At 38.2% G+C, this 456,006-nt stretch overlaps 16 protein-coding genes and 1 long non-coding RNA gene across 26 annotated transcripts; 10 read left to right on the forward strand and 7 right to left on the reverse strand.

Moving 5' to 3' along the window:
* Positions 1 to 91,980: 91,980 nt before the first annotated feature.
* On the forward strand, positions 91,981 to 99,792 carry LOC126375069 (uncharacterized). Its single transcript, XM_050021912.1, has 2 exons — positions 91,981 to 97,074; positions 99,631 to 99,792. Exons 1-2 carry the CDS (start codon positions 91,981 to 91,983, stop codon positions 99,790 to 99,792), a joined length of 5,256 nt encoding a protein of 1,751 aa, XP_049877869.1.
* A 35,146-nt stretch (positions 99,793 to 134,938) lies between these two features.
* LOC126374975 (cyclin-dependent kinase 20-like) lies at positions 134,939 to 178,315 on the forward strand. 2 transcript variants are annotated; one of them, XM_050021781.1, is made up of 7 exons: positions 134,939 to 135,046; positions 139,283 to 139,398; positions 174,835 to 174,992; positions 175,637 to 175,758; positions 176,112 to 176,226; positions 176,487 to 176,714; positions 178,200 to 178,315. In XM_050021781.1, exons 2-7 carry the CDS (start codon positions 139,290 to 139,292, stop codon positions 178,284 to 178,286), a joined length of 819 nt encoding a protein of 272 aa, XP_049877738.1. In that variant the 5' UTR covers positions 134,939 to 135,046; positions 139,283 to 139,289; the 3' UTR covers positions 178,287 to 178,315. The 2 variants fall into 2 exon arrangements, with proteins under 2 accessions (XP_049877738.1, XP_049877737.1); XM_050021780.1 differs by lacking the exons at positions 134,939 to 135,046; positions 139,283 to 139,398 and adding an exon at positions 173,714 to 174,078 and having other exon boundaries at positions 174,835 to 175,023.
* LOC126374976 (JNK1/MAPK8-associated membrane protein) lies at positions 165,919 to 169,144 on the reverse strand. Its single transcript, XM_050021782.1, has 4 exons — positions 168,791 to 169,144; positions 167,753 to 167,962; positions 166,844 to 167,013; positions 165,919 to 166,436 (listed from the first exon to the last, which is right to left on the reverse strand). The coding sequence occupies exons 1-4, from the start codon at positions 169,021 to 169,023 to the stop codon at positions 166,156 to 166,158; spliced, it is 894 nt and encodes a 297-aa protein (XP_049877739.1). The 5' UTR covers positions 169,024 to 169,144; the 3' UTR covers positions 165,919 to 166,155.
* LOC126374966 (UDP-glucosyltransferase 2-like) lies at positions 169,840 to 172,952 on the reverse strand. Its single transcript, XM_050021766.1, has 4 exons — positions 171,976 to 172,952; positions 171,480 to 171,702; positions 170,753 to 170,972; positions 169,840 to 170,229 (listed from the first exon to the last, which is right to left on the reverse strand). Exons 1-4 carry the CDS (start codon positions 172,801 to 172,803, stop codon positions 169,929 to 169,931), a joined length of 1,572 nt encoding a protein of 523 aa, XP_049877723.1. The 5' UTR covers positions 172,804 to 172,952; the 3' UTR covers positions 169,840 to 169,928.
* Positions 178,316 to 179,047: 732 nt separating the features above from the next.
* LOC126374970 (transcriptional adapter 2B) lies at positions 179,048 to 191,310 on the reverse strand. 4 transcript variants are annotated; one of them, XM_050021770.1, is made up of 10 exons: positions 191,128 to 191,310; positions 190,983 to 191,042; positions 190,751 to 190,892; positions 190,452 to 190,669; positions 190,236 to 190,308; positions 189,683 to 189,836; positions 188,898 to 189,117; positions 186,251 to 186,324; positions 185,777 to 185,915; positions 179,048 to 183,591 (listed from the first exon to the last, which is right to left on the reverse strand). In XM_050021770.1, the coding sequence occupies exons 1-10, from the start codon at positions 191,236 to 191,238 to the stop codon at positions 183,451 to 183,453; spliced, it is 1,332 nt and encodes a 443-aa protein (XP_049877727.1). In that variant the 5' UTR covers positions 191,239 to 191,310; the 3' UTR covers positions 179,048 to 183,450. The 4 variants fall into 4 exon arrangements, with proteins under 4 accessions (XP_049877727.1, XP_049877726.1, XP_049877730.1 ...); XM_050021769.1 differs by having other exon boundaries at positions 188,880 to 189,117; XM_050021773.1 differs by having other exon boundaries at positions 183,454 to 183,591; positions 186,251 to 186,319.
* A 916-nt stretch (positions 191,311 to 192,226) lies between these two features.
* Positions 192,227 to 194,509, reverse strand: LOC126374977 (uncharacterized). The gene is made up of 4 exons (XR_007567523.1): positions 193,936 to 194,509; positions 193,516 to 193,672; positions 193,308 to 193,416; positions 192,227 to 193,042 (listed from the first exon to the last, which is right to left on the reverse strand). It is a non-coding gene; the product is annotated as an uncharacterized LOC126374977 (long non-coding RNA).
* A 4,943-nt stretch (positions 194,510 to 199,452) lies between these two features.
* On the forward strand, positions 199,453 to 214,322 carry LOC126374969 (WD repeat-containing protein 37). The gene is made up of 9 exons (XM_050021768.1): positions 199,453 to 199,833; positions 200,102 to 200,218; positions 202,158 to 202,349; positions 202,936 to 203,108; positions 204,021 to 204,252; positions 205,023 to 205,161; positions 205,608 to 205,677; positions 206,892 to 207,068; positions 208,138 to 214,322. Exons 1-9 carry the CDS (start codon positions 199,656 to 199,658, stop codon positions 208,261 to 208,263), a joined length of 1,404 nt encoding a protein of 467 aa, XP_049877725.1. The 5' UTR covers positions 199,453 to 199,655; the 3' UTR covers positions 208,264 to 214,322.
* A 920-nt stretch (positions 214,323 to 215,242) lies between these two features.
* LOC126374963 (probable ATP-dependent RNA helicase spindle-E) lies at positions 215,243 to 246,251 on the forward strand. 2 transcript variants are annotated; one of them, XM_050021762.1, is made up of 27 exons: positions 215,243 to 215,372; positions 215,772 to 215,997; positions 216,300 to 216,494; positions 217,462 to 217,683; positions 217,776 to 217,851; positions 218,178 to 218,470; positions 219,073 to 219,287; positions 219,952 to 220,130; positions 221,418 to 221,581; positions 221,882 to 222,049; positions 222,547 to 222,709; positions 223,743 to 223,870; positions 224,236 to 224,445; positions 230,922 to 231,032; positions 231,480 to 231,598; positions 233,553 to 233,708; positions 234,045 to 234,168; positions 234,444 to 234,659; positions 236,455 to 236,670; positions 237,221 to 237,346; positions 237,680 to 237,840; positions 238,509 to 238,628; positions 240,146 to 240,268; positions 240,691 to 240,838; positions 241,950 to 242,068; positions 243,674 to 243,898; positions 244,453 to 246,251. In XM_050021762.1, the coding sequence occupies exons 2-27, from the start codon at positions 215,785 to 215,787 to the stop codon at positions 244,589 to 244,591; spliced, it is 4,329 nt and encodes a 1,442-aa protein (XP_049877719.1). In that variant the 5' UTR covers positions 215,243 to 215,372; positions 215,772 to 215,784; the 3' UTR covers positions 244,592 to 246,251. The 2 variants fall into 2 exon arrangements, with proteins under 2 accessions (XP_049877719.1, XP_049877718.1); XM_050021761.1 differs by lacking the exon at positions 215,243 to 215,372 and adding an exon at positions 215,478 to 215,625.
* Positions 224,980 to 227,633, reverse strand: LOC126374965 (uncharacterized). Its single transcript, XM_050021765.1, has one exon. The coding sequence runs from the start codon at positions 227,469 to 227,471 to the stop codon at positions 225,159 to 225,161; it is 2,313 nt and encodes a 770-aa protein (XP_049877722.1). The 5' UTR covers positions 227,472 to 227,633; the 3' UTR covers positions 224,980 to 225,158.
* A 1,692-nt stretch (positions 246,252 to 247,943) lies between the features above and the next one.
* LOC126374964 (C-1-tetrahydrofolate synthase, cytoplasmic) lies at positions 247,944 to 279,070 on the forward strand. Of its 2 annotated transcripts, none has more exons than XM_050021764.1 (16): positions 247,944 to 248,082; positions 251,318 to 251,516; positions 252,936 to 253,072; positions 253,889 to 254,123; positions 255,646 to 255,757; positions 257,330 to 257,555; positions 258,338 to 258,511; positions 259,082 to 259,247; positions 259,615 to 259,773; positions 260,589 to 260,733; positions 261,335 to 261,552; positions 263,384 to 263,594; positions 265,050 to 265,198; positions 268,909 to 269,012; positions 273,209 to 273,494; positions 278,757 to 279,070. In XM_050021764.1, exons 1-16 carry the CDS (start codon positions 248,045 to 248,047, stop codon positions 278,997 to 278,999), a joined length of 2,802 nt encoding a protein of 933 aa, XP_049877721.1. In that variant the 5' UTR covers positions 247,944 to 248,044; the 3' UTR covers positions 279,000 to 279,070. The 2 variants fall into 2 exon arrangements, with proteins under 2 accessions (XP_049877721.1, XP_049877720.1); XM_050021763.1 differs by lacking the exon at positions 247,944 to 248,082 and adding an exon at positions 250,237 to 250,333.
* An 11,487-nt stretch (positions 279,071 to 290,557) lies between these two features.
* Positions 290,558 to 302,350, forward strand: LOC126374973 (G-protein coupled receptor Mth2-like). The gene is made up of 8 exons (XM_050021779.1): positions 290,558 to 290,944; positions 292,951 to 293,136; positions 295,218 to 295,333; positions 296,899 to 296,977; positions 297,867 to 298,021; positions 299,659 to 299,788; positions 300,287 to 300,376; positions 301,258 to 302,350. Exons 1-8 carry the CDS (start codon positions 290,673 to 290,675, stop codon positions 301,409 to 301,411), a joined length of 1,182 nt encoding a protein of 393 aa, XP_049877736.1. The 5' UTR covers positions 290,558 to 290,672; the 3' UTR covers positions 301,412 to 302,350.
* On the reverse strand, positions 302,040 to 380,765 carry LOC126374962 (RNA helicase aquarius). The gene is made up of 27 exons (XM_050021760.1): positions 380,601 to 380,765; positions 379,346 to 379,446; positions 378,638 to 378,794; positions 377,843 to 378,053; positions 376,153 to 376,345; positions 374,905 to 375,058; positions 334,361 to 334,474; positions 331,954 to 332,057; positions 330,597 to 330,708; positions 330,032 to 330,245; positions 329,720 to 329,768; positions 329,281 to 329,516; positions 328,836 to 329,053; positions 327,040 to 327,209; positions 325,363 to 325,500; positions 322,025 to 322,162; positions 320,955 to 321,046; positions 318,290 to 318,488; positions 317,840 to 318,023; positions 316,455 to 316,573; positions 315,932 to 316,092; positions 313,454 to 313,721; positions 309,047 to 309,218; positions 305,287 to 305,457; positions 304,536 to 304,733; positions 303,908 to 304,087; positions 302,040 to 303,009 (listed from the first exon to the last, which is right to left on the reverse strand). Exons 1-27 carry the CDS (start codon positions 380,685 to 380,687, stop codon positions 302,782 to 302,784), a joined length of 4,368 nt encoding a protein of 1,455 aa, XP_049877717.1. The 5' UTR covers positions 380,688 to 380,765; the 3' UTR covers positions 302,040 to 302,781.
* LOC126374971 (G-protein coupled receptor Mth-like) lies at positions 320,191 to 344,102 on the forward strand. 4 transcript variants are annotated; one of them, XM_050021776.1, is made up of 9 exons: positions 320,191 to 320,346; positions 335,964 to 336,424; positions 338,195 to 338,380; positions 339,427 to 339,542; positions 339,637 to 339,715; positions 340,311 to 340,471; positions 340,780 to 340,918; positions 341,172 to 341,261; positions 341,480 to 344,102. In XM_050021776.1, exons 2-9 carry the CDS (start codon positions 336,153 to 336,155, stop codon positions 341,697 to 341,699), a joined length of 1,263 nt encoding a protein of 420 aa, XP_049877733.1. In that variant the 5' UTR covers positions 320,191 to 320,346; positions 335,964 to 336,152; the 3' UTR covers positions 341,700 to 344,102. The 4 variants fall into 4 exon arrangements, with proteins under 4 accessions (XP_049877733.1, XP_049877734.1, XP_049877732.1 ...); XM_050021777.1 differs by lacking the exon at positions 320,191 to 320,346 and adding an exon at positions 334,892 to 334,955; XM_050021775.1 differs by lacking the exon at positions 320,191 to 320,346 and adding an exon at positions 335,073 to 335,185.
* On the forward strand, positions 348,364 to 367,726 carry LOC126374972 (probable G-protein coupled receptor Mth-like 2). Its single transcript, XM_050021778.1, has 9 exons — positions 348,364 to 348,571; positions 361,792 to 362,018; positions 362,624 to 362,806; positions 363,069 to 363,184; positions 363,267 to 363,345; positions 363,665 to 363,828; positions 364,447 to 364,591; positions 365,937 to 366,029; positions 366,699 to 367,726. The coding sequence occupies exons 1-9, from the start codon at positions 348,566 to 348,568 to the stop codon at positions 366,904 to 366,906; spliced, it is 1,221 nt and encodes a 406-aa protein (XP_049877735.1). The 5' UTR covers positions 348,364 to 348,565; the 3' UTR covers positions 366,907 to 367,726.
* On the forward strand, positions 368,238 to 374,025 carry LOC126374968 (probable G-protein coupled receptor Mth-like 5). Its single transcript, XM_050021767.1, has 8 exons — positions 368,238 to 368,550; positions 368,743 to 368,878; positions 369,011 to 369,188; positions 369,913 to 370,210; positions 370,772 to 370,850; positions 372,046 to 372,248; positions 372,333 to 372,468; positions 372,661 to 374,025. Exons 1-8 carry the CDS (start codon positions 368,373 to 368,375, stop codon positions 372,917 to 372,919), a joined length of 1,467 nt encoding a protein of 488 aa, XP_049877724.1. The 5' UTR covers positions 368,238 to 368,372; the 3' UTR covers positions 372,920 to 374,025.
* Positions 380,766 to 380,968: 203 nt separating the features above from the next.
* Positions 380,969 to 393,216, forward strand: LOC126375070 (zinc finger protein 888-like). The gene is made up of 10 exons (XM_050021913.1): positions 380,969 to 381,361; positions 381,443 to 381,565; positions 381,886 to 382,003; positions 382,348 to 382,527; positions 382,988 to 383,180; positions 383,660 to 383,801; positions 384,332 to 384,457; positions 386,418 to 386,542; positions 391,175 to 391,294; positions 393,150 to 393,216. Exons 1-10 carry the CDS (start codon positions 380,969 to 380,971, stop codon positions 393,214 to 393,216), a joined length of 1,587 nt encoding a protein of 528 aa, XP_049877870.1.
* A 2,936-nt stretch (positions 393,217 to 396,152) lies between these two features.
* On the reverse strand, positions 396,153 to 422,442 carry LOC126374993 (uncharacterized). Its single transcript, XM_050021810.1, has 2 exons — positions 422,295 to 422,442; positions 396,153 to 400,165 (listed from the first exon to the last, which is right to left on the reverse strand). The coding sequence occupies exons 1-2, from the start codon at positions 422,316 to 422,318 to the stop codon at positions 399,428 to 399,430; spliced, it is 762 nt and encodes a 253-aa protein (XP_049877767.1). The 5' UTR covers positions 422,319 to 422,442; the 3' UTR covers positions 396,153 to 399,427.
* Between the last annotated feature and the right edge of the window lie 33,564 nt (positions 422,443 to 456,006).

Raw genomic sequence — 456,006 nt, forward strand, 5'->3', positions numbered from 1 at the left:
ATTGTAATATATGACTTGATATTTAATAGGGTTCTCTAATAATCCTTGAACAACAAACAATCTAAAACTATTCAAGATATTAATTTAACTCATCATCATCATCTGCCTAGCATTATCCCGTTTTTCACAGGGTCCGCTTACCTAACCTAAAGACTTGTCCGGTCCGGAAAGGTCCGGTTTTTTACAGAAGCGACTGCCTGTCTGACCTTCCAACCTGCGAAGGAAAAACCAGCCCAATACAGGTTAGGTCACGTACCTCCGAAAATGCATTTCTCGGGAATGTGGGTTTCCTCACGATAAGATATTAATTTAACTATGATAAAAATATATAAAAAAGCTGATGTGATTTTCTGACTTTACTAAAGAGGATGGATTGAATTTGGTATTCTATAAAAACAATACTAAGTCAAAGTCAATCGTGATGTAGAATGCAATGACGTCATAAATCGAAGTGATTTGCGACTGGCAGTTGTGTTCTGTACAGATTTGCACGGAACCCTGAACCTCACATATTCAGTCATATTTCATAGCATTTTGCTTTCATTTTCACATGCATGGCCCATTAACATACACGTTTCATTTCTACTAGGTTAAGTTGCCCATTAGTGTTGTAAGCGGTTTTGGTAACACTTGTGTGAACACAGTTTACACACGTTTACCGCGGCGAAATTAATTAAAAATGCAATTGTAGTGCGGGAAAATAAATGTCCTACCATTAACGATTATGTATTAAAACTATTCGCAGGTTTTCATTGCTGAAATAAAGACGATAAAAACTGCTACTTATGAGGCCGCAAATGTAGCTTAAGCTATCACAATTCAATGTTAAGTGTTGCTACTAATTACCTTCTGTGTGATTTGTGACTGCCCACCCTAATATCCTTAAGAGCATGTATTTTTTAATAACTTATTTATATTGTGTATAACTACAGAACAATTAGGTCGTATAAATAATAAAGAAAATAGTATACTATCAAGTAATATTGTGCATGTTGTAGCTATTTGCTACGTCTCACTTATTACGTCGTAGCTGGCTACGGCGTAGCAATGTGTATTCTCTGACATATTGCCAAGCTGCAAAGGTCAAAGGCAATAGGAGTAATTAATCACGTTTCTATTCCAACTTGTAGATATGAATCTCACATTTCACATATAAATTAATGACGCATTTGACAACTTGGTTAATAAAATGAGTTATTATGTCTTAATACGTTTCTAAAAACGAAATATAACGAGTTTGATTTTTTATGAAATTTTTAACTTAAACTTTTTAATTTTAGGAGCCCAAAAAGGAAAAGGAGGAGACATATGCCTAGCAGTGGAATACGAAGTATGATACAAGAAATGGTTGCTAATATGCGTATCTGTCTATTTTTTTTTTGTTAAGCTTAACTAAAAAAAATAGATAATTAGTATAAGTGTAAACAACTACATGTATTCCCTCGAGTTAACATCTCTATAAACTGAACATTTTATCTTTATAAATGATATTCAATATTCATGTATATTTTCCTTATAGGTAATTACTTAATATTTGTATGTTTATAGAACACGAGCCATATTAATCAAATGGGAAAATATAGAGCAATTTTCCGCAACATATTTCATTGCAAGTTACTTATTTACATAAAATATACACTGAATATTTGTAGACTGCTTTCCTCTGCTTAAAGCATTGGTGTATAATAAAGTGTAGTAAAGTGACTTACAGCTTTATCCGTTTTAGGGTAGAAAGAGAGGATAGTTTCTTGTGCACTATCCCGCTATATTATATTCTATTAAATATTTCCTATACTCAAAGGTTGTCTGGAAGAGATTGCGACTTTGCCTTAAAACCACTTATATGCTCTTTTTGTTTCACTTTTGTTTTGTATTTCCTGTGTGTACAATAAAGTATTTCTTATGTTATATCATGATAGTGAGACACTGTTTTATGTGTTTTTATGGACGTTTTTTTACCTTTATTTCAATATATTTTATGATTTTATTACAATATTGTGTTGTCATTATGTGCAATGCAAACGACTTTATTGCACATAATCACAACACAAATAATAAGAACAAAATGACATCAGAAATAAAATCTGTGGCCTTATTGCTAAATAGCAGTTTCTTTTATACAACATTAAGCTGAAAGAAATTGATTTACACTGAAATACAAAACGGTGCGACACAGTAATATTATATAAATATAAAAAAGTAAAATAGTAAAACACAAAATCCTACTTATATTAAGATATTATTTATAAGAACCAAGGCAGTTAGCAATGTTGCAAATGATTTCGAAAAATCGTTATTCTGCAAAATGTTGAACCCTGTTTTGCGGAACAACGTCGTAACACGTCACTGTTCGACGTATATTGACGTTGTGTCACGACACATCGCTGACCTACGTTCATAGCAACAACGTCGACGTGTAATGTCGTTGCGCGTGTAAGTGAATTACCTGTCAATGTGTGTGACTTGTAACCAAAGTGTGAATAAAAATATATCCAGGGGCGGTAAAGGTCTGAGATTTTGATACGTTGTGGCGCTATAACTTAATTTCATATTATTTTAGTCTTATTTAATTTTATTTTTGTTTTGTCTATTTTATATTTGTACTGTAATTGTTTTGTTTATAGTTTTTCTAATTAGTGGCATCTACTTCACACAAACCTATCATCAACTAGTTGTATCTCGTTTTATTTCTGTATTTATTTCAAATATACTGCTAATAAAACATATTTTTTTCGTTTCACATCTACGTTCTTGCACGTTCTGCGTTATAACTAACATTTAATTTCGACGTGATAAGACGATGGTCCGCAATACATAGACTGATTTTCTACATCTATAAACGTTGCTTACATGAACGTGTTAAACCTGTCACCTTATGTCATTCCTATACATGTTTATCACTGCTACTTTTTGAAACAGTTTACCATGTGATAACTACATATGATTTTGAGAAATCTTTATAAAATATAGAACACAATACAATACAAATACTTACACTTTATTGCACCAAAATAAAAAGAAATAATTACAAAAGGACTCTTAACTACATGGCCAATGGCGGCCTTATCGCTTCAAGCGATTTCTTCCAGACAACCACAACACACTGCTACACCTACCTTTTACTTACTACTAGTAATAATACTACCTTACGTGCTTTTAAGTTTACGACTCGCAGTTCCAACTGCAACCTTTCCACACGAGCAAACAATTGTTTCACAAGCAAATTCAAAAACACATCTGCTTGAAACCTGCTGGTTTTTACCCGAACACACCAAAAGGAGGGTTATGTTTTCCGCTCCCCAGCTGTCCCCTCGTACGTTGTACAAAAGCGAGACAAGTAAAACGGAGCACTTGGCAAAACGATAAAAAATCCATTTGGAATGCGCATATTTCCCAACAAGGGAGCTTGACAAAGGCCTCAATTACACAACCGCTTTTAAACGCGGGAATGAGTCGCACTGTCTCGTCTTCAAAGCTTTGCAGCTGCAGCTCAGACGTTGTAATGATATCTGGACAGATTCAGACAGTTAACTGTGGTTCAAATTGTTTTGAAATTTCGTTGAATTGGTTCAAGTGTTTGAATGAAGTCTACATACCAACCCTTTTCTGGCAAGCAGAGTCACAAGTTATCCGAACGCAACAATTTACAAAAACACAATTTACAAAATGTTTTGGTTTTAGACTTTAGTGACAGTTACAGTTTGATAAAGTGAGCAATATCTTGTATCCACTTTAGAACCCAATAACATATTTCATATTTAGTGACGCTTACAGTTCATTGGTCTAAAACGATAATGTGACACGATACCTGCTACTAAATATGACAATATACAAAATTAACACTCGTAACATAAACAAAAAATCCCTGTAAGTAAATGTTTTGTAAATTTGTGTGCAATAAAGTATTTTCATTATTATTATTATTATAAACAAAACAAATACATACATACTTAAACTCACGCCTATTTCCCACCGGGGTTAGCAAACAAAATGACAATGTGATCCTACATTTGCGGATTCGGCAATTTGATAAGCAGCGTGAATTCTATGTTTTCATTTCGTCACAGAAAAAATACTGACATGATTTAATTTCTTTATAGCAAATTTATATTAATAACAAGTATTAGTCATAACACGCCCAACAAACTATTCCAAATTAATAGACTATTCATTCACTGTAGGTGAGCACTACGCCGCTCGGCGGAATGGAAACTTCGATTTTTTTATTTCTCAACAGTTCCTTGGCAAAGTGTTCAGGAGTTAGAACTAAATTGAAAGGTTAATTAACAAAGTTCTCTTCGAGCTAATATAAAGTACTTGTATTGAAAAATGAATTTGCCGTCGAAATATCCTATCAAATTCGGTAGTTGAAAACGCGATTATAGACGATATTGAATATTTTTTATGTAGTACGAGGAAACGGGTCGCAAAATTGAATGGAAAATTCTATTACCTACACGTTTCCTACTCGAGGGTGATCGAGATTGATAACATACTTTTTTATTATTATATTTTATTACGTTATGTCTTACCTATCTACGAACCGTATGGCGACAAATTTATCAACCTATTTCTAATTACGTAAAACTGATCTGACTGAGGATAGTTGATGAGCAACTATGAGATTTCTATGCTTTTGTTTTTTTTTATTCCCAATCCCGCAGAGTAGGCTTAAGCTGAAAGCGCGTCAGGATTCTTTCGGATAGTACGCGCTGTCAGAATTATAATTAATATTACAGTACAGATACTGCCGATATATGATTTGTTCATTTGGAAAATTCGGCGCGTAATATTGAACGTCAGATACTGTTTGTCATCCGATAATGATGATGATGATGATCTCCGACCGATTTCAGCCATGGCGACCACTTCTTTTATCTTTACAGTGAACTCCCGCGCACAGTGAGGGCACGTGAGCACACCGTTTTGGTAATTATAATTAATAGCGGCAGGGGGACGGGCCTTCAACTAATCACGTTTAGTGTCGAGGTCTGTTGCTCGAACTCGTGGACTCGCCTCATCACAAGCCTGCGCCATTCTGTGCGCTGTGCTGCCAAACCCTCCCATTGAGAAGGCTCAATGTTGCATCTTCTCATATGCCGCATCCGATAATACACAAAACATAAAACCTTATCTGTACTGAAATAGTGATTATAATTCCATTCAAAATTGAAAATGCTGACGGCGCGTCCGATTCGAAAGAGCCGGTATCTGCTATAGGCATTACAAAACTTTTTAAGCTGATGTGTCCTAAACCAAGCAACGTTATTCTCTACGCTGTAACCTAAAATCCTGGCACATTTAAAGAGCATTACCACTACAAAGCACGTTTCACACGTGCTGTGGTTTTAGTGTATTTAGTTTCAAAATAAATCTGAGAGTCGTCGAGTTGAGAATGGAGAGTGTCCCATGGGCGAAATTAAAACTAATCGTGTTGGAATTCAGTCGGCCGGGGCAGGCCCGGACACGTGATCAGAATGTACTTGCATGCAGGGATGTTGTTTGCCGTTCCCGGCAGTAAAAATGCGCAAACGGTATATAAAAATCGCTTTATTACCTAACCTTTAGGCAGATAATATCAGCGTACAAGAAAGAACAATTCGAAAAAGAAAAGCAGCCAGTATCCATAATATGTACTAAAGAGTTTTTACAAAAGAAACATTCCCAGTCTGGGAACATTCCTGAAAACGACACGTCACTGGTTCTATGTTACTTTGCGTGGTATTTGACGTTGTTGTAGTTGTAACTATTATGTAAGTAATAGCTCTGAATATACACTTAGGGTTGAAGTTGCACCAAGTTTATGGCATTTTTTTCTGTAAGTAGCTAAATCATCTCAATACAAAAAAAAATGAATTACTTACATCCTGAGCTCACGATATACCCAGTTGGGGTAGTCAGAAATATGTGATTAATAATTAGAATAATGTGTTTAAAATGTACACCTAAGAGTTCTAAGTAATTTCGCTGAAATTAGTAGTTAGAAAATAGTTCTAGTTTTGAAAACAAAAGCATGAATATTTATTTTTTATATAACACATTATCGGTAATTGACACTTGCTATTCCCCATCACTAACTCTCTGGGATTTCGGCCAAATCGTTGTGTGCCTAAACGCAGCACACATACTGGGAGAGGAAAAAGAAACCGTTTAAAAAGTCCATTAGTTGCTAACACAACGGACTGGCCAGTGTGGGTTTAAAAATGGCGGACGGGGACGTCCATACACCACGTGTTTGTGTCAAAAATGACCGATAAAAAATAAGGTACGTAAGATATTTCAGTGAATACTTGAAACGGAAAATGATTGTACCACGAAAAAGAGAGGATTATTATTTGTATGTTTGTCGCTGTTAACCTAGTTAACACGTTATAAAATTTATATTACCCCTAATATGGATCGTAAATCGTGACCTTGTTAAAATGAATGTTTCAAGTCGGCTCAAACATACACAGCAGCTACATCTATAAAGACATTCACACGGTCCTATCTAAGTTAAAGAAGCTACAGTTAGTAAATAAGAATACCTCCCCGTATAACCATAAAGCGACGTTACGGATAGAATAAATGGAATAAGCGAGCTTACAACGCGATACACGTCATTCCCCGCTTTCGCCATGCGAGTCGTCATTTCCATTTGTCGCAGTGCACAAGACAAAACTCGCGGGAATGATGCTCATCTCTCAAACACTCGGGACACCGCAATATCTCCCTTTGAGAACTGGAAACTCATAAGCACAAGAATGTAGCTATTAGAATTTTTCTGACGCTATGAAAATTGCTGTTTGTAAGCGGTTAGCGGTCCGGGAATGACGATATGAGATTATATATTGCTTTGCCAGACTTTGTACTGTTTTCTATTTAAATCTGTTTTGCAATTGTGATACAGCTGTGCTTTGTGGTTTTACGGAGAATGTTTCTGTTATTTGAATTATGTTTTAGAATAATAATGTTGTATATTGAATGAGCCGTGGTAGCCCAGTTGGTAGCATGCCTCTCACTTTAAGGTCGCAGGTTCGAATCCAGAATAGGCCTAAACCTAAAATTGACGAATTTGTTCTCGAATTTATGTTTGCATCATAAATGATTATCACGTGCTCAGCGGTGAAGGAAAACATCGCGAGAAAACCTACATTCCCCAGAAATTCATTTTCGGAGGTATGTGATCTAACCTGTATTGGGCTGGTTTTCCCTTCGCGGGTTGGAAGGTCAGACAGGTAATCGCTTCTGTAAAAAACCTGACCTATCAAATCTTCAGGGTAGATAAGCGGCAATAATGATTGGCAGATGTATATTGATTTCTGTTCTTTTGACATAAGTCCTGATGTTATTAGGTTTTATGATATTACTTTTGTCACTAGGCTTCTCTTGAGAGCATTTCTCTGTCGTACATTCCATTGTAGGTTTCTGAGTATTTTCTGACGCAATATGTGAAAATTTCTAACGTTATACCAAACGAAATGTTTGGTAGCTATAAGATACAGATTTCATGTTTTAATATTAAGTATATAATTTAATAGCTATATCAACATAACATAAGCTAATTAAAACACATAACAACGGGTTCTTACCACGTTTAAAACAGGGATATGAGACTCCCGATATCCCTGCTGTAAACGTGGTAAGAACCCATTATTATGTGTTTTAATTATGATAATAACCGCGTAAACTTAAAACAATGTAAGCTAAGCATAAGCTCTCGTCTATTATCCCAATTGCGCTAATCAAAGGTACATCCATCGCATGGTGAACTGAGTAACCACGCTTCACCTGAGTGAGCCCCATCGCCAATAATAATGGAGTCTAAATATCCCAGCATGGTGGCACTTGACGATAAACCAGTGAAGCCTTTCAGAGAACCAACCCACACGAATATTGAATTTGAATTTATCAATTCTGTGAATCTGAAATCTATTGGGAATTCGGGAGTTATTCTCTCAATTCCATTTTATTGGCGGGTATTTCATATATTTTATCGAAAATTTGTTCCTTTTTGGTAAAATACGTTTCAAATTACTATGAAATAAAAAATAATACACCACGGATACGTTTTCCATTTCACTACTCGAACCCGCTTTCTCAGAATGGCTTATACAAACTTTTTTAATCGATAATAGTATACCTAGAATGCCGAATTCTGCTTATGTATGTAAAAATCACAAACAACAATGTTTTTTTTTTGACGTGGCTTATTGTAGATTTGCCGCAGATGGCATTAACTACTTGACCGGACAAATGGGGAGCGCTGAAGGCTCTTATCCAGTACATCAACAATGTACCTAATAGTATGGATATAAAACACAATTAATCAGAGGACAATTTGTAGCCAATTTAGATACGAAATTATAAGACACATCAGCCTATATACCGTCCTATTGCTGGGCACAGGCCTGCCTCCCCTCAAACAGGTTATGGCTCCAACACGCTGCTCCAGTGCGGTTTGATAGGTTTAAGTCCTAAGATGAACATTATTAATAAAATACTTTACATTATTATCATTATTATTATGTCGTAAAAACCGACAGAGGGATTGTGTCCTCTAACATGATTGACTAATGTTATGGGCGATAGGCTGATCCCTTATCACCATAAGGTTCATCATATCCAGCTTACGACATCGTATCAACAGTGGCTGCAAGTTGTCTTTGATTACTTGTGGCTCTGCCCACCCCATTAGGGATTACGGGCGTGAGTTTATGTATGTATATATGTATTATTATTGAGTAAGACGATCCGTGCTTCGGAAGGCACGTCAAGCCGTTGGTCCCGGTTACTACTTACTTATGTAAGTACGTAGTCGTTACATGAGTCATGTCAGGGGCTTTTACGAGTAGCGGCTCAATAGTAACCCTAACACCTGGGTTGATGACCTCACCACTCACACGATAGAAGAAGATTAATAAAATATTATATAAAATATGTATCTCTACAACATAATATAATCTTGTTGAAGAGAATGTGGATAATCAATGTTGGCACAAAACTATGAATCATGGGGAAACCTTTACCTTTACATTCGACGTGAATACCAACATCAATCAAAAGTTTCAGCGCCAGCGTCGTAGCAGAGAATGAGTAATGATAAAACAGCAAAACTAGAGCTGGTGGCGACACGTAAAACAAAGAAAAACCAACCGTCGCGTTCATCTCTCATTCATTCATTCATCCCGCTCACCACCGACATAAGTACGGAGACAAAGTGAGGGAAAATTGCGAGCATCTGCCCGGCCCGCCTGACCATTGTGCTCCCGACGCAAACAAGATGTTTTATGAGACCACATTAGGGGGCAATGGATCGAATTAGGCCGGTAATTTGTCGCATTGTGAGCGCATTGAAAAGCCACTGGCGTTTATTCTGGCGTATATGGCGCTCCTTTTTACAAAGCGGGTCAAAGGCGAAATCAAGCGAGGTCCCGTTTTTATTCCCGATTCAATGGTCCTGATAAAGAACTAGAAAGCTTTGTAAACCTTTTCTATTTTCATTTAAGTGTAAAGTTCCGTAACATAATCCACAAAGTAGGTAATTCTTTCGTCTGTTCGAGCGAGAAGATAATTATGTCGCTAATGTGTAAAAAATAAGTTCTGTATTTGTGTACAGTTGGGAACGGTAATTAATTTAAGGTCATTAATAAAGGCAGCGATGTGAGGGGGCGATAAATCAGTATTTTCATTTTATGGAAGTTTGTGGCGGATGGAAGTTGTGAGACGTTTTCGTTGTCGTCTGGCTCGCGGCTGATGATGATATAGCGGTATTTGAGCCAAGTTTATTTAAGAAGCGAGCGGAGCAAGGGAGGTCCATACGTTACATAAATTTTCATTTTCATTCTGTTTTACTTAGTGGGTGGTGGGAGATGAAAGACGTTCTCTGCCATTTCTCCGTGTTCACATTAATATGGACTCTATTTTCATAACAACCGCTCATTGTTTTTAATTTCTGTCGTAAGTATACTTTAAGCAGAGAACATTAAATAAACAAGTATATATGAATCAAGATTAACAAAACTATAACCAAAAAAGTATCGATCGCCATCGACTCACAAAGAAGAAGAATAAGCGCTTTGTATTTAAAAATAAAACATGCCAATTTCTAATTATAAATAAAAAGAGAGCGCATTGTTTCGCACTTTCTATTTTCAAAAGTCTATGGCAACATTGTCTGAAGCTATATTTTTATAAAGATCTACATAGACTGAACGCGGTCCGTAGACGTGTTAACTTATGGTTAACTCACCCATATCTCCCGGTGTGGATACGTCTTCGCTGACGTTTACGGTCCAAGTTGCGCTGTAAATAACAAGAAACTTCGCTTTACTTACCGCTTGGAAAAATATGCATCGTACGTTATTTTGTAAGAAAAAATAAATATTTGCCAAGGTAATACGTACGATGAAATTGAAGAAAATATTACACCAATATTGGTTTTCCCCAACAGGTATATTTTTTATCAGAACGATGGAATCCCTTATCATATATACTTAACTACTCGTATACATTTTACATTGTACATTCATTTCGACAAATTACGTACCTTACTGAAATCATATTATTTACTTTTTACAAGGAAGTTACATCATACATTTCCATAATGTCGATGTTACAAAGTAAAATAAGTAAGTATATTGTATGACGTAATATTTCAAATGAACACAAGACGTAGTACAAGGAAATTACAAAACATTTTCGGGCGAATATTTCGCAGTGTCGAGAGCGCGCCGCGAAAATCAATTTCGCCCTACACATTTTACAACCCGTAAATGTAAGTTTACCTGGTGCGGTGTTGTTCCTCGTTCGCCTGCGTTTCCTGCGTAACTTGTGAGCCTTCGTGACATACACAGGGGGTCCTTTTCGGCTTTTTTCGGCTCAGTACCGTCAACCAGCCGGAACGCACTCCCGCGTGCGTATAACCTGCGGACATTATTTTATGTAGACATCCGCAAATAAACAGAAGGTGTTGGGGATTGTAATCGTATTACCTGAGCCTTTTTCAGGTAACTGGATGTTCTGTTGGTGGATTGTTTCACGCACTTATTACCTTTGGTTGGGTGTATTTGAATTCCGTCGTAGAATGAATTCATGTGACAAAGTAATTTTGAATTGAACCTTCAACTTTATGGTTGCAACCGGTCGTCATAGTGAAGCAACACAACCATTACTACCAATGCAAGTACAGAAACCACATTTGTCCTTGAACCTTGATAACGTATTTCACCTGTTTGTTTAGCCAACACGTGTCAACTGGTGTCACTTTATACCAATCGAGTTTCCAATGTAAATATCGTACTAGAATCGTTATTTTTAATGTTATATAACTATTTTGATTACTAGAAAAACAATGACTATTCAATACATTCCAATAAAAACAGTTTGAGTAAAATTATATGTGTCAAAAAATCAATATATTTTCTTGATATTATGTCTCTTTCACACTTAGGCTTTCATCATCAGCCGTACGACGCCCACTGCTGGGCATAGGCCTCCCCAAAGGATCTCCACGGCGATCGGTCCCGCGCTGCCCGCATCCAGCGGCACACACACACACACACACACACACACACACACACACACACACACACAGCACACACAGCACACACACAGCACAGCAGCAGCGGACACTTGGCTTTAAACTATCTTTTTGTCTTTCTATATTTTAATGGACTACAATCGCTGTATTTTAATAAAATCTAACACAAAATATTTATTTTACAACACATTATGGCTTTAGAAGGCTTTATAACGACAAAAAGATGTATCGATTTTCTGTCACCCCATGGATCCAAGCTGTGCCGTGTCCACATTATTCCGGCCCCAATAATACGTCACCCTCGTCACATCTGACAACACTGTCTCCATCGTATCGACAAATAAACAGAATTCTGCTTTTTTTTTCGTTCTAGGGAAAATGGAAAGATAAATTTAGAATATCTATACTGTTTATAATAATAACGCCGTAGCGATAGATTTGATCTGATGGATCCAAGAACTGCGTATCGCAATTTATTTTGTAACCTTGCGCTGTATACATTTTAATTTATTTTTAGACAAAAATACCTTTTCCTTCTATATATCTATCATGTGGGTTGTGAGGTGGAGTACTAACCTCATCCACCCTGGTGTCAGGGTTATTGAGCCGCCAAAGGCCCGTGACATGGCTCATGGGCTCATGTAACGACTACATAATTACATCAGTAAGTAGTAACCGGGACCAACGGCTTAACGTGCCTTCCGAAGCACGTATCACCGTTCCTTTCCGTTTCCTTTATACGACTTGTCGTGGCTTCTGTGCATACTCCATTAAAGAAGTGAGTCTATCAATGTTGTAAATAAATAATCTAAGAAATGACTTTTTTATCTGACGATTTTAAATTTAGATGGCATTATCAACATGGCCGGAATCATGGTATAAGAAAAGCCAGGTATGCTCAATCCTATGACAAGCCGCCATTGCTAGCCCTTTCATGACGTAAGTGTTACCACTGTGCTACCATTAAATTGGTATCTCTAACATTCCAAGGACGTAAATTTTATTATTGAAAATTAAGTGAATTTTCTTCTTATCTTATCAACGCTGATGACCTTGGCAATAACCATCCGCTAATAAATAACATTTGCCGTTATCCTATTTTTACGATCAATATCCGTGATATCCCTATGCGGTTCGAATCCCCGCTAGAGCTCCAAACCTCTGAAATCGTTTTAATAAAATTGATGTTATTTCTTTCTCTCCACCAACCAGCAGTGGAGCAGCGTTGTGGAGTATGCTCCATACCCCCTCCAGTTGATTGAGGGGAGGCCTGCGCCCAGCAGTGGGACGTATATAGGCAGTTTATGTATTTATTTCTAGGATTTGTACCCGGTTAATGCCAATAAGACTATTACATGGGACTTAAACATAGCTGGCGAGGCGTGGATGTAAATCTTATAAATCTCTGCTTATTAAATCCTTTGAAAAAGACTTTGAAGAATGTACTTTCCTGCGTATCTATTGACGTAACGCTCTTCTATACTCCTTGTTGAAATAATATAATAGTAGAACGATATGCGCAATTTCCATCACGTACCCAATACATATTCATTGCTAGCCAACAATCCAAAATCCTATTCCGGATATTGCAGTTCTATTGTAGGTAAGCATCCAATTATCCAAAGCATGTTTAGCGGCATTTTACCAACGCAACGTATATATAACGTAGTATAAAGGATTTGGGGAGGGAATTCCAACGCTTCCAATTTTCAGTATTTATTTAAAAAATGCCGGATCTTTTTTTCTATATATACGATAATCTCCGTAAGCGGCTTTTGTTTCATCCATTTCAATTGCAATTAAATTTGGGGCGATTGAATCGGGAGGAGCCGCACGCGTTACGAAGTGTTCGGCAAATAGTCAGATCCAATTTATTTCCAGCCAGAGCTGGATTGAGGAGGGAATCCCAAGTTTCTTTTTATCAGTTGCCGATGGAATTACATTCTAGAGTGCCACTTGAATTCAAATTATTTCCACTTGGTTTCCTTAACTATAGCAACAATCATCTTATTCCTTTGTGTCGGTATTTCGATAGGAAGTATTTGCAAAGTAAGTATATTACCTATGTAAAAAAAATCTACTCAATTTGCATTGTCTTATATTACTTAAGTTTGTCTAGTAAAAACCGTACGATTTTGTACTTAGTTAAACTAGACTCTTTAAAAACAATCGACTTAAAGCGTTACTTCTGACTAACCCAATTGGGTCGTGTACTAGGTTTAAGGTAAATTATGAAATTCTGATTACAAAATAAAAACAGATCTAGAACTAACGAAAAACATTTTCGTTTTTCTATTTAATTTATTTATGAATTTTAATCAAGACATACGTAATAATAAGTCCGACATTTTATCACGTTTTTCTATGATGTCAAACTGTGCTATTTTATACAAATTCCAAAGTAATTTTGTGTTTTTACGTTTAGTAAAAAGTAACTGATTTGACTAGTTGGAAACTAGCCTATTGGGAATACACTTTTTATTGCAATATTCATCATTATTATTTTAAAAGCCACGCTCTTGTCGTTGTAGTATTCGCCATTCTTGTCTATCAAAGGCCAATTCTTTGACTATTGTATTGTTGTATAGCTTCTTCTTCTATCGTGTGTGTTGTGAGGTGGATTACCAACACCATTTCAAGCATCAAGCATCAGTTGTATAGCAATATTGTGAGGTCCCCGATACCGACCCCGCCGGCGTGGTCGACGATTTCCCTCATTCAGCGCTTATCGCTATCGACCCGCTAGGGTCGATTAATTCTTTCAAATATTTTACCTCTCAGACGACGCCCTGAGCCGAGGTTCGCGCCCAACTGGGCACCCTCAGGCCTGTTGTCTTAAACGTTGTACCGGGTGAGAGCCTTCAGCGCTCCCCATTTGTCCGGCCAAGTAGTTAATGCCATCTGCGGCAAATCTACAATAAGTCACGTCAAAAAAAAAGTAATATTGTATTTCATAAAACGTTTACTATTTTCAGCCAAAATTAATTTAAAAAATACCCCAGCCATTCCCAACTCCACTCCTGCCGCTATCTCACATAATGAGATACGCTTCCAACGAATACGGTTGGAATAAAACGCTATTTAATTTCCATGTTGTTGCGTAACTGATGGCGGCGTGTACCGCCATCGCGGCGATAATGACATCACATAACGACATTCACTTCAAATGGGCTGGGTTGTGATGATTGCACTTAGTTTACCCTTATTTTTAACAACATTTAACTTGAAAAAAGTAGCTAGAAAAAGAAAGCCGTGTTTGTTTTGCGGCTTAAAATTATGAACATACATAAACATAAACAGCCTATATACGTCCCACTGTTGGGCACAGGCCTCCCTTCAATCGACTGGAGGAGGTATGGAGCATACTCCACCACGCTGCTCCACTGCGGGTAATAAAAACAAATAAAGTAAAATATCTGCAAAATTATGAACACATGACGTAAAATAAAATAAAAAATAAAGTAAAGTATCTTTATTTCGAGGAGAACCGATGGCCGATGGGGCGGAAAGGTTCTAGAATGGCAACCACGCGTCGGACGACGCTCAGTGGGTAGGCCCGCTACAAGGTGGACCGACGATCTGGTGATGGTCGCGGGAAGCCGCTGGATGCGGGTAGCGCGGGACCGATCGTCGTGGAGATCCTTGGGGGAGGCCTATGCCCAGCAGTGGGCGTCGTACGGCTGATGATGATGATGATCTTTATTTCAGACCTTAAGGCCCTGTTACTGGTACGGTTAGTACAAAAGACTTACCGAAACTATGTTAGTAACACACATTTAAAAAAAGTAAAGTACTTTTTCCCTTATCGCTTGTTCCCTCCGGGGGCGCTAGGCACCGGCACATGCGCTTGTACCCAGTGCCTCAGGATGGAGCAATCGGGCTTATGAACGACCCTGAGGGTCGTTCAGGGTCATAGCATCACTCTTGTATCGCCGAAGGGGTAAGCAGAGATATATAATATATAGCCAGTATCCTATAAGTATTCTTTTTTTCTCATTTACCGGATGAGAGCCTTCAGCGCTCCCCATTTGTACGGCCAAGTAGTTATTGCCATCTGCGGCAAATCTACAATAAGTCACGTCAAAAAAAATCTCGCTATAACTTTCCCAATTTATACAAATCTCATCCACCGCTTCCTACTATAATACATTAAAAAATATTCAGTATAGTCGTACCGATCACTTGTGGATCAGGCAGTTCAAATGCAGTGTTTCAATTCTGGACACTTTATTCCCACTTGGGAAGAATAATGCATGATCTTCTTTCACCCTAAGGTTGCCTGGCAGAAATTGCTGTTTAGCAATAAGGCCGCCTATTGTGCTTATAAATGTTTTATTCGTATGTTTATGTCCTTTGTATATGTTGTTGTCCAATAAAGTGTTATTGATTGATTGATTGAAGAATAATTATTGTAATAAAACAACTTATGTACTTAATTAATATCAGGTGAAAACGCCATATTGAAGCAATTCATCTAAAAAAACAATAATTGCTATTTGGCATCTTTTGACATTGCACATTTACTTTTATATGCGCGTTACTATATTTCGATACTATAGGAACACATAATACATCAATGTGCGCAAATCATCAAATTGCAATATTGCTTTGAGACCCCTGAAGTATATCATCTACTAATTTCGAATGCATTAACCCGGGTACTTTCAAGGCCAGAGTGAACAGGCACCTTCTGGGCAAGCTCACTCCATCTTAGGTCTCGTCAATGCCTTCGGGCAAGTCTGAGGCCAAGAGCAAACCCATCAAAGGTAAAAAAACATATCCTTGATTCAGCTCAGTATTCTGATTATCAAATGGAATTTTCCATCGCAAAAGTATAGAATTGAAAATAATTTAAGAAAACAAAAAATCATGAATTTTGCGGCGGAAAATTCCACTTGATGTTAACCCAGAATCATGGTCTGAATCGTCCCCCTCAGTATTCGTTACGATGTCACTAACACCCTATATATTCTTTTTGTGCATTAAAGAATTCTTTATTGTATTGTATGCTGAAATATATTATTATCTACAAAAAACGGTCTATTTGTAGCCAACCAGGTATGCTGACGTAAGTATACTTAAGTACATATAAACGCACGGACACGTCCCGTCCATATGTATGAGCATGGCAACTTGCCACCTTAAATGTGCCAACTGGTTTGAAAGCGGTAATATTAAAAATCGTATGTACCTTCATGCAGTTTTGTCAGCACTTCTATTTACTCGAATATTCTTTTGACTACCTGACATAGTTACCAAACTGAATATTCCCTTGTTTCATATAATTCTACCGATTCGTATACGTATGTCTACATTCACTGCCTACATTCAGTATATTAACATGGACACGCTTATTAGAGGCAATATTGAAGCATTCCAAATAAAAAATATTATTGCTATTTGTCATTCGTTTACATGGTGCACTTTGCACAAATGTCATATTGATAAAATTGTTTAATGTGGCCTTTTTAACGCTCCAAGGCAAGGCACTGTTAGAGCAAGCGGTATATCGAAATCTGCTTTTAATTTGATATAACGTTTTATATATGACTTTATTATATTATCTTCTCTTCTTCTGTTCTAAAAAAAGTAACTATAGTTACTTCTCTTTTATAACATGCGATTGTTACAACATTTTAATACGTATATTATATACATAGTTGTTGTGTCAATTTTCATTACACTATTTACTTATTTCTGTAGTGTACCGTCTCTGACTCCAATATTTAGCAAGTTCTTTCACCCTAACGTTACCTGGAAGAAATTGCTATTTAGCAATAAGGTCGCCGATTGTGATTTCTTATCTTGTTTGTAATTGTTTTTAATGTTGTGTTTATATTTGTAGTAAAGCGTTTTTGTATTGTATTGTAATATGCATTACAAAAGGTGTGCGGTGGGGACTTTCACCCTACATTAAATTTGTATACAAATTCTGCATTCCTGACTCACATTCGCTAACAACATATTATAATATTTACTCTCATAAACATTAAATTAGAGCTACAAAAGCAACACAGAACTTTTCTAATGATGATAGGTATTAATTTTAAACTTCGGAAGGTATATAACTATGTTCGTATATACGTACACTATAGGACATAATATGCCAACATAAAGTCGTTAAACGACATACTTCCAGACACTTTAAATAGTTGTATCTTAAGATAGAAGATAAATTATATTTTTATCAAGAATATTAATGATGACTAACCGATCAAAAAATATCTAAAGCAATTTTTTATTTCGCACCAAACTATTACTCTTTTTTTTTTAAGTAATCATAATATAGGGTGACTTTTGCCCACAATCTTAACTGATGGTAAGTAAAGATGTAGTCTAGGGTGGATAACGCTTACCTATCGAAATTTCCTCTAGCCTTGAGTACTCCCAGATAACGAGTCTTTTATCAAGAATATTAATAACATTGAGATATTGATCTTATGTTCAAGCATACACCAGACCAATATTTCAGTGCCTGTCACTACATAGTATACAGGGTGTTAAACATCTTACCTGGCATCACCTCGCCCACGCCCGCCTCCCCGTATCTGCGGAAAATTGCACAATTCAGTTTTGTGAACACGCTGTATATAAGATTTTTAGAGAGCTATCATTGGCGCGTTCTAGAGGAAAATTTTTAGGGAAAATCGTTTTAAAGGTAATGTGAACGGGAAAATGCTTCGGTTGCCGTACAAGTTGATATAAAAAAAACTATATAAGATGGGAAACTTTTTTATCAAGAATACGTGCAAATTGGATTATTTACACATGTTTTGTACGCATTCTGATAAAACTGACACATAATCACTGGGGGGGTTAAAAAGGCGACATTGAAGGAATTTATCTAAAAAATCATTCTTGCTAGTTACATTTTATATTCACGCATTTACTTTTTATTTACGCAAATGTCAAATGTTGCTCTTAAAATGAATTGCTTCAATATTGGCCTTTTTAGACCCTCTGACGTCTGGAAAACACATTTTCCAAGAATGTGGAAATGTGAAAGGATCAGAGGTTTTTATGTTTTCCTTCTTCCTTGCAATGGAATGTGTCGTCTAAGGATATTAGAGTGTGTGTCGAAGTAAAAGGGTATTGCTATGTTTTCCTACCACTTCACAGACACGACGTTTGTATGAAGATAAAATGAATTTCGTCATGGGGATTTTCCATAAAAGATGAGACTCTTTTGTGTGATCGAATTTTTAACGAAATGTTTTTAAGTTTTCGCATTTCTAATTGTAATAAAAACTCTTTTTCTACTCCTCTACTTTAATCTGGCATTTAAATAACCAAAAAGTCTAATATAAGTACATACATAATTAAACTCTTTGAAAAAGTGGTCGCTCTATGGCCTATAAAAGCATTGTTTACAAAGTGTAACTGTACTATAATGTCGCCAAAAAAGCATTGTTGATGTTTTTTTTTTTTTTTGACCTGCAAACTGGCACCTTTACTTTGTTTGGTGCCATAGATATACTATAAAAAAAAGTATACATTTGCCGCCATTTTCCCGCGCGTTGGAAAATAAATTGGAAAATTTTTGTTTCATTTAAAATTACGTCGTCGTAGAAAAAGTATTGTATGCAACGTTGTATAACTAGGTCAAAAAATGCTCGTGGCGTCTCTTATTGCGATGTTCGCCAAGGCTCACATCGCAACTCACGCCACTCGCATTCTTTGACCCTTCTTATACAACTGTTGCATAAAATACTATTGTATTATTTTCATTAACAAGGATTTAATAAAAGTAAGAAATAATGGGTACAAACATGATCGCGAGTAGGTTCTAATGAAAACGTCTATGGGTACTTATACATACATACACAACATAAACAGCCTATATACGTCCCACTGCTGGGCACAGGCCTCCCCTCAATCAACCGGAGGGGGTATGGAGCATACTCCACCACGCTGCTCCACTGCGGGTTGATGGAGGTGTTTTTACGGCTAATAGCCGGGACCAACGGCTTAACGTGCCCTCCGAAGCACGGAATCATCTTACTTTTTCGGACAATCAGGTGATTCAGGCCTGAAAAGCCCTTACCAAACAAAGGACAGTCTCACAAAGTGATTTCGACAATGTCCCCATTGGGAATCGAACGCGGACCTCCAGATCGTGAGCCTAACGCTCTAACCACTAGACCACAGAGGCTGTGTTGTTGGGTACTTATATTAATTTATATTATTTAGTAATTTATTGTACACAGAATAAGGGACTTTTCAGGCTACGTTTCTCATAAACAAAATGCGTTGTAAAGATTTTCCTTCGTTTAACTTTCTAATTTAATTTATAATAGACAAATACGTCTTTTAAATTTGTTTTTGGGTATGAATGGCGACCCTTATTACACCCAGGCACAATTACATCTTCCACCCATTATTATTTTGATCAAAATAAAAACAATCAATATAGATAGCAACATAATTCTATACATAATGTGGTCCCAATATCAAGTAACATTTATTTTTATATGCTTCTGCCATTACATTGTGTTTTTGAATAATTATGTAAACGAGAAAATAGGTAATTATCACGTTAAATCGCGACAACGCCATCTATATTAAACGGAGAACGTAGTCTAAAAAGTCCCTCATAAAAATATTACAAGAAGAGAGACACAATATTTTAATGAATATCGTATCCTCATAAAAATGCAGAGATACTGGCCCCGATTCCTGCAGACACCTCCTAATTTTATTTTAAGTTATACCCATCATTTGCTTATCCGCCGAAAAGGAATGGGACGGATCAACAAGTTAATTTTAAAATGAATGAATAACCCGTGCGTATAAAATAGGCATCTCGCTGGTATGCAAATCGTTTGACATGTGCTGTCAACTTAATTCTATCGGGTTATTGGCCTATGTAATTTTTTTAGACGGTTTTAGATTTCTGCTTAAAATTGACGTGTGTTGCATAAATTTTATGCCTGTCGATTACCCGTCCGATTGTTTTTCAGCGGATAAGGAAATGACAGGTATAACTTAAAATAAAATTAGATGGCGTCTGCAGGGATTAGCACCACTGTGCGTCAAACGTGTCTGCTGAATCTTCACAATCATTCGGTCGGACATAGCTTCCTTTTGGGGTAGGTTGCGAAGCACCTAAAATGAAAAGCAAAAAGTCTCAGGATTGTTTTAAAGGTTCTCTGTGATGACATATATTGCAACTACATACTTCGGCTCTGGTTTTTGTGTGCACCGGAGCGCGAACAAGAAATAACGAGCAGTCTATAAACCTAACAATTAGGTTAATATTTTTTTTTTGTCTTTTTCTATATGTTTAACTAGCTTTATTCGATTATTATTGTATAAACTTATATCCTAACGATTTGATAAGCCATATAAAATAACCAACAATTTTCCCTGTCGTTATTTGTCCGCACTTCAGCTTCTTCTATCGTGTGGGTTGTCAGATGCATTACCAACCTCATCAACCCTGGTGTCAGGGTTATTATTGAGGCGCCAGAGGTCCCTGACATGACTTATGTAACGACTACGTACTTACTACTACCACTTACTATCGTACTTACATCAGCTGACACCAAGTAATCGAAACTAGGAGTAGCTACACAAAGTTTCCTTCCATCACAAAGTCTCAAACTTCATTTCCCCCAATCATAGAGTCGATGCCATCCCTAGCACTTAAGACAACAATGTCGTTCATACATAGCGGGCGAGATCCATCGAGGAGCAAGGATCTTGAGAGGGTGTCACACTCCGCCCATTGTTTGAACCGCTATTGTGTTCCAAAGTGTACCCGGAAGTTTCGTCATATTTACTCTCGCTACTGCCACATGATGGTTTCTTGAGCCTATATTTTTCTTAGTGAAAAAAAACGACCTCCGTAGTCCAGTGGATGGTGAGCTCACGATCCGGGGGTCCCGGGTTCGATTCCCGGTGGGGACATATCACAAAAAATTTTTTGTGGTCCTTACTAAGGACTCCTTAATTTGGCAGGGACATTACTGGCTGATCACCAGATTGCCCAAAAGTTAGATGATCCGTGCTTCGGAGGGCACGGATTACTACTTACTGCTTACTGATGTAAGTATGTAGTCGTTATACGAGCCATATCCGGGGCCTTCGGCAGCTAAATAGTAATCCTGACACCAGGTTCGTTGAGTTTGGAACTCCACCTCACAACCCACACGATAGAAGAAAAAGAGGCAGAGTGACAAAAATATCATAAGCTCACGACTACATCCCATTTGGGGGGATGGGATGGGGATGTACCTCTGACTACCCCAATTGGGAATGCAGTAGTAAGTTTATACATATAGACAAGATGTTATTGCTTGTGGCATTTACTTGTGGCTCTACCCACCCTATTAGGCGATTTGCACACGGCGCCGCGCACAGCCGCGGTGGGCGGTGAGGCGGTTCTCATGTCGCATTGGCCTGTATGAAATCCGTTGGTGCCTCGCACACGTACACCGCCCGACCGCGCGGTGAAGCGGTGCTCTCGCCGCCACCGCCCCTCCGCGCTGCCATCCGCGCGGATGGGCGGCGCCTAGCACACGAGGAACCGCATAACCGCGCGAATCGTCGTGAGTGCAGGACGTGTTAATGTAACTTAAAAATGGATTTCGATGTCGAGAAGTTTATTTCGGAGATTGAAAGTCGCTCTGCTATTTGGAACATGAAAAAACTTTTATAGAATAATATGAATGTCCCATTTCGAGTTCTGCTTTGCAAAAATGGATGAACCCAATATCTTCTTATTTTTTTCTTTCTACGCCATAAATAACTCCACAAGAGCCAGATTGCTGCCACCACTTCAGCGTCCATTATTGCCAGTGTCTGTGATCAAACTGTCTAAAACCGCGTTAAATCCATCCGCGCGGACAGGCGCGTAAACCGCCTCAGCGCGCGCAGCACCGCTACGAAATCCGCTTCACCGTCGCCGTCCTCCGCGGCGGTGCGCGGTACCGTGTGTGAATCGCCTTAGGGATTCATCTCCCTAGCATTATCTTGTTTCTCACAGGGTCCGCTTACCTAACCTGAAGATTTGACAGACCGGTTTTCTACAGATACGACTGCCTGTCTGACCTTCTACCCGCGAAGGTAAAACTAGCCCAATACAGGTTAGATCACATACCTCCGAAAATGTATTCCTCGGGAATGTGGGTTTCCTCACGATGTTTTCCTTCACCGCTGAGCACTTGATAATCATTCATGAGACAAACATAAATTCGAAAACGAATTCGGCAATCATTGGTTTAGGCGTGCGCTGGATTCAAACCTGCGACCTCTAAATGAGAGGCAAGCGTTCCACCAACTACCATGGCTCCACCCTATTAGGGATTACGGGTATGAATTTACGTATGTAAATATGCATATAATAATTCTAAGCTAGTTTTATAAATATTAAGGCTGCAGTCTCCGCAAAATTGAGCCGTTGCGAGTTTTTCAGGTTAAACAAATCTTTATTCTCAAAAGAAAACATTTCATTTTTTGAAACCTTTAAACTAACTTCATGTAAACAAAATATAAACGGTGAGCGTGCATGAGTTGTAATAGGCTACTTGATACTCAGTGAAACGATAAAAACACATTTTTTTTCTGTATGGATCTTGTATGAATTTAACTTGAGTAATTTAAATAAACTTATTACGTAAATAACTCAAAAAAAAAATGGGATATTTGTTGGGAATTCTAAAAAACAATAGTACTTAATAAATACAAACGTGCTTTTATAATAAGCGAAGAAGTTTTAAATGGTTAATTCGTATTTTAAAACGTCACCAATTCATCAGTAAATTCTCTTCAATGCGTAATTGTAAAAAAAATCATGTCAACATTTTCCATTTCCGAAGTGAATATAATTGGCACTTTTAAAAATGGAAGCTGGAACGGCTTTACGTTCGTTCAATGGCACTGGTACCTAGTGTGTTGTTTTCGTATACAGGGTGTTAGTGACATCGTAACGAAAACCCTGAGGGATGATTCAAGCCATATTTATCTTCTGAGATGACATGAAGTGGAATTTTCCGTCGCAAAAGTATGGAAAGGAAAATAATTAAAAAAAAACACTAAAGCTTTCATGAATTTTCCGACAGGAAAATCCACTTAATATCAACTCAGAATCATCCTCCTCTGTACTTGCTACACTGTCACTAACACCCAATGTACTTGTATGGCTACTTGTATGTACTTCTACTTGTAGAGGGTGTAAGTGACATCGTGACAAATACTGACGGGGTTGATTCAGCTCATTATTCTGGGTTAATATCAAGTGGAATTTTCCATCTCAAAAGTATAGAATTGAAAATATTTTTAAAAAATCATGAATTTTACGACGGAAATTTCCATTTGATATTAACTCAGAATCATGGTCTGAATCATCCCATTCCATATTCGTTACGATGTCACTAACACCCTGTATATCGACGACGGTGATGGATTGCGAACCGCGGCATATCTAATGGAACAGGCAATTCATCACGCACTGATTACTCGCGATTTCTATACAATACTCGTCCGCATTCACGGGATTTTAGAAGATTTTAATGAAGTAGATGTAGCTCTTATTTTGCAAAAACCAGAGTTGTGTTCTTTACAGGCAACATCTTCTTCTATCGTGTGGGTTGTGAGGTGGAGTGATGATGATCTCCGACCGATTTCGGCCAAAACTTGTTGAGTTTTCGGATGTGGATTACCACCCTCATCAACCCGTTATTATTGCGCCACCAAAGGCCCCTGATATGGCTCATGTAACGCCTACTTACTTACATCAGTAAGTAGTAACCGGGACCAACGGCTTAATGTGCCTTCCAAAGCACGGATAATCTTACTTTTTGGACAATACTAGGGATCACAAACTGATTATTGTGATATGTCCTCACCGGGATTTGAACCCGGGACCTCCGGATCGTGAGCCCAACGCTCAACTACTGGACCACAGAGGACGTATAAGCAACATGATTTGCATATAACACTTCTACGACTATGACGTGCGCATCCTTCTAAGTTTTTTTTTTCATCCTTGATCGTACATGCATGAAATAAAAACCAATGTCAAAAAGTTTCCCAGGCTTGATTGCCAGAAAAAAATATTCTCGAATTTAGAAAATAACCAAGCTTGTCAAATGCAAAAGATAAACAACAAAACATAAAAAGATCGAGTGCAAGTTGGAAACCCGACTAGAAAATTCAAATTAAGTTCACAAAGTGCAAACATTCATACTACAAAATAGTTTGACGTAAAACTTTACCCCTCAACTTCTTGAACAATATTCCATACCAACATAACTTCACCTTCATGTTTACCAGATACTTACCTGCTATATTTATGGTATATGTTAGGAAGATAAACATTGTCTTACCAAGAAAGAAAAAACATGGGTTGAGCACGCTTCTACTAAACAATAGTAAGTTAAAAGCTAGTCATAATGCTTGTGCTTGTCTACTTGGTAAACTGTGACTGCCATTAGGTAGTGGTAATAGGAATAAGAATAAAATAAATTTATTACCAGTAACAATTTTCATTTTTCTATAAGAACTAGGGAATTATGAATATTACGAATACGTGCAAAAGGAAATGGCTCAGCTTGTACTGTGATGCCATGCTATGATGCCATCCAGCGCTGGTATTATGTTTTAAGTAAACTAACATAAAAATCAACTTAAAAAATCATAATGGCTTTTTTGTTGAAAATAATAATTTATTAATTAAAGCACATAATAACGGGTTCGGGAGTCTCATATCCCCATTTAAACGCGGTAAGAACAATAGTAAATAATAAAATAAAATAAGATAGAATTAAATGATATAGGTGTAATAAAATATAACCCTGTCAAGTGGTTACCTAAAAGTTACTTGGTTCGAGCTCAGATGGATCTATGATGGAGATGGAGCACTCACCCGTGTCTAAAAGAAAGAATAATAATAGTCGAAAGACTTTCATACGGACAGGAGGAGAACCCGGTGGTGTAATGGTTAACACGGTCGTCCCGGCTTGACAAGAGCTGATGCTTTTTCGATTTAATTTTCTCTTTATGAGCCTTCACAATGCTATTGTTCGATTTTTGCAATCTCTCCCAAAAAGAAGCGATATGGCTCCGAACAACAGCGAAAAAGTGAGGCGCTCTCGCTTCGGTAAACACGCCCAATGCACTACAATAATTTGGAAGTCTCATGAGAATGCGGTAGGCATCATTGTACTGCACTCTCAAGATTCTCATGGACGCTCTTTTGAATGTACTTAACCCATAGCTGACTGGTGTATAAACAGTGGTAGTAGGCCCTGAATAATGTGTTTTTAACACTTACACTGCATTAAGCGAATCTACGGGCGAGCAATTGCACCAAATCGAGAGTACCCGCCTTTCCTTTTCAATATCCAAATCGTCTTTCAACTCTGGTGTCAGTATATACCCGAGATTTTTAACCCGCTGAAGAACCTGAACTGCCGTACCATTCAACCTTACCTCTGGCTCATTCTCAGGACCCTTACCAGCTTTAAAAACCATAATTTCCGTCTTCAGCACATTGTATGGACTGATCCACGAGCATTAGCATAATTTTCACAGACCGAAAGAACCGAAGACTCAAAAGCAGATCAAACGCACGACTCAAATCCAGGAAACACGCGCAATCACGAGATATAGTCTTCTTTTTCAGAAAGAATAGAATAGACGAGATATAGTGACCTATATAGCGATTATAATGTCCGAATTAAAATTTTTCGTAGAAATACCTATCATAGTACTAATCACTAAGTATTTATTTTCAATAGAATCTACTAGTAACAGTTTCGAAATAATATGAGAGATTAGAACTCAAACTAAATGACAGTAGGTCCTGTTACGACTATTTTATTCATCGTATTTCAGATAATAATAAGTAGTATAAATTTAAAAACAGGTAATCTACCCACAAGGAACTTGGGAATAAGCTTACGCTATTATATACGTGGTTTACAGTATTAAAATTGCGCTTCATCGTTCGTTGTCAGGATATAAGATGATAGATGAGCACACGGACTGGCTAACATACAAACGCCAATTTATCATAGACCGACAACCCAGTATATATACATGCTTATATACCAAACGCCAGCTGTGTGGTAGCTTTTTTGTTTCATGTAAGTATAATTTGCATCGTGTATCCGAACGCTCGGCGCTCAAACTTTTTTTTTCACAATTCCGCCATTTTTGTATAATATGATTCTGGATGACCCAGATGTTGCGAGATAGATATAATCGATATTTTTTTTATATTTTATTGTGAGTTGTAAAAGGAAGTTGAACTTTTATTATACGTGGCTATAAAAAATAATTGGAGGTAAAGTGAAACATAAACTCTTTCTGTATAGTAATTGTTTATTTGTAAACAATAATTCATTTCTAGTTGGAGCTGCTGTTGTTATAAATACACCAATTAGATGTTCTTTAATTAAAACACATAATATCGGGTTCTTGCCGCGTTAATCAGGGATATTAGACTCCCGATATTCCAACACTGCTGCAAGTGCCATGATCACTGGACGACTGATGAAATTGGAGTGGAGTAGGTAGATCCATAATTTTCTTAATGGGCAAAAATATCTGTCTACCTTCTTTATTTGCCGCTTGTTTCTACATTTGACGTCGAAATGTTTGGAACCATCTGAACTCGCACCAAACTTACTACAAAAACCGCACTCACTGAGTCCTCGCGTTTTGTCACCACATTAGGCCGTTTTAAGTTTTTTACAATAACTATCACTGGATTCCATATACTCGATAATTATTTAAACCCGTCTTCCCTATTGAATTTTTTTTAGATGCTCTTTTTTATGTATCCTACTAAAAATATTCTTTGTCCCAAATAATAAGTATGATCCCGGATTCGAATCCCGGTGGGGACAAATCACAGGCTGATCACAGGCTGATTGTCCAAAAAGTAAAAAGATCCATGTTTCGGAAGGCACGTTAAGCCGTTGGTCCCGGTTATTACTTACTGATGTAAGTACGTAGTCGTTACATGAGTCATGTCAGGGGCCTATGGCGGCTCAGTAATAACCCTGACACCAGGGTGGATGGGACTGGTAATTCACCTCACAATCCACACGATAGAAGAGAAGAGTATGATAACAAGAAAAGAGTGATTGAAGTAAAAGCACTTCGGCAGGATCGTAGCAAGTTGTATTCTATAGTCTCTGCCTTACCCAACGAGGAATACGCGTTACTCCTAGGATGAGAGAGGGGAGGGTTAATAGATGAATAAAACATCAAACCTCACATACATCCGTTTTACGAGCTATAAAACATTCTTGGTTTTCCTGATAAAAAATAATATTTATATATAAATATAATATATACCAAGCCTTCAGTGTCCTGTACCAGAACATCTATATTAATGAATCGATAAGAATGCTCGCTAGAGCCATATAAATTCAAGTAGACATGAATAAAACAAGAACCACCATCTCATAAAAACAATCAATATTTTCAGTTCCTCATATAAAATGGTAGTCTAGTAAGAAATCCTTACAAAAATATTTCGAATAAAAACTACAGTCGAATTGAATAACCTCGTTCGTAGTTATGAAGTCTTTATTATTCAAATTGTATCCTAATATTATATTATTAACATTATTGCACATATATAATATAGGGTAACAGTGATAAAAATATATTAACATCTACATAACTTACTTTAGGCATTAAGATTACAAATAATTAAAACTATACTACTAAAACTAAATTAAAAAGCTCAATTAAAGATGCTCCCTTTTATCACCTCTCGACCGAAAGTGCCCATCACGCTCGCAGCGTTGCCTCGTTGGATGGCGAGGAAAATATGCTGCGCTAAGTTATGACGTTAGTTTATAATAAAAAAAATAGCCAAGTTTTTCGATTTCTCATTCTTAAAAAGTTTAGTTTGAAAGATCTCAGACCAAACTATACCTATAAAAAATATTTGCTACAAAGTTTTTTTTAATATTTCTTTTTCTTTTTCATATCTCTTCATTTTTTTTCATTTTTCTTTTTTTTAGTTAAGTCTATTCCTCCAACAAATCCAGTTTAATACAAATTTAAAAAAAATACATTTAAAAAGAAAAACATGCTCCATGCTCTTATGATAAACTGGCATCGACTATATAAATATGCAGCCAGTTGGCTAGTGCCATATCATCCATCATACGGTCATCATCTGTTGATGATTGACGTATCATCCCAATCTGTGGTAAGTTGTCGATGGCTTTTAGTTGGAATTTTTTAAGCGTAAGTATAAAATAAAACACATACATAATACCTTCAGTACCTAACAATTTTAAATTTAATTCAACCGCAAAAAGTATGGAGCATACTCTACCACGCTGTTCCAGTGCGTTTTGATGGAGGTGTTTAGGCTAGCAGCCCGGGAAAAATGGCTCAACGTGCTTTTCGAAGTTCAAAATTGTATTATTCTTTTCGACCATGAGGTGATGCAGCTTGCAATGTCCAAGCTCAAGACAGTCTCACAAAGTGATTTCAACAATGGTGCTAATTCCTGTAAATACCATCTAATTTTATTTTAAGTTATATCTGTCATTTTCTTATCCGCCGAAAAGGAAAGGGACGGGTAATCGACAAGCATAAAATTTATGGAACACACGTCAATTTTAAGCACAAATCTAAACCAACCGTCTAAAAATTTTACATCGGTCAATAACCCGACACAGTTAAGTAGACAGCACGTCAAACGGATTGCATACCAGCGACGTACCTTTTGATTCGCCCGGGTTATTCATTCATTTACTCATTCTTCCTAAAATTAAGAGCTGTGAATCATTCGTCCCTTTCCTTTTCGACGGATATGAAAATGACGGATATAACTTAAAATAAAATTAGGCGGTGTCTGCAGGAATCGGGGCCAATATGTCTCTCTAACCACTAGACCATGGAGACTGTTAAACAATAAAAGAAAATAAAAAGTATTAAAGTAATACAAGTTTGAGTACAAAAACGTATAAAAATGCAAACAATACGTCTAGTGATACCTTAGATGTTAAATTCAGTGGTTTAGAATTTGAGCTGGAACAGACGTGCATACATACAGTCATGAGCAATATAATGTACCCACTTTAGGACTCTGTCGCACTAACGTATTGGACACTTAGTGAGACTTACAGTTCAATTTGTCAAAAAAGTTAATGTGACATGGTACCAAACTGTATACATATTAATGCTCGTGACCGTACATATATGTCGGTTTGTCGATCCTGTCTGTCCGTCAACTCCATATCGGAGTGGATACCCATGATTGTCCTTCAATTCACGTTAAAAAGAGATGACTGATGGCACAATCGACGTAGCTGACGTATGAGAATATTTTAACGTTTTTAAATTAACAGCTTTTGTTATGAAAATTACTTATTGTTTGGTATTTTTGTTTCAGAAGGGAAAATGGAACGTTCCATGGAACTGAAGCATGTCATTAGAGAATGCGACCTCCTTAACTTGTTAGTCTAATATGTATACACTGACAACAAACTCTTGATATTAGGTTATCTGTACAATAATTACCAAAAGTGACAACATCTCACTAAGAACAAAATGTAAGCAGTTTTATTTACTTACGGTACCTTACCTGGCTTGGCTTAGGCCTGAGGGTGCCCAGTTGGGCGCGTACCTCGGCTCAGGGTGTCCTCTGAAGGGGTCATATTGAAATAATTAATCGACCCTAGTGGGTGGATAGCGGTAAACACCAAATGAGGGAAATCGTCGGCCACGGCGGCGGGGTCGGTATCGGGGTCCTGAAGTGTTTGTTGTCGCGAGCTGATTGGGCCGCCTCTTATTATTCTTGAAATACTGCTAAATTATTTTAAAAAACTTTTTTTTCTTATAATTTTAAACAAAAGAAGAGCGAGTATCTTGCCGCTAGCGGAGGCTGTACTTACATGAGAAAAGTTTTTTAAGGCAGTGGTCTAATCTGGAAAATTTTGTGGCAAATTAACTATCTAAAGCGTGAAACACAGTGCACAGTTTCCATATAATCGCAATGTAAACCTTACACAATATCAAAAAACAAAGGTGTTGGTAGAAATAATCATAATAATATGGCAATGGTGGACGCTACCACTACGGTGGTGATGGTATAGTAGTGGTGGTATGTGTAGACAGCTTTACACCCGAAAGACACCATTAAATCATAATGCGATCCAGTTTAGAACATCTACGCAATATCAACGTGAGCGAGAATAACCAATGTGAAGTTCGTAAGTATTTGTCATCTCCTTTGATCCGAACCATCGTTCTAACGCTTACTCAAGCTTTTGAAAAAAAAAGCAGCACTGTGTATTTAGTGTACTTAGGCTTTCTGAAGAAGTAGTAGCCCGCACAAAACAAATACTTGGGTAAGGATTACAGGCAATAATTTCAGTAACTTATTATACTTATATCAAGTACAGTCATGAGCAATATCATGTACCCAATTTAGAACCCTGCCGCACTATCATATTTGACATTTAATGAGACTTACGGTTTAATTTGTCAAAAAAGTTAATGTGACATGGTGTCAAAGGGTACACATATTAGTACTCGTGACCGTACCTATATCTTCATCTATGTATGCATATTGTAGTTTGCTAAGCGAGCAGTCCAATAACAAATCCACATCAGTTTACGAGCGTGTACTCTAGTACATTGACTCGTGCGCTCAACAACGTTTAAATACTGTCATGTCCGATGTATTTCAAATAGAACGCAATTTACATAGGTACCCATTATGTTAATATTTGATTGAAAGGGGAGGGGTATCTGTTTGGATCATTGAGTATTTCGTACTCAATCCAATTAATTTATTTGCAAATAACATTATGCGTCATTACATCAGATGCAAATTAAAATCACTTCCATAAGGGGGTAGGCTAGGCGCTGCAGCCACTCTTTATAGCCGACTTCTTTTTATTATATGAGTTATTGTATATTTGCCCCAGATTAACAACTTAACCAAAAGCTGCCACTATATACAAGGTGTTAGTGACACCTCACCGAATAATGAAGGGGATAATAAATTCAGCTCACGATTCTGAGTTAATATCAAATGGAATTTTTCATCGCAAAATTCATGATTCTTTTGTGTTTTTTCAATTCTATACTTTTGCAATGAATAATTCTACTTGATATTAACTCTGAGTCACCCCTCAGTATTCTTTACGATGTTACTTACACTCCGTACAAGTATGAGTGGGAAAAATTTGAGCGATGATTCAGGGCTAATATCAAGTGGAATTACTTCTCAAAAACATAATAAAATGTTAGTGCTTATTTAAATTATTTTTATTAGAATCATGGTCTGAATCGCCCTCAAAGTTTTAGTTACGGTGTCACTAACACGTAAAGCGTAAAATAAAAAGGAAATAAATATCTGCAGCACGTGTGAAAGTATGAATGAGGAATCGTATAGCAACCCGTCGCCCATATATTGGTCCATCATGGTGGAGTGATCTTAGTCGACTTTTTCTACAGACCAGGAAAATAAGCAGCTGCATATTATGATGCATTCCATTATATTTTTACTCGGAGTCGAGGACAACAGATACCTTCGAGCTTATTTTTAAAATTAAAATATTTTACGTACCTAACGTGAATTTTCATTTCGAAAATATTAAAATTTTTCATTTTTTTAAACGGATAACAAAGCCATTCCTTTGCATTCAAGAATTTTCATTACCTGCATAGCGCTTGTAACAAAAATGTTTGAAACTCTTTGTTAAAAACGAACCAAGTACGTAATCTGTGGGAACAGGGTGAGTTTGGCTAGCGTACAGGCACAATGTAGTGGTCCCGCCCACTGCGCCGCAACCAGTTAGATTTTTTGTGCTGGCTTAGCTGAAATCCACTAAGGAGATACTTACATAGCCGCTAATTAGAGTCCGGAATACCTTTTCTGGTTATCGCTTCGTTAGACAATTATGTCTCGAGAATCCTAAGACAGTTGCAGGCTTAAACACACAATCGCGAAGGCTGCAAAGAAAACAAGGGCGCAAGAAACTGTATGTATTGTTTTACCAAAGAATAATGACACACATCTAATACTTAGACTTTTCGATAACTGTTACAGTATTGAACCTTCTATTAAAGTTAATGATAACACTTCCTATGTGGTGGTCTTTAAATGATCACAAAAAACAACCGAAACAATTTCCATTATAACCACGAGTACAATTATCGCAAAGTAAACATTCACTCATCCGTAACAAAATCATTACGGCGACAGCGAAACAGCATCGGTCGTTTATCTTTCACTGAGAGTTATAAAGGGCATAAATAAAGCAAAACCTATAAGGCTTTAGAGCAACAATGAAAAATACGAACCGTTTTACGTGGGGCCGTGGGGAGGCTCGGGCGGGGAGTGTGGGGCCGGGTAGAGCACAATGCTGCCCCGGAGAGAGCACAGCTGAAATAAAAAAAAAACACGTGAACAACCGCTCCAATTATTGACGTGGGCATGAGATGAGAACGCGTAGTTACTCCGTGCCGGAACAACGTACGTTTTGTTGCGTCTAGTAACTGTTTGCACGTAAATTGTATTTCTAACTTTTGCATTGTTCACATTCAAACCGAGAACAAATAAAAGTTGAAAATATGCAATATTTGTAGCTTTCAGTGACAATGTTACTACGGAATAACTAAGTATGTTACATACACGCATACATACGTGTGTACGTATGTATAATTCCCATTAGTTTAAGTAGTCAGTGCCATAAAATAAATTTCACATCATCATCCTCATCAGCCCATTAACGTCCCCACTGCTGGGGCACGGGCCTTCCCTATGGATGTATAGGGAGATCGGGCCTTAAACCATCACGCGGGCCCAGTACGGATTGATGGTTATTAACGACTGCTAATGCAGCCGGGACCAACGGCTTAACGTGCCTTCCGAAGCACGGAGGAGCTCGAGATGAAAACATTTTTTTGTGGTCACCCATCCTATGACCGGCCTTTGCGAAAGTTACTTAACTTCAACAATCGCAGACCGAGCGCGTTTACCGCTGCGCCACCGAGCTCCCATAAAATAAATTTATTTTTTATTTAATAATTTATTGTACACAGTATAACACCAAACACAATATGACAACATGAGGAAAGACAAAAGGCACAACTTATTTCTAACAGAAATTTCTTCCAGTAGGCCTGTGAGAGTGAAAGATTAACGAGGAGAGGGCAGATAGTGTCTACAAGCATACATAATAATACATACCACCTTGTTCACCTGTGGTAGCTTTGTAATTGGCGTTTGTTTACACATATAAATATCTACTTTGTAAAAGAGGCTGTAAGCTACCCGAATAAAATAAAATAAAATAAATATACATAACATCCATCTCCACAATTAATATGTAACACGTTTTTTTTTACACTTCCCACTTGGCTGTATGGCATACAGGTGTGTGCCTACGCGCCGGGAAAAAGTTATGTTCGTTTGACATTTCGTTTACGCGATGACGATGGCAATTTAGTCCCGTCGCGATTATTTCTTTAAAGTGGTGTATAAGCCACATATATAATGATGAAAGGATGGTGAAGTCTTCTGGTGAGTGTTTTGATGGTTATTATCGTGGAACGTTGGCAATTATGAGCTTCATATGTTCATGACAATGACCTAACCTCACGTTCTTTCTTTCAGTATAAAAACAATGGTTTAGTCCATCGACTAGGGGGAATGCTGTTATAATATCGTCCCACGTGATGTGGTGAGTGTATTTACCTATAATTCCGCGTCGTAACGGGGTTGACAGAGCTGTAACATGTCATTTTGTTACAGGGGTCAAAGTCCACCGGCAGAGTCCAGTGTTAAAGTTCTACTAGAATGATCAACTGTAAAGACTAACTTCAAAAATCAACTTCAAGGTCTTCCTTCAGGGTCTAGCTCCCCAGCCATGACTACCATTTGTGTTCATTATCTACTTTTACCGTCAGGGTCAGTTCCTGCTGCGGTCATGAATGTACATAATTCCAGTTTGGTGTTAAAATCTCTGGATAACATCTAGATATCTCTTCTTCATGATTAATTTAACTTATTATGGATAGTGCCATTCTCTCAATGCGTTATTCAACTAATACATGGAGTATTTATCCTCAATACATACTCCATGCCTTATGTCAGGACCTGCCGTCCTGACACTTTACTTATCCTCAGAGGGATAAAACCTAGTTGTTTAGGTATAATACTAAGTTAAGATACCATGTTATAGTAATAGATTTATTTCTTAATTTACATTAGGATGGTTTGTAACCGACTGACTTCATATTGTTTTATTGTGAAATTGTTGAATCAATTATACCTTTGTTAAAAGTGAAATCTTTATTATTTCCAATACCTTGGCTTTGTTTGTAATAGGAGGGGATCTTCTATACGGCGCCCAACATTTTAATCTTATTCTCCCCCTATTCTCTGAGTTCGGTGCCTATTTCCACGCCCTGGGAAACTAATATCTCATTTTAAGACAACATCTATAAGGCGTCCACATTGTAATGTATTACAGTAAGCGCCCAACGTTTGGCTCAGAAAAGCAAGGTTGGAAATTAGTAGGTATTTCACTTTCTTTGTTCTTTGTAACATAACCTAGTTATAAGCACATGGTGTAACTTTATAGCAAATAGGGTGTGTTTTCTTTTAATAGGTACACATTTATGACTTTACTTTTCTATTTATAAGTAGGTATGGTTTAAACTTGAAATTTAGCATATCTCCAGTTGTTGTTGCATAAGGACATAGTGATAATTTTATTGACAGGACCATAGTATCTCTCAGATTTCTTTTTCTTATTTTGAGCTGAGTTAGCTTACATAGGGCCATAGTCATATACTTTTAATATCACATAGGACTATAGTGACACAATTCCTTTTTCTAGTAATTTATACGATTATAAACATAGTGACTCAGAGCACATAGAAGTTCTTACATAGACATAGTAATAGACTGTGGGTTTTTAACTTATTTTATTTGTTAGTGTTTACATAGGAACATAGTATTCATAAATTTGATACATAGGACCATAGTAGCATGTAGATAAGTACCTTATAGGGGTGTTACTTATAATTTTTTTTTCTTCATTACATTTTGTTAGTACTTAGAGTACTATAACTGTATTCACATACAGTTGTGTCATAACCATATTTCTTCTTCACTTATCTGGTATACTGTTCTTACTTTGTTTACTCAGAATGGCGGAATTCAATGCTAATATTAACTTCTTGTTGAAAGATGAACTTATTCATGAACTTTCTATTCGGAATGTAAAGGTTGACCGGGATAATACTGTTGAGCAATTACGAAAATTATTTCGACAAACTTGTAAACAAGCCCGTCGCGGCAGTATAGTTGTACCATCTGAGGGTTTTGAGTGTGATCTTGATGATGAACATAAAACTTTAACATCAAAAATAAATGAAATCATCTCTTGTTTATCGAGTCCTGACAAATCTCCTTCGGCCCATCAGCGTATTCTTGGCCGTGCTCAGTATTTGCTTTTGCGGTTGTCTCGCATAGAACGTCCGGCCGATGACCTTGAAAAATTGAAAACTTCTTTATTGTTATCATTGGCCAATAATGATACCACTTCCGATTCATCTTCAGATTCCGAGCATGAATTAAACCGTCCGTCGTGTATTAACAAATATAAAACTATTATTTCTCATGAAAAGAAATATAACCTCAACTCGTTGAATTTGAAATTTAAGGGTGATTCCTGTGTTCGCGCTTTCCTGGCTCGCTTGGAGGAGCTGTGTTCGGCACGGAACATTCGTGTTGATGATATCTACACTGGTTTTACTGACTTGGTGGATGGTCCCGCTTTATGCTGGTATCGCGCCAACAAATGTCGTTTTTCTAACTATAGTGAACTGGTTTCTGCTTTGAAATCAGATTTTGATTTACCTGACTACGACTTTCGTCTTCTTGAAGAGATTCGTTCGCGAACACAAGCGAAGGATGAATCCATTGTCATATATTTGTCTATCATACTAGGTATGATGTCTCGTTTGAGTAAAGATCTTTCTGAGAGCGATAAACTCGACATCATCTTGCGGAATATTCGTCCGGAATATAGTAGGGAAATTCGGATGATTGATGTCACTACCATCCAACAATTACAACAGATAGGTAAACGTTTGGAATTGTCAAAACATAGGATTGACAACTTTATAGAACCAAATTTCTCTAAAAATTCCGTAGCTCCGGATTTCAACTTTAAATGCAAACCTAAATCCTCTAGGGATTTTTCTAAAAACATTCCTGTCGCTTCTGTTAATCGTTCTTCGATTTGCTTTCGCTGTGGTGGAACGAATCATTCCACAAATCGGTGTAATGCATCTAAGGAAGTAGTTTGTTTTAAGTGTGGTAAGAAGGGGGTAAAGACTCCTCTTTGCCCAAATTGTAATCCTCATTCTAATTCAAAAAACTAGATTGCTTAGTCTCTCTGGGATCTGAATCCTGCAGGGAGGCGATATTTAATCCTAATTCTAAAGACTTTCGCCCTTATTTAACTGTTAAAGTCTATGGTATTAAAATTTCTGGTTTACTCGACTGTGGAGCCGCTTGTTCTATTTTAGGAAACAATGCTCATAAATTCTTTAAAAATCTTGGTATCCCATTGTGTAATTTAAAGTCCCCTGTATTTTTGAAAGTGGCGAGTGGTCACGAATACATTTGCAAATTTTACATGGATATTCCTATTGAATATAACAATGAGGTTAAGCTCATTCAATTTTACATTCAACCCGAAATCAAACTTCCATTACATTTCGGAATTAATTTCTGGAAATCATTTAACTTAGCCCCAGAAGTTCTGGCGTGTCTACCTGCAATAGAGCCTGTCGATTTATACAATGTAGCAAGTGTCAAAGAAAATGGCTTGCGCAATTTAGATTCTCTTTCGGATTTTCAAAAACAAGAAATTGATAACGTTAAACAACTTTTCTCTAATATTGATTCAGAGTTAGTCGGCCTTGGTCGTACTCATTTGATAGAACATGTTATAGAAACAGGTGATGCGAAACCCATAAAACAAAAATACTATCGTATTAGTCCTGAAAAACTTAAACTTCTAGACGGCGAGTTAAACCGAATGCTCCAACATGATATTGTTGAACCATCTTTCTCTCCTTGGAATTCTCCAGTAACCATGGTACCTAAAGCCAATGGTAATATTCGTCTGTGTTTAGATAGTAGAAGGTTAAATTCAGTGTCAAAACCTGATGCCTATCCACTACCATATATTAATTATATTATGGACAATCTTCGCGATGCTAAATACTTAACTTCTCTTGACTTGAGTGCTGCGTATCATCAGATTCCTCTCTCTACCTCTTCGAAAGAGAAAACTGCTTTCACGGTTCCTGGCCGTGGGCTATTTCATTACAAGGTCATGTGTTTTGGTCTTGTAGGAGCCTCCGCTACTATGCAAAGGCTAATGGATAATCTTTTCTCCTCTCAATTTGATAACAAAGTGTTTTGTTTCATTGACGACATCATTATCTGTACCAGTTCTTTTGAAGAACACGTGAAAATACTAAAAGCGGTCTATGAAAAACTAAGATTCGCTAATCTCACTATTAACATGAAAAAGTCATTTTTCTGCCGATCTGAACTTAAATATCTCGGTTTCGTAATTGATCGATATGGTCTTAGGACCGATCCTTCTAAAGTGGATGTTATTGCAAATTTTCCAACGCCAACTGACGCGAAGTCAGTTAAACGTTTCTTGGGAATGGCGGGTTGGTACCGTCGTTTTATCCAAAATTTCTCTCATGTTGCTAGACCTTTGTCTCGACTTACTAGTAAAAAGGTACCTTTCACATGGTCTCCGGAAGCTGAAGAAGCTTTCACCCAACTTAAATCTGCTCTTATCTCGTCACCTATTCTACAATGTCCTGATTTCTCTCAGCCATTTTACATCCATACGGATGCTTCCTCGTTTGCTATTGGTGCTGTTTTAACTCAAAGGGTCGATGGTATTGATCACCCTATCGCTTATAGTAGCAGAACATTAAACGCCCAAGAAATCAATTACTCAGCGACAGAAAGAGAACTGTTAGCTGTGATTTATTCTCTGGAGTTATACCGTCCTTATGTTGAGGGTAGCAAATGTTATATTATAACCGATCATGCCTCGTTGCAGTGGTTTCAGAATCTTAGTAATCCGAGTGGTCGTCTAAATAGATGGGCATGTCGTTTGAGTCAGTTCGATTTTGATATAATTCACAGGAAAGGTAAAGAACATGTGATACCTGATACTTTGTCTAGAATCAAGATTGGCTCAATTGAGATCGATCCCTACACTATTTCTGATCCTTGGTATATTGAAGTCTTTAACGGTTGTACTAAAAATCCTCGTCGTTATCCTAATTTCTCGGTAGTAAATGGTAAACTATGTCGTTTATCTAAAAATAAATATCATCTTATTTCTCAACACGATTGGAAAATCGTTGTTCCTCGTGAAAAATATGTAGAAGTTCTTCGAAAATATCATGATGAGCCTTCTTCCGGTCATTTCGGTGTGGCTAAGACCCACAAGAAAATTTCTTCCATTTATTTCTGGCCTTCTTTATTTAAAGATGTAAAATCATATGTTGACAATTGTGAGGTATGTCGTTCATACAAGCCGGTCAATACTGCTAGGCCTGGTCTGATGGGTAACCCCCGTCAAGTTACTAAACCTTGGGAGGCTATATCATGCGATATATTAGGTCCTTTCCCTTCTTCTTATTCTCGCAATCAATACTTATTCGTGGTCTCTGATTATTTCAGTAAGTATGTCCTTTTATTCCCTTTGCGTAGTGCAACTTCTAAGGCCATTGTGAAATGTCTTGAGAAACATGTTTTTCTAGTCCATGGCGTATGTCGTATCCTGTATACCGACAACGGTCCTCAATTCACTTCTAAAGAATTTAGAGATTCTTTAACTTCTTTCGGAGTGCCTCATATATTCTATAATCCTCGATACCATCCCCAGTGTAATCAAACTGAACGCGTGAATCGTGATATAGTTCGTGCCATTGCTTCCCTCGTGCGTTCTGATCATCGTAAATGGGATCAGAACATTCAGGAAATCCAGTGTGCGCTCAATACTTCGGTCCACGAAAGTACAAAATATACTGCCTTTTATCTAAATCATGGTAGAGAAATGGTCATCGATGGTGCTACTTATACAAAAGATTCTTCACCTTGTGATGGGTCTACCATAGTAGTAGATACCCAAACTTTTGCTTCTCGGTTGCCTCGTATGGCTGAAGTCTTCAAGAAAGTTGAATGTCACCTTAAAAAGGCATATCAACACAATGTAAAATATTATAATCTTAGGAAGCGTCCTTTGGAATTGCGGGAAGGTCAAATTATTTATAAAAGATGTTTTCCTTTGTCCAGCGCTCCCAAGCACTTTTCTGCTAAACTAGCCCCTAAGTTTGAAAAATGTGTAGTACATAAAAAGCTAGGTAATGTAGTTTATTCATTGAAAACCTTAGAAGGTAAACCTTTGGGTTCCTTCCACATTAAAGATCTTGTTGTTCGAGGTCCTAGTGAAGAAGTTTAGGTCTTCTCTCACTTTCAAGGTTGTGTTCAAGGACATTACCTGTTAAGTGGTCATCCCTATAGGAAGGTGATCCATTTGATGAGGTTTCCCTCGTTCGAGTAATATCCGTAGGCCTTGTTTATGCATTTGGTGTGTGTTTGATTACCACCCAAATGACGCCAAGGATATTCACTCTTATAAAAATCAAATAGATTAAGTTTTTTAAGTACTTAAGTAGTTTTTACTTGGTATAAGTTTAGTGTCATGGCCATGACTAAGTAAAACGTAGGCATAAGGTTTAATCTGTTATTTTAAATTTAAAAGTTAGGTAGGTTTTCCTTTAACTTGACCATATTCAAGATGTTTGTATGTTTATGTAAGGTTAAGCAGTGTTAGATTTAATTCTTTGAGTTGTCGTCTGACACCACCAGGGTGTTTCTTTGATTTGTTTCAAACATATGTTGCCTATGTGCAATGTGTTTTCTTGGGAGAATCCCCAAATTTTAACTCTGGTAAGCACAAGGCTAGTGCGGAATGTACTAATCCTTTTCCCCTTGGATTATAGGAGATGTGTTTTCAAGTTTGATACATGGTGATCATGTTTATTTCTTTCCATTCTTTTACCTTTGTAAGGTAAATGTACGTTCATAACAAGTTAACTCATCAGGAGTCGCTTGTTATTTCTCTTTCGTTACTAGAGTGTAGCGAAAAATTTTATTTAAAAATTTAAAATTTTTAAATAAAATTTTTCTTCCTCAACTAAAACGGAACTGTAACACGTTTTTTTTTACACTTCCCACTTGGCTGTATGGCATACAGGTGTGTGCCTACGCGCCGGGAAAAAGTTATGTTCGTTTGACATTTCGTTTACGCGATGACGATGGCAATTTAGTCCCGTCGCGATTATTTCTTTAAAGTGGTGTATAAGCCACATATATAATGATGAAAGGATGGTGAAGTCTTCTGGTGAGTGTTTTGATGGTTATTATCGTGGAACGTTGGCAATTATGAGCTTCATATGTTCATGACAATGACCTAACCTCACGTTCTTTCTTTCAGTATAAAAACAATGGTTTAGTCCATCGACTAGGGGGAATGCTGTTATAATATCGTCCCACGTGATGTGGTGAGTGTATTTACCTATAATTCCGCGTCGTAACGGGGTTGACAGAGCTGTAACATGTCATTTTGTTACAGGGGTCAAAGTCCACCGGCAGAGTCCAGTGTTAAAGTTCTACTAGAATGATCAACTGTAAAGACTAACTTCAAAAATCAACTTCAAGGTCTTCCTTCAGGGTCTAGCTCCCCAGCCATGACTACCATTTGTGTTCATTATCTACTTTTACCGTCAGGGTCAGTTCCTGCTGCGGTCATGAATGTACATAATTCCAGTTTGGTGTTAAAATCTCTGGATAACATCTAGATATCTCTTCTTCATGATTAATTTAACTTATTATGGATAGTGCCATTCTCTCAATGCGTTATTCAACTAATACATGGAGTATTTATCCTCAATACATACTCCATGCCTTATGTCAGGACCTGCCGTCCTGACACTTTACTTATCCTCAGAGGGATAAAACCTAGTTGTTTAGGTATAATACTAAGTTAAGATACCATGTTATAGTAATAGATTTATTTCTTAATTTACATTAGGATGGTTTGTAACCGACTGACTTCATATTGTTTTATTGTGAAATTGTTGAATCAATTATACCTTTGTTAAAAGTGAAATCTTTATTATTTCCAATACCTTGGCTTTGTTTGTAATAGGAGGGGATCTTCTATACGGCGCCCAACATTTTAATCTTATTCTCCCCCTATTCTCTGAGTTCGGTGCCTATTTCCACGCCCTGGGAAACTAATATCTCATTTTAAGACAACATCTATAAGGCGTCCACATTGTAATGTATTACAAATATAATAGACTTAATTATATCTACAACTAATTATAAAATATACAGGCACATATAAGTAATAGATAAATTAAACAACAATACGAAAAAAACTGGCTAAAGTTTAGGATGGCTTATAAATACGCGTGCGTAACTTTTATCAATGTGGCATAGGCATTAGTGATGAATTACTTAGTTCTGTATCGCTAATGTTACAATATTTATTATGTTTGGCAAGATGCTCTGGTGAGCGATTTTTATAAAATACAACACACCCTCAGTTGATAAACACGATGGACTAAACAAAGTATTACTCATCCTCCCATTATTCAAAATAAATATTCTTGTTGGCTTATAAATTGTACGTAAGTACTTATTTATAACTTTTGCATTGTTCGACATTCCTACCTAGAGTTCATATTGAAAAGGTATCAATATTCGTTGAGGAATACTGTGCTGCTTAGGTTCAGTTGTGAAATGCGGCTGAGCGAGCAGTTTGTTTCCGTTTTGCAGTAGAATTCTCTCTAGAAAGATACGCTCCAGTTCATAGAGCAACACAAGCCTTCGGCTGCAGTTAGAGTGACTGCTTACAATAGAAAAGGGGCCCTATACCAGGGGGTTTAAAAAGGCCACATCAAAACAATTCATCTAAGAAAGCAATATTGCAATTTGGCATTTGCGCATATAAAAGTAAGTCTGCGTCTTATCGTGTGGGTTGTGAGGTGGAATACCAACCTCATCAACCCTGTTGTCAAGGTTATTATTGAACCACCAACGGCCCTTGACATGACTCATGTAACGACTACATACTTACATCAGTAAGTAGTAACCGGGACCAACGGCTTAACACGTTAACAGTCCCCATACAAGCGTTTCAAAACATGCCATATGTCCAAATGAGATATTATATTTTTTGGCTTTCGTTTGTTATTCAATGTGACATGTTTTTGACTTTTTCTATTTATAAGGTCTTTGGCTACAAGTCCTTTATGAAAATATCAACAAATTTTACGAGTCCGTGATTTGACAGCCCATAAAGCTGCACTGGTCTCGTGTACCTCATAGGGTACACGAACTCGGCGGAACCGCTCCCCGTGTGCCACATACGGTACACCGGACTGTTAACGTGTTAACGTGCCTTCAGAAGCACGGATTATATTACCTTCGGACAATGAGGTGATCAGCCTGTAATGTCCTAACCAAACTAGAGATCACAAAGTGATTTTTGTGATTTGTCGCCACCCCTCTGGACCCCGAACCTGGGAGCTTTGGATCGTGAGCACAACGGGCCTGAAGAAGTTACAAGGGGAGGATTGTTTTTAAAAGAATTAATTGACCTTAGTGGGCCGAAAGCGACGAGCGTTGTATGAGGAAAATCGTCGATTAGGCTAGTGGGGTACCGGGGACCTGAAGTGTTTATTGTCGCGTTTGAGCTAATTGGCCACCGCTGTGGTTAGAGTAGACAGAGACAGACAGACAGACAGACAGACACAGGCAGGCAGACACAGACAGACAGATATAGACAGACAGACAGACACTGCGCTCGATATAATTCGCGCCGCGCCGGCTGGATTTATGTTTTATCAATAGTGGCTGCAAGTTGTTTTTAATTACGTATGAATCTGCCCACTCCATTAAGGATTACGGGCGATATTTTTGTGATGTAGTTGAATCCAATGTAAAAATCGTTCAAACATTAAAGATATGTTTGCTGAACGACGTCGACGCCTCGATGATTTCGTGTCTATTCAGTATCTCACAAGAAAATATTCAACTTGAATTTTCCAATATACATAATAATATGAGAAGGATTCCGTGGGAATCGATTTCCCGAGGAAATGTAAAAGCTTAGCGGGTATTGCATCCATATATCATGTGATATATTTACTGGTAAGCAAGATGACATTCTGAACGTATTTCTTACGATATCGTTGCTCATCTTCGAGTACCCTAGAGACGGAAAGACTATAATGTAGAGAGAATTTATGGTTTTAGTAACACAGCTAGGTAAAAAGTAGACAATAATAGAGAATTTCGTGGGAGGATAAAAACTTACATCTATTTTTAATTCAAAGTTAAAGAGGTTCTCGTTTTACTACGGCGTTAATGATCGATAACACGGAAAGGGTAACAAGTAAAGATTATTATGTGGAAAAGTTTACCTACAATTAAGTCTGATATTTGCAATTTTTCCTCAGTAGAAAAATTCCTTAATGCCTTTTTCTTTTTCCATATATATATATATATATATATATATATATATATATATATATATATAATTTTTTGTTTGTTTTTTGTTTTGTTTTTGGATTTTTTTTTGTTGTAGATATATAAAATTTATATATATGGAATATAATATAATATATATATATATATTTCTCATTTCATTGCAAAATAGGTATTTGTTTGCGCAATGAAGTATCAATTTCATTTACCTTAAGCTCTTAAATATTAAAGCCTTCCTTCCACTTTTAAGTATCTAATTAAATTACTTTTAACGAGGGACTTTCCAGGCTACGTTCTCCAAAAACAATGTAGATGGCGTTGTACAGTTTTACATATTTGTAACGGGATAATTACCTACTTAACCACTGCTCGAATATTTTTCAAAAATATGATGTAATGACAGGAACAATATATAAAAACAATTGTTTTATAATTTGGATCAGGGGGTTTAAAATGGCCACATCGAAGCAATTCATCTAAGAAAGCAATATTGCAATTTGACATTTGCGTATATAAAAGTAAGTGCGCAATGCAAACAAATGGTTTTTCGGCGGGAAACGGGAACGGGACAGTTGCTTTCTTCATTGAGTAATCTAAATAATTAATACAAAGTGGTGTTTTGTGGTTAATGATCGCATTAAGTTAGTCGGAAGACATTCGCGAGTGTTATTATATAGGAGTATACAATGAACAAAGTGTATCTGCATATTTTCGCTTCGTGCCGGGAAGCCGCTTCATAACTCAAAAGTTTATGCGGACTTTTGAGTTAATTCGTTAGGGGTTCGGAGTAGGAGTCTACTCCGAGGGTGGGGGCTTAGGTTTCATCATCATCACCTTTCATCATTTCAATAATCATCAAGAAAAAAAATACGTCAGACATGGCTGTATGGGCATAGTTCCCTTTGCCTTACCCTTCGGGGAAAACCAAAACAAAAAACAAAAGCAAACAAATGTCAAAAAGCAATATTGCTTTTCTTAGATGAATTGCTTCGATGTGTCCATTTTAACCCCCCAGATATGAATAGAAGGATTTTTCGGTCGCAAAAGTATGAAACGGAAAATAACTAAAAAAGCACTAAAATTTTCATCAATGTTCCGACAGGAAAATCCACTTGATATCAACTCAGAATCATGGTCTGAATCATCCCCATCTGTAATTTTACGATATCATTAACACCCCTGTCTACTTGTATGGCTACTTGTATGTACTTGTACGGAGCCATTTTAACCCCTCCCATCATCATACAATCATTTTATTTCATTACTGCCCTATTGTATAGAATTTATGATATGTGTGATATTTATGATATGTCCCCACCGGGATTCGAACCCGGGACCTCCGGATCGTGAACCCAACGCTCAACCACTGGACCACTGAGGCCGTTACTTACTGACTAATCTTCTTCTATCGTGTGGGTTGTGAGGTGGAGTACCAACCTCATCAACCCTGGTGTCAGGGTTACTATTGAGCCGCCAAAGGTCCCTGACGTGGCTCATGAAACGACTACATACTTACATCAATAAATAGTAACCGGGACCAACAGTTTAACGTGCCTTCCGAATCACGGGCCATCTTACTTTCGGACAATCAGGTGATCAGCCTGTAATGTCCTAACCAAACCAGGGACCACAAAGTAATATTTGTGATATGTTCACACCGGGATTCGAACCGAGGACCTCCGGATCGTGAGCCCAACGCTCAATCACTGGACCACGGAGGACGTGGTCACAAAACATTTTGATTTCTATACATATTATGTGTAGGTAAGTACTTGGATAATATTAAGGCTGGTTTCCGCGCGAATAGTGACCGATTCATCCCAAGGATTGATTGATTGACCTACTGGTGAGAAGGATTTATTACGGATTACTGTATTTATACGCTTTGCTGAGTAACCGTGACTATTCTTATATACTCCCCTCTGGTATATATAGGCTATAGGCTAAATATATAACATAACCAGCCTATACACGTCCCACTGCTGGGCACAGGCCTCCCCTCAATCAACCTAGTTTGTTTGCAATTTGGCTAAGGCCGATGGTATCTTCATACTTTTCGTTGGTGGCGCTATCGTGGAGGTATTTAGTGAGATATGGCTCTAAATCTTCATAAATCATCATCATAAACAGACTATATAATGTTCCACTCGTTTTTTAGAGAGGTGTTAAAACTTCAGGTAAGCGGACCCCGTGAAAACGGAATAACGCTAGAGAGATGATGATAAAGCTTAACAGGTACCTATCTAATTAACATTAATTTTAGTATTCGAACTCCTTTCATAGACATGCGGTTAAATTATTCTTACGAGAATAACCGTAGAGAATTTCAATATAACTTATAAATGATTCTTTAGAAATTCTATAAATAAACACTATACATTGGAAAGTTAAAGACTTACTTAGATTGTTAAGGAAAATCGGAATGATTTATATACAGTACACTTGTTAATTCCTATTGTTTGATTACAGGGAAAAGCAACTCTGCAGAAATGTGTCTCCGGCCAAGTAGTTAATGCCATCTGCGGCAAATCTACAATAAGTCACGTCAAAAAACTAAAAAAAAAAAAACTAAAATCCAGAAATGTGTAAATATTTTTACAATAATAATTTATTTCTGCAGAGTATAATCGATAATAAAAAATACATACAAAAGATCGGCGTGACCCTTCGTATCGGGTTAAAAACCCTCACTTCATCAGAAGAAAATTTACATCGACTCTCGGTACCTATTCAAGTCCCGAGATCGATATGACGCAATTCATCAGAGATAGCTTGACGCTTGACGGGACAACACACAAATATGTATGGTCTGAATTATCCCTCAAAGTTTTCGTTACGATGTATGATGATTATTCTGAGTCAATATCGAGTAGAATTTTTCCATCGCAAAAGTATAGATTTGAAAATAATTTAAAAAGCTGAAATAAAATCAAGAATTTTGCGACGGAAAATTCCACTTGATATCAACTCAGAATCATGGTCTGAATCATCCCCCTGAGTATTCGTCACGATGTCACTAACACCCTGTATATAGTAGAGCATTTCAATATTATAATATGGTGTTTTATATATATATATATATATATATATATATATATATATATATTGATATTTATCAAGAAATAGAAAGCAAGAAAGAACCGTTTATTATAAAGGGACATCACATCAGTCTACAATGTAGACTGTTCCTCCATCATCTCGATAAATACAGAGCCATCATCATTAATAAACAGAAACGCTTTCCAAATATAATTTACTCGAGCCCAATGATCCAGGGAGGTATAAAAGCAAATTTCTTATTCTTATTCTTAAGTACTCTGTCGTAATGTGTTCTGCATGAGTGGGAACAAGGAGCGAAAAAACGAACGGAATCCATTGGAAATCGCGAGGGGGGAGGGAGGCACTTCCGTCGGAAATACGCGCCCGGGGTATGGCAGCCATTGAACATGTTGAAACATGTTTCATACCGGATAGTGCGGGGCCAAGTCGGTTCCTTAATTTAAAACTGGACGTGTAATAGTGAAGTTACTTTACTGTAGGTACAGTCATGAGCAATATAATGTACCCACTTTAGGACTCTGTCGCACTAACATATTTGACGTTTAGTGAGACTTACAGTTCAATTTGTCAAAAAAGTTAATGTGACATGGTAGGTACCTAAGTGTATACATATTAATGCTCGTGACCGTACTGTTTTCATCTCAAATCAGTTCATTTACTGATTTAATATAAACGAACTAAATCCATTACCGCAAGTACAGATATTTTAATAAGTACGTATGTTTTTTTTAATTTTTATTTTACCCGAGTACTGACGGACCGCATTAATTTTTCATCCAATTGATCACTATAATTATTACTAGCCAGCTACATCCAGGTAATAATTATCACTTGCTATCACTAACTAGCCGCTTGTTGGAAGAAGCCTCGTTCAAACTCCGTGGCCGGAACTCCACTTAATTGAAAGCTCCGTTCTATGCAATTGGACGTCTTTGAAACTGTTCCACGATTGCTTTTTATAGGATTTGCTTTTCATACTTCTTGTTTACTTGATGAGATGAAAATTTGTTTTGTTTTCTAGAACGTATTTTTTTAATTCACTTCGATTTTCATAATGATGATACATGCTGAACTGATTCGCCTCGGTAGATGAGTATAAAATCACATGTATGGGTTTTTACAGTTATAAGTAAGCTTCTAATAACCACTGAGTTATAACAATAAGTTGCAATGGGTTATAACGTAAATACGCAGAGTAACGTGTTCCGATTAAGCTAGGAAATAAAATATTCTTAGTAAATTATATTCTTTCATAATATATAATTATATAGTGAGTAATTTTCTAATGAGGAAGTGCTAGTAAGAGTAAGGGAAAAAAGACAAATATTGAGAGTTATTGAGGACAGAAGAAAGATCATTGCACACTTAGTAAGACACGACGAATTTATTAAAACATCATAGAAGGAAAGCTACAAGGAAAGAGAGGAAGGGAAAGACCAAGAAGAGCTTACATGGAACAGATTAAAGAGAAGTTGAACGTCGTATCTTATAAGGAAGTGAAGGAATTGGCCTTTGATAGACAAGAATGGAGAATGCTATACCGACAAGAGCGTGGCTCTTAAATTAGTGATGTATATTCTCTTTGCTAGGAAACGACTGTAAAAGGCATTGATGTATGTTACTACAGGAACACCTGATTGCTAAACGTGTATCGTCGTATGAGTATTTTTTAAAAATTAGTAATTGCTTAATCTTACCTATTACGACACGTGTAACAGTTCAAGGCAGCTCTTTAACTCTTTAACTTGGTAAAGTACATTTAAAACGACAATAGCAAGTAATAAAATCTGCTCCGTTATGCCATTAACTTTAAAATTAAAACTGTTAAGATTTCAGGCTAACTCAACATTGACTTAAACGACAGGACTACGGACAAAATCAATAGACCCGGGAAGATAGGCTATCTCTATCTTAACTATTATATTAATATTGTGTCCTATAAGAAGTGTTTCGATAGAGTCCAGACAAATCTATAACCATATTGGCCGTTTTTTTTTTCTATATGTGTTTATTTACGTACACGTACATGTACAATCATGAGCAATATAATGTACCCATATTAGAACTCTGTCGCACTAACATATTTGACATTTAGTGAGACTTACTGCAATTTGTCAAAAAAAAAACATGTGATATGGTACTAAAATGTATGCATACTGATGCGCGTGACCGTACTTAGTAGGAAGTATTAGTTTTATAATTATGGGAATGGACAGTAGGTATACTTAACATAGTTATTATTTAAAAAACCGTAACCAAAAAGGACCATCCGTCCTGGAGCTACGATGGCGCGGACAGACAGAGACGCAGACAAAGAGATGAAACTTATAACACTTCTCCACATAGCGTCGGGGGTTAAAAATGTTTCCTTCATAATATTAAACAGAACGACCAGGGGGGTTAAAATAGCCACATCGAAGCAATTCTTCTAAGAAAGCAATATTTCTATTTGACATTTGATTGCATTGCACACTTACTTTTATACGCGCAAATGTCAAATTGCAATAATATTGCTTCGATGTGGCCTTTTTAACCCCCAATTCAGTACAATTAGTGATTATATTTCATTAAGATAACATTTACAATCGTCTCAAATGCGCGGTAACAATTAGATCTGTCAAAGTACGTAAGCTAGTGTTGTGACGTTTATGAGCATAGTGATCTATCAGTCGATATTAGGTCGATCGATTCTTTTGTATCTACTACTAATAACTATAATGAGTTTATGATGGTAATAAATAATACTCTTTTCCGTGTCCTGCGACACTTTTAAATGCCTTAGTCTATGTAAACCAGAATCGCTCACGTACCTCGCAAAACCAAACTTCGATTTGAAGATGCGGATACACAAGTGGCAATGTAGTTGAAAGTTGGAGGAGAGTTCAGATAGAGTTTTCTGAACATGACACTTGACGTCTTGCTCTTCCAAATCCGACTCCTTATAAGGATTATTAAGTTTTCATCTAAAATCAATTATTTAGCAGACACTTAGGCAAAAAACGTAATAATTAAAAAACGATCACGAAACATCTTGCTTACCTTAAAATATCTTCCTTTTTAATTCTGGTTAGTCTACATAGCATAACATAAGCTCACGGCGATATCCCAATTGGGGTAGTCAGAGGTACATCCATAGCAAGATGAACTAAGTACACACACCTCACCGAGCTTTCTGTTAGACCAACGTCATAGGTTAAATAAGATCGTAATGAAGAAAACAGCATACATAAGGATTTGTATAGTTATCCCAGACCATAAGTACATATCACAAAATATTTTATAAATACCAACCAACAAATGCGCTTAAAATTATCTCAACACTATCAAATATTCAATCCACTAACACAACAGTCTCTTGAATTTTAAAACCGTTCCGAAGTAGCTAAATGCTAATTGTATTCATAAACGATATTCATGCAGCGGCTGACTCCGAGTTAAACTCTGGACGATAAAATATTTAAAGCGCCATAATGCTGCAATGGTCGTGGGAAACAATTTTCATACTTCGAACTCGCCACGTGCGTAGAGTACAAAACAGCGGATATAATAATAATGAACCGCTGGATACGACGGATAGAAAGAGCAGCTTTGTTCCGAAGTGGTTAGATGGAATTACTTTTTGATTTGTTAGAAGAAGATGAAGAGAGGGTGAAAGGTCAATCAAGATAAACGAAACTTCCCGGTACTTTGTTAGTCCATACAAAAACTGCGTAATTGAATAAGAAACTGAGGAAACTTTTTTTTCTCTCTGACAGCGTCACGCTGTATATTTAATGGAGATAATTAAAGCACATAATAACGGATTCTTACCGCGTTTAAATGGGGATATGAGACTCCCGATATTATATATATCCCATTTAAACGCGGTAAGAACCCGTTATTATGTGCTTTAATTATGATAATAACCGCGGAAACTTAAAACAATTTAATGGAGATGTCAGTGAGAACTCGCTAAATACACTTTTAACAATCGAATTTATAATTCATAGTGAACCGTCAACTGTTGTAAAATTTGTTCCGGCAGTTAACACTGTAATATTTCAGTTATTTGCAGCATGTATCACATGTGATGCAGGGACGTCTCGTTCTTAATTTTAGTGTATCACATACGATGCAGGGACGTCGATGCATTAAATGTGGGTATTCATTCAAGTAATTATTTGAGTTTTCTTGCTTGTAGTTACAGAAAAATAATGATAAACATCAATTACGATTTATAAGCATCGCAGATCTATTGTTGCACAAATAGCAAAAATGAGTTCCCGACCGTTAAGTGATGCCAATTTATTGCGTAAAAAAATCTGTTGGATCATTGGTGTTTTACTTTTCTTAATATCTATCTTAGACGTCCTAATAATATTTATTTCCCTAACTCAGACGTCCTCGCCAATAAACGGCATACAGTCTGTAAGCATCACATGTGATGTAAGGACGTATGGTGAAAGATCAATTTGTATCATATATGATGCAGGGACTGTCAACGTCATCTGCGGCTAATTTACAATAACATTCATAAACATACATAAACTCACGCCCATAATCCCTAATGGGGTGGGCAGAGCCACAAGTAATCAAAGACAACTTGCAGCCACTGTTGATACGAAGTCCTAAGATGGATATGATGGACCTTATGGTGATAACGGATCTGCCAATCGCCCATAACATTAGTCCGTCTACAATAAGTCACGTCAAAAAAAATATTGTAATGAATAAAAATTACATTACTCTACTCATTGTTTTAAGTTTACGCGGTTATTATCATAATTAAAGCACATAATAACGGGTTCTTACCGCGTTTAAATGGGGATATGAGACTCCCGATATTTCGACACGAGCATGTGGAATTCAGTAGTAGGTGTTGTAAAAAGCTTGAAACGGCCTAATGTGGTGAAAAAACGTGAGGACACAGTGAGTGCGGTTTGTCGTAGTGAGTTTGGTGCGAGTTCAGATGGTTCCGAACATTCCGATATCAAAAACATAAACAAGCAGCAAAGAAAGAGGGTAAGTATACAGATATGTCTGCCCGTAGAAAATTATGGATCTACCTACTCCACTCCAATCTCATCAGTCATCCCGTGATCATGGCACTTGCAACAGTGTCGAAATATCGGGAGTCTCATATCCCCATTTAAACGCGGTAAGAACCCGTTATTATGTGCTTTAATTACTCTACTCAGATAATATGTAAGGCGAGAGGCGACATTTAGTCACATATGTCTCGAACTGTAATCAGTTCTCGAATTTAAATAATCAAATTCATAATAATATTAAAATGCATCATATCGATTTTATTTTTACTCGAGTGATAACACTGGCCAGAAAAAAGTTGATGCTTTTTGGCGGGCTGTCATTACGAAAAAAACTAAATAATTTTCAGAGAACAAAAGAAGGTGCATTAGAACAGAGAACAGAAATCAGTGAACATTCAGATTATTCAGAAACAGATCAGAGCAGAAATAACAGTGTATTTTCAGATATAACAATCAACAACAGTTTTATCAGACTTCCTGTCGATGCGCAGGAAGAATATTCAGTTAAGTCTTATCATCATCATCAGCCGTACGACGCCCACTGCTGGGCATAGGTCTCCCCCAAGTTAAGTCTAATAATACTTATATATTTTCCTAATTACTTAGATATCAGTTATGCTATAGGTACTTGTATTATTTGGTATAAATCGACAAAGGAACAAATGAAATTGCATTAAGAGGAGAGAACAGAAATCAGTGAATATTCAGATTATTCAGAAACAGATTAGAGAAGAAACAGTGTGTTTTCAGGTATAACAATCAACAACAGTTTTATCAGACTTCCTGTCGATGTGCAGGAAGAATATTCAGTTAAGTCTTATAATACTTATATATTTTCCTAATTACTTAGATATCAGTTATGCTATATTTGTATTATCCGATACAAATCGATAAAGAGAACAACAGACAGTAAACAGTAAAACGGATAGTAAAACAAACAGTAAAACATTGCAGTAGGTAATATCGTTGTGGTGATTTATCAGGTAATCAGATGAATTTATCAAGGCAATCAGGTGGACAGGGATGGCTGTAAGGGGCGGTTGGAGGCCATTCGCGGGGTTTCACCCCATATTCAAACATCGTGGGCTTTTTACCCTATATTCAGACGGCTATGGGCACGTTGTCCATTTGTGGGTATTTTGCCCCATAGGTAATCATATAACTATGAAACATTCTAATCACATATTCTAACATCGTTGGTTTTTTACCCTATATTTAGACAGCTATGGGCACGTTGCCCATTTGTGGGTATTTTGCCCCATAGGTATTTCATATAACTATGACACACTTCAGTTTTGGAATGTGATTCAGAATTCAGATAATTCGTGACCTTACATGATTATGTATGGTTCACGACATGGTGGAGATGCTGGGATATCTTGAACATGTAATTTAGTGTTATGATACTCAGTACGAAATCAGTAGATACAGAATAGTTGACATCAAATCAGATGGACCTAATTAGATGGACCAATTCAGTTGTTAAATCAGCTGACTCAAATCAGATGGGCCAATAATGTTGACTTAAATCAGATGGGCCAATAACAGTTGTTAAATCAGTTGACTCAAATCAGATGGGCCAATAATAAGTAGTTAAATGAGATGGACCAAATCAGTTGTCAAAGCAGATTGACCAGATTATTTGCGAATCAGATCAACCAAATCAGTTGATAAATCAGAAGGACGAAGCCAGTTGTTAATGTTATCAACATTAAATCAGATTGAGTATACCAGTTATCAACATTAAATCAGATTGACTATACCAGTTATCAACATTAAATCAGATTGAGTATACCAGTTATCAACATTAAATCAGATTGAGTATACCAGTTATCAACATTAAATCAGATTGACTATACCAGTTATCAACAAATCAGAAATCAGATCAGTTGAATTGAGTTGTTAAGTTTGTTGTAAGTCAGTTCATTTACGAGTTTCGAAAAGTATTAATTCATTGATTTTATGTTTTTGGGGTACAAATTTTATTATGTTTTACTTCAATTTATATTGCAAAAATTCAGTGTAAACATATTCGAAATAGTCAGTAAGTATTGTTATTAGAATGAATACCAACCATTTGCTAAAAGTTAAGACCAAGTTTTCAAATAAATATCGTATATTAACCAATTCATATGCAACAGTTATAGAACATAAATCAACAATCGTGCTATCAGTGGCGCAGAAGCAATCCAGGCGTCATTATCCACAGCTAGTGGATGCCTTCCAGGTTATTATTCAGTACAATTAAGAGTTCTTCCTTGTTGACGAGCTTCGGGAGTTGGAGAACATTAATCAAGAGTTCAAAGAGGTAAACTATACGCTGACGCATATCAGGGAGCTGTCGATGATATCAGCAGCCTCGACCTCTTCAGTCGCAGATCAGGATATTCAGGTGAGAGCCTAATTGCCCTCTATTAAGCTGTACCTCCAGTAGCAACAAATTGGAATAGCTCAAATTTTTAGTCCTTTTTCAGTCGTTATTTGTCAGCACAAACCAAACATGCTAACATCATCTGGAGAAAGTTGTGATATTAGATATATTAAGTTGTTATATTACTGATACTTTTCAGTTATCCAGAATAGACGTATCTGCTTACGTTTATTGAAAACATCAGCAAAATTTTGATTCAGTGCGTTGTTTCATAATCAACAACAGCTTCAGCTAAATTAACAGGACATAGCAATGAAACAGAGTTTGAGTCTAAGTCAACAAACTGCTTATCAAGCTGTTCAGAACATAGTGCAGCAAATTGAACAGTCTACTCAAAATCTACAGCAGGGTTTAGAATGCTGAACTTAATCATAACACATGTGTATTTCATAATTCTTGCGTCGGGGCAGTGTCTCGAACTGTAATCAGTTCTCGAATTTAAATAATCAAATTCATAATAATATTAAAATGCATCATATCGATTTTATTTTTACTCGAGTGAGTAATCGATTTGTAGGTTATATATGTCATAATAACACTGGCCAGAAAAAAGTTGATGCTTTTTGGCGGGCTGTCATTACGAAAAAAACTAAATAATTTTCAGAGAACAAAAGAAGGTGCATTAGAACAGAGAACAGAAATCAGTGAACATTCAGATTATTCAGAAACAGATCAGAGCAGAAATAACAGTGTATTTTCAGATATAACAATCAACAACAGTTTTATCAGACTTCCTGTCGATGCGCAGGAAGAATATTCAGTTAAGTCTTATCATCATCATCAGCCGTACGACGCCCACTGCTGGGCATAGGTCTCCCCCAAGTTAAGTCTAATAATACTTATATATTTTCCTAATTACTTAGATATCAGTTATGCTATAGGTACTTGTATTATTTGGTATAAATCGACAAAGGAACAAATGAAATTGCATTAAGAGGAGAGAACAGAAATCAGTGAATATTCAGATTATTCAGAAACAGATTAGAGAAGAAACAGTGTGTTTTCAGGTATAACAATCAACAACAGTTTTATCAGACTTCCTGTCGATGTGCAGGAAGAATATTCAGTTAAGTCTTATAATACTTATATATTTTCCTAATTACTTAGATATCAGTTATGCTATATTTGTATTATCCGATACAAATCGATAAAGAGAACAACAGACAGTAAACAGTAAAACGGATAGTAAAACAAACAGTAAAACATTGCAGTAGGTAATATCGTTGTGGTGATTTATCAGGTAATCAGATGAATTTATCAAGGCAATCAGGTGGACAGGGATGGCTGTAAGGGGCGGTTGGAGGCCATTCGCGGGGTTTCACCCCATATTCAAACATCGTGGGCTTTTTACCCTATATTCAGACGGCTATGGGCACGTTGTCCATTTGTGGGTATTTTGCCCCATAGGTAATCATATAACTATGAAACATTCTAATCACATATTCTAACATCGTTGGTTTTTTACCCTATATTTAGACAGCTATGGGCACGTTGCCCATTTGTGGGTATTTTGCCCCATAGGTATTTCATATAACTATGACACACTTCAGTTTTGGAATGTGATTCAGAATTCAGATAATTCGTGACCTTACATGATTATGTATGGTTCACGACAACATATTAACAGACATTGGTACTGATTCCAGTACACACTATCTAATTTTATATTAAAGTTATACCTATCATTTTTATCCGCCGAAAAGGACGGATAATCGACAGGCACATTTATGCAAAACACGACAATTTTTTGCGAAAAAAAACCGTCCCGAAATATTATATTGGCCAATAACCCGACAGAGTCAAGTTGACAGCACACGTCTCGTTAATTCGCCCGGGTTATTCACTTTAAAATTACCAGTTGTCAATCATCCGTCCCTTTTCAAAATGACGGGTAAGTATAACTTAAAATAAAATTAGGAGGTGTCTGCAGGAATCGGGGCCATATTGTTAATAATTAAGGGTGAATAAGTACAATCATATCAATGTCACCCTACGATCCTTGGATATCAGTTTCATTATCTCTTGTTAAATTAAACTGGCTTTGTTATCAGAAAATTGTTACTGACGCCTACTAAACCCTTTGAAGAAGTAACAATACTTATACCTATTTCTGTAATAATAACAAACATGCTTATACATAGAATAAGGAGTAATACTACATGTAGAACGTCAACTTTACACTCCCCACCAGCAGCTGAGCTAGGTTTACTTCACCCCCTCAGTTAAGACTGAACGTTAAAGCTTACTTGAATAACCCTTCTTATTACACCCAGGCACAATAACATCTTCCACCTATTATTATACTGATCTAAATAAAGAGAAGCAATGTAGGTAGCAATGTACTTAATTCACAATTACTTTTATACAGGGTGTTAGTGACATCGTAACGAATACTCAGGGGGATGATTCAGACCATGATTCTGTGTTAATATTAAGTGGAATTTTTCGTCGCAAAATTCATGTTTTTTTATTAGTTTTTTATAATTATTTTCAATTCTATACTTTTGCGATGGAAAAATCCACTTGATATTAACTCTGAATAATCAGCTGAATCATCCCCCTCAGTATTCGTTACGATGTCACTTACACCCCGCACAAGTACATACGGTAGCCATACAAGTAGGTATGGGTGTTAGTGACGCCGTAACGAATACTGAGGGGAATGGTTCAGACCATGATTCTGAGTTGATATCAACTGGAATTTTCAGTCTGAACAGTCATGAAAATTTTTGTGTTTTTTTAAATTATTTTCAGTTCCATACTTTTGCGACGGAAAGTTTCACTTGATATCAACGATGTCACTAACACATGTATGCTTCTGACATTAAATTGTATTTCGGAATAATTATGTAAGTACCCGAGTAGGTAATTATCACGTTTAAACTGAACAACGCCATCTATATTGTTTTTTGTGAACGTAGCCTCGATAGTCCCTCATTGATCAGCCAAATAGTGAATGTCACTCTAGGTAAATCTAGAATACTTACCTGTTAATATTCCGTTGTATTCAAATGTACGTGCTTTAACAACTAGTAGCTCCTATGCCAATTCCTAAATTCTTACCTGAATTATAAGTATATTAGCTCTAAGGTCTGTACAAAATTTAACATTATTTTAAACCAGCAGCATAACTAGATAAAACCGGAAAAATTTAGATAAACAACAGCCCCAGCTGTCAGGAAAGGGTTAAACGGGTCGCGAGGCTCAGACTCCGGTTATTATACATTCAGCGAGCACAGTCGTCATATTTCAACAAAGGTTGTATTTTTTTTAAATATACAACAAACTATACTGAAAAAAATGTAAAGCAGTGCAATATAGTATGAGTTGAAGTTGAGTACGCAAATTATCATTTTTAAAATATCTTTCATCTTTAAAAACTTCAAATACTTACTTATATAAACTTTTTTCTGAACTTTATATCTTTGACATGAAACTCATTATCAACTTGAAACTTACAGGAAAGTAGGAAAAAGTGTAAAAAGATTGACAATAATGCCCAAAAATTAGTATGGAATTGCCATTGGCCATCGCAAATTCGCAACGCAACTCATTATCCCAGGACTCAACAGCTAACGTAATCCGAGGTTTTCAAAACAGCTTTGATTCCTTCCTGACTCAAAGGAGCTTACCGAGAAAACGAAAAAACCGCCGGGAGAGAAAGAGAGAAATAAAAAATTCACAGAAACACGGAGGTCGGAGTTTTTCCTGTCACCGGGCACAAACAATGCCTCTATTGTAGGCTGTAGGGCTGCGGTGCTTCGCCCCCTGCGCCCACCCCCTTCGAGGAAACGAGCGTCTTTTGTTTCCACCCCCGCAGGAAACGAGAGCTTTGAACCCGCGGTCATCTGTTTACATCGCCGTAGAAAAAAAGACATCCGATTATTTGTTCGAGAGACGAAGCCATTATGTCGCGAGTCAACGGCGGCGGGCAATAGATAATGGGGCCACGAACGGATTGAACCGATGGCTTCCTGCTTGACGTGCAATTCGCTGGCTCATTATAGAGCTACCGTGTACGCTAAACTTCATCACGCACACGTCTTAGTAGAAAGAAACAAATAAAGATTTTATTTTATTAGAACGTCACGGAAATAAATACATCACAACAACATTAAACTTTTCTCGTAACTTCTATTAGCAGTAAACTTTATACTTACTGTGTGATGTATACCTGTGATATGTCTGGCGCACCCTGTGCAATCAACGAAACCATACTTACTAAGTTCCATCCATCATTTCACCACGATTCGATGACAGACAAGTGAACATAGTACAAGGGAACGATATAACGCTTTTCAGGCCTTTACATCTTTATCAGATGATTCAAACAGCGTTTCTGTGGCAGCTTTTAAAATGGTTGTAAAGTCCGATGCGAGATTTAATACTTCTAGTAATAAGGGACTTAAGTTGCAGATCACAATGTTTCCATAGCCTACATTATCTAATTCTTGAACGACTCTTTATTTTATGTATCATTGAAAATGTGATATACTTTAGAACCATGTCACATTAACTTATTTGCAAAGTTGAAACAAAGACTTTTCAAATGTAAATACCGTAATGGCTTAGGGTTCTTAAGATGTACATAATATTTGGATGTGACTAACAAAGTGTTTGTGATAACACGTGTATACAGGTGTTAGTGACTTCGTAACGAATACTGAAGGGGATGATTCAGATCATGAGGAATTTTCCATCGCAAAAGTATAAAATTGAAAATAATTAAAAAAAAGACATGAATTTTGCGAAAATTTCACTTGATATTAACTCCGAATAATAAGCTGAATCATCCCTCTCAGTATTCGTTACGATATCACTTACACCCCGTACAAGTACATACAGGTAGCCATACAAGTTAGTATCGGTGTTAGTGACACCATAACGAATACTGAGGGGGATGATTGAGATTGAGACCATGATTCTGTGTTAATATCAAGGGGAATTACCTAAAAGAAAATACATGAAAATTTTAGTGTTTTTAAAATTATTTTTAGTTCCATACTTTTGCGACGGAAAATTCCACTTGATATCAACTCAAAATCAAGGTCTGAATCATCTTTCAAAATATTCGTTACGACGTCTCTAACACTGTATACAAAGTATATATTAGATATATTCCACTAAGTATAAATCATTCAACATAGTAAAGCTGACCAATGAAAGTGATAGATAAATGGTATTTATCTTCATTATGCAGTTCGCCCTTGTTACTGGCTTAGCCTAGACGGATGGTGGCAATTTGTTTCCTGATATAAACGTATGAGGCACCGTATAATGGACTGGAAATGTGCAAACTTTTCTTGATATAGGTACCTAGTTATACTTCTTCGCCGAAGGGCAAGGCAAAGGGAACTATGCCCATACAGCCATGTCTTATGCATTTTTTCTTGATGATGATTAATGAATTATTAAAGAATTATTAATTACTGGGATACTTGGAAAGACATGGAGGAGGCCTTTGCCCAGCAGTGGGATTATACAAGCTAATAATAATAATGATTAATTAAGTGATAAAATGTGATGACGATGAATGATGAAACCTAAACCCCCACCCTCAGAGCAAACTCCTACTCCGAACCCCAAACGAATTAACTCAAAAGTCCGCATAAACTTTCGAGTTATGAAGCGGCTTGTTGGCACGAAGCGAAAATAGATAGATACACTTTGTTTACTGAATATTCCGATATAATAACACTATCGCGAATGTTTTCCGACATAATTAATGCGATTATTAACCACAAAACACCACTTCGTATTAATTATTTAGATTATTCAATGAAGAAAGCAATCGTCCCGTTCCCGCCAAAAAGTCCCCAGTTATAGCTTTATAAATTGCTTCATGAACGTTGTAAATACCGCAGAGCAGAAAAGGTTCATGTCTGTTTACTTAGATAAATTTATTTTTGTCGCATTACTACTGTTATAGTAGTTATGGGCAGAGCGCTGTCAACCCGAGGGAATATGCATTGTATTTGCCTATTATAAAAACTAAAAATTACGGATTGACTCACTCATCATGGAATCTCGGAAACTACAAATGCTCGGAGCCTCGAATTTTACATGGAGATTCCTTGTAAGACGTAGGTGCTCACTAAGACGGGATGTTGCGAAATTCAACCCCTAAAGAGGCAAAAAGAGTAGTAAAGTTTGTATGAAATTTCTTTTTTTTTGCCTGCTGGGCTTTTACGCGAACTAAGTACCGGGTTAACAGGAAGTCTTTTATAAATAACTTCTAACAATCTTCACTGGAAACGAATACTTCCGCGATCCTGCGACACTACAATCTAAGTCACGAGTTCTCCGAACAGCATTATCACGGATTTAAAAAAAAATCCTTTAAAAATACATGAATTAACAAAAATAGGATTGAAGTGCCTAAACACAAATAGCTTGTCACATCAATGATGCATCGCATTCTGACGTCAGAATGGCACGCAGGCCAGACCCGCCACTCTCAAACACGGGACGACAATTTATATCTCCGTCTACCCTCATTTAGATATGAAAAAATAACGCACTCCTGCGACAGGGCCCACTTATATCATTTATTCAGTCTAAACGAGTACCCTGCCCTGTCCTGCCACTGTCAGTAAATAAAAGAAATGAAGGAAAAGTAGCGCTTTTTTGTGAGATAAAAGTAGGTGAGGTTACCCTTTTTACAAATATGTGTTTAGGATCATAATATATATATAAAAATATTTTACTACAACAGTGAGTTAATATTAGTTACTTATTATTTTTTGTAAGTTGAACTATTCGGATTCGTAATGTTTCTTGCACTAAGTAGTGTGTGCATTCGCATTGTCGTAGTTTCATAGCTACGACCAGTAGCGCGTAGGCGCGTCGTAACGCTCCGTAGCCAATTGTAACTCGCAAAAATATTTGGTCAATACAACATAATTTAACACATAAACCTAGAAACCACGATCAAAATCTGATTGTCCACATTCACGGTTCTGTGTGCATCTAACTTAATCCCTGAAACCTCTTCCAAACAAACTCACAAAACTTTACTATAAATAAAACCCTCACGTCATTTCCATATCAGCTACGCAAATTGAAAACCTATCCCATTAGATATGAAAAGAACATAATCAAACGCGCTAATACTCATCTGGACAGAACAGATGAGGTGTCGCAGGATAAACGCGGGGAATTTCCTAGCATCGCGTTCTTTTATTGCGGGCTAAATTGGATTTCCCGGGCGCATACGAGCTGAGTACCTGCTGTGGAGTAAATAAAACTCCATTTGTGTTGCTGAGCGAAATATGTGCTCATAATTTTTACGACATAAATTTTGTGGGCAGCTATCCGTGGCTGGTTTATTGAATTACGTTAGGCGGCGTGCGTCCATCGCAGCGGTTTAATTTCAGGTGACAATGGACAACATACTCGTGAATATCTAATTGCGTGATTAGCTGAAGTACGTACTTATTCACCTCAAAGGCTCACAGTCCAGAGGTCCCGGGTTCAAATCACTTTTTTATCCCTTTGTTTGTTTAGAATATTGCGGGCTGATCACCCGTCTCCGAAATTAAGATGATGCGTACTTCGAAGGGCACGATAAGCCGTGGATTCCGGTTACTATTTACTTAAGTAAGTATGTAGTCGTTACATGAGCCATGTTGGGCCTTTAGCGGCTGGACGGTTGGTGAAGTTGGTCATTGATTTCACATCCGAGAGAAGAAGAGTCCATAATCATCTCATATTGACTTACAGATCACGTCATATCTATATCTATCTGTTTTTTTTTTTATAAATAAAATAGTCTCTCGCGTTTGACCACAATATAACCTGATGGTAAGTGACGATGTGGTCCCCCCCCCCCCTCCGTTGATTGAGGGGAGGCCTGTGCCCAGCAGTGGGACGTATATAGGCTATTTATGATGATGATTATGAACTCTAGCCTTAAAGACTCCCAGAATATAACGAGTTGGACAAACACGACGGCTAACAGTTCCAGTCCTTCGCTGTTCGCATCAAAAAGGAAGATACAAAACGTTTTGTGCGGATTGGAGGAATGTCCACAACATAAGGAAGAAATGCCTGCCGACGTCTAGTTGTCCATATATGGAATGGAGTAGTTGGAATTAACTCGTAAGTATCGTTTTACAAACTAATCACGATCAAAAGGGTTAGTATAGGCACGTTTCATCATCTATCTTGAACTCCAATATCGACAAATTTACTTATATTATGTGACAAGTAAATAATATGCTAACAAAGGAATAAGTAGGTACACGAAACTTGAGATAGACAGTGTTTATATACGTGAGAACTCCTTTATGTTTCCATCAACACCTCTACATTAGCTGTGTTGATGCATAAATAACGTATAGAAAGAGTAACATGATACTCAACGTCGAGAGCTTTTTGACAGTTTGAGACACAATGTCAACTGGAAAAATAGTAAGACTGAATTATATATATATATATATATATATATATATATATGTGTCTTACTATTTTTGCAGTTGACATTGTTGATATATATATATACTAGATGTCGCGTGGTTCCTAGGTGTCCTGTATTACTTCGAAGCTTTGTATGGTGGCCATCTTGTTTTTCCGCCATTTTTTACCGCGATAGCATTTGACCAAGACTTAAATAGGTCTCGTGAAATCAAAAAGTTTTAGGTGCTACAGTTTTACCAGGCCGTAGGGTGTCTCGTATATATATATATATTGTATGTGAGTTTGTTAGAAGAATATATATATAATATATGTTGAGTATTTGCATCAGACAATCCGTTTGCCAAACTCACATACAATACAGGGGCAAACGGATTGCCTGATGCAAATACACAACACCAGATCACAAGAGCATTGCCGGCCTTGCAGATAGGAGTACGATCATTTTTGTTTCGGTAAAGATACAAAATATTTAAAAAGAAACTCGTTCCAGACATGTACCTATATTTAATTCGAATTTAGACACTTGCCAATTGTCTTAAGAGTTCGCTTACCACGACATACGACCACGGCTATTTACTAAACATCACTATTCGGAAGACCAGAGTCACACCTACCTATTTTCTTGTTTCATAAATTTTAGAGCGCGATTTTTCCGTAGTCGGATTTTAATTTTAAAAATTATATTTTTATTTATTCACTTAATACCCAACGTGACTTCATGACTTCATAGATTTTTTTATTTTTTTAGTGTACTTACATACAGTATGAATAAAGGAAGAATCAAGAAGAAGAAGAGTCGAAAATGATGGCATGAAACAGAGGCCTATACCCAGTAGTGTGTGGATGCAGGCTGAGTAGATAGTAGACAGATAATACATAAAGTGCAAAATTGTCTGTAAACGAAAATTTTACCTATATTACGGGTAGAAAAGTTTTCAACAAAACACGAACAATTTCGTGAAATTGTTTTCGCTCTGTCGCCTCCGAGCGAGTAGTGTCTGTCTTCCGATACCTATTGATTCATTCGCTCCACGACTGTACTCCTTTTGAACATGATAACACGGATAAACACTCTCAATATGTGAACAGAGTTATAGACACGTTTCTGTGTGCTGTGAAATACGAGTGACTAAGTATCTATTTTCGAAATATAAACGCACGTACGCATGTTTTAGTTTTTCCGAAATATACGTATATGTTTTCTTATTATTAATAACCGATAGGTAATTTCAGAAACCAATTTTAAATCCAATCTTAATGAGAAAGCTGATGGTGGACGCAAACTATGTCAATTGGCTCCTTGGCTCAGGGCGTCGTCTGAGAGAAAGAATATTTGAAAGAATTAATCGACCCTAGTGGGTCGATAGCGATAAGCGCTGAATGAAACTGATTATATAATACTAACGTGTATACTTGTATAGGTAGGTATCGACATCAGGACGTCTCAACAAATAGAACTCAAACTCAAATACGTATACAGTCTACATTTACTCGTCCTAACATTCTCCAGCTCATTAACTGCCGACTAAAGTTTACCGTTCCTAAACAAAACATTTCACTTGTCCGAAAACAACATATACAAGTAAATTACTGTTGGCAACGCAATCGTTGCGCCTCTCCGCCGCCATTTGTCAGTGTGGCTTAATAAAAACAAATGTCAAACGTTTAGTCGACGGGGAAGGCGAGAAAACGGGAAGTAAAGGAAGGGACGTTCAAAAAATACTCCCTTTTTCCTTTTATTGGGCACTTTTTGAACGTCAAAAGAAATTCGAAATTTAAATCACTGTCAATTACGACCTGCTGCTATAGCAAATTACTTAATGAACACCTACTTCTTACGCAACATAAATAGAAACATAGGTAGGTACCTCGAGCATATAATGCCTAAAGTAGTAAACAAAGTCACAAGTAATCAGATTACTTGCAATCATTTTTGTAGTAGTAGACTCAAGTAGATTAAGAGTAACAAACGTCTTTTCCCAGACCAAGCGATGATGTCATATTTTCCACCAGACTGATTTTCTCTCCTACCATGAGGTGATAAGTTCCGAAATTGATCAGACTCTAAGTTAGTTAAGTTTGCCGGGAGCGCATGGTTCGATGTAGTAAGCCTCACCTGTGCTAATTTCATTACAAACTACAGCTTAGTAGCTAGATATTAAGGTGATATTTTTATTGTTAAGTACTATAATAACACTTTACACAGGAAATAAAAAAATACAGGCACATAACAATATTAACACACAACACAACAAACATAACAACACAACAACAACACTTAACATTGCATGCATTGCTTTGCATTGAATTTTTTTACAAGTGGAAATCCATAGTCTCTGCTCAACCTTATGGGAAATAGGCATGAGTTTTATGTATAGTTAAAAAAATATATTTTGTTCCTTATCATTATAGTTCGGGAGAAATGAGTCGGTAGGCAAAAAGCATCAAATACGGCAGAGCGAACTCTAACAAAGGATTCGGAACAAAAATCATCCCCTAATAAAATCCTGAGGTACCAAATACAAGTAGTTTTGTAGTACTTGTAGTCTACAAGTTTAAAAAAATAAAAATTACCTTGCTGTACTAGTTTCAGAAGGTCAGAACCTATTTTCGTGTTACATACCTTAAACTCAAGTTCGTTATCCCTAATGGGGTGGGCAAAGCCACAAATAATCAAAGACAACTTGCAGCCAGTGTCGATCGTGACGTCAGCGTCACGATGGCAGGATACAGTTTAACGTGTATATCTATTGAATGAGAAAGGTTATTAAGGTATGTTTAGGTACCAAATAGTCCTGAATAAGCAGTATATCTAGCAATATGGAATTTCACCAGTATACAATGAGGATATAAATTAGAAGTTGAAATGTAGGCGGCAGCACTGTTGAGTGTTTCTAAAATTTGACAGTTCTCCATACTGTCCAGCTAAAATTCGTGATAAATTGCTATAAAATATAAAGCAATGTGGAGCTCATCCCATCTGAAGGATTACTGATGAAAAAAAAGCAGCCATCAGTTGGAGAAAGGCAGTTTTGATGGAAAATAAGTTTTTCTAAGTTTTCTTCCTTCAGATCTTTAGGGAATAAAAATGTATAACACTATGATTTTACAGTTAAACGCTGCGCAAAGGAAAAAAACCGGAAAAAAAAAAGAATAAAAAAACAAAAAAAAAGAAAAAAATATATAAAAAACAATAAAAAAAATAAAAGAAAAAAAAATAAAAAATAAATATAATCAAAACAATATGTTTGTTTACTCAAATAGTATGGGAAAATGTCAAAATTTAAGAACACTCAACAGTAATAATACCCAATGGGAGAAGTGAAGAGTTTTCATCCTCATTGATCCCGCCTTTTTGAATTGACGCTAATGGCTTAAGATGGATATGCTGATCCATATAATGTTTTGTATTACGATCTACATTTTGAAGTGTTCTGATGTTAATTTGTTACATTGTTCTACTTAATATACAGTCATGAGCAATATCATATTTCACATTTAATGAGACTTACGGTTTAGTTTGTCAAAAAGGTTAATGTGACATGGTTTCAAAGTGTATACATATTAGTACTCGTGACCGTATATAACATAACATAACAAATAATTTATTGCACAAACAGGAAAATACAAAACAAAAGAGAAATAAAATGATTACAATAGGCGGCTTTATTGCTAAGTAGCAATCTATTCCAGGCAACCTTTAAGTATAGGAGATATTTAATACTACATAATGTATGTAATGTAATAATTACATGTAATAAAATCGACTTTAAAGCTTCTTACCTCAATAGAATCTCGTAAAAATGTTTTTCACAGATTTTTATCATTCCTTTTTACAATTGATACCCCAGGGAGGGACAACAAACGACCGACCCTTGGAGTCTGTTTAATTCTAAGATAGAAAAATAATGCTTGCTAAATGGACTTACACAGAACATTAAAAAATACTTAGTTACTGAAAGATCATTTATTTGGTTCTTTAACAGCCTCAGTGGTCTAGCTGTTGAGCTCACGATACGAATGAATGTATTATTCATAGTAAAGCAAAATTACAATCATAGTTTTGACGAAATGAGATTGCCTAAACCAGCCATGCAGTAAATTCCATCCGACTGAAATCGAAGTCTAGTCAAATGAAAAAAAAAGATTATTACTATTTTTGAATATAAATAGAAAAGAAACGAATTTAAGATTATGTGGCTAAAATAGCGACTTTACATTATTGATATGAAGAACACCAGCCCCCGTGGTACGGTGCACACTATCGACGTAGACGCGACAAGTAGCGCTAGCTAATCCTATAAACGCTACGCTTTGTGTTACATACGATGCGTATTTTGGATTTGTACTTTTTTTCTGCTTGTAGCTTATGTGCAGTCTTCTAAAATCTAGTCCAAAACAGTTACTTGTATGACAAATTAGTCGCCAGTACCCTCGAGACCGTCATTCCCTCAGTGTGGGTCATTACACGAACATTTGTTTTTGTCCGCCGCCATCTTGCCGCGGTCGGAGCGACGTAACCCCATGAGCTTTGCTGTTTGATGTACTTTGATGGAGGCAGTTGTAATTTTCTTTTTGTTATATGTCTTGCACATTTCTTTAGACCTTTACTAAGATACACACAAGAGTATTAATATGAGTATAAAAGTTTTGGCAAAAAGGTACCCGAAGCCGTTTGGATAAGGAACAGTTAGTTACTCGGTGTGTAGTCAGACAGATGGAAAAACCACATACTTAAATAAAACTGATTTCAAAACAGAACTTGTATTGAAGTTTGTTGTATTCCTAAGATAGTAATAATTAACGGTATGGTGATAATGCAGTATTAGTAACAATTAATGTTATAACTGCCCATTGTATACAGGTTGTTACGAACATCGTAACGAAAAATCAGGGGGATGATTAAGACCATAAATCTGAGTTAATATAAAGTGGAATTTTTGGTCATGTTGTAGAAAACACAATGACTCGATCAACGTCCTTTGGATAAAACCAGTATCTACTGCTAAAACAACGAGTATTTGTGTCACTCACTGCAGCCATTGCGAAGATCATTGCACGTTCAGTTGTTTTGCCGACTCCACCGTACTGTGGCGAGCGGGTTGAAACTGAGCCCCCATAAGCTTTGCCGTTTGATCTACTTCCCTTGCTATTTGAGTTTTGCTGATACACACCAGCCATATAAAATATATATATTATATACATAGTTAACTTAGTGTTAGTAGTCAGAGGAGAATAATAAATAGAATCTATGTAGGTTATAGCAAATAAGTACTTGTAATGTGTTTTAAATTAAATCAACTATATTTTGGGTTAGTTTTGCGTAGTATACATATTGGTTACGTATACTTATATTGGTTTATTTTCCGTAGTCTTATGTTTTTAATGGGCAGTACTAGTTGGTCAACTAGTTGGGTCCGCCAGTTTTATGGTAAAGGAGTATTTTTTCACTGTTATTAAATTGACAATTGTGTGTTACTAAGGTAAACGCTCCTATTACCGCCAGGTTAAGCTATGCTCTGATTACCTCTCAGAAATTAAGTACTTATGTATTTGCTAGTGCAGCTTATTTATTTTATTTGTATTGTTATGATTGTCTTCTGCTAAATACATCAAGAATTTTTAATTTTGAGTGAATATTTTGGATAAAAAATAAATTTATGTCCGAAAACCCACTTGTCTCTATTACCGCCACATGAAATACGGTTTCTTTCTATTACCGCCTTTGCTGCATCGAATACCGCTAACCAGATATCTAACCTAGTTATTCAGGTACTTTATTTAAAAAAAAGGTTGTTTTAATACCGTATTTTTACCACTGTTAATGTAGTTAATAGATACATAGATTGGGAAGGCACTGTCTCTCAAAATACAGGTTCACCTAGTTAGAAAGACAGCGTTCCAACAAAAACTGTAAACGAACTGTTTTCAATAAACTTTATTATTATTGTTATTTTTTTATTAAATGAATTATGACATAAACTACAGAAAAATCTTTTGGTATCTTAGATTTATATATATATATAATCGACGTTTGTCTCTGTCCGTCTGTCTCTATCCGGTTACCGTCTGTCTGTGTCCGTCTGTCTCTGTCTGTCCTTCTTTCTCTGTCTATCCGTCTGTCTCTGTCCATCCGTCTCTCTCTGTCTGTCCTTCTGTCTCTGTCTGTCCTTCTGTCTCTGTCTATCCGTCTGTCTCTGTCCGTCCATCTGTTTCTGTCCATCCGTCTGGCTCTGTCCTTCCGTCTGTCTCTGTCCGTCCGTCTGTCTCTGTCCGTCCGTCTGTCTCTGTCCGTCCGTCTGTCTCTGTCCGTCCTTCTGTCTCTGTCCATCTGTCTGTCTCTGTCCGTCCGTCTGTCTCTGTCCGTCCGTCTGTCTCTGTCCGTCCGTCTGTCTCTGTCCGTCTGTCTCTGTCCGTCTGTCTCTGTCCATCCGTCTGTCTCTGTCCGTCCGTCTGTCTCTGTTCGTCTGTCTCTATCTGTCCGTTAGTTTCGGTCTGTCCGTCCGTCTCTGTCAGTCCATCCGTCTCTATCTGCACCGTACCGTACCTAATAATAGAATAAATGAACGATTCACAAACCACCAAAGTTCCCATAACAATTGCCATTCGTTCTTGAATAATGCATCACCCTGTATATAAATTATAAAAATAAATCTATGGTGGCGGTAATAGAATGTAATTTCTGTGTTTCAATTTCCGCCACATAAAAATTAGCCTTAAGAAAACAAATAAATATTCAAAATGAGAGCTACGTATATAATAACCAGTTTCAAAGCATATTTTAATGAATATATAAAGTATTTAAATTAGAAATCCATAATTACTTCAACTACTTGTTCAAACATTTCTTAAAAAAATACATTAACTTATAAGCAGCACAGGATACTTGAATTCCACCAAATGTGTGGCGTTAATAGATTTTAATATAGTTCATGAACCATACTACAAAATGAGATGATAACATTATGAATGATTGGGCATGTTACCTTAAATAACTAAAAAATACAAATATGATACAAACATCGATCGCCGCCATAGGTGGCGGTAATAGTAACCAAACTGCAAATGTATGCTTCTATCACCGCCACATTGTAAAACTCAAATTAATCATTTAAAACTAACACAAATGTCAAATATAGCATGCTTTCTCAGTTCTTAAACGTATTAAGAAGTAGTCACAATTACTAAAATGAAGAAAAATAATGTATCATGGGACACAAAACCTTAAGAAAAAAATGTTGTATGCTTATGCATTTCAGTAGTGGCTTGTATGGAGCGTGTTGCTTGCGCGGACAATGCACACTTACAGACCAATCACAAATTAGACTGTTGTTGCCCGTGCTCAGGGATATGTTCGTTTCATGGTCAATTAATACATGTACCTTTTGACATTTGAATCAAATTTATATCTCAGACACAATTCAAAATATCCGCAATTTAAAAAAGGTGGCGGTAAACGGTGTCGATTTTTGGGTGGCGTTAATAGGAGCGTTTACCTTATTACTTTGTGAGACTGTCCTTTGTTTGGTAAGGACATTACTGGTTTGAATCACCTAATTGTCCGAGAAAGTAAAATGATTCCGTGCTTAGGAGGGCACATGCCGATGGTCCCGGCTATGAGCCGTAAAAAAACACCTGCACCAACCCGCAGTGGAGCAGCGGATTGGAGTATGCTCCATACCCCTCCGGTTGATTGAGGGGAGGCCTGTGCCCAGCAGTGGGACGTTTATAGGCTGTTTATGTTTTTTGTTTATTTTTTTTCGCAAACGGCAATCGATAGTCGCAAACGATTACTTACTCTGTCTTTTTGTAATGGCCTAGTGTGATTTCAAAATAATAAATGTCATATTTGTTTGTGATACAATCTTTCATAACCATAATCATAATCATTTATTTGTGAAACATGTGTAACATAACAATGATCTTACAATTTATATTTTGAGTTTCAACATGTCCAGCCTGGTTGGCATACAAATATTTAACACAAAAATGACTATTTAGATGCTTATAAAAAATATCAATAATAATAAAATACATTAAAAACATTACATTACATTTTGATATTAGAAAAATTCCTACCTAAATTATTGCCTATGAAAAAAGTCTTAATAGTCATTTCTGACTACTAATTCTACTGTACCTACTGGCGAAAAATTACATAATTAAGATACGTAATGCAGCTTAACATAAAACATGAAATATATTCGTATCTCAGTTAGCATGTGTACCGTTTCCGTATACAGTTATTTGCCAAACTATACCAATACGAAACTTCGTTCCGTTTGCCAAAGCGTGCGTCCTGCCGGAAATCAATTTCCTTATAAATTTGCCCCTGTATCCCTGTGACTGGAACATTCTACGACCAGTGATGTGACGTTCCCGGGAATGTTCCCAAGTGGGAATGTTTCCGTTGTCATCATCATCTCCCTAGCAGTATCCCGTTTTTCACAGGGTCCGCTTACCTAACCTGAATATTTCACAGGTACAGGTTAGGTCACATACCTCCGAATGCATTTCTCGGGAATGTTGGTTTTCTCACGATGTTTTTCTTCACCGCTGAGCACGTAATAATAATTTATGATCCAAACATGAATTGTAAAACGAATTCGACAATCATTGGTTTAGGGCAGTGCTGGATTCGAACCTGCGACCTCAATGTGAGAGGTAAGCTTTCTACCAACTGGGCTACCACGGCTCAAATGTTCCCGTTGTAAAAACTCTTTAATAGTAAGGACACTGGCTGCTTTTCTTTTTCAAATTGTTCTTTCAAATTGGTTTACCTGCCTAAAGGTTGGGTAATGTGTTACCTGATTACCTTACCGGTTTCAACTGAAAACCAGCGTCATAGTCTAGGCTATGGCATTATGCTGAGGTGGAACCGTTTCGGCATACATTCATAACTGTATTATTTTATGTTAATTATGTTAAAACAATAAGTATGTCGAATAAATATTTTTTTCTTTCTTTCTTTCTTTCTAATAAAGATCTTTTTACGTAAGTTTTGCGCCGTTTTACTGCCGGGATCGTTCCCAAAGAATTCGTTCGGGAATTTTCCCATGAACAGCACATCACTGACTACGACTAGCTTTTAGGTGTCCCGCTTTGTATGGTTCTGAATCATTTCACAATACACGATAGGTACATGACGGACTGTCTGTGGGCGTGGACTCTTAACCCGTCATCATACAGTTCATGGTATTCTTCTCAAGATTTCAATACCAAATGTGGCAATTTCTTAATCTGCCTTAACTATGAACTTGTGGTTTTTAAAAAAATACTACATTTTCATTTGTTTAGGACTTCTGATGATGTCCTATGGCTTTACCTATCCCTGTAGAGAATGTTATTCGAGACAAATGTACTAAGTTAAGTGCGTCAGAACTTTACTTTATAATAAGAATATCTGAAAATGTTGTAAATGGCCCACCCTTCTTCAAATCAAAACGACTATACTTTCTCGCATATACTCGTAAATAAACATTAACATACAGACATGACATGACATATGGATACAGTACAATTGGTCGCCCTTATTGTTTTAAAACCATTTCTTCCAGGCCACCACTACTACAGACTCACATTCTTTAAATACTTTCGCCATTACCTGCTGAAAAAACAAGCTTATGTCCAATCTAAATTCTTACTAAGAATTATTTTTCCGAATCCTAACAAGAGATAACTTCTATTTTGAGGCCAGTAATATAGGTATGGTCACAAAGATTACAATGATATTTATCAAAATAACTTCCCAGGGAATACAGACCGAAAATATATTTTCTTATAAATCGGCCCCTGAATCCATGTAAGCTGGGACCCGTGTCTAGCTCTACGAAGCTCAGTAAACTCATTTCCGTGACGAGAACGCATTATTGGAAATCACTCTACAGCCGTCGAGTGTGGACGCAACGAGGAACCTTTACAGACTTCAATCTTAATGGCTTCACAGGTAGGTTCATGACCGCCCGTCCGAAAAGAATTTGACCGGCGATTAAAATCCTATTAGAGATTTAGAGAAAACCTTAATTCGCGCTTGTTGGTTGAAGTGGTTCTTGTTCAATCGTGTAAGTAAGTTGTGGTATGGTTGTGAGCCAAAGATCCGAAAATGACAACTTGCAGCCGCTTTTGATACGAAATCCTAAGATGGATATGATGAACTGCATAGTAACAGGTGATCAAGCCATCATCTATAATAATATCCATCATCATGCTGAACAATCCCTCTTTCGGTTTTAACGATATACTTACCCGGGAAGATAAGCAGCTGAACGCTTTACAATGCGTTCCTCGTAGCGTAACTTAATTAATACTGAGGAGCATGATTCAGACCATGATCCTGCGTTAATATCAAGTGGAATTTATAATATATTTTATATTTTTTTATTATAATTTATTATATATTTTTTTTCCGTTTAAACAATTCACGGCACGGTTTTTTGTTGGCATGTTCAATTCATTTATTACTAATTATAAGCGTAATATGGGTACTGGCAGAATATCAGTGTTGGTGAGAGTGGGCATTCATACCATACTCTTAGCAACAATATGCTGAGTCAGTCCCATTTCCCTGGGCAGTGTTAGCTACTAGTCACAAATTGTTAAACTTAATTTATGTAAATGCTTTTGTAACCTTCACTGTTTTGGGAATAAAGTTATTCTATTCTATTCAATTCTAATTTTCCATCGCAAAATTCATGATATTTTTTATTTTTTTATTATTTTCAATTCTATAGTTTTGCGATGGAAAATTCCAATTGATATTAACTCAGAATAATGAGCTGAATCACCCCCCTCGGTATTCGTTACGACGTCACTGACACCCTACACTACATTGATATAAAGGTGGGCTGCTGCTGTTGCAGTTTCTAGTCATTTCTTTTCCTCAGCCGTGCAAAAAGACGTAGATAAAAAAATGTTAAATTGACCTTCAACATGTTTATCCATGATAATTACGTTGAATAAATGATTTTGATTCAATTTGAACGCATTCTATGTTTACCATAAGCAAATTACTACTTACACAATACGCTAAATGTAATTTAGTGAGTAACTCTTTAAATAACGTTCTGCTCAAAATAAATTACGTACATTACATACATGCATCATTTTACAGCTTAATATATTTTAAAAACCCTAGGTTTTGTCATACCTACGTGGAATGGCAATGAATTTCTAGAAGTGGCATTAAAATATTTGTTTTCGCGGTAAAACTATCCAGTACCAGTTTTTAATAGCTCTAGCTGTTTGTTGCGGGTTTGTGTTTGAAAAATTATGTAAGTATTGTTGAAATATTCAGGTATTAAGGCTTTAAATCTTTTGTTTGATATTCCTTAAGAATAACTAAGTTCATCATCAATATTGTGTTATGTGGCATATAGAACTTTAGAATTTATGTTGTCATATCGCCTAAAAGGCAGATTTAGAAAGCGACAATATTGCAATACAATGTTATCTACATATACTAACTTATATTCATTCACAAATAAAGTGTACAAGTAACATAGTCAATAAATCAAAGCAAAATCGTCAGTGAATGTATTATTACCTATCTCTATGTATATGACTATTGTTTTAAATATGATAATACTACCCTAAAAAAAGCGATTCCAGATTCTCGAAAAAAAATTGTATCCATTCAAATGCACGTTACACATTCCGGAGCACGCTTAACCAATGCACTTTAGTGCGGCCAAATATTTGACCGCGTAATTAATTAACACCGCAAACGCTTTTACCATATGTTAAAAAAGCATTTCAGCGTTTTCTCACTTAAAGCTGCTACCTATTTAGCAGAATTTACTAAATAGTTATTTACACTACAACCGGTTGTAAATATAACGTATTTTTTTTTAAGAAATGTACACGAATGAACTTAATTTTCAACACAGATAAAAGCTCCAATAATGGCAACCAAAGTAACATTTTTTTTTTATTTAGATTTGTACGAGCTATAATTTTATGAGTACTTTTATTTGTCGAATTCTTATTTCAAAATTCGCACGCATTCGCCAAGTTTCGTTTTCCGGGCTTTCAATTTAATTTTAATTCTCGAGTTAAAAAAGCAAAGAGATCGTCACCCGGCAGGTCAGCAAACTGGATTCAAACGAGTACGCTGGACCGTTCTCCAACCAGTACCAGCCCTGTTTGTACACTGCTCGTTATACTAACTCAAGGACTTTATGAATCACATGGATCCGGACTTACTAGAAGCGAAAACGTAAAGATATTTAATTATAAACATACATACATACATACATAAACTCACGCCTATTTCCCACCGGGGTAAGCAGAGACTATAGAATTCCATTTGCTTCGATCCTGACACACTTCTCTTGCTTCCTCCACATTCATCAATCGCTTCATACACGCACGCCGGTTCAGAGTAGATCGTATTGAACCTTTTCTAAGGACATCTCCAATTTGATCATCGTAAGTCCTTCTCGGTCTTCCTCTGCCAGCCCTACCATCAACTTTCGCTTTATATACCGCTTTTGCAATTCTATTATCCTTCATCCGCTCAACGTGTCCAAACCAACCTAACATTCCCTTCTTAATCCTATTCTATTTAATTATAAAAGTAAAAAATATAGGTGCAATAAAAATATAGAATATTTATAAAGTCAATAAAAACTTATTTAAAGAAAATCTTTTATATCAAAAAACTTAACTAACGTAAGTAACAGCCTAATTTTATGAGAAAAAGTTAAAAAAAGCCTTTAAATAAAAGACAAAAAATAGTTCTTCTATCAAATAAATGGCATTTACAAAATGCGCTACTAAAACAACCAGTAATTTGTAAAAATGGAATTCACTCCAAAAAATATTTTTATTTAAAATATTTGTATATTTTTTAAAATAAATTACATAAAAGTGACATATCCAGGTTTTGAAAGTGTAAAGGAGACAGCAAACAATTAACCCAGGCGACGTCGTCGGAAGTAAGGTGACTCGATCAACATTGGCTTTAGCAAACTAAGGGATTATTCCCCTTTTCTTTTGAACCTTTTTTAGAAACCACCTGTCGGTAAAAGAGAAGCTTTCTTTGAAAAAATGTTATCTGACAGACGAATTAATTTCAAAGGGTTAATGGATTTCGAAATTAATTTAGAACAGATGTTTTTAGAAGTATATTTTTTTACATTTTTAAATCTGTTTTATGTTATGATGTCGGAGTTAAAAAATATATTTAAAGAGATATTTATCTTTAAAGTAATAGATTTTCTTTTATAAAATAATGAACAAGTTTTATATTTTTTGATCATTTGAATAACTTTTCGTTTTGATATAAGTAGGTAAGTTAATAAGCTATAGGTAGAACTTGAACACGTTTTCGTAGTATATAGGCCAAACAGTGAAGCAGCGTAGTGGAGTCTGCTTCATACCCTCCACTTGATTGAGAGAGGGCCTGTGCCCAGCAGTGGGACGTATATAAGGAGCCAGTTTATGTACATACGTATTACACCCCTCGGTGTATTCTAAATATAATAGGTATAACCCTAAGGTTGCCTGAAATTAATTACTATTTAGCAATAAGGCCGCTGATTGTGCTTTTCTTATAGTTTTTGTACCTAATTATTTATATTATGCCGCAGTAGCATAAACGGGGAAACGAAATATGCACAAAACGAGCATATTACAGGTATATGAGACAACGATCGTATTATAAAACTTTCAACATCATTCATTGCTTCATTAATACGCAAGTAGTATACAGGGTGTTAGTGACAACATAATGTATACTGAGAGGAATGATTCAACTCATGATTATGAATTAATATCAAGGGGAATTTTCCGTCACAAAATTCATGTTTTTTTTTGTGTTTTTTGAATTATTTTCCTTTCTATACTTTTACGATGGAAAATTCCAAGTACGCACACGTAGTCATACGAGTAGCGAATACGTATGGGTGTTAGTGACTATGTAACGAATACTGAGGGGGATGATTGAGACCATGATTCTGAGTTGATATCAAATGGAATTTCCTGTCAGAAATTCATTATTTTAAGTTCCATACTACTGCATCGGAAAATTCGACTTGCTATCAACTCAGAATCATGATCTGAATCATCCCTCAAAGATAACGTTACGATGTCACTAACACCCTGTATATTTCTCTTGTTCCTATTGTTAAATATATTAAAATAATAATTAATGTTGCTATCTGATATATAAAAATTGAAGTACATATTGTATATACCTATTGTCTATGTCTATAAAAAAAAAAAAAATAAATGTCAGTTCAGCAAGCTACTCGCTAGTTTCATTACAGTTTCTATGATCTGTGATACAACCGATATGTGCCGTTCCCGGGAATTTTCCCACTATCGGAACGTTCCCGAAGGTAAAAAGGCGCAAAACTGTATAAAAAGAGCTTTATTACCTAACCTTTAGGCAGATAAGACCAGAGTATAAGAAAAAACAATTTGAAAAAAAGCAGCCAGTATCTCTATTATTAAAGAGTTTTTACTTAATAATAATGATAACTTTTGTTGCGAACTCTTCGTAGGTTTTGTAATCTTTTTATATTATTATGTTTTTTTTATATTATTCTTGTTTGACGTTTTGTATGTTGATTTTGTTTTACTTCTTGTCGTTTGCTTTTTTGGTGACTGGTGAAAATATATTAAATAATTCTCAAAGCTAAGTACTTATCTGTTATTCCTTCATTTCATTTAGTTATACAGCCCACTTCATATTCATCAGCTACCACCGTAGCTCACAACTTTATTGCACAAAATCAGGGAAATACAAAAATAATATATGTTTACTTAAAATTAAAGGTGTGTTTATAAACTAATTAGAATTCACGAGTTGTACAGGGGTCCCCAAACTAGGCAATGCCTGAATCTTGGGGAACCAGACTACGAGAATATTCCCGGACATGGCATATTGGATAAAACGTCATGACACATAAATAAAAGTACGTATGTAAGGTGGTCAACTGCCTACGTGTTTAACACAAAAACCTACATTTCTGTAGCACACGTCACTCTAGACAGAGGAAGCAATTATTTTCCTTTCTCTGCTAATGACAGTCCAATTTATATGAGGACACCTAATTAATTTCCCGAGAAAGAAATAGAAATAATATTCTCTTCACGATGAAATAATAATAGACCTTCTTGCTTTGCTAGGAACGCAATCATTTTATCAAATAATGTAAGCAACGGTTCATAGAGACAATACAGTTGTGTAATAAAGTAATAAGTGATAAGTACTAAAGGTTAATAAACATCATCTCAGCATTATCCCGTTTTTCACAGGGTCCGTTTATCTGACCTGTTTAGATTTGACAGGTCCGGTTTTTTACACTTTACTAAAAGTCAATAAACATCAACAACATAACAAGCTCACTACTACATTACCAATGACGGACTTTCCAGGCTACGTTCCCTAAAAATAATATAGATGGCGCTGTCGAGGTTTAACCTGATAATTATCTCATCATCATCATCACCAGCCCATTAACGTCCCCACTGCTGGGGCACGGGCCTTCCCTATGGATGGATAGGGAGATCGGGCTTTAAACCATCACGCGGGCCCGGTGCGGATTGGTGGTTATTAACGACTGCTAATGCAGCCGGGACCAACGGCTTAACGCGCCTTCCGAAGCACGAAGGAACTCGTGATGAAATCTATTTTTTTTTGTGGTCACCCATTCTATGACCGGCCTATGATACGGCCTATAATTATCTATTTATCTAAAATTATTGTGTGATTGTACCTACTTGTAGTAAGTAGTACTTGTAGTGAATCAAAGCATAGTAATCGATTTTAGGTGTTTGTAGTTATTAATCATAAAACTATCATGTGTTGAATAACAAGTAACAATATTTCCTAATACAAGTATATTAGAAGTACCCCTTGTCCCGCTACCTGTATCCGCAAAGACTTATGTTATGTAGAAGTATACAGAAGTTGTTCTATACCTAAATTAGCAAGTAAGAATACTTACCAATAGCCACTATAAAGAGAAGTGGCACCATTTTCGATGGACCTGAAAAATAAAAAGAAACGTAATTTTAATGCAAGTTATAAAGATATAGTTTTATACTTCTAACACTAGGTATAAGTATAAATTAAATATAGAACACGTCAGTTGTTTTATCAATCTGGTCGTTTCTTTAAAAACCGTCAGAGAAATTACCTATATAATTATCCTTTCTAACATAATTACCTATATGTATATACCTATAGGCGAAGGGCTGATCACCTACATATAATCATATTGACAGGTTGTAGGTAAGTACCTCTGTACTTATGTTTGAAGGAATTTATTTTTATCACATACTTACCCGTGCTTAGGGAAACTTATACAGTGTTATTACAAATCGACGGCTAAAGATAGACTAGGTTTAAAATAGTAATCCGCACCACAAAAGAAGTAATAATAATAAATAATAATAAAAAAGTTTATTTAGGTAAAATCTACGACACACATACACATACATTCACACACACAGACAGACAGATTCACAGATTTCGACAGATTTTAATGAAACAATTTGATAAGTCATTCAATTATAATAAATCAGTAATAAAAGGTCAGATAGGTATTTCAGAGTGACTATCACTCGCAACTTGCTCTTCATAATTATGAGTTATTCCGTTCTAATACCAAAAACTAATACCATTTGGTATTAGTGTATTTTCGAATTTATTTTCAATTCTCAACGAGTACCACATTTTAAAACTAATACCAAAACAAGTATGAAGGAATTAGGTACAGTCAGGTTCAGTAAAGTTAAAATGCTTTGAGTTGTGATTTCAAGTAATGTTTAATCAATATTAGGGTTTGATATACATACTTTTCCTCTAATTCGTCATTTTTAGAGATTAAGAGATATCAGATAATTAACTGTTACCATTCCAAGTCCAACAAAATTATAATATTTCCTACCTATGTACAAATTAGTATTTGGTATTAGAACGGAACAAATGCAACTATTGAATTTTTATTTTTATTTATTTTTTACTGTTTTTGATTTCGCAATGAGCATTGGGGAAAAGTTACTATTGTAAACTTATGCTTATGTAGAGTTTCGTTCCTTTTTTTTCTTTTATTTAGGGGCTTTTAACAAAGTTTGTTATGCCAGCCCCATCGATGAAGGCTGTTTAGAACTGATGAATATCAAATCAAATGTTTATGTAGGGCGTTTCGTTACTTTATTTTTTCTCAAGGTTTCTCAAATTGTCAGCTAAATTATAAGGGCAGCCGTCTCAGAGCAACATTATTTACATTAACATTAACAATTTTACATTAACAATTTTCATCCAGTGTAATTGGTTCGCTTATGAAACACATTAATCCCAAGTTTCGTACTTCATTGCTTGTGAAAGAAATCTTGTAAGTATATTAGTTTGTTTGTAATCATGATATATGTATATTGTTTTAGGTTTACGCGGTTATTATCATAATTAAAACACATAATAACGGGTTCTTACCGCGTTTAAATCAGAGATATGAGACTCCCGATATTTCGACACTATTTCAAGTGCCATGATCACAGGACGACTGATGAGATTGGAGTGGAATAAGTAGATCCATAATTTTCTACGAGCAGACATATCTGTATACCCTCTTTCTTTGCCGCTTGTTTTATGTATTTGATATCGGAATGTTCGAAACCATCTGAACTCGCACCAAACTCACTACGACAAACCGCACTCACAGTGTCCTCACATTTTGTCACCACATTAGGCCGTTTTAAGCTTTTTACAACACTTACTGGGAGTCTCATATCCCTGATTTAAACGCGGTAAGAACCCGTTATTATGTGTGTTAATTATCATGATATATTATTTATGCATTAGTGCTTTTTTATTATTTTTTTAGTATTTTTGCTATTTTTATGCATTAGCATAGTATAGAATGGCAACTTTCCGCTCCCCACCAACGTCTGAGCTAGGTTTACCTCACCCCCTCGGACATAGTTTAGTCTTCAATTGTATGACACACACACAGAGATGCGCGTGTACGATAACGCCAATGTGTTGTCTGTGTAAAACGAGGTGTTTTGTATGAAGTGTCCGGGATGTGGCATTAGTACTACGCTTTCCTGGAAAGCTGGCCGGAGGAAACTCTGGAAAGAGAATCCTGGAGGAAATAGAAGGAGGCCTTTGCCCTGAGAGAAATGTCAGTTCTAAACATTACAAACACTTACGGATACGAGTACATAAACAGCCTATATACGTCTCACTGCTGGGCACAGGCCTCCCCTCAATCAACCGAAGGGGGTATGGAGCATACTCCACCACGCTGCTCCAATGCGGGTTGGTACGGATATGAGTAGTCACTTTTAAATAAACTTTAACAGCTTAAAAACAAAAACAAAATTTAAAAGCAAACTACCCGTAATATACAGTTTTATCTATTTAATCGGTTCATCTTGGTCCTTGGTCAGGAAGTAATTAAAAGCAAAACTAAGTACATTTTAAAAGACAAAGTTCTGGTCTTACTACATCAAGCCTCTCCCAATCACAAAGCCTGACAAATGTAGCTAGGTTAAACCCGTAACATTGTACCTTGTAACTTTATCAATAAAGACTCTAATTGACGTACTTTTGGAAAGAACTCGAATATTTATCGTCAATCTTCGTTCGTTTTGATGTTTCTAAGAAGTCTTACAACTTTGTACCAAACACCCTCAAATTAGATCGTCATACTTGAAGGTGAAGTTATTTTTCCAAGTTATTATAAGAAAAACATGTTCTTGAATATCATATATTATCGAAAGTCATTTTTCTAAGCGAACCCGAAAAAATTCGTTCTAAGCGACAAGTACACCAATTACTGTCCTACTACCTACGAAATTCTGATAAAGAGAAATCTAAAACTCCAGAAAAACATTATTTTTTCTACGAATCTTAATCAAGATAACGTACTTAATAATTCCAACATTTTATCATGTTTTAGTGTGCTTTTTCGTACAATCAGTATGTAAGTAAGTGCAATTTCGTTTTCGGTCAAGAAGTTAATGCCATTTGCGGCAAATCTACAATAATTCGTATCGCCACATTGATTTCATGTCTTGAATTTTAGTAAAAGCAAATTATTTCACTAGTTGGCAACTAGCCTATTAGAAAATATTATTACTTACAAGTAATTTTATTATCGTAAAATCTAGACTAACAACAATTTACTAATTATGGGATCATGTTTAATCAAGTCTATGCTATTTTTATCTAATATAATTAAATCATGAATAACTATCAAAAAATAAAATAAATTGTTGTTTTACTTATTATAATTGTATCTAACTCTGCCAAAATCTATTCTTAACCGACTTCAAAGGAGGAGGAAGTTCTCAATTCGTCAGGATCTTTTTTTTATTTATATTCGATGGTCAAGGTGTTTAGGAAGGCAAGGTGTGTCAGGGGGTTTAAAAGGCCACATGGAAGTAATTCATTTAAAAAACAATATTGCTATTTGTCATTTGTTTGCATTGCGCACTTAATTTATATGCGAAAAATGTCAAATAGCAATATTACTTTTTAGATGAATTTAATGTGGCCTTTTTAACTCCTTAACACACCTTGCCTTTCCAGACACCTTTACCATCGAACTATAGGCTGCTAGTCAATTTAAGAGACTCACTGGGGTGGGTGTCACTCTGTTGTGAGTGGAGCAGCGCGGTGGAGTAGGTTTGGTACCTCCTCCGATCCACAAAAGGAAGCCTGTGCGCAGAATATACTTGGCTGCTTATGTATGCTATGTTTATTTATATCGTCTCAAACTCACAACTAATATTAACAACCATATTCAAAACACTGTGTTAATGTCTCTAACATTTACCTCGGAGGCCTCCCGGAAGTGCATTTTCACTCAATATTCCGCCATCGAGCAATATTGCCGTAAAATATTCAAAGGCTCGTCGAGTCTCCACGGACTTCGACTAATGAGAGGTATTCAAAAATCAATAGCGACGCTAAAACGATGTTAATTAGTACTAAATAGAAAAGCCAATTTGTTGCCTTGAAAGTGTACCATAATTTAATTATTATTTATTTATAATAACATAATAAAGTACAATTGTAAGGTAAGCTCTTGATAATACATCATATCTTATATGAACGAGTAAATTATCTAATATTTTTTTATTTATTTCTACACGGATCATGTGTCATCAGAATTTAGTCTTTCACTATAATATTATGGTTAATCATACTTATTTTAGAGCTTCAGGACTCTCCTCAGTAATCCTGGATAATAATGCCACATTAAAACAATTCATCTAAGCAATATTGTTTTTACTGACTTCTAGGAGTTTGTAGGGATTTCATCATTATGTTGTGGATATTGCTCCAATCCGCACTATACGGTTTTGCCTCTTCCTTTTTGATGCGAACAGCGAAGGACTGGAACTGTCTGCCGTCGTCTGTTTTTCCAACTCGCTATATCTGGGAGTCTTCAAAGCTAGAGTGAATAGGCATTTGCTAGTTAAGCGTGATCCACCCTAGACCACATCGTCACGTACCATGGTGAGATAGTGGCCAAAGCGAGCCTATTTCATTTTAAAAAAATATGCGCAAATATCAAATAGCAATACTTATACATTGTTTTAAGTTTACGCGGTTATAGACGGGTTCAAATTATCGAGCATGTGGAATCCAGTGTTGTAAAAAGCTTAAAGCGGCCTAATGTGGTGACAAAACGTGAGGACACAGTGATTGCGGTTTGTCGTAGTGATTTTGGTGCGAGTTCAGATGCTTCCGAATATTCTGATATCAAATACATAAACAAGCGGCAAAGAAAGAGGGTAGACAGATATGCCCGTAGAAAATTATGGATCTACCTACTCCACCCCAATCTCAACAGTCATCCCGTGATCATGGCACTTGCAACAGTGTCGAAATATCGGGAGTCTTATATCCCGTGTTTTAATTAGCAATACTTATTCCTTTTTAGATGAATAGCTTCGATGTAGCTTTTTTAAACCCCCATGATAACTCTGCCTATTCAGATAGAAAAAAGATATTATTACATTTACAACAAGCACACCAGTTAACAACAAGTTAGTAAGTAAGTAATTTAAGCAACATGCTACATAATTAAATACGTATGCCGTGTTCAGAACTTAGCTAGGTACAAACATTATGTTTCAAACATCATCATTATGCAAAACAAGTTACTTCATCCATCAGCTTTAGTAACATCACATATCGGTTACATGTGTAATATTAATATTATATTCTTCTTTATTGTATACCATAGTTAGGGGGTAAAGTGATAGCTTAGAACTGTGGTAGCCCAGTTGGAGTCACAGCAAATGCAGCTGATCGAATCCCAGCATGGGCCTTAACAAATTTGTTATGGAATTCATGTTTAGATCATAAAACACTATAACAGGCAAGCAGGATAGCTCTACATTTTTATTTTTTTTAGCTAGTAGTTTTTGTTTAGCTTTTGCAGTTTATTTACCTTGTATTTTTTTTATTATTACTCTCAATTATCCTTTAAAAACTCGCCAAGTTCTTGTCAACTAGAACAAGCAATTTCCAACTGAGATTCTTCAAACCTTTTTACTTATTAAACTTACAAGGCACCTAAACCCATCATACTGCGGCGGCATTTCATTCATTACTCGCATTCTAATTTAACTGTCAACTATAGTTGCCAGCCGTCATCCCCTTTACGGGACAGGAGACGCGGGGCACAGGACAAGGTATGTCCCGTTCGGATCTAAATTGTGGTCAACTTGACGGAAATAGGCGGGAAATTAATACCCGAGGTTATTCGGTAAGTAGATATGAATTTGAATATTTCATATTTAGAATAAGTTCTAAAACTAAGCTGTGTGTAGTAATATTTCCCTCATTCAGCGGTTATCGCTATCAACCTACTAGGGTCGATTAATTCTTTCAAATATGCTTCCTCTCAGACGACTCCCTGAGCCAAGGACCGCGCCCTACTGGGCACCTTCAGGCCTGTTGTCTTAAATTTTGTACCGGGTGAGAGCCCTCAGCGCACCCTATTTGTCCGGCCAAGTAGTTAATGCCATTTGCGACAAATCTTCAATAAGTCACGTCAAAAAAACGTAGTAGGTAATACCTATTCTTCCTTATTGTTTGTCTGCGTGGGAATGAAACTTAATGGGTCTGTAAAGTTATACTTTATTTTGTCTATAATCGGGACTATAAACTTCGAGTTTTTACCATGACCCCTGTTAGTGACTTTAGAGACGTTGAAACAAAGTTTGAAAGGGAAAACTGGAGACAAAATAGTTTTTAAGCAGCCTCCGAAAATATCGATTTATATAAGTAATGGCAAGTCTTTAACAGGTTTTTTTTCGTATTTTAAGGGTTTCTAATGGACAAAGTAAAGTACGCTACGAAAAATGAAAGCCTTAATAAGAAGGAATTTATTTTTATCACATACTTACCCGTGCTTAGGGAAACTTATACAGTGTTATTACAAATCGACGGCTAAAGATAGACTAGGTTTAAAATAGTAATCCGCACCACAAAAGAAGTCGACAGATTTTAATGAAACAATTTGATAAGTCATTCAATTATAATAAATCAGTAATAAAAGGTCAGATAGGTATTTCAGAGTGACTATCACTCGCAACTTGCTCTTCATACTTATGAGTTATTCCGTTCTAATACCAAAAACTAATACCATTTGGTATTAGTTTATTTTCGAATTTATTTTCAATTCCTAACGAGTACCACATTTTAAAACTAATACCAAAACAAGTATGAAGGAATTAGGTACAGTCAGGTTCAGTAAAGTTAAAATGCTTTGAGTTGTGATTTCAAGTAATGTTTAATCAATATTAGGGTTTGATATACATACTTTTCCTCTAATTCGTCATTTTTAGAGATTAAGAGATATCAGATAATTAACTGTTACCATTCCAAGTCCAACAAAATTATAATATTTCCTACCTATGTACAAATTAGTATTTGTTATTAGAACGGAACAAATGCAACTTTTGAATTTTTATTTTTATTTATTTTTTACTGTTTTTGATTTCGCAATGAGCATTGGGGAAAAGTTACTATTGTAAACTTATGCTTATGTAGAGTTTCGTTCCTTTTTTTTCTTTTATTTAGGGGCTTTTAACAAAGTTTGTTATGCCAGCCCCATCGATCAAGGCTGTTTAGAACTGATAAATATCAAATCAAATGTTTATGTAGGGCGTTTCGTTCCTTTATAAATCGTAAATTCGATTTGAGTATCGATGGTTTCTCAAATTGTCAGCTAAATTATAAGGGCAGCCGCCTCAGAGCCATATAAATAACATTAACAATTTTCATCCAATGTAATTGGTTCGCTTATGAAACACATTAATCCCAAGTTTCGTACTTCATTGCTTGTGAACGAAATCTTGAATATTAGTTTGTTTGTAATCATGATATATGTATATTGTTTTAGGTTTACGCGGTTATTATCATAATTAAAACACATAATAACGGGTTCTTACCGCGTTTAAATCAGAGATATGAGACTCCCGATATTTCGACACTATTTCAAGTGCCATGATCACAGGACGACTGATGAGATTGGAGTGGAATAAGTAGATCCATAATTTTCTACGAGCAGACATATCTGTCTACCCTCTTTCTTTGCCGCTTGTTTTATGTATTTGATATCGGAATGTTCGAAACCATCTGAACTCGCACCAAACTCACTACGACAAACAGCACTCACTGTGTCCTCACGTTTTGTCACCACATTAGGCCGTTTTAAGTTTTTTACAACACCTACTGGGAGTCTCATATCCCTGATTTAAACGCGGTAAGAACCCGTTATTATGTGTTTTAATTATCATGATATATTATTTATGCATTAGTGCCTTTATTATTTTTTTAGTATTTTGGCTATTTTTATGCATTAGCATAGTATAGAATGGCAACTCAACCTCGGACATAGTTTAGTCTTCAATTGTATGGCAACAGACGACACACACACACACACACACACAGAGATGCGCGTGTACGATAACGCCAATGTGTTGTCTGTGTAAAACGAGGTGTTTTGTATGAAGTGTCCGGGATGTGGCATTAGTACTACGCTTTCCTGGAAAGCTGGCCGGAGGAAACGCTGGAAAGAGAATCCTGGAGGAAATAGAAGGAGGCCTTTGCCCTAAGAGAAATGCCAGCTCTAAACATTACAAACACTTACGGATACGAGTACATAAACAGCCTATATACGTCTCACTGCTGGGCACAGGCCTCCCCTCAATCAACCGAAGGGGGTATGCAGCATACTCCACCACGCTGCTCCAATGCGGGTTGGTACGGATACGAGTAGTAACTTTTAAATAAACTTTAAAAGCGTATAAAACAAAAACAAAATTTAAAAGCAAACTACCCGTAATATACAGTTTTATCTATTTAATCGGTTCATCTTGGTCCTTGGTCAGGAAGTAATTAAAAGCAAAACTAAGTACATTTTAAAAGACAAAGTTCTGGTCTTGCTACATCAAGCCTCTCCCAATCACAAAGCCTGACAAATGTAGCTAGCTTAAACCCGTAAAATTGTACCTTGTAACTTTATCAATAAAGACTCTAATTGACGTACTTTTGGAAAGAACTCGAATATTTATCGTCAATCTTCGTTCGTTTTGATGTTTCTAAGAAGTCTTACAACTTTGTACCAAACACCCTCAAATTAGATCGTCATACTTGAAGGTGAAGTTATTTTTCCAAGTTATTATAAGAAAAACATGTTCTTGAATATCATATATTATCGAAAGTCATTTTTCTAAGCGAACCCGAAAAAATTCGTTCTAAGCGACAAGTACACCAATTACTGTCCTACTACCTACGAAATTCTGATAAAGAGAAATCTAAAACTCCAGAAAAACATTATTTTTTCTACGAATCTTAATCAAGATAACGTACTTAATAATTCCAACATTTTATCATGTTTTAGTGTGCTTTTTCGTACAATCAGTATGTAAGTAAGTGCAATTTCGTTTTCGGTCAAGAAGTTAATGCCATTTGCGGCAAATCTACAATAATTCGTATCGCCACATTGATTTCATGTCTTGAATTTTAGTAAAAGCAAATTATTTCACTAGTTGGCAACTAGCCTATTAGAAAATATTATTACTTACAAGTAATTTTATTATCGTAAAATCTAGACTAACAACAATTTACTAATTATGGGATCATGTTTAATCAAGTCTATGCTATTTTTATCTAATATAATTAAATCATGAATAACTATCAAAAAATAAAATAAATTGTTGTTTTACTTATTATAATTGTATCTAACTCTGCCAAAATCTATTCTTAACCGACTTCAAAGGAGGAGGAAGTTCTCAATTCGTCAGGATCTTTTTTTTATTTATATTCGATGGTCAAGGTGTTTAGGAAGGCAAGGTGTGTCAGGGGGTTTAAAAGGCCACATGGAAGTAATTCATTTAAAAAACAATATTGCTATTTGTCATTTGTTTGCATTGCGCACTTAATTTATATGCGAAAAATGTCAAATAGCAATATTACTTTTTAGATGAATTTAATGTGGCCTTTTTAACTCCTTAACACACCTTGCCTTTCCAGACACCTTTACCATCGAACTATAGGCTGCTAGTCAATTTAAGAGACTCACTGGGGTGGGTGTCACTCTGTTGTGAGTGGAGCAGCGCGGTGGAGTAGGTTTGGTACCTCCTCCGATCCACAAAAGGAAGCCTGTGCGCAGAATATACTTGGCTGCTTATGTATGCTATGTTTATTTATATCGTCTCAAACTCACAACTAATATTAACAACCATATTCAAAACACTGTGTTAATGTCTCTAACATTTACCTCGGAGGCCTCCCGGAAGTGCATTTTCACTCAATATTCCGCCATCGAGCAATATTGCCGTAAAATATTCAAAGGCTCGTCGAGTCTCCACGGACTTCGACTAATGAGAGGTATTCAAAAATCAATAGCGACGCTAAAACGATGTTAATTAGTACTAAATAGAAAAGCCAATTTGTTGCCTTGAAAGTGTACCATAATTTAATTATTATTTATTTATAATAACATAATAAAGTACAATTGTAAGGTAAGCTCTTGATAATACATCATATCTTATATGAACGAGTAAATTATCTAATATTTTTTTATTTATTTCTACACGGATCATGTGTCATCAGAATTTAGTCTTTCACTATAATATTATGGTTAATCATACTTATTTTAGAGCTTCAGGACTCTCCTCAGTAATCCTGGATAATAATGCCACATTAAAACAATTCATCTAAGCAATATTGTTTTTACTGACTTCTAGGAGTTTGTAGGGATTTCATCATTATGTTGTGGATATTGCTCCAATCCGCACTATACGGTTTTGCCTCTTCCTTTTTGATGCGAACAGCGAAGGACTGGAACTGTCTGCCGTCGTCTGTTTTTCCAACTCGCTATATCTGGGAGTCTTCAAAGCTAGAGTGAATAGGCATTTGCTAGTTAAGCGTGATCCACCCTAGACCACATCGTCACGTACCATGGTGAGATAGTGGCCAAAGCGAGCCTATTTCATTTTAAAAAAATATGCGCAAATATCAAATAGCAATACTTATACATTGTTTTAAGTTTACGCGGTTATAGACGGGTTCAAATTATCGAGCATGTGGAATCCAGTGTTGTAAAAAGCTTAAAGCGGCCTAATGTGGTGACAAAACGTGAGGACACAGTGATTGCGGTTTGTCGTAGTGATTTTGGTGCGAGTTCAGATGCTTCCGAATATTCTGATATCAAATACATAAACAAGCGGCAAAGAAAGAGGGTAGACAGATATGCCCGTAGAAAATTATGGATCTACCTACTCCACCCCAATCTCAACAGTCATCCCGTGATCATGGCACTTGCAACAGTGTCGAAATATCGGGAGTCTTATATCCCGTGTTTTAATTAGCAATACTTATTCCTTTTTAGATGAATAGCTTCGATGTAGCTTTTTTAAACCCCCATGATAACTCTGCCTATTCAGATAGAAAAAAGATATTATTACATTTACAACAAGCACACCAGTTAACAACAAGTTAGTAAGTAAGTAATTTAAGCAACATGCTACATAATTAAATACGTATGCCGTGTTCAGAACTTAGCTAGGTACAAACATTATGTTTCAAACATCATCATTATGCAAAACAAGTTACTTCATCCATCAGCTTTAGTAACATCACATATCGGTTACATGTGTAATATTAATATTATATTCTTCTTTATTGTATACCATAGTTAGGGGGTAAAGTGATAGCTTAGAACTGTGGTAGCCCAGTTGGAGTCACAGCAAATGCAGCTGATCGAATCCCAGCATGGGCCTTAACAAATTTGTTATGGAATTCATGTTTAGATCATAAAACACTATAACAGGCAAGCAGGATAGCTCTACATTTTTATTTTTTTTAGCTAGTAGTTTTTGTTTAGCTTTTGCAGTTTATTTACCTTGTATTTTTTTTATTATTACTCTCAATTATCCTTTAAAAACTCGCCAAGTTCTTGTCAACTAGAACAAGCAATTTCCAACTGAGATTCTTCAAACCTTTTTACTTATTAAACTTACAAGGCACCTAAACCCATCATACTGCGGCGGCATTTCATTCATTACTCGCATTCTAATTTAACTGTCAACTATAGTTGCCAGCCGTCATCCCCTTTACGGGACAGGAGACGCGGGGCACAGGACAAGGTATGTCCCGTTCGGATCTAAATTGTGGTCAACTTGACGGAAATAGGCGGGAAATTAATACCCGAGGTTATTCGGTAAGTAGATATGAATTTGAATATTTCATATTTAGAATAAGTTCTAAAACTAAGCTGTGTGTAGTAATATTTCCCTCATTCAGCGGTTATCGCTATCAACCTACTAGGGTCGATTAATTCTTTCAAATATGCTTCCTCTCAGACGACTCCCTGAGCCAAGGACCGCGCCCTACTGGGCACCTTCAGGCCTGTTGTCTTAAATTTTGTACCGGGTGAGAGCCCTCAGCGCACCCTATTTGTCCGGCCAAGTAGTAAATGCCATTTGCGACAAATCTTCAATAAGTCACGTCAAAAAAACGTAGTAGGTAATACCTATTCTTCCTTATTGTTTGTCTGCGTGGGAATGAAACTTAATGGGTCTGTAAAGTTATACTTTATTTTGTCTATAATCGGGACTATAAACTTCGAGTTTTTACCATGACCCCTGTTAGTGACTTTAGAGACGTTGAAACAAAGTTTGAAAGGGAAAACTGGAGACAAAATAGTTTTTAAGCAGCCTCCGAAAATATCGATTTATATATGTCCAAATATTGTAATAAAATTAAAAAGTTAGTTCGTAAGAACGCTCATAGATGGCGCCACATGTATTTTAAAACGCGGTATTAAGAGTTGCATACGATTTTGTTAGGCTAAGTTGTGGCATCCAATAAATGTCTATACTCTCCGGGATTTTGGAGTTTTATTCAAATCCTGGGCTTTGGGACTCGTACGCACTCGTACAAATTGGTCCTTCAGAGCCGGAGGGTTTTTTGGTTGAATAAGCACCTATGAAAAATTGGAGTATTTAAAGTGTGAGAAATTTCAGTGACAGTGACTTAAGAAGACTTTGGTTGTGATATTGGAAAGTTAAACCCCCCCCCCCCCCCCCCCCCCTCACCTTCGTCTGGGATGGCATCAAGTGGTACTGCTAAGTGATCGACGACGACGGTACAGAGGGCGCCACAAGTAAGGTGATAGTGTTATAGTGCGAGGACAAACTGTGAGTACATTTTCCGTTAAAATTACAAGTGTTGTGGGACTTAGAAAAATTCGCCAAAAAGTGAACAGACGGGGAATCCATGCCCGATTTCAAATTTTAATTCTCACTATTTGAGACTTGTAAAAATTTTGGATCTTCGACTTCAACTTGTGAAATTTTCGAATCTTCAACTTAAAACAAATCTCGCCTATGTTATTTGAGTTTATAAATATTACTATCGTCTACAATGGCAAATAAGGAGGAGATAACAGACCTTGACGCGGATATTAGAATAATCGCGGACTTAAAAAATCAAGTTACGAGAGGATTTACCAATTTCAAAAAATCACCGAAAGACAGGATCACAGAACCATATCTTGTCACTAGATTGGAGGGATTGGAAGAACTTATAGATCGTTTTAGATTGAAACATGAGGCGATTTTAAGGAAATATGACGAAGGAACGCTGGAAGAACACGGATATCTTGAGGCAGATGTATACGCAAACAGTTATGAAGAATACTTAGACTACAAAACATCTTTAAAAAGTGCTTTAACGAAGTTTAAAAAACCTAAAGATAAGGGTAGCGATAACTCTAATAGTAATGTTAATATTGTAAGATTGCCAAAAATTACATTGCCTACCTTTAGTGGCAAATATTCAGAGTGGACATCTTTTCGAGATTTATTCACTTCTCTGGTACACAATAATTCCCAACTGGATGATGTACAAAAACTACATTATTTAAAAACGCAACTGTCCGGTGAAGCTGAACAGCTCGTTCGATCTATTCCGATAACACAAGCGAATTATAATAAATGTTGGGAATTGTTGAAGAACAGATACAACAACAAAAGACATATGTCCAATAATATATTAAAACGATTGTTTGGTCAACGCACGCTTACTGTCGAGTCTTCGTCTGCTCTTAAAGAAATTTTAGATACTACTAACGATTGTTTACATGAGTTGTCAAATTTAGGAATTAATACTAAGGATTGGGATATTATGGTGATTTATGTCATCTCTTTAAAGTTGGACGTTGAGACTAGAAAACAATGGGAGTTGCATGTCAGTGAGTCAAGCGACGACTTTCCGTCTTTAGAGCAGTTTCAGAAGTTTTTATGTACCCGATTCCGCGCGTTAGAAATGGTTGAACCTAGCAAAATAAAGCCCAAGAGTGTTTCCAGCAATGTCAGTACTAAATCATTACATACCACTACTCAACCAAAGTTATGTAAGAATTGCTCCGAAAATCATAAACTACACCAATGTAAACGGTTTACCCAAGAAGATGTGAATAAACGTCGTGAATTAGCCGCATCTCTCAATGTATGTTTTAATTGTTTGGGGAACAATCATAATAGTGCTACTTGCCGTTCGTCAATGAAGTGCCTCGTTTGTCACCGTAAACACCACACGTTACTCCATCCTCAAGGCCCAGAGATTGTTTCCAGCGAAAGTTCTGCTGGAAAAGTTAGATTAGAAACCAAACAACCGGAGTCGCCATCCACGGCGAAGGAGACCATACCTGCAATCAATTCGTTATTCTTGACTGGGAATGTTTACAGCCAAACATTATTAGCAACGGCTTTAGTTAAAGCCGAGTCAAGAAACGGGCAGTCACAAATTCTTCGAGTCCTTATTGACCAAGGATCGCAGGCATCATTTATTTCAGAAGCTGCAGTACAGTTACTGAACTTAAATAGGATATGTGCGAAAAGCACTATCTCGGGGCTGGGCGGAAGCAAGGGATTGACGTCCAAATACGTGACGAGCTGCGGCATTCAATCACTTCACGCACCAGAATTCAAACTGCGCATCCAAGCCCACGTAGTTAGCAATGTCACTTCTATTCTTCCTGAACGGAAGTTTGCTATAACGGATTGGGATGAACTCAAAGGACTACCGCTAGCTGACCCACATTTTAACAAACCTAATAAAATACATGCTTTATTAGGTGCCGAAATCTACTGCAAGATCATAAAACCGGGTTTAATGAAAAACCCCACTGATACTGCTATTGCTCAAGACACTTACTTGGGTTGGATACTATCCGGAACGGTGGGCGGCAAGCATTTTCAAACTTCGCAACAGAGTGTTGTGCTCAACACGACGGTGCAGGTGGAAGATGTCGACATACTTAAACGCTTTTGGGAATTAGAAGCAGAACCAACGCTTTCCAAAACAAAATTGTTGACTTGTGAAGAACAAGCTTGCGAAGATCATTTTAACGCCACCACTGATAGAGATGGTACTGGTCGTTACATAGTTGAATTGCCGTTCCGTTGTCCTGATCCACCCTGTAAGTATGGGAATTCTAGGGATATCGCTGTCAAGAGGTTGCTGAGCTTAGAGAAAAGGCTAAGTAAAGATGAACAGTCCAAAGAACAATATCATCAAGTTTTGAAAGAGTATTTATCTCTTGGGCACATGGAGGCGATTTCGGAGGAAAAATCTGAACAGGCTGATAAAGTGTGGTTACCACACCACGCTGTGGTTAGAATGGACAAGACCACTACCAAAACGAGAGTGGTTTTTAACGCCTCTTCCAAAGGCACCAACGGAGTCTCTTTAAACGATTCTCTGATGGTAGGACCGACCATTCAACCTGACTTAAGACACATTATGTTACGATGGCGTCTTTATCCGATCTGTTTAACAGCCGACATTATAAAAATGTATCGGCAAGTCAGAGTAGCCGATAAACACACCGACTTTCAGAGAATCGTGTGGAGGGACGACGTGGCGTCTGAGATAATGGACTACCGTTTACTGACTGTGACGTTTGGTACCGCTTCCGCTCCATATTTGGCAGTCAAAGCGTTACAGCAAACTGCTGTAGACGAAGGTCAAAACTATCCATTGGCTGCCGAAAGAGTCAAAAGGGACTTTTACATGGATGATCTGATGACGGGGTGCTACTCTGAAACGGAAGCGATTAAAATTTATCAAGAGATGAATGAGATGTTACAAAAGGGAGGCTTTACGTTACAAAAATGGTCTAGCAATATACTGGGTCTATTGGACAGTCTACAAGGAGATCTAGAGAAGAAATTAGAAATAAAGGTGGATGAAGTTACCAAAGTCTTGGGACTTACTTGGAATCGCCGCACTGATGGCTTCCATTACACGGTGAAGTTGGCGGCAGATCCTTCGGAAACTAAAAGGGGAATTATTTCAGAAATTTCCCGTCTCTATGATCCGTTAGGATGGATAGCGCCTTGCATCATAACGGCAAAAATATTTATTCAGAAGCTGTGGATCGCTGGGCTAGGCTGGGATGAAGTAGTACCCCCGGAACTTCTCCAAGAATGGAATAAGTACCGGAGTGAGTTAACAGATCTTGCTACTGTTCGCATTCCTCGCTGGTTGAGTAGCCACGAAAATGATGGACTGGAACTGCATGGTTTTAGCGATGCCTCCAATGTGGCTTACGCTGCAGTGGTGTACGTTCGTGTGATTGGCATTGATGGCAAGATAACCTCCCATTTGGTGACTGCCAAAACAAAAGTTGCTCCTATAAAGCAAGTGTCCGTTCCCAGACTTGAACTTTGTGGTGCTGTTCTGGTGACCAAATTGCTAATGGAAGTGGCCGAGGTGCTCAAGGTCGATATCAAAAATATTAGAGCGTGGACCGACTCAACCGTAGTGCTAGCGTGGTTGTGTGCACATCCGAGTCGATGGAAAACCTTTATCGCCAATCGCACGTCAGAGATTTTAACTCATCTCGACTCCCAACAATGGTCGTACGTAAAGTCCAAAGACAATCCTGCCGATGCTGCGTCTCGTGGCGTATCCCCGTCCACTTTAACGAGTGATCAACTTTGGATGCAAGGTCCAGAGTGGCTACGCGAAGAAACTATTACCTACACGAAGCCAAGTTCGATTTGCACTAAAACAGAGCTTGAGGAGAAAGAGGTCAAAGTCCATGTAGCGACAACCGCAGCAGATACTCTGGAGCCAGAATGGTGGTCCAGATTTTCTTCGTTAGGGCGTCTCGTGCGGGTAGTTGCTTACTGCCGAAGATTTTTAAATTTTAAAGATCGTTCACTATCAAAAGCTAAACCGAGGCCATATCTTACCGCAACTGAGCTCCAATCCTCGTTAATGTGCTGTGTACGGCAGTGCCAGCTCGAGTTTTTAGACGAAATTAAGTGCTTAAAAGATAATCAAGTTCCTAAAAAGAGTAGTCTAATCACCCTGTGTCCTTTTCTTGACGGTGATGGAATTTTAAGAGTAGGAGGTAGAGTAAACAATTCTGATTTACCTGAAAACAGCAGAAATCCCATAATTATTCCAGGAAATTCAAAACTTGCTAAGCTCATAGTTGCTGACGCTCATGAACGCACCTTACACGGAGGATCTCAATTAATGATAAATTTCATAAGAACTCAGTTTTGGATACTTAAAATTAAACATTTGGTTAAATCGTACGCTCGAAGCTGTGTTCGTTGCGTACGTCACAGCTCCGCAGTGGCCACACAACTGATGGGTCAATTACCTGCTTGTCGCGTTACGGCGAATAAGCCATTCCTTAATTCCGGTGTGGATTATGCTGGACCCATCCAGATGCGTTTTGCAAAAGGGAGAGGTCAACGCTCTTACAAAGGCTACATTTGTCTTTTTGTTTGTATGGCCACACGAGCGGTCCATATCGAAGCAGTTTCGGATCTGACTTCAAGGGGTTTTCTGGCAGCCTTTAAAAGATTTGTCGCTAGGCGTGGCCGTTGTTCGCATCTCTGGAGTGATAACGGCACCAATTTTGTGGGTGCTTCAAAGGATCTGAAAGCCTTGTTTGCCGCTGAACACTCTTCAATGGCTATTGAAGTGGCTGCTTCGCTGGCAAACAACGGCACTACCTGGCACTTTATCCCTCCCCATGCTCCCCATTTTGGAGGACTATGGGAAGCAGGGATCAAAAGTGCCAAATACCACCTCAAAAGAGTAATCGGTGAATCCACCCTTACATACGAAGAGATGGCGACAGTTCTCTCGCAGATAGAAGCTTGCCTTAATTCGCGTCCTATAACCCCGCCAAGTGCGGATCCGAAGGAAGCTAGCTCTTTAACTCCGGGGCACTTTTTAGTGGGGGAAGCTCTGGTTAATGCCCCAGACGTTACTGAAAATTTCGACAAAATAAGTAGTTTAAACCGCTGGCATATGACTCAGCGGATGGTACAAAGTTTCTGGAACCGATGGTCTCAAGAATACTTGACGCAGTTCTTTCAGCGTTATAAATGGAACACAAAAACTACTGAACCGCGAGTCGGAGACATAGTTTTGGTTCGTGAAATTAACTTACCGCCTGCTAAATGGCTCTATGGACGAGTTGAAGAGGTTCATGCCGGGACAGACGGAATTACGCGAGTGGTTTCCTTGAGGTGCAAAAATACTACCATTAAACGTCCCATTTCAAAGTTATGTATTTTACCTATAACCCCATGAGTCTGTTTTATTTGATTTAAAAAAAAAATCCTAAGTATTGTGCCATATTTTGAAATAAAACCAAAGGTTAAGTATTTGTTATAGGTTAAGAAAATACTAAGTTTAACTTGTTATTGTACTCAAGTTCCACCAGTTCTTTTTTTTTTGTATTTAGGTTAAGTTGTCGACGAAGTGTCATTTTCAGTTTGTTTAGTTAGAGTTAAAGTTGCATATACCTATCTTTGTTATTTTCTATGGGGATCCTTTCCCAAAACATTATATAGCTTTCATTAAAGGTTAGAACTTTTTTTTTTATATTATGTTGATACAGTCCACTTAAGCAAAGCACGCAAAGGCAAATTCGAAAATAGGGTTTCTGTACTATTTTGTGAAAAATCTAAGTTTTGTATTTTTTTTTGTTTTACGTTTTATTTAAAGGACTACGTCCTTGGTGGGCGGAATGTCCAAATATTGTAATAAAATTAAAAAGTTAGTTCGTAAGAACGCTCATAGATGGCGCCACATGTATTTTAAAACGCGGTATTAAGAGTTGCATACGATTTTGTTAGGCTAAGTTGTGGCATCCAATAAATGTCTATACTCTCCGGGATTTTGGAGTTTTATTCAAATCCTGGGCTTTGGGACTCGTACGCACTCGTACAATATAAGTAATGGCAAGTCTTTAACAGGTTTTTTTTCGTATTTTAAGGGTTTCTAATGGACAAAGTAAAGTACGCTACGAAAAATGAAAGCCTTAATAACGTCACTTTTCAATTTACCTTTTTCTCACCCCTCACACGGATCACACATACTTTAACAGCTTTACGAAAACTCAAAACCTACAACCCTTTCAGCGACAAATATATCACGGAGATTTGACCTAAAAACGGGCGCGAGGCATTCCTATTCGCATTTTTCCCGAAATACGGTATTTTAAATTTGGAACCCGTCAGCTCTGCTGTCAGGCGAAAATTGCGGTACCTGAGTGCGGGACACAAACAAATTGTTTCAATACATTGTGGCGCTAATGTAAAAGCGGAAATAATAAATGGTCTGATTAATTATAGCGAGCTACCGGGATTCGCGGGTATTTTGGGAAGATCGATACTTGCAGACTTAGAGCCTGACTTGACTTGGCTAAATTTAGAAATAGGCTTGTTAACTCTTGACATGTAACAAGTAGCGCAGTTCTGTATTAAGCTCTTGGTTTATTACGTTGACTTGTATTCGTACAAGACTATGTAGAAACGTACTGTCAAACTTATGAACAAAATTCTGCTGTGTAATAACTTACCGCATGTTAATAATAATAATAATAAGAGTAACATAGACAAAAAAATGTTTCTAATACTTCTTTGTACTTTCCTGCTTGAAATCCCGTCTGAACCTAAAATGTTTAAATTTTCTTTATGTTAAAAAATGTAGGTAAGTATAGGGATTATGCATATTTCCATATTTGTGTATACAATTTGGCACGCATTAAATTATATGATTGTGATTTTGTGTATCTTAGTCATAAAAAAACAAAACCTAAACATAGTACATTGTTCGCCGAGGGAAGAAAGTGATCGATTACCAACGAGGATGTAGTTTTAGGACCGAGATGTAGCCGAGGGGCGTAATACACCCGAGTTGGGAACTATACTACACCTACGAGGAAAATAGCTAATATTTTTATACACCTGATCAGTTTGATATTGAAAATTCTTTTAACTAGCCACAATACGCACAGACACGCGCGATTGTAGTTTTTAAATTTTTGTTCTATTATTTTTTTCTTTTGTGCCGCCTTCACTACTAACATCTTAAGCGAATTTGGATAATTATAAAAACTTTTTCATTGTATTATTTTTAAATTAAGTCTGTAATCATGTTGTCAAAAAAATTAAAAGTAAAAAACGGGCGGTGATTGATGTTCATACTACGTTTTCTTCCCGCTTATTTGTGTAATACTTTCCCTTTTTTAAAAAGGAAGAAAGCACTTTCTAAAACGGAGGAGGAGGTGTATGTATATTATTAATTGAAATAAAAATTACTGACGTCGATTTGTTTTAGACTTCGAACAATATTATATCTACAAATATTAATATAATAAACAAATTGATTGACAAATAAACGAATTCGATAAGAAAAGTTTGGAAAGTAAGAACCTACATAGGTATATCACAACTTACTTTTATTTGACAAAGTAGTTCCAATTTTTAATACACGTGTAACATTTTTTCATTGCGAAAAAAGAAAGAAATATACCTAGTATTAAGAATTAATTAATTTTAATAATTTCAAATGGAAATCTCAATTTTCATTGCGAAAACTCTGTCGGTACAGTCAGAAGGGAATGTAAGAAAAATATTTTGTTAGGCCAAAGCTCTTTGTTCCCTTCCATCGCCACCTGCACTCACAAAATTAATTCCCAAAGTTTAATTTCCACGCAAACAACGTGTTGTAAACTGTTTGAAACTTTTACAGGCACTTACCGAGTTGCAGAAACTCGCGCGCAAGTGTCCAAAGAAGCTTGTAAACTTGAAGGTGGAACACAAACACACTGTTAAATTAACGAATCATCCTGAAAAAGTTGTTGGATGTAGTTTGTGCACAGTTTTGGAGATGATCAGAACTCGCGAGAAGTGAGGAGCCAGTGGGGAGGCTGCGGCGCCGGCGGGCGTCGAGCGGAGAGGACGACGCGCGACTGAGCCGACCGTCCGACCGCGCGCTCTCATCCTATTTTATATAAACGCCTCTATATACCGATTTATATATTTACCCGCACTCATACATATTTAACTTTTTTCCCATTTCACGTCGTTTATTCCTCGTATGTAAGGCGCGGGCGTGCGCGTGTGTGCGCCGCCATTCGAACCGAACGCTCGCTCTCCTCTATTTACGTGTTTTTAGAAAGGGTAAACCTTTTATACCTTTCCTTTCTACTATTCGCTATGTAGTTGGGCGCAATGCTCTGAATACCGGCCCGTGAAATATTTCGCTTCGATTTATGAGTTTCATTTCTGCGCGTCATATTTTTTGTGGTTGGTAATGTTTTATCTGTTTCCGGAGTAATCGTAGATTGGACCTTGGGAGGCGGCGGGCCTTTGTGAACTGGAAGGGTAACTTGTGCATTCATAAATTGATTAATATTTCGATTAGTTTTGCAGTTTTCTTTTCAAAAACATAGCATCACGTCTGCTGAAGAGTATAGAATATACCAACATACACCCATAACCCACATTCCTTAATATCAATTATTTGAAATACTTCTGTAAGTAGCTTCTTCCTTTACTTTTTTTATTTTGGTAACCCAAATATCTGACAGCAGACGCACGTAGGTAGAGATATAAAATTTATGCCCGGAGGCCCCATCTCGATGCTGTTGCCGTCATTTCGGATTTACGATAGCGCAGGCCAGCACGTTGCTCTATACTCCTGATCTATATTTTTACTCATACAACCGTACACCCGCAATCTACAAAGATAGACACAGTTATTAACTTAAAAATTGTAACTTTTGATACTTTTTGTAGCTGGGCAGTGGTGTGTTATAAAATTCATATGTTCATACATAACAAAAAAAATGCAAAAAAATATATATAAAAATAAAAAAAAATGCATGGGGCAGCATATGTATATATATATATATATATATATATATATATATACATAGATACTAAGTTTCCTGCTAACATAGTTTTTAAGTTTTTTGTCACTAACACGATATGGATTTTGGTCTGAAATAAAAGTTACTATTATTATTATTATTATAACACAGTAGCATTAGTCACCAAATCTTTAAGTGAAGTAAGCCGCTGGCTTTATTTCACACTTTTCCAATTGGGAATTAAACTAGTCGTACGCTTATATTTATAGAAGTATATAGTTGTACAATATCTGATATATTATTAATTAATTAATAAACTATTAATAATCCGCTGCTGGGAATATGAAAATTCGCTTTATCGCATTTAAAAGGATATTGCCCTTTACCTACAAATCAATGATTACAATAAGACAGATGTTCTGCTGTATATTTCTGGTTAGTTCTAAAAACATAACATACCTAAGCCTATATCCCAATTAAGGTAGTCACAGGTACGATAAGCCGCAAAAGTCCAATCAGTTTCTTGCAAAGTAATAAATTAACTGGTTGCACCTAACACCTCCTGGTTAAATGTCGTTTCTGTAATACACCAAAAACACCTACAAAAACTTAAATTTTATAATTATGACAACTAATGGTACATAATTTCACCACTATTTACAAATAATGACTCTGACTCTTATGATACAGGTTCTTACCTAGTATAAGAGGCAGGGTATTTTATTGTTATACGTACCAAAATGATATTGTTTCTTTTTTTGTTTAAAGTTTGAATGTATGTTTTGAGTCAATTTTTTTTTTAATTCACTGGGCTCAGTGACTGAACTTATGCTCTTTGACTGTACATCCATCGTAAGATGAACTAAGTATCCACACCTCACCGAGCTTTCTGTTAGACCAACGTGATAGGTGGTTGGTCCTAAATATACTTGCTACGTTTAACCTAAAACTTTTCACAGCAAAGCCACTGTAGCGCATCCATCTCATTTATTGCACCTCGACCGAACAGTTCGCGGGAATCGATTGCGAACCAGCCGGATTAACTTTATTTGCTTTATTTAACGTAGGTATCTGTTACAGCTGTCGCTATAAACCTGTTTCTATCTCGTTCAGGCTGTGGGATCTAGTAACTAGCTTTATAAATAAAAATATTTTTTTTTTATTTGACACCCCTTAGCAACCTAGTTGGAAACTAGCAACAGGATAAAAAGGCTCAAGAGAATGTTCTTGGGCACAAAAAATATGGAAGATAATGAAATTGGTTGCTTTATTTCTAACTAATGCGCATTGCATCAAGCCTAATTGCAGATAAAAAGAATACCATGAACACCATACCATACCTAAATACCATGCACAGAATAAATTTCATTTCATTTCATTTCATAGAAAAAAAATTACAATGTCTAGATATTTCAGTGCTAAACTAGCTATCTAGCTATCTACCTTATCTACTAACTAGCTATCTTATCTTCCGTGTTATTTTTGAACCAAGTACCAAAAGTATTCACCCTGTAGATACGCGTAACCTAATAAAGAATGCATCAATGTATGTATGAACATAATTAGTGAGCCGTGATGGTTTGCCTCATTAGAAAATTGTAAATCAGCCACGTTCCATTCACAACAAGCAGGTAATTCTGCTTGCGTCGCGACTCGCGACCTACATTTCACTGCACCAGACATTTAGTTAATTTATTCCGATACATGTAAGTGAAACTAATTCGATTCGCCACAGTTATACATTAAAACAGAGGAATAAGATGTCAAAACAAGCACCTACCTCCAGTTAATTGGCACAGGTCTACATTAATTTGTATCTTGTTCATACGAGCATCTTGTGTCACTGTAGATGGCGATACGGCTCACCATCTATCACATTGGTCTAACTCTTACAGAAATCTCGATGAGCTATTGGTACTTAGTTCATCTTGTGATGGATGTACCTCTGACTACTCCAATTAGTATATTGTCGTGAGCTTATGTTGTTGGTTCATTAGCGACTCACTCACAAAAAATAAACAACTTTCTAAATCACTTTGTGACCCCTAGTTTGGTTAGGACATTACAGGCTGATCACCTGTTGTCCGAAAGTAAGATGATCCGTGCTCCGGAAGGCACGTTAAGCCGTTGGTCTCAGTTACTACTTACTGATGTACGTAAGTAGTCGTTACATGAGTAATGTCAGGGGCCCTTGGCGACTCAATCACAACATAAAGAACAAAATCAGAACGGATTGTCATAGAAATGAAATTTATATGACAATTGGTTCAGATGAAAATAGACAGACGCTCAAATTTACTGGATAGACATTTTTCTATGTGTATGATGGAAATAAAACAAACCTGACAGAAAATTAACATTATTTTACATTCGTACAGGCGTCTAAATAAATAGTAAAGTGTTTTTTTATTCCTTTTTTATCGAATGTTGCAACGTTTCAAATACGTATCCGTTTTGCTCAGTCGGGCGTGCTACATTGCTACGCTCTACGTGCGCTACGCTCTCGTAGCAAATTACTACAATATCATAGCGTTTTCCAAAAGTATCAAATGGATATTAAAAATCAACATTCAATGGTTGAATGTTCATTTTATACCTTTTGATATATTTTCAGTTCAATGACTTACTGTTACGGCAATATTTTAACAGACATACATAAACGCTTAGGGTCAGTTTGTCATAACACTAAACTGCAATTTTTTTTATAAGTAAATTTAGTTGTTAATTGTATTCAACAAACACCTCCACAAACCCGCAGTAGAGCAGCGTATTGGAATATGCTCCATACCCTCTCCGGTTGATTGAGAGGAGGCCTGTGCCCAGTAGTGGGACGTGTTATAGGCTGTTTATGTTATGTTTATGCGTACAAAAGACTTCCTGCATTGTGTCTGACATGAATACGTTCTTTATAAGATTCCATACTACTACGACAAATTCTGGAAAACCGGCGATAACCTGATTGAAACCCGAATTGGCTATCCAGCTTCAACCCGGATATATCGTCTACATACAGAATCAGATCATAGCATCGGACGGTCAAAAGGTCAAAGAATTTAATTGTATTTAGACAGATTCTTGATCATTCCGACTAAGTAATTAAGATTAACTATTATATTAATCTGTGTTTATACGTATGTATTATCTACAGGCCTAGGTAACAATTTTAACGAATTCCGCTTGTCCGGTTTAACTGTAAATACCTTTGAGGCAAATTCACAATAGGTAACATGAAAAAAGTGTTATACCTACTTATTTCTATAACATTGATATCACAATGTCATAGATAGTAAGTAGGTATATATATTATATATAGTTCAGTGATTTATAAATATTACATGAGGTTAGAAGTTGGAGCTTACAAGTTATGATTGATTAGTTTCAGATAGTTTTATCACGTTGCGCACAAAATGATATTAGAAACAAGATGGTGGGGTGAAATATGACATGCAACAAGTTTATTTTTACGATAGTACTATTTAAAGAAAGAAAGAAACATTTATTTTATTATTTTTTTATTCTTTTATTCATTTTTTTTTCATGGTACCTTTGATACAGGCCATTTGAAAGGTCAAGCATTAATTTCAAAGGATCTATACCTTCAAGCAGTCCCAACAAATATCATCATCATCAGCCGTATGACGCCCACTGCTGGGCATAGGCCTCCCCCAAAGATCTCCACGACGATCGGTCCTGCGCTGCCCGCATCCAGGGGCTTCCCGCGACCTTCACCAGATCGTCAGTCCATATATCCTGACAATAATAAAATTGATGAATACATATCCTTGCAAAGACGTTTCTCTAGGAAGGATGAGCTTGGGACGCTGCTTCAAGTATTACAGGAGCTTCAAGTACTAAGAAGTAAGATGACCCGTGCTTCGGAAGGCACGTTAAGCCATTCGTCCCAGTTACTACTTACTGATGTAAGTACGTAGTCGTTACACTTGAGTCACGTCAGGGGCCTTTGGCGGCTCAGTAGTAACCCTGACACCAGGGTTGATGGGATTGGTAATCCACCTCACAACTCACACGATAGAAGAAGATGATAATATGGAATTGGTTAACCACAATCTCTCTTCTTTGGCTGATACAAGAAAACTCCACCTAATAGTAAATCTGCTTAAGGCGTCAAAACAAAATTCTTCCGCAGCGTACGCGCTGTCAGAATATACACACACATATATATACAGTTTTATATGGAATTATTGGCGAATTTATTTATTTGATTTTTGAAAATTCGGTTGCCAAATTATTTTGATAACGTCATCATTTTTTTAAAATTAACAAGACATAAGTCTTGTTGTTGTTGTTGGGCCTATGCCCAGCAGTGGGCATCATACGGCTGATGATGATGGATTTCATGTATTCTATATAGTGATTATAATTCCATATAAAGCTGAAAATTCTGACAGCGCATACGATACGGAGAATATAATTTTGCTGTGCTTTCATATCCATTTTGAAGTGGACAAAATTGTCTATTCCCCTAGTGAATACGATTCGGACTGTCCAGTTGACAGATGCCGGCACAAAGGAGCATCAAATCGGGGCTAATAAGCCGTTACCTATCAGCTGATTGACCGAACTGTACACTACTCTAGTAATTACGCTAGCAGCGCAGCGTTGCGTTTTGGCTTCCTTTTATATCGAATTTTCGATGAATTTCGATTCGAAAATTACTATTTATTCTATATTGTACGTACACAATAAGTATATACCTAATTCATGATATTTCTATTTGTCTTACTTAAGTTATTGAAGAAAAAATCTTTACCGAAAACCTGTTTAATACTGAATCTTGAATTTGTAGAATATGATTCCTTAAAAAAACACTACATGTAATCCTGACGTAATGTTAATAATAATGACAATACTCTGTAAAGATATGATAAATTGATACATCTAGTGACTTCGTATCAAAAGTGGCTACTGGCTAGTGGGGTGACATTTATGTCTCTGCTCACCCTAGTAAGGTTTACATGCGTGTGTTTATTATTTATGTAGAACTGCAAAGAGTAATTACATGCGACGCCGAGCGTATGCGGCACCATCCGGCATGTCGCGGTTTTGGCAAACCACCCCACGATCAAGAAAATCTGCTCACAATGTACGTTCACGATATATCTCCCTCTGGCTATTATTATGTTTAAAAAGATTACTTTGGCACCACATTTATATTAAAATACACGCTCTTTTTAACTCGAACTACTGGGTAAAATGCTTACTTATGTGTTTCCTTTGTTCTAAATAATGTATCGCATATGTTTATGTACCTTCACACAGCCTACAGCTTATTAAAATACTTAATGGGTAGTTTTAGGAACTTATACTTTACGCCTCGCTTTTTAAAGACAAACAATTGGGTGGCTGAAAATAATAAATAGGTACACATATATTTGTCTATCAAACAAGCCAATTACACTCCTCATGTTATTCATAATTTTCCAAATATTATGTATTTGTACTTATATATCAACGTTTTATTAAGTTCGTGTGTATAAGTAATGAAGAAGAAGCCCCGACTAGACGTTATATTTCGTGATATTATTCCTTATTAATTAAAGCAGAGAATCCTTCGCATTTTCATTCGGCGCGTTTCGTCAATGTTCAAAAGGGTGGTCCACAGACATACGCGATCCACGTACTTAGCGGTCTGCCGTACTTCGTATCATATATGAATAATTAACGAATCCTTTTATAATTTTCCCGACAGCCTGTTGAGTGGCAGTGATGAAGATTATGTAAGTACCGTACACCACACATTGATTTACATGTTAAATACAGATTTGTGGTCCAAATGTATTTAAAGGACGACGTAACCCTCACTGCATCATAGCTATTGTAGCTATGTATTCGTATTACGAAATAAAAGTAGAATGATCTCATCATCTCAGGCCTTTACATCTTTATCAGATGATTCAAACAGCATAATAGGTAGAATAGGTTTTAATTAAAAGTAAAAAACCTATAATTAAAAGTAACTGTAGGTTTATATAGTTAAGTAACATAAACTCACGCCTATTTTCCACCGGGGTAAGCAGAGACTATGGAATTCCATTTGCTTCGATCCTGTCACACTTCTCTTGCTTCCTCCACATTCATCAATCGTTTCATACATGCACGCCCGTTCAGAGTAGATCGTACTAAACCTTTTCTAAGGACATCTCCAGTTTGGTCAATGTGCGTCCTTCTAGGTTTATATATCTTCCGAAAACGTGATAAGGGACGGCAGCTGATTAAGACAAAAATAATCTATTACATACATACTCGTAAACTCACACCTGTTCTCACACGGGGTAAGCAGACTATGGAATTACATAAAAAAAATATTGAAAAGTAATAAATTGTAACTAGGTACAAAAAAAATATTACACGGTGCAAATCTCCAGTGTTCATTACTAGGAAAAACCACCAACACTTATTAATCAATTATAGCAAAATGAAGTTTCGTGAGTAAGTAAAAAAAGACCAAATCAAATCAACTCTTTTATTCGCATAGGATTCATGGTATTGTAAAACAGTTGATGGGTTTTATGTTCCAAGTATCACATGATCCGCTAGATATAAGCATGCGAAAATTTAGGAGGTAAGTAGGTGGGTACTTAATTGACTAATTAAATCTACTTACTAACTTAACTAACCTAACATAAATCTAATAAAAAAAAATATTTAAAGAAAACAAACTACAATAATTAACAAAAATAAATATATAGCCTCAAAACTCTCTAAACATTATTAATATTAAACTTCTTAGCATCTTCAAAATAATCTTTTATACAATAATAACATTTATCACATAGCCAAATATACAGTTGAGATTTAAAATAATTTGTTTGAAATTCTTTAATGTATCTGGGAATATGATTGTAAATTTGTACGGACATTATGTGACAAGTTTTACCATCCAAGTAGGATCAAATGAATATTATCCAAAAAACGCATTTCACAAATTACCTATACAATTCTTAACTAAGTTTTTTCGAGATACTTACCCACTTTGATTCGGAATTATAAGCTTATTTTTCCCAAAGATCCAGAATCATTTTACCCGACTCCATCAATCGCAGGTTTCGCTGGGCCTTCATCCCTGGGAAACACGTTTTCACCTAATGGTTTCAATTTGACGTAAATCGTTCCCAAAAAAAATATCCGAATTGCCTTAGTGTTTTTGTTTTCGGTCCAAATAAAACGTACCTACATTGTATGAAAGAAATTGGTACCTTTTATTCATTTTAAGCGAAAATTGTATCTTAATGAGCCACTGCGATACAGGTGATCCCGAGTGCAGGGCTCGCTGTTAACAGTTTAAATTGTACCTTGTTTGGTTAATAAATACATTTTATCTTTTAATTTTATTATTATTACCTAAGTATGTAAAATATCTAATGAATTTTCGTTAAGTATAGATTATTATTACATATCTTCGCACCTAGAATTACATCTATGAACTCATGTACCACCATGCTCGCTTGTGACCCCCCCACACTAGGAGTTTCTTCGTCTGAATCCATATTCATTCATAACTAATTGACTGTACAAGTGGGGAGCAATGAGGGTTCTCACCTGGTAGAAAATTTTAGACAACGGGCTTAAAGATCCAGTTGAGCGCGAACCTCTGCTCAGGGCATAGTCTTAGAGATCATATTTGAAACAAATAATCGACCCTAGCGGAACGATAGCGATAAGCGTTGAATGACGAAAATCGTGACCCGTGTCGGAATCCGGGTCTTGAAATGTTTGTTGCCTCTACGGCTAGGGTAATCGGGTCATCAGGATCGTATATTACATCCTTCGGGCGCCGATACTTTCAGTATCGTCCTTAGAATAACCTCAATAGACACACACATTTTGTATGAAACCACGCCTAAAAAAAATCGATTTGAACATATTGCCTTAGAATCTCAAAAATTACATAAAAACCCACTCACGTAACCTCGGTAAACTGTTGTTAACCTCGGTAAACGTTAGTAAGTACGTAGCGCAACCTTGCGTCTCAATGTGTGCTACCTGAATAAATAAGGCTTTCCTCTTTCTATTTAAATATAATGTAAAAGTAATTCCCCGATACCTGATTAGAGTTAAAATTTGTCTTAAGTGCACTTTTCACTAAAACCGTTGGATTGACCATAATAGACGTCGATACGGCTCACCACCATGGAAAAACACGGGTCTCCGCGCTCACCACCTATCACGTTTTGATCTAACAGAAAGCCCAGGTGAAGCATGGGTACTCACGTCGCGATATAAGTACCTCTGGCTAGCCCAATTGGGAATATAGGAATATAATCATGAGCTTTCATGTTGTGTAAAAGTAATTCCTCCACTGAAATTGGATTGTCAAACAGTTCCCGTCACAATTAAAGCACATAATAACGGGTAGTTCCCGTCACGTTTCAAAACAGATGCGTTTTACAGCCGTAGCTCCGTATTTCTGTTAGTTTTACTACCCACTAGTTGTGTTTACTCGTTTTATGTTTGTAATTAAAAGTTTAGCCTTTACTAGTCAAAGTACCATTCGTATTCGTCCGGCTTTTTCCAGGGATTGGCCGGCCTAGAAATGATTTTTACTCACTCACTTTAGAAACAGACAGGCTTATACGACAGCAAAGGCATGCGCAGATAAGGACACCGGGGGAGAGCCTTCAGCGCTCCCCATTTGTCTGGCAAAGTAGTTAATGCCATTTGCGGCAAATCTACAATAAATCAAAAAAAAGAAGCAGATAACCTCGTAGGGTCGAGATTTCCAGACACAATAGTTAAACAATGGGGCTTGGATTTTAAAAGAACATACGATAGAATAAATAATCGAATACTTCCAACCCTAGGTCATAGAAACAAAGGAGATGAGCATTAATTACACGAGCACGCCACTTTTAAATATTTTTTTAATCTATCTACTCAGCCTGTATCCATCCACTGCTGGGTATAGGCCTCCTCTCTTTCACGCCATCCTTTCCGGTCCTATGCAAGTCTCATCCATTGCTTTCCGACGACATACCTCACAAAGTCATTCGACCACTGGGTTGGTGGTCTGCCTCGATATCGCATACCATCCCTTGGCCACCACTCAGGAACAGCCTTAGTCTATCTGTTGTCTTCCCGTCTAGCCAAGTGTCCTGTCCATTTCCACTTAACTTTAGTGCGTTGTCGAATTTCGACGTTTGGTATACGATCTACCAGGTGGATACCTAACATCAATATTTAATAAGTATTTTTTTTTTTAATATTTGTTATTGTTTATGGTGAGCACAATGACATGCCCGCGCCATGCTGAACGAAATCCCGTCGACTATTACGAAATACGAGAGATTATTTAATCGTAAAATAATAAACAAAATCCTTCCGGTGAAATATTTATTATAAAAGCGAATATCCAACCTTCCAATCCTCTTTAAAATCTCCTGTCAAATAAAAATAATTACAGAAATGAAAACGATTTGCTTTCTGAAAGCGAAATTAGAATTAAAATCTATTGAGTTGTATAAATTATATTTTCAAGTGAATGGTTTCTTTCATAAATCACGCCTGTGGTAGGTATATTATATACAAATTCAATTTACATTTTTTTCACAACGCGACGTTGTAATTAGTTTACTACTTTCACTTAAGAAAAAAATTAAAAGTAATATTGTAATATTTACCTATTAAAAATAACATTTGTATTAGAGATGAAAGTTATGTCTGTGAATTAATTGAATTTCATAAAAAATACTTTTGCTATTCATGTAAATAAGGAAAAAGTATTTTTTTTTCTGCTAAGGAAATTACGATGTTTTGTTAAAGCAATTTGTCCCAATTATCACGAAAGGGCGTTTTAAGTACCTACATTTTTATGTCATCTTATTGTTCACAAAATATTTGGTGTTCAATAACTTTCAGAAGCTTGTGAAGCTTACTTTATGTAAAAAAGCTTATTATAAGATTAATGATTACCTAAATTATAAAAATGTCTGGTATTAAATATGTTCCTCTTGTTATTAAATAACTTGTAATGTATACCCTCATTGCTGTTGCAGTTTCTCGTCATTTCTTCTCCTTAGCCATAACACCTTGCGAAATGACATAAATTCAAACATGTTACATTGACCTTCAACAAATTTATCCATGATAATTACGTTGAATAAATGATTCTGATTTGGGGGTTAAAATGGCCACATCGAAGCAATTCATCTTAAAAACCAATATTGCTATTTGACATTTGTTTGCATTGCGCACTTACTTTTATATGCGCAAATGTCAAATTGCAATATTGCTTACTTAGATGAATTGCTTCGATGTGGCCATTTTATCCCCCCTGATATCTGATTTCTTTCTGTATTTGAGTTTATTTTGATTTGCAGTTGCAGGTTGCGTTAGTTAATGTACTATGAAAATTAGAGCGCAACTCTGTCACTTAAAATGGACTTCGCACAATAATTTAATTTCGAGACGGTAGATAAAAAAAGATGAATAAAGAAATCAATAAGAATAACGATCCGCGACTAAGATAAACAAATAACAAGGCCCATTTCTCTTCCATTTCGATATTTATGAATCTCATTTATTAAGGACTCGATCGACGACGTTCACCAATTGCTTTTGTCTCTGGTGATTCGTACAAATTGTTCGTTTAAGCTTGGATCATTATAATATATTTTTTTATCATTATGTTCTTACACTCGAATGAACATTAATATATCTTTGAGTACTTACACAAAGTTTTTTTTTACGTGACTAATTGTAGATTTGCCGCAGATGGCACTAACTACTTGGCCGGACAAATTGGGAGCGCTGAGGGCTTTCACCCGGTCAGAGTAAACAAAGATACATCTTAACAACCGCTCAAGATCTAAATACGCATTTTTGAAAAATTATAATTCTGATTTGTGGTTTTCTTTTATTTATTTTTATTCATAATATATCCTACAGCAGTTTTACACATAAAGTTTATGAAACTAAATTACATACTGGTGCTAATTCCTGTAAATACCATCTAATTTTATTTTAAGTTATATCTGTCATTTTCTTATCCACCGAAAAGGAAAGGGACGGGTAATCGACAAGCATAAAATTTATGGAACACACGTCAATTTTAAGCACAAATCTAAACCAACCGTATAAAAATTTTACATCCGTCAATAACCCGACACAGTTAAGTAGACAGCACGTCAAACGGATTGCATACCAGCGACGTACCTTTTGATTCGCCCGGGTTATTCATTCATTGACTCATTCTTCCTAAAATTAAGAGCTGTGAATCATCCGTCCCTTTCCTTTTCGACGGATATGAAAATGACGGATATAACTTAAAATAAATTTAGGCGGTGTCTGCAGGAATCGGGGCCAATGTGTGTTTTGATTTGATTTATTTTTTATTTTTAGTTTATTTGTTTGTGTTTATTGTAGATTGATGTATAACATGCTATTTAATTCCACAGAACTTTTATCACACACGCTAGTTTTATTCCGTGTAAAAATTCCAACTACTTACAAATATTTACCTGTATTGACACTACCGAAGTTGTATGACTATATGATATTTTGTTAATTTAAATCACATTCGACTGTGATTTTGCAAGTATTTACTATTACGCCACGTTATAGGATTTCCTTTGTAATGTATCCAAGACTACGTATTGAAATGAAATGTACGGGGTAACACTGCGAGCGTGATGGGCACATTCGGTCGAGAGGTGGTAAAAGGAAGCATTTTAATTGAGCCTACTTACGTGTACTTTTGTTTCTTTTTGTTTTTAGTTTTAGTAGTCTAGTTTTAAATATTTGTAATTTGCAGAAATTATATCGAAATAGAAAATTATTTATTTATTATATATAAATAAAGTATCGCTGTAAAATGATATGAGCAAAGCAAGCTGGGTGTATAAGAATAGAAACAAATTCATACGAATGTAAAAATGGGAAAGTCGCTTGTGTGTATGTCTGTTTGTTTGTAACTGTCATAGCACAATGGAGCAACAAATTGACGAGCTTTTTTAAGTGGAGATAGTTGAAAGGATGGAGAGTGACCTATGTCTATATTTTGTTTATTTTTTGTTTCTAGTTGGTCGAAGTTCAAGGTAGCAAGCTAAATTTTGGTATGCGAACTATTTGTGACTAACAAAAAAATCGTGCAACATTTTTTTGTGGAAATCTGCCCCAATCCCTTCTAAGGGGGTGAAATTTTATAAGGGACTTTTCGCAATTTTTAATGTAGGAAGCTAAACTCTGGTACATTAATAAAGGGGAATCGTTTTACCCCAAATTTAAAGCGAGCGAAGCCGCGGGCAAAAGCTAGTTGATTATAATGAGTTTTATATTCCTTATAATTATGGAGCAACTGACACTTCTTTATTTATGAACGAAATCATTTTAAAACGTGAGTTAAATAAATATAAAGAAACCATTAGTTTCACTAGCAAACTACTTATATATATCTATACCTACTTACTTACATGCTTCTTCCTTGCATTTATCAATTTCAATCCGGGGTCCGCCTACCTAACCTAAAGCAATCGATAAGTAGATACTGATTGTATACACAAACAGAGCCTCTGTAATGTAAACTTAGGTATTCTTATATTCTTCGTAGATATAAAGAATCCAGGATGTTGAAAGTGAGGCTAGGTGAAGAGCCGGCTCTAAAACCGGACGGAGACTATAAACCGGCAACCATGCATGAAAATATATTTCTACAAATAAACTCAGTATAACGTTGGTGTAACTATTCCTTAGTTACCTATGTCATTGTCAACATCGCAATTCATTAAACCAGGGTGAGGATGGGTTTAGAGTTACACCAAAGTTATACTAGGTAGAAATTATTCCGTTGTAGAGAATTTGCTTATTCTTAGGTTATGCTCGGTTTAAAAAGTTACACAAGACTTATTTGTAAGGCCGTTAATATGTACTCTTAATATAAATTAAAAACATCCAGGCGCAGCGTAGTTAGTGATTTATCATTCTCTTCCCAGCCGCCTCGGGACTTAATTCATAATAATAAACCCTACTTAAACCGATGTGCTGGGAAAACTAATCAACAGTTTCTTTTTATAAAGACGTTTTTTGCAGGACAGTGGAAATAGTGAGATAAAAGAACGATGAGTTTCCCGTTTATTATGGACTTTTAGCTTAATCCACGCTTCAGGAAAACCTCAACGTTAGGTGGATCACTCTGTGACGAAATTTATAAAAATAGTAGGTACTAATAACTATTTCCAAGCTGCGAGTACCTAGTTCGTGGACCATCCTCTCAGCTTAAGACCTCATCAACTAAATAACGCAGACCCTTACACAAAAACAAGACGTGATCAGAATGACCACCCTCCACTTAGGTCACCAGGCCTACCACATGTATATTTCAAAACAAACCCAAAGGCAGACCTTTTTTATCTGATTCTGTATCTCACATGCATAAAATATGCTTAATATGGGTCAAGAACTTAACCCGCTATAAGCCGGACCTTTAAAGGGCCAGGATTAAATCATAATGAACTGAGTATTCCGAATGAAGCGAAGCTGAAAATAGGGAATTTAATTTTGGACAAAAAATGTTGGAATGGAAGCTATTCTAATGGTCTTAATCTCTTATTATATTTTCGGGCGTCACTTTCAATTTGCGTTAATGTGAAGATGAAAATCTTTAATGGCCCTTATTAGATGTTCCTTTTTAGGCACTCTCTAGTATTTTGTGAATTTTGTTATAATGATACGAACAAAAAAAAGTAAGAAAATAGTAATAATATATATACATACACACACATACATATACATACAAATAGCCTATACAATATAATAATACATATATTATAAGGAGAATAAGAAAAACACTTCCAAGTTAAGCCTGCAGGAAAAGCGCCTTCACTCTTGCCCTGAAAGAGTCCAGAGAAGGAGCCCTGTTTTAATACAAATACGACATTTATTTTTATTTGTAACGGTTCTGGTACTGGTTTATTATCGTAAAAAATACGTTATAAGGGGTTACATTATGGTAACTCTTTAGAAGATCAATGAGGGAGTTTCCAGGCTACGTTCACCAAAAACAGCCTCCGTGGTCTAGTGGTTAGAGCGTTACGCTCACGATCTGGAGTTCCGGGTTCGATTCCCGATGGGGACATTGTCTAAATCACTGTGTGAGACTGTCCTTTGTTTGGTAAGGACTTTTCAGGCTTGAGTCACCTGATTGTCTGAAAAAGTAAGATGATTCCGTGCTTCGGAAGGCACGTTAAGCCGTTGGTCCCGGTTATTGGCCGTAAAAACACCTCCACCAACCCGCACTGGAGCAGCGTGGTGGAGTATGCTCCATACCCCCTCCGGTTGATTGAGGGGAGGCCTGTGCCCAGCAGTGGGACGTATATAGGCAGTTTATGTATATGTGTATGTTCACCAAAAACAATATAGATGGCGTTGTGCAGCTTTAACGTGATAATTATAAAATCAAATCAAATATACTTACTTTATTGCACAGAACTAAATTTCAACAATCAGTCACAACACATGAATACTGTATAATCAATTAAAAAATAATTAATTCATTCAATTATCTATTACTAATTATCTATACATAATTATTCAAAAATACAATATAATGGCAGAAGCCAATATAAAAATAATATTTGCTTTATATTTGGATCCCTATTGTCATTAAGGGCAAAAACTTAGAAAACCTAGCGATTTCGGGCTGTTGACATATACATAACATACAGCTTTTATACGATCCCCTGTGTGGCCAGTGACCTTGAAGAAATCGCCCATGACATTTTCAACTCGTCCAGCCCTTATCAGCGCCAAACACTCCCGAGGTACGGAAGGGTTCAACCACACACGGAAATAGCAAAATAACGGTTTAAGAAATTTATTTCTCCGAAAGAATACAATTCACTTATCTAAAGAAATACAAAATACCTTAAATTAAAATTATCTTAGAGAGTAACGGATGGACGCGTAAATGCTATTAGTGGTAAATAATTACAATAACTCAGAAAATCACTATAAGACAAACAAAATGTGCTGTAATAAACCCAACATTCTAATATTTTATTACATAATAAAGTTAACATTGGTGCTAATTCCTGGTAACTCCATCTAATTATATTTTAAGTTATACCTGTCATTTTCTTATCCGCTGAAAAAGAAAGGGCCGAGTAATCGACAGGCATAAAATATAATGGAACACACGTCAATTATAAGCAGAAATCTAAAACAGCCGTCAAAAAAATTTACACCGGCCAATAACCTGACAGAATTAAGTAGACAGCACGTCAAACGGATTGCATACCCGCGAAATGCCTATTTTATTCGCCCGGGTTATTCATTCGTTTTAAAATTAACTTCTTGACAATCATCTATCCCTTTCCTTTTCGGCGGATAAGAAAATGACGGGTATAATTTAAAATAAAATTAAGAGGGGGGTTTCAGGAATCGGGGCTAATTTTTTATGTCGGTAGTTCCTGAACTAGCCGGTCACTATAAATTTATCTACTGGCTGGGGTGCATGAGATGCATGAAATTATGTGAATTGTGTGAGAACATTGTGAAACAAAAGATTGTTAGGAGAAGTCTGGGTTGGTCCCGTATTCCGGTCCAATTTGGGAAATCACGCGTCTCATTTGCTGATCAAAAGTTTCACACTCGATTTGTTTGAGTGCCTCAATCCTGAGAGTTTTGACCGCATGAGTTTGTGGGTAAGTATAAGGGAGAAAAAATTACAACTTTTGTATCGCCTCTGGACAAATCTGGGCATTGCGGTAAGGTAACCATGATGGAAAGAGGGAAAGAGTAGTAAAATAATATAATATCATACTTACATGTTATATGAATTCGTATTTGTTTATATTAGGTACTTATACCTACATTCTTCTTCTATCGTGTGGGTTGTGAGGTGAAGTACCAACCTCCATACCTACATTAATTACCTACTATTATAAGTAATACTAACATTAAGCATTTATGTATACATTTTTGTAATAATATTTGTTTATGTACACCTAAATTCTATTTAAGTAATTTGGTTATATTTAATCTATGTACGAATATTAACGCATATTTATGGAACACGATGTTCGTGGGTGAGGACCCAGCAGGGTCCACAAACACCAGCCCTTTTATCTCAGGACGTCCACCACCACCTTATGATCATTCTATGCTTTTTGTAATTGTTTTGTGAACATTTTTAAGTCATATTATTATCTTATATTCGTGTGTGGCGTCCTTTTATAATAATTTCTATTATAATCTACTTAAAATTTACGACTTACCTTAAAAACCTTATCCTTTTTTACAATTTAAGTAGGTAGGTACTTTAAACAATTTACCCCAAGATTCGTCTAACACATATTGTGACTTCTAGAGCTCTTAATCGTTTATGGAAATAACAATAAATATTCTACCATCTATCTATAAAAAGATGTACTAATTACTAATTATTGATTTCATAATCTAAAATGCGTTCAACCATATTTGTTACAGCTCAACGTTGATTTTCCCTCACGATTAAATTATAGATCCGTAAATGAATGTTCACTTCATCCGTATGATTAGTTTATTGACGCTAGCTGACATGAATTTGTATTTTGATAGTTACAAAATGTTATAAATTATACGCATGAAAGATGGGAAGGGTAAAAACTGAACTGAACACCACTAATATGGTCCAACAAACGTAATTCGATTAGAATAGCAACAGGAAAGTGATAGTACATCGCCTAGTGCGAAAGAGACAAAATATATCACTTTAATCAAGCTTCGTTTGTAGGATCATAAAGGTGCCCACTAGTGCCCTGTTGCAAGCACCGGCTCAGAGTTGTCCGAAAAATATGTTTTATTGCGTCAGTGAGAAAGGGCCCTGAATAAACCGGCGGCCGTTAGCAATAACTTCTGAAATAAGAATATAATATGCTCTTCTCGCTCTTAAGAAGCATTACTTACAAGCACTACTTAAGTGTACTTATAGAGTTTTTAAATATTTTAACCACCAACACTTAGACAAGAACACAGAAAATAATAATATATTACACGGCTATATCCGGAGTGGGGTAGTCATAGGTACATATACATACATCCACCGCAAGATGAATTAAGCACCCACGCCTCACCAAGATTTCTGTTAAACTAACCAACGCGACTAATTAATTAGGTTAATAAACGTAATTTAAGTACAAGTTTCTGTTGTTTTTCTTTTTTCATTTTTAATCTTTATATTTTTTTATAAAGATTCCGATTAGCCTTAGCCATTTTAGTACTATTTCTTAGTTTTAGAAGCAAGCCGGTGTACCACAAGAAAAAGAACATCAATGCCAAATGTGGCTGCAGGCTGTCGTTCAGCGACTTGTGGCTCTGTCCACCTTGATCACGGACCCTGTGGGCGTGAACTATTTATGACACAGAGAAGTTCACTTTAGCGACACTTTACTCTTACTATTTTGTTACATCTAATGTTATTATAATGCGCTCTAAAATCGAGCGATAAAATATTTATAACCTAATAAAAGTGCTTGGAAAATAACTATATTATTATCGTACTATCTGGTCTGCACAGGCCCCATATACTGTTACAATTTATTTACAGTCATGTATTAAGATGTGACCTGACCTTCCAACCCGTCGGGAAAACCAGTCCAATTGCAGGTTAGGTTAGGTTAGGTTACATAGGCTCCGACAACTCATTTCTCTCGAGAATGTGGGTTTCCTCACGATATCTGCGTGATATTTTTAATTTATGATCCAAACATGAATTCCAAAACAAATTCGTATTCATTGGTTTAGAGTCCGAGCCAAGATGCGAACCCGTGACCTTAAGATGCGTTCTCTCAACTAGGCTATCACGCCTTAACTATGCAACTAACTAAGCTCGTATAGTACCACAGTGAAAGGTTTATTGTGGTACTTTAACCAGACGAACATTTTTATGCTTCTTGCCGTATTCTTTTGCGCTGGACTACTGGTTTGCTATATTACCCACCAGTCTATAGAGATCTGTATAGTCCAGCCAAGAGTGAATGATCTCCGAAGCAAATCCAGGCAGAGGTGTATAGTATATACATACACCCCTAGCCAGATGTGTTTAAGTCCTATGTACAAAGGGGCGAGCCTATTGCCATTAACGTGGTCAAATCCTGAACACCACGCGACATTATTATCTAAACATCTACTAGTAAGTGTGACAAATATACCTGTACATCATCATCGTCATCAATTTAAGAACCACGCTCTTGTCGGTGCAGCATTTTCCATGCTACTTTTTTAGGGAAAAATAGGGCAGGGGTTTCCCTCTTGCCTTCCGCCCCGCAGTACTCTCTCTGACGCAAGTGCAATGGCGCCCAGAATAGTTTATTACAAAGCCATACTAGGAGTCCTGTCCTCCGCCTCTGAATAGTACTGACAGTTACTGCTGCCTTCTGTCAGGTTCCAGGTTACAGTCCCTGTGACTTGCCCCTTCCGTCCTGACAGAGCTACCTGATACCTGTAGAGCGTCAATAATACATAAGGGTGTCAATGACATCGTAAACGAATTCTGAAGGAGGATGATTCAGGTTATGATTTTAAATCAATATCAAGTGGAATTTTCCGTCCTAAAATTCATGTCTTTTTGTGTCTTTGGAATTGTTTACTTTTGCTATGGAAAAATCCACATAATATTTAGCCATATGACACCGTAACGAATACTGAGGGGATGATTCAGACCATGATTCTGAGTTGATATCAAGTGGAATTTCCTGTCGGAAAATACATAAACAATTTAGTGTTTTTTTTAAATGATTTTCAGTACCATACTTTTGCGACGGAAAACTCAGAATCGTGATCTAAATCATCCCCCAAAAATTTTCGTTTCCATGTTACTAACACCCTGTAAAAGTAGGTACCTACTTAATTAGTTTTCCTAACTGTATATCTGCGTTTTGTTAATTATGTAAGGCATGATGTGATGACGTTGTCGTCGTCAGGAAACAAAAACTTAAAAAAAAGATACACTAACTTGACGTTGCATTTCGAACGGGGTAACAAACCGAATCCACATGAACGTCACCCTTGCATATATGACCATAGCATACTGTTATTTTTTTCACTACGCCAGTACTGGGGTCGTATATTTTATAACACATGCGCTGTTTACACATAAAATTCGAATAAAAATAAAATGTTAGGGCTCCTTTAAAAGTGGTTCCTTAGTTCTCGTTCTTCTTGCTTCGTGTTCTTTCCAAATACTTTGTTAGCGATCCTCGTTTGTAACAAATAAAACAGTGTTACCATTTAAGTACGGGGTAAACTTGCACCATCTTGTAGTATATGATGTCTGATGGTCTGTAGTTTAGCAAAGAAAAACTTCTAGGCAAGTTTGTTGGTCGTTAGGACTAGTAGTATGATTACGTTACTTTGTAGCCATAGGTACCTCTGATTTCTCTTTGACCGTAGTTCTACTAAGTTTTACAAGGTATTTCTATAAAAGTTTATTATCGGTCGCATTTATATGACTCTTAACGATTTTATTTTTTACCCGACTGCCAAAGGAGTAGGGTAATGTTTTTACAATCCAAAAAAAGAACGCTTCATGGCACATATAAACAGAAGATTAAAAAAAATTAAAGAATCCTTCTTCATCTTTTAATATACACACTGAGACCACGGAATTCCACTTACTACGATCCTGATACACCACTTTCGCTTCTTCCATTCTCATCAGTCTTCCAGCATGCTTGCCTTACTCTTGACTTGACCTTTCTTTAGAAAGGAAATACACCCTGGATTTGATTGCGGTATGTGCGCCTAGGGTAGAATTTTCGCCTAACGCCTTGAATTTTCCGTCGGAAAATGTATGAAAATTTTAATGTTTTCTTTTTAATTATTTATCAATTTAATTTTATTTAATTTTCAGTTCCATGTTTTTGCGATGAAAAATTCCTCTTGATATCAACTCAGAATCATGTTCTGAATCATCCCTCGAAGGTTTCGTTAAGATGTCACTAACACCCCGTATAAAGTTCGGAAGGGCGGCAAATAATAAGTATGTGACACCCAGCAAAAAGTATATGTAAGTGTGTGTGTGTGTGTAGTGTAAGTGTGTGTCTCCTCTTTCAGTGAGGCTAGCTTATCACTATTAATATATTACATCTATTTATGCTTACATTTATATATAAGCTACGCTAGAGTTGTAACAAGTAACCCGTGCATAGGGAAACTCCCAAAGAGAAAATTTAAATCGAAAAAAAACTGACTCGGACGGAACCCGCAGGTCATGTCAAGCCGGGATGAGCGTGTTGACCATTACACTACCGGGTCTTCTTCCTGGCCATGGGAAATATCGATCTATATCGTCATTAAGCTTTTTTTTTTTTTTTTTTGACGTGACTTATTGTACATTTGCCGCAGATGGCATTAACTACTTGGCCGGAAGTCATTAAGCCAACGCCGATGCCATCTATCTAGAGTACTAATATTATTTTAGACCGTCAAGTCTACAGTTACATGTAGATATTTTCTCTTTGTAAATAACACATTCCTGGAAAACAGTTCACTAACCAATAACCGCGTAAATAATGTAGATAGAAATGTTAATTCTCTCAGTTTCATGCAAATAATTCAATTGTGAATTTGGTATTTGTAACCCATCATTATTGTATTTAATTCATGTTTGTATGCTGAACATTATGTTTGGACTTGTTTGCGGAGTAGTCAAATCAAATGTTATGACCAGTACAAGTACATTTTGCCATTAATATCTACTGGAGTAGATAGCAGTCCAACTGAGCACCCTCAGGCCTGTTGTCTTAAATGTTTGTATCAGGTGAGAGTCCTCAACGCTACCATTTGTGTGACAAAGTAACTAAATGTCATCTGAGGCAAACTTACAATAAGTCACGTAATTTTTTTTTAATTTTCTCCTCGTAATTTTATTTTTCATCTTTTAATTCCGTTATTCTGTAGGGTACTAACGGAGGGTTACTTATAGTCATTTTGGTTGTTAGTTGTTAAGTTTCCACCATTTAGCAGAATTTTACTTAGGTAGATATTTTCGTTAGTGGCGGTCAAGTTGGTCCCCTGCGATACTTTCCATCATCATTTATAAATTATATTTAGTTACTTAGTATATATTATTAATAGTTTTTATTTATTTTTCTATCGATTACGAATACATTTCGTTGTGCATTTTATATTATTTTAGCACTTAATTAAACAATATTATTTTTAATAAGATATATTTTTCTCTTTTTAGTGTGCAGTCGGTTTTTTTGTGTTTTTAGAATATTTTTTTCTTGCAGCTACACTTCCTCGGCTGTACAGGTTGTAGAAGCAGCAGTAGTTTTAGGCGGATGAGACGTTCGACAAATACATATCCCTAAAAGTTGACGATTCAAAGTGTAATGTTACCTAATGAAAAAATATATTTTATGGGTTTGGGTTTTTTGCCGCTTTAGTCACAGGTAAACCAGCTTTAACTTGTCTTGTCTGCACGCACTCCAGCAGAAAAGTCATGGCACCACTCTGGTGTCATATGCTGCATGTCTCCCAACTGTTATCCATGCCAAAGTTCTCCATATCTCCTACGTGCACAACGGATATTATGCAATATTGTGTGATATTAGTAAGAAGACAAGCGTATGTTTGTGTTGTACTTTATGGTCATGGCAAGAAAGTTCCAGCGAGGTCCGCGACAAATTCAATAAGCCAAGTGGAAGGAATTGCGCGCGGAGGGACTCTGCAGACAGACCCATATGAGATTACTGTGTGGCGGTGAAAAATTTAGATACCTACACCATAGGGCTGTGGATAGTGGAGATTTTTATTATTATGTACAGTGAGTGCACTAACATACATACTGTTAGAGAAAGTGGTTACTTTAGAGCATTGATTGTATTATAATCTTCTAATCTAATAATTTTTACTGTTATATTAAGTTCTTGGACCAGATTTCCGTGAAAACGGGATAACGCGGGACGATGAAGATCATATTATTAAGTTCAAGAGTTATAAATGTGACTGAGATATGACCGAACCCACTTTAGATGACCAGTTCAGGTAGGGGGGGGGGTCTTCAAAATACTACGCTAGATTACAAAGAGGGGAGGTAAATTTATCGTCACGTAGTCGATACCCTTTCCGAAATCGATTTTGATCTACGTACCCCTGATCATCAAACTTTCGGCCAAAAGTAGAGTTGGCAATCATTATTATATATTATTATAATTAGAAGTTTTAACAACCCAATACGCGTTTGGAAAATTACACTTTTCGAAGTACATCTAGTCAAGTTTAGAATATTTATTTATTCCTCTCAACGTCATTAAAATCTCAAGTCAATAAATAAAATATCAAATACGGCGTACCAATTTTACTTTCATGAAAAACCTTATTTTGAAGCATATTCGGTTTCACGGAAAAAGCTTTCCCGGACATCCTGCCCTCCAGGATTCCGGGACATTAGACCCGGGACAAGGAAGGGAAACGGGACATCCCTGCGCGGCAGTAAAACGTAAAGCTAGGGTTGATAAATGTGTGAAAGAAACTGATATTTTTCATAAAGTGAGCACAGTAAAGTATAAACTCGGCTACTCGTGTGTCGCAAGTGGACACGCGAGTTTCAGTTTGAAATGTATTATTATGACAATAAGGCTTATATCTTCCTGGAGTAATGCAGATTGTAATAGTAAAATCCGCACTTAAATTAAAGCAGTAAGTACGAAAGATTATCCCATTCAGAGGACTAGATTCGTGTTTTTAACTAAATATAATTTTGATTTGAGTTTAAATCAAATATACTTACTTTATTGCATAATAAAGGAGACATGAACAATGGAAGGAACTCCTTCATAGTGTAGCGTTGCGTAGTGGAAAATTTTAATGTATAGTACAAAAACTGTTTGTATCTTCTGTCATTTGTCATCCCTAGCCGGCGGGAAATTGCGAAAAATGTACTCAGTGGCGACTAATGTGTGTTTGTTGGAGAACCTAGATGTGTGTTGAGTGAAAGGAATTATCAGAGTTGGTCGAGCTGCTCGCAAGTTTACACAGCTAAGCAGGATCCACGAGTTGAAATTCTTTCAGCTAATGAGGGACTTTCAAGACTAAATTCCCCAAAAAATAGAGATGGTGCTTTACAGTCATAAGCAATATAATGTACCCACTTTAGGACTCTGTCGCACTAACATATTTGACATTTAGTGAGACTTACAGTCCAATTTGTCAAAAAAGTTAATGTGACATGGTACCAAAGTGTATACATATTAATGCTCGTGACTGTACAGAGTTGCTTTCGTTTAACCTTCTAATTTTATGGATAACACACGTACCCTGCATCTTTTATCTTTTTGGGTATAAATGATGACCCTTGTTATTACACTCAGGCATAACACATCTACCACTCATTATTATTCTGATCAAAATCAAGAGAAGCAATAGAGGTAGCAACAAAATTCAATACCATGTCTGATCTAAATATTAAGCAACAATTATTTTTATGTGGCGGTTACTCCACCGACAAGAGCGCAGCTCTTAAATAGAGAGAGAGATATTTTTATGTACGCCTCTGCCAGTACATTGTATTTTTTAATTATTATATAAGTACCCAAGCAATGAAAAGTCACGTTAAATTTAATCTGTACAACACCATCTAAAATCAATTTAATTGTAAATATTAATATAACAATACGTCACAAAAACAAACTTAAAAACTAGTCATTAAATAACCCGCCCCTCACTGTTCCCGGAGCAAAGGTGCCCACAACACTAGCCGCATTACCGCGTTGAATGGCAATGGCCAGCCTTTGGACCAGGAACGAGCCGGAGCGGGAGTCACCTGTTTTCTCCTGAGACCCAATTCTGACACAAAGATTTTGGTGTCCGCCCCCCAGCTACCAAAGGTCTCCACGGCAACGGGCACGAAGTTATATGCAGGCAATAGAGCTGCATACTTCTCCCTCTTCTTCTCAGCAGCATCCTCAGCCGCTGCTACCGGACGCCATCTATATTTTTTTAGAGAACGTAGTCTGGAAGGTCCCTCATTAGTGTGTAATAAATATATCTTGCTAAAAAAAACCCTGATAGCCCTGTTCGGAGGACGCGGGACTTACGTCGTTGTGACACGGGTTCGAATCCAAGATCGGACTCCACTGCACTGAATTCGACTTTATGAGTTTTCATATTTCAATCACTCAATCACAAATGATTGAGAAAGACAACCCGCAGTCGCTCCTGGTGGCTCATCATTTTGGAAATGACATTTTGCTAAATTCGATACGTAGCTACACTGCCATATTATTGATTTGTTTCAAATATTATATTACTACACGTGTCGTGACACACGATATCACATAGGTACATCTACGTGTCATTTAATTACACCGAACAAACAACAATTTCTTACTTACTTTCTTCACAGCACAATAACTACAAACAAATTACAGCAGATATTCAAGTGGTTTACTCAATTAAAATTTGCTACACGAAAAGTGGGAGCTACGTAATGAAATTTCAAAAAGCCGACCCCAAATGTCTATCGTCGAATCAGTTTCAAAGTGAGTCTTAATTACGCGGTTTCACAGCGAAAATTCATTGGCAGCCAAGATGGTTGCCAGCAGCAAAGTAAATTACAATCTGTAGGGTAGAACGGACTAAATAAAGAACCCACGAGCCAAAGAACTGCCCGGAACTCAGCCGGTTCTTTTACCGCCTAGGTATTTTATAATACCGAGTACACTCCACAGTTTTAATTAAACTCTGCTTCCACTACATTTTGCTGAATACAGCATCATTAAAGTTTATTATTTCCTTTCTTTACTTTGGCTAAAATATTATATTAGATTTCAGTTTCACATATTGCAATTTTGAAAAATAGGTTGCTTTCCAAAATAAATTACAATTATTTTCAGAAAGAAACACTTAAACGTAACACAATACAATAAAATAAAACAAGTTCAGATACTATCAAACAATCTTATAAAAAACTCAACGAAATGTCGCAACACCGGCCACGACGCCGACGCTGGATTTATCGAGAAAATACTGAAAATAATATTTTTTATATATTTTTCACGGGCCCGCTATATCAAAAATAATTGATCGAAACCATTTATCGACAAAGAAAAAGTAAAATAAATCGAATGACTTCTCTTTTGAATTTTCCCCGAAACTGCCAGCGTTTACTTTTTCATGTTGGAAACTTTTTGCTGGGAAATCGATTAAGGAGTTTTTAATCAAGTTCTGTGCTTATACTACCTCGATTGCGATTTATCGGGATGAGTGGAGCAACATGCTAACGTGTGCGAGACAATCACGTAAAAGGACATGCATTCACTGGCTTCCTGATAACGCGTGTCGGCTCGCGGCTGAATAGCCTATTGTCATTGCCTGGCTATCCGATATGATACGTCGCGTAATACGAGTAGCAACCATAATGTTTTAATGAACAAGCTTTCAAGATATTTTAGACGTAATTTTCTTCGAATACTTAGGTGATATTGTTTAGAACTTACGATTTATGGTACGTTGTTTAGGTACCTTTTAAATAAATAATAATTATTAAAATTATGTCAATTTGTAACTCTTTCAAAGTTTAATTCTATAAGAACCTTTACGGGATTAACAAGGAAGTTTAACAGGTTAATCGACTATGACTTTTCTAATGTTGCTTTTGCCAAAAATACGAAATACTACATGTACTTTTATCATGAAACGACCTTCATATAGGTGAGGTACATAAATTTGAATTTGGTGGCGGAAAGTGGAGCCGCGAAGTGAGCGGAAGCGGAAGTGGAAGGCGGTCTGAAACAAGCGGAAATTATCTTGGCACTGCCGTACGTTCACTTACGGAGTTTGTTTAGTCTAGGCGTATGAAATCTTGAGTTTGTTTCGGTTATGACTTATCCGTGATGAAAATATAAACTGACTATATTTAATACGTGGAATACAAGCGGGCTTTCATTATGACTTGGCCTTTCTTTCTTTCTTGTCGTTCCCTTACTGTTGAGGATCGTGATTGTATGTAATCTTCCTCCACTGGGTTCGGTTCTATGCCATGTGTACAGCTCTTTGTATAGGGCCCCCAGCTACCTGCTTGACCTGGTCCACCCATCTAATCGGCGCTCTTCCACTGGCACGCTTACCCTAAATCTGGCCCAAAATAATGTGTTTCTCTAAACAGTGCAATGGGGATCGAATTATGTGCCTAAATAATCTCAAGACTCCCTCCTAGCATGTGGTAAGCAGACGTTTGGTGACCTTAATCTTATTGAGAATGGAGACGTTGTTTCTCATAGCTGTCCAAGGAATGCGTAGCAGCTTTCTTCAACGCTACATTTCAAAATCTTGGATCTTATCGCGTTCTTTTTTCTGTAGACATCATGACTTGACTTAGCCTAGGTATATCTAACTAAGGGTGGTATTAATAAACTAATCTCAGCTTCAAGACTACCCTCAAGATCATGTCAATGTGACAGTTCCCATATAATAACAGAGACTTGAGCATGATCAGCTGAGATTAGTTTATAAATACCACCCTAAGATGCGGTGAAGGAAATTCACGTTGAAAGATACCTATCACGTTGGTCTAACAGAAAGCTCGAGGTGTGGGTACTTAGTTCATCTTGCGATGGATGTACCTATGAATTGGGATATAGTCGTAAGCTTAATGTGTATTTTTTTAAAATCTTTCCTGATAATAGTGATGAGCAATACTTTTGTAATTAAACACCTGTAATATATTAACATTACAATGCCTTATTGAGAACTTACAATTCTATACCTATTCCGAAACTTTATAATCAGATGAAAACCCTATTTTACTCGTATTATGACTGTAGACATAATACAAATTGATAAACATTTTCAAAGAACAATTTACAACATAAACGTCTTTACAAAATACACAAACAACCATATTTCCCAAAGCTCATTTGTCAAATAACGAACAAGAACCGATCAGAAGTATAAATTACGTCTGCGAATCAGATTTACAGTTTGTGGGGCTAACAATGAAATCTTCAAGTAAGCACGAATCGTAAACTATCCAAACTTGCCAGTTGATTTGTGAAAAACGAACAAACTTACAAAGTATTGAGCACAAAGTGGCAATTTAAGATCGTTTTCTTTGTTAAAAGTTCGAGATTGGAATCGTGAGATTAGTTGTAATTTATGGTGAAAATATTTATCCGTTATTCTACAGCTCCGTGTTTGCGAATAAAATGCGTGATTCAAGATTTTTGAACCAAAAGCCCACTGTATGACAACTTACCACTGTAACTAAACTAACAGTGAGCTAAGCTATTGGCCGTTTTGACGTTTGTCCCGCTCATCAAGTTTCGTATTAATAATTAATAAAAAAAGATAAAGGAGCAAATACCTGTACTTTATTGTGTTCATCAGTTTCTTATTATATAACCATATTGACGGAGCGAATTGCCGTACTTTTAAAAGTCAAAACAGCCATCATAGCGTGTCGCTTGTTTAATTTATATTTCCACGTGCAACCCTCACACAAATAAAATGTAGGAAGGGACTTCTTTTCTTTATTTTCTTTTTATTTATCGTTGTTACAATTTAATGTTACATTTTAAATAGTTAACATCGGAAAACTCTAAAAGGGTTTGTCCCGACATTAATCCCACCTATTATACTAGTACATCTTATACTAAAGACAAGCATAATCAATTGCGACACCCAACGAAGTTGCTCGCGCAGCATAGACTGCATGTTTTTACAAACACAATTGTTTATAACGATATACCAAATCGGCAATCCATACCGCAACGAACTACACCTCCGCTGGATATCACAATATCTTTACAAAGATGGTAGGTAAGTACAAGTTGATCGCATGCATACTAGTGGTGGCGGCTCGCGTTGCAGCGCACTGCACGCACCGGTCCTGCGCTCACGCTACAGAGGATGCTCAATCACATAGTCTCAATTATCCACTGCAAATACAATACTCCTCCAACCTCTCATATCGCCATCTTCTAATTAATATGAATTAAAAAGTAAAACCACTTCCGCTCTTTCTCTCTGTCTCTCATACTTTCTCGCTCCAAACGTTCCTTTTCATGCATCATCTTATTTTCCATTCCCACATAAATGTTTTGTATTTTTACAAATATTTGCCCAAAACTTTAATGATGATCCCGAAATTAACAAAATTCTGGGTTTAGGCCGATAAGTTGTCAATATATTGTTCAACATGTCCATCTTTGGACCACTGTGGGTGTGGCAAACCCGCTTAGGATACGGGCGTGATTTTGTACGCATGAGAATCAAATTCCACCATACCAACTTACCACATTTTGCACCATAAATGGAGTTGGCGTACGGTTGATAAGGTTGATCATCGACCTACAACCCTCACGATAGAAAAAGAGATTCTTATTCAAATAGCATCCGTTTACAAAACAGACGTATCACGAACATAATAGGATATTCTACGTCCACAATAACACATATAGATGTGTAGGTATAATTCCGGACAAATATTCATTTTCCACATAATGGATTCCGGTTCGCCGGCAAACGGCCGAAAACGCTGATTTTGATCACAAACAGTGTTCGCCAGGAATTGGGTTAACTAGATAGTAAGTATGTTTTAGAATAGGAAACAAACTCACAATTCTATACCTACTGCAATAACATACATACGTGATCCGTAATGGTGTGGGCAGAGTCCCAATCCCACAAGCAATTAGAAGATAGCTCGTAGTCACTTATGGTGTGTGGTGGGAGGTCCATTACTCACTAGAGCGATGATGGAGCGCGCACTATAATTTAAAACTTTCACGAACACTGACCAGCACTCATTGACCTTCCATTCATAATAGTATAACACTTAAATGTTCTGTCCTTGAAAGTGTTAATACCTATAAAAGCAATCTAAAGATATTTCCAAGCCATCTAAATATCCAGTGGCTACCCACAAAGCGGCTTTCGCGAATATTTTTATGTCCTCTCTAAATAAGTATACTGATCGACTCTCAGTTCAGGGGATGATACAATGGTTTAAACATAATTAGCCTATATACGTCCCACTGCTGGGCACAGACTTCCCCTGAATCAACAGGAGGGGATATGGAGCATACTCCACCACGCTGTTCCACTGCGGATTAGTGAAGATGTTTTTACGGCTAATAGCCGGGAGCTACGACTTAACGTGCCCTCCGCAGGATGGAATCGTCTTACTTTTTCGGACAAAAAGGAACAGGTCATTCCAGGCAGCAAACTCCTTACCAAACAAAGGACAGTTTCACAAAGAGATTTCGACAATATCCTCATCGGGAATCGAACACAGACCTCCAGATCGTGAGCCTAACGCTCTAATCACTAGACCACGGAGGCTAGAATACTTAAATACCTTACCCTAAAAACTAAGTGATCTCCATCTTCAACTGCGACAGACTTGTTATCAAGCGAGATTAGGGTAAGCACGGTAAGCTGGGAACCCTTTTCTTGCTTAGCCGGAAACCTTGCAAGAAGCCCTATACCAAACTAAACTTATACTTATCATGGGTAGCGATGTACTTAGAAGGTATAATTCCAGCGGAAATAGCGAGAGAGAGAAGCATAACGCAGGCAATAGACGACTATCCCCTGAAAGCTACAAAAATCATACTCCATTTCACAGTACTCATTTAGACAACCATAGAGACGCCTAATCAGCTCGTGACACCGAACACTTCAGTACCCCGATACCGACCCCGCCGGTTTCGACGATTTCCCTTAATCAGCGCTTATCGCTATGGACCCACTAGGGTCGATTAATTCTTTCAAATATTTTTCCTCTCAGACGACGCCCTGAGCCGAGGTTCGCGCCCAACTGGGCACCCTCAGACCTGTTATCTTAAAAGTTGTACCGGGTGAGAGCCTTCAGCGCGCCCCATTTGTCCGGCCAAGTAGTTAATGCCATCTGCCGCAAATCTACAATAAGTCACGTCAAAAGAAAATCATTTAGTCAAAACAACGGATCGAAGTCCCGGGAAATCTACATCATATTACATTTGATAATAAATGTACTCGTACGCCCAAGCTTCGTCTCTATATGGAGGTTATTTGTATCGAACAGGAAACCAGAATAGAATGGATCCTGCCGATCGACAGCTTATAACATTACTTACGTGACTTTGAGAAATGAGTTTTTAAATTAATTCTGAACACGTGGCAGTATTCGACGAACGTATTTCTAGTTTCTTTTCAAGATGTCTTCGTTACATAAGTAAGACTAATAAGAGATTTCTAAGAAACGTGCTCATTAGGAATAGTTTCTTTGTCATTTTGATGAGAAGCAAAATAATACTTACAGTACAAGAAATAAAAATAAAATTGCTATTAAAAATTCTACGAGTAGTTTAAGTTAATTAAATTCATCTTTATTTTTATTTTTTTTTATTTATTGCGGCTCTGGTTACTGGACCATTGGCCGAAATCATCTTTATTATGTATAGCAACCATTAAAATACCAGATAATATTTAAAATTTGTCAGAAAATAAATATAATTTATTTTTTTTGACGTGACTTATTGTAGATTTGCCGCAGATGGCATTAACTACTTGGCCGGACAAATGGGGAGCGCTGAAGGCTCTCACCCGGTAAAAAAAAAAAAAAAAAAAATATAAAGCTCATGTGAAGCTTACTTCATATAAAAGCTTATTGACGATGACGATTAACTACCTAAATGATAAAAATGGCTGGTATTAAATATGTTCCTCTAGTTATAAATAACTTGTAATGTATACCTTTGATTTGAAAGATGTTTTACCGTTGCAATTTCTTCTCCTCAGCCATAACCCATAACAAATTGCGAAATGACGTACATTCAAAAATGTTACATTGACCTTCAACAAGTTTATGAGAGTTTATTCACGATGATTACGTTGAATAAATAAATAATTCTGATTCTGTAATACGTGTTTTTTTATATTCGCTTTATCAAAAGATAAAGTATTATAATCTCATTAAGAATTGAACCATCAGACAGTGGTATACAAATGGATTCTGCCACCAAAATAGCAGAGCGAATAACTAAGTACAAACAAAAATATACTAAAATATCGGAGTGTCATATCCCTGATTTAGATAGATAGATAGATAAAAACATTTATTTATCTATCTATCTAAATCAGGGATATGATTTAAACGCGGCAAATACCCGTTATTATGTGTTTTAATTACAAACAAAAATCTTCAGCATTTATAAATATATAAGCTCACGACTAGATTCGCAATAGGGGTAGTCAGAGGTTACCTACGGTTTACCGAGAACATACGAACCCAGCGTTTATAAAAACCAACGTGATTGGTGGTGAGCCTTATGAGTATTGAATACTAAGTACTTTACTCTCTTCTCTTTCCTTTTACTTTTTAAAAAAAATTATTAAAACCTGTATCATATCGCTCATTCTATCATTCTATCGAACTCAGAACTATAATACATAGAGGGTGTCCATAACCCGAACAATGGATTCTACTAACCCTGGGACAGTATATCTTATAAAACTGACCATAGCTTTATCAAAAATGATAAATGTGGGTAATCCGCGACAAATGCGGAAAGATCATAAAAGGAATTTGCATAAATTTTTGGTCCATTCTCGGGAATTGGGCTGGGGCGGGTTTTTATGCGGCCACATTAGAAGACATTAGGCGTGATACCCGCCTCCCGTTTACCAAAATAATATTTTTCAGGGTGTTGAGTTGCTTTTTATTTCGGCCCGCCCGGCAAATGAGTTTCTGAGCGTAAATAAATCTTTTTGCCGTGTCGGCCCGTACGGGGAGCTAGGGTTATTGCCATTTTGTTTCTGTCTGTGTTTGACTGATAAGGACTTAGGATGAACAGTTCTGATTTGGACGTGGGATATAATAAGGGTTCCGATATATCTACTCATACATTAGGCATATAACAATAACGAGGCATACGTACATACTTATGTATATTATTATGTATCAAGATAATCTTCTGTTTGGGTGAGATGGATTACCAACCCCATCAACCCTGATGTCAGGGTTATTATTGAACCGCCAAAATAACAACTACTAACTTGCATTTGGGATTCGATCAGTAAGTAGTAACCGGGACCAACGGCTTAACGTGCCGTCCGAAGCACGGATCAACTTTCGGACAATCAGGTGATCAGCCTGTAATGTCCTAACCAAACTAAGGATCACAAAGTGATTTGAACCCGGGACCTCCAGATCGTGAGCTCTAACCACTAGACCACGGAGGCTGTCATTAAGTACGCATAAAAATAAAATGAAACGACAATAATAAACGAAATAAGAATAATTTACAATATAAAGGATGTAAGTAAATTATTACTTGTGTTGGGAAGGACTCGTTTCAGCTCGTGATACAATATTTAGACTTTTTTTAATGAATAACTATGTAATACGCTAAGATAAGATAAATTCCAAGTTTGGGAATACCCTTTGGGATTCGATGAAATCACTTTGTGAGACTGTCCTTTGTTTAGTAAGGACTTTACAGGCTTGAATCACCTGATTGTCTGAAAAAAAATGTGTTTCGGAGGGCACGTTAAGCCGTTGGTCCCGGCTATTAGCCGTAAAAATACCTCTACCAACCCGCAGTGAAGCAACGTACTGGAGTATGCTCTATACCCCCTCCGGTTGATTGAGGGGAGGCCTGTGCCCAGCAGTGGGACGTGTATGTTTAGGTTATGTTTATGCGTACTTAATACAGACATTAAAAAAGACTTCCTGCATTGTGTCTGACATGAATACGTTCTTTATAAGATTCCATACTACTACGACAAATTCTGGAAAGCCGGCGATAACCTGATTGAAACCCGAATTGGCTATCCAGCTTCAACCCGGATATATCGTCTACATACAGAATCAGATTATAGCATCGGACGGTCAAAAGGTCTAAGAATTTAGTGACATATTCGCCAAAGCTTGTACGTACGGTCACGAACATTAATATGTATACACTTTGGTACCATGTCACATTAACTTTTTTGACAAATTGAACTGTAAGTCTCACTAAATGTCAAATATGTTAGTGCGACAGAGTGCCATTTCGTTTAGATATCGACCTCATACCTTGGCACACGTGATGTCTGGCCTTTGTAATTGGATGGGCGGTCAAGAATCATAAAAACAATTTCTTCTTTCGTAACGGTCGCACGTGTTGTATCTTATTAGAAGTATAAGGCCAATAGGTATTGTGCTATTTAGATATCAACATCATTGTCTCGTACTACTTCGTGTTTCTCTTCTCTCTTGTGGACCAATAACGGTCTTTATCAGCCCTGGCGTTCGGGTTATTATTGAGCCGAGCCAGCTCGATCGCCTTTTTTTTTGACGTGACCTATTATGGATTTGCCGCCGGTGACATTAACTACTTGCCTCTCACCCGGTACAACGTTTCAGACAACAGGCCTGAGGGTGCCCAGTTGGACGCGAACCTCGGCTCAGGGCGTCGTCTGCGAGGAAAAACATTCGAAGAATTAATCGACTCTAGCGGGTGTTAATCGACCCTAGTGGTTCAGCTCGATCGCCGCTCGATCTTCTTCTTATCGCGTGGGTTATGAGGTGGATTACCAACCCCATCAACCCTGGTGTAAGGATTATTATTGAGTCGCCAAAGGCCCCTGACATGACTCGTGTAACGACTACATACTTAGTAGGTACATCAGAAAGTAGTAACCGGGACCTACAGCTTAACGTGCCTTCCGAAGCACGGATCATCTTACTGTCGGACAATCAGGTAATCAGCTTGTAATGTCCTAACCAAGCTAGGGATCACAAAGTGATTTTTGTGATATGTCCCCATCGGGATTCGAACTCGGGGCCTCCGGATCGTGAGACCAACGCTCAACCACTGGACCACAGAAGCCGTTCGCCGCTACATAACGACTACATATTTACCCGTGACCGACTGCTCACGTGCACTCCGACCCGATCATGTGTATTTTCGAACAGTCGGGTGGTTAGCCTGCAATATCCTAATCAAACTAGGGATCACAAAATGATTTTTGACATATGTCCCCCCGAGATCCGAACTCCGAATCTCCGTATCGCGAGCCCAGAGCGCAACCACTGGCCGTTAACTTCGTGACAACAACAATAAACATAAAAATATCTAAGTACTAGTCGTAAAACGAGCGCCACGTGAATTCGCGCGTTCGCTAGTTTGTAAACCGCTTTACTGATCACACTTACAAATCTTATTTTCTCGTACCGTCGCAATTCGTGTCGCTCCAATATCGGCATTTTTATTGCTTGCAGTGTACGGCTCGATACGATACTCATATCTATATGGCCAGACAGGCTGTGTAACTCTCTCGTAGATGAGTATTTACTCGTATGTTGAGAGATATTGGATATTAAGTAAGGTAAGTGTTAGAGTGCTATTATAAATTTAAGGGCAAATTATAATTTACATATTATGAATTCAAGAGTGACAATTCGTAGCGACCATCATTACAAATAATAAAAATACATTTAAACAGATAAACAATATAAATCAAAGGGTTGGCGAAAATTTAATGTTTTAATAATAGTTTTAATAAACTATTTAAAAGTAAAAAGTCCAAACTGGACCTTGAAACCAGGACTTAGCTACTGAAACACACAAACTCATATAAAATTAAGTAGGTACTAAATTCCGCTGCATATATTGACTCGATTCTATATCGATTCGATATTGAGAATCCTTAAAAGCTTTACATACGATACTAGAAAGGAGTAAAATACGTAGATTTACAACGGAGATTTTACCGAATCACGGCGGATCGCTGGCCCGGTGTAACGTGGGCTGCAGAATACAAATCCAGGATCTACCTACGCCACTGTAACTTGAGCCGCTATCTTCTTCAAACGCTCGCGTTTCAGACCCTTCAAGGTTACAACAGAGAAGAGTGAAAGGTCAACTTATGGTGGTAGCGCCATCAGGTCGAAAGACGACCACCTGAGATTTCAATTTCGCGACGCTGAATAAATTTATTCGGAATTTCTTTGCTGAACTTCTCGACCTAAAGCAATGTGAAAATCTATAACATGATTTCGGTCTTACGAAAAGGATACGATTTAAATATTGAGATATATTAATGTACTTAGTATAATAATAAGGGAGTTAAAACTCCCGCGCGATGGGCAGTCACTGTATCGGTTTGGAGTAAGAATTTTATTTGTAAAAATCTTAAAAATATTATATGAAGATATCCTTCTACAGAACTGAATCCAATTGTAGATTTTTCCAATCTGAATAGTTTCGAAATCCAATCTCAGTTGATGGCATTGAAATCTATTCTATTGTATTTCGTTAGATAACAAACTTTAAAACAGATGGTAGAGTTTGATTACCGAAAAGTTTTATATCTTTCAATCTGTTCCATTATATACTTAGTACCTATACTATACTTCCTCCGGCATGTCGTAGAAGTCACAAAGAGACGTTTTCCGGACCGCATCTTAAAAGTGAATGCAAGTGTGTTTTTTCACTGTGTTGACTGCGACAATAGAAGATAGCAGCAATGCTTTACTATAGTGAGGTCTTATTAAAAGATATAATACTTAAGTAAGGTATCTTACTCATAGGTGAACATTAGTACTGCACTATAGATTTGGGTGATATTCCTGTTATGATAGTGTTAAGTTTGTAAATTAAATAAAAAGAAATGGGGCATTTTCTCCTACAAGTATCCCCAGCTACAAAACTACAAATATCCACCGGTAACAGCGCTGGTTTTGACAGGTGCGGGCACTTTTAATAGTGTGGGGGAAATCGGTAAGTTGTTAGTTTAGGACATCTTTGGTTCCTTTCTTCTTGTCTGAGGTGTTCCAATAAAATATACGCACCGAAAATTGAATGCGTGTTTCGGTCATAAAATAGTTCTTTTTAAAAGAGAACTTACGAATAAAATATGCGTATATTTGAAAACCGAAATTCTACTTACATGCACGACGCAACAGTCGATTGAGGCTATAATTATTGCCTGGTTTAAGGCACTATCTATCTAGGACAGCACGTTTACCAATTTTCGCAGGATCCACTTACCTAACCTGAAGATTTGGCAGGTCCAGTTTTTTTACAGAAGCGGTCACAAAGGTAAAAGCTATACAGGTTAGATTAGCTCCGAGAGCAATGCTATATTCGAACCTGCTCTGTCATGTACCTACATCCTCAGTGTACATCTGTCAAAAAACAAGAATCAACCGTATTATAATATTGATGTTAGCCTGCAGTATCACGCGCGAATTATAAAACGAGCGTCATAAAGTATTTTAAAGTGTTTTTTGAAATATGCCATAATGTTTGGAGTCGCGCCAAGCCCCTATCTTTGCTAGTCGGCCCGCCTATCTCCGACATTTAATATGAACATACAAAAAATCTGCCTCTATTACATTTTTCCGAAACCTCCAGACTTTTCCATTACATTACACTCTCCTTTCTTATTTGAATAATTCAAATACGCCAGACGAGAATGACAGAGCAAGAAAGATAAGCAAAACCATTAGAAGATTGCAAAAAAAAAAGGTGAGCGAAATACATTTTTTGTGGAGTCTTTTCCTTACCTTTGGGTCATTCGCGTTAATTTCAATCGTAGCTTTCTTGTAGCGGAGCTCTACCCATATTCTTTATTGGAAAAAGTACTCCAGAAGAGACCAACAACTTAAAACATTCACATGCTAAAAATATGGATATCATAACCTCTTACTTGAGTTTTATAATATAAAGCAAATCAAAAGTTAAGCTGTATATCCTTGCCTGACGGCGACAATCCATAGAATTGACACATACACATATAAAATAAATAATTAACTTATTCTATCATTTCTTACCTGAATCAAGCACAGGAAATCAGATATATTACATTAAGCAATAACCCGGGCTACCGTTTGCCAATAAGATAAAGATTGCTGAGTCAAACTTCTTGCTGCCAAAAAAGTTTTATTTTTCTTCAAATTTACTATAGGTACCTACTTTCTTGTAGAACAAACAAACTTTCTCATTTAGATGACTTCTTATAACATCTCGGATACGTCATAGAAGTTAACTGAAGCTTGAAGGCGATACTGCTGGCTTTGTACTTAATAGTCGACTTAGGTAGTCATATTTATGTGTGGAAAGCTTAACAGATCACGTCTTGCCTCATGTGATGGGTGATTGGGTATTTGAATTGATCAAATATAATCTGAAGATCAAAGATAAAAAAATAATCTGAAAATAGTAACTAGACTAAGACATACAGGGTGTTAGTGACATCGTAATTAAAACTTTGAGGGATGATTCAGACCATGATTGGGAGTTGATTTCAAGTAGAACTTTCCGTCGCAAATTCGTTCCGATATCACTAACAACCATACATACTTGTATGGCTACCTGTACATACTTATACATACTACTACTTATTATTCTGAGTTATCTACTACTACTTATTAGTCTGTGCCGAGGTTTTTCTTGCAGCTTCTTTTCCCCGGCTATACAGGTTGTCAGAAGCTGCAGTAGTTTTAGGCGGAGACGTTCGTTATGTAAAATGTGACGATTCAAAGTGTAACTATGTGACCTACTGAATAAAGATATTTTTGAATTTGAATTTCAGTTAATATCTTATGGTATATTCCATCGCAAAAGTATGAAATTGAAAATAATTTAAAAAAAAACTAAAAACAAACATGAATTTTGCGACGGAAAATTCCACTGGATATTAACTCGGAATCATGGTCTCAATCATTCCCCTTAGTATTCGTTACGATGTCACTAACGCCCTGTATAGCAACACGGGCCAGCGGATAAGATGATCAATATACATAAACATAACAGCCTATATACGTCCCACTGCCTGGCACAGGCCTCCCCTCAATCAAAAAGAAATCAGAATCATTTATTCAACATAATTTTCATGGAGAAACTTGTTGAAGGTCAATTTAACATTTCTGAAACTACGTCATTTCGAAAACTAGCCAAGTCAGACCTTAGGCTACAATATGTTATCTTAATTTATAAGAAGAAATTATATATTGGCCCCGATTCCTGCAGACACCGCCTAATTTTATTTTAAGTTATATCCGTCATTTTCATATCCGTCGAAAAGGAAAGGGACGGATGATTCACAGCTCTTAATTTTAGGAAGAATGAGTAAATTAATGTGTCGGGTTATTGACTAACGTAAAATTTTTAGACGGTTGGTTTAGATTTGTGCTTAAAATTGACGTGTGTTCCATAAATTTTATGCTTGTCGATTACCCGTCCCTTTCCTTTACGGCGGATAAGAAAATGACAGATATAACTTAAAATAAAATTAGATAGTATTTACAGGAATTAGCACCAATATGTTGTTATAAGTACTTAAATAAATTTCAGGACTGACCATTGAACTTGGCACCCATTTAGATCTCACTTCTTTTGTCGTTGAAGTCAACCAAGGCATAGGTGTATCATAATATTGAACTTGGCTCTCATTTCACATTTATGTTTTGTTGGGATATCATTACTTTTTGTAAGTACATATATTATTAGTTGGTGCCTAAGTATTTCTTTCGAAAACCTATGAATTTCACCTTATAGCTCCAGGTAAAAAATTACACCACACATTTTTACCCGATGATGACATTGATGGAAATTGCAGGAGTGAGATGACCATTTGTGTGTATGTAATTGAAGAGACATACAAAAACAAAGAGCACGGAACCCAACCCCACAGAGCGCAGAGGCAGCAGCAATGCGGGTTAATCCACAGTGGAGGTAAGTGAAATGAGTTATCGAGATCTGTTTGCGAAACGCTCCAAACTGAATCCTCTCTGATGGGTAAATTACGTTTCACTCATTTTTTCAATCAACGAGTCGTGATTTAAGTGAATTGAGTCAGGGTTAGGCTGTATTATACAAAGTAAATGAAGCAAAAGATATATATCAAACGTATTTAGAATACATACCGAGTTTCATAGTTGCTTTTTTACTGAACTGAGAGTGAAGCAAGATTTACAAGACGAGCATGTACCCACTTTTAGAATCCTGTTGCATTATCATATTTAACATTTAGTAAGACTTACAGTTGAATTTGTCAAAGAAGTTAATATGACATGGTACTCATGACCGTACCATGCGTTGAGCTAGGTTTAGCTGTTTGTTTATCTTTCCGGGCACATAGCAAAAGTTACATCCACACAATTATCAGATCTATTTGCGGAGCTCTTCAAACCGAATTCCCACAGCTCTGAGTAACCTCTAGTAGATATTCAGATCAAACTTGTAGTTCTTATCCACCCTCAATTCCTTATTTAAGTAATATCTGTGTCTGTCTGTATTTGTTAGGAACGTATTGCAAAATCTGTCTGTTTGAGAATCTCGGCTTTATTGCTCTGAAGTAACTCCTTAAACCCTTATAAAAACCAGACCACAAGGTTAAGTACCTACTTACACCTAATTTATTAAATTTAAGTATTATAGTAACGTAAAGTCCGGCCAAGTAGTTAATTCCATTAACGGCAAATCTACAATAAGTCACGTCATCTAATCTAATCTAATCTAGCCTACAAGATCCCACTGCTGGGCAAAGGCCTCCCCTTCCTCTTTCTATTTTTCGCGGTCCTATGCGTTCTCCGGCCAGTGCCTCCGGGAAACGTCCAAGTCATCACGCCTCTCTTTCTCTTTTTTTAATCACGTCACAAAAAATAAAAGGTTTTATATACTATTTAAACAATATTCTTCGCATACGTTATCACGCCCATTTCACTTTTTTAATATTAACTTTTCTTAATCTACTGACTTTAAAAAACACGTGAGAATGTTTCCATCTCCTTAGAAAAAAATATAAATAATGTTTTGAACTACATACTTACTAGACTGATTTACACTTGTGAAACAAAAAAATAAATAGCACAATTATAAAATACATACATACATAAACTCACGCCTATTTCCCACCGGGGTAAGCAGAGACTATAGAATTCCATTCAAAAACAATTACAAAATAGACATCCCAAATATGACATTTATAAATCTACCGGCAGAGTTAATGTCTAAAATTCTACTACCTAAAGATTCGTTCACGTCAACATTTGTAAACAATATTATAAGTACACGTAGGTTCATTTAGTTATCAGTCATCGCTAATTTTGTTTGTGAACGTAAATATATGTGATTTCGAGGGTCAATATCACGTGAGAGCAAATACCTTGATATAATGAACATAAATATACAACCTCAGAGTGGTAGCTAAGCAGAACGGAGACTTATAATAGGTACACAAGTAAGTGAATTTCACTTACTTATACATATGATTGGGACCTACACATTTCCCGATTAGTTTATCAACTCTGTTAATTAAGTCTTGATAAAATAATCGGTCTCTGGTTTTGTTTTCATACAAGACCATTAACCCGGCCCCAGGACGGACAGAGACATCTTCTCTGTCCTTCACTGGGGTAATTCTTGTTCGGTGCGTCACCAGATGGTGGCTGAGTTCGGTTAGGGACCCAGACTAACGGGGTATAACGTAGAACTCTTGTCCAGGGATACGGGTGAAAACTTCAACGGTTGCAGAAGCGGGAGCCATCGGTACGACAATGCAGGACGTAAGAGGCAAGTCACAGGGACTGTAACTTGGAACCTGACAGAGGACAGCAGTAACTATTCAGACGCCGAGCACAGGAGTCTACTTTAATAGATGAATAGACTACTTTGGGCGCTATCCCACTCACGTCAGATCGAGTATCAAATCAAATATACTTTATTGCACAGAACTAAAATTTCAACAATCAGACATAACACATGAATACAGTACAATTTGGGCGGCCTTATTGCTCTAGAGCAATTTCTTCCAGGCAACCAACAAAAGGAGACAAACATTTACAACTTGGATGCGGGATGGTGCAACAAAAAATAAATAAATAAATAATATACTGCGGGGCGGAAGGCAAGAGTGAAACCATTGCGCTATTTTTATCTAAAAACGTGGCACAGAGAACGCTACACCGATGATAATGAAAGTAAGCGGGAAATGAGAAACTTTTTAGTGTCTACTTTTACAAATTATAAGATGGATGTACAATTTGAGAACTTTTACTAGTTCCCGATGCAGTCAAAACGTCAAAGTTTGACATGGTCTCTCAATGGGCACGCAAGTACGTACTTGAACTCAGATACAAGGTGTTAGTGACATCGTTACGAAAACTTTGAGGGATGATTCAGACCATGATTCTGAGTTGATATCAAGTAGAATTTTCATAAATTTTCCGACAGAAAATTCCACTTGATATTAACTCAGAATCATGGTCTGAATCATCCCCGCAGTATTCATTACGATGTCACTAACACCACTGTGGTGATATAACATATCATGGGTTGATAACGTGATTATAGCTGGTCCCTAGACACGCGCCGCGGAATGCACAAGATGTGTTCTGTTTTATTAGAGGCCAATAAATTGCGTACGTGTGGCGTCGTGAGCGGCGAGACCGATCCCTTTCACAGCTACATGGAATATTTCGTGGGGATTGTATTTGGAAATCATCATGTATTTTATTTACATGTTCCCTATTACATAACATCAACAGTCTATATACGTAGTGCTGCGTCCATTCGTAATAGTATAGGGCTTATTACACCTACCTTTCCGACAGGCTAGATGCGTCAAGGTCACGGGTGGTTACCATGGTTACTCCCCACCCACCCCACGTTATGCCATACGAGTGACGTCTGATGCCATACGATTCAAGTCTAGACTATGTTCGAGAGGGGTGAGGTAAACCTAGCTCAGCCGCTAGTGGGTAGCGGAGGGTTGCCGTTCTATGTACATAGTATTATAACTTATTCTATGCCGTGGCCGTCGAGGCTGAGCTCGACAAAAATGGACTGAAGATCGGGATGCCTTCCTAAACAAACTGCAAGATGGCGCACTGTACAGAAATAGCTAGAAAGAGATGGGTGGCCTTTGCCCAGCATTGATGCGTAAAAGAGACATAAAATATTGCCCTTTTTTAGCAGAGTAAAGTCATCAGTTTCGCTGTGATATAAACTCCCCAGTGCCTGCTCAGTAAAAAACAACAATTATAAAAAAATACGTCACCTACGCGATAATTCACAAAAACAGGATTTCCTCGTGCCGACGATAAAACAAAACGCACGTGTAAACCCTTTGTTTCTTTAGCCTTATTATCAGTACAGATAGATAATTCCTTTTTGAACTAATTTTGATATTTATTTATTTATTCTTGTCTTATTATCTGGGTGAGAAGGGCAGACAGACAATGCTTTTGGTCTCATTTACTTTGCCTACCTCGTCACATTCATCGATTCTGAGCGTTATTTTACGTGTTCTATAAACTCTATTTTTTATATCTATACAACAAAACCCATATAATCGTTCATATGTGCGATCTGGTATATAAATTGAAATTTATGTCGTCCCATGGGCGGCGGTCGCGTGTAGGGAATACAAATTCAACGTAAACAGTTGTTATTCGGATTTTAATCGACTCCCCTGCTGTTTAGTAACTTTGTAGCTGTTGGATAAACACAGTTTACACACAGGATTTTAGTTTATATGTGTAACGTGCCATGAGTTGTTTTACCTGTGTATTTTATAGAAATATTTCGCCGCTAACGATGTTTCAATTCGCTTTCAAGCACGACCAAAGACTAAAAGGAGATTGATCGTTCAATGCTGTAGATTATCCAAGAAACATACTATATCTAGAGGGATGATTTAGCTCATTATTCTGAGTTAATATCAAGTAGAATTTACTGTCGGAAATTTCATGAAAATTTTAGTGTTTTTTAATCATTTTCAGTTCCATTCTTTTGAAAATTCCACTTGATGTCAACTCAAAATCATAGTCTGAATTGTCCCTCAAAGGTTTCGTTACGATGTCACTAACATCCTGTATAATATACTATTATTTCTATAATCAACATCGTGTACCTTTCTTGTCAGAATGCGTATTGAGCACTCAACGCCTCACGTACTCGCAAGGCTAGCCAGCACACACCTTTGCTACACAGTACGCGTTTCCGCACAACTCCGATGGGAATTCGCTCTTCGAGCTGAAAAACATCTCTTCTCCCACAGCAACCGCCCACATCTCCGCTTTGGTGGAATCCCGACCTAATACCTAGAGTGGCTGCATGTCAACAATTCAAACAAAAATAAGTAAGCAATTTGTATAAAATGTTGCGCAAAGGAAAACTGCCATAAAAATTTACTTTTAAAGCGAAGAAAGAGCTCACTGAAGGTAAGGTTACTCGAAGTCATATTCCCCAGCTGCAAGTACGAAGATAACTGCAGTAAGAGTGCAAGGGTTGCGAATTTACGAAGCTTGGCAATCCATTCTTTCTACTCTAGGCATTATCCGCAAGGGATCAGACAGAAGTCATAAAACAGGAAATTAAATTCACTTAATAGCTGCTGAAATAAGTATTATTCAAATATCTAAGTGAGTAAGTATTATCTATTTAAAGGAAAATAGTTGTCTAGATTTTTAAAAGGTTTTTATAGGTGAGAATTGATATCATCTTCTAAAAGTCTAGCTAATTATGAATTCAAACGCTTATCTTGAAAGATGGAACTTTTAAAAAGTGTTTATTATTTTTCTGTAAATTTTTATTCTAGACTAGCTTTTGCCCGCGACTTCGTCCGCGTGGCGTGTTATAAAAGAGAGATGTTTGTGTGTGTGGGAGAAAGTTTAAAAAATGCTTAATTTTATTATTTTTAAATGAGGTTAGAGTATAAGAAGCTCAGTTAAATAATGAATAGTTATTAATTTCTAGATTATTGGTTTATGATAATTTGGTTTAATATAAATTTAGGAAAATACGATCAGAGTAGGCTAACCCTAAAGTACCTATAAGCTTTCGACTGGAATTCAGAGATGAGAATGTTTTTTTGATACAAATGTTTTTTCCCGCTAACTCCCGTTCCCGTGGGACTTTCGAGAATTCCTTTCTTAGTGCACGTTTACGGTACCTAAGCTACGTCCCTTCCAAATTTCAAGTGCCTACGTTTAGCCGTTTAGGCTGTGCGTTGATATGTCAGTCAGTCAGTTTCTCCTTTTATATATTTAGATTTCCTTTGAATGACATTCATTACTAAATAATTAGAACAAGCTAGAAAATGATCCACAAAAGTAATCTTGATAACGTACGCTCCCGATAACTTTTGTTTAAAAACATATACTTAAATGCAAAAATAGAGTTTGCTAAAATAAAATACAGTTAGTTTTAAAATGAATATCAGAGGCGACATTCAATAGTGAGGGAGCAAGCGTATCTGTCGCGGACACGGTCTCATCTCTGGACGTATTTTGCAATTTCATTTCCCCTGAGCGGACCGCCACACTTTCCTTGACACCTTATTCTTAGAAACTTTCATACATCTGCCTTAAGGTCGAACGAAGTTCACTTTAAAATGGATCACGAGATAAAATTCATATTACGCTGCAAGTTTATGATGTCATCTCGAAACGTCTTTGTTGTCCTAATCCTTGGGAGAGCCTTAAAATAAAGACTAATAGTACGTTTAGACCGGTAACTCTGCCGCCTGCACCAATTCGTATTGGGCGCCAACCTCAGCAGTACTGGAGTAAGACCGGGTTTCCACTGACGCGGAGATGGGCGGAGGAGAGCGGAGATGTGCGGATTTGACCAATCACAACGTTCGAGAGAGCGAAAAACAAAGACGCTCTGTCACTCTCTCCCTCACAGTAATTGGTCGATTCCTACACATCTCCGCTCATCTCCGCACAGCTCCGCGTCAATGGAAATGCAGCCTAAGGGGGAGCGCGCAGATTGACAGTCTCGCTCACACTCACGCGTTAGGCAGCATAAAGTAAGAATGAGACTTTTGTTCGTAATATTCGTCAACATCATAAAACTAGCTGACACTCTTTGTACCCAATGTCAATAAGTAATGAATGATTTTCTTCTTCAAACATAATCTCCCGGCTATTTCCCGCCGGGGTATGCAGAGACTATGGAATTCCATTTGCTTCGATCCAGACACACTTCTCTTGCTTCCTCCACATTCTACAATCGTTTCATACACGTCGTACTAAACCTTTTCTAAAGACATCTCCAATTTGGTCAATGCTCGTGCTTCTAGGTCTGCCTCTGCCAACCCTACCATCCTATTATCCTTCATCCGCTCTATACGTGTCCACTCCAAACCAACTTAACACTCCCTTCTCAATCTTAACTACCTATCTTATTCTATCATAGGTCACTGACCGACCTTACCTACCCTGGTATTTAGGCAGTTAGGCCGCCATAGGCTCTTGATATAGCTCATATAACGAGTACGTGTTTACCTAAGTAGACATATGTATAGTAATCTGCCGGCTCTGCATGACATGGTGTGAGTTATATTGAGCGCTTCGACCAATAGCCGTTTGACGTCCATCTACGAAGATACAATTCGAATCGTTTATTGGTTCAAGCGGTCGATATGATTCGCACCGCGCGCGGTTCGGTTGTCATGCAGTCAATGCAGAACCAACAACAGCTTTAACGAGATTCCAAAGATTATATAATAATAAGTAATAGGTGTTTTATACAGTCTAGTGTATTAGTAGCATTAGCAACATACGAGCTAGTCTATGTCTACAGCCAGACAGCGCATGTAATCCTTTAAGAAACTTTTAACGACATACCCCAGACGATCTCAGATTTCCTTTTAAACCCAAACCATACGTGGGCTGGTTTATTTTATGTTTCAATCTACAAAGAAAACCCCTGAATTATTCCAAGGAATATCTCCTAATACCTGGCTTACTGCAAGACTTCTTTTATTTCGATTACAGCTTTTACGATCTTGAACAACCTAAGCCTATTGATAAGAACGGGTGCTCGAAGAATTGAGGATATAAGGAATCCCCGCAGACTACAAATGGTATCAAGAGTCGCATATTTTTTATCTTGACAGTGATGTGACATTTCTTATAACGAGAATACGAAATGCGAACTCATGTTTTTTACAAACACCAACTGAATGAGTCATTAATTCATATCAAGTGCAGTTTTCGACGACCTCTGTGGTTCAGAGGTTGAGTGATGTGCTCACGATCCGGAGGTCCCGACTTCGAATCCCGGTGGGGACAAATCACAAAAATCACTTTGTAATCCCTAGTTTGGTTAGGACATTACAGGATAATCACCTGGTTGCCCAAAAAGCAAGATGCTTGCTTCGGAAGACACGTTAAGCCATTGGTCCCGGCTATTAGCCATAAAAATACCTCCACCAACCCCGCATTGGAGCAGCGTGGTGGAGTATGCTCCATTCCCCCTACGGTTGATTGAGGGGAGGCCTGTGCCCAGCAGTGGGACGTATATAGGCTGTTTATGTTATGTTTGGCCAAATTAGGAACCCGGGTTGCTAATAAGGGCCGTAATAAAATTATTGTATTTAAATTATTTTGCAATAACAGCATTGTTAAATTAACAGAATTATTTATTATAACTAATTAGTATTATATTACATACGAATATTCACCAAAAGAGCAGAAATTATAAAGGGGGCTTAATTGGGCTATGAAACTGAAAATTAAAAATAAATCGAATTTTATTGCAATAATCAAAAAATGTTATTCTTTATAAATAATAATTAGACGTTTTTAGCAATTTATTACAATATTTTAAAAAATAACACCAATATTTTTTTAATTAATAGTATCAATACTCATGATGGACCATATTTAAACTTTAAAGTATTAAAGAAGCATTTTTGAATTGTTCAATCTTGATTCATAAACCAACAATACATCCATCATCATCATACATTCATATTTTAAGGACATAAGAATTTGTTAAACTTTATAAAGTATGTAAAATCTCTCACTATTGGCGAATTGCGCTGATTTTCGCTATAAGCGTAGGTTTTTTAATAATGCCCGGATCTTAATACGAACCCAAACAGTGGTCCTTATTAGAATTTCGACTTTTGGGCAGGAAATTACATTTTGTAGCAAAAATTGTTACTAGAACAAAGTAATTTATGGGCAGAACTTTTTTAGAACATAAAAGTTTGTTTTATTATTAAAATTATTTACAGAATTAGGTTAGGTTAGGTTAGGTTAGCTATTTTCACCAAAATAAACAAAAGAAGGCGCATCAATTTTCTAGAACGGTCTTTCAATCAGCTGCTTGACACAAACCTAAAACTACTGTCAAAGTGGCGGTGTTCAACCAAAATACCGCGACTGCATTTTGGCTATGGGTGGTTTAGGATATTGCGAGGGAAATTTGATGCAGTGAAAATGAGAAGTGTGAGTTTTGGCTCATGGTCCTTATTAGGAGTCGGGCCCTTAATCGGTGCAAGTACTTAAGAAAAAAACTGCGTCTTTCCTAAACTAAGTGATTCTAGCCATTTGGTCGAGCATCTGAAGTAGTATTATCATACATTGGTTTAAGAAAATATAAGTTATACAAGAGAAATTGCTAAACTGTTATTAATGGAGTAGTATCAAGCATCCCACTTCTGAAATGTATTACCGTATTGTCTAAAAATGAAAATTGTTCAACTCCATTTTTGTGAAATACTCATTGACATGTAAGTTTAAACTGAAACTGTTTAATCTAGTAGTCTGTGTAAAAAAGTAATTGAAATAACCTATGATAACTTCACTACTATTTACTTGGAAGCCTGACGATGGACTCAAGTTCTATTTCCTGTCATCTTCAACCTGTCAAATAAAAATGATAATGACAAAAGGATAGATATTTCCCCCTAAAAGCACTGCGTGGGGCGCTCGCGACGTTGCTATGAATTAAGTAAGTCACTGCGACCACTCTACTGGCTCAATCCCGCGGATTTTTCCGACCACCCATTTACACATTTAATTAAATTCTCACTGTTTTAATTTGACTCTGAGAAGTGAAATTACTGGAGTAATTCCCGCAGAAGCAGATGAATAGGCAAACGACTTACAATTGCCGTGCAAATTAAATGGAGCTGCGCTAAAAACTAAGATGAATTTGCAACTCTCTAGGTTTTGCGTTACGGATATTACCTCGGCGATGTTCTGATATCAAATGCAAATGCGATGTGCAATACCGGTTATGAATGTAGATCTACTACTGTCAAGCAAAAATGTATATCTAAAAACTTCGTCTCATCTATAACATGATGAACAGCGTAACACACGTCACAACAATGGTTAACATTATATAATTTTCATTATTAATTAATAGTCAAAATTATGAAAACATCTGCAAAAAATGATGATTATTTTCCCACATACCAGTACAACTGGAGTTCCCGGGGCGGTATTTTAATCCAAATTGCTGGAAACGAAATTTTAATCGGAACAAATCTGAATTAATACTCGATCATCCCAGAACGGTTTTATACGAGGTAGATATACCCTCCCCGGCAACACGGCCGCATGTGTGTGACAGGCCAACGGACGCGAGTTTTTGGCCAAAAAAACTCAAATTACTGAACAAACTGACGCAACTGTTTTAGAGCAGAATAAAATTGCTAAAACTTTTTTGCACGGGAATATACCTGTTCCAATAAAATACCAGGGACGCAAACAACTTTTTAATTTAGTTTCTGCAAACCGATTCTTTTTTATCTTTCGAATATATTTTATCGTTCTATTTCCACGGGCCATCATGCGTATAATACAGAGATTCAGTCCGGTGACGCTTAAATGTAACTTGACCCGGAAATCATCTTATTTCCCGTGTAACGCCAGCTGTTCTAGCAGGTCCGCAACAAACCCGTCATTTCTTTGCATAACGTTAGTCTCACAAAGGCGAAAATTCATGGAGCGTTTTAGGAAGCAAGTCATAATTATGAAAGGGTTTTTGTGAAATCTAATATAAGCATGGCGAGTCCAATTTGGAGTCCTTGTGTGCATTTTTCCGTGGGTAATCCAGCTGCAAACATGAAAAGGCAGCAACGTTTTCACGTCCAGTGAGGCCGTGGGGCCATGCCACATCTACGTAGTACGGTTGAAAAGAATATTTTTAGGGTTGTATTTTTTGCTGCGGCCAGCGGCCGGTCGGCGTTCGCGTTTTATTGCACACTATTCCAGCGAATAAACGCGGTGGGGGCAAGGGGGTTTAATGGACCGGGCGGATGGGGGCCTCGCCGGGGACGGCGGCTGTCCACCAGTGTATTGGCAGAGAATATTCAATATTTTTGCCAGGAGCTGAGGCCGCTGGGAGGCCACTAATCAGCGGTCTGTGATATACGGTGTTCGCAACCACAGCGCCCCTCAACCACTCATGGTTTATACCCTGCCGACTCGAGTTTATAGTAAAGCTCTCGGAAATATCTCATGCAAAATATTTTACAAAAATAAAAAGTCTATTTACAATAATTTCTTATTAAGTAGGTAAAAATTGGATAGGGGTTTATTAGTGATTATGATTACTGCACAAACGTCTGTGAGGCATAATGTTGATTTGTTTATTTTTAGCAAAAACCTCAGTAAAAAGAAGAATATGGAGGAACGCTGGAACAACTTTACCAAATTCATGTTATTTAATGTATTTTCAACAATTTTAGAGTTTAGAGTCAATTTTATCTGAATAGAGACAGAAAAGATGTTTCAAACAGGCAAAACGTATTTATAGTTTGAAACCAAGTATTATTTCTTTGTTAACACAGTACTATAAAATTCGTATTTTTAAACGTAATACACATACATACATACATAAACTCACGCCCGTAATCCCCAATGGGGTGGGCAGAGCCACAAGCAATCAAAGACAACTTGCAGCCACTGTTGATACGGTGTCGTAAGCTGGATATGATGAACCTTATGGTGATAAGGGATCAGCCTATCGCCCATAATATTAGTCCATCATGTTAGAGGACACAATCCCTCTGTCGGTTTTTACGACATAATACACGTAAAAGTAATATTTCTCTATTAATACATATAACATAAGCTCACGACTATATCCCGATTGGAGTAGTCAGACGTACATCCATCGCAAGACGATCTAAGTACACACCGCACCGAGCATTATTTTAAATTAAAAAAAAACAAGATCGAAGCAAATTGAATTCTAGTCTCTGGTTACCCCGGGGAGAAATAGGCGTGAGGAAAGGATGTGTGTACGTATGTAAAAAAAACAGTAATAACTTACTTATTACAAAAGGAAAGCTTCGGCGAACAGTGCATGCGCAAATTATTACCAAAATGATTTAAAAAATAGTAATCTAAATTGAAAGCTTAGGTTACAATACAATACAAAATACATTATTGCACATAAACACAAAATTAAAAAAACAATTACAAAGTGACAAGAGAAGCACAATCAGCAGCCTTATTGCTAAATCGCAATTTCTTCCAGGCAACCTTAGGGTGAAAGGACTTGCTAAATATTAGAGTCGGAGACGCGTCCCGGAGCAATACAGGAATACATACATACATAAACTCACGCCTATTCCCCACCGGGGTAAGCAGAGACTATGGAATTCCATTTGCTTCCATCCTGACACACTTCTCTTTCTACCTCCACATTCATCAATCGTTTCATACACGCGCGCCGTTTCAGAGTAGATCTTACTGAACCTACAATCCAAATAAGCAAATACAGGAATAAGCAAGTAAATAACATATAGGGTTATTGCATCGCACTATAATTGTTATAAATAAAGCTCGGCTCGTTCCACCAAGTCCATTCCATCTAAGGACATCCAGACGTACGGCGGGTTACCATCCTTACTTAGTTGACATACCACTAATCCGCACCAACCGCTTCGCTTCATCTTTCATAATGCGCACAGCCAAGGAATGGAATGGGCTGCCGGCGTCGGTGTTTCCTGTATCTTATAACTTTCGGCCCTTTAAATCACGGGTGAATAGGCATTTTCTGGGTAAGCTCGTTCCAACGTCGATCTCTTCTTCTCCTCGTGGACGAATAAAGTCAAGAGCAAACCCATCTTAATTAAAAAAAAATGATCTAACCCAAATCGAATACCTAACTAAATGAATCCTTTACCAAAAACTAAAAATAACAACTTTTACAACTACCCTAAAGTTATCCAGAACCCGGAATGTGTCCAGTAAAACTGGTTAGTACATCGAACTTCCAACTTTTTGTTAGAGACTGTTGAAATCAGTTTTACCTAGTACATGGCAGGGCAGGTCGCATAAAGCATTCCGTTGGAAAACTAGAGGAAGTTAAAGCCCAGCCCCACTCGCCAGTCGCCATGTGCGTTATCCTGGCTAACCTCATCATCCCCCTGCATTATCCCGTTTTTCACAGGGTCCGCTTACCTAAACTGAAGATCTGACAGGTCCGGTTTTTTACAGAAGCGACTGTCTGACCTTCCAACCCGCGAAGGGAAAACCATCCCAATACAGGTTAGGTCACATACCTCCGAAAATACATTTCTCAGGAATGTGGGTTTCTTCACGATGTTTTCCTTCACCGCTGAGCACGTGATAATCGTTTATGTTCCAAACATGAATTCGATAACAAATTCGACAATCATTGGGTCAGGGCTGTGCTGAATTCGAACCTGCGACATCAAAGTGAGAGGCAAGCGTTCTACCAACTGGGCTACCACGACTTATCCTGGCTAACCTAATACGCGAGTTCAGGTTAATTCATTTATAAAACAATATTGATATTTTAAAAACAGAATCGCATGCAACTGCTCTGCTGCTTTCACTTGCGTCATTCATTTGATTAGGTAATCTCGCACACAAGTAGGTATCTAAAAAAGCATGTTAGGTACTTGCTACCTTCAATAGTTATTGCTCTCATTCAGGTAAAATAATAATATATTATACTATCAGACGGCCTGACCGAACCTGAGCCGAGGTTCGCGCCCAGCTGGGCATCCTCAGACCTGTTGTGTTAAATGTTGTACCAGTTGAGAGCCCTCAACGCTCCCCATTTGTCTGGCCAAGTAGTTAACAAGTTAATGCGGCAAATCGGAAAAAAAAAACATATATTGCGTAACCTACCTACTAAAACAGAACATCTAAGACCAGTACAATTACAGTTTCTATTTCAATATACTTACATAGAAAATATTTTACAATAGCTTAAATGCGCGATACGAGTTAGATCTGTCAAAGTACAGAAGCCAGTGTTGTGACGTTCATTAGCATAATGATGTATCAGTCGAGATTAGCCAATCGATTCAGTTCTATCTAACACTACCCAAGCACAAATACAAATATACTTTATTGCACCAAAATAAATAAAATAGTTACAATAGAGACTTAACTAGGTACATGGCAAATGGCGGCCTGGCAATCGCTTAAAGCAATATCTTCCAGACAACCATAAGGCTTTTTTATCTTTGATTTGACTGGTTTTTTTTTCAGCTAGCGGTACACAACCTTAGGATGTGAAATAAAATAAACGAATTATTGAGAAAGAGATAGCGACAAAATGATGATTTCTGAAGTAAGGTAAAAAATCTAGAAAAAGGTACAAAATGGGTCATATCTCATACATACATACATAAACTCACGCCTATTTCCCACCGGGGTAAGCAGAGACTATACAGGGTGTTAGTGACATCGTAACGAAAACTTTGATGGATGATTGAGACCATGATTCTGAGATGATATGAAGTGGAATTTTCCGTCGCAAAAGTATGGAACAGAAAATAATAAAAAGAATAACAAAAATTTTCATGAATTTTCCGACTGAAAATTCCACTTGATATCAACTCAGAATCATGGTCTGAATCATCCCCCTCAGTATTCGTTACGGTATCACTAACACCCATACCTACTTGTATGGGTACAGTATGTACTTGTGCGGGGTGTAAGTGACATCGTAACGAATACTGAGGGGGATGAAACAGCTGATTATTCTGTGTTAATATCAAGTGGAATTTTTCATCGCAAAAGTATAGAATTGAAAATAAATTTAAAAAACTAAAAAAAAATCATGAATTTTGCGACGGAAAATTCCACTTGATATCAACTCAGAATCATGGTCTGAATCATCCCCCTCAGTATTCGTTACGATGTCACTAACACCCTGTATATCTCATAAACCGTAATTAATCGCTGAACATATATGGGGTCGTTTATGTAGGTAATGAGCCCCTCTATCTAATTTTTCATTTTGAACATGAATTTCTGGGCCACCCTGTATAGCACCTGCCGCAGCAACGGACATAAACTCGTGTCTTGTACTAACGTCGATTGAAAACTTTCCGTTTACTTACGACTTCAAAACGCTAACTTTTTCCACGCTTTTAGCCGATGTTTGGAAAGACCGGATCTGTTAGAAGGTACGTCGGTAATTTTAAATTACTACCATTGCTGCTACATAGTTCTCTCAAACAAAACAGTTGAATTTTGTTTCTGTGTAAGTACTTACTTACTGTAAGTTTCTTGGAGTCCAATGTTGGAGGTCTGATTATAACATAACAAATACTTTACTTCACAAACAGGAATTACAAAATACAAAACATTTTCAATTTGTAGAATGTTTTAGACACATACATACATACATAAATTCACGCCTATTTCCCACCGGGGTAAGCAGAGACTATAGAATTCCATTTTGCCAAAACTTTAGAATATTGTAGGTATACCTAATAGTTAATCGACTTACTCTGCAGCGCAAGGTAAAATAACCTCATTTAAGTATCACATTTAGGTTTACAGAATAACTTATGTAAGTGTGTTGGATATATATAATATTAATGAGTATCGAACCCAAGTGAAAAATTAGGTACATCGACAATCACAATTCTGTTTGAAAAAAAACTTCAACAAACACAAAAATAAGGAGCTTTCCAATATATATAACAAATGGCAATAACATAAAGGATGTCGGCTCAGACGACCAATAAACTAGAACCTTCGAGACGCGGAAGATATAAGGACGTACGACGATAGACGTTTCGGAGGGATCTATATAAGCCGCGGAAATAACAAACACATAACGATACGTACAACATGCCATAGACGAAGGAAATAGACTCGGTTCTCGGCGAGACTGACTAAACTAGTCCAATGCTTACTAGCTTACTGCACACAGCCGGGAAAGCGGAGCAAACGGGTTGAGGCGCGGGATGTTGTTTACGGTTACATACACCTGGGCGTAACCCTAGGCCCCCTTTGTCTCGATTTCCAGGCTCTATGCACATCAAGCTTAACATTGAACACTGTACAGCAACAAATTTTATTTAGAATATTATCTAAGTAAAGTAATAGGAGGCATGGGTACCTCTGGCCATCTCAATTGGGAAAGAGTTGTGAGCTTAAGTTATGTTAGTACCGGGGGGTTAAAATGGCTACATCGAAGCAATTCATCTAAGAAAGCAATATTGCAATTTGACATTTGCGCATATAAAAGTAAGTGCGCAATGCAAACAAATGTCAAATAGCAATATTGGTTTTTTAGATGAATTTCTTCGATGTGGCCATTTTAACCCCCCGGTACTAACATAACATAAGCTCACAACTCTTTCCCAATTGAGATGGCCAGAGGTACCCATGCCTCCTATTACTTTACTTAGATAATATTCTAAATAAAATATATTTGCTTACCCTTCGTATTAGGTCAGGCGGTCGTTTCTGTAAAAACTAATCAGATCTGACAATAATTTTGAATTAGGTAAGCGGACCCTAGTATAAAAACGAGAAAAACGCTGAGATGATGGTAAAAACTGGACCACTAATCTTCAAGTTAAGTCCATGGACCCTATGAAAACGAAATAACGCTAAATATTATGATGAATTTAACTTTATCATAGGTTTTAAACTATGCTTAAAATTATAAAGATATTTTTTATGTATTTTAATTACAGTTATAAATAAATGTTGCATATTTCCTTTGCAGGCATATACACATTTCACACAGGCAATGAAATAACAATACTTACTAATTAATAACCTGAAAGATGGATCCCCAGAGGTTTTTGGTCCGTTCACAAGTAGTTCCAATAGTAAAACACTGGTGCAGAAGAGCAAAAAAGTTCTATTTCTATAGGTTTAAATGAAAAGAGCGAGAATTCTGAAGCCCAAGCTGGTTTAGTTCCGAAGCTAGATTTGTTGGTAAGTTCAGTCGATTGAACTTTGTAGTCGCAACTTGATCTTACACCAAGTTGAAAGTACCGGCTTGTTGATGTTCCTGATCCGTTCTCTACACATTAACTCTACCTTGTTATTATGGAAACATGTGCTAGATATCGTTCGGGTCTAAAATTCATGTCAATATCAAAAAATATCTATAGGAGCCGTGGTAGCCCAGTTGGTAGAACGCTTGCCTCTCACTTTGAGGTCGCAGGTGGGTGCTTTATTGGGCGCGAACCTCGGCTCAGGGCGTCATCTGAGGGGATCATAATAGAAAGAATAATCAACCCTAGTGGGTCGATAGCGGTAAGCGCTAAATGTGGGAAATCGTCGACCACGCCAGCGGGGTTGGTATCAGGGTCCTGTGTTTGTTGTCGCGTGCTGATTGGCCGCCGCTATAGCTAGAGTGATCGGGTCAGAATCGTATATAACGTCCTTTGGACGCTTTTAATCAAGAACATACTGCAATCATAACAGTCTACCAGGTTTATATCTAACTAGCTTTTGCCCGCGACTTCGTCCGCGTGGAAGGATTTTCTAACTAATTCCCGTCCCCGTGGGAATTTCGGGAATTCCTTTCTTAGTTCACCTCTACGGTACCTAAGCTACGTCCCTTCCAAATTTCAAGTGCCTACGTTTAGCCGTTTAGGCTGTGCGTTGATATGTCAGTCAGTAAGTTTCTCCTTTTATATATATCTAATAAACAGACCATAAAGCTTCTCAAGAAAAAATAACAAAGATACAAATATATTTGAGCTCTTCTGGAATTGTTCTTTTCAATCTTTTTCGCAGGATACCCACCGACTGAAGAATAGCAAACTTTTTATCGTTCACCAAAATTGTTCTATTTATTTATGTTGCGAGTCATTTGTTTTTATGTTATTGTTATACGAATTGGCGTATTTTGAATTCTCGCTCCGATCCCTGGTTCCGAACGCAATATGTTATTGTTTCCGCATTACCTATTCACCATAGGGGGGATAAGAAATGCACTGGTTAATAGACGCCATAAACAGCATAATAGTCACAGCAAATCAATAGTGGACATAACATAATATAACATAAACAGCCTATATACGTCCCACTGCTGGGCACAGGCCTCCCATCAATCAACCGGAGGGGGTATGGAGCATACTCCACCACGCTGCTCCACTGCGGGTTGGTGGAGGTGTTTTTACGGCTAATAGCCGGGACCAACGGCTTAACGTGCCCTCCGAAACACGGAATCATCTTACTTTTTCGGACAATCAGGTGCTTACCAAACAAAGGACAGTCTCACAAAGTGATTTCTGATGGGGACATCCCCATCAGGAATCGAACCTGGACCTTCCAAAGGAGTCTAACACTCTAAACTAAACCACTGAGGCTGTTTCTATAGGCAATACTAATACCTAGATATGATTATTATTCAGAATAATTCTTCATTTGAATTTTCGCTTAACACTTTCAAGGACAGAACGTCTACGGACGTTCCGATTCCATGGTGTCATACTACCTATTATGAACCATCAATGACCCATGGTGTCTGTCCGTGAAAGGGTTAAGTAACTCCCATTAGTTGTCCCTCTTCTACCTTATCAATGGAAACTTTAAATGTGTTCCATATACTTACTTACAATGTTTACTCAAAAATGTATACTTACTTACGTAAAAACAAATAGAACGTATGGAATCGAGCCAAATAACAAACAATGTTAAGCTTAGATCAATGTAATAAAAATATTTCAACAGAAGAATTCTTTTTACAACATTTGAACAATCGAAGTAAGCGATAAAATGCTCACTTGGGGAACATATTTCATAGAATGAATTTTGGCGGCTATGTATGTTTGTGTAGAGTACTCAGTGTCGTCAAAATTAGAATATTTTAATTCAAAAAGTTCAGTTATTATAACACATTTAGCTTTGGGTATTCTTACATAGATCAATGAACTTTACTGTGGGAAGTTACTTACTTAACCGTCCCATCGACGGTGATCATCATTTATACATCTTGAGATTCATTCAGGGGTGTTAAAAAGGCCACATAAAAACAATATTACAATTTAAATTGAACATTAAAAAAATATATTTAATTTTTAATTTATTTTTTAATTTCATTTTTTTTTTAAAGTAAAGTATACAGGGTGTGACATCGTAACGAATACTATGGGGGATAATTACAAATAATATGCTATGAGTTAGTGAGATTGCTATATTATTTATATTGCTATGTTTTTTCTCTTCTGCGCGTTTGATTTTAATTTTTAACATTTGTTGACAAGCAAGTGCACACACTTACTTTTATATGTGCAAACAAATTGCAATATTGCTTTTTAAATGAAACGCTTCAACGTGGCCTTTTTAGATCTTACTGACGACATGTGGCTCTACTCACCCTGTTAGAGATAAGGGCGTAGTTAACTCTTAAGTACAAACCCATCGGTGGGTGGTTTCTGTGTTCATTTTCCATGTTTCTATATAGAAAATATTTTCGTGTGTGCGTTGACTTTTGATGTGATGTCATTATACGTAATGTATATATAAATATGTAATCCGTGTCTATGGTGTCCTAAATAATATTTTTTTCTTCCTTTCTTTAAATATAAAATACAAAATCCGGATGTAAACAGGACGCGAGCACAGGATCGTATGACACACTCGTCTGCCAGCCGCGCACGGTTCATGCCTCACTGACGTCATGCCCTCTCGTATTCACTACTGCTGAATGCGAAAATTTTACGCTTTCAATGCACTGCATCGACTCATTCTACGCTCTGAAACATTTTTCACGGGAATACACGGTTTTCGTAACGAGTCGGTACGTATGACATGTCACTTTAGTCGAATCAATGAAGCAAGAGCATCCTAACGAACTTTCTTATTTGCGAGGAAAAAGTCCGGTTTTGATGATTTTTGATCCTTCATTGACTTCTCTACTTATAACGAACATAAAAAATATCCATTGTTTTAAGTTTACGCGGTTATTATCATAATTAAAACACATAATAACGGGTTCTTACCGCGTTTAAAACAGGGATATGAGACTCCCGATATTTCGACACTGTTGCAAGTGCCATGATCACGGGATGACTGGTGAGATTGGAGTGGAGTAGGTACATCCATAATTTTCTACGGGCAGATACATCTGTCTACTCTCTTTCAGATATGATATGATATGATATGTCAGATATGTCTGCCCGTAGAAAATTATGGATCTACAACTTATTCATGTGCGTTGACGGATGAAACGCTTTAAGGTTCCTACACAATGCGAGACAGTCGAAAGAATGTGCCGATGGCAAATCGTAGCAAACCGAAGCGAGGCAAGCCGGCGGCTATACGACCCGCCGCCATCGGCGTGTAGGAGCATTTACAGACAGATCAATCTACCTATAAGTATGTCTAATCAACATCATTTCCGCCCTTCAGCCAATCAATCAATCCATCAATAATTCTTTATGCCACAAATAAACTCAGGACATGTACAGGCGAACGAAATAAGCACAATATGCGTCCTTATTGCTAAAGCAATTTCTGACAGGCAACCTTTGGGTGAGAAAAACAACATAAAGTTCTATAAAAAATATACTATAAATAGTTACACCATAAAAAAATAAAAATATATTTTTAAACCTTCTCGATGGAAAAAGCTATGCATTCACAGGCGTGGCACAGCGTGGTACGCGTATCTGGATTTTGCATTTTGCGTCGCAATTCATGTGTGAACATTACACAAAATAACTTAGAAAGACTGGAAAAGGTAACTACAACCCGATGGGCCGGCGACAGGTTGGGTCATGGGCGGTCACTGCAATTTATCTAATTCTCTACGGAGATAGGTTGTCTGGTGACATGTACAACCCCTACTCACCTTTCACTTAGGTACTACTGCCTTGTATATAGGTATAGGAGAGAAAGGTCCAGGCGATTGCAGTATGAATGTGCTGATGACAGTGCCCTGGTGTACGGACTGCCTATTGATTCTTCCTCAAAACTAGAGTGAATAGGCATTTACTATGTAAGCTTGTACCAAATACCAACTTATACCACATCTTCACTTACAATTAAGTGATATTGTGGAAAAAAGATACCCCATCGTTTGAAGCTGAAATATTGTTACAGAATTTATTTGTGCATCTCCCAAAACAAACTCTTTGTCCGCTCTACCTTAATCTTTACTAATGTTATTTTTAGCTTTTGTTATCTGTGTAATCATTTTGACAACCGCACAAGAGTAATATAATTTAAGACTTAAATATTTGGGTATTTTTTGTAAATTTCATAGATTTCATAACTTTACTTTTTCATTGCGCTCAGTAAAGTCTTTTTTCTACTCCTCTACTTTAATCTGGCATTTAAATAACCAAAAAGTCTAATATAAGTACATACATAATTAAACTCTTTGAAAAAGTGTACGCTCTATGGCCTATAAAAGCATTGTTTACAAAGTGTAACTGTACTATAATGTCGCCAAAAAAGCATTGTTGTTGTTTTTTTTTTTTTGACCTGGCACCTTTACTTTGTTTGGTGCCATAGATATACTATAAAAATAAAGTATACATTTGCCGCCATTTTCCCATACCATTCAAAATTTACATCTTCATTTTTATAAATAAAATTTTTCTTTGTATAATTTTTGTTTCATTTAAAATTACGTCGTCGTAGAAAAAGTATTGTATGCAACGTTGTATAACTAGGTCAAAAAATGCTCGGGGCGTCTCTTATTGCGATGTTCGCCAAGGCTCACATCGCAACTCACGCCACTCGCATTTTTTGACCCTTCTTATACAACTGTTGCATAAAATACTATTATCTATTATCTATTTTTATATATAAGTACCTATCTAAAGTTGTGAAATCTATCTATCTACATAATGTGACACAGTTACAACTAATTATCTAGTATCTATCTATCTTTATATATACCTATCTAAAGTTGTGAAATCATCTGATCAAAATAATGTGATACAGTTACAACTAATGTACAGGGTATTGAAGCTATAGTCTACGACAGGTTTTAGGTTATGCGTAGTATATTGATAGTCAACTAGAAACCCTTGACAATTCCAACCACAAAGTCATGCACAGACGCGTAGGATTGGACAAAATTTGAGGTAGACAAAAAGACAATATACGATACGCAACTGCAGCGCTTACGGCTCAGAGAAGTTTGAATAACACGCCACAAAGGCCGGTATTGTCTGCAGCCTCATCCCACAGCCTATCCAGACCGTTCCAGACTCATCTAGACGAAACGTGGATGAGTCGGGATGAAGCTGGGATGAAACTCATCCCACCCGAAAATGTTTGTGAACGTTGACGCGCAGGATAATACATGTACATATTTAAACATGGCGGACCTCTTCTCGTTGTGTTATTACTACTTATTACCCTCAAAGCGTTTAAAAACGGAAGTGTAAAAGTACTTTTGGACTGTAGTTGTTCGTAAATGGTATGCTAATGAAATTTTTGTTCATCTGCATACGTTTTTGTATGTAACTACCGTGTTGCTTCCGACCGAGTACATCTAGGCTATTGCTATATCCACGCAGTTTGATGATGTTGTAATCCAGCCGGTTTCGGGTACGACGACTGCTTCAACTGCAAGGTTTATGTGCTCGCACATTGCGGGCATGTGAGCACATCATTTAATTAAGTATAATTGATTGCCGCAGGTTGTCGGGCATTGAATTCATCGCGCTAAGCATCAAGCTCTAAGCGTTGAAGATAAAAATCATGAACTTTGATGTGAACCCAACCAAAAAAAAAACAAACTAAAGCAGAAAATAGAGCTTGTATAATAGTGTGTCGAACCGAACATCGAATTCATCGCTCTACGTTTTGTTACAACTATTTTCCCTACTTGTATTCATAGCAGAGAGAGAGAACATTCCAAGTTATTGCCCTAATCGGATGCAATACACGCAACGCGATAGATGCTTTGAACATTGAGATGAACGGTTTGATTTTAATTCTGAGTCATTTAAAGGCCACCTAGCAGCGGCCTGTGCTGTGATTCGAACCTGCGACCTCAAAGTGAAAGACAAGCGTTCTACCAACTGGGCTACCACGGCTCGTCGTGGGCGTACTTATAATGTTATGTAATGCAAATTATTTGATTATTTCCCTTAGATTTCATCACATCTAAGAAGTCTTCTTTCGTAACTCACGCGAAACGCAATACCCACCTCCATAAAGAACCGGGAGGTTATTATTTAAAATCTCCTCGACGAAATACATATTTAAAAGATAAACAAACAAATAAGAGTATAATACGGATTGCCGGCATGATAGCCGTCTGAAAACAACGTGAAAAGCGTTTAATAATGAGACCGCTATAAACGCCACCGTTACTTTTTATTCCCATTTTGCTTTCGCCTTTGTCTCGGCCTTTGAAACATCAGCCGAAGTATAAAACAACGCTCGGCTTGCTAAGTATTTTTTGTGAAAATTTCGCGTGAATGCCACTGCGTAGTAACATAATCTCCTACTGGCCGAATCATATAAATATGATAAACGAATATAGAATAAATATACTTATCGTATTTGTGACTTCTCAAGATGTTCTCTCCTTGTCCTATTCCGGGTGGCGAACCTTCATATATATCTACGACCTATGTGCCGTTTTTGTCAAAAATATGTTCAATGTAGCCTTAATGTACCAAAAAATAATCTTAACTCACCACCGTATCTCGTTGAACACTATATTGTTTATTAACCAATGAGCTACTCAGACATTTGGAAATTAAAGAAACTAAATATTTACCTAAACCAGAAGAGATACTCTAACTCCGTGTCGGTCCCGGTTATTGCCGATGCGTTAGTCGTTTTATGAACCATGTCACCCCTTTGGTGGCTCAATATAATAACCTGACACCAAGGTTGCTGTAGTTGGTTATCCACCTCACAACCCTTACGATAGAAGAAGAATGCCGTGCTCAAATATAATATACACGGTGTAAATGACACCGTAAATAATGCTGAAATTTTCATGAATTTTCTAACAGGAAATTCTACAAATTCTAAATAAGAATAATGGCCTGAATCATCCCTGAAAGTTTTCGTTACGATGTCACTAACATCTTGTATTTTTTCGCGTGACATTAGTTCGCCATCCCAGTCCCATTCATTTATGAAGGCTCATCGTTACTAATTTAAAAGCCACGCTTTTGTCGGTGTAACATTCTCCATGCTACTTTTTAGGGAAAAATAGGGCAGTGGTTTCCCTCTTGTCTTGTCTGTTGCCTACGCAAATACTAAATAAAATCTAGAATTCCATGTAATATTTTACATTTCTGTGGTTTAATCAAAAATTGCAATAAGCCCGTTCATAAACCCCAGGATTACTTTGTATCCAGTATTTTTCTTTGTCCTTTGTCTCGGTTTTCGCTCCATCTGCCTAAAAATAAAGCAGCCGAAGACCAGCATGCTTTTTAAGGTGCAGGATGAGCAGAATAATAAGCTTCATAGTATTTCAAGAAACTTTATAATAACACCTAGTACCTAACAAATTATTTTTTTAATAGTAGCGGAAGAGGAACGGGAGCCGTGGTAGCTCAGTTGGTAGAACGCTTGCCTCTCAATTTGAGGTCGCAGGTTCGAATTCAGCACAGGCCTAAACCAATGATTTGTTTTCGAATTCATGTCTGAATCATAAATGACTATCAAGTGCTCAGCGGTGACGGAAAACATCGTGAGGAAAACCACATTCCCGAGAAACGCATTTTCGGAGGTAGGTATGTGACCTAACCTGTACAGGGCTGATTTTCCCTTGCGGTAGGTCAGACAGGCAGTCAGTTTTGTAAAAAACCGGACCTGTCAAATCTTCAGGTTAGGTAAGCTATGAAAAACGGGATAATGCTTTATTCTCCTTATCGTGTGGGTTGTGAGGTGGATACCAACCTCATCAACCCTGATATCAGGGTTATTACTGAGCCGCCAAAGGCCCTTGGCCCTTGACATGGCTCATGTAACGACTACATACTTACATAAGTAAGTAGTAGGTAACCGGAACTAATGGCTTAACGTGCCCTCCGAAGCACGGATTATCTTACTTTCTGACACTTAGGCGATCCGCCTGTAATGTCCTAACCAAACTAGGGATCACAAAGGATTCCACCGGGATTCGAACCCGGGGCCTCCGGATCGTGAGCCCACCGCTCAACTACTGGACCACAGAGGCCGTTAATCGTTTTATGAAACACGCAAACAAACACGTATTACTTTCTTTCTCACATTTAAACTGTATATAACATTGAAAAATGCAACCAACCGTGTAGGTACAACAACGAGTATCCCTCAAGTATCCATGTCATGAAAAATATATCTTAAAAATAGGTAAGTGGGTTTCTCTTTTATTTTGCATTTCCTGTGTATTCAATAAAGTATTTGTTATGTTATGTTATATAAGTGTGTGACTTTTCTGCGAACTAACGATAAAACGAAATCATTGCACTTTATAAATATTTCTTATTCCATTGCCATAATTAAGAAATATAATTATTATAGTAGCTTTTGCCCGCGACTTCGTCCGCGTGGCGTGTTATAAAAGAGAGATCTTTGTGTGTGGGAGAAAGGTTAAAAATGCTTAATTTTATTATTTTTAAATGAGGTTATAGTATAAGTAGCTCAGTTAAATAATGAATTGTTATTAATTTTTAGATTATTAGTTTATAATAATTTGGTTTAATATAAATTTGAACTACTTACCTATAAGCTTTCGTCTGGAATTCGGAGATGAGAATGTTTTTTTCATACAAATGTTTTTTCCCGCTAATTCCCGTTCCCGTAGGAATTTCGAGAATTCCTTTCTTAGTGCACCTCTACAGTACCTAAGCTACGCCCTTTCCAAATTTCAAGTGCCTACGTTTAGCCGTTTAGGCTGTGCGTTGATATGTCAGTTTCTCCTTTTATATATTTAGATTTCTTATTTCTTAAATGAAAATCAAAATTAAATTCCATTATTTTAATAACGCTATACATACTATACGCGCACCTTTTATTCCTAGGTAGGTAAGTACTGCGCCAACTTTCGCGACACAGCAACCGCGTCGCGCGTGGTGCGATATACATATATATCGAGGGCTTGGACCAATAGCCTTGCGACGTCTAACCATTATTATGTGTGCATTGCTATTGTTGTTATTCCCTTCGTAAACTTAATTCACCTAAGCTAATTCACCTAAGTGAATTAAACAAACTTTTAGTAATCTTTAATCACCAGGGTGCATTAAATTTACTTTTGAAAAACTTTATTCACCTTAATCACCTGGGTGCATTAAATTTACTTCAAGTTTACTTTATTCACCGAAGTATTGAACCTTTTGATCAGTAAAAATCCCTTCGTAAACTTAATTCACCTGAGCTAATTCACCCTCTTTAACCCAGAAAACATACTTTTATGGTCGGTTTTTGCAGAAAAACACCGAACTAATAATTATGTGGAAAGTTTTCACACGACACTCAGTAGAATAATAAAAAAATATAATAGGTAGAAGCCTGCTTGATCTAATCGCGGCATTCAAAAAAGACGCAGATATCAAGCGCACACCAAAGCGACGTAGGTTATAACAAACGAAAAATTTATACTTGAGGCCCAATTATTAAGCCTATTACATGAAAATATTACTGTAGGTCATTTTCTGGAAATGGTACGTTAGACCTTAGAACCATTACTATTATGACTGGGTGAATAAAGTTTACTGTTTATTTATATTAGATGTCTTGTTTCACCACGAGCGATGCAGATGATTAAAGATTACTAAAAGTTTGTTTAATGCACCTAGGTGAATTAGCTCAGGTGAATTAAGTTTACGAAAGGTTGTTATTGGGCCTTAGGACGACAGATACAACAAACACACTTTTAAAATAAAAAAGAGATCGTATATTATTTATAAATAATTACATTATTTACATCCTTTAGCTATCTAGTTTATATCAAAGTACATTTTCAGCTCTAGATAAATGCCTCTTCTTAATCGCATTTACAATATTATACGTAATTCCTTCATTCCTTTACAATTAAGCACTCAAATTACTAAAATTTTAGCACTCTCTTCCATAAAAAAATTGTCAGCTTAAAATAATACAAGTTAAAAAGAGACATCTACAACATTGTGTACAGTCATGAGCAATATAATGTACCCACTTTAGGACTCTGTCGCACTAACATATTTGACATTTAGTGAGACTTACAGTTCAATTTGTCAAAAAAGTTAACGTGACATGGTACCAAAGTGTATACATATTACATATTACGGTTATCCAACAATATCATCAAATCACACCTACGATTCTAATGTCATTGTCGCTTATAACCGTTTGGTTTGTCAGTCTACAGCTTAAGCTTTAAGTCTTCAACCATTAAGGTATTAATCCACTGTGAAATCTTCAGGTTTATAACACTCATTCTATTTACAATCTGTACTTAAATAAGTATTAAAACCTCGTCACTTCACTCACTATTCAGGTCTCTTAGCTTCACGAACGCTTGTCGCGCCTGGCGTCCTTGTCAGTCGTTATGTATCTTCATGGGGTCAGTGAACTGAGCGGTCAAAATGTAAAACAGCGCTGGAGCAGGTACCAGAGACAAGTACCATAGTTCCTTGAACCCGGTAAGGGAGATTATCCCGTAAGCATGCACCAACCAATGGCCTATTAGTATTATCAAGTTGCGTGTATTCGTCATGGAAGATAGAAGCAGCGCTGGGGCGGACTGGTCGATTTTTATTGAGAAGTGCGATGCTGACGTCATCATCGATATTATGATTATAATGTAGGGGAACGAACAATCTGAAACAAGACCATTTCATATGAATATTTAAGCTTCAAACTTGTTCAAAGATAATAAGTTAACAAAGAATGTTAAGTTTGATTTGTTTAGTTGTGGAGGAAGTAAGAGAAGTGTGTCAGGATCATCTGTGCTTACCTCAGTGGGTAATAGGCGTGAGTTTACGTAATCTGTTAAATTTGACAATTTCTCTGTAATGTTACAATATGTTTTTTGTAAGCCTTTTTTTTTTCTTTGGCACCTTATCTTCATATTAACAGGTATTTTGTGTAATGGTCGAGTAACTATCCATGCGTTCACACATAAATTGCGACGCGATAGGGGGGGGGTCTAAACCCCCAATGACTCCCCCCTGGGTGTGCCCATGTTTGCATAAGTAATACAAAGAAAAGAATAACTATGTACTTACAAATCAGCCCAGCTGCCACTGTGTGGATTAACACCAGTATAGGATAGAAGTAGAGAGCGCAGTATATAGCCTTCTTGCCAGGGTTGGGAGAATTCATGGTCAACACCCACGGCCGGAGAGATATAGTCATCACCAGGCTGAAGGCATATATCAGGAGAACTATTGTGTACCTGAAATATTATAATAAAACAGAATCCGAATTTACTAAATTATAAATGGATTTTTAACAATTTATATATTTTTTGAATTTTTGATTTGTTAAAAAAACTAACTTAAATAACCTAAATGGTTTTTGTTTTTATAGCACTCACCCATGCTAAAGAGAATTCCACAAAGAGAAAATTAAATGGAAAAAAAATAACTAGGTTGGGACTTGAACCCGCAGTTCTTGTCAAGCCGGGACAAGTGTGTTAACCATTACACCAATGGCAAAATTTATTCGATCTATGTATTGGTATTAAGCCGACGCCGGTGCCTTCTATCTAGAATATTGAGTATTAATATTACTTAGACTGATAAGTCTACCAACTTGTAGATTTCAACAAGTCAGATTTTTTTTAATTTTATTGTCATTTATAATTATTATTTACAAAATAAAGATTACTTTGCAACAACAAAATTTTCAGTTAGAGAGAACCCAAAATCAAATTCTTAAAATATGAACTATCCATGTTTTGGTCAATAATAATAATAATTATTATTATTTAATAAAAAAAAAACCTTAATAATAAAAAAGTAAGTAAGTTGTCTGTCGGAACACAGATCTCAGTCATACTACACAAAATCTGTTGTCTCTGATATCTGGTTAAGAAGTAAATATGCATCTAGAACAATATGTGTTGAACTTATTACTTTATTTTATTCAAAATATAACTGCAGTTCATTTGAAAGTAGAAATGTAATACTCACAAAGGATAAACAGCCTCTTGTGTACAATGCAAAGTCTCCTTATAATCAGGCTGTGGATTGTGTAGCAATGTGTACCAGTCTGATAGAGCCTTTGGTGTGCACACATGCAGAGCTATACTCCCAGTTGGAGGTAGCACTAACAGTGCTGCTAAAGTGCCCGTCAGCACTTCTGTAAAGGCACAAATGTGCTGTGCAAGGATGCCAGTTTTGCTGAAATTGAAATAAGAAAAAAAATTTTTAACCTGCATAAATCTTATTTAAATGCAAGTTTAGTTTTTTTTTATAAGGGTTTGGAGGGTTTTAAAAATGGAAGAGTAGTTGAATCTCTTTATCTACAGCTACAAATTAATATTTCAACTAGCACACCTTAAAATAGACTTCATCTTATATCTTAACTAAGCTGGTAATGAACAAATCTCCATTATCTTTTTTGTATAAGTGCTATAATTTCTATCTCTACGACGACTGCTTCGCTGAACACCCAAAGTGTGCTCCTGGTGGTAGAACAAGTAAATTTTGTATGATCCGTAGTGCTCCTTTGGTGGTTTGGTGGAGCACATCTTATGTCGTTATATTTATGGTTCCACTTTACCCCTACAAAGGATGGAACACTTGTTCTTTATTCTTTAAATACTTAACATTATACATTTAAAACAAATATTTCAAGTACTTATTTCATTTTAGTAGTCCCTCCAATGTGTTCATAACTTAAAAGGAGCACGACAGGTAACTCAAAAGTTTCCCTTCTGTACCACTAAAGGGGCACAACAGAGCATTAGAATTTACCCCTTCTACCACCAGGAGCACACTTTGGGTGTTCAGCGGAGCAATCGTCATCTCTACTTTGCTGGACATATTCACAAATCTAATTTCTATCTCAAAATATTTCATAGGAATATTATAATTATAACTATCCCTAGTTTATTTTCAAGTCATTACAAAATTATTACTAAACGGTAGTATTAAAAACTAAAAAGCAAAGCACCTACTACAAAACTTTACAAAATAACTGGCACAAAACCTCAAAGTACAACATACCCTTTGCCGACGGCGACCATGTCAATAAAAAACCAGTGCAATACTAGAGGCAACAGCACCATGAAGCCAAGATACTGCCAGTCGTAGAGAGTAGGCTCGTCCGCACAAGGCATACAGTAACTGGTAGCATTGGTGCGAAACCCCCGCGGGCATGCACCACATTCACTCCAAGAACCATCTTCTTGCTCTGTCCGCCCACAATACAATCCCGGACACGTTTTAACTATTGACATTTTAATATTCAAACGCTAGTTAGTGCTATTGGATATAAGATTTTACATCTTACTTGCGCTTTTTATGTAAAATAAAGTCGAAATTTATTTCAAAACAAACACGAATTTGCTCAGGCTACAAAGCAATTGACATAAGTCGGCTGTCATAATACTTTTTTTTTTTTTTTTTGTTTTGTTTTTCCCCGAAGGGTAAGGCAAAGGGAACTATGCCCATACAGCCATGTCTTACGTATTTTTTTTCTTGATGATTAATGAAATGATGAAAGGTGATGATGATGAAACCTAAGCCCCCACCCTCGGAGTAGACTCCTACTCCGAACCCCAAACGAATTAACTCAAAAGTCCGCATAAACTTTTGAGTTATGAAGCGGCTTCCCGGCACGAAGCGAAAATAGGCAGATACACTTTGTTTATTGAATACTCCAATATAATAACACTCGCGAATGTCTTCCGACTAACTTAATGCGATCATTAACCACAAAACACCACTTCGTATTAATTATTTAGATTACTCAATGAAGAAAGCAACTGTCCCGTTCCCGTTTCCCGCCGAAAAGCCCTGTCATAATACTAGCTGTCAAAACACCAATTACGTTCCGTTATACGCAGGTCAAATAAATGCGTCAGGCATCGACTACGTGCTATAATCATTATAATGCACCATACGTTGCTATCACTCTTTTGGGGTAGACAGGGTCACAAGTCGTCAGATGACATGTCTTCAAGATAACTTGCAATTGCAACTAGTTAATTTTGGTGTCCTACTGCTTGTAATGAGTAAAATGATAGATATTATAAATGAAAAAAAAGTTTAATCAGTACTTTGTATTTATTTTAAAACATGCATTACTTACAATATTCCTTTTAAATAATTAGTAATTACAATATATTCAAAACTTTTACAATTACAATGCTTTGAATTTGCCGCCTGTTTCCCCCCGTCTTAAGAATTTTACGCGTAGTCGCTTTATAACCCAACGCAACAGAAAATAGGAGACGAGAAGCACTACTAAGGACCCAACTAGAAGAATTCCAACCACATCCAGAAGGAAGTAACTGAAGGAGCTCATGCCAACAGTTGCAGCGCGCAAGTGGCGAGCCCCGCCGTTACGGAGGACGTAGTCCACCCACCAAACTGCATTGTCAGGGCCTGAGATATACTCGTTCACTACCTTGGCCTTGAGTTTGGACATCGCTCGCTTGTACCTGGAAACACAAAAGGGATTTAACGTACAGTTAGGTCCCAAATGTTTTTGACAATTTAATATAAGTACTAAGTTACTAACTACTCTACTCATTCATACATATCAGTCACTTGACAGTACTATGAGCTGCTACTTCGGGATACTTAGAGGAATAGTACAGTATTCTTCCGCTAAAACGAGATAATACGAGTAATAAAGATCGACACGGGCGGCAAGGTGTATTAGAGCTAGATGCACACGAAGCGCGGACTTATGCTTAAGTACGGTTTTATATAAAATATCGCTGCCTGTACCCTTTCTTCCACTTTCCCGGCTGCGTTCAACAAGCGTTATTTTTCGAAGACTTACCGTGGAGCTTTCGAACTACCTACTCACAATAGTCACAATATAGCCGTGCATTCTATTTACTATACTACATAAATATAAATGTCCTATAGCAAATTTTAATAATCGAAATATGACTTTCGCTCTTCACCAGCACACGACATTGTATTTAAAATAATAATAATAATAATAAAACGTACTGTTCATTCGCAGCGACTAAAGAAATAGTAGCCTTCAGTTCGTCCTTATCGAAAGTGTATGGGTCAACGATCTCTCCAGCGCCATGTTTCGTGATCTCCTTCATGAAGACTTTCCTGGACCGGACTATGGGAAGCCCAATAATGGGCACCTCATAGAACAAGGCTTCTTCAAGCGAGCGAGGACCTCCGTTGGTTAGGAAAGCTTTCACATTGGGATGGGCTGGAAAAATAAAATATTTTTTCACATAGGTAAGTTTAAACAGGCAATTAATTAACCGATTGGTCGATATTGAGATAACCAGGTGGGGATTTCTAAATGGATCATTCCTACCTGGGCTGTGTGAGTGTGGTGTTCCACAGATTATGGGTCACTGAAGACATGCCCCGCGTACCCTGACAGGTGACAGGGTACATAACAGCAGTACAGCACCGTACCTACAGGACTACGCGGGAGGAGCTGATAATAATTGTATGTAAAACACTGGGCTGACAAAATCTGACATGCCATGGACACTACAAGAAGAATAGAGGTTCACTCGTTACTACGGCTGCACTTTTGCCCTTATAAGTAGGTAGACCGAAAAAAACGTCTAGAGGGCACAACGTAATGCCGAAGCCTAAGTTGTATCAAACTCCCTTAACGCGAGGAGTTGGGATATAATTTCAAAGAAAAGTCGATCTCATTGTCGCTGTGCTGTCGATTATAATTAGTCAGTCTGCGTCTTACCTAAAACCTCTTGCTGAGGGAACCACGCCCCAGTAATGACATTATCTGGTTTATCAAAAGCAGTCGTGTTGCCAATCTTCCATAGCACCGTGAACGGCAATTCACGGAAGGCCTCAGATAAAGTCTTCAACAGACGAGGAGCTAATGCTTCTGACTCCTGCACTGCACCAAGACTGAAGTAAATCACTCCTTTCTTTGCTGCATCCAAAGTGGCTTGCAAATTCTGAAAAATATTAAGGAGATGTTGTACCAAGCGTAAATACCGGTTTTCCTACTTTACTTATTCGTTTTGTACATTAGTGAAGTGAAGTGTCAATATAAGTATTCACTGTAGAGAAGTGAGCATTGTACCTTTAATAACTATGTAAGTAGTTATTGATATACCTATACCTAGCACAACTTTCACACCGCCGCCACAGGCCACAAAAAAAATTACGCCCATACTTTAGAACTCAAATAAAAACTTACTTTTATGTAAATGTATCGGTAGGTATACCTGAGGTAAGGAGAATCCTGGTCGAAGGTGCAATCTGTCAGTGTAGATTATGGCAGGCACTGTTGGTCTGTTTCCAATCAGCAAGGGATTCGCAGCAACGAAGAGCAAATCAATATCTTTCTCAACTTCAAGAAGATCCTTTTTCAAGCCAAATAACTTCTTAGCGGCAATCTCGCAGTATGGTAGGTAGTTGTTGTAGTATTCCAACTTAGTTTGAATATGACGATTGAGTTCGACAATCTTCCCCCAATGCGTCAAATTTCCGTAATTCAACGCGTTCACATCTGGATACAAGATTGGGTGAACTGGATTACCTTTCGCTTCGTACTGGTGGATTTTTCCGCTTGAAGTTGTGATGGCTATGTGGGGGCATTGGTATTTCTCAGCAGCCGCGTACAGAATTGGGACATCGGCTTCAGTGATCACCAGATCGAATTTCAAATTCGGATTGATGAGTAGAGACTGCATTTGTTTAGACTGGATCTGTGCAATCGTCAATCTGATGTTCAGTTCGTTGATGGCTCGCAGCCTCGTGTAGTAGTCATCAGTGTTCGTCATCAACTTCAGCCATTCGTTCCAGAATGCCGCTGATTCTTGTCCAACATCGAGCTCGACGATGTTCTCCACGTCTGGGTAAGTGAAGTGGCCTGGGTAAGCCGTCATCATGACGACATTGTGGCCCTTCTGAGCCAATTGAGACACCAATCCTCTAAACACGGCGTGATCAGAATAGGACAGAGACGAGAACAAAGCCAAAATCGAAGCACTTTCAGCCAGACAACTGAAATATGCAAGGAATAGAAGTAGACAAAATATTGACCGGTTCATTTTATAACTGCAGTAACACAATATGTCTGTTCACTGTTAACGTCGATACCCAAAAGACAGTAAAAACCATATGATGTTTAAACAAAAGCACTTGTTCAAATAGAATGATTAATCGAAAATAAAATTGTGTAACTCGATGAACAATGCGATCGGAGGAATGCACCTAAATACCTATTGATCGACCAGATAACACTATTAAATATTGTTTGCCTTAAATCCTTCGCTTAGTAAATATGTACCAGGTACTTGCTAAGATTTTTTCTCTAGGGACAGTTGAAACTTTAGGTACCTATTTACCTATCGAAAGATTTCATCACCTTCCTTCTTACGTACCAACGAAGAAAGAAAAATTATGGACTCGCACGGGTTTCGAACTCGAGACTCGCAAACCAGGACGAGTGTGTTACCAAACACACTTATGGTATGTCCATAGTAAGCAATAGGGACCTTACCTATATGGCGCGACGCGGCTTACATTCAAAGTTGCAAGACACAAATCTGCCGCTGCTTATTGCCATACAACATATATTTATAAACTAATAGGTATTTACTTATTGTGAGTCGTTATTATATTACTTTAGTGGATAGATGGATATAGAAACTCTATGTCCTAAGGCCCCATGCACTATGGATACCCTACTTTTTCTTCATAACAGTTACCATAGCAACGCATTGATCAACACAAAATTGACGACTGGCTTAGGTGTGCCATAAGTGTCCTATCATAACAAACCGTTTAATATTTTTGTGTTTACTGTTCTCCCTAGATCAATATTTACGTTATTAAAGCACATAATAACGGGTTCTTACCGCGTTTAAATGGGGATATGAGACTCCCGATATTTCGACACTGTTGCAAGTGCCATGATCACGGGATGATGGATGAGATTGAAATATCGGGAGTCTCATATCCCCATTTAAACGCGGTAAGATCCCATTATTATGTGCTTTAATTATGATAATAACCGCGTAAACTTAAAACAATACTTACGTTGTTATATATTTATCTAAAGAAGAATATAAAGCATGTACCTACATTAATTCAAATAAGTTATTGAAAAAATAATACCTGTCTAAATGGATTACGACGTATCAAACTACTCTGTGCTGGGCCGAATCGGCGAGGGAGCCCACGGCTTAGTCTTCAAGGCCCAGCACATTCCCACTGGAAGGGAAGTAGCCTTGAAGAAGATTCTCATCAAGAACATAGAAGACGGAATACCAGTGAACGTCATGAGAGAAATTAAAGCTCTGCAACTGCTGCGCTGTAAATATGTTAGTGGTTCTTCCCTCCCTTTTTATTTATATAAGTACCCTATTTCCGCACTTTTACTTTCCTCACGGGAATGTTCGCCTACACTATACAATTAAGGTTAGAAAGGTAGGTAACTCAGTAAAAATAACTTGTGCGTTCCCGAAACTTGGTAGACTGTACCTAAATAGGTTTATAACAATCACGGCTCGTTACTGATATTGAAGATTCTTTCTTTCTTTCTTCCTTTCAAATAGTATTTTTGATTGAATATGACATGTCCCAGTGGTGGAAAAACAGTCGGGAACAATAGGCTAGTTTCCAACTAGTCAAATTTCCGGCCAAGTAGTTAATGCCATCTGCGGCAAATGTACAATAAGTCACGTCAAAAAAAAACTAGTCAAATCAGTTACTTTTTACTAATTATGGAATTTGTATGGAAAAGAAACCTGTGACGTCATAGTAAAACGAGACAAAATGTCGCACTTATTATTACATTTTTCTTTATTAAAATTCATAAATAAGTAAGTTAAAAAAAGTAGAAAAAATACCGTTTTTTGTCATCTGTAGATCTGTCTTTAATTAAGTAATCAGAATTTCATAATTTATCTATTATAGCATAGCATCACGCCCGTATCCCCAAAGGGGTAGGCAGAGGTGTATAGTATACACACCCACTCGTCGCCAACTATGTCTAAGTCCCATGTAATAGGGGTGAAGCCTATTGCAATTAACCGGTCACACCACGTAATTTTTAACAACAACGATGACCTCCACAGATAATAAAGCTATACGACATGTTCCCCCGCGGCATGTCGCTGGTGCTAGTCCTGGAGTACATGAGCTCCGGGTTGTGGGAGATGCTGCACCACAACCAGCACGAGCTGACGCTGCCCAGGGTCAAGACGTACGCGCAGATGCTGCTCAAGGGCACCCGGTATATGCACGCGCATTATGTTATGCATAGGGTGAGTGAGGGGATAATGGAACAAGGGTGAGTAGTTCCTGAGCACTGGAGGTGAATATCATTGACTCACCGCAAAAAAAAATGTTAAAAACACGACGAATTTATTAAAAACATCAAAGACGGTAAGATTGAAGGTAAGAGAGGAAGGGGAATATGAAGAATATCCAGATTAATATCTAGAGCACCGGAAGTCAATCATTATAAGTAGTATCACCGCAAGAAAGTCCTAGAATCTATTATCTTTTTGCAAATATCCACTTAGAATCTATGTATGTTACCAACTTATTGGGTTATTTTCAAAAAGACAAACCATTTTAGTACATTTTTGCGGTCAAAATCACTAATTTAACAGGTTGACAGGCCAGTGATCCATATACGGATCATGACGGAATAGCTCCATACATCCGTGACCCATACATGGGTCACTAAAAAACGACTATGTACGCACTAAAGGCGGGTGCTCCACTTGGATCCCGGGTAACTTAGCAAAGGTTGAAGTAATATGCGGGACTTACAAGGAAGTCAAAACGTTTTGTATGGGGACTGTCAACGTGTAAATTCTTCTATCAAAGAAAGAATCAAAGAAGGTTGAAGTTGACTTTAATTGATTACAGGACTTGAAACCAGCAAACCTGCTTATCAACCACGAAGGGATTCTCAAGATAGCAGATCTTGGTCTTGCACGGCTGTATTGGCCTGATGGCGGGAGACCATATTCACACCAAGTTGCGACAAGGTAGAATAATGTCATAACCTATTTTTTACCATTACCTTTTCATGGTCATGAGTCATGACGGACTAGCTCCATACGTCCGTGAACCGTACATGGGTCACTAACAAACGACCACGTACGCACTAAGGGCGGGTGCTCCACTTGGATCCCTTAGCAAACAAAGTTGAAGTAGTATGCGGGACTTACAAGGAAGTCAAAACATTTTGTATGGGAACTGTCAACGTGTTAACATTTCATTACTTTTGACCCAGCAAACTATCCAATTTGGAAAGATTACATTTCTTACCTACCTACTCGTAGTAAGTACCTACGCTGTGGTATTCTAAAGTAATGTTATCCTTGCAATTATCTTGTAGGTGGTATCGCGCTCCAGAACTGCTGTACGGTGCAAGATTCTACACTGAGAAAGTAGATCTGTGGTCAGTGGGCTGCATCATAGCTGAGATGATCACCAAACAACCCCTATTCTCGGTATGTGCTTGTATAACAGAAATTCAATAGATTTTGAAATTAGAAATATTTCTGTCAAATTAATGTATTAAGTAAATATCTTAACTTTTAAAAACTGTAAAAAGGCTTATCTAGCCGTAGGTACATCCGGGACCTTACCTTTACTACTTATTCGCTAAAAACTTTATCATCCCACTACTAGAGAGTCGAGTAAGGTATCGACTGAGGGGTGCGTTTATAAGGTTTATTCTACATTAGGTACATTATTTTCATTTCTTCAGGGTGAATCCGACATTGAGCAGCTGGCAATAGTACTTCGTCACCTTGGCACTCCGACTGAGGAGACGTGGCCAGGCCACTCCGAGTTACCCGATTATCACAAGATTAGCTTCCCGGAGTCCGCCCCAACGCCCTGGCCTGAGCTTCTACCTGGAGTTGAACCTGATGCCATACATCTTGTAAAGTCCTTCATCATGTATGATGAGAAGAAGAGGATATCCGCTAAGGAGGTAAAATAGTAAACATACTTCTTATTAAAAATCAATTTACTTCCGAATGTTTCTTCAACAAAACAAGAGTTTAATTCAAATTTGAATTTGGAACAAATTTGAAATAAATTAAATTTTTTTCAATTTGTTCCAAATTCAAATTTGAGTTTGGAATCTGGAACATTAACATTAAGAATTCAAAACCTGTAAAATTACGTTTATTTTTTATTTTTAATAAGTACTCGTATTTTTCTGATAGTCTTATGAAACAAATTTGTGAGATGTAGATTTTTTTGTTAAGAAGTGTACTTTATTCCAACATGTAAAAAGGTAATAACCGTAGCATCAAGCGCATGAAATACTTACTAGCGATGGGTCGTTATCGGTTTTTGAGATAACGTAACGTAAGCGTTATGTGATTTCCAATAACTAGTTTCTTAACTAGTGATTTTTATAACTAGTTATTTTCACAACGTTCTGAAGCAAACGTGATAATTGTAACGTAAAATCGTTTGGTTAGGTAGCAGTATAACTTAATTCTTCTTCACGCACACGTATTGTAAAACCAGTGATTTTGCGTGAGTAGTGAAAGTAGCCAAACATCGACGCTATGCCTTAAACATAAGAGTGAATTCGATTTAACTTTATGGCGTTGTGATTAAAAGAGTTATTGAAGACTGATGCCTATTTCGATCGTTTAAATGGCGTTATGAATATCACTAGTTTTTGTTGTAGTGGAAAACGAGTGATCACTGTTCGAGCTCGTAACTGCATATATAACCAGTTATGGTTAATAACGCCCATCGCTAATACTTACGATTATTAGTCGTCAGCCGATGATCAGGAAGCTTCCCATGAACTCTTATTGCAATTTACTTACGTTAGATCCTAAAACTAGTTCGCATAATACATTTATACTCGTTCATAGTTCACGATTAACCGAACGGTGTCGAAACTGAGTAGATTGCTATTTAAATTATCTCATGTCCTTGAAACGGCAATTACAATAGATGTTTGTGACGCGTGAACTGATTTTCAGGAAATGCCTATTTTTGATTATTTATTGCGAAGCGAAAGGCTATAATATAGATCATTAGTTCCACTAATTACTTGCTAATCGTAAATGGTAGAGAAATACTAGCACTATGGACTGATGTTGTATTTTAATCTTGCTTATGTAGGTATTATGCTACTTTAGAATACAGATTGTACCTCGCTATGTGCCGGTTGTAGGCAGTGCAGCGACCGCGGTACAAGTTTCCTATCACACGTAGTATATCGCGCAGTTTGATCGACCAATAGACGCAGCGAATGTGTCTATGTAGATAAACGTCGTACCGGTATTGCTAGAAGCCTGCGATAGAACTCGCGCCCCACGCGTCGTGACCGCAGAGTGAGAAAGGAAAACTTTCTCTAGCACTCTCCTCTGCTCTGTTGATTGGCTGTCTGTATTAAAACTTTTACTTTTTTTCTGTAGACCAAATATATGTTTTTATCTATCTCCAGGCGTTGAGACACTCCTGGTTCGAAACAAGGCCTCTACCAGCGACTCTAGAAGAAATGCCGAAACCCATCTCCGGCAAAACTAAATGATTTGTGTTCTTAATAAATAATACAAAAACATAAAATGCATAATTTTAATTTATTTCAAATAACTTAAACATAACACAGGCCTAATTACATTACAATACCAAGTTGTACTTTTTTAAGTTTATGTACATTTGAGCCGAAGACAATTGAGGTTGCGCCTTTTAATTAAGTCACTGAAGGCAGTTACAAGCAAGACTATAACTACCATATGTCAGCGAATCTTTCCCGACCCTGGCGCCAGTCATGGTGCATAAGTAGATCAACACGAATTGAAAAAACGGCAATTTTTCTAAAAAATACAAGTTTACATCTGGTAGATTATGAGAAAAAAATTGCCTTAATAAGATATAGTTCGATTTCAAGAGTAGCTAAACTAAATAAAATTTAAATTTAAAATCAGAAAGCTATATTTAACTATACTGCTACCTTATATCCACGTATATCATCAAATAAATTACTCGCAAACGGCCTCCGTAGTCCAGTGGTTGACCGTCCGATCCGGAGGTCCCGGGTTCGAATCACTTTGTGAGCCCTGGTTTGGCTAGGACATTGCAGGCTGATCAACCGATTGCCCGAAAGTAAAATGATCCGTGCTTCGGAAGGCACGTTAAGCCGTTGGTCCCGGCTGCTACTTACTGATGTAAGTACGTAGTCGTTACATGAGTCATGCCAGGGGCTTTGGCTGCTCAATAATAACCCTGACACCAGGGAAGATGAGGTTGGTAATCCACCTCATAACCCACACGATAGACGAAGAAGAATTACAAAACACACCATGAACGAGCGCCATGTTCTGATTAATATAACATTGTATTAAATATAACTACAACAGCTTTTTGGAATAATTCATTAATAAATAAATTCCTTATTTAAAATGCAGACGATCGAATTACATAATAAGAGATCAAATTAAAACACCATTAAAACATTTAACTAATAAAAAAGGAGAAGGAGAACTAGGGCCTTATTTTTGAATCGCTCGCCTTCAAGTCACGTTCGAAAATATATACCCATTTCACGTAGCACGTCAGAACTTGTCATTTGCGAGATGAGACAGGTATATCGAAAGCAAGCGATTCAAGAAAAAGGCTCTAGCCTCTATGTCTTTTACACAATTCATAGGTAATTATCTACAATAATAAAAAAAAACATTACAATACTTGATGTAAGTATAAGTATAATGGACATGCGAAAACAGATACCCTATAGAAATCCTAATCTACCGTCAATATGTTACACAATGACCCCGATTCCTGCAGACATCTCCTAATTTTAAAGTTATAGCTGTCACTTTTTTATCCTCGGAAAAGGAAAGGGACAGATAATTCAGAAATGTTAATTTTAAAAATGAATGAATAACCCGGGCGAATAAATAAATTAGGTATATGGCTGGTATGCAAACCGTTTGACATGTGCTGTCAACTTAATTCTTAATTATTGCCCATTGTAATTATTTTAGAAGGTTGTGGCGTCCCTTCCTTTTCGGCGGATAAGAAAATGACAGGTATAACTTAAATAAAATTAGATGGTGTGCACTGGAATCAGTACCGATATACAAGTAAAGTGTTTAGATTAACATTTATTCACCGGAGTGCATTAGGTCTAGCACAGCCGTACTTATAACTACTGAGGAGTTAAGTAACATTTAGTTTCGATGTAACAACACATAAACCGTGCAAAAACGGACTATGAACGTGTTTATCCTAAAAGGGCATATCATTAGGTAATGTTTGCTGTAAAACAGCCCGGACAACATAGGAAAATTGTGCCGAATTACACCGTGCGTGCGAGTCAGACAGTGCGCGCTCGCTCCCTTGCTAAACGGCTTCCGGTTGAAATAAACAAAAATGGCCGCCATTCGGGAGGGTACTCGTATTGGTTCGGGTCGGATACTTTCTATACGTTTTATTGTTTATTCTATGGCTGTATACTATTCGGCATAACCTATAAGGGCTTATTACACCTACCTGTCAGACAGGCTAGATGCGTCAAAGTCGCGGGTGGTTACCATGGTTACTCCCCACCAACTCGCTCGAGATCGTGGTTACGGCTCGCCGATTCGCTATAGGTAAGGGTGGTATTAATAAACTAATCTCAGCTTTGAGACTGCCCTCAAGAGCATCTCAATGTGACAGTTCTTATATAAAAACAGGGACTTGAGCAGCATCTTTAGGGCAGTCTCAGCTGAGATTGATTTATTAATTAGACTATACCATCTGATCGGGAAACGGGAATTTCGACTTGGTGTAACCATGGTAACCACCGTGACCTTGGCGCATCTAACCTGCCGGACAGGTAAGTGTAATAAGCCCTGGTCATAAGCCCTCAGACAGATAATTTCAAGTAAAACCGCGGGAAACAAAAACACGTCCATTCGTCTTTGTCACTTTTTAACACATCAAACCAGAACATGATCTCACACTCGCGATCCTATCCAAAGCCTTTGAGTTATTACATCGAAAGTCGTGACGGAAATTAATACTACTATAACTTTAGCTTTGTCAAAAATATTTTCCTACAATTTCTGCCTATAAGGCGCGGTACCCTAATTTCCACAAAATACATTTGTATACAACGAGGTAGTAGACAAAGTCATGACGATATTCGAGCTACGCCTTAATATAGGGTTGTTGACAAGTATCAAACATTAATTCTTCATAATAGTTGCAAAATAAATGAAATAGTTTAAATTAGGGAATTAGGGAGTCAGAAAGTAATGGCAAAAGGAACAGCTATAACAGCTACTTTTTGCTGGAACGGGACGGAGCTTTCCCCCACCACCGACTTTTAACTATTAATATCTCCGGCATTAGATTGAAAAATGGATGTCAGATTAATCTTCAGCTTGTTCACGACAGTAGATTGATGAAAAAAAAACTAGTCAACTACCCTGTTGCTACTGACTTAACCAGGGCATTTCTATTAGAGCTAAATGAAATGCTAAAGACATTGCGATAATAAAATCATTATAAAAAGCCGCGGTAACTTAGTTACTTAATAAGTCCGCTTGGTGTATTTAATAAGTAGATTTGGCGCCACTAGCTCACTTTATTATCTGTGGGAATTTTTAAATCCTGACACTAGAATGATTTCCATGCGTGTGATGCTCCCACTATTTAGTACACAATTTCTAATTATTTCAATAAAAACAACATAATCTCTACTTTCACGTGTATGGTCACGAGTACTAATAAGTATAAGTATGATACACTTTGAAACTATGTCACATTAACTTTTTTGTCAAATTAAATTAAATGTCAAATATGATGATAGCGCGACAGGGTTCTAAAATGGGTACATGATATTGCTCATGTCTGTACGTGTAATTTCCGTACTTTTTTCTATGTCCTTATTACTTGATCGGCTGGGGAGAACTACTCCTTAGCGGGACCCCAAAACCCATTCATTTCCTTTTAATGCTTTGATGTACTATTTTTTATTAGTTTTCGAATTCACGTTTGGATCATAAATGATTATCACGTGCTCAGCGGTGAAGGAAAACATCGTGAAGAAACCCACATTCCCGAGAAATTCATTTCGGAGGTTTGTGACAATCTATATTGGGCTGGTTTTCCCTTCGCGGGCAGTCGCTTCTGTAAAACACCGGACCTGTCAAATTTTCAGATTAAGTAACAGGACCCTGTATAAAACGGGATAATGCTCGACAGATGAATCATCATCATCAGATGATAATGTTCTATTATATTTTTTTTTCTGGGTGTACCCTTGGAAGTAGAGATTATGCAGATTCTATTTGTATAATAAAAAAATGTCAACAACAGTGGCTGCAAGTTGTCTTTGATTACTTGTGGCACTGCCCACCCCATTAGGGATTACGGGCGTGAGTTTATGTATGTATGTATGTAATAAAAAAATGTGTACTAAATAGTGGTCCGGCCAGGAAGCATCACACTTTTCCTACTGCAGTGAAGACATTGCTTCTAATTCTGAATGTCACAATAATATTATCATGTGGTACGCTTCTATTCTAAATTAATATATCATTTGGTGATACTCTTTTTTTTACTTTTAATACTAGAAATTAGCTAGCATTTGTGGACCCGTTACAACTATTATATATTTTTTTTATTCTAGTACATCTACTTGCGTTGTAATTGCTATAAGGCCTACCTACTATTTTCTATATTTCATATCAATAATTCAATATACTGATAAATGAACTTTTCTATATATAATAGTTTATACTATTATCGGATAGCGATTTTTCTCCCGTTTAATTTCAGTCTATGCACTTTAAGACAGACATTTTTATGATAAATTAAATAGTGTTTTAATTAATTATTGCTTTTTTGCTGATAAAGGCATGTGGGCACAAAAACCGCAATCCAATTCAGGTAAAGGAGTGACTTTTAAACGTTCTTACGAGTCGAATGTTTCTTTTAAACACTATGAGCTTCCTTTAGGAAGTGAGACTATAAAATCAACGTTATAATATTTATTGCTTATTCACTCTGCAACGTAAACTTTGGATCTAACTTGCAAGAACGTTTAAAAAGTAATAATTGATCATCACTATCTAAACAATATTTTTTTAGAAGTATGTTTAAATGTGTGAATTTAAATTGGCGAGAATTAACAGTAAGTTCAGTGACGCGAAGACTGGCGATTAAAAGTCGGAGCAAACATACTCGGCCATCCTACCTTAGTTCATCTTGTGATAGATGTACCTGTGACTACCCCAATTGAGACGTGAGGTTATGTTATGTGTGTAAATGGAATTACCCAGTCCGTCTGTTTTCTTTTTATATAGTGAATTTTCCCAAACTACTGGTAACGAATGGATCAGAAATGAGGAGATCCGCAAGAGAACCAAAGTCACCGACATAACTCGGAGTATTGCCAAGCTGAAGTGCCAGTGGTTCGAAAGGTTCTAGTAGGTATGGCGACCACGTGTCGGACGACGCTCAGTGGGTAGGCCCGCTACAAGGTGGACCGACCATCTGGTGAAGGTCGCCGGAAGCCGCTGGATGCGGACAGCGCAGGACCGATCGTCGTGGAGATCCTTGGGGGAGGCCTATGCCCAGCAGTGGGCGTTGTACGGCTGATGATGATGACTGGTTATGGAGCCCATCTATAGCTCAATTTGGTGGAAACCCTGATTCTACCTGCAGTTTGCTTCGATTCGCCAGCTTCGGTAATGCAGGTGCTAGTTCCGTATCCAGCCGGCGGTTTGCAGGTAGTGTCGCACGGCGTGGTCGACGTCGCAGTCGGTGCCGGCCGGCCGCCTGAGCAGCACTCCCTTCATCGTGACATATTGTGCTGGGGCCAGGCTCAGCGCGCTGCATAGCTGGGTAGACAAAACGTACATTGGTGATAATTCCCGTCGACACAATCTAGTATTATTTTAAGTTATACCTGTCATTTTCTTAGCCTTATACTAGCCTAATACTAGAACCTGAAACCTCTGATCGGGAAAATGTTAAGCAGGGGATGGTTCAAGTTAGACAAGGATTTAGGCGAATTTAAGTTGCTTTGCTAAGAAAAGGATTTATAAACGCGTTATTACAAAACGAAGACTAAAAGATAAGGGCCGCGGCCCTACTGTCGCAGTTTTTGCATAGAATTAATATAAGAATAAAATAAATTTATTGCCAGTTTATATTTTTCTACTATATAAGAACTAGGTAATTATGAATATTCCGAATACGGGCAAAAGGAAATGGCTCAGCTTGTGCTGTTATGGAGCCGTGCTATGGTGCCACGCATCGCTGGTTTTCAGTCATTTCCTCTTCCTGGGATATTGTGCGGAAATATATAGCTTTAGGTAAAAAACAATAAAATCAAAAGACAATCAAATAAAATTAAAGGTAGGTTGAGTGTGTGTATGTATGTGTACGCATGTGTGTGCGTGTTTTTGTGTGTGTATGTGTGTTTGTGCGAGCTATGCATACGACTTGTCAATTAGTTTCATGAAAATCCGTTGACTTTTTTCGTGGCGCCGATTTTTAAACCTAGTTTATCTTAGTCTTCGTTCTGTAATAACACTATGCGACTTTGAATTTATGTTTGAATCTAATTGATACCACGTGGTTTCCATGACTTGTGCCCTGTTAATGGGAATAGGCTCGCCCCCTATTACACAGGACTTAAACAGATATATAATATACACCTCTGCCTATCTCATGATTACAGGCGTGATGCTATAGTATGCAAAAGGGTTTATTTTTGTTAACTTTTAAAGCCCCGAAAACATAAAACGTGGTCGGACAATATCGTCACAAATCTATTGTAACGTGTTGATTGAAAAACAAAGACAAACCGTAGGTAGTTGCTAGCCGCGAATAATAGATAATTGATTATGACCACATGTATGTACACATGACTCATATATGTTTCTCTGCTGCTTGTACAAATGTTCAATTACGCGACAATGACATATTTATAATGATATAACATGTCAGAAAAAGAACAGTAACGTACGTTCGAAGAATACTCTTCCAAATTCGAATTTATTCATACAACATTTTGATTTTCCACTCTACGATCATATATTGGAAAAAGCACAGTTCCTTGCAAAAATCATATAAATATCCTTCCCGCGTCAATTCTAATGTATACCAGTTTAAGTATTTCGAAAAAGTCCTAAAGTGTCGTACGGTTTAGTTAAAAAACCTTAAGTAACTGAGATAACTATGGACACGCAGCGCGCGTATAAAAACGCAACGAGGCGCAACACTGTTATAACGCTGATTTGACGGTATCATTTTTAGGCGGGAACAGTGCATCCCCCAACATATATGATCTAATTGAAGTATATGAAAAAATGTATTCGTTTATTGAAAAATCAGCCCTAAATAGGCAATCGTAGTTTTAAAAGGTTACCTTTACACTACCTCTGCCAAAAAAACTATACTGTAATTGTTACGTACCCAGTTCAAAATTGTAACTGCAATGTCAAATTAAAACTTGTATTAAAGGGCCCATTTTAACAAACAACTGGGTAGATGACTGGGTTAAAAATAAACTATAAAAATCTATTATTGAAATATAATCCAGGCTAAAAAGATCAAAACTACTCATCCCTCTTTTTAACTTATTTGTGAATTTTAAATTAGAATTACGTAACAGTGAGAACGAACGTTTAACTACGTTTATTGATGACGTCATACTAATATTTCCATACAAATACCATAGGTAATTAATTTGGATGTTAAGTAAAAAATATCTAATTTAACATAACTAGTATGATGACGTCATACTCGTATTTCCATACAAATACCATAGAAATAGAATTCGTTTAGATGTTAAGAAAAAAATATAATTTAACATAACTAGTATGATGACGTCATACTTCAATATTTCCATACAAATACCATAGAAATAAAATTCGTTTAGATGTTAAGAAAAAAATCTAATTTAACATAACTAGTATGACGATGTCATACTTCAGTATTTCCATATAAATACCTTAGAAATATAATTAGTATGGATGTGTTGTAAAATGTATCCCATTTGACACAGTATATTAGTACCTGTATCTCGTTGTTATTCAGCAGATGCCTCGAGGAGACGTTGTTGCTGCTGCATGAGTTCTTTTTGCAACATCCACATCCGGTACTTCCGTCCCGTGTGCACTTTGGGCTGGTGGAACTTGAGCCGCTTTCGCCGTCTCTGTTGCACAAAAATATGATTTACAATCACACTACAGAATAGACCAAAGGCAGAGATTAATGGACGCCCTCCACACATTCATAATTGATAAGTATTATTTTGTATAGTTGTGTCTTTGTGCGTTTACGAACCATTAACCATTTTTCTTTCTTTTATTCTTTATTTTTATTTTTTTCAAATTTCCGACCCTTTGTGTCTTATAATATATTTTTGTAATTATTTAAAACTATTTACTAATTAATAAATACTATTACTTTTTTGACGTACGCGCATCCTATGTAGAACGGGATGACTAGGGATAATGACTATGATAGAAATTATTTAAAATAACGTACCTTTTTCTTAGCTGCTGCATGCTGGTCAGCGTTGCTTCTCTTGTCTGGTTGGTGTCCAGGCACCCACTGCTGCCCTGGCGAATACAACCGTTATACGAGATCAAACCCAAACCACACAACACCGTGTGCCTTGTTAGTACTCACACCTCCGCCGTACCTACCTCACACCGCACACGAGCTGTGGTAGGCATTAATAACTTTAACCTATTCGAATGGACACTCTAAAACTAGTGCCGTCATTCACTTACAATAAGTGCAAGAAAGAGATGCAGCTACTTTTAGTCATGTAAGATTAAGTAAAAATTAAGTTCGTGCTTGCCCGAATCGACCACTTTGTATGCTATCATAGATTCTACAGCTATTTATACATATTATTATATCGATAGAAAATGTATGAAATATAGAATAATAAATACTACGTATAGATCGGAAACTCTCCGCTTCGCATCAATTCGTATCGTTACCGAGTTAGATTTACCTCACCCCCCACAAAATCGATAATAAATATTTTTAGATTATTTGCAACACTACACCCACCAATGATATGACATAAATTCATCTTATCTAAATACACAGCCTATATACAGCCCAATAAAGGACAAAGGCCCGGAGGCGGCTTGAAGCACACTTTACTGCTTTTAGTAAGAATAAAAATCTGTCTAGCAAAATATGGTCGTGACTATATACCGGAGTAAAATATAGTAATCAAAGCTATAGTATAGTATAATCTTAATTAACATAACTTCCGTTTGTTAAAAATAAAGCATAGTTTTCCATCTTGTTTACTGTAATGACGTCAATCAGTCAACAGAATACGTTGATAATTCATGTTACGTCAAACATGTTTGTTATAAATCTCATTTTTAGAGTTCATTAATTCATCATTCATGCTCATCTTCGTTCGGAGACAACTAATACCTCAACTAACCTCCTTCAGCAGAAAGATATTTTAGAAATTACATCATTTAGTTGAAGTATAGACTTATGCTGAGTAATTTTATAGACTTTTTACTATTTTCTATTATAATCATCAGCCCATTAATTTTCCCACTGCTGGGGCACGGGCCTTCCCTATGGATTGATAGGGAGATCGGGCCTTAAACCCAGTGCGGATTGATGGTTATTAACGACTGCTAATGCATCCGGGACCAACGGCTTAACGTGCCTTCCGAAGCACGGAGGAGCTCGAGATGAAAACTTATTTTTTTGTGGTCACCCATCCTATGACCGGCCTTTGCGAAAGTTGCTTAACTTCAACAATCGCAGACCGAGCGCGTTTACCGCTGCGCCACCGAGCTCCTCAACTATATTCTATATTAGCTTTAAACTCAAAAAAAACCGAAATAATGAAGTTATTATTATTATATTATTATATTTGTTTATGTACACTAGCAGCTCAGAGCTGATGCGTTATTCCGTGACGAAATCCGTCTTTAGGCGAGCATTCTACGATACATGCCTCTATCTACTTCGTTGGACATGCATGTAGTTCCTACTAACATAACATCGCGAAGCGGAAGCATGTGAACTGAAGCATGATTCGATGCCATGAACGAAAATGAAGAAACACAAAGTCATGATTTAAATTTGGTTCAACGAAAAGAATGCGAGTACTAAAAAGAAACGATGATAAAAAAACATGTATGTAAATGTAAGCACAGCGTGTAACGTCAACCATTGTTTAGATTTAGGATGTTGGCCTCACTGAGTCTGTAGGCTGGTTGTATACCGTTCATCCAGGCTTTTCGGCGGGAAACGGGAACGGGACAGTTGCTTTCTTCATTGAGTAATCTAAATAATTAATACGAAGTGGTGTTTTGTGGTTAATGATCGCATTAAGTTAGTCGGAAGACATTCGCGAGTGTTATTATATTGGAGTATTCAATAAACAAAGTGTATCTGCCTATTTTCGCTTCGTGTCAGGAAGCCGCTTCATAACTCAAAAGTTTATGCGGACTTTTGAGTTAATTCGTTTGGGGTTCGGAGTAGGAGTCTACTCCGAGGGTGGGGGCTTAGGTTTCATCATCATCACCTTTCATCATTTCATTAATCATCAAGAAAAAAAATACGTAAGACATGGCTGTATGGGCATAGTTCCCTTTGCCTTACCCTTCGGGGAAAACTAAAACAAAAAAAAAACAGTTCATCCAACGCAGGATAGGGTAGTTAAGTTTTTTTCTTTTCATCAATCTACTCAGATGAGCATGCTAAAGACTAATCTGAAACCTTTTCAATATCTCATCTAACGTTGGAAATATTCGTATTTAAAGTCAGTGGTGCAGGGGTAGGGGGATGCTTCGACCCGTTTAAGCAAACCAGCATTTGTATGTAGATTGTGACTTGTATAGTACTATTGCCGTTACTTTCTAGCTCCTTGATTTGAAAATAAAATAGTTATAAAAGAGCTAACTATAACTATTTCATTTTTCAACGTACTTCGATCCTGTTTTCACATTTGGCTATCAGTTTATATCGATTTTGGAACTATAATAAAAAACGAATAGTTCTTAAGACTCGCCGCGCCGCGCGGGATTCACGTTCTGAGGGCGCCCGATTGGGCGCGACTCTTGGAAGACACTAGTTGACGTTACAAGCGAATGCAGCAGGGTAGGCTAAAAGCGCAAAGTACCACGGTGCGGGGTCTCACGTCGAGGTGGTGCGGCTGCGCGTTAGGGTGCTTCCTGTGCGCGGCGTGCTGCTCGTAGTGCGCGCACTCCTCCAGGCGCGTGACGCCGGCCAGCCGGTAGCGGTGCAGCTCGGCCAGCCGCACGCGCAGCTCGCGCTCGCGCCACAGCCCCGCCACCACGCCCGCCTGTTCCGCGCGCCCGTAGAACTGCGCTGTCCATCTCAAGCGCTCCGTGAACTCTCTGTAATGCAGAGACGGTTTTGTGAATCATGGATTTTAGGGTAGCCGGGATTGGGTAGCACCTATCACGTTGGTCTAACAGAATTCCAACTGGGATACACTCGAGGACTTTTGTTATGTTAGTAGTAGCATTGGGAAAGTATAAATTGTATTGGCAACAGATGAACATAATCTAATATTTTTGTTGGTGTAGCATTCTCCATGCTACTTTTTACGGAGAAATAGGGCAGTGGTTTCCCTCTTGCCTTCCGCCCCGCAGCACTCAGTCTGACGCGAGTGGGATGGCGCCCAGAGTAGTCCATTTCAAAGTCGTACTAGGACTCTTGTCCTTCGCCTCTGAATAGTACTGACAGTTACTGCTGTACAATGTCAGGTTCTGGGTTACAATAAAAAAACAATATAATTATTCTTCAAAAGAGGATTGCTAAATTTCGACATCTAATTATCTGCTATACATCACAAGCCTATAACCAGATTTGAAGCATGAACATTTTGAGTTTTTGTTTCCATCACTGGATACATGACACATAATTAAGTTTACTGTTAAAAAAAACTTATATTCTTACTTTTTCTCTTTGGCAAGTTTTCCAAGTGTCTTCTGCTTGTTCCGCTGGTTGTTGAAGAACACCGATACAAGTTGGAAGTCACGCACCAGTCTTTTTCTTCTCGTTCTTTCACGGAGGCGACGTGTGTATATATCCACTTGGGATAGTTTAAGGGCTGAAACAAAAGTAAAGCCGAGGCATAAAAGTTCAGTTCCGTTATAACTAATAACAAGATTTGTTTAGTTTATAATCTAGTTGAATATTTGTCTAGTTGGTATCCTTGTCTATCAGAAGGCCTGGGCAATTAATGTACTTTTAAGAATTGAAAAAAATATCACTAAAACTCATAATACCAGATTCTTATTGTGTTAAATGAGGAGTAAGTCTCCCAATTGAAAAAAAAAATGTTTCTTAAAATAAATGCCCTACCTATACTGGGCAGAGATCTCCCATGATCAGCTGCTGTTCTTCATCATAGAACTTAAATTTTTTCTCAAATGGGATTTGCAAATGCAAATCACCATAAGGTTACCTAATGTAACCAGATCCAAAAATACCACATGTTACAACTCACCAACATCTAACTCATCATCCTCAGGATTCAATGCCAGTGTTGATATCAGCTGCTCAGCTTCATGATCATGTTCCTAAAACAGTTTATTTATTTTTACAAATTTCCTAATGTGTATTTATAGCTTTTACAAAACTATACATTAGTAATATAATAGTATTTTAACATTATTTGATTGAATGCAAAATATGATAAGTTACAGATAGTAAGTCTATTTACCCTTTCAAAGTCATCCCTATTTGGCATGTAACCCAGCTGAGCAGCCTCATCTGAACTGACAGCAAGTGAGGGTAGTCTGGACACAGCGCTGGGACCAAGGGGCCCTTCATCCCGATCAGCACAGTGCAAAGATGGTCGACTGGTACTTTCCACATTGCCCCATGTAGCTCGACCAATACTGCCCTCCAGGTATCTTGTAATATATTCATCTTTCGCCTCTGCAATATAAATGACCAATATTACTAACACTACAAAAAAAATTCAAAGTAAGATAGGCAAAAGAAGGGCAAAAGGTATACCTTCTGGTGTCCGTGACTCTATGTGTTTGGCTATATCTTCCCAATTTCCAAATCCAAACTGTTCTATTGCATCTAGTAGTCTCACTTCTTCATTAGCAGACCAACTGCTTCGTCCCAAAAATAACCCAAATGCCCCCGAGTCCTAAACATAAGTTTAGAGTTTAAAAAAAATATTGAAATGAATACTACAATTGCATGGAAATATAAAACCGTATAGTTACTTTATACTTACCATAAACTGATAGGAATGATCATTTTTGTGTGTACCAATTTCAGCACCAAGAGAGAAACACTGTAAAAAATACCACGTAATAGTTTGTAATTTTCAAAATTTGCGCCAAAACTATAAACAAAAAATGGCACCAACGCTACTTTACCTGCAAACAAATATCGAAATCGATGCACTCAGAACACCTCACACGTATACCATTGATTTCTTCTTGACAATAATTACAGTTATATTTAGCATATAAATCTGAAAACGACATGATTTCAAATAAAATATAACAAAAAGAAGTCGTACGTTGGCAGTTTCTCCGCAAACCTACACAACCCACCGGCCATCGGCCATTTTTTACCATAGACAACTTAAGTTACTTTTTTACATTGTGTTGCCATTTTCAACTTTCATAGACAAAACCGGTAATATTACAGTAGTGGTAGTTTCTATAAAGCCACCTATTCACAGCAGGATTTTTATAGTCTTTGTCGACAAGACTAAACAAGTTACAAAGTTACCAACGTAGACAGAGAAACTAATAGACTAAATCACCGTGTAACCGGCTATGAGACAGGTATAGTTTTTATACGTATTGCCACAAATAAAAACTACCCATAACCAGGGTAAACTTTACTATGTGGAAAATATGACTCATTGAAAGGATATTACCACATGGTTGGTAAACTGTAATAAGCCACGTAAAAAAAAGTTTGTATACTTTAAAAAATAATACGCGCCCGTTACAAGTCGTGCGGCCGCTGCGACTTGCCATTAAAATCCGCGGGACTTCTTTCGTGGCGCGGACCATCATCAACAGCCGTATGACGCCCACTGCTAGGCATAGGCCTCCCCCAAGGAACTCCACGACCATACATTTAACCAAACGCAACTGTTCCTATATGAGGGACTTTAGTCACAGCCATAGCGACTTTCGACAGTGGTTCAACGTGGTACACCAAGTGGCCAACGTAGTCGCTGTAGTCGTCTGCGAGTGGCGACCAAATGAATTAGAAGTTCAGTGAATTAAGTCAGTGCGACCAAAGTCGTAAACTTCGCTTGCATGGATAATTAGCAAATTAGCAGTGCTAACTTGAACACCATATACAGTCCGATTTTTAACCCAGTTAAATATAGGGTAAGCAGTCTGTAAAGCTAAAAAAAGTAAAGGGTAAGAGGACGGTAGAACAGAACAATAAAACTGCACATTAATAGAAAGAAACTTTGTTTAAATGACTATAAAAAAAAAACAAAAATAATAAACTGAAAATATTCATTGATTACGTAACAGGGTCAATTTGTTGTACATATTTCGCACTTTTACATCAGGCTCTGATAAGTTTTTGGCGTAATGATGAAACCGAACTTTTAAATAATTCATAATTATGGCATTAAAAGCATTTCATGGCTTTCTAAAGGAGAATGGTCAAACCGGTTGCCGTGAAATTAAAAAAAATCTTTAATTGGGCTTAGTTGTATACATTTCCTGATTAAAAGCATTAAAATATTTTTTTGTTGACAGTATTTTTAAACCTAACCGTATGACATTTTGTCTAAAAATTCTTTCAGCAATTTCACATAAATTTATTACATCAGCAGAAGGATATCGCAAACCGCCTTTGTCTTTTTTGGAAATTAATAACAAGTTTAAATTTGACATCTCCACTATGCTACTTAAGCAATCGTGACACTTTACTATTTTGGACACTTTGGTAACAACAAAGCCCGCAATATATACCACTACATGTTTTGTATATTCTGTTAAACGGGATGGATCTGGCAGATAGTCATGGTCTACTGAAAAATCAAGTTCCTCGGATTCGAAAGCTTCTTCTATTAACGCATCATCTCTTAAAAATGAAAGAGAAGAGTTGATCTGTTTTTCAAAATTTAAAGTTTAGCCGCAGTTCAGCAATAACGTCAGACAGTTCAGCATTTTTTTTTACTAAACGCCGGTTCGCTTGTCTTGCAGCACGTAGTTTTTTCAATCGAGTTTCTGACAAAACCCTTTTTCTTTCAAGTATAAGCTTTAACTTTTTCTTCCGAGGCGTATCTGTGTAATCATGTTCTTTTGCCTGAAATAATAAAAAAAAACATTCATTGACAATTTCAAGGCGTAAAAATTGAGAGAAAAGTGTTAACAGATTCTTAATTCAATCATCAACAGACAAATAACAAAAAATGGAAAATAGTATCGATCAGAGGAATAAAAGTGGCCTCCCATTTTTAATCAAAAGTGGCTGCAAATATATTCTCGATTATTTGTAGTTCTGCCCACCGCTTCGGGGAATACGGGCGTGGGTTTATGTATATATGTTGTTTCAAATACCAGCAGCTTACCTCGCTTAGTTGGATTTTCCTGCTTCTAAATATAGTTGGCAGGGATGCCGGCAACTTCACTATGTTGCATTGAGGATGGTGAACAACTTGGTACAGAAACATTTTCCAACTGTAAATAAAAATAAACTTAATAAAATATCAGGATTGATTGAAAGGTAAATTGACTTCTTCTTGGTCATAATATATCCAAGAGGAACATATAACTTACATGACAGAACTTGGTTGGACTTGTTCTATCTCCATGTTTAATAAAGAAGTTGCCATCAAAATGCTTAGAGCATATTACAGAACTTTTAGGCGGTTCCCAGTTTGTTATTCCACATGCTTTAACCCAATCAGTGCGTTCACGTTCTTGAAGTGGAAACCTTTAATGACAACAACATATAAATAATAATAGACAGTAAGTAATTGGTTCCACTTGATATGACTTTTTTGTGAAAATCTAGGGTAAAAATAACTGTTCGGTAGGCAACACTAAAATTTCGTGGTGATTTTGTAATTACAGAAAAATACACGAAAAATCACCTGCAATTACACTGGAATCTCTTTCTAACACCAAATTGAAGATTTTACGAGAATAAAACACAGAAATAAAGAGTTTTAAGGTATAATTTAATGGAAATTGTACCTGTGATAGGATGTACCCGGACTGCTTCGATATGTTCTGTTTTCACACGCTAAAACACTACATACTGGCATTGTTATTATTACGCTATTGATTTTGTCCAAAAAAAATGTACTTGGAAGCTAAGAAACACTAATATAAATGTTTTGCATTACAACAAAACAGTTATTATGTGTTGAATAAAACACACAGCGTTTAGGTGAAGAAGCAGTCTGTGAATAGCCTTGAAACCATAAATAATTTAAGAAAACATACCTGAATCTCTATGGTTTACCGTAAGTTTCTTTCTACTGTCACCAGAGGGCGCCAGTTTCTATGCGATTGGGACGTCATCTATGACGTACTTCATAGTGTCTTCGCCACCAGCAAGTACCTTGATGCAACGCTGTGTGTTTTATTCAACACATAATAACTGTTTTGTTGTAATGCAAAACATTTATATTATGTGTTTTCCTAAAACACACAGCGTTTAGGTGAAGACCTGTTTGTTATCTGCTGGTGATTAAAACAAACGCTATGTGATCTATAAGAAAATACACTTTAACATAATCAGAAACTTTATGTTAAGAAAATAAACATTTACATATCATGAAAATGTATGAAAATAAACATTTAAGAAGCTTATCTTAAACATATTCAAAATAAACAATCAATATTAAACAAATAAAAAACGAAAAGTAACTAAAATTCTTCCTAAGTTATTTAAAATTAAATCAAAAAATTCTTAGGCATTTGTAAAATTAGAAACCAACAAATCAGCACTTTTAGCTTCAGTTCTTTCAATCTGCCTACAATAATATTTACTGAAAGTTTCAATACTCTTCCAATTCCCTCTGCGGAGAATTTCTTCTACGGGTCTATTCTCTAACCAGCCTCTTGAAGCTACAGCTGATCTTATACTTCCAGGTGAAGCATCTATATGAGCCTCTCTAAAAATGGTCCGTATCCATCCTGCTATTATGGTCCTAGTAGCTGGTTTTACTACACCAGTAACCGAGATAAATAGACTTAAAGGATTTCCTCCTTTTGAACGTCTAGAGTTAGAGGCTTGGATAAGTTGTTTAATATGTCTTACAGGACAAACCTTCACATCAGTGTGTGCATATAGTCGCCAACCTGACTGACGATGAGAAGCTGAATCTGTTTTGGAACCAAACATTGGCCACAAAATGATTTCATCATCTTGTTGAATACAACTCTCATCAGTGACTTGAAGAAGTGTCAAATCATGTAATCTACGTCCTGATGCTAATAGAAGAATCAATGCTGTTCTTCTGGAAATATCAAAAAATGAACCTGTACTCGGAGTTGTTCTTAACCAATCAAATAACAATTTTGTATCCCATATTGGTGGCTTTTGGGGTCTTGGTTTCGCTTGTGATATGGCTTTTAACACTTGGTGAACTAGAAAATTTTTTGTCAGATGTTCTCCGGATGATGCACAATATGTCAAAATTGCAGATTTATGTAGCAATATGGTGCTATAAGCCAAGTTTTCCTTTATGTAAAGGTTGGCTAAGAATCTTGCAATGTCATTTCCATGTGGAATCTTGTGATTAATGCTATTAGATTCACACCACGAAATCCATCTCTTAATAGGAGCGCTGTAAGTAGTAAGAGTAGATGTCCGCCAACTACTTCTCAAGAGCTGTTGTTCTTCGTGGCTCCAATGCGCGATCCTATCAGCCCACCCCCAATTTTCCACGCCTGCAGACATAACTTGTCTATTTGTGGTGGAACAGTTTTTGTAGTCCAGTCTATCAGAACCTTCCGCAGGTTCGGTATAGGAATTGGCTCTTCTAGGGCTCTCGCCTGAAGGTCCGGTAGCCAAAAGCACTGATTCCAATTTGGGGCTATCAGGATGAACGTCCCGCTCGCATTGTTGAGATGAGCTAGCACCCGCGGTATGAGATTGGGTGGTGGAAACAGCCAGCCCAGCTGGACGACCCATTCTTGACTGAAGGCATCGCAAAAAATTGCCGAGCCATCTCTCGAGTCTAGGGACACATATTTTTTTACTACGGCGGTTTCTCTGGACGCGAAGAAGTCGACGTCTGGAACGCCCCACTTTTTGAATATGGCCTCCGCGGCCGGGCGTAGTAGGTGCCATTCCGGTAATGGTCGACCCCTTGACAGGCGGTCCGCTATTCCGTTTAACCTCCCCGGGAGGTAGGAAGCCGACAGCGTCAGATTCAGCTGCTCGGTTAGCTCCAGGAGCCTGGTAGTTAGATCCAGCATCCCCTGTGAGTGCGTGCCCCCCTCGTTTCTTATGTAGGCTACTAACGTCCGATTGTCCGATTGAATCAGGACATGAGCATTCTGAAGGATTGCACGTTGGTGTTCTATGGCACCATACACTGCGTACATTTCCTTCATGTTGGAGTGCCATTTCATTTGATCTGAAGTCCACTTCCCCGTCAGGAAGAATTCGTTTAAATGTGCTCCCCACCCCGCATCCGCTGCGTCGGTGGTTAGAAAGTGGGTTACTTTTGGCTTGTGCAGTAGCGTTGAGCTGTGATTGATTGCAGCTAGCCACCAACTTAAATCTTGGAGTACATGAGGGGGCAATTCTCTTTTTTGTCTGGGTCTGTTCTTGTTGAATTTTCTCAAGAAAATTTGGGTTTTGCGACAACGTAGGCGTCCCTTGGGAATGGCATAATTTGCGAAATTTAGTAATCCCAAAAGGCATTGAGCTTCCCGCAGAGAACACCTTCTTCTGCTTAGGAGCATCGAGATGCACTCCCTTAGCTTCGTAACTTTCTTTGAGGGTAGTGACAGGATATTTAATTGGGTGTTCCATAAGAGCCCCAGGTACTCTAACTCCTGGGTGGGTTCGAGAACAGATTTTTGGTAATTGACATGCCAGCCCAGTGCTTGCAAAGTCTTCAGTGTTTCCGCAACCTGACAGACTAATTTGGAGCGGTCTTGGTGTACTAACAGGAAGTCGTCTAGATACACCAACAGACGGATGCCACGGGCACGAAGAATCTCCGCAACCCAATTTGTAACGGCCGCAAAAGTGCGGGGGGCCGATGACAGGCCAAACGGTAGAGAAGTTAATTGGAGTACTTCCTGGTTGTAAATGACTCGTAGGAAGCGCCTGTGCGATTCCGAGATTGGTATATGAAAATATGCATTTTGAAGGTCTATCTTTGTTAACCAGTCTCCGGTCTGTAAAAAGTCTCTCACATCTGTTTGCATTATTAGGTGGAAATGTTTTGTATATATGTGGGCATTGAGACCCCTGAGGTCGAATATTGGCCGAGTGCCTCCATCTGACTTTTTGACTAAAAACATCCTCGAATGAAACCCGGAATTTAGAATGGGTGGTTGTTCTAATACCCCCTTCTCCTTCAGATCGTTTATCATTGATGTCATCTCCGGGGATATTTTTGTTGAAAAATTCTTTATAATTTTTCTGTGAGGGTAATGTAGAGGGGGCTCGTCTTTGAAAGGTATCCGACACCGCGCAATGGTTGTCAGGATGTATTGTTGGGCACCTAATTGTTCCCAGTCTGCTAAATGTTCCCTCAGGCAACCCCCTCTGAACGCCCTCAACAGATAGTCATTTTGACTTAGTATTGGAGTCTGTTCCACTGTTTCGGCGAAAGGTGTGGTTTTTCTTGTTATTATGAGTCTGTTTTTTCTGTTCTGTCTTATTAAATTTGCTTGGTTGCTTCTGGACTTTTTTATTTGTATGTTGCTCTGAAAACCTTTTTTCTTTTAAATAATTAGGTGTGTTCAGCCAAGACTGCACTCCCCCCAGAGAGTTAATAAGTGGCAGCAAACTACCTCGGCTAAACAGGTGCTCTGCACTTGGAGGAATGTTCATTAAGGTTGTCTTAACATTCGGGTTCTTTATTTCCTTAAGGATACGGTCCCGACGTACCTCGATGCATTCTGATCTCTTACCACAGATTATTTGCATCGTTGTTTCAGACATGTTATAGCTTGGGGAACCGGGACCAAATGTAGATGAAACCTTTTCAAATAAAGAATTAGGGTTCAAGTCTTTGGGGTTGGCCGATGCCCAGTCTACCAAGTTTTGTAAACCTGTCTTTAAAAGTTCCCTTTGTTGTAAAACAGCATTTGACAAACCAGCTAACAGATTCTCTGTTGATGCCAAATAATCCTTGTTCTTGTTAAAATGACAAAATTCCTCATTAACTTTCAACCCTACAAAACCAGGTGTTGCTGAAAGAGTTTGCAGTGCTTTTTTATAGCGGATATTTTTCCAAGCTGGACTATCAAACTGTTGCAGTCTTTTTAATTCTTCTAGTCGGTCCTTGTCCGCTAATGGCACAATGTTTCTTTGGTCAAATTCCAAACCTAACTCACCTAAACTGACACAGTTAGAAACCGGCAGACACGGATTTTGTAAAAAAGATGATGGGCCTGGCTGAGCAATGTTATCTACATTTGTATTAGTGTTTAAAGATTGCAAATATTGCGGTATTTGTGACACATACTCAGATAAACAACTTACATGATTAATTAAAGTTTCGACACGAGGGTCGGAACACGTCGTAACATGTTTGGTGGACTTACGTTTTGGTCTCTTATTAGGCGGCGGCGATACGATACTTTCCTCATCTTCCGAAGATGAAGAACTGCTATCAGTATCGCTCGAGGTCCTATTCTGCTCTCCCTCAGGAGCAGCAGAAGGACCCGCCTGGTTTGCATCGCCATAATGCTCCGGATCTGAATTATCCACTGGTTGATCCATATTACATTCGTAACCACTTTTACGTGATGCTATCACTCACTTTTACGTTTTTTAACATAAAAATCTATGAGAATAAACTTTAATTTTGCCTTTTTCTTACGAGAAAACTTTTGACGTTCTGTTACCGGCAAAATTCACAAACGCTATGAAGTACGTCATAGATGACGTCCCAATCGCATAGAAACTGGCGCCCTCTGGTGACAGTAGAAAGAAACTTACGGTAAACCATAGAGATTCAGGTATGTTTTCTTAAATTATTTATGGTTTCAAGGCTATTCACAGACTGCTTCTTCACCTAAACGCTGTGTGTTTTAGGAAAACACATAATAAGTATTTATTTAGAGTAAAAACGCAGAATCAGTTAAATGTTTGCACACATACTGTCATTTTGACGTTTTGTGGTCAGGTAAAAAACAGGTTACAGCGACAAGGACAAAAAAACGATAATGCTATCCCCTTTTTTCTTACGGTTACTGTGTTGGCTTATCTCTTTCTAGTGCGAATGAGACAAAAACATTATTTAGTCTATTAGTTTCTCTGTCTACGGTTACCAAAAAGTTTTTTTTTTAATATAAGAACAAGACTATGCAACGGAAACGTAACGAAATGGTACATATGATATCTAATACAAGTTGTTTACAACCACCAGTCCCAGTCATGCATCACCATGCATTACATAGATGCATCATCTTAAATCTTACCACAGATCTTACTATAAGCGTTCAAAAACCGGTATTATGTAAAAAGTGGACTGTGATTTTTTACATTTGCAACATTAACGTGCAAATGTCAAATGTCAGGGTATTGCTGGAAATATCTCGTCGTGTATTTATTTTGAAAATTACTTTTCAATAAATAATACAATCGTTTTATAAAAATCTTTCATAAAAGTGGTTTATATTGCGGTTAATATTTGGGGTGAAACGATTTGATATAATTCGGTCGTATACTATGTGATCTGATATTAGTACAAGATCCGTGTTCTGTCTCCGTGACCATGAAATCCAGCAAACGAAGACTTCAGGCACTCACCGAGGGTTCCGATGGAATTCCTAATTACCTCAAAATGGAAGATTCTGAAACATCCATTCCGCCAGTGTTTAGGTCCCGCCTACATGAACTGTTCTCCCAGATAGAGAAAGAATTTGACCTTCTTTACACTGAAAACCTAAACCGTAAGTAAATATACGTATCAAGTGCATAAACAAACATACACCTGTTTGACGAGTTAGGTCCACTGTACTCCAGTTTTACCTTGGAATATTTATAAGTGTATGTTACAAAACATTATGTTTTCACAAGATCCTTCCATTTGTGCCAAATGACAGTACTAACTATATTTTGTTGATACTTTTTTGCACAAATATGCAGAATATCTCAATATTTTTACTTACTATGTTAAAGTACTTTGATATGAGTTTTCAAATTTATTTCCTTTTACAGTTCAAGAAAAAATAGAGATTTTGAGTGAGAAGTTGGAAAGGGAAAGCTATGTGGGAGACAGACAGAACGCCGACTATATTGAGTTTGAAACCTCGGGGAAAAACTCCAAAGTCAAATGTAAGTATAATAAAACAAATTTGCGTATATAAATTCAATTGACAATCATTGTGAATCACAATAGTCTATTGTCAGGCTGACCTCATATCTTATAATTAAATCTAAATTTTAGCTGGTTAAAACTGGATTATATTCTATGTAGGTACACACAGGTTAGGTAACTACAGTAATAGGTTTTAAAAATTACTGGGTCTTACTAGATGCAACTGCAAAATTGTATGTAATTGAAGTATTGTACCTTGTGATTATGTTCTCAACTTTGTATTACAATTGCTTTGGTTATTAGTTTCAAATTCTTTTAAATAGTATAGATTCATTATGCCACTAATATATCCATTTTATTTTTTTTAAACAATCAAGTCCTGAGAATAGATTAGAATGAGAATAATTGTCTGAGATTAATTAATTAAAAATAATAATAATTAATTTATTTATTTATTATGATTTGATTAATTTATTATTAATTTTTATTAATTATTTATTATTATTAGTTTTTTAATTATGTGTAATGAAAACAAATATCAACAAAATTAGTTTCCTATTTACTGTATTATCTAATTTGTACACAGTTTTTTTTTTGAGCGTATAGTAGCAAATTTGACATAAATTGAGTAGGTAACATAACTGGCTAAGTAAGCAAATACTTGTATACCAGTCTGTGATGCTTCTGTCCTGGAGATCAGACACAGAAACATGGCTAGCATACAATCTTATGTAGCCCACAGAATAAACAAAATAGAAACAAAAGTTATAACAAATTAAAGGCTAATGTGTATCTCTTTTTTGTGTGAGATACAAGTGTACTTGAGTGAAGATTAAATACAAAGTTTTTAAGTAAGTATATACAGCAAATAAGTATAGTATATGTGCTTTATATAATTATATAGTCAATAGGGATGAATGGAAGCATTGAGTCAAACCAGATCCTGGACTTTTTCAATGCTGGTGGAATAAGTATATTATTGTATTGTACATACATACATACATAAACTCACGCCCGTAATCCCTAATGGGGTGGGCAGAGCCACAAGTACTCAAAGACAACTTGCAGCCACTGTTGATACGAAGTCCTAAGATGGATTATGATGAACCTTATGGTGATAAGGGACCAGCCTATCGCCCATAACATTAGCCCGTCATTTAGAGGACAGAATCCCTCTGTCGGATTTTACGACATGCCCAGGAAGACAAGCAGCTGAACGTGTTCTATGTTTTTTATTTGCTCCCAGAACAGCATAGAAGCAATTAAAATTATTGTATTGTGTTTTAAGTAAATGAGTGTTCTGCTGCCTACCGATATTTGAATGAAGAGTTATGGTTCTAGTTACATCTAGTCCATGGTTTTTAACAATTCCATACTTTATTTATATTTAAAGTCACAAATCATAGCAGTGGATGCAAGGTTATTCTCATTATGCTCCTGCATATTTCAAATATAGATTACAGGCTTAATTCAAGGGTAAAGTGATTAGCCATTACTATATACATTTACAGTCACACCTGTACTTTCAGAAGACAATTTGCATACAATTTTACTTTATTGTAGCCAGGATAATAAGTCTATCATCAACTTATACTTGCATAGGTACCCTTAACCTGCACACTCACACATTCATATACATACTCAACTCACATTCCTTTCACTCTTACACTTAGATGTAAGTTTAACTTTAAGTTTCCTACTTCTTATTAATATTCCTTTACCAAACTGCGCCAACCTTACTTGTACCCCATTTTTTAAAGTTGGTCAAAATACAGGCTCCGCCTAGTTTGGAAACCTCTGTTCATTTGGTCATATTTATAATGTAGCCACCCTGTTTCATGTGCCTTAATTACTGTATTGTTTCTGATAATAAACACATTTCTCATTTTGAACTATTATACAATCTTCAAGCCTTACATAAAATGAGTAAATTAATTATTGTTTTTTTTTTATCAGTATCCCAAAGCAACTCCCAAAAAGTGAAAGCAAGCCACAAGCTCCGCGTGCAGACCAGCAAAATTGTGTCCAGCTTCAAGGCTCCCACGTACAACTGCCAGCTGGTGCGCGAGTTCAGCGGACACAAGGACGGCATCTGGGATGTGTCCTCCGCTAGGCCCGGGCAGGCCCTCATTGGCACGGCTTCTGCTGGTTTGTGTTTATATACCTGTCTGTAAGATAATTTAGTTTAATTGTTATTCATCGATTTTGTATTGCTTTGTTTCTAAACATTATGTCCCTAAAACTTTAGTTGCAAATCTTGACCTGGGTATAACTGCATCTTGAATGAGGCTACAAAGACATTTAGAGTAATCCTATTTACACAGAAATATTTTGTTTAATAGAACATAAATTCGACTTCCAAATAGTTTTTATCCGAAATATTGTAAAGGGATTACTCCCTTACATCATTCTAATGTCTTAAAATTATATTATTGTTAGACTTTTAAACATTAATCACTTTAATACCTACAATTGGGCGCAGAAGGCCTAGACGGACGTACTTTGACCAAATTGGAGATGTCCTTAGAAAAGGTTTAGTTTGATCTACTCTGAACCGGCGTGCGTGTATGTGACGATTGATGAATGTGGAGGAAGCAAGAGAAGTGTATCAGGATCGAAACAAATGGAATTCCATAGTCTCTGCTTACCTGTAGCAAAAAGGCAATCCTTATGTAATTCTTGTGTTGTTGTTGTTACGTTTGTTCTTCTTATGTTGTTCCAATCTCTAACACAGACCACACAGCATGCGTATGGAGTGTGGAGTGGGGCAAATGCCTGCTCCAATACACGGGTCACTCGGGGTCAGTGAACTCTCTCCGCTTCCACCCCAATCGGGACATCGCGCTCACCAGCAGCGGAGACAACACCGCACATGTGTGGCAGGCCGCTGTTAATTGGGATCTACCGGTATGTCCCATCTATTCTAATAGATAGTTATTGACAAATGGTACTTGGTTGGTTCTTTTGCTTTGCATGTCAACTATTTAGTGTAACTAGGGTAAGAGCGAGACATCCCCAACTCAAGCATTAACCTTGCTTCCTGGGGTTGCCTCATAACTTTATGCTGCTTGAAACCAAAAATAAACACTTTTTTTTTTGTTCAGCTGCTTCTCTTCCCGGGCATGTCGTAAAAACCGACAGAGGGATTGTGTCATCTAACATGATGGACTAATGTTACGGCCAAAGGCTGATCCCTTATCACCATAAGGTTCATCATATCCATCTTTGGACTTCGTATCAACAGTGGCTGCAAGTTGTCTTTGATTACTTGTGGCTCTGCCCACCCCATTAGGGATTACGGGCGTGAGTTTATGTATGTATGTATGTTTTTTTTCTAGTTTTGCGCACTTAACGTGATAGAGGTAAAATCTTGAAAAACATTTGAAAGTATCAAAGTTAAAACAAGAAAATTCATCATCATCTGCCTAGTGTTATCCCGTTTTTCACAGGGTCTGCTTACCTAACCTGAAGATTTGACAGGTCCGGTTTTTAGAGAAGCTACTGTCTATCTGACCTTCCAACCCGCGAAGGGAAACCTCCGAAATGCATTTCCTCACGATGTTTTTCTTCACCCAACAACTGCATTATCTTAAAAAATTCCAATTTTTAGCATACCCAATTCAGTTTGTATAATATTAAATAATTACGACAGGAATGAATACTAGAAATACTCTTTGTCACTTGCAAGCATCTTTTTTATTTTATTAAGTGTAAACGATCCCATAACTGATCACAAACTTCCCCTTAATTCTTATAAAACTTACATATATCGCGGAAGCAGGTTCAATAAGTTTCTTGATTTTTTTTTTTCTACGACAGCGTGGCCAGTCCTCGGAAGAGGAACTTGAAGGCGGCGGCGAGGAGAGCTTAGGCGAAGGCGGCGACCGTCCGGAGGTTCTGCGCACACCATTGGCTGAGCTAGGCGGCCATCAGGGTGTAGTGGTGGCCGCTGATTGGCTGGCTGGTGGTGATCACGTCATCACGGCCTCTTGGGATCGCACGGCTAACTTGTATGACGTGGAGACCGGGGATTGCCTGCAGATTCTGACAGGTTTGATTGTTTTATATCTTCTGTAACGTCATTGGTTAAGCAAGGAAGCCACTGGATTTAGTGGCCGATGAATGGCGTCCGTGGTCCAGTGGTTGAGCGATCCGGACGCCCCAGGTTCGAATCCCGGTGGGGACATTTCACAAAAATCCCTTTGTGATCCCTAGTTTGGCTAGGACATTACAGGCTGATCACCTGAATGTCCGAAAGTAAGATGATCCGTGCTTCGGAAGGCACGTTGAGCCGTTGGTCACGGTCACTACTTACTGATGTTAGAATGGAGCCATGTCAGGGGCCTTTGGCGGCTCAATAATAACCCTGACACCAGGGTTGATGAGATTGGTATACCCCCTCACAACTCACACGATAAGAAGAGAAGATCGAGACTGGGCTGCCTGCTAGTTCTTGCAGGTTTTGTTGGCGACCGTGTAGCAACAGTCGTAACTGTAAAGGTCGCGACCGTGCGTCGACCCACAACACCTCCTTGTGCCTGTGGGACTTCCTCGGAAGAACTTTATTTCATTATGTCCCACATAGTACTGTGTCATTACTAAACTACCTTCAGACACACACCACACCGGACACTCCATACAAAAATGTTCTTAGTAGTGTCGACTTACCCCGTCCATGCGAGCGAGACAGAAAATCCGCTCGCGCTCCTTGCGTCTTAAGAAATGAAGTGGGTAGGCAAATCGGGGAAGGGTAATCAAGCTTAGTGCGAGGCGAAGAATGTCCCTTCTGTTCGTACTATTATTCTTTGTTCTTTGCTGCAGGTCATGACCATGAGCTGACGCACGCCTCAGCTCATCACAGCTCGCGACTGGTGGTCACCGCCTCCCGTGACACCACCTTCCGTCTTTGGGACTTCCGCGAGCCCATACACTCCGTCTCTGTCTTCCAGGGGCACACTGAGTACGTTTGTTTCTTTTTTATTAACTTCTCTTATAGTTTAATTTATATGTCTCTGCTAAACTGGTAGTAAAGGAAAACTAAAAGTAGCATAAATTGCGTTCAGATGCTTCTTGTCTCGAGCGAGAAAGTTTTACAACGCAACGTTTTATGAATATAATTCATTTTCTATTTTAAAATAACCCTGTCATTCTGCAATCCTCTCTTCTCTCGCTCGCTCCTCACTCTCTCTTTCACACACCTTTACGTTACTAAAAGCCAATTATCCCGTATTTTACATGACTCGCATACCTAACCTGAAGATTTGCTTGGTCCGGTTTTGTTACAGAAGCGACTGTCTGACCTTCCAACCCTAAGATAAAACCACCCCAATTGACCGTTCCCACCTTAATTTTGATTACTTTATTATCTATGAACTACATTGTTATTAATTCTGTTTAATTTCACAGGAGTGTAACATCAGCAGTGTTTACTCGCGAGGACAAAGTCGTGTCCGGGTCTGATGATCGCTCCGTCAAGGTATACTTTAGTTAATAAACAAATCAACATTATTCTTTTGCGTAGATTGTAGTTCTGTCTCATTCGAGTGGCGGAGTGGAGTACTTCTCGTGTTCCCTCCGCGCTTCGGTTGTAGACAGACCAATCTATCATAAAATAGTTGAGAAGAAGGAAGAATAGTCACATAACACGCGCTATTTTACAATACAATACAAATAAAAAGATAATTAAAAAAATATATATAAATATAATTTACAAAAGACTCTTAACTAGGTACATGGCAAATGGCGGCCTTGGGACTATTTTATGTGTCCCCGAAGGCCTAAGCAGAGGTATATAGTATATACATCCTCACCCTCCCTCTCATACAGCCAAGTTGAACACATTGAAGAAGAACATGAACCACAGATTACTTAATAATTAAAACACATAATAACGGGTTCTTACCGCGTTTGAAATAGGGATATGATACTCCCGATATTTCGACACTGTTGCAAGTGCCATGATCACGGGATGACTGAATATTGGGAGTCTCATAACCCTATTTCAAACGCGGTAAGAACCCGTTATTATTTGTTTTAATTATGATAATAACCGCGTAAACTTAAAACAATACTTAATAATTGCTACGTAACAAACATAACACCCAGTACAACATTAAACATTTCCTGTACCTATCAAGAGAAAAACCTACTCCGTCTCGGCGATTTCATCAGCGACCATACATAAACAGCCTATATATGTCCCACTACTGGGCACAGGCTTCCCCTAAATCAACCGGTACGCTACTTCACTGCGGGTTGGTAGAGGTGTTTTTACGGCTAACAGCCGGGACCAACGGCCTAACGTGACCTCCGAAACACGGAATCATCTTACTTTTTCAGACAATCAAGTTCAGCGACCATACGTGCCAAAATGTATATAAATACTCAAACGTACAATTGACATAGCTTCGCACCACGCCTCCGTAAAATAAAAGTTATTTGGTGGGTGTTCTGTTATCTAAAAGTTTAGGAACCCCGTGGACTATATTATGTTACTACGTCTCGACTTACTCAACTATATTACTATATTTAGCCACTATAATTATTACTATATTTAGCCACTATATTGCTATATTTAGCCACTATATTGCTATATTTAGCCATTATTACTATATTTAGCCACTATATTACTATATTTAGCCACTATATTGCTATATTAACCCAGTATATTTAGCCACCGCTTGATTCCAGGTGTGGGACGTCCGCAACATGCGTTCAGCACTAGCCACGATCAGGTCAGACTCGTCGGTCAACCGGGTGGGGGTGAGCAGCGGCGGCCTCATTGCTATCCCGCACGACAATCGCCAAGTACGGCTGTTTGACCTGCAGGGACAGCGGCTAGCACGCCTGCCGAGGTCTAGCCGACAGGTTGGTATTGGTTTATTTTCTATATTAAAGTTTCGTTACGTTCCGTCTTGCTTTTTTTTTGTAATTGTTTAGTGGAAATTTGATATGATGTTAATGTCTTTTTTTTGTGTGTGGCACCCTTTTATATTAAACTATTTCTATTCTACTCTATTCTAAAAACTCCCTCAGTAGGGAACACAGAATGCCAGCGTCGTGGCTCACGCCGCGGCTTATTCGGTGTAGAGTTCTTTAATTCAGAACGTCCACTATCACCATATTACGATTGTCTCTTTTATAGCTATTATAATACAATACAAAAATTATTTATTGAACACAAAAAAAAACCATTACACAAACAATTACAGGCATTAATACAAAAGGCGGCTTTATAGCTAAGGTTATTATGTGTAAGTTAGTTGCAAGTTTTATTTATGTTATTGTATTGTTACTATATGTGTGGCGCCCTTTAATTTTCTCTCGTGTGGATTGTGAGATGAATGAGTGATCTCATCAATCTGTGTCCGGGTTATTATTAAGTCGCCAAAGGCTCTTGACATGGCTCATGTCAAGTATATACTTAAGTAAAGAGTAGTGCTAATTCTTGTAGACACCATCTAATTTTATTTTATACCTGTCATTTTCTTATCCGTCGAAAAGGAAAGGGACGGGTAATGCAGGCGAGAAAATTATGAACTAAAAAATTTAAAACCCCACCCAAAATGTTATATTGGCTAATAACCCGAGATAATTAAATTGACAGCAGACGTCAGACGGGTTGTATGGCAGCGTGATGCCCATTTTATTCGACTGCGTTGTTCATTCATTTTAAAATTGACAATTGTGAATCATCCGTTCCTTACGGACCTGACGGGTATAACTTAATATCAAATTAGGAGGGATTTGCGGGAATCGGTGCCAGTAGCCGGGACCTACTGCTTACCCTCCGAAGCATCTTCCTTCGGACATATGGGTAATCAGCCCGCAAGGAATCCCCTCCGTTTGATTGAGGGGAGGCCTGTGCCCAGCACTGGGATGTGTATGCCGGCTGTTTATGTGTGTATGTATTCATAATCACTGTTTTTACCCTCAGGGCCACCGACGCATGGTTACATCAGTAGCGTGGGCGGAAGACATATCCTCGAACATCAACTTCTTCAGTTGCGGCTTCGACCGGCGCATCCTGGGCTGGTCCATCCAACCGTCCAAGGACAACTGAAGTGTAGTGTGGAGGCGATGGGGGTTCTACTATTACATAGCGGGAAATGTGTGGGACACCACAGACGCCGACGGCAAAACATCCGGGATGAGTTTATACGTGGGTTTTATTTTTTAACGTGACTTATTGTAGATTTACCGCAGATGGCATTAACTACGTGGCCGCTGTTTTAGTGGGAAATATCATAACCGTATAAAGTTGCAAAAGAAAACACTGGATCTGTTGTTTTTTAACTTTGACCTAAAGTTCCGACGCCGGTCTCAATTATTGATTATTTTATCTACTTTCGGTTTTTGTTAAACTAAACCTACCTACTCATAAAACTACGTAGATACATAAACTCACGCCTATTTCCCACTGGGGTAAGCAGAGAGTATGGATTTCCACAAGAAATACACATACTAAATACTTGCGTCGATGTACAGGAATTGTAGAAAAAAATGGCTACTACGTCTAGCCGCATGGGTCTTTCCAATGCTTCTATAATTTTCTATCGCTCAAAATCGTCATTTGCCAGAGCGACATAAAGAACGGGAGCGCGACCGCACTCCGACCGCCTGATCAATTCCATTGTGTGCGGTCGTCTTATCTCGCTCTACCAAATGACGGTTCTGAGTGAGAGAAAAGGATAGAAGCATAGGAAAGTGCGGTTCCGAGCTGCCAGATGGGTATCAACCCTAAATGATATAGATTTAAAGAAATAATACGGTGTTTTGTCGTCGGTCTATTATCCCGCGATATAAGTGGACTGATTGGGATGAGTTATGTACAGTTAAGATACTTCGAAGACTTCCAGTTTTGTAGATTTAATCAGTTTCTTTACTGTACATAACTTAGGTAACGCGTTGCCAAAACTGTTTGTGTCCATCGATGTAGAACGAATTTTAATATATTTTCAGAATATTTGTATAACGGTAATGGTTTATTTATGTATTCATTCCGTCATTGTTATTGTAACGTGTAACAGATTACACAATGGATACCTGGGGGGTTAAAAAAGCCACATCGAAGCATCCATCTATTCATCTAAAAAAGCAATATTGAAAGAAAGAAAGAATGAAACGTTTATCATAAAGGGACACCACAGAAAGGATAAAAACACAAAACACGGTATAACACATAAACACAAACATATTGCTATTTGACATTTGTTACTTCACACATACACAGAGACACACAGACACACACACACACACACACACACACACACACACACACACAGACGCACAGACGCACACACGAACACACGCACACACGCACGCACACACACACACACACACACACTATGCAGTAATAACACAGACTAAACATATTACCGTTTCTTACTCCGTATGCTGCTATATTTTATAATTATTATAATAAGCCTTGGTCTGTACCTTAGCACTAAAACTTTCCGGACTCGCTGACCCCCCAAAATACAGGTTTTCCTAGTTTGGGGGACAGAGAATCACTATTTGTATCAAAACTCTGTACGATCAACTGCTATTGTAACTTTTTGTTTGTGTTATTTTTGGAAAATAAAATACTTACTTACTTACTTGTATATGCGCAAATGTCAAATTGCAATATTGCCTTTTTAGATGAATCGTTTCGATGTGGCTTTTTAACCTCCTCATCGCGAGAGTTCACATAGAGAAATCGCGTGATGCAGGAGCTGAAATAAAGCGATCTGATTGGCTACTTCAATGTCACAGTAAAAATGCAGTGACGCTATTGGCTGAGAAATGGCTAAGGAAAGACATGCGGTGTCTATTGTTAGTAATCTGTCCCTATAACGCACTCAGCTTCGCGACTTATTTTATAGTTTTCTTGCACAAAAGTTAGTATTGTTATTAAGGATGTTTAAGTATAATTATTGTTGGTTTTCAGTAGTTTATTAGTGGTCTAGACACGTTTGTTCGTCCAGTTATTGTAGTGTTAAAATTATGTGGAATGTTAGTCTGTAATCGTACATAACGTGGTCGTATTACGAACCAAAGCGATATTGGAATGTATTTGTCTGATTGAGCCGATATAAACATTTCTCTCTGGCCTATTGCTAATAGTTAGAACTAACCAAGGTATAAGAAGAGAGGTATGCTCAAAAGTGACAGCGAAATCGAGGTTAGCCCAGCTGACGTCATCCCACCCTACGTTGCCATTTCCTGAAAAATAAATTACCCACGACCAATCTTTTTATATTTACTTTGCAAGTTAATTTTGAACTTTTAGTAAAAGAGTTACTTACAGTTTTAATGGTTTTTTTTATATATGTGACAAGTAATAGTAATTAAATACATTAGTCAGTAATTCACTTAATTTTTCCGAAGCACGGACCATCTTTCTTTGGGACAATCAGGTGATCAGCCTGTAATGTCCTAACCAAACTAAGGATCACAAAGTGACTTTTGTGATATGTCCCCACCGGGTTTCGAACCCTAGACCTCCGGATCGTGAGCCCAACGCTGCACTGGACCACGAGGCCGTCCCAACATTGGGATGATGCTGGCTGATTGATGATAATGAACTAAATAGGTAACTAATTGAGCCATTCCAGTGGTTCAATAGTAACTGACACTACGGTTGGTAAGGTTGGTCAATTAACTCAGACCCTACACGAAAGACGCAGGTCGACTTTATAATTATTTTCTTCGCGCCTGCAAAGCGTCTTTTAAATGCTAAGAAAATCATTGGTTCGTAAAACAAGCACAATAAACAAGAAAATAACTTCAGAATAAATTAAGGCCAAAAGGACTTGGGAATGCTCTAATTTGGTATTTGATGTGATTACATAATATTTATTAAATATGATTAACTATTTAATAATCTGTATAAATAAACACCTTATATTAAGAAAGGTAAAGGGATGGAATTAGTCGTGAAATAACCAATTTAATAACTATCGTGTTAGGTATGATTTAGATTATGCTTTCAATATGTGTTGTGAACTTTGAATGTGTCCACTAATTCTTTATTCACGCTCCCATTAGTTTAAAAAAGGCAAACTTTTCATGTGTTTTGATTATATTTTCGTATTAATGAGTCAGGAATAACAATTGCAACTCAACTCAATGACTTGAGTATAATCGTCATTGGTTTTTTGGACCTAATTTTTGGCTTTGCTTTTTGTACCTAACCATAGTCTGGTATACCATGTAATGTCTTAAAAATGTACCTCTAGCAAAAAATCTCCATAAATTCCCGCACTAGCAGTCTTTTTTTTTTAAATCCGTTGTAGTTTTTGGTCTATATAATTATAATATAGAATCAATTTGTGAGGTATATCACTAAAATTATATTAAAAACATGATGCATATCTTCATGTATACCAACGTTAACGAGAACAGTGCACCTAGTCAAAAACTTATTTTAAGCCAAAGATAGCTCCGGATTTTACACGCTGTTTACGAGCAATGTCCCATAAACTAGAGCATTAATATTTTTATTTTTTAATTTGTAGTCGAACAGCTTTGAATCTTCGCATGAAAAATGGCTTGTACTTAGGCACGTATCATTTCCTGCCTTGCCGTCTTGTAGTATTATTCTAATTTCAAGTTTAATGTACATTGTTTGAGGTTTAAGAAGTAAATTAAATTTGAACACATGATACCGGGTTCTTATCGAATTATTATCAGGGATATGAGACTCCCAATATTTAAACACTGTTGCAAGTGCCATGATCACGGGACGACTGATGAAATTGGAGTGGAATAGGTAGACAATAACGCGGTAAGAACCTGGTATTATGTGTTATAATTTAATGTACTTCTTTATCTATCTATATCACTTGCTACTGCCAATGTATGTATACTTTTAGCTTTATTTTATCTCAATAATTGTGATTGGTATTTATTATTAATAATTTAATTATATATTCGTGTCTTTTAAGATTTGTAGGGTTGCAAATCCAAGATTTATATTGTGCTTGGCATGCCCGTCGTTTAGAATGGATGGTATAGACACTACTGTGTAAAACTTCTTATTTAATGCATGGACTTTTAGAAAGTGCATTAAATAAGAAATATTATAATTCCGTATTTTATCGTTTGTGTAATACATACATACAGTCATAAGCAATATCATGTACCCACTTTAGAATCCTGTCGCACTATCATATTTGACATTTAATGAGACTTACCGTTTAATATGTCACAAAAGTTAATGTGACATGGTTTCAAAATGTATACATATTAGGACTCGTGACCGTACATAAACTCACGCCTGTAATCCCTAATGGGGTCAGCAGAGCCATAAGCAAGACAACTTGCAGACACTATTGATACTAAGTAAGCTGGATATGATGAACCTTATGGTGATAAGGGATCAGCCTATCGTCCATAACATTAGTCCATCATGTTAGAAAGGACACAATCCCTATCGGATTTTGTGACTTGCCCGGGAAGACAAGCAGTTGAACGTGTTCTGTTTTTTATTTGCTTCCAGAACAGCGTCGAAGCGTTAGTGTAATCATCATCATCATCAGCCGTACAACGCCCACTGCTGGGCATAGGCCTCCCCCAAGTTAGTGTAATAACTCGTAAAATTACTAAACGGATTAGGATGAGTTATGTACAGTAAATAAACTTTGATGCCTTAGGAAAAGTTACGTTTAATCAAGGCATTACAATATTCATTTTGTTTCTGTATAACACCCAGAGACACACAAAGTCATACAAAGAGTGGAACAGTCAAGTTTGCGTTCAGTAGGACTAACATGCGCAACGCGATAAAATTTTGTCACGGTCATTTTATCGATTCTGACGACATAATTATATCGTTTTGTCGAATGGTGCTAAAATGTGAACCCAAATAAGTCATGTCGTTCTGTCAAAATACGACAAAATCGCGTTGCACACATTTTAAGGAAAAAAAACAAACTTATCGATTTCGACAAAATTTATTGAATCGGTCGATAATTTTATCAGGTTGCACATGTGAGCCCAGCAGGTGTTTAACGTTTAGAGAATTATCGTTTTTAAATTTTTCAAATAGGCGATAGTACTTCTTGGACGCGCAGCCTAATAGCCTCGTAAAGCCGAGGTTTCTAGACACAATAGTAAAACAATGGAGTTTGGATTTTAAAAGAACTGTCGGCGTTACGACTATAGACAAATATTCTTATTTATGCTCCTATTTCGAAATATGTATATTAAGTCATGACAATACTGTGTATTTAATTATATTTATATAAAACTGTAGCAAAATCTATCGTGTACATAATCTTTCGTCTAAACATATTCCTGGTTTGACGAGATAAATAATTCATGTTAATAATAATGTGTAATTTATAATTATATTGTGTCCTGTAGTGTTTACAAGTTATTACTTTCGTCACAGATCTATATCACAGATGTCTTCGTTCTCGTGCTATATGTAGATTACATGGATAATATTTTTTAATGAGGGACTTTCCAGGCTACTTTCACCAAAAACAATATAGATGGCGTTGTACAGCTTTAACGTGATAATTACCTATTTTCTCATTACTCGGGTATTTATTATTCCAAAATACTATTTAATGGCAGAAGCTTTTTTTTTTTTTTGACGTGACTTATTGTAGATTTGCCGCAGATGGCATTAACTACTTGGCCGGAAATGGCAGAAGCAAAAAACAAGATACATATAATTGTTGCGTGATATTTGTATTACATTATGTATAGAATTATGTTGCTGCCTATATTGCTTCTCTTTATTTTGATCAGAATAATAATGGGTGCCTGGGTGTAATAAAAATGGGTCATCATTTGTACCCAAAAACAAAGATAAATAATGTCTGTTATCCGTGAAATGATAGAAATCTGTACAGCGCCATCTATATTGTCTTTGAGGGATGTAGCCTAGAAAGTTCCTCATTACATGTTACATTTTCTCTGTGGCTTTACAATCGGCTACAGGTAAAATTATTGTGTTGTTGTACCTACTTTTATTCATGTATGTGTAGTGAATCAAAGCATAATAATCGATTTTAGGTCTATGTAATTATTAATCATAAAACTATCATTTGTTGAATAACTTCTATCAGTGATCTGAATATTTTTGTTATGCCGTGTATGGTAAGGAATATATGAGCTGGTGAAATATTTTTGTGTTTGACTTGACTGTATTTTTCTTTTACTACTTACCCCTTACCGATATAACAAATCTGCCGTCCCTAATAGTGTAGACAAAACCACAAGTTACCAGAGAATGATTTTAAATTGACCACACTTACCTGTAGTTATCGATAAGTGACCCAGTAAACTAAATGAAATTAAAAAAGTGCAGTACAAAATATTTTCAGCTGCTTATCATTCTGGATAGAACAACATGAACTCCAGAAAGTCAGCATTGAGGATGATTGATATAACATGTTATTATTTAAGGTACTACTAAAGCATATTTTTACGAAAAAAAAAAACATTTTTAAACAAAAATATTTTTTATGGCGATAATTTTACTGCAAAAGGCTGTACACACAGGTTTCTTTGACCTATTAGATTATTAAAAAAGTATCAAACGATTGATCAACCTGATCCACCAATCAGAAACCACGAGAATGAAAGAATTATTGGTTTTTCTTCTCGTTTCTTTTCACCACATTCGCATCTCGGCATCTCGCTTGCTTATTGCTTGACTTTTGTCATTTTTTGGGTTGCCAAATTGGAGGGTTTTGTCACAAATTTGAAAATCTTTTTTCCCATATTTCTTTTGTTGGTGCTAATTTCTGTAAACACCATCTAATTTTATTTTGAGTTATATCTGTCATTTTCTTATCCGCCGAAAAGGAAAGGGACGGGTAATCGACAAGCATTAAATTTATGGAACACACGTCAATTTTAAGCACAGATCTAAAACAACCGTCTAAAAATTTTACATTTGCCAATAACCCGACAGAATTATGTTGACAGCACACGTCAAACGGTTTGCATACCAGCGAGATACCTTTTTAATTCGCCCGGGTTATTCATTCATTTACTCATTTTTCCTAAAATTAAGAGCTGTTAAACATCCGTCCCTTTCCTTTTCGGCGGATAAGAAAATGACAGGTATAACTTAAAGTAAAATTAGAAGGTGTCTGCAGGTATCGGAGCCATTGTTGCATCTAATCCAGCTCCTACCCTATCTTATCACGACTCCAACTGTTTAGCCAGGTGTGTACGGTCAACGTAAGGTGGTGTATGGTGACATGGTCTAATATTAATTAAAACGTGATCGTTATATTTCATTAACAAAAACATTTTGGGGGAAATTTTCAGAAAGTTTTTTTATGGAAATGGGTAATTCCAAAATACGTGTCTGGCAACCCTTTCTGTTTCTGTTCAATTTCTGTTGCTGAACTTGCTGAGGATTTTTTTGCAAAACTTAAAAATTGGAAGGTTTACATTTATTTTGTGGAGAATAAGCGTAAGTATTCATGAAAATTGGCTACTAAATGATTTTATTTGTTCGTAATCTGAATCTTATGAAAACGAATACAAGGCTGCGTGACTTTTGTTTATGATTTGTTGTTTTGTAAACTCAGCAATATTTGTCTTTTCCGGTGAGTTTAGTGGATTGTTGAGGATGGATGAGCTTCGGAGCTTCTTCAACGATCCGTGCCCTTCGAAAGGGCAGGTAAAGCGGATAGCTAGCGGGCTGACCGACGGCATAAACATCTCGAAGAATGATACCTGTGATCAGCTTACCCGGCGAGAGGCGCATCGTCGGTCCATGGTCCCGACAGGCACGGATTATGCCCGTGAGATCAAGCAGAGAGAAAATGAAATGTATATCAAGGTTAGACCTCTAATATTTCGTAGAATTTTAACATTTGTGGTAATACTGATATTTTAATAAGAATTTTAAACTTATTTTGCAGTTTGTGGGTATTAGATATTTCCTCTTGTTGTATTGTATCAATTGTATGCCACTTCACAGGCTTTCCGTAAAGACTGGTCTGTGTACATAAATAATCAGTCAAAAGATTAGGTCAAAAGGTACCTATTTGTTCTCATGCAAGACCCAATAAAGTTTCATATTCAATACAGAAAATTCAAGGTTTTGATGTTGTATTGAACTACAAATTATATGTTCTACAGAATGAATTGGACCGTGAGAAGTGGGAGAGTGTATCCGGTGGTCTTGAGTCTATTGAACACTTGTCTTCATGGGGCGCTTCAATGTTGAATGTCGGAGAGCTGACTGAAGAGGCCATGACCGAGGTGTACAGCAAGTACTCCTTTAAGAAGAAGGAAGATACAAATAAACTGGCTATTGATGAATATAAACAAGAGGTATTCCATGTTATATTTGGTTTTTAAGTCATTGTTAGACTGCCGATGAAATACTACTAGTTATTTAAACTTCGAGGACTTGGGGGAACTCTGGCAGTTTGTAAGGGATTCATATTAATAAACAAAATACAATACAAAGAAAAATCTAATAACATTGTAATATTTGAAGTCTTGATTTCTGTTCTGGGTAACATGTGTGAAGTACGTCTCTTACCTAGTTATTCGCTTTTAGGTTGTTTTTGTATACTAGGGTAGTTTCCAACTAGTCAAATCAGTAACTTTTTACTAAACGTCAAAACACTGAAAAAGCAACCTGTGATGTCATAGAAAAATGTGACAAAATGTTATACATAGGTATTATTAGATTTTTCTTTATTCAAATTCATAAATAAATTATAAAGAAAAAAGGAAATGTTTTTTGTCACCTTTAGACCTGTTTTTATTTAGTAATCAGAATTTCATAATTTATTTTTGACCTAGGAAACTATCCAATTATATCCTTTATCTCTTTTGCACAGTGGTTAGAATGATATGATGGTGATATTTGCAAATGTATTTCTTTGTGGGTAATTTTATAGTTTTTATTATTCATAAACTAATTTTAATTGGATTAATGTATTGTGTGGTAATTGCCCCACACACACCCGAGGCTTTGCTGCTACAATCAGTGGTGGAGATTTGTAATTAGCATATAGTTACTAATGATTTTATTTACTGTACTATTCAGCTGTTAATCTTCCTAAAAGTAAATAAATAAATAAATAATAAATTTGCTGCCCCATTTAATACTTCTAGTTCTTTGCTGTGCTAAGATACAGGCCTCTTATGAATCTAGGATTTAACTGTCATCAATATTTTACTATTATCTTCGGGTAGCTAACAGCTTCGTTTACAAGACAAGGGGAGTTAGCAGAACGCCAATTACAAGGTTCCACTTTTTCAATACTTACTCAGAATTTCCCATTAGATTCTGGACAGAATCGGCGGCTTCCCCGTAGTGATCATCGAGGGGCCTACGGGCTGCGGTAAGACAACTCAGGTCCCCCAGTGGATCCTCGACGACTGCTACCAGAAACGCAAGCCTTGCAAGATCATAGTGACGCAGCCGCGCAAGATTGCCGCCATATCTATAGCTAGGAGAGTTGCGCAGGAGAGAGGATGGGATGTCGGCGGACTTGTCGGGTTCCAGGTACTATTCTCTTGTTTTTTTCTTAATCTTTATTTATTATAATTAAAAAATATATCAGGATGGTGATAAAACAATATTCTTTCTCGTTTCAGGTGGGACTGCAAAAAGAAACATCTCCTGATACTCGTATTTCTTACGTCACCACAGGAGTTTTACTACAAAAATTAGGTATACAGCCATTATAATTAAATTATGGAAAAAAACTATGATATATATCGGCTATCTTCATCAGCGGCGATAAATTTTATCTTCTGAAATAGCATAGCATTTGAAGTTATGCTTTTACGATAGATTTTTCCCAGACGTATCCATCGGCGACACCCTTAGTGTTATCCTGGGCCCTTGATTGGGCGCGAGCGTGACTAACAAGACCAAATTTTCTTTTGAAGGCCCTATTGCAAGAAGCACAATAGATTGTCCCACTTGAGGTTGAGGTAGTGTTACGTCGAGTAATTATTCCGACTGCTGATTTAACCTCGTATAAACTTTTGCAGTGGCAGCGAAGACGATGAACGAATACACGCACATAATATTGGACGAAGTTCACGAGCGTGGCCAAGAGATGGACTTCCTCCTTCTGGTTGTGAAGAGGCTTCTGTACACTGTGTCCCCTCGCGTCAAAGTGATCCTAATGTCTGCCACATTCAGGAAGATGGCCTTCGCAGACTACTTTAACATATCTGAAGACCACATCCCGCAGATGGCTTCATGCATTGAAATCGTGAAGAAAGAACCTACATTCAGTGTGAAGACTTTCTACTTGAACAACTTGACGAAGTTTGGCTCGGTGAGTTATATCTTGTCACTTGGAGAGCTAAAAAGGCCATATTCAAGCAATTCACCTAAAAAAATTAATGTTGCCATTTGACTGCGTCACTATGACATTCAACACATATTTTTATTTGCGCAAATGTCAAATAGCGATATCGGTCATTAGATGAATTTATCATTCGCCATCAAAGAATTGCCAATCTGCGGGGGACGTTTTTGCTAATGCTGAATAACATGCTTAGACTCAGATCATTAAAAAAAATATGATTCAAGCCTGCAAGTTTATCCTATAGGGGGAGCTAGTTGACTCCGAAATAGTCTTCGGAAAGACTTTACGGCTTCGATGTGGCCATTTTAGCTTTTTCTGTCCCTATGTACGCTTAAATCTTTAAAACTACGCAACCGATTTTGATGCGGTTATTTTAATAGATAGAGTGATTCAAGAGGAAGGTTTATATTTATAATATCATCCATTAAATAGTGGAAAAATATTGTAATGATAAAATATTTTTAATGTGATGTCGTAAATAATTTCATTTTTTCCTCACCATTGCACCCGAGCGAAGCCGGGGCGGGTCGCTAGTGTGACAATAATATAAGATCATTTTCTCAACTCAGATTCTCCAACAAGCTACACCTCGTGATGAGCCGTCGATAGCTACCGAAATGCACCACCTAGTGATAAAGCTACTCAACGCGTTCGAGATGATAGACAAGCAAGAGGACCGCTACGAGAGCCGCGCGAATGCAGATCTGCCCTCCGTGCTCGTGTTCCTGCCCGGCATCAACGAGATTGAAGAACTCTACACGCACCTCAACGATATGACATTGAGGTACTAACTTGTTATAGTCTTCCCGTCCTTAGTAGCCAGGCACGCCGTGAGCTGATAAGCAAGAAACGGCATCAGTGAGATTGAAGAACTCTACACGCACCTCAACGATGTGACATTGAGGTACTAACTTGTTATAGTCTTCCCGTCCTTAGTAGCCAGCCACGCCGTGAGCTGATAAGCAAGAAACGGCATCAGTGAGATTGAAGAACTCTACAGGCTACTTAATCATATCACATTGAGGTACTACGCTATAAAGTACATCCCTCCTTAGTAACCTTGCCAAACTATCGATAGCCCAGGATAAATGTTTCTTACTGGCTATGTAAAATACATAAACAGCCTATATACGTCCCACTGCTGGGCACAGGCCTCCCACCACGCTACTCCAATGCGGGTTGGTGGAGGTGTATTTACGGCTAATAGCCGGCACCAACGGCTTAACGTACCCTCCGAAGCACGGAATCATCTTACTTTTTCGGACTATCAGGTTATTCAAGCCTGAAAAGTCCTTACCAAACAAAGGACAGTCTCACAAAGTGATTTCGACAATGTCCCCATCGGGAATAGAACCCGGATCTCCAGATCGTGAGCCTAACGCTCTAACCACTACCACGGAGGCTGTTAATTCAATAATTCATTTAAAAATAATGTTGACGTGTATTAGGGCAAAGCTAGGCGACGCGGAGAGCGCGAAGTACAAGTGGTGGGTGTTACCGCTGCACTCGACGATCACTGCGGACGAGCAGGTGCGCGTGTTCCAGCGCGCGCCGCCGGGCTCGCGCAAGATTATCCTCGCCACCAACATCGCCGAAAGCTCCATCACCGTGCCCGATATTAAATACGGTACATGACTGATAATACAATACACTATTTAAAGATATAACATACTAGCTTTTGCCCGCGACTTCGTCCGCTTGGCGTGTTATAAAAGAGAGATCTTTGTGTGTGTGGGAGAAAGGTTAAGAAATGCTTAATTTAATTACAGCCATAATTAAACTTTATATTTACTAAGGTATGCATGCATGCTAGATTAAAAACATCTATCTTACGCGGTTTAGATTTTTTCATACAAATGTTTTTTCCCGCTAACTCCCGTTCCCGTGGGAATTTTGCAATGTCCTGTTGCAACTAAGCTTTAAGTTTACTAAGGTACCTGCATTCCAAATTTCAAGCGTCTAACTTAAGCGGTTTAGATTTTTCATACAAAAGGATTTTCCCGCTAATTCCCGTCCCCGTGGGAATTTCGGGAATTCCTTTCTTAGTGCACCTCTACGGTACCTAAGCTACGTCCCTTTGAAATTTCAAGTGCCTACGTTTAGCCGTTTAGGCTGTGCGTTCATATGTCAGTCAGTCAGTTTCTCCTTTTATATATTTATATTCCTAAGCTCACAGCTTGAGGAGCTCGGTGGCGCAACGGTAAACGCGCTCGGTCTGTGATTGTTGAAGTTAAGCAACTTTCGCAAAGGCCGGTCATAGGATGGGTGACCACAAAAAGAAAAAAAGTTTTCATCTCGAGCTTCTCCGTGCTTCGGAAGGCACTTTAAGCTGTTGGTCCCGGCTGCATTAGCAGTCGTTAATAACCATCAATCCGCACTGGGCCCGCGTGGTGGTTTAAGGCCCCGATCTCCCTACCCATCCATAGGGAAGGCCCGTGCCCCAGCAGTGGGGGGGACGACGTTAATGGGCTAATGATGATGATGAAGCTCACAGCTATATTCCACCCCGATACCGACTCCGCCGGCCTGGTCATTCAGCGCTTACCGCTATCGACCCGCTAAAGTCCGTTAAATCTTTCAAATATAATCCTTTCAGACGACGCCCTGAGCCGAGGTTCGCTAGTTTAATTAGGCTAGTCAGAGGTAAAGCATCTCATGATGAACCAAGTATCCACGCTTCACCAATATTTCTATTAGATCATCGTGATAAGTGGGATTACAAGACATTGTTAAAACATGGACGAGTTAGTTTACCTCGTAATTTCGCTGACGCACATTTTGCAGGATTAAAAAAATCTTGAGTGCAAAGGGCCGCATAGAATGTTCGATTCATTACGACTTCACGTCTCTGACTGGCTTGGTGAATCCTTGTCTAAAAACATTCCACAGAAGAAAAAAAATTCGTCTTTTCCAGTTATCGACTACTGCCTTATAAAGATGCTAGTAGCGGACCCGAGCACCAACTTCACCTCCCTACAACTGTGCTGGGCATCGAAGACCAACTGCGAGCAACGCGCCGGCCGCGCGGGCCGAGTGCGGGACGGACGCGTCTACAGACTTGTCACTGACAAGTTCTATGTGAGTATTATATCTGTATGCTTACTTCATGGTATAATAAAACAATCTTATGAGAAGCCGGCATTGCTAGCCGCTTGATGACGTAAGTGTTACATGAATTGGGCCGTGTACTAGGTTCAAGATAAATTGTAAAATTCTAATTACTAAATAAAGACAGTCTAACGAAAAACATTTTCTTTTTTCTATTTAACTTATTTATAATAAGAAGCATAGGAAAGTGCGATAAAGCTACACAGCACCGCCGCGTATCTTCCGAGTATTCACACCCATTTCATGATTCCTTTAACTATGTTCCTACAGGACAACTTCAACCAAGAGTGCCGTCCGGAGATCCTGCGCTGTCCGCTGGAGCGCCTGGTGCTGTTGGCCAAGATGTTAGATATCGGCCCACCCGCCGATACCCTCGCCCTCGCCATGGACCCGCCCGACATGTCCAATATACACCGCACCATATTAGTGCTCAAAGAGGTAACATACCAGTTTCACATCCCAGACACTCTGTACAAAAAATTCATTGTGTGCCGCCTTACCGCGAAAGTGCGAAAGAGACAGACAGTACGCGCGCGCTCCCCTTATTCCTTAGTGCATTTGGCCGTGTATACTAAACGAAGACCCAGAGGGGGTGAGGTAAATATAGCTCGGCACCGGATACGAATTGGTGCGGGACGGAGAGTTACCGCAGTGTTGTTCTCTATGCCACTATGAATAAGCATTGGCTATGTGACCGTTAATACGTTTGCAGTCGCTAACCAATGCTTATTGTGTGTACATCGTCACTTACCATCAAGTGAGATTGTGGACAAATTTTAACCTTATCTCTGACTAAAATTGGCTACGGAGGGTGTGATGACGTCAGCGGCCTTGTAATGTTAGCTGTCACTTTTGAGCATACTTTGTTTTGTTGTACCGTGATAAAACCTACAAAATTCCACATGCACTAATAAATTAATCTACCGTCCGCATAGATGGGAGCCCTAAAGAAGACGTTGAACGACGTGTGGTCTGCATCTGACGGTGATATCACCTACCTGGGCCGCGTGATGGCCAAGCTGCCGCTGGACGTGCGAGCCTCCAAGCTCATCATGCTGGGACACATCTACGGATGTCTGGAGGAGAGTATCATCATGGGTAAGTAATAGTGTACAGTTCACCAATGGACGTGAAAGACGTGTGGTATGCATCGGACGAGTGTAGTATCTTCACGAATAACTACAATTATATTGTTTTTGTTTTTAAAGCACCCACCCGTTCTTAGAGAAACTCATAAAGAGAAAATTCTATCGAGAAAATCTGACTCGGATGGTACTTAAACCCGCAGCGTGTTAACACGCTCGTTCGGGCTTGACAAACACTACAATAAATATAAATACTCACTTAAAAGTTTAAAAGTTTTTTTGGAATTGTTAAGTAATCCGCATTGGAGCAGCGTGGTGGAGTATGCTCCATACCCCCTCCGGTTGATTGAGGGGAGGCCTGTGCCCAGCAGTGGGACGTATATAGGCTATTTATATATGTTTATGTACTTGTGGGAATGGTATCGATTTTGGCTAAATTTAATGTGATTGATGTGCGACGAAAGCGTCAATGACACGGTGCAATAAGAAATGACGTAAACATCATAAACCGGAGTGTTCGTAACGGGACTACACGCCAACTTCTTCCTCTTATATTTTTTTGGTGTAACAAATCTAAAAATAGCCCCGTTCTTCTCTTACGCTTAGCGCAAGATAGAGGTGGAGAGAACTCGAGGATAAAAACTGCCTATTTCTCCCATCAGGTGGCTCTACTGTTGTATGTTCTTAAATTTTGACAGTTTTCCATACTATTTGAGAAACAAACGTATTGTTTTGATTATATTTTAACACTCTCCCTTTGCGCAGTGTTTTATACTCAAAATCATAGTATTATATTTATTCCCTAAAGATCGGAAAGAAGAAAACTTAGAAAAACTTATTTTCCATCATTCCTTTTTCGAACTGGCTGCTTTTCTTCTTCGATACTCGTCCTTCAGACAAGTTACACTCCACGTTGCTCCACATTTTATTGCAATTTACCACGAATTTTAGCTGGACAGTATGGAGAACTGTCAAAATTTAGGAACATTCAACAGTGCTGCCGCCTACGTTTGGGCTTTTACTTTTTATCCTCATTATATTTCCAGCGGCGTCCATGTCTGTAAAGAACATGTTCAGCTTCCACTTCCGCGAGCGACTGAACGGGTACAACTCCAAGCTGACGTGGGCTGACGGGTCCACCAGCGACTGCATCGCGTTCTACAATGTTTACAAGGTTAGTTTCATTTTGTTACTGAGGTACTACTAGCCCGATGGACAGATGAACAAGTGTGATCAGCTATTTTCAAATTGATGTTCACCGTGCTTCATTAGTAGGGTATCGTTCCCGAGACCTGAGGCCTCCCAGGAAGTGGCAGGAAAACGGGATAAAACGAAACCTTCGGAGAGCAAGTAAAATTAAGCCAAAACCGATCCCAAATATCAGTAGCAGTGGTTGAGCCAAGCCGGTACAGAAACCTTTGAAAACTCGGGGTAATGACCTGGATATCTCCACCGAACACCTAATAACTTTTTTCCCCATTCGAATGAATGAATCATTTCTATTCGCCTATCACTAACATAAGCTCCTTGTGTCACCAGGTGTGGAACCACCTGAACCAGCAAAAGTACTTCGAGCAGTCTGGTCAGAACGAGGTGCAATGGGCGCGTCGGTTCTTCCTGCAAGTGCGTTCGCTGAGGGAGCTCCGTGACCTGGTGCGCGAGTTGAAGATGCGACTGTCCAGGGAAGGCATTGAAGTGCAGAAGGAAAGCTCACCTTGGGACCGGACTGAACAAGCGCTTGTGCTCAAGGTAAATTCAATATTTGATTACAGTAATTTTTGTGAGCTTATATTATGTTGCTGTTTTAAAAAAAAACTAAAGCGTTTGTTCAGTTGGACTTAGGTATGTTAGAAGAGGATAGCAACAAACTTATTGTTACACCATGGCCCTTCACGAACAAGTTCATAAAATAAGTTCTCCAATCATATTAATTACAATATATGATAGCTTTGACGAAATTCAAGATATTTACATTCGCATTTGAAAAATGTCTTCAAACACCCGATTTACTGAGCACGGTATGATTTGAATAGTCACAGGTTGAGAAAGTGCCGGCGGTGTAACGACCTTCCCCAGAAGGTGCCTATTCTTATTCAGTCTTGCCTTAAAGCTAACAAAAAATAAATCGTCTGCATTTTTCACGCATGTATTGCAACAACATCATATAATCTACTCTAGGAAGATTTCGGCTGTCCGCCATCGTAAAACCGTCGGAAACCTTCATTGGCGCAGAAAAATAAAAACAGTACAGAAAGAAAGATTAGGTTTTTTTTTTTTTTTTTTTTTTTCTTAAGTTTTGGCTTCGCGCGGCTTGCGCATTTGCCACAGACAAAGATAGGGAAACGGATTCGTAGGAAAAACAAGGAACGGAATTTGGAAAGAAAAAGGATCAGAAAGGTGGAGGATAAAATAAATATAACAGGAATTCTATATAAATAATTAGAATAAAATAATGGAGATATTTATAGTTTAAGGTCATTATTAATAATACATATAGATAAATATTTGTATATATCTGGATTCATACTGTGCAACAGAACAGGGATGGAAGTAGGAAGAGGAACTTTTAAAGAATGGAGAAATGTATATAAAGGGGTATGGTCAAGGAGAGGACACGAAAGAAATAGATGATTAATATCACCTACACCTGTACCGCACTCACAAGCATCGCTCTGAATTATCTGAAGTCTGGCAAGATGAGCTGGAGAACAAACATGACCCAATCGCATTCTAATGATTGTACTAGTAGCACGTTTGCACAACTTCAATTTAAAAAACCAGGGTTTAGCAGGAATGTCTCTTTGAATAGAGAAGTAATATTTTCCTTTTGACTCAGAGCTCCTTATCCAAGATTGCTTCCACTGATCTCGGAGATATACCCTTGGCAGAGAACCCAGGTCGTGGCAGTAATTCTTATAGGGAAACAAGTCACCATCGTCAACAGCCCTATTGGCTAGTTGATCTGCTTTTATATTACCAGGAATGTTATTGTGGCCAGGAATCCATGCAAAAGAAACTGAATATCCTAATTGTTGACATTTAAACAATTTGTCCCGAATATCAATGATTATAGGGAAAGATTTAGATCGAAAAGGGAACCTAATTAGAGCTTGCAAAGCACTCCTAGCATCGGAAAATATTACTGATTTAGTTAGTTTAAAAATTAAGATATATTCAAGGGCTTTAAATATGGCATAACACTCGCCTGTAAACACAGAAGATTCAGGAGGAAGTTTTACTCTTTGTACAATATCATATTGAGAATGAAAAACACCCACCCCTACACAGCCAGTAGAGGAATGTTTAGAGGCATCAGTGAATATGTAATGACAATCCGGCCAATTTTCTTCTAACAGATTATTAAAAGTAATGTTAGCAAATGGGTCATCCTTTACTATTCCTAAATCTAAACGAACATCCGGGGAAATTATTAATGCCTCAAAATTTGTACAGAAAAGTGGGGAAGAAGGAAACTGATGGGTAGGAGCCTGAAAATTAATAAATTTCCTAAAACTGTTAACGAGACACGGTATAGATTTGTGTAACCAATAACTGGCAGATGAAGCATAGTCAGACAGTAATCTGAGCTTAGAATGAAGAGGATGACTGGAGAACTGAAGGGAACGAAATAAAAAGGAATCGGAAAGATACTGTCGTCGAAGTTGTAAAGGGGGATCTACACACTCTACCTGGAGAGCATTAATAGGACTTGATTTCATGGCACCAGAGACTAGTCTAAGAGCTTTTGATTGGATAGAGTCTAGTTTTTTGAATGCGACTGTACTACCAGGTTCCAACAAAAAAGTACCGTAATCCAGTAAACTCCTTATTAAAGCATTGTAAAGTAGTTTCATACAGAATGGATGGGCCCCCCACCAAACTCCTGAAAGACACCTTAGAATATTCAGTAAGCGTTCACATTTGTTTACAATATACTCGCAGTGGGGAATGCCAGTCATTTTGGAATCTAGTATAACACCTAGGAATTTGACGTTGGTCTTAACAGGAATTTCAGTATTATTATAATAAATGGATATTGGCGGCGGTAATCGCATTCTAGAAAACAGTACTACTGAACTTTTGGTAGGGGATAATTCCAGACCGTTACTATCCAACCATTTCTTTAACAGGTTTAATGAACAAGATAAAGAAGAACAAGCTTTTTGCACGGATTGATGTGTATAGTATAATAATAAATCGTCAGCGTATTGTAATATTTGTACATTACTATCCAAAGCTGACTCCAAGTTTGAAGTATAAATATTGTATAATAATGGGCTGAGAACAGATCCTTGAGGCAGACCCTTCCAAACATATCTAGACTTGGTGCCACCATCTTCTAAGGAAATATTAACAAATCTCTCTGATAACATGTTTACAATAAAGTTACACAGCATTATCGGAACGTTTAAATCATTAAGCCTATTTTTTAAAATACTCACAATAACATTATCATAAGCAGCATTTATATCAAGAAATGCTGCAACTAAAGAATGATTTTTAGAAAATGCTATACGGATATCAGTGACAAAAATACTAATGCTATCAATAGTGCTTTTGCTCTTCCTAAATCCAAATTGACTTTCACTGAGCAATTGATTGCTTTCAATGAACCATTCCAACCGATCTTTAACTAAATGTTCACTGATTTTCATTAAAACAGAAGAGAGGGCTATTGGGCGATAAGAGAAACAATCAGAGGGATTTTTGTTGGGTTTAAGTATGGGAATAATCAGCTGGGTTTTCCATGAAGTAGGAATATTACCCGTTACCATTATAGAATTAATTAAACTTAAAAAATAGGACAGGGTATCATCACTGAGGTGAGCAATAAATGAATAAGGGATTCCGTCTAACCCTGGGGCTGAATCCCTTACGTTCTCCAACACTCCTTTTAGTTCCGATAATGAAAATGGACTATTAAGACCAATAGGATTAGAAATAATTTCAACAGGAAGGGACATTGGAATTATTATTTTCTCAGGGACAGATGGTGGAGCCAATCTATTTAAAAAAGGATCAGTCAAGGAAGGAGGAAGGAAAGTAGATGACGTTTCCTTGAAACCGTATCTAAATCTCCTAATATTCCGCCATACAAGAGATGAATTAACACTAGGAGATATGGATAAACAAAATAATTTCCAGCTCTCAAATTTTTTGGTCTTAAAAAGTTTACGAGTATTTGACATTATTTCAGAAAGCAAATTAAAATTTTCCGTAGTAGAACATTCACAATATCTCAATTCAGCCTCCTTTCTCCTCCTGACCGCAATCGTGCATTCACTATCCCACCATGGAGGAGATGGAATAAAATCCGTCATCTCTTTTTTATGAGGAAACGTTTCATCAGCTACCTCAATAATTGCCTTAGCCAGAGCTTCAGCACAGAAAGATTCATCGCCCTGATTTAAATTGGGGAGATCAGTAGCTCTGCTTTCCAAACGCTCACCAAAAAGACGCCAATCAGCGTCGGTCAGACAATATTTTAAACGTGGTTTCTTTTTAGGATATGGTTTATTAATAGAGAAATTGAATGTAAATGACAGTATAATTGGGAAGTGGTCACTTCCATAGGTAAGAGAAAGTGTTTCCCAAGTGAATAAGGGTGCTAAACTGGAGGAACAAATGGACAAGTCAGGAGCGCTAATTGACTGTCCTGGATCTGAACGACGTGTAGGAGAACCTGAATTAAGAATACATAGATTTTGAAAATCAAGAAGGTCTAAAAGTAAATTACCTACGCTATTACATAGTGAACTTCCCCATGCCTGGTGGTGACAATTAAAGTCACCTAATATAATAAAGGGCTTAGGAAGGGTTAAGAAAATGTCCACTACTTCTTGAATAATGAGGGCTGAAGGGTGTGGGATGTAAATAGACACAAAACAAATGTTGTCTATGGAAACTGCAATAACTGAGAATTCATTAGAATGATTAGGGATAGGAAAATGTGTAAAAGGAAGTGCATGTTTGACAAGCAAAGCAACTCCATTATACCCATCAGAGCGATCTTCCCTAAGACAGGCATAACCAGGAATTCGGAATGAATAACTTGGCTTAAGCCAAGTTTCTTGTAAGGCAAGAATACGAGGCTTATATTTATTAATTAAGTATATTAAATCAGATTTTTTAGATGTTACACTGCGGCAATTCCACTGAAGGATTTTGTCCATTATTGTGTTTGTTGAAAAACTGAGTGATTGCATTAATTACAGGGGCAGCGTGGGACGGTGATAAAACGTTAGATTGAAACAGAGAGTTAATAAGAGATAAAATCAAATCAAGTATATTACTAACATTTGATGAGTCATCTTTATAATTTAGGGCACAACCATTAGATGGTTCTGGTACATTATAATCTTTAATCAGAGCTTCATGAGCAGTTCGGTCATAGCCATGTGTTTGTTTAGGAGGCGATTTGGGTTTTATAAAAACGGTTTTTTTATAAGATGTCTGCTGAGTTGAATTTGCAATAGAATGACTGGTGTTCAGGAATTCATTTTGAGAGGCTGTAGTAGAAGAGGATACATTAGAGGAAGTGAGCAAAGCATCAGCATATGACTTACGAGAAATAGGCGGATGAAACTTTGATGCCTCCGCATAGGATACACAGCTTTTTGCCATAGTTTCTTTAATAGCTTTTTGTCTTTCCAATTCCAGGCACTTTTTACTAATGGCAAAATGTGAACCTTTGCAAAGGCAACAACTATAATCATCCTCCTGAATATGACAAGTGTCACCAGTATGACCTTGGCCACACTTGTAACATCTGGGCTTGGACCGGCATTGAGCCTTCACATGACCAAATCGACAGCAATTATAGCATTGAATAGTTGGGTATATATAAAGATCTACCGTTAATGATGTATAGCACATGAATATTCGCTTTGGTAAAACTTGACCATCAAATGTAACCACAACTGATTCAGTAGTTTTAAGTTGACTTTTACCGTCAACCTCTATCTTTCTTTTTAGCCTTCTTATTTTAAGAATTTTGCCACAACCTATTGGGACAGAAATATTTTCCTGTACTTCCTCATCTGACCATTCAGCAGGGACACCTCTAACTATTCCCATACGTGTGACATTGAATGAAGGAATAAATGCCTTATAATTTTCAGACTCAATATTGGGATTGTTTAAGAAAGAATTAGCATCTTGAAAATTTGAGAAAGAGACTGAAAGCCTATTTCTTCCTATTCTCTTGAGGCTACCATTTATAAGGTTATTGATTGCGTTTCTTTTCAGAAAACGACCAAAGGTGACTGGATGTAAGGAGGTGTTATCGTCTGGTAATGTTTGTTTTTTCTGAACGTGAATGACAAAAGGAGCCGCATCTGATGATTGATAAACCAATCTTGCCACTGAGGGCTGAGGAGGGGAAGAATTTATTTTTTCAATATTCTCAACATTGGGAGTAATAGATATGCTATCATCAAAGCCATGGTCGTGAGCGCTCGTACTTGGTGATGTTTGAGGGAGGGAGGAAGCTACTGTGCAATGACAGTCACTTTCCCTGACCTTCTTACCTTCATGATGCTTTCTACGTCTTTTATTACAATGTTTGCACATTCTACGAGCAGAAGCTCTCTTACGTCCACCAGTGTTTTGTGTGAGGGAGCAATCAGTATCCATACTAGCCTCATTATTAGATATTGTTACTGTGAGAGCAATATCGGGAGCAGTTCCCCCCGGGTCTTCGGGGGGATCCATCGTAGAGAAAAAAGAAAAAGTTCACTTACCGAGATATCCCGGAATATATACACTCAAACTAATTTATATACACACTAATAGATATACTATATATACACTAACTACCTAACTGATCCAAAACAAGTTATAAAATTAATAAAAATAGAGAAATGAAAAAACCGTGACCGCCAAGTTCGACGTTTCCCGCCCTTTTTAAAGATTAGGTTATGTTGTATTGTGTCACAAACAAAGCGTCATGTTATGTATGACATTTACTTTTTTTTATAGTTTTTATGAAAAGGTCTGAACTTATTCTGCCTTCCTCTTCTGACCTCGTGGATTTTTCAATATATTTCTATTATTACTGACTTAAAAAATCTGAAAAAATGTGTTTTGTGTAAATCATAGAAATATCTCGAAATGGTTTTCGATTTAAGGAACCTTAGTAAAAATGAAATGTTGTCAATTTAAAGTTCTGAATTTAATACTACAATACTACAATTTTCACATTGAACTTAATCAAATTGTTTCAGATAATAATGGCGGGCGCAGTCTACCCGCAGTACTTCGTGCAGGTGTCTCAAAACGAGGACCGCGAGCGTGAAGCCGTGCGCACGCTGGGAGGACACGACCCGAGAAATACGGTACGATCAACATTCAACTTCACACAGCTTCAAAGATAATTAATATAAACACAAATAGCCTATACAGGGTGTTGGTGACGTCGTAACAAAAACTTTGAGGGGTGATTCAGACCACGATTCTGAGTTGATATCAAGTGGAATTTTCCGTCGCAAAAGTGTGATACTGAAAATAATTTAAAAGGAAACACTAAAATTTCACTTTATATCAACTCAGAATCATGGTCTGAATCATCCTCATTATTCGTTACGGTATCATTAGCACCTATACGTACCTGTACGGGGTGTAAGTGAAATTATTATTCTAAGTTAATATCAAGTGGAATTTTCCATCGTAAGCCGCATTCCATCGTAAATCGGAGGGGGATCGCGCGCGGCCTGTCTGTCTCGCTTTTATCTGTAACAATAAGATTGTTGCTATCCTCTACTAACATACCTATTTAACTGCAGGTATACTTGAAGAACTTCCCGGACAACCAGCCGGGCGAGATCTACGCGGCATCCATCAAGAAGGCCGTTATGAAACAGATTGGTGACGAGCCCCGCGTTACCTTCGAGAAGCTGAGCCCGTGAGTGATTATACATTTACGCCCATTGCTACCATAGACAGCGGTGAAAATTCTACAATATACTTGTAGTCTGATACTATGCAGAGTATGACTTTCATGAATGTAAGTCGTGAAGAAAAACAGTTAATTAGTGCTGGCGCACAATTAGGACAGCCTATGGGAATGTTAGTAATGAGCCAAGAAGTGAGAGAATAGTGCGATTAACACATAAATTCATTATAACAATTATAATAATACATTATTGTTATGTAGTTTATGTAGTCGAAAGTGTGTTTATTTTTATACGTACAAGTATTCCCACGCTGCACTATCCCGCTATATTACATAATATTCAATATCTCCTATACTTAAAGGTCGCCTGGAAGAGATTGCTACTTAGCAATAAGGCCGCCTATTGTACTCATTCTATTTCTCTTTTGTTTTGTATTTTGTTTTTTTCTGTTTGTGCAATAAAGTATTTGTTATGTTATGTTATAAGTTATAAATGATGCCGAGCGCTCCGAAGCATCTTACTCTCGGTCAATCTGTGATCAGCAATGTTCTAACTAGGGTTGTAACAATGTTTTCCCAAAGTGATTTTTAGGGTATGTGGGTTGTTCTTCTTTTTTATCGACAATGATCTGTCCTTCGTTCTGCTTCTGATAAGTTATGTTTTAGAATTTTATTTCATGTTTTGATTGTCCAAAAATATAGTTATCTTATTATACTCAAAATACAAGCAAAATACTAATCGGTTCCTCAATTAGTTATTAACGTAGCTTGATCGTTTTTCACAAAATTATGTGACAGAGTGGTAAATTGAAATGCTGTCTCCGATGAAAAGGGCCACTCTGTCACAATATTTTTTGGAATGCGCCTGCAAAGAAAAGTATGTTACCAAGATGAAGAAAACCACTAAATAGTCCTCTACAGACACATCTTTATATGATGTTTTAAAATATTTATTGCCGTTATAATTTTAAAGATGTTAAATCCGATAAATCGAGAAAATGTCTTTTTATTGTCGATAAAAAAGAAGAACGACCCATGTGCCTGCCAAGATTCGAACCCGGGTCCCTTGTGAGCCCAACGCTCTACCACTGGACTACAGAGGCCGTTATGATGCTGAGCTGATGCATACCTTATGACACTTCCGACAGTCCATACAAAATTTTCCTTCTTACAGTGTACCGCCTGACTCGTATGTGAGAGCGAGACACTGTCCACGCCTTCACTCATTTACTTTTTAGCGACTTACGGTTATTTAATACCAAAGTAAGAACCAGAAGGGGTGAGGTTGGCGTCTGATACACAGTTGACAGTTGTAACAATAAAATATGAAATATGTCGGATATGGTAGTTTATCAGTCGACAATAATTTACCCAATTGGTTTTTTTATAAAGATCACTTTTAAATATTTTATTTATATAAAATAAGAATGCGATTTTTATGTGTATTACAAGACATGAAACACGGACGGCCATGATTGAGCGTCGTGTGAGACGTCACATTTCACAAAATAAACAAAAACTATCTGTCAGGTTACGAGTATACTGTTTGGCAGTTTCTTTGTTTGTTGAAATATGACGTCACTGGGCAAAACGTCACGTGACCAACCGTTTTCGCGCGAAATTTAAAATAATTGAAGAAAAATATGTCTTTTTTATATTATATAAACCTTTTTTGGGGAAAATAAAATATTTTAAGAGGTATAAAAATAAAATTTATCAATAATATTTATAGAAAAGGGCAAGAGTTGCCGTTCTATACGTAGTTATCATCATCAGCCGTACGACGCCCACTGCTGGGCATAGGCCTCCCCCAAAGATCTCCACGACGATCGGTAGTATTATTCTTTATTCTATGACCCCATCACCATATAAACAGCATTATAGCTATCTTAGGAGGCTAATGCTATATGCCAGCATCACTTTCCAGTAGTCTTGTTTAAGTAATATTTTCATATTTCAACAGGAAAGTGTACTTGACGTTCAGCGACGCGAACATGAAGAGTTCGAAGGACAACGCGACGAAGACGGACCCCACCATCCCCGGCCAAGTGGTGCTGCCGGTGTACAAGGCCATCAAGGCGCGACAACTCAAGATGGACATCAGGATTCCATTGCTGCCGTAAGTTGAGTTTTCTTTATATTTTCAGATGTTGTTTATTTTAAAAAGTCACTCGATCTGGCGTGCGTGTATGAAACGATTGATGAATGCGGAGGAAGCAAGAGAAGTGTATCAGGATCGAAGCAAATGGAATTCCATAATCTCTGCTTACCCCGGTGGGAGGCGTGAGTTTATGTATGTATGTTATGTATGTGTGTCTGTTACGAGGACATCACATCACACACAAGAAAGAAGGAAAGAAAGGAAACATTTATTTCCATAATGGACGGACTGCAAGTTTTCGACGTATGTTTATTTTTGACTACAAACGCATTAACTATTTTTGTTTGTCTTCAGACCTGAAAAGGCCCACGAGCTGGCTGCTGTCCTTCAGATGGAGAAAATGGACATCAACATTCAAAAGATCGTGCCGCGGTTGCCGGACGTAGATGATACTCATTTTCCACTTCGGATATCCGAGGTACTTATCAACAGCAGCTTGGCAGCTTTAACATGGTGTTAAGATTTGAAGTAGTGATTACTAGTTAGTATACTGTGTGATGTCAGACATCTTTTAGGCATTTATGACTTATAAAATACAAAAATATCCTGAAAATGAACTAGACATTTGATAACAAAAGATGTGTCAAAAGGTTGTCTACCTCTCCCGCCCTGCCGCTCACACATCTAAGGCGGTGATAAGAACGTGCGGACTATAATGCGCACGAGTTATAAATCCTTCCGAAATACCCACAGAAAATAACAGTCGGCCGTTTCTGGGTGCAATATGAAGACGATTCGACGACGAGTGAGCTGCGTCAAATCCAAACGTCGTTGAACCGGGCACCTCTGTTGGCTCACACGGGGCCGGTGTGTGAGGGGGACTTGTTCGCGGGGCCCTTCGTAGAGGCCAAAGGGACGAGAATGCACCGAGTCAGAGTCACCAAGCTACTGCCGAGGGATATGGTCGAGGTATGTAACTAGTTCGTAAGTAGTATTTCGGTCAGATTCCTCTAGATTCTGTTCATCTCATACACATTGACACACACGCACCCACAAAGAACATGTATTGTATATGTCACCGTAAAATTGTAAATAACGTTAGATTATAATCTATCTCGTGTAAATAACGTTAGATAAAAATTGTGAAACGTAATATACTGCTTACAATTTAACGTATTATTATTCGTCAGATTATAATCTATCGAAGTAAAACTGTTAAATCACAATCTTACAATTGTCAAATTGTCAACTGTCCGACGGCTGTCCCTGATTGGTCGGCCTTACAGTAGACCGTTCTGTGTCCATAGAGTTAGGAATAAAACACAGGTGTCAGTCAAATAAAATAAATGCTCTTCAAGATTGTGAAATCAAGTACGTATTTATTAATTATTTAGTAAGTAATCAATAATTCTGACATCACATGGTAAGAAAAAATGTATCAAAATTAAAAAATCTGAAACGTATCATTCAGTATACTTTTCGTGTGTAAGATAAACATGCTGGCGGCATAGGGGTGGCCCAAGGGCCACCCCCGCCGCACCCTAACCTACTGTTATGCCTTGTAAAAATTATGACAAAACACTATTATTCTAAAAAAGAATTATGGATATCTATTTATTAATCCCAAAAATAAGTTATACCTAACAAACCAGTATTCCTAGATGTTATTATGGGAAAGTAAAACTATTATGCTAAAAGACGTTATGCAAAAAGGATTATGATAATTAAAATTATGACAAAAAAATTTATGCATTTTAAGAGAATCCCAAATTAACATTATGCTCACTCTAATAGTTTTGTAACTCTATGGTATAGCACGCGAGGTGCGTTTCGTATCACAATTTGACGGTTTCACTTCGATAAATTATAATCTACCGATTAAAATAATACGTTAAATTGTAAGCAATATGATACGATTCATAATTATTCGACAGTTCACAATCTCGCGAGATTCAAATCGATAGATTATAATCTAACGTTATTTCCAATTTTACGGTGACATATACACTTTTATTAAACTGCCGACACACATTTCTGCTGTAAGTTTTCAGATTTCAGGTCTAACAGAAAGCTTGGTGAGGTGTGGGTACTTATTTCATTTTGCGATGGATGTAATGGATGGATGTCTGACTACCGCAATTGTGATGTAGCCGTGAGCTTATGTTATGTTAGAACCACATGATGACGTCACGAAATCAAAACAATAACAGCGCATTTTCTTTTAATTATTACAAACCTAAGCATTATACAAGATAGTAGTATCACGGGTACGAATCTCGGCTCGCGCTCAAAACCGGCTTTATATGTTTAAATTCCTGTTTGGCTCATAGATAATTGATATGAAATGGGCAGCCTCGCTCCCTATTACATGGAACTAAAACATAGCTGGCGAGGAGTGGGTGTAAGCTATACACCTGTGCTTACCTCTTCGGGGATACAGGTGTGATAATATTTTATGTGGCAATGGAAAGGTATGATGCATGAAAAGGAACGTTTGGAGCGAGAAAGTATGTGTGTGTGTGTGTGAGAGAGAGAGAGAGAGAGAGAGAGAGAGAGAGAGAGAGAGAGAGAGAGAGATGGAAATAGGAAGCGGAAATTGTATTACTTTTTATTTTATATAGGATATATATAAGATGGCGAATTGTGAAGGTGCGTAGCGTGGGTCTGATCAAAAATAAAAGACGCATTAAAAAAGAGTGTTTTAATTGAAGACGACGAAGTCCCTTCCTGCATTTACGTTGTTATACAAGATATTTTCCAACAGGTGATCTTCATAGACTACGGGAACACGATACGTCTGAACGTGTGCAACCTGTACGAGTTACCAGCTGGCATAGCACAGGATGTGCCGCCGTTGGCCATGCAGTGTGTCTTGGCAGAGATCGCGCCATCGCCGTTGCTCGACCCTCACGGACAGTGGTCGCCCAAAGCCCAGAAACTCTTCAACGATCTCACTAGCAAGGGGAATCTGCTTGGCAAGGTAAATTACATACATTTCAGCATATTAGTCGTAAGGCCTTTTCAATTGACTACTTGATAGTTGTAACAAAATATGAAATATGTCAGATATGGTAGTTTATCATTTAACAATAATTTACCCAATTGGTTTCTTAATGAGATCATTTTTAAATATTTTATTTACAAAATAAGAATGCGACTTTTTTACAAGACCCGAAACACGGGCGGCCATGATTGAGGTTCGTGTGACGTCACATTTCACAAAATAAACAAAAACTGCCGGGTTTTAAGTTATATTGTTTGACAGATTGTTTGTTGAAATGTGACGTCACTGGGCAAAATGTCACGTGACCAACCGTTTTCGCGCCAATATTAAAATAATTGAAGAAAAACATGTTTTTTTCTATTATATAAAGCTTTCGAGTAAATAAAATGAGACTTTTTAAAAGGGTGAAACAGGTCTTTATTACCGACTTCAAAAAACGGAGGAGGTTATCATTTTCTGTTCTGAACTGCAAAAAATGTCGACACATACGTAAGTTATATCGCCTATAGGTTCAAAATGTTTGCAGATATACTCAGTGACCCATGGCGTGATATCGATAGAACTACTAGTGGACAACGGTCGCGTCAACTTGAACCAAGTGTTACTGAAGCAACGCCTTGCGGTGCCCGCCGAAGAAAGCTACGACTCCAAAGTAAGTCTGACACAATCACGGCGGGGTCACCAGCCAAAGGCCCCTGACATGGCTCATGTAACGACTACATACTTACATCAGTAAAACAGCCATTCATCTAAAAAAGCAATGTTGCAATTTGACACTTGCCTATATAAAAGCAAGTGCGCTATGCAAACAAATGTGAAATAGCAATATTGTTTTTTTTTTAGATGAATGGCTTTTTTACTGATGTAAGTATAATTAAATTAGGAGGTGTCTGCAGGAATTGGGGCCATTTAATATTTTTAACTTAAAAAAGGTAATGCAACAAAAATAACATTCATGATGAAATTGAAATACGTTTGTCCGCAGTTAAACCACGACCTCAGACAGACATCAACTGAGCTGAACATGGCGCAGAGACGCGCATTCAACCGGGAGCAAATGGAGCAAGCGTACACCTACATGCAGGACCTGGCCCCGCCGGCGCTCAAAGAGTGCATCTCTGACGTCTACCTCAAAGGACCCTTCAGGTCAGTAACCCACCCAAACCCCAAAAACATTGTAATAAAATGTTCATGAATTACGTCACAAAATCCTTTAACTCTTAAATAATGATCGGGACGCATGGGCCGCTAGGCGAGGCGGGAGAGAGACGGGAGATCATAGTTTTCTTTCTAGGCTTATACTCTAAATGTGTGATGAAGATGGTACATGCTCATGTACTGTAGAATACATACATAACTCTACACTACTTCATTGGCTAATGTACAAATAAAAAACTATTTGCATTTTACAAATTGTTATTTAAGCTGATTGTCTCACAATTTGAAATACATAAAATAAACATATAGACTAAGCTCACGACTGTATCCCCATGGGTTAGTCGGAGGTACATACATCGCAAGATGAACGAAGTGTCCAAACCTCACCGAGCTTTCTGTTAGACCAACGTGATAGGTGGAGGGCCGTATCGCCGTCTGTAATGGTCGATATAACTGAACCAATAGCTCATTGGTGCAAGCCTATACACTACAGTGACCCCAGTCAAGAGAAAAGCATCTAACAATAGCTCCGTCCTGAACTCAACATGGCGTAGAAGCGAGCTCAACAGGAGTAGACAGCAAGCGAACTTCACAGAACCTTTATCCATATTATAGACCCTCTACGTACATCTGTCATAACAAAAAAAATGTTTCAGTCCCCTAGAGACTACGCTCCATAACCTGATGTACGCGAGTAGAGAGAAGGAGGTGACTATTGAGTGGAACTCTGTCAACTCCGTGCTGCTGGACACGGAGCCACAGGAGATATACGAAAGGTAAAATAACGCTCACATATACAACCTCTTGAAATAAACAATAACACAGACACATGTTTATGGAACGCGATGTTCGTGCGTCACCCAATAGGGTCCACATAATATCAGCGTCGTGGTTCGCGCCGCGACTTGTGCTGAGTGAGGCCCTTTTATCTCAGGACGTCCACCACCATCTTATGATCATTTCGACTAACATCCTTCTTGCTTTTTTGTAATTGTTTTAGTGGAAATTTTATATGATATTGTTGTCTTTCTTTTTGTGTGTGGCGTCCTTTCATAATAAACTATTTCTATTCTATTCTATAGCGTAGATATAACAACGAGATGTATGTATATAGTATATACACACGCACTCCTCGCCAGCTATGTTTAAGTCCCATGTAACAGGGGGCCAGCCTATTGCCATTAACCGGTCACAAATCCTGGAAACCACGTGATATTATTTACCTTACAACAACAACAAACACTTCAGCCCGTGGTCGTCGATTCCCTTCATTCAGCGATTATCGCTATCGACCCAATTAATTTTTTGAAATATTTTCCTCAGACAACGCCCTAAGCCGAGGGTCGCGCCAAACTTGGCACCCACCAACTGACCAACTGACTTGGCCTGTTGTCTTAAATTTTGTACCATGTGAGAGCTCTCAGCGCTCCGCATTTGCCCGGTCAAGTAGAGCCACGCGGCAAATCTACAATAAGTCACGTCAAAAAAAAGAGATCATAAATTATTGTCATGTGCTCAGAGGTGAAGGAAACTACATTCCCGATAAATGCATTTCGGAGGTATGTGCCCTAACCTGTATTGGGCTTTTTTTCCCTTCGCGAGTTGGAAGGTCCGACAGGGAGTCGCTTCTGTAAAAAACCGCACCTGTCACACTCTGAAGTTAGGTAAGTGGACGACCTATCATAGGGTTCACGGGACAACGCTAAGGAGATGGTGAACAAGCGGTATCATACAGGGTAATAACACTGACACCAGGGTTGATGAGGTTGGTAATTCTTCACAACCCTCACGATACGATGTATAGAAGATACAGGGTGTTAGGAACACCGTTTTGAATACTGTGTCGGATGATTCAGCTCATGATTCTGATAATATAAGTATAGAACTAAAAATCCGAATCTGGAGGTCCCGGGTTCGATTCCCGGTGGGGATATATCACAAAAATTACTTTGTGGTCCCTAATTTGGTTAGGACATTAAAGGCTGATCACCTGATTGTCCGAAAGTAAGATGATCCGTGCTTTGGAAGGCACGTTAAGCCGTTGGTCCCGGTTATTACTTACTGATGTAAATAAGTAGTCGTTACAAAGTGGCCCTGACTGGTGTCAACCCTGGTGGGTTGATGAGGTACTCCACCTCACAACCCACATGATAGAAAAAGATACTAAAAATTATTTAATAAAACTTCCACTTGATATTAACTTAGAATCACTTAGGTACGGTGTTATTAAATCCTTGCATAATGTATCAGTTTTGCAGTGGTATGCAGAGATTACTAAGAGATGTGTTTGCAGATTGGTGGTGGCAGCGGACGTCGGCCAGAACGAGACGTCGAGCAAGCTGACGCTGCGGCACACCACCCTCATGCCCAACATCCCCGGCCTTCCCGCCATCATCGCACTGATATTCTGCCCTATGTGAGTTACATAATGAATATTACATATCATCGCCTATCGACGCATAGTGAACGAACTTGATACCGTCGTTAATCCTATGGTCCCGGTTACTACTTACTAATGTAAGTAGTCGTTACATGAGTCACATCACGGCGTTTGGCGGCTCAATAATAACTTTGACACCAGGGTTGATGAAGTTGGTAATCTGGTAGTCAGATGCAAATGTTGTAAAATTTTTTTGCAGGTATTTATTACCCTGTACCATTAATAAACCCAAAGCGCATGCGTCAAAAAATTATAAGGGGGTTATTTTATGTGTTTATGACGAGTCTTAACGCGAGCTCTTCTCTCTGATAATAATGACCCTGGCACCAGTGTTCCGTCATCGACCTCACAAAAACTTAGAAGAAGGAGGATCAATAGCAAACTCCTTTTGATATCAGGGCGGAGTTCCGTCGCAACTCGGAGGGCACGCGCTACGTGTCAGCGCTGTGCGGGCTGGGCAGCACCGAAGACGGCACACCGTACTTCCCGGAGCACGACGTGCTCGTCAACATCGACGCTGACCTCTCCGTCGACGATATTGGCACGGTCAGTTATAACAATTGGCTATTTTACTACTTAGAGAGAGAGAGAGAGAGTCAAGAGTACAGAAATATTTTACTAATATTATAAATGTGAAAGTTTATGAGTGTGGATGTTTGTTACTCTTTCATGCAAAAACTAATGAATGGATTTTAATGAAACTTTACAATAATGTAGCTTATACATCAGAATACCACATAGGCTACAATTTATAAAGATATTGTGTGAATTGTCAAAAATGTGATGATAAGTGTCAAGTAAGTAGGAAAAAATCTACCATCTGCGAGCAATTCTGGCGTGCGCTGACAAAACCGTTACACATATGTATAACGTGACCATATAAGATAAATAATGAAAATGTTTATCTTATATGGTCCTACAAAAAAGCCAGGCCTATACGATACGTATATATACGATTTATTCAATTATTAATTTTAGAGTCTATACCCTAAATTTAATCATTTAAACAATCTGAAATTCTTACCGCGGAAACCAAAATCCACGCGGACGAAGTCGCGGGCGGCCGCTAGTTGTTTATAAAAAATGTTAACGCTGTGGTATCAATATCGAGGAATGCCCCTAAAACAAGTTATAGCCAGTATTACTGTCTTGTACTACTGATTGAAACTGAGTATAACTAGTTATTTCTCAACGTTGCTGTAAATAATGACATTACGATAACCTGACCAAAAACAGAATGCGATAATCACGCATAGACATTTCAATCCCGAGACTCTTTTCCGATCCCGCGATTTCGGGATTTGACATTGACAATACCGGGATCCTGAACCTTTTTCAGTCCTGGAAATCTCGAGTAAATTTTCGCCGATCCCCGGATTTTAGAGATTATCCAATATTATTTATTTATGTATTTTATTTGTAGTAATTATTTGTATCCCGGGATTGATATCTATAGTTACGCATAAAAGAAAATTTTTGAGAAGTTTTAAATTGTTATTTACGCGAATTGAAGTAGTCGTCTTGATTCGCTGAAATTGTTATGGATGTTCAATTTCGCTTGGCGTTTTTGACGATATAATACGACAGCTATTCGTAGCATTGTTGATCAAAGGGTAAGGGTCCCCCACCATATTAATGTATCCCCTATATTATCCAGATCAACCACGTGCGCTACCTGATGGACTACATGATGTTCTGTAACGAAGGTCAGGAGCAGCCCACAGAGGACGAGTTCCGACCGCAGGTGCCCAAGCTCATAAGGAAAGACATCATCGAGTAAGTATTGACCTTTACGGTTACCCTATTACCCAATAGGCTAGTAGAAGACAACATAGTCAAATGGGATACTACGTTTTGCCAAACGTAAAAATGACCATTTTCTATGGAGTTTGTCGCTTACTTAGTTCTGCACTTTTTTTCACAGGTGTTTTTGCACTTACTAGCAGGCTCCAACCCTGATTATTGTTAATTAAGGTTATTGTAAACGAAATAAACTTTATTTTATTTATTTTTAGTTATGACGTCATCAGTAAACATTTTTCACTTCACACAAATGTTCAAACGTGAAAACATCTTATATTATTATACTTCATCTTAGAGTCTATCCAAGTCGGTCGAAATGCGAACCTTTTTAACGCGAACAGCGATGCACTGGAACTTGGCAGCTTATAATCTTGCCGTTTTCAAGGCTAACGTGAATATTCTTTCTAGATAAGGACACTTAGGTCTAAAGTGAATCTACCGTAAATAGTAAATGTTCATTGTTCATAAAGATCAAATTCGTTAATACAATGAAAACCCCACTGAAGACAGAGGCAAACTCCGCCATCAGATGGAAATAATAAATGCCAAGGAAAGAGAGAGAGAGAGAGAGAGAGAGTTAAGAACCCCACAAAACCAAGTCCTCGGTTGGTCTGTGGGAATGTAGTTCGCTTAACAATATTAGGTATTAAAACACACTTAAATTATACCGTAAAATGAGGTGAATAGGGACAACATCACTTCAGCGTTATTTTTTTTTTGTCCTACTTCAATATCTCGCATTTTTCTGATCCGGTTCTGTTCATATTTTACTTAGCCAACATGCAAATCATCCTATTATTGTCATAAACATAATAATTAGTCTATTTATCAGAATTGTTCTAGTTACGTGTTTATGTTGATTTTCCTTGTATTTGTAACAAGCAACACATGATGAGGGAAACTGTTGAAAAAAATAATTTACCTGTATTACTATACAATTTTTCGATTAATTTATTATACACAAACGGTCTATAGAGGTTTTAAGTCACTCCTAATATTTTCAACATATTTTGTATAATGTTTTCAGGCATCAATGTGTCAATGATTCTAAAATCTGAAACTTTGCTGAGTATTTAGGACTTTTAGACATATTTCACTTAAAAAATATCCGATTTGATATTTTATTAAAATAAATCAGAAAAAGCATTATACATTCTACTGCTAGGCACAGCCTACTCTCTATCAAACGAGAGGCGGGTATGGTATATTTTCGTCGCATAAAGAATTTGTCGTATCGTTTCTTGGGCAATTTCTTTACTTTAATTGGTCATTGATCCTTGGAAGAACTGGGCAGAATGCCGTTTACCATCATTATCCTACTGATTGTCCACACCAGAAGGATATAATATATCCTGACGACCCGATTATAGCCATAGATAAGAGGCAGCCAATAAGTTCACGACAGCAAACACTTTACGACTCCGATATAGATTGATGCGCCATCAGAGGAAAACTACAACAAGATACGTTAAAAAAAAACAAATCTGAAATCAGAAATCATTTATTCGCTTAGGATAGGCAAATACAATAATATTATTGCCATACGCAATAAAAATACAATAATATGCTTGTCCCCAGCTTGTTCAGTAAACGTCGCAAGCACCGCGAGCCGGAGGCGGTGGCTGGCGCGTGGGAATGGAAGTCAGTCCCAGATCATGAACTGTTGGAGATCACGCGGCCTGAGATGGTGGAGCACGCGGTCATATACCCGCTACACGTGCCGCAAGAACTACACCCTCTATCGGCTGACCAGCTGAGGCAACTCAAGAAGGAAAACGATAACTTGAAGATGCTTGTCACAAGGTATATTATTTGATTCAGTCTTTAGAACTACCTGCTGAAGGTCATTGCTACAGATAGTGAATCCCGCCGTTATCTACCCGATATGTGCCTCAAAAACTACACCCACTCTGCACATCTGAGGCAACTCAATTTGCTAGGCCAGAATTCTTAAATTGCCCAGGATATGCAAGACGTAATCCTTTAAGCTCATCTTTTGCACTCTTCTCCTGTTCCCAATTTGAATTCCAAGTGCTGTGCCATACAACCCCAATCTTCGTCTGTTGTGAGGTGGATTACCAACCTCATCCACCCTGGTATCAGGGTTATTATTGAGCTGCCGAAGGCCTCTGACATAACTCTTCTAACGAATACATACATCAGTAAGTAGTAACCTTAACCAACTGCTTAACGTGCCTTCCCAAGCACGGACCATCTTACTTTCGGACAATCGGGTGATTAGCCTGCAATGTTCTAACCAAACCAGGGGTCACAGAGTGTTTTATGTGATCCACCGGGATTCGAACACGGGACCTCCGGATCGTGAGCCCAACGCTCAACCAATGTAATGTGTGCAGGAACGCAATGACGTCAACATCGGAGCTGACGTGCAAGCTATGCAACACGGCGCCCATGACAGCTCACGCGATGCGCATACACCTCTACTCCACGGGACATAAAGAAAAGGAGGAAGACTTCAGTATGTTCGAAGGTTAATTTCCAACATTTCATATAAAGTTCTACCTAATAACTCTTGCCAATTATGTGAAGATACGACACCAAAGATGGTTTTTTCAGTCGTTTAGCTACGGAAGTCACAAAATCGATGGCAGGGTTATTCCATATTATTCAGTTCATTAGGGTACACTATATCTATCCAGTAGGCTACGCTGTCGTACATTTGAAAACACGTGCGCACGCCCGTAAAACGTCAGTATGATTGCGGCCTTAAAATCCATGTCTGAAAAATATACATTGTTTTTAGAGTAATATTCAGGGCCATATGACTCAATGGTTTAGTCAAATCGTTTATTTGATTATAAATGCCAAGGAGAGAGAGAGAGTTTATTTGATTCAGGAATCTCAAACAATACGACTCTTGTCAGTATTATAGGCTACTTGACTAACTTTTTACGAAACGTCAAAACGTTTCTTTGGAGTTAGTATGGAAATACCTGTCCTGTGACGTCATCAAGAAAAGTGTTCCAACGTCATACTCATTGTTACTTGATTCATAAATAAAATCCAATTAAAAGTCGAAAAGTAAAATGAGATTTTTGATCATCTTAGACTGGCTTCTATTTCTAGATTAGCATTTTATAATTTTATGTTTGACCCAGTCAAATGCTCTGTTATTGTCATTTGCTGACATCGTACCATATGTACATAATTATAAAAAAAAACTTCATGTACTCAATTGTACTTTAGTCTACATTAGATTTAAGAAATTGATTATCTTATGTGACTACTCGTAAATATTTAAGTGATAAAACTTTATAGATCTTATTACCTCGTTGATTTTTGTTCGATTGTTACTAAGTTCTTTAAGTCTACTATCAATCCTAAAGGATAGATTTAAATTAGTTTACGGTATAATTAAAACGAAATGACAATTTAAAAATCTACTTTGCCGTCTTACGGCTACTTATTTTTGGTTTCAAAAAAGGGTAATTGTAACTATAACGCTTGGTGCACACAGAGGAGAAAGCGAGGCAAGCGAGCCGCGCTCCGTAGTTAGTTAATTCTAATGTAAGTCACTTTTTTACGAAACTGCAAAACAAAATTCCTCGCCCCGGCCCGACTGTCCCGCTTTCGCGGCTCTGTACATCAACCTTAAATACACAGACAGGTATCAAAATCGTTCACGTACTTTTGATACCTGTCTTCTAAGTAGCTAACAATGCGAGAAGTATTATCTCAAGTTCTTCAAGAAGGCTGCTTCTCTATGTGTGATAACCTTTAGATTTAATTAGATAAGAGTTCCAAATTAAGATCATGGTTGAACTATATGTAGCCGGATCGCATCGCACTCCTGTTTCTATCCTTTTCAGCCACTCAGAGCAGTCATTTGCTTGAGCGAGATAATGCGACCGCACGCGTTGATTCGGACACAGAGCAGTCACACTAGCTCTACTAGGGCTAGTATAGAAGCATAGGAAAGTGCGATGCGATGCAGCCAGATGTAATTCAACCTTCACAGTACCCATGTTATTATTAAGTTAGTTTAAAATACATATATTGAACCACCTATATTCTTGTAATTCTAAAATTACGTGTGTCTTATGACCTTTCGAAGATAATTGACGTGATTAATCTTGAACGTTAGTTTAAATCTGTTATTTACTTTAGTCCTGATTAAAACGTTTCGATGTTTCAACTGCGTTTTACCCTTTTATTACGCCTACTAATATAAGTTACACAACACAAAACGTTGCTGGCACACATACACATACATAAGATCACGCCTATTTCCCGTTGGGGTAGGCAGAGGCCACGGAATCCCACTTACTACGATCCTGATACACCACCTTCGCTTCTTCCACTCTCAACAAAGACTGCATGCATGTCCTGGCCTTTCTTTAAAACATCCTGATCAGCTCGCGATATGTACGCTTAGGAAAGAAAGAAAGAAAGACACATTTATTACTTCCGGACACCACAGACACAGACAGACAGGTACATTACATTTAACACAGGACAGAAACCACACGGAAATCAATAAGTACATAGACATAGCTTAGGCCTTCCTCTTCCAACCCTACAACTTATACCCGTATGATACATCTTTTTCGTAACTCTAATTTCTTTCATTCATTCAGTATTTATACCGATATCAACTAAATTCTTATTTGATCCCATCCGAGAGTGGCGCGGTCGCGCTTAAAAATACTGACCTACGCGTATGTAGGTAGTTGACAAAGTTTGTCGCAGTTACTCTCATTCTCACCAACAGTTGTAATCAGCTGATCAAACACAAAGACAACTTATAAACCGCAACGTCTTGGCCATAGAAATTACCAAAAGTCACCGTTATACCCGAGCAGGTAGGTTTAAAATAGAATTCAATAAATACCTACCTTTTACTGGATAATTAAATTGTGTGGAATTAACGTGGATATGCCTGAACAAGATGTGCGTGATATAAAAAAGGTTAGTTACCTACACACACTACGTTTGACATTATTAGTACTAATAACAGGTACATGTTAAAAATAAACTTATTGTATTGCTCATTCATATCCAGTGATCGCATATTCTGGCGCTTATTTAAAACTTTCGTAAAACAATTTATTTTGATAATAAAACTCCCAGGATCGTATAAAACGTTACCATGGTTTAAAATTTTATAGGTTTAAAAACAAATTATACTTACGCTATCCGTTTTGATCATTCACGGTTTTGAGGGATATTTTCAATACAAAAATGGATAGCATTTTACATCGGTCAACCTTTAAATGTAAGGCAAATAAGTGTCAATATCCGATCACTACTCAATCTGATCATCTTTATGTGGAGTATTTTTCGAGTTTTCCATTATAGACGGCGATACAGCTCGTCACCTATCACGTTGGTCTAACAGAAAGCTCGGTGAGGTGTGGGTACTTAGTTCATCTTGCGGTAGATGTACTTCTGACTAACTACTACTACTGCTTCTGCCTATTAATTGGGACATAGTCGTGCGCGAGCTTATGGTACGATTTAGTTTGCTTCTATGCTGTTCTGGGAGCAAATAAAAACATAGAACACGTTCAGCTGCTTGTCTTCCCGGACACGTCGTAAAAACCGACAGAGGGATTGTGTCTCTACATGATGAACTAATGTTATGGGCGATAGGCTGATCCCTTATCACCATAAGGTTTATCATATCAGCATACGACATCGTATCAACAGTGGCTGCAAGTTGTCTTTGTTTACTTGTGGCTCTGCCCACCCCATTAAGGATTACAGGCGTGAGTTTATGTATGTATGTATGTTTCTTCGAAAAATACATGTACTTATTTAAAGGTAAACGGTATATCCACTCAATTCAAACGTGTCCGGCCTAACCGGTTTTGTTACAAGATACGTGCAAAAACTGAGAAGTACCTTGTCATATCAATGTACCTTAGTATCTCGTTGAGATAACTTGGTGAGAATTGGTTTTAACATGTGCAAAGTGACAAGTGCAACATGTGGACTTGTGCGGAAGATTTTCGTCTTGTTTTACAGTAAGTACCTACATTGTTATAAAACTATGTATTATGTTGAAGAGTAGTTTTACGAGCCAAGTAGTTATTTGATATTATAAATGGTTTTTTTTTATATATATATTATTTATTTAGATATATTGTTAATTAGTTTAGTATATTCAGTAATGAATGGTTGATCGCTAGAAAAAAACGTACTTTTATATAATATTTTTGTATGTCCGCTGTATTCAAATCTATAGTGTTTAAACTTAGTGTAGATAGTGGATGTTTAATTTCAAACTTCATTCGTTTTGCAGAACCGTAGAAATTGTATTATACTTACCGAAATATTAGGTATTTTTTTCTTACAAAGAGTGACTTTGTTACAGAGTATTTCAATGACTACTGAATTTTTTTCGTCTCGATTAGGTATTACGATGTAAATTGACGCTTTCCTTTTTTAAAAGTAAGTATTAGTTACTTTTATCCACTGTGACCATTTCAAGCAAATCTTTTCGTCAAGACTTTTCTAACTAGTCAAATCCGTCACTTTTTGCAAAAAACATTACCATGGAATTTGCATGAAAAAGCAACCAAAGAAGTCACAACTTCATAGAAAAACGTGACGCGATCTACGGCAAATCTGCAACAAGTCATATTATCTGAGGTGATGAGCGTGCGTGAGTATGTAATTAACATAGCATCACGCCTGTGTCCCCAAAGGGGTAGACATCTAGTATACTTGTACAGCCACTCCTCGCCAGATGTTTGTCAAATTTCCAAAAAAATATAAACACTGATCCAAACATGAATTCAAACTCATAGTGGTTCAGGGCCCAAGCCGGGATTCGAACCCGTGATCCTACGATGTAAGTCACTCGTTCTCCGAACAGAGCTATCACCGTTTTTGTTATTTGTCACATCACTAATTTAAGAGCCACGCTCTTGTCGGTGTAGCATTCCTCTCCTTGCTGTATGCTGTTATATGTACTTAATGTAATTTAATTCCCCTATTCCCAGTAGTCTTACCAGTTGAACTACTGGGAATTTCCTTCCCAATAGACTTGAATATAAAGACTTCGCTTTCCCATTATTTTTTATATGTTAAATATGTTAAACAAAGTTTATTTTCTTGAATGAAATAATAACCAACGGGAATGTTGTGTAAATGTTTATTAAATACATTGAACTCTCTTATCATTATCACTTAAGTAATGACGTCATTACTGTAGAACAGTTTTTACGTAAGGAAGAAAATAAGTTTTCGATTGTTTAACACCAAGTTGGTATCGATAACAACTGTCTGTTAAACAATAAAGGTTCCATTAACAATTCTAATTCGGTCAATTGGTGTTTCCGACTTCGCATCTTTAGTTGTCCATGACTCTTTAAATGCATTGGTGATAGAGGAGCTTGAAATGAGTATAAATATTTTAAAACGATTTACTGCAGTTAGTGTAGGTTTAAGGAAATTCTCTAAAGACTGTTTAAGGTATGTTTGGCATGATTTGGATACTTTTACGCATGTTTAGTTTTGCATGTCTACTTTGCATAGTGTATTCTATAGTGTGGGTTGTGAGGTGGAATACCAACCCCATCAACCCTGGTTTCGGGTTATTATTGAGCCGCCATAGGCCCCTGACATGACTCCTGAACGACTACGTACTCACATCAGTAAGTAATTACCGGGACCAATGGCTTGACGTGCCTTCCGAAGCACGGATCTTCTTACTTTCGGACAATCGGGTGATCAGCCTGTGTCCTAATCAAACAAATCACATCACACACAAAGTGATTTTTGTAATTTGTTTTCCGGGATTCGAACTCGGGACCTCCGGATCGTGAGCACAACGCTCAACCACTCGACCACGGAGGCCGTTATTGTACCTAATAAGCCTCGTCTAATCCTCGTCACTCGATCTTCTTATCGTGTCGATGGCAAACTAAATAGTATCGGCCCAAAACTTGGCAACAAGTATGGCACACTCATTTTTATTTCATATCAATTATTTAATCATCCTGAAGTATAAATTCAATACATAAAAAATATAAATGCTAAATAGACACCATTATATTTTCACACATATTACATAATTGTATCGACATCTATGGAATATACCGAATCTTGTATGAAACAAACATACCTATTGGTTATTCTGGAGACATCTGGGGTTATCACCTGGGTCAGATGAGCAGCCGGCGCGATGTAACAGTGGGTGTTCAGCGTTCAGACAAGCCGGTCTAAATTTACCATGGTGGCGCAACCTATTTCTGGGAAGGAGGTGGCTAAGTACGGTGTTTTTTGTACTATCTCATCTCATCTATCGTACTATCTATATTTACACTGTGGTTATACTAATCGTCTATCAGGGGGGTTAAAATGGCCACATCGAAGCAGTTCATCTAAGAAAGCAATATTGCTATTTGACATTTGTTTGCATTGCGCACATACTTTGAAAAATGCAATATTGCTTTCTTAGATAAATTGCTTCGATGTGGCCATTTTAACCCCCCAGTTGTAGTATTATGTCCCCCAATTTTTAATTAGGTACATTACAACTTATTGGTTTTGTTAAAAAGAGATTTCTTACCCATACCTTATCACTAGGTAATTACATACGTAGTTAAGATTATCATAAATATCTCGAAACTCATCAACTATGTAGTTTACGAAGTTTGAAGATAAGTTTAGACACTGTTTAGTTACTGATTACTAAATCTCTTTTCCGCGTGGAACTACCTACGTATAAATGTATGTATTTTTAAAATCAGTTCTAAAAATAGTTGACCATGACTTTGGATCTTTTCATGAGATTCTTTGAGCCGTTGGTCCCGGTTACTACTTACTGATGTAAGTTAGTAGTCGTTACATGAGCCATGTCAGGGGCTTTTTTCGGCTCAATAGTAACCCTGACACCAGGGTTGATGGGGTTGGTAATATACCTCACAATCCACACGATTGAAGAAGAAGATCTACTTATTGAAGATTTTATTGTTCTATATGATACCGTTCTAGCAGATCCAGGTTTCTTTTTCAGTCGTCTGTTATCATTAAACTGTTAAATGTACTTACAATGAACTATTTCTACATAATATATCTACACGTAATTACTTAGTAACCACGTTCGATTAAAAATGTAAACAATTATGGTATGTATGTCTGCTTGTAGTTCTATAACGTAATATTAGATACCCTCTTCTGCCCAACATCACTATATCAATCTTCCGTCAAAGAGGGGTTGATTTAACTACTGAATTTTCTACTTTATATCAGATCCGTCGAAGATGACCTCCGCAAGCAAGTATCGGAGCTCCGTGCGAAGGTCAGCGACTTCATGCCCAAACTGGCCATCGTCCAGGTGGGCGGTCGCGAGGACTCCAACGTTTACATCAGGATGAAACTGAAGGCAGCCGAGGATATTGGCATGACCGCCGAACACATACGCCTGCCAAGAGATATCACCGAAAATGAGGTACGTGTAAATGCTATGACGTTTTCTGTAGGCGCTTACTTGTACGTATGCCTTCTTAGCGAGTGAAGATCGCAATCCTTTCTCTCGTCTGTCCCAACATCAACCTTATTGAACCGATAAAACTTATTCACCACATTACCTCATTGCGGGTTTTGATATACATATGTATCATTTTCCTCTGACTACCCCAATTATGAATCTATATTCACGCCTATGCCTGAGCTCGTGTGTTTTATAGGTATCTACGGTTCACTCCATAGGATTTCGTATTAAAAGTGGATGCAGTTCTGTCAGGTAGGTAGATAATGTACCTTCCTAAATAGCCTCGACTGAGAATCGAACCTCAGGCCATAAGTTCTATGCTAACTAATAAACAACACTGTACCTAAGTATATTTTATTTATCTCTCAAACTGTGTTGTGTCACATGATGTAACAAACATGGAGATTATGCTATGACCATGATAACCTTTAAACTGTTTCTTTACAATAATATCAGAATGTAAAATGTGTTAACGTAATTCGTGCGATATCTCAAAATGTAAATAACAAACAAGTACATACTATAACTTTCTATAAATAGAATTTATGTTAGAACAAAATAACACTATTTATTACTATTAGGTTTTGCAAATACTAAACTATTAAAGGTAAACTATAGAGAATGTGATACTATTGGCAGTATTCTACGTTTGTACTTTTGTCTTTACTCTAACTATATAAGCAAAACTTTTAAAATTATTAACTTTTTAAGTACGGTCACGAGTACTAATATGAAAACTTTGAAACCGTGTCACATTAACTTTATTGACAAATCAAACCGTAAGTCTTATTAAATGTCAAATATGATAGTGCGACAGGGTTCTAAAGTGGGTACATGATATTGCTCATGACTGTACACAACATAATTTCGTAATAAAAAGTACGAGTATTTTGAACTCTAAGTTCTATGGTTTAGGTGAATATGAAATTTTTAAATTGTAATACCTTCTTAGTTTTCATTAATATAGGCTGAAAATTATCTTTCTCGCATTGCGCAATCGAATAAAAAATACTTAACTCTTCCCTACTTCTATCGTGTGGGTTATGGGGTTGATTACCAACCTCATCGACCCTGGTGGCAGGGTTATTATTAAGCCGCGAAGGGCCCTCGATATGGATCATGTAACGACTACATACTTACATCAGTAAGTAGTAACCGGGAACAACGGCTTAATGGGCTTTCCGATCGGATCACGGATCATTTTACTTTCGGACATCCGGGTGTTCAGTCTGTAATATCCTAACCAAACTAGGGATCCGGGATTCCAATCCGGGACCTCCGGATCGTGAACCCAACGCTCAACCATTGGACCACGGACGCCTTCCCTACTGAAACTGAAATGGTTCTTTCACTAATCTTTGACTGTTCTTTATCCAGCTGCTAGCTCAAATCAACGCTCTGAACACCTCTCCCAGCGTCCATGGTATCATCGTCCAGATGCCACTAGACACCGACAATGACATCGACTCGCACAAGATCACCGACTCTGTGTCACCAGACAAAGATGTTGATGGGTAAGTTATTAAAACTTATTCGTATACCACTTTTTCCTTCTGCTTCTATCAAGGCGACGACAAATCTTCCGACATAAACCGGGCCAGCCATTGATGTATAATGTGTTATTATAGTACTAGCTTTTGCCCGCGACTTCGTCCGCGTGGAAGGATTTTCCCGCTAATTCCCGTTCCCGTGGTAATTTCGGGAATTCCTTTCTTAGTGCACCTCTACGGTACCTAAGCTACGTCCCTTCCCAATTTCAAGTGGCTACGTTTAGCCGTTTAGGCTGTGCGTTGATATCTCAGTCAGTCAGTTTCTCCTTTTATATATTTAGATTCCTATACCTAGAACAGCCTCCGTGGTCTAGTGGTGAGAGCGTTAGGCACACGATCTGGAGGTCTGGGTTCGATTCCCGATGGGGACATTGTCGAAATCACTTTGTGAGACTGTCCTTTGTTTGGTAAAGACATTGCAGGTTTGAATCACCTGATTGTCCGAAAAAGTAAGATGGTTTCGTGCTTCGGAAAGCACGTTAATTGGTTCGTCGGGAACTACCTAATTTTCAAAGGCGAGCTTAACTCATCAGTGTCCCTCATTTAAGATTGTATTTGAAGTCCTGAGAGGTTAAAAAGACCATATCGTAGCAATTCACCTTAAAAGCAATATTGCAATTTGACATTTGGGTACTTATATAAAAGTAAGTACGCAATGAAAGCAATATTGCTTTTTAGATGAATTGTTTCGTTGTGGTCTTTTTAGTGGATATATTGGATTGGATATTTTATGAAAATATTTACCTTTCTTACTTAACTAATGTTTTAAATATCTTCCAGCCTTAACACGATAAACGAGGGTAAGGTAGCAGTAGGCGACATGAGTGGCTTCATTCCCTGCACGCCAGCGGGGTGCGTAGAGCTGATCAGAAGAACCGGCGTGACTATAGCTGGCAAGAACGTGGTGGTGCTGGGCCGCAGCCGCATCGTCGGCACGCCTGTCGCAGAGCTGCTCAAGTGGGAACACGCCACGGTCACCGTCTGCCACTCCAAGACAAAGAATCTTAGCGAGATCGTAAGTTATATTTTGTAAGCGGACCATCTCGTCGGCTTAAAGTGAAAACCACGTAACTGCCTCTTTAAAAAAAACACATTCTGATGTGATTTTCATCAAGGATTTCTTTCAATTAATTTCAAGACCACAATTTTTTACTCGGATTGATTCTCTTCCGATCATCAATGATACGCTAGAGTGGTTCCGTACTCCAATAGCGTATTCCGTACTCGTACAGCGTCTCTTTACTGACATGCTTTTGAAGCACAAACTAGCTGTAAGGTAAATCGCGCTGCGGACCATGTTTCATAGGTATCTTGTTCCAATTAGTATCATTATGTAAATTATTACTACTTTTGCCTTCGCTTAAACTACCTCACTGGGACAGAGTCCGGGAAATCCCGCCTGTAGAACCGCTTTCTATACAATAAGGGCCTTTTCGTACTACTCCGGACTCCGATGCTTATCCAATTCGAGTTCGTCACATGTCGTCTATTTGTGTGATACTTTTGCCCGGCCAAGTAGCTACCGACATTTGCGGCAAGTCTACAATAAGTGACGTCATAAAAATATGATAGCTTGCGCGCTCGTCCGTCATCCATCCAATATCTCATAGTAATTTTAACATAACGGTTTTTGTCACCTTTAGATCTGTCTTTATTTAATAATCAGTATTTCATAATTTATCATTGATGTGCTCACATGAGGATTTTTTATTATTGTTTAGGTGTTTCCTTACAACGGTTGCTTAGTGGGCAATCCTACTTATTCAACTTGTCAATTTTCAGTTAACAATGGATGTAAAATGGGAATTTTCAATGCTTACGTGATGTTCCCCTGCTAACGGACCAACAGAGTAGGTTCTTTTCTAAAAATAATGACGTACTTATGTAGAAGAATATGTACGTATATAAATGTATGGAGTTTCAGAATTATTAACTAATAATTAAAACAAGTACCTAACTATAGAAGGATGTTTAAAAAATCAGTAAAACATGCTTGCTACTTAGTGTGCTTTTTAATTATTTATTTATCATTGTTTTCCTGTGTGTGCAATAGATAATTTTATTGTTTAATTTCTTCTGTTACAAACATAAACAGGAGGTCTAAAGACACATTGGAGCAAATATTCATGTTAAAAAGCAATATTGTTATTTGACAATTGGGTAGTTTCTTAGGTCAAAGAAACAAATTATGAAATTCTGATTACTAAATAAAGACAGTCGTAAAAGTGACAAAAACGTTTTCTTTTTTCTATTTAACTTATTTATGAATTTTAATCAAGAACAATGTAATAATAAGTGCGACATTTTGTCACTTTTTCTATGACGTCACAGGTTGCTTTTACATACAAATTCCATAGTAATTTCGTGTTTAGTAAAAAGTAACTGATTTGAGTAAGTAGTTGGAAACCTCCCTATTGTTGACATTGCGAACTTACTCTCATGTGCGCCTTTTTAAACTTCATGGTTGTGTGTAATGAAAAGTTACGATGTGTCATGTTGCGAGAATATGGCTAAAATTGTATTGTTGTGTTGTATAGACGAGGTCAGCTGACATCCTGGTGGTGGCCATCGGTCGCCCGGAGATGGTGCGCGGCTCCTGGATCAAACCCGGGGCCGTCGTCATCGACTGCGGCATCAATGCTATCCCAGGTAACATTGCAGTACTATTCACTAGGACACTTGGCTATGGGTCTGTAGAAGTTTAATTCGTTAAAGTGTTAGCAAATCCGTATAAAGAAGAGAACATGCTTAAAGCCTAGGTTACACAGTGCGAGCTAACATGCGAGCTGACCGAGTCAGTTATTGAGGTGCAACTACTACGCACGTGCGACCGCATCAGACGAGTTACTGTCATGTGCGAGTGGGACAGTTGCTCGCGTTCGAGTTACTTCAACATTTATTGTTTTTATTCGCTACTTGCCTTCCCCCACCACACCACTCGCACGCCACTCGGTCATCAACTCGCACGATTTTGCGAAATGACAGTAGCTCGTACGCTCGGGCCCCCGCCGGGTACAGTGTTTCTTGTTTGGGCGACGTGATACAAACGAATTATACCATTACACTGGTATAGTAGCTGTCTTCTGCGACGCCAGCAGTTTGCATAGTGTGACCGTGCGAGGCGAGTCGAGCTCTACACAGTCTACATACTGTCATAAGAGTACATAGGCACAGTAGCTGTCTATTGTCACATCAGCTGCTCGCACTGTGTAATGTAACCTTTACACACGTTGTGCAAGTAATGATGCTCAACAGCTCAACAATAACAGGAAAATATGTGTAGCAATACTAGGAATAATATGTACCTGTAGTAGAGGGTAAAATAAACTGATGGAATAAGTACACACCGGAGTTCACTCAATGAGTAATCTGTGAAAACACTTCCGCGTGTATACAGCGTTTCCCAAGCTTGAGACAAAACAATGTCAAAATATCAACGCCGAATGTGTAAAGTAGGGACAATGGACGGAATCGGCAGTTATAAGACAATATTGACATAACTTCCAACTGGCGACCAGTTGCGGCGTACTCGTTGAATCAAATTGCACTGAAATGAAATCCGTCGTGAACTGTAAACTTGATTGCTTGTCGATAACAACACGAAATATACGCGCCATTCGACGTGCGGTCACTCGACTATGTGTTATGTCTTGTTCAACTCAAAATAACCACAAAATGCCTCCAATATTATAGTTTTTAAATATTTCGATTTGGTAAGTAGCTTTGTTTTCGTCTTTTAATGCGTGGGCTTCAAATTGTGTTTGGTAATTACTTACCGTGTAATTAAAACAGCGATAACTTACATCTATAATTGAAACTCAAATATATCCTCACATTCTTGTACCACCAGTGCTGAGACGCAGTTTCATTTTCAATCAGATATAATAATACTTTTTCAAGAGTTAGGTACTTGTACGGTCACAAGCAATAATATGTATACACTTTGGTACCATGTCACATTAACTTTTTTGACAAATTGAACTGTAAGTCTCAGTAAATGTCAAATATGTTAGTGCGACAGAGTCCTAAAGTGGGTACATTATATTGCTAATGACTGTACCGATTGAGTCGTTTCTTACGATGCAAATATCGAAGACACACTACAATTCGAGTTAAAAAACAGACTCACTGTTGTATCCGCTCTCTAAATCCACGTTAACCCTTAGCTTGAGAGGACAAGCTCACTAAATGAAGTGTTAAAACGATGCCCAAATACACCAGACTCGACGAAGAAGAGCGGTCAGCGGCTGGTAGGCGACGTGGCATACGCGGAGGCGGCGGAGACGGCGTCGCATGTGACGCCGGTGCCGGGCGGCGTGGGCCCGATGACGGTGGCGATGCTCATGCGCAACACCGTGCTGGCGGCGCGCCGGCAGGTCGACCGCCTGCTGCTGCCCGCGTGGCCGCTGCGCCCGCTGCGGATCAAGCCGCTCTCTCCGGCGCCTAGGTAAACACCATCATCATCATCATCATCAGCCCATTAACATCCGCACTGCTGGGGTACGGACCTTCCCTATGGATGGATAGGCAGATCGGGCCTTAAACCATCACGCGTGCCCAGTGCGGATTGATAGTTATTAACGACTGCTAATGCAGCCGGGACCAACGGCTTAACGTGCCTTTCGAAGCACGGAGGAGCTCGAGATGAAAACTTTTTTTTTGTGGTCGCCCATCCTATGACCGGCCTTTGCGAAAGTTGCTTAACTTCAACAATCGCAGACCGAGCGCGTTTAACGCTGCGCCACCGAGCTCCTCCACCATAAACACCATAGATACTATAATTACGTTGCGATGCTGATGCGCTTCAGGACCCAGATACCTACCTGTGGTCGACGATTTCCCTCATTCAGCGCTTATCGCTATACCACTAGGGTCGATCAGTTCTTTCAAATATAATAGCCGATGTTCGCGCCCAACAGAGCACCCTCAGGCCTGTTGTCTTAAGTTTTGTACCGGGTGGAAGCTCTCAGCGCTCCTCATTTGTTCAGCTAAGTGGTTAATGCCATTTGCGGCAAACCTACGATAAGTCGCGTAACAAAAGAATCTGATGCGCATGCCGTGCTGTCGACCGCCTGCAAAACCTTCATTTTGCCCATTCTGTGACTGTACCCAAATTATTATATTGCCTCTATACTTACTTAACTTTTTGTTTGATTATTACATTACAGATAGGCACCTAGAAACCTTCATTACTGTTTAGTTAATTGTAAAATCTATTTCTCGTAACAGTGACATCGTAATCGCGCGCTCCCAGAAGCCTAAGGACATCAGTGAGTTGGCGACAGAGATCGGCCTGTACCCGAATGAAGTGGCGCAGTATGGACGCACTAAGGCCAAGATCGCTCTCTCCGTGCTCGACCGCTTGCGAGGCCAGCGCGGTGGCAAGTACATCGTCGTTGCTGGGTGAGTGATGCATCAAAATCTAGGCTATGCTGTTTTCAGTCTAGAGGTATTTTTTGCTTCAGAATAGCTTCTGCTGCCTGGGATTTTTTAATCGAATTGAAGAATCCAGTCTAACTAAACAAGATCTATCTTTCAGCGAATAACAATATTTAATACAGTCAGGGAAACATGAATATAGTCACTTGCTTCTCAATCGGGAAGCGCCTGTTTGATATCAAGTTGTACCAATGAGTTATTAAGTTTAGCTAACACAGCTGGATCGACCATTTTAGCCATACGGCTCGCTACCTATCACCACGTTGAACAGAAAGCTCGGTTCTCTACTTAGTTCATCTTGCGATGGTGTACCTCTGACTAACCCAATTGGGATATGTCGTGATATGTCTTATGCTATGTCTAGAAAACGGTCAAGAGTTATGAAACCAGAGGGTGAAGTGATGGGGCTCACTGAAAAAAACATTTATACTTACGTATTTACGTATACAGTCGAGATGATAACAAAAAGACCAGAAAAGGTCACAGACGAGACGTCAGTCATGTGGGTCTAATCTGAAATTTGGTATGCAACAGCATAACACCGACTCCCCTGGGCGAAGGCAAGAGTACGACTCTGATCGGTCTGGTGCAGGCGTTGTCGGCGCACCGCGGGCGTAACGCTTTCGCTTGCATGCGCCAGCCCAGCCAGGGTCCAACCTTCGGCGTCAAGGGCGGCGCCGCTGGCGGTGGCTACTCTCAGGTATTTTTTTAATTATGACGTGACTTATTGTAGGTTTGCCTTAGGATTCACTTCTTAATCGGACAAAAGGGGAGCGCTGAGGGCCCTCTTCCGGTACAAAACTTAAGTCAACAGACCACCCCAGTTGGGTGCAAACCTCGGTTCAGGGCGTGGTCTGAAAGAATCTATCGGCTCTAGTAGGTCGATAGCGATAAGTGCAGAGGGAAAACGTCGACCATGCTGTCAACCATGATGGGATCGGCATCGGATCAACAAACACTTCAGTTTTTGTCGCGAGCTAATGGCCGCCTCTATGCCAAATATCAAACGATAAACGTTTCTTCTGTAATAAACAAAACTTGCCAGTAACTTCAAGTTCATAATCCAGGTGATCCCCATGGAAGACTTCAATCTGCACCTGACGGGCGACATCCACGCAGTAACAGCTGCCAACAACTTGCTGGCTGCTCAGATGGATGCTAGAATATTCCACGAGCTCACACAGAAGGATGGACCCTTGTACGACCGCTTGGTGCCTAAAATCAAGGTATGGTTTTCTTAACCTTTCGAATGCCGGAACGCAGATCTCGACCAGATACAATATAAAATTTATTGTGTCTGGTATCTCGGCAAATAAAAGGTACCCCAATTTAAGAAAGGAGGTCTTTAGGCCCCAGGGCAGTCTTTGACTACGTAGAGTATTACTATTACTATCTGAACACAAGTATCGGTCTTATGTCAGGGGTGGCGGGGGGGCCTTCAGGTCGCAGACAGCCTATCTCCGTAGAGAATTAAGATAAAATTACAGTGGCCCACGATCCAACCTGTCGCACAGGAGGTGGGGTGTCATGACCCCCATTGAAAAATGATGCAGTGAATGCATTTTTTTCGCTTTCGTTGCAAATTTTTGCATCTATGAAGTTAATAATCAAAAAGATGTAATCAGATTGCATCAAAAAATTACTTAGGCTGATTCCTTTAATGTCGCAGAAAAAGAATAAAAAACATCTCCAGATTGTTTTTAATGAACTATCGTTTGTTCGAAACAATAAAACTTATTAAAGCCAGGGAAGGGAATTGATGACTGATTTAAGGGCACAGTGGTAAATAAGGACAATTTTTAGATCAGGATAATATCCTATATCGTCTCATCAGGCGTCATACAACTCTTCCAGATGTCTTATACAGTGCATAACCTTTACAAAACCAAAGGGATTTTTTCTGACTGATAATGACCACAATTACACAGGTATAAGGATAAATTTTAAAAGGATACTTTACAGGATACTAATTAGCCCATCTAAAGGCCACCTGTTAACATATATTTTTTTCTGGTTTTATCCTTTTAACTGATATTTAAAGGGTACGAGGAAATTCTCACCTATCCAAGTGAGGCGGCTTAAGAGGCTGGGCATCAACAAGACGGACCCCGATGCGCTGACTGATGAGGAGAGGACCAAGTTCGCGAGGCTCAACATTGACCCTAAGAAGATCATGTGGAACAGAGGTTAGTTGCTCTTTTCAAACTTTAGGTTGAATGTGTGAGACAGAAATTAAACTAATACGATTTTAGAATTACAGTTTACATTCTAGTGGTTTTAAACTAGATTTGACAATATTAAAAATTAGAACAACCCGGTGAACATAAACACAGACTAGTAAGACAAAAATAAATATGGCGACACTGGAAAAGGTAGTAAGTAGTGCCAACCAAACAAACATTTAATCAAGTAGGCGGGCAGGGCAGGCGCTTTGATTTTCCGTCCTCCGCGTGTTTGTAAATGTGCTTTGTAAATGTGCAGGTGCCACAAAACCTGATCGTAAATTTGCAATTTAGTATTTTCGCGATGTTAGCACATCGCAAGAATATACATCGAAGTATAGTGTATCGATGATTTATTTGTTCGCTGTAACGTGCATAGCAGTGATGAACATTCGCACTGAAGATCATCGCAGTATTGTGTACCTATCACCTTTAGGTAATACCTAAACTCTCTACATTCATAAAAAAACCGGACCTGTCAAATCTTCAGGTTAGGTAAGCGGACCCTGTGAAAAACGGGATAATGCTAGGAAGATGATGACTAACTATTATTTTTCTTCCCCAGTGGTGGACTTGAACGACAGGTACCTGCGCAAGATCACAATCGGCCAGTCTCCCACAGAGAAGGGATTCACCCGCGAGACCCAGTTCGACATCTCAGTGGCGTCGGAGATCATGGCTATTCTGGCTCTGGGGAAGGACATTGATGACATCAAGGAACGTCTGGCGAACATGGTGGTGGCTCTCGACACTAATGGGAACCCTGTCATCGCTGATGATTTGGTAAGTCAACATATGTGTTAATTTTTAGGATTGCCAATCATAGAAATAGAAATGAAAAAGACTCCTATCGTGTGGGTTGTAAGGTGGATTACCAACTTCATCAACCCTGGTCTCGGGGTTATTATTGATCCGCCAAAGGCCCTGATAAGGATCATGTAACGAAGGCCAAGACATGTAACGACAACTTACTTAAGTACATCAGTAAATAGTAACCGGGACCAACGGCTTAACGTACCTTCCGAATCACGGATTATCTTATTTTCGGACGATCAGGTAATGAGCCTGTAATGTCGTAACGACATGATTTTTGTGATATGTCCCCCGGGATTCTGGAGGGATTTTGGAGTAGGTATACTTATGACCTACTTTACTTTTAGTTACAACATTTTAGCATAAGCACACCCCGGACACTTCATACAGACAACCTCGTTCTACACAGACACACACATTGACGTTATCGTACACGCGCATCTGTGAGTATGACGTCTGACGCCATACCGTTGAAGAATTAACTATGTCGGAGGGAAGGGGTGAGGTAAACCTAGCTCAGACGCTGGTGGGGAGCGGAGAGTTACCATTCTATACGGAGTGTTATTCCTTATTTTGTGTCATAAGCTCTGAACTACATCCCAATTGCGATAGTCAGAAGTACCCACACATCGCCGAGCTTTAGTTTATTTGTTTTATTTGGTCTTAATGTGGATAATATTTGCACTCGATTTTGTAAAAAACCTTATAAATAGAGGAAATAAATGTGCCGAAAGGTGCATAACGAAAATTTTCTACTCATAGGAAAGTACCTACCTACATACGCAATATAAATTCCAGAACGCAATAATAAATTCGTGGTTTACATATTTTACCCGTTTCTATTTATTTTTAAATATTATGTATTTAAGGAATGCTGGGGCGACCTACATTTCCAAATAAGGAGTTTTATTAAGTTGTAAACAAGTATTAACGTCATAAGCTAGCATAAGCCGCAATGAATGCGTAACAGCTTTCCGTGTTCTAGCAAATTAATTGTTCAATTAGAAGTCAAACCACTGTTACGTAGTTACTACTATGTTAAATGTGTCATGTTGTTATTAAAGAATTTTGTAGATACCCACCTATGGGTAACATAACACTAAAGATTATAGTAGGAGTAGTCAGAGGTACATTCATCACAAGGTGAACTAAGTACCCACATATTCGTGGCGTTCGTGCCGTAGTCGTAATCCGTAATTTTCAGCGCGTAACACATTGATTCGTCGATCTTTGGCGCGATTTGCCTTTGAAAAACTTAAAAGGTTGTCTGTATTGCAGCTTTCGTTACTTCCTAAAACTGAATCCAAATCGGACGTGTGTTGCTTAACATTCAACGGTTGAGTAACAAGACATATCACAGTATATTATAGGAAGTCACGTATACAAGTGTACCTACTTACACGCAGATGTAAGGTAGAGGAAACCGCACAACTTTCCTCCATTCCATCACCAAATTTTTGAACTATTCCAAGAAATTGACTCAACAATGTAGGTAGATTAAATAAATTAAGTTTACTTATTTATTTTTCATCGATAGTATACTGGCCTAGAAAATCAAGTAACTACACTTTTAAAAATATAATAACTTTTTAAGTACACATAAACTTTCGTACTTACTAAAAAAAACTCGAAATGGATTTCAATTTTAGTAACAAAGAAAGCTGATTTACATAATTGTCTATAAAACTTTTTTTATGTTAAACCTCTAACTTCTGTAGTTTAGAAAACAAAGTGTAGGACTTAGTTTTGCAGGCGAGTGTAGTTAAAAATCAAAATTCCAGCTGAGTTTTCTCATGTGCAGGGTATAACGGGCGCTCTGTTGGTGCTGTTGAAAGACGCGTTCGAGCCGACCCTGATGCAGACCTTGGAAGGGACCCCGGTGCTGGTCCACACGGGGCCGTTCGCCAACATCGCTCACGGGTGCTCCTCCATCCTTGCTGATCGCATCGCTATGAAACTCGCGAAGGAGAATGGCTATGTCGCCACTGAGGCCGGCTTCGGGTCCGATATTGGTAAGTATTGGTTTCTATATTGCATTGTAGATGTATTGCTTTAATGTGGCCTTTTTAACCCCCCGGCTGACTTACTATCTACTTGCCCGCGTACGTTTTGTCGATTAGGACTGGAACTATTTGTCCGGGTAATTTTAACAAATTAATTTTGACTCGTCCAGCACAGGCCTAAACTGTGTGATTTGACTTTGAATGACTGTCCAATTTGTTTTCGAATTCATGTTACCGATATTCCCTTTGCGGGTCGGAAGGTCAGACAGGCAGTCGCTTCTGTAAAAAACCGGACCTTTCAAATCTTCAGGTTAGGTACGCTTACCTCTCAGTGAAAAACGGGCTAATGTTAGGGAGATGATGAATTTTAACTCACTAGTTCAATATTTATAGTTTTAAACTTCGTTACATAACTCGAAGTCGGTAAATATTGGACCTAACACATTGCATGTAGTCAACATCTGCTGTTTATGAGTAGGTTAGAGCTGAGTAAACAACCACATCGTTGTATCATAGTTATCACACGTGTAACCTGATGTATCGTCTGTTTTTTATAACATGCCGATTTGCACGCATACTGTTTTTCTGATATTTCACTTTCAATCAGATCAACGTTATTAAAAATTAATACTTACACGCAACTTACACATAAACAGCCTATATACGTCCCACTGCTGGGCACAGGCCTCCCCTCAATCAACCGGAGGGGGTACACACAACATACTTATTCTATTTCTCTTTTGTTTTGTATTTTGTTTTTTCCTGTTTGTGCAATAAAGTATTTGTTATGTTATGTTATACTTATCAGTAAAGCGAATAGCGAAGTATTTAGTCGATTTACTCGGGATACACCTACATATCTAGGTACTTTGTCTACTACGTACGATGTCTGTATTTCTTCTAATTTCAAAACATTTTTCTACCGCTAAGTAATTTCGTCTTTCACAGATTTCACGTGAAACTAGACTGTTATCTTAAAACGGATTTGGAAGTTAGAAAGACAGTATTACTAGCTTCGATAATAATGTCTATTATTTTTTTTATTTTGTGACAAGATAATTAGTATTAAAGTAAAAGTAAGTATTTAAGTGGTGGTTAAGTATGTCCTTCCCCTTGTCATTTGTTTTGTGTTTAATTTTTGGCAAAAAAACTTAAATGGTTACTGGGGGGGGTTAAATATCCCACATCGAAGCAATTCATCTAAAAACATTGCGCACTTACTTTTATATGCGCAAATGTTAAATAGCAATATTGCTTTCTTAGATGAATTGCTTCGATGTGGCGTTTTTAACCCTTCTGTACTACCAAATGAGATTAATATCTAAGTAAGTATCATCATCATCTTCGTTCGCCTAGCGTTATCCTGTTTCTTATCTAACCTGAAGATTTGACAGGTCCTAAGCTGTATGTTTTTCCATAAGTACTTAAATAAATAAAATAAATCAACGAAACTCTCTCCCGTAGGCATGGAGAAGTTCTTCGACATCAAGTGTCGCGCGAGCGGTGACAAGCCGCACTGCGCCGTTATAGTGGCTACGGTCCGCGCGCTCAAGATGCACGGCGGAGGGCCGCCGGTGGCCCCAGGGCTACCTCTCCACGACGTCTATGTACAGGTTAGTTGGCTAGTATATTCAATTATATGTACAGGCATAGAGTAAAGCATAATAGGGTAGTTCCAACTAGTCAAATGAGTTACTTTTTACTAAACGTGAAAACACAAAATTACTATGGAATTTGTATGAAAAAGCAACCTGTGACGTCATATAAAAACGTGACAAAAGCTCGCATATTTATATTAAGTACTTACCTACATTTTCTTTATTAAAATTCATAAAAAGAAAACGTTCTTAGTCACCTTTAGATCTGTGTTTATTTAGTGCTTGATTTTATCTTTAACATAGGAAATTACCCAATATTACGTATAATAGAACCGTAACTACGTATAGAACACTCTCTTTGGGTCTTACTTTAATCTTAAGAATTTTGATAAATGGACCTTAATCAAATAAGTTCTGTAAAGTAGTGCCATTTAAATTAATACGGCTACTACTACGATTTCCGGTTGTGCAAACTGCCAAGAACCTAAAAGTTAAATAAAAAATAAACATAGTGACTATATTGTTTTACACCGGAAGCCGCTACTATACTTAATTAATAATACCTCTTTTTTAATATAACTTCATTAGAATCTGACTGAATTTATTTGGTATCTTTTCTTTTTCCTATGTAATTTTGTGGGTCATTGAACTTCAGGTAAACACATTTAAAATATGTCAACAATTTAGCTCAGTTGATGCCCTTTTTGAGATGTAAGGTTAAAATTAATTATTTCTACTCATGTGGTAGGTGCTTTCTTTCTTTCTATGTAGGGTCACAGGGACTGTAACCTGGAACCTGACAGAGCAGCAGTAACTGTCTGTACTATTCAGAGGCGGAGGACAGGAGTCCTAGTACGGCTTTGAAATAGAATACTCTGGGCGCTATCCCACTCGCGTCAGTCAGAGTACTTACTACGGGGCAGAAGGCAAGACGGAAACCACTGTTCTATTTATCCCTAAAAAAGTAGTATGGAGAATGCGACACCGACAAGGGCGTGGCTTTTAAATTAGTGATGATGGCTATCATACTCTTATAGGATTTAGGAGGCCTTCGTGGTCCAGTGGTTGAGTGTTAGGGTTAGGTAAGGCAAACTCAACACGAGGTATTACGTAGAAACGTTAATGGCCGACCATTTAAAAATCGTTACGTGTAAAAATGTATGAATGAAATCTCCGATCAGATACGGTCTTTGTGACTAATATAGGTATGAGGAAATTGGTATGTTTGTAAGTTGGATTTTCCACCGACAGGTTTGGTAGTACTTGGTAAGATTGTGTATAGAGTACCAGGTGAATGGGGATTACGTATTCGAACCGTGCTACGGTCGTAACCACATGACTCTGACTCAGTATTTAGTTACACCATATACCTATTATGCTTTCTAAATATCAGAGGTGTTTAGAGGCGCTTATCCCTATAAGCGCATATTTAATGTACAGTCATGAGCAATATCCTGTACCCACTTTAGAACCCTGTCGCACTATCATATTTGACATTCAGTGAGACTTGCGGTTTAATTTGACAAAAAAGTTCATGTGACATGGTTTCAAAGTCTACGTATACATATAAGTACTCGTGAGTACTCGTGACCGTACTTTGCTAAATTTTGCAACAGCCTCTGTGGTCTAGCGGATATAGCATCAGGCTCACGATCTGGAGGTCCGGGTTCGATTCCCGCTGGGGACATTGTCTAAATCACTTTGTGAGACTGTCCTTTGTTTGGTAAGGACTTTTCAGGCATGAATCACCTGATTGTCTGAAAAATTAAGACGATTCCGTGCTTCGGAGGGCACGTTAAGCCGTTGGTCCCGGCTATTAGCCGTAACAACACCTCCAACCTGCAGTGGAGCAGCGTGGTGGAGTATGCTCCGTACCCCCTCTGGTAGATAGAGAGGAGGCACAGGCCTCCTCTGGGCACAGTGCCCAGCTGTGGGACGTATGTAGGCTGTTTATGTTACCTATGTATAAATTTTGCGGTATGTTAAACACTGCGCTCTTCTCTCTCCTATTTTTGTTGTGCCCTCCAGGTTCGTTAAGTCTTATTTTATAATGCAATAAAGTTATTGACTCTTGAGTGACAAGAGACGCGGAAAGCGTTTTTTTATAGGGATAGATTTATTATGGCTATCATACTATTATAGTATTCAAATGACGGCCTCGGTGGTCCAGTGGTTGAGTGTTAGGCTCACAATCCGGAGGTCCCAGATTCGAATCCCGATGGGGATATATCACAAAAATCACTTTCAAATCCCTGATTTGGTTAGGACATTACAGGCTGATTACTCGATTTTTCGAAAGTACAACGATCCGTATTTCGGAAGGCAAGTGAAGCCCTTGGCCCCGGTTACTACTTACTGACGTAAGTAAGTAGTCGTTACATGAGCCATGTCAGGGGCCTTTGGCGCCTCAATAACAACTCTGACACCAGGGTTGATGGGGTTGGTAATACACCGCACAACCTACACGATAGAAGAGGTATGAATGTATAAGTTGACTACAAACAAACCAATTCACATTAACCGTGATGATGTGCTGGCGCATCATTTTATTTCCTGTAATACCTACCTAGTAATTTATTCCAATTAAATTGAATAAGTGCGTTGTTCAATTGTTCATATATCTTGCCATTTATTACCTAGAACGCTTATTGTACACACGAACATTTATTGTAATTTTCCGGTATACGCAACGTAGTACTAGGTAAAAGCCATGGAAAAGGCACACCCCCGTAACCACAGATCGTGCTTATATTTCCTCTATTCGATTCACAAATTACGTTACAACCAAGGGAAATTTATATTATCATTAGAGTTCCATTAGAATTATTCTTCGTCTGTCGTGTGGGTTGTCCAGTGGAGTACCAACCTCATCAACCCTGGTGTCAGGGTTACTACTGAGCCGCCAAATGGCTCCCTACTTACTTACATCAGTATGTAGTAACCGGGACCAACGGCTTAACGTGCCTTCCGAAGCACGGATCATCTTACATTCGGAAAATCAGGTGATCAGCCTGTAACGTCCTTACCAAACTAGGGACCACAGAGTATTTTTTGTGATATGTCCCCTCTGGGAATCGATTCCAGGAGCTCCGGATTGTGAGGTCGTTATTACAATTATTGATAAATGTTCGTAGTTAAGATCACAGCACACCCCGGACTCTATACAGAAATGTCATTATTACCGTGTGCCGCCTAACGCGTGTGCGAGGGAGACACAATGCGCGCTCTCTCTCCCCCTTACTCCTTAGCAGCTTATGGCCGTTTAAGCATAGAATAAGGTACAGAACGGCAACTCTCGCTAGGTTTGCCTCACGCCCCCTCGAACATAGTTTAGACTTGAATCGTATGGCGTCAAACGTTACACACACAGATGCGCGTGTACTATAATGTCAATGTGTAGTGTTTGTGTAAAATGAAATTGTTTATATAAAGTGTCCGGGGTGTGGTTTAAGGCTAAAGTAAGACTTAGAGGGGGTGAAGTCCGGGCTCGATACGAATTGGTGCGAGGCAGAGAGTTACCGTTCTAACGTATTGTTTATTCTATGACTATAAGCGATATGTAATAAAAACGCAGCGCGGACGATTACATACAATATTACAAACTCCTGCTTACGTTCCCGGTACCGCATTTGTTTCGTTATATTTCGGTCCCTTTCATTATCCTCTCCTGTCTTTCCTAGCTTCCTGCCTCGTTCGGACGATTTTAATATGTTATGTCTTTTTAGGAGAATCTGGAGCTCCTGGGCAAGGGTCTGTGCAACCTGGGCAAGCATATTAGCAACGGCAACAAGTTCCACGTACCAGTCGTCGTCGCCATTAACAGACACGGGTACGTACACACACACACACTACCCACACACACCACTACACACAGATAGCTAGCTTTCCTCCTGCGACTTCGTCCGCGGTTATCAAATAGTGTATCTACTAGTCAAAGAAGTTTCTACTAGTTTGTTCGTGCTTACGGAAAAATCTTTGTCAAAATCGAATACTTAGATCGAAAATTTCTAGACTCGGAAGGATTTTCGAACCCGTGTGTTCGAATCCAGAATGTCTCGATATTTTGTCTTTTTAAAAATTGTAGTCATGCCGTGAGGTAAACACTGACGTGACATTGTGCAATACTCAAATATCAACTAAAATTGCATAATAAATCGCGGCATGAGCTCCGTTATTTCACAATATCCGCAGTGTTATGATGTGTCACCAGTGCAGTAGCATAATGTTGTTTATTATGAGTATTTATGAGTCAATTTGGGTCGTGTACTAGTTTCAAGATAAATTATAAAATTCTGATTACTGAATAAAAACAGATCTAAAACTAACGAAATACATTTTCTTTTTTCTATTTAACTTATTTATGAAATTCAATTAAGAAAAACGTAATAATAAGTCGGACATTTTATCACATTTCCCTTGACGTCACAGTGTGCTTTTTCATACAAATTCCAAAGTAATTTTGTGTTTTGACGTTTAGTAAAAAGTAACTGATTTGACTAGTTGCAAACTAGCCTATTATGTACTTATAACAAGATTGTAATTGGGTGAATTGCAAAAGCGAAAAAAAAAGTTGTCTTGGCTGAGAACGGTAGTGCAAAGTTCTGCTAAATGATTTTGAATATTTTTTCTGGGTAAAGTAAGTAGTCCTCTACCTTGGCAAAAAAAATCATTCAGTTTCAGCAACTGTAACACGCTGAAAAAAATTTTTAAAGTGTCATTTTATCATTTCGGTAGCTTGTCCGTAACCCATTATCGCTTATAAAATTTCTTGCTCTACAATTATTTTCTATTATTGGGATTTAAATTGATAGAATTTCGTTAAATTATTAAATAATCTAACAACAAAAACTATTTCTGTCTGTTTACCTTCCTTCTCATACATTTGACAGGCAGTTAAATTTTGTCCGAAAAAAAGTTATCATTTCAGAGGACAGTAAGTTTTGGTAGAATAACTCCGTCAACATTGCGTCTATGACACCTCCTTACCTGCCAACACCTCGCATTGGTTCGGCTCGACCGCTAGACGTGAACATACCCGTCACAGCGTGTAATGGTTTCCCGCCAAAAAAAGAAATTTATCATTTCGGTGATAGGGGGACAAAAAAAAATCAGTAAAAAATCATTTCGGTAGCCATTATAACTCGTGTTAGATTAGTTCAATTTATTTCATATTGATGTGTTAAATCGGCTGCAAGTACTGTTTTGTTTGAGAAGTGTCGATTTTTCGATAGTTATTTAAATTCACAGTTTATACAAAAATAACCTGTTTTTTATCATCTCGGTGTTATCATTCCGGTGGATTCGGTGGACTGAAATGCCAATAACAGTCCATGGGAATGATAAGTAACACTGAAATGATAAAATCGTTAAGTTTTAGAGATCCGTGTGTTAAATTTTAGTTTCGAATTAGGTATTGTTTTAAGGGCCTTTTTAACAGTTCTGTGGAGCTATTTTATTTTTCCTCGAGATGATCTCATGGTTTTCCAAAACCATTTTGGGTGATTGGAAAACGTCATATAACCTTCTATCAAACTCCTCTTTCTGCTTTTCTCGGTAACCTTGAATACCCAGACTTATCCATTCTTTAGATCCTGGTGGACACTGGCCTGGATAAAATAGTTTACACCAGTGTCTACCGATCGCACAGCGGTAACTCTGAGACAAGCAGGTTATTCACCTACCTCAGTAGGACAGTGGAGTTGGCACGGCGGAGTATCTCTCAGCGCAACTTGTTCTTCTCCGGGACTCCAACGCCCACCAGCAAGAGTGGTTGTTCCCATTCCAGAAGACCAACCATGCTGGCAAAGAGGCGCAAGCTTTTGCCATGTGTGGCAAAATCTCTCACATCTGGTGAATTGCGTTACAAAGATACCTGACGTTGCTAACTATAGCGCCAACTGCTTGGCCCTTTTGCTGATAACTGATCCGGACCAATATCAATCTCTATCAGTGACTTCCCCCTTGGGAACATCCGACCATTGTCTGGTGAGATATGTGTCTGTCTATTCCCCACCTGATTCTAGCCCCAGAGGATCGAGGCAAATATGGTGACACACGCTAGCAGATTGGGATGAGATGCGGCACTTCTTCGCAAACCTATCCTTGGCGTGAGGTTTGCTTTTCTTCAGAAGACTCGACGAGCTGCGGAGATGCCATATTAGTTGTCAGGCAATGGAATACTCTATCCCATTTTCTGACATATCATCTGACGATAAGGCTCGCTCATGGTACATCGCGGAGTATGCTAGTGCAGAAGCTCTAATATGCCTCCTCATGCGGGCTCTGAAAAATTCCCTGAATACCGCTACAAAGTCTTGCAAGAAGACAATGCGCAGGGCACGTTTCGACAATATTGGCCAAATTGATGCCAAACTGACTGAGCTGGTAGTAAAACCTTTTAGCCGCTATTCAAATCGGTCGAAGCAAACTTCTGCCGTATAAAAATGCTTCGCACTCTAGACGTGAATAATAGCATTATACCGATTTTTCACAGGGTCCGCTTACCTAACTTGAAGATTTGACAGGTCCAGTATTTTAGAGAAGCGACTGCCTGTCTCACCTTCCAACCCACGAAGGGGAAACCAGCCCAATACACATTAGGTCACATTATCACATACCTCCGAAAATGGAATTTTCGGGAATGTGGGTTTCCTCACGATGTTTTTCTTCACCGCTGAGCATGTGACAATCATTTCTGATCTAAACATGAATTACCTTACCACCCATCCATTAGCTACCACGGCTCCACATATTGACAACAACTAAATGCATTTTTTATTGCTCGATGAAAGAAACGAACAACAATCTATTACTATTAGTAAATAGTATTAAACTATCTTTTATTTAGCAAGTATTGAACTATTTATCTAAGAATGTATAAATCGATCTCCACCAACCCGCAGTGGAGCAGCGTGATGGAGTATGCTCCATACCCCCCCCCCCCACCCCGGTTAATTGAGAGTAGGCCTGGGCCCAGCAGTGGGACGTATATAGGCTATTTATGTATAAATCGAACTTCACTTTGTACGGAACCCTAGCTAAGCAGCACAATTTTTCTTGACTGTATCATTTCCGTGGGTTAATTTCATTTCAGTGGACTCATTATCATTTCAGTGTACATTTATATCATTTCGGTGTATATTTATATCATTTCAGTGGGTACTTATCATTTCAGTGGACTCATAAAAATTCTATTTTAAATATCTCAGTAAGTTTCGATCGTATTTGATGCCCACTCACGCACATAATTCAAAATAGGTTAAAGTTTTATTTGTCGTCAAATATGTGAAGAAAAGTATTAAAATAAAAAATCTCACCGAAATGATAAAAAAATGAGACTTGTTGAAATTCACCCAATTACTTGTTTTCTTCAATTTATCTTAGTCCAAATATCCAGTTAAGTACGTTAGTTTGATGCTCTAACATAACTAGATATATACAGTTACTAAACAATTTGTTTGGTCCTGTCTTGTGTCTATGTCTATTGTGAGGTTTTGTTAATAAAAAATACACCCGAATGTGACTGTAAGGCGACGATAAGTACATTGAATTTCACGGAATTGAATGCGTACATGTTGTTGACTAATCATAATTCTCCATCCGTTTATTTCAAGTAAAGTTATCAAAAGCAATCGTTCATTTCCGTCCATCTTTATCCTTTCCTCTTTGATTTAGCTGTAAAATTCCCCTCGATTCCAAGAACTGGCAAATTGGTGTGACATCAGTGTGGATTCAATTGATACTAATTGGATGATACTAATAGGATTGACATGTCAATTGTGTAATATAATGTTTAAATGTTACTTAAGTACATAAAAAAAAACCGATCAGTCTAATCTCGACTGATACATCACTGTGCTTATGAACGTCATAACATTAGCTCAAGTACTTAGACGGACCTAATTCTTACCGCGCATTGAAGCTATTATAAAATGTTATCTTTATTGAAATATAATCACTGATTGTTTTGAACTGATCATTCTGTTTAATGGTACCTAGTAAGTTAATCACACTTTTTCCGAACAGATACGACAGTGAAGCAGAATTGAACTTGATCAAGCAATTTGCTCTACAAAACGGCGCTTACCGCGCAGTGATCTGTGATCACTGGGCTAAGGGCGGCGCGGGCGCCGTCGACTTAGCCGACGCAGTGATCGAAGCTTGCGAAGCGCCTTCCAACTTCGACTACCTGTACCCACTAGGGCTGACCATTCAGGAGAAGATCGCTATCATTGCCAAGGAAATGTACGGAGCTGGCAACATCGAGTACACTGCGGATGTCCTTGAGAAGATTAAGGTGTTCACTGAAAAGGTAAGAGAAAAATACATCATCATCTTTCACCCTAAGGTTACCTGACAAAAATTGCTGTACTTATTTTATCCGCTTGTACGGTCACGAGCATTAATATGTATACACTATGGTACCATGTCACATTAACTATTTTGACAAATAGAATTGTAAGTCTCACTAAATGTCAAATATGTAAGTGCGACAGAGTCCTAAAGTGGGTACATTATATTGCTCATGACTGTATCTGTCTTATAATGTTATTTGTGCAATAAAGAGTTATTGGTTGATTGTTTGAGAAATGTGTAGCTGCTTAATGTGAATCAAACGATAATATGTAATAGAGGTATTATCTGAAATGTGAAATATTAAACCATTAGTCTATCGCCTTCAGGCTGCATTTATCCTCGCCTAAGTAAAGACTAAAACGCTAATATGAGAAATAGTTTCGGAGATAAGCTATTTCAATAACTAAAACACCTAACAATTCCATCATAATTATATTTTAAAAGCTGATACTAATGTACTCGACCAATACAGCTGCACCACCACCAAGCAGCACCAATACAACCAATACAGCAGCAGATTTACATCGTATGGAAACCCACATTCCCAAGAAATGCATTTTCAAGGTCTGTGACCTAACCTGTATTGGGCTGGGTTTCCCTTCGCGGGTTGTAAGGTCAGACAGGCAGTCGTTTCTGTAAAAAACCGGACCTGTCAAACCTTCAGGTTAGGTAAGCGGACCCTGTGAAGACGGGATAATAATGCTCGGGGGATGATGATGATTATATTACTTATTTCAATGTGCTCAACAGAACCGTAGACATAGCCAAGTTGTAGAAGTGCCTAAGATGTAAATACTTCCCTATGTATTTGCATTATTATCTACATTTATGGTCAAGCAAAAGTAATTTACCCAGCTTGAATGATCTGTTTCGCCGCAGGGGTAACAATTAAATACGTGAACTCGTAATCTTGAATCGTTATTGTTTTTAAACCACAGCTAGGTAGTTGTAAGACATTATTATGGGCTAGGGATTACCCATAATTTGTGTTGTTTGTGGTAATAAAATTGTAATTCCATGCTACGGGAGAAACATAGGTACATTCTACATGTTATGCATACCTACATCTACATAAATACCTATAAATTAATAAAACAAGTATCTGTGCTTAGCCACACCGAGTTACATAGCCGAGTTTTAAAATCAATCAATCACTCAATCAATAATTCTTTATTTCACAAATACATAAGTAAGGACGTGTACAAACGAATAAAATAAGCACAATATGCGGCGTTATTGCTAAACAGCAATTTCTGCCAGGTACTTAACCTTAAAATAAAAATTGTTATTTTTCAGAAGTTTTACTTTTGGTTGCATTTTCGTTGTCAATAAACTTGATATATGTATATCAATATCTTATTCAAATAAACAAAATGCTTAGCATAAAAAAAGATCCAGACGAATTAAGAACCTCCTCTTTTTTTGAAGGCGGATAAAAAGAAGAAAATGAAAAATAAGAGGTCAATTAAATTTATTTTTATCACTAATTAGGATATTCCTTTTAACGTCGCAGAAACAGGTTTAGCCGTGTAGAAATACCGTCCGAATAGATGACGTCAATATTATAACACGCGAATACATTGCAGTAGGTAATTTAGATGAAAAAAATATAAAATAATTGAGGTAAATATTTCTAACCGGTTTGAGGCAATTTTGGGAATTTGAATATTTGAAAATGTTTGAATCTAGAGTCGTATTTTTTTTGTTTTTGCCTTAAATCTTGTTTTGTTAACTCGCAACTTCGTTGCGTAGACTTCGGTATAGCGCGGACAGTTTGTCCTTGAAAATTACGGTATTAGGTGTTGGCGTTGGCAACATTCAGCAAATTATATTTTTACTTTATTATTTATAAATGGCATTAAGTAAGTACTTTTTCTATCTTTTTTTCTACGATCGCTCGACTGTAACATACCTATGTAAATTGTGTTCATCTAATTTAAGTAAATACGTGGTAAAACTCAAAGTCGTTTTTTATACTGTCATCCTTTATATACCAGCCAGCGTGCATCAACATTTGCGTGCGATATTAGGTATACTTACCTGGTAATTTTTCATCTAGAAATTGTTTTAGTGGGCTAGGCGCAAAGAGGTAACAGACAACAGACTTTATTCTGTTATTTACAATATTTAAGTAATTAGTATCTGTAAACGGAACCTTTCGTATAAAAATAAACTTATTCATTGCCCGTAGCTTAATCGTGGACAATAGATAACATGTCCTTCAATAATTTGTAGTGAGCTATGTTCCATGATGAATATCTTCTCGTCCAAAATACCTCAGTGTCTCAAGACGAAAGCCTTTGACCAGTGCGTGTTGCCAGTGATGACCTACGGCAGTGAGACGTGGCCGCTTAATATGGGTCTCGTGAGGAGGCTCGGTGTCGCTCAGCGGGCAATGGAGAGAGCTATGCTCGGTATTTCCCTGCTCGATCGAATCAGAAATGAGGAGATCCGCAGGAGAACTAAAGTCACCGACATAGCTCGAAGAATTGCAAAGCTGAAGTGGCAGTGGGCAGGACACATAGCGAGGAGAACCGATGGCCGATGGGGCGGAAAGGTTCTGGAGTGGCGACCACGTGTCGGACGACGCTCAGTGGGTAGGCCCGCTACAAGGTGGACCGACGATCTGGTGAAGGTCGCGGGAAGCCGCTGGATGCGGGCAGCGCAGGACCGATCGTCGTGGAGATCCTTGGGGGAGGCCTATGCCCAGCAGTGGGCGTCATACGGCTGATGATGATGATGTTCCATTCCTTGCTATTTGCGGTAGGTATTTGCACAATGTGCCGAAGTTAAAGAATATTCTTTTGTTCAGTAACAGTGATGGACTTTCCAGGCTACGTTCACTAAAAGCAATATAGATGGCGTTGTACAGTTTTAACGTGATAATTATCTATTTTCTCATTACTCGGGTACATAATTATTCCAAAATATAATGTAATGGCAGAAGCATATACAGGGTGTTAGTGACATCGTAACGAAAACTTTGAGGGATGATTGAGACCATGATTCTGAGATGATATCAAGTGGAATTTTCCGTCGCAAAAGTATGGAACAGAAAATAACTAAAAAAAAAACAAAAATTTTCATGAATTTTCCGACTGAAAATTCCACTTGATATCAACTCAGAATCATGGTCTGAATCATCCCCCTCAGTATTCGTTACGGTGTCACTAACACCCATACCACTTGTATGGCTACAGTATGTACTTGTGCGGGGTGTAAGTGACATCGTAACGAATACTGAGGGGGATGATTCAGCTGATTATTCTGAGTTAATATCAAGTGGATTTTTTCATCGCAAAAGTATAGAATTGAAAATAATTTAAAAAAAAACTAAAAAAAAACATGAATTTTGCGACGGAAAATTCCACTTTACTATGAACTCAGAATCATGGTCTGAATCATCCCCCTCAGTATTTGTTACGATGTCACTAACACCCTGTATAAAAATAATTGAGGGGAGTAACCATGGTAACCCCTCTGTCAAAGTGACACCGCGATACGGAATCATCGAAAGTTTGATTAACGTTCGTGGTTCAATTTCGTTTCACACAAAAGATCGCGCCTATATCCCATCGGAGTAGGCAGAGACCACAGAATTCCACTTACTACGATCCTTTCAAACATTCAATCAGCCAGTTGACATTACATTTAAAACAGTTGAAATCGGGGTCCTGGTACCCGTTGTCTCTGCAGGTATTTGTTCGGGTTAAAGGACTAGTTTTCTTGAGACGTCTACTTTTTATCTATAAAACATAACACAAGTCCACGAAGTCATGACTATTTCCCTTCTGGGATAGTCAGATGTACATTTATAGCATAAAATAACAAAACAAATAAAAAAAATAACATTAAAAAACTCATAAAAAAGAGCCTAAGTATATCCCACTCGAGCCTATATACGTCCCACTGCTAGGGACAGGCGTCTCCTCAATCAACCGGAGGGGGTATGGAGCATACTCCATCACGCTGCTTCATTGCGGGTTGGTAGTTTTATGGCTAATACCCGGGACAAAAAAACAACAACAAAATAACTGCTGCTTTATAGGTAAAGCTTTAAAGGCAGAGAAAAAGAACTTAAGTAATATTAAAATAATTAAGTACCAAGCGATACCTTTTTTGTTTATCAATAAAATACGCAATAGCATCCGTAAACAATACGTCTGTTTTATAATATTATTGACTGTCATCATACGCCATTCGAAATCGAATGTGGTCACTTGTTTAACTTGTAATGACATCAGCCTAGTCGAGCCTAGTGTAGTAACCAGGGACATTTTTTCTTTTGTTTTGGTTTTCCCCGAAGGGCAAGGCAAAGGGAACTATGCCCATACAGCCATGTCTTATGTATTTTTTTCTTGATGACGATTAATGAAATGATGAAAAGTGATGACGATGAATGATGAAACCTAAGCCCCCAGTCTCGGAGCAGACTCCTACTCCGAACCCCAAACGAATTAACTCAAAAGTCCGCATAAACTTTCGAGTTATGAAGCGACTTGTTGGCACGAAGCGAAAATAGATAGATACACTTTGTTTAATGAATATTCCTATATAATAACACTGTCGCGAATGTTTTCCAACTAACTTAATGCGATCATTAACCACAAAACACCACTTCGTATTGATTATTTAGATTATTCAATGAAGAAAGCAACTGTCCCGTTTCCGTTCCCGCCAAAAAGTCCGTAACCAGGGACAAGGTGGTTTGTTATTCCAACTTCCATGGTTCTCGTGCCCATATCCTCTTAGTAACTCCATTGTTCCGTCTCTAATTTCCAATTTTTTCAAAGAAAAAGTTTTTTATTATAAATGCAAAATAGTCGAAAACTGATAACCAAACGTGAAAACAGAATCGAAATAGTCCGTCGGCGCGTGGCCCACTAGGGTCGATTAATTCTTTCAAATACTCTTCCTCTCAGACGTCGCCCAGAGCCGAGGTTCGCGCCCGACAGGGCACCTTCAGGCCTGTTGTCTTAAATTTTGTACCGGATGAGAGCCCTCAGTGCTCCCCAATTGGCCGGCCAAGTAGTTAATGCCATCTGCGGCAATTCTACAATAAGTCACGTCAAAAAAAGAAAAAGAATTGAAGTTCGTTGAAAAATGAAATAGTTCCAGCCATCCAAAATGAAGTTAAAAATAAATGGCAATAGGAAATCGTGACGTCACATGTTCTAGCCACGCAAGCTATAATCAGTATTTGCTCATTTTTTTACAGGGCTACGACAAGCTTCCGATATGCATGGCGAAGACCTCCAACTCTCTCACCGGTGACCCAGCAGTCAAGGGGGCCCCTACAGGCTTCACACTTCGCATCAATGGTATCTTCGCCTCCGTCGGCGCTGGGTTCGTCGTCCCCATGGTGGGAGAGATCTCCAAAATGCCTGGCCTCCCCACCAGGCCAAGCATTTACGACATCGATCTAAACACTAAGACCGGGGAAATCGAAGGCCTATTCTGATCTGCTATTGATATTTTTATTGTTATATCGCTAATCTTGTATGAATAATTAAAGAGTTTTATTTGTTTTAATTGGGTTTTTTTTTGTGTCCTTTTTGTATTCAGCCTGGGAAGTCCCGAAACTAATATAACTTATTGCTGAGGGAATGAGGGATTTTCCAGGATAAGTTCACCAAAAACAATATAGAGTTGTACAGCTTTAATGTGATAATTACCTATTTTCTCATTAGTCGGGTACTTATATCATTATTCCAAAATAGAATGTAATGGCACAAGCATAATATAAAAATAATTGCTCCTTGATATGTGGATCACATTATGTATAGAATTATGTTGCTACCTAAGTATATTGCTTCTCTTTATTTTGATCGGATAATACATAACATAAATAGCCTATATACGTCCCACTGCTGGGCACAGACCTCCTCTCTATCAACCGGAGAGGGTATGGAGCATACTCCACCACGCTGCTCCACTGCGGGTTGGTGGAGGTGTGTTTACGGCTAATAGCCGGGACCAACGGCTTAAAGTGCCCTCCGAAGCACGGAATCAACTTACTTTTTCGGACAATCAGGTGATTCAAGCCCGAAAAAGTCCTTACCAAACAAAGGACAGTCTCACAAAGTGATTTCGACAATGTCCCCATCGGGAATCGGTCCCGGACCTCCAGATCGTGAGCCTAACGCTCTTACCACTAGACCACGGAGGCTGTTATAGTTGATCGGATAATAATGGGTGCAAGATCTAACTGGTGTAGTAAAAAGGGTCATCATTTAAACACAAAAACAAAGATAAATAGTGCATGTCTGTTAGCCATGAAATTACAAGGTTAAACGAAGGAAAATCTGTTCAGCGCCATCTATAGGTATAGTTTTTGAGAAACGTAGCCTGGAAAGTTCCTCATTATGAATAAAAACATAGATAATATTATGCGGATGAGACAATACAAATCATTAACAACCATGGATGAGGCAGTTACTGCATATGTTTGTATAGCGTATGTTATTATTTATTAAACAATCGAGTTTAACATTTGAAGTTGTAACCAAAATTAAGTGCTTCTACTTAAGTGCTTACATGCTTCTTTCAGTATGAGTTGAACTACGGAAAAGAAGAAAGTAAGAATACCGTGAACTGGCGGGTTAAAAAGACCACACAAAGTAATTCATCTAGAAAAGCAATATTGCTATTTGACATTTGTTTGCATTGCGCACTTACTTTTTTATGCGCAAATGTCAAATTGCAATATTGCTTTTTTAGATTGTGGGCTTTTTAACCCCAACTGTATATTTTTTCCCGGATAGTATCAAAAATATTACGATATCCAAAGAAATCACTGGTTTACAATTATAGTTCTACTAATGGAGGTTCATTGCCCTTCAGAGTTGGTCGATAACGCCGTCGGAGCACTTAGTCCTTCGTAAAACGTGAGTCAATCTTCCTAAACAGCTTCAAAGACAAAATTCAGGTCCATTAAGCACTTTAATGCCTATAGTTACGCCCACGATTACATCAAATTAAGAAGCACTTTCAAAAACCGCAGTACTGCAAACATGTGCAAAGTGATAATATTATCGATCGATTCAATCAATTTTGTCGAAATCAATAACTTTGTTTTTTCTTTAATATGTGTGTCACGTGATTTTGTTCGTATTTTACCAGAACGTGACTTATTTCGGTTCACGTATTAGCACCAATCGACAAAACGACATAATTATATCGTCAGAATTGATAAAATGACCGTGATACAATTTTATGACGTAGTGCATGTTAGCTCTACAGCTGTTGGCTACATGACCCACAACACATTGCGCCACTGAATCACTCTACTATTCAGAAAATCACCTATACTTATGTTAGCTAACTTTACAATAAAACGTAAATATTAGTAACATACCCTGGAGTTTTAATCATTAAAATGTTAAGTACCACAAATATCACTCTTATTACGGAAACCAAATATTATTACTACAAATTGTAATAAGAAATATTATACTAAAGAATACAACAAATAGTCTTTCAGTTTTTGCTTCTCTCGACAATAATCGTCTTCACTTGTTTTTCTTTCCTCGTAGTCGCAGACGGAACACCCGCCAAAACGTTTTTCTCTTAAAAAGTGACGTGACGATCCTTTTTTGAAATTGCCAACACTTATAGTTCAGCCGTTGTAGCCCAGTTGGTAGAACACTTGCCTCTCACTCTGAAGTCGCAGGTTCGAATCCAGCACATTCCTAAACCATTGATTGTCGAAATTGTTTTCGAATTCATGTTTGGATCATAAATGATAATCACATGCTCAGCGGTGAAGCAAAACATTGTGAGGAAACCCGCATTCCCGAGGAATGCATTTTCGGAGGTATGTGACCTAACCTGTATTGGGCTAGTTTTCCCTTCGCGGATTGGAAGGTAAGTCGGAGTCGCTTCTGTAAAAAACCGGACCTGTCAAATCTTCAGGTTAGGTAAGTGGACCCTGTGAATAACGGGATAATGCTAGGGAGATGATGACGAATATAATCATCACAATGAGAAATTCCTCTGGGTACTTACTTTTCCCACAAATTACGTTACATTTACTAGAAGGTTGACGACACTAACTGACCATGAAATCCATGATTCACGGGACTAAGTCAGACAGACTGTTTTCGTGTTAATTATTCAATTTACGTAATAATTGTTCTTCGCTTTGTTAAGTAGGTAAATGTTCAGTAGCATGTATTTTACGTACTTACTTATATATTTGTTTGAACAATACCTAATCTTCTTCTATCTGGTGGATTTTGGGTGAATTACCAACCTCATCAACCCTGGTGTCAGGGTTACGATTGAGCCGCTAAAGGCCCAAGTAGGAACCAAAGTAGTAACCGGGACCAACGGCTTAATGTGCGTTCCGAACGTTCTAACCAAACTAGGGATCATAAAGTGATTTTTGTGATGTGTCCCCACCGGGAATCGAACCCGAGTCTTCCGGATCATGAGCCAACCACTGTAACACGGAGGCCGTGAAACACATAATGAAGAAGAGTTACCCACGTGTCGTAAACAGCAACCGCATTTACAAATAAAAAAGTTCGTTATTTTTTACTTTAAGTATACTTAGAGGTTCTTTATAAAGAAATATCTAAAAACCACAGTATGTGCATCTACAAGGAAGCACTTTATGCGGTTTCAACATGGATTTAATATTCATGACAGATGTCTGGATGGAAGATTAGGTACTTACAGTGGTTTTCTTTAACGATGTCTTTAATCTTTAAGTCTTTAAGTGCTCATAAATTGAGCCATGTGCATACTGTGCGTGTGAAATCAGGGACAACATGTGGACTTAATTTCCTAGTAAATATTAAGCATTCGATGGGTTAAGTATTCTGAATAAGTACTTACAGATGAGTACTGATTTTCGAGTTGAAGACGCTCAATGCTCCATGAAATCCCTGTGGAAGACGATCTGTTTTATTCTTATTCTTATTCTTCTTAACTCGGTCCCGCTTAGGGACGCTACTGAAAGGTATCCTGACGACCTGATTACGGCCAATCAGGTCGCAACAACAAACACTTAAAACTCAAGGACTTCACTAAAGTAACTGGCGCCGAGTTTGCATAAAATCGCGTCGCATCTCGGCCAGATTTTCTACATATTATGCGCACACAAAACATAACGAAAACTGTACCCACACCCCTATTACGTGGAGATCTTTATGCACAGAATAATTACCTACATACCTACAAAAACGACATTATTTAGATTGGCAGACGTTCCTGGACGGTTTATAAGTAGCTCTCAGAAAAAGCATATAATAGGTCACCATTACCTACGGTCTACAGCCTACAAATATGAACCTGTTTGCTTACTTGATAAATACAAAAAGCTAAGTAAGCGTCGCCCCGCCGCAATATAATAGCTTGCTATTCTGGACGATATAGGTACGTCAGTTTGACTAAGTTTGTTTGTAACCGGGTACCTACATTTACATAGGTACCTACTTACTACGATTAACTTTGTTTTGTTAATTGATACCTAGTAATTTAGTTCAATAAAGTATTCATTACGAGTAACCAAGCGCGCCGGCCTGGAAGTTTAATGCTGAAATAATTAATTCGAAATTAAACAGTCGAAGTTATCTTCAACACCGACAGGAATCCCACGACTATCGCTCGTGTAGAGGCCGCCTAATCACAACAGGAAAATGTTTATAAAAATTAAAACCAGCCATGTTGTATTTTGTACTTCCCATGGTTATAGGGCTGCTGTTGATCTTCGTGTTTCTTTTGATATCCCGTTTCATATGGATTATAGATGTAAGTATGGGAAACTCATGATTTGTCGCTCATCGAACGGGGCTCTGGAAACCGTCTAAGTACTAGATCAATGGCCTCAGGCAAACTGGTTGTTCCGAGAGTATACAATTATTATGGGGATAGGACCCTAAGTAAGCGCATACCTTATCTCATCAACAGTTTGCCTGAGAACATTAAAAATGAGACAAAAATGATTGAAAATAAGTTAAAAAAATATTTATTAGATTTAATTTAGCACGTACTTACCTATTTTTTAATTCTTAATTATTGTAATTTAACCAAGTGAGCGAGACTGTGATCCTGCAGACAAATTGCTTATGCAATTTTGCAGGACATTGAATTTAAACTAATGTTATACTTAAGGCTTAATAATAATAAATAAATAAATAAAAATAACATCAAGATGACCATGCATAATTATTGTCCAATAGGTGCCAGACAAATAGGGAGCGATGAGGGTGCCCAGTTGGACGATGTCTTCAGCTTAAGCCATCTGAGAGGATTATATCTGAATGAATCAATCGACTCTAGTAGGCCGATTCTATAAGCACCGAAAGAGGGAAAGTGTCGACCACACCGGCGGACTCGGTATCGGGGCCTGAAGTGTTCGTTGTCACGAGCTGATTGACCACCTCTGTGGCGCCAGTCAACCGTAATATGGGATTACAGTAAACAGTAATGTAGTATAGAAACCATCACGCAAGTAATTGTTCGTTCATTAGGCAAACCTACAATGCGTCATGTCTAAATAAAATACTGCGTCGATAAAAAATCATCATCATCATCAGCCCATTAACGTCCCCACTGCTGGGGCACGGGCCTTCCCCATGGATGGGTAGGGAGATCGGGCCTTAAACCATCACGCGGGCCCAGTGCGGATTGATGGTTATTAAAGACTGCTAATGCAGCCGGGACCAACGGCTTAACGTGCCTTCCGAAGCACGGAGGAGCTCGAGATGAAAACTTTTTTTAAATAAATGGGATAAATGTCGGATGATAGGTATTAAAGTTATTAAGATTAAAATCGTGAAGACGTGGTAAAGACGTTGCAACGGGGAAAGTCCGTAGGTACTAACGATTCAGACGCTCGTTGCCTAATATTTATACTGTAAAGAATTTGAATCGACATTTTCAATGACAGTTTCGTGCTTCCACAAAACTCCTTAATGGTAAGGACTGTTCCAGCGCTAAAATTAATCGCGGGTGTACGGACTGCAGTCATAGAATAAGGAATAACACTACGTACAGAACGGCAACTCTCCGCTCCCCACCAGCGGCTGAGCTAGGTGTACCTCACCCCCTCGAACATAGTTTAGATTTGAATCGTATGGCGTCAGACGTCACACAGATGCGCGTGTACGATAACATCTATATGTCGTAACAGTGGTGTGATGTCAGAAGGGATGGGCGTTAGAAGAGTGGGCGTTAGAAGACAATAATGGCCGTCATCAGTATCACAATCATTTTATTTACTTCCACATAGTTTTTGTATCACGATTAAATAAAGTCACAGCATAAGGTACACACTCACGGCAACGTCACGGTATTCGTAACGGTTACACAGTCTCTCGTTATCTAGCGCGCATAAGGACGTTAGCGCGAAGGGGCCCTCCACCACCCATGGTTCCAACATTCGGACCGAATCATCGGGACATGTGAACGTACTTGCTAGGTGCTCTTTTCCGATCACACTTTCTTGACGTCCCTACAAGTTATAGGTGAGCGACTATAGCACTCCACGTTCCGATCGTAATTATTCGACACGTCCGTTCACGACGATGGTTCGCGGTAGACTGCCCGACTAGAACGGCAGTGCACGTCCGCTCGACACGACGACTCTGTAGTGACTCCCTCGACTTCACGCAGCTCTGGCCGTACGCCACCTTTCGTCGGAGCGTTGCAACTTCATAACGGAAGTGATGTAACTTCATTTTATTTTCCGATTTGATCAATTTCTCTTCTTAATTCATAACTAACGCCGACACGGCCATCCTGCGTGACACACGTCCTCGTGTGTTAATCTGAAACAATATACCACAGCACAGTATCCAAGTTCGCTCGGTCATTCCTGACCTGACATGAGACTCTATAAAGGACTCGTCCGAGCTCTATTTGTGACTCTACATGAGCTCTATTTGTGACTCTACATGAGCTTTACTTGTGACTCTACATGAGCTCTACTTGTGACTCTACATGAGCTCTACTTGTGACTCTACATGAGCTCTACTTGTGACTCTACATGAGCTCTACTTGTGACTCTACATGAGCTCTACTTGTGACTCTACATGAGCTCTACTTGTGACTCTACATGAGCTCTACTTGTGACTCTACATGAGCTCTACTTGTGACTCTACATGAGCTCTACTTGTGACTCTACATGAGCTCTACTTGTGACTCTACATGAGCTCTACTTGTGACTCTACATGAGCTCTACTTGTGACTCTACATGAGACTTCAGTACGCATATCCATCAAGTGGATTTCCAGAGTGCATCACCACACAGAGTAAACAGTTTGAAAGAATGCCTCAATCAACAACTAATGATAAAAAAAAAACAAAAAGTATCTTAGACTGTTCATTATACACACACATACACGGGCACATAAATACTCGGTTATAAGTCAACATTGGCAACCATTTGCCACTTTCATAACAGACCATCATTGGTCATCTCAACAAGGTAATCATATACCACTAAAACCAGGTCCCCATGGACCTAAACAATCACCACACCTCCAGTCGCACACCGCGCCCTGAACAGCCTCTAACGGGACTGCAGTTACGACTACGCTGGAGCCACAGTGCACCTTAATACTCGGTGATAACATTGGCAACCATTTGCCACTTTCATAACAGACCATCATTGGTCATTTCCACAAGGTAATCATATACCACTAAAACCAGGTCCCCATGGACCTACACACTCACCACACCTCCAGTCGCACACCGCGCCCTGAACAGCCTCTAACGGGACTGCAGTTACGACTACGCTGGAAATGCAGCACAACAACAAAAGAGAAAATAACAATACCAAAGTATGTGTGCCGTGTAACATCTTATTCACTCTCTAAATCAGTAACATTTAACTCAGAAGGCAATTCGCTTCGAGGCATTTTTTCCAAGTCTATTTCACTTAATCATAATCCAAATCATTTTACTTCGCAATGTTTACTTCACTTCATTACGATTTCTAATTTAACTAAAGTTAACAAAAGAGAACTTTCTGCACTATATTCGTTTGTATCCTATTAAAACTTCCCATCTTTCAAATCAGGTAAAACAGATACGACTCACCAGGCCTTATAAGAATTTCCAATAAAAGATCAACCACGGTCTTGTGACATGGTTTAGGTCTTCAACAGCGCCGGCGCAGCAAGTCCGGCTGGTATACAACGCGCTGCCACGATGTCGTCACTTTACACGGCTACAGCTCAGCCCGCGCCACTTGGATTGCCGCTTGCAATCCACCAGTTGCCGAACCACGTGCAAAGTTTTGACATGAAACAAAAGAATTCACTGTATTATCGTATTCACATGACTTTCTTTCAATCGGTTTAAAAAGATTTGATGAATGACGGTAGATAACAAAACACGTGATTTAACTAGAGTTAATTATTATCATTTCATGATTAATTTTCTTTTTGTTTGAAGTGAGAAAATACAACTTTAACCACGCAGGTTAAGCGTGTCTACACCAATTCAAAATATTTTTAGACCAAAATACAAAGATTTGACGATGATGAAAACAGATTGGAAAACGCGGTGTGATTGACACGGATTGACACAATGTGTCTCGTCAATTTTGTTTTTTTAAAAAAACAATTTCCTCATTATTAGAAACGGAAATTCACATAGCAATAAAGTCAACAACAATAAGGTTCCAGTATGAAAACGACTCACCGTAATAACAGTTTTCAATTTCAGGTTCCATAATTTTCAAACACGACTGCACACAGTATGGACATATTGTGATGTTCACGCCATCATATCTTACGGCATGTAGTGATGTCGATCATTAACAATGTCCAGGTCACTTCAAATTCAGGTCCATCTCCAAATTCAGGCATGACACTACATCTTCATCACGTGGTCACACGAATGTGATAATCATCATAATCTTCTTCTGATTGTGATAATCGAAACTTGCATTGTCTTGTTGTGAACGTCACATCACGTTGTCTTCATCCAAGTTCACTAATCCCACTTCTGATGTCGTAACAGTGGGTCGGTGTCGTCGTAACATCATCATCAGAATGGAGGGTGGGCGTTAGAAGACAATAATGGCCGTCATCAGTATCACAATCATTTTATTTACTTCCACATAGTTTTTGTATCACGATTAAATAAAGTCACAGCATAAGGTACACACTCACGGCAACGTCACGGTATTCGTAACGGTTACACAGTCTCTCGTTATCTAGCGCGCATAAGGACGTTAGCGCGAAGGGGCCCTCCACCACCCATGGTTCCAACATTCGGACCGAATCATCGGGACATGTGAACGTACTTGCTAGGTGCTCTTTTCCGATCACACTTTCTTGACGTCCCTACAAGTTATAGGTGAGCGACTATAGCACTCCACGTTCCGATCGTAATTATTCGACACGTCCGTTCACGACGATGGTTCGCGGTAGACTGCCCGACTAGAACGGCAGTGCACGTCCGCTCGACACGACGACTCTGTAGTGACTCCCTCGACTTCACGCAGCTCTGGCCGTACGCCACCTTTCGTCGGAGCGTTGCAACTTCATAACGGAAGTGATGTAACTTCATTTTATTTTCCGATTTGATCAATTTCTCTTCTTAATTCATAACTAACGCCGACATATAGATGTGTGTTGTTTGTGTAAAAGGAGGTGGTTTGTATGAAGTGTCCGGGGTGTGCTGCAGTGTAGGTATGGCGTCGGTCTTCCCTCATCGGCAACACAGAATTAGGTACCTACATTTAATTATTTATAAATAACGTTGTAAGTAATTACTCAACGTACAAAGTTCAAGTGTAACGCTATGACAACCCTACATACCTATCTGGTCATGTATCAAGTGGGCGTTTGTAACGGGCAGATTGAATTTTGCAATGCAAGGCGTATGGGGTAGGCAGACGCTTTGGATTGCAAGCTTTTAGAAAGTAGGTACTTATAGCATTGCATATCGCTGCGCTTTACAGAACGTTTTATGCGGATTTAAGTACTTGTACAGTCATGACATGAGCAAAATTTAGGACTCTGTTACACTAACATATTTGACATTTAGTGAGACTTACAGTTCAATTTGTCAAAAAAGTTAATGTGACATGGTACCAAAGTGTATACATACATATTAATGCTCGTGACCGTACATCATTTAATGTTTTCTTTTATTTCTCTCATTAAACAAAACTATGCCCAGTAGACTGCAATATTAGAGATTTTTATAGGTATCCTTCAATGTTTTGAGGGAAAATGATTAGTATTTTTTCGCCTATCTCTTCATAAGTATTTGGCCTGCACTTATATAGTGTGGCGTTATTCTAATAAACAGTAGGTACGGTCACGAGCATTAATATGTATACCCTTTGGTACCATGTCACATTAACTTTTTTGACAAATTGAACTGTAAGTCTCACTAAATGTCAAATATGTTAGTGCGACAGAGTCCTAAAGTGGATACATTATATTGCTCATGACTGTACACCTATATTTTTGTAGCCGAAGTGAACTAAACACAGACTGATAATAGGAAAAGCCGTCTCGTTAGTAATGCGCAAGTAAGTTGATGTTTATTTTTATTCAATTCACAATTAGCTAATTAGAGAGGTAAACTACGAGTGTACGCCTCAAAGATACACCATTCAACATTACAGGTGGTACTTTTGTGGAACTGAAAATAATTTAAAAAAACACTTAAGATTTTGCCGGTTTTGCGATGGAAAATACCACTTAATATTAACTCAGATTCGCGGTCTGAATTATCCCCCGAAGTTTTCGTTACGGTGTCACTTAACACCCTTTTATGTGTGTGAAATAAATGACTCCTAATATCTACACCAACTCCGGTTGATTGAGGGGAGGCCTGTGCGTGTGCCTAGCTGTGGGACGTATATAGGCTGTTTATGTATGCATGTGTGTGTAATATGTACGGTCACGAGCTTTAATATGTATACACTTTGGTACCATGTCACATTAACTTTTTTGACAAATTGAACTGTAAGTCTCACTAAATGTCAAATATGTTAGTGCGACAGAGTCCTAAAGTGGATACATTATATTGCTCATGACTGTACACCTATATTTTTGTAGCCGAAGTGAACTAAACACAGACTGATAATAGGAAAAGCCGTCTCGTTAGTAATGCGCAAGTAAGTTGATGTTTATTTTTATTCACAATTAGCTAATTAGAGAGGTAAACTACGAGTACAGTCTAGAACATAGGTGTTTTCCAACACACGTCACTGAACTCGATTTTCCTCGTTCCGCCTTCAGATATGTTACGTAACCTACCTACTGAATATTACGTGTACAAATTCGTATAAACTGCTTTCCTAGTAAGCAGCTGCTATTTGCTCTTTTTACTTGATAAAAGGACAAGTATATACTTACTTAAGTTTTTAAGGTATTACAATATTTTAATATATATGTGGTTTTATAATTATTATGTCCATTTCAATATAATCAATTATATGGACGATAGGCTCATCACCCGTCACCATACGGTTCATCATATCCTTCTTTAGGACTTCTCTCATTACGTGTCTGCAAAAAAAGGAAGGCTGGCAGAGAAAGACCTAGAAGGACGTACATTTACCAAATTGGAGATGTCCTTAGGAAAGGTTCAGTACGATCTCTGAACCGGCGTGCGAGTATAAAACGATTAGTGAATGTGGAAGCAAGAGAAGTGTATCAGGATCGAAGCAAATGGTATACCATAGTCTCTGCTTACCTCAGTGGGAAATAGGCGTAAGTTTATATATGTATGTATCTATGTACAGTCATGAGTAATATCATGTACCCACTTTGGAACACTGTCGCACTATCATATTTGTCATTTAATGAGAATTACGGCTTAATTTGTCAAAAAAGTTAATGTGACATGGTTTCAAAGTGTATACATATTAGTACTCGTGACCGTACCTATGTATGTGTCTGAAAGGATCACGGGCGTGGAGTTGTGTACCTACGTAGGTATGTTTACAATGAACTAGAGTGAGACGTAAGCTGCTGACTAACAGCCGACTGGCGTGCCTACACAAGCTTCGGTATAAAGCCAATGTATAAAGTGGAGTGTTATCCTCAATGTAATTTTATGCAATCGTACCGCGCGAGCCAACCACACGCACGTAACGTCGCGAGCGCGCCGACTCATTTAACCTACTAAATAAATGTGTTAAACGAAAATAAAAATGGCTATTTTAAATTTGCTTCTGATAGCATGTGCTGTGTTTTCTGTATCAGGGGAGCCTTCCTGTTGCCCTCCCGGCTACGTGTTAGGAAGTTCTATAAACCAACCGAACGCACAATGTTGGAATAAGGAAAACGTGACGGATATAGTTCTGCGATGTCGTAACACTGTGAAAATTGTTGAAAACAAGAATTTGAACTTCGAAGTCGATGAAGATGGTCGGCTGGTGCTGCTGCTGCCCAACCGGGAAGTGATCTACGAAGCTGGCGACAGGTCAGTGTCTAATAACCTAAAAATTTAATGAAAAGCTTTTTATACTAGGGAAGCTTTAGGACAGCGAAAAATACCTACACAACGTCGTCGGATAGTAAAAACCAAGTACCTAAGTAGCCTTTTTGAAAAATCTGATGTGTTTTTCTTCAATAAAACCGCGATTTCTTTGAATTAATTTCAATCCGTGTAAAAAAATAATCCACAATTTTTTACTTAGTAAGTAAGTAAAGTAAGTAAAATACCTATTTATTTCCTCTACCAACAACATTAACATTGTTCTTATAATTTAATAACATTTGTAGAGGCTGGAGCCTAAACTAGGATATCCTGTGTTATAGGTCTCCAGGCCTCCACCTCCATGAATACGGTCATTAATAATGTTATCAATAGAGCAATACTTAGATTGAAACTTGCTTGTCTAAGTATTGCGAGCTTTTGTTGTCAAAAATCAACATCCGAAAGTGATTTTTCAAAAAGGCACTTGTGTCGATTTCTATACCTATAAAGCGACGAGTTTTGACTAGTACTTACCTAAACTGGTACCTACAGTTAACCATCAACAATGTTAGCACACAAACACTCACGAACAAAGAAAGTAATCTCACAGTTTCACTTTTCTCGAAAACACAATTTTCGACTGTATTATGATAGTGATAAAGTTTCAGATGACTTTTAAAAGCCAACATTTTGATAACAACCGTGGCCTTCGAATTCTAAAGGGTCGACGGTTCGCTTGTTATTTATAGGTACTTATTTAGGTATGAATGACTTATGCCCAAAGTGGCCGAAGGTTACTTTAAAAAGAGATTGATTAATGCAGAAAAGCTATTGTACATTCTGTTTTCTTGTTATAAATAGTGTTTATTTCTTTATAACATTTTAAACTTATATAATAATACCTACATCATGTCCACTACTGACAAAGCGATGTTTCCAAAACATAATATCGTTGCTTTAGCTTTGTAGAGAAAACCACTTGAGCGTCTTTTTGAAAAATCACATTCGGGCGTGATTTTTCTTTTTTTAATATTTTTTTTTTGTTAAAAAGAAATCTTGCTATAGACACGCTACATACTTAGTTAGTTGAGCGATGTGCTGACGATCCAGAGGTCCCGGGTTCCATTCCCGGTGGGAACAAATCACAAAAATCAGTTTGTGTTCCCTAGTTTGGTTAGGACATTACAGGCTAATCTTATGATTGTCTAAAAAGTAAGATGATCCGTGCTTCGGAAGGCACGTTAAGCCGTTGGTCCCAGTTACTACTTACTGATGTAAGTACGTAGTCATTGCATGAGCCATGTCGGGGGCCTATGGCGGCTCAATAATAACCCTGACACCAGAATTGTTGGGGTTGGTAATCCACCTCACAACCCATACGATAGAAGAAGATCATGATAAAAAATTTAGTCTCAATTGTTACCCGGAGTGATATTTATTGTTTGAAAATGTAATTTGTTGAAGAAAATTACACCCGACTATCATTTTACAAAAAGACATACTTTAAAAACGTATTTTCTGACTGTATTTTTTGTCAATCGAATCGAATGGTCTCCAGACATGAAGCCTTAGATATTAGGCACTTTAGAGAAATAAGAAGAAAGTTTGCAATACTTACCCCAGAAATGGATTTTTCCAAGTAGGTAAGCCCCTCTAGCGCAGTAGGTAACCACCCCTGGGGTGAGAACTTAGAATTTTCTTCCCACTTGTCATTGGGGTGGTGACAAGTACTATGATCTATCGAGTAATAATACCATCTCTGTTTTCTACTACATAAAACTGTTGTTTATCTGTTTATTTGCTCGAGTATCAAGGGAAAATTACTGTACAAACATAAAAATATCTAACAGCTAACATCTAACCTAACCCTTTGATGCTCTGGTGATAAGTAGGAAGAAAATAAGCAGTGTTCAAAACCACTTACATAGAACCCAGCTTCAGACATATTTTACAAATTAACACCTTAACTATTAGACAACAGAGTTTATACTGACGTTCTACTTTTCCAGCTTCTGCCAGGGCGTCGAGGCAATAGTAGGCAAGAACGGGCGCGCGTCGGTGCAGCGAGTGGCTCTCATCTGCGATGAACAACCCACCCGGATGGTCGGCGATGCCGTGTATGGGTACTGCATGCTGGTGTCCACCATATTCCTCATCGTCACCGCTGGTGTGTACTCCACGAGACCCGGATGGAGGTAAGCTATTTGTATTATTATTCATTAGCAACAAACTATGATATTACATATAGGTACATAAACTTAACAATTAAATATTCTTAATCTTAACATTACAAATAATTAAAACTAGACTACTAAAACTAAAAAGAAACAAAAGTACATAACTACAGGCTCAATTAAAAATGTTCCCTTTTACCACATCTCGACCGAATGTGCCAATCACGCTCGCGGCGGCGTTACCCCGTTGGATGGCGAGGGAAATATGCTGCGCTAGGTAATGCCCGGACCAATTTTCAGCTTTCTACAACGAAAATTGCGGAATGCTCCATACAAACTTCACTCCCTATTTCAGGGAAGTGGAGTGTTAGAAAGAGACAAAAGTAGCCTCCATTCCTTCAACTATCTCCACTTAAAAAATCACGTCAATTCGTCACTCCGTTTTGCCGTGAAAGACGGACAAACAAACAGTACACTTTCCCATTAATAATATTATTTAATGTTATACTTAGTATGATTTTATTATTTTGATGTGTTAGATATCTTTAGGTCGAAGTTAAACAAACAGTAAAACAGTTTCGACATAATCAAATACCAAATGTACCTAAGTCCCTTTAAACCAATATGTAGAATTGGAGGTACTTAGATTTAGTTTAAAGAGCTTTTTGCCTTTGTTCTTATACCTACTTATAGTTTAGTTATGCATAAAGTACCTACTTAAATGTTCTCTGGGTTAAGTATACGAGTAAGTAAGTATATTTTATCAGAAAATTAATGACGCACGTAAAACTAAGTTATATTTTAGTGTTTTTTAATATTGTTTGGATAAGGAGCGGAGTTGACCAACTTCCATTACATTTTTTAAAGAACTTAAACAATATAGGATGTACCTATCTATATACAGATGTTGTTTATCTGCATTCCTTGTAAGTTACATTACATACTGTGAATTTAAATTAGGAATGGCTCGTGTTATTCTTTATAAGTTATTCGATACCTATAAATACTATAAAGGAAGTTGCATTCAATAATTCATTATAATTCTTATTTATTAGGTAAGTACTTAACATAAGCTCTCGATTATATATACCCCAATACCCCCAGGTATTGCAAGATGAACTAAGTACCCACACCTCACTGAGCATTCAGTTAGACCAACGTGTGTGTTATTAGGTTCTTAATTATTTATAAATAAATTTTAGGAATACCTACGTGTCTTTGTTTCCCATTGACGTTCATTAATGACCGGATATAATAACGGGTCAACGGATGTGTATAACCACCAACCGTAAATAAATATATTTTGATAACATACTTAATAATTATAAAAAACCACAACAATGTAATGTTGTCTATTTGCGGGAAATCCCGTAGAAACTATAAAGCCCCATATTATCCGCTAGGCAACAATTAACGCTCAACATGTGGCAACGTTGAACAACATCGCGCGATGTTGCCAGCTGAAGCCAACATGTCGCGCGGCTGGTTCTTTGGTTAGAGATTAGAGAGTATCGTAACATCGTTAGTTGAGAATCAATTGCTGTCGAGTGGAGACGTGACGCGGAACAACACTAGTTCCCCTGGCGACATGTTGTCGATGACGGGCATGTATTAGATGCGTAGACAGACAACGTTGTTAAATAAGTTTCGCGCTAACTTTCAACATGTTGTGCAAAATGTCGCGCGCCAAATGGAAATGCTACTTTATAGCATAAACTATTTGTAACACAAGCTCGCGACTGATATTCCTTTTATAACGTAATTTATCTTCAATGTGTCTCCGTACTAATTTATCAAGAGGAGGATCAGTAAGTCAGTAGATATACTTATGGTACGACATACTAAGTAGTACTTACTAATTACTAAATAGTTACCTACCACGTGAGTTAAGTGTAGTGTAAGGTGTTTTCAAACTGTATTTTGGTGGTTTGGTGGACTTCGATGTAACCTGAGCCCGCACTATAGAACCCTGTCACATTGACGTAATTTGAAAAGCGACCGACAAGGTTCTACAGTGGTTCCAAAAGTACTTAATACGGATTAAGACCCTTATATACTTTGTCTTTTAAAAAACTGCAACAAATGGAATATTTATTTTTCAGAGACCTGCATGGCAAGAGCATCATCAACCTGTGTGTGAGCTTGGCCCTCGGCCTCGCACTCCTCGTCATCATGAAACTTGTGCCATACTCCGACATGAACCTCTGTGCTGCTAGAGGTATGTTATTTTATCTGTAATCGGGCCTTTATGTGACGTTACTTATTATATATTGGCCGCAGATGGCATTAATTACTTGGCCGCACAAATAGCGCTGAGAGCACTCACCAGGTGCAAAATTTAAAACAACAGGCTCGAGGGTGTCCAGTTAGACGCGATCCTCAGCGCAGGGCGTCGTCTGAGAGGATAATGTTGAAAAAAATTATAAACCCTAGTGAGTCGATAGTAATAAACACTGAATGAGGGAAATCGTCGACCACGCGGTCGGTGTTGGTATCGTGTCGATATATTGTGCAAATGGGGTGGGTACCAGCGCAAACGCCTTTACCAACGAATAGTGGAGAAACGTCTGCTTTCTTTATATGTTCCTTGTCCCGGTTTTTTTGTGTACAACGTGGTGGTTCATATTTATTAGTTCCTCTATTTATTTACGTGGTAGCAATTTTTTTAATAGTGCTACTAGTACTGTTGCTGAATTATTATCAATATATATTTATATTAGATAGAACCTCGCAGAAATAAAGCTATCGATTTTAGACTATCCATAGTTTGAGGTTGTAGTAGGTATTGCATTAATAATTATAGTATCGGTAGCTATCAAATACTATCGATTAAACTATTGATATTCTTACTGGTGACCAGCTATCGATCGGCAATACTACTTGTGAGTAATATACAAAACGCTTGGTTTTTTTGTGATAAGTACTTAGATGGGTTATATACAATACATGCACGAGGCAATTAATATCAATTATTTTAATGATGCAACGCTACAATAATTCCAATGCGTAGGTTGGAAGAATAATTGACTCTTAAATAGGACAAGATTTACCGTAGTTTTCCTGTAGTCGACTATAAGTACCTACAGTACAAACTACAGTCGTAAATAAGTAATTTATTAAGTACTTATATTTATTTGCGACTGTAGGTAATAAATATACATAACAAATAAAACGCTCCATTGTTGGCAATTTAGAAACCTAAGTTTTTATTACCTATGTACCCACGTCCGTAAGTAGCAGTCATAACTACTTACTTACATAAAGATATAAGGTACGAATAAAGAACGCTTTCGTTATAAATAAATGTATTTTATTACAGAGTATTAGAGTAATAGTGCTCTAACAAACGTTTGTTATATGAGTGCTATTATCGCGACAAAATGAGCCATTTTTACTGAAGTTTTACAGCAAGAGATCGCTTCCAGCCAGCATTCGTGCATATTCTTTTTATTATAGAACAAACAGTTTTTTACGTTGGGGGATATGAGCGTGATACATTACTGAATTAGTATAGACATATTGTTTTTTTTTTTACGAACGTCTAGGGACCTTATGTTTGAAGAACAATGCCGACGGTTTTCTTGCAGCTACTTTCCCTCGGCTTTGAGGGAACGGGTTGTGAGAAGCTGCAGTAGTTTTAGGCGGATGAGACGTTAACGATTCAAAGGGAAACTATGTTTGTAACCAACTGAATGATACCTAATACTTTTTTTTTTTTTTTGTTAATTTTAATGCTATGTTTATGTTTGTTTAATATATTAAGTATTTCATTATTGTTGACAGGATTCTTCGCCTACTTCTTCGTGCTAGTCAGTTTCTTCTGGATGAACGCTATATCTATACAGATGGTGCGCTCTATGAGGTTAGTTGACATTGTTCAATCGCTTTTACTATCAATTTATCAACATGCAGTATTGTATTGATATAAATATGACTTTTGAACATTTGGTGAACGGCAGACTTGGTTAAATAATTGGATTGGTACATATAGATAAGGTGTACGGTCACGAGTACCTACTAATATGTATACTTTGATACCATATCACATTAACTTTTTCGACAAATTAAACCGTAAGTCTCATTAAATGTCAAATATGATAGTGCGACAGGGTTCCAAAGTGGGTACTTGATATTTTTTTGATTGTCATGTGTACATGACTGGACCTACTAGTATCTAGGTAGATCATTATTTATTTAAGAGCCACGCTCTTCTCGGTATAGCATTCTACATGCTATTTTCTAAGGAAAAACAGAGCAGTGGTTTCCCTCTTGCCTTCCGCCCTACTACTCTGTCTGACGTGAGTGAGATGGCGCCCAGAGTAGTCTATTTCAACGCCGTACAAGGACTCCTGTCCTCCGGCTCCGAATAGTACTGACAGTTATTGCTGCCCTCTGTCAGGTTTCAGGTTACAGTCCCTTTGACTTGCCCCTTCCGTCCTGCATTGCCGTACCGAGGGCTCCCATCCATCTCTGTAACCGTTCCCTCCCCTGGGCAAGGATTCTACGTTATACCCCGTAGGTCTGGGTAGATAGATAAATAATTTATATCTATCACCTTACCTACCTTACCTTCAATACAAAAGACAACACACACAAAACAAGACAACACATTACAAAAGATAATATATCAAATAAAATATAAATTATAAGAAAAAATGATTTTCAGCTTAGCATAAACTCTGCAGACGCAAGGTCAACAGAGGCCTTTCAATCGGTAGTAAAATGTAATAAGTGTACCGTGGTTGTTCCAGGAACCACCAGAGCGAACAGTCTCAGAAGCTGCTGTGGTATGCCCTGTACGCGTGGGGCTTCCCCGCCGCCCTGGCCATCGTCATGGCGATCATCAACTTCATGCCTGGAGACCACCTCAAACCTGGAATCGGGCTTAACCACTGCTGGTTCTTTGGTGAGGAACTTTTTCATTTAATTACTAGCAATTTACTAGGTTCACATGGGTAATTTTTACCTAAGTGCAAGAAATAGAGAGAAGAAAAGCAACAATTATTAGGTAATTAAAAACAGAAGAGGCGGTTTCATAACATATGAAAAAAAAACAAATCAAGGTGAAAGCAAACGTCTCGTGTCTTAATAAGTGCGTCAAAAAATTGGCTTTAGGACAACATGGAATATGCTACACACTTATTACTAATTTAATATAAAGAATATCCAAGATGAAATTTAATATCTTGTTTAGCATTCGATCACTGCAACTCGCCTGAAAGTGACGATGAAGTCTAACATCGTGTCACGGGTTCAAATCCCAACGCGCTAATATTATTATTTTTTAACCACTGAATTCATGTTTGGATCATACACAATTGTTATCACGTAGTAACCCTAGGTCGGCCGCTGGTAGAAAGTGGAAAGTTGCCGTTCTATTATTCTTTATTCGTTGTTATAAACTAATTAAAACAACAATAAATCCACCACAGGCTTCGTCAAAAAGGAACTAAAACAAGAATAATCCATAAATCCACAAAAGGTTCGTCAACAAAAAAAAATCTCTTCACTCACTTTTCTTCTCCTCACTTTCTTCTTTTTTTTTCTTTTTCGTCTTTATGACAATAAATAGAATTTTCATTTTTTTTTATATTTTCAACATTTTATTTTTTTATTTTGCACTGTCTATCCCGCTACACTTTTCATTAAATTAATATCCTATACCAAAGGGTGCCTGGAAGAGATTGCTACCTTAGCAATAAGTGTTATACTACCAATTTAATTATAATACTAATGTATTTTTAATGTGATTTAAATTCAAATTCAAATTCATTTATTTCTAAAGTTTACAAAAACATTGTCTACAGGTAGGGTCCCAAGGCGACAATGCTTAAATATTCAATAGATTAACATTATAATAAAAATATGATTATGTCATGTTTTAATTATACAATGTCAACAATGTTTAAAATTCTAATAAAAATCCTAAAGTACTTATATAAATTCTAATAAAATAATTCTGATCATCGTATTATTTATTATAAATAGTCATAACAAGGATATAAAATAAATTAAAAATCTTATCATGCAGTCAAGTGAACCAACATGGCCGCAGTGAACTCCGCCAGAGTGCAATGAAATACATCAATGTTATTTTTGCTAATGTCATTGATTAGGCGAACAGCGACAGGTACCGGAGCATATTTCAATAAATTAGTTCTACTCTGAGGTGTAACTAAGACTTCTTGCCGAGGTTCACGTCGCAGTCTTGTATTGGGCACACGAACTCCTAATGGCTCTAGTATTGCAGGGTTATGTAACTGTCCACGAAATACCCTAAAGACATAATATATGTCGAGAGAGCCAGTTTTCTTCTAGCTTCTATCTAGTAATATCCGATCATGCCGAGTAAGAATTTAGTAGGGTATATTATTGGGTAAGATGGATAGACACCATACTGCTTTTTAAGTGCAATAATTAATTTAAGTGCAATAAAGAGTTTTTGTTGTTGTATTTTTTTGTAATAGTTTAACAATGGGGTTTGGGTTTTAAAACGACATTCGGCCTTACGACTTTAAATAACATAGTGTACGGTTGTTGCAGACATCAGACAGCAGTGGGTGTACATGTACAGCGTGATGTCTGTGCTGACCATCATCAACCTGCACATCTTCACCAACACCATGATCTCCGTCTGTTGCCGCGGCGTCGATATCAAGAAGTTCAAGAACAAGTACGTTCTACCATACTTACACTGTTATAAGTTTACGCGGTTATTATCATAAATAAAACACATAATAACGGGTTCTTACCGCGTTTAAAATAGGGATATGAGACTCCCGATATTTCGACACTGTTGCAAGTGCCATGATCACGGGATGACTCAATCGGGATGGGTCATCCCGTCATCAGAAAGATCAGTTTTTATTTTTATTTTAGTAACGTACGCCGTGCCTGGCATCTCTTTGGATGCTATTTAAAAAACACTTTATTACATACTTACTATTGAACAGAACGACCGGTACAATTAGTGATTATATTTCAATAAGATAACATTTACAATCGTCTCAAATGCGCGGTAAAAATTAGATCTGTCAAAGTACATACGTAAAATAAGCTAGTGTTGTGACGTTTATGATTATAGTGATGTATCAGTCGATATTAGGTCGATCGATTCTTTTCTATCTAACAATACTGATGTAAGCATTAATTAGCGACTGTTGTTCCTCAGGTTGATCAAGTGCCTGCAACTTTTCGTGGTGATGGGTGTACCGTGGGTCTTCGAGATGGCTGGATCTTTAGCGCCACCTCATCCAATTTGGTTAGTACAATATTTTACTTTTAAATTATTTATTTCATGACTTATTATTTTATCTTAAATGCAATTTTCACTTATTTTATAATTTTCATTTATCTTTAATGGCTCGACCATTATAGATGACGATACGGCTCACCACCTATCACGTTGGTCTAACAGAAAGCTCGGTAAGGCGCGGGTACTTAGTTCATCTTGCAATGGATATAGATGTGAGCTTGTATTATGTTAAATTATTTGTGCAATCCTTCATCATGCCAAGGGATGCCGAAGACCTAGATTAAATAAGAAGACCGACCATACCACTAGGCTGGGATAATGATAACCCAAGAAGGCATCTCTTCTCGTTTTCGAGGCGATTTCAAATTACATAGAAATACCTACTACTATATCTTCTAATCCGGACAAACGATTATCAGTTACATACATACATAAACTCACGCCTATTTCCCACCGGGGTAAGACTATGAAACTATGGGACACGGGGACTATGGAATTCCATTTGCTTCGATCCTGACGTACTTCTCTTGCTTACTCCACATTCACCAGCCGTTTCATACACGCCGTTCAGAGTAGATTGTACTAAACATTTTCTAAAGACCTCCCTAATTTGGTCAATATACGTCCTTCTTCTCTGCCTTTACCAGCCCTACCAATAACCAATAAGATCAAAGATTAATAATAAATTTGAAAAGTGCTTGCTAATTTGTATTAGGTAATACTTCAATGCACGACGGGACTTAACTCCCATAGAACTTTCAATCGTGAACATTTGTAATATGCCATATTAACATATCTATGAGTAGAGATGTTCTAAGTCGATCGATTTAGCTGCATCTAATACTTCTAAAGACTACAAATGCTAACACATTTCTTCTATTTTCCAGGGAATGCCTAGACCTATTCAACTCGTTGCAAGGCGTGTGGATATTCCTAGTGCTGGTGTTATTGCCAAGAAGACAAGACGAAGAAGTGGAGGAGGAGACGTCTCAGTACAACAAGAACATTGTCAATTGCGAGCAACCCTACTACAAGTTATGAGATCACGTACAAATACTTCCATCCAGATACAGCGTCGCATTTAAACGCCACCACAAAATCAACATGAAAAAGTGGAAATTGTATTTTCTACCAGTGTGTACCGAAATTTTATTACTAGCAACACTGACACGCTGACCTGACTGACTGGGGATTATTTGCTTTCAAAGAATTTGTACTGAAAGCAAAAACGTGGATAGGTTTATTATTTACGGCCTTTTTTATGGTGCTCCCAGCTAAGGTGTAGCTTAGTGACTAATCGCGGCGTTGTCTTTATTGATATTTTTAGAATCTAAGCCATCCATGTATTGTTCCATTTAGTGACTGCAGTATGTCTGTTTTAGGAGGGGTGTAATTCAATACGAATAGTCCTTAATGATGTGCCTTTAAGTATATTTTGGTAATGTAAGTGCAGTTACACATCTCTATGACTATGTCTTAATAGGCTGGTTTCCAACTTGTCAAATCAGTTACTTTTACTAAACGTCAAAACACGAAATTACTAAGGAAATTGTATGAAAAAGCACACTGGAGCGTCATAGAAAAGTCATAAAATGTCGAACTTATTATTACGTTTTTCTAAATTAAAATTCATAAATAAGTTAAATAGAAAAAAAGGAAATGTTGTTCGTTAATTTTAGATCTGTCTTTATTTAGTGATCAGAATTTTATAGTTTATCTTTAACCTAGTACACGACCCAATTATCATGGTATTGTATTGGCCTTCACTACAACTTTAGTCCATAGAATCAAGTTGCAAAATAAATTAAACTGCTGTAGCACGTCCCAGAAGATAGACAAATAATGGTGTACATAGATAGTTAGGTATTTTTTTAAACTTTCAACATATCCTTACAAAAATATTGTGATCTAACGATTGCCTTTTTACACTTATGAATCAATTACATTACTTATACTCAATATATCAAATTCCGAAAATTATCTTGTGTTTATTTTAAGTTAGAATAATGTTATTGTTTATTTTTAATAGGTTTCATCGATATTTGAGCTCATCGATTTAATATATAATGTAAGTTCTAGTCAGTATTCTATAGGAAACGTTTAAATATGAATTATGTCACTGAGATTGGTAGCGGGAATACTGATTTTCGAAATCGAACACTCATTGATGCTATAAATACATTATTTTTGTTTGAATAACATATTTTCGATTAAGTTCCTAATGATGATATATTTTATTGATTTTATATATAAATAAACAAAAAAATCAACTCACCTCTATCTCTTTGAAGTTTTGATATTGATATTGTGTATTCCGTATAGATTTTTAAAATAAGAATAAACTATGAATGTTCTTTGTAAAGACTTCTTTATTTGAATTCTGACACTTAAACACTGGACACTTAATTCTATCACTCCATGGGTTCTTCGACTTCGTTGACAATGTTGGTGGGTTGGAAGCCGCGCGCGGGGGCGCTGGAGGCGGCGTCGGGGGCGGCGGGGGCGCTGGTGGCGGGGGCGGCGTCCTCGTCGTCGCTGTCGGGGGCGGCGCCGGGGTGCGACGGTACGAAGTGCTGCGGGTCCTTCGAGCGCGCCGCTGTCTCCGTGCCCGGCGCGGACCACGATGAACGGGATCCCTGCTGGAGACGGTTCAATAACCATTGTTAAAATACATCCAATAACAACAACTTGTACTTTGTAATAATTGACAAATGAACAATTGGCATAGTCGGCAACAATTGTCAATTGGCTAGTACGTACCAAACAATTGCATTATTTTCTTACGCTCGTAATCTAATCAATGCAAGCAGAATATCACATGCTGCTTATCGTCGTAGGCGCCACATGAAAATGATCTCTTAGTGACTTATAACACTGCAGATATTAGTTTACTATAGTCTGAGTGCATATATATATGTCGTAGAAGCGTGGTGTGTCAGAAGGTTGGGCGTTAGAAGACAATAATGGCCATCATTAGTATCACAATCATTTTATTTACTTCCACATAGTTTTTTTGTATCACGATTAGAGAAAGTCACAGCATAACTTTCACACTCACGGCAACGTCACGGTATTGGTAATGGTTACACAGTCTCTCGTAATCTAGCGCGCCTAAGGACTTTAGCGCGAAGGGGCCCTCCAACTCCCATGGTTCCTATATTCGGACCGAATCATCGGGACATGTGAACGTACTTGCTAGGTGCTCTTTTCCGATCACACTTTGTTGACGTCCCTACAAGTTATAGGTGCTACAAGTTAACTCCGACATATAAAGAAAAATCCTTTAAAACAAGTTTAGGTCATCCTTGCGATAAGTTGAAATCTACGTGTTACTGTACACTTATCGGTCTAAGAAATATTAGTACTCTATATTTCAGATAGATGGCGCCAACGCGATATAGATCGAAAATTTCGCATGGACAGGATGGGCACCCGGTGGTGTAATGGTTAACACGCTCGTTCGAGCTTGATAGGCGGGTTCAAGTCCCGTCCGAGTAAGATTTTTATTGTTTAGTATGAGTCATAACAAATTCTCACCTCTTGCCGGCTGGCGGTAGTGCGCACGATTTCGAGGTACATGTCGTACACGTACCGCGCCATGTGCGGCATGTCGCGCACGCGCAGCACCAGCGCCTCGGGCACGTTGGCCGCCACGCCGCGCTGCGCCGGATACTTCTCCCCCGGGATTATCTCCAGTTCCAACGGACGTTCTACCAGCTATTGACAAGATATCACTTATAATTGTAGGTTTCATTGTTGATAAACTAGAACTAAAGCCACACCCCCGACATTCCATATAAAACTCTCATTGTAACCTCCTTAGCGGTCATTTAGTCTTCAGTAAGACTCACGAGGGGGTGAGGTAACTCTAGCTCAACGCACGATACAATTTGGTGCGGGGCGTAGTCATTATTCTATTCGTAGTATTTATTCTACGGCTTAAGTTAAAGTCTAAGTAGGTAAGTATAGAATGTTCTTAGGCAAAGCAATAGATTTCTTATAGATTTCTTGAGATATATATAAAGTAGCGTAAGTTGTGACAGTCTGTGTTAATTGGTTACAGTATCTGAGACTCAATATGATTTTAATTTCCCCTCCGTTTACAATTTTGAAAATGGCCGCACCTCATTTTTAAAAGAAAAAAACTGACAACAACGTATCTGACCTGGTTGAAAGTAGGCTGCAGCTCGAAGCAGTTCCGGAAGAGTCCAGCCCTCGCGAAGATGTACAGTCCGAGGCGTGCTCGCGACGCGGCCACGATCAGTCGGCGCAGGTCGCGCACGTGGCCCACTGCGCGCGTGCGCACTAACGATACTAGGGCCACGTCGTTCTGTTGACCTTGGTACTTGTCTACTGTTGTCACCTGCAAAATAATAAGTATATGATAAGCAAAGTATATACTAAACTCTATTGTAAACTGCACTAAGTCTTGGATGGTAACGGAAAAATCTGTGGTAGTTGGTTAGTTGGCAGGTTACTTCTCAACTAGTATTGGCTACGTATTGTGTACTTCTAGCGCTAAAATTCTAGTGAGACAATCAGTCCAAATATCAATATTGAAACATTTCCGTCTATAGAACTGAATTGACAGAGTTTAACTTAATTTAGTTGATAACTTAAGAATCACAATTTTGGGGTTAGTGAGCCACGTCAAAAAGTAGAGTATCGCGAAAGTTAGTATTGATGTTTGTTACATTTTCTCGCAAAAACTACTGAAGATTGTGATGAAACTTCACAGTAATATAGGTAATACCTCATACGGGCTGTAAGTGACATCGTAACGAATACTGAGGGAGATGATTCATTATTCTGAGTTATTCGAAATTCTACTTGATATTAACTCGGAATCATCGTCTGAATTATCCCCCTCAGTATTCGTTACGATGCCACTGATACCCTGTAATTTCCTAGTTTACCTTATGGGGGCGTCCTATGAGCGGGTTGTCGGCGCAACGCTTGTCGATGACGTCACGGATGAGGTGCTTCTGTCCGTTGTAGGTGGTCAGGATGGAGATGCGCTCCGCCGGCCAGCCCACCAGTCGCATATACATGAACACTGCTACCACGTACTCCGCCTCCGCCAGGTTCTGTAACAGACGTGTACGGTCACGAGTACTAATATACGAGTATATACACTTTGCAACCATTTCACATTAACTTTTTTGACAAATTGAACCGTAATCCTTATTAAATGTCAAATATGATAATGCGACAGGGTTCTAAAGTGGGTACATGATATTGCTCATAACTGTACATATTACACATACATGCATATATAAACAGCCTATATGCGTCCCACAGGTCGGCACAGGCCTCCCCTCAATCAACCGGAGTTGGTGTAGATATTAGGAATCATTTATTTCACACACATAAAAGGGTGTTAAGTGACACCGTAACGAAAACTTCGGGGGATAATTCAGACCGCAAATCTGAGTTAATATTAAGTGGTATTTTCCGTCGCAAAACCGTCAAAATCTTAGTGTTTTTTTAAATTATTTTCAGTTCCACAAAACACATAAGTATTTGCGACGGAAAATTCCACTTGATAGTAACTCAGAATCATGAGCAAAATCATCCTCCTCAGTATTCGTTACGGTGTCACTAACACCCTGTTGTGTATAAGACTCACATCCGCAATGCGCGTATATCATAGTTGTCACTGTTCCGTGCTTCGGAAGGCACGTCAAGCCGTTTGTCCCGGTTACTACTTACTGATGTAAGTACGTAAGTAGTCGTTATATGAGCCATATCAGGGTCCTTTACCTAACCTAATCTAACCCTGACACCAGGGTTGATGAGGTCGGTTCTCTACCTCACAACCCACACGATAGAAGAAGAAGAAGACTGTTGTCAGAAACAACTTGTGGAGGTCATTTACATTGGCGTCTTAAGCGAGATGTTACATTAATATTGTTGAAAATCACACAGGGTACTGAAATGACTCCTCAATATGCCGGAATCGTGCCCTAAGCTTCTTCGGACATATTATGCGGTCTCCGAAGCACAGTCTGTAGAAGCAGATCATCGTTGGGCAAATGGATGGCAAACGTGCGCGAGGAAGGGCGCCTACGAGGTGGTCTGACATCGTGAAGAAGACGGTGGGCGGCAGCATACAAAGGGCGGTCCACGCAGCATATAGCCGTACCGAGTGGAAAACCATAACCTGTGGTCGCGATCCTCAGCAGTGAGGGAACGACGAAGACGAAGACTGAAATAACAGTCCCAATAAGGGTGGGTTTGCATAAAAGCGGAGCAGACAATGCGGATATGCAGAAATTCAAATCGACCAATCAACGCGAGGAAGACGCTGCGATTAATTTATTCCGCAATACGAGTACTCTACCCCTCTCCGCTTTGGTGGAAACTCACCTTTCATCAAACAAATCGGTTGAAAGTCGTCCTATCAGCAAGGTAACAAATAAGGTCGTAGTAGCTCCTATACAATATAATTACTATTCTTTATTAACTATTCAGAATCACAATTTAATTGGGTCGTAATTTACATGTAAAGCCGTAGTAGCCATTGATTGTCGTGGCGCCTGGAATGTTTTGTATAACCCTTTGTGAGTTATTGCCTGACAAATACTTCTATATGAACGTCAATTTGAATAACGACATGTCCCATTTATATTGACAATGGTGGACCAGAATAAATAATTACCGCGCTTGCGTAATAAATCTTCGGTCGTTTTCGTTAAAAGCAATCATGGTAAGGAAAAACGTGTTAGATAAAATATTCTGAAGGTGTGGTGTAGGCATGTGAAATCGTATATCGGCCTCCGTGGTCCAGTGGTTGAGCGTTGTGCTCACGATCCGGAGGTCCCGGGTTCGAATCCCGAAATGTTTAGGTATAGTAATACACACCTCTACCTACCCCCTCGGGGAATCAAGCATCATGCTATGTTATTACCGTACCGATACAGAATCGTAGTATTTAGAAAGATTTAATTCAATTCAATTATTGCACCAAAATAAAATCTAATAATTACAAAAGTGACTTAACTAGTACGTGGAAAATGGCGGCATTATCGCTTAAAGCGATTTCTTACAGGTAACCATAAGGTGAGGAAAATATGCAAAAGTGCAAAGATTAGAGATTTCAGCTCGATTATATTATGTTTATGTACTTATACATTAATGAATTGGGTCGTGTACTGGGGTCACGATAAATTATGAAATTCTGCTTACTAAATGATGATGATGATGATGAAATATAGACAGATCTAAAATTAACCAAAAATATTTTCTTTTTTTTTCTATTTAACTTATTTATGAATTTTAATCAAGAAATTATTTTTATCAAAAAGTTAATCAAGAAAAGACATTTTATCACGTTTTTCTATGACGTGCTTTTTCATACAAATTCCATAATAATTTCGTGTTTTGACCTTTAGTAAAAAGTAACTGATTTGACTATTTGGAAAATAGCCTATTATTTCACAAAATACATGGAACAGTTACAAGAATAAACGAGAAACGATAATTGTTTATGTTACGTATTTTTAGTTCAAGGTTTAGTTGTAATTGTGAATCATTGTTTTACATTAATACATCTCCTGCAAGTTTCTTCCAAAGTGAAAACGATGTGTTACATTTGATAGGATGTTTATTTGAAGGAAATACGTTATATATAATGATTAGCAGTAATTGCACACTCGTAACTTCTTCAGAATCCTGATACCGACCCTGCCGGCGTGGTCGACGATTTCCCTCATTCAGCGCTTATCGCTGTCGATCCACTAGGGTCGATTAATTCTTTCAAATATTCTTCCTCTCAGACGACGCCTTGAGCCGAGGTTCGCGCCCAACTGGGCACTTTTAGGCCTGTTGTACATACATACATACATAAACTCACGCCCGTAATCCCTAATGGGGTGGGCAGAGCCACAAGTAATCAAAGACAACTTGCAGCCACTGTTGATACGAAGTCCAAAGATGGATATGATGAACCTTATGGTCTTAGGCCTGTTGTCTTATATTTATTACCAGGTGAGAGCCCTCAGCGCTCCCTATTTGTCCGGCCAAGTATACGTAGTTAATGCCATCTGCGGCAAATCTACAATAAGTCACGTCAAAAAAAAACTCGTAACTTCATTTCAATATTCCCAACCCTATGAAATGTAAAATCATGATATTTGTTATTACGATAAGACAAGTATAAAAAAAATAGTTTATAGTCACGCAAAATTGAGTAGTATCTTAAATCAAAGATAAATTATGAAATTCTGATTACTAAATAAAGACAGATCGAAAACTGACGGGTAACATTTCTTTTCTATTTAATTTATTTGTGAATCAAGAAAAACGTAATAATAAGTCCAACATCTTATCACGTTTTTCTATATTGTACACAGTGTACTTGTTCATACAAATTCTTTAGTCATTTTATGTTTAGATTTTTAGTAAAAAGTAACTGTTTTGTCTAGTTGGAACCTAGCCTATAGTCAAATGAGGTAGTATTTAGGAAAACTCAAAACAAGATAGAAGTGATGGCGTCTGTGGAGCTGGTGTGTAGTGTGTACGGTCACGAGCATTAATATGTATACACTTTGGTACCATGTCACATTAACTTTTTGACAAATTGAACTGTAAGTCTCACTAAATGTGAAATATGTTAGTGCGACAGAGTCCTAAAGTGGCTACATTATATTGCTCATGACTGTACTCCGCCATTACCTGGTAGAAGTAAGGGCTGGGCTCGGTCTCGCCGGCGCCGTTGAAGTCGTCGACGTTGACGAGCTGGAAGTCGTGCCGCAGGCCCGCGTTGGCGGCGCGGTACTCCGGCAGGCGCAGCACGTGTGACAGGTCGCCCAGCGCACGGTACCGCCAGCGGTACAAGTTGCAGATACTGGAGAATAAAGAAGAATTTGGTATTCTATCTATCTATCGACGACCTCCGTGGTCCAGTGGTTGAGCGTTGGCCCTGACACCAGGGTGAATGAAGTCGGTACTCCACCTCACAACCCACACGATAGATAGATAGATTCAAATTCAGAATGTTATTTCACAGATATTGCAACCTTATTACGCCTATAGATCGGGAAAGATCAATTAAGTTAAGGAATACTTAGCACGGTCTGTCAATGGATGATTGACACTGTATTCAATACAAAACAATACAAATACACTTTATTGCACACAACATATAAAACAAGTTTTACACACATAGACGAAAGATACAGACAGTACAATCTGGCGGACTTACTTAGCAGCAGTTTTATTCTGTTTAAACTAAGGAACATAGTTGCTTTAAACTAAATGAAATCTTCATAAATGCACAAATTGAATGCAAAGATGCAAGACCTTAACCAATTTATGCAAATATCAATATTATCGGTAATGTGGCGCTTAAACCAAACAGGTTAAAATTAGATATTCACTTCGCAATCTGTTTGGAATGTACTTGAAAATTCCACCAGACTGATTGCTGATAGCAGTCAAAATTACGCGGATCCATTGCGTCGGTAATATAAAGTGCGTCCATGAAATACATCGGAGCCAACTTCAAACCAGCATTGCATACCAATGCATCATTAATATATTTTATTTCACTGATGTGGCCAAAACATTAACATTTGGTTGAAGATAAATTGCATTGGTAATATCGTCAAGAGGGGCGATGGGGAGAAGACGATGTGTGGCCGGAGAATATTGATTTAAGTTTTTAATTCGATATTGTTACTTCTAAAAAGTAGCATGGAGAATGCTACACCGAGACTCTAAGAGCGTGGCTCTTAACACGTTGACAGTCCCCATACAAAATGTTTCGACTTCCTTGTAAGTCCCGCATATTATTTCAAACTTTGCGGAATTCAAGTGGAGCACCCGCCCTTAGTGCGTACCTGGTCGTTTCTTAGTGACCCATGTATGGGTCACGGACGTATGGGGCTAGTCCGTCATGACCCGTATATGGATCACTGGCCTATCAACGTGTTAAATTAGTGATGATGATGATTGTTACTTCTGATTGTTTTAATTCTGTATATGGTTTAGGACATAAAGAAAATTTACGAATAATAATCAACCCGCACCTCGCAGAAGACACAGAAGCCTGCTTGGATATCTGAGTTTTTGGTTACGATATGGGAGAATTTGGGTGTATGAGTATAAATAATATGTACTGAGTGATGGGATAAAAAGTTAATGTAAGAGGTCCCTATTACAACGAAGCAAACAGGAGGGTTATGTACTTATCTCAAGACAACGGCCATATATGTTAATCTCAGGCCACCTGAGTTGGTGACTATTTACCCGGCTGTGGCTAATAAACAAACGGAAATAGTATTTAAACTGCTAAAAATGATGTAACATCCTAAAGAAAACTCAAGTTTAGTAGAAAATGATGTCATGACTGCTTTTAGGTCATTCGTCGTAAAAGTTTACGATAGTAATCAACGTGGACTATGACACTATTAACATAGAGTAAGTAGATTTTGAACAAAGTGGGTAAACAAAAAGGTTACATTAGTTTTTCCAAGAAACCAAGTCAAATTGTTAATTATTTTTGGGTCTCATACGAGATGAACGGCCATCGTCTTCTCCCTACCGGGTGAGAGCCTTCAGCGCTCTCCATTTGTCCGGCCAAGTAGTTAATGCCATCTGCGGCAAATCTACAATAAGTCACGTCAAAAAAAAACGTCTTCTCCCTAGCATTAGGGATAATGATAATGAAAAACGGGAGTTTTTCACAGGGTCCGTTTAGCTAACCTGAAGATTTGACAGGTCCGGTTTCATACAGAAGCGACTGCCTGTCTGACCTTCCAACCCGCGAAGGGAAAACCAGCCCAATACAGGTTAGGGCACATACCTCCGAAAATGCATTTAATACGAGATGAACCATCAACTCGGCAAAATTATTTGAATGACTAAAAAACATAACGATTTGGTGTATATGGGTCCTACATAAGATCACGCCATATTCCCGTTGGGGTAGGCAGAGACCACGGAATTCCACTTACTACGATCCTGACACACCATTTTCGCTTCTTCCACTTTCATCAAAGATAATACAGTACAATAACGCTTAATTGCACATATAAACACAACACTAAAAACAATTACAAAAGTGACAAGAGAAGCACAATCGGCGGCCTTATTGCTAAATAGCAATTTCTTCCAGGCAACCTTAGGGTGAAAGAACTTGCTACATATTGGAGTCGGGGACGGTGCAATACAGGTATAAATGCTTCATGCGCGCTAGTTAAGGAATCCACTTCCGCATCATCAGCATTCCATAACAATACTGATGTCAACTTTACATGTAAGAACTAGATTAAGAAATTGTATGTTGTTGCAATAACCTAGTTTAAGATTTTAGATGTAAGCAATTTATTATTGCATTAGGTCAGTATATAAACATAAGTAACTAGCTCTAAGATGTTCTTTACACTACGTTCTCTTGAATAAACGTATCGTGTCTCCCGGAGTCTGTGTCTCAATTATCTACACCTTAATTGGCGCAGCCGGTTGAGCCGTTCCAGTGAAATCCGTCGTCGTGGTCGTAACGCTATCCGCCAGGCAGAACAAATTTTGAAGACGCTGTCCTGACGCTACAGTAGACGCCGACGAAACAGATTTACGTGTGTTTCGACACTTCGGGAACGGACAACGAACCTTATAAATTTATTGAGGTGATAACACGACGCAGCTTCGAGACGCAACATCAAGAGTAACCAGTGTAAAGATCCACGGAAAGGGCAGCAAGAGTACGTGGGTTATGTGAGTAGTGTCACTATTCCCTCCCCGTCCCTTTCCGTTTAGTAGGGAAACGTATTATATCGTGAGAGAGACACTCCGCTTTCAAACCATATAACACACAACTTAAATTCATTTTATTATCACATAAGACACTCCGCTGAACTGGTAATTTAATTGATATATATTTGTATTTGTATTTATAAGGGTTAATTGTGTGGATAGGAATTAATTGCAGGGATAGGATTAATTACGTAAACTTGTAGGGAACTGTATTATACTGTATACAAGGACACCTCGCTTTGGTACTGTATAATACACAAAAATAATCTATTCCTTTACCACGAAAGACAACCTCGCTCGACTGGTAATTTAATAGAAAACGTAGAAATTCATAGGGATCGTATCATATTGAATAAAAGGACACCTCGCTTTTTGTTCTCTATAATACACAATAAAATTCAATTTTGTTGCCACGAAAGACAACCTCGCTCGACTGGTAACTTAATCGATGTAACTTATAAATAAATAAATAAGGATAATAAAGAAGGAAGGAAGGAAACAATTCGATAAAGAAATATATTTAGGGCCTCAGTATTATATAGAATTAAAGACACCTCGCTTTCGTTCTTTATAATACATTATTAGTATTAAAATCTATTCCTTTGTCACGACAGACAACCTCGCTCGACTGGCAATTTAATAGAAAACGTAGAAATTCATAGGGACCGTATCATATTGAATAAAAGGACACCTCGCTTTTTGTTCTCTATAATACAAAATAAAAATCAATTTTGTTGCCACGAAAGACAACCTCGCTCGACTGGTAACTTAATCGATATAACGTATAAATATCATTTAAGAGTGATCTGAAGCAAAACGAATAATTATTTCATGTTATTCCTAGCAGAAAATAAGTGTATGGGCAGTAATATTATATAATATAATAATTTCGTTGTAAATCATATTTTATATTTTTAAAATGTAAAGGCATAGATTTTTTCATAAACCTAACATAGGTTCCGAAAAAATCTATAATAGGGATGGAGAAGTTAAGGAATCCACTTCCGCATCATCAGCATTCCATAACAATACTGATGTCAACTTTACATGTAAGAACTAGATTAAGAAATTGTATGTTGTTGCAATAACCTAGTTTAAGATTTTAGATGTAAGCAATTTATTATTGCATTAGGTCAGTATATAAACATAAGTAACTAGCTCTAAGATGTTCTTTACACTACGTTCTCTTCAATAAACGTATCGCGTCTCCCGGAGTCTGTGTCTCAATTATCTACACCTTAATTCGCTCGCCGGCATAGAGTACTCTCTGTATATATCTGTATATTTATTATAACCAAAGCCAGTAGGTATACTATATATACTAACCTGGGTCTAGCACGTCCTTGGGCATCAAGCTCTACGTAAGGCACCCCAAGCCTGACCATCCTGGTGAAGAGGCTCTGCTCCATGTTGCAGTACTTCTGGAAGGCCATGTTCTTGACCACGGGCGGCAGTTGGTGGTGATCTCCGATCATGATCCACCGCTTCAGGCGAGACCGCCCGTCTTGAGGGTTTTGAAGTAGCAATGGAATAAACGTCTCGATTTCCAGGATTTGAGCAGACTCTTCCATTAGGATGTTGTCGTATTTGAATCCTGTGGGGATTTGTAAAAGTATTAGGGTTTTAACGTGGCTATTTTAAACAAGGTTCCAAATTAGGGCAGGCCGTCTTTAGTACGTATATTTTTTGTGTTAAACAGTTGATCATCTACCTAGCATTATCCCGTTTTCCACAGGGTCCGCTTACCTAACCTGACGATTTGACAGATCCGGTTTTTTACAGAAGCGACTGCCTGTCTGACCTTCCAACTCACGAAGGGAAAACCAGCCCAATACAGGTTAGGGCACATACCTCCGAAAATGCATTTCTCGGGAATGTGGATTTCTTCACGATGTTTTCCTTCACTGAGCACGTGATAATCATTTATGATCCAAACATGAATACGAAAACAAATTCGACAATCATTAGTTAAGGCCTGTGCTGGATTCGAATCTGCGACCTCAAAGTGAAAGGCAAGAGGCAAAACCAACTGGGCTACCAGTGCAATATCTCTTTCTTCTTCCTGGTCCATTCCCATTTACTTGGGTCGGCTTGCCTAATTATGCGTCGCCAGGCAGGCCGGTTCTTGTTTACCTCTGGTAGTTGTTAAACAATGTCATATAAACTAGAAAGAATAACATAAAATATGCTTTCATACACTAAATTACTATTACTACTCTTTTAGTTTTTTTTTTTGTGAATAGTTATAAAAAGTTCTTCTGTTCTAAAGTTGTTTTGGTTGACTTTCCATAATAATTTTAAATTTAAATGTAAAATTTTGCGATTGAGAAGCTTCCAAACTGGTTTACAAGGTCTTCGTCCTTGACTATACACGAAATATGGAACTGTTACCTAATACCATGTAACATAATACTAAGAACTCAGTATAATTGTAAACATCGCCAAAGTCACGTATTATATGACGTTTATAAGAAACGCTATAAACATATTTGGCGCATGCATAATATTCTACGAAGTCGTACGACTAATCGCAGTATAAATACGGAAGGAGTGATAACATAATGGTCGGCCAAAAGTGGACATAGTAATAACCATTTTCTTACGTCAGAACATTTTTGTAATGCCTATGGTAAGGGCTTTTTGGCGGGCAACGGGAACGGGACAGTTGCTTTCTTCATTGAATAATCTAAATAATTAATACGAAGTGGTGTTTTGTGGTTAATGATCGCATTAAGTTAGTCGGAAGACATTCGCGAGTATTATTATATCGGAGTATTCAATAAACAAAGTGTATCTGCCTATTTTCGCTTCGTGCCAGGAAGCCGCTTCATAACGCGAAAAGTTTATGCGGACTTTTGAGTTAATTCGTTTGAGGTTCAGAGTAGGAGTCTACTCCGAGGGTGGGGGCTTAGGTTTCATCATCATCACCTTTCATCATTTCATTAATCATCAAGAAAAAAAAATACGTAAGACATGGCTGCATGGGCATAGTTCCCTTTGCCTTACCCTTCGAGGAAAACCAAAACAAAAAAAATGCCTATGGTAATACTCAGCCTATACAACGGCTTGAGAAGTCAGTAATACTTCAACACGAAGCACCATTTTATGTACCACATTTATGCACGCAGCATAATCATTGGCAAGAGGGAAACCACTGCCCTATTTTTCCCTAAAAAAGTAGCATGGAAAATACTACACCGACAAGAGCGTGGCTTTTATATTAGTGATGTGAGCATTTTCACTAGTAAAATTTAATCTAAAATATACATAATAAAAATAAATTCTCGATTAATTTATTTATATCGCAAGTCCCATGGTATGTACATGTATAAAATTACATTATCATTAAATGTGTAGTAAATAAATAGTTAATTAAAGCGAAAATTTCGCGGAAAGCTTTAACACTTTATATAAATTACTGCATAAATTATATTAATCATGTACACATAAATTGCTCAAAAATTATTAGCACAATAAATTATACGACACTGTGCTATCTACTGCACTAAAACAAAACACAGGTACGAAATTCAGATTGTTAATTATATTAATTAAGTATGCGATGCGATGTAGGAATGTCGGTAAACTGTCAGCCATATAGTCTGATTAGGTAGGACAGGTTCTATAGGCACTATGTTACAAAGACGTACGAAATTAAGAGACTCCATTTAAAACTTGCAAATAAAAAATACTGCACACTTTATACACTTTACTATCAAATCTAAAGAAGAGCACAATAGACGAACTTATCACTAAGTGGCAATAAATTTATTTTATTCTTGTTCTTCTTAAGTAGTAACTTACCCATCTGTACAAGTTCCGATCGCTTCAGCGCGGCGTGTGTGCACGTCATGGCGATGATCTTAGCTTCCTTCACCAACAGGTACTTTGACCTGTCCAGCCCGGAACGGAGCAGCTCAAAAGCGCGGAACTCCTCCAGTTCTTCGAAAATGTGATCTATGTACCTGTAATTTAATTATAATGAAATTTAGGTATTCATTACAGCCTGTGTACCTCGGACATAACATCTTGCTAAATTAGTAAATAAAATAAATAAGACGACAAATATATGAATGCGTAAAATATGACCGCTAGTGAAAAATTTATGACTCAATAAATTTTGCTGGATTTATGCCTTTGGCGCGAACGACACGGTATTAAAAACACATTTGAAGACAATTTTTGTACCCGACTCTGTTCATATTTATTTTTAGGAAAGTTTTGTGACTTATTGAACCGTTCTTCTTTATTCTGCGAACATTTTTTATAAGTATTTGTAATTGATTTTGACATATGGAACGCAAACAAAATATTTAAGTAAACTCACCGGTAGCAACTTTTGGCCACCTCCATGTCTTCCTCGTACGATTTGCCAGGGAACAGAGGTTTCGGAGCATCTTCGAAGAACTCGTGGAACGGAAACTCTTTTTGGATTGTTTCTATCGTCTGTCGAAGAAATGAGGAATTTGTGAAAATTATCACATTGGACCGTAGTTTAGTGACGCTTATTAAATATCGATCATGGTTCAAAGTTTTAAAGGTTTTAAATATAATTTCTCAGTAGTCTATAACGTGTACCCACAATTAACCTGAAATTCAGCATGATGTACTTTCCAATGATGGCAGACTCTAGGATGCCGCATCATGGTACGATGAAGACATATTCCCAGTGAAGAGAACGTGAATTGTGACAAATTCTCGCAATTGATACGCTTAATCATATCACAAAAATCACTTTGTGATCCATAGTTTGGTTAGGACATTATGGATTCGAAAGTAAGATGATGCGTGCTTCGGAAGACTTGTTAAGCCGTTGGCCTCCCAGTTACTACTTTCTGGTGTAAGTACGTAGTCGTTACATGAGCCATGTCAGGGGTCTATGGTGGCTCAATAATACCCCTGCCACCAGAGATGATCAGGTTGGTCATCGACCTCACAACCCACACGATAGAAGAAAAAAATTGCTTCGCGGTCAATAGACCGCCCTACTCCGTCGTCTGCGCAAGCCCTTACGGTTTCATACATTCTTGGCTCGGTGTACAAAACATTGTTAAGGAGATTTCAAGCATGGGTTAAATGTATACAGTCATGTAAGTGCAATTTATTCGTGACTAAGGCCCGTCCAACCCACTCTTGAATGATGTCTCGTCATACCGTCATCATTAGACCCTAGTCATGTCAATGTGACGTCAATTGTTCCTCGATGATTCAATATTATTGTCATTTTCGTCATCAATATAATTAATTAATTAATTTTATTATAATTGGAGCCGTGGCAGCCCAGTTGGTAGAACGCTTGCCTCTCACTTTGAGGCCGCAGGTTCGAATCCAGCACAGGGCTAAAGCAATGATTATCGAGTTTGTTATCGAATTCATGTTTGGAACATAAACGATTATCACGTGCTCAGCGGTGAAGGAAAACATCGTGAGGAAACCCACATTCCCCAGAAATACATTTTCGGAGATATGTGACCTAACCTGTATTGGGATGGTTTTCCCTTCGCGGGTTGGAAGGTCAGACAGGCAGTCGCTTTTGTAAAAAAACGCACCTGTCAAATCTTCGGGTTAGGTAAGCGGACACTGTGAGAAACGGAATAATGCTAGGGGGATGAATACAAGTAAGCTGAAAACACGGACATAAAATGTGATAAGATCTGCAAATTACTGTTTCCTGGCAAATAAATTATATTCAATTCTAAAGTAAGTACATACGGAGTCTCGCTGACACTTGTCGAGGAAGGCCTGGTAGCGCGGGCGCACGTGGTACACGTGGAAGTGGTGCGCCAGCTCGCAGGTGGCGCCCGCGTCGCCGCCCGCGTCCAGCGTGCGCTGCAGCCGGGACACTTGGTTCAAGAGCTCCAGCCGCTTGGCTAGCACGTAGTTCACACGCCCGTATCTGATAGGAGATAGACAGGTCAACAGCGTATTCTTTTAGGTACTGTTACTGAGTCTCCACCGGATTTAGTATACTGAATCTTAAAGTATTTTTTATTTTTTAAACGTCGCGATGAAACCCACATTGCCGAGAAATGCGTATGTGTCCTAATCTGTATTGGGCTGGTTTTCCTTTCACGGGTTGGAAGGTCTGACAGGCAGTCGCTTGAGAAGCAAGCCGGTGAAGTACAGAACCACAGATACTAAATTATAGCGTAAATAATTTACCTGGAGAAATCCTTATCAGTCTGCAGCGCCTCTTCGCCGTGTCCAAGACGCAGCAGATGTCGCTCATCCACGTCGAGCTCAGCGACCTTCTCGAACAGCTGATTGAGGGCCTGGTTACTGTGGGTGACCACCAGGGTGCGCTGCCACGGGTAGTTGTGGTATATGTTCGATATTATTTGCACTGCTACGTCCGTTTTACCTGGAACAATTGACGGTGATAACATCCGCGCAGATTACCTCGTACCAAAGAGGCTACATAAGAGTGAGGTCTCTGATTCGCAAGGAAAAAAAGTCGACTTCAAAATGTGTCTAATAATATAAGCTCAGGAATCTATCCCAATTAGGGTCAGTGGCAGCCCTAGGGCGGTGCGAGGTGTGCCACCGCACCGGGCGCCGAAATGGGGGGGGGGGCAGAATCAACCAAGACTGGTTCACCCTGGCCGCAAACTAAAACTTCATCAGGTTAGATTGCGGCCATATAATACTCATACCGGGTGGCCTTAAACAACATTTATAAAAGATTTAAATAGGTAAATTTCGGTGGCCGTAAGCTAATCGAAACATTTTGTATATTAAGATAGATTGCCCCGGACTATTGAGTCGTTTCCAACTGAGGGCTCCAGCTCGTTATCCGCGCTATTCGATCACACCGTTGCGTCCACCTCTTCGCAGAACTGTTCTTGGTACTAACTCACCTGTTCCCAGACTATGCAAGCTCTTGAACCACTATAGCAAAGTTTTAGACCTCAATGCTGACTCACTTCATGGCTTCCGTAAAAGCACTATTGATAATATCTGTTTTAAATAAATCTACTCACTTATTGTTAGTAATAGTAATATTTTTTAACTTTTAAACAACAGTTTTGTCACTTTTTTTTTTTATATATCAATGCATGCTGTGTTTACTTATAATTAGTCACTACATTTAGCTTATAAGTTGCAAATGTGTTACTTATTACAATGTACTAATGTAAGTGATTGTTAGTAAACCAAATAAATAAAATAAGTGGCTGAGGGGTGCACCATGGGGTCTCGCACCTCCTAAATATTTTGCTAGGGCTATTTGCTACCACTGATTAGGGTAGTCAAAAGTGCATTCATCGCAAGATGAACTAAATATCAAATCAAATATCCTTTATTGCACACAAACAAAACATACAAATATTTATGAAATATTTGGCAACAGTACTAAGGGGTGGCCTTATTGCCAAAATATCCATGCCTCACAGAGCTTTCTGTCTAAGAAAAAGTAAGAAACCTATATACTTCCCACAGCTGGGCACAGGGCCTCCCCTCAATCAACCGGAGGGGGGCATGAAGCATACTCCACCACGTTGCTTCGGTGCGTGTTGGTGGAGGCGTTTGGGCTAGTAGCCCGAGACGAATTAATCTTACTCGTACAGGTTAGTAGATTCAGCGTGTAATGTCCTAGGGTGGTATTAATAAACGAATCTCAGCTGAGACTGTCCTCAAGATCATGCTCAAGTCTCTGTTTTGACATGAGAACTGTCACATTGACATGATCTTGAGGGCAGTCTCGAAGCTGAGATTAGTTTATTAATACCACCCCTAGTCAAACCAAAGGACAGTCTCACAAAGTGATCTTCGACAGTGAATCAAACCTGGACCTGCAGATCGGGAGCCCAGTGGCTCTAACTACTGGACCGCGGAGGCTGTTAACTTATTCGGAACAAACGTATCGAGTTTATTGTTCCTTACTGTAATGTTGTATTGTTTATGTGGTTACCATTTTCATATGTGACTCATAAGAATGTAATTTACTTTTTTATTTTTGACGTGACTTATTGTAGATTTGCCGCAGATGGCATTAACTACTTGGCCGGACAAATGTAATTTACCGCAGTCATAAAACTTATTCGTAGACCGTAGTTGCTATTGCAAAAGTAGTTGCTTAACTCAGTCTTATTCAGTAGTCAGAGATTATTATAATCAACATCATTGTGTTTAATGAATGTAATAGATTAATAACTGTGTTTACAAAAACGCAAGTAAGTATAAAAAGCCGCATGGGTTTTCTAACGGTCAACTTGTCGAAGGTAAGTAGCTAAAATATTTATTAGAACAATCCTTATAAGCACAATAGTTTTTTTTTATAAAGGGTGTTGTTAGTGACATCGTAACGAATACTGAAAGGATTCAGACCATGATTCTGAGTTAATATCAAGCCGTCGTCGAAGTTCCCGTCGCAAAATTCATGTTGTTTTTTTAATTATTTTCAATTCTATTATACTTTTTCGATGGAAAATACCACTTGATGTCAACTCAAAATTATGGTTTGAATCATCCCCCTTAGTATTAGTTACGATGTCACTAACACACTGTATAATTGATGGAAATGAAGCGCCTTTTAAACAGATAAAAACAAAAATAAGCCGCAATTAATTAAAAAAATACGCAGACATAAACATAGCACTCGTTCATCGCTTGTCTTCTCGGGCATGTCGTAAAATACGACAGAGAGATTGTGTCCTTTCTAACATGATAGACAATTATTATTATTATGGGTGATAGGCTGACACCATAAGCTTCATCATCTCCATCTTACACAACTTGTGGCTCTGCCCATAACATTATGGATTACGGGCGTAAAATGTATGTGTCGTTTTCCCGCCTAGAACCCAAAGACCCCAGGGTTTAGACTCACCTGTTCCGGGCGGACCCACAACCAAAGTCAATCCTGGTTGCATGCCTGACCTGATCGCTTCCACTTGTGTCGGTGTAAAAAGAATGTTGTTTCTGAAAACAAATACATTTTGTTTATAAAGGTGCCGGAAATAGTGTAATAAATCCGTCGTGTGTTTGATTTCGATGGCTTCAGCCTCCTTAGCCGCGGTATTCAGGTTCAAGAAATAAGCCTTCCAGAGTCATCATGCTCAGAGTCATCATGAACTCCTAGCATTCACAATAACCCAGATCTCCGAAAATTTTGGTGTTTTAAAATTAGAACCATGTAAAACATGTTCAAGTTTAGTTCGTGAATATATCATATATCTATTTTTACCTCAAGATGTTACAATTAAGATCTACTGCCGGTAAATATAACCAGATTCGTTTTAAATTAAACATTACTGCAACACATGGCCCTCTTCTAGTAAAAACCCACAGTATAGATCAAAATGCCACTAAAAAGATTGCGGTTTTACGAGTAATAAAGTGAGGGAGATGAAATAAATTGATATTAAACAGTTCCCACTTATGAACAGTAAAGTAAAATAACCTTGAATGTTGGACTAGCAGAAAGTAAATATAATTTAAATAATGGTGCTGATTCCTGTACTCACCGTCTAATTTTATTTTAAACTATACCTGTCATTTTCTTATCCGCCGAAAATGAAAGGGACGGGTTATCGACGGGCATAAAATTTATAAAACATACGTCGATTTTATGCAGAAAAAAACAACCCTCTCAAAATTTTACATTGGCGAATATTTCGACCAAATGAAGTTGACAATACACGTCAAACAGGTACTAGCGAGATGCCTGTGATTGGCCCCGATTATTCATTCATTTTAAAATTAACAGATGTCAATCATCCGTCCCATTTCTTTTCGGCAGATAAGAAAACGACAAGTATAACTTAAAATAAAAATTAGGAGATGTCTGCAGAAATCAGGGCCACATTTTAGATAGTCTAATGTTAAATGACATGCAGACATAAACGTTAGGACCTCAGTAAGACACGACTCAGTTCATAAATAATGTTTTATTCTTACTTCTTGGGTTCGTTGTAGAGGTAGGGTCCCCGGCGCGGTTGTATGTGAGGCTCCACTATGATGACCTTTCGAGGGTCATCCTCATCCATCGCGTCCTCGTCCTGCTGCTTCTTGCGGAGAACATTCTCGAATGTTAGCCTGTCAAAGGAATATTTACTTAGTTCACAAATTCATCCCTAATCTTCTCCTATCGTGTGGATTGTGAGGCGGGGGTGGATGAGCCAACCCCGTCAACCCTGGTGTCAGGGTTGTCATTGAGCCGCCAAAGCCCCCTGACTACTTACTTACATCAGTAAGACTCCCTACTTGAGTAGCCAAACTACCTGCAGCTATTATGGCGGACAGGTGACCAGCGCCAGCGCATTCAATATTATTAAGGGTGTATCGTGTTAGACCACTAGTTATACTTCTACAACATGCCCGGGAAGATTTATTAGGATATACTATCCAATACACAAACATAAATGACTCATACAAATGCGTTAAATGCTCTAATTCGCCTCCGACAAATAACGGATTTGAATTGCAAATGAAACTACTATATTTTGCAGAATTATTTGAATAATTATTAATAATCTTAAATCAACAGGTATCATTAGTTCTGGTGTTGACTAATAGTTAATAAAATACTAGCATGGTATAATCACAGCGTAACTAATCCGTGATCATGACTAAAAGTTTCTTAGAAATAAGATCAATGGTGATATCCTATAAGATCATCAAGATCATGAGTTACCTTAGTGAATCAGATTGTAACCATTCTTTGGGTTATCACACATTCATTCTTCAAATTACAGATTAGAACCTCCATTAATAAACTTAATTTACAATGAAAGTATGAGCGCTACTACGCGGCAAAAACAAACTATTGTTATGACTACCGCGAAAACACGTTTTAACTCATTCAGTCCTTATCGCTATCGGCCCAGTCGATTATTCCTTTCAAATATACCTCTCTAAGACAACGCTCTGACCCAAGCTTTGCACCGAACAGGGCACCTAAAGACCTGTTATCTAGTACTTTCTACCGGGTGATATCCCCCAGAATTTACCATTTGTTCGCCTAAGTAGTAAATTAATGACATTTGTGGCTAATCTACAATAAGTCACGTCAAAAAAACACGCACCTTGTTTATTCGGGTACTTGGTATACAAAGAAGGAATCTCCTAAAATGATAACCTAACTCGTTCAAAAAAGTTAAGAGTCGTTGAAACAAAAAACATCATGCTAACAGGGCTAAAAAGGTCACGTCAAAGTAATTCATCTAAAAAAATAATATTGTAATTTGACAATTGCACATATAAAAGTAAGTGCGCAATGCAATCAAATGTCAAATAGCAATATTACTTTCTTAGATGAATTACTTCGATGTGGCCATTTTAACCCCCCTGATCATGTTTAAAAATGCGAAACGCGCCTAAAAGACATGCAAAGTCAAACAATTACAGGTATGACCTCCTCAAGTGCTATGATGTCAGAAGTCATGACTGAATAGAGCACTACAATAACCAGATTTGCATGTAGATGTTACAACTACTATGTCGTTTAATACCATTATCGTAACATAATCTAAATGAACCGTGACAACGTTCTATAAATAGTATTACTAAAGGTTAAGCACATTTAAGTACCCGTTGATTTTATTGTGTTATTTCAAGTTATTTCATACGACAAAGAAGACCTATGAAATTTTCTCATTCATGCAAGGTTGGCAACTGGGAAGTCCAAATTCTCAAAATAGGCTAGTACTTACTCATCATCATCATCATCATCATCAGCCCATTAACGACCTCACTGCTGGGGCACGGGCCTTCCCTATGGATGGATAGGGAGATCAGGCCTTAAACCATCACGCGGGCCCAGTGCGGATTGATGGTTATTAACGACTGCTAATGCAGCCGGGACCAACGGCTTAACGTGCTTCCGAAGCACGGAGGAGCTCGAGATGAAAACATTTTTTTTTTGTGGTGACCCATCCTATGACCGGCCTTTGCGAAAGTTGCTTAACTTCAACAATCGCAGACAGAGCGCGTTTACCGCTGCGCCATCGAGCTCCTCACTACTACTTACTATTTGATTCCAAAGCTGGATTCATTGTTCGTTTCATAACTTTCCTCATAAAGTTCGCTAAAACGTGAAGCGTAATGTTGCAAAGTAACTTGACCCCGCTGCAAGGGTTACACTCAAAGAGAAGAAGCTCGTATGAAGGTGTTACTAAACCAATCGACAGATAGTAGAATAGATTAGTCGACGTCGATCAATAGTTAGCTACGAGACCTGTCTATTAACACAGACTGATGGAATCGATCGATTAGTCAATCGGTATCCGTCGATCAATTTTGACTGTTGATCCATGACGTCGATTGACGATCGATCGATATAACTCCCTGTAACACCCTGATTCATCGCATCGCGTTGCATTGCACCGCAGAGGCTGCTATGCTAACTAGGAATGCGCAGGTCACAGGGTTACGCTTACGTAGAAAATATCATGACGTGGGGTAATACTCTATTTTCTTCTATCGTGTGGATTGTGAGGTGAATTACCAACCTCATCAACCCTGATGTCAGGGTTATTATTGAGCCGCCAAAAGCCCCTGACATGGCTCATATATTAAATCAGTAAGTAGTAACCGGGACCAACGGCTTAACGTGTCTTCTGAAGCAAGCATCTTGCTTTTTGGACAGTCAGGTGATCAGCCTGTAATACTCTGCACGCATGTGTTTCATGTGTGTCTGTGGAGAGTATTAGAATCAATAACTTAAAAGATATGATTCCATCGGGATTTTCCACCATAAAGTCTACAATGGTCTTTGTTTTATGCTCCATTAATGATATCTGCAGATCATATTTCATGCATGTGTTTTTGCATCTGGTTTTTAGCTTTGCAAATATGAGTCAGATCTGTCAATCATGATTATACCATAAGTTATTGTACTATTGAAACGAATGGTTTTAATGGATTTAAATTGGCATTTTTGTTTTTGGATGGTCAAGTCACGATGATCATTTGTATTCGGTTCAGCTGAATTGACAATGAAACATGTTATAATTGAAAATATATTGGTATTAATTACCTACATAATTATAACCACTTGAATATATTCGCTTCTGCAAAAAACCGGACTTATTAAAACTCCTTACGTGAGCGGACTCCGTAAAAATCATTTAAATATATACAGATTTTCTTAAAAGTATTAAAATTTGACTGCTTAAAACGTATATTACGAGCATGATGTAGCAGTAGGTTAGCGCACATGCTAATAATTTGTTAATTCAAAAATAAATATCGATAACAATTTTATTAATACACTTAGATGCTTATTTTCTACTCACTTGAAAGGTCTGATCAGCTTGCGAGGGTCTTGAACTTTGGAGTGTACTTTGATCTCGTAACCAGGAAAAGAGTTCCTCAAATGTTCCATGTCCAGAAACGTATCGTTGAAGTCCAAGGTCGGGATCTCATTGGGCATTCTGTGGAAAAAAAAAAGTTTTAGTACTTGACTCTGACATCTTCTCTTCTAATTTATATTAAATGTTTGTTTTTTTATAGACCGACTGGATTGTTAGTTACTATATAGCAGTTACATAGCTTTTACATGTTTAAAGATTGATATAAATACTTGAACTTGGCTTGACACGCTACCGCATGTCTTTTAGATATTTTGAAAGAATCAGAATATTCTGGATTTGGTTGGCATGTTTATCATCTCAGCCATGTTGTAGATGTTTCGCATTTAATTAAGTTTTGAAATCTCCCTAACCAGTTACTCGGAACTCTGGTCTAAGCACCGTTTTTATAAGATATGTCCTCCATCATTCCATTTTGTTTAATTATTCGAACAATTTATTGCGATATAATCGAAGTATCGCCAAATAAGACAATACTTGATAGGTTACCATAGTTAGGTCATAGATATTGACTATGGAAGACAAATATGTAAGAAAAACTGTATAAAAACCTTAAAAAGATTACCTAATAAGCTCAAAATTCGTCATCAGGTCAATATATATTCAGCAAACAGAACATTTGCGAAGATGATGCTAATTACGTTTATGATAGTCGAAATTATTCTAGAGATAATGCAGCGAAGACAGTTACAGCTGCAATTATTCATGTCTTGACAATATTTCAATTAGTAGGTACCTACAGAGAGTCAACAAGAATATAATAAACAAGAATATATTAGCATCTCTTTATTATGTACCAGAGCAAAAACAAGGCGATGACGGAAGGAAACGGGATATGCATTTGACGTCATTTCGTAAGAAATCTGATATTTTTTCTCAAAATAACTCTTTGCACGAGTCGATATTGCTTACAATAACACAAGTATTACTTATGTAAATATCTAGATAAGCGTCTAGTCTAGACAGATTACATTGAGTCATGATGCTTAGAGTCAAACTTAGACTTGCAAATATAGTTTAAAGTCTTTGTTGCACAGAATGCATGCGGCCTTTTACTGGCCTGGATTCCCGGCCTTTGTTCGATTGGCACGTTCTAGTTATCGAACAGTTGGTATCTTAGGTAGATTCAGTTGACAATAATGCAAAATTTTATTATGCTAAAACGAGGACAAGACTGAAAACCTACTTACAAAAACTTAAAAAAAAAAAAATGTGTATTCACTGAGAAAATACAGCAGAAACAATGGTTAAACAAAGAATAGTGACATTTACGAGCAGAGGTTCCCAAATAAAATAAGTTATTAGAGATATAAGCCAAACTTATCAGATTACATACTTTTTTTGGGACGACACTTCTCTATCAACCCATAAAAGAATCTGTGTGATTAATGCGTCAGGGGTAAGAATCGAACTGATGGAGGAGAATATAAAATAATCAAAGTTATCGACGAATCTCGAAATGGAATTATACAGTAGGTACAATTATTTGTTGCTTAAAATATAAAAGACCGGACCTGTCAAATCTTCAGGTTAGATAAGCAGACTCCTTGAGAACGGGATAGAGATGATGATGATGACTAGGCTAGAGAAAAATATTCTTACCGGGTATAATTAGCTTGTCCAGGATCGCCGTACCCCAGCACGATGTCGTGCAGCCACTCCGGGACCACGCACTCTGTGTTCATCAGCTCTCGAATGGTCTCCAGCACCGCCTTGAAGTTGTTCTCCTTGGGCTTACGACGCATCACTATGTTGAACGTCTCGTACACATCCTGCGGAAGATATGTTCGTAGAATGGAAGGAATTGGGTAATTTCCCAGGTCATAGATAAATTATGAAATTCTGATTACTAAATAAAGACAGACCTAAAGGTGACAAAAAACGTTTTCTGTTTTCTTACTTATTGTAAGAATTTTAATAAAGAAAAATTTAATTATAAGTACGACATGTTGTCACGTTTTTCTATGACGTCACAGGTTGCTTTTTCATACAAATTTGAAGTTTAGTAAAAGGTAACTGATTTGACTAGTTGGAAATTACCCTTCATTTGTTCACTAATATTTCGGCTGTATAATATTAGCGATTTTTTAAAATTTCATCACGATGCGATGGCAACAATCCAAAAACATGATATAGATAGTGTTAGATAGTAAATAATCGTTCGGCCTAATCTCGACTGATACATCACTAATGTAATGAACGTCACAACAGTGGCTTCCGTACTTTGACAGGTCTAATACATACCACGCATTGACGCCATTGTTAAATGTTGTCTTTATTACAATATAATCCTTACTTGTACTGAGCTGGTCGTTCTGTTTAGTAGTAGGTACCTAAAGTTAGAAGTTTCCCCTAATGACAATGCTACTTCGAGTGTTTACGTAAAGGAGATTATATTACTTTTGTAATTAGTACTCGTATTTCGAGGAGCAATATTAGAGAGCAAACTTATGGAAATCACTTTGGGTCAAATCAAAATAGAGTACTAGTAGCGGTGCTTTTCAATCCCAAAAAGTTATTTTTAATATACTTCAACTGTTATTTACTTCAAGCAGAACAAATAAAGTTCTCGTATGTAGACCTGATACAAACGATCCGCCCTATGACGTCATAAAGGGGGCGCGCCTTACGTCATATTTCTCATTGGTCCATGTACTCGATGCCTTCCGCCCCTCGCAACGGCGAACTATCAGTAACTCGTCTACTTCGTTGCTCCGTGCAATTTATTTTTAAAAATACTAGTAAATAATACCGCTCAGATTAGAATTAGAGTGAATGAAACTATCGGGATAGGAGCTATTTTTGGTACTCCAGTAGGCGACATTTGTTGGGCGACATGTTTTTTCCAATACCGGACGACTACTCGTACGTCGTCGGCAGACTTTGGAACTTTGTAGGAACGTCGCCTCGGGGCAAGTCTGCGGACATCGTGCGGTAACGCCCGATATTTACGGGTACACGTATTAGACACATGTCGCGCGAAAAAAGTCGCCTACATGTACCTGTAAATGCACAAGTATTCAAAACAATTTAAAACATGTTGTTTCCAATGTTACAAAGATCAAATGTGCCTTGTTTATTTCAATCAAGACCGTCGAATGTCCTTTGAAATAAATTATCACGATTCTATGAAATATCTCTAAAGGTTATAATAGTGACAGATATTTCGTAGGTAAAAATTAAACAAACAGTTTCATGGTCGTAGGAAAATTTTAAATTACGACTTACTTATCTGATCTCTGATCATGGCGCAAGCATTTTAGTTTTATAGAAGCTTAGTCACTTACATAAGAAAAAAACTTCGGGATGGTAACCTGTTTTTCTTTCTATTATATCTATTTTGGTCGCTAATAATAATGGTATGTATACGTTACAAGCGCTTTGGAGTATGGATTTACCTCTCCTCCTTTACTGGCACGGTCCAAGTCAAGTCTGTATTGGTTGGGGTCGAGCAGCAGTCGGAAAGTTCTAGAATCTCCGTCCAACTGAGGTCTCGGCTCCGGACCCTCCTCGATGACCCTCCCGGAGGCATCCAGCATGCCTTCAACCTCACAGCCCCTCACGTACACTATCCCCGCCTGTTCCACCATACTCTGTCTGTAATCATACTTGGTTCCTGTGGAGGACAAGAAATGTTGAGTAGAAACAGAAGACATGAAGATTCTTATGAGGAATATTGTATTCGGAGTTCATGTAAGAGGGACGATTTGTGAAATTATTTGAGATAGTGTAAAAATCAAAACCCAGATCTCATAAGATTTCTACTCTCCAAGTTCAAAACGTCCGGGAATTTTTGCAAAGAATTTGTTAACGTATTTTTTTTAGATTTCAATTCAATCTTACCTATACCCTGTGTCGGTCTGACAGTGATCAGGAAGCACACGTCATGCTTCCTCAAGTTCTCCCATTCGTGTTTGATCTCGTTCCTGACACTAAGCGTGACCGTGACGTCAGCTCGAACGCGGGACGGAGCCTTCTCCCCAATATTGGGCTTCGCAACTTCCACCACAGCGAAGCTTTGAACCGGGTGAGCCATTCTCGCCCAGCCACCGAAGTAGACGCTGCCATCTTCTGCGCGCCTGGTAACATGAAGATGGTTTTAGGATCTACCCCCCAAGTTTGCTCACGGAGCATTCGACGCTCAATTGCTTGATGAAGAAGAATTTCACTTTGCGTTGAACAATCTTAGAACATTCTTCTGCCCAGGAAGTTTTGATATTCAATCATCTTAGTGGTAAAAAATAAAAGTGTATTACTCAGAGAGATGCAATAAATAACTTACCACGGTGCTAATCTATAAACGGCGTCCTCAATGTCTTGTCTGATTTCATCTGAAAAAATATGGCGCCGTTAAATTATAACCTGTCACAATAAAATATAACTCCCATAAATATAAAAAAGCCTTGTTATAAATTACCGTAACGTAAATAGATTTTAAATGTAGATACGATGAATGTATGTCACCTCTGGTTATTTTTGTAATATTTATAAACAAAATGACGAAAAATCCATAGTTTCAGTACTGAGTCAGTATCCCCTAATATTATTTATTTACTTGATTGCATATACTTGATGTTGGTAATTGTATACTTACATGTACTCTCTAGTCGGAACAAGTTAAAGTTCCTTAAAAGGTAGTCATGAAGTGTCAAAAATTGGAGATTCAATTTCGGCAGTGCGAGGCAGTTCTCCCCACTGTAGATTTCTGTTGGCACCACATTCTCATCCCAAATTACTTCTTCAGTCGGATAAAGTGGCATGGAGTTCAATTCCTCTAACTGGGATATACGACGTTCGTGGCGAGATATCTGGAGAGAAGGTTTTGGGTCATTATCATCATAAATTTAAGAGCCACGCTCTTGTCGGTGTAGCATTCTCCATGCTACTTCACGAGGCTTTGGCTATTTCACGATACGGGTAGGACAAAGTTCTAGTGATGTAGAGTAACACACAATGTCTTGTCTTGACAGAAACTTAAAAAGTTGAATTCACTCATTAAAGTGATACATTGAGACACCTTCCATAAATAATTATTTATTGTGTCTTGCGATAATCAACTTTTGGAGTCACAAAGGAAAGTTACGATTATTATCTGTTTATGTGTATAAAACCGCATATGTGTGGTACAATATTCATGGAAATACCAGCAGACTACTCACCAGCAGTTCTTTCAGGAACTCCTTATCCAGTCGGTGCCAAGGAGCCTCGTCTTCCTTGCCTTCAGGCGGTACAAGGTTCAAGTATGTCGCTATGGCTCTTAAGGCTTTGTCACTGAAACAATAAGTTTAGTTTAATTTTATGAATAAATACCCAGAAACTTGTTAAGTTTGTTGAGCTTGCAATTGGCTTCAAAGTTTTGCGATTTTACATGCTCCCACGTATAAAAAGACACTTGTATCAGTATAATATATCAGTGTTATATGGAAAAAAAACAGCGCTATTTTAACGCTTTAGATTTAGGGGATCAGCGATTTATCATTCACTGCGGTTACTGATTTAAATTATTTTTGCTATAGTAAGTGCAAAAAAATAGGTCTGCCAGCACGATGTCACCCACGATCTGTTTATTTTTTCCAGTTATCTGACCTTTTCACGCCATTGTCATTATAATTTCAGTTTAACGAATTTGCTGATTAAGGTCCGCGACAATTTGTCAGCTTTTTATGTAACAATGTTCGCTAGTTTAGACAAAATGTTGAGATTTGAATGAAATATATTTTTGATCTAATAAAACAGGTAATACCTATGCAGTAATAGGTATTTAGTAATAGGTATACCATCAGATACGTAAATATGAATGACGGCGCCATGTATTCCAATCATTGGAATATTAATTGCTATTGATTAATGCACTTAAGATCACCGTTATTGACTCGATAAGAGTCTATTAATAAAATGAACACTCAACCTCGAATATCTGCTAACTTTACTTATATTTCCAAGCAAGCTTTGGGAAAAGCAATAGGTTATTATATATGTAGTCATAATGTGAATGTCGTAATAGTCAATTTTGGAATTGAACCAAAAACTCAATAGCCATTCAAAAATGGTTACTATGTTCACTTTGGTTTGTGATATAGTGAATGAGTCGTTCAATATTAGCTGCACTACAGTCGATGGGAAATGGATTGTGACATAAAAGTCAATTATACGAATTTGTTAAGATATGGATGATCAATGAATTGACCCGTGTCAAATAAATGACCTGTGTGATTGTGCGATGACCTTGGCAGCTGTGAACAAGTAATGTCAGCTAGTACCTATTAAACTAGAGCACAGATATTTATAAATGGTAAAAGCAAAAGCAAAAAAGCTGATGACGATAAGTTTGCATCGAAAATGTAACCTACTATAAGAACCGGTTTTCTAAAACACAAAGGAAATTGGATTTAAAAAAATTACGAGCAACTTGTGCTGAGCACAAGTAGGTCTGACCCACGCACTTCTGCTTAATCCTTTAAGGTTTAGGAAACCATAAAAATAACAAAACGCAAAGTGCATTGAAGAAGAAATTACCTTAAATTCCCGAAATGTTTGTTTAAAGTCTCCCTCTGGTCCACACTTGCAACGTTTGCAAGTGCAAACATTCTAAGGTCTGGAAATTTTGCGAACGCAGCTTTCTGTAACAAAAAGGAAACATTACGTAGCATGATTAGATGACATATGTCACGTCTCATTCATACTACTATACTGTGGGGTTAAGCCATATCGAAGCAATTCATCTAAAAAAAGCAATATTGTAATTAGACATTTGCAAATATAAAAGTAGGTGCGCAATGCCAAACAAATCATGCTACGTTTAAAGGGGGGGTTACTGATTTAAGTGATAAGATGCTCTATGGTATATATATTGCTGTGTCGCGGTCGTCGTATCCTATTGTATTGTATCTTTCGTATCACCTGTACGTGAGGCAAGTGATTCATGTACTTATGGAAAACTGTCGAAGTTGCAACTTTTTAGCAACTCCATAAAACTTAGACAATAGATTATATGGAAATGAATCCTACAAATATTGATATCAATCTGTAAAGACTGAACTTTTGCGTTTCATGCGGTAGACATACCTACTCGGATATTTCGGATGCATTTTGCAAAACCAAAGCTTTTGTTTCGAGTTTTTTGTATCCTGTAGCGTTCCGAGAATTAATGTAGTCTAAAGCAAGAAAAGATTCTACATTGAAACCTATAAATATTATGATCGAAACGGGTTGTTAAGGATTGAGTTCTTTAGGTATAAATGCCGAAACAGGATTTAATGATTTTGATATTATTATCAGGTTGTGTCTGATCAACGGGACCAGTGTATCGCGTGGTGTTGAGTTATGGTGTCTAACATTAAATAATAATTATAATGATATAGTTCCAATTGTGGTCAACACATATTATTAACTTGTAGATACTTGTTGTTTCACTTGTTAGTGTAAGTATAATGAATTCCTCCGTTCAAAGAATATTTTACTACTAGGATGAATGAGAGTTTTTTTTTTGTTTTAGTAAGAACATCGAACTTTATTAAATCAACAATGACACTGTGCTATTTACCGCACTCATGAGAGTAATTAAGTATTATTAGCTCTAGTTTCAGGTAACATCAATATTTTTTACTCTTTTGTAATAAAAAATATATCATAGGCAAAGTGAAGGCTGCCAACAAGGCCTACTCGTAACGCTATTACAAGACTCCACGCCTATTCCCATATCGCACAAACAAAACGTTGCCTCAGGCTGTGAATGCATTGAATTGATAAGTTACCCGGTTTGCTAGATGGTTGAATAAAAGGATCTATTTCATAAATTAAGCGTAAGATAAGATAATGATTATTTTTCCAATAGTGGTAGTCAGAGACCTATTAAGTGCGATTAATTTTAAATGGGCTTTAGGTACGTTACCCTATACTCTAAACATGCAGTGCGTCATGCCTCCTCCTCAAGCACAACTGAACTTTTACTCTAGTAAAAAAAAAACTATTTAAAAGCAAATATACTTAAAGGCTTCAAAAGCTAGTTGTTTCACGCATCGTTAATCTGATGTTCTAGTTGTCTTCTTATTCCACGTCTGGAGTATTCCCCACGGTTTACCCCAGCAAAGAATAATGCGCTTGAATTTATGTTTTTAATGTACTGAACTTTACCAGTCTTCTATGTACATAGAAGTCATGTACCCAGCAGAACCTAGACCATATGATTAAGTTATTATCTAAATTATTTATAACCGTATAATAACAGGCTTTAGGCTATGTATTATCTTGTAATACCTGGGTGTTGACATGGACAGATATTATACGTGATAAATCTTTAATGATATCTATATACTTGCGGTCTATTTACATAACACCAGTGAGATATGGCAGCTTAATTTGGGGTAAAATATTTACAAGCTTAAAAGCAAAACATAGGAATTATTTTACCTTTTTTAAAGCATTTAAATGGCGCCTTTGATGCACTGTTATATCAAAAGTAAATAATTAAATAATACAACTTACTCGTACGGCTCTCGCGGCATGGCAACCGCGGTGCGCGCGGCACGAATTATATCGAGGGCTTCGACCAATAGCCGTACATCGTATATCCACGTAGATAGCATTCACTGCGTTTGTTGGTTGGCGATATAATTCGCGCCACGCGCGGCGTGGTTGCCATGCCGCGAGAGCCGTACGAGTAAGTTGTATTATTTAATTATTTACTTTTGATATAACAGTGCATCAAAGGCGCCATTTAAATGCTTTAAAAAAGGTAAAATAATTCCTATGTTTTGCTTTTAAGCTTGTAAATATTTTACCCCAAAATAAACTGCCATATCTCACTGGTGTTATGTAAATAGACCGCAAGTATATAGATATCATTAAAGATTTATCACGTACAATATCTGTCCATGTCAACGTGGTGATATGCGATAAAATTTGTATTATTAAATTAACTTACTTGTAAGGAGGTAATCCTGGAATAGTGAAGCAACGTCATATCCCTGTCACTCATGGGGTCCCCCGTCTCGTCGTTGATTTCGAAACGGGCGTAGAACTTCAACATCTGAAGGAGCTGTGAACAAACATATTAATTTATTATTAACAAATGACGATAAACCAGACTTGAAGTGCCAAAATAGATTTACGATTAATTGATGATAGACTAATCGGTTGCTGTGTTTATCGCTATTACTTACTATTGAAATATTTCTCATATTATTATTTAATTATGTTATATTAATTTGGACAATACTTCCGTCAGTGGCTTGCACAGGCATTAAAGCACTGCCTAACCTAGAATCCAACTCAAATAATACAGAAAAATACACACAACTAAACGTTTAAACGTAGCGAATATCTACGCAGATGGACGTCGAACGGCTATTGGTCGAAACCCTCTATATAATTCGTTGCCGTGCCGCGAGGGCTGAAGTAAGTTGCAGCCGTTACATGAGGCGTGTTAGGGGTTCAATAACCTTGATACTAGGTTTCGTGAAGTCGGTCATCAAACTGACTCAGAAAATTAAATGGAGTTTGGGAAGATGCTCTTAAAGGTCAGTCCCTGCCATGAGTTAATCTGAGGTAAATCTGCAATAATGCTCTTCAAGGTGACTTAACTCTTTTTGCGAGTTCACGTGAGCGGAGCCGCGTGCAATCGCTAGTATGATATTATAACATAGCAGTCGTTTCCGAGCGAGCGCCAAATATACTCGCACCAAAGTCGGTCCCAGGAAAATAGTTTCGATTAAAACATTATCGGAAATCGGAAGTAGAAGAAACACAAGTACGATTCTCAGTTTTTAAACGTGTACTTTTTCATATATTTTTTACTAGAAAGTGAGTGGTTGTTTTTAACAAGGAAATATTAAGGCAATTACAGTTAAATATAGAATACAATAATTTTAAAACTATTAATTTGGTGCCCTCGCATAACATTTAAAACATTTGTTTCTGGGATGTTAGTGTTTGGTGCCTAAAATTTGTTAAACCTTTTATATGAAAGCCCTTTACCAGTGTTTTGACGTTCCTAAACGAAACCAAATCTATCGTAGTTTTTATACTTTATAATATTGTCATTAACACTATTAGAAACAACGGCGCAGTGAAATTTTGAATGTAAATTCCATAAATTCTAATAATATTTTTATAAGCTCAATACAAACAGTGCGATACTGGGAGGGTTCCGCTGCTAGAATTTTTGTATTTTTTTCTCGATTGTTTTAAGATGCTCACACTAATGAAACAAGATGCGGTTTCAGCAGGGCTAACAAGCGCCACGTGATAAAATTATCGGTCGATTCAATGAATTTGATCGAAATCGATAAGTTTGTTTTTTTTCCCTAACACGCGTGCCACGTGATTTTGTTCGTATTTTGACAGTATTGCTATAATAATATGACATTTGTCGACATCGCGCATTTACTTTTTTATAATGTTTCATGTACGTGTGTGCAATAAAGAATATTGATTTGATTACTTTTACATGCTTAGTTTTCATCTTGCAAAACCATTTTAGGTACTTTATATTGCCTTCAAAAAAAGCAATATCTTGTTTGTTTCAGGTGCATCTAAGATGACGCATTTACTTCAAAAAACAGACGCGTTTTATGTGCATAGTGATAAAGACTCAACATATAGATAAACAAACAGTGCTCCATTCATCAAACGTCTATATGTAGCGTATATGTAGAAGTGAATTTGATACACCTAAGAGGTAATCTTCAGTGAAAATTGGATTTTAAACTTTCAAAATGAAGTACGTGGTGGTGTTTTTAGCCGTCGTTGGGACGGTTTCAGCACTAGAAGGTGGAAGGTGTTGCCCGGAAGGACAAGCCATTATACGGCGGAGAACAACACCGCACTATTGTTGGGAGCCAAAAAGCAATACAACATCATTCATACCTCTAACTTGCAACCAAAGTGCAACCATAGCACCGACAGACGAAATGGACTTCTATGTTAATAGTGCTAATCAGTTAGTGTTACAACTACCTAATTTAGACGTGGAATATGAACCGGGCACGTAAGTATCCATAGTGTTACATTTATTAATTACAGACGTCGAAAATTTAATCTTCAAATATTCCTTACTGCTTATTAACCCAGACATGCCGTTGAATTCGAAAATGGTTTTATATATCTGCTTGTTTCATTACATTATAACGTGAGGGATTTATTACACTTCGACGATGGACTCGTGAAAAACATCGTGAGGAAACCCATATTCCCGAGAAATGCATTTTTAGAGGTATTTGACTTAACCTGTATTGGGCTGGTTTTCCCTTCGCGGGTTGGTAGGTCAGACAGGCAGTCGCTTCTGTAAAAAACCGGACTTGTCAAATCTTCAGGTTAGGTAAGCGGACCATATGAAAAATGGGATAATGCTAGGGAGATGATGACCAGAAGTTGGTTTGTCTTCTGTCATCTGATGGCTTTGCCGACCTCGGTAGGCATGGAAGGCGTGTTGTCACGTTTGTCCATGGATAACCTGTAGTTATCAGAGTTATCGGTAGTTATAGTCAGAGTCCATTTCCAGAATTATGAATTATTTATTACGATCTCGCACTAATAGAGGGAGAGAGTCCCAATGCCACATGTTAACCACATGTTGCACAGAAGACCTACTTTTTAAAGAAACTTGACACGACAACCTGCCTAAAATATACTGTAGGAAATCAATTATACCATGAAGCGAATTTTTAGCCATATGAAAACGAGTATTAAAAAATACCTACATATTTTATATCTTCGTAAAGTTAAGTATACAAAAAAATGTAAGTTAGTTAAGTTATATGTTGTGTCTATATTGAGTTCATATTTAGCAAAGCTTTCGAATCCAATTATAAATAAATATACATGGACTTTTTGCTTACATCTACTGTAAAAGTCGGTCGGTCGGTTCGTATAATATTAAAATTCTGCGTACCTACGCTATGATCGGTGTCGATCGCGTATTTTGTAAAGAAAAGCTTTGCGTTCTCTTGTCAATAACGGAAAATCTGTTAATCCTTGTAGGAATTGAGTCTTTGATAACAAATAAGAAATATTCAGAAATAACTCTATTTATGGAGTCAGTGTCATCGGCTTTAAAAACGTAGCGTGCATTTGATTCAGATTGCTATATCAAAGTTGATAATGTCAGTAGTGATAGTGTCTGGAGTGCTATTGATTTTGATTGAAAAATTTTAAAAAAATATACAAAAATATACATCAATGTTCTCATAGTGTATGGCAAGTGTGTGTATGTGTATAGCCTTCAGTGATTGGTGACCTAGTAAAGCGAATGAAGTAAATAAACTATAGCCATTGGCTAGACAATATCCAGACGTACTTCCTTATTTATTTACCTACTTTATTACGCCGACTTCATGGTTTAATTACTAACACGCTTATACATATCTCACCCATATAAATACCTCTCACGTAATCCACGAATGTGATGAACTGTATGAGACTATTTAGTGATTAAGTGACTAGCCAATGCTCATAGACAAATGTGATGATTTAACTGATTTCTACGACATGCCTGGAAAGATAAAGAGCAAGGAATATTTTTTTAAAAACTATCCCTGTAACATATAAATAAAAAAGAAAGAAAGCAGCAACAATACAACAAGATAAACAAAAAACTTGTACAAAACGACATGACGGAAATAAAAAAGATGTTGGTCCAAATAATCATGTGATGACGGTGGACGTCCTCGATAAATGGACTACACTCAAAAAAAAAGCCACAGCGTGAGCTGCAGGTCCAGCTGAATAAATTATAAAAAAAAACATCTCGTTCTTTCAGATTTTGTGTCGGAAACACAACATCGTTTAGAGATCGAAACCTGACGAAAGCATATCGCGTAGTTATAATATGCTTCGTGGAAGAGGTGAAGTCGATAGATGAGGACGTGTATGGAGTTTGTATGACGGTGTCCGCTATACTGCTCTTCGTCACTGCCATCATTTATATAGCACTTCCGGAACTGAGGTAAAATCTATGAACATGATTTTGAGATCAAGTTCCATTAGGGCTTTTTTCTGCCATATCCATGGACTTATAGCTTGATCACACCTACCGAGTGGACGAGCGAGACAATGCGAGAAAGCGCGGGGTGGATACTCGGTCTGGAAAATAGAACAGGGGACGAGTAGCTATCTCGCCAAATAACTCGGCCGAGCGGTCAGCGTAATTGTTCATACACACCGAGTACTCGGCCGAGCGCACTGTCTCGCACGTCCACTTGGTTGGTAGGTGTGATCAAGGCATAACTTCGCATCCGCAGTGGACAGAATGCTCAACAATAAAGAACTTGTATACAAATCTCGATTTGCGTGTGACACACGTGCAAGGCATATCCGCACGAGGGTGTAAATCCGCATAACAGGAAATATGCCGTTACTGGGCACAGGTTTCTTATCAACAATGGGTTACATAAAGCAAAGCTTAAACCAACACCTATGCCATCACGCTACTCCCCTGTTGGTCAATGTTTTGCTTAACTAGAAGGCAACTAAGCTTGGTGATCACTCTGGCTTTGCCTACAATAAGTAAGGGTACATTCAAATAGTACGGAAATTGATTCTAAAAGTTATTAATGCTAAACAAAACACTGACCGAAGGCACCATTTCTACAGTTGGTTTGTTTACTATTTTCAACCAACTGCTAAAAAAGGGTCAATATTTTTATATAACAATACAACTCCTAGGGTTACAATCTTCTCCAAGAATGGGTGTTTTTCTAAAATTAACACGCTTTACAAAACAAATCCTAAAATACTCGTAACCTTGGGCATCTGAAAGGAACAACCCGCTATAAAAAGAAAATCGTTAGAGATCCGTCAGAATTTTTAAAAGCGTCGAAATTTGAGACCGCTGCTTATACGAAAATAAGGTGCTTGTTATTGCAATTGTGTATATTATAAAAAAGAGACGATTTTAAAAAAAATACGGGCTTATTTCTTTCTTATCAAATATACTATACAACGTACCTGGTGTAACCTGATACTTGATCAATATGCATTACTATTTCGCAGGGACCTTCAAGGGAAGAGTATAATAAACTTCTGCCTCAGCTTGGGCATCGGTCTTGCAATATTGGCAGCTATGAAACTTGTACCTTACTCCGACATGAATCTTTGCGCTGCGAGAGGTATGTATATTTCTTAAAAAAAAAATAACTTTCACATTTTTTTTAATAATTCAAAATAAATAGAACATCATGTGATATGTAATCTCTTCAACAGGATTCTTCGCATATTTCTTCGTTATCGCCAGTTTCTTTTGGACAAATGCGATATCAATACAAATACTGCTCAGTATAAGGTCAGTACAAAGTGGTCAAATTACTTTAGTCAATATTTTTAATATTTGTTGACCGACGAATTACTTTTGTGAATTCGCCACCTTGTCCGCATATAGGTGCATTTATGTTTGTCATTCTTTGACTTCAACCCAATCCAAAGAGCCGTGGTAGCCCAGTTGGTAGAACGGTTGCCTCTCACTTTGAGGTCGCAGGTGCGCATCCCAGCATAAGCCTAAACCAATGTATGTCGAATTTGCTTTAAATCGCATCTTAAACGCTGGCTTCTTGAGCAGGTTACAGTTACAACCAATTTATTAAATGACTTAGTTATTGTTAATGTACTGCACTGTATTCATTGTTTTCTAATTTGTAATGATACTGAAATATTCTATTCACTTGACATAACTATCACTTTGGTTTGACTCAGCTGATGGTTGACCATATTTGTAGTGTGTTGAATAGTCTTTGAAGACTGTCCTCTTCCACACGAGGGACTGTCAAGGAAGGGGCATTTTGCTAGTTAGAGCCCCTTAACCCGCCCCTGGATCCTGTAAGCTGTCATAGATATGCGGTCTTTAGCGCCTTAATGTAGACGGTATACATGAAATGTTCCAGACGACCTACGGTGAGCAACTATGGGTGGAGGGAATTCATATACTACGCTATCTATGCTTGGGGATGTCCAGCAGTTTTGACAATTGTCATGGCAATTATTAATTTCACTCCTGGAGATCATCAAAAGCCTGGCATTGGGCTAAATCATTGCTGGTTCTTCAGTAAGTTTCATTCTTCCATTTTTGATTCTTCGAAGTTTTGTGCACTTTAAAAGATTACTACAACGATTCATTAAACAATTTTGTGTAATGGAGTATTTGTGTATGGTCGCCTGAAAGGAATTACTGTAGATCAATAAGGCCATACTAAGATACTGTGTGTAATTAATAACGAATGAAAGCAAACAAAATAATAAGCGAATTGATCGCTATCATACAGTCATTCAAAATATGGGTCAAACAAAGTGTTGAATATTTAGTCACTTAGATGTGCATAAAACTGGTTATAAAGCAATAATTTCTATTCGCAGATCGTAAGCAACAGTGGCAGTATATGTACAGTGTCATGACAATACTTATAGCTATCAATATTGGGATATTTATCTACATCTCCATACAACTATGGCGGAATTCGTTTTCTTCCAATCATATGAAAGCCTTACGGTATAAGTAAGTATCTTTTAAAGAACCTCTGGAATCATGAGGAGGGTTTTTGACTGTATCTTTATTGCATCGACCTATTCACGTGAAGACGCTGAAGACAGATCTGAAATCCGTCTTTCAATATCACATCTAACGCCAAAGGTATTAGTGGTCAAACTCAATGCTGGAGAAACTTTCTCCCTGCTTTCGAAAATGTATCTATGAATTACTATTTACGAGAAAAATACACAAAGTCCTAACATTCCTTTATTAATTTCAGGTTCGTCATGACAATCAGGCTATTCGTAGTCATGGGAGTGGCATGGATATTCGAGATGATCGGTTCAGTATCCAGCTCACATATTACTTGGTTTGTATTTCTACTTTCTAATATTATTTTGGTGTTAGCATAACAATTAACGAGACATGATATTATTTAATGGTAAATATCGATCTGCCGGTTTTTCCGCGGTGATTAGTCAAATCCTGTACATCGATGCTTTGGAGGAAATCCACCCTGCCTTGACGCCAAGCATATGATGATAGAAGTAGTTAAAATATTTGTGACAAACGAATTTCTGTTTACAGGGAGATATTGGACGTGATAAACTCACTTCAGGGAGTCTTCATATTCTTAGTGCTCGTGGTGTTTAGAAGGAAAGTCATCAAATCTATGCACCGTCACGGGTGGCTGGACTGTGTCTCCGGTCCAGTGGAGCGGTGCCTGGCCGTGGGAGAAGATGAGGAGGATGTAGTCCAACACACGATAGGCGTATCAATGGATGATCCCAAAAATAACAAACATTAAGATGAAGGGAATTTACACGTCTTTAAACCTCTTAAAAATCGATAGATTAACAAGAATGATTTACTGAGGGGGCTATTGTAAAGCTATGAAAATTAAGGAACTTTTCAAGAAAGTCGGATTCTCAGATGAATTTTATCTGGGATTTGATTACCAGTTTGTCAGCGTTGCGGCAAACGCTGATAAACACCATTTCCGTATACTTTGACACAGCGAGTTGCACCTTCTGTACGGAGCTGACCTGACAGACATCATCGAGTCCAAGACGAGAGCAGCATCAAAGTTGCTTTTAAAGAACACAGCTGATCACAAACCATTAACCTTGAGAATTGTCAAGATCATTGAACTGAACGGATTCTGACGCAGAACAATACATGTCAATTTTTCGTGTCGAGTGTAGGCGCGATTGAGCAAGTTGCACTTCATCTTGGTACTGAGAACGTAGAAAAAAGATCCGGTTCCTAATTAGTGCCAAGTAATGAGATGAGACTAGTCATGCGGTGGATATAGGAATGATAACTCAAGAGGAATGACGAACGTAGTGTTTCGAAGAATAAATACAAATAGTAATAAGAATAAGCAGTGTGTGTGGATTAGTAAACTGGTAAGGGTAATGGGATAAGGACAGGAGGATGATGTGTGATAAGAAGCAACTAAATTATGAGTGATTTCGAGTCTCTAATATAATTATGTGTAATAGTGGTATATTAGTGTAAAAGTGCTATATTAGTGTAATAGATCTTCATTATGTCACTAAACTTCATGTACTTCTTAACATTCACGCTTGCGCCGGTTTTTGCAGTAAATATATGGAGAGACAGTTGGGCGCAGTCACAATTTCACATCAGAAGATATTATGTTGAAAAGACCTTAATAGATTCCTTCGAAATAGAGGCTTTGGACGACTTGTTCGATATAGATAAGTAGCTGTTTTTCCTGAAACTATTATATGTTTCTCCTAGTCTAGGGGTGTGAATGGTAATTCTTTGGCAATAACCTATTCCGCGCTGCGAACAACGCTTGTAAACGTAAGTTCAGTAGGTACTCTGCCATAGACAAGGTGTCGTCGACCGAAAATTGCACCTTCTGTGCGTCAACGGGTCGTTATTGCTTTAAGAGCATCACATAGCTGCAAAGAAGCAGCAGAAGACAAACTGGTAGTAATACAGTACGACAACAAATATTGAATAATATAGTAAGGACTTAAAACAAAAAACAAAGTGAGCAAGGTCAGTACAACGAAGAGTACCAATCCAGATGTTCAAGTGTATACATTAACATTCTGCAGGCAAAAATAAAACGTATCTGTTCTCTGCCGATCAATAATCAGGCGGTTTACGCCCACTACGATAAAATATGCGTTGAGCGCTAATATCTAACATATATCTACTGACGTTGTAGCCGAAACAATGTTAGGTAAATGTGTTCTTTTAACTATAACTACTTATAATGAAAACCTTGTATTTTTGAAAAACCACATTCTAATGTCATTTTCTTCAACAAATGCTTTTTTTATCTGGATTTAAACCAACGACTTGCATGGTTTTGTTAACAAAAATGAATTGTAGCTTTGACAGCGACTCTCCGAACGGCGATTCCCGCTACGGCGAGTGGACGATACAGTCATGGCAAAAAATCACATACGAATATTATTTGCAAAAAGGCGCTTACACGTGGTTTTCAATAACAATAAGGCGATATTGACACTCCTGAGAAGCATTGAGTCGCCTACTGCGGTCAATTCAAACATACGGCAATGTATCAGAGCGTTCCTAACAAACCGTTATGGAATATTGGATCGTTACGGCGTGCATTTAGTTGAAAGAGATAAAGCTTCTGTAAATATATTTAACATTTGAAGTAAAATTTAAGTACCTTAATAATTTATTTAAGGAAAGAAAAGGGTCTAGTCCATGAACGGCCATTATAACTACTTTAATGTTCAATTGTACTTAGTACTGTGTAACAAATTGGTCAAGGTTACATTTTTTTAGGTTTACAACATATTGTAAAAAAGACCATAACTACTAAATCTAGCTAGAACCTAAGGTTGGAAGGTCAGATAGGCAGTCGCTTCTGTAAAGAAGCTGGCCTTTCAAATGTTCAGGTAAAGTAAGCGGACCCTATGAAAAACGGGATAACGCTAGGGAGATGATGAACTACTAAAATCTAGACCAAAGTCTAGATTTTCATGTATCTGTCACAGTATTTTTTTATAATATTTTAAGCGATTTTATAATAAGAAATGTTTATAAAAAAATAAGTATCTAATACACCTTATAAAGGCAGCTATTTTTGATAATATACAAGTATACATGTTAATAACATAATAGTTTTGTATTAATATTTAATAGAATATATAACAGAATAGATGATTTATTTTTAATAAATATATTTGAAATGTTATTCTATTATCTTGTTGCCTTATATCCTTCCCATAGATTAATATGAATTGGAATATTCAGTCGCAAAACTCACGAACATTTTTGTGTTTTTTAATTATTTTCATGTCCATACTTTTGCAACAAAACAATTCACTTTATTTGATTGTAAAGGCATTCGACTCGTGACTTTGTGTTACTGAATTATTGGTGTAGCTAAAACTCACACACCTACAAATATTTAAACTGTTGTCATCGCTGTATTTGGCAGAAGAAACAAGTTTAAAAAGTATGTTCAACAAGCGTGTTACATGGTTAGCCGCATGGGGTACCGGCGCCAGCACCGATGTCCGGGGTCTATGTAATACCTTGACAGTGAAGTCACAGTTATTTGAAGCTTTAATAACTCCACTTAGCAAGGATGATTCTAGAATTATTATAATAGCCTCACGGAATTTAATTTTAAGTAAATATCAAAACTTCGTAATATTCCAACTTTGGATTCATAGATTATTTTTTTTAGTATTTCGCATATTCGTGATATCAGCCAGTGACATATTCTATTATTTCGACAACAATCTTGATAGTTTTTTGTGTTCACCGGAAAATTTCGTGAAGTAGATTAGGAACCATTTCAAGTGTCTTAAACGACTTGGTTAACAAGAAGATTTGCAAATTTCTAGGCGATAAATATATTTGTATAAATATTAACGAAAGAATTCAGTGCAGTTCGGGACTATGGTTTGGTTACCAATATCAGATGGATAGATTAAATGCTTTATTTAGGTATAAGTGTTATTTACTGTGGAAAGAGAGCCCTGGGTGATCCTTATTGTCCAACCAAGTAGTGAATGCATTCGGAGTCAACACTACGTACTACATAAAACTGACACTTCAAACACGGTATGCTTCTCTGCAATGTGGTCGAGGCTACGTACTTGCATACCAGTCCAGGTAATCTTAACCTTTTTATAAAACACGCAATGCTAGTTCTCTTATTATTAAATTGCATTTAAAAAGTCTTCCTAAACGGACAATGGTAAGTAAAAGTCTGAAAACAACGTCTTTTTTGAGTGTTGTAAAAGTCTTCAATAAAGGCGGTCAGGCGGACTCTACTGAACATTCCGATTCAATGAGCGTGTATCAAGACTTTGATAATGATAAGAGCGGATGACGCAAAAGTGATGTACCCACGATGATGATAGTGATAGTGTATGATGGTAGTGATGCCTATCACGGTTCATCTTTGTAGCAAGTATAAACCTATTTAGGTGACAGTTTTTTATTGCACTAATGTGACGACGCGTGGAAGCCTAGTTGGAAAAACGCTTAACTCCCACTGTGAAGTAGCAGGTTCAAATCTAGCACGAGCCTAAATCGATGACTTTCGAATTCATGTTTGGATCTTAAATTATTATCATGTGCTGAGCCTGTGGAGAGTCTGTGGGGCGGAATGCAAGAGGAAAACCACTGCCCTATTTTTCCCTAAAAAGTAGGTAGCATGGAGAATGCTACACCGACAAGAGCGTGGCTCTTAAATTAGTGATGATGCTCAGCGGTGTAGAAGATCGTGAGGAAACATACATACCTACCCGATAAATGTGTTTAGGCCCCAAAGTTTAGGGTGGTGTGTGACGTAACTTGTAACTGGAATGGTTTTCCTTTCGGGTTAGACGATAAGGTCAGACAGGCAGTCGCTTCTGTAGAAAACCGGACCTATCAAATATTCAGGTTAGGTAAGCGGACCCCGTGAAATGTAATAACGCTAGGGAGATGGTGACACATCAATCCCAGACTAACCCCTTTTTGTCATCGTCATCGGTTAACAAGAATTCATACAACATACATAACACAAGTAAGATTTTATTTATTACCTACTTACGAATATAAAGAGTCAATTAATTTCCAGTCACGCGAATATAAAATGTTAGGTCTGTTTTGTTTAAAATATTATCATTTATTAATGCAAATATTTAGCCATAATTATGATATGATTATTTTATTATTATGTGGTTCCTTAGAGAGGTAGAAGCTTAATAAAATTAATTTGAATAAAATAACATTCACTAATCATAAGTATATTCATGGCGCCTATTCTCTACCAAGATCTCAAGGCCTATACCCTGATCGAAGATATATTAGCAACTTTACTGCCTTTTGAGTGTTAAGTTTAAGATATTACCGTCTTTTATTATTATAAGCAAGGCGCAAAAAAATATTTAAAAATATGCAAATGGCTTTTAAAAAAGGTCCACGTGTGAGCAGAAATCCTTTCGGACCAGCAACAAAAAATATTATATTATTATATAAATAAAATTAGTAATATGTCTTGACCAGATCTTAGAATTGATCATTCTATTTATTCTATATCTGATATGTGCTTGATAACTGTCGGTGTGTAGCCTATTAGAGACATATCCGCCAGATAATAGAACTTCTATCAGACACTTCTCTAGTCAAGTCAATTATAATATATTGTTTGAGGAAGCCTGTGGTGGATGCCTAGTCTTTTTGTTTTTTAATGTCATATTTTTACATTAAAATAAATTCATTCATCACAACATTAAAATATATAAAATAAATTATTCAAATTTAAGGTTAGAATGCACAATTGCACATTTAATTTGTAACAAACATCCGATGAAAGAGTCTTGATTGTTGAACTCTGACTACCCTACAAAGAACACACGACTGAGCTGATATTCTAACGCCATCTGTTATCATTCACGAATAGGTTATGGTTATATACCTCTAACGCCACCTGTGCAGTAGATCTTGTACTACGTGTCACTAAATATTTTACCACCTTGGCACCTTGTAGAAGATTATAAAGTTACATGTATTTTCAACTAGGTGGCGCTTAATTACAAGAGTTAATTTATAAACATTTAATTTAGTTTAAAAACATTTACATTTCATAAAAAAGTAAAAACGACTTTAAATTATTCATGTTTACAATCTAGTTTATTTCTATTTCATTTTAATCTTAACAAATGTATGCGTATTTTAATAATTTTTAAAACATTTTTTGTTTACCTTCCAAACTTATGTTTGTAGTACAGGAGAAAGAGTTTGGATTTTATCTTTAGTAAACTTAAAAAAACAAACTCAACAATAAATATAATATAGATATGTATCTTCTGGCCTTTAGTCTATAAAAATACATTATTTATAAGTATTATAATGACGTCAAAAGGGAAATTATCTCTAATTGCGCATCCTCTGCACGCCTGAAGGTCATGTTGTTTCTTGTTATTTTAACTAGATAAATATCAAGCACTGACAAAGATCATTGAACTACAATCATGTTTGTATGTTATGTAATTATTGCTTAATTTTATTACAGAACATAATAAATAAATAAATAATAAAAACGTTTATTTCTTCTTCTACAAACAATCTTATAAACTACCATACTAACAAAATAATATTTAAATTGGGACCGTATGCAGAAGACAGGAGCCCAAACTAGGTTGACCCTGTATCTCAACATCGTTTAACATCGTTTGTCAAGAACTAATGTAACGACTTCACCTATTTTGAATCTATAACCTTTTCCTTGTTCGATGTGCCAACATAGCACCCCACGAGTTTTGTTATCATAAAACCATTTCACGAAGTTAATTATTTCTAAAAAATAATACTTCAAATCGACAAGAAGACTCAGCACCAATTATTCTGCTAGGTTCAAAGAATAAGCTCAGGAGTTTACTTTTAAGTAGCAGCTTGAAGTGCTCACGTTTGTAACATAAGTGTTTATAATTTTGTTTTCGTTTTATACATTGTATATACCTACATACTTGAAGTGGGACCCTTCATATTATTATCGTTACACTTATCCACGGAAAGCCACTTGAGTCTGATACGACTAAAATTGTATCGACCGAACAACATACGCGGTAAAAACATTCACCATCGCTCCCATACACGATGCAATCCTAATATTTAAAATATTACATTTAATACATAAAATATATTCCTCACTTTTTACCTATTCATGCATTTATAAGATTTTTAGTCTTTATGTACAAATATCAACATAATATTTGTTCAACTATAAAAACTATAACATTGAACTCATCCAAAAACTACAACTATTACGAGCCTTAAAAAAAATATTTGCAACTACTTTTTCCAAGCACGTACTTTGCTAATTCCTGCCGCGAAGTAAGGTATTCCCGTCCGTTAATAACGTTCTGTCAAGGAGCAAAAAGAGCACTAGCTCCCGGCCTATAAGCGTTCGCAATTAAGTTGAAAGTTTCCAAGTTCTTGTCTCATTCCCGGCACCGACTACAGCGCACGCGCCGCACGTTGATTTTAACAAAAATCTATAAAAAAAAATTAACAATCGATATTACGCGATAACGATATCACTGTTTGAACAACATCATTCTAGGCTACGACGTGTCCGTAAAAACCAGTGTCTGGCTTTTTTTAAGTTTTTGTGTTTTTTAAATAGGTTTATTAAGTTTATTGTGATCGAACAAAATGAAGGTGAGTTCAGTGAAGACGATTTTTAATAATTTATACCTACGTAGCTCCTTTATCGTTTAGATGTGATTTTATACAGCTGCATTTTTATATATATTCCATATATATTTATTACGGTAACTGTATGTGTATGGATACATCGGAATTTAATTAATTAAATCTAAAACATTTATTATATTAAAAGAGATTTTGTAAAAAACGTTTGCATTTTTGAGGGTAGATCTTTGACTAATTAATTTAAAAATAATTCTCAAAAAACCTATTATACAAAAACTTCATAATGAAACCCGCGTATTTACGCTTTGTTTTTAAACAAAACACGCAAGACATGGAAAGTTCAGCCGATCCAATTATAGCCTGTGCAACTTGGAATAAAAAAGGTAAAAATGTGCATGCGTGTGTTTAAATGCATACTAATTTTGGATCATACGAGTAGTTCATACAGTGCACTTCATTTGTTCTTGAAACTGTTTTTTTGTAAGCATGAATGAAAACTTGGCTGGCATTCTATTGTTGTACGTACATAGTGCGTCTACTTACATAGGTTGTTTATATATACACACACCTTACTGCTGGGCACATAAACACTTCCTCTCTTCGATGGGAGGAGTAAGTACATATAAACAAACAGCGCAGGCAGGGATATAGTCTCCAGAAGACAAAATTGCAGCAACTTGTGGAACTTTCGGGTGGCTAGGAGTAGTGACAGATTACCAAGTCTATAATCTATAATACGTCCATCATAAATTCACAATAGACGCCTCAGTCGATTTCTACGATATGCTCCGTATGATAAGCGTTACTTAAGATTCGAGATCATTTTTGCTAAGACAAAGTTTAGGAATCGAATTCTAAACAAGCAATAAACGCGCTGCAAAATCAAACGAGGCTTTGTTCTTTGAAAAAAAAGTGTAGAAAAGAATTTCCTTTCCAATTTGTGTCGCTTAAAATTTGTATATATGCATAAGACAAGTTCACCATTTCCACACCGCCAACCCGCAGTGGAACAGCGTGGTGGAGTAGTCGTATACTCCACTCCCCCCCTGGTTGATGGAGAGGCAACATTTGCTCAGGGGTGGGACTTATATAGGCTGTTTATATGTGTTTGTGTGTAAGGCGAGTTCTTGGCGTAGTCTGGTACGGAAAGAAAACCTAATATTTACCTAAGATGTGGGGTAACTATAGAAGTGAGGGATCACCTCCTGGCCATAATTAACGCGATGCCCTTATTATGGGGTTCTAGGTTCTAGGTATGTCACATTATAAAGTTTATCATAGTAATCTTTCTGACAAAAGTGATTATAATAATATTTTTTGAAGACTAAAATAGTGTCATCTATCACGTTGGCTTAATAGAAAGCTCGGTGAGGTGTGGGTACTTAGTTCATCTCGTAGATGAACTAAGTACCACAATCAAAGAGCAAAAGTTCAGTCACTGAGCCCAGCGAATTATTTGTGAACAGTGGTGAAATTATGAACCATTATTTTTATTCATAATTATTTTAATTTTTGTAGGTATTTTTGGTCTCGTCTTAATTGTAACCAGTTAATTTATTAATTTGCAAAAAACTGATTGGACTTATCGTACCTCTGCCTACCCCATGGGGTATGTATAGTCGTGGGCTAACGGTGCTATGTTAAAATAGTGCCTATACATATCCAACATGGATGATACATGTACGTTTCTGTGCGAAAGTTGGTAGGTCCGGAGGCCCCGGGTTCAAATCCCGGTGGGGACACATCACAAAAATCACTTTGTGATCCCTAGTTTGGTTAGGACATTACAGGCTGATCACCTGATTGTCCGAAAGTAAGATGATCCGTGCTTCGGAAGGCACGTTAAGCTGTTGGTCCCTGTTACTACTTACTGATGTAAGTAAGTAGTCGTTACATGAGCCATGTCAGGGGCCTTTGGCGGCTCAATAGCGATCCACCTCACAACCCACACGATAGAAGAAGTTGGTAGATATATTATTTTTGTAAAAATATTTATTATCAAACTGTAACCACATCCACAGCTATAGCTATAAAAAAAAAAACAAATGGTTGTGATAGTGCCATCGCGGTCGCTGTCCACTCTCCATATGTATGTGTCTGATGATAACGATAGACGTTTACAATAATAGACGCAGCTGTGTGGAGCGTGATAAGGGAACTCACTACCCACCCTGTAAACTGTCCATATAAAAACATAAAAACATTAAGGAAGAAATCTGAACCTGGAAGAATTCCCAATTAGGGTTAATAAGCTCGCCTATGCTTTATCTATGTAAATTTCCTTTGTATTTTTAAGCAATAAGGATTATACAAACAAACAAACAAACATAACGTAACATGAGCTCACGACTATATCCCCATTGGGTTAGTCAGACGTACAATCAAAGACCAAAAGTGCAGTCACTGAGCCCAGCGAATTATTTGTAAACAGTTGTGAAATTATAGTTAGTTGTCGCAATTATAAAATTTATGTTTTTCTAGGTGTTTTCGGTCTAATACAGAAACGACATGTAACCATAATTAAAACACATAATAACGGGTTCTTACCGCGTTTAAATGGGGATATGAGACTCCCGATATTTCGACACTGTTGCAAGTGCCATGATCACGGGATGACTGATCATGTCATGTCATCCCGTGATCATGGCACTTGCAACAGTGTCGAAATATCGGGAGTCTCATATCCCCATTTAAACGCGGTAAGAACCCGTTATTATGTGTTTTAATTATGATAATAACCGCGTAAACTTAAAACGACATGTAACCAGCAAGTCTTAAATGCAATCAGTTAATTTATTACTTTGCAACAAACTGATTGGACTTTTGCACCTTATCGTACATCCATCGCAAGATGAACTAAGTACCCACACCCGACTGAGTTTTCTGTCCATATAAATATTAATCCACATCTGTAATTCCTAATCTTATACTAGCGATACTTCGCTTCGTCAATATATACGTATATATAAGTAATATGATCTGTGCTTCGGAAGGCACGTTAAACCGTTGGCCTCGGTTACTACTTACTGATGTAAGTATGTAGTCGTTACATGAGCCATATCATGGACTTTGGCGGCGCAATAGTAACCCTGACACCAGGTTTGATGAGGTTGGTCCACGTCACAACCCACACGATAGAAGAATATATAAATTTAACGTAGTTATTAATTAGGAAACTTGATGAGCGGGACAAATATCAAAACTGTTAGTAGCAGTAGTTTGGTGAGCAGAAATTCAAGTAGTCATAAGACAAATTGCAAACACTCTCAGTATGCTCACGACAAGGACCCAGGCTTTTTGAACCGCTATGCTGGCAGATTACCAGCTTAAAATATTAATATTACCTCATTTGGCATATCTATATGACCTGTCGAGTGAACCTTGCGATTAATCGCGAATTACACATACATACATACATACATAAACTCACGCCCGTAATCCCAAATGGGGTGGGCAGAGCCACAAGTAATCAAAGACAACTTGCAGCCACTGTTGATACGAAGTCCTAAGATGGATATGATGAACCTTATGGTGATAAGGGATCAGCCTATCGCCCATAACATTAGTCCATCATGTTAGAGGACGCAATCCCTCTGTCGGTTTTTACGACTCGCGAATTAATACTCCGTAATACCAATAACACTATTGATTATGTGAGTTATATAAATTATATCTGATTTACGTATGTGAACCCGTTGGTCCCGGCTATTAGCCGTAAAAACACCTCCACCAACCCGCAGTGGAGCAGCGTGGTAGAGTATGCTCCATACCCCCTCCGGTTGATTGAGGGGAGGCCTGTGCCCAGCAGTGGAACGTATATAGGCTGTGTTATGTTTTATGTTTACGTATATGAAACTTTTAAAATACCTGGGGGGGTTAAAATGGCCACATCGAAGCAATTCATCTAAGAAAGCAATATTGCAATTCGACATTTGCGCATATAAAAGTAAGTGTGCAATGCAAACAAATGTCAAATAGCAATATTGCTTTCTTAGATGAATTGCTTCAATGTGGCCATTTTAACCCCCTGTAAAGTTTATGCATGTTAAATAAGGCGTTCCTGACTTTTGCTGGTAGTTTGTTTATACATACCTACGAGGTATAGAAGGCATTATCATCTCATATTAACACCTCATTACTTTATTTCAAATATTTACACTTATACTTATAAAACTTATAAAAATCAGGTATAGTTTATACATATAGAACAATTGCTGAATTTAATATTTGGAAAACAATGAACAATTGCAGCCGGATAATTCGGTTTGTTTTTGTTATTTACAACGCTTTAAAGTTTTTAATCATAACATTCATTGAAATCCCTTAGACAACGGAATATTGAATTGGGTTAAAATATTTTTGTTATACTTCAAAAACTTAAACATAACGGACGAATCACTCATTTACCTACGTTATTATAAAGTTCGCGTTATGAAAACTAAAGAATGCTGGCCATTTAGTTCAGTTTTAGTACGTAGGTATAGTAACCTGTGCGAATAACGATTCGCATATAAATGCTCATGATTCTGAGTTAATATCAAGTGGAATTTCCCGTCGCAAGATTCATGTTTTTTTAAATTATTTTCAATTCTATACTTTTGACATGGAAAATCCCACTTTAAATTAACCAGAATAATGAGCAGAATTATCCCTCTCAGAATTCGTTACGATGTCACTTACACCATGTACAAGTACAGGAAACCATACAAGTCCGTATGGGTATTAGTTACACCGTAACGAATACAGAGGGGGATGATTCAGACCATGATTCTGAGTTGATATCAAGTGGAATTTCCTGTCGGAAAATGCATGAACATACCTATTAGTGTTTTTCTTTTTTATTTAATTTTGAGTTACAAACATTTGCCACGGAAAATTGGACTTGATATCGACTCATGGTCTGTATCTTCTGTGAAAGTTTTCGTTACGATGTCACCAACAGTTACGTCCTCCCGTTAATAATAGTACGATTATAATGATATCAGAGTCTTAGCCAAGGTGCAAACCTTCATACTCGTAGGAGGTCAATTCCGTACATTTTATTTGTTTACACCATCGTTTATCGTAATCGCTTGTAACTTTACTACAGCCTTAGGACAGATATTAGAAGATTATTGCTTAGTGCGAAAAACACACGGACGTTAAACCGTTGGTCTCGGTTACTACTTACTAATGTAATCAAGTAATAATCACACGAGTCATTTTATGGGCCTTAGGCGGCTGAATAATAACCCTGACACCAGGGTTGCTGAGGTTGATATTCCACCTCATAACGCACACGATAGAAGAAGTGCGAAACAGACATTTTAGGAAATGTGTTGCTCTGATACACTGCCCTATTTTTCCCTAAAAAGTATCATGGAAAATGCTGCACCGACAAGAGCGTGGCTCTTAAATTGATGATGATGATTGCTCTGATACTGACCGTACACTTGTTGATCGAATCCCATCGACAAGCGTTTACAAGCTTCATATTTGCTTGATATCATTAGTTTTATTTGCACCTAAAATATGTATAGGTACACAATCATAGTTTTTCTATCGTAGTCGCAATGAATGATGACTTGCTTAGTATTTAGAAGGGAAACAGATAATTAGATATCTATGCGGGACTTCCTTTGGTGTTTGTCCGTAGGCCGATAAATACCAGGAACACTTTATACACGTGACTCCATACGTCATTTGGTGAATGAGTGGCAAATATTATCTCATTAATAATTTGTTTTTGTGACTAACGCACGAAAAAAACTTCTACGAAAGCAATTCTAACGTACGCGTAAATAAGTAGTAATAAACACGCGTGTGTGGACACGGGTTTTTCATTCATCTTACTGGTGGTAAACACAGATGTGGTAAATAGTAGGAAATAGTAAAGTAAACGACGTCACAAATAATCGCAACGAAATGCTGCCTACTAACTTTCATCATCATCGTCAATTTAAGAGCCACGCTCTTGTCGGTGCAGCATTTCTACGCTACTTTTTTAGGGAAACATAGGGCAGTGGTTTCCCTCTTGCCTTCCGCCCCGCAGGACTCTGTCTGACGCAAGTGGGATGGCGCCCAGAGTAGTATTCATATTCATATTCATTTATTTCGTAATAGTTATATTACATGTCATATGGAAAATATAATAATACAATAATGGTACTTAAGTACTAAGCGGTTAATTTTAAAGTTAAAAATTCTTCAAAGCTATAGAAAGTGTGTTCGAGTAGCCAGCATTTAAGCCTACTTTTAAAACATTTCAATGATGGCGCGTCAACGATTGATTTAGGCAATCTGTTATACACGGTTGGTCCTGTCACATGAGTCAGTTTGCTGGACTTGGCTAGTCTGTGTCTGACAGGTTGGAGTCTATTCGCGTGCCGTAGCGTTTTTACGGCCTGGTCCCCGCGCAGTCGATACCCGTCAATATGTGTGTATACGTACACAGCAATTTGAAAAATTACGATAGACGGGAGTGTAAGTATTTCCAGCTCAGCAAAATACGGCCTAGCGGACACATCCTGCGGAACGTGTACTATGGCTCGGATCGCCCTTTTTTGCATTCGGAAGGCCCGCTGCCAATCCGCTGCACGCCCCCAAAGTCTATTACAGTCTAAAGTCTATTACAAAGCCATACTAGGACTCCTGTCCTGACATTTACTGCTGCCCTCTGTCAGGTTCCAGGTTACAGTCCCTGTGACTTGCCCCTTCCGTCTTGCATTGCCGTACCGATGGCTCCCATGTTCGCCTACTAACTTTACTCCACCAAATAAACCGGCGAAAAAGAACATAACCAACTACGCTTTTATATTGTAGATTTGTAGAATCACACATTATACGAGTCATCATTACACTAAGCAATAAATCTTAGAACAAAATCAGGAGACGACATGTTACTTTAGTAGGTAACATAATGGTGCTGATTCCTGTTCACACCATCTAATTTTATTTTAAGTTCTACGTGTCATTTTCTTAACCCCTGAAAAGAAAGGAACGGGTAATCGTCAGGCATAACTTATGGAACACACATCAATTTTAAATTTTATATTGGCTAATAACCCGACAGAATTAAGTTGACAGCACGCGTCAAGCGGGTTGCTTATGAGCAAAATGCCTGTTTTATTCGCCCGGGTTATTCATCCATTTACACATCATAATCATCATCAGCCCATTAACGTCCCCACTGCTGGGGTACGGGCCTTCCCTATGGATGGATAGGGAGATCGGGCCTTAAACCATCACGCGGGCCCAGTGCGGATTGATGGTTATTAACGACTGCTAATGCAGCCGGGACCAACGGCTTAACGTGCCTTCCGAAGCACGGAGGAGCTCGAGATGAAAACTTTTTTTTATGGTCACCCATCTTATGACCGGCCTTTGCGAAAGTTGCTTAACTTCAACAATCGCAGACCGAGCGCGTTTACCGCTACGCCACCGAGCTCCTCCCATTTACACATTCTTCCTAAAATTAACAGCTGTCAATCATCCGTCCCTTTCCTTTTCGGCGGATAAGAAAATGACGGGTATAAATTAAAATAAAATTAGGATATATGTGTCTGCTGGATTCGGAGCCATTATAAAACAATGGAGACGACCATTACAGGAGACGCACTATCGTTGTATTTTTGGCTGCCTATTCTTCGCCTTCGAGACCTTTAGAAATGGCATAGAATGCAAATGCAACGCGTGCTACACTAAATCAAATAATTTAGGTTATTTATATACAGTATATAAAATAAATCTTTGGCTCGTAAGCCAACCAGTTTGTATAACGTTCCCGTTATTTTCGCAAGAGATTAGACCCGACCCGTCAAACCACTACGGCGTTTTCCGAGAGCCCGTTCAGAAAATTTAGCTCATACTGCTTAGACGTGATGGCAGTGACATTTTAATTTGCCGCAGCAAAACGGTTGACTGCACGGTTATGATGACGGACATTTTCTACTTTATTCAACGGCATAAAATAACTATACAACACGTAACATCAACATCACACAGCAGCCTATATCCTCGAAGGGGTAAGCAGACATGTAGAGGTATAGTCCACACTGCTTGTCAGTTATGTTTAACGGCCTCTGTGGTCCAGTGGTTGAGCGTTGGTCTCACGATCCGGAGGCCCCGGGTTCGAACACCGGTGGGGGCATATCACAAAAATCACTTTGTGATCCCTAGTTTGGTTAGGACATTACAGGCTGAACACCTGATTTTCCAAAAGTAAGATGATCCGTGCTTCGGAAGGCACGTTAAGCCGTTGGTCCCGGTTACTACTTACTGATGTAAATATGTAGTCGTTATATGAGACATGCCAGGGGCCTTTGGCGGCTCAATAACTACCGTGACAGCAGGGTTGATGAGGTTGGTATTCCACCTCACAACGCACACGATAAGAATAGGATTCTATAAATATTGGCATTTTAAGAAGTGGACATTCTAAGAGTGGGTATTTCTAGAAGTGGGCATTCTAAGAAGTTGCCTTTTTCAAGCGCCGAAAGGATTCATTTTTCCTTTTGACAAGACCCTAGAATACCTAGTGAATGAGGTAACTAGCATCATTAAAAAAGTGGTATATGTCCCTATTTTCCTTTCCACGAAGATTCTAACGATCTTAGTCGTAAACGTGTACAACGGTAGATGACCACTACAATCAACATACCTATATACATAATCTCACGCACGACTCTGTGTCTATGAATATTGGAACTGAGCCACAATAAAATTATACAGGATGTTAGTGACATCGTAACGAAAACTTTGATGGATGATTCAAGCCATGATTCTGAGTTGATATCAAAAGGAATTTCCGATCGCAAAAGTACAGAATTGAAAATAATTATAAAAAAAATAAAATAATCATAAATTTTGCGACGGAAAATTCCACTTGATATCAACTCTGAATTATGGTCCGAATCATCCCCCTGAGTATTCGTTACGATGTCACTAACACCCTCTATATAATTATAAAGACGATATAAACACGAATCATTTGCAAGTACGTACTGCTTGTAAATATGCATAATGATCTATACATGGTCAGGAATGAGAAGACAACTCAGAATATTTTATCCTGCTTGCTATCCCAAACACGTCTTGCAGTCGACTAAGGATGCTTCTTTTCACGGCTATACAAATTGTGAGATGCTGCAGTAGTTTTAGGCGAATGAGACGTTCGTTATGTAAAAATTGAGGATTCAAACCGTAACTATGTTACCTAATAAATAAATACTGTTCCATATTTTTGAATTTGAATGTCTGCCAGTCTTATGTAATAGATAAATCAAATTATACTATTTTTATTAAATTACGGCTATCACGTTGGTCTAACAGAACGCTCGGTGAGGCAAGGGTACTCAGGCCATCTTGCGATGGATGTAGGTGCCTACCCCACTTGGGATATAGTCGTAAGCTTATGTTATGTGTTGTTATCAAATATTATAAGCTACGGTCTGCTGAGCTGTCATTGCGCAAGAGCATAATCTTCAGACATTAGCGCAATAATTGTCTGTAAATATATTACAACTTGGTAAAAAACAGTCGCGGACAACACTAGGTACATTTTTAAGAACAAAAAATAATTACGCATTTACAAATCCACATTTTCCTCTTGGCGACCGCAGCACTAGATGTATTAGTTTAGTTAGACGTTGACCTTAGCAATGAGTAATCAATCGGACCTAATAAAATTACCCTCTTTACATACGATTGCGCTTCTCTGATTGCTGCCTGACCTATTTTCACTGCTGGAAGATGTCTGAGGTCAAGTGCGAGTATGCCTTCGATATTCACACGTAATTAGAAGTTCATTGAGAGCATGATATCACTTGAAAAGGCCGGTAGGTTTAACTGGTTAAACTCACATCGTAGACTTACGCAAGTTCGTATCACGGCTCGGGGTCTAAGGGTGGTAATAAGTAGGTAGAGGAGTATACTTATATAGTATATACACCTAACTCCTCGCTGGCTATCTTTAAGTCCCATGTAATAGGGGGCGAATCTATTGCCATTAACCGAGCACTAATATCCTTGTAACTACGTGATGTCAATTATCTATGATCCAAACATGAATTCAAGCTTATAAAGTCGAACTCAATGGTTAAGGGCGGTATTAATAAACTAATCTCAGCTGAGATTGCCCTCAAGACCATGCTCAAGTCCCTGTTTTTATATGAGAACTGTAACATTGACACGATCTTGAGAGCAGTCTCGAATCTGAGGTTAGTTTATTAATACCGCCCTTAACCATTGAGTTCGACTTTATAAGCTTGAATTCATGTTTGGATCATCACGTAGTTACAAGGATTTGTGCTCGGTTAATGGCAATAGGTTCGCTACCTATTACATGGGACTTAAAGATAGCCAGCGAGGAGTTAGGTGTATATACTATATAAGTATACTCCTCTACCTACTCCTTCGGGGATACAGGCTTGATGTGTGTTGATTAAACTCGAAGTATATTTCAGTAAATAACGTAACTTTTATTGGAGTAGGCGAGAAACTATCTGCGTTTTAGTCAAATAAATTAAATTGAAAAGCCTGTACGCATCAATTGGCTTACAATATTAAATCTTCCACATACCTACATGACTTATGCATTAAAAAAAAAACAAGTTGAAATGCATCGTCCAGCGTAATCTCTCTAATAACGACAACGCAAGCTAAATAATAGATACTACTTAGTTGATTTCATAACTTAATTATATGTATTTACAACATTAAAATTCGCACATTATCTATATTTATTGCACAAACAAGGTTACCGTTTAAAGGTTCATTAGTCCGACGCGATATGTGACCTTAGTTTTAAGATAAAGACGTTAGTACAGTTTTACCTATTTATATTAAAGCTATATAAAATATGTAATACCTACGTGTAAAGACGCAAATGTCATTATTTATACTGTCGCGACTCAATTCCAATAACATCTATCACAAAGATACCTTTTTTGGCTTTTATGCCGGACTGGGAATTACGGGTTTAAATATGGGTTTAAGTGATGTCACTTGACTTCGTTACGATGTCGTAACGGATACTGAGGGGGATGATTGTGATCATGATTCTGATTTGATATCAAGTGGAATTTTCCATCGTAAAGGTATGGAATTAAAAATAATTTAAAAAACACTAACATTTTCATGAATTTTTAGACAGGAAATTCCACTTGATATCAACTCAGAATCATGGTCTGAATCATCCCCCTTTGTATTCGTTACGGTGTCACTAATACCCTGCTGGTAGATCGCGTTTAGCTGCTTAACTTCCCGAGGATGTCGTAAAAACCGACAAAGAGATTGTCTTTACGATTATGTAGATGATAGGTTGATCATCTGTCACCAATTCACCATACGGTTCATAATATTAATCTGAGAACTTCGTCCCACAAGTGACAATAACCTTCGCATTGAGACACAACGAACCCTAACTCTATCCATAACAAACTACAGACTTGAGTGAGATATATGTATACAAAATTATATTATTTCGATTTTATTTTACGTATTTAGTGGTTGATTGGAATTGCCATACAATTCATGCAATTTGATTTCTTTTTTTATCAATACGAACCTCTCACCGCGTGGTAAAGTAAACACTTTGACCCTTAGCACGTTTAATATTGATAATTCATTGTTATATAAATTGTTATTTAATATAGTCTGTTATTGGTTTCGTCCTACCAAGTACAATAATCAAGTGCATTGCTACTAAAATTAATTAACTTTCAAGTGTAATGAATGACTTCTTGATAATGTAATAATAACTAGTAATAATAAAAACCAGAATCTGCAAATTAAATAATGTCACAATGTCCACTACAGGTGTCATACCACACCAAATACATACCTCTTTAAGCACGCTATCCTTGCCTCCACTCACTTATGCCTTAATGCAAAAAGCCGTTATATTAAATACCTGCAGAATTGTTAGAATTTTTTTACAAACCGACATTCAATCTCCAATTTTACAGATTCAGACAATTATACCGATCGCTACTCCGAGAGACGTCGACTAAAGTTTGACTGCACCAGACACTGAAACTGAAATACACTTGGCCTAGGCCCGTGTAAACAATACACCAATATTTCTTAAAAATATTAAAATATTGATAATAAACGAAATGATAATAAACGACATACAAATGATAATAAATATAATACTATAAGTGATAGACAATCAAATGATGATTTAGCTGGACGCAGTCGCGCTATTTCTCTTTTATTCTTATCTATTACAAATTATCGTTGACTCATACTCAGTAAGTTGTTTATCGTCGATTTTGATGTTTTTATGTGTCAGATCAATTTGCAGGTCATCTTTTACATGAGTTCAATGTTTATCTCGCGATAAAAGCAAACGTATCTACATAAATATAATTATGTAAACTGCGTTCAGACGGAAACTTGATAAATTATCATTTTCTTAATAATTATGTTGACATAATTCGATTTCGAGTATTAATAACTGATGCAAACAATAGTTTTTTGCCTTCAATCAATATATACAGAACAGGGGGGGACGACGACAAAAGGAGTCACACTGATTGAAGCAATTCATCTAAAAAAACAGTACCTATATCTCTTTGATATTGCGCACTATTTACGTAAATGTCAAATTGCAATATTGCGTTTTAGATGAAGTGCTTTAATGCCTTTTTAACTCCCTGATATAATACTTCATATATCTCTTATATGATATTGAATCTAGGGCACACATGCAGTGTTTCGGAAAGTTACAAATTACGGTAATTGCTAATCAATTAAATTGATTTATTTGTTTGATTAGGTATTATTTTTTATTAAAATCTATAAATAGCTTCCTTTTAATGGTAACGATTGTTTCGATAAGATTTCAAACTTTTGATAATATAATACAGAAGTCAGACGTTTACTTCCATATAATATTCTAATAAACGAAATGTACGGTCACGAGTACTAATATGTATACACTTTGAAACCATGTCACATTAACTTCTTTGACAAATTAAACCGTAAGTCTCATTTAATGTCAAATATGTTAGTGCGACAGGGTTCTAAAGTGGGTACATGATATTGCTCATGACTGTACTTACATAAATTAAAAGAATCTTATCTGGTCCGTTCCCTGGAGTGTCACAGTACTCACAGTTCTACATACTAGAATTCCTACTACACTACTTCAAAAAAACTGGATCCTATTATATCAAACTCAAAATCAAACCAAACCAAAGCGCAACAACTATAATACTAAGTTCTTTTATCATTAATTCCAGGAGCTATCAGTGGTGTTAGTGTTAGCCTGTCTGGTGGCTCTATCTCATGCAGCACAGCAATGCTGCGCGGACGGCGAAACGATCACCAAGCGAGGGTTCTGCAGCGGCGGCGACCGCGCCCGGATCAACTGCACCAGCCGCTGGCTGCTCAAAGACGCCTTCCTCATCGGTGACAAACTCTACTCTCAAGACGCCCCCAATTTCGTCTTCGTTGAGGATCCTACTTTGTAAGTTCTTTTATACTAATCTTACGCTCTAAGGGAGTTCATAAAAGCAACAAGTCTGTGAGTAGATCACCCATCGAAAGCTCTGCAGCGGCAGCGATCGCGCCCACAACAACTGCACCAGTTGCTGGCTGCTCAAAGACACCTTCCTCACCGGCAACAAGCTCTACTCTCAAGACGCCCCAACTTCGGCTTTGTTGAGGATGCTACTTTGAAAGTTAATACCTTTCAGGAATTCACTAATATTTGGATATCCGTTTGGTTGTTGTTCAGAATCTTTTATTATTGATCCGTGAAATTAATGTGGATGGCAAAAAATAACCTTGTATTACCTATCTAGATTACATAGTTTAAAAATCGATCGAATCTGATGTACTAACAGCTGGATGATATATGTATACTCTTTGAAAAATACTATAAAATTGTTGCCACGTTACTTGGCAAAATGCGTGAATTAGATGATTACATCTCTTTAAGGATTTTGCCGTTGAGTTTATGTACTTAAGATATTACACTTTCTGTATTTTTTGCATTTTTTTTGTACTTAAGGTTTAAATATACGAGTAAATAAGTTATACATTATTTCGAATGTGTCTCTTCACTTTTAGATACTGCCTGAGCGATGCCCCTAGAAACTTCTCGGACCCCTCACAGGGCATTGTCCCATCGGCTATGGTCTGCTTTGACACCAGTTCCACCAGCGATATGGAAGTGACTGGCATTCTCACCCTAACATCCGTCGTCTTCCTTCTCGCCACGTTGGCAGTCTACATGTATCTCCCCCAAATGAGGTTCGTATTCACTCTTTGTTGTATGTTGAAGGAAAACTACGCAATGTTGTTATGGCAATTCATCATTATTCATATCATAATTATGTTCAACCGGTTTTTCCTTTATAGTTAATCAATTTTACTTCTTAATAAAGCGGTCTTGATAAAAAATCGATTTTGCCCTCATTATAGTAATGCAAAACACGATTCATTCTATACTTCATCATGGTAACTACTAATGCAGTACGTAAATATTGACGATTGATTTTATTTTAAATTTCAGAGACCTTCAAGGCCTGTGTTACATCAGTTTATGCATCAGCATGGCACTAGGATTTTTATCCTTAGGAGTCCTACAGCTCAGTCCTGGCTTCAGAGATGAAATTTGCACACTCACAGGTAGATCCTTATACAATTATATCTGGTTTTGAAATTTTGAACTGATTAATTTCATAGATTCATAAACTCTTTGTTTGTTCAGGGTTCATCGTCTACTTCTGGATGATGGCTACTTTCTTCTGGATGAATGTGATCAGTATCAACACATATCGTTCCATTGAGTAAGTTCCGTTATGTTTGTTTATAAAATTACTTCTTTCAGATTCATTTCGGTATTATTAAACGACAGTTAAATTCATATCGAGTGTTTGTTTTGATACTCCATATGAAATCGAGACAATTACCTAATGAAAATGAGTTATATCAGCGGCATATGGCGGCTGAATAATAAATCTGACACTGGGCAATAATAAATCGATTTGATAAGATCTGAAAACGGCATTAACAATAGGTTTTTTGTTTCATAAAATACCTTTCATTCTATTCCCTTCTTCAGTGGTTGGATATATTCAGTGTTTCATTCTGTCTCTCACGTTCCAGTGATCCAGCGTATCTGAAGAAGACAGAGCGCCAGCAGTACTTCCGCTACAGCTGTTTCGCGTGGGGAGGCACAATGCTCTTCCTCATTGTATCCTTGACCACCAACTTCGCAGAGGGCGATCACTGGAAGCCAGGCTTCGGCAAAAACAGCTGTTGGTTCCAAGGTATGACATTTGATTAGGGTAGAATGTCGAACACGTGAAAAAAATCACATCAGAATGTAATTTTTCGCAAAGACGCTTACCTGGTTTTCTCTATAAGGCGACAGCCTCTGTGATCTAGTGGTTGAGCGTTGGGCTCACCACTAGATCACAGAGGTTTCGAATCCCGGTGAGGACATATCACAAAAATCACCTTGTGATCCCTAGCTTAGTTAGGACATTACAGGCTCATTGTTCTAAAGTAAGATGATCCGTGCTTTGGAAGGCACGTTAGGCCTTTGGTCCCGGTTACTATTTACTGATGTGAGTAATCGTTACATGAGCCATGTCAGGGGCCTTTGGTGGCTGGATAATAACCCTGACACCAGGATTGCTGAGGTTCGTAATCCGCCTCTTAACCCACACGATTCATTGATCCTTAATACTGACATCATTTGTAATATTGTACGTCCGACATGGATGCTGTTGAGACAATTTTATAATGATTGACACCTGCATGTATGTACCTACACAGCTTCTCAATAAATGTTTCTTGTTTCTTGATGTAACTATAAGGCGACGATATTGTACCAAACTAATTTCCCCACATTATTTCCTACATTAACCATATCCCTAATTCAGGTGCAACTGAAACCTGGATCTTCTTCTACGGGCCCGTTGCACTGCTCATTACTGGCAACGTACTCCTATTCATCGCATCCTCATGGATACTCTGGAGACAGACCAGAAAATACGAAGTGGACAAGCTGAACAACCTTAAGCACAAGTACGTATCTACCAAGACATATAAATGTCTAAATAGTACAATAAAAAACTTCCCACATGCACAAGTAATCTATGTCCATCTCTGGAAAGTACTCCAAGTTTGCCTCTGGAGTACTTTATGACCGTTTCTAGGTTTTGTTCTATTTAACGATCACAATCCGCAAGGGGATCGAGAGTCTCAGGTAATCATAACCATAAGTCAACTTTCACATATATGTTTCTGTTGACAATTGCAACATAAAAATACCTTTTAAAAAAAAGGTTATAAAAAGTATTAATTCTTTACTTTTTTAATTAATTTTATATTCGTCGATCTATCTCATATTGTCGGACGTGTTTGTAACCTTTGTAATTACCTACTTCAAGTGAATTATATGCGAAGTGGCAGAACAATCAGCGTTTCTTTACTACAGTCTACAAGTAGTGAAATAATCAATCCACACACATCTTAACAGATTTTTGTAAGCTCTACTTATGTAATAAATAATGAATAACTTGAAATCTACGCCCTATACGCCTTAACACCACAATCTAAAAAATATTCGTATTCGTATGCGAGTACTTTCATTCGTAAACATCTTCACATTAAGTATCTATATACCTATTATGATTTTAAAAAAGAACTTGACGAGCCTTACTTTAAATTAAAAATTACTTTTTAATATACTGTAAATAATTATTTTTAAAATTAACTGCAAAATGTATAGCTCAGCATTCCAACACAGATGTTATCAAGTGCAGAGAATAAGATAAACAAAGGTGCAACTGTTGAAACTGGTTTTCTGGCGCATCCACTGCTGTGAACTCGTTTTATAATAGCTTTTATTTTCGAAACGACATATCTTACCGTTTTGCTACGGTATTTTTTTACATAGCACAGTACTGAAGGTCAATGAATTGGGTTGGGTAGTATCCTAGGTCAAAGATAAATAATGAAATTCTCTAAATAAAGACAGATAGATCTAAAACTGACGAACACATTTTCTTTTTTCTATTTAAATTACTTATTTACGAATTGTAATCACGAAAAACGTAATAATAAGCCCGATATTTTATGACGTCACAGGATGCTCCATTAAATGAATGAATGATGAATTCCATTATTATGGAATTTATATGAAAATTACCTATTGGTAATTTCGTGTTATGACGTTTAGTAAAAAGTAACTGAATTGACTAGTTGGAAACAATTTTAAATGATTTTTTTTTCTGATTATTCAAATTAATATTCTGAATTTTATTTATATCTGATTATTCAAAAAAATATTAAAATTACGGTAAACTAAACAAACATTCGTAATTAAATAAAATTGAATAATTAAGTCACATTTTGATATTTTTCACAGATTCCTTCTGTCGCTGAAACTGTTCCTCGTGATGGGCATCTCGTGGGTGTTCGAGATTGCAAGCTTCGCTCATGGAAAAACTACTGTCCTTTGGTAAACAAAAACTTTCTTATGATGTGATTAAATATGTGCGATGGACCAACAGCTCGTTAAAATCGGCCTCTGACATTTAAACGAGTAACGTGGTTGCGTTACCATGGTACTGAGCTTGGAGGATTTCGTAAAGATCTTTTTTTAACATTATAGGTACCTTTGCATTAAGTATACGTATAGTTAACGGCCTCCGTGGTCCAGTGGTTGAGCGTTGGGCTCACGATCAGGAGGCCCCGGGTTCGATCCCGGTGGGGACATGTTGTGATCCCTAGTTTGGTCAGGCTGATCACCTGATTGTCCGAAAGTAAGATGATCCGTGCTTCGGAAGCTTCTGTCGCACTAACATATTTGACATTTAGTGAGACTTACAGTTCAATTTCTCAAAAAAGTTAATGTGACAAGGTACCAAAGTGTATACATATTAATGCTCGTGACCGTGCCACCGCACCTTACTGACCTTTCTGTTAGACCAACATGTTAGGTGCTGAGCCGTATCGCCGTCTATAATGGTCGAGCCAACTAAGTATGTTAGTGAAAACTGTATTTAAGATAAATTAATAACTCATTGGTGCAAGTATGATACCGGACTTCGAACTGGCGTTCCCCGAGAGCAAGCCGGTGTACCACATTGTATATTTTCCTAACTGGTCAATTTTATTGAATCCCCAGGAAAATCATGGACACGTTCAACTGCCTCCAAGGCGTGGTGATCTTCATCCTACTGGTGATTCTGAGGCGACGAGCCATGCGAGGGCTGGCGAGTGAGGGGTGCTGTCTACCCGTCACGAGGCCTCTGGCGGACAAACTCAGTCCCCATGACGACGAAGACGCGCAACATGTCCTCACCGATGACACCATGGAAGTGCGACTCAACTGACCTTTACCTGAACTGTGCCCAACATGCCTGTATTTTTTTTCATATCTTTGATATAAGGCCTTTACGGCTTGGTATGGATTTAACTTTGGAAATAACTTCAAATGAGATTTTTTAGTTTTTTTTTTATCTCACCACCAGTTTCGAATTTGTTCAAACTTAATTTTACGCGGTTTTATTTTTACAAATTAAATATGCATGCTATAAATTGTTAATTATAATGTTTAATATTATTGTTTACAAGTCTGTAAATAATATTATGGAGTTTATTGCATGAAGAGCATGAGAGGCTTTGTGAGTTACCCAGTAAGTAATTAGTATACCTGTATGAAATCTCGAAATACATTGCCTTCGTAAATAAAAATCGAATTTCTTAGATATAGGTACATGGTCAAATATAAACAGAGCTCTCATAGTTATAGAAATTAAAGAAGTCTCATTATATTTTAAAATATCTTAGAATAAGTGGAATGAAATATCTTATTGTTTTTAAACATTGATCAAATATACACTGTATGTATCCAAAGATTTAAGGATAAGCTAAGCTTAATGTCGTTTTTGTATAATAGCGTATTTTTACAGCCATCACATTTTTTTTTTTTGTTATTTATCATATCTGTGTGCCATAAGTTTAATTCACAATATAAATAATCTAAATATAATAATTGTATGATAAGTGTAGCATTTACTTCATGTAAATACTATTTATAAGTTATTAAATAGGTTAAATACTTCGTTCCTATTTTTAATAATCTTTGTCTTCGTAATGCATGTTGTTTAAAAAACAAACTTGTATGAAATAAACATTTGATAAGATGGAAAATATTTTTATTTAGATCTTCGGATTTTGTAGCAGATACTACACATACATACGTACATAAACTCACGCCCGAATACCCGAATAGGGCGGGCAGAGCCACAAGTAATCAAGGACAAATTGCACCCAGTGTTTATACGCAGTCCTAAGATGGATATGATGAACCTGATGATGACAAGGGAACCTTATGGTAGTAGGAATTAGTCTTGATATACTGTACGTATGTTAAGAAGCATGGAAGTAATAAATAGGTACCTACTATATTAACAAGTTCACAAAACTTTCGCTCGCTTAACATCGTCGTACGATGTACATTATGATGCAATCCAAAATCATACAACTGTGCTTATTAAATAGACCCCAGGAGGCCCGGGTTGCTTATAAACGAAATAAAAATGATAAACAAAAAAAACACATTGGCCCTACAAACAGCGCTATTACTTTTTCGAAATAAACGCAACTTTGACAGCTGCGCACGTAAATTTAAAAAAATAACTGTCAAACACAACGCCGTCAAACAAGCGGACAGAGCACTGATTCATCGCACACAAAAACTTACTTTCCTATTACTTTATAAAATACAAAAGTGCTCTGATGTTGTGAAAACACATTAAATATTTGTGATGAAAAGTGTAGAATAGGTTATATAAAAATGCGTTGGATATTATTGGCAATATCGCTGTTGCCGCATTCGCTGTTCGCGGAAGTCGCCGATGTCGATTTAAATGAAGTGTCGGAGCAGCAAAACGCTATGAAGATAAACAAATGTTGTGAAGACAACGAGCTAATGGTCGACTCTGTATGCAGATTAGTCGAACAGTACAATCAAAGTACGTATCTTGAATGAAAATCAGGCCCTTCCTGTGCCTTTGTTGATGATACAAATAGGTTTACGATCTTCGATACGATTGTTGCTCATAGGCAGCGAGTTACGAGTAGAAAGTCGGCTAAATTGAACCTATGCTAATTATATTCAGGCTTGTATGTTTCAATTTATATTGCATGTGTTTCCTGTTCTTTAGGTGCCTGGATACCAAAGTTTAAGACAGAAGATGGAAAGGATACGAAGGTCAAACATTACCGTTTTATTAATGGAATCCCAAGATGTGAGACTACTCAGCAAAGACCGATATTTGACTTGGGGAAATCCGAGGATCAGTTAGTATATTTTTTGCTTAAATAAAATTATTACATGTTTTAGTTATCGTTTTTACAACCCATACCATATTAATAGAAAAAATGATTACTTCTAGTTTTAAAATATTCGAAAATATTTTTTTAATGCTACAGGTTGAATATGCTCTCCGATGGCCGTCTGCTGCACCTGATACATCACAAACATAGTACGGAAGACATAAAAGAAGACCTATCAAACAATATTTATAGCATACATGAGAATATTGCTTTACCCGAGGAAAGAGAACCGGCATCCTACATCTATGAACAAGATAAATATTGTATGGACAAGGTTAGTCAAATTGCTTACATTTTGATAATCTAACATCATCATATTGTCAATATGATCAATATAATTAGGTAGATAATTGGATCAACAATATACAATAAAATGCTAGTAATCTCTCTTCTATTATATGGGTAGTGAGGTGGAATACCAACCTCATCAACCCTGGTTACAGGGTTACTATAGAACCGCCAGGCCCCCTGACATGGCATAATATGTAACAATCACTTACTGACATGAGTAAGTAGTAACCAGGACCAACGGCCTTCCAAAGCACAGATCATCTTACTATGATGCTTGATGCTAGTATTGAAATAGGTAGACAAAAATTACCAAAAAAACTAACCTATTTTTCCTACGTATTGACTTACCTATTTACAAAATATTATTAAGAGTTACATAATAAAAGCTTTGATGTTTATTGATGACATAATACATTTGGACTTCTATACTAATTTAAAAAAACGAAGGAAATAAAGCATGTTTTTTAAAAAGTAGCATGGAAAATGCTGCACCGACAAGAGTGTGGCTCTTAAATTGATGATGATGATACAAATTATTCCTATTTACATTTTGGAAAGTTTTAGATTTGACTAGGCCCTATTACCAAAAGTTGCTTATATGTGCTATTTTATCTATCTATGTATAAAATACCCTTTAAAACACTCAACAAGTGGTTACATTAATTTGAAAATATAAATAAAATGTTATGTTTTATATTCTATTACAGATTCTTCTAAGCAACTCAAATATAACAGGGGTATATGCTCTCATATGCGTTCCTGAAGTAAAAATAAATTGGAGAGATACAGATTTCATTCTCAAGAAAATCCTTAATCCACTGTTCCATGCCATTGCTATGGTCCTGTTTCTGTTAGAAGCTATAATTTATTTTGTGTTGCCTACTTTGAGGGATCTTGCCGGTAATATAATTACGACGATCAGTGTCTGTCTCATTGTAAGCCAGGCAGCTGACTTGGTTCGAATATTCACCGAGTTTAGTAATCATGTTAGCTTCATGATAACAGGTAAGATTCTATACATCTTCTTCATTTTTCTTATCGTTCCCTCACTGCTGCTGAGGAGGTTCGGTCCTGTGTCATATGTACAGTCATGAGCAATATCATGTACCCACTTTAGAACCCTGTTGCACTATCATATTTGACATTTAATGAGACTTACGGTTTGATTTGTCAAAAAAGTTAATGTGACATGGTTTCAAAGTGTATACATATTAGTACTCATGACCGTACAGCTCTTTGTATAGGGCACTGAAAAACGTAATAATAAGTCCGACATTTTATCTTGTTTTTCTATGACGTCACTGTCTGCTTTTTCATACAAATTCCATAGTAATGTCGTGTTTTGACGTTTAATAAAAAGTAACTGTTATGACTAATTGGAAACTAGCCTATTCTATAGATCATCTGGCTCTTAATGCTAGATAGCATGAACATGAAATAAATTGTTTTGCTTTTGAAAATAATATTAAATAAAATGTAAAGTGTAAAAAAATGCCTGTTTCATTTTATTCATTGTTACTTTTGGTAACTAGTCTGAACACAATAATAATTCATTAACATTTTCAGATATTATATTATACATCAGCTTGTTGGGCGCTTTCTTCTGGTTAAATAGTTTTGGATTCTATATCTGGAAGACTTTTAAGTGAGTATAACCATCATTCATACTGATAAAATACTTCAAGTTAAGAACTTTAGAGATAAGTTCTTATCTTCATTATTCTGTATTGTATTGTCTGTATATTATGGATAGTTAACAATAACATAATGAGTGTTTATATGAGTCTACTAAAGAGCATAGGTGTCCTAACTAAAGTTTACATATTCTATCCTTTTAATAGAAATGCTCGGTGGCGCAGCGGTTAACGCGCTTGGTCTGCGATTGTTGAAGTTAAGCAACCTTCGCAAAGGCCGGTCATAGGATGGGTCACCACAAAAAAAAGTTTTCATCTCGAGCTCCTCCGTGCCTCGGAAGGCACGTTAAGCCGTTGGTCCCGGCTGCATTAGCAGTCGTTAATAACCATCAATCCGCACTGGGCCCGCGTGATGGTTTAAGGCCCGATCTCCCTATCCATCCATAGGGAAGGCCCGTGCCCCAGCAGTGGGGACTTTAATGGGCCGATGATGATGAATAGAAATGCTGTCTGTGGGACTTTGTAACTTAACATTTCAATAATTATTATTCTCCTCCCTTCTACAACCTCATCAACCCTGATCAGGGTAATTAGTGAACCGCCAAATGCCCCTGACATGACTCATGTAATGACTACTTACTTACATCAGGGGGGTTAAAAATGACACACTTATATTTATATGCGCAAATGTCAAATTGCAATATTGGTTTTTTAACCCCCCTGTAAGTAGTAACCGGGACCAACAGCTTATCGTGCCTTCCGTAACATGGATCATCTTACTTTAGTACAATGAAGTGATAAATAGTTATGTACGCCGTAATTGGGTCGTGTACTAGTGTCAAATTAAATTACGAAATTCTGATTACTAAATAAAGACACATCTAAAACTAATGAAAAACATTTTCTTTTTTCTATTTTACTTATTTATAAATTTTAAACAAGAAAAACGTAATAATAAGTGCGAAATTTTATCACGTTTTCCTATGACGTCACAGTGTGCTTTTTCAAACAAATTCTATAGTAATTTCGTGTTTTGACCTTTAGTAAAAAGTAACTGATTTGACTAGTTGGAAACTAGCCTATTGTCATATATATTAGTCACAATACCGTAACCTTATAAATGTAGAATGTTTTAATGTATGTGATGTGATTGTACTTTATAAATAAATGGTGAATAATTTTTATTTTAATCATTATTTATTCCAGGTCAAGAAATGTATTTCTCCGAGTGACGGACGTCCGTAAATACTGTTACTATTCAGCGGTGGTATGGTCTACAGTAATTATGATGGCGGCTCTAGCGATCTGTGCTCACTTTCTTCTGGACACGGGGACGAATCCAAACAGAAAGATGCGGTCACATTTCTCATCGTCAATCATAGACAATGATATCGAACAAGAAACAATAGGTAATTAATAAACATGACTCTTATTATTTATGAAATGACTCTAAATTCGAAATGATTTCCTAAATTACTTCATCATGATTGCAGGTTGGCTGGGTATAGCAATATTCTTCACCCCAATAGCTTTCACGATTATATTCAACGTATTCTTCTACGTCACGACTTTGAAAGTTATTAAGAGGATAAACATCTATGGAAGAATTCACTATAAACTCAAAGGATGGTATGTAACAAAGCGTAATAAGGTGTAATTCTAAAATAGACATAAATTGGTAGTCAAATGTGAAAACACTTCGCCTAGTACGAAAGAAACGAGATATATGTCTCTTTTGCACTAAAAGTATACAGCTTAGTATGAAAGAGACGAGAGATATGTCAATCTAGTCACGCTTGAAAATATATAACTTTGTTTCAGTTTCGACTTATTCCTGCAACTGTCCCTAATAATGACGATAGCATGGCTTTTCCTGCTGTTGTCATGGCTCAACTTCGACGGATTAATATACGCGCACATAGTCGTCAACCTACTACAGGCTATCCTAGTGTTCTACGTGTGTGTGGTACGACAGTCCCACGTGACGTTTCTGTTGAGGAAGAGCTGCTGCTACGCAGAACCGGTCCCCACCGGCGAGTGGGGGGACGAAATGACGCACATGAATGGTGGTAACTATTAAAGATAATACTCAAAGAATTGGAATTAAGAATCTCTATTGACGCAACTTCACAAACATAACACTTGTAGTACCTAAGTATTTCAGATTTTCACAAAAGAGGCACAAGTAGATGATAGTTTAAGGTTTTAAGTGGTTTTAAAGTGTGAATGGTGATTATAGGCGAGTGCAAATCTATCGGGTGGCGTTGTTCTTTACCCAAGAAGAATTTAATCTCGAGCTTATTCTATTTCAAAATAACATGTGTGCGGGAAAATGTTCAAATGAACGTCTATAAAATAGATTTTGTGTAAAATACATATTTTATACATTATAAAGCTATGTAACTCTCATCGCTTCTCCATAGATTTGTGAACGCCCGAAATTACTTTAAATTAAATGAAAGAATCTCTGACAAAAGTAGATTGAAATATCAACGTGTGTAGATTGTTTATGATATGTGCTGCCACTAAAGATATTATGTACAAATAAGCGAACTTTACAAAATATGTGCCTTGTTATAGTGTCTTATATGTAGTGTAATTATTTGCCTAAGATATGTTGTGACAGGGTCGTTTATGACAAAGGCTACAGTGTATTGTGTCCTAATTGGTTTTTAAAATATATTTTTGTGATAATTATTAATTTGAGTGCTCACAGCGGATACTTAATTAGATTAAAATTGCACTTGTTTACAATTTTGTGAAAAGCACATAAAGTAGCTAAGCTTTTGGTACATAGTTTAAATATTAGGAAAAGGAAAGGTATTGAATGTTTGGAATTGGAAAGGTATTGAAAGGTATTATGAAAGACTGCAACTGATGTGATGGCCTTATTCCAGTGTTTTTTTATTGAATTCAGTAAAGCCTTAAAAATCCGTCCTTTAAAAAAAAATATGATGCAGCTAATGTGGTTTGTGATAAATAAAGGCAGTATATTCGCTCTCTAACGCTAAACTGTTAACTTCTATCATATAACTTTGCTAACTCTTATAATAAATTATGAATTTATCTTGACATATTCCAAATAATAGATCGTAAGTAATAGCATATATAGTCAGTAACACGCATTTAATTTTATACCTTTTCTATTGGATTTATTCAAATACCCATTAAAATTTATGAACAATATATACTGTTTTTTCTTTCATCTCTATACTATAATTACTGTAGTGAATTCGGATTTGGGACGAAGAATTTCAATGCCGTCGACGAATATGATCGTTCCTAAAAATGTGCTTTTATATACAGTGAACAAATTTACCTATTTGTCAAAAGTATTGAAGAGCGAACATTAGATTCGCTGGTTCAGTCGTGTAAACCACCCTACTTATACTCTTATCCCACCTAAAAAATGTAAACCTATTTGATCAATACTAAACCCGATCTAAACGCTCCTAAAGCTGGTGTAAATAATCGTAAATGCATTCTAAACGATCCCTAAAGGCGAGCGCGCCGAAGTCCTCGCGTTTTGCGGCAAAATGGGGGGCCGTGTGGCGCAGATAAGTGCGCGACGTTGCATGCGATTTCATACATCATCTCCCTAGCATTATCCCATTTTTGACAGGGACCGCTTACCTAACCTGAAGATTGGACAGGTCCGGTTTTTTTACAGAAGCCACTGCCTGTCTGACCTTCGAACCCGCGAAGGGAAAACCAGCCCAATACAGGTTAGGTCACAAACATGAATTCGAAAACAAATTCGACAATCATTGGTTTAGGCCTGTGCTGGATTCGAACCTGCGACCTCAAATTGGGAGGCAGGCGTTCTACCAACTGGTAGCCCACGGCTTCGACGACAACACGATTTCATACAAAGACTTATAAATAAATGGCTCCGGCGCGTACGGGTCCTGCGGCGTGTTTAAATGCGCGGTAACCTTACACTGGACCTGTCAGTGTAATAAGTTGACAGAAAAGTTCCATAATAATTTCGTGTTTTGACGTTTAGTAAAAAGTACATGATTTAACAAGTTGAAAGCTAGCCTGTTCTATCCTAAAGTCACTGACCTGTGAGAAGAGCTGTCCCTCGGGCCGTCTAGACAGTGAGGCGAGCTGGCAGCGCACCACCAGATGACAGTCATCCATGACGGTGTTGAAGAAGCGCCTCGTCGGCAGCAGCGCCTCCAGGTCGATCATCAGCTCCAGGAAGCGCTCGCAGTATCTAAACATATTCACAATATTTTAGAAGATTGTTCACTGATTTGTAACATAACACGTGGTCACGTCTATATCCCAATAGGGGTAGTCAGAGGCATGACGTGACGTGTCAGAGGCATGAATGACGCATGACATGCCGTGTCAGAGGCATGAATGACGCATGCCTACTGCCTTAGTTCATCTTGTGATGAACTACCACAATGCGCAATGCACAATGTGTTGTGATGCGGCATGCGTCACTGAGCTTTCTGTTAGACCAACGTGATAGGTGCCCTCGCCGTTTATAATGGTCGAACCTACTGTGTTAGTGAAAACTGGAGAAAACTGCGATGCATTGTTAACTCATTGGTGCAACTCCTGTTCTCGAGTTAGGTACCAAAGCACACCCCGGACACTTCATACAAACAACCTTGTTTTACACAGACACTACACATTGACATTATCGTACACGCGCATCTGTGTGTGTGACGTCTGACACCGTACGATTCAAGTCTAAACTATGTTCGAGGGGGAGTGAGGTAAACCTAGCTCAGACACTGGTGGGGAGCGGAGAGTTGCTATACGTAGTATTATTCTTTATTCTATGACCAAAAGACCACAGTGACTGTTATTCAGTACCACACATACACACACTCCTCGGCAGCTATGTTTAAGTCCCATGTGTGGCACACAGCTGTTGGTGTACTCTGGCTGGTGCTTAGAAGATGGTAAAGAATACAGCGATTGAGTTGACCACTATAGATTTTTAATTGAGGCACACAAATGGGGAAGAGATGAAAAAATTAAAAGTACTTGAATATTTTTCTATGAGTAGGAATAACCTTTTTCATGAACATCAAAAAGGTTCAGATTTTTCGGTTGCGTCAAATCGTTATAAAAAAATAAAATGTTTTTTTTATTACGCCTATTACTACGTATGTTCATCCATTCCCCATTACATGTTACTTGCAGTCAATTGTAGAAGAAGAGAGAAAAATGTATTGCCATTTTAAACAAAAATAAAAAAATGTTGCCAACACCATGTAATGTAATAGGGGACGAGTTTACTAACCGGGCACAGATTATATAAACCACGTGATATCGATAATAATGCCTTACCTGACTTTATAGACATCAATGTCTCCCGTAGCGGGTATGCTCTCGAGAATCCTCATAAACTTGATCATCAGACGCTGCAGGTACCTTCGCTCCCACTGCAGCCTGTCCAGCAACTCCGGCTTGTCCTTCTTTTGTATCGCTCGCCAGTACTTCCGCCACTTCGGGATCGCTTTAAACTCTTGATTCCTTCGACCTGACGACAGACAAAATATTTTTATGACATGATAACATAAGCTCACGTCTAAATCCCAATTGAAGTAGACAAGTACATCTATCGCAAGATGAACTAAGTACTCATACCTCACCAAGCTTTTTGTTAGACCAATGTGATAGGTGAGCTGTATCGAAGTCTATAATGGTCGAGCCAACTGATATGATGAGTTAAGAAATTTCTAACCTATATAACATAAACAGAATATATACGGTCACGAGCATTAATATGTATACACTTTGGTACCATGTCACATTAACTTTTTTGACAAATTGAACTGTAAGTCTCACTCTTCTCTTCTTCCTTGCGCTATCCCACTTTAGGTGGGGTCGGCTCTCCTAATTTTGCGGCGCCATGACATTCTGTCTAGGGTTGTTGGGTCGGGTAAATTTTCATTTTTCAATAATCGGGACATGGTCCACCAAGTATAAGGAGGGCGTCCTCTGCCTCTTTTGTTCTCGGGCAGGAAAAGAGCTGTGTGGACTACATGCTGCTGGTCTCTCCGCATTACGTGGCCATACCACCTCAATACAGCCTCCGTGGTCTAGTGGTTAGAGCATTAGGCTCACGATCTGGAGGTCCGGGTTCGATTCCCGATGGGGACATTGTCGAAATCACTTTGTGAGACTGTCCTTTGTTTGGTAAGGACTTTTCAGGCTTGAATCACCTGATTGTCCGAAAAAGTAAGATGATTCCGTGCTTCGGAGGGCACGTTAAGCCGTTGGTCCCGGCTATTAGCCGTAAAAACACCTCCACCAACCCGCATTGGAGCAGCGTGCTGGAGTATGCTCCATACCCCCTCCGGTTGATTGAGGGGAGGCCTGTGCCCAGCAGTGGGACGTATATAGGCAGTTTATGTACCACCTCAAACGACTTTCTTTCAGCTTATCGGGTATAGGGGCTGAACTGTAAGTCTCACTAAATGTCAAATATGTTAGTGCGACAGAGTCCTAAAGTGGGTCCATTATATTGCTCATGACTGTACATCCCGCTTCGGGAACATGCTTCCCTTCATCAATCGGAAAGGGTACATACTTCATCATGCTGATAGCTTCAAATAGAAGAGTTCCGAGCATTGACCCACTAATTTCGCGATCTTTGACATAGGTACTATGTACGACGTAATAGCAGCTGTTATCACATACCTATCTTTAACTGTCGAAGGAATATTTAATCAACAAATGGGTATCCTGTGTCAAAGATTAATTATGAAATTCTGATTACTAAATAAATACAGATCTAAAACTGACGAAAAACATTTTATATTTCTCTATTCAACTTACTTATGAATTTTAATCAAGAAAAACGTAATAATAAGACATTTAATCATATTTTTATATGACGTCACAGTGTACTTTTTCATACAAATGCCATAATAATGTCGAAGTTTAGTAAAAAGTAACTGACTTGACTAATGCAAGAAAAATATTTTTTTCTTATACATCCTTGACAACATGGCTGAAGAATTTGAGTACCAACCTTCCTGCAGACTGATCCACATGGAGAGCGAGACGAGCCTCTTAACCTGGTCGCGGCACAGCTGCACCTCCATGCTTCCGAAGCAGTGGTTCAGGAACAGCAGCAGCGCCGTCTGCTCGCGCATGTTGCGGCTGGTGTGGTCGTCCGCAACACTTGCCCGGAGGACCTGCTCGAAGAATGCTGGGAAATGCTCCGGCTTCTTGAGAAATGCCTGGAAATTAAAATCAAGCAGTGTAATTATATTTTTGATTTGTAGTAAGTACATATCATTCGACGTCATATTTTTTGGGTAATTTTTGCATCAATTGAGTTCTCTGTTCACTATTCAACTTTAAATACTACTATACTGTTTTTACATTTCAACTGGAATGCTTGAAATGAAAAATATTTTCTATTGGCTCAAAATCTCAATCGAAAGTTGACTCAAAGATTGCTTATATCGAGAACGCCGCTTTTGCCCATTTTAGCTTTTTTCCTTCCCCTTAATGGTGCCAATTCGGACGACAACCAACTTTTTTTAACTTACTTTGACAGGACTAAAAGTAGCTCTACCTCTTTCTTGTACTTTTTGTAAATGATAGACAGCACTTGTTCACATCATCACTAATTTAAGAGCCACATTGTCGGTGTAGCCTTCTTCATGCTACTTTTTTAGGGAAAAATTGGGCAGTGGTGTCCCCATTGACGTTTAAAGGCTGTCAAACTTAGATTAAGTTTATGTGCACCTGAATAAGCACCATTGTGTATGCAATAAAATGTAAATTTATTCGTAAGTGACAAATGGCAACAATGTACCTGCCAAGCGGGCACTCTCTCGCGGAACTTCTCATTGATCATGACGATGATGGACATCATGTGCGCGTGCGACGCACGCCCGGCCTCGTAGTGCGGCCACAGGTAGTTCTCCAGGTACTGCGAGAATTCTAACATCATGATCCGGCGTACCGCGAAGCTGGAAATATTTAGAACATTGTGTTACTACTATCGTATTTTTAAAATATCTAGACAATACTTCAATATCACCTTGAAAGAAGGATTGAAGAAAGAAAGAAGTGTGTATAGCAGCTCAAATCAAAATTATCTCATCTTCATTATATTCATGCTTAATAAAAAACAACATAAATTAAAAAAAGTAAAAGTATCTCCTTAGAAAAGTACAACAAGTAGAACTACTTTACTATCACAAAATAATACCAACATATTTTAATTACATTTTACAATATAATATTTTTTTCAATATGCTTTTATAATGTTCCATCAACATTAAATTATTATTACCATTTTTTTATTTCTATTTATTCACAAACCCACAACAAAAAATAAAACATTAAACACAGCAGTCCACTTGCAACAGTTGAATTTTTAAAAAAGAAATGGGTCATTGCCCTCAATCTATGAGGCCGTTGACCCTGGGAGTTTCATTTGTTTTAATCAGTTAGGCTCTGAAAGCCTTGAAAGTAATTGTGTGATGTGATTATTTTGGATTTATTTAGTATTACTTACTTGTTGGCAAGGATCTCTGATTGGTATATTGACTCCACAATCGAGGCATCGTAAGGTAGGTGGTTGTCCTTAGTCTGTGGTGCCCAGTACTGGTTCGCAAGCTGTGGAATGCAACCATGTTGATTTATTTAACAATTCAATATGGAATGTTACATAGATTTAGTTAAAGCTTATGTGTGGATAATACCAGTAGGCTGTTTGGATTAAAATTGCAATGGCTAAGCTTGAGGCCAACATGAACTCTGTATAAATTGATGAGACTCCACTCCACACTGCCATAACTGCATGCTCTATGTACCGGTTAAGAACACTGCTATAGCTGCTCAAATTACTTTCTAAGTATTTCCTATACAAATGAACAATGAGTAAAATATATGCAAAATCTATGTTTTCTAAGTACATAATGTAATTTAATATAATAAATAATTATTACTAAATTAATGTTATAAAATAGTAAGCCAATATACCTTTGAATGGTAAAGGGATATCAGAAAATATACAAGAGTAACAACATATATTTGTTTATGTAGTAATATGTCTATGAGGATGTCAATGACCAGTATCTGTTCCGTTTGTCTTTTTTAATATTTAAATCACACGTCACTAATTTAGGAGCCACACTTTTGTCGGTGTACCATTCTCCATTCTTGTCAATCAAAAACCAATTCCTTCACTTCCTTATAAGACACAACATTTATATATAATTATAATGTAATCATATTATAGTTTTAACCCCTGCTTATTAGTGTCCAACAATGTAATTAGAGTATCTGTCTATTAATAAATCTCTGATAATTGTTGTTGATATTATAGTATTATGAAAAACCTTCTAACCAAAAGATAATTTCGGCATATGTACCAAATAGTATAAATCGTCATACACATATGGAGATGAAATTTATCCTATTGGAAAAACATATTTTTTCATCTCCCGAGTGTAACATCTCTTATCATTAAGTCATAAAAAAGAAACAATGATTATAGTATAGTATTTATTAAGTCTTATTATCTATTGTGATGCTTTTAGTAAATCACGTAAATATCAGACACCTTTCGTTAGGTTAGAATTTAACCTGAATGAGTCTCGGATTTTATCCCATTGACAACATCGGGAATAATATACCGATACCATTAACTGATTGTATGCGACAGGGCCGTATGAAAATAACCATATTTTAAAAACTTTGCAATTAAACTGGTGCAAATTAATCAACATTGTGAAACTATTATTAATAACCTCACTTTTAACACTTACTTGAGTTATTCGATCAGCGTTAATTTGTGAGAGAGTTGGTAGAGGTATTTTAGGTTTCTCTCCAGGCGTAGGAACGTCTGCCTTCATTGTCACAAATTGAAATCAAATATTGTTTGAGATATAAACATGAAATTACACCGCAAGCGTTTATCAACAACGCAAACGTCAAAATTCAGAACTGTCAAAAAAGCTCGTTTAGAAATCAAAGCATGATTCGTTTAAAAATGTTAAGAAGGACATATCAATTGACAATAGGATCGACTAATAACTGTGTTAGTTTTGTTTCCTCTTGGACAAATACATGTAATATCAGTTCGTATGATTATACATAACCAAATTATGCATGTTCCTTTTTTCAGGAGACGAAAATGATGTTCGATCCTCCAGACTACCCTTACAAGGACTTAACAGAAACACTGCGAGATCATTTGGATCCAGATGATCTTCTTTTGAACGGACCTGGGTCGGTAGATTCTGACGCCAGCAAAAATCTTACTGAAGTTACCGAGCATTTGATCGCTAACGTTGAAAGCCAATTGCCATTTCATCTAATCTCATGCAATGATTCTGGAAGATATTTCAACGTTGACAATAATGCTTTGCCTTACTTGGATGATACTCGTAACACAAATGTAGAAAATGCTGAGGTCTACATAGTACAGCCTCCAGATAACTTATTCAACTATGAACCCACATTATTAGATGAGAACACAGTCAATCAATTTTTATTGCCGTTGAAGGACTCTGGCGATAATAATAAGGTTTTGTATCTCACACATATTAAATAAGTATTACCGAATCTATTCTGTTAAAACGAAACTAATGTAACTACATAATTGCAGAATCCAGAAAGCATAGGGCCAGACATATTGGCTCTACATTCGTGTGTGATTTGTCACGATATCTTCACAACAGACGCCGATCTGCTCGATCACACAATTTCCGTCCATGCTTCGGACAACACTGTTAATAACAACCAAAGCTTGATGCCGACCATTGGTAAAGAAAACGTTGTGCTAAATGAGGGTAGGTATAATTATGAACTATGGGATTCTATTCTAAAGATCAACCTTATAATATTATGAACACTTAGTCATATTGTGTATGTATGATAACATAACGGAATCCTCGCTTTACTGTAGATAATCTACTTAGCTAAATAATAATTTATATTATTTGTATAATTTTTGACTTGACTTATTGTAGATTTGCCGCAGATGGCATTAACTACTTGGCCGGATTAGCTACATAATCACCAGCATTTAGCTAAAGATCTATTAATCAGTTAATATCTTCTGTTCTAGAGTCAAACCCAGCAGGTACATTGGATTTTGAAGCGGAGTGGCTTGTTTGCTCCGTCTGCCAAAGAGTGCTATCTACTGCTTTAGAAGTGGAGCCAAGTGGTAATTGCTTGTTGTTTTAATAAATATATACACTGCTCTCTTATATAGTACGACGGTGCTGCATAACGCAACGTGAGCAAACGACAATAGACTTACTTCTTCACACTAGTACTACTTATATTCTTCTTGCATCTTCCTAGCATTATCCCGTTTTCACAGGTTCCGCTTGCTGAACCAGTAGATTTTACAGGTCTTTACAGAAGCGACTGTCTATCAGACCTTTCATCTCAAGGGTAACCCGAACTATAGGTTAGGTTTTTAAATCCAAAATCTCATTCCTCTGGTTTTTTTACTTATTTCTCCTTGCCTCCATCTCGTAACAGTAATCATCTTACCTTTCATAGAGCAGCTCTGCTGTAGCGACGGGGACGGCAAAGGCGGCGTGGCTTATAAGAAGCTGCACACCATGTACGTTTGCGACTGCTGCAGCGGGCTATTCGCCGACGGGGACTCCCTTGATGCACATCGCCTCACCTGCTTCGTTCCGGAACAGCCTTACTACGCTGATGATATGGTTATAACTTGTACAATACATCCGATCCCTTGATAGCTCTTTTCGGAGAACGCGTGACTCCGAATTAACATAATGTGGTTTCCACGATTTGTGCACGGTTTATGACAATAGCCCCTTATTAGATGAGACTTAAATATAGCTGGCGAGGAGTAGTGTATGCACTATATATCACTGCCTACTCCTTCGAGGATACGCCTGTAGATATATTATGTAACTTCTTTCCGAATAGATTCTTCTGTTAGATCCAATTTCATTACTCCAATAACGTCGTTCACGTCGCTAACTGACGTATCTGACATTTTTTAGCGAATCTGATTTGCACCTTTTGTTTTTGTCAATAAGACACAAATTATTTTAGCAAATTGCAGATACACCAGTTTGCAAAGTTCGCCACGATATGACAGCAAATCCTAGACTCTGATTTACCGATCCCCAGGTGGCAAACAACGCAATACCTTCGACCCGTCCAGCCCCAGAAATCCTGTTCTCTTGCGACACATGCAGCAAGCAGTTCGGCTCGGCTGAAGACCTCAAGGTCCACACCACGGAGTGCCAGCCAGTACGACCCAGCCTTCGGCGAGGAGAGAGACGCGCGTACAATTCCAATAGTACTAATAAGATGTGGAACTGCGGATCTTGCAACCAGCTGTTTGCTACTGCAAGGTACCTAAATGAAGTCTCATACACACCTTTGTACACGGAGGGGGTTTGGAACATGCATACTTGACGACGCAGCTCCCTTGAGTGTTTTCGGATCGATGAAAGTGTTTGGGCTAATATCCCGGGACCAAAGGCTTAAGCTGAAAGCAGACCAAAATTCTTTTGTCAGAATTATATTATTTTAAAAAAAGAGCACCACGCATGCCTCCGTGTTTTATGACACAACATAACATAAGATAAGTAATATGTATTTATTTGGGCAACTTAGGCTCACTTGTTAGTTACAGTCACTTAAAAACTATAAGCTCACAAGTATATTCCTAATTGGGCTAATCAGGGGTACATCCACAGCTTTTTCATTAAAACATCCGCCTATACTTTCCCGCCTATAAGCAACTAACATAAACTGGTTCCTTATCAAATGGTCCCCTAATCTCTCCTAATCACTACTAACATACACCTTATACTAACTCCTCTACCAGAGAATTATATCGACACAAGCGCGGGGAAGACCGACCACCGGGGGCCCCACTCATGGCCTATGTGTGTGAAGAATGTGACAAAGTACTTGGCAGCATGTGCGCCTTACACACGCACAAGAAGATGCATAAGGTTTCTAAGCCGGTAAGCAGTGTCTTTGAAAGTTACGTCTACCAAAACATTATCATCATCATCATTAACTTAAGACTTCTCCGCCCCGCCGCATTCCCCTCTTACCTCCCTCCGCTTACTCTCCGCTCTTGTCGGTGTCAAAAGAGGAAGGGGAAGACCAAGAGCTTACATCTTCTCTCCTCTATCGTGTGGGTTGTGAGGTGAATTATCAACCCCATCAACCCTGGAACAAACATGGAACAAATTACACAGAGGGCGAATGTCGTATCTTATAAGGAAGTCAAAGAATTGGTCTCTGATGGACAAAAATGGAGAATGCTGCCAAAACATTAAGTATATTCTTCCCAAAAATCTTGTGAGATGGATGACCGATCTCACCAATCCCATAAGTAGACATACCTATAGAGGTATGACAGCTTCTTGGGAATCAGTTTCCACTGGGAATCGAACCCAGTGCTGCCAACGCTCTAACCACTAGACCACAGTTGTTGTCACTACACTGTCTGCGTTAATCCAATGTTTACAAGTTCCACTTTTCCCAGGGTTACCCATGCCGTGTATGTGGTAGACGCTTCAACCAGTCTGGCCACCTGGCCATCCACATGAGGATGCACACGGGGGAACGACCATACCCTTGTGATCTCTGCCCCAAAGCTTTCAAAGTTAAGGTGAGTCATAGAAACACAATATTACAACAAGAACAAAGAAAAAAGGCACAACTTATTTCTAACATTTTATTTCGCATTTGTTAGTACTTCCCACGTTTATGCTCATCACGCCCCATTTGTCCGGCCATGTAGTTAAAGTCATATAATTATGCGGCGAATTATGCGTTTTAAAAAAAGTTTTCATCTCGAGCTCCTCCGTGCTTCGGAAGGCACGTTAGGCCGTTGGTCCCAGCTGCATTAGCAGTCGTTAATAACCACCAATCCGCACTGGGCCCGCGTGGTGGTTTAAGGCCCGATCTCCCTATCCATCCATAGGGAAGGCCCGTGCCCCAACAGTGGGGACGTTAATGGGCTGGTGATGATCAATTATGCGGCATATCCACAATAAGCCACGTTCGAAAAAACACATCCCATCGCGATTAGCTTTTCGCAAGCCATATAAAACAGATAAGTAATTTGAATAGAAACACCACGATACGACGAGGCTTCACGAGGTTGGTGGTAGAACTGGCAGAAGAAGACCTAGAAGAACGTAGGTACATTGACCAAATTGGAGATGTCCTTAGAAAAGTTTCAGTACGATCTACTCCAAACCAGCGTGCGTGTATAAAACGATTGATGAATGTGGAAGAAGCAAGAGAAGTGTGTAAGGATCGAAGCAAATGGTATTCTATAGTCTCTGCTTACTCCGGTGGGAAATATTCGTGAGTTTATGTATGTATGTAAACTCCATGAAATCCTAGCTCATTTGCAGTAGACTAAACAGTATCACGGTAAAAATCGTAATTGATAAGTACTGATTTACTTAAATAAGTAATATTTAGCGTTAAGTACAGCCATGAGCTATATAATGTACCCACTTTAGGACTCTGTCGCACTAACATATTTGACATTTAGTGAGACTTACAGTTCAATTTGTCAAAAAAGTTAATGTGACATGGTACCAAAGTGTATACATATTAATGCTCGTGACCGTACCTGGGTTGCTAATAATGGTTTAAAATATGTAGATTGATTTACAAATACAATTAGCGTTATTAACAAGTATAAAGAAGTGAGTAAAAGATCCATTTTAGTTATATAAAAATAAAACTTCAGAGATATACTTACCTACTTCAATAAGTCTAGCTTTTATAACTCCTAATCAATCCTTTGCATCGCGAAGTGGCGCCTATACTCGTAAACATTTAATAATTCTAGACTGACTTATAAAAAACTAAAATCACCAGTCAAGTGGGTGTTAGACATGCAACAGCTTGGGGTTCTAGAGTATAGCTAACAGAAATTGGTTTCACAGATTATAACTTTTATCTTATACTACGTAATCTTCTTTTATCTTGTGGATTGTAAGGTGAATTACCAACCTCATCAAACCTGGTGTCAGGGTTACTATTGAGCCGCCAAAGACATGGGTCATGTAACGACTACTTACATCAGTAAGTAGTAACCGGGACCAACGGCTTAACGTGCCTTCCGAAGAACGTATCATCTTACTTTTTAGACAATCAGGTGATCAGCCTGTAATGTCCTAACCAAACTAGGGATCACACAGTGATTTTTGTGATATGTCCCCACCAAAGGGATTCAAACCCGGGACCTCCGGATCGTGAGCCTAACGCCCAACCACTGGACCACGGAGGCCGTTACTACGTAATGACTGGTATAAGGAATAAACCAATTTTTATGACGAAAGATTATCTTACGTGACAAATTCCCATTTGAATACTTGTGTGAGCCCTTAGCCCCCAAGCTTGTCCGACGAGAAAACCAATTTAAATGCGACATCAATAGTCATCTTCTGTTTGTGATCTCACCTGCAAGTTATTGGGGGTAAGTTAAATACCTACACGGACCCCTAAAATCCTATAAGAAAAAGGTTCCCTTCCAGCAATCAACTCGTACAGTGAACGCGCAATTTAGCAGCACACCCAAGTTTTTCCGTATGTTAATGTGTTGTCAGGTGGAGCGCGACGATCACCGGCGCACGCACACCGGCGAGCGGCCCTTCGCGTGCGCAGCCTGCCCCAAGACATTCACCGCCGCCGCACGCTTGCGTGAACATGCACGCATTCACACAGACCAGAGGTACCTTTGCCTTTATCAGTCTTGGAAAAAGTTACCTACTGAACTTATAATCCGTGGGAAATAACCACCATGCAAGACACCAATGGGGTTGTTTGTTCACCAATGAAATGTCTGCTAGAGTCTAGGAATTCATCATATTTGCGTGATGCCGTCATGATCTAGTGGTTAGAGCATTGAGCTCACGATCTGGAGGTCCGGGTTCGATTCCCAATTGGGGCACTGTCGAAAATCACTTTGTTTGCCTAGGACATTGCATTGCAGGCTGAATCACTTGGTTGTCCGAAAAAGTAAGATGATTCCGTGATTCGGAAGACTGCTAGCTCAAATACCACCCACCCGCAGTGGAGCAGTGAGGTGGAGTAGCTCCGTACCCTCTCCGATTGATTGAGGGGAGGCCTGTGCTCAGCAGTGGGACTTATATAGGCTGTTTATGTTATGTGATGGTGATAATGTTTATAAAAGTCCATTAATTACTTGACCCAACCAGGAATTCAACCCAGTACCGTACCTCTATTGTAGTTGTATCTAGTCAATAACACACTTGCACTTTTAAAATGTATCAATCTACAATCAGAACGAAAGTCCTCGATTTCACGCTTAGTCTGGTACGAAATAAAAACCATCTGGAGTAAGTATGCCATAGGTACTTGTTAATAGTGGACTAAGGGAAACTCACGTGAGTTTCCCTTAGTCGACACACATATTGGGGCTTTTTTCAGGACCCCGATACCGACCCCGCCGGCGTGGTCGACGATTTCCCTCATTCAGCGCTTATCGCTATCGACCCACTAGGGTCGATTAATTCTTTCAAATATTTTTCCTCTCAGACGACGCCCTGAGCCGAGGTTCGCGCCCAACTGGGCACCCTCAGGCCTGTTGTCTTAAACGTTGTACCGGGTGAGAGCCTTCAGCGCTCCCCATTTGTCCGGCCAAGTAGTTAATGCCATCTGCGGCAAATCTACAATAAGTCACGTCAAAAAAAAAAAAAAAGGAGCTTTTTTTAATATATGTTTTGAATAGAATTAATTACTTAGCCGGACAAATGGGGAGCAAAATTTAAGACAACAGGCCTTAGGGTGCCCTGTTAGGCGCTGACTTCGGCTCAGGGCGTCGTCTAAGAGAATCATATTTGAAATATTTATTTGACCCTAGTGGGTCGATAGCGATAAGCGCTAATATTAGTGCAGGTAGAGCTACATGTCATTGGAAAAGAACTAACATGGTAATTAAATCCTAAGAAGAATATGATGAACCATGTGGTAACAGGGTTACCAGCCCGTCATCTATACAAAGTCCACCACATAGGAGGAAACATACTTCATAGACATTAATTATACGATGTATACTGAAATCAGAAATCAGAAATCAGAATCATTTATTCAACGTAATTATCATGGATAAACTTGTTGAAGGTCAATGTAACATTTTTGAATTTACGTCATTTCGCAAGGTGTTATGGCTGAGGAGAAGAAATGACAAGAAACTGCAACAGCAACACATCTTTTAAAAACCAATGAGGATATACATTACAAGTTATTTAATAACTAGAGGAACACATTCAATACCAGACATTTTTATCATTTAGGTAGTCATTAATCTTATAATAAGCTTTTTTACATAAAGTAAGCTTCACGTGACTTAAAGAAAATGTCACTGTGCTCCTGTCGATCACCAGCTTACTTCTCAAAAGGAGAACATCGGTTCGGACCCCGTTACCGAACTTGCATCTATGAGTTATTAATTTCACTAACATAATTCGCTCGATCATTATAGACGGCGATACGGCTCATCACCACGTTGGTCTTACAGAAAGCTCGTTGAGGTGTGGGTACTTACTAAGTTCATCTTGCGATGGTTGTACCTCTGACTACCCCAACTGAAAAATTGTGAGCTTATGTATAAACAATATATCCGGCTTTTTTTTGACGTGACTTATTGTACTGAGGGCTCTCACCCGGTACAAAATTTAAGACAACAGGCCTGAGGGTGCCCAATATAACCGGCGTACCTACATCTGAAATAACTACTATCCGACATTCGAAAGAACATGATTAAGTTATGTCATAAGGGTGACCCCCCTATGAAGAAGAAGAATATGATAATATGTTTATGTTTATGTGCAATAAAGAATTATTGGTTGAAGAAGTACACGACATAGTATTGCGAGGGAAAGCTATGGCGAGTACCTATAATCATTAGCTCGTTATTTAATTGGCTTTTTTTATCCATCCTCTTCTAGCCATAAGCCTACCTACATGGAAATTTGTCGTAAATCGCGTACTGAAATGCGCTACCACATAAATTTATAATACTTTGACTATATTATATCTAAGTAGGTATAAAATCATTAAAATATTTATAATAATGAACTCTACAATGTACATTACGGAGACCTAGCGCCTCTAGCGACAAAGAAGCGAATCAATATTTAGTTCTACAGAGTTTAAATAGATGGCGCTACCATTCACGAATTAAAACAATTCGAAGCTCCGACGAGTTGTTTGATAAATAAAGTGTTCCATTTTTGAAAAATAATCACGCCAATAACCGAAATACGTAAAAGTTTTACTTTTTTCAAATGTCAAAAATTCATACATGTAGGTATTCACCTTTTATAAATGACACCTACAATATATACCTAGATACTTATGTAGTTAGGTACGTAACTAGTTGCTAAATAGGCATCTCGTAGAGTTTGTTTAATTCTAAACTTTAGTTAATAAAATCCTGTCGTAAAAACCAGATTAAAACTATACATTCGTAATCATTAAGTAGGTAGGTATAAGTATTGTGAGTGGTTATCGACCGGTTCCCACATTTTTATGATGCCAGGATATTTTCATACGCTATTATTGGCCCAGTAGGTACCCTGAATGGAAGTGCTGTAGGAGTCATTACTAAAGTTCTTGATGTATCTTAGCAGAATATAAACCTTGTTTATATTAATTACCTGCGCTTTTATGAGCTGAGAATCTTCGAGTCTATGTTTTGTTTGAGGCCACGTACAGTGACATAATAGGGGATAGGAACTGAACCAGAACCGTAGAAACTACATACATATACCCACGGTCGTAATCCCTTTGAGGTTGGGCAGAGCCACAAGTAAGAAGACAACTTGCAGACACTTTTGATACGAAGTTCTAAGATAGTTATAATGTCCCTTATAGTGACAAGTGATCCGCCCATTGCGTTATACAGGGTGTTATGACGTCATAACGAATACTGAGGGGGTTAATTCAGACCATGATTCTGAGTTAATATCAAGTGAAATTTTCCGTCGCAAAATTCATCAAAATTTTAAATTATTTTCAATTACTTTTGCGGTGAAAATTCAAGTCAAGATTAACTCACAATAATGAGCTCATCATCCCCCTCAGTATTCGTTACAATGTCACTTCCATCCCCTACAAGTGCGTATATGGGTGTGACTTCGTAACGAATACTAAGGGGGATGATTTAGACCATGATTCTGAGTTGATATCACGCGGAATTAAAATTTGACGGTTAAATATGACAAAAATTAGACTCTACATAGCATGAGCTGTAATAGTCAACCAAACTACGTTGTTGAAAGTTTGTTAGTTCTGTGCCCTTACGTGTGGAGGGAGTGATGTGCCCAGCTGTGGGATGTATTTGTGGAATGGGTCGCGTACAGTTGTCGTTAGACAATAGACATAAATACACATACTCGCAGACAAACATCATTCATTAGATTAGACAGTATCTTTCGCATGAGTCATTGTTGATATATCGTCTCGGAAGGCATGCTCTCACTTGTTCAGACAAATAGGGAACGATTTAAGGATCTCCTGGGGGTCTAAGAAGTCAAGACATTGAAGCTATTTATGTATTTAGGTTATCAGCCTGCAATATCCGAACCAAACTAGGGTCGTCAAAATCGGGACCTCAGAATCGTGAGGCCGTTTGTAAGCTGATTAGCTACCTCCATGGTTAGAGTAACTTGGCCAATAATTACGATATTCAATTCAACAATATAATCACATTGTTGAACCTAAGATAGACAAAAGACGGTTTTCCGTCGTCTGTTCTGCAAAATGGGTTGGGTTCGAGTTCGAGCGAAAGCATAGTTTACCGCTAATCGCTCAACTCGGGGCCACACTAGTTACGTCGCACTGTAATCTGTGCGTCAGTGCGAAGCAAATTTTTATGTAATCGAACAAGAGACGGCGTTTTAACTTACTCGTACTTACTTGGGGATATAAGAAAATAAGAAATATGAGAAAATATTTCTGTAGCATGATACTTAGTTAACTGTTCAGAAAAATCATCATAATAATCATAACAAACTATCGTAATATTACAAGCGTAGGTAAGGAGGAAAAGAAAGACCTAAGGTTGATGTACACAGAGCCATGAAAGCAGGACAGGTAAGATGATTATCACCTGCTCAGCGGTGAAGGAAAACATCGTGAGGAAACGCACATTCCCGAGAAATGCATGTGGAGGTATGTGACCTAACCTGTATTGGGCTGGTTTTCCCTTCGCGGGTTAGAACTTTGAAGGTCAGACAGGCAGTCGCTTCTGTAAAAAACCGGACCTGTAAAATCTTACCCTGTGGAAAACGGGATAATGCTAGGGAGATGGTGATGATGATGAATATTTGGTGTCCAGGCCATATCGCTGCGACATCTGTGGGGCGGCGTTCCGACGACCGTACGCGAGGACGGTCCATACACTCATCCACACCGGGGAAAAACCGCACGCCTGTGATATATGCGGCACTGCCTTCAGGTTGGTATCACACTATAGTACAGTCATGAGCAATATAATGTACCCACTTTAGGACTCTGTCGCACTAACATATTTGACATTTAGTGAGACTTACAGTTCCATTTGTCAAAAACGTTAAAGTGGCATGGTACCAAAGTGTATACGTATATTAATGCTCGTACACATATCATTGTCTTACAGCACGTAAGCGCCTTCTTAAAAAAACACTTTTGAGAAGTGATCACAGGGGTCACACAGTGACGTCATAGAAAAACGAAATAAAATGTCGTACTTATTATTACGTTTTTTTTATTAAAATTCATAAATGAGTTAAATAGAAAAAAGAAAAGGTTTTTCGTTAGTTTTAGATCTGTCTATATTTAGTAATCAGAGTTTCATAATTTATTTCGCACCTAGTACACCACCCAATTGCAAGAAATCAAGGTTTCATTAAAGAAGAACACATAACGAGGGTTAAAAAGGCAACGTCGAAGCAAATTCATCTAACAAAGCAACATAATGTCCCCGATTCCTGCAGACACCGCCTAATTTTATTTTAAGTTATATCCGTCATATTCATATCCGTCGAAAAAGAAAGGGACGGATGGTTCACAGCAGAAGAATGAGTAAATGAATGAATAACCCGGGCGAATCAAAAAGGTACGTCGCTGGTATGCAATCCGTTTGACGTGTGACGTTTGACGTGATGTAAAATTTTTAGACGGCTGTTTTAGATTTGTGCATAAAATTGACGTGTGTTCCATAAATTGTATGCTTGTCGATTACCCGTCCCTTTCCTTCTCGGCGGATAAGAAAATGACAGATATAACTTAAAATAAAATTAGATGGTATTTACAGGAATTAGCACCAATGTTTCCTTAGCGCACTTACTTTTTTATGCGCAAATTGCAATATTGCTTTTTAGATGAATTGCTTCGATGCAGCCTTTTTAACCCCCCAGAATAATATATGATTTTTCGAAAAGACGCTTTCTTTAAGGCGACAGTATACTTACGTAGATGCCATATAGATATTTTGTGGACCACAAGGTGTTAAGTCACTGTCGTCCTGGCTTGGGTGTCAACAACGGAGACCGCCGCGCCGGTTCGATCCCCGGTGCTTACCTCCTTTTTTTACGTGACTTATTGTAAATTTGCCCCAATTAGCATTGACTACTTGACATTCCGATACTCGGTACCGAACTTGCGCCAATGAATTATTCATTATCTTTATTTATTTACTCATAAAACCATATTTTAACATTACAGTAATTACTTGATAAAATACGAATGCGTTAAAAGGTTCAACATTATATTTCTTCATTAAATTAACCCATAATAATTATTATTATAAATGCAATAATAGTATACAAATCTAGAATCAGAAGCATAGTTGGCTCGACGGCGATACAGCTTACCACCTATCACGTTGATCTAACAGAAAGCTCGGTGAAGCATGGATACTTAGTTCATTTTCCGATTGATGTACCTCTGATTAACCCAATTGGCTACATTACAATTTTCGGATAAGTATTTAAAAAAATACAAACGCTTACCTCATAAAAATATTTTATTTTATCGAAAAAGCTTTATATAACAGAAAAATACATATATTCCGTCATTAATTTAAAATTTCGCGCGAAAACGGTTGGTCAGACAAAAACTCGCATTTTTATTTTGTATAAAATAAAATATTTTAAAATGATATTAATTAAAAGCTAGCCGACATACTTTAATATTTTATTGTTACAACTGTCAAATAGCCAATATTCAATTGACATAGTCATGAGCTAAGTTATGCGTCATTTTCTCAGTAAACTTTACAGATGGTGTATACTGTGAATAACATGATATTATCATTTTCTACTTTGTTACAGACGTTCTGGCGACATGTGGAAACACAAGAGGACCCTTCACGGTATTCTGTCCGCTACCGAAGCTTAGCTTTTAGATGTATTTAATTTTTCTAATAAAGCTTGAAATTGAAGATTGATAGCGCTCTAAATATTATCAACTTAACTAGGAATCGAACTCGGGACTATTAATTTGGTGGTCTAGTTACCTGAGCCACTTTACATAGATGATAAACCGCACCTTAGACACTCCATACTAAAATGAGTTACGAGTTCTTACCGTGTACCTAAATACGAGCGAGACAGACAATCCGCGCGCGCTCTCCCTTACTCTTTAGCGGCTTACACCCGTATAGAGTATAGTACCTAGGCTCTTCTCTATGATCCGTGCTTCGGAAGGCACGTCAAGCCATTGATCCTGATCCCGGTTATTACTTACTGGTGTAAGTACGTAGTCGTTACATGTGTCAGGGGCCTATGGCGGCTCAATAATAACCCACCAGGGTTGATGGCGTTGGTAATCCACCTCACAACCCACACGATAGAAGAAGAAGAAGGCTATTCTAAAACTGTTATCTCAAAATGTTTATTCTATCTTACCTACTTAAAATGACCTCTAACATATTCGTTTCCCATAAAAAAAGATTCATACAAACGACATCAACGCGTCCTCAAACGAGGAAAATCATTTCAATGATTCGGTGACGCTAACGCATTCCTGGCGACGCTGATTACGTTCATTACAGAATTCATTTTATAAGTGATAAATCTTAGACACAGATGAAAGGACAAAGCCTCGAGGATCTCATCCACTCCATAACATGGCCTACCCTAAAAATATGACGTCAGGAATTCAATGATAATTACATAATTCGTAATTTAGTTTACCTACCTATACACAGCACGCGATGTTAACAGCGTCCGTCTCGCACGGTCGGTAAGCTAGTACTGACCAGGGTATAACTGATTAGAAGGCGCTGCCCCCACTACTCGCTCCCCGCATACATTTATTAAGACCCTATTACATTAAGGGCTTATTACACCTACCTGTCCGGCAGGCTAGATGCGTCAAGGTCACGGTGGTTGCCATGGTTACTCCCCACCTTTACTTTGCAAAGCAACCTTTAACTTTTTCGTAAAAGATTTACTTACTTACGTACAGTTTCAATGTTTTTTTATATGTGACAAGTAATTAAATAGGTACATTAGTAAGTAATTCGCTTAATTTTCAACAATAAAATTTAAGCCCTAGAAATGTTGGAGTACGAAGATGTGCGGATTTGACCAATCACAGCGTTCGACAGAGCGAAAAACGAAGACGCTCTGTCACTCTCTCCCTCACGGTGATTGGTCGATTCCTGCACATCTCCGCACAGCTCCGCATTAACGGAAACGCAGCCTTACTCCTTACGGTCGCTTAGACTTAAGTGAGACCAAGCAGGGTAAAGGTCAAGCGCGCACCCATACGAACTCGTACGTCGCAGCGGAAAGTTCGTTCTATACGTAGTAGTATTACTCTTGATGTACGATCACGAGTACTAATATGTATACACTTTGAAACCATGTCACATTAACTTTTTTGACAAATTGAACTGTAAGTCTTACTAATTGTCAAATATTTTAGTGCGATAGGGTTCTATAGTGGGTACAGGATGATGCTCATGACTGTACACCCCAATAGGGATAACTTTACGAGTGTACTACATATGTAAGGTTTATTATTATACTTATTCTGAAATACCCATTTCATTCAGCATCATGTTGCTAAGTCCGCAGCAACGAGGTTAGTCAGCTCCCTTGCGCGTGAGTCACCGATCAGTCCCCGTTATTCGAAGAATGCTGTATTATACATCTACCTCGCGGACTTTGCATTAAGTATATAGATACGGTACGAACGTCCTTCAGTAAAGGATATGTGCGTATAGCCTCAGAAGGATATATTTAGCTTTAGACTCCACCTGTGGACTAGTCTCGAATGAAATTGTCGAGCACTTTTTTTAAAGTTGGTCCTTTGAATCATTTGATTGTTGCGTAGATAAGTATATACCTAGTAGGTTAAATAAAAAAGGCGATAGTGGTCCCGATTCCTACAGTCACCTCCTAATTTTAAGTTATACCCATCATTTTCTTATCCGCCGAAATGGGATTGACAACTGTTAATTTTAAAATATAACCCGGGCGAATAAAATAGGCTTCTCGCTGGTATGCAAGCCGTTTGACGGGTGCTGTCAACTTAATTCTGTCGGGTTATCGGCCAATATAAAAAATTGGGAGAATTTTTAAAATTTCTGCCTAAAATTGGCAATTTTTGAATTTTATGCATGTCGATTACCCATGTCATTCCTTTTCGGCGAATAAGACAGTACTACTACTACTACTTAGGTACTTAAGTATAACTTAAAATAATATTAGATGGTATCTACAGGAATCAGCATCAGTGTGTTAATTATAATAGGCTAGATTCCAATTTCCAACTAGTCAAATCAGTCACTTTTTATTAAACGTCAAAACACAAATTTTCTATGGAATTTCTGAATTGACGTCATAGAAAAACGTGATAAAATGTCGGACTTGTTATATATTTCTTGATTAAAATTCATAAATAAGTTAAATAGAGAAAAGAAAACATTTTCGTTTGTTCTAGATCTGTTTTCATTCAAGTAGTAATCAGAATTTCATAATTTATCTTGAACCTTATTTCACGACCCAATTATGTGTAGCTTTTCATTTGTCCTAAAGCACGTTAAGTTCTTTAGTTTATCTAGTAAGAGCAGAAATGTCTCGTCGTTTAAAGCATGAAATTAAATTAACACGGCTCTATACCATCGTGAATGCCTTTATGGGCTTTCAGCTTTTCGTCGCCATAATGACGACGCTCCTCGGAGACACTTCTGCTAAAATACTGGAGATACTTAGCCCTCATACTTTTATCTGTGATTTTCCAGCTTCCTCCGTTTCTTGTGCATTAAGATATTTGATATCCTCATGGTTATTTCAGGGATTTATATCAAAATGAAAGTCTAAGACTCTTCAACAGTAAATATTTATTATAAAAATTGCTCTTATAGCCACATTTCTGTTTCTATAATATATATATAATATTTATGTTCATTCTTTGTGCCATTGTTTCACAAAATTATTCCTGTTCTTGTATTTTCGACACAACAGCTTAAACAATAATATATTACAATTATATAATCTTTCATTAGACAATTGGAGATACAACACACTGAATAACCCGTAACGAGGAACATTCAACAATTCGATGTGCGCGAGAGTCATACAATTTGCTCCACAATTTTCTAATGAGAGTTTTTCTTATTCACAATTGTTTCAATAAAAATCCTGTCATTTTTGGTAACCAATGGCAATGAAAAACACTAAGGAATTACTTACACAATGTAATAATAAAGTTACGTATGGATTGGCCGGAGTTTTCTTTGAAAAGCTCCAGGCCGGACAAGACGGAGACACAAGGAGTCTACGGTGATAACAATTATTGCTGAGGTCACAACATGCCGCGGGGCGGCCTCGAGTACGGGACGACAGACTATGGCAAGTCGCAGTGTATGACAACACAAACACTCACATCCAAGAGTATTCATTATTTAGTGCTCACCACTTATATTACACAATTTTTTACACTGAAGACATGAAAATACAAGACTTTGAGTGTTGAGCGGGATGATAATTTAGACATTTGTACAAGTACCTGACTATGAAAATGACAGGATGAGAAAGATCGTTTGTACATAATTGCAAGCATTTGCAGTGCATGTGTCTGACGCACACCGCTCTTGAGTTTAAAGTGAAAGTTGACATTTATGATAATTTTGAAACTATGTATATAATTACAGTTAAGTACATCGATACGAAAACACACAGCTATCACGGTGAAGCGTGAGTACTTAGTCCATCTTGCGATGGATGTGCCTCTGACTACCTCAATTGGGAATTTAGTCGTGAGCTTATGTATGATACGCAGTCGGGGTGCGGCGACCAGTGGTGTGTGTCAGAAGCATGCGCCTGCACAGGATCGTAGTACAAAAGTGTAGTAAACATTAAAGTACACCGGAGCATTCGCCGACTAGTTACTAAATTACTTAAGTAAACCATCACAACCAACCATACGGACATGTTTAACAAAATATCTAGTAAATACGACAATAAAATAAAGATTGAGCTGAATTTAAACATTATCCGAGTTTACAACTCAAAGTATTACATATAACTAAAAAGTTGTTCGTAAAGGTGATAAATCTGCCAACAGAATTTTGTGACACCTAATTTTATAATGCATTATAATATGTAACTTGTAAATCTGTATGTACTTGAGTGTTTGGACAGAATAGAGGTGTCGGAAGGTGGCGAGTACGCCTGCGCGGCGGCGCGCGCGCGGCGTGATGAGCGGCTACACATCCACATCCATAATATAAAATTATTACTTTACATAATATATTTACAACGGCCGCGATTCTTCGCGCCATAATGCCCAACTCCGTATATAATATGTACACTAAATTTAAGAACATAGAGTTTTCTCTCATTAGCTACCGAATCACAATTCAAATATTTGAGTAATTGACAACGGTGGACAAACATGCCGGAGCACTAATGCATCTTACTTTATTGAAATTTGTACTTTGCTCTATTAGAAGTCGTGCTAGGTAGGTATGTTTGGTCCATGCAGTCCCAATTCCGTGGTGCGCTGGGAGCGGGCGCGGGGGGTGACGGGCGCGGTACCAGAGGCAAAATTAAACTAATTGAATATGCAAATTCAGTCGGAAAATGAAAAACATTCAGTCAGTGGACATCGTCGTGTTCTGCCGGTGGTAGCGCGCCGTGGCCGCGAAGCCCCGCCTGTCGCACGCCACAACCCGGTGTCGCTGCGCGGGGACGCAACATCACTGCGTCGCCGAGACAACTCAACCACACAGCACCACATTGACTAGATCTCTCACGCCAGCAACAGCGGGTTGTATTTTATGCGAGGATATTACATGTATCAAATCTCGGCGCATTCACAATCAGTTATAGCTTTAAGGTACGTTTTTATACAAATGGATAATGTAGCAAAGATAAGCGAGAAATTTAAAGAGGGTTTCGGGTGCCTTCCAATTCCCGCTTTAGTAAAAAACTAGAATTAAATGCTGCAAATAAATTACAATTTTTACTAATAGTTTACTTTTATACATTAGGAACTGTGAATTCACTGTTATATTTGTAAATATTTTATTGCGGAAAATTATTTGATGTGTTAATTTAAGATTAGTTTTACATCTAAATAAAAGTTCTTAACGCTATGAGTAAAATCGCGCGGGTATTAGAAGGCGCCCGCAATGGACAGAGCTCTGGTAAGCAATTCCGATGCATGGTTAAGTACATGTGTACAGTATCAGTCATGTTACAAATTCCAATGAATGAAATGCACGGTCCTGTTGGATCGGGAACTTTCATAGTAGCGATAGCGGGTAAGGCTGTGTAATTGACACCCGGTGAGTGCAGCCACGTGCGCCGTGCGGCGCCGAGCGGCGCCGAGCGGCGCCGTGCGACACCGTGCGGCGCTGCGACACGATGAAAGTTCGACATTAAGTACTATAAGTAATTACATTTGTTCGCGGTTGTTCGGACCGCGTCATGTGCGCGGTCGGCACATGTCCACACATATTCGTCGAAGTATGTACTTTGTGAGATCTTATTCGTGAGAGGTGTGCTCTTTCAGTGAATCATTGTATAGAACTTAATATAGCGGAGGTAAACTTCTTAGAAATGTATTTAAATTACAAGTAAAAGATCACACTTCCACGAACGGGATATCCATATTAAACATAACCCACTCAATTCACGCTCGTTGTTCAGATACTTAACACAGAAAATACCAAGACAGAAATAATTTCAAACTATCACTTTTTCTTCTCAACGAAACAATAAATATAGTATTTTACCTAATTAATTACACAATAATTTCAACAAAAATTTCAAACACCTGAGTTTTAATTTAAACGATAATAACGTCATTAGCTAATCACTCCCAGTTTCGGTTTGGAATTCACTTAAAGAAATAAAACTATCAAAAATAACTCGGCTCGCATATAAAGTCCTGCGTCACGTCCGAAGCTAGCACCTTCCCTTTAGCAATTACATAATACTAACTACTGACTGCGTGTAGCGTCGCGCGGCGCCGGCGCCGGCGGGCGCGGCGCCGACTAGAGGACGTCACCTAGCGGCGCGGGCGCGGCCGGCCGCGGGCGTATCACAGGCGCTCAGGGGGGCGCGGACCACTCCGGCCCGCGCGCCGACCACTAACTCGTCGGCACTAGCAGCCGCACGAAGCTGTCCTCGCTCCAACCCCAGTCGTCGGGCCACGTGTCCTCGGGGGGGTCGAGCGCCGAGCGCGACGACAGACTGAGCACGGAGCCCCAGTCGATGGTGCGCTGCTCCTCGTCGCCGTAGCCGGAGTCGCGGTCGGGCGCGGGCGGCGCGGGGAAGGGCGTGGCGCGGCCCGCGGCCGGGTCCCGCGCCGCCAGCAGGTCGCAGCGGGCCGCGCCGCCCGCCGCGCACGCCGCCTCGAACGGCGCCTCCTCGACGCTCTCGCGCTCCATCTCGCGCTCGATGCCTCGCAACGTATTGCACACTAACACAGACCGCCGCAGCGAAGGGTCCGCCGTCTGGCGGAAGCGCGCCAGCTTGAGCGCGCATAGGTTCATCATCTTGAGCCGGCGCTCGCGGTAGCAGCGGCGCGAGGCGCAGCGGCCGGCCGCGCGGCCGTCGCAGCAGGCGCGCGCCGCGGCGCCGCCCAGCTCCAGGTACGACTTGCCGTTCTCGGCGCGGATGGTGTCGTGCGCGCCGCACCAGCCGCCGCACCAGCGCCGGCGGCACGCGCGCCGCTCGTCCTCCTCGCCGCGCCAGCAGTCCCCGCCGCCTGCGCCGGCGGCCACCGCCTCTAGTCTCGCTATCGAGTCCTCCCAGCGCGCGACTTTGCCGCCGCCCTCGCACGGGGAGCCGGCGCGCCGCTTGGCGCCGCACCCGCCGCCCGAGCCCTGCAACGCAACAAAAACGACCCTGTCAGTACAATACGGTACTGGTTCGATGGCGACGGTTATTATTTCGTGCCGCGGCCACGAGGCCGGCGCGAGGTCACGTCGCACCGACCGACTATCCACGGTGCCAGCGAGCTATTGTCTACTACTGGTCGACCATCACCAACAGTTATGCTGGTTACAGTGAATGGATACTAAACTAAATATTTTACAATATTAAATATGTACTTAATATGCAACTCAAAATCAAGTCAGTATCTCAACCTAAATGAATGGGAGTAAGTGATAGTTTCCGGATATTTGAATGATGAAAAGATATCAGTCACAATGGTGTGTGGGTTGGCACCGAAATACTCGGCTATAGATACCCGGTGCGCGCCGTCACTGCGGCCGATGAAAGTACCGTAAGCGGCGAGTACCTCACGCCACTGTGCTCGTTGGAAAACTTACGGAAAATTAGGCCATAACTAACAGAAATCGTTATTATATAATAATCTCTACTATCATTGTTAAGACAACCGAATAAATTTTTCATTTCCATAACACGAAAAGGGTTTTCGCGCGTACAGTATGAAAAGTGCGTTTAAACCACTCGTCCTTGGAACGTCCTTAACACTATCGTTAGTGCATTCGTTGATCAGATAGCACCCCGTTACGAATTGACTATAACTAAAAATAGAGTCTCGGGATCACGTGCAGTCTGCAATCACGTCACGTCCCCGCTCCGTGTCGTATTTAGAAGCTGAAGGGAGAGCGTCATGCGGACGACATATGCCGTACCTGGCCTGAGCGCTATTGTGCGGCCCGACCCTTCTCAGTTTTTTTGGGACACAATGTGCTCGCAGGGCGCAGCCCCTGGCTGGGATCGCTCAGGTAGATATTCGTGCTCTGTAATGCAGCCAAGGGATTTACCGTCCCGCCACGGCGCATTCTTTATCCAAAAGATGCGAAATATTTCGGATACAATAGACTTCAACGTGAATAGATCCTTTCTTTGTCGAAAATCCAGTAGAGGTTTTTGGACTTTCTGAAATTGAGGACTTCCTTAAAACTCTTTCTGGCGTAGAAGATTCTCAATGCAATTTTGTTATTTTTAATTTAAACTAGAAATAGTATCTAGGCAAGCTAAGTTTGCAGCTGCAACGGTTCGCCTGCTGAATAAAGTGACGGACGGCAAACGAGGAGCGCTCGTTAAGTTTTAGTCCTGTGTTTATTAGACGATGTCATCTTTTCATTGCTTGTTTAGTTCGCAGCTGCTGGGAATTTCGCAACGTCGCCAGGCAAGGTACACGATGACGCTTGCATTCTGCGGCTATATGTATAATAAAATAGTGTAAGGTGGAGTGAAGAAGGCGGGCAGATGCCACCGCACCTGCCGCGACAATTACGAGGCACACGCCACCAGAACTAGGTGTTTATGTTAGTATTATACCTACCTAACCAACCTTCAATTTAAAAATACACCCCGATCAATGTGCAGATGCTTCTTATGATTACAAACTTTAGCGCGAATAATACCGAATTTGAGTAAATAAATTGACACCATCATTTCATTATTAAGAACACCTCAGGCCTATTTGATTTTCTGAATAACATCAGAAATCATCTGTTAAAAGTTAGTGCAATCACTTAATAAAAAACGTCGGAGCATAAGTAGCTTCAAAGTTAAAGCAAAGGCAGAAAAATATTGCTTGTAATGCAACAAGTAAGTATTGTTGGACAAAGAGTCGTTGGGGCGAAGCGCCGACAGAGTTGCCGTTGACTCAGCGCGGCCACTCATCGCAACGCTGCAAATAATCGCTTTGCGTCACCCCTTTATCGCAGCGCGGAAAACGTGCCGGTCCATTGTACACCACGAACTCTGCTTGCTACAGCCAACCTAGCTTACAGCAAAAATGATAACCGCACGCCATCAGTCCCAAATGCAGAAATATGTAGATAATTTCACGAGGTTTCATCGTATCACGCGGCAAACGAGCGGTCGTGTGTGTATGTAGCAGTGTCGTCGCCAGCGCTGGCGCTCATGAAAATAAATTTAGTAAATGACGTTGGCATTCGATGTTGCCGCTCCGCGCCCGAGGAACGCGGCTGCGCGACGTTGCCGCTCCGCTCGCTCTTTCTAATCTTGTCGTAAAGTTCTTTTTCTGATGCGCAGCGCGTCGCGGCGTCGCTCGTTCTCTCCGCTCGAAACTTGGAAACGTCTGACGTTTATTTTATCGCCAGTCTCGGATATGCGGCATTTTATAACCGTGCCGCTTCGCTATAGCGTCGAGGCGAGGAGTTACTGCTTATTCAAAATTACAACCATAAAGAATCCTACTATGCATTTGCATAGTACCGAGCAGTACCTATTCGACGATGGCGCAGTCAGCAGCGCAATAATCGCTCCTCTCGCCTGAGACGGTAGGAAAAGTTCGGTCGGCGAGGCGAGTCGGACGGAGACTTTCTATGGCATTGTGGAGCCCGAATAGATGGCGGCACGGCATTGCCTCACAGCAGCGCGCTAAGCCATGTCGAGCGGAGGGGGGCGCGAGGCGGCGGCGCGTTTGTGTGCTGCACGTGCACGCCCCGCACACAGCCGCACGTAATAACATCGCGTAGCGGCCGTCCGCTTCTATCTAGCGCTACACCTACCTACGCCCGAGCTCGGCAGCCGCGCACCGACCGAACGTTTTATATTATAGCCAACTATAAAGCGGGGTAGCTAGCGTGGGGTGTGCACTGCACAGCACCGCTTTATGGAGCCAGCTAACACGACAATAAATGCTGTTAGGTACCTATACGCTGAATATAATATTACATTTTATTTAAATTAAAATGGCAAAAATAAAATGAAATGTCTAGACTGAAACAGCATTTTGTATTCACTGCTTTCCATTCGGATGAAAAGATGACTATTTCGTAAGAGCTTTTACTTACTGTCATCAGTGTCAGCTCTTTATTTTGATCATCCACCTCCCACGCTTACCTTTAAAAATATCGGCATTGTTTACATAAAGAAAAGTAGGTACCTACCTATTCATTTTTTGTTCATTCATAAAACAAAACATTATTGTAGGAGCGCTATTCTGCAATGTCGGAGTCGCGATCGCGATTGAATGACCGATTAACCATTAACGCTCCTTTTCAGTACAATAGAGCACGTGACCGTAGCTGGGTAATTTCATTCATCCGAGCAAAGGGCTGGACTTGTTAGCAGACTTGTTTATTGAGCTCAGATTAGCGATCTCCAGAACGGTGCTACCTGACTCCTTTTGTCATTGACTTTATTCTGCGAACAGGTGACCCTTTGTTGCGTCTTTAGAATCCTCACTACTTATCAAACGTGTGGCCGCATGAGTAGGTAACGTAGTAAATGCACAGTTCTTTTGGATCCGTTTTTAATTGCTGCGTCTGTCCCGAAATACAGAACGATCCGTGCTTTTATTTTTGGCGTCGTTCCTAGCGCAGTCGCAGTCGGTCTTATGAGTCGTTTTTCAATTTCAGCGTTTCGAACGAGAGTCTTTGTAAAGCTATCCATTAATTTTCCGTAACAGAGGTATTCGCCAAGTGAGCAACGCAAGCATGAAGGCAGCAGCGCGGCCGAGTCGGCGCCGCTGGCACGCACATTTCCGTGAGCGGCGAGCGGCGAGGCCGCGTGCGCATGTGTGCGTCCGCGCCGCGACTCACGCGCACCAGTGTGCGCGCGGCCAGAACCAGTCCCACATCCTGTTTGGTGGCCCGTCGCTCGCGCAGCTTCGTGCCGTGCTTCTGTCGAGCTTTTTATTTCACGCCTCTGGCTACTGCCCAGCGCTCTGGGATTGATTTTAACAGTATCATCCGAATCGATTATGAATTTCTGCTAGCTACTGTATCAGATCAACAGGAATGTTGTGTCGGCAATAGGTGCACTTTTTAATCTTTTCAGATTATTTAGCGACTTTACTGGAATTGTTGCTTCTGCCTCATCTCTACTTACATTTGAGTTAACGAAGGTAGTTGAAGACGACTGGTTGTTAACAAAAAGCTATCTATAAACCCCTGAACTTAACCTGTTCCGATTCTGTAATCGGAACCCTTCGAATTTGACCCGCTCCAATTCATAAAAAGCTTTACATTTCTCCGTAAGCGTACCGTTATGCAACAGTGTCCACTTTACAGTCAAAGGATTTCAAGGTGACGACAATGGAGAAAAAAATGAACAAGCAAACCGTAAGCAAACAAAAGGAATCCCTCAGGAATGTGTTCCCGTACAAAAAGAGAGGGAATTCCCGAAACGCATTGTTTACAATGTGCGCGGACGCGTGCGAGACGTGGCGTTATGCGCTTATTATGATGAGCGAGCTGGTTGCGACCACTCGATGCAATGAAAGGGAAAATTGTAGTTTTTGTTAGCGCGATGACGCGGTGTTCTGCGAACAGCGGCGGAATGTCGCTGCGCCGCCATACCGTGCACCCGCGCCACCGTCGTCGCCACCTCGCCTGCGCGCCTCCTGCGCTGCGCCAAACCTCTCCAAATAGCCTCGCTAAGGCTACCGACTCATTATGATGAATTTGCCTTGTCTTACTGGACTCTTGATTCAGATATCCTAGTTTGGGTTTGTTTTATTTAGAATTTGAACTGATAATAGAATGGCTTTCGTTGGTTTTCCTAGATAATTACTGGATACAAATGATTCTTCGTAACTTACGAGTAGACTTGCCATGGGCCATGTCCCCTAATATGAGCTTTATGGCGAATTTATCTTGCGGCACTATCCAGTTACTTTTGATTGATTTGTTAAATATAGAACAGAGAATTGTATCAAATGATCTGGTGCTGATTCCTTTCGCTACCTGATTCTTTGGACGGTAGATTCTTTTGACATTATTTGTTAAAACTGAAATTCGAATTGGGAGCAAACTAGAGTCTATATGCTTTGTGCTTGTATGAGACAAAGAAGAGAGATGAAGAAATCTTTCTTAACCAAAATGTTTGCACTCCGAAATCCCAGGCCGATACAGACGCTACGAAACAATTGAGACTAACGAATGTTGTTATCAATGTAGGTCGCGCTGAGAGTATAGCATCGTATTATAATCGGAGTGCAAACGAGAGTGCAGTGGACGTAATGAGATTACGTGTCGGTGCATATAGGCAGTGCCACGCTGCCACACATGACACGAGCGGTTCAAGGCGAGGCGTTTAACACTGACATTGTTAGAATGACAGCCAGCGAGTACGCTCCCCGTATAAATCACTACGAGTCCACAATCCACAGAGTAATGCGGCTCCAGATAATAAATCAAGGGCCGCGCGCACGCGGATAATGACGTCACCGGCACGTATCTCCGAGAATCCCCGGAAGAGAGAGAATAAAATAAAAATGTCACGTAGCGATCAGCTGTTGGGCGGCGCGCCGTGACGGGCCGCTGCGATACGCATAACGACGCCGCAATAAAACTTATTTTTATGTTTTTCGCTCACAATGCCCGCGCGAAGGTCGAGCTATCTAAATGGGTCAATACACTCGGCGTAGTACGAGCGGCGAACACGTGCTCCCGCGTTTGTAAATAGCGAGATATCGGCCGATTGTTGCAGTGATTAATGGGGGCGCGTAATGACTCGGCGACCGCGCCGCCGCCCGCGCCCGCGCCGCTAATGTGTTCATTCATCGCCTCGACACTATTATTATTTGCCAGAGGAGATGGTTTTGTTCGCATTCCGACAATCGATGCGGCGACATTAGGGCGGCCAAGTTCAAGGCTGCACTTGGTGCGCCCGAGCTAAATGCTAATTGCCCACGACTGTGGCACTAACGGCCCCGTTATACCAAGGGCACTCGTACTTGCTCGATATGCAACGAATTGCATTACGTGCTGCATACTCAAGTACTCAACGACTGTTTATTTTAGGAATATTCATTTATGTAAGTACTGTTGTTAAGTAACCAATTAGTTAACCCTTTGAACGTTTAGTTAAACTACAATGTTGGAGCAACTCTACCATATAAAACGGTTATCGACATCTAAAGCCAAACAAAAGAGAATTACTCTTAAGCTGTCTGTAAAACGGTTAGACGTTGCAAAACGCCGACCGTGGTGTTGTCCCTGCTAATCTCTACACAAACAGTAAGGCTAAGGACACTACTACAGCAGTTCGTGTACGCTAAATCGATTAGACCGTGGCTTCTAATTCGTCGCTACGATTGCCCGCGCCGTAGTGCCCCCAGCTAGTCGGTATTGAAATTGAGCTGAAATCTGCGTCATCGACAGGCGATAAGGGCGAGGTCACGGTTATCAATGGATCTCCATACGCGCACGTGGCGGCCGGCCACGACATCTCGCGCCCATTCACTATGAAGACGGCCCCCGCCTCCACCTTCCGCCACCCGCACCCTCCGCGGTGCATCCATGCAACAAGTTAGGGCACAGGTTCCGTCTTGTAAGGAGTTCCGGAAGACGATTTAGTGCCCGCGGACGCGCGCGGTAAGCGCTCGCTCGCGGTTAGAATCTCGAAACTCGGTCGCTCTCGAAACCAATGTTGGGATAACCTACGCTACAAATTTGGTAATTTCTTCAAAATATAAGAGCTTTCTGACGAAAAGTCCTAAATAATACTTGAGGCCTCGTGAATCGTCCTATTAAGACGACTTATTGTTAAAATCCACTTCAATTTTGTATGGAACAACGAATACCGAATTGCGTTCGTTATCATAATTTAGCGAACGAGATGACCAAAAATAGCATCAGCGTTTGTAAATTCAAATAAAGTTCTCGTAAAACATGGCGGTTCAAACACATTTTCAGCTTCGTGATGCCCAATTAAATATGGATGTGATTGAAAAACGCGTGTCCGGTAACGAGCGTGTATATAATTGGTGGGGGTTGCCGGGTTGCCCGGAGTGACCCAGTTGCCGGCGCTGCCCGACCCGGGAGGCCCGGCCATCCTCCCCCCGCACTAAATAACCTGCCCGAAAGCGACACCTTAACAAAGGTCGTTCAACCGTCACAGAGGCACTCGCTCTCGCAATTTTTCCTAACACTAGACGAACACGAATACAAATTAGTACTAAGCACGCTCCGAGAATTTTCTTTTTCCAAATGTTAGCTGCAAGCTCTTCCGGGAAATAGCTATCGTAAAGTCCAATTTCTGGATATCATAAGGAACTGACGAAGATGGTATTTGTTTCTAGCATTCTAATTAAAGTACGTTTATTTTTCAGATTTCGAAGTCTGGTTAAGACAATTTGAAAAACATTGGCATCTAGCTATTAAGCACGTTAATTTTTTTATCAAACTAAAAGCTGATGAAGTTTCCATTGAACAAGATTTTTCTGAAGTTCAAGTTGAAAACTTTTGACACTTTTTCGACAAAATAAAACCTGCGAGCGAATAAACTTAATTGTTATAAGACGCGCTGTGCGGCGACGGCGGCTGCCTCCCTGAGCCGTCTCCACCGGGAGGGAGGTATCGAGCAGAGTTGTATTTCTCCGAACTTGTGCTAAATTTCACTTTCTCTCAAGACGCTGTGCGTAGACTTAGCCACCCACTCCTCTCCCGCCCTAGCAGACAGACATACACAAACCTTGGAAAATTGTTCGACAAAAAATGCCTCTGAAATGAAAGAAGCTAAGTCTCGGTGCTTGCTAGATGCTATTTCCATCGACCGCCCTACTGCGGTAACCTTAAATTTGAATAATGTGTAAAGAATGACAACTCCCTGTATCCTGTAGCCTACAGTTTTTCAGCAAAATGCAGCAGAACATGTCTCTCCTGCGAGAGAGCTTTTCACCCTCTGTGAGACGTCGTTATCTTAGCGAACCCTAACCGAGTAAAACATAAAAAACGTACGTCAAAAAAAGTCCTTCCACTCACAAAACTCCACCGCCTCCTCGCCCTCTGAAGTTATAAAACAGAAGGCGGACGGGTGAGGAGTTTGGAACTTTATACCCCTCGACTTAAAGTCGACAGTGGATGGAACTCAGTAGTGCACACCAACGCCGAGGCTGAAAGGCGAGCACACGAGCGTGGCAGCTTTAGCGAAATGAAAGCCGACTCGCTCTTAATTCACCAGCACATAGACGCGGCGTACACATCGATATGGCGCCCCCGGCCCGCACCCCGGCCGCGCCCGCCGCCCGCCCCCACCGGGCATAAATAAGGGGGGCGAACTCGGGTTAACAAGAGAGTGAGCGCCCTCCCCGCCGCCACACCACCGCTGGAAGGAGAATTAAGGGGGGCTGCGGCGAAGGACGAATTAAGGAGATGAGAGAGCACACGCTCTCGAGACGCGCCACCTCGCTCCGCACGCCACCTTGCGCCAGCCGGGAATTAGGGAGAGAGCTGGGACCGCAGTCGCTGTTGTTGATTTTCCTAACCCGACTAGTCGGATGCTGAACATTTCTAGCGCTCCTGTTTCTTTGCGTCGTTTCAGAGAACTGACTTTAAATAGGTTGGTATATACAGCGACGTGGGTATATGGCGAGCTACGTCCGCGTACTCGTTTCACTGGACTGGAATATGTCGGTGTATAGCAGCTCCGGGCGTATAATAATGGATAGGTTTCAGCGTACCTACTGCGCTCGCCGCCCGCGCTCGCCGCCTACGGGCGCGTGACGTCACCGCTGCCACTCGTACCACGTGACTCACATCGCCACATAAATTACAAACTATATCCCCCTGGAGTTAGGGTTTGTTTTCGGCAAAATTGCCAGTTCGCCTTTGTCTTGACGTCGAGAGGCGAGGGAAAGCGTTCTGTATCTTGAGACAAATAGGGTTGGGTTTTGTGTAGCCGGGGGGTAATATTCTTGGATAGAGGGTGGGTATAAATTTTCCATGGGGGCAGACGGGGCGACGTCGCGTGAGGGCGCCGCTGAGTCACGGCGGGGCGGGGGAGGGCCACATATTGTAAGTATCTACCACTCACATGTCACAAAGTTTTCTCCGCATCGGGAAACTTTGTTAACGTCAACCGAGCACGTGGCCTTCGATATTATACATAATTGCTGCGCCGCCGAGCAACATGTGGAACTGCCGGTTAGTTTGTTTTCGCTGGTCATTTAGCACGTTGTTCTGGAAAATTGGTTTGTGATCAAATAGATCTGCGCTCAGTTTGTGATCTGCACTACGACGTAACAAACTTCAAACTGTCTATACAGAAGTCTAAAAATACAGCTTCAAGGAAAATTATATTCCATAATCGTATAAGTTACGATCTATTGTGAAACAGTAACGCAAAGAAATGGAAATACTTAGTTGATATCTGTGTGGCAGCAATCGTGTCCGCTACTCGCGTCACCTTGGACGCTGATAACGGCCCGCTTGATAAGAGCGATACGCGCGCAATATTGTGTGGTTACAGTACCAACTGCGAGCGTTTTGACATTCCATCTATTCTAGATAGGAATTAGCGTAATTACCTTGATTTTAGGCATTAATCCCTTTATCGGGAAGGTGAGATAGAAATTACATAAATATTGTTGTTTCTTAATATTTCCCAACTTGAATACTTAATAAAACGGTGTAGATATGCATGTATTATGAAAGAAATCACATAAGTGTAGTTAATTTTTATTTCAGCATAAATATTCTATATTCTTAACATACGAGCCCTGTGTTATAATGAATTTGTAATGATGGAAGCGCGTGGGATGTGCGGCGTAGCGTGGCGTGGCGTGTGACCGCGCTCGAATGCGAACCCGTAATGTCGGTCGCGTCCCTTGTTCCCGGCACATTATGTACAGCGGCGGGGGGGACGTATTATATACTCCCTCCTCCCCCCTCAGAGAAAACTCGCAGGTTATAAAGCGCGGGAATGAGTTTTCGCGCGCAAACTTTATCGCAAAAGCTCGCAAACTAAGCTCGCTGAGTAAGGGCGACGCGACGCTTTTTCATGAGCTTAGCTAGTCCAATGACATCCCGGCTTAGCCCTGATTTTTTGCTTCTGTCTCTTGTTTTCTTTTCACAAACATGTAGCCTAATAAGGAGGTATTAGACATAATGTATTTTATACAGAACCCTGAGAATTAAAGTAACGAAACTGTTGTTTGTGATTACTGAAATAACTTTGCGAGATTGGATATACACACTTACACAGTGTTCGAGTAAAATATTGTATCTGAATTTGGCGAGTTGAATACGGCCGAGACAAAAGTCAGGGGCGACCCTTCCTGAGTGAGGGCCGCGCTAGAGGGGGCGCACAAAGGGCCCCGAATTCAGTAATGGGTTCCGTTAGCCTATTGCCAACTTGCAGATTAGGGGCCCTTTCTAACTTTCGTCCGCGCTTTGTAATATCTGGATCCCTTATGAAAGAGAAGTTTCGTGTGTTATCGGCTGGCTGGGTTGGTGTTCGTGCTGTTTCAGAGTAAGTGGTGCGGTGACGTGCCGCGTGGCGGTCGATGGATCGATATGAAGTGGAGGTCAATATTAGTGTCCGGCATGCGAGTTCGGTGTCTCGATGGCTCGGTGGTGCTTCGGCGGGTCGGTGGTGATGTGGGCGCGTGCTGTTGCTGCTACTGCTTGCATAAGTAATGTGCGGCGACGCGGGCCGCGCAGGCCTATCGATTGCGGCGGCGCGGGCGGGCGGGCCGCATCGCCGTAATTGTCACACCGACCGAGCTGAATTTCCCTCCGCCCTCGCGCTCTCGACCTTACTGCCCCCGCATAAAATCTACTCTCCGCCGCCACGACTCGCTGATTGAATACCGAATACGTTATAGTCCGCTCTAAGTTTGGAGGCGGCTCGTAATAGAGCCTTCGAAGAGTCTATAACAGAGCTTAATTAGACAGGCGCGCGATCGCAATGGATTTTACTTGTTCGATGTTTCGGTGCGAATTAAAACGCAAATGACTGTCGGCGGAATGAACTATTTAAACCAGCGGGCCAGTGAACTGCGGACGCCACGTACCGACCGACAGAGCTATATTTGCTGCTCTTGTTAGCGATGCAGCTCCACTCTGGACTCCGGAGCTCGACACTGCCTGACAGACGACCTCAACGACCGTTTGTATACAATGTTTTAACGGCCGCCTGTCGATCAATTACAATCGCGGTAATAAAAATGCGTAGTATGTTACGTACGATAGACAGATCAGACTACGCTCGTCTCGAGGGAGAGTCGGTGTCATTCAACGGCTAGCTAACGCGTGGCTCGCACGTAGAAAACAATAATTCCGTATAGTTTCGCGCGGCGCGGCGGAGCGTGCGACGTCGCATCGTGTGTATTAATAGAAGTCGTCGTCTAGTCGCGGGCCGTTTTTTAGCGCAGCAGCGACGAAAGTATGGAGAAAGTGCCGTGTTGACGTCACTCACACACGCGCGAGCACGCGTGCGGCCCGCGCCGCGCTAACGTGACAGCCGCCGCGCCGCTCTCCGCACTCGACACCGAGTCTTACTACACGCTGGTTGCAACACAGCATGAGAAATACCCCGCGATACGCCGCGGCCCCTCTCGACACGTTCTCTTACTCAACACCTTCAGAAAATACTCGCTCACTACACTAAAAACAAAAGTATTTAACCAGCAAACTCGGCCCGAAAGCTTTGATAACTGCAGCGACAACCAGACCAAGGACTATGGGCGTACCCCAATCTCGTAATTGATGCCAATACGGGCGACTCGTGGCTCAATGCGGGCTACTGTTCGAATGCTCTTTTGACAAGTGAACACTTGAGATAATGCCCCATAGAGCCGGCACCTGTTTAGGTGAGCGGCTCGCGGACAACAAAGGCCTCCGACTCACAAACACAATTCTTTATTGCAGTCCATTGCAGTTGTCATTGTTGATTGGTTACGAGCGAAAATCGCCATTGTTAGCGGTACATGACATAACTCGGCTCGTGCCCACGCGATCATAACAAGAAGGCATAACAGCGTGAATTATAATGAAAAAAAAAACGCATTCATCATGAGAGAGATGAGCTAATAAATAAGTGTCGCGGTGAGGCGACGACGTGTCTGAACGATGGTATTGGGATGCGGATTATGATCGGAGGTTCATTCATAATTGTATAAAGTAGAGGGTACAGTTGTGTGCGCCCGGGGCAACAAAGTTTAGCGGTTAGTTTAGTCGGGAGCAACCCGCGCCGCCGCCGCCGCCTGTGGCGAGTAATTAATTACATAAAGTGCAAGATGAAAAGGAAAGGCCGCCGATCAGCTGATCTCTGATTGATGCGTACACGCGCACCCCGCACGCATCCCATTCACAAACCTGTTTAGGACCGTTAAATAATATCGAAAAAAAACATTATTATATCGCATGTTGTTTATGGACGATCGTATTACATACCAATTAAAATGTCTCGTTGATCTGTTTATAAATGGCCCGTGAATACCCAGCGGGAGGGACTTGCATCTTAATTCTTAGGTTGGCGCTGACTTGGACGATTATGTCATATTTATCTTATATGGACAAAGTCCAAATGTAGGTTTCTTGATGTCAAATTGCGGGCAATGAACTCTTATCCACATGTCCAAAATGCGTCTCATCTAGCATAAAAATCAAAAAAGATAATCGCACCGATGACGTACAAAAGACGTTGACTCGCTGTTTTGTAAAAAAAAACTGCAGTAGGTATGATTTCTCAAGCCTTATATAATTTTTTTCATTGCCAAAAAACCTGTAAGTGGTGACGTCACGAGCGGGGGGGCTAAAGGAGATTAGGATGGAGGGGAGGTCTGACGAGCGGGGGCGCACCCTCGCCCGGGGGACCTACCACGGACCTCAAGTCGAAGGAAAAACGAACATAAAACCGTAATGTTATATAACACATTACCGTCTTATTATCAATTCAAAACCTTTATCAGAAAATTTAAATGAGTCTAAGGGAACAGTAATAAGCATGACATGATTAACTCATTGCTCATTACGCAACCGTGATGCGACGTCATTTCGACCTTGATACAATAATTGTATATTAGTAGGATAGGTTAGTTACCCGTAAATGACGAAATCTATTGCGATAACAGTCATGTGTGCTTATTAAAAAATAGATCGAGTAAATTAGTTTGAATTTGGAATTCTTATCGGTTGCGAGTGTTTTTAAATTAGTGCATTAGATTCGAGTTGGATTCGAGTGAGTTAGTTTGGGGTAAATGGTTAGGGTTTGTTATAGACGGGTTGGGGGTGAGGGGGAGAATTCTGCCCCCGCCACCCCGCACACCCCACGCTGCGGGGAAATGTGTCCACCCACACGCTCTCACACTACATTACTGTAATTATCCAATTATAGAAATAAAACTATTGTGATGTACAATTTTATTACGAACAGGAAGGATTACGGAGTTGAACTCGAGATGAAACTGAACTAATTTTGTGTGATTGGGATTTGATGGAATATTTGAGAATTTCGACATAGAATTTTATACGTTTTTGGGTTAGTTGAAACGTCGAGTTTGAGAAATAACAAGATCCAAGTATTCTAAAGTTTTACACTAACGAATAACTTAAACTAGATCCGGTCTCATTTGCTGTTTCTGAACTTTGTCCGCTCAAATATGCTTTGACTGGCAGTCTACTATGTTTCCCAGAAACATAATTACGTGAGCAAAGCTTACGAATTGTAAACTAATAAATCCCGATACTAGATAAAGGAGCAAACGAACGCGACTTCCCCCGACATGCCCCTGCGGCTGATTGCGGCCTCCAAATAAGAATGAATTTTTAATGAACCAGTCCCGCCCCCCTGCGCCCCTCACCCCCGCATACGCACTTAGAAGATTAGTCCCGGGAGTCTTCTAGCCGGGTTACTAACAATAATTCTACGTTTTGGACTTTTATGATCCTGTAGTTCCAGACTTGTGCCAATCTCGGAAAGTGTTAGTGATTGAACCGACTGGCAAGTTGGCAGCGTCACTGTAAAACTATCTTTCTGTCACTACAAACTAAAATCAGCATGTCACTCTGACAGGTGTAATGAACATGAACAAGACAGATCGCGCGAGCAGGTAGCCGCAAACGAGGCATAAAGCAATAAAAAGATAAGGCGTCGACCCCAAACAATACAAATGTAAATAGAGTTTTATAGTGTAAACAAAAGAATGTAAATGTGTGACGTAGGCGCGACGTCAGAGCGACGTCACGGGCGGAAGCGGGTAGATATATTTAGTGGTGTACTCGGGACGGGTTCAATGTCGAGCGGGAATCTATCGGCCATCAATCAACGTGGTTGCTAGCGAACTAGAGTCGTGACACACCATCGTACGTTCTACAGCGCGATACGCTACGATCTCAATTTACATCCTTGTTTTGACTACCTTAAACGTAGCTCTTTACACACATTAGTGCGCTTCTACTTTGTATTAAAACAATTGTTTATTTGGGCTTAAAAACTGAAGTCCGACAAACTGTTATCTGGCAAGATTTTACTTCGGCAATATGAAAATCCGACACTTCTTTATTCCGAAAATACATAATTATGACATGTCTTAACTTCGATACTACTCTACTCCGACAAAACGTTATTTGTTAAGATGTTCTGAGAAATTCAGACATTTGTTCAAAAATATCATTAGTAATCTATCTTTGCGATTTTAAATTGAATCGTTTATTTCAATTTGTAAGTAAAACCTAAACTAGTGTTATTAGCCTGATATCAAGTTTACTATAAGCTAAACACTGTCCCTAATCAGTGTGAACGAACAGCGCCGGCTTGAATGAAAATTAGCCGGTTGACTCGACACGGAAATTCTAGCCACACTATCACATTACATCGTACTTATATTCATCCTCGCCGATTATCACGCTCGATCGAGACGCAATCATTTCCATTCATAAAACCGAGAGTCGATATCGCTATCGACATTAGTGCGTGACTAGCGGGCGGCGTTGCAGCCGGGACAAGGCCGTGTTTACTAAACTTCCGGCGAGCAGTCACGACTCTACTTGTCAACTTGTCACCGCACACGTGGCCACGCAAATAATAGCGGGCAGCCACCACCCGAGCCCGAGCCCTCCGCTGACATTGTCCCACTTCGACTGCCGCCCGTCTAGACCGAGATACGATCGCCGATAGACGCATTGCTAACGTGCACCGCGGTGTTTCCTAACCTTCGATTGTTATCGAACTCCCGACTCAAGGACCGCCAGACGATCTATTATACAAACTGTTTCATTCCGACGTGACGTGCTGAAACTCCTTTCTACAACACCGGCATTTAACACTCGGCGAGCTTAACAAATCTATAAATAACGTCACCTAATGATGTAGAGTCTCGGGAAGATATATGGATATTCTTAAATTTTGAGCGGCATGCACCCTTATTTGAGCCGGGCCCTACGCGAGCTAGGGGTGAATGCAATGGGGTGGCTCCCCTCCCCCTGCTGGTGCACGGTAGGCGCGTAGTAACTGCAATAACGGAGCAGTGAAAGTGTCGCGGGGGCTTCAACCGTCAATGGGTGAAGACGTACCCCTTCGCCCCTCGTCTTGTACTCAAACTTGTTGTTAATACTACGATCTTCCTTGCACCGGCCGCACATGTTTGTTTCGACGGCCAATGTTATTGTTACTAAGAAAACTTCGTACTAAGAAACTCCTCTTCGCGCTTACAATGTGAGCTTCTTCGAATTCCTTGAGACGTTACAATGTGCACAATTTGATGTCACTGAAGTTCTATTTTTGAAGTTTGAATTGTGTCATCGACTGACAGCCGTCGGTGAAGCAAATAAAAAATAGTACCTACACCAAGTCGGTGGCAGACGTGCGTTCGACTCGAATCGGCGGCCCTCAATAAATTGCGGCAGATCGAGTATGTAAAGTACACGTGAGCCGACGACAGGCAAACAAACGACCGGAACGAGTACGTCGTCATTATCTCGAGTCATGAATGAAACGGAACGTAAATTGAAATGTATCGCGTGCCATAATCCGCGCGCATTAATCTCACTCAAACGCCGATCATTGCGTAACATTGAACAACGGCTCAAGTTCATTGATCCACTTAATGGCCGCGCTAAATGTGTCGTTGTTGTTGAATGTCAAAACATTGTTACATAATTACAGACAGTTTACGTGCTCGCGCCGGCGCCTGGGCCGTCTGCGCAGCGCCGCCACTTCCGATCCGCGATCCCGCTGCCTCCACACGTCACCATGTTTATTTATGAGCTTATGATTATAAAATGACGTTTACATCATTCTGATATCGTTGACCGACTGCCGCATAATAATAACACTCATTCATAAAATCATAAGTGATTAATGGTAACTACCTACGAAATAGATTTGTAGCGGTATTAATAAACCTATTATCATAATTATAAGCAGTCTTTACGCTACATGTCTGTAGTAAAACATCATTTGTAAACAAATGTTTTACGTTTGGTTCATTCATTATGATTAAAATCTTTCATGTGTACAGCCGGTTCTATCCAGCTTATATTTTATACATTTCATCTCAGGTGTTAACGGATTATTATTTTTTTTATTAAAATGTACGTGATGTAAACTCGTTGGCGACGTATGTTTCATAAATAATAAATATCCTAATAACATAGCTTATGCCATATGATTTTGTAGAATATGTATTTATATTATTTTTTTATGAACACCAATACCCTATTACGAGTCTTCTCCATAAAGCGTACAACGGATTCTACTAACTCTCACCACTTCATACTACGTAACTGTTGATACTCCGGGTTGCAGTGCTGCCAGGAGTAATATACCAACCATTGCAACGTAACTTCCATTCTTCAAAGTAAAGTTCCCAGCGCATCGAACACCCGTCACGGATGACAAATAACGTATTATGACGATTCAAAACTCGTAGAATTGTAGTTGGTAAACTTTCGCGATCCGAACTTGACCGCCAAAACAAGAATGCTTTTAATAAAAACATCGTTTCACACAATGACGTAGATTTACATAAATTATTGACGGCAGCGGCGGCCCGTCTCGTGTTTATAAAGATGCAATGTTTACATAGTCATGTACACGCGAAAGTGAGTTCAACGACTCGTATATTATTGTTTTATTGGCAGAGGTAATTGGGCCACTGGCATTCAGGGCATGGGAAATATATTTAGAACAGAGGACACTCGACGCCAAACATATTTATGATTTCCTAAAATACCTAATTTATTCTAATTAAATCTGATTTGTTTCGCGTCTCGACATATCCCTACTTACCTACAGCGGTATTTGAAAGACATGACAATATTTCTAATTCATTCACGTAGTTTTAAGTTATAAACAGAGCAAACGAATGACATATCGAACAAAATCCGACCTTGTGTACGAGTAATTAACTAATGACCAATTAAAAGTCAATTAGCACGAATTTTGTATGGGAGCGCAACACAATTTGTGTAAAGGATTTATTTCACACGGAAATAGGCTCGTGCCCTTTTCACGTCATCTCTCTGTGAACAATAAAATGTGCAGCAAAAAAAGGAAAACAGACGGCGGCGCACCGCAGCAATAAAAATATAATCACCGTATTGAATTCGGTACACCTGACATTGGCTATGGCTCGCATTTTTCTAAACAGGTGGCCCATTCATTCGTGTGTCGATGCCCTATATTATTGTAGTGTCTTTCAAGTTCATTGAGTAGCACAATGGGCATATAATTGGTCGTTAGCGTGTGTGTCAAAACAGAGCACGGTTCATAATGCTTTACATAATTAGGCTCGTTTGCATAAGCGATTATTATGCGTGTCTCTGGCGGGCGAGTGCGGCTAATTCATTCGTTTGTTTATGTGCTTACTAGTGATTTAACCACGTGGTTATTGTTTACGATACGCAAAATGAGTAACACTTACCGTGCAATAAATGTTGTTATTACGAGATGCGCAAGAGCACGTGATTCGCACGTTTTGTCCGAATTCTTTATCACTTTTTTATGACGCCTTTCTTTTCGGCCGGTAAGCGATTTTGTTCTTTATAATCGCTTACGGATATAATCTTATTACGTTGTGTTATTCCACTTGCGCATTTAGTAATTTTACTCTTAGATTATTTTTTCAAATCACATAAAATAGAGTTCTCTGAAAAGGTTTCTAGTTCTGTCAAACGTAATTCCAGCGTCACAGCACGTGCAATCCGCTTAATCTTTCCATTTTATGTCGTATTTAAAAACATATTTCTGTTCCATAAAGATCTTTTAACAGCATGTGAAATTAGCTAACTGAGTGTATGTGCAAACTAGTCTGTTCCCTCTTCATCTAGAACTCTATAACTGACATTATTATCACTTGCCTGCAGATATAGTCGATTTTACTTTGAACTTAATTGACACAATCTATGAAAATTATATTGGTGATCTAGCTGTGAGCATACGATTACAAATTCACCCCTGTAATCCCTAATGAAGTGGGCAGAGTCACAAGTAATCAAAGATAATTTGCAGACTAGTCATACGAAGTCTTAAGATGGATATGATAAACCTTACGATGACAAGGGTTCAGCCAAGGGACCATAAGGTTCGTAGAATCTATTTAGGATTCCAATCCGAATGTTGCTGGAAGTTGCTTTCTAGTGATCGACCAGCTTATACTGACGGGATATATACGAATAATTCTCATTAAACATTCTGACAAAATACCTTCTGGAAGTGCCTTGATAATGAAGTGTATGATCCCTGGAACTAAAACCGTCGAGTCAGCGTGACAAAGAATTTTTCGGCTACGCGGCTTGGCATTTACCAAAAAGATAACTTTGGCAAAAATCGCAAATGCTCGTTATACTGAGCAAAGTATCTTAGTCATGTGTATTGATAATACTTAACATGTTTATTTATGCAATAGTTTTGTTCTAGTTTCATGTGGTTGCTGAGAAAGAAAAAAAGTGGTTCCGTCCTCAATTTCTGTTTTTCAAGATTCATTTATTGTTTTTCTTTGATAGTACTTTGCCCTACAGTAGGCTGATAATAATAATAAATTACTTAGGTGTCTGGTTGACAGGTAGATGGGATAATGTCTTCATTCTTCTTCTGTGACATGGGTTGTGAGTTCAGACTTCATCAACCCTCATTACATCACATTCTCGTTAAGACCGAGATTTCAAAACTCTATTCTTTCAACTTGGACTTACATTGGATTGACAACAAGAGCTTCGTCTTACGAATATTAAAATGTATGATTACTCAAAGCAATCACTTTCAGTAGGCCTAAACCCATTAAACAACAAGTCAAAGGGAGGCATAATCACTTTAACCGTTATTTTTGTAGTTTATACTCTATTATTTCCTATGGAGTGTGAAGGAAAAATCTGCGCGTAGTAATGTAATAATTTCCCTTTGTCTATAACGCCTGAGAACGGTTTACTACATTTACAGACAGACAGACAGAACACACGCCCGTAATTCCCATCGGGGTAGGCAGGAATTATCAGAAGAAAACTTGCAGAAAATTTAGTATTGGGAAAATTGACAGTCCTCAGATAGGCATTGTGTAACGTATAATTAATTACAGGTTACCAGCACATCATTCGTTTAGTACCTTCCTCATAACTTATAGTAAATAGAGTATGACGCATAGAATAAAGAAAACTACTAGATACGTACAGAACCTCCGTGGTCTAGTGGTAAGAGCGTTAGGCTCACGATCTGGAGGTCCGGGTTCGATTCCCGATGGGGACATTGTCGAAATCACTTTGTGAGACTGTCCTTTGTTTGGTAAGGACTTTTCAGGCTTGAATCACCTGATTATCCGAAAAAGTAAGTTGATTCCGTGCTTCGGAGGGCACGTTAAGCCGTTAGACCCGGCTATTACACCTTCACCAACCCGCTGTGGAGCAGCGTGGTGGAGTATGCTCCATACCCTCTCCGGTTGATTGAGAGGAGGCCTGTGCCCAGCAGTGGGACGTATATAGGCTAATGTTATGTTAAGTACAGAACTGACGCGCGGACTGGATGTCTCACTCTCACTCGCGAGGTTTTTGTTTGGAGTCGGAGCTGTGCATCAGGTAAGATTGTGGTCATCAGGAAGGCTTAATCCCTTAGTTGCCTTCATACGTCATGCAGCCAGTAAGCAGCTAAACGTATTTACTTTGCCAACTCCCACTCTACGTATGGGTAGGGTACGACTTCCAGGTACGTAGTCAAACTGTGTCCCAGTTGTAAACACAAGTCCACGTGACCGCAACAAGTACCCTGCACCCTACCCTATGCAGCCTAGACTACCTACACATAAGACCTAAGTCACCACTCATGACCTAACCGCGCCGCGCCTAATTACCCATGTTTTGATTAACAGACAATGCATAGCCTCCTAAACATAACTTCAACAATGCCTTGATATGATAATATAGTTTATTTTCTGAGAAACTAACGCGTTTATAAGAAATTATAACTTTTTAAGCTACTGTTTGGAGGGGCGCCCGTTGAACTCTTTTGTTCGCCAATTAGGAACAAAGCGTAAACAACGTTTTTTTGTTTCGACAATTTATTTATAGTCTTTATTTCGTTTAAAGCGGTGTCTTTATCGTTTTAATTGCTTATCATTCGCCGTGATATCATTATCGGCAGATAAATTATCAGAGTTCAACGTTGATAGCAGACTTGATTTTCGCAAATGTATCCTGATCCTGATCGTTGATATAAACAAGTAGGTATTTATATTTTACGCTTTTCTTTTCCTTGTCTCGTCGCATTTATATAAAGACCAAAAAGAGTTCAAAATTGAACCCTATATCAATGGACTAAAAGTCAAATCTGTTATCCCCTTTGGTGTCCATGCAAGTACAGTTAGGTATTCTGATATTTTATTTTCAAACGCTAGGAATACGAGCATCGTAATTACCGGTTGGCTTTATTAGAATTCCTGACTAATAAGGCATAGTGCTAGTGCTTGTACAAAAAGTAAAAGCCTTTATCGCCGGTAGCTAGAAAAAGACGAGTGCAGTAGCCGGAGTCGCCATTGGCGATCCGGGCCGAGGAGCATTCTCAATAACTGGAGTGGAGACCGCCTGGGCGGGGCGCCCCAGCTGTTGCCATGGCGACGCGCCCCTGCCTGCCTCCGAGCCCACGGCCTCGCCAGCGACCCGAAACCTTACTCAGGTGTCTCACAACCTGGCCAATGCGAAGGAAAACAACGCACGCCAGCAAGCGTAATATCGCAAGAATATAGAAAGTATTGCGCGTTCGCGCTGGCCAACTCGGCGATATAATTAATGTGGGGAGTCGAGTCAGCGAGCGAGCGGCGCCGTAGCCTCGTCGCCACACAAAAAACCCGCTCCGACACAAAAACACCCGTCGAGCGAGCGAGACGCCGCTACGCGTGGGAGCGGGACGGGCGTCGCGTATTTGTGACGGCGAGCCGAGTCGTCGGTCTCGCTCGCCTCGAGCGCACTTATCGAGAATACCGCGCTCTTTGATTTAAAACCCCGCCGATTGCGCCCTTCTATCTATCACATGGCGTTTGACAGGTCGCCGGAAACGCGCCGAGCTGTCACATTCGAAAAAAGGCGCGCAACACCACAAAACTTTTTGTGGCACTTGAAAAAATACTTTCGAAGGTCAAAAGGGTTATGAACTGCTTGTACGAACGATATAATAAACTAAACTCGTCCACATACGAGTACTGAAACAACTTCATAGGTATATAAAATTGTTGGGTAAAGTAACATCGGTGTTACATCTAACAAACGTCTAGCAAGCGATACGCGAATAGGTGACTATCCAAATGAAATTGTCAATAATTCACTTTTACAAAGCTCGTATTAACTAAATATGAAACAAGTAAAAATCCGTTAAAAAGCCTCAAAACCATAAGTAATATTGATACTACTTTAATGAAAATCATTTGTAACAGAGGGTAGAAATAAATGAGTCCTTGATCAAAATTCTGCCACACGTTGAAATTTTTCAAAACATGGAGTAATCCCTAAAGTTATACAACGCATATTTCCTCACACAGCCATGTAAAAGCTCTATTCTGTCGTCATTGAACAACGAGCAGTCTTTAAAATTCGTTTCAGACAAAAAAATACCAAGTGGTAAATTTACACATTTTTTAAAACTTGAAAGACACGAAATTTTGCATTTACCTACGAAAGATGACTTGATTTTGAGTTCCTCAATCCATTCTTTACACAACAAAACTAGAAGTAAGTCACAAAAATCGAGTTCCAAGCTGAAGTCAAAGAACACAAGTCGAATCTGAGAATTTTCAATGAAACTCTTTAAAACTACTTTGGGGGGGTAAATTCTATGTGAAGTGTTGACACTCACCTGGAAATCACTCCACATTTTCATGGGGATACACCATAGTTCCGATACGAAAACATGTCACGATCACGATAACAACTGTCAGAAGCGTCACAACACGACGTCGCACAATGTTACAGCGTGGTTGCCGAGCGCAGACTGGCGCGGGTCGAGGCGGAGCGCGGCGTCGCGACCGGCTGGCGCTTACGGCGTTCTGGCCCGCGACCGGCGTTCGGGCGCGCTCGGCGCCGCTCGGGCCCGCTCGCGCCCGCAGCGCCCACCTGCGCTCGCTGCCACCGTTTCCACGAACAACAAAACCGACTCCGCTGCCAGCCCGGCACAATGCCGCACTACCTACCGACTGGGAATATCACAACCCTGGATACCTACTAGGGCTCATGTTCACTTCATAATGAACCTTCCATTACTGGCTAGTTTAAGGAAAGAGCAGAATCGGATTCTTTTTTAAAGAATCCACTTGGAGATATCGGGTTTTTCCGCGATTAAGTCACCAAGGCATTCCAGTTAACTCCAGTAGATAACTGGGATATTATTTATTTTCTATTTATAGATCGTCTGGACCGCGAGCGAGACGATACCTACTCCAAATGTACAAAAATAAAAGTAGAAAATTTAAAAGAAATCGTACCTATTGAAAATTGTAAGACATAAATAAGAAATCAGACTTGAATGTCGTCACGCTACTATATAATTAGTCGCGATACCGTATTTACTTGATAAGAGCGCGACTACTGGAATATGAACGCTAAGACGATACACAAAGAGGCAAACTTTCCACCCGCTGATAACAGAAAGTGACAAATAAAAAAGCTTTCTGAACAAAGTTTTGAGTGCGGCGCGCTACGGTCGCGTAGCAGGAAGTTCGTAGCAGTAAAACTTCGTAGCGCTCTCGTAGCGTGAAAGTTTTGATTTCAACGATTTGCGTTGCGGCGGCAGAGAGGACCGCGAGGCCGTACTAGCCGTGCGACCCTGCGCCCCCCACCACGCGACCACTTATACTTCCAGACACTACCGAACCGTTCCTAATACTTTGCGGGTTCAATATGAACAAGTACTGACGCTCAGCAAACAAACGCGGCAATGTACAACTCTAAGAATATATCTCGACAAATCGCATGGTTCGTAGATTTATCTGTTCGTTCATCTCTCACGAGAGTGCGCTACTTGACTGTCGGACGACTACGCCCTTACCGTGTTATGTGCGCTTTGCAAATCACCTTCTGACAAAAGAGCAGATTGCTTCTCGCGTTCCATGCCGCGTGCGGTACAGCCGCGGCTCTCACGCGCGCTCGTGGCCGCGGCAATGGCGCGTGAACCGATCGATATGGTTGCCAACTGGCTGCCTCGTCGGGAAATTCATTCTCGGCGGCAATTTTAAACTGTCTACCCTATTATCACCATTTTCCACTATGAAAATATTCAGATGCAGTTTATTCGCCAAGAATGCAGCATAAGAGTCACGGTGTTGTTGTGAACTACAATCGCTTATCGCCGTGACCAGCAAGTTCGATTGATGCAAGTGGGCGAGACGGGGCTAAATAAATAAACGAAGAGTTTTTGCATGAATTATACCGCTTTTGGCCGACTGAAACTGCATTAGTGGGACTAACAGGTAGGTATACCTCTGGCCTTTGTGAAATATGACACTGGGTTCCAGTTTAATGATGGTGGCTGCGAGCAACGTAGTTCCTCACCGGGTAAACGAACAGGACTTTAAGTCATTACAAGTATTGAAACCCTATGTTGCCAGAGCTGATTAGGCTATTAAAAGTTAGAACCCACAATTCATTATAAAAAAACTTTTATAACACCCCTTTCTCCCTTTCTCTTTTATCTTTTTCTCTTAAGTACATAGGAGTAGTTATCAGTCATTTAGCCTAGGGAAGCCAAGTCACTTTCTTAGCCCAAGCATGGTATTTTCACTAAGACAGTTGGCTCCGCAAATAGTTAATGCCAATGTGCCAAATCTAAATCTACAGTAAAGTCACGAAAAAATAAACATTATAAACCACGATACGACTCGTTCGACTTACTTACCACGTTGGTCTAATAGAAAGCTCGGTGAAGCGTAGGTTCTAAATTCATCTTACGAAGGACGAACCTCTGACTCTTTGGTAATATAGTCGTCAGCTTATGTTATCATCGTCTCTTAGTCTCAAAGTTATACCTAGCGCTATGCTAGTCGCTTACGTCACTAATTTGTTAAAGAGGAACCGGGAACATGTGACGTCATTATCAGTTCTATATTCAAACACGTTCAAAAGTCACACGGAGGCGTAGACCCACCGCGGCGCATACTATGCACGGACGCGGCGCATACTATGCACGGACGCGGCGCATATTAGCTGCGTGTATTCATTTGTTTGCGTGGGTCTACATTTCCATTGAGTACAGGAAGACACACGCCCGACTATGTATAGCGTGCCACGGAGCACGGAGAGGCTAAGCACGTACCACTGCAATCCACGGACACTGGCTTCATTGCAGGAAGCATTTACATAGTCGTGGGTCCTATTCGTGTTCTCCAGTTGAAACGTAGACCCAGCGTCGCCAGTTTTGACCTATGTAACCGCTTATTCGAGCAAGCGACGCATGTATTGACTTCAATTCACGCGTAGATTCTCGGTGCGTTGCAGTGGACACAAGCTCATACATTTACTTACCAAGCGAAGCTTAACACACGTGCGTAGCCTCTCTGCACCGCGGTAGGCCCGCACCTTTACGGAGAACCACGGTCGACTGTAAGTACCTACAAACGTTCGGCAAAATTTAGGATTCCTTATTTTGAATTTAGGAAATATTTCCTTTCCACTGGTTGCCTGGAAGAAATTGCTGCTTAGCAATAAGGCCGCCAGATTGTGCTGTATCTATAATCATAATCATATATTTGTGAAACATGTGTAACATAACAATGATCTTACAATTTATATCTATCGACCATTTGTGTAAATTTGTTTTGTATGTTGTGTGCAATAATTGTGATTTGATTCTCTTCAATATCCAAATCAAATCAAAACCATTTATTTACATTAAATATTGTGCAATCAGATATTATCACTATTAAATAGGTATCACATATTTAGGCGGATTACCGTCCGTCCATAAATGATGATATTCTGACACTTATAATTATATTTACCAAGTATTTATGTCATCATATTATATGCATAACGTTCGTAATTCATATCGAACAGCAGAAATACATTGCAAGCTGTTTTCTTGCTTACTTTAGATTAGACTACACTACAGTAGGGAAATCTCTACTTAGTAATACGACCGTGATTATGGTACATACCATACTAAGTATTTATCGTCACCCTAGCGTTATCGCGTTTCTCACAGGGTCCGCTTACCTAACCTGAAGATTCTGACAGGTCCGGTTTTTACAGATGGTTTTTTACCAGCCCAACACAGGTTAGGTCACATACGTCCGAATCGTATTTCTCGGGTATTGGTTTCCTCACGATGTTTTCCTTCACCGCTGAGCACGTGATAATGTGATAATCATTTATGATCCAAAGATGAATTTGAAAAGTGATTTCGAAAATCATAGGTTTAGGCCCGCGCTGGATTCGAACCTGCGACCTTACAGTGAAAATCAATCTTTCTTCCAACTGGGCTCTTATGATTATTGTTGATTATTACGATTATGTATGTATGTTATGTAAATGTGTAAATGTAACAAAGAAAAACCAGTGTTTTCATTAAAATATAAAGAAACCGAAATGCTATAAAAAGTGTATCAAGGGTTTTCGATTTCAGAACGAGTGGTGCGTCGTGCGCGCTAGCCTAGCAAGAAAAGCGTATAAATAAAATGTTTGCAGCGCAAGGTGCGCGAAACGGTGCGCGCGGCAGGTTGCGCGTGCACATGCGATGCGCGGCCAGGGCCGGAATAAGGGGGCAGGTGGTCAACCCACAAGGCTAGTAAAGTGTCATTGAGATTATTTCAACTTTGTCAATCTCGTAAGCAAAAATGTTCAAAATATGCATCTTTGCTACTAACACAAAATTCAGGCCTGTTGCCATAAGTATTATTCAATTGGGCTGATCCGGAACGGACATAAGTTATCTAGGATAATAAGCAGCATAGACCATCATCTCATATTCTGACACAGTTCTACTACATTACGCTTACCTATGAATTTGGATTAGTCATTCCGCCCCGAAAACTAACAGGTAATCGAAATTCAATGCAGTTCAAAATGAATCTTCAAAGTCAAAATACAATACAAATACATAACATATTAGCATAAATAGCCTATATACGTCCCACTGCTTGATTAAGTAGTTTATTTTTTTAAACGTTCCACATCTTAGTGCTAATGCACGCTTACCTAATAAATGGACTTATTACCAGAAAAATGTCGTAAGTTTTTAGACTTTCCTCAGACAGTATTCTTTACTAGATGACGAGAGAAATAAGTATAGGTATACCTACAAGAATTCGCCAGCGTTTGCCGTAGGAGTAAGTACAGCTTTCGCGAAATGTGGTACCGATGAGCGACGCAGGCGCATGGCAGGAAGGAAAGGAATGCGCTCATGCATTGTTGACAGTATGAGTCCATCTCTGTGCTCGCATTCCACGCGCCCTGCGCTGCGCCCGCGCCGCTCCTCGGTGCCACATTTCGCGAAGGCTGCACTTCGACTGCAAACGCTGACACTAATTCGGTGTTGCCTTACTATCAGTTATAAGGAAAGCAGGCACTTATATAACAATCATTCAAAATGCCATACATTATTTAAATCATTATTGATGTCAACTGATCGTCAATCAATTAGTAACTTTTTATTGCACATAACACAACAAACGGGACAAAAAATTGCTAATGAAAAAAAACACAATCGGTGGCCTTATTTCTAAACAGAAACCCTTTGAAAAACTTTCAATTTGTTGTCCATAAATGAGATGATTCTGTGCTTCGAAAGGCACGTTACACAGTTTCTTCTGACTACTTATAGAGGATACATAACAGCCAACCATCAGTGGAGCTGTCGTGAACCATACGTAATCATGTAAGGTCACGAATTATCTGAATTCTGAATCACATTCCAAAACTGAAGTGTGTGATAGTTATATGAAATACCTATGGGGCAAAATACCCACAAATGGGCAACGTGCCCATAGCTGTCTAAATATAGGGTAAAAAACCAACGATGTTAGAATATGTGATTAGAATGTTTCATAGTTATATGAATACCTATGGGGCAAAATACCCACAAATGGACAACGTGCCCATAGCCGTCTGAATATAGGGTAAAAAGCCCACGATGTTTGAATATGGGGTGAAACCCCGCGAATGGCCTCCAACCGCCCCTTACAGCCATCCCTGTCCACCTGATTGCCTTGATAAATTCATCTGATTACCTGATAAATCACCACAACGATATTACCTACTGCAATGTTTTACTGTTTGTTTTACTATCCGTTTTACTGTTTACTGTCTGTTGTTCTCTTTATCGATTTGTATCGGATAATACAAATATAGCATAACTGATATCTAAGTAATTAGGAAAATATATAAGTATTATAAGACTTAACTGAATATTCTTCCTGCACATCGACAGGAAGTCTGATAAAACTGTTGTTGATTGTTATACCTGAAAACACACTGTTTCTTCTCTAATCTGTTTCTGAATAATCTGAATATTCACTGATTTCTGTTCTCTCCTCTTAATGCAATTTCATTTGTTCCTTTGTCGATTTATACCAAATAATACAAGTACCTATAGCATAACTGATATCTAAGTAATTAGGAAAATATATAAGTATTATTAGACTTAACTTGGGGGAGACCTATGCCCAGCAGTGGGCGTCGTACGGCTGATGATGATGATAAGACTTAACTGAATATTCTTCCTGCGCATCGACAGGAAGTCTGATAAAACTGTTGTTGATTGTTATATCTGAAAATACACTGTTATTTCTGCTCTGATCTGTTTCTGAATAATCTGAATGTTCACTGATTTCTGTTCTCTGTTCTAATGCACCTTCTTTTGTTCTCTGAAAATTATTTAGTTTTTTCGTAATGACAGCCCGCCAAAAAGCATCAACTTTTTTCTGGCCAGTGTTATTATGACATATATAACCTACAAATCGATTACTCACTCGAGTAAAAATAAAATCGATATGATGCATTTTAATATTATTATGAATTTGATTATTTAAATTCGAGAACTGATTACAGTTCGAGACACTGCCCCGACGCAAGAATTATGAAATACACATGTGTTATGATTAAGTTCAGCATTCTAAACCCTGCTGTAGATTTTGAGTAGACTGTTCAATTTGCTGCACTATGTTTTGAACAGCTTGATAAGCAGTTTGTTGACTTAGACTCAAACTCTGTTTCATTGCTATGTCCTGTTAATTTAGCTGAAGCTGTTGTTGATTATGAAACAACGCACTGAATCAAAATTTTGCTGATGTTTTCAATAAACGTAAGCAGATACGTCTATTCTGGATAACTGAAAAGTATCAGTAATATAACAACTTAATATATCTAATATCACAACTTTCTCCAGATGATGTTAGCATGTTTGGTTTGTGCTGACAAATAACGACTGAAAAAGGACTAAAAATTTGAGCTATTCCAATTTGTTGCTACTGGAGGTACAGCTTAATAGAGGGCAATTAGGCTCTCACCTGAATATCCTGATCTGCGACTGAAGAGGTCGAGGCTGCTGATATCATCGACAGCTCCCTGATATGCGTCAGCGTATAGTTTACCTCTTTGAACTCTTGATTAATGTTCTCCAACTCCCGAAGCTCGTCAACAAGGAAGAACTCTTAATTGTACTGAATAATAACCTGGAAGGCATCCACTAGCTGTGGATAATGACGCCTGGATTGCTTCTGCGCCACTGATAGCACGATTGTTGATTTATGTTCTATAACTGTTGCATATGAATTGGTTAATATACGATATTTATTTGAAAACTTGGTCTTAACTTTTAGCAAATGGTTGGTATTCATTCTAATAACAATACTTACTGACTATTTCGAATATGTTTACACTGAATTTTTGCAATATAAATTGAAGTAAAACATAATAAAATTTGTACCCCAAAAACATAAAATCAATGAATTAATACTTTTCGAAACTCGTAAATGAACTGACTTACAACAAACTTAACAACTCAATTCAACTGATCTGATTTCTGATTTGTTGATAACTGGTATAGTCAATCTGATTTAATGTTGATAACTGGTATACTCAATCTGATTTAATGTTGATAACTGGTATAGTCAATCTGATTTAATGTTGATAACTGGTATACTCAATCTGATTTAATGTTGATAACTGGTATAGTCAATCTGATTTAATGTTGATAACTAACATGGTCAATCCAATTTGATGTTCATAACTGTTATGGTCAACAGTTACATGGTCTATCCGATTTGATGTCGATAACATTAACAACTGGCTTCGTCCTTCTGATTTATCAACTGATTTGGTTGATCTGATTCGCAAATAATCTGGTCAATCTGCTTTGACAACTGATTTGGTCCATCTCATTTAACTACTTATTATTGGCCCATCTGATTTGAGTCAACTGATTTAACAACTGTTATTGGCCCATCTGATTTAAGTCAACATTATTGGCCCATCTGATTTGAGTCAACTGATTTAACAACTGAATTGGTCCATCTAATTAGGTCCATCTGATTTGATGTCAACTATTCTGTATCTACTGATTTCGTACTGAGTATCATAACACTAAATTACATGTTCAAGATATCCCAGCATCTCCACCATGTCGTGAACCATACGTAATCATGTAAGGTCACGAATTATCTGAATTCTGAATCACATTCCAAAACTGAAGTGTGTGATAGTTATATGAAATACCTATGGGGCAAAATACCCACAAATGGGCAACGTGCCCATAGCTGTCTAAATATAGGGTAAAAAACCAACGATGTTAGAATATGTGATTAGAATGTTTCATAGTTATATGAATACCTATGGGGCAAAATACCCACAAATGGACAACGTGCCCATAGCCGTCTGAATATAGGGTAAAAAGCCCACGATGTTTGAATATGGGGTGAAACCCCGCGAATGGCCTCCAACCGCCCCTTACAGCCATCCCTGTCCACCTGATTGCCTTGATAAATTCATCTGATTACCTGATAAATCACCACAACGATATTACCTACTGCAATGTTTTACTGTTTGTTTTACTATCCGTTTTACTGTTTACTGTCTGTTGTTCTCTTTATCGATTTGTATCGGATAATACAAATATAGCATAACTGATATCTAAGTAATTAGGAAAATATATAAGTATTATAAGACTTAACTGAATATTCTTCCTGCACATCGACAGGAAGTCTGATAAAACTGTTGTTGATTGTTATACCTGAAAACACACTGTTTCTTCTCTAATCTGTTTCTGAATAATCTGAATATTCACTGATTTCTGTTCTCTCCTCTTAATGCAATTTCATTTGTTCCTTTGTCGATTTATACCAAATAATACAAGTACCTATAGCATAACTGATATCTAAGTAATTAGGAAAATATATAAGTATTATTAGACTTAACTTGGGGGAGACCTATGCCCAGCAGTGGGCGTCGTACGGCTGATGATGATGATAAGACTTAACTGAATATTCTTCCTGCGCATCGACAGGAAGTCTGATAAAACTGTTGTTGATTGTTATATCTGAAAATACACTGTTATTTCTGCTCTGATCTGTTTCTGAATAATCTGAATGTTCACTGATTTCTGTTCTCTGTTCTAATGCACCTTCTTTTGTTCTCTGAAAATTATTTAGTTTTTTCGTAATGACAGCCCGCCAAAAAGCATCAACTTTTTTCTGGCCAGTGTTATTATGACATATATAACCTACAAATCGATTACTCACTCGAGTAAAAATAAAATCGATATGATGCATTTTAATATTATTATGAATTTGATTATTTAAATTCGAGAACTGATTACAGTTCGAGACAGGAGCAGCGTGGTGGAGTATGCTTCATACCCCCTCCGGTTGATTGAGGGGAGGCCTGTGGCCAGCAGTGGGACGCATATACAGGGTGTTAGTGACATCGTAACGAAAACTTTGAGGTGTGGTTCAGGCCATGATTCTGAGTTGATGTCAAGTAGAAATTTCCGTCGCAAAAGTATGGATTGGAAAATAATTAAAAAGAAAAGAAAAATTTTCATGAATTTTTTGACACGAAATTCCACTTGATATCAACTCAGAATCATGGTCTGAACCATCCCCCTCAGTATTCGTTACGGTGTCACTAACACCCATACCTACTTATATGGCTACCGTATGTACTTGTACGGGGTGTACCTAAGTGTCATCGTAACGAATACTGAGAGGGATGATTCATGTGGTTATTCTGAGTTAATATCAAGTTTCCATCGCAAAAGTATAGAATTGAAAATATTTTAAAAAACTAAAAAAAAATCATGAATTTTGCGACGGAAAATTCCACTTGATTTTAACTCAGAATCATGGTCTGAATCAACCCCCTCAGTATTCGTTACGATGTCACTAACACCCGGTATTATGCTATTTATTTTTATGTTTTTATGTTATGTCTAGTACAATCAACTCGGGCGCGCGTGTAAGCGATTGACGAATGTGGAGGAAGCGAGAAAAGTATGTCAGAGTCGAAGCAAATGGAGTCTCTGCTTACGCCGGTGGGAAATAGGCGTGAGTTTAAATAAGTATGTTTGTATTTTGTTAAACCAGGATATAATTAATACTGTGTTGTAATGCAAATTTGTTAATTCGTGGAAATAGATCGAGGAAGTAAATGAGCGAGTGGTATTTGCATCCAATACTTACAGTAAATAGTACGTTGCTATTTACCTATAGGTAATATCGATTGAAAATAACTACTGCGCTACATAGATATTCAATTTCAGCATCCCCATTATGTTGTATTGATCGTGCAAAATTAATACAAAATCGTACAACACGATTTTCAACATTACTTTTTTGTATGTCAATCAATCCTGTGATACACCGGCTGGTTTCTCAAAAGGGGAGCGCCGAATCGAATCCCAGTACCGAACTTGCACCAATGAGTTATTCATTTATCTTAAGTGCAGTTTTCACTAACACAGCTGGCTCGACCTAATAGACGGCGATACGGCTCACCAACTATCACGTTGGTCTAACAGAAAGCTCGGTGAGACGTGGGTACTTAGTTCATCTGGCGATGGATGTGCCTCTGACTACCCCAATTGAGATATAGTCGTGAGCTTACGGTATGTTAAATGCTTTGTAACAAAAAAGTGTGCTTTGTCTCATTTACATAGAAATCCACACAGGTGAAAATCCACAAGTAATCAGAAGGCATCCCCACTGTAGGTTGTTGGAGGTTTTTGGTTTACTACTCCGAAACCAACGGTTTAACATACCTCCTGAAGCCCGGAATCATGTTACTGTTTCGGACATTCAGATGATTCACCCTGCAATGTTCTAGTTAAACAAAGGACAGTCGACTACTTACTTAAGTAAACTATAGCCGGGACGTATCATTTTTGATTTTTGTGATATATACCCACCGGGATTCGAACCCGAGGCCTTCCGGATCGTTAGCCGAACGCTCAACGTCTGAACCACGGAGGCCCCTTAGACGGCATTAAAGCCACACACACACACAGATGCGATTGCCGAAGTGGAGACAAAAGTTTGACTTTAGTCCTGCCTATCCAATTTCTCAAAATAATTGTTACTGTGAGTGCCCTGTGGTATAAAGATGTTATAAAAAATACAGAAAGAGTTACTCTTAAGTTTTTATAGAAAATGGGATAAAGCAGAGACTTTAGAAACGCCACAGGAAAACATTGCGAAAACCCAAGTATATTTTTGGAAGTGCGGTTACAATGAAAGAAAAGGGTCGCGTTATCCTGGTATATATAGGTACTTACGAATAAGTCTCTTTTATAATGTGACTTAGTATAGATTAGCTTTACTACTTTGCCGGACAAATGGGGAGCCCTGAGGGCTCTCACCCGGTACAAAATCAAAAATCAAATCAAAACACTTTATTGCACATAATCACAACCAACATAAAGGACGATTATAAAATGACAGCTCTACAATCGGCGGCATTATTGTGAAGGAGCAATTTAAAAAAAAACTAACTACTTTTTCATGGTAGTAACTATGAACTATTTTTATTTTTTATTATTGTTAGACAGCACAGTGTCGTTTATTTTATTCTGCAAATTATTTTTGAGCAAATGATGTGTGATTATTTAAAAAATAAATCAAAATATTAAAAAAGAAAAAAAAAGAAAATTTAAAACAGCAGGCGTCGAGTCGGACATTGCGTTTAGGATAAACAGTGATTATAATAAGTACATCCAAGACAAACCGACAATAAGTCATATCCAAAAGAAAGGATGAACAGCATCGTAGATCATCTTTATACACGGTGTTAGTGACATCGTAACGAATACTGAGGGGGATGATTCAGCTCATTATTCTGAGTTAATATCAAGTGGAATTTTCCATCGCAAAACTATAGAATTGAAAATAAACAATCATGAATTTGGTTTTTTTTAAGTATTTTGTTTTTTTTTTTTAATTAATTGATTATTATTTTTTTTTTTTAAAAACACTTAACTTTTCATAAATTTTCCAACAGGAAATTCCACTTGATATCAACTCAGAATCATGGTCTGAATCATCCCCCTCAGTATTCGTTATATAGGTATTTATTAATATTGTGGAATTTCCTGTTGGAAAATTTATGAAAAGTTTAGTGTTTTTTAAAATTATTTTCAGTTCCATACTTTTGCGACGGAAAATTCCACTTGATATGAACTCAGAATCGTGGTATGAATCACCCCTCAAAGTTTTCGTTACGATGTCACTTACACCCTGTATTGCCTATATTATATTTGTTTTATTTTGCAATAGTTTTAGTTTTATTTCTCATTTAATACCATTTTATTTACCGTTTTTAAATTATATTTAATTATTCTTCTTCGTAATATTAATTAATTAATTTATTTATTACATGTGTATTTTACTTTGTGTGCTTGTGTATGTTACCTACTGCTATTGATGCACTATAATAAATAAATGTTATTCTAAGGTTTTTAAGGACCCATAGAACTATAGATACATATCTCAGAGCATTTTATGGGTATATTTCCTAGCATTTTCCAAACATTATGGTTAGGTATAACCAGCGCAGTTTTCCTGTCAGTCAGATCGCGTCATCTCTATTGTTGTACAACTCTATGTTTTACTACTACTTGTCTGACGTCATAGTAGTAATGATAGCTAACGACAGCAAGAATAGAATTTTTGAAGTGCTTAGTACTTACTTCTTTCGTCAGATTTTAAATTATACCTACTTCTCTCTCTCTCTCTCTCTCTCTCTCTCTCTATTTAAGAGCTGCGCTCTTGTTGGTGGAGTAATCGCTATTCATCTCTTCTTCCCGCCAAAACCTTCACCTCCCGATACGACACGACCTGCACCTTCTCTTTTATTTGTTTCATAAATGTTATCCTAGGTCTACCCCTTCCTCTCTTCCTATTTGTTATAAATGAATCGTGTCGTATCAGGTGGCCAATCATATTTAATTACTCCATAGATAGGGCTTACTTACCTTGATATACTAAATATCTTGATAAGGCGTCTAGTCTTCTTCTATCGTGTGGGTTGTGAGGTGGAGTACCAACCTCATCAACCCTGGTGTCAGGGTTACTATTGAACCGCCAAAGGCCCCTGACATGACTCTTAAAATGATTACTTACTTACATCAGCCACATGCTTGCTTACATTACTGATGCCATATAATGAGTAGACACCTTGGGCCGGGGCCCAAGGTGTCTACTCATTACATTCTATCACAAATGTCCCGGGTTCGATTCCTTATCGGGTCAAAATTGGGAAATTTTCTAAATTGTCTCAGATCGATATTCTTCTATGAATCTTACTAAGCCGCTAATGAGCAAGGGAGCGAGCGCGCGGACTATGTCTCGCTCTCACTGCGTTATAAGAATGAGATTTGTGTACGGAGTGTCCGAATTATACCTTAGCGCTCCCCATTTGTCCGGCCAAATAGTGAAATACGATAAGTCACATCAAAAAACAACGTAATACGACTCATTAACATAAACAGGGTCCATGAAAATGCTCCATGCATTTGGAGCATACTCCACCACGCTGCTGCACTGCGGTTTGGTGGAGCTGTTTTACGGCTAATAGCGCCGAAGCACGGAATCATCTCACTTTTTCGAACAATCAGGTGATTCAAGCCTGCAATGTCCTTACCAAACAAAGGACAGTCTCACAAAGTGATTTCGACAATGTCCCCATCGGGAATCGAACCTGGAACTCCCGATCGTGAAAACACCGGTCTAGCCACTAGACCACGGTGGCTGTTATGAATACGACTTAAGTCTGTTATTTTCGACTGCGATGTACTGAGAAACGAGCCGTGAAATTTGGCCGATAAGCGATTCAGAAAAGAGTATTGCTTCAGCAGGGAAAACACTTTTCTTTTCACTTTAGGAACTATTTGCAGATTGAGACATAACATGCACACTATATCCCAATTGGGGTAGTCAGAGGTAAATCCATCGCAAGATGAACTTAGTAGGTACCCACACCTCACCGAGCTTTCTGTCAGACCAACGTGATAGGTAGTGAGCCGTATCGCCGTCTTTAATGAAAACTGCACTTAAGATAAATTAATAACTCATTGGTGCAAGTCTGGTCCTGGCTCGTGTAACGACTACTTACTTACATCAGTAAGTAGTAACCGGGTCTTCCGAAGCACGGATCATCTTACTTTTCCCAACTACTTACTTTTATTTGTGACATCGTAACGAAAACTTTGAGGGATGATTTTGACCATGTTTCTGAGTTGATATTATTATCAAGTCGTAATTCTCCGTCACTAAGACCCTGTATAACTATGTACGTACACATATATTTAAAATTACCCAAAAGAGCTTCTCATAAAATTTCAGTTGTTAAAAAGAGCCCTTTATAATATTTCATTAGTATTGTCGCACGCCCTTTGGCCCTAATCCGTCCAAAATGACGGTTTTGGTCTATTTGAGTTTTTCGGGTGCCAATGTGTCGCAGCGTAGGGTCGACTGCCGTTTGACCTCAACCACCTTCGGGCGGCCTCTACGGCTTGGTAGCTACTACCAATATAAGTGGAGGTAGTACCGAAAGCCTATCTTAGTTTGGGGTTGAAATAAAATGGATCATTTACTTTTGGATAAGATAAAATAGTATACTTTAATGTTTTAGAATTATTACAGTTAAAAGAGTAGCCTGTTTAATATTATGTACGTAGGCGAGAGCCCACTGTTGGTTCACATTTTTGGAAATGGAAACTAAGTAGGTACCTATCTACCTACGGAATATTTTATTTAAAAGCACATCAACAATACAAGCACATATATATAAATATAAATATCTAATGATTTAAACTAGTATTCTTTCTTCTCTTTCTTTTTCTTTTCTTTCTTTTCTAGTTGTCTTTTACTTATTACAGATGTGCACAGCATTTTCACTACAAGCATCGCGTAAGTATATCGTATTATTACGTATTTGAATAGATGCAATCTTTTGCAGTAAGTATCTAGTTCAATTTCAAGAAAGTTTATAATCGAACGCCTAGAAAATTAATAAAATATTAATTGGATGCTCATCATGTTCTTCCATTTCCTTTTATATAACTTCTAAAATAACTCGACGCGTTTCTACTCCCACTCCGGCGGAGCAGCCGGTTCTGTGAAATTGTTATTATTGTCACCCTTTATAATGAAGGAAAATAGCCCCTTACACTTTGGAATAGATTTCACAAACATCTTATTTAAATATTTGATTTCTAGACTGGGCGTATAACGTCACCGTATAGTAAAAGCCACGTGTTAAGTGCCTTTTTTAAAGATCAGATTTTCTTCAACAAAACCTCCATTTCTTTTAATTAATTTCAGGTCGGATAAAAACTGACGCCACAAATGTGTTCTAGGTTTGAAATTAGTGTGTCTATTGCGAGGTTTTATTAACAAAAATCAGATTCGAATGTGATTTTTCAAAAAAAGCGCTTAAAAAACATAAGCAGAATGGGACATTATAATGTTTTTTTTTTATAAGCAGAACTAAGCATGAAAACCTCTGATGTCAACTACTAGTCTTATATTAGGTATTTAAATGGAAATTATAGTGACGTCATCTCATAAACCTACAGCTCCCGGCGCACCCTGGGCAATCTGCGCAAACATCCACGCAGATTAGCGATTCCTTACACTGTGATTGCCAATTTAGAAGGATACTCAGAAAATGAAAAAAAGTACTAAGTAAATATAATAAAAAAGTCACAGGTCTGTGGTTCACCGGCGTGCTTCCCCAACGGGGAGCGCCGGTTCTTTTTTTTTTTTTTCTTTTTTTTTTACTTGTTGTAGATTTGCCGCAGATGGCATTAAGTACTTGGTCGGACAAATGGGGAGCGCTGAAGGCTCTCACCCGGTACAACGTTTAAGACAACAGGCCTGAGGGTGCCCAGTTGGGCGCGAACCTCGGCTCAGGGCGTCGTCTGAGAGGGAGCCCGAACCCCGATACCGGACTTGTAAGAATAAGTTATTAATATCTTAAGTGCAATTTTCACTAACACAGTTGCCTCGACCATTATACACGGCGGTATGGCTCACCACATATTACAGGTCAAATAGAAAGCTCGGTGAGGTGTGGGTAGCTTCGATGTGGCGTTTTTAACCCCTCTGGACTATATGGGTACGGTCACGAGCATTAATATGAAAACACTTTGGTACCATGTCACATTAACTTTTTTGAGAAATTGAACTGTAAGTCTCACTAAATGTCCAAATATGTTAGTGCGACAGAGTCCTAAAGTGGGTAGTTCATCTTGCGATGGATGTACCTCTGTCTACATGATTGGGATATACTCGTGAGCTTATGTTACCACTACAAAGTATAAAACAAAGTCGCTTTTTCTGTCCCTATATCCCTATGTACGCTTAAATCTTTAAAACTACACAACGGATTTTGATGCGGTTTTTTTTAATAGGTAGAATGATTCAAGAGGAAGGTTTATATGTATAATAACATCCATTAAATAGTGGAGAAATACTGTTATTTTTGAGGTTTTTAATGTGATGTCGTAAATAATTTATTTTTTTCCTCAGCATTGCACCCGAGCGAAGCCGGGTCGCTAGTGTTAATATAATAAAAAATATTTTATGGACAAATACACCATGTACCTACACTACGCCCCGCTTGAGAAGTTATGGAGCATACTCCAAGACACTGCCCTACCACCTACGCTACTAACATTGTCGTTTAAGTTTTATTCCATGTTACTAACCAATTGGATTTATGTTATCTTAAAATTAAATAAATAATAAGGCCTTAAAGAGCCGAGACGGAATCAATCCAGACATATACTAAATAATAAAAAAAATACACGATACTGCACTATACTGCAGATACACACAGACAGACACAGACAGATTGGTAAAAAAAATAGGTCATTTAGGTACTTACACAGCAAAAAATAAAAAAAATTGATCTGCTTATATTAAGCTTGTTGAAGACTTATCGCCTCAAACGACGTGACGTCAATGTACTTCTGTCTACCCCTATTGGTAATATAGTCGTGAGCTTACGTATTTTATTTTTCACGTTGGAAAAACTTTTATTAGGTATCTAACTGGGTGTGAGCCTGTTAGCTGTTAAACAAACCTAAAGTATGACGTCAAAAGAAACTTTGGTACAGTCATGAGCAATATAATGTACCCACTTTAGGACTCTGTCGCACTAACATATTTGACATTTAGTGAGACTTACAGTTCAATTTGTCAAAAAAGTTAATGTGACATGGTACCAAAGTGTTTTCATATTAATGCTCGTGACCGTACCCATATAGTCCAGAGGGGTTAAAAAGGCCATATCGAAGCAATTCATCTAAGAAAGCAATATTGCAATTTGACATTTGCGCATATAAAAGTAAGTGCGCAATGAACGGCCTCCGTCGTCCAGTGGTTTGAGCGTTGGACTTACGATCCGGAGATCCTGGGTTCAAATCTCCGTGGGGACACATCACGAAAATCACTTTGTGATCCCTAGTTTGATTATAGAATATTACATGATGATCACCTGATTGTCCGAAAGAAAGATGATCCTTGCGTTGGTCCCGGTTACTACTTACTGATATAAGTTAGTAGTCGTTACATGAGCCATGTCAGGGGCCTTTGGCGGCTCAATAGTAACCCTGACACCAGGGTTGATGGGGTTGGTAATCCACCTCACAACCCACACGATAGAACAAGAATGCAAACAAATGTCCAATAGCAATATCGCTTTCTTAGATGAATTTCTCCGATGTGTCCATTTTTAGCCCCCGACGCAAAAACGATGGGGTGTTATAAGTTTGACGTGTCTGTGTGTGTGTGTAAATGTGTATGTGTCTGTCTGTGGCATCGTTGCTCCCAAACGGATCATCTGATTTTAATGCGGTTTTTTTGTTTAAAAGGTATATCAGTCGAGAGTGTTCTTAGCTATGTTTGGTGGAAATCGGTTCAGGTCTTCAAGGTCATCAGGGCGTTTGTTAAGTGTGATAGGAATGTTACACTCTCAGTTTGCTTGCAAGCATATGTGGGATAAGTTATTTTTTGGTTTTTATAGGGTTTAGCATTTTTAACCTTATGTCATAATAATTGTACCGCGAGTTGTGCTGAGTGAGGCCCTTTTATCTCAGGACGTCCACCACCACCTTATGATCATTTCGACAAACATCCGTCTTGCTTTTTTGTAATTGTTTTAGTGGAAATGATATGATGTTGTTGTCTTTTTTTTTGTGTGTGGCATCCTTTTATAATAAACTATTTCTATTCTATTCTAGTACGTTTTTCTGGTCGGGGGTTTTTTAAAATTTTTATTTTAACCTCCCAGATCATTATGACTGACCAAACAGCCACGGACTGTAGTAGCAACTCCCCAATGCGTCATGGCCGTGATGAGCCGCGCGTTGATTAAGCTTGATTGGCCGACACTTTACTGCACTATGAAGATACTATGTGGGTCGGACATGTGCACTTTATGACAAACCCAGGATTTCTAGTACTTTGTTTAATAAACTGCTTTCAGTTTAGTTTCTGTAACACTTAGTACTACTTAGTGATTCTACGCAATTGGCTCGATCATTACACACGGCGATACGGCTCACCTCCTATCACGTTGGTCTAACAGAAAGCTCGGTGAGGTGTGGGTACTTAGTTCATCTTGCGATGGATGTACAAAGATCAAAAGTGCAGTCACTGAGCCCAGCGAATTATTTGTAAACGGTAGTGAAATTATGAACCATTAGTTGTCATAATTATAAAAAAAAATGTAGGTGTTTTGGTCTATTACAGAAACGACATAACCAGGTCTTAAGTGCAACCAGTTAATTTATTACTTCGTAAGAAACTGATTGGACTTTTGCACCTTATCGTACCTCTGACTACCCCGATTGGGATACAGTCGTGAACTTATGTTAGTGCTGCTATGCTGTTTTGGGAGCGAATTAAAAACATAGAACACGTTCATCTGCTGGTCTCCCGCGCATGTCGTAAAATCAGTAAGAAAATAACATAACTAACACAAATAATCGATTGTCCGAGAGTAAGATGATCCGTGCTTCGGAGGGCACGTTAAGCAATCGGTCCCGGCTACTAGTTACGTAAGTAGGTAGTATAGTCGTTAGAAGAGCCATGGCAGGGATCTTTGGTGGCCCAACTGGGCACCCTCAGGCCTGTTGTCTTAAACGTTGTACCGGGTGAGAGCCTTCAGCGCTCCCCATTTGTCCGGCCAAGTAGTTAATGCCATCTGCGGCAAATCTACAATAAGTCACGTCAAAAAAAAAAAAAAGGATCTTTGGTGGTTCCATAGTAACTTTAAGGGTGGACGAGGTCGGTCATAGATCTCACAACTAGAAATAGTGACCATTTTTTTAAAAAAAAAGGACTGTTTAGATTTTTCTGGAGCAAAGTGGTGCTGTATCGTCTCTTCGGTCAATCGAAGGGACGCCTGTTTACTGCTATGGGACGTATAATAAATTATTAGATATTTAATTTAAAAAAGTAACTTATGCGCCCATGAAGTTAAACTCTACAATCGTAAAAGCTTTGAACTCCTAGCCTTGATTCTTTATTTTGAATTATTGTAGGTTATAAAAATATAGTACGTACCTAACGTACAACTATATTATATGTACTTATTTCATTCATTTTTTTTATTGTATGTAGCGTCGTTATATAATTGTGTAATTGAACTGTACAAACAAAATGACAGTCGCGACGTAGAACCACCCACCGTAAAGAGACTCGCCGTAGCGGGAATCGACCGTCGGTGAGTCGCTGTCAATTCCATAATAGGCTAAGGCTGTATGGTGCTCAGATCTTTGCCTACCTTATATAAGGCGAATTTAAACAACAACAACATAATAGACTACTTGACAACCTAGGGGCTTTTTGGCGGGAAACGGGAACGGGACAGTTGCTTTCTTCATTGAATAATCTAAATAATTAATACGAAGTGGTGTTTTGTGGTTGATGATCGCATTAAGTTAGTCGGAAGACATTCGCGAGTGTTATTATATTGGAGTATTCAATAAACAAAGTGTATCTGCCTATTTTCGCTTCGTGTCAAGAAGCCGCTTCATAACTCGAAAGTTTATGCAGACTTTCGAGTTAATTCGTTTGGGGTTCGGAGTAGGAGTCTACTCTGAGGGTGGGGGCTTAGGTTTCATCATCATCACCTTTCATCATTTCATTAATCATCAAGAAAAAAAATACGTAAGACATGGCTGTATGGGCATTCCCTTTGCCTTACCCTTCGGGGAAAATCAAAACAAAAAAAAAATTGACAACCTAGTCAAATGAGACACTTTTTACGAAACGTCAAAACGAAAGTTTTCTTTGAATGGAAATACTATCCTGTGACGTAATCAATAAAAGCGGTCAAAAGTCGTACTCATTGTTACTTAATTCATAAATAAAATCCGAAAATAAGTCGAAAAGTAAAATGAAATTGATTTTTAATAATCTTCGACTGGTTTCTATTTCTAGATTAGCATTTTATCATTTATCTGTGACCCAGTCAAATACTTATCAATTTTCATCACACTTTGAGTACTCACTATAATAAATTAACCTGTCTCCTGTTATCCTTTCTTTATTCAAACTTTTACTTTCTGGTTTTACTCAATTTGGTAACGGTATAGCGATCGACTGTAACGATTACCAAATTATTACCGGCAACCATTTCACCAAGAACGAAGTACTTGGCTAGAATAAATGCGCCATCCTCTGTTTGATGAACCAGGTAAGAGTTCTCGGCGCTCCCCATTTGTCCGGCCAAGTATTTAATATCAAAAAAAATATCTGATTGATGAGGAGAGGCCTAATATCCCTTTTTTTGACGTGACTTATTGTAATTTTTAATTTAATTCTTATTGTAATTGTAGCGATAAGCCCGCCCAATTGTGCGATATCCGTGTGTTATGTCATATGTATATGTTTGTGCAATAAAGACTTGTTGTAAATTCGCAGCAAATGGCATTAATTACTTGGCCGGACAAATGGGGAGCGCTGAGGGCTCTCACGCTGATGACTACTTACCGCATATATTATACGGAATACTTTGTGCGGAATCCTCGTTAAAAAAAACCAACGCGACAAACACTCTTATTTTCCAAGTCTACGAATAATAAGGCCTAATTTCTCGTTCCATTTCGCGTAACTAGCGGCCCATATCAATAAATGTCAACCCGGCAACGCTATGTGGCGCGATATCGAAAATAGCCAGACGTATTCTGTAGGCGAAGAGCCGCGGAGTTTTTGTACAGCAAAATGTTGTATAAATACATGGCATAAGAAAACCAGCCGGGTCTGAATGACAACCGCGCCGCGCGCGGCGCGAATTATATTGAGCGCTTGGACCAATAGCCGTTTGACGTCCATCGACGTAGATAGCATTCGTATCGTTTATTTATTGGTCCAAGCGCTTGATATAATTCGCGCCGCGCGCGGCGCAGTTGTCATGCAGACCCGGCAGGTATGCTCAAAAGTGACAGCTAGCATTTCAAGGTTAGCCCAGCTGACGTCATCCCACCCTACGTTGCCATTTCGTAAAAAAAAAATATCCATTTTAAATTACTTTGCAAGGAAATTTTACGATAAGTATTACGTACAGTTTTGATGATTATTATATATGTGACAAGTAATAGTAATTAAATACATTAGTCAGTAATTGACTTAATTTTCAATAATACAATTTACGTCCTTGGAATGTTGGAGATACCAATTTAATGGTAACACGTCATCAAGGGCTAGCAATGGCGACTTGTCATAGGATTGAGCATACCTGGGGCCTGTTTAATAAAACTTACAATTGTAAATTACAATGACAATTTGATGTACATTGCGGAGTGTGTGATCACGAATATTTTGCAGTTTCATATTAGCTACGTAATGAACACCAAATTGTCGTTGTAATTTACAATTGTAAGTTTTATTAAACAGGCCCCTGGTCTTCTTATACCATGGTATAATATACCTACTTTAGTTTACATAGCTAATATGCATACTTACATACGTTACAGACAACACAATTACTCTCGCCCGTGTTCTCCAATGGGTGAGCAGAGCTACAAGTAATCGGTTACTTTCAGCCAATTTTAAAACCTACGAAATCATAAAGCAGAATGATAGGTTAGGTACCCGCTAGAACGTTAACTATCAGCCCCGCACGAATCCGCATCAGGGTGAGAGGTAAGTTTACCTCACCCCCTCTGAGTCATACTTTAGTCAAAAGCGCGCACATAGTATCTGTCTCGCTCACACTTACGCAGTAACGCCTTACACGGTTAGAATGAGTTTTATTATAGAGTGCCCGGGGTGTAACAAAGTCCTTAGATGAATATAGTGAATGTCCAATAAAATACAATACAATATACGTACTCTACTAGCTGTAAAACAACGGCTAATTAGTGCTAATATAACTAGACAAACAGACATAATTCACGCCTATTATCTTTGTCGGGGTGCGCAGTCTCAAGTCACCATAAGATCTGCAATAGGTAAAACCCCGAAAAATGCATGGCATGAAAGTCATGGCTATTATATCTAACTAAGACAAATAAAACTTAATATTACGGTCTTATCGCATTATTTTTCTTCACGAAGATTTTTGGTAGAGACAAACGTGATATAAGTAGATGAAAATAATAAATTTATCTATCTACCATATAAGCTATCTAAGGAAAGAAATAAAAGATATTTATTATTACTTAAAATACACAAAAATACACAAGTACTACAAATAAAATGAATATAAAAGCACGTATACGTTCAAAAGTGTGTTTTGTTTGTTAAATGTGTTGCTCTACTGCAGTTTAGAACGAGTTGTCATCGAGAAAAGCGGACAAACAATGTCAAACTGACAGATAGGTTTCCCGCGCGCGGCGACCTTTAAAACTACACGTAGGTATTCCATGTTTTCTTTTGAAACAGCTGCGTGTTTCATTCACCTACCTACAAAGCAACTGTACTAAGTCAAAATTCGTCTGACGATAGTTTATTTCGTACATAGCTGAATAATGAAGTAAGAAGAAGTAATGTCGTTGCGTTTTCATTATAATTTAGCGAGTTTTGCCGCGAGAGTCGAGCAGAGCGATACAGAGCTCGGGCCGTATCTCTCGATGTTTTCCTCAACGTTTTATCTCTTTCTTGCCTCTGCTCTTTGACATTAGCTGACGTTCTCGACCTCGCCTCGCAATAGACTCTACGCACTCGCCCGTAAGGTCGCAATTCCCTCACGTCGTCTCTCGCACGCTTGCCTGGATTTTGGACTCATTAGACGGGCAGCCCGGAATTTTTGGATTTAGTAAACAGAAAGTTTCGATGAGATAAATGAGAACAGATATTTGATTTTCGTCTATTTATTTTTAATATATTGTAGGTAGTCGCAACTAATTAGTAATTTTCATTAAAATGTGAGAACATGTCGAAAATGAGGAAACTATGTAGAGTCGTTTTGAGGAAACGCTACGTTCCAATAAACGCAGTAAAGTTTCTTATTTGAAAAATATATTTGCATATGTTTTAAAGTATTAATGAAATAGTGGTTACAGTGGCGAACTGGCGTTCTAAAGCTAGCAATAGACGGAAACGTTGAGAGCATGTGTTTGGAAATAGTCAACAAGACTACAAGGCTAGCGTATATTTCGGCAGTGTATGTGAAATGCGGGCGCGTGACGGTCGGCGGCGGCGGCGGCGGCGCGGCGACGGCGATTGTCAAACCGCGCGCGGGCCGCGGCCGCTGACGCAACGCGCGACCTCTTTGTCCGGCCCCACGGACGCGGAATGTCCGCGGAGCCCGAGCCGGCCTCGCCGCCGCCACCGTCCGCGCTCGACTAATTACGAATGTCAAATGTTATCGCACGCAACCGTCCGCCGCGCGCCGTCCGCACTCCGCTGCGCCGCTCTTCATAATAATAAAACCTGATATTTAAAACGGAACGTCCTTCTAACGCCGTGTAGTTGCGCCGACGCCAATCTACGATAATAATAAGCCGGGTCTCAAGACAGCACTGCGCTAAAGCGCTACACGATTCTATACTGCTGGACGGTAGAGTGCTGTGCAGCGCCATACCGCTGAAAGACGCCGCTACGTAGCGCTCACATAAGTACGGCCAGTTCTATGCGCGCCTGTATAGCTATTAAATGTATATAGAATATATAGTAGTAATCGCTCGACGCAGCGGTATTATGTCGGAAATATACCGGACGCGCGACGCCTTAAGCCGATTCACCGTTTTCGTATTTAGTTTGTATGGGAACTTTAATTTGCGGTTTTTGAAGTTGTAGAAGGGGTTATTGAATTGGTTCTTTTGGTAAAATATAAAGTGTAAGGCAAGCTTTCCTTGAAGGGGTATGGGGTGGGTCTCGGGCCTCAAGTTTATAAAAAAATAAATCCGACCATATTTTTCCAATATCGGTTTTAGCCTATTTATAACAACATAATGAATATATTTATTGATATAGTATGATCATTTTTTAATCAAGTAATTTCCTAAAGTTACTTGACATATTCATTCAAAAATATTATAAAAAAATCATAAGTCTTCTATTAAAATGGATGGAGCCATTCTTATTATTAATTATATAAGAAATAATTATTCAGGAATATAAAGAATCTCTATAGACAACAAATTAAAAATATATTATATGTCATGACACACACAATTTTAAAGTGTTATACAAGTAAAGCTTTGATTTAAGTATTTATTTTTATTATACTATATATAATATAATACTAGACTTAAAGGGGTGTTAAAAAGGCTACATCGAAGCGATTCATCGAAAAGAGCAATATCGCTATTTGTATTTTTTTTTTGCATTGCGCACTTACTTTTATATGCGCAAATGTTAAATTGCAATGTTGCTTTTTGACCTCAACCCTGAGTTTAACAGATAACACATTTTAAATCTTAGCCCGTATCGTTACTTAACACCAATGCTGTCAATAACAATAACACATATTATACAAAGAGTTCATATGAATGAAATGAAACTATAGTCTCAAACCCAAAAACAAATTCTAGACAAATGTAAACAGAAGATGATTGTATAGTAGATATCGTTTATTTTGTAGAAAACACTTTTACTAATATTTTAATCTTAACCACTTGCAACCGAGATTTTCTGACAATAGTTAAACTATGGGGTTAGGATATTAAAATAACATTAGATCTTGCGACTTATAATATTACTCACTAGAGATATGCCGAATATTCGGTTGGTATTCGATATTCGGCACCAAAACCAATAATTGGTTATAACAAAAGTAACGTAAGAACATTCATTTCATTTCAGAGACTAATTACGACAATCGTAGAATCTTTTAACCTCTTAAGGCAGAGATTGCCAGACACAATAGTTAAACAATGGAGTTTGGATTTAAAAAGGACTTTCGGTCTTACGGCTTTAAACCAAACGTGAATACGTTTGAAACGTATCGTTCGTAACGTTTGAGTCGTAAGAGGATATCATATCTAGGTAAAAGAATTTCATCTAGGCCACATATTCACCTATCATCAGGTGAGATTGTGGTCAAACGCAAATCTATTTTATGGCAGAAAGACGTGATTTATACGTAATAGATACAACTGATTGTTTCGATTATTTCCTAAGATCATTTCAGCAAAACTACGCACTCTTTGTAGATTTACCATAGACGTAGGGTGAAACCGAAGAGCTCGGCTGAATATTCGATTCGGTTATCACCGAACCTAACCCTTACTAAATAATATTCGATATTCGGTTAAGTCATTATTCGGTGCATCTCGAGTAACCTCCGTAAAATTTAAACTTTTTTGGACTGTGAAATAGAAGAAATAAAAATGGCTTAGAAAAGAAAGTACCTACCTATCTCATCATATATACATAAACACACGCATATTTCCCACCGGGGTAAGCAAAGACTATGGAATTCCATTTGCTTCGTTCCTGACATACTTCTCTTGCTTCCTCCACATTCATCATACACGGATGCCGATTCAGAGCAGATCTTAATGAACCTTTTCTAAGGACATCTCCAATTTTCTATTTTTTCATCTTTTTATTACATTACTATAACTTTATACAATAAAATATATTTAAATAAGAAGTGCTTTGTAGAATTCACAATTTAAGAGCCTCCTTCCACATATCTCATACTAGCAAATGACTATCTTCCAACAATTTTAATTCTTGTACAAAAATCATACTAAGGAAAAATAATAAAACGCAACCGGCTTGAAGCGCGCTGCGTCCCTTCGTCAGCTATAGCGTGGCCTTATAGATGGTTGTTTGCGCTCACAGAGTGCGGTGAACAGCGCTCACCGGGCGCGCGGCTGTGTGCGCACACGGACGGCACACAGGGACACAAGCGCGCGGCACACAGGCGCGCCCGTACCCGCCTGTACGGTGCGTTCCGAAACCGCTCTCTATTCTATCTATGCGAAGGCGTCGTATCGCCACGTATACCAGCCACGCTCGGGGCGAGGAATTTAGAGGCGGGGGTCGTATCGTTAATTGTTATGAAGTTGATTTCGGTCCTGAAATTCCGAAATAGGTATTTTGAAATAACGCCTCTTTTTCATCAACGAGATTGCGACTTCGGATTTGTCATGCGGAATATTCTGTATCGTCGTTAATTGTTATAAATCGAGATTGTTCTCGATTCTGTCGGACCAAGACTTGTAAATAGAGAACATTATGTTTTGATCGCGAGGTGGCGGGGAGAGTCGGCCGCGTGTTATCAGCGGGGTGATAACGATGTAAATGGGACGTTTAGTCGCGGGCTTACAGTCTAGAATGGCCTGCGACTGCCGTCAGCTGACTTGTGGAGTCACGGGCGCATCTGACCGCGCGGAGGTCTTAGGGTCATGGCAGAGTCATTGAAGAGCCACCACCGCTCGACTAGAACATACTTTACAATACCTAACCCCAAAATAGATACACAAAATATAAAAATACACATTTCTACAGCGTAGGTAGGACGGTAGGTACTTTAGGAATTACCTAAAATAATGTAACTAGGTACCTACTACGTTTGACTCAACATTTTTAACTTCGTTAGGTAAAAAGTTTATTTATAGTAAATAGACTTATACTTTTTGCTATAAAAATATTCAGGTCATATAAAATAAAAAAACGACATAATATTTTGTATTTAAGTACATTCAAATTCATGTAAGTCATAGTAAGTATATGTAGGTACCAACCTATATCTGTAAATAAATGAAAACAATAGTCATTTCTACATTTGTAGTTAAGTATTCTAGTTTAAAAATAAATAGGTTCATCATTAAAGAGGGCGAACAACGAGTAATCTGTTAGAGAAAGTAGACTCTACTGGGAGCGAGTGAAGCCGGGAAAAAACGTAGTTATACAATGAACGTCACATGTCAACGATCTCTTAGCCTTGGGAACTTTGTCGGCAATGGATATTCAATTTTTTAAGTTGAAGTTGCAATAGGTATCTTTAAGTTTCAGTAACATTAAAAGTTCAGCAGTAGTTTTGACTTTTTAAAGAATGACCAGTAAGTAGAGACGGTACGTTCCATGTTTGAATACGATTACTGATTAAGGATTTGAAAAAAGAACTTCTCGATGTTTTATGCTGAAATGCTGCTGTGATCATAATTTCGCATTTAGTAGTGCTTAGCTTCGTAGGAATGCGATTAATTACACTAATATTAGTATTATGGGTGACGGATTGTTCAAATCATTATAGTCATGTGGGAGTTTTATCTTATCTAGCCTCTTCGATCCCACTGCTGGGCAAAGGCCTCCCCTTGATGTTTCCACTCCTCTCAACTTTGCGCGATCTCCAGCCAATCCCTCCGATAAGCATTGAGGGACTCTATTTCTCTTATTAGGTATGTGGCAAAAAAAAAATTGTAACTCGTTGCTCTGCCTACCCTTATCGGGATCTAGGCGTGAATTTTTGTGTGTATGCTGTGGGACTTGTGGGAGTGTGGGACTAGAATACCTAAGTCTCGAAAAGAAATTTAATTTTCTTTTTAAATTAATTTTGTCACTATCCCACTGTTGGGCATAGGCCTCTTCACCCTCAGTGCGTCATCTGCTGCTCTCATTTGGTAAAAATATCAATAGTTAATGCCTCTTAAGGAAAATATGTGTCACAAAATCTCGATATACTTAAGTCATTAATTATTCTAAAGGAAAGAAATCGAAAAAATACCACGCGGATCCCAACAGTTGTACCACCCGAGAGACGAACCCGGAACCGTCGGATTGCAGGCAGGCACACTGCCAACTGCGCCATAGCTCGGCCAATTTTGACGCGCTAGTAAATCCCAGTTAGTGTTGGGTTCTTACCCGGAAAATTCCCGCGTTTTGGGAATTTTCCCAATTCTGAGGGAAAAAACCCGAAAAATTCCCATTTCAAGGGAAAATATTTTTTATCGCATATATTTGTATTAAAAGTAAGGATTTCCAACAAAGACCATTTAAATATAATGTATGCCTACTTATGCCCAATTTATCTTCTGTCGTAGTGTCGTATGAACTCTTAAAATACTTAAAGGAGATCATCGGATTTCGGCCCAGAAGTCAAAGTGCCGGCCAAAATATAATTTTGCTATATTCCGTTAGATCTTATCCATATGAGCATTTATTACTATGGCACCAAAGCTGTAGGGTCAATATCTTCGGTTTTATTCGATTTTAAAAAACTGTATTTTTCATACATTTTAGGTGAAAATGTAAAGTGCCGGCCAAGTAACAATAATGGTATATATCCTTAGAACTTATCCGTCTGAGCATTTATTACTATGGCACCAAAGCTGTAGGGTCAATATTTTCGGTTTTATTCGAATTAAAAAAAAAACTGAATTTTCATACATTTTTGGTGTAAATGTGAAGTGCCGGCCATGAAACAATATTTGTATATCCCGTTAGAACTTATCCATTTTACCATTTATTATTAGGGCACCAAACGTCTATGACCATTATTTTGACTTTTGTTGGACTTTACGTTATAGTTTCTGTGTGAAAAGTGCCGGTCAGCAAAAAACACATGTCAAAGCTATCGAGAAGATACCTGTAAACATTATTCACTATGACAAAAACGTGTATGACCATTAATTAGTTTGGCTTTTGTTGGATTTAAAAAAAAACTTGATTTTTGATTCATTTTGTATAAAAATAAAATATAACAGGCGCGTTATTTAAAAGATCGTCAGAATGTTTATTACTATGGCATTAAACGACTATGACCAATATTTTGAACTTAATTCGATTTTCCAAAAATCAAAAAATGTTTTATCTAGTGATAATGTAACTATCTTGCTAAAGGCGTAATATGGTGGTCGTCTTTTGAAAAGTAGGTTTGCGTTTGACCACTACCTTACCTGATGGTGATACACGCTTAAGAAACTATTTTTTTTAAAGAAAAGTGTATACAAGGAATAAACAGTGGGGTGATAGAGGTACCTACTATGTTATCGGCCGAGCACCAGGACATTGTGATAGGCATATTTGCAAAGTACAACTACCCGACTCCTGTTTTCCCTAACAGATACTTCAGACGTCATGCCAATATACGAGTTTCGTCACTAGATGGCAAGCCTATCTTTGGAGGGTGGTAACCATTTACAGTCAAGGTGAATCAATACCATAATTCAATCTAAACTTAGGCCGTAACGTTGAGTCGAATGCAAAAACTACAGCCAACGTCATATCTAAAATCAGATAGTATTAATATAGAAGTTCACCTAACAACATACAAAACAAAAACACAAAGTATTTATCTCACTAATAACTAGTCATTGGGAAAGCTCTGCTTGTTGTCATTGTTAAAATGTATAAAAAAAAGTTTTTTTAAAAAGTCCAATAAAAGCCAAAGTCGACATTTGGTAGTATAGTAAAAATACGTCGTTCAAGTCGTTTACCAAAAGATTTGACTTATTTTGTTTCGCTGGCTGACATTTTTCCCATTTAAACCAAAACGGAAAGAGACACGAATAAAAAGTCAAGATAACGGTCAAAAATGTTTTGCGCCAGATTATTAAATGTTCTAAAGGTCCTTTGTAATCCGCCGTACCGCATTTTTTACCCAAAGCACTTTATTTTCATACAAAATAAATGAGAAATCAAGAATTTTAAAATCCAATTAAAGCCAAACTAATGGTCATACACGTCTGGTGTCATAGTAAAAAATGTTCAGAACAATCTACTCGAAAGGTTTGACACATTTTTTTTCTCTGACCGGCACTTTCAAATTTGGGCCGGCCAAAGTATGGAAAGCCGATGATCTAATTGGAAATATATTTTGAATGGAATGTTCGATTTTAATAATTTCATGCAAAGATATCTACATATTATAGGATATATAGGATGCTTTTGGCACGAGAGAATGTCATCATCGAGGAGCAATATGGTTTTGTGCAAGAAATTGGGAGGCACGAATACCTACAGATATTATTTACTTGAACTATGAAAAAGCTTTTGATCGAGTTCCTGTCACACCATTGATTGCTAAATTAGAGCCCTTTGGAATCAGAGGCAATGTCGTGAAGTGGATTGAAGACTTCCTGTCAAATCGCACATTCTCTGTGCGCATCGGAGAATCATACTCTGTTCCCAGAAAAGTCCTCAGCGGTGTGCCGCAGGGATCGGTATTAGGACCTATTTTATTCAGTATCTACCTTACAGATCTTAAACATGGTATCATGTCTGATATATCACTCTTTGCAGATGACACGAAAATAACAGGGAAGCATCAAAGATGATCTTGATAGAGTAATTGCTTGGACCCGAGATTGGCTAATCACATTAAACGTAGACAAATGCACTGTGTTGCATGTTGGCAGTAACCACCCCACGTTGAGTTACACCATTGACTCAAAACCTCTCGAGTGTGTTAAAAAACAAAAAGACCTTGGCATAACGATAACACATAATCTAAAGTGGGACGAACACATTATTGGAATCACTAAGAAGGATAACTCCCTCTTATACATAATTAGAAAAGCTTTTTATCATATAGATACGGAATTGTTTCTTAGGCTTTACAAAACTTACTTACGTCAAACCGCTGTTAGAACATGGGTTTCAAATATGGAGACTTTACTATCGGAAGGACATTGCACTACTAGAGAGAGTCCAAAGAAGAGCAACAAAGATGGTGACAGTACTGGCTGGCAGGAGTGGACCTTAGCGGGGGCCGCAGGACTCTCACCTCTGGCTTGACTTCATTGGCCAGCCAGAGTGGGGCGTTAGAGCTATACGCTCGCAGGGTGGAAGTGAAAGATGCATCATAAGTCGCGAGTTGGTAAGGCGGGTAAACCGCCTCGCAGAAAGCGGTGTACACCTCTTGACACCCTGAGATGCTCACAACCATGTTGCTGCCTTGCCGTCCAGTCGCGTCGGCTAGATAGGTGGCCCAACCAGTGAGTGACGAGTCACCGCCTGCCCAATGTATCTCTGTTATTAACATTAGTCGAGCAGGCGTCATAGTCCCCCATAGCCCCAGTATATAGGTTCACTAACCCCCAACCCAATAGCCCAGTTCCTTTTGTTCCCATAATCTGCAATAGTCCTACACGAACCAGGGATTGTCTTTGGGTGCACTCCCATAGTGCATACAGGGATAATCGCCGGTTGGTGTCACAACACATTTAGAGTAAATTGTCTTAAGGGGCCTCTACGTGTTGGCTTCGGCCCCACGCACGCCTTCCAAAAGTCCGGGACTCCATGACAGACCCGACCCGAGACATGGAAACGACATACAAATAATAATAAGATTAAAAACAATTAAATAAAAAATATTTTCCCATGATTCGGGAATTTTTCGGGTGTTTATTTTATTTTCCCATATTTTCCCGATATTTTTTCTTTCCCACCCAATTTTTTCTTTCCCTGCCCATCACTAATCCCAGTACACACTACGAATATTCCGACGACCTAGCATACTCCGTCTCTTTCTATCAAACATTATCACCAATACAATCGACAAAGATGGCAACACTTTCACGCTACCCTCGATTTCCCGTAGTTTTAACCAAAGTTAATGAACACTGTGTTTGTATTTAAAAATATGGTTTTCGACTGAATCGTATGTATTTATTGGCAATGTGGACTGAAAAAACAACGCTGTCTGATTACCTACTGCATTATACTGTGTGTTCTTATCTGTTTATTTCCAGTATCGACTGCTTGCAAGAATGTTTAAAAAAAAGAGTACTGCGTAGAACAATCAAAATATTCCCAAGACAAAAACTTATGCTGCAACATTATGCCAATTTTTCAATCAACTCAACAATAATTTGTAACATTACCTTAAACATGGACCCCCACGCATAAACATGCTAAAAGGGTAGGCATGAGACCGTTAATCAACCTCAGCAACCTTGATGGTACGGTTTAACTCTATAATACCAGGGACCAAAGCTAACGTGTCTTCCGAAGCACGGAATCATCTTATTTTTCGATTGTCAGGTGACTTCAGTCTGCAATGCACAAAACAATTTTTTGTTACACGTGTACTGGGAATTGAACCCGGGACCTCCATCCGGATAGTGAGCCCAAAGCTCAACCACTGGACTACGGCGGGAGTCCCACGATAAATTAGATGAGCCCAAATATGTAATACCGTTAGACCGTTACTGGATGAGCCGCAATACACCTGCCTAGATTGTCTCGAGAAGTACTAAAGTAACGGGTGAGAGCCGTCAGCGCTCCCCATTTGTCCGGCCAAGCAGTCATCTAAGGTAAACCTACATTAAGCCACGACAAAAAAAAAACAAAAACAAAGAAGTACTGATGTACTGTATTGTTGATGATGTATTGTTAATTTGTTAAATTATCCGCCTGTAATAACTCCATGCCCTGTATCATCCCAGTACCTCGGTCCTGGACCCCTTGAAGAACCCCCTCATCAACCGGAGCCTACACACTACACCATTAGTAAATAAGGAATAATATGCACTCCACTATTTGGTCGAGAATCGATCGAGTAACACTTACACACAAAATATACTTACTTACTATTAAAGATCGATTCCTTAAACCCGACTGGGAATCGATCCAGGTACTCTCAAATATACGTCGAGGTGCTTTAACCGCTACACCACCGCAGCGTTCGAGAATATCGACCTTACCTCTATCTTAAAAATAATAACAATATATTCTATAGTTCTAGGTAATCGATCGACTAAGTTACCAAAAGTGAAAATGGAAAGCCCTAAATGAGTGTTCGAAAAAAAACAATGAAGAAAGATGGCGGGTGACGTTAGGTTCGAACTTGGAACGCCCGACGACCGACCGGCGAACGCTCGCGTCATGCATCGCTGCTTGGGAAATTCTCCCTCTGGATAGCACAATACTAGGGTTGCCAGTGCAAAAGAAAAAACTAAAAAAAATGCGTTTAAATACCTGATGAATCCTTATCTTAATCAATGTCAGCAGGGCCAAATGGTCATCTTGCAAAAGAATACTTTTATTTACTAAATTATACGTGGTAAGTAAACTCGATCGATTAATAACGATGAGTACGCTGGGTTTTTGAGTTCAACGAAGCAGTTCAGTTTAGGACCTAAAGTGTATAATTATCAATAAGAGGTGGTGGTTAGCCTTAGGTTAGTGATAGTAGGGACTGTGATGATGTGACCTCTGCTTGGTACATCATCCTGGCTAGCAGGTGCATTGTTTTCAAAGGTAATTAATTTTGGAATGATGTCAAGGAATGTCTGGAAACAGGGAGAGTCTGATGCGTCGTACGGTCACGAGCAATAATATTATGTATACTCTTTGGTACCATGTCACATTAACTTTTTTGACAAATTGAACTAACTGTAAGTCTCACTAAATGACATGTTAGTGCGACAGAGTCCAAAAGTGGGTACATTATATTGCTCATGACTGTACGTTCAGCACACAATATAATGGGGGACTTCCCAGGCTACCTTCCCCAATAATAATATAGATGGCGCTGTCGAGAATTAAGGTGATAATTACCTATTTTCTCGTTACTCGGGTACATAATTGTTCAAAAATACAATTTAATGGCAGAAGCATATACGTAATACATATGAATAAAAATAATTGTTGCTTGATATTTGGATCACATTATGTATAAAATTATGTTGCTACCTATATTGCATCTCTTTATTTTGATCAGAATAATAATGGGTG

The sequence above is a fragment of the Pectinophora gossypiella genome, chromosome 18 (assembly GCF_024362695.1).
Source record: "Pectinophora gossypiella chromosome 18, ilPecGoss1.1, whole genome shotgun sequence".
NCBI classification, from domain to species: Eukaryota; Metazoa; Arthropoda; class Insecta; order Lepidoptera; family Gelechiidae; genus Pectinophora; species Pectinophora gossypiella.

Excerpts from the sequence above, each read along its gene's own strand:
- LOC126375069 (XM_050021912.1), top strand. The coding sequence starts at position 91,981 with ATGGCAAATAAGGAGGAGATAACAGACCTTGACGCGGATATTAGAATA. Across the intron at positions 97,075-99,630 it reads TCTATGGACGAGTTGAAGAG|GCACTTACCGAGTTGCAGAA; the intron begins GTTCATGCCGGG and ends AAACTTTTACAG.
- LOC126374973 (XM_050021779.1), top strand. The coding sequence starts at position 290,673 with ATGGCTATTTTAAATTTGCTTCTGATAGCATGTGCTGTGTTTTCTGTA. Across the intron at positions 293,137-295,217 it reads TCCACGAGACCCGGATGGAG|AGACCTGCATGGCAAGAGCA; the intron begins GTAAGCTATTTG and ends TTTATTTTTCAG. Across the intron at positions 296,978-297,866 it reads CAGATGGTGCGCTCTATGAG|GAACCACCAGAGCGAACAGT; the intron begins GTTAGTTGACAT and ends TGGTTGTTCCAG.
- LOC126374966 (XM_050021766.1), bottom strand. The coding sequence starts at position 172,803 with ATGAACCGGTCAATATTTTGTCTACTTCTATTCCTTGCATATTTCAGT. Across the intron at positions 170,973-171,479 it reads CCCTCAGCAAGAGGTTTTAG|CCCATCCCAATGTGAAAGCT; the intron begins GTAAGACGCAGA and ends TTATTTTTCCAG. Across the intron at positions 170,230-170,752 it reads TTAGTCGCTGCGAATGAACA|GTACAAGCGAGCGATGTCCA; the intron begins GTACGTTTTATT and ends TTGTGTTTCCAG.
- LOC126374968 (XM_050021767.1), top strand. The coding sequence starts at position 368,373 with ATGCGTTGGATATTATTGGCAATATCGCTGTTGCCGCATTCGCTGTTC. Across the intron at positions 368,551-368,742 it reads AGTCGAACAGTACAATCAAA|GTGCCTGGATACCAAAGTTT; the intron begins GTACGTATCTTG and ends CCTGTTCTTTAG. Across the intron at positions 370,211-370,771 it reads TGTTAGCTTCATGATAACAG|ATATTATATTATACATCAGC; the intron begins GTAAGATTCTAT and ends TAACATTTTCAG.
- LOC126374963 (XM_050021762.1), top strand. The coding sequence starts at position 215,785 with ATGGATGAGCTTCGGAGCTTCTTCAACGATCCGTGCCCTTCGAAAGGG. Across the intron at positions 220,131-221,417 it reads CGTGCCCGATATTAAATACG|TTATCGACTACTGCCTTATA; the intron begins GTACATGACTGA and ends CGTCTTTTCCAG. Across the intron at positions 222,050-222,546 it reads CCATATTAGTGCTCAAAGAG|ATGGGAGCCCTAAAGAAGAC; the intron begins GTAACATACCAG and ends CCGTCCGCATAG.
- LOC126374970 (XM_050021769.1), bottom strand. The coding sequence starts at position 191,238 with ATGTCGTTTTCAGATTTATATGCTAAATATAACTGTAATTATTGTCAA. Across the intron at positions 190,670-190,750 it reads AGAGTCACGGACACCAGAAG|AGGCGAAAGATGAATATATT; the intron begins GTATACCTTTTG and ends TTTATATTGCAG. Across the intron at positions 190,309-190,451 it reads ATAGGGATGACTTTGAAAGG|GAACATGATCATGAAGCTGA; the intron begins GTAAATAGACTT and ends AAACTGTTTTAG.
- LOC126374993 (XM_050021810.1), bottom strand. The coding sequence starts at position 422,318 with ATGAAAATGTGGAGTGATTTCCAG. Across the intron at positions 400,166-422,294 it reads AAATGTGGAGTGATTTCCAG|GGCTCGGGCGGCGGGTGCGG; the intron begins GTGAGTGTCAAC and ends GTTGCGTTGCAG.
- LOC126374976 (XM_050021782.1), bottom strand. The coding sequence starts at position 169,023 with ATGTCAATAGTTAAAACGTGTCCGGGATTGTATTGTGGGCGGACAGAG. Across the intron at positions 167,014-167,752 it reads CAAGAGGCTGTTTATCCTTT|GTACACAATAGTTCTCCTGA; the intron begins GTGAGTATTACA and ends ATAATATTTCAG. Across the intron at positions 166,437-166,843 it reads AGTGGCAGCTGGGCTGATTT|ATTGTTCGTTCCCCTACATT; the intron begins GTAAGTACATAG and ends GTCTTGTTTCAG.
- LOC126375070 (XM_050021913.1), top strand. The coding sequence starts at position 380,969 with ATGATGTTCGATCCTCCAGACTACCCTTACAAGGACTTAACAGAAACA. Across the intron at positions 383,181-383,659 it reads CAGCTGTTTGCTACTGCAAG|AGAATTATATCGACACAAGC; the intron begins GTACCTAAATGA and ends CTCCTCTACCAG. Across the intron at positions 391,295-393,149 it reads ATATGCGGCACTGCCTTCAG|ACGTTCTGGCGACATGTGGA; the intron begins GTTGGTATCACA and ends ACTTTGTTACAG.
- LOC126374965 (XM_050021765.1), bottom strand. The coding sequence starts at position 227,471 with ATGGTAACGGGTAATATTCCTACTTCATGGAAAACCCAGCTGATTATT.
- LOC126374969 (XM_050021768.1), top strand. The coding sequence starts at position 199,656 with ATGAAATCCAGCAAACGAAGACTTCAGGCACTCACCGAGGGTTCCGAT. Across the intron at positions 203,109-204,020 it reads CTGTTAATTGGGATCTACCG|CGTGGCCAGTCCTCGGAAGA; the intron begins GTATGTCCCATC and ends TTTCTACGACAG. Across the intron at positions 204,253-205,022 it reads TTGCCTGCAGATTCTGACAG|GTCATGACCATGAGCTGACG; the intron begins GTTTGATTGTTT and ends TCTTTGCTGCAG.
- LOC126374975 (XM_050021780.1), top strand. The coding sequence starts at position 173,881 with ATGGATTACGACGTATCAAACTACTCTGTGCTGGGCCGAATCGGCGAG. Across the intron at positions 175,024-175,636 it reads CGCATTATGTTATGCATAGG|GACTTGAAACCAGCAAACCT; the intron begins GTGAGTGAGGGG and ends AATTGATTACAG. Across the intron at positions 176,715-178,199 it reads AGAGGATATCCGCTAAGGAG|GCGTTGAGACACTCCTGGTT; the intron begins GTAAAATAGTAA and ends ATCTATCTCCAG.
- LOC126374971 (XM_050021776.1), top strand. The coding sequence starts at position 336,153 with ATGAAGTACGTGGTGGTGTTTTTAGCCGTCGTTGGGACGGTTTCAGCA. Across the intron at positions 336,425-338,194 it reads GTGGAATATGAACCGGGCAC|ATTTTGTGTCGGAAACACAA; the intron begins GTAAGTATCCAT and ends TCGTTCTTTCAG. Across the intron at positions 339,543-339,636 it reads GAATCTTTGCGCTGCGAGAG|GATTCTTCGCATATTTCTTC; the intron begins GTATGTATATTT and ends TCTCTTCAACAG.
- LOC126374962 (XM_050021760.1), bottom strand. The coding sequence starts at position 380,687 with ATGAAGGCAGACGTTCCTACGCCTGGAGAGAAACCTAAAATACCTCTA. Across the intron at positions 332,058-334,360 it reads CCAGGATTACCTCCTTACAA|AAAGCTGCGTTCGCAAAATT; the intron begins GTAAGTTAATTT and ends TTTTTGTTACAG. Across the intron at positions 329,769-330,031 it reads GTTCCGACTAGAGAGTACAT|ATGAAATCAGACAAGACATT; the intron begins GTAAGTATACAA and ends ATATTTTTTCAG.
- LOC126374972 (XM_050021778.1), top strand. Across the intron at positions 362,019-362,623 it reads TTCGTTGAGGATCCTACTTT|ATACTGCCTGAGCGATGCCC; the intron begins GTAAGTTCTTTT and ends CTTCACTTTTAG. Across the intron at positions 363,829-364,446 it reads AAACAGCTGTTGGTTCCAAG|GTGCAACTGAAACCTGGATC; the intron begins GTATGACATTTG and ends TCCCTAATTCAG.
- LOC126374964 (XM_050021764.1), top strand. The coding sequence starts at position 248,045 with ATGTGGACTTGTGCGGAAGATTTTCGTCTTGTTTTACA. Across the intron at positions 251,517-252,935 it reads GAGATATCACCGAAAATGAG|CTGCTAGCTCAAATCAACGC; the intron begins GTACGTGTAAAT and ends TTCTTTATCCAG. Across the intron at positions 257,556-258,337 it reads CCGCTCTCTCCGGCGCCTAG|TGACATCGTAATCGCGCGCT; the intron begins GTAAACACCATC and ends TTCTCGTAACAG.